At 45.4% G+C, this 576,716-nt stretch overlaps 1 protein-coding gene across 3 annotated transcripts; it reads right to left on the reverse strand.

Annotated features, from left to right (window-relative positions):
* Nucleotides 1-102,367: 102,367 nt before the first annotated feature.
* Nucleotides 102,368-394,766, reverse strand: SLC35B3 (solute carrier family 35 member B3). Of its 3 annotated transcripts, XM_069217185.1 has the most exons (11): nucleotides 394,617-394,766; nucleotides 356,919-357,096; nucleotides 265,387-265,660; nucleotides 255,651-255,772; nucleotides 230,522-230,676; nucleotides 229,713-229,820; nucleotides 191,773-191,870; nucleotides 178,955-179,047; nucleotides 177,619-177,730; nucleotides 127,971-128,040; nucleotides 102,368-103,133 (listed from the first exon to the last, which is right to left on the reverse strand). In XM_069217185.1, the coding sequence occupies exons 3-11, from the start codon at nucleotides 265,585-265,587 to the stop codon at nucleotides 102,986-102,988; spliced, it is 1,107 nt and encodes a 368-aa protein (XP_069073286.1). In that variant the 5' UTR covers nucleotides 265,588-265,660; nucleotides 356,919-357,096; nucleotides 394,617-394,766; the 3' UTR covers nucleotides 102,368-102,985. The 3 variants fall into 3 exon arrangements, with proteins under 3 accessions (XP_069073286.1, XP_069073277.1, XP_069073295.1); XM_069217176.1 differs by lacking the exons at nucleotides 356,919-357,096; nucleotides 394,617-394,766 and adding an exon at nucleotides 297,115-297,256 and having other exon boundaries at nucleotides 102,841-103,133; XM_069217194.1 differs by lacking the exons at nucleotides 356,919-357,096; nucleotides 394,617-394,766 and adding an exon at nucleotides 296,314-296,439 and having other exon boundaries at nucleotides 102,841-103,133.
* Nucleotides 394,767-576,716: the final 181,950 nt, after the last annotated feature.

Genomic DNA, 576,716 nt, shown 5'->3' on the forward strand with positions numbered 1-576,716 from the left:
AAAGAGACAAGGCTTGTATTGTGTCCAGGAAGGTCATTTTGTTAAAGAGTGTCCAGTAAAACCAAATAGCAAATTGGCTGTTGCCAAAAAGGTTGTGACAAAACTAAAATCCCCAGAGTGCAAGGAAGGTTTAGTCTTGGGAGTTACCACAGACCCTTCTCAGGAAGAGACACAACCGTTAAGAAAATCACGGTATTTGAAATTGGATCTAGAAATTCAAGTAGAAAGACACACCTACCTAAGAGAAGCTTTGGTGAACTCAGGTGCTACTGAGAATTTCATAGACACTCAATTGGTGGAAGCATGGGGGATCCCATGTGAGAAAAAGAAAACACCGGGGTTAGTGGAGACCGCAGATGGCAAGCTCCTAACTGGAGGTCCAGTGACTCTACAGACCCTGCCCTTATCAATAACTTGTGATGGACAAACTTATGACACTAAACACGTTGAGTTGATAACCTTCGATGTTATTCACGCTCCTCAGTATGGAATCATCCTCGGAATGCCCTGGTTGAGTTACCATAATCCTTAGATGGAATGGGAGGAGAGAAAGATAATAATCCAGTCATCTCTTTGTAAGACAAGATGTCTTAAAACTTTGAATGTTATAAATCTGAGTGAATCTCCATTAGCTATAGTCGCTACAAAGGAAATGACATTGCCTTCACAAAACTTATCATGTACTGGTGTGGATGGGGCAAGGAAGAACGGAGAGCCCTTCTTGTGGTCCCCAGAAGCCGATAAGGCCTTTTCGGTTTCAAAGGAAGTCTTTTCCAGTACTCCTATCCTGACTCGTTCAGAGGCTGAAAGTCTCATTGTCAGAGAAAGCTGACTCCAGACATCCAGTGTTATAGCTCCTCAACAAGCCCACACAACCAAGGATGCTGAAAAAGAAGACTTCTCCACCGTCCCAGTCTTGACTCATCCCGATCTTGACTGTCCAGTCACAGTAGAAAACGGGTGCTTCAGATAGAACAAGTGGTGGCATGTTATCGCAACGCAATAAAGACAGTCAAAAGCATGCAGAACATCAGAACAAGAAACACTGTGAAGGACCTCAATATAAAACAGGTGATAGAATGTGGCTTTCTACACAACATATTGACTTCAAGAAAAGACACATGTTTAGTCCCAAGTTCACAGGTCCTTACACCGTCTTTCAACAAGGCAACCCAATAACCTATGAACTGCAGCTCTCTATGAAAAATTACGGTCCTGAGAGTAGCTCATGGGTCTCCGCTTTTGACATACATGCTCTATGATTAGTGAGGCTCATTCTTTGCCTAATCCCAGGCAAACCAGGCCCTAGAGCACGCTTGGGAGAGGGGAGTACTGTCAACATCAGGGCAGAGCGCGCTCTACGGGCGACTATAATGCAAAAACCCAGTCTTTATGCAAGAGCATAATTCATGCATTATGTTGATATGCTGTTGTTTAACCTTTTGCATTGCAGAGTTTAATCCTGAAGATTTATATGCAAGGTGCTTGTAAATACTGTTCATTTGCAATGTATTTCTGCAGGCTTTCAGAGTGTGTCAGGGTGTGGTCCTTTTCCAGGGCTTTCTAGAAGCTTTCTCTGCAGCATAACTGGGTGTAGTTTGTGGGCGGGGCCAGACTCTATATAAGGGAGCCAGCCCAGCTCCACGTGCTCACTATTCAGAGGTCCCAGTGCAGAGCAGCAGCAATTTCCTGAGCTCCTGTTCTGGGGGCCTACCTTGATCTTCCAGGCCTTTGCCCTTCATTGTATTGGTGATCCTTGATCAGGGCGGTAAGACGGAGGTCGGGCTTGGCCCCCAATCCCGTTTTCGGAAGCATTCGAGTTTTTGGGCCTAGTTTTCTTGTTGGAAGATTTTTCCTTGTGCGTGTGAATGTGCTCGTGGTTTCTGGCATTTACATGTTGATTTTCGAATCGTCAAGACGCGCAATTCATTCCTGGCATTTGACTTTTGAGATTCGGGTTGGCAACAGTGTGCGCGACCATTTCTAGACATTTGCATATTGATATTTGAATCGGCAAGACACGTGATTCATTCCTTGCATTTAACTCTTGATATTCATTGTGCGCAACCATTTCCTGACATTTGCATGGTGGCATTCGAATCGTCAAGATGCGCGATTCATTCCTTGCATTTAACTCTTGATATTCCTTGTGCGCAACCATTTCTTGGCATTTGCATGGTGGCATTCGAATCGGCAAGACGCGCAATTCATTTCCCGCATTTAAATCTTGATGTTCAGATTGCTTACAGTGTGCGCGATCATTTCATGGCATTTGCATGTACTTGTTAGAATCGGCAGTGTGCACAATTCATTTCCCGCATTTAAAGCTTGATGTTCAGATCGCTTACAATGTGCGCGATCATTTCATGGCAATCAAAACTTTGATGTGTAGTGTTTTCTGAAGTGAACACAATTATCCAGGGCCCTTTAATTTTCTGCAGAGGTGTTAAATTCAAAATGTTACATTCTATGTGCATGTTAAGTCCTTAGTACAATTCCTGTTGTTTTCCAGGGAATGTTTGGATTGCCTTTTTGCCCTCATGTAATGAGGCAGTGTTTGTTCTGGGACATTGTTCTAGAAGGTTCTTGTATTCCTAGACAGTATGTAACAACTCATGAAAAGTCCCTATGAAACACTGTATTAACCATTCTTGATTCCTTTCCAAGTACCTAGATTTCCTGAGGCCTAGTTACAGTCTAGTGCTAGGCCATTTATGTTTTTTCAGTCTAAGTGTTACTTCATGTTCCGAGTATCATTGAACTCTAGATTCAACAAAGTGTTATTTCATGTTCCGAGTACCATTGAACTCTAGATTCAACAGAGTGTTACTTCATGTTCCGAGTATCATTGAACTCTAGATTCAACAGAGTGTTATTTCATGTTCCGACCATCACTGAACTCTAGATTCAACAGAGGGTTATTTCATGTTCAGAGTATCATTGAACTCTAGACTCAACAGAGTGTTATTTCATGTTCTGAGTATCATTGAACCCTAGATTCAACAGAGAGTTTTTATGAACCTCAATGTGATTATATCTTGATATTGTGTTGTTTAACCTTTTTGCTTCCTACAGGTCTCCTTCCCAGCTGTTCCCTTCCTAATCCCCTTTTCCCCACTTGGACTCTCTTAGGCTCTGTGATATTTCTATCAGAGTTTTGGAGCTATTTTGTGGTGGACATGTTGGGAACGTGCGCAGACCCTGAGGATCTGGTCTCCCTGACAGTATAGGACATAGGATAAGTTAGTATATGTGTAGTTTGGTAATTGTTGTCCTACGTGTATCTTCTTTCTTTAGGGGGGTGGGGTGCCAATGTTTAGAGTGTGGTATTCCATGTGTAAGGTAAGTTTAGATTAGGTTAGATAGATGTAGTTGTTTGATGAGTATAGTTAGCATAGGTTAGCTTAGGATAGGGTAGGTTTTAATTACTATATAGGTTGATGCTTTTATAATAAATCCTCTTTACATTAGCATACATTTTGTGTCAGTTGCCTGAGTATCTGGGTCTTCTCACGAGTGTACCGGGCAAATTGGGGGAATGGCCAATGGAATCCTTACTGTCTTGTAGTCCCTGATTTACCACGTGCTTCCCCTAGTGACAAATGAGCTTTCACTTTGGCTGCAAAATCATGTCTACTGATCCATGCATTTGTCATCCAGTGTACCCGCCATTCACAATGTCTATATGTACTTTGTCTTGGACAGGTAAGTCTGGTACTTTAGCTGTCCTTGGTGGGGTCCTGTAGTTTCAATATTGGGAACTATGGCACATCTGACAACAGGCAAAATTGGAACTGTATCCTGGAACACTGACAGGTGCCCATCACTGATGAGGTTAGCTACCTCTGTACCACACAATGAGTTGTTCTGGTACTCCCAACTGTCTATTTCGGCATTGACTTGGCTCTCAGCCCTACCTGCCGTATATCAGAAGTAAATGATATATGCAAACATTTTAGTTTTTATACTCAGTTAATTGGTTGCACCAGACAACACCATTCTACACCTTTCTCATGTTAGCATCCTTGTGTAAAGCTTGGTGCCCCACAGTCCTGCACTCATGTACTGCTATACTTTAATCATTTAAGTGGATTCACACAATTCAATCATTTAGCTGAGTAGTTGGATCACAGAAAACTTAGACATGCTAAATGTGTAGAATGTGTTTATATAAAGGTGGAAGTGTGAAAGTGAATTATTTACAATGTCTTGGTCTGAGACCCCATTAGTGGAATCCACGCTGGTGGCCATCAGACTGTGGTTCTCTTCCTACCCCTTCTAATGTTAGCAAAAATTTGGGTGTTATGTTTGACAATCAACTGTCCTTGAAATATCAGGTTAACCACATGGTCAAAACTGTTCTATGGCTGATTAAAATGTTAAGGAAAGGTTTTCCTTTTCTTCAGCACAAATGGAGAGTTGCCGCCACTCTAGCCTTGGTAATATCTAAAATGGATTACTGCAATGCTTTGTTTCTCAATTTAGATAAAGGCCTTCTTAATAGGTTACAGCTGATTCAGAATTCAGCTGCCAGAGCAGTTCTTAATCTTTCCCGTTGGACCTCTGTTAGAAGTAGTCTCAGACAACTGCACTGGCTTCCAGTGGCTCAGCGGATTATTTTAAAATCCCTTTGCTTGTCTTTTAAAGCCGTGCATGGCCAAGGCTCTAAGGGCCATATTTATACTTTTTGACGCAAAACTGCGCTAACGCAGTTTTGCGTCAAAAAAATTAGCGCCGGCTAACGCCATTCTGAAGCGCCATGCGGGCGCCGTATTTATTGAATGGCGTTAGCCGGCGCTAGCCGACCGGCGCTGCCTGGTGTGCGTGAAAAAAAACCACGTACACCAGGCAGCGCCGGCGTAGGGAAAAATGGCGTTTGGGCGTCCAAAAATGGGGCAAGTCAGGCTGAGGCAAAAAAAAACGTCTTAACCCGATTTGCGCCATTTTTTTTTGCCGCCCAGACGCCATTAACATGACTCCTGTCTTAGCAAAGACAGGAGTCATGCCCCCTTGCCCAATGGCCATGCCCAGGTGACTTCTGTCCCCTGGGCATGGTCATTGGGAATAGTGGCATGTAGGGGGGCACAAATCAGGCGACCCTATGCCACAAAAAAAAAAAATACTTACCACAACTTACCTTTTCTTCCCTGGGATGGGTCCCTCCATCCTTGGGTGTCCTCCTGGGGTGGGCAAGGGTGGCAGGGGGTGTCCCTGGGGGCAGGGGAGGGCACCTCTGGTCTCATTCTGAGCCCACAGGTCCCTTAACGCCTGCCCTGACCTAGGCGTTAAAAAGAGGCGCAAATGCGGGGTTTTTTGCCCCGCCCACTCCCGGGCGTGATTTTTGCCCGGGAGTATAAATACCACGCACATGCCTGGGAGTCATTTTTTAAGACGGGAACGCCTACCTTGCATATAATTAACGCAAGGAAGGTGTTCACGCAAAAAAATGACGCTAACTCCATGAACTTTGGCGCTAGACGCGTCTAACGCCAAAGTATAAATATGGAGTTAGTTTTGCGTCGAATTTGCGTCGAAAAAAACGACGCAAATTCGGCGCAAACGGAGTATAAATATGCCCCTAAATATCTGTCTGCTAAATTAGGCTGATGTAAACCTAAGAGGCATCTTAGATCATTATCAGCCTGCTATATTCATGTTCCTCGCACTTATAGAGTGAAGTGGGGTGACAAAGCCATTACTGTGGCTCCAGCCAAGAGCTGGAATTCCCTCCCTCTCAATATTAGGGCTGAAACATGTTATTTACGGTTTAGGAAGTTGATTAAAACTTGGCTCTTTCCTAACTAATCCTTTCTTTTTGTTTTTCTGTGGGTTGGGTTTTCCTTATGAGTGTCGTGACGTTTTTTTCCTATGTTAGCGCTTCGATGCTCTTCGTGAGCCGGAATGCGCTTTTTTAAATATATTTATATACATACATACATTAGTGAAAGACATGGATATGTGACATAATCAGAGTCCAGGGTTGAAGGACATGTCATGAGGCATGATTAGGAGCAGTGTCCATTAGTGAGGAGGAACAAAACTTGCCAATTGGTATGTCAGAGACCATGACAGTAAATAGCAGACAAGTCAACAGTGGGTGGGTGAAAGGAGCAGATTTCCTACTGTCACAACACTGGCATGATCTTAAGGCCAGAACTAAGGAGAATTGCCCATGTGGCACCTACTGGTGCTACCAGGTACTCTTCCTACTGAAAGTAATTTGTTCCAAATCTTCATCCTCTGATGTGTGTGGTGCCTCTGTGCCATTGGTGGTGCTGTTGTAGAGGTAGAGGGGGCCACACACACTTCAAGGGATAAAGATGTGGAGTCCAAGTTCCCAGCAGCTGTCATTTGTGGTAAGACATACAGCATCAATGCAGCAAGAAGGAACTGCAGATTTTTCAATATAGCTGCAAAATCGAGGTGGTGGACAGACATGTCTCCCCTGAGGGATGCCACTTCCTACTGAATGGATTCCAGCCTGTTGTCTGCTATGCTGCTACCAGTTTGGGAGAGGAATTGTTGTGGCCTCTCCCTCATGGCAGCAACTATGTCTGCCAGGAACTGATGGAGTCCACGCAGTGAGGAGTGTGTGCCTCGGATGGCAGCTGTGTTTTCATTAGGTGTTATGAGGCACGTCTGCACTCCCTCTAGGCTGCCTGCAACGGTCTCCATCCCCACCCGTGTCTGCATGGCCAGCTCCCACTGGACTCCTACCACTGTACTCTGAAAGCTGGTCTCTGGGTCCTCGGAGTCCAGGGCAGTGTCAGTCCTGGCAGGTGGTATATTTTGGTTGTTGGGTGGTTTATGTGGAGACACCGCAACTCTGTGTGTCCTCCTTGCAAATGGAGGTGGTGACTGGAGGGATCCTAGGACATCCTGGAGTCTGTTCATTGATAATTGTCAGCTGGTCATCCAGGTCATCATTGAAATCCAGGGCTGGCAGCTCGGCAGGAGTGAAGCCATCATCCTCTGCAATGAGACGGTGTAAAATCAATATTAGATTGTTGTGGCTGTTGACATGGCACATAATGTATTCGGTAGTGGAGGCTCAGTGATTAGTTGAAGGCCCAAAATTGTTATTGTACATTATGTGGCATATATTTTTAGCCCCTAATGCCACTGGAGTGTCACGTAGAGGGAAGGTCCAGTGGTGCTACGGGCTACGTCGTATTTACTAGGTGACATTAAACCACATATTGTGCTTTGATGCTACCGTGTAAAAATCGGCCCCTTCCCATGCAGCACTTTGCGTGGAAGGGATGTGCAATGGCTATTGCTGTGGGCGGCCCACACCAACACCCATTGCATTTTGACACAGCCCCAGATTTACGTGTTTTTATAGACCTGAGGCTGCGCCAATATCTGTCACCACCCCAGGGGTGACATTAGTAGGGCGCAATGTCAATGTATATTTAATTAACTCCTCATGTTTTCCTTTGTCAATGTGTGCTGCATTACACAGCACACATTGACGATGCAGATTGTCATATCAGTTTTTTGTTGTGCAGGAAGGTACTCCTTGCTACACAACAATATTCTCCCCCTCAACGCAGCCTTCCTTGCACTATGGTGCAAGTGATGCGGCGTTGGGGCTGGACAGCTAATTTACCACTGGCACAAGGGTGGACACAAGGATGGCCCACATGCTTTTGATTTTTGGTCAAGACTGCATTTATTAAATGTCAGTGCGTGATCCAGCTAATTTGGTACACAGGCACCCACCTTCATTTTCAGCTTGATCAGGGCCTCTCTCTTGTTTGATGGTGGGATTGGGGCTACTTGTACTACTGCACACATGGGCCCTCATGACGAGTCTGGCGGTCCTATGACCACCTGATTTGCAGTGGTGCTCGGACCACCAGCAACTGCAGCAGTCCAACCGGCACATTGGGACCATGGTGTATGCGCTACAGTCTAATGGTCTGGCACTGCCAGATTGCAGACAGCCTACGGGGTGGCAATGCCACAGGTCTTGATCCTCCAGGCCAACACTGCAATCAGCTCTGCCCTCTAGATTAGTATCCACTTTCCCACCAGCCTTTGCATGGCAATCCGTCCATCATGTAATGAGGTGTGTGGTGCCCCTGAAAGCCCCTGCACTGCACTTGGCATGCGCAGTGCAGGGGCCCCCTGTAGGCAGCCCCTTTTTGCTTTCCACTGCCCAATTTACAGGCAGTGATAAGCACACCCCAACGTTGGTGCTGACTATATTACAAGCCAGTGTCAATGTTGTGGTGAGTTTCCCACGGAGCTGCCAGCGTCCCAGTCGGAATCTCGTAATGTCTACAGCAGAGAGAAGGCCTCACTGGCGGTCTTTCCAACACAGGACTTTCGCGGGTAGCCTCCGCCGACGGCCAATTTCGTAATGGGCACCATTATGTTCACAGACATGCACCATGTGTTGTACTTGTTCAATTATTTGCCCATTCCCATGTGTGTGATATGGTGGTGTCTGAGTTGTGGGTTTACCCGGTATGTTTTGTGTTACACAGATTGCAAACTTTAGTGCAGATTTTTCTCTTGTGGCATAGCTCAGGTCAGCAGCAATATGTGTAGCTCAACACTGCACCAGGTTAGTTAGTAAGTGCCATGTTTACTGGGATACAGGACAGCCCTGCAATTCCCTCTGCAGTTGCATTGATTTGTTCTCCCTGCACCGAGACAGGCATTATTGCTGCATGATGTAGGAGTGGCTGCCTTGAGGGGTTGAATTGTTTCTGTGCGGGGTGGTGTCCCTTCCTGCACATGTACAAGTCATGTTAGCTAAGGTGGCATTTTAATGTGTCACACAAGATGTAACACACATGTGTACTGGCAATGCAACAAGGAGGTAGGGGAGCATTTTTGAAAGGTACACCACCCTGAGACCACTCGATGGTAATGACTACCGTCCTAGTCTCAGATGTCTACGTTGTGTGGTTACAGGAAGTTTGACAATATGCGAAGGGTATTGGGATGGCAGAGCCCCAGGCACAGTATTTACATGTCCCTTCCAGCCAATGCGCTGCATATTTACGTGGTGGAGTATAGCCCTGGTGATTAGAGTATATCCAGGTTGTGTATATGTTGGGGGGGCATAGCAAAACCAAGGCATGTGTACATGTGTTGCTTGTATGGGGATGGGACATCTGGATTCAGGGCGCATGTGTCCCCATGCACTATTGTTGCATCCATTTGGTGTGTCCTATCTACCTTCCCCTTCTGGCATATGTAAGATTCCAGTTAATCCCCCATGCAACTTACCCTGCATTTGTGGTGGTGATTGGTAGTCTGCACTGTCCTGTCTTTGGATTCCTGTGACCAGCTCTTCTGGGATGGCCGTTGAAACCATCTCCTCCAGCTCACCCAGGTCCTTCTGTGGTGCAGGACTTCCTCCTCCACTACAGGGCTGCCTTTCTGTTCTTGGCCATTTTCTCCATAGTCCTATGCTTGTTATCATGCCAGCGCTCCTTGCACTCAGTGACAGGTCTCTTCACCTCTGCCAAGCAGCTAATTTTGTCCACTATTTGCTGCCATATAGCCTTTCTCTTACCAATTGGCAATTTGGAGGTGACGAAGAGCTGGTGTTGGTGCTCTGTCACCTCTCTGATAAGGATGTCGTGCTCCTCCACACTGAAGCAACACTTGCGCTTTCCTTCTCCGTGGACTTCTGTGGATCCTCCTGGCTAGTGCTTGGGCGATTGGGGTCTTCCTGGGGTCTCTCCTGGCCTGATTCTACCATTTTCAGTTGCACTTGTACTTTTCCCTGCTTGTGCATTTAAATGTGGCACTAATGCGGGCTAAAAATGGTGGTAACCCTTTTGCGACATGTTTAGGTGCCGCAAAACGGTTTTGAACCACTTTTGCAGCATTAATGTCATTTTTCATTACAAAAGGGTGCAATGGTTAATGTCCTTTTTTTACGCTTACCATTCCTTTGCGCCGGATTGTGCCATTCCATTAATATGGCATTGACCTTGCACTCAGAAATGGCTCTAGCAGGTACTAAGATTTTTGACGCTATACTGTGTAAGCACAGTTATGCGTCAAAAAGTATACATCTGCCCATTACTTTCCAGGCGCCATCCAGGTTGTAGTCTACAAGGGCCAATGGCATGGGGTCTAATTTTTAATGGAACACATGAAAATCATGATCTACCCACACAAAAACTGCCTCAAATCTCTGAGGCAGGAATGTATACCATCATTTCAGACCTCATAAAGCAGGCAGTTTTAAAGCCGATTATTTTCAGATGTAATGCCCCAAAAGTCCCTGTCAAGAAAGTGGAAAAAGACCAACGTTTGCTAATTTGTCCGAGATCTGCCATTAATAATGTTGTTATATCTAGCTTCCCTGTGGTTTCCAACTCTACTGCCATCCTTTCTGAAAACCCTGCAAGTACCCAGTGATTTACCATTGTGAATCTTTATTCTGCCTTCTTCTCCGTCCCCATACACAAAGAGTGTTGTTTTACTCCTCACGTTCAGCAGATTCCAACTTTTGTAGCGAAGGAAGGCACAACAATTTAAACAATCACTATCAATTTTTTTTCCAAATTTTAAAGGAAGATTTGGACACTTTGGTCTTTCCCAAGATTTCCATTTTCTCGAAATACTCCGATTATTTGCTATTGCCATCTGTTACTTTAGATCACTGCAAGGTTGATTTTCCCTATCTCCTTACAAAAGGGTCAAAAAGGCATAAAACATCTAAAAAGAACAGCAGTTTTGACTTCTCTGAGTGCAAGACGTGGGTCATAAAATCTCAGCCAGTGAGCGCCATACATCAACTTAGGAAATTGAAGGCCATCGTAAATTGCCCGATCACGTTAATGTCACCAAGTAGGAACTTTCTTGGGAATGGCTGTGCACTGTAGACAGTGGTTATGCCACTGCGGCAAAGACGTTGCAATATTATGTCAGAAAAAGCATTCCTGAGCACTTGTAGTGGTGTTACGAAGGCAAAAATGCATTTGTGCAAATAAAAAAGTGCTGAGTTCTGCGCACTCTTCATGGCTCCCTGATTATACTGAACCATTTAACCTGTTTTGCAATTAGTGCAATGGTTTGCTCGTTGAGTATTAGTACAAGATCACGGTGATCACACCAGCACATGGCTTATCATTCTTCCACCTTAGACCAAGTCATGGCATGGCTTCCTCGTTGTATCTGCTCTGTAGTTGCTCCTCTTCATCTGGTCTCTGAAAATGTTGTTCTTAGTATCACTCTGATTGTTGCTGTGCCCCATGCAGTTGTAGCTCTTCTCACCACCAAAACTCAGCACCTTTCTACTGCCAGATTGTCTAAATATGAAATATTGTTACTGTCTCCTTCTCATATTACAAATTCAAATAGTCAACGAAAAGGCAATGAAAATTGTCGAACTCTAAAAAGCTTTGTTTCTCATTAACTGTTTGGGGGGACATCCACTGTAGTATTGCACTCCCATTTTTAGGCTCCATCTGAATGTCATCTGAAGTAAGAAAGGGCGATAAAATCCCACCCTTTTGTATAGAATACACATTTCCCTATTTAGTGTAAAGATAGCCTTTCCCTGCTTCAACAGTGTGGCCCCTATCTTTTGGGCATTGTTGGACCTGGCCCTTGTGGCAGGATCAACCCCTGACGTTTTGCCTAATTCCTCCTATTTTTCTGACCTCTTGCTGTTGGTTCCAGGACTCTGAGCACTTTATCACTGCTGACCAGTGCTAAAGTGCAGGTGCTCTCCCATCTAAAGTTGATTTGATTGGCTTATACCTAATTGGCATATTTAATTTACCTATAAGTCCCTTGTACAGTGGTATCTCTATACCCAGGGCCTGTAAATTAAATGCTACTAGTGGGCCTGTAGCTCTGCTTGCGCCACGCACTGAAGTAGCCTTTCAAACCTGTCTCAGGCCTGCTAAAACAGGGCCTGTGTGTGCAGTTTTCTGCCACAGGGACCTGGCATCTAAATTTACTTGCCAGGCCCAGAACTCCCCTTTTACTACATGTAAGTCACCCCTAAGGTAGGCCCTAGCTAGCCCTATGGGCAGGGTGCTATGTGTGTAGAAGGCAGGACATGTGCCAAGTTGCGTGGCCTGTCCTGGTAGTGACAACAGCCTGCCTTCTCATAGGATTGCATTAGAAATGCCCTGCTTTACATGTAGGGGGTGTTGGCTGATTTATGAGGGGTAGCATAGGCATGTTTGGCATGGTTGTAATGGTGGTAAGAAATGCTGCTTACTGATGTAGGTGTATTTTTTATTACTATTACAGAAATGCCACTTCTAGAAAGTGAGCATTTCTCTGTGCTTATGTCTCTGGTGTTTTGCAGCTTGACTCCAATCCACGTTTGGGCAGAGTGACAGTTGGGGCTTTGTGCATACTTTTCAGACAGCCTGTACACAGGGAGGGTGGTGGTGTCACAGAGGTGCATCTGCATACTGAATAAGCACTTGCCACTTGCTTGCATCCTCTTTGTGCTGGCCTGTTACTGGGCCCCTCCACCTGTGGGCCTTTCTCCCTGAACTCCGCTCCCCAGGGGCAGGGTGCCGTGGCACCTGTCCCCTGCAACCCTGTGAAGAGTGAGGAGTGCTTCACATCTTGACAAAACTAGTGCTTTGGAAAGCACTTCATCTTTTTCTTAAATCGCTTTGAGAGCGCTCCTTAATTGCTCAGAAACACCGCCGCAAACGGGGCTTACCAATAAGTGTAAAGCACTGTGTGAAGCGCTTATTGTGCAGTGGAAAGATCACCGCCACAGCCCGAGCAGGCTGCTAATCGGGAGCGCGAAGACGCATTATCTCATTGTGCCCCAGGGACACCACCAAAATAAGAAAATTGGAGTGAACGCACTCCTATTGTGCCCCTGGGAAACAGGCAGGCACCTACTCTGGTGCCTGCCCTCTCGGACGGCAGGGCGGGCCACCGAGTGTTGCTGCAGACATTGGCCGGGGACGGAGGCCTCATCGGAAGGCTCCCCCGCCCCACAGGGTCCATGCTCTTGGTTTTGGGAAGGGGAGAAGGTAGCCTCTCCCTGCCCCACCTGAGCCCCGTAGGAGTAGTTTCAGGGCCACGGGTGGGGCTGAACCCTCGCTGGAGGCCCCCTGCGCCATCAGTCCCATTTTAGAAGTCCCTTGTGGGTTTGTGCCTTCTGTTACCCCACCCCTGGAGGGCAGGTAAAGGTCAGGGAGGGCCCTCCGAGATCGGGCCGCAGGAAGGGCCTGTTATTAAAGCAGGGGGGTGCGTGGTGCCCCCTCCTCCCTGAGTATTGGCTGACTTTGCCCCCCCCCCATGAGGGTCGGTTGAGGCCCAGGGGGCCCCCAATGATCACTGGCCCCAGGAGGGGCCCGTCACTAATGTAGAGGGTGTGCGTGCCGCCCCCTCATCCTTGAAACTTCTAGGAGGCCCCCGTTTAGTGCAGAGGAGCACCGGGGGCCCCATTTTCGTGCTGCAGGCACTGGAGGTGCCTACATTTCACACAGGTACTGCTCAAAGACCATATAAATACAACAAAGGTTCTTTTTAACCTCTTAGCTGCTGGGCCTTTTCCCTCCCCAGTGCTGAGCCTTTTTTGGCTATTTGGGGTAGTTCGCGCTTAGGCCTTCATAACTTTTTGTCCCCATAAGCTATCCTTGCCAAATTTGCATCCTTTTTTTCCAACATCCAAGGGATTCTAAAGGTACCCAGAGTTTGTGGTTTCCCCTAGAGGAGACCAAGAAATTAGCCAAAATAGAGCAAACATTTCGTTTTTTTCAAACAAATTGGAAAAAGGGCTGCCTGAAGAAGGCTTGTGTTTTTTTCCCTGAAAATAGCATCAACAAAGGGTTTGCAGTGCTAACAATCCCAGCTTCCCAGATTTCAGGAAAAGGCAGACTTGAATCAGAAAACCACATTTTTCAACACAATTTTTTCATTTTTCTGAGACATACCCCATTTTTACTATTTTTTGTGCTTTCAGCCTCCTTCCAGTTAGTGACAGAAATGGGTGTGAAACCAATGCTGGATCCCGGAAAGCTAAATATTTTTGAAAAATAAACAAAATTCGGAATTCAGCAAGGGTTCATTTGAGTAGATCCTACAAGGTTTTCCAACAGAAAAGAACAGCTAAGATAAAAAAATATTGAAACTGAGGTGAAAAGAACAGGCATTTTTCTTTATGTTTTACTCTGTAACTTTTTCCTGCGATGTTAGATTTTTGAAAGCTGTTACGTCTGCTGGACTCTTCTGGTTGCGGGGATATGTAGGGCTTGTAGGTTCATCAGGAACCCTAGGTACCCAGAGCCAATAAATGAGCTGCACATTACAATAGGTTTTCATTCTATACCGGGTATACAGCAATTAATTTGCTGGAATATAAAGAGTGAAAAATAGGTATCAAGAAAACCTTTGTAGTTCCAAAATGGCCACAAGATAAGGTGTTGAGAAGCAGTGGTTATTTGCACATCTCTGAATTCCGGGGTGCCCATACTAGCATGTGAATTACAGGACATTTCTCAAATAGACGTCTTTTTTTACACACTGTTTTACATTTGGAAGGACAAAATGTAGAGAAAGACAAGGGGCAATAACACTTGTTTTGCTATTCTGTGTTCCCCCTAGTCTCCTGATTAAAATGGTACCTTACTTGTGTGGGTAGGCGTGGACACATCACATTTTCCAAAAGAAATCAGAGCTGTTTTTTACAAAGTGCCTAGCTGTGGATTTTGGCCTCTAGCTCAGCCGCCACCTAGGGAAATCTACCAAACCTGTGCATTTTTTTAAACTAGACATCTAGGGGAATCCAAGATGGGGTGACTTGTGGGGCTCTCAGCGGGTTCTTTTACTCAGAATCCTTTGCAAACCTCAAAGGTTGGCAACAAAAACACTTTTTTCTCACATTTCGGTGACAGAAAGTTCCGGAATCAGACTTGGGTGGGTAGGCCTGGTGCCCGCGACAGGAAATGCCCCAAAACACAACGTTGACACATCACATTTTCCAAAAGAAATCAGAGCTGTTTTTTTCAAAGTGCCTAGCTGTGGATTTTGGCCTCTAGCTCAGACGCCACCTAGGGAAACCTACCAAACCTGTGCATTTCTGAAAACTAGACACCTAGGGGAATCCAAGATGGGGTGACTTGTGGCGCTCTCACCAGGATCTGTTACCCAGAATCGTTTGAAAACCTCAAAAGTTGGCAAAAAAACACTTTTTTCTCACAGTTCGGTGACAGAAAGTTCTGGAATCTGAGAGGAGCCACAACTTTCCTCCTACCCAGCGTTCCCCCAAGTCTCCCGATAAAAACGGTACCTCACTTGCGGCCTAGTGCCCGCGACAGGCATTGATCACACAAGGGTCAATGGTAGTCCCTGCATGAGGGCTACTGTTAACCCCAGAGTGATCCATTCCTGATGCAGGCACACAAGCGGGGTTGTGTTTTTATCAGGACAAGTGGATAAACACTTGGTGGTAGGAATTGTGAGGATCCCTGCACATTCCTGTAGTTTCTGTGATAAAAAAGAAAGGAAAAATAGTGGTTTTAATCAACGTTTCACTTTTGCAGGGTATTCTGGGTAAGAAAACTTTGTGAAATCCAACCACGCCACACTTACGTAGGCTGCCTTGGGTGTCTAGTTTTCAGAAATGTCTGCATTTGGTAGGTTTCCCTATATGGTTGCCGGGCCCAGGACCAAATACTTAGGGGACTGTCTTAAAAAATTAGGCTGTTTTGCGGTAGATAATTTTAATGTCTCCAGAATACGTTTTGGGTCACTTGTCCACTCACTAAAGTGAGGCAGTTTTTCGCTGGAGACTTAGTAGAACGCTGAGTGGTAGAAACTTTGTGGATGCCTGCAGATCCCTGGACTTCTGCTCATTGGAATACAAGGCAAATGTGTTTTTTAAGCACATTTTGTGATTTCAAGGGGATTCTGGGTGAAGGAAAACTGGTGAGAGCCATGCAAGTCCTGCACCCTTGGACTCCCCTGGTACTAGTTTGTTAAAGTTAACCCACCTCACACACCTGTTGGTTTTAGCACCTCTAGAAATTATGGTTTCAAAGCATGAATAATTTTGAAGCCAAGCCTTCTGAAGGTGGGCCATGAAGCCTCGTCCTGGCACCAACCTGTTTATGGTCCATTCACACGCCATTCACACACAACAAACAACCCTTTCATACCTCCGGCCATGGGCCCAATCCAACCAATCACTGCACTCACATTAACTTACCACTGCCAGACAAGGGCATATCACATTCACACGCCAAGTTTGACAACATTTTACCACCTGTCAAGTAACTGCCTCCTTCCTTAACATTACCAAATGCATGCGTAACGAACCTTTAATAATGCCTCCTGTGACAGCCACCTGAGGCTCAGGGAGACATGTTTTCCATGCGCCTTTAACGCACTCACTGTGCTAAATCCAACTCCTTCCAGTTTTTGGATACAAGTTGGGGGTGTCTGAGTATGCCGTACAAAGCGATTCCTCGAACTGAGTGAGCATATCTACCTTTGAAACTAAGGAAGAAATGCTGGGGATTTCTCATGATGTTCCCTAAAGAGAAGGTCATAGGCTATGAAAAAGGGTAGTGTTTGGCACACAGGGGAGTCTATGAGAACGTAGCATATCTCACAGCCAACATTATGTGCAGTGATGTGACTGTAATGCACTTATACAGCAAACTGAACATCTACTAAGTTCTGATGGAGGATGAACATGAAAAGCAGGTCAAACACTGACCTATACAAGTCATTCTCCTTCAGTGCTGGGGTGGCACCAATGGGTTTGAATCCATAGGTGTAGATGATGTACATCTGTACTACCTTTACTATCTGCCTTCTACCTGTGCAATATCCCTGTGAAGGCACACTTAACATAAGCTTTCCTTCCCCTTCATGTCTCTGTTCTTATCAGAGTCCTGACTAATCCTGTATAATTGCCAAGTGAACCTATACTAGTTTGTGGATGAAAGTTGGGGGTGTCCAAGTATGCTGTACAAAGTGATTCCTCGAACTGAGTGTGCAGTTGAAAGTAAGGTAGACATGCTGGTGAAGAAAGGGTACTCCGGGACAATGTGGCATATGTTCTGTCCACTAGTATATGCAGTAGGGGGAATATAATGCACGTTAATTGAACAGAACACCTACCACGTTCTGACAGTGAATTTGGCTCTCAAGCAGTCCAAAAGGAAGTCCATGATGAAGTAGATGAAGTAAAATTCTGTGGCTCCTTGCCTAACGAAGCAGTGGCCCATTGATGTTCGGTATCCATGCACTGCCACTGAAAGGATTACCCAACGGCATCTCAATCTCAGACGATTTCCCTGAACTTTGCTTTAGTATGATACAAAGTAAAGCAAGTAGGGATAAAGAGGCCTGGTTGTCATGGACACCGGGGACAGTAATACTGACTCTCCTGCCGCTTTCCATGCTTCGAGCACACTTTACAGTGACAACATTGACGATCCTTTTTGGGTGTTTTAGGAATGCGATCAGCAAAGTGTCGCTCCTGCAGCCTTGCCACATGCGCCAGAACATATTAGGTGGAGGCTGCTGCTGCTTCTGTAACAGCAATGAGGCTTTCAATTACAGACAATTGGAGGTCAAGGAAAGTCATGAGTCTTCCTGTGGTTGTCTGACGGTAAGCAACATATGCATTATATGTTGCCATCTGAATCAGGTGGGTAAACAGTTTCTTGTACCAAGTGCGAGTTTTACGACACGCATTGTATGGGTGAAGAACCTGGTCGTTCTTGTCTACTCCACCCATGTACTTATTGTAATCAAGTATACAGATGGGCTTCTGGACTTCGGCCATCTGACCCCAAACCATGATGGGTGAAGTGCTCTCATCATGAATTGTAGTGAGCACGTATACATCACACCTTTCCAAGAACTTGACTGCGAGCAGTTCGTTAGAACGCAATGCAGTACTCTCTGATTTCTGGAGCTTCTTGCAAACAAGCTCCTGCGGGAATCCTTTGCGGTTACAACGAACTGTACTACAGGCCACAGTGCCAGCTTTGTAGAGCTCACTGAACAGCTCTACTCCTGTATAGAAATTGTCCACATAAAGGTTATAACCTTTGTGAAGAAGTGGCTGGACAAGTTTCCATACAATCTTACCTGTCACCCCTAACGCAGGATGGCAACCTACAGGGTTTAGGGTAGAATCCTTCCCTGTATACACTCTCAAGCTGTACACATAGCCAGAAACGCTCTCACACAGCATGTACAGCTTTATGCCATAGCAAGCTCTTTTGCTCGCAATGTACTGTCTGAAAAGCAGCCGTCCTTTGTACAGGATCAAGGACTCATCGACTGCTATATTCTCTCCAGGAGTATAGATCTCTGGAAACCTGGCAGACTAATGTTTCACGACAAGCCGAATTTTGAACAACCTGTCATGGTCTGGATGGTCCCGGGGCAATGCAGCAGAATTGTCATTGAAATGCAGCATGCGCTGCAGTAGCAAAAAATGATCTCTGCTCATGTATGGTGCGAAGATGGGAGTTACCCAAACCGTGCGAGTCGTCCAGTAGGACAGCATGGTGGGTTTCTGCACTAACCCCATTTTGAGCGTAAGGACCAAAAATATCTTCAACTCCGCCAGCGAAGTGGGAGTCCACTGGCGTGCCCTAGAACGGGGCCCTAGAGTGCCTCCACGCTCCCTCAGAAATTGGTCTGCACGCAAATTTGTTTGCTGCACAATTTCCTGAAGGAAGTCAACATCCAAAAATAGATGGATGTAGTCGACTGGCAAAAAATTAGCTGTATCGACTTTACATCCAGCGTCCCCAGTAAAAGGTGGAATTTGGGGCTGAACTAAACAGGGGGGCTTCCAAGAGAGCACTCTCTCTGTGCTTGCGGCCGCATGCACCTGCTCTCTGGGTTCGGCTAACCCAATGTTGTCCCGCTGCACAGAATGTGCTTGCGAAGGCACAGCACGGCTGTCGTCATTGTCTCTTTCAGACTCACTGGACAAGGTGTCGTCGGATGGTACTCCGCCGACTGAAAAATCACTCCCAGGTTCTGCCCCATTGTCCTCTCCCTGAGATGCTGTCTCAGTATCTGCTGTCTCAGTCTCTGAGCCTACATCAGAACTGTCCTCCATAACCCGAGTTAGGGCTTGATCAGCAGTCATCCAACGAGACACCATCTCTGCTACTTGCTAAACTGTCCCTCTAAATTACTAGCCTACGTAGAAAGCAGATAGTCACAAAATTGCTCGTGGGTATGTTTGATGTGTCGAATAGGAAATATCGTCACCTTACCTTTGCTTCTTCTCCAATTCGGCAGATTCTCTGAAAACACTGAAAAAAAAACAAAAAATAATGTATTACTTCACCTTACCACATACACATCATCACAGCCTTTAGCGCTGGTGGCACCCAGTGCGACAGTCTCTTTTTTTGCTCTCCCTCCGATTACCTCCTCTTCTAATTCTCTCAGTACCACCCAGCAAAAGTGCCCCTCATATCTTCATAGTCCCCCTCGCATACCATTTGTTTTAATACTCAGGTAACGCTTGCCTTTACTAATCCACTCAGCTAAATACATATAAATGTATATCCTTTGCAGCAGGACAATAAACCATCTGCGCTACTACACGGCCAACTTCATAATGACCACCTAACTCTCTACATATCTTTCTTTTTCATACATGTGTGCTTTCCCTTGGCAAAGCACACATGTATTAAATTAAAATGGCCCCATAGAGGGTCAGCCTAAGCGCTAACCCCCAACATTTTCTATTGTTTTTTTTTATATTCCCTGGGGGGGCCCGAACGCCTCCCCCAGGGAAAACTAGATTTTTTTTAGATCCCCCAGGGGTTGGCCCGTGTTCGGAGGGCCGACCCCGCCATTATTTTTTTTTATTTTTTTTTAATTTACCCTTTTTTTTTATGTGGGGGGCGCGATCGCCACTCAAAGCAACCCAAACGTATTTTTTTTTTAATAGTGCACCCACAGGGGGGGCTGCCCATTTTCAAGGGGGCCGACCCCCCCAAAGAAGACCCCTGGTGTCTAGGGGCGTTTCCTGAACATGGATCGCAGCCGCGCTGTGATCCATGGCCAGGAAACGGTGCCAGTGAGGAATTGGTTCCATTAATGCCTCCCTGGCATCTGGGGAGGCCGTTTTGGCCTTTTTTTCCCCCACCGGAGTAGGAAGAGGACGCTTACCTGCTCCTCTGCTGCTCCGGTGGGGAAAAATGTGACATCAGTGTGCCTCGCAGCGTGCTGATGTCACAAAGGGGCGGGAGGGGGGTGGAGGGGAGACGCGGAAGTTGTTCCCCGTCTCCTAGACAAAAAAAATATATAAAAATCCTCCAGTGCATTGCACCGAAGGATTTTTTAACCCCCTCCCTGGTTTTGGCCACTGGTCGTGACCCGCAACAGGGAGGTAGTGCGGGCGTCGGCCAGTGCCCGACACCCGCACTTAATGGGTTAAAGACTTTATTGACTTATATGTTGCCTACCTGTTTGATGATGTTTTCATATATGTATGCAAATGTTCCTTTTATGGGCATAACATGCTAATATGCTTTTCTGACTTGCCATACGTTTTATAATGTTCCTAATACGGGCGTTTATGATATTCTTATGACAAGTGCCTTGGTGTAATAAAGTGTTTCCTGACTACTGTTTATGTTGCAGAATACTAAGTAACCTGTGTGTTATATGTGACTACTGCTAGTTTTGCAGAGTAACTACTGTGTAACGTTCTGACAACTACTAAGATGGCAGGATACTACTGATATGTGATGTTTGGTCTAATAATTGTGTTGTGTACAATATTGTATATTTTCATATAACTTAGTGTTGTGTTTCCTTTGTGGTGGGAATAGTGTGTTGTGCAAACGCTTTACACATTTCCTCTGGGTTAGGTCTGACTGCTCGTGCCAAGCTACCAAGGGGGTGAGCAGGGGTTATCTTGGACGTGTAACTCCCAAGCCCTGACTAGAGTGGGTGGGTTCTGCCTGGCTTAGGTACATACCCTAGCCAACCAGAAACCCCATTTCTAACAGGAATGTTCCTCAAATGAGTTAGAGTAAATCAAAATATTGTCTAATTGGGCTACGTTACAGGCATCAATAAATTCTCTAAATACTTCATTGATGAAAAATGGAAATTGGAAGGGGTGTTACGCATAACAAAAAGTATTATTAGGTATTCAAAGAAAACATATCATGCGCAAAAGTCAGTCTTCCACATCTTTTGAACTCTAACCAGATGATAGCCACATCTAAAATTTAGCTAAGTGCAGATAGTGGCTGATTTCAACTGATCTAAGAATACTGAAATTTATGGTGGTGAATTCTGTTTTTTGCTAAATTTGTTTAAGGATCTATAGAGGATACAGGGTTTCAACTCACCTCCTGTCTTTAATACAAAAATAGAGTTGAGATTGCCATTAACTTAGAATGTTTAATGAATCCAGTTGTTAAATTGTCATCAGCTGTTTCTTCCAATATTTGTTTTATTCTCATCAATGCATAAATCCTAATGCAAGGGACCTTAGCCCTTGATTCCAAATCTATACAACAGTCAAAATCTCTCTGGGGCGATAGGGTACTAACTTTTCTTTCATCTAAAATGACCAACAAGACATGATATCACCTAGGGATTTTTTTTTTTAAACTTGTTCTAATGAATTCCTTTCTAACTCCACCTAATCCACAGTTAGCTACTCTCAATGAGGGATGCAAAACTTGTGCAACAAGTAGCACAAAAAAATATGGTCCCTTCTAGCCACTTGATACTGTGTTTGAGTAATTGCAACCAAAGTAAATTGAGTATAACTTGGAAAAAGGGACATTAAGTCCAGCCTTAATTGTTTGCTATATTTTCTTTGTATAGACAAGAGTATTTCTTTAGTTTCACCACTAAACCAGATGTGAGCTGATGTCCATCAATGGTTTGAACAGGTTCTGGAACCTTCTTTTTAAACAATGGTATCTCTAAGGACTAGACAAACTGTATATCTATAAAATTACCAGAAGCACCAGAGTCAGTCAAAAGTTGCACTATGGATGTATGTGGTTAATAGGGAATAAGTTTGCTATTTCTATAGAATCTGTGCTAAATGGTGAGCAATCAAGTTTGACCCTTCTTTTCTTGTCCTCTGAAATTCCTGACTTACATTCTAACAGTTTTTGTTTTAACTAGACAATTTCTTTTAACAAAAATGATTGCCTTTGTCACAGGACATGCAAAGGTTCCAAACTCATCTCATTTCTCTCTCCTCTCTGCATTGATTCTTGAGGGTCTGAAGAGCAAGTCATTTTTGTCTTTTTCTCATGAAGTACCACAAACTTATGATCTACTTTACTTCTCTCACATTTTCTCTCTTGTGTGTGGTGATCCAACTGGACCACTAGATCTTTGTATTTGGAATAATATTGTGGGGGAGCTACAATTTTCCCTAATGTGTCAATTAATTAATCTTTACGACCTCAGTAAAATAAGGAAGCCCTATTTCCTGCAGGCCATTTAGCTTCACCACAGAGTTGATTAAAGGTAGGTTTTTCTTTTATTAATCTTTTACCTTCTGCAGATTTCTACTTTCCCTATGCAATGATTTTGAGCTACTCTTGAGCTATTTATTCCTTAGCCACAGTCTCATATTTCTCCCCAGTGATTTGAAATTATGCTTGTGCTCATCTCCATCTTCTGCCCCTTTCTTTCAAATATTGATTCATATAAATGATTCCTGATTTCAACACCTCCATGGGTTAATCCTGGCCCTTTTCTGAGGTCATTTTAAATAGGGATAAACATGGATCTGAAGTGTGCAACCCACATTCTGTTATACCTTTATTTGTTTGTCAAGCCTTGTTTTTGCTTTGCTGTACTCCCCTGAAACAGATTTTTGAGCCCACCCCAGTTAAAACATTTCTTTCACCTGTACAAGACAGCCTGGGAATGGACACAGGGTTGGGTGCTGTGCAGCGTTTTTCGGTGGGAGGCTGAATGAAGAAAAAGGAGAACACCATTTAATTCCCCTCAAAGACCACACACACATAAACACATGCACATATCCACACACACACTGGACCAAGAGGGCTCTATATATGTCACAATGTGGAGGGGATAAGGCAGTTAAATAAAGCACGCTGCCAGCCTGATCAAGCAAGAGGCAGGAGGCCACTGACTGGAGGGATTCAGTTGCGACAGCCATTTAGGTCCTTGGCCTAAATGCTGTGCTTTCCCTATTCCTCTCATGGCCACCTCTTCCACTGTCTCTGCTCACTTTGATGGTCTAACCCATGCTTCTTGTGCCTATTTGCACCTTTGTTGTAAGATATATACTCCAGCTGGACCTGATGCCTATGCATGAGCTATTCACAGGGGTCTTACCGGTCTGTGTTGTTGGCTGTCTTGTCCCTTCCTGTTACCTACTTTCAGCTATTTACTCCCCTTCACATCTACGATGCCAGTAATTCTATTCAGAGTCTGGAGGGTGGGGAATTGAAGAAGTCTCTCTTGACAGTAGCTTAGGTCCCTTATGTAAGCTCTGGGCTGACTCCTGGGCCACTCACAACTGTGCATTGTGCCCCTTCCTTGCAAAAAACAACAGGGTGATGGATGGAATGCTTGAATTATTCTCAGCTACTGGCAATCGCTCTGGGTTGCATCCCAATCCATAGTTTATTTGCCCACCATGCCATCTCTGTTTGGACCCAGTCATATGCAAATCAGTCATGACCCTATTCCTCGTGGGAACAGTCCAGCCTGAACTCCCTGAAATGGAACACAAGCAACTTAGGACCGGTGCTGTCCTAGTTATGGCTCTTTAGCCAGTTATAAATTGGATCAGGTGGCACAATGAGCTGGGGACCTACGCCTGGGAATACCCAACGCATTTAGGGTGTCAACTGCAAAAAACAACAAGGTGATGGATAGAATGCTTGAATTAATCTCAGCCACTGGATTTTGTTTATTTGTCCAGCTGCCTGAGCTTGAACTTTTAGGAGAACACACATGACATTATGATGTTATACAAGTATCTTAGTTAACTAGATAATGTACAGTGTTTTTCTCTGACAGCAGCTCAGATGGGAGGAAGGCAGTCATTAACCTATGCAGTGCAACTATCACCAGACCTGATGTGATCAACAAAAAAAGAGATTTCAGTATCCTATTGAGAGAGGAGCTCTGGATCTACTCAGATATTGGTCCTGATTTGATTGGGCTGGATGTGTGTGCTTCTACTAAAAGGACTGCATGTATTGCACTTTTTCCCTGTGGCATAGTTTATGTTCTGTGCAGCAGGACTGAGATGGTTATGAAGGCAATCCAATGACAATGGCTATAGGCCTGCTATTTAGGGGCATATTTAAGAAAAATGGTGCTGCACATAGTGCAGCACCACTTTTCCTGCGCCCCTTAGTGCCCACCTATTTTCACCATGTGTGCGCTATATTTCAAATATGGTACACCATGGCAGTAGTTAGGGGACTAGCGTCACAATGTTTTACGCTAGTCCGGTGCTTTGCTGGATTAGCATCAAGAATTCCCCCGTAAGAGGGCCCCTACAAGTATTTCACTGTCTGCTTGGCAGACAGTGAAATACGCGACGGGTGCAACAGCACCCGTCGCACCTTCCCACTCCGCCGGCTCGATTACGAGCCGACATCCTCGTGGGAAGGGAGTTTTTCCCTGGGCTGGCGGGCGGTCTTTCGACCGCGGAGCGGTATTTCGGAGGGGGGAACTCTGGCGGGCGGCCCCCGCCACCCGTCAGGGTCAGAATGACCACCTTATTCTTTTCATTATTTTTCAAAAACATCTTGGGTCAAGGAGAATGAAGTAAGATTACCTGGACCATTCCCAATTGTTTCGTTTTCAATGTTACTCTACTTTCGAGTTTAATACTTGACAATATTTGCATTTCAGTGTTTTTTTAATCCAAAATTAACAAGTCTCCAATTTATAATGTGCCTCAAAATAGAGGACTCAGGAATCACTGGCCCACCTCATTTCTTATATTGGACTCGTAATACAGCTGGTGGTATATCCGTCACATTTGGGACGGATTAACACCTTCCTCCAAAGTTGTAATCAGGCCCTATATATTATGCTATATTATGTTAAGAGGTCTCATATAGCGCATGGCTACCCGACGGGCCTCCCAGTGCTTTTATGGAAGAATTCAGAACACAGGCTACGGATAACGATCAGAATAACCAGGTCTTAAGTAGGAAGCGAAAGGAAAGTTTGTGGCCCGTTTGTTGTAGATTAATCGGCAATGAATTCCACAACTTTGCTCCAAGGAAGGCCATTGATCTTCCCCCCCATTTGGCCTTTTTTGTTAAGGGAATTACAGCAAGGGCCCTTCGTGGAAGACCTAAGATGCCTACCAGGAATGTGGAAGGAGGCAAGAGTTTGTAGAAGCGGGGGCCCATTATTATGGAGAGCTCTGTGAATGCAACACAGAGTTTAAAATTTTATCCGCTGCTCAACTGGGAGCTAGTGCAAGGTAGAAAGAGGGGGATTAGGCGATTCGTATCTAGGTACAATGAAAAGAAGGCGGGCGGCCGTGTTCTGCACCACTAATAGTTTATTTTTTTACATATTTTGGAGCCCCGATGAACAAGGCATTCCCATAGTCCAGGAGAGAGATGATGAGTGCCTGGACTATGAGTCTCTTCACAATGAATGGAAGTATTTTAAATACCTTTCTAAGGAGTCTTAGTGTTCCAAAGCAAGAGGAGGAGATTTTCTTAGCTTGATGATCTATGGTTAACCCTGGGTCAAGCCATACTCCTAAACTCTTGATATGTTCCTAAGGTGGAGGCATCTCTCCTAGGGTGTGGTGCAGAGGGGAAATAATCTTGGACCGAGAGGGATGTCATAGAATCATAACCTCTGTCTTATCTTTGTTTAACTTGAGTTTGCATTCGGACATCCATTCAGATACTGCCTTTAAACAGGGAGTAAGTGCTGTCTTCGATGAGTTTTTCTCGGTCGTCAGGGAGACTACCAATTGGGTGTCGTCTGCATATGAAACTGTTGATAGACTAAATGGTTCTGCTATCTTTGCCAGAGGTGACATGTAGATGTTAAATAAGGTGGGGCTAAGTGAAGAGCCTTGAGGTACTCCCCAGCTGTTTTTAAAGCTTCTGGACAAAAATGAGTGATCTAGTACCTGAAATGATCTAGTTTCTAGGAAGGAGGAGAGCCAATTAAGAGCATTGCCTGTGATTCCAATCTCCTTCATTCTTTGATAGAGGATACTATGATCCACAGTGTTGAAGGCGGCACTGAGATCCAAAAGAATGATAGCTAAAGCAAATCATTGATCGGGGCGTTTCCTGACCTCTTCCGTAATGCTGATTCAGTGCTGTGTAATGGTCTAAAGCCCATCTGAGAAGGAAGGAGGATGTTGTTTTCCTCAATAAAATTAGAAAGACAAGAGTTAAAATGTCTCTCCAATATCTCGGAGAGGGCGGGCAACATGCAAAAAGGCCTATAGTTGTTAAACACAGATGCGTCTAGATGGTGTTTCTTAAGCAAAGGTTTCACTGTTGAATGTTTCCACTGATGAGGGATACTAATATTGGTCAACGACAAATTCAGTATGTCAGTTAGAGTGGGGACTAGATGACGCCTGAGCTAGAATAGTGGGCGGTGAAGGGTCCAGTGAGGAACCAGATTTAAGGGTCTCCAGTAACGTTGATACCAGTTCGTGGGAAGGCAGTGAAAAATGCGAGAGCACAGCTGTGTGGTTGATACATTCTGCCCTAGGGACCTGTGCATTGGGGGTCTTCATTGGGAAGGTTGTGTAGATGGCTAAGATATTTTGCTGAAAGAATATACCCAGATTATTACTGTCTTTATAGGATGCTTCCACAGAGTGAGTATGAAGGTGTGAATGAGTAATTTGTCTTAAAAAATTAAAGATCTCTTTAGGAGAGTAAGAGCTCTGTTTTATTATATTGGAGTAATATGTGCTTTATGCTAATTTTATTTCTGCATGAAACAGCCTAATGGCTTTCCTATATTAATCTTTTAGTGAGACATCATAGGTTTTTCTCCATCTACTTTCCAGGCGCCTGCAATCCCTCTTTAGTGAACGTAAGTGAGGGGAGAACCAGGGAGCACCTTTTTTCACATGGCATCTCACCCACGCTCTATAAGGGAGGACAATATCCAAACGTTTGCTAATCCAGTCATTAAATAACTCAAGGGAACAAATCATGTTTCCCCTTAGGACAGGTCTCAAAGGTGTTTATCTAATCTTTGGCTTTAAGCAAGTGCCAGTGCCTATAGGACTGAGACATAATTTGGTAGGTATTAGCTACAACCGAGGTAGCCATGTTGAGAGTCATAAAAAAATGGTCTGACCAAGCTAAAGGAATAGGGGGCAATTCCATTAGACCGGTGGCATTACTAAAAACTAGGTCTATATTATGATCTTTAGTGTGTTTGGATCCTTCAATCAATTTTTTTTAGGTCCAGAGCAGACATGTCAGATATAGAGCTTTTAGCAGCAGCATTGTTTTGAATTTCAGAATATCCATACCTATGCTGTTGAAGATATTTTTAAACATATTTTTGTGGTGGTTTGACAAATGGCTTCAACAGCATGCATGAGTAAATACATAGGCCTTGATACATTTCTAACCCACTGTAGTGCAGAGCAAAACATTTTCACATTTCGAAAAGAGTCATGTTTTGGGTCTGATACTGACCTTTAAAGATGGGATACTCCAACATATATATGATGTAACCTTCTATCTGAAAATGTCCCTTTAAGTGTAACATTTCTCACCATCACTGATTTATCCTCTGGACATAACTAAGGACACTAAAATGTTGTTTGGGTATGGGTAACTATGTCACCAATGTGGACACATTCATGTATGTTTCAATCAATACAGTTTGGCTGAAAAAATTATGTTGGTTGAAAGAGACTGGCTTACATGCACATTTGTGAAGGACTAAGGGTTCATGCCAATCTGCTACTGTCAACATGAACTAACTTGAATCTTGCTGTGAAGACATATTTCCAACATGTTTTTGATAAGGAATGATGCCAGTGTACTCATGGATCAAATGCTCATTATCATTTGGTCATTGTACCAACTTACCAATGTAAAGTCAGAAGCATCAGTTGTATCATATGTGCTTCATATGCCATGTCACCTGTAATAGGGCTTACATTACCTACTCACATTTGTGAAGGAGCATCACACCTGATCCAATCCTCAAATGGGGTATGTTTGATACAACTGTCCCTCATAACACAGAAAAATGCAGATAGCTCTTTTTTCTTAAGCAGCCATGTGTCTGCTCAACACAGTACTTGGCTTACAATGAGGAATCTAGCGGCAACCTTTAGCAGATATCAATTCACCAAACACCTCATCAGAAACCATTTGAAAAACGTACACTTCTAGAAATCCTTGTGTACGTTGGATGTGTGCCAACCGTCATTTTGATGCCATAAAACAGTGCTATAAATAAAAAATGTTAAATACCAAGAATAGCTACAAACAGTAACTCACCCAGTCAATGCTGCTGTTGGGCCCTCAGTTGCCCACCAAGCTCCAGATAGGCCCCCAAAAGGATGCAGGCCATTAGGGGAGGTCAAAGTGTGGTGTACAAGCTTGCCTAATTCGGAAGATTTGCAGAGCTGGACTTTGGCTGACTTTCTGGTCCCACCTCTTCCTGTAATGCAGGCTTTGCCGGGGGCAGATTTAAGAGCTCCTAGCGCCTTCTTGCGCCACATTAGCGTAATTTTTGTTTTACACTAATGTGGCCCAATGAGGGCAATATCGCTGTGCGCAGGCGTTAAAAGAAGGCACTCCATCCTTTACAATGAGCCTCAATGGGCTTTGCCGGATTAGCATTAAACATTTTCAACACTAATCCTGCAAAGCACCAAACTAGTGTAAACAATTATGACCCTAGTTCCCTAACTACCACCATTGTACACTGGATATTAAATATGGCGCACACATTGGTGGTGCTAGGGGTGCGCTAAGGGGGGGGGGGGGCTAGTAAAGTGGTGCTGCACTAGGTGTAGCACCATTTTTCATAAACCTGCCCCCAGGGGCCCACACCTTTTTGGCGACAGCCTTCCAGATTTCCTGCTTTTGCTGAGCATTGACGTGTATGGATGAGAAAAAATAAAAACAAATGATCTTGTGAGTGATTTTGTTTGTTGCATCTCTCACATGCATTTCCAAAACAAGCAGTATAGATTATTTTCCAACATTTAAAAGTTACCAGGAAATACTAATTTACAGTGATCTCTTGGGTACCCTCTACATTTTCCATCTCCTCATGTTTCCAATCTAGGCCAAAAACATCATCTAAGTCAGGGCTATGAAACCTTTCCTATAGTGAGACCTACTCCCAATTAGTCCAAATCATTGTAAGCTACTAAAGGCTAAACAACCTGTACATAATTTGCACATACCCTCACACACAGCTACATTGGTTTAATGCCTAATCTTAGTCAGATGCTATGGTTTGAACCCCATAAATAGACTAGGGGCAGTATGGAAAGGCTGCCATGTGTCAGTGAGAGCATGTTTTTTGGTGATGTATGAACAAGTTTGTGTAGTAATGGGACATACTTGTATGGGTGATTGAGAGCCTGTGTCATTTAGACTTGCAGCACATGAAATATCTTTCCTCATTTGTGGCACCATGACATGTTAATAAACATACAGATAGTCTTCGACCAAAATATGGGCTGTAGTTTTACTTGAAAGAAAAGCATTAGGCAACTCCATAACTTAAATGGTTCTTCTTGCACTTTATATTTCTCTCATCTCAGCACGGGCTGTATTGTTTCACATATACTAATGATACAGTGTCTACTGGCAACTGGAAGTAAGAGGCTTGCATTTTCGACTCAAACATGTACCTGTTTCTCAATGATGAGAAGTTCCAACTCCTCAGGGAGAAGGCAGGGGGCCCTGTCACCTGGTTTGCCTGGCATCCTGGCTCCCAGAGGTCGGTAACAGCAGCAAACGTCAAGGGGGTGTTGCTGGCTACAGTGTTAGGAGGCAAGTGATCATTTTTCCAGAAGCTGCGTACAAGTACACAGCATAAGCAATCCGCGATGGAGAAGGACACAGCCATTGACTTTTGTGCGTAGCCATCACACGAGTTAGCCTGTGGGTTTGTCTGCCGTGTAGTGTTACACCGACTACGCGGTCAACTTCCGCTGTCGGATAGCCAATGTCCTCATGTCAAGGTAAGGCGGCCGCCATTTTAGGATGCAAAGCAGTGTGTTTTTAAATTCTTTGTGTGTCACCACCAATCAAAATGGTGGCTAGTTTGTTTGGCAATGTCAGATACATACAACCATGTTTATGCAAAAATATGGCACGTAAAAAAGGGAACCGTTACTGTTTTCAACATCAATAGTGCTGCGGTGTATGTCATACTTTCATTGACAATTATATTAAAAAAAAAAAAATATATATTGTGCAAATAATACATATCAAATGTATTATGTACCCATTATTTGTTATAAATGTCAAACATGGTAAAATGTAAGAATTGAAGTTGAAACATTATGCAAAAATATGTGTACATATATAACACAATAAGATTACTGATTGTACTAAGACATATGATGTGTGTTGATTAGCAATGTATTGAGTAACTATTTTAAGTGATAGTTTGTTTTTCTTAAATGCAGAAACATGAACCAAGTGAGGGTTACAAGATGTCAGCCTCTAGTCTTTAGACCTTTTCCAAACCTTGCCACTATGGAGGGAAGGGACATCATAAAGAAATTCAGATTAAATAGACAGACTACACTGGATTTATGGCGCCAGTCAGTGCATGATCTCCTGCCTCACAATAGAAATACAACAGCAATAACACCAATTATGTACTTCATTTTGTGGACACTGGTTCTTTACAATATACAGTGCAGTATCTGGAGGCATGTCATAACCAACTTTTCAGTGGTGTGCTACAAGAAGTCCTTGCTTCAATGATGAGACACATGAAGAGATTTATCCAGTTTTCAAGACATCAGGATTTGGCCATTGTGAAGGGAGATCTTTATGCTTTGGGTGGCCTACCACATATGGTTTGAGCGATTGATGGCATACATATTGTCTTGTTGGCAACACACACCAGCGAAAAGATCTACAGCAATCTGAAGAACTTCCATTCCATCAAGTTGTCTGCTTACCTGATTTGTACATCTCAGGTGTGTGTGCCTGTTTTCCATGGTCACCTGATAAGGTGTGCAAAATCGCAGGTTCCTGCTGCATGTTGCACAACATATCCCTGAGGCAAAACATCTCAATCATCCAAAGGATGAAGACCATGAAGCGCCAGCAGGTGAGGATGTTGAAATGCCCAATGAAGAAGAAGGAATTGACCTAAGACAAGATTTTATTGACCACTTCTTCACCTGAGTGTAAGTTTACCTTTACATATTGTAATGTCAATGTGTAAGAACAACTTGTAACATACTGAATATATCAGTCTGTTTTGGTAATTTAGTAGGAATGGTCAGTTCAGGAAAGCCCAAGGCAAAGATGTTTGTGTATCAAAGTTTACTTACATTGCCTGCTGTGTTTATTGACATAGAGTATATCTCTTGTGCTAAGTATATGTGTCCTCCTAACTTATCATTTGAGACAAATGTCTTATGTGAATTCATACATTTTCCTTTGTTATTCTGTTTTAGGATCCTTCATCTTCATTTGGACATTTCACGTTGTAACATTTGCAATGATATGTTGTTTTTGGAAAGTACAAAGGGAACATTGGTTGATCCTGGGACAGACACATACTTTGGCTGTGCAGATCTTGTACAACAATAACTTGCACAGCGATTAAATGGAAGTTCTTGAGATTGTATCAGACCTGTTTTATGTTGGATGTTGCCATCATATCTAAATGTGCTGTTTAAATTGCTCTAATCACATGTATATGTCAAGCCATAGCATACTGATCTCCCTTCATATTGACTAAATCTTCAATTTGTGTTCAGTGTTTGAAGCTGCTGATGCCTCATAATATTTGAAATTACTTTTTGTAGCACAGCACTGAAAGGTGGTTGTGACATTCCACCAGATACCGCCACTGAGTACTGAATACATCATGTGGCCTCAAATTGTGTTACTGCCATGATGCAGACTATTGGTGTTATTGATGTAGGATACCCAGGGGCATATTTATACTCCGTTTGCGCCGGAATTGCGTCGTTTTTTTGATGCAATTTCGACGCAAAACTAACTCCATATTTATACTTTGGCGTTAGACGCGTCTAGCGCCAAAGTCCATGGAGTTTGCGTCATTTTTTAGCGTGGACACCTACTTTGCGTTAATGAGATGCAAGGTAGGCGTTCACGTCTAAAAAATTTACTCCTAGGCATGTGCGTCGGATTTATACTACCGGGCAAAAATCACACCCGGGAGTGGGCGGGTCAAAAAAAATGACGTATGGCCGCTTTTGCGCCGTTTTTTAGCGCCTGCAAAAGGCAGGCGTTAAGGGACCTGTGGGCTCTGAAGGAGCCCAGAGGTGCCCTCCCATGCCCCCAGGGACACCCCCTGTCACCCTTGCCCACCCCAGGAGGACACCCAAGGCTGGAGGGACCCATCCCAGGGACATTAAGGTAAGTTCAGGTAAGTGTTTTTTTTTTTTTTTTTGTGGCATAGGGGGGCCTGATTTGTGCCCCCCTACATGCCACTATGCCCAATGACCATGCCCAGGGGACAGAAGTCCCCTGGGCATGGCCATTGGGCAAGGGGGCATGACTCCTGTCTTTGCTAAGACAGGAGTCATTTCTATGGGGGTTGGGAGTCGAAAAAAATGTCGCAAATCGGGTTGAGGCGAAAAAATTGCCTCAACCTGACTTGCCCCATTTCTTGACGCCCAAGCCCCATATCCCCCTACGCCGGCGCTGCCTGGTGTACGCCGTTTTTTTACACGCACACCAGGCAGCGCCGGCGGCTAACGCCGGCTAACGTCATTGATTAAATACGGCGCCCGCATGGTGCTTCAGAATGGCGTTAGCCGGCGCTAATTTGTTTGACGCAAAACTGCGTTAGCGCAGTTTTGCGTCAAAAAGTATAAATATGGCCCCCAGTGTAAGGCAGGATGTCTCCAGCTGAGGTATTGATTCACTAATAATTTGCCTATTTAATCAGGTTTTATGAAATTTTGACTGTCAACTTCTAAATGGCACAGACTATTTGGGTTGTGCATTGTTTGTGGAAGTTATCTATGATTTTGTGAAAGACTTGTTACCTACAAATGTTGGGCACCAAAACATTGAGATGTCAGGGTTTCATTTTCTATTTTTTTTAAATGAGAAACACATGAACAATTTGTTATCTCCTATTTGTTTTTTAATCCTATTGGGTGACAGGTTTACAAAATGATGGTGTAGGGAAGATATAGAAAGGAAAATACTACAAAAATACTACACCAGTCTTTGAATTGATGTGATGTGCATTTAGTTTGATGACAAAAATTTGTGAAATATCTTTGAAATCAGAATTAAAATGTACAAGGAAAAATAACTGAAGTCCCTCATCATGGCTGAAACTACTTTTTTGAGCACAAATGTTTTGGAATCCAATGTACAAAATACACCTGCCCTAAAAAAAAAAGTAAATGTGTCCAAGAAATAGTCTATAGAGTGAATAGTAGACACACATTGGAGTAAATTAGTTTTGGCATCTCTTGGAGGTATCCTCTCCTGGTGGTCTGGGGTGGGGGGGCTACAGGGGGGTCACAGTTGCTAGGTCTGAGGTAGGTGGAGCAGTGTCCTGTTGTGGCAGGGCCTCCCTGTCAGTGACAGGTGTAGTTAGTCCTGATGTTGAGTTGGGATCCTGCATCTCTACATTGTGCTCCCCCTGCACCTCCTTCATCTCTTGGATCTCTATTATGTTCTGGCCCATCATGTCTTGACACTGCTGTCATGCTCCTGAGCCCCGGTCAATGGTGGTCTAGGTGATAGTTATCCCTGTGGCCACAATTTGCTGGCCCACAGATTCCTTTCCATGACCTCCCCCACCCCGACTACCCTGAGCTTTTGAGGCAGTGTGGCCCATCCCACTGGGTCCTGGCACAACTGGAGGTGGTGGTGGCAGTTGCTCAACAGTAGCCAGGACTAGGGGGCACAAGATTGTAGTTGTGTTCTTCTGGAAACAGGAAGTGGAGGTATCCTGAGGCTGAGGTGTCATAACAGCTGCAGTGGGAGGTGTATGTGTGGGCCGAGTGTGACTTACTGGAGCTCTCTGCCCAGACAGACCAGATGGACCAGGCATGTCCACATCCTCCAGACTTGCAGGAGTGGTGTCCTTGCTGAAGGCTGGATCCTGGTGTGGAGTGGATGTGTCTTCTATTGCAGACAGTGGTCCACAGGCCCTGGGTGTTGGACCTCATATGAATTACAAATAAAATGAAATTAAAGGTCTGTATTGTACCTCAAATGTGTCTTCGGCTACAAATGAAGCAACCTTAAAAAGAGAAATTAAGATTAATGGAATAATAAGGCCTTTGTATGATATTTAACTTTTTACACATGCAGGTTCATTTACACACATGCAAACTTCAGTAACAACGATGAAGAAATGTGCTGAAATGTAAAATGTTGTTTAGGAAGTGTATTGTTAGAAACGGGGTCTTTGGTTGGCAGTCAGGTTACTCCCTGTCCAAACAAGGACCCTCACTTTAGTCAGGGTAAGTCACACACATTCCAAATTATCCTGTCCCCACCCTCTGGTAGCTTAGCACTGAGCAGTCAAGCTTAACTTAGAGGGCAATGTGTAAAGTATTTGTGCAATAAATCATGCAATAACACAGTATAGGACCACACAAATACACCACACAGTGTTTAGAAAAATATTTAATATTTATCTGATATGATGCAGGTCAAATTGATTAAAATGCAATAAGTATATGTTGAGATAGCACTGTAAAAGTGATATAAAGTGTCTTTAGTCTTTAAAAAGCAATAAATGTCTCTTTCAAGCACAAAGTACCTGGTTTGAGTGCAAAATCTCCGCAAAGTACCGCAGAGGAGGAGATGCGTGGAAACAAAGGGGTTGTGCATTGATTTCTCATTTTGTTTTCACGCAGGGACGGCTGTGTGTCGATTTCTGGCGCTCGTTCGTGGATCCCCTTCGGGTTGCGGGGTTTTCGGACGCCCCTGGTATGATGATCACAAGGGCTGCATTGATCCGGTGGGAGTTGCGTGGAAATTTCTACCGCACGGCAGGCGCTGCGTCGATTCCTCTCTGGAAGTCAGGCTGCGTCGTTCTGGCTTGGCTGTGCGTCGATCCAGTGGGCCGTGCATCAAAATTCCGGTCTCCACTCTGGCGCTGCGTCGATCTTCTAGTTGCTAAGTTGGGATGCGTCATTCTGGTTCAGCGTGTGGTGAATTTTTCACCGCAGTGCAGGTTGGGCGTCATTTCTGGCAGGCTGTGCGTCGATTTTCGCCACACAAGAAGTCCTTCTTGTAGAGATGAAGTCTTTTTGGTCCTGAGACTTCAGGGAACAGGAGGCAAGCTCTATCCAAGCTTTTGGAGAGCACTTCTCACCACAGCCAAAGAGCAGCAGGGCAGCAAGGCAACAGCAAGGCAGCAGTCCTTCACAAAGCAGGTAGGTGAGTCCTTTGAGCAACCAGGCAGTTCTTCTTGGCAGGATGCAGGTTCCGGTTCAGGTTCAGGTCCTCTTCTCCAGGAAGTGTCTGAGTTGGTAGGGGCAGATGCCCTGTTTAAATACCCAAATGTGCCTTTGAAGAGGGGGAGACTTCAAAGAGTGGCATAGAAGTGAACAAGGTCCCCTTTCAGTTCAATCATGTTTGCCAGGGTCCCAGTAGGGGGTGTGGCAGTCCTTTGTGTGAGGGTAGGCTACTGTCCTTTGACATGAAAGTGTCAGGCCCTCCACCCCTCCAGCCCAGGATGACCCATTCAAAATGCAGATATATGCAAGTGAGGCTGAGTATCCTATGTTTGGGGTGTGTCTGAGTGAATGCACAAGGGAGCCGTCAACTAAACCCACCAAGACGTGGATTGTAAGGCACAGAAGGATTTAAGTGCAGAGAAATGCTCACTTTCTAAAAGTGGCATTTATAAAATAGTAATATTAAATCCAACTTTACCAGTCAGCAGGATTTTGTATCACCGTTAAGGCCATACTAAATATGACCTTCCTACTCCTTTCAGATCAGCAGCTACCACTCAAACAATATATGAGGGCAGCCCCAATGTTAGCCTATGAAGGGAGCAGGCCTCACAGCAGTGTAAAAATGAATTTAGGAGTTTTACACTACCAGGACATGTAAGTTACAGAGGTACATGTCCTGCCTTTTGCCTACACAGCATCGTGCCCTATGGGCTACCTAGGGCATACCTTAAGGGTGACTTATATGTAGAAAAAGGAGAGCTTTAGGCTTGGCAAGTACTTGTAAATGCCAAGTCGAATTGGCAGTGAAACTTCACACATAGGCCTTGCAATGGCAGGCCTGAGACAAGGTGAAGGAGCTACTTAAGTGGGTGGCACAATCAATGCTGCAAGCCCAATTGTAACGTTTGATCTACAGGCCCAGGGCACATACAGTGCACTTTACTAGGGACTTACAAGTAAATTAAACGATCCAATAGGGTACGATCCAATGTTACCATGTTTAAAGGGAGAGAGCATATGCACTTTAGCACTGGTTAGCAGTGGTAAAGTGTGCAGAGTCTTAAAACCAGCAAAAACAGTATCTAAAAAGTGGAGGGAGGCAGGCAAAAGGTTAGCGGTGACCACCCTCAGGCTGTCCGGTCTAACATGTACATTACATGTACCAGACATGCAACTCAACACAGTAGAGAGGAGATTTGAGAGCTGAGCCATTTCAAGGTCTATCAGCCACAAAAACAAACTATTTGAATAATGGCATGGGTCATCATATGAACACTTGAAAGTAAATTGTGAACCAATACTACTTATATTCAGCATGCCGCAGAACATGATTGGAAACCTTTGAATCAACATACTGTGATTTATGCAAGCAAGTAGATCAATTAAATGGAGTAACAGGAAAGTGACAACATTCTGGATCAACACACCAGATGAAATTTTCATACATACCATGAAATGGTGAATGACATATACATAAAACTTTGGCATGTGTGCTTATATAGAAGATATAAAGTGCAGTTGGACAACATCACATTGCACTATTGTTTTCCAGGGACAAAAACAATGGCATGGTAGTTGTGGTCATTTGTTAACACCATTGACATTACTTATTTAAAAGTGAGGTATGCATACCTGTTTAAATAACCAGTGAAAATGAACATGTGTTTACAATTTGTGCAAACATGTATTATGTGAAAAGGTGAAAATGCCACTTATTAGCACTAGACCTTCATGTGAAAATAGGTGGAGTTTGGAACCTGTTTTTTGGAGTACAACAACATTCATTGAGATAAAGCAAGGGACTAGGTAAATGTAGACAACTTCTCAGTCTGATAACTTCTTAACAATAGGAGCATAAGCAACACACACATTCTACAATACCATGTTAAATCTCAACAATAAACAATTCATAACGCATAATGCTATTGGTATTCACACTTCAAATCTGCACTCATTTCAAACTCACACGTGGTCAATTTTCAGATTTGGGCCTTGGATATGGGACATGGGTCCCTCTATATCAGGGCAATTAGTTACAGCTCCTCTTTCCCATAACATAAACAGCCCTCTGCTACCAGATTGCTAAAGCGGGTACCTCAAGTTAAATAACGGTTTACAATGGAGTCTTACCAACTCATTTGAGAGATCCCTGGACTTGGATATATAATCCTCCAGTCTACGGATCTTGGCGGTTAGTAGGGAATAAATCAGGAGCTGTACATCATTAAAATAATATTCCAAATCTCTAATTTAAATTTGAGTCAATGATATGAGTTTGGGATTACTTCAAAAACTTTAATAATCATCAATAATGGTATTAATCTTTATTAGTCAGTGTATCAATCAGCATTCACATCTCTCAATAATCAAAGCAATTTTATGCATGTTCCATAAAGAAAATGTCTCAATTCTAATGAATAAGGTCGAAAGATGACAGCAAAAGCCATATTTCAAGTTAAGAGTGATAGTGATCATACCCTTGAAGCTTTAGCATCTAAATAACAAATATTCAATAAAAATAGAACTTCTCAAGAAGAGGAATTCAAGAGTCTCGGTAGAATCTCAATAGGTAGGGGACGGGGAAAAATTAAGTAATAGTGTTGGCTGCCTAATGGGTGAAAGTGTCTGAATGGGTCTATAAGTCCTAATCTACTTGAGGAACACATATTATTAAATAAATAAACATCACATTTTCACAAAGTATCAGCTTGGTCTCCTATTCCTCTGTTTAGGAACCAATCAGCAACTGCCATCTTCATGGGAACAGGCTTACTCTTCTCTCATCTCAAGGAAATTATAGCGTAACTGTGATAAAAGTGACCACCACCACTCAATTATCAACAAATGTGCTTATTTTTCTCATTGTATATAATCCTCTCCTAGTGATAAAAATACATTCTTTGAATAGAAATGCTCACTTCTAATCTACTAAACAATTACTTGTTCATGTTATCAGCTGTGATCATTGTCTGTCATGGTGATACACATTCTTTTTGATATACTATATAACTTTGCATCTCTTTCCCACCATTGTACATTTAAGCTTACACATTTTGTCACTTATATACACTATACCTAATTATTATTCTACAATATTCATTGTTTTAGCTGCAACAGTGTGAGATTATATGTCAACATATCAGTCAAGTTAATACATTGTATGAAACATAAGCTTTAGATAAGGTCATGGAACATTACATTTCACATCTTGAACTATATCTGTCATTTCAATATGCTGCTTAAGCTTTTAAAGTGAAAGGCATGTAACTATGGCTGCTTAATATGTGAATTTTCATTTTCTTCAGGTCAAATACATTCATTTGGTCATGAGGCCTGCACGTTAATTTTGCACATTTACTAATATGAAAGATTATATTTTTGTACATTATAAAATCTACTTTACCAAGACCATCACCTGGAAGATTTTTTGACTTAGCAATACTAAATACAGAGTCACCATTTAGACTTAAGACCTAATTTAGAGTTTGATGGAGAGGGTATTCTCTCCAAAGGCAATGGAATACCCTCTCCACCAAACTGACGGTCCACCCTCCATATTTGAATCAGGCAGACCTTCATTGTGTCGATGGCAGATCTATTCTACTCTGTCTCCGCTACCATAATAAACCTCCAATGGTCCAACAGTGGAAAGGGTGTCAGAGGTTTGCCTTTGTATCCACCCACACAATCTAAAGTGGGCAAACACATGGCCAGTTTTCACTGTCTGTCACCATCATGGCTATAAAGGGCAGTGAAAACCGAAAAATGCCTTCTCTACATGGGAGGAAATTCAGAGAGGGGCACTGATTTTTGTTTATTTCCAAAACAAAATCCCACTTTGGGTTATTGTTTTGAAAAATAAAAAAAAGTAAGATTGCAGTGGGGCTCTGTCTTGTTGACGGAGCCATCTGTCAGACCTACAAACTCATGATGACCATTCCTGCCCATGCTAGAGATGCCCACTGGGCTAGCAGACATCTCAAAATTTGGCTGACAGGGACTTTGGCAGGGCGATGGAGTAATCTGGGGCCAGATGTACGAAATTTGAGTTTGCTACTCGCAAATTGCAAGTCTGAGCGACTCGCAAATTGCAAGTCTGAGGGACTCTCAATTTGCAAGTCGCAAACCCAGATGCAGAATGGTGTCCCTGACACCATCTGCGAGTCGCAAGGGGGTCGCAAAGGCCCACCTCATTAATGTTAATGAGGTGGGTCACAATTTGCAACCCCCTTGCGAACTGCAGCACTCACAGGGATGGTGGCCTGCTGGAGACAGCAGACCACCATGTCTGTGACTGCTTTTAAATAAAGCAGTTTTTTTTTTTTGTAATGCAGCCCGTTTTCCTTAAAGGAAAACGAGTTGCAATACAAACGAAAAAATGAAACGTTTTTGTTTCATTTTTTCAGAGTAGGCAGTGGTCCATAGTCCACTGCCTGCTCTGAAAAAAATGTTTTCAGGGCCATTCACAAAGGGGAATGGGGTCCCATGGGGACCCCTTCCCTTTTCAGAATGGGTTACCACCAGTGTGACACTGGTGGTAACTGCGAATTGCTTTGCGACTGCGTTCGTGGTCACAAAGCAATTCTGCATCACGATGCGAATCGCAAATAGGAAGGGGAACACCCCTTCCTATTTGCGACTCGCATTCCCATTTTGCGAGTCGGTAACCAGCTTACCGACTCGCAAAATGGGAATGGGCATCGCAATGTGCTTTTTAAATGTCACAAACAGCGAAATTCACTGTTTGCGCCATGCAAAAAGGTTTGTACATCTGGCCCTTACTCTGTCACCCTAATGGAGTAAAACCCAGACAGCCAATGCTAAAATCAGGGCCTTAGTGGGTAATTGCTTTTAGCGTGGATATACTGAATATTTGAACTGGTTCCTGACACTTGGACCAGTACTGAGCTCCTCTGTCCAAAGTGAAGCCACTGCAGAACTGCATAAGACACATGAGGAATGAAATTTATATACATCTATCACTCAACTCTCCAAAACAGTGCTATGTATGCTCTGTAAATGTAAGAGCTGTGCAGGTCAGATACTCTTGAACAATCAGGTGAGCTTAGTACAGCTATCTACTAGTCCCAAGATATGAGGGTTGGTTTCAACTAATCAAGGTTTAGCACCAAGAGCAGCATGAATGCAGGGGCTTGTATGCGCACACTTGTAATTGGGAATGTGGTACTGTATGTCCCAGTCTTCTAAGTGCTGCTGGATGAAAACAAAGGCCTCTTACAGGCCACCTTCATGACATAGGCCAGTTGATATATATGGCTCAGCCCCACGCTGGAACTTTTTGACCCATTAATTAGTGGAATTCCCACAGGTTTCCAGAGCCAATAGGAAATATGCAAATCATGTCAACTGAAATTCACTGCATGTAAATGTGCCTCCTACTTACATAATGTGCATAATGTTACTGTCTTATTAATTATTCCCAACTATGTTCTCCTCCCACCCTTGCTACTCCCAACCCCTTGCTGGAACTTTTCAAAATATGGCAGTCACAAAATGATCGTTAACCAGAAATGGATGATGGGAGTATGTTCTATTGAATACTTTCTCTACCTAATTTTAACTAGGCCCGGGCTCAGAACTCCACTCTGCCTGTGGAGTTTGAAAAATTAAGGCACTCTGTTCTACATGGAGTTTTGAGGACTTCCTGAATTGCACAATCCCGTGTGGAGCGATTAGTTCATGCACGCGAGATTTGGTTTTGCCGCTTTCTTGCGACCACCACAATACTCTAGGGCCACTGGCAAGGGCACGTGAGACTTTGCATTCACTCACTGTGTTTCTGGTCGCACATGAGAGACTTTGCATTTACCCACGCTGCTTCCAGCCCGCAATGATGGTCAAAACAGTCCCGTTCAGGAGGGCAAATGCACCTGGTATAGATGTTCTACTTGAGATACATCTAAATCTAGTGAAAACGTGGTTTTTGAGTTGTTTTTCTTCCCCAATAGACCCTTCAAGTTGTTTTTTAGATTGAGAAACCTTTTTTCTTTTCTTTTGAACAGGACGGAAGTGCCCCAGAGACTCACACTTCTTGTTCCTGGCCAGCAGGCTGCTCCCAGTGCTTTGTCCATCTCCTGGTCACTTTTCACTTGGACTTCAAGGTGGAACAATCACTCTCTTTGTCTCCTGGATATACCTTTGGAATTAAAGACTTTTGGGGGTCATTATGACCCCGCCGGTCGGTGTAAATGTGGTGGTAGTACCGCCAACAGGCTGGCGGTACATACAGTCACATTATGACAGTGGCGGGTTGGCTTAAGCCAACCCGCCAATATACCACACCGACCAACATGGTGGTTGCAGGCGCCGGGCCGGAGATAAGAATTTTCATCCCGGCGGCCGCTACTGTACTGCCGGCGGCATTAAGACCCTGCCTCCCACCATGGTTTTCATGGTGTTGGTAATGTCACAAAAAGCATGGCGGTAGGCCCTACCAGTGACAGGGAATCCCTTCCCTGTCATTGATAGGAGGCCCACCCCCCTAACACTCCCCAGACATTCCCCCCCTCCATCCACGCTCTCCCTTTCCAATCCTCCCCGATACACGCACACTCGCAGGCACACACCACGTATTCACACACTCACTCACATACACGCATGCATCCATTCATTCACACACACATTCGTACACACATTCAAACTGATACACAGACATGCATTCACATTTCCATTCATACACGCATTCTCACACATGCGCACACACACACGCAAACAACACTACACACTAATTTGCATTCATGCACGCACTCACACATTCATGCACACATACACACAACACCCCCCACCCCTCTCCCCTGTCGGAAACCCAACTTACCTACATCCAGGGGGTCTTCCGCCAGGTTATGGGAAGCTGCTACCGCCATCAGAACACCGCCAGGCTGTATTATTTTTCATAATACGTCTGGCAGAGGTCTACTGACGTGGCACTGCTGGCAGAAGCAGCGCCACCTTAACACTGTCTGCCAGCATGGCCACAGCCGGATTTCTGCCCTTCTTGTGGCGGAAATCCGGCGGCGGATGTATGTTAGCAGGCGCAATGGTCTTTTGTCAGCTGTCGCTGTTGCGGAAGGCGGCACTTACCTCCAATGTTATGATGTGGGCCTTTGTTTTTGTGAAATCACACAAGTGAGTTCCAAAACTATTTAATAAAGGTGCTGTTTGTTTGCTTGGGCATGGACCATTATTTCTTTCTTCTTTAATTTGATTAAAAAAATGTATAGTGGTGGATGGACCAGATTTTAAGTATGGGCCTAGTTATTTATTTTGCATTTCATTGATTTTTCATCGTTTTTTAAGGAAAGTTGTTGCACAGCTCAGTACCTGTCTTTTTCTACATGTTTGTAACTTTTGCAAAATAATTTTACTATGTGACCTAAATTTTCAAAGAGACATCTAGCCAGTAGGCCCACTATTAGCAGTCAACAGTGCATGAAATAAATATTTCAGTGGTATATCTTTTTAAAACTTAATTTAGGGGAGGGACAGCATTACATTAAATTAGACATGTTGGCTATTGTTTACATTTATTTTTTTTGCAAAAAGTGTATATGTTGTGGGGTGATATTTGATGGCATAAGAGGATGTGTGCTGTTGTGAAATTTGTATAGCTCAGTTAACTTTTGTGTTTTGCATTGCTGAATTAATGTTAGTGTTTTCATTGGTGTTACCACCATGCCTCCTTATGGCCAGAGTGTGTGTGTGTGTATGTGTTTGTCATCACTCACCATTTGTATTTTTATTCTCCATGCCGTGTGGCCAGGGACCATTTTGTGTAGTCTATGTCCATAGACTTGCATGTGCTTTTTGTTCTCCATGGCTTCTTGTTTGCAGTTCCTATTTGACCATGTGGCTGACTGCCATTTTCTGCATACAGTCAGTGACTCTTGCCATAGGTTTGCATGTGTTCTTTGTTTGCCATACCTTCTTGCTCCTTGTTTTTTTTTTACCATGTTGTTGGCAGCCATTTTGTGCATCCAGCCATAGGCTTGCATTGGTTCTTCTTTGTTCCCCATGCCTCCTTGCTACTTGATGTTTGACCATGTGGTTGGTGGATATTTTCTCCACCCAGCCAGTGTCCCTTTTCCATAGACTTGCATGTGTTCTTTGTTTGCTTTGCCTCCTTGCTCTTTATTGTTGTCTTACCATGCTCCTGTAAGCCATTTTGTGCAACCAGCCACTGTGTCGTTGTCATAGGCTTGCATGGATTCTTCTTTGTTTCCCTTACCTCCCTGCTCCTTGTTGTTTAACCATGTGGCTAGCAGCCATTTTGTGCATCCAGCAAGTGTGTCTTTGCAATAGACTTGCATGGGTTATTTTTCGTTCCCAATGCTTCCTTGTTGTTGTTGTTTGACCATGTTGGTAGTGGGTATTTTCTGCATCCAGTCAGTGTTCCTTTGCCATAGGCTTGCATGTGCTCTTTGTTTGCCATGCCTCCTTGCTCCTGGCTGTTGTTTTAACCATGTGGTTGACAGCCATTTTGTGAATTCAGCCAGTGTATCTTCACCGTAGGCTTGCATAGTTTCTTCTTTGTTACCCATGCCTACGTTCTCCTTGTTGTTATTGTTTGACCATGTGGCTGGTGGCCATTTGTCATCCAGCCAGAGTCCCTCTCTGATAGGCTTGCGTGTGTTCTTTGTTTGCCACGCCTCATTGCTTGTTGTTGTTGTTGTTTTACCACGTGGCTGGCAGCCATTTCGAGCATCTTTGCCATAGGCTTACATACAAATATTGTTAATTATTGATCATTTGTTTATTTTAAGTTTATATTTTATTTTTTATTTACATTTTCTATTTTAATTTTCCATTTAAATATTTTACTCTATTTTTTATAATGTATTTTTTTATTTCATTTGTCAAAAAAATTAAATGTTATTTTTTTAATTTCATTTTCTTTATTTTTTTATTTTAATTTTAATTTTAGTTTTTTTAATTGTTTTCAATGTTTTTTTATTTTTTATTTCATCTTACTTAATTCTGTATTTTGTATTGATCCATCTATCTATCCACATCCATTCCTCGATCCATCCATCCACCAAAGGTGCACAGCCCCACTAAAGCATTCGGTTTCTTTAAGTGTATAATAATTACATTTCCTCCTGGACACCCTGGCTGCAGTGCACTGCAGACAAATCAGCAGCATAATTCATTTTTTAATGACTATTCCATTTCCCTTGGGCCACATTGCCGCCATAGGTTTTTGTAAGGATTATTCCATTTATGGACACACCTCTCTCTGACTACTGCAGGTGTGTCCTTTAAAACAGATGGAGATAAAGCAAAGAGCTATGTCTGCATTTTGTGCTGCCTGAATGGAAATAACATTTTATGGTGTAGTGGTGTGGATTGACTTTACGATGTTTGATGAAATGGGCATTTATTACATAAGCAACTAACTGCACTAATATTGCATTTGACTGTACTGTTTCAACCTGCAACAATGCCATGTTTCACTAACTACATGTTTCTCTTACTTGGTTGCTTTTAGGTGTGCAAGAGAAGAGATGTCACATCACCTGCATAAATGTACTTATCTAAATCAGATTGCCTATGGTACTAGTATCGACTATCGTTGAGTTGGCTATACTCCTAAAATCCTTATTACAAATTTCCTTAACAAAAACTACATTTGGAACTAATGCATTACAATGAATGATCTTTGATTCTATTTTCATTTATCAACCCCTTTGATGGATCAACTCAGTCCCCCTTTTTTGCAATGCATAGATGCATACTAGTACTACACAGTGTGAAATGTCTTGGGACTGATTGAACTACATAAAGAATGTCACAGAGAATGCTAACTCACTGATATCACTAATTCACTATGGTGACAGGAGGACAGAGGAGTCTGCATTACAATGGTTTCTTAAATAATCAGGCAATGCGAGCACCGACGAGTATGATGAGGTAGCGCCCAGCACCTGCCTAGCTCAAACTGGATCACATAATAATATTCTTAACATAACTTATCGCTGAGTGTGAGCAGCATGCTATTCAGAAAAAGTTAGCATTGTAGAACACAAACACAACAAATAATTTAGTTAATACTCACCGAGCTCCGGAATCTCAGCACCTAAAAGGACGACCAGGTTCTGCTCCCAGTCTAGGACATCCGCCCAGTGGTGCATCAGATGCTGGGTGGTGTGCAGTACCTAGTTGGTGCACTCCACTGACCTGCGTACCCTCCCTCAACACAGCTGACCCCCCAGCAGGGGGTACCCTCTGCCAGGCCTGCTGCCTGCTACCAGCATGGAGGGCAGGTGGCGCTGTATGTTAAAAAACATGTCCAACTCCACATCACAAAACAATAACCCAGGGTTGCACACCTTGGTGGAGCTGCTGTCCATAAGGTAAGTGGCTGCTGCTAGCTGTTCAGGGAGGTCTAGTGCCACCACTCCCCTGTTCGCAACCATGCTCTGCCATTGTGCTGGGTGGGGTGAAAAATAGAAACAGGAGAAGCAAGGAAGAAACAAGGAAGTAAACGGAAAAATAAACAAAAATTCAAAAGTCATGAAAAACATGAAAAAATATACAGACACAAAAATACACACAAATACAATAAATAACATGCATTTGCAATGCAATAGGTCTCACATTTGCTAGAGTTAGAGCTATTGGCATTGTAAATGCATAATTTGAGTTTTCTTGCTTCATAATTTGGCCAACCCTGTCGTATAATTTGGTCCTCTCTGCCACATGATACCAGTGGGCTTGTTTATAACTAAAGCACTTCCATTTACTGGAGAGTCTTGCCCTGATGACCTTGAACATGTCTCAGATTGTTTTTAGCACTGTTTTCTTATAATTTATTTTTAATGTGGGTGATGTGTGAGGGAACGTTACTGACATTTTCAGAAAGTGTTGTGTTTATTTCAATGCAGCATCCTTTAAAAAGGTTCTTTAACACAAAACAGGACGTCACATATGAGAAATTCCAACCACAGAAGACCCAGAAGCTGCTCTGATTGGTTTGGACTAACTCTTGGGCATCTGCACAAAAGCAGTGTTGGTGGAGTGCATGAAAATGAATAGAATTCATTATGCGGAATCAATGCTGCTCTTATTTTTTGTTTTCCATAACACCACATTGTTTGCAGAGCTTAATTAAACGTATCATTTAATTAAATATAAAAGGAGTGGTTTACTGCTGCTCAACAGCTAGGAGATTTTGGTAACAAGGAGCCGTTTGTAACAGGGCATCCGAGGACACTGAGGCCCTCATTACAACCCTGGCTGTCGGTGATAAAGCAGTGGTAATACCGCCAACAAGCCGGCAGTAACAAAAATGGAATCATGACCATGGCGGAAACTGCTCAGACAGACAGTCACTTTAACACACCAACTGCCAGGGCGGAATCAACAAGCACCACAGCGATAACCGCCAACAGTCAGATGGAAGACAATGTACCACCCACTCTATTATGACCGGCCTATCCGTCACCTTTTCCGGGGCGGTACCAACGACATCAAAAGCCTGGCAGAAACAGATCTCAGAAGTCAAAGGACTCACCTTTGGAGAATCAGGGAAAAACCACGACGCCATGGAGTCCGAGCTGCAAGTTTTCCCTATGCTCGTCTTCCTTCTGCTTCATTATGAACACCAACGCCGGCAAAGACGACCACGGTGAGTACTTCCGCCTAGCACACAAGGGAGGGGGGAGGAAAAAGAGAGTGACACACACACACCCACAACACCTTACACACAACCAGAAGCAGCAACATAACATACCTACCCCACATCCCTCAGGAATAATGCAAGGACAAAATGATTTGAAGAAAGTGAGTGTAATACGATAAAATACTATGAATAAGTGCATCAAAATCCAAACATATATACATATTTACAAATGTAGGGACAATGACCAGTCCTCAATGTCCGTGGGCCACAGGGCCACAACACATAGGCCAAGGCCCCACCTCTCTCCTGCAACAACATGGAGATAACACTGCAGGGGCATCAGGTCAAAATAGACAGGCACCTCAGGGGGACGGGGAATGGGGGGAACCTCAGCCGGAAGTTAGTACAACACCACTGGTCCTGGAGGGGGCAACATGCCCTGTACGCTGTCCTGGGGAGTGCAAGGCCACAGTCTCTCAAGTGGGTGGTTTGCCCACTGCTTGGTCCTGGGGAGTACAAGGCCACAGTCTCTCTAGTGGGTGGTCTGCCCACTGCTTGATGCTGGGGAGTGCAAGGCCACAGTCTCTCTAGTGGGTGGTCTGCCCACTGCTTGGTTCTGGGGAGTGCAAGGCCACAGTCTCTCTGGTGGATGGCTTCTTCCACTGGTTCTGGAGGGGACATTGTGCCCAGTGAGCTTCATCCTGGGAGGGATGCAGTGAGTGGATGGCTTCTCCACTGGTTCTGGAGGGGGCATTGTGCCCAGTGAGCTTCATCCTAGGAAGGATGCGGTGAGTGGATGGCTTCTCCACTGGTTCCGGAGGCGGCTTTGTGCCCAGTGAGCTTCATCCTGGGAAGGATGGGGTGAGTGGATGGCTTCTCCACTGGTTCTGGAGGGGACATTTTGCCTAGTGAGCTTCATCCTGTGGAGGATGGGGTGAGTGGATGGCTTCTTCCACTGGTTCTGGAGGGGCATTGTGCCCTGTGAGCTTTATCCTGGGAAGGATGCGGTGAGTGGATGGCTTCTCCACTGGTTCTGGAGGGGACATTGTGCCTAGTGAGCTTCATCCTGGGAAGGATGCAGTGAGTGGATGGCCTCTCCACTGGTTCTGGAGACGGCATTGTGCCCAATGAGCTTCATCCTGGGAAGGATGCGGTGAGTGGATGGCTTCTCCACTGGTTCTGGAGGGGGCATTGTGCCCAGTGAGCTTCATCCTGGAAAGGATGCGGTGAAGTATGGGTGAGTGGATGGCTTCTCCACTGGTTCTGGAGGGGGCATTTAGCCCAGTGAGCTTCATCCTGTGGAGGATGGGGTGAGTGGATGGCTTCTTCCACTGGTTCTGGAGGGGGCATTGTGCCCAGTGAGCTTTATCCTGGGAAGGATGGGGTGAGTGGATGGCTTCTCCACTGGTTCTGGAGGGGGCATTGTGCCCTGTGATAAGATCTTGGGGAGTGCAAAGTCACAGTCTCTCACCTGGGTGTCAGACCCACAGGATTTGCAGGGGCCAGGCCGCACAACAGCCCATGGATGCAGGAGTACACACTGTCCGCCGGCGGTGACGGCTGCTCAGTGGTGGCAGTGGTGCTGGTGGCGGTGCTGGCAGTGGTGAAGGAGAGGCTCCAGCCCTTCCCCTGAAGCCTCGGACGGCTGCCCACTGGGGCTGCTGCAGCTGGCAGTGGTGCTGGTAGCGGTGCTGGTGGCGGTGCTGGCAGTGGTGGGGGGAGGCTCCAGCCCTTCCCCTGCAGCCATGGACGGCTGCCCACTGGGGCTGCTGCTACTGGCAGTGGTGCTGGTGGCAGTGCTGGCAGTAGTGGGGGAAGCTCCAGCCCTTCCCCTGCAGCATCGGACGGCTGGCCACTGGGGCTGCTGCTGCTGGCAGTGGTGCTGGTGGCGGTGCTGGCAGTGGCGGGGGGAGGCTCCAGCCCTTCCCCTTCAGCTTTGGGTGGCTGCCTACTGGGGCTGCAGCTGCTGCAGTGGTGGGAGGAGGCTCCAGCCCTTCCCCTGCAGCCTCGGATGGCTGCCCACTGGGGCTGCTGCTGCTGGCAGTGGTGCTGGTGCTGGTGGTGGTGCTGGCAGTGATGGGGGGATGCTTCAGCCCTTCCCCTTTAGCCTCGGGCGGCTGCCCACTGGTGCTGCTGGCAGTGGTGCTGGTGGCAGTGCTGGCAGTGGTGGGGGGAGGCTCCAGCTCTTCCCCTGCAGTCTCGGACGGCTGAACCATCATGGTTGGTGGTGGGGGCTCTGAATGAGTCCCAGTAACAGGCCTCCTGTCCTTCCTGCCTGCTGGTGCAGGCCCCTTGCCTTTCCTGTCAGCATCCGGGGATTGCTCCTTGCCCTTTCCTGTAGCAACTGGGGGTGCCTCCTTGCCCTTCCCTGTAGCAGCTGGGGGTGCCTCCTTGCCCTTCCTTAAAGCAGCTGGGGGGTGCCTCCTTGCCCTTCTTTGAAGCAGCTGGGGGGGGCCTCCTTGCCCTTCTCTGTAGCAGCTGGGGGTGCCTCCTTGCCCTTCCTTAAAGCAGCTGGGGGGTGCCTCCTTGCCCTTCTTTGAAGCAGCTGGGGGTGCCTCCTTGCCTGTCCTTGACGCAGCTGGTGGTGCCTCCTTAGCCTTCCTTGCAGCATCTGGTGCAGACATCGTTTCAGTGTGGCTGCCTATTGCCCGGTATCCTCTCTCACCTAGAGTAGCTGTCAACACTACTCTGGCCGTGGACTGGGTGGCTGAGGTGCTCGCCTGGGTTCTCACCACCCTAGCCCGACGTGAAGGACGGGGGAAGTGGTAGGGAAGAGGTCAACGGTGGAGAGGAAAAGCTTTTTAGGGACATTGGGGCAGGAAGAGGGTGAAGGTTTGGGAGTGGAGGAAGAGGAAGTGGTTGCAGGAGGTGTCTGTCTGCTGATTTTGAGTGCAGGTGTATGAGCTGGATGCTGTTATGAGAGGGATGGCTGTCAGGTGTCTGAGTGCTTGCGTTTGTGTACTTTGGGAGGAGGGGGCACAGACACAGTGGGAGAGGACACAGGGGACATGTGCATGGATGTGGGGGTGGTGACTGCCAGTAAGGGACGTGTAGTGATAGGCTTGATGCTGGGAGTGGATGAGGATGTAGTGCATGCAGGTGTGAGTGTAGACGCAACTGGGAGGGACGTGGACGAGGAGGAGGAGGGGGACACAGTAGAGGCAGTGGATGTCGGTATGTCTGCATCTGGATGGTGTTTGTGTGAGTGCCTGTGGGATGATGTGTAGTGCTTGTGTTTGCCTGAACCACTCCTGTGTGTTGTCTTGTGTGCATGCTGGTCTGCCTTTGTGCTTGGGATAGGTTGAAGTTGAGGGGAATGGGACTGGGTAGAGCAAGTTGGAGGGGGAGGCTAGAAACAGGGACAATGGCTGCCCTCAGAGAGGAGGCCAGAGCCTGGATTAATCTCTGTTGGGCCGCCATGCCAGTGTGAATACCCTCCAGGAATGCATTGGTATGTTCCATTTGGGCTGCCAGCCCCTGGATGGCATTCAGAATGGTTGACTTCCCAACAGAGATGGATCGCAGGCAGTCAATAGCCTCCTCATTCAGGACAGCAGGGCTAACTGGGGCAGGGGCTTAGGTGCCTGTGGCGAAGGAGATGCCCAAAACCTTGGTGAGCGGGCACGGGAAACACTCTGAGGGGCTGCTGGGAGGGCGGTGCTGGTACGGGGATGGCGGCTGTACCTGTAGTTGGGGTGGGCACAGAGGTGTCCGCCACCACCAGGGAGCTTCCATTGGAGGAGGTATCACTGTCCGAACTGTCCCCTCCAGTCTCCCCCGTGATGCTCCCCTCGCCCTCGGTCCCACTGGTGCCCTCACCATCGGAGGATTCGGCCTCCTGGACCCTGTGGGATGCAGCTCTCTCCATCACCGGTGCCTCTGCTCCTCCGCCAGATGATGCTAATGCACATAAGGACAGGGTGACAAAACAAAAGGGGGGAGGGAGAGACAAAGGATACACTTGGTCAATGGCAGCAACAACACCACTGTTGGCGTACACAACACACACACACAGGGAACAGTCCTACGCACTAGGCAATGCACTATCAGTCACAATGCTAGTCACCAGCCCATGGACATGGACACCTAACGCCAATTGCAGCATACCTGAGGCCCACAGACCCCTGCCCAGTAGTGGATGTCTACTAGCTTGGTTGGAGGAAGTTTACATCAGACCCTGCCCAACATGGGACCTACCCTGCAATGTCCGGCTTGGCCTAGGGGCACCGACAGGCCCACATCCTCCACCCGGATACCACCCCACCACGCACAAGTAATATATTGGGGCACTGTACTCACCCCCTTGTGGCTGCTGTGATGCCTCCAAGTGCCCATCCAGCTCCGGATAGGCCACGGCCAGTATGCAGGCCATCAGGAGGGGGTCAGGTTTCGACGGGCACCCCTTCCTCGTTGGGAGGCCATCCCCGGCTGGGCCTCTGCCGTCTTCTATGCCCAGCGTCTCAGGTCCTCCCACCGTTTCCAACAGTGGGTGCTCCGCCTGACGTAGACCCCCAGGGTCCGCACGTCCTTGGCGATGGCACACCATATACCCTTTTTCTGATGGGCACTGACCTGCAGAGAAATACACATAGGTAACGGTGTCAGTCAGACTGTCCTGCCTGTCACACTCATGGCCTACCATAGCCCTTCACATCCCCTTACGCACAGACAAGGTCGTACATACATGCAGCAGGTTGCCCAGGGCCCTTCCCCCAACCCACCCATATACAAGGCCTTCACACACAGCACTCCATGCATTCATGACCCATGCATCGTGCTCACAGTGTACTCACCTGTTGGTCTGGAGGCCCATACAGCATTCAGTACTGGGGTAGGACCCCATCCACCAGTCTCTCCAAACTCCGCCGATGTGAAGGCAGGGGCTTTTTCCTCAGTAACACGAGCCATGGTCGATTCCAGACACAGGTCACAGCAGAACATGCAGTGTAGGTCCTCTCCTGTTGAAGGTCAGGTAGCAAGTGAGTGAACAGATAGAAAATGGCAGTCACGTCAGCGGCTGTTCATACCGTCACCACCGACGTGCATCACCAGTGGCCACTGTAACCCATAGGGCCCAATGATAACCAATGAGGAGTTGCACAGCGGTTCTCGACCGCCTCCTGCAATGGCGCACAACGTAAGTATAATTACCTCATTTCCACATGTCCCTCCATACAGGACAGGCAGATGCCATTTTAGGGGGGGGCAGGCCATGGCACCTTACTGCGTCACAGTACACATAAGCACCATTTGGACCTAACCAACAATATACTGTTACAATCACAACATGCAATGAAGTGTAATGTTTGGAAATATGAGATACTGACCAGCTGCTCACCGTTTTGCCCCAGAGATTGCAACTGCTGCGGATGAATAGGAGATGGAGACATTCCCCCGTGTACAGACTCCTGGTGGACTTGGCAACAATGGAGGACATGAACATTATCCTCACCTATCGATTGGACAGGGCCACAATCACAGAGCTGTATGCCCAATTGGAGACTGACCTGATATCTGATATCCGTCACCCCACCGGGATCCCCCCTCCTGTGCAAGTCCTATCTGTGCTCCATTTCCTGGCAACTGGCTCCTTCCAAGTGACAGTGGGCTTGGCAGCAGGAATGTCACAGCCAATGTTCTCACAGTGCTGACCAGAGTGTTATCTGCCCTGATTAAACACATGCACAGCTATCTAGTTTTCCCCCAGGTGGAGGATTTGGCCACAGTGAAAGCTGATTTCTATGCAATAGGACATATCCCCAACATTATTGGGGCAATTGATGGTACACATATTGCATTTGTCTCCCCCAGAGAAATGAACAGGTGTTCAGAAATCGAAAGAGCTTTCACTCAATGAATGTGCAGATAGTGTGCCTGGCGGACCAGTACATCTCCCATATCAATGCAAAGTATCCTGGGTCTGTGCATGATGCCTTTATCCTGAGGAATAGCAGAATCCCATATGTGATGGCTAAACTCCAGAGGCACCAGGTGTGGCTAATAGGTGAGCCCTGGTTCCCACCCAGTGGATGTTGGTGTATGGATATGGTGTGGACCCTAAGGGTTAGTGTGTGTCTAACAGGTGTCCCTCGATATTTGCAGGTGACTGGTTACCCCAACCTCTCATGGCTACTGACCACTGTGAGGAATCCCAGGACAAGGGCAGAGGAACGTTACAATGAGGCACATGGGCAAACAAGAAGAATTATAAAGAGGACATTCAGCCTCCTGCAGGCTAGGTTTCACTGACTCCATCTCACAGGTGGTTAACTGTGCTACTCACCCAAGAAGGTCTGCCAGATCATCGTGGCATGCTGCATGTTGCACAACCTTGCCTTTACATCACCAGGTGCCTTTTCTACAGGAGGATGAGGCTGGAGATGGGTGTGTGGCAGCAGTGGACCCTGTGGACAGTGAAGATGAGGAGGCAGAGGATGAGGACAACAGAAGTACAAAATTGTGTCATTGTATATGTAATTTCACTTTTAATTGACAGTTTTGTGTCTTTGCAATAGTCTCTGGCTTCTGCCTTGATCGCAGAAAACGTATGCGGGGTGGTTCTCCTTCTGCAGGGGGAGGGGTGCTGGTGGCCTGTTGGTCCTGTGGCGGGGCCTCCTGTCCACTAGCGGCAGCGGAGGTGGAGGGCTGTTCATCGGTCTGGCTAGTGGTAGGGGCCCGGTGGTGTGCCACTGCCTCCCTCATAGTGTTGGTCATGTCTGCCAGCACCCCTGCAATGGTGACCAGGGTGGCGTTGATATCCTTCAAGTCCTCCCTGATCCCCAGGTACTGTCCCTCCTGCGGCTGCTGGTTCTCCTGCATTTTGCCCAGTATCTGGCTCATCGTCTCCTGGGAATGGTGGTATGCTCCCAGGATCGCGGTGAGTGGGGCCTGTCCTCCCCCTGTCGCACAGCAGTCCTTACAGCTTTCCTGTTGTCCTGTGCCTCTGTCCCCTTAACCGTGTGCCCACTGCCACTGACCCCAGGTCCATGTTTGTCCTGTGTTTGTGGTGTGGCCTGGGGTCCCTGTAGTGGTGGACACACTGCTAATTGACATGTCCTGGGGACAGAGGTATGGGCCCGCTGGGTGGGTACTGTGCTGGTGTTTCCTGGGGGGAGGCTTTGTGGTGGTATGGAACTGTGCCTGGGTAACCTACTGTCTGGAGATCCCTGATGGGCCAGGTTGGTCATCCAGATCCAGATCCAGGCGTCCAGGGCTGCTGTCATCACTGTGGGCCTCTTCTGGGGGGGGGGGGGGGTACTGGATGTTGCTGGCACCTCCTCTCCGGTGACGTTGGCTGGGGGACCTGTGGGGATGTAAATGCAGTGTCATTGTTTCTGCATGTGACATATTGTGCATGGGTGTGTTGCCCTCTATGGTTGTTTTTGCCCTGGCAGCTTTGCCTTGTGTGAGTTGTTATTTGGTGGGTTAGCTGTTTCCCTCTAGTCTGCTTGCTTTAGTGATAGATGTCCATGCAGGTCTGTAATGGGTGTCCATGCATTGGTGTTGCATGCAGAGCTTGGTATTGGGATGGGTGGGATGTGATGGTGGGGTGTGTGGAAGGTGATGGGAGTGAGGGTAAGGGTGGGGGTTTGTGTTGGCATGCAGGTATGGGGGTGATAGTAATAGAGATTAGACTTACCAGAGTACAATCCTCCTCCTACTCCTGCCAGGCCCTCAGGATGCATGATTGCCAAGACTTGCTCCTCCCATGCTGTTAGTTGTGGGGGAGGAGGTGGCACCGCCAGTCCTCTGTACAGCTAGTTGGCGTCTTGCTGCCACGGAACACACCTTCCCCCATAGGTCGTTCCACCTCTTCCTGATGTCATCCCTTGTTCTGGGGTGCTGTCCCACGGCGTTGACCCAGTCCACGATTCTCCTCCATAGCTCCATCTTCCAAGCAATGGATGTCAGCTGCAACTATGATCCGAATAGCTCCTCCAAGAACCTGGGGTGTTGTTGGGGTGCCATAGTGTGAGTGTTGTGTAGGTTGATGTTTTGGGATGTGTGATGGATGTTGTATAGGTGATGGTGGTGTGTGGCTGTGGTCTTGTCTGTGGTCTTGCTATCTCTCGTGTGGCACTTGTTTGTATTCATAAAGGGTTGTGGGTAGTGTGGGTGTGTGTTATATAGTGCTGTGGGTGTGTGGGTGTGGTGTGTGAATGGGTGTCAGGTGTGTGTAGTTTGAATTGTCCAATGTGGTGTTGTTTTGTATGTGCGTGTGTATTTTGAGCGCAGCAGTATGTACCGCCAATGGTTTACCACCATTGAATGTACGCCGTGGTGATTCGTGGGTCATAATGTTGTGGGCATAGTTCTGTTGGCGTAAGGGTATGAGTTTGCATTCCGCCAGTTTATCACAACCTTCAGGCTGGCGGACTTGTGTGTGTGGCTATATAGTGACGGATTGCTACATGTGTGTCATAATATGGGTAGCAGTGATCCGCGGCAGTATGGTGCCGGCATTCAGCACGGCAGTAAGTGGTACTTACCGCCAATGTCATAATGAGGGTCTGAATCTGCGCGTGGCAGTCTACCCAGTCTCCGTTACCTGGTGTAGGCCAACAACATTGCACAAACTCTTCTAGAGGGGACCTGCTAATGGGAGTTCAGCTCCGCGCTACGAGTACAGATGTTAAAAGGTAGTGACCTGGGCCCCACGCACTGCAAGAGGCCGAGGTGGGAAGCTTAGGCCTGTTGGAAGCCGCCCATTTCTTCAGCCGCATGTGGCTGAATTTGTGACTTATGTCTTGCATCACATGTGCTTCTAAATATAGGCCCTCGGACACTGAGTGCAGCAAGAAGCCAAACGTGCAGAGTCATCCTCACGCCATTACAGGACGAAGGAGTTTAGCATTGGATAGTTTAATACCCGACGCACCTAGTTTCGACATCCACCTCGCCCAAACTCTTCCGAAGTGTGACTCAAACTCAGACATGTGCCAGCAGTGCTACAAACCCAGGCTAGTAGGCGTTTCTGTGAGAAGGGGAAGAACAGCCTTGTGGGAAAGCAAAATGTCACTCAACCGCTATAGTTTAACTAAACCCATACAGGAATAAATAAAAAAACAGTACGGCAGTGGAGGCCATTAAGCTATAAGAAAGGTTAGCTTTTTTTTTCAGAGTTCCTGCCCGCAGGATTGCAGATGAAAAGTACAAGCCCCCGGGGGGGCAGAAAACCCCTAGACACCAGGGATCATTTTTTTTTTTTTTTTTTTTTTATGTGTGGGGAGCGACCCCTTAGGCAAGGGTAGCTCCCTGGGGGGGATAATTCTTTTTAGGCCATTTCTGCCCCCCTGGGGGCAGATCGGCCTAATACAATTAGGTCGATCTGCTCCCAGGGGGCGCAGAAACCACTAGACACCAGGGAATTTTCTTTTTTTATCACTTACGCATAAAGGGAGCAGCCCCTTGGGCAAGGGGCGCTCCCAAGGGGGCCAAAATATTTTTGGCCAATTTCTGCCCCCGGGAGGGGCAGAAAACCCCTAGACACCAGGGATAATTTTTTTTTTTATTTTTTTTATTTTTATGTGTGGGGAGCGACCCCTTAGACAAGGGTCGCTCTCCGGGGGGGGGGGGGGGGGAATTATTTTTAGGCCACATCTGCCCCGAGGGGGCAGAAACCACTAGACACCAGGGAATTTTCTTTTTTATCATACTTACACATAAAGGGAGCAGCCCCTTGGGCAAGGGCCGCTCCCCAGGGGGCCAAATTATTTTTAGGTCCTTTCTGACCCCAGGGGGGCAGAAACCACCAGACACCCAGGATAATTTTTTTTATTTTATTTATTTTTTTATGTTTGGGGAGCGACCCCATAGGCAAGGGTCACTCCCCGGGGAGGGGCAAATTATTTTTAGGCCAATCAGCCCTATATAATTAGGCCGATCTGCCCCCGGGGGGGGGGGCAGAAACCACTAGACAGCAGGACATTTCTTTTTTATCATACTTACGCATAAGGGGAGCAGCCTCTTGGGCAAGGGCGGCTCCCCAGGGGGCCAAATTATTTTTAGGTCATTTCTGCCCTCCCCTGAGGGCAGACAGGCCTAATATAATTAGGCACACACCACAGATAATTTTTCTTTTGTTTATTTTTTATTTTTATGTGTGGGGAGCGACCCCAGGGGGGGGGAGAATTATTTTTAGGCCATAAACCAATAGACACTAGGGAATTTTCTTTTTTATCATACTTACGCATAAGGGGAGCAGCCCCTTGGGCAAGGGCTGCTCCCCAGGGGGCCAAATTATTTTTAGGCCATTTATGCCCCCCCTGGGGGCAGAAAACCCCCAGCCACCAGAGATAATTTGTTTTGTTTATTTCTTTTTTATATGTGGGTAGCGACCCCTTAGGCATGGGTCGTTCCTGGTGGAGGGGGATTATTTTTAGGGCATTTCTGCCCCCCACAGGGCAGATTGGCCTAATATAATTAGGCCGATCTGTCCCCAGAGGGGGGCAGAAACCACTAGAGACCAGGGAATTTTCTTTTTTATCACACTTATGTATAAGGGGAGCGGCCCCTTGGGCAAGGGTCGCTCCTCGGGGTGCCAAATTATTTTTTAAGGCCATTTCTTCCCCCCCCGGGGGAAGATCATTAGGCCGATCTGCCCCTGGGGGGGGGGGGGGGGGTAGAAACCACTAGACACCAGGGATGTTTTTTTTAATATACTTACGCATAAGGTGAGCGGCCCCCTGGGCAAGGGCTGCTCCCCGGTGGGCAAAATACTTTTAGGCATTTTTTGCCCCTCCTGGAGGCAGATTGGCCTAATATAATTAAGCCGATCTGCCCCCAGAGGGGGCAGAAACCTCTAGACTCCAGGGAAATATATATTGTTTTTATGTATTTTATGTATGAGGAGTGACCCCTTAGGCAAGATTCGCTCCCCTGGGGGACAAATTGTATTTAGGCCAATTCTGCCCCCCTTGGGGGCAGATCAGCCTATTTATGTTAGGCCAATCTTCCCCCAAGGGGGGCAGAAACCACTAGACACCAGGGATTGTATGTTTTGTTTGGGGGGGCAGCCCTTGGGCAAGGGTAGCTCCTCATGGGGCACATTACTGTTGGCCATAACTGCCCCCCTTGGGGGCAGATCGGCTTATTTTTGGAAGGCCCATCTGCCCCCAGGCAGAAAGCCCACCAGAGACCAGGAAAGATTTTTAGTTTTTTTCAAAGTAAGAGGGTGGGGGTATGGCTATACCCCCACTCCAAATAAATGGGGCCAAAGTTGTTTTGCCCACCAGTGAGTAGATTGGGCAATTACCCCCAATCCACACCCCGGGGGGGGGGGGGCAGAAAGTCTACCAAATGCCAGGGAATTAAAAAAAAAAAAAAAAATAGTGGGGTGGTGGCTACCAACCAGTATGGGCCTGGTTATGACCCCACCCCAACTGAAGGGGGTAACAGTCTTTCTGCTCTCCCCCGCACACTAAAACATCTTATCTCACAGCAAGCAAGGGGACATTTGATTATTTTGGGCTTTGGTTTTACGTTTGGGCCATAAGAGTTTGGTAACTCTCAAAATCGTCCCCCTTGGAATGGTGAGGGCTGCACTTTTTTGACTTTGGGACTCTGCCATGTAGAAAATCAACAAGACCTAGACACTTCTGAAAAGTAAACATCTGGTTGATTCCAGGGTGGTGGGCTTCACATGCACCTCGCACCATTTTCTTACCCACAATGCCCTGCAAACCTCCAACTTTGCTGGAAATCACACATTTTCCCCACATTTTTGTGGTGGAACCTTCCGGAATCTGCAGGAATTCACAAAATTCCCGCCACTCAACATTGTCTCATCTACACAGATAAGAATTCTGCTGCACTCGTCAGCCTAAATTTGTTTTTTTCCTCAAACTGCCCTTTTGGACCTGCTTTGCTTCCCCCTCAATTTCCACATGTTTTTGGCTCTTCCCTGTCACAGGCACTTGGCCCACCTACACAAGTGAGGTATCATTTTTACCAAGAGACTGAGGGTAACATTGGGTGGTAGGAAATGTGTCCTGGTGCTGTGATCCAACACAGAAATGTGGGAAAAATTGGATTTTTTTTTTTAGCTAAATTTGAAGTTTGCTGAGGATTCTGGGTAAGAAAACACTAGTGGATCCACGCAAGTCACACCTCCCTGGACTCCCTCGAGTGTCTAGTTTTCACAAATGTCTGGGTTTGGTAGGCTTCCCTAGATGGATGCTGAGGCCAGGCCCAAAAACGCAGGTGTCCCCCCCCCCACAAAACAGGTAGTTTTGTATTTGATAATTTGGATGTGTCCAGATAGTGTTTTGGGGCATTTCCTGTCGCGAGCACTAGGCCTATCTGCATAAGTAAGGTACCATTTTTATCGGGAGACTTGGGGGAACGCTCGGTGGAAGGAAATTTGTCACTCCTCTCAGATTCCAGAACTTTCTGTCACCGAAATATGGGGAAAAAGTGTTTTTTTTGCCAAATTTTGAGGTTTGCAAAGGATTCTGGGTAACAGAACCTGGTACGAGCCCCACAAATTACCCTATCTTGGATTCCCCTAGGTGTCTAGTTTTAAAAAAATGCACAGGTTTGCTAAGTTTCCCTAGGTGCCGGCTGAACTAGAGGCCAAAATCCACAGCTAGGCACTTTGCAAAAAACAGCTCTGTTTTCTTTGGAAAAATGTGATGTGTCCATGTTGGGTTTTGGGGCATTTCCTGTCACGGGCACTAGGCCTACCCACACAAGTGAGGTACCATTTTTATTGGGAGACTTGGGGGAACGCTGAGTGGAAGGAAATTTGTCGCTCCTCTCAGATTCCACTTTCTGTCACTGAAATGCAAGGAAAAGGTGTTTTTTTGGCCAAATTTTGAGGTTCGAAAAGGATTCTGGGTAACAGAACCTGGTGAGAGCCCCACATGTCACCCCATCTTGGATTCCCCTAGGTGCCTACTTTTCAAACATGCACAGGTTTGGTAGGTTTCCCTAGGTGCTGGCTAAGCTAGAGGCCAAAATCTACAGCTAAGCACTTTGCAAAAACCACGTCAGATTTCAATGTAAACATGTGATGTGTCCATGTTGCGGTTCCTGACGCAAGCATCAGACCTACCCACGCAAGTGAGGAAACATTTTTATCGGGAGAATTGGGGGAACACAGAATAGCAAAACAAGTGTTATTGCCCGTTGTCTTTCTCTTCATTTTTTAATTCCAAATATAAGACAGTGTGTAAAAAAGACATCTATTTGAGAAATGCCCTGGAATTCACATGCTAGTATGGGCACCCCGGAATTCAGAGATGTGCAAATAACCACTGCTTCTCAACACCTTATCTTGTGCCCATTTTGGAAATACAAAGGTTTTCTTGATACCTATTTTTCACTCTTTACATTTCAGCAAATGAATTGCTGTATACCTGGTATAGAATGAAAACCCATTGCAAGATGCAGCTCATTTATTGGTTCTGGGTACCTAGGGTTCTTGATGAACCTAGAAGCCCTATATCTCCGCAACCAAAAGAGTCCAGCAGCAGGAAAGGTATTTCAAAAATCTGACATCGCAGGAAAAAGTCACAGAGTGAAACGTGGAGAAAAATGGCAGTTTTTTTTTTACCTCAATTTCAATATTTTTTTTATTTCAGCTGTTATTTTCTGTAGGAAACCCTTGTAGGATCTACACAAATTACCCCTTGCTGAATTCGGAATTTTGTCTACTTTTCAGAAATGTTTAGCGTTCTGGGATCCAGCATTGCTTTCACACTCATTTCTGTCACTAACTGGAAGGAGGTTGAAAGCACAAAAAAATAGTAAAAATGGGGTATGTCCCAGTAAAATGCCAAAATTGTGTTGGAAAATGGGGTTTCTGATTCAAGTCTACCTCTTCCTGAAAGCTGGGAAAATGGTGATTTTAGCACCGCAAATCCTTTGTTGATGCCATTTTCAGAGGAAAAAAACAAACCTTCTTCTACAGCCCTTTTTTCCCATTTTTTTAAAAAGAAATTACATTTTTGCTGTATTGTGGCTTATTTCTTAGTCTCCTTCAGGGGAACCCACAAAGTCTGGGTACCTCTAGAATCCTTAGGATGTTGGAAAAAAGAAAGCAAATTTGGCGTGGCTAGCTTATGTGGACAAAAAGTTATGAGGGCCTAAGCACGAACTGCCCCAAATAGCCAAAAAGAGGCCTGGCACCTAAAGGGGAAAAGGCTGGGCAGCGAAGGGGTTAATGAAATTGACTAGAGCCACTGAAAACATTCAGCGTTCTGGTCAAATGCTCTTAGCCTTGAAAAAAAGGTAATCTCTAAGCAGATGCTACAGTGGCACATGTGGAAGGGTACAAGTACTTCAGCCGTGCTCCAGGGGAGTGTGCAACTGAGGAAAAGGCTGAACAAAGAGGAAGGATTCACCACTAGCAAGCACAGCTTTTTTAAGGACACTGAAACAAACCAATGAAAATGCAGAGAGCCCATAAAAAAGTATATACTAAAGTATGTACAAGAGGCTGTACACTTACACACGACCTAAAAAATGAGGGTAGTTTAATTAGGAGGGGGAAGGACTGAAAAAATAAGGAAGGGATTAAAAACATTTTTGAAACAGACACAGCACCATGAACAGAGTAAGAAAACAAGATGGCTGCACCCATGCGAACCACTTGGTGCTGTTCATACGTGATTTTGAATGCGCGGATGTACTTCATGTTGCGTTTGACATAAAACTCAAAGCGAATGGGCGCAACGGGGAAACTCCGCCCATCAATGGACCTCCATGTAGCATGCCATGTTTTTTTAACTACTCTGTGTAGCAAGTAGCCTAGGCTTCTGAAAGACATTGTGGGAAGTTTTACTCATTGTCATCTTTCTCCAAATTTGCTATGCAAGAACACATAGGAGAGTTCTCACCTTAAGTGACTCAATCTTTCAGAAAAGCAACTCACCCTCATATAAAGCTATCATTCCTGATGCTTTATACCAGTGGTTCTAATCTTTTTCACTCCTGCGGACCCCCATTTACTCATTACTGGAACCCAGGGACCCCCAATTAATCACTATTGAAATTTAGGCAACCCCCAGTAAGTCATTACTTGAAACAGGAGACCCCGAGCCTAAGCACTTACGATGATTTGAGCCACAAAACAATACACAAAAATACAGAAACAAGCATGTTCCTAACAAATGCTACAAAATATTTAATAATTTATTTAATTCACAAACAAATATAAAAATATCACAATTTTAATGGGAAGGTTGGACCTTTTCTAAATTCAAATGAAGCAGCTGTTGTCTATACTATACTCTGTTTGATGCACTTGGACTGCTTCTACAAATCAAAACTAGGACCCCAACTTAATTTTTAGCCTCCAATTTTAAATTTCTTCACATTTATAGAACATTTTAATATGTTAAGATTCACATTTTGACTTTTTATATGTTACATACCCTTAAATAATCTGTTACTATTATTTATTTTTCTAAGCAATTGCGGCCCCCCTGAGAAGGCTTCGCAGAGCCTAAGGAGTCCCCAGACCACAGATTAGGAACCACTGCTTTATGATTTTCATATGAAACCATAGACTGATAAAAGTTCAAGTCAAACACTGCAGACAGCATAACCTTTTGAAAGACATGTCTAGATTTGTAGTCACTGGACATAAGTGGATCTTTCTGGACAATTAAAAGGTTACTCGTGTAGATGTGATTTCAAAAATCGTGAGGAAGAAAGAGACCATTTGTAAAAAAAAATGTAAATCTATGAATTGGAAATATACATTTCTGATTCACATATTGTCTGCACAACTTTGGGACTGGGCAATCAGGTTCAAATCATGTCCTTGGCTCAATGTTCTGTAATTCTGGGAAAATATCCTACCCCCTATGCCTCAACAAATGTGTGACATATTCTGGTGCTCACATTAAGTGCTGTAACCCCCTCGGGCAAGGTTTGTGCATTATAAACCAAAAAAAGAAAAATCTACCAAAAAACAATACGAAAAATATCAAAGCACATTTTCCTTTTCTGGATTTTTTCTCACTGGGGGAAATATTTCTTCCCATGGGAAAAAAAATCCACACACTGTCCCCAAGGAAATATAAGTGTGTACCCTTTCTTTTCTCACCATGGAATGGTGGCATCTTCAACTTTTGCAGAAGAATGTAATAATTGTAAGTTACTACATACTATAATAAGTGGTATCAAACTGCTAAATATTTGTAAATAAAAACAAATATACATACTTTGCATTACCACCCACCCATTACCAAGGCCCTATTCCTATCTCCGACCCTAGTGTTTTAACTGCAGAAATTCTGCCTTACTAGCAGGTTGTCAAGGCAGGTTGTCAGCAGTGGAAGGTCAGATATGTGATTTTCCCAATTTCTTATGTGCCCAAAACTTTTTCTGAACCTGGCTCTATGGAAGAATGTTTCATATTCACTCAGAACACCGATGGATAGTTTAAGAAATATTTGGACACTGATATTTTACTACAAATAAAGAGAACAGAAAAGTTATGTATCTATCTAGATCAGCAGTCTCAAACCAGTCAATCACAAGCTGCCAGTAGCTCCCAGACACCTTAATAGTAGCTCACAGCCTTGAGTTCATTTTTAAATAACCACCGGGTCATTTTGTTACTTTTAAGATTAAGGGATGGTTGTGTTTAATTTACATTATTATCATCAGGCTGCAGATAGCAGGGCCTGGTAGTGAGCAGTGCTGGAGTCAGATTTATGACCCGTGGTGAGGCACACAGGTGAAGAATTAATGCACTTAAGGTATTTAACTGTTAAAAAAAATCATTGTCAATTCAATATTGGAGGTGAGAGCAAAATGCAGTTTCTCAATGCTTTTAATCAGAGAAAATTAAAATGAAAGATAACTTAATGAGTAAGTTAACTCTTCATTTTAATTTTTCTTAATTTGTTTTCAAAGTTTTGCATTTACAAACAGTAGGCCGTTTTCTCCCAGTGGACAGTAGAACACTGTGGCATAGTTAAAGCTGAAAAACACAGTCATTTGTTAAGTAGGAGAAATGTAAAATGCAGAATAATGTTCTATGTTATGAACATTTTTGGCAATTTAATTTTCTCCCATTTAAAAAATGGGTGTATGACTGTGTTATACATGTAACTGTGCCACATATGGTGAAGGGTATGTCCTGTGCCACTGAGTAAATATGACACAGACTTTCAGTTACTCATACATATATATCCCTTTCATATGTACACATATGCATACATTCCAAAGACCGCACTCTCACTGACACACATGAGAGCCCTGTCAAAGTGTCCCTAGTCAAAGTTTTTTGTTCAAACCATCGTATCTGGCTCTATGGACATTAGCCTTAAAGTCAATAAAGCTGGGTGTGGGGGTGTCTGGTAAGAATGTCCAGGTCACTTAGACTTCAGTAGCTCATGATGATTTTCAATGATCAAAAGTAGCTCTCCTTACAGAAAGAGTTGGAGACTGCTGACTTCGCAGATTGATTTGGATTGGAGTGGGGTGGGTTGGGAGGATTAAAGTGTGGTGAATTGGAATGGATTGGGGTAAGTGGTTTGGATAGGAGTAGGGCATAATGGATTGTAGTGGGATGGATCGGGGTATATTGCACCATTTCATGTTAAAGCTTAAAATCAGAAATTACACATAAGAAACAACGTTGCTTTGCAATATTTACAGTCCTGCCAAGTTTCCATGTCCATGCATGATGTGCTGCTCTAGTCCAGGATTTTTATTGGAATTCTGGGACTTGTAGTCTTATTTATTACAGTATAAAACATGACTTCAAGTCCCAGAATTCAACATAAAAAACCTGGACTGGAGCAGCACATCATGCATGGACCTGGAAAACTTGGCAGCTATGTATTTATAACAAGATGATGGTCCTCTTTTGAAAACAGCGCTCATGAGCAAAAACAAAACAAAATGTGAGAGCAAAGTGCAAAAAGAAGACTTGGCAAAATAAAACAAAACATTAACTATAGAACAGTATCTCACAAGTTATACGCATGCGCTAGCACATGCTATTGCAGGCTCTGCCTGATTGCCCTTTAGGCCAGTCGGACCCTGAGCCCAACCCGTTGACAAGTTATATTCCACTGCAGGCCATCACAATTACTAAAATGCTTGAAAAATGGACCAAAAATGTAGCATAAACTCTGCTTTTGTAAACGGATTAAGCTTCAGGCAGGCTCAAGAAGGGAGGATGTCCAATGGTCTACAAGAAGTAATCAGGAAAGGGGCTATATTTCCTGTGCAGTACTTTGACAAAAAATATTTTAATAGGTATCTGTACTTGATTCTTGTTGAACTGGAAGGTAAAAAATCTAGAACACGCAGGTCTTGATGCAGCAGTGTGTGAGTGGGTGATGGATGGGGTAGATTGTGTTTATTAGAAAATGAATGATCGATGTATGCATGGGCTCAAGGGCATTGCTGGACAACTACAATATATGGTGACAAAGGATAACTGCAAGGGAGTGGGCTGATTTATAAACTCATTATGGGTGTCCCTAGATTAATGTGGATGGATGGATATATTAATATTAGTGAATGGATAGCTGAATTCTTACATGTGGGTAAATAAATCGATACATGTATGACTGTGGCTAGATGAATGAATGCAGGAATACAAATTAATTCATGAATATGGATGGATGAATAAATGAGCAATTCAAGGTTGCAAATGAATGAAGAGAGGAATACAGATGGATGGATGCGTAGTGTGATGGGTGTATGGGTTGCTGAATACATGGCATAGGAAGGTGGATGGGTCGGTGGGCAGTTTCAGAGATGAGAGAGTTTTGAGTATGATTATTGGTGGGTGGATAAACGAATATATAGATGTGATTAGAGGAACAGAAGAATGCATGAGCGTGAGTTGATGCATGCTGGCTGGGATAGATTTTTTCTTTTTTTTTAAACATCTTTTTATTATTTTTCAAGATTTATCACATATTACCATGTTTACCATATACCATCTAAGTAAAACATCAAGGTATATCATACATATAATTGTTTGGTTGACAGTGGTGATTGACATTATACATGTTACATATAAAGCTTTGCAGGTAATATAATACATTTTTTCAAATATGTAACTCTATACGTTTTAATCTTGCATCACATGTAAAAATTAACCATCTTATTCTACCTTCTTTTTGTTTTTTATTTTAACTTGACACCATAGATCTATAGGGGGGCATTGACAGCTGCACATTAATTATTACATTGTCCAGCATATGTTTATTTTGGGGTTCTACATTATCATTCACAACAGACGCTCTTACTTCAATGATAAGTTATTGCCTGCGAGGGTATCTTGGTATCAGTCTTCTAACTTACATTACCGTTGCGGTCGAGCACAGACACTTCTATATATTAACCTGAATCCCCTCCACTCCACATGATGTTACAAATTCATCTAATAGTTCGTCCCATTCCTCAGCCAAAGGATGGCTTCTCATTCCTCTACTCTCCTCTCTTTTAAGGGCTATACTTTCTGCCTTTCCCCAGTCTTTCACTTCTATACACCATTGCGTCACTGGGGGGGCCATTGTGGCCTTCCAGCGCTTAGTTAGTAGGCGTTTTGCCAGGATAAGTGCAAAGTTTATAAGACGTTGGAGTAGTTTTCCTTTTCTCGAGTGTGGGAATAGCCCCAGTACACAAGCTTCAATTGCCTGGCATATAGGGGGTTATTACAACTTTGGAGGAGGTGTTAATCCGTCCCAAATGTGACGGATATACCACCAGACGTATTACGAGTTCCATAGGATATAATGGACTCGTAATACGGCTGGTGGTATATCCGTCACTACCATCACTTTTGGGACGGATTAACACCTCCTCCAAAGTTGTAATAACCCCCTTAGTGTTTTCCGTTGTTTTCTCTAGTATCGTTCTCACCCCATTCCAATACTGGGCAATAGTAGGGCAGTTCCAAAGCATGTGTATTAGTTCTGCCTCTTTAACTCCACATCTGGGACATCTTGATGATGCTTCGAGTATAGTAAATGTAACTTGTGTGGTGTGAGGTATGCTCTGTGTAGTATGGCATACTGTATAAATTAGAATCTTGTGTTGCAGGGAATTTGACTAGGATACTTTATTATTGCCGCCCACTCGTCATCGGACAGCTCTTTGCCAACGGCCGTTTCCCACTTAGTTTTTAGTTTTGTCAGGGGTAGTGATAAGTGAGTCCTTAGCCCTCGGTAGAGCCATTTTATTAAGTGTTTTCCATGCCCTACTGTGTATATAATACTTACAAGTTCGTGTGTAGGGGGTTCTATACCGTCTTGGGTCCAGTATTTTTTTATATAATGTATTAGATTGACATGGAGAAGGAAGAGCAACGATGACAGGTTATATTCATGTGTGAAGTCCGTGTGTGCAAGTAGGTGTTGGTCTCTAAACAGTGAACCAATCGTGTCCATGCCCTCCTATGTCTATTTTTGTATTTGGCATTGGGTCAGTGCACCTGTATTCATTGGCAATCCCAACAGTGGAATATTAGGGTAGTAAGGGGTTGTTTAACTGTGTATGTGAGTGACAGTTTCCAGTATTGCAAGGCCACTCGTAGTAGAAGTGGCATTTTCTCCGGAGTCTGAGAGCCGGGACACAACAAGGAGTGTATGCTGCCCTTATCCAGCATTATTTGGGTGTACTCTATTTCCTGCAAGTTTCGTCTGGCCAGCCAGAATGCCAGCCATTGTAGTTGGCTTGCCACACAGTAGGCCTTGAAGTCTGGTGCACCCATGCCTCCCTGACCCACCGGCATCTGCAGTTTGGCTAGGCCAATACAGCGCCTTCCTTTTCCCCAAACAAGTTCAAGCTGCATTGAGTGGAGTGTTTTAAAGTAAATCTCTGGTACCTTCACCGGTAGGTTCATAAAGTAATATAGAATGCGGGGCAACATCACTATCTTGGCCAAAGCCAGTCTACCTGCAATTGATATTGGTAGTGTTGCCCAAAACTGGATCTGTGACCTGAGTAAAGTCATCGCTCTTTGTAAGTTACCTTCTAAGAGATCTAGTGGGGTACGATAAATTTGTATACCAAGGTAATGAAATGTGTCTGTGGCCATTTGTCATTGTTTATCACCAAATGGCTCTGTGTTTCTCAAATCTGGTCCAGAAAAGGAGAATGCTATTGATTTTTAAAAGTTTATGGCCAGTCCTGATAACTGTGTAAATTCTTGAAATATTTGCGCTATGGAGTCCAGGTTTTGCCCTAGATCTTTTATATATAATATAATGTCGTCAGCATATAATGACACCATGTGCTTTGTTGTAGTGGTATCTATTCCCCAACCTTCGCTACCTTGCCTCAATCGGTGGGCTAATGGTTCTATCGCTAGGACAAACAGTAGGGGGGATAATCGGCTCCTTGCCTGATGCCTCTGTGTACCTGGTAGGCCTCAGAGATGTTCTGTCCCGTGCATGTCCTTGCCGTTGGTGAAGCATATAGCAGACGGACCCAGCGTGTATAATCGTGAGGGACACCAAATTTCACCAACACCTTAAACATATATTCCCAACTCAAGGAGTTGAACGCCTGCTGAAGGTCTAATGAGAGACTTCCCGCGTGTGGGTACCATCCCTTGGCAGAGTCCATCACATCATATAGTCAGCAGACATTCAGGGAGGTGTTCCGAGACAGAACAAATCCGCATTGATCCGTGTGTATTAGACTGTCTATAAAACTGAGTAGTCTTTGCGCTAATATTTTTGCTAGTATTTTATATTCTGTACTCAGTAAAGACAGGGGTCTATAGGATGAGATGTCTGTTATGGCTTTTCCCGGTTTTAATAGTGAGGTAGCTATTGCCTGTTTGGTCGTATCTGGGAGAGCTCCATTTTGTAATGAGGCATAGTATAGCTTTTCCAGTTGTGGGGCAAGCTGTGTGCAATAGAGGGAATAAAATTCGGATGGTAGTCCATCCGATCCCAGTGTTTTATTACGCACCATGCTTTTAATAGTCTCACGTATGTCTTTGTGGCAGGCTGAACGGTATAAACACAACGGAGAGAGATTGTGGTGATCAGGTAAGTGTTTTATTTTAAGAGGTTTGGTTTGTTTATTTATTTTCCTTATGTTCACAGGGTTTTAAAGTCTCTAGACGTCGTCTTCTACTCTTCTTATTGGGTTTTACTCTCCTTTGTTCTTTGTTTCTTAGTTTGGCGTTCCCTCTGTCTCCCGGTTGGCTCCAGCGAGGATGTACCGGAAAAGAAGGAAAATGCTACGGTAAGTGGGGCGTTTGAATCTGGACTTAGGATTTTTATAACTAAAGGGGAAGGGGGAAAGGGTGGGGTTGTGCTGGTAGTGAGATAGGGCAAGGTGAAATACCAGCCTTAAAAGTGTACGTTTTTGTGATTTAATTGTGCCTAAATATGTGCTCTCCACGATCCCTCCCAGCCCTCCCTTCACTCCTTCCCGGGTCCCTTCCCCAGTGCCCTCTTAATCTGTATATTTCCTTTGGTGTCCCCAAAAAGACCGTACCTTAGCAAGCCACGACCCTCCTGGGTCGTGGCCGGCTCTTGGGTGTCCCGTCAGTTGAGGTTCCCTGTCGACAGTCTCCTTCTCCAGCGCCTCGTCTTCGGTCAGTGTTGCGATGATTCTCCTCTCTTCCTCTGGTCCGGCTCTTTCTCCTCCCGTCTCTCTCCTCACGCCTTCTCGTTCCCCTTTTCCCCGATCGTCTGGCCACACCCCCTCTTCACCGCCGCGGCCCGGAAGCCCTCCGTCAGAGAGCGTTCCCTCGGCAACGCGGGAACGCGGAAATGACGTGTCGGAACTATCCAACATGTCAGGGACCACCAGCGCCGAGGAAGGGATCGGGACTGCCCGATCACACACCCCATCCCAAGAACGGTCCTGCTCTAGGGCCGAAGAAGAGCAAGGAAAACGGGACAAATAATCCGCAGGACCCTGTTGAGCCCCAGGGATGTGGCGAACCTGAAAGGAAAAAGGCTGCAGTTCAAGGAACCATCGCAAAATCCGGGAGTTAGAATCCTTATGAGCGGCCATCCAGGTAAGGGGAGAGTGATCCGTATATAGAACAAAAGGGCGGCCCAAAAGATAATACTGCAAATTGTCCACCGCCCATTTAATAGCCAAATACTCTCTCTCGATGATGGGATAATGGCGTTCTCGGGGAAAAAGTTTCCTACTGATAAATACTATAGGGTGATCCCTGCCTTCCTCGTCAGGTTGAGACAGAACCACCCCTAGTCCTACATCAGAAGCATCTGTGTACAGATGAAATGGTTTGGAGAAGTCTGGACAGTTTAATACAGGTTCCTTCGTCAGATAGGATTTTAATCTCTCAAAACTATTTGTCTGAAGGTCTGAAAAAGGTAACAACCGATTAGGGTGGGATTTGGATAGGAGGTCTGTGAGGGGAGCTGCAAGGGTGGAATATCCCGGTATGAACCTTCGGTAATAGCCCACTAATCCAAGGAAAGAGCGCAAGTCTTTCTTTGTTTTAGGGGTAGGGGCGTGTTTTATGGCTTCCACTTTTGCGGTTTGGGGTTGTAGGGTACCCTGGCTAATATTGTATCCGAGGTAAGATATGTCAGTTTTCCCTAAGATGCATTTCTTGGGGTTGGCTGTTAATCCTGCTTTTGCCAGGGTATTGAATATTAGCTGCAGATGGTATAAATGATCCCCCCAGGTCTCACTAAAAATGACGACATCATCCAAATATGCTGCCGAGAATGTGTGAAAGGGCTTTAGTATCCTATCCATTAGTCTCTGGAAGGTAGCCGGAGCTCCATGTAGTCCAAAGGGTAACACTGTAAAGTGGTAAAGACCGGATTGGGTAGAGAAGGCTGTTTTTTCTTTATCATCTGGTGCCAGAGGAATCTGCCAATACCCCTTAGTTAGGTCCAATGTGGACATATATTTAGCTTTTCCCAATTTTTCAAGGACATCGTCTACTCGGGGAATTGGATATGTGTCAAACGTAGATATTTCATTAAGCTTTCGGAAGTCGATACAAAATCTGACGGACCCATCAGGTTTCGGTACCAGGACTACTGGGGAGCACCAGGGGCTATTAGAGGGTTCCACCACTCCGAGGGCTAACATTTTCTGTATCTCGTCCTCTATGATCTGTCTCCTTGCCTCAGGAATACGGTAGGGTCGCAGTCTGACTATTTTACCTGGGGTTGTTCGTATTTTATGACAGATAAATGAGGTTTTTCCTGGTGTCTCTGAAAAAACCTGTGGAAATTGACTCAATAAGGAATATAACTGCTCTTTCTCTGAACCTGTCAACGAACTATTGACAGCGGGCATTTTTTTAATATCGTGCTGGTCCTTAGGGAAGAACTCTATGTTTAGTTCTTTACTGGGAAATAAAAACCGGCCCATTTCTACTGAATTGTCTATGTTCTCTGCAACTTCCCATTTCTTTAAGAGATTCATATGATAAATTTGGGTCTTTTTAGGATTGGCATTTAGTTCTATGAGATAAGTGACAGGGGATACCGCTCGAACAACCCGATAAGGACCCTGCCATCTCGCGAGAAGTTTTTGTTCCGACGTGGGGCGCATTATTAAAACCTGGTCGTCTGGCTGAAAGATCCGCAACTTACTCCCTCTGTCATAATAATGCTTTTGTATCGTTTGGGCCTGTTCCATATTTTGTCGTACCTCTTCCCATAGCCCTTGTAAATGGGATTTCAAGTTGTGGACATATTCCAACAACGGCCTTCCCTCTCCCTCGGCTTCCTCCTCCCATGTTTCTACAGCCATATCTAAAAGGGAACGGGGTTGCCGTCCGAACACTAGTTCGAATGGGCTATGTCCCGTTGAGGCCTGTTCATGGGTTCTGATAGCGTACAGAACTAAGGGTAATTTTTGGTCCCAATCTCTGCCTGAATCCTTGACTATTTTCTTTAATAGAGATTTGATGGTCCGATTGTAGCGTTCCACCAATCCGTCTGTCTGTGGATGATAAACGGAAGTCTTTATTTGGGAAATGCCCAATGTATTACAAACTTGTTTCATGAGATTCGACATGAATGGGGTCCCTTGGTCAGTGAGTATCTCTCGGGGAAACCCTATTCGAGCGAACACCGTTATCATTGCCTGTGCGACTGTTTTTGTTGTCATACTTGTCAGGGGGACGGCTTCGGGGTACCGGGTAGCATAGTCCACTATAACCAATATATATGTATGACCTTTAGAGGATGGCACTAAGGGTCCAATTAAATCCATCCCCACCCTGCTGAATGGAATGTCTATGATGGGAAGGGATATAAGGGGCGCTTTCTTGGGCCTACCGGGTTCTGTGAGCTGACACCTGGGACATTGGGAGCAATATCTCCTAATGTGTGCAAAAACCCCTGGCCAATAGAACCGTCGGAGGAGATACTCCTCAGTTTTTTCTCTCCCAAAATGTCCCCCCCCCTGGTTGGTTGTGGGCTAGCGTCAGGACTTGATTCCTATAGGATTCAGGTACTATTAACTGATGTTTGCGTTCCCCTGCTCAGGTAGTGGTAACCCTATAGAGGAGATTTCTTTTAACCAGGAAGTAGGGACCCACCTCATCTGTTTCTTCTGTTTTTGCGGAGTTCCAGGCCTGAGTGAGGGAAGGATCTTCTCTCTGTTGGTGATGGAAACTTAGGGGTGCTTCATGTGTCTCTGCTATAAGTCCTTGGGTTTTCTCCTGTTTTGTATGAGCCCGGAACTGTACTCGCTCATCCCGCTTTTCTCGACGTGAAAGTTTTCGGCGGGTTAGAGGACATTCAATGGGGCTTCCCGCAAAAAGAGCCTCAACCCACCACTCCTGGGAAGATTTGGGACTTCGAACATGATCCAGGAGCTCTTGGAAATGGTCATAGTCGGTACCAACGATACATTCCTCAATAAGGTGAGACATAACCTCCATCGGAAGTAAATCCCTAGAGTCTCCCCACTCTAATTCGACTACTTTCAGGGGGTATTGCTCCTTATCGCCGTGAATACAGCAAATATTGACCCATCGACTGGTTTCCCTATCTATAGGGCCTATTAAGTCTTCGCGAACAACGGATTGGCTGCAACCCGAATCGATGAGAGCACATAAGGATCGCCCATAAATTTTTAGGGTTTGCTTAAATTTAATGTCTCCCCCTCCTGTACATAGTACACGTCGCCTGGTCACTCCTATTTCCATAGGTTCACTCCCCTCTATTTTCCGCGGGCACGTGCGAGCTACATGACCCCACTCTCCACAGTTAAAACATTGTGGTCCCTGTAAGGGAGGGCCTTCTCCAAGTCTGCGGGGAACCGGGTCTTCTAGAAGAAATCTCGGTGAGGGTTTGGGATTGGGTAAGACGGGTTTTATGTTGGGTCTGGACTGTATACCCCTCACATCGGTGGATCGATGGTATGCACAGGCTAAATCAATGGCCATCCAACTACCTTTGGATGTTGTCTTATCCAATTTTTTGTAGGAGTAGGTAAAGAATCCAAATATTGTTCGAGGACAATCGTTTGTATGACCTCCTCCCGGCTGTTCCCGATAGGTCCCAACCATTTCAGGGCTAAATCTTTAACACGGAAATAAAAGGTTCGGGGGTCCTCATTCGGTCCCCACTTTACTTTCCGGAATTTAACTCGATAATACTCTGTATCGTGTCCTAACCGTTCTAAGATGCTGTTCTTTATGTCTTTGTAGGGTGTTGTTCCCCCGGGATTCGCTGCTTGATACGAGGCTTGCAAGAGTCCGGTAAGCAAAGGCGCGACGTATTGTCCCCATCTTTCTTCCGGCCATTGGGCAGAAGAAGCGACTCTTTCAAAGTTAGTAAAGAATGATTCCGGGTCTTCTCCCTCCTGATATTTTTGTAACACCGAACTGGGGACATTGGGGTGGACTTTGCTGGCGGCTATTGTCTCTGTTAATTTTTTCATTGCCGATTCGTGTACAAGTTGGTTGTTCGCTAGTATCGTAGCTTGGCTTTTCAAGGCCGACTGTAAGGCCTCCCTGTCCTCTTTCGCCTCTCGTTGGTGAGCTTCCCATACCAACTGCAAGTGGCGTTGGCCTTCCGCTAGTTGTTTAATCATATCCTCTAGGGACGGACTTTCACTCATTGTTTATACCGTTCGGTTGCCCTGGGTTGTACCCAAAAATCCCACTTCTGACACCACTGAGGCAGGCTGAACGGTATAAACACAACGGAGAGAGATTGTGGTGATCAGGTAAGTGTTTTATTTTAAGAGGTTTGGTTTGTTTATTTATTTTCCTTATGTTCACAGGGTTTTAAAGTCTCTAGACGTCGTCTTCTACTCTTCTTATTGGGTTTTACTCTCCTTTCTTCTTTGTTTCTTAGTTTGGCGTTCCCTCTGTCTCCCGGTTGGCTCCAGCGAGGATGTACCGGAAAAGAAGGAAAACGCTACGGTAAGTGGGACGTTTGAATCTGGACTTAGGATTTTTATAACTAAAGGGGAAGGGGGAAAGGGTGGGGTTGTGCTGGTAGTGAGATAGGGCAAGGTGAAATACCAGCCTTAAAAGTGTACGTTTTTGTGATTTAATTGTGCCTAAATATGTGCTCTCCACGATCCCTCCCAGCCCTCCCTTCACTCCTTCCCGGGTCCCTTCCCCAGTGCCCTCTTAATCTGTATATTTCCTTTGGTGTCCCCAAAAAGACCGTACCTTAGCAAGCCACGACCCTCCTGGGTCGTGGCCGGCTCTTGGGTGTCCCGTCAGTTGAGGTTCCCTGTCGACAGTCTCCTTCTCCAGCGCCTCGTCTTCGGTCAGTGTTGCGATGATTCTCCTCTCTTCCTCTGGTCCGGCTCTTTCTCCTCCTGTCTCTCTCCTCACGCCTTCTCGTTCCCCTTTTCCCCGATCGTCTGGCCACACCCCCTCTTCACCGCCGCAGCCTGGAAGCCCTCCGGGGTATCCCCGGCAACCAGGCGACGCGATCCTCCGTCAGAGAGCGTTCCCTCTGCAACGCGGGAACGCGGAAATGACGTGTCAGAACTATCCGACACGTCAGGGACCACCAGCGCCGAGGAAGGGATCGGGACTGCCCGATCACAGTCTTCTTGTGTAATCACCGTGCTTAATTGTAGTCGGGCCTCTTCGTTAAGTGTCGGTAGTGTAATGTCAGCTAGAAAGGAGTCAATCTTAGCCTGATTTATTATGGGGGGGCTGAATATAACGTAGTATAGTAGTCACGGAATGCTTCGTTTATCTCCAATTGTGTAGTTATATTATCTCATTGTGGTGTGATAATCTGGAGAATGGGAGTGGGGGAAGACTCCGCTTTTATTAGGCATGCCAGTAGTGTCCCTGCTTTGTCCCCTTCGCTATGAGCTTGTTCCCTGTATTTAGCATAGTCTATTTTTCGTAGCCTTTTAATGAGTTCTGTATGCTCGGCCCTAGCTTCATGCAGTTGCTGAGCCTTAGAGGGGTGTAGTATCATCTCTTCTTCTAGTGAGTGCAGTCGATTCTCTACCTGTTTTAGCTCCCTTGCTAATACTTTTCGCACTCCTGATGCTGCTCCCATTATTGCCCCCCTTATCACCACCTTGAAGGCTTCCCATTCTACCAATGGGGAGGATGCTGAGCCCGTGTTGTCAGCAAAGAAGTTTGTGATCGTTTGGGACATTTCGTCCCTTAAAATAGCATCTTCTAATATTGATGGTGGTAGACGCCATGTGGGGATCGGTGTAGACCGTCGGCCCCACAGCAATGTAAGCTCTAAAGGGTTATGGTCTGATAATGTTTTCCCTAGATATGTAGCCTGTGATTTCTGTGTTTGCAGTGATGTAGTACATATAACGCAGTCTAGTCTCATGTGTACCTTGTGTGGGTGTGAGTAAAAGGAGTACTCTCTCATACCTACGTTTCTAGTCCGCCAAATGTCTGCTAGTGACCAGCCTTGTAGCCAATTGCGCAATGCGTCTCCCTGTCTCTGTGTTACTACCTGGTAATGAGGGGGTGGTGCGGTCCAATGTGATATCTAGTACTGCGTTAAAGTCTCCGCCTATTATCCATGGGATGTGTGCCCATTGTAGTAGCAACCTCGTCAGGCGCTCCAGAAAAACGTCTTGGCAGTATTTGGGGCATATATACTACCCAATATTATGGGCTTCCCATCTAAATTGCCTCTGATCAGTGTGTATCTGCCCTCATCATCTATCTTAGTCTCCAAAACTTCAAAGGGTACTCCAGCCCGTATCCATACCGCCGCTCCCCTTGCAAACGCAGAGTATGATGTATGAAGGAGTTGTCCCCGCCATTTCTTGCGGAGTTTTGTCGCCTCATGGGTAGTGAGGTGAGTTTCCTGCAAGTAGGCTATGTGTGTTTTTTGGCGATTCAATTGGGCCAGTATTCTATGTCGCTTTTGGATAGATCTCATTTCCCGCACATTCCAGGTGACAACATTGTATTCACGTATCGAAGTCATTCTGAGGTATTAATATGGTCATCACTCTTGCAGCCCAATTTGGCCTCTGCCCCTCTTGATGTAGTATGTATGATGTGTGTGGTGATGTTGAACTTATAAACCAGTAAACAATGCCTCTTATTAAACTTAATACTAGGCAAAGCCTAAAATGACTTTGCCAAACTGTTGTGCAATACAAAACCATTATGATTGCAAACCAACGGAGAAACATATAGGGAGCCTACGCACTGGGGTTATACCAGATGTGCGGTCAGTAGCTCATGCCCGTGGCCAACGGGTTACTTTTTGTATAGCAGGAATCGCGGTGCTCAACCACCCGGGCCCACCATTTAGGAGGGGAGATGTAGTCTCCAAAGAAGATGGGTGCATAGTCTATGTTGAGTTAGTGGGTTTTCCCCTTAGAGGTCTCGTGCTGTCTGTGGGGTGACAGCGGGGAACAACACCAAGCTCCCCTCCGAGTCAGATGCTGCGGTGCTATCCATGGACGAGAGTGCCCCGTGTGGGGAGGCGTTTATTCTCTGTAAAGAGTATGCTGATTGTAATGCATCAGTCTGGCCTTCCAGAACCTGCAACAGCGTCGGGCCAGCTTTTTTCCGTGCCGATTGTGCTCTATTGCGTTTGTCTCTGCGAGGCTGGTGGGGTTGTCTCGGGAGAAGTGTGCCATTATGCTCTCCAGATTCCGAGTGAGGGAAGGTTGCATCCAACCAGTTACATGCCAAGTTTGGTGTTTCAAAGAAGTGCGTTTTCTAATTGAATGTAACTCGCAGTCGGGCCGGGAATAATAGTGCGTATGTTATCCCTTCTGCTCGTAATCTCTTTTTTACAGATTGGAAAGAGGCTCTGCGTTTCTGGACCAATAGTGTGTAGTCAGGATACAGGGAGATTCGGGCATTGTCCACTGTAATGGGGTCTGATTCTCTTTCTGCCTGTAGTATAATGTCACGATCGCTGTGGTTTAGTATCCGGCTATCAATGGGCGTGCTGGTGTTCCTGGTGGAGGTCTCTTACCCGGTATGCGGTGCGCTCTTTCCACTGCAAAGTGTGTTGACAATTGGTCCACTGCTGTCTTTTTTCAGCCAATCTTCTACATATTGCGTGGGGTCTCTTCCCTCCTTTCCTTCTGGGAGACCAATTATTCGGACATTGTTGCGTCGAGATCGTCCTTCTGCAACTTCGACTCATTCCTGCAGAGCTTCTACTTGTTGCTGGAGGTGTTCGATAGCATTTTTGTTTTCCTTGTGGGTCGGGAGGATTTCAGCGACGTTTGATTCAGTTTGTTTCATTCTGTCTGACAACTTCTTCTGGTCGTCTTTCAGGATACTCCATTCTATTGTAATGGAGCCCAGTTTTTTCTCTATCGCTTGTCGCAAGTCTTTGATTTCCTGAAGGATAACATCCAGCTTGTCCGTTTGACTTCCGGATAACGTTGTCAGCATTGGGTCATCAGGGGTCAGCATCTCCATGCCTTCAGGTTGTTTGCCTTTTGTGAGGCCCATTATTGTGTGTCTTTATGACGGGTTTATTCCAGTGAGTCGGTAATTTAGAACACTCAGTTAAGCCCACAGGGGAATTTGTGCAGGTTACGATTTCTTCCCACTCATCTGGAGTTAATTACTGGGTCTTTGCGCAGGGGGGCGTTCAGAGCCTAGGGTAGGCACATACTGATGGCTCTATTCTGTCCAGTTCAGGATCCGGGGCCTTCTTACATGGAAGTGTACGTTTTCAGCTTTCTAGTTCTGTAGTTGTATCTGCGTGTTTAATGTATTTTTCTCTTTTAGGTTTAATTTACACTTAAGTACTCTATGAGCATCTCAGCTTTGCTACTAGACCACTCAGTACATGCCAGGCCCTGATCCTGATGAGTACTCCACCGTTGGGGCCGGTGGGTTCCGCAGGCGCAGCCCCAGCTCCCTCATGCAGGGTAAGCCATCGCTAATCTTCTGGTATCCTCCTCGTCCATCGGGGCACGCCGTTGTGTCTTCGCAGCGTCTCCTCAGCTCCGGGCACAGTGTGAGCACAGCCAGCTCCAAGATCGCCTCTCCCCTCGCCGCCCCATCGTTTGCGCTCTCTGTGATTTCCAACCACAGGAGAAAAGAAGAGGGGTGGGGGGACCCTGGGCCCTGGGCCCAGTCAGGGCACACCACCTCAGCCCACTTTCGTGCACACAGTGGCGGCCCTGGCCGCACCCCTCACTCACCGCAGTGCGACTCCGATCCGGCTGCCGCCTCAATTCTGCCCAGTCACCGTGTCGCAGGCCCGGGCTCTCTGCAGGCTCCAGCAGCATCTCTCCATCCCCAACAGAGCGCTCAATCCGCGCTCTGCAGATGCTCCGATATTTCTTCAGAGCAGCGGATGGCCCGTTGTTTGTCAGCAGCCCCGATTACATACGGATTTATATGATGTGGTGGGCCTGAGACAAGAGCTCCGCGATTAGACAACCACCATCTTAGGCGGTTAGCCACGCCCCCGCTGGCTGGGATTGACTATATTGAGCGTCTGGGCGGTCACCCTCACTCCTCTCTCCTGTTGCTATAGTCCACTCTGGTTTTGCACCACATTCGTCTCTCACACATTCTCACATAATCACATAAGCCTTTGAAGCCAATCAGATGAACAATCAATTGAGCAATCAAAGTTTTCTACATTTATAACAAATATTTTTCTTTTTTGTAGTGATATTTTGCAAGGAAATATACTTGCTTTATTCTGGTGAAAAAAACATAATATTATCTCCCCATATTAACAACCCGTGAATTCACACAGCTGACACTATTTCAAACAATCAGCGGATCGCCACACGCCTTCTATTCAGAAATCAGAGATGCAGTGTGCAACATTATGCTACATGGCAGACAATGCGGGTGTTTGTGAAAATTAAATGAAAACCACCATGACCCATGGAGCCAGAATTATACCCCTTCTCTTATGCCCTACTTCACAAAACTTAAAACACTATTAAGTGAGCAACTACTGTATATAATACAGAAATGTAATCTACTTTAGCAGTGTGGGGATATTTTGGGTTGGCAAAAAAACATAGACCCATATTTATGAAAAATGACGTGCGACATTGTTCTTAACGCGAGCTAACACTATACCATAATGCCATCCGTGTGCCATATTTAAGAAAAGACGCACAATGACACTGAAGAATGGCTAGCATCTCAAAAAAAGATGCTAGCTGGTGACACATGGCGTTAGGGGATATGGCGCTAGTGGGCCAAAAATGATGGTAGGCTGATTAGCGGCAAAATAACTGCCACTAGTCAGCCTAGCGTCATTTTTTGAGGCATATGTAGCCAAAAAATGACTCCTGTCTAAGCACAGACAGGAGTCATTACCACAACCCCAATGCCCATCACAGGGGACCAGTGTCCTCAGGACAAACTCAACATACCCAATGCCAGCCAGGGGGGGCCAATGTAAGGAGCCCTCAGTGGCACACACATACACTTACCTGGGATGGGCTCCCTCCACCTGTAGTGCCCCTGTGGAGTGAGAGTGGTGATGCTAGGTGTTGGGGCGGGCATCTATGTGTCCATTTCATGGTGTTTCCCCATTGGAATGGGCCTACCAGCACTTTAACGCCTAGTCTGGCCAGTCATGAAATAATTATGCTAATCAGGCTAAGCGCCACTATTTAGGTCCGCCTCCTAGATGCGTGTCGTTTCAGCGTCGGGAGTTAAATTTGGCGCTGGAGGCTAGCGTCTTTTTCAGAAAGGGAACACCTACTTTGCATCTCATTGTGCAATGAAACACAAGGTGGGTTGGTGATTCCTAAAAATGGGGTTAACTCCAATATTTTGACACTAGACGGGTCTAGCATCAAAATATAAATATGGAGTTAAGTTAGCGCCACTTTAATGCAAAAAATAAATTATGCTAAGGCGACGCTAACTTTCCTTAAATATGGGCCATAGTATGGTGCGCTTTGTGCTAGCCACTGCAGTGTTTTGCATATCAGAGAATTACAGCACTGCCTGAACCGGACATATAAAAAACTGGAGTAATGCCCTGATGAAGGGCCTGAGAGAGGGCTTGAAACAGGTGCGTTGGTATGGATAGGTTTTGATCTGTTTTTAACAACAATGCTACATGCTGAACGAAAGACATAGATTGAACATTTCGAGTATTTTGAAAGCCAATAATAATGGAGATGAGTGGACTTAAACTGTGGGCTACATATTTATGCACTGTGAAACTATTAGGGTCTAAGGATGCCTCTTCGTTTCATGTTTATTTAAGTTGTATAAGTTTATTTGTCTTTTTCCGATGGCCATCTGTAGGGTAATGTACATACATTCTATGCCACAAAGGGATGGACTAGAAACCATTTGTAACTGGTCAGCTAGACTCTGCCTGGAGTAGATTACTCCCTTGGTTCTTGTAGGGTTGCTCCAAGTGATGAGATGTAAGCTTGTTCTGCCACATGAGAAACTGAATCACATTACACTAGAGAAGAAGGGAAGGGCAAGACTGGCTAATAAATCCACCCAAAATGAACTCAAATACATTGATTAATATATACACTATTGGTAAGTTATTGCGCGGCTGAGTCGTTTATTTCTGCTTCTAATTAGCATCAAAAATAAACTACTAGACCACACGCCACCTTGCCCAGGGGGTACACACATCAGTCAAATTGAACGGCGGAGTTTGGAAGGGGCGAAAAAGAAAGCAACTTGTCAGCCACAGCCACCGGAAGCGTACTGCAGCTGTTTACATGGCATTTGAATAACATGCAATAATTAAAAGAAAACATATTGTGTGAGAGTTCAAAAACATCCTTTCTGCGCCTTCAGCAATCGGAAATACCGCGACACGACCGTCGACGAGGAAGTACGTTAAGAAAGCCGAACCCGTTAGCATATAGAACTGTAATTTCATTTTTCTTATTTTCCTAAATAAAAATGTAATGCCTTCCTGCATTATTTAAATAACACATAATTACGTGTCGCGGCTCGCTTCTTCAGAGGAAATGGCCTGCCCGGGCAACCCTGGGGCCCAAAGGGCCGTGCTTGCGCACACAGTACCAAGAAGCAGGAGTGGAATGTTTAACATTCAGAATTTGTCTACCGCCGATAATTTATTGGAACTCATCTGTAACAAGTCCTGGCACTGATTTATAAGTTGATTTGAAAAATAAATAAAAGTGATAGAAACCTGCATTTGGCTTTAATGATAGACTGTTGCAGCGTGAAAAGTAAGGATATGAAACATTGCGAGGAAATTAGATATTATGCCCTGAAGACAACTGCAGCCACCAGCCCATTAATTATTGGATATTTATTATTAAAAATTTCTGTTCATGAGTGACTGCTGAATTTTTCACTGCTAGAGCTGGTGGCTTCTGACATGAAAGGAGTGTGGGAAACTGGGAGGGTGTGTGTGTGTGTGTGTGTGTGTGTGTGTGTGTGTGTGTGTGTGTGTGTGTGTGTGTGTGTGTGTGTGTGTGTGTGTGTGTGTGTGTGTGTGTGTGTGTGTGTGTGTGTGTGTGTGTGTGTGCGCGCGCATGATCAGATCTGAGTACTCAAAGTGCAGTCACTTACAGTAAAAATACTCAGGGACTCAGCTGGTAATAATAATGAAAGCTGCAGTTGCTTATATGTCTAAGAATATTTCTGATGCAAAAAACTAGGAACGCCCACATTGAAAGCAAAGTAGTGCAACCATTAACCAATATATTAAGCAAGGCATTTTTTACACACACAGTTTTCATTACTTCCAGCTGAAAACCTCATATTTAGTTCTGTTTTGATCAGGAAAAAACATTTAAGCAGCATAAAAGAAGCTGAGCTCACGATTGTGGTACAAGGTAGCTAATCAGTAAAAAAAAAAAAAACTCACTTTATGATCCACTACATTTTTTAGGACATCATACAGACAAAAAGTGCTCAAAATTGATTTTTGTTTACCTTGGAGGGGTGATAAAGTATGGGTGCAATATGCCAGATTCCCAAAACTATTTCAGCATCTCAGTTTTAAATGTGGTATTCACAAGCTGAGGACTAAGAAGATTTTTTGCACATACATGCACATGGCACTAACTTTCCTTCAGGAACTAGAAGTGGGCGTTCCAGTAAATATCCTGTTAAGTGTGTAAACCCCCACAATCTTACATATTTGGGGGTATTTCCCATTCAACTGGGAGGGCATGTGCACAGATAAGGTCACAAAGGAGCAAATTGAAAGGGCCTCTAGAAACCCAATTAAACACCTATTTGAAGAACTTGTGTTTAGAAATCCCGTTACCCTTTATACAATGGTTTTGTTCCTCCCCTCTTCCTTGCTAAACACACAAGCACACACACGCACACATCTTTCAGACATTTACCACCTGCTTAGAATAAACGGTAAATGTCTGTGTTAAACTCAGGGAATAGGGACCTCTCTACAGAAGTCTGGACAATAATAGCAATTTTCCAAGATAAAGTGACAAGCAAACAAGGACTTTCTTAGACCAAGAGGCTTGGATTATGTGTAGGCCCTTTAATATGCCTCAAATACAATAGCCTACTGACATACAAATAGAACAAACCACCAACACAATATTCAAAGCTCCCTGGAATACAGCCTTTTTTTGCTGCTATTAACAACATGAAGTCTATGTGTTTATTTTTAACACTCTACTTAGCATCCTTTGAAAACCATAAATGCAAGAACACATTATACAAACTCCCTCAATGTGTCCTCTCCTATAAATTGAACTCACTTTCAAGATATAAAAAAACACACTTGTCCAATGTCTACTTGCTTGAATTATTCAAATATTGAGAAATCCAATCTACCTCCAAAGAGAATTCATTTGGTATATATTCTGCTCTATCACCTGATAGCTCAGACAAAAATGTATTGCTTTAAACAAGGGCAATACATCTTTTCACCCAGCCTGAAGAGGTGGAGAAATAGTTCAATCAAAATCTCTTCAATCAGCACAATTTAGAATGGCAGTATGCCAATGTTGCCACACAAGGAAAACTCCAGTCAGAAATAAGGTTAAGGAGTTTTATCACAAGCTCAGACTCAAAGCCCTGTGAGAATTCTCAAAGCTAAACTATAAAGATACAGAATCACCATTGGTTGACCAAGGTGATGGAAAAGATTCAAGCGAACTAACATCAAAAGTACTAAACATTCAACAAAAGCAATACAAAACATCAGAAGGATAATCTGATGAATAGAAAAAAAGCACTGAGTCGTTCTTTTAAGCATTAAGGCAATTTAAAAGTCATCTAAGCTTAGCTAGCTAGGGCAAGAAAAACCCTACAGATTAGCAAGTTAGAAGTTAAAATGTAATGGGCTAAACACATATGGACAAAAAGTAAAAAGAAAAGCGACAAAAAGAATTTAGAAAAGTGACATCTGGGGCAAAAGGTGACTATCCAAAGTTGGCAAAAAGCAGGTTAAAAGGGAAGGCATCAGAATGTCAGAAGCTCGTCAAGAGTCTTCTTCTTGGGTCAAGGGAAAGATTTCTAAGTCTGAGCAAAGCACTGTAAAAGAAGGGGTAAGAGTAGAGAGGACTGTACCTCTCAGAGTCCAAGGGATCTAGAATGAAGGGTGCGCTGGACAAGGGTGAGGAGCAGAATGTTGCTAGTTCAACTGGGGAGCACTAAATAAAAGTCCATAGTGCAAGATGAGTCACTCATCCATCCCTCCGCATTACTCGAAAGGTGTAATTGTCCAATGAAAATTAATTTTACAACATGGAACTGGACCATCAAAAAGGATTCCCAATACGGACATGAGAAAGGCATCCAGCTTGGCTCATCCATACAGGTTGAAACAAATATAGACATTTTACTTCCACAGTTCCTGAATGTACTGGGCTCAAGGTTAAATTCCCAGGCTCATAATGTGTACAACAATATGACATCTATTACCAAGCTAGCATTTCATGGGAACTAAGTCTGAAAGTCACGTTAGCAAGAATTACAAAAGATGTTTCTACACAGTCAGCAAACAGGGCCTTGCTGGCCTCACTTAGGCTAAGCAAAGTGAATTAAAACAGCACATTCATTTATATCAAAAAGCCACATATAACATTAAAATTATGATTTCAACAAAAATAAGCTTTGTTAGTGTTCATGTTACAGTAGATTTAAAATGAAATAACTGTTAATACATTGTATTAATTATAGTGCAGAACTATAATCTCGACTCTTGCATGTAAAATGTAAAACATTTCTCTTCAAAAATCTATTGTCATTTTGGTGCAAGCTAATAATTAACATGGTAAAGAATCACACAGAATTGAATTAATTGGTTACACACAAAGTTTTAAGGCTATACCACAACTCTTTATTCAGCAACTACACTGAATGCACCGTAATATAGGTTTTCAGTGCACCACTTTACAGCAGGTCTGTTAGTACTTCAAATAAAACAAGCATTTGCAATGCAACGGGTCTCGCGTTTGCTCGTGTTAGAGCTGATAGCGTTGTAAACTCCTAACCCGACTTTTCACTTGTAATGAAACCTATTGGCAAAAGTGCATTTATGTACGTAACCGGAAAAAGTGCAATGAACTGTGTAACAGGGCCGATATTATGTAAAGCGCTCGACTTCTGCCAAGCGAGATCGCGCTGGGAAAATAGAGAAAAAGTAATCCACGAGCCGGACAGAAAACAGCGAGCCTCGCATGTTTTCTGTACTTGGTCGATGCGCTCGAGGAGGGCTACCTACCGGAAAAGGCATGACGTATGTATGCCTTCCACTAATGAAATCAAGCAGATTCTAACAGGCAAGCCCACAAGCCAATGAAAGACACTGATATGATGTGGACGGGGCTCCGAGCCCTTTTTAATTCCTAAAACGTCTCGCTTAGCGAAACGCATGCGCAAGCGCATGCGACGCAGGCTCAACCCTAAAAAATGCAAAGATTGTCATGTATGTATGATTACTGTGACGTCAGGGGTAGCAATAACATTTCTGCTACATCAGATCTAATCTCATTTGCTGTCGGGCCAGTAGTGAAAGGGACCAGATATGCTACCTTAAAGAATTTCATATGAACTGTATCTCTTTAAGAGAGAACAAAGTCAATTAAACTGTCTATAGTTTTTTTCCCACTCCGTGTTACCTGGGCTTTCTTGAAAAGCAACCAATCAGAGAGAGTATGAACTATAAGCCAATATCACATGGTGTTGGGCAAAAAAAAGTTCTGAAAAGCACTGCAAACAGTGGTTTTCAGCTCGTTTTTGGAGACTCGTTTTTGGGGGCTTTTGACTGTCGATGTCAATTAATGGATGTGAAAACACCTCAAGACATCACAGCAGCCTCAGCAAGCTTTTTTTTAATAAGGAGGAGAATTGGGGCTGGGGTTGGGGCAAAAGTGCCTCTTAGGTGTTTCTTGGAACAAGGCCACGTCCCCTCCAAGGCCCAGCCCCTCCCTCATACAGTGAGATTTTTGTTGAAGTTGGTAGGGCTGCACCACAGTCTTTCCTTCACAGGATCTTCGATTGTTTGAGGCCGCCATCAAACAGAAAAGATCTCAATATGAATAGGAAAAATGTGAAGGCTTAAGTAAGCTGCGCTTCTTTTCCCACTGTCTTCCTTTAAACTGTAGTGCTTTGCTTAACATCCCCACCTTCTCCTCAAGTTCATGCTGCCACCTCTAATTCATGCCTAAGGAGAGAACACTGGAGTGAGAGCCACTGACTTAGGCCTCTGACAAACTAGGGCGATCCGCTGCTGTCTGGTCAAGGTTATTGGAAGTTGGGCTTGCGGTGCCAAAAATGGTTTCAATTCTCTCCCTGGCCAGCTAAAGTGGGGTAGAAGAAAACTAAAATGTCAGATGTTACCTAATGAGCGAAATGAACAAACTAAGGAGCAAAACGTCAAAGTTAACTTGCCCGGCTACTACTGATCATAAACAGTACAAATAATAAATAAAAATACATTCTCTGAACTTAATGACACTGTTTACTAAAAACACTACTCAACATGTCTCCATTTTCAATCCTCGATGACAAAACATGCATTTACTCAAACTGTTGAAATCTGCATTAAAAAAGGTTGTATTTCGATGAGTTTAGAATGTTATATTAGTTGTTTGTTCCTTTAGCTGTTTGTTCTATTTTTTTTATGGCAAAGGACTGCTGAACTGAAAGCAAATTTAAGGCACTGCACAAAATCTGGGCCTTTAATCTTGGCATAAAATTCAAGGTACCCATTGCGATAGGTTAAACGTGTTAAAGCAGGAATTCTATTAAGAGAGGGTCCAGTATTGAAAATTCCACATAGCATCCTTCCTGGCTTCTAATCGGGATCCAGTGGTTCCTAACCTTTTGACTTCTGTGGATCCCCACTTTATCATTACTGGATCCCGGAGACCCCCAATGAATCATTATTAGAATCCAGGGACCCCTCACTGAGTCATTACTTAAAGCTGGGGACCTAATCTGTTAAGAATATTTAATTTTCTAAGCAGTTGCTGCAGACCCCCTGAGGAGGCTTTGCGGACCCCCAGCAGTCCCTGGACCACAGGCTGGGAACCACTGCATTACACCAAATAAATACCTTTGTGAGTTTTGGAAGCTCAGTGGTCCTGTGGATCAAAGCTTCTCAGTGGACCTCATGAACTCTTAACTTCTTAATAACTTTTTAAAGCTGCATTTTCCTGTACGTGTTTAATCACATATTAGTTTTGGAAGCTGTGTCTTCCTGTGGGTTGCACATATGGACACCAATACTCCTAACTATGATATATGGACGTATGACCCTGATGGTTTTGAAAACTGCATCACCCCTTGAGTTGTTAATAGCTTTGGTCATCTTGGAATAGGGCTTCCTGTGAGTCCCACCTGTGGTGCTTTTCAGTGGACCCAACAAACTCCATGTTACATTTTGAAAGCTGGTTATTCCTATGGGTTGTCAATTACCTTGTGGCATTTTTTTCTTTGGATTCATAATTACTTTAGAAGTTTGGAAGCTTCTCCTTCCTCTGTGTTCATAATTATATTTGTGGTTTGAAAGGTGTGCTTACCTGTAAGTCGTATCTACTGAACCACAGTTAACTACCTTGTGATGCACAGACTGTTAGACCTGTCAGCCTTAGATTCCCCCCCCCAAAACCTTTTGCCCTACTCCTCCGTATGTTTCTGATATCAATTATGTTGGCCTTAAAATGCTGTGCACTTTACCTCTGCTAGCCAGTGCTAAAGTGAGTGTGCTCACTACTTAAAAATTGTAACATTGGCTTATCTCCAATTGGCATATTTAGTTTACTTATAAGACCCTAGCAGAGTAGTACATGTACCCATGGCCTGTAAATTAAATGCTACTAGTGTGTCAACGGCACTGAGTGTGCAATCTACTTAAGTAGCCCTTTAAACATGTTTCGGGCCTGCCATGGCAGCATGTGTGTGCAGTTGTGACGTGCCATATCTAACTGGCAAAATTAACTTTTTACCAAGCCCAAACCTTCCATTTAATACATATAGGTCACCCTTAGGGGAGACCTTGAGCAGCCCACAGGGCAGGGCATAATGTATTTAAAAAAATTGGACTTACACTTTTAAGTTTTACATGTCTTGATAATGAAAAATTCTTAAATTGTTTTTCACAATTGCAAGGTCTACCTCTGCCATAGAGGTAACATTGGAGTTACCTTGTTACATTTAATAAGCTGTACCATCTAAATGGGAATAGGTAAACAGTTCCTGTCTGATGTTTTTGGAATTGTAATGAAAAATCCTCCTTTATGGAGAAGTCGGATTTTTAAAGACAATTTTGAAAATGACACTTTTAGAAAGTTTGTATTTTCCTGCCTTAGCCATTTAGTGCCTGCAGCCTGTCTCTTGGTCACATGATTGGGTGTAGTTGGCAGCTGGAGTTTGCATATTGCTCCTGGACAGCCACACCCAAAAGAGAGGTTAGATGTGCCTCGATGGGCAATCACTGGCAGGATGCGAGGGCAGAGTTAGGTACAGTCCCACTTACATATGAATAGGCTGTGTCCTCCTTCCACACAAAGGATTGCATACCACCTGTAGATAGTCTGGCACCAGAGCAGTGGAGGTAGGAAAGCTGTACACTTCAAAGAGAAACCTCTAGAAGCTTCTCCCACTTCAGAGAAGGCACCAGGTATAACTTTTGGACTTCAGACACAAACGCCTCAGTACACTTGTGGATCTGTGGAAAACTCTGCGAGGAAGAAGTACTGCTGTGCTGCAGAAAAGGACTGCCACTATGCTATCTGCTGCCCTGAAGGACTGCTGCCTGCTGTGCTGACTTGCTGCTATCATTCCAGGGTGAAAAGGACTGGACCTACAACATGAACCCAGGACAACCAGAGTGACTCCAAGGGCTTGAATCTGTATCTGGACTTTGCAACTGTAAGTCGTGCCCTGCAAAGTGCTGCCAGCCCAGTCCTGGACCCTTGGTAGTGGGCATGACCGTGCTCTGCTAGTCCATCTGTGGATCTTGCATGATGCAAGACCGAACAGAGCCAACACATCACCATTACTGTAAGGACCCTTGCATTGCAAGGATTCCCCAACAACCTCGCAGCCGCATTGGATCAGCCACTGCGCAACGCAGGACCTCTCAGCCCAAACCTTTATTCAATGGCAGCCTTGATGGTGGCAAAGGACCTCGCATAGCAAGCCACACAGTCTGTTTGCAACCAGTCAGTATGCGATGCAGCGTCGATGTAGGACTCCGCATTGAAAACTTCCATTATCAACAGCCTACTCGGTGACAATGCAGGACCATGCATCACAGCTCCCTGGAACTGACGCATTGCTTCGGCTGCATAACACACCCTTGACGTGGGACCACACAACGTTGCACAAATAGGATTTACGGTCCTCTTGTTGAGCAGGCCTAACTGGGCCACAGTAGCTGGCCCATGCTCCATCATGATTGGCCTGAACTTGTGACTTTGTCCCAGTCCGGTGTGACCAGATATCCACAGTTGGTGCTTTGTGGAGCTGTGTGCTTTTTGGTGTATTTAAATCTTGCATATCTCGGGTTCTACTGATTGGATTTTTTGTCATTTTGGCCTTATTCTATATATTCACATTTTCTCCATTGCTCTAATCTTGTGTGGGATTATTTTTGTGGTGTGTTTCTACTGTGTTACTGTTTGAAGTGTTGCACAAATACTTTTTACATTGCCTGTGAGCTAAGCCTGACTGTTCTGTGCCAAGCTACCCGAGGGTTGAGCACAGGATCATTTATGGTTTGCTTGTGACTTCACCCTGACAAGAATTGTGGTTCCTGCCTGAGTAAGGCTGTCCCCTCTCCCCTCAACCAGCACTCTTCCGGTGAGTTGCACTTATGCAAGTTCTAGGTGGACCCCATAGCCTCTTAAATTGTAATTTGTAATTGTAATTTGGATTTGTAGAGCACATAAAACCAAAAAGGCATCAAAGCGCCATCACCAACAAGATCTAGCGGGGGGCAAGCATAAGCATTAGTTTTGTGAGAATAACCACGTTTTCACGTGCCTATGAAACACAGAATAAGAATTAAGACTTACAATCTGTGATGGGAGCGTGTTCCATAACCTGGCCGCTGCCACCACAAATGTGCAATCTTCCCATCTAGCTTTCCAGAACCTAGGGACAATCACCTTCCTCTGCACTGCAGATATTAGCTGTCTACTTGGTAAATTCTAGTTGAAGGCAGTTCTCAGATAGCTGGAGCCCTGCTGATGAAGAGCCTTTTAAACCAAGCAAAGGGCTTTGAAAATCACCCGCTTCCTCACTGGTAACCAAGGGAGTGTCTACAATCCATCCCTCACCAAGAGATGTTTTGGAACACCCTAGACCAGCTGAGTAGTAGCATTTTGGATGACCTGGATTTTATTGAAAGAATACTGGTTGGCGTTTAAATACAGAGCATTACAGTAGCCAAGGTGAGATGTAATAAGCGCAATGACCACATTGAATCTGAACTCCCCGGGTAGGAAGGGAAAAATCTCCTTCTAGATCTTAATAATCCAGAAGCAGGACTCACCGTTCTGTTGACCTGAGAATCAAAGGTCAAAGTATTATCAAAAATCACCCCAAGATTTCTAGTGGAGGTCACCGGAGTGGGTAACTGGCCACATGTTTCAGGCCACCAAAGCTCAGTCCACACATTCTCCGCCCCAAAGACCATAATTTCTGTCTTCTCTGCATTCATTTTAAGCCATTTCTTCCTCATCCAAGTACTGACTTCAGCCAAACAGGATCTTAACTTGTCCGCCTCCAAAGCACGGTCATCTGATATGGAGACAATATTTCGTTTTTCATCCACGTAGGACAACAACCGAAACCTGAAGGATCACACCAGTTTCACCAAAGAGGCCACACAAAGATTGAACAAGGTAGGACTCTGGGAGGACCTCTGTGGAACACCAAAAGGAAGCTGGAAAGATTTAGTCATGTAGGTCCCACAGCTCACTGTTTGGATCTTACTCACCAATAAGGATTCTAGAAGGTTTAATGCTGAATCCCTCAGTCCAAACTGTCACAATCTTTGTACCAAACGAGAAGGAGATATTATGTTGAAGGCAGCGGATAAATCTAGCATAACCAGAATGGCCGTAACTCCCTGATCCACTTGGTGGCGAATAGAGTCTGTCACTACAATCAATGCTAATTCAGTGCTGTGGTTATTCCTGAAGCCATTCTGAGAGGGATCCAAAAGCTCATGATCTATAAGAAACTGAGCTAATTCCTGATTTATGTGCTTCTGAAGACTTTTTGCCAGAGTAGGCAAGAGGAAAATAGGGCAAAGATTTTTTTTAAACTGCAAAGTCCCCATTAGGTTTCTTTTTGAGGGGGTAACAATAGTCTCTTGCCAGCACTGGGAGACCACTCCTGACTCTGGGACCTGAATCTAGACCTTCAAGAATGCCGTAGTTAAATCCTGTGCTAGTTGCAACACCCTGGGAGGACAAGGATCGTCTGGAGAGCCAGGTGTAGTTTGTGCCCGAAGAGTTTTAATTTTGGCAAAGGGAATGGGAGAGAAAGTGGACAATATGCCAATAATGGTCTCCCAGCGGAATCACATTCTACAGGTTGAAAATCTTGTTGGTCCTCAATCTCCCTAAATTCCAAGAAGATCTTCATAATCCTATCCCTGAAAAATGTGGCAACTCTATTGCAGAAAGCTTGAGAGTTCTCCAACACCTGTTGAACTGGAGGAGACATGAGATCTCTTACAACCTTAAACATTTCCTTTGAGACGTTAATAGCGGATCTTATATTGTCAGTAAAATATGTCAATATAGCCTCTTTTAAGGCACTTTTGCATTTTGAATTGCTTCTTTATATTTCTTCCTTTCCTCTGAAATAAGCACCATCCTCCACCTCTGATCCTGCGTCTGACATTACCGTTGGAGGTCTTTAGGTTCCTTTGAGAAACACAGGGCTGAGGCTTTCTGCCGGAGATTGGTTTTGCTTTTAGGTTTACATCTTTTTATTGATTTTGATACTGAAGAATAATAACACAAAAATATCTTACCTACATCCACTGGCTTATGAGGAACAATGGGTGATGAAAGATAGGAACTAAGAAGAATAGACAAAGAAAAGGAATAGTAAAGTGGAGAGGGAACTACCCATCAAATTGAGTTGAAGGCCTTCAGGGTATAGATGGAGCTTGCTATTTGGTCAGAAACAGACAATGGGTGCAGTAACAGTGCTAGTGGGGGATCAACTGACAGTTTGGTATGGTGGTGTGAGGTGGAGGACACGCAAATAAGCTGGGAAAGATAATTCTGGAAATTTCTGGGACAGGAATCTCAAACAAGGTCCCCAAGTCTTGTCAAATTCAGGCATTTTTTTCTCTACTGAGGCCATTAGCTTCTCCAAGCTAAGAAGATCCCAGATTCTGTATAGCCAGTTTAGGTGAGTAGGTATTTTGGCAGTACCCCAGCTTGTCAGCAGAACCTGTTTGGCAATGCACAGAGCCAGAGTGATGGCTCTCCCTCGAGTGGGCTTCAAAGGGTACGTCAAGGCACTCAGTGGTCCAGCAGAATGTAACTCGGGAATCTAGGGAGTTCAGTGTCATACATTTGGTCAATAGAGGTAATTACTTCAGCCCAGTGCGTTTGCACCTTCGGGCACTGCCAAAGAAGTTGAGTCCAGGTCCCCTCAAGGCCAGATCCCTTGCAGCACAGTAGGTCTCAATCCCTCTTCCACTGAGCTGTTCGTGCAGGTGTATAGAACCAATAGTGGACTATTTTGAAGAGTGTTTCTTTGCCTGAAGTGCTACGTGCAGAAGAATGAGCTTGTTTTTAAATGTTGGACCATTCTTTAGTCCGATGCTGCGTCAACAATTTGACATGGGTCTGTGGGGTGATGAGAAGGGCACAAATGTCAGAGAGTGAGATGCTTATCGGTATTTCTAGTGAGAATCCATTTCTTAAATGGCAATGAAAGATAGTTAGTGCGGGGCCAAATGGAGGGCTGGGTACCCCAGTGACGTAGAGCTAGGTACTGTCAGTAAGAGGTGGATGGGATGTTATAATGTTGCTGAATTCTGGAAAAGCTCAATAGCCCCATGTGGCCATAGAAGGCACCTATTCTTTTGCAGTTTGCCTGTTTCCATTGTAGGTAGCTAGAACCCTGACATGCTGGAGGAAACTCTGGATTGCCAACAAATGTGATTTGTGGGGAGATGCGTGTGAGCATCCTTTTTGGGATCTGAACCCTGTCCCAGGTCCCCTGTATAGCTCTAAGAACCGGCAAGATATACACTCCAGGTGGTCAGCAGTGTGTGGGCAGCCAAGGCACCTTCCAAATGTGGACTGACTGGTCGATGAAGCACCAGTGCTTCTCTAAAAGAGGCCTGCTCCATTCTATTATGTACTGAAGTTCTGCAGCCTGGTAATAATGCATAAGATTGGGAATCCCACAGATGCCCTCTGCTGAGGATAAGTATGCCTGCTTTTTGGCTATGCGCAATTTCTTTCCTGCCCAGATGTCATTTTCTATTAGGTGTTGTAATATGTTCAGAACATGTGGAGGGGTTTGTAAAGGTGAGGCCTGCATAACTAGAATCTTAGGCAGAAGAGTCATCTTAATAGCTGCCAGGCACCCAAGCCAGGAAAGTGTATAGTTTTTCCAGGTCTGGAAGTCAAATCTCACTTTCGACAGAAGGGCGCCACAGTTACTTTCCACTGTCTGCATTGCTGTGGCATTGGTTTTGCTTTTAATGGGAGCTACCAAGTCAATAGCTGTTAACACCCATTTGTTGAGATCCTCTGCTGTTGATCCCTGACCGCTTAAACCTATTGTCGGAGACTTACTAAGTTTCCTATCAGCTCATTCCTGGAGATTTTACTCCACTTTCTATAAGTGGTGAATTTGCCCTGTATGGACTCCTCTGCCTTATCACTGTACATTCTACACCTCACCACACAGTGATCAGTTAAGCTCAGAGGAAGACCATCTTCTACTGCCAGAGCCGCATGATTAGTAAAAATCCCGTCCAACATATGTCTGGCTATGTAAGTCATAGAATCAACCCACTGAAAGAAGCCAAAACTATATACCTGTGATGCATAAGTAATGTTCATGACTAGATGAAGGGTAGGTGTATCCTCAACACTTAAAAGACAGTCCTTTCCTTCCTTTTCCCTCCTCTACACACTAAATTGCATCCCACTAACCTTACTTGACTACTCCTAACTCTTCTCCTATTGTACTGACCACCAATTCACCCTCTAGTCCCTCTACTATCCTCTCCGCTCTCACCTCACTGTAAACAACTTGCACCACTTAATTTCTCCTTTGCCACTAGGATACATTCACCTCTCTCCAAGAGTAATCTCTTACACATGCTTTCTTCTCCATCTTTTTTTCTGCTTCCTCATATAACCCACCCTTCCTCCCTACCCCCTCACATTATCACATGCAACCATCTAAGCCACTCTGCATCTCCCTCATCCTATCCACCTCTTCCTGTCCTTCCTATCATCCTCCCTCCCCCATCCAAGCAAAAAAATTATCCACACACTATACACACACACAAATATAACATGAGTGAGCAATAAAGAGATAAAAATAAATCCAGAATCACTGCACTTCAACTAGAACAGAAGAAATTCATCAATCTGCACAGCAAAATTTGTGTCCAGTGACTCACAGGATATACAAATCCTGTTTGATCTATCTTTTCTTCACAAAGTTACTCTTAACATCCTACCAAACCGCACGCCCTCTCCACTGTCTACTCTTTCCCCTTACCTCCTGGGTTCCCCTCTGCTCCGATCCCCTCCTCCCTTCTTAACACCAGCCCCCCTCACCACATCCAGATCTGTTCCATCAAAGCTACAAAACCTTTAACTACTCCACCTTCTTCTGCTTCCTTATTAGATTTCTCCATCTGCTCATCTGACAATCCTCTTCCTGCTACAACTCGCTAACCCCATACCTTACCCCAGTAATGTTCAGTCCCACTCTAGTGCCACCATGTCAGTGCCTGCAGGATTACTCCTTCCTCCTTTCCCCATCAACTTCCCTACTGACTGCTACTTTCATTTTTTTTTCTTACCCCTTCCACTCCCTCACTTCTTAGCTTCTCAATGACATGACAATATCCTATTTCTCATTGCCATCACGATATCCCACTCTCATGTCTACTGCCTGAATTGAGCTCCTCAGCACACCAACCCTCATCAGCCAGCATAAAAAGGCTGTGCCAACTCAACTTCTCTGCTTCTCACCCCAACTCTATCTAATTCTTTCTTTGTCCTCTGCCATCCTTGCTGTCCAAAACCATACACCTTAGAGCCCACTTACTACCTACTCCCACACTAACGAACCCTACCCTTTAGCTCTGCCTGCACTTGCTAACTGCTAATTGATTTACTCATCGAGCAGAAAGAAATCCATTCCTCCTTTTTAACTTTCACCTTTTCAGCCTTCTACCATCTAACTTTACACCTCGCCTCTAACTCCGCTTCATTTTCTGTGCCATTGCACCCGCTCCATTTTATGACTCTTACTCTCCCCATACATCACTGATCACTTGACTATTAATGCCTGCTTAATTATCAAGGATGGATAATACGTCTTAAATCCGATTTGATACCAGACCAGTTCTTTGTTACCGAAGCATGACCTGAAGATGAGGATTCACTAGTACTGCATATACAATCCCCTCTAGATATCAAACCATTAAACAAAACTTAGTAGAAAACAGAAGAATCTGCTGCCACCCTAAAAGAATCAGCACCTTTCAATATGTTATCTAGACAGTCGACAGATCAATGTTAGTCTATGGTCACTCGCACCTACAATCTTGTGCATATCTCTGCGGATCAACAGACCACCACTAAACAACAGACTTTTCACAGGTGCCTCACTTGATACAGTCGCTGACAACTCTGTAAGCCACCCTGAACTCTGCATCCTCTATGACAGACATCTAGTTCGAATAAATGTCTGTCCCTCAGCCAACAACCATCGGGACAAACCTAAAGCACTTAACATTTTTTGTCACTTGGTCTACACACACAGTCTGACACATCTTTGCCAAGCATCAACTCAACACAAATACATTGATACTACCTATCATCTGTAGTAACCAGCATCTCACCTCCTTTAACATCAAGCTTCCCACAAGCACAAACTCTACACTAATGACGTCAGCGAACTACACACAGTGGAACAAATCCATCCTCTCAGCACTTGATATGCACATCTGAAAGATTCTATAGCGGGAACTAATAACATAAGTCAATAAGCTGTAGAAGTGGTTCTCTAAAGCATTCGACAAACTCATTCTCTCAAAATATCCAAACACTACACACACAAATATAACATGACTGAGAAATAAAGGGATAGATATAAATCCAGAATCAATGCACCTCAACTTGAACAGAAGAAATTCAGCAATCTGCACAGTAAAATCTAAAATCTGTGTCCAATGACTCACAGGATATACTAATCCTTCTTTAAAAAGACACAAAGACTATATTACACTAAACAGTCTAACACCAAATGCCCAACAGTGTACTCTATTGGATCTTCAATGAATTTCACAGCCTGGAGTATACCACTGCAAAGATTCCCTAGTTTCAAGCTTACAGTAATATCACAGGCCAACTAGTGCAAAGTTAATATCCCAGAACTACACCTTGGTAACAAGACGTCCACTTCCAAACAAACTGAGACTAAGAATATGACTACACCATCAGACAGACATTGGATGCTTCCTTAACTTTCCAACTTCTATGATTTGGTCAAGGACAGTTGAACTTTGGGAGCACCAGGGCCGGCTTTAGGGTGGTGCGGCCGGTGGGGGTGCACTAATTGCTGACCTGGAGGGGGGCACGGTCCTCGCGGTTGGGGGAGACAGCAGGGTGCTGGGTTTAGGAAGAACTTACGATTTAACCTACGATTTAAAATCACCTGCTGCAAAGTTCTGTGTGTGTCAAGCTTTCAGGCAGCAATTAAAATGTTGTGATAACTCTTATGATTAATGTTCCCGCTAGAGAGAGAGATCAGAGTTTTGTCCAGTGGCAGTTTTGACTTGCCATAAAGCAGCGCAGAGGGTTAATATGCCTGCTGCAAAGAACAGATCTGTATTTCATGTGTATAACTGAGTATATTAGTAAAGCCAGCCTTTACCAGTGCTTTAAAACAAATGAAAAGTATGTAAGAGAGGGACTATGGAGCAATGAAGGCCACTTTTGCTGGGAGGGAGAGAGGGTATGTGAGGAGGTGGTTATGGGGAACAGAGCAAAAAAGATTGTTCCACCAGGCGCCATCAGCAGTAAAGCCAGCCCTGGGTGCACCATTACTACCATACTCTGCAAAAAATCTTTAAGAACATCCTTCTGTCAATGACAGTTATAATCCTAGTTATGACCATCTGGCACCTTACCCTTAACCCCCAAGATAATTTGTATACCAAGCACTCCTCGAGAAGAACAATTTCGACTGGCCAACTGCAGACCAATCTCCTACTTCCCCGTTTCCTCTCTTTGATAGATCGAACATTATCTTTCTACCCAATTACATCATCTCATTTAAACATCAACTTAGGCATATCAAAAGGATCAATCTTTGCTCCATTTCTCTTAGATGCTCACCTCGGACCACTAACAGACCCCTAATTAGTAAATCTTACATGCTATAACTAGATTTTGACAGTCAGATCATCTTAAAACAAGAAAACTAAAAGAGAATTTGATACCTTAGGAATAAACAACTGACTCTGGGTCATGGACCAAAGGGTGTGAAAACATCTTCAACTTGACGTGCCCGAAACAGAAATCCTGCCATTGTAATTATTACCCTAAGACAGTAGAGTCCAGGGGTGTATGTACCACCAGTGATGTTGGCAGAAGTGAGAAACCAATGTGTGCTGATGAACTCCAGCCTTCTCCTCGTCTTCTAAATAATTTAAAAAAAATTACTCTACACTATACGCACTCTACAGCAAATGTTCTAGCATCTATAATTCAAATAGCAGCTTCATGATAACATCTCCTTCGTCCTGACGCATCTTGACTTTACAGGCATTCTGTAACTTCTATTTCTATGGCAGTGATTCAAAGGATACAGAACTCTACAGCAAGGCAACTTCTTTACATCTATCGCTCTTTGGCCCTCTATGCACTTCACTGGTTCCATCACCAGATGTTCAGTTTTTAAGACTGTATCACTCACAGTTAAGTTAGGCACACATATAGTCTTAGAAGAGACTTCTGTGCTCTGGATGGCACTCCAGCAGGACACCCCTTCTAACAAAAAAAAACAGATAGTGAAATGTTCCTTTTCTATATAAGAAGCACAGCTCTGGAACTCTATTTTGGAAAAGAGAAGAAACTTTGAAAATCACTTGAAATTCAGGAATTCAGTCAAGATCTGACTCTTCTCAAGTTGATTTCAGCACAAGCAGACTGAATCAAATAATGCTACTAGGATGGCATGAATAATATGGAACTCAGGAAGATACTCTCCTGAAACTGAAACCGATGATTCACGGATGGTATAAACAGTAACATGTATAATTATCTATCACTGTTTTGCTACACTCTCGTATAACCGCACCAGAACAGCAGACTAACATTCACACACAACAGCAAAACCCTTCTGTCAAAGACCGCATTTCAATCACATATTTTTCTCCACTAAAAATGTGCAGTGTGTGTGCCACTGATGGGTAATCAGGAATAGTGAACGATGAGATTCTCACTGTTTTTAATCATGTGAAAATAATACATAATAAAGGAATTGTAGCTATGCTTAAACATTTTTAGCAGCTATTCTATGTCCTGTGGTTTTATTGGGGGCTTAAAAGCGACTGCGGTTACTTGTGAAACTGACTCATATACCATAAGTGAAACAACTAATAGGCTTAGGCATTACACTGGTCATTCTCTCGGTGGTAGATGGAGAAGCCTATGATAAAGCATGGTACTTCTTGACCCCTATTACCAGTGACCCATACATAATCACTGCCAGTATTTCCCATTAACGGGGGTTCAATTATTCTGAGGGCAATGTAATAACTGGGATTAGGAGTTTTGAGGGTATAACAGGTGAAATCAGGCACTGTGCCAATTTCCCCAAATTTCCCCACCAATCCCACCTGAAGACTTTTTCTCCTTGAAGTGGGTGAAAGCACTAGGTAGAGTACTATTTATCAGTGGTCTTCCAGGTAAACTCTTAATTTCAATGGGCCATGTAAGTCCTCTTACTAGGCTCATCAGAATTAATGGATGTTAGGAGCCAAAGACTCAGCAATAGCAGAAGCAAGTTCCCAAAGCTCTTTCTCAGCATACACCAGAAGACAATTTCCCTCCGCAGTGTGTGAGAATCAACGGAAAGGGGATGTGGCAAAGGAGTAACTCTGAAGCCTGCAAGTAGGGTGCTCGTCCCAGAACCTGCAGGCTAAAAACATACAACATACTGGGTTATACTGGATTAACTTTACTAATATTACAATCTTCAATTTTTCTTTTCACATTTGAATACCCTGTCCCTAGAAACTTTGAGGTGCTAGCTTCTCTTCCATGAGGAAGCTTATTATAATTGGCCATAAAATAGTCTCTTACAATTGAATAGTACCATCAGTTCTCTAAGTTCAAGGTCACTCTTCAATTAACAGAAGTATTTTACTCATTTGAGAATTGTCTTTTTTTAGTCTTTGAGCATAGTCTTAAAAACTTCCGCACATTGAATCGAGTTTCTCAGGCGCTTATGTAGTAAGGAGTTTTCTTCCTTGACAGTCTTAGATTTTTCTCACCTTTGAAATATCTTGTGATACCAGACTTGTGTTTCTAATTCAAAACGAAAACTTTTCTGCCACTTACAGATTTTTCAGAAAATGGGCAATATCCCGAACAGGTGCACATTTGAAAATGAAAATGTTTGGAGAAAAAAACAATGAGGAATTTTGTCAAGTTGTTCTTTCGAAGAGCAGGAGAGATGCGAGTGCTCTTCACGGATAACAGTTAGAGTGCACCAGCTGAATCGCACACAGGCATGTAAGCTCCTCCACTGAGGCTCACACTGGAAACCAAATGAGATGAAGTGCATTGTATATATATTTTTTTTGATACCGAGCACCGTCTTGCAGTTCTGTGGCACACACAGCTGAACTCTTCACCAAACAATGTTTGATTTCAATCTTTTTGTAAGTGAACTGCGAATCCTTTGAGGCTATTTTCTGATAGAAGTCAATCTAGATCTCTTTCTCAGTCTAGCTGACCCACAGTAACCACTGAACTCTGCCTCTGGTATTATATTAACAGAGGGTTTCACCTCCTGTGTAACTCACAACACAAGAATGTGTGCATATAGTCACGACATAGGAAACCACTCTCCAAGTGAACATTCATCCGGTTAACACAATTGTTTTAAATTTATGAGATGAAGGGGAGGACTTGTGGTGCTCTGTAAGTGCCCTTGTTGTGAAGGGGTAACTTTGTGGTACGACTTTATACTACAGGTGTGGGTGTTACTTCATGGCATGCGTGTACTCTACTACTGGCAAAGATGTAACTTCACAGCATAAGTGTACATTGCCTGCAACATACAAGAAATATCATTAGCCCATTCAAATCAATAGAAAGGCTGAAAAATATGGTTCTAATATTTGGTAAATAAAAAAGTATGGGTTTTGTAGTCTAACTAAACATACTCTGGGTCAGACAAAGGCTGTCTGACTTATACTCTAAGAAGATGAGAAGATCTGCAAAGCCCTCTGGGAAATATGACAAAAATGAATAATGTGGGTGTCAAAGTTGTACCTGTCAGATTGCCTGGAACTGTCAGTGCTCACCTGCCAATTCCAGTTTTCATGTTTATTGGAGTCAACTTCGAAAAGGACAGGGGCTGCACAATCCTTCAGGACACAGGCAGCCGCAGAGCAACAATGGATGTTTGTTCCTCAAGATGAGGATAGTGATGCTAGGGTTTGGTACCTTTTAGAGGCAACATTACTAAAAAAACCTTTGAGTCAAAAGTATGGAAATAGTAGCGAGCATTCAATCCCAGGCCTTATTGGCAAGAGAGCTGAAGCTTTCAACTTAATTGGACTCTTCTTATCTCGCAGTATGGTTGGAATTGATTTGTTTCAGTGATTTGCTAGATTATATTCATAAAGAGGAGTCTGTCTTCAGGCAAAAAGTAAATTTATGAATGCTGTTGAGGAATCAACAGAAACTTAAAACTAGGATGCAGACTATTTGAGAGAGGTTCTCCTAATTTTGTTTCTTACTTTTCTTGAATAATGAGCGTCCGGGCTGATTTTGCACACCTTTGGGCAAGAGACAGTGCTTAATGCTCATTTTCACCTAACCATATTTCTGAATTAACACTGCAAGAATAACAATGAATGTTGCATGCTGAAATGACGGGCAGCTCATAACCATCACTAACCACCAATTTTCTGCTATACTGGAGGCAAAATGAGATCATTTTATTTTAGAATAGGAATAAACAAGGTATTATACAAATAATACTTCAATTCAAAGAAGAAGGTACCAAATAAAGTTTGGGATTGAACTAAAGGCATTAGAAAAATTCACAGGACCTACTTCATAGCTTCTTCCCCGGTGGCGGTCTAGATCATTGCGACCCTTATTATGAGGTGATATATAACCCTGGTATTGCAAGTAGCTTTGGATTACTGGACATTCAAAATGTTTTTATATGTAGAGTTTGCCAGGTAAAACTAGTGAAATATGCAAAGGCATAAGAAGTAAGAAAGACAGAATTTCTCATGTAGCCAGAGGCCATAATACACAAAGTGCTTTTGTGTGTCCCCAGGGCACTTTGGTATTACTGAGGGAGGTGAAGAAGCTTGTGCGGCCCCTTCTGTTATAGTGATAGCGCTGGCGCATTTGTTGTGCCTGCACTATCTTGAAATTAAATTCTCTTATTTGCATGGGGGGAGTGGCCTCATGCAAATGAGGAGTCTTTTTGCCTTTGCACCCACCACATATTACGGGCATGGGCCCAAAGGCACTGTCAGTGTGCCCCCTGAAGGCAGTCTTCTGGAGGGGAAAAAGGTGGTCCCATGGACTCCCCTGCAAGCGGGTGCAGTCACTCAAAATGCAAAATGATGGGGCCCATGCCAGAATGTGATAAGGTGCTCCTGAGTCGCCCTATTTGCATTTAGCTGAATGGGGGCCCTCTTTACATTTAAGGCCCCCCTAACATTACCAGGCCCTACTGAAGTGTTAGGAGACTCTGAGCCACAGGGGTTGTAGGAGCCATTGTCACGCCCCTGGTATAAAGCTCTGTCTACTTCAACAGCAGCAAAGCTTCTTGTGGACAGAGCTTTGACAGACAGATCTCTGTACAGTGATAGGTTACAATGCATGCATTTAATTGCAACTTCCTTTTAAAATAAATCGCTTGTAGACATACTGCGCACCTTTCAATAAGTTATGTCTTTAATTCAAGTAAGTTCCACAATTAAACTGATTGCCATTGAAAACATAACCATTCAGTTTGTACCAACCTAAATGAAGCCAGTACTTAAACGACGCTGTTTATATAAATGTGCAGACAATTATTTACAATAAAATATATAGTCATATTCATGTGTAACGTAAAAATAAATTTGTTCCATCATAACCGATGACCCGTTTTCATTAAAAAAAAAGTTCACCGCAATCTTTTGTAGCTTCTCCCACGCAATGGAGTGCAAGGAAAGACAATTTGGAATACAATTAAAAAATTAAGATTTTTTTGTTTTAATATCCAATAGTAACACTGCCAGAGAATGGTTGCAGGTTTCAAGGAGTGGAATGTTCTGTGTGTTTATCTAGCTCCCTTTTGCCGTTTTGAAAAGTGCACGCAAGTTCCTGTGTTGGTGAAAAAGATGACCGTCGTTTCAAAAATGCTAATACATTTCCAATTCCAAAGAGTGCGCCTTCGTTTGCTTTGGTTTCACTATTTTTTCCTCTACATGAGCAATGCGTAGAAAATCGATCAAAAAATGTAATTGTTATGTAAATGTCAGAATCGATTCGATGAAGACCACATCCTACACTGTTTCTGAGAACGTCCTTGACTTTCTTTCTGTGCGTTTGTACCACAGTCCAGTCAATGATGGCAGCTTCATTTTATCCATATTCTTGCTATAAACATTTAGAAATATACCCAGCAGAACCAATAAACCGGCCCACAGGTACCTGCAAAGAAGAAAAAAGAATTAAGAATGATCATACAGTTGATTCGCGCAAAGTGTATAGCCAGCTGATAGAATGACATAATTCTATTTTAAAGTAAATGTTTAGAACAAACAGAACAAAGCCAATGGGCCCCTTCCTGCCTGTTTTGGAGTGAATTACTAAATTAAAGTGACACTATCCCCTTTGCCCCAACAGATGCACACAGCCTGTGGGATGATTTGTGGGTGGGATGACAGGGTATGGTGGGTGCAGTATATGTCATACCCCTTCCTGTATTTAAGTTAGGGATGACAAGATTTCTGTCTTTTTGAGTGCACAGGTGCCAGATAAACATTTGACCTAACTTTGGAAACTCTTTTTGGTGGATACTTTATTTAACTGCATATTCTTCACCTTAAGAAAAGTGCCCAGTGCCAAACTGGATGTGGTTTGTCGACTGCAATTGCTCCAGTGCACAGGTTGGTGGCGCCTTTGATCTCTGTGAAAGCCTCAAACAGCCCCAGAAGTGATGATATGGAGCCACCTTTAGAACCTACCACCATAAGCTGAAGTTAATTTTTTGACTTGCGCTCATCCGTGCCATTTCTGTCAATGCCTCAAATTGATGTTTGGTCTCTGCAAAAGCCTCAAGCAGCCCAAGTGATGATCAGGAGCTGCCTTCAAGTGCCACCACTGTAAGGTGATATTAATTTTTGTCTTGTGCTCTTCTGAGCCCTGAGACTTGGATCAATCATAACACTCTGGAGAGGACAGTGTCCCCAAACTAACTTGAGACCTTTGTAACACAGATGAGTTGAGTCAATTCAAATAGGAGGATGGGGAGTGGACAGGAATCTGCACTTAAGAGTATCCACCAGAAACAGTTTAACATATAGTAAGTAACTTGTTTGACTGATGGGTACTTCCAGCCACATATTATTCACCTTTAGAAAATAAATCTAAGGAGAACCTCCCAAATGGTATAGGGAGGGGACTCATACCAAAAAGTTCTGCAGAATCAAGAGGAGAAGAAAGGTCCTCTGCCATCTTGAATTTCAAGGCAGTGGTGTCCATGTCAACAAATGCAGGGATGCTCATGCAGCAGCCTGGCAATGTATAGGACAGGAAATTCCCTTGCCAGTACCATCAAGGTCATTTTGGCACAGGCAGAAGTAGCTCGTAGGACCTCAGGGTTTCCATCCTGGCCAGGGCATAGCACACCTTAAGTACAGGACAATCCACCTGGATAGGGTGCGTTTCTGAGCAGGTCCTTGTGTCCAGCTTCCCTGAGACAGGTCTCCTAACCAGTTGCCACAGACCGCTCACCCTCACAAGTTGCTTGACGCCCTCTGATCGTTGTCCTCCCTGCTGCCCTCCACTGTATTTCTGTATTCTGCCACTTCTGCTCGCTTCCTTCGTGACCTCTGTATTTCAGTTTTTTGCCATTCCTGCTCGTTCTTCACCTTTTTCTCTTGATTTCTGACTCTTCTTGCTGCTCCCTTCCCACCTGCTTCCCGGTTTTTCACCTCCTGCTGTTTTGCGCCACCCAGTGCCCCGCCCTCCCCAGGACCTACTTAATGGCGGCTGCAGCAAGCCCATCTGTGCCTGCACCGTACCTAGAGGCAGGAACCCTGGCCCTCCCGCCACCCACTGATACACCAACAAGGAGCCTCTGGCCCTGAAACCTGGACACCACAAACGAAACTGCAGCTCCTCTGTCCTTTGAGCAACCGAAGGACCCTTCAGCTGTCGACGCTGCTGTTTCTCTTGCAACACTTGACCGCCAGCCCACACAGGAACCCGCGCCGAACCCGCCCGAAGACCACGAACAACCCAGAACCGCTACAATGCATCCTGCTCAACTCCTCATCCCTCTGCAAACATGCTACAGAAAGCTGGGACACCATCACCTCCCGTGCCCCCAACATGGCCTTCATCACCTAAACCTGGCTCAACCCATACCTGAACCCTGACTTAGCCACCGCAACTCCCGACACCTACAAGATGATACACCAAGACCACACCAACAAGGTGCTGGCATCGCCATCACCTTCAAGGACACCCCCGATACATCTCCACCAATGACAACCGTACATCTCTCATAGAGCACCTCAACTTCAAGCTTCAAACCGACGCCAAGACAACAATCAGAGGCACTCTCGTATACAGACCTCGGGACCTCGACCAGCCTTCTGCGACACCATCCCCAACATGATCATCCTCTAGCCATCGACTCCAAGCACTACATCCGACTCGGCGACCTCAATTTCCACATCGACATTCTCAACAACGCCAACTCCACCACTCTCCTGGAGATCATGAGCAACATGGGGCTCACCCAACTGGTCACCGAACCTATGCACAAAGCCAGACACACACTCAACCACATCTTCACCTCCTACGACAGAGTCAAATTCAGTCACATCACGGAACTCATGTGGTCTGACCACACTATTGTCCACTTCACCATCTCTGGCGCACAGCATACCATCACCATGTACCACAACCCCAACCACTGCAGCTCGGACAAGGTAACAGAAACACAGTGGACACGGGACCTAGGCACCTCCCAACCCAAGGCCTCATTGGACCTATAACAGGCCGTCCAGAACTCCTCCATCTGCATCGCCTAATGCGCTGACAGTCACCTGCTGAAGCCAGCCAGAACCAACAAAACCTCAGGCCGAGCCAGCTGGCACACCCCAGTGCTCGGAACCACCAAGCACAGCTGCTATTGACTTGAGAAGCGATTGCGATCCACCAGAAACACTTCTGACAGAGCTGCCAACAAAGCAAACCTTAGCAACTACCACCGGCAAAGTAAGGAAGCCAAGAGAGCAGACATCAAAGCCCGCATCAACACAGCAACCAACCGCATGAAAGAACTATTCAGAATAGTCAAAGAATACTCCAACCTGACATCCACAGAGAACACTATCCACCCTTCTCAAGAACTCTGCGACACCCTCTCGGACTGATTTCACAGCAAGCTCACCACCATCTACAACAACTTCGACCCCCAACCTACAATCCTCAGCAGCCTCGACCACGCATTGTACACCAGCTGGACAATCACCACATGGACACCGCTCATCACACAATCCACCTCGGCCATCATGCCATCCATCCACTCCAGAACACGCACTGATCTGTGCCCCCACCACCTATTCAACTTCGGAACGAATCACATCAGCACAGAACTCACCAGCATCCTCAAGACCTCCATCACCATAGCAGTCTTCCCAGACAAATGGAAACAGGCAGAAATAAGACCTCCTCCTAAAGAAACCATCCACCGGCCCTGCTGACCCTTTGAAAACTATCTACCGATCTCTCTGCTCCCCTACCTTGCCAAAGTACTCGAGAAGGACATCAATCAACAGCTCACCAAATAACTGGAACAGAACAACCTGCTTGACAGCTCCCAATCAGGATTCTGTGGCAATCACAGCACTGAGACCACACTCATCGCAGCCACAGACGACATCTGAACACTCCTCGAACGCGGGGAGACCACTGCCAAGATTATCCTTGATGCCTCAGCTGCATTTGACACTGTATCCCACCACACCCTCATCAACAGACTCCACAACATCGTCATACAAGGGAATGTCCTCAAATGGATAGCCTCCTTCCAGGCAGGACGTACTCAGAGCATTCAACTACCTCCCTTCACCTCTAAAGCCAAGAAAATCATATGAGGCGTACCCCAAGGATCATCCCTCAGCCCCAGTTTGTTAAACACGTACATGATCCCCCCGATCCCAAGGTATCAACATAAATTCCTACCAGATGATGCTCAGCTTATCCTCTCGCTCATTGAAGACCACTCACCACTAGAACACACTTCTGCAACGCCATGACCAACGTAAACTGGATGACAGCAAACTGCCTCAAACTTAACTCGGACAAAACAGAAGTACTGATCTTTGGGAGAAACACATCCATATGGGACAACAGATGGTGACCAGTCGATCTCAGACCAACTCCCTTGCCAAAAGGCCACGCACACAACCTTGACGTCATCCTTGACATCGAACTGACCATGATGCAACAAATCAACGAAGTCGCCTCCTCGCGCTTCCACACCCTCTGCATGCTCTGCAGAATCTTCAGCTGGATCCCAGTCGACAACAGACACAGGCCCTAGTCATCAGCCACCTCGACTATGGTAATGCACTCTACGCCGGCATCTCCACCAAACTCCTCAAAATACTCCAGACCATAGAGAACGCAGCAGCCAGACTTATCCTCCACCTCTCTAAATGAGCCACATCACCCCCACCACAAGGAAAACTCCAGTGGCTCCCCATTCAGAACAGATGCAAGTTCATGATCCGCATGCATGCTTACAAGGCCTTACACGATAAAGGACTGGCTTACATCACCCACTGACTGAGTTTCCACCAACCTGCCAGACACCTGCGCTCCTCTTCACTAGCCCTGACAAACCTCCCTGAGTCCATCGCATCCAGATCAGGGGACGCTCCTCCCACATCGCCGCCATGGCTTGGAACGACTTGCCCCTCCACCTCAAACAGCACCCTCCCTTGCAGACGTCAGAAAGAAACTCAAGACTTGGCACTTTAAAGGTGACCTTACACCCCAGTGTCCAGATAAACCCCAGAGGTGACAGTGCTATGCTCTACAAATGCAGACAAATTTGTTGCGTGTAGGCTCCAGTGTGAACCTAGACACAACATATTCTAGGCAACTACACTTTATAAATACCCATTCATAAACACATACATGCATACAAGGTCAGGGACACATTGGAGGACATGATGGAGTGTTTTTAATTACCATTTAACTAGTCATATATTTATCAATGAAACAGTGTTAAAAATATTTTTGGGGAGAGAAACAGAAAAGTTCCTTGTCAGAACCTGTTAAGGGGTGGGGCACAGGGCAGACCGGGGCAACTGGGCATCAACCATTGTGGCTGAGGACATTTAGCACTAAAGTCTCCAGGCCCTTCCGACTATGGTTCTGTAAACTGGGTCAAGTACAACCATTTTCACACCAGACTCTCAGACTAGTGAGAGCAAGCAGTCACAGCCTTCTCGGGAAGGCAGTGTGCGTGCCCGAACTCAGGACTCCGCAATCAATCGACAGACACAATCATTTCAATTTTTAGTCCAGTGCATGTCTTTTAAGAAAGTTCTTTTTAATCATACAGCAGTATTAAGTACTCCACAGTCCAACTTGGAATACAGGGCAGTGATCCTGGGCATGACTCTCCCTTGTGGTGCTACACCTACTGAGTTCCCATGCGCTAATCCCACAGATTTGACCACATGGTGGCTGTTTCCCCCAAAAGTCAGGCAAAAACATGGTCTCCGATGTGGTCTCATTTTCCCTCACAAGTCAAATGGGCACTTAGTTCATGGTTTCTTTCAGCCCTTACCACTGACGGTGTAACAGGCATGCAGTATTCTCGTCCTTGCTCCTCTGAAGAGGAACTGATGGCCCTGCCAAACTCCAACCTGTAGGGGCCTTGGAGGATGAAGATAGTCCCAGCAGAAGAAGGACGATGCAGTCTCGCTTGGGCAAATGTAGTAACCACAGCAGATGCTGCTATGACTTTTCTGGTAGGAGGCCTCAGTCCCAATTGGGCCAATGCAGTAACCACAACAAATATAGCCCTGCTCAGTCTCAAAGGCAGCTGAAGAGCGATCGGGTCAAAACAGTAACCAGGGCATAGGCAAACCAAATAGGCTGATAGGAAGTTGCAGCCCCAATTGGGTCGATGTAGTAACCAAGAAAGAAGCAGCCCAACAGGGCCGACAGGCGCAGATGCTTGAAGTGGTTCCACCAGGAACCAGTTGTGAGAGATCGGGGTGACCCTTTGCAACAGCTTGCTCTCCGGTTATCTCCTCTCTGATGTGCCTCGGTCCCTAGGACATGCTGTACCTCTTTCCTCCTGGACAGCCTCTCATTCTGCAGGGCAAAGCAAACTCTTCTGTCTCGCAGCATGCAGACAGTTTTGCAGGATCTTCAGGCAGATCCTCATCTCCTCCAGCAGAAAGTGCAGACTTCAGGTGATGCCCTCAAACCTCTGGAAAACTGGCTGGTAGTCAGACAGCAGCCCTTGTCATGTAGCAGTCCTTCGATTATGCTGTGGCACATTCCCTTTCCTTGTTATGAAGGACTTGGAGCTGGAACACAGTGTGGTATTTTTGGTCAATTTTTATATTCAATTTCTAAACAGGGGCTGCAGGTCCACTGTCTCAAACTTCAGAGCAGTTCTGGGTGATTCTCTTCCAAAGTGTCCTTCTCATGCTGCTCTTCTGCCACAGCCTTTGAGTAGATGATGCTTTTTGCAGACCACAGCACTTGGGGCAATTACCAGACTTGAGCACTCACAACATAAACACACTGAAGTGTGAGTTTCTGTAATTGGCTGCCATCAGCCTCTCTGAAGTGGCAATCAAGGATATGCAAAAGTGTAGGCCTGACCTAAAAACGTCCTCACCTAGGACAACAGATACTGCTTTTCAACCCCTCACCCTACCATCAAGAAAATGGCAGTGCTTAGTGAGAATTATTCAGCAGCCCTTGCTATCAAATGTCCGCATGAAATTTCGAAAAGTAGTCCTGTCCCCATTCTCCTCACTTCGGTGTGGATTTCCCTTCTTCAGACACAGAACTACACACAATATACTCATTGTTGGGGAAGCTGTCCTCATGCCCCATCTTGTATCTTGCCAAGCCAAGAGCATCCAAAATGGATAATACTGCCATCAGTACTAAGGCTCACTAACATACAAAGTACTACAACTGCAAATGAGCTACATGGGCACAACACACAAACTCAGCATACTGACAGGATGCCACAGAGTGATTTGCATTCCTATTATATCAAAACTTTACAAGAGAGAGGCCTGTGGGCCACACTCTAACATAAATCAAAAGATCAGGTCACACTATCAGTTTCAATTACACTATATGCTTCCACCACAGCTTTATACCCAAGACAAGGACAAGTATTTTCTTCAATATGAGGGAATGTTTGGTACACCCCTCCAGGTTATGGGACAGGCCCAGGAACTCACATAGTCAGGGACAGGCCTAGGCATCTATGCAAATGTTTAGCTGCTTAGACATTCCTGCCCAAACATCCATCAAGAAACAGGGTGAACTGAGACCTCTGTATTAATGAAGAGATTTTGCTGCAAAATAATTTGATTGTATAGCACTCCTAACACATATTGCACCATTCATATTCACAATTAATGTTTTTGCTAATTCTATCTATGGATTACTTCTCATTCAATCTATACACTTTGTAGATAATACATTGATTGATTTCCCCATAATCGGCAGAGAAATTAAGAAGCAGGTAGAGGAGGGCGGAGAACCTATTACCACACTACGATGATCTATGCTTGACTGTATTGAAACATCTTCAAATTACGTAATCTCTTGTCTTCCCTGCTGAGGCTTTTCGACTCAAACTTTTGAGGTTCTAGCTTTACGTGAACAGAAATTATGAAATAGAAGCAATTAATTCCTCTGTACCTCTTTTCCTCCTCTTTGACGAAGTGAACTGTAAGGAAGTCTTAATTGCCTCAACTTGTGCAAACATATGGACTTTCACTCAATACATCACAAACAATCTAGAAGGTGTCAGTAAGAGGTCTCTAACTTAATATTCAGTAGCTCCTTCCAAGTGAGTTAGAGTTCCTGCCACTGCTCGGGTCTCTCTATAGGCATTTTGGCTAGTAATAATTATGTTGCCACACAAGTCAAGTGTCTTAGTTGTAGCTTAACACAGTCTCTGGGGTTAGTTAACTAAGCAATTACAGCCTCTTCTCAAGTGCTTGTAAGGAGCAACAAAGACTGGTCCACAGAGGATGCTAGGGTACTGCTTCACCAACACATCTCCTCACCAATTACATACTCCACATGTTACAAGAAAACAATCTGACCAGAGCACATTTACGTGTCACAGCTGTAAGATGTCTGAAGTGCAGCAGGGCTACACTACACATGTCTTGGGACATTCAGAGTAGTACTTCCCTCATACAGGGACACTCCAGAGGTGAAGGGAGTCATCTAAAATAGATTTAGTAGGGCCTTTCCATCATTTAGCTTCCCCCCCCATCAGAAGCCTAGATAAAATGGGGATCGGATCAAGGAGGGAAGAACAGTCCGCTTCCATCCTTACCCCAGCTTCTAACTGAGCAGAAGCTCAAGACAATCTGAAGCTGTTAATTACAAGAGCTACTGCTCGTTCCTCCTTCCACTAAGAGATACTTTCTGCAAAGTGGGAGCTATGGAACCACAGGCATGTGTAAACATAGTTTACGGTTTGGTGGGCGGGCTGCCACTAGGTCATGAGCTAATTTCAGTGTAGGTTGCTATGTATGTGCTCTGAGTTTGTGTGGATGCATGTTGATTAGTGGCCCTGGCAGTGGCTAATAACAGTGGCCATCCTTAACTTATTGTGTGCACTCTGGAAAGAACTGCGGCTAGCCCTGGTATAATAATGGACTGGCATAATAAGTGTCTAGGGAAATGGGAAGCAATCTTGACATCTTGGTGAACTCTTAACATAACTGTGGCTTCCCTCATAACAGTGGCTCATTCAAGGCATATTGTGATATTTCTGGTCTTTCTGGGCAACATGCTGACTGTCCCTGCCAAAGCGCAGCCCAGAAGCGACATGTTTGCAGGCTTTTTAGGTGAAGTGCTCCTATCACTGCATTAATACTCACCCATCAGAGACGTATCGGGTGGCATATTTGAGGGCATATTGGCTATCTCATCATTACAGAGGCCATTTAGTAAGATATATTAGTGGCCCATCAGTAACATATTTGTGGGCAATCTCGTTGAAATGTTGACTAAACCGACATCAGAGCTCTGGCTAGCACTGATCTGTACCAAACACTTGCAGAGACATCCAGCAGTCACCTAGAGTTAGTGTGTTTTGAATTAGGTTTTACCGATAAAAAGATTAGCTGATCTCATTAACATACTACCTGGTGGATTCAGCTAAGCTGTGGTTGACCAGCGTCACCACTGTTACATTGAATACTTTATTTTTTTTTCGGGATGCACTGGAGAAAGTGCTACATAAATTCCCTACAAAGCAGACCCAGAATCCATGTAGACCAGTATCATGTCAGTATCGTAGTGGCAAGCAGCTGTATCTTGCACTATAACACTGGATATTTCCAGATAATCTGCCTCTTGCAGGTGCGGTGCCGAGACGGCCACAAAAGGGAGATGGAGAATCTTTAGTAAAAATCCGTTAACTTCCAGGACGCTTCAGCATTATGGCTCTAGATCACCAAAAATCATCTTCATATTCAAGAGTCTCATAGCAAATCGGTCCTTTTGTCTGATACTGTCTTATTCTGAGGTTGCAGCGCTTTTGCATTGCTTCCAGTGACATTCACATTTTAACAGTCAACACATTTGGAGAATTAAGGTCTAGGTGACTAATATCTTTTACTTTGTACGTACTATGTATGTGTCATTTCTATAGCTAAAAAGCGAGTTTGTTTTAGAGTAATGACCAACACTATGGACATCGAATATCCAGCATACTATGCAAATGTTTAGAGGCCTCCAAGCTGGACGTCATCGCACGAGGGCAGTTGGTACTGAAAACAACACAGTAGGAAAGAAGCATAAGCAACTACAGAGAAAGGTGACAGGCCCATGCATAATCTCTTGCACTAAAGGTTTGAATGGTTCTGCACTTTTACAACCCTACAAAAGTCGAAAGGAAATCCAGACGCCCCCCAACAAAAAATCGCCCCCGTGCAATAATGTAAACTTCTGCTTACACCAATGAAGTAGAAAAGATTGAAAGCGATACGAAATCCTACACAAAAAGGTAGAATATTTCCACTCAGGTACTGTCCAGTCTTCGTACAACGCTGCAGTTGCCAATATAAGGTAGCGCTTTTGGGGAGTCATTTTCCCGATCCTTTTAGAGGAAGCGCACATTTCCTTACAGATCGTATTGTGGCATGTGGCTTGTGTTTCAGAGATGCAGAAGACAGTCCAGTGGATGGGTGACAGAAAAAACGACTTGTCAAAGTAGCAGAGAATATCCAGGTGATGAGAGTGGAAGACAGGACAGCAGGTGAGAGGAAGGACAACCAAAGTAGAACAGCGAGCAAAAGCCGAAGTGATGTATTAAAGACTGTCCCATTCATATGGGTTAGAGAAACAGCTGCGGGGATGACAGGACGAAACTGCTCGTGAAAAAGAAGGAAACATTCCACAAAGTGAGAGTAAAAGTGTTACGACTCTGTCGTCCCATTTATAGGGGGCGCTGTAAGGGGACTGTCGGAAGCCTGGGAATCACCTTAAACACTTATCTAGAGTCTCTTACTGACTCCTGTTTGTTTCTCTTTTCTCCATGGTACACTTGTGTAGAACTACATTTGCTTCCTGGGACTGCAAATCCCATAATGCACAGCCTGGTAGTCAAGAAAGCCCGGATTCTGTTTCCCATTGTTTTCTATGGGAGAAGTCCAGTTGCTCCTTTTCACCGGATCCTCTACTCCAGGGCTTGCAAGTGTCTGAAACTACACACACCTGAGACCTCTCCTGTGCAGCCCAGCTTGGAACTGCTTATAAGCATCCATTTCCTCACGATCCCTGTCGGGCATTGGAGTTCGATTCCTTTGTGTTACAGACCCCTTGTCGGATGGTGTTCCAGTTTTGTTCCTGTGGTGTTCCCGCTTGATCCTGTTTCCTGTTTCTCTGCCCTGTTCCTGATTGTTCCAGCCAGACTCTGCCCCCTATCTCTTAGCCTTGTACCTGTTTGTTTCTTCCAGAGCCTGCTCCCTGTTTCTCTGCCCTGCTCCTGCCTTGTTTCAGCCTGAACCTGCTCTCTGTTTCCCAGTCCTGTTTTCTACTCATTCCTACTCCCTGTATTCCAGTCCTGTTCCAGCCAGAGCCTGCTCTCAGTTTCCCAGTCCTATCTCTGTTTTTTCCAGCCAGAAGTTTGCCCCCTGTTTTTAAGTCCTAGTCCTGCCTTTACTTCAGCCTGAGCCTGTTCCCAGTTCTTGCCTCTGCCTCTTTGTTTGTTCCCTTCTGTTTCTTCTTGGTTCTTTGTGTCTGGTAAGTGTTCTATCAGTCTTCACCAGTGTATAAGTGTCCTCCTTTGTACTGGGATTGGCTCCTGGTTTCCAGGAGGCAATTCCAGCCGCCATCCTTGTCTAGTGTTATACGTTGTCTTTCGTGCCTAACAGTGACAGTGTGCTATTGCTGTTTTCTCAGGAATCGCCACTGTGTTTCCAGCTGGACCCACAAGAGCGTGTCCTGTGTATGTAAGTACTATCCTTGTTTGTGCTCTAGGGTCCAGAGACAGTATCACTTCTGCTGCCTCATTTCTATGGGGCTGGCAGGGTGACTATCTGTAAGAACAAACTGCACAGAGGCATTGAGATTCCCTGTCACTGTGGGAGGTTCTGTGCCTTACTCTGTGTACAACCCCAGCATGTTTGTCCACTAGTAATCCATTTCCTATTTGTTCACACATGGGTTGCTCTGCTTTTACTTTCCTGTTTCCTGTGTCTATCCATAGCTGTCCTTTCCGTGTATGCCTTTAGCTGCTCTTCTGCCCCAGTACACTACCTCTTTAGGATATTCGGTGACCTCAAGGGGTGTCCCAACCAGAGTCCTGATCAGACCCGCCCAAAACTGTGACAAAAAGACTTTCCAGTCAGCGGCAGTTGCAGAAGGGAAGAGGAGGAGAAGACCACCGATGAATCAGAGCAAGAAAGAGAAAAACATCTGCAAGCAAAAGGGTATGAATATAAGAGAGACAGCCCCAGAAACGTGAGTAAGAGGGTCCGGGAAATAATCACCTGGAAACATCCCAGGGTAGCATAACCGGAGACATCTCATAATGGTACAGTGACAACCCCAGCAATGAAAGGGAAACTGACACACGGATATCAGAGCAAGAGACAGCATAGGTGTGGTAGGCATCCTGTGAGTAAGAACTAGAGACACCACCCTGGGATGGGATTGGAATTCAAGGCCTGCTACAACTGCTTTAAAAGTGAAGCATGAGGTTTTAGATTTTCGTATTAAGGCAGTGATTAGGTTCGTTTGGTGGGAGGGTCAACAGAGAGCTAAACCTTTCCAACTTTGTTAATGAAGAAGGATGAGAATTATTCACATTTGTCTTTGGAGGAATGGGAGATGCCTATAAGCGTCTGCATTGTGGATTATTTTACAATTACAAATACGCTTTTGGCTGGGTTTTTTTCTACATCATTGCTTTTATGAATGCAGCGTTGGCTTTAATGATGAGTTTCTTGTATTCATTTTTTTCCTGATGAGAAACATTAGGGTTTTTGTTGAGGCATTTTTGGGGCTAGATGCTTTCCGAGTCACGGAGTTTTCCTTTTATTCGCTGAATTCCTTCAACAACCCTCAACCTTTTCTTCTCACTGTCAGTCAGTCATACATCCAAAGTTGATCTGGCATTCCAGGCAGTTGAGGTCAAGAAAATAGGACAGGCGCTCTTTAGATTAAGCTCGAGGGAAACCTCAGCATCCACATCCCTCACTTCTTTCTCTGCATGGTATACACCAGCATCAGCAAGGGGGCTGAGAAAGGCATTGGCCGTCTGCAACTTGGTTACCCAACCTTTCTCGCCACCATCTCTTGGTTGAGTCTAACCTCGGTTAAAACAGCATAAAGGTCAATGGTAAACTTGCTTGTCACAGAAGGATACCCCAGAAAATGTTTTATTTTAGGTTCGGGAAAGGGGTGAATTTTAACATCAATCAATAATACAACTTCCTGCTTAACCTATCTTATTTTATATAGGGACTCAATCCAATGTGAAGCGACTCAATGAAAATGATTAATATCTTTGTTTCATTGCAACATAGTTTAATTATTAACCATTTTTACAATTTTCAAAATAGTGCCTTTTGCTCTACATCGTTTTCTAGAACAATCTTAAAACCATACACAAATTACTACACAATATTACAGTGATTACAAAAAATGTCGAAACTAAACAATACATCATACGATTACCCCACACAACAGTCACTACCTCTCGCTCATACATCATTACCGATGCATTTCATATATTCAATTGTTAAAAGAACCCAGAAAGAAAAATATTGCACAAGTAGTCAAGGAGACCATTATTCTTTTAGCCTTCCATTGGTACTTCTTGAACTGGGTATATCCCAAATCCAGTCAACACACTTTTAGGTGGATACAATTTTTTTTAACCACTGTCTTCAGGACTTCTGTCTTTCTCAATTCACCCTATCCAAGAGGTGAGGGTAATAGTCATAAGGAGCTGCTGCACTTGTACTATTCAATGACTCATATTATGTGTTACACTACATTCTTAAGGTGAAATACTGCCTCCCAACTAAAGGGTCGAACTACAAAATATAAGGTGCTTTAATCCATGTAGATACGGAAAAAGGAAGAATGTGATGAAAAAAAAGGTTACTTATCTTTGGTAATACTTCTTTTGTTGGATACAGTGACTACCTGTGGATTCCTCACATTTTGAATACTCCCAATGCACCAGCATTCAACTGAAATCTTTTCTTTCTAGCATCTCCACATCGACGAGGACGTCACAATGGAATGGCTCCGCATGCGATTCTGTCAAACATCATTGGAGCCATAAGAAGTCCTTGCAGACATCAGTTTCACCCACTTTTTTCACTGTGCCTTCGAGGCGAACGGGTGAACACCAACATTACAAGTACAACATGTGCAAACTCAACACAAGATTTTATATATCTAAATATATAAATAAGTATACATTCTGTACATACAATTTGCCAGAAATACAATATATACAAAATATCTTTCTTGGTATAACCCGACAGGCAACAAGGAGGCGGGTAGGACCCTGAGGAATCCACAGGGAGATACTGTATCTATCAGAAAAAGCGTTACCAAAGGTAAGTAACTTGCTGATCTGATGGATACATCTACCTGTGGACACCTGGAGGTGGGTGCCTGTTTGGGTAGAGGTGGACACCTGGAGGTGGGTGCCTGTTTGGCTATACCAAGAAATCATGCAGCACTGAACGGGCAAAATGACCGTCCCTCCTCACTCCCGAGTCCAAGGAATAATGGCTTGCGAAAGTGTGGATGGAAGTCCAAATTGCTGCTTTGCAAATATCCACTACAGGTACATCTCTATCGAAAGCAGAAGTAGTAGACCTAGCTCTGGTAGAAAGAGCTCTAATGTTCTCGGGAGGATCCTTCTTTTTCAGTGCATTACATATTTTAATTCAAAGAATGGCCCACCTTGATAGAGTTCTTTTATGGACGGCCTTGCCCTTCACCTTGCCCACGTAGCCAACGAAACACTGATCATCCGTCCTGAACTCTTGTACTGAACCTCAGCACTCTTTGGATCCAGATGGTGCAGGCTTTCCTCCTCATTGGAGGGATCGGAAGGAAGGGGAGTGGGGTGGGGTAAAAGGACTGAAGGGTGATGGTCTGCCCTAAATGGAAAGGAGTCACCACCCTTGGAAGGAAAGCTGCCCTGGTTCTCAAAACCATCTTGTCAGCATGGAAAGTGGTAAATGGGGTTTTACACTTCGAGCTTGCAGCTCATTAACATGCCTAGCTGACGTTATTGCTGTAAGAAAGACAGTTTTAAACATACGGAGCCCCAACGGGCAACTGTGCAATGGTTCAAATGGCGTACCCATCAGGTACATTACAGCTAAATTTAAATCCCACTGAGGCATTATTAACGGATTGGGGGATCCTATTAGTCAAACCCTTAAGAAACCTTAGAAGTGTAGGAGACTTAAATAAAGAGGGTTGGTCAGGTTAACAAATACATGCAACAGTGCAGACAGCCCTTCACTGTCGCAACTGTGCAACCTTGTTGTGCCAAGGAGAGAGCAAATTGTAAAATGTTGGACAAATAGGACTTTAAAGGATCAATGTGTCTCTCCTCACACCATTTAACAAACTTGGCCCATCAACCAGCATATACTGTTTTGGTGGAGTGTCACCTGGCCGATAATATAACATCCACCACTTCTTGGGGAAGAGAAAAAGAATTCAGATTGCCTTGTTCAATCTCCAGGCATGTAGGTGCAGGTTCTGGAGGTGGGGGTGTACAACTTGCCCATGCAACTGCGAGAGTGGGTCTGCCCTCTGAGGGAGACTGAGCGGAGGGCACAGCAAGAGGTGAAGGAGGTCTGTGTACCACACCCTTCTTGGACAATCCGGGCCTATTAATATAACTTGGGCCCTGTCTTGGTGAATCTCCCTCAGAACCCTAAAAAATCAAGGGTATCGAAGAAAAAGTGTAAAGCAGCCGGTTGCTCTAGCTCAACTGAAACGAGTCCCCAAATGCTTCCTGCATTGGACAATGAAGGTTGCAGAAAGACGGGCAGTGAGCATTCTCTCAAGTGGCAAACAGGTCTATCAGAGGCGTCCCCTATAACTGGAAGACGTGAAGAACCACCTCCGGACGGAGACGCCACTCGTGGTCGGCTGAAAAGTGCCGGCTGAGACTGTCCGCACGTATGTTGAGAAATCTGGCCCAATGGTTTTCTACTATGCAAATCCGATGGTCCTGAGCTCAGGCCCAGAGTTGTAGAGCCTCTCTGCAAAGAAGATACGACCCTACTCTTCCACGCTTGTTGATATACCACATTGTGGTAGTGTTGTTTGCCAAGACCTGTACTGAATGACCGCGGAAGGGAGGAAGGCCTTGAGAGCCAGATGTATTGCCCGCAACTCCAACAGATTGATGTGAAACATCTGTTCCACTGGAGACCAAGCAGCTTTGATCTCAGGAGCCAGTAGATGCGCTCCTAACCCTAGACTGGAAGCAGCCGTTATGACTGTGGCCACCGGAGGTGCAATACAAAACGACCTCCCCTGCGATAGGTTGCTGTCCACACACCACCATCAAAGATCCAGTGCAGTGTCTCTGAAGAATGTAATGGACTCCTTGAGATCCCTGTTGTGTTGAAACCACTGCTTGTGGAGGCACCAGTGGAGAGCCCTCAAGTACCAACGTGTGTGAGTGACCAGCAGAATACAGGAAGCCAACAGACCGAGCAGGTGCAGGACCTTTAGGACTGGACAGCTCCATCCTGAAACATCAGAATCATATCCTGAATGTCCCGAATTCTCTAAGGGGAAGAGGGGTGGAGGCATGATTCATTGTTGTGTCCAATACTGCCCCTATGAACAGAAGGCACTGAGAGGGCTCCAGGTGAGATTTGGGCACGTATAACGAAAAGCCCAGGTTGAACAACAACTGGGTTGTCACCTGTAAATGGTGCAGCATTAACTCTGGAGACTTGGCTCTGAGCAGCCAATTTTTGATCTGGGCAGTCCCGGACACTACATTGAATCATGCCTACAATGCTAAACACCCATGAGTCTGATGTTTTTGACTCTCACTCTTAAAGAAAATTAATTAGCCTTCCCCCTACGTGCAACACATGCTGGTGAAAGGGGAGAGAATTAGGTCTGCTTTCCTGACGGGTTCCTAGCAGAAGATGAAGTGGAAGAGGAAGGAAGCAGGGCAGCACCATGTTGGTAGGGAGTTGGTAGATTATTGCCCCTGGAACTGCTGCCTCCCACGAAAGGAGGAGCTGTGGTCAAACCCTCTATATCGTCTGAGAGGTCTACAGGGAGTGCAGAATTATTAGGCAAGTTGTATTTTTGAGGATTAATTTTATTATTGAACAACAACCATGTTCTCAATGAACCCAAAAAACTCATTAATATCAAAGCTGAATATTTTTGGAAGTAGTTTTTAGTTTGTTTTTAGTTTTAGCTATGTTAGGGGGATATCTGTGTGTGCAGGTGACTATTACTGTGCATAATTATTAGGCAACTTAACAAACAAAAAATATATACCCATTTCAATTATTTATTATTACCAGTGAAACCAATATAACATCTCAACATTCACAAATATACATTTCTGACATTCAAAAACAAAACAAAAACAAATCAGTGACCAATATAGCCACCTTTCTTTGCAAGGACACTCAAAAGCCTGCCATCCATGGATTCTGTCAGTGTTTTGATCTGTTCACCATCAACATTGCGTGCAGCAGCAACCACAGCCTCCCAGACACTGTTCAGAGAGGTGTACTGTTTTCCCTCCTTGTAAATCTCACATTTGATGATGGACCACAGGTTCTCAATGGGGTTCAGATCAGGTGAACAAGGAGGCCATGTCATTAGATTTCCTTCTTTTATACCCTTTCTTGCCAGCCACGCTGTGGAGTACTTGGACGCGTGTGATGGAGCATTGTCCTGCATGAGAATCATGTTTTTCTTGAAGGATGCAGACTTCTTCCTGTACCACTGCTTGAAGAAGGTGTCTTCCAGGAACTGGCAGTAGGACTGGGAGTTGAGCTTGACTCCATCCTCAACCCGAAAAGGCCCCACAAGCTCATCTTTGATGATACCAGCCCAAACCAGTACTCCACCTCCACCTTGCTGGCGTCTGAGTCGGACTGGAGCTCTCTGCCCTTTACCAATCCAGCCACGGGCCCATCCATCTGGCCCATCAAGACTCACTCTCATTTCATCAGTCCATAAAACCTTAGAAAAATCAGTCTTGAGATATTTCTTGGCCCAGTCTTGACGTTTCAGCTTGTGTGTCTTGTTCAGTGGTGGTCGTCTTTCAGCCTTTCTTACCTTGGCCATGTCTCTGAGTATTGCACACCTTGTGCTTTTGGGCACTCCAGTGATGTTGCAGCTCTGAAATATGGCCAAACTGGTGGCAAGTGGCATCGTGGCAGCTGCACGCTTGACTTTTCTCTGTTCATGGGCAGTTATTTTGCGCCTTGGTTTTTCCACACGCTTCTTGCGACCCTGTTGACTATTTTGAATGAAACGCTTGATTGTTCGATGATCACGCTTCAGAAGCTTTGCAATTTTAAGAGTGCTGCATCCCTCTGCAAGATATCTCACTATTTTTGACTTTTCTGAGCCTGTCAAGTCCTTCTTTTGACCCATTTTGCCAAAGGAAAGGAAGTTGCCTAATAATTATGCACACCTGATATAGGGTGTTGATGTCATTAGACCACACCCCTTCTCATTACAGAGATGCACATCACCTAATATGCTTAATTGGTAGTAGGCTTTCGAGCCTATACAGCTTGGAGTAAGACAACATGCATAAAGAGGATGATGTGGTCAAAATACTCATTTGCCTAATAATTCTGCACTCCCTGTATAGGCCAAGGTGAGAGTTTGGAGACCCGGAGACTTAGCCATGGGGCTTACTGTCCTTGAATCTCTCAAGTGCTGAGTCAGCCTTCTCTCCAAATAGTCTCGACCCATCAAAAGTGAGATCCATTAAGGTGGACTGAACATCTGGGGAAAACCCTGATCCCCTTAACCATGCATGCCTTCTGCTGGCCACCGATGTACCCATTGCCCTGGCAACAGAGTCCGCAGTGTCCTGGCCAGGTTGGGTGACCTGCTTAGACGTTGCCCGACTGTCTTGTAACAACTCTTTAAAATGCTCCTACACATCTTGCGGTAGCTTAGGATTCACTTCCTTAGCAGAGTCCATCAGCACATGGATGTATCTGCCCAAGACACATGTAATGTTCACAGATTTTAAGGACATGCTACATGAGGAAAACACCTTATTTGCAGTCTGTTTCATACGTTTCGAGTCCCTGTCTGCAGTGCTTGTAGGGAAGTAGCTGATTTAGCAGAACAAGAAGCATGGACCACCCGACATTCAGGTGTCAGATGTTGGCTGAGGACTTGCATGTCAGCTGGTGCAGCCCTATATCTCCTAGCGGTGACCTTGGACACAGCCGGAGTAGACACAGGCTTCCGCCACAGATCCAGAACCGGATCAGACAAGGCCTCATTAAATGAACACAAAGATTCTGATGTAGTAGAGGAGGAGTGGAGAACCTCAGTCAATATGTTCGATTTTAGCTCTGATGTTGGCAATGGTAACTCCAAAAGGTCAGCAGCCTTCCAGATCACACTGTGATAAGAAGTTTCTACTGGATCCAGAATACCTCCAGGAGATAGCAATTCCCACTCTGGGGAGGTGTCTAGACCACTTGCCACTTCAATCCCTTCAAAGCCATGAGCATGCTAAGGGATTTCTCCTTCGTCCAAATCCTTATGCTCCTCCAGATATTGTTGTTCTTCAAAGAGTTGCAATGCCTCTCTTCTTGACCTTAACCTAGAGTCCAATCTCGGCGCAGATACAGAATGAACTGACAGCGAGGATGTATGATGCAGCACAGGTGAAGCCGGGGCCGGGACCTTTCCCCTGATAGGCGTCGAATGACGTGACTCCAGATGAACATTATCTGATGTCAGTATCGGCGCCGGCAGCATAGTCATCCCTGAAGGTGATGGAGCCGTGGGCAAAAAGGGAATAAAAGAAGCCTGTTTGAACAGCAACGAGACACCTAGATTGAAGGCTAATGGACCCGTGGCACCCGCAGGCGCACCAGCAGGGGCCACAGCTCTGTTAAAAATGCTAAACATAGCATCTAAAAATGCAGTTGGATCTGCACCAGGAGCAGGCAAGGCTGTATATTCTACTTGAGGCTGGGTCCCACTGGACTCTTGCTCCTCAATCTCCTGCTCTGATGGAGTAGCAGGAGAGAACTACATGGTAGCACTTGTAGGTGACACTGATATCTCTACCAAAGACCGTGCCGGTGATGTCTCTGCCGACTTCGGTTGCAGAGGCGAAAATGTAGGGCTCATCTCCCAAGCTGAATTACACAGAGACTTGGACGTCGATGGCAAGGCCCTCGGGCTGACATCTAGAGACGAGTGACGCTAAGAACTGTGATGTCGCCACTTCTTATGAGTTGTTCTAGGAGATGAAGACTCTTCTCGAGGCCTGGATCTTGAAGACTCCTCTTGAGGCCTGGATCTTTGACAGCCCTGCTTTTCCTTCTTGGCCTTTGCCAGGAACAGCTTAGCTTCTCGCTCTTTAAGTGCCTTCGGGTTCATACTCTGGCAAGAAGAGCATCCCCGATGTTGTGGTTGGAACTCAGGCACCAAAGACAACTCTTGTGAGGGTCAGTTACAGACATATGACCCCCACACTCCCTACAAGGCTTCTTCAGTGGAAGACATTGTCGCACGAAAAAGATTTTGACAAGGAGCTCCCTCGACACAGTGTAACACCTGGAGAGGTAGAAAAACTGTTAGTGTCGAAGGTGCAGAAAAAAGAGAACTGACGTCAGCACGCGGGCAAGAACTTCTTATGGCTCTGATGACATCAGATGGAGGTGCGTGCAGAGTCGTTCCATTGATAAATCCTCGTCAACGTGGACAGCTTGAAAGAAAAGATTTCTGTTGAAAGCTGGGACAATGGAAATATTCAAAAGGTGAGGAATCCACAGGTAGATATATCTATCAGAAATCTACTATCACGTATCACAGAAAGCGGTAATGAAGGAGCTAGTTTTCTCATTTGTAAAATCCAGTTTGCGTTCTCTCAATCCAAGATGTACTGCCGGTGCCTTTTAACAATGTAATACATGGAATGCATGGGTGGGATGTATGAATGAGAGGTAGTGACTGAGGTGTGGGGTGATCTCATGATATATTGTTTAGTTTTGCTATTTTTGGTAATAACTAATATTATGTAGTAATTTGTGTATGTTTTTTAAATTGTTCAAGAAAAGAATGTAGAGCAAAATGCACAATTTGAAAACTGTAAAAACTGGTAATACTTTAACAATGCTGCAATGAAATAAGGATATTAATGATGTTCATTGGGTTGCCTCCCATTCCATTGAATCCCTATATAAAGTTAGATAAGTTAAGCGGGTAGTTGTATTAATGATTGTCAGTGATAAACTTCCACCAAAAGCTTGTGTGAAGCTGCATCACAATAAAACTAGTTGGGTTATAAACTAGTCTGGATGACTAGGATAAACAGTGGATGCTGAGCCAAAGGCTTGGAGCTCTCGAAAGAGCATCCATTATGCCAGCCATTGCGCTCACGCAGTCAAGGTGATTAGAATGAGGGAGATATACCAGGTACTCCAGTGGAATGAACACAGACATCTGCCTAAGAATTGAGAATGAGAGACGCAGCAGTCCAGGGACAAAAGTGGGTAAAAACCCACTGGGCTGAGAATGAGACTACCCAGTAAATGACAGCAGAAGACAGAATAATGGATGAGTGTAGGAGACAGTCCAGGGAATAAAATCAGTAGTTAGGCAAAGGGATCAAAGTAGAAGAAAGCCTGGATAATGGGACCCGGAGACAGCTGAAGGTTTGATAACGGGTTACACAGTGAGTTAGATGGTACATGGCAGCTTGGAAGATGTGAGCCACACTCATTGCAGAGAATGAGTAAGAAGCATGGTGCACAGCTTATGATGGAACCATCCCAAAATATAACAGACAGTCCAAAGCAGTGGAGTGGGAGACTGCCAGAGGGATAGGAGAGCCTCCAAATGTTAGCAAAGGGTACAAGCAAACTGACAAGCTAATCTAAAGAGAAAAAGCACACTAAAAGCAAGTGAACTATATCGTACTTTAACGTTCATTCACTTGAACAGAAAATCATGTATTTAACAGATAAATATCATGTTTTCACATAGCATTAGCTATCTCTGAGGCTAATCTACTTGGACGTGTGCCAAGTTGTCATATTTAATGAAGAATTAGTTAAGAATGTAGTGCATTTAGGCAAACTGCAAATTCTAGTTGGATGCATGTTTTAATATATCAGAACATAAACAATATATGTTCTACACAGGGTAAACAGGAGGGTGTAATATTCTTTCCCCTAAAGCCAAATACCCAAGTTATAAAACCTGCACTGTGAGGAGAACCATATGTAATGTTTTACAGTTAACTTGTGATGTAATTGACAAAGACTACAAAGCGCTGAGATGCAACAAGAAATGCTATCACAATTCTTTTTTTTTGCATGTCTTCCTACTTGTCCTATTATAAACTTTCAGAAGACAGTCAGATAGTTTGAGTCAGTTGTCTGTATGATGCAATTCAAGCAGACCTGTTCTGTGTTAATAATCACACAATCCACAAGACCCATCATCCTCTACTTTTAAGCTTATACATAGGTTAATAGTTTATTGCCATTAGTGGAGGGACAGGAACCCATCTGTTGCTGCACTTGCGTTTATGCAACATATTAGTCAAAGATGAATGTGTTTGGTTTGGACGTCGTCGTCAAACTGAGGCTATGGGGATAAAACACTATCATAACTGACACATACATTCCTAACAATTTTTGGGGTGTGTTGGAGTGTAAACATTATTAATAAAAATGGTGCCACTAAAACATAATGTGAAGTAACATGTATTAAAAGTCTCAACGGAAAATGTGTGTTTTGGGAAATATGATCACTGTGGTGTCAGCCACAACATGGTTTGACATGATAATAATTATCGATTAATGAAAATGTATTTTGTTTAAATATAATTAAATATACTGAGAAGGTTATTATTAATGTGTACTAAACGGTTTATGGTTTAAAACTTATTATGAAATGTTTTATTTTTTCATGTGTAGCACTAGTTAAAAGGCCACACATTCAGTAATTTTCCAGAGGCACGTTGTTTTAAAAAAAATGTTAACTCTGCAAAATAATGTTGCTTCAAGCATCCTGTGTGACTTGCACACTGTGGAAAAGTTATGTTCTTTGTTTATAACAGCTGTATTTTCTGTGTTGAGATAATAATGTACAGACTAAACAAAGAGCCACAGTGCTCAATGTTGTGTTTTTCATCTAACATTTCATTTCTGTTACAGCTTAATTTTGCCAGGAAGTACATTTTATGTTTCCAAGTAGTTTTAAATGTAATTAATCACAAAAGCTGATGTCTGTTGAGGCAGAGAGGAGTGACAGCGTTAATCCAATCCTTGGTGAAGATAATGTGAAGAGATAGATCTGATGCGCAGAAGATGATCATTGGCTGCAAAGTAAAACCTCTCCTAGTCTGCCTAATAGGGGCTTAGTTAGTAACTTTTGGTACTATAATATAGAAATGTTTTAGGTGATGTAAGTCTGATTCCATTTAGCTTCAGTTCTGTTCTCCATTTTCAAAGTTACAAGATGTTGCTTAACTCTATGCCTATGATTCTAACAGTTCAGATATATTAGGCCCAATGTTACTGAACTGTTTCCCTTTAAAGTCCTGATGCTGATTAATGAAGAACTGATGTTCCTGCGCACTGCTGAAGAAGTTTCTGCTGTTTGCTGATCCATTTAGGAGAGGTATAACCAATGTGCATTTGTGTTTTCCTTGCAGGTTTTCTCTTTAGAAAATCCAACGGGCTATTTTGGTTAGTGCCATAGACACATGTTTTCCAAATTAATTTTTGTCTTATTTTTCTTTTTGCATGAAGCCCACACATGCTTTTCTAATTAGAGTGCTAGTTAGGGATGCCTGACCTAATTAATGTCTAAATTTGACTGTTTATTAATTGTTGTTATTTGTTTCAACTTCACAAACTAAATGTATACTGTTTCTCTATTTCACTTGATTGTGTTGCTACTTTGTATTGTTCTTTTGTAGTGTCTAATGTTAAATTTCTTAATTAGATTGGGATTTTTCAGGCGTTTTGGACAGCCTGTGATGTTTCTGTATTTCTCTCATTTAATCTTCTCGCATGATTTACTTAATCTTAGCATTGTTAATCTAAAGGGCAATTAATGTTCAAGTTTTACTAAACTGGTGTGGTGATTCATGGCCACATAGGTCATGGTATGTTTACATTTTTGACTTCAATTGAATTATGTTGATTATTTGATGTTATGTTTGATGTTTATTGGTTTGCAGTGTTTGCTTTGGATGATTTCACACTCCTGTCTGAGTCAAAAGGTCTAAATTGACCTCTGAGGGTAACAGATGTTTTACCCTGTACCTGTCACCTTACCATAATAATATAAAAGCAAATAAGGTCTGACTTGCCCTCAGGAGTTTTTATTTATGAACAGAACCAAGCACTGAGAGTAGGCTTGGGTTTCTTGCTAACAATGTGGTGGTTGGTTGAGAAAATAAAGGGAATTACTCGATTCTATGCCTTAACACCATTACATGTATTGTAAAAATGCAAATACTTCTGTGTACCGTAACATGCACCGTTACATTAGTGGATGGCTATGTTGTTGTTATGCCAGCCTGCGGATCACCAAATCCATAGTATGAATGCTGAGTTACATACATTTCTGATGGATCGCAGTCATTTTATTTGTTGTCCAATTGCATATTTTTTGTAGTGTATAGTAAGAGTAGTTTTCTTCTGAAAATTTGCACCATGAAACACGTATTTCGGAAAACAGTGAAGCCTGCCCTTGTCTATGCTTTCATTATCAGTTTATCAAGTTCTTCTCACATTCTTTTTTATGAGAAGATCCTAACATCTGTTCATTTGTTAGTATTAGCCGACATCTGATCACGTGCCCTTGCTTCCATTCATTTGTATTAAGAAAAAGCGGTATAAAAATATTCATTGAGTTTGAAGATTTCAGCATTATATGCTCCAAATGACTAAGGGCGAAAGCTCTGGTATGTTGGAACAACAGTAGTCTTGCATTATATTGCCTATTTCCTAAAGCATGATAGACTTTATAGGCTATCGAGAATGTTGTATTTTCTTTTACATGGTTGTACCACCATTTGACTTCTGAGAGCTGATGAAAACCTAAACCTCCACTAAGAGCAAACACTTGAGCGCGGAGATTCACTGTCCTGCAAATACATCAACATTTTACTAGTTTACTTATTCTGTAAGATTTTTTTCTATAATAAACATTAGTTACAGACACCAACAGGAAAAAACATGTGACGTGTATCCTAAATCATACGAAAATGAATCTAAATGGTATTAGTTTAATTTAGAAGTTTATACTTACTGGAAAGTGAATGGCTTTGCGAAGAACAAGAAAGAAAGTACAATCGTCATAGCCTTTCGTCCCGTTGTTACTGCAGAGGGAATAAATATTAAAAATTATCTTACAAATCCACATTATTTTTTCACTTGTTACGGAATGAACTGACTGGGGATCACAGATGGCGTTTAGTAGGAAACATTTTCATTCAGAAATACGCATGGCCCTAGCCAGAATAATCTATTTTCGGGGTCCTGGCCCCTATTACAAGAACAATGAAAGTATGGTTCTGGGTGGGATTCGTTTTAAAAATGCAGTACAATTTGTGATCTTGACTACCACACGTTACATTTTCTTCAATGTTTATTGACTATGTCGATGTTATTTCCCACTGAATAACTTCCGGTGTAAAACTGTGAGGCAGGGGGCACTGCCAGACGCCTAGCTTGCACCTATAATTTAAAGACTACCATGCAGGTATTTTGGCACTCTCTGTAGGGAGCTGCAGGGGATAGTAGTATCCTGGTGTGCATATAATAACTATTGGAGCAGCAACGTTGATTAAAGGTGGACAGAACGAAAATATAATTTTACAAGGGATTAGTAGATTAACTTTAATTAATTGCGCATCCTAAAGGGTGTTCGACAACTACCCCTAGCAGGAGCTGGGCAGGATTCACTACAACTTTACCGGTGTATTTTTGGACCTCATCAAAGAGCTACTGGAAAATTAGTGCTGAACAGTAGATTCTCCTCCAAAAGAAAGTAAATGCTGCAATTTTCAAGGTTCCTTGGCTCAGGTGTGGCAGAGCGGGGGCCCTTCTCACGTTTGTCTAATTCAGGTTTCCATATCTGAGATCTAGTAGATCAGAGCGCCGGGATACCTAGGTGAAGTTGCAGTCTGCGCTATACTTAGTGCGCATTCATTTATTCAAAATACGTAGAGGTGAACAAAAATCTTTGTAATTGGTACACATTAACTCTCATTGTGAACCAGAAAGCTATCGAGTGTACTAAATTTGTGATTGTCAATAATACTTTTGCAAAAAGAAGAAAAAAAAACCTCAAGTGGCTGAATACGATGAGCCCCACTTTCATCCTCCAAAATCAGTGCCAGTATGACAATATTAGACAGAGAAAGGTGTCCCATATCATTACATAATACAGTCTAATCTGCCCCCATCAGCACGGTGTAGCCCCAGTGTTAGCATACAATTACCAAAACAGATGCTACATTTCTCAAGACCAAATTGAGTCAAGTATGATTTTAAACATATTTTTCCTTCAGCTACTATTACACACAATACTGAGCCTTCAGAACCCACACCTTTAATGGGAAACAAAGCAACATGTTATTGGCTAAAATTCCAAGACTGTCTGAAAGCGTCAGACATGTCATGGAAAACACTTGAATGCCTGCAGACTCTTTCAGCACTGAATTTAAAAAAGCCTTCAATATCTCTACTAGGTAAGATTAAAGACGGTAATACGCCATTTCCTTTTTCTACTACTAAACCAGCTATGTGAATTCGACCAACCTCTGCATTCTATTGTGATGTTGCAGCCAAGATGCCACTTTGCCCAGGAGACTATACAAGTATTCTAATACCTGGCATGGAGAATTACTTCACATACACATTTTTGGGATCTCTGCACATCACAGAATCACACACCATATCGGAGTGTTTATTACTGCTCGTGATGTGACCCTGGGAAGTGTACCTTTTCAGCTGTCCTAATCTCATTTTTTCACTGATAATAACAGTCTGTGTACCCTTTTCTTTCTGTACCTCACCTGTTAATGAGACAACACATCCCCATTCTTCCATGAGGCAAGCCCCCATGCCCAATGAATATGGAATTATTTCCCAAAATTATCATAAAAGATCAGAGGAAGACTAGCAGTCATCCTTAAGAACTCATTACAAACTACAAACATTAATGGCTTTGTTCCAATCGAATGTCATCAGCTCTTCATCATACCTACCATCTCTTGCTCACTTATCCTGATATACTGGCATCTGTGGAACAAAGCGTTTACAGATGGCTTCCTAGAGACCATCGCAGACATTACTGTGACAATAACTGCCCCCTTGTGACGCGAATATCTTGTTCAATTGTCCAAACATGCCCCGACCATGAAACCTCACGTGCAACCTAAAGACCCTAACTCTTCTCAACTCATCTCCGACAGTGCACATAGCTGGCCATAACGTGAAGGCAATATTCTCTCTTACAAGATACATCACAGTAAGAAGAAACCTACCCATTTTTTGGAGCTACCACCACATCATCTCTATCCTGTTCAACGGCCCCATAATAACGACTGGTATAACAATAGTGACAAACAAGGTGAATTACAAAGGAACTAACTCACCCTTATGCTACTCAACGCTCATCTCTTAGTCAATGCACCTGATGACCAAATAACAGAAATGGAAAGGATTTACAACTACGTCCTCAGGCTTTGACTGAATCCCATCCATTAATACTTCAATGCAATACAGTGACTGAACTAATATATCTTAACTCAACAAATAGCCAAAGAAGATAAAGATCACTGCACTTCAAGAACAATGGAAGACTCTTACCAACATAACAGACCTCAACTCTGATTATTGAACATGATCTACATATCTATCAGCAGGAAGTAGAAAAGTCTCCACTGCCGATAAAGGATCTCTAATTCCAAATACCTAAAAAAAAGAACTTGGTCAATCCTTATAGTTATGCAACTTGGAAGGCACAATCACAACCCTCAAGCTTTCAGTAAACATCAAAGAACACCTCCTTTTTGAAGCAAAGATGACAGAACAAAATCTCATTAGTGAGACCCACGACATCCAGGCCACCCAGACTAAAATTAAGATGATTAAATCCACTGGCCCTGGCAGGCTACAAGCAACACGCAATTCAAAGACGTGTGAGCCAGCAGGATCGCCATCATACAGCTATCCTCTTAAGCTTTCAAGAACACCCCACTTTCAACAACTGCTACGACCCCAGAACCATTCCTGCTCAATCTACCATTATGCAGATCCCCTACCAGCCTTAGGACCTCTTCTCTGAATTTAAGATCTCCCATATCAGACTGCTCATCAAGATGAAGTACAGTGATCCAGTAACCCAGCCAACTATCACCAATTCTCAATGGCCCATTCTTAGGAAAACTGTCTGCAAGAACTAAGATTAATCAGCAGCTTCTGGAACAAAACTATCATTCTCAAACCACCTAGACAGTGACCCAGCAGATCAAGAGGCATTGAATCCACCTTGATGTTCCCCTGGGTGACGTGAAGACTATTTGGAACAGAAATAAAGCTGCAGCATTCCTACGGCTGGATCAGTCCCTCCACTTTGAAACAGTCCACCACTTGACCCTCCTTTTGCAGACATCTTCCTACCTCTCTAGCAAATCTAGCATCATCTAGATTCTCCAATATACAACGCCTCCATTCAGAAGTGACACTGGGTACCCGAAAGAGCTATAATTTCACCTTTCCTATTAAATGTCTGCCTCAGTCCATTACCAGACCTCACCAAGCTCTTCAACCTTACCTGCTACAACCATGCCAATGAACCTCAACTCAACGTAAAGGTGGGAGGCCCTTTGGACATTGACAAATGAGGAGCAGACAAGTGATTCAAAACTGTTCACATGTGGATGTGGAGGAGCCACCTTAAGTTTAATACCAAAACAGAGATCCGTACCTGCTGGCAGAACTACCAGCACACAATATTGTGGCTTCACGGATTTGGATATTTCAGTGTTATCTATGACCCCAGCCTTTCACTTGTCCTTCTAGTGAAGAAAGTTATGCAAAAATTATGTCTACACCTGGCAACCTATTCGAGGCATCTTCTCCAAACTACATTTCTATAGAATCTCCAGAGCCCCATTGCCCTTGTCATATTGTCTAAATATACAAATAGACTGCTTTGGGGCCTCACTCTCACTTCTATGAATATTCCAATATGGGGCAGCAAGACAAACCCCACGCGTCTGTCTACTGGGTAAAATCATACACATTTTCCAAGGTTTCCCACCTGATAGCTAGAGAGTCTGCCTTCAAGGGGCTCTGTTTTGCTCACAGTGTCATCCATTGGAAGGGCCAATTTTTAAGCACAACTGTATACTTATTCACAGAACAGGATCCTTCACTCCAAACCAGCTCCTTCGCTAAATGTCCCCTCTTTGAGGAACAGTGCCCTTGGTGGAACCTTCTTCAATACACTGGGAGGAGAACTATGGAACTTGATACCCACAAAGACAAACATCTAAGTATATCTGCAATTCAGAAAGGTAAAGGTCTTCCTCAACATATGATGAAGGGTTCCACTAAGTAGCAAATATCATTTGCCATCCCAAGAAGGGCATGAATGCAACAGAACCCAGGCTCATATCCTCCCTAGAAATGGAATCAATTGTTTCTCAATGATGCTATGTAAGAAGGCTTGCAGGTTTATCTCTCACTCTCCTTTGCTCTACCCCATGCAAAGGTGCAGTGATGGGTTCACAGCAATAAATTCTCAGTGGCACTGTTTGTCCAGTCTCCATTCCACCAATCATGTATAATACCAAAACATTTCTGTATTCCGTCAGCCAATAGAAAACTGTCCTATGAACTTTTCAACCTAACTCTCACCCTATTTTTCACTTCACTCCATGCTGAGGAGTAACAACATATGTTACAATAATAGCATATCTCTGGTCATCAAATATGACACTAAAACACTTCACATGGAGGCCCACTACAAGCAAACACCCTTCCAACAAAGCACAACCCATCCGCAAATCTTTATTTTTGAAAGTTATATCACCAATGAGCCTCTTTAGTCCAATCAGCTTGAGGGTGCAGTGGGACTAAGAACCACATCATTTAAGTAAAACAATGCAATTTAGTCTTACAAGTGAAAATATATTGCACCTCAGAGAGACTCACCCTACGTCGGAAAGAACACTAAATTTACAGTAGAAGGATTAAAACATGTCACTTGTGCATCACAAAAGTTGTTGGTAGCTAGCAATTAAACTGCTGAGCCACTTTGCAGTCCATGTGTGTTAAGCCAGCTTGTTCAATTAAATTTTAAAAAAAAACATGAATGAGTCCTAAAACCGGAATGTCCTCAATTGCTAAATCAAAGCTCGGGACAGGATATGCCTTATCTAGGTAATGTGACATACAGTCGTCTAATAGCCTGAGAGACATTTAGCAAAACAAAGTGATTGACAGATTTGTAAACTGCATTATCTTTGATCTCAAGCAGAACAACGTTTTAAATCAAAACACAATTGTACATAACAACTGAGGAATATGTATTTAATCTGAAACAGATTAAAGAAGGTTCCCCCTTGATTTCTGCATAACCTCATCATCTGAGGCAATTAAGTCTCTTGAGTCACACTAAGTGTGACAACCAATTCAGACTTAACGTAAACTATTTTCTGGTTCCTAAACCATACCTCTGTCCCACAGAGCCTGGTTGTTCAAATCTGGCCGATGTTTTAAGTAATTAATTTTCCTTCTATGAAGTATCACTTAATTCTCTCTGTAATACTGGCAGGACAAACGGGAAAAGATGTCCCACTATGTACGAGAATCACACAAAGGTCAAACACCGATAGGAAGTGCATGTGTTCATCATTTCTGAGCTGAACCATTAGCAGCACGTCAGTGTGTGAATGTTCACCTGTACCAGTGCATTGCTTTTTTCTAGTACATTAGGTGGAAGGAAGAGGGAAGCCCTTTTTCGGGCCCATTAGTTGGCTACTGTGGGGATATGTTATGTACTGGCAGGTCCATTTCCAAGCACCCTTAAAACTTCTCTACTTATTGGACGGTATGATGACCCTAAAATATCATGCTCATTGACTCAGTGATTTTTTGGCATCAATGTGTAGACTAGCCATGACAAACTTCCTCTATTCATTATTCATGTATTCCTAAATATGCACCATATTTCTGAAACAGCCACGCAGAGGACAGAATAATTCACTTCATAATATGTGATCCAGACAGAAATAATATGCAAAGCCTTCTAGATGCAATTTTCCACCTTTGTAAAAAGGGTTATTTACAGTATGGTGGGTGGTCCACCAGATCACAGGAGACCATTACTTCCTTCCAACCTGGCATAGAACTGCATGCAATTCTTAGCTATGCCCGCCAGCGAGGCAGGGATCTCTCTGCCTTCAGTGGAGCCACCAATGCAGGTGCCATGTTTGGTTTTCAAGAATAAATTTAAAAGTTTCAGTTTAATGTTAAAAACATCAATAAAACAAAAACCATCTACTTCATGTGCCAGGAGTATTCTCTCTGCTCCTCAAGGCCATTGCTTCACATGGGGAGCCCAGCAAAGACGTCTAATGCATTTTGGGTTGGGAGGACTGTCACTATGATCTGACGACTCAGTGATGGATCAGTGATCAGGTCAGAGTTTTCCAACAGCAGGGCCATCAAAGCTTCCATAAAGAATGTGCTTCCCTCTGCACCTGTATTGCTGCAGTAGTCAGGTCCTGCTGCCCTAGGTCAGACCTGGCCCAGTTGCTACTGTTGCATATCAGTGATGACACAAGCAGCAACCCTGCCAAGTACCATGCATCGGGGGGTAGACTAAGGTATTTTAGTGGTAGTCCGCAATAAAATGCAATAATCATGCATCTATTGTAACCCTGACCACCGAGGAGCACTACGAGGAGCTGCAGCAAGTGAGCTGGCAATAAGCTCGCTATCAGCATGTGTGTGCGGTCTCAAAAAAATAAATACACATCATAAATTAACTCTGGGAGCTTCAGGGGTCAGAAATGATTAAATCACCTACATCTGAATCAAGCTGAGCCTGGCTAACAACCATATGACGTCTTCTGTCGGAGACGCGTCATGGTGCCATGGATTCATATTTATTCCAGACAGCACCATGTTGATCTGGGCGGTGGAGGCGCCATGATGATGAAGTAATGAACTCGGTCTGGACACTGTGGAGGTGAATCATTGTCATCAAAGTCAAGGTGAGCCCTGTCTGAACAGCCACATACGTGGATTGTTCCAAAGGAAAACAATTGTGTGCCTACAAGATGACTGGCCTCCCAGGGCCAATAAGATCCGGTCATTACCCTAGAGCCACTAAAATCAGCAAAGAGCAGGGAAACTGGGCTCAGCTTCATGTGGATCCGGTGGCACCTTCTGTTATATTGTTCCAGGCACTGCTTAATTTGTAAATAAAAACGTGCCGGTGCCCAAAGCCCTCCTCTTGAACACATGGCTGCTGCATTTAAATGTGCGAGCAAGAAAAACTGGAGCAGCGTAATCCTGAAGTCATCCCGGGCCTTTCATTCCATTTAAAGTTACTCCCGGCCCCCTCAGCTGACTCTGTCAGCTTTCAACCTTAGTGGAGATTATTCAAATAAGCCCCGGCCCTAAAAAACAACAAGCACAAATTAAGCACTGGTTCCAGGCACACATCAGCTACAGTTAATTTTGCCCAACCAGTGGCAGGACAGCATAGTTTATTTTCCAGTGCTGCCTGTGCTAACAGAGACCCCTCAACCCTGGATAGCGCAGCAAACTGCAGGATGTTTTGCTGGGCAGCATCACTGTGGGAGAGCAATCTCGCATAGCTTTTCTCTTGTTCCTGCCTCCCTCCCCTCTGACAACAGGATATGACTGATTGATGGTGATAGTTCCACACATTACTCTCGCCGCCAGCCACCTTAATATTGTGTGACATCTCAGTGTTAACAACTTTAAACTTTTTGTAGCCCAACACTTCCGCCCACATATGTGGCTGCTAAGGTCCCCGTATCCTGTCCATCAGCCGCACACGAAAGCGCCAGGCTACCCACACACTGGCCAGACACAGGTGAAAGTGAGGACCCGACCAAGGATGGGATGGTGAGAGTGAGAAGCCAGAGAGAGCAGCCTAGTGTGGTGCGAGTGGGTGGCACAGCAACAATCAGCACAACCTATAGAGTTGCGTGCAGCTCACTGTCCCACCCTACCACCCACACACACACAGCTGCCCAAGAGCCCCACTAAAGACACTCTGAATCAGAGTGCAATGCAGTGAGGACAACAACTAGAGGCACAGGCGAGAGTCCATCTGAGCACTAAAGAAGTGCAATGGGAGCAATTTCTGTCAGTATGTGGGAGCGGGATCAAAGAAAATGTATGGCGCAAAAAGCAATGCATTTTAGTTTTTAATCTTCAGTACACCTTAAATGAAAGACAAACAGAGAGCATAGCTTATATAATCTATATTAACATGAAATGTTTATGAATTAATGTGTGCTAATGCTGCATAGAAACTATAATAATAATTTTGCTTAAAACCTGCACCTGAATTGTGACCACGGGGAGTGGGCGCCAATGTATACGTAAACTAATAATGATGACTAAAATGTTCATATTATGTTCAAATAAGTTTGTACTAGTGATTGCGTTATTGAATCTGTGCTAAAATCCTTATAGGCCTTAAGTTAGCATGAGCCGAAGTTTAGCTGCTTGGCTCTCATATGAAATGTATTTTTCTGTTTTTCAGTGAACTGACTCATAAAAGGACACGACCCCGTATGTTCTTTTTCTTCAAACTAGAAGACTAATGTAATCATGTTAGATCCGTTCTCATAGCCTTTTTCTTGTTTGCAGAATAAATTAAATGAAACAATGTAGATTAATGTAATGTACAAAGTCATTCAAACCGGTGAAGACAATGAAGTTACTGACCAAAAGATGTGCAAAGAATTACAGAGAGATTAAATCATACCGGACGTGCCACCTCTGAAGACGTCAATTATGGAGACCAATCAAAGACTTGTAAAATAATATGGGGTGAAGAGTTAGGTGACCTAATGTGTATTCTGATAGGTTAAAGATAGTGGGGTATAACAAATGTCCAATAATGTTTTGGGGGAATGTACAACGAAAAAGGGATAAAAACCCATGTCACGGGGAGTCATTTAAGTGGGTTAGGGAATGCTATTGATTTTATCCAGAAACTTTGTCACTCTGTTTGGTGACTTGTTGGTTTTACTTAAAACCATCCTCGCCTTTAGATTTGTCCATTTTACACTTTACCTCCGTATGAGGGAAGTGCCCTTTTTGCCCGGAGCTAAGTTCTGACTGATGCCGATTTGACTGATGTCCTGAAGACGAAGACTGAACCTGTGCGCTGACCTAAACTTTGGAGGGTAATTATGACAATGAAATTGTGATTTGTCTGTTTGCTTTTCCTTTCTAGGTACCAACTACTTACTTTTGACAGAGACCATAGTTAGATGTTTTCCAAATTGGTGTTCTAAATTGTTTGCATGAAGCCCGACATGCTAATGCTAATCAGTGGTTAGGACAGATGTTCACTAAACTGACGCAAATAGACAAACGGCCAAGACTATGCTTTGTTGAACTGACGCGTTATTGACACTCTGCTAAATTTGATCTATGTTCACGCTGTGTTATGTTCTGATGTTTGTGATTCTCGCTTTAGTGAAATCTTATCAAAGTTGCCATATCGTGACTATGCTATTATGTTAATTGGTGTTGAGATTAACGCATCTGCTTTTGGATGGTAATTAATAGGGAATAAAACTTATGAAATTCTACTAAACTGGTGTGGTCATTCATGGCTGCAAGGTCATTGTAGAGTCTTGAATTGATAAATGACTCTGACTAAAGTGAAATGTATTGTCGTGATAAATATTGATGACATTATTGATGTATTGATTGACATATTGATTAGCTATCTCGTCCTAAGGTGTCTCTCAACTGGGTCAAAAGATTCATTGGCCTAAAACGAGTCCTGATGTGTAATAAAATATCTTAAAAGGACGCGTTATCAAAACCACGCAAGTTGAAGAAATTAATGGAAAAATGCACTCATTCATCAGGTAATTGTAAAAGTGGTTTGCGCAATGGGGATAGTGACGTCTGTATAGTGCTCCAAGGTCCAAGCCGGCAAATGGAGCACCACTATGAATATGGGAAACGACCTAAACTAAATGGGCTCAGCCACGCGTGCCGTTTGTCCACAAGCTGAAAAACGCTTGCCTGAACCATGCATATGTCTTAATCATGCATATACGTGGGTTAAGGCAGGACGCATGTTTGGTGAAGGCAGGAAGGAGCAGGAAGAAGAATCAGGAGAGGTAAGTGGGGCTGAGGTTGCTTTTAGGGGTGGGGGTAGTTTTTCTGATTTAGGGCTGAGGGCGAGGGGGGTCGGGGTAGTTTGGGGAGGGAAGGTAAGGGTGCGTGTTGGGTTTTAGGGTTCCAGGCAGAGGGGGTAGTTTTTTAAATTTAGGACTGTGGGGTGGGGAGGGGCTGGGGTCAATTTAAGGTTGGGCAGGCCAGAGAGGGGGTCAGGGTAGTTTTGTGGATTTAGGTCTCATCACTGGTGGGGGGTGTGGTGGTTTGGGTGGAGAGGCGGGTGGCGTAGTTTTAAGGGAAGGGATGGGGTGGATAGCAGCGGTGTTGATTTAGGGCTCATGGTGGGGTGTGCATGGGGGTTTTAATGCTCAGGTCAGGAGGAGGGTCGGGGTAGTTTTTGGAATTTAGGGCTCAGGGCGGGGGCGTTGGAGTAGATTTAAGGGCAGGGATAGTTTTTGTGGATTAGGCCTCAGGGTGGGGGTAAGGGTAGTTTTAAGGGCAGGGGCGGGGTGCATTGCAGTGCTGGGATGTCTGGTGTTATGGTGAAGGGCGGGGGTGAATTTACCGCGCATATTTCTTTACCACATATGCTTTTACAGCAAAATTCTTTGTAAAGGCATCCGTGGCAAAGACGCGGTCATAGTTCTGACCGCGTTGTTTAGGCATGCTTTGTTTAGGTATGCGTAGTTGTGTCATACAACATATGAATATGAAAGTAATAAAATGCATTACGAAGGTTTACAAAAGATAGTCTGCCATAAAACGTGTAGCAATTTAGGGCCTGATTTAGATCTCGGCGAAGGGGTTACTCCGTCACAATGGCGACGGATATCCCATCTGCCGAAATATAAATCCCATTGTTTTCAATGCGATATAGATTTGGGTGGGATAACCGTGACCATTGTAACTGAGTTACACCTCCGCCGAGATCTTAATCAGGCCCTTAGTGTTTATTATGAAACAAGTGTTTTCAAATGTATATTTTTAGTAATAGTCAGTCTCACTGTAGTGCAAACGTTGTTCATTAAAAGGATATGCTCTAGCACTAAGCTTGTAACACCTCACGTTTATGCCTTTAGATTACCTAGAATAAAGCATAACGCTAATGACAACCATAGCTTATTCATGTGTGGGAGCACGGCTTGCATATTTTTCAAGTAAGTACACCAGCCACCGCTTCATGTTTTGAGATCCAGCTAGGGCAATAGCAGGTTAGTGACCTTCCATTTTAGGTGTTTTGTAGCAGTTTCAAGATCTTCTTAGAGCTTCACATTGGTCAAAAGGGTTATTTTCTGATATTTATCTCTTTCAATGTACTTCATTGCTTGGGTTTACTGCAGACAAAGTGTCACTCCAAGTGTCACACCTTTGGCCGTTGAATGTTACTCATAAGTACACTGTACAAGTACACTGAAACCATGCAAATGTCACACATAAGCATTCTGAAAGAATGGCAGCTAGGATACAGGAGCTGCTAAAGTGCAGGATGCCTTTGCCTCAGCCTCAGCCTCAAAAAATGTAGCGACTTTACAGAAAGTGTAATTTCTACTTATGGAAGGAGGCAGGCCCCTCATCCACCCGCCAACACCCAGGAAATGTATGACCAGAAGAAATTGCTGTAAACGCCTGGATAGAGCGAATAGAGGCAGAAATTCTAAGAAGCAGTAGTCGTCTTAAGGAATTTGGGGCACAGGGCAAGACACATTTTTTTGGGGGGGTATGTTTGGAGCAAATTTGTGTTTTATTAGCCATTTTTGCTAACTGAAGCCCTATGATGTCAAAACAATATTGATTTATTGTTAATGGTTAAGATACACAGAAGAGAACTACAGTGAAAGTTCATTTTCCAGGGGCCACTTGGAAGGTGGGGGCCCCGGCCAATAGGCCACTTTGCCCATGCCTTAAGACGTCTCTGATAAGCAGAAACATAAACTTCTAAAATGGGTAGCTACCTTTACGCAGAACAGAAAAAAATCGAGGTTGGCAGGGCCCCGATGGGCCTCTCCACGCCTATGGCCTTGTAGGTGGATGATATACATGTGAACCAGAAATTGACCTCTCACCAATTATATGTGAAACATTAAGATTCCGGTGTTTCTGTGTTATAGGGTAACAGGAATATGTCTCTGATGTTCCCATTAACAGAAAGTATGTCATGGCTCGTATTGGAGGTGGACAGAGAAGTCGGTGAAGTACCAGGGCACTGAAGTACATATGGACAGAACATTAATTATGCATGACCTGAAAGTGAAACAACAAAACTGGTTAAAACTCCCACTGTCCCTAGAGGATAGGTTTTATAACCAAGAATATGATGGCTACCCAAACTGGTATAGTTATGTCTTACAATCCTAGCCACTCCAAAAACAACATTCTTTCAAATGCTTGAAAGCTTGATTATCAGGCTAACTTCAGCAGGGAAGTAGCTGGAACATGCTCGTTCTTCTATACGAACCGTGAACGTAGCTGTCTCTGACTTTGAACTCTACTATAATACTGCACAGGCACAATTTCCCTACCACTGACTGCATGGCCCTGAGAACCTACTACGGTTGATGACTGAACCAAATGCAGAGGTGCCACCCTCGCTGTTGAAAACAGATTGCTCTGTGGCTAGGAGACAAAATGCCACGTCAGTTAAGATTTGCTTTGCCTCGGTTAATGAAAAATAATGGCTTAGGGATGCTATATCCACCAGCTATGCCTATGCAAGCTTGTGCATAGCCATCAATGATACAGGAACCTGGAATAGTAAACAACGATCAAATACGAAGACTGTCACAATGAGAGGCTTATTTTAAGAAAGCATATTTAAAACCTTAGAACAGGTTAGAGATAAAGACATAACTCTAACTCGAGATCTACATTACCGGATTTTCCCAAAGAACCTGTCACATTTAAAGTGCTAACATTACTATTTACTACATACAACCTGCATCATATTATCTACTACATTAGATGTGCAGGGAATGGACTACATATATAAGAGATACCATAACAAAGGAGCGGCCATGCTCCATTTTGCAAATGCTTCCCATACAAAGATGATTGTGTTCAGCAAATGTTTAGTCCTCAACAGTAGGTGTACTGCCAGTGATCACAAGCTATCTCCCAGGTTCATGTTCCGAGGATCATAATCATTGATGCAAAACCTATGCACGTAATATCTGTCAATGTTTTTATTTATTAAAAAAAGAAAATACCAAAGGAGCAATATTTACCTTAGGCTGCTGGACTTAGTTTAGAGAGGGAGGTCAGGAGACATCACCCCTATGTGAACTACTGCACCTTATAATACCGTGGGCCCTAATCAGAGCTTTCATTTTGAACTATGTTTAGTAGTACTACTCAAATATGATAAAATGTTATTCATAACCATACTGGTGTAAATTGCCACTTTCACCTCTTCTTTATTTTATATGGGGAGAGCTCCACACGTGTACGTTTACTACTTAGTAGTTAAAGTGGGAGGGACCAGGTGGGAGCTGTGATAATGGGGAATACATAGTACAAAATGGGAGGGAATTAGGAAGGACTAAGGAGGAATTTGGGGAGGAACGTGGAAATATAATCACCCACCCTCAAAAGAATAAGCCTATTGCTATTCGTAAACTACAATTTTAAAGTTACTACAGTGCAAAAGGCCACAAAATACTTCTAAATATACTCCAACGATTTTATCACACAATGTGATTGTACTCAATTGTGTCACACTGTAACAGGTTATTTGAAGTGACTTAAAAACTGCAACCCTGCAGAAAAAAAGTTAAGTAAAACATCAATAAGCTATGCTGGTTCATGCTCTTCTTAGATATCCCCTGAGAAACTTACTACTGACAGAGAAATAACGATTTTTCGGTACTGAGGAGGAATACAATACCTATGTTCAGTACTAAGCAGATCGCTTATATACCTTCAGCTAAGAGGAATTTCAACTCTCTTTCTTTACGACACTTATGAAACAGAACAATAGTAGTGTGATTTCCAGAAGATGCATGAAGCTTAAAAACCTTACCAGTTGCTAATGCCACACCAATCTCTCATTGTCACAAAAATGAGTTACCTGGCACTGAATAGTTGCTTTCCTACAGCAACAGACGGAGAACCCATTACTGAGCAAAGAACACTGAATAGCAAGGACTGGGGAGCTTGGCACAGACTAAGACCCTTATGTTGAAATTATTTTCCTGTGCCGAATGGTATCACGACCAGTCTTGGGACCATCTGATCTAGGTATCTCCAAGTCAAGAATATAAGGACCAGAGATACATCAGATTTTCAGGATAAACACGGACTGTGTGCATGATTTCTGTTTATATGTATAAAATGTAACTTCAGTAATAAGAATATCCTGCAATAAGGGATGTTGGTTAATTTGTTTCATGGAAACGTGAGAAATTTGGTTTGTATTAATGAATGTGAATCAAGACATCGGAACAAGCATGATTGCTCCTGGGAAGTGAATATCATGCAATGAGTAGCTCGAATTTTCTTTCATTTTAAAATATTGTTCCTAATTTTAAAGGACTGTGTAATGCATTTTCCTGATTTTCTCTAACTCCAAACTCAATAAGATTGTTGCAAGTTGTGGGCACATCCCATGAGAACGCACTTCTGTATGTATCTCACTTCTAAAATGTGTATTTACTTTTTTTAAACCTTTTTTCAGATTCATTTGCAACCACCAGTTTCTATGTCCCTCACAATGTTTTTTGCTTAAACCTGAACTTTCTTTTTTTCCTCTCATCTGCTGTTTTTCTTATTTATTACTCTGTTCTTCTTTCTCTCAAACATCTGTCACTTTTCTATTGACATTTTTAACCAAATTCTGAAACTCTGACTTAGGGATCAATGTTTTACACCACTGATCAGAAGCAAATGTAATATTATTATTAATATTATTGATATTGATTGCGTGCAGCACTCATAGCAAATAGGAATTGGGAGGGAATTCCAAAGCTGGTGTTTTTTATTACTCAGAAAAGTAGAGAGGTCTAAGAGTAGCAGACACGATGCATCGTGCATGCTACCTTTATTTTACTACATCTGACCACTGGAAGAAAAGGAATTCAAGAGCACGTGAAACATGGGAAAGCCAGGCTGCTGAGTTTCAAATGTACTGAAGGTTAGCACTCTCACGTTATGGAAGACCACGTCACGTGAGTAGCCATTCTAGACTGGACAAAGGCATCAACTGCTGCGATTCTCTGATCAAACAGTAGGAATTGAAAGCTATGGAGCAACATGGGGAGATGATGGAAGCACTATTTCGTGACTGCTCCAACCTGTTACTTTGGTTCCATATTTGCATCTGCAAAGTACCCATGGTCTTAACTAGCAGAGGCGGGTGGACAGATAGTCCCAGAGTTGATGGCCACCAATGAGTCTCCCAGATGTACAGCTTCGGAATAAGGAATATGTTTTAGAGGTATTTAGCTTCAAGAACCTAGCATTCATGCATAGTGAAACTGCTTCAAGAGCCACTGTCAGAGCGCCTCCTTCACATCTTTTTGTTATGCACTGAGGATATAAACATCATATGCATACATGAAGAACGCCAGATGGTAATGACGTAAAATAGAGGCCAAGAGGCAGGCAAACAAATTAAACTGCAACAGGCAGAGAGCTGAACCTTGCTTCATTCCCCAGTGAATAAATACTGTTAAGTTTAGATGTATAGCATGCTAAATGGATCGGTGTGAACAAATTCAGAACAAATGGAAAAAGAAATAAATAATACTTATACTACCTTTCATTTATTTTGATTCAATAAAAACTATTTACAGAAAATGAGAACACAGCCTAAAGTGATGATAAAACTAAAGATGCCCTTTCTACAAATATGGCAACTTAAGAACAATTAGAATACTGAGTGTGAATGCCTGAACGATTATGACATTACAGTTATGAGAAATAAAAGTTTGATAGCACTGGGGCACAAAATCCTGTAAGTATAGAGCTTTTTACAAATCCTGGCTTTGCCTTCTGAAAACTCTGCAGTGAAACTATTTTTTGAGCTCACAGCATCTGAACTTTCCTCTCTCTCTTCTTTCTTGACACTTGATGACTTACCATGAACTTTTGTTTCTTGAGATAAATGTACAACAACTCTTGTTCCAGATTCTGCCATCATGTGTCTTAACAGCATTTTTTAATAACTTGATCACTTCCAAGTTTTTTGTGAACTTAGATTATTCAGCACATCCCTTAAGCACTCTCACTCTTACAGTCACCTACTTTAACCACCACATCCTTCACTTTTTTGTTTTGATCATACAAATGTTTCCTCATGTTGTGTAAATCAATCTCTCTTTCCTTTCATTCACCCAATGCATTGTTTACACAAGCTTTATTCCAAACCATCTACGGAGGTCAAACCTTTGTAGAAGGAGCTCTGACCTTGAACAACTCAAATGGAGACTTTCCATTTGTTAAATGCGGGGACATACGATACCCTGCTATTCTCCTGGATAAATCTTCTTTGTAGTCAAGAGTATTCACTCTGACTATTTGTATTCCCTCTTTCAGGGCTTTGATCACTCGCTCTACTGAACCATAGGTTTGTGGGTGGTACAGTGCTAAGGTTTTATGGGTTATTTCACATTCTCTCAAATAGATTTTCATTTGAGCAGAGCAAAACTTTACTCCATTATCAGATAGTAAGAAATGAGGAAAACTTTCTCTCCTGAAAATATTATCTGGAAATCTGAAAACTGGTGACAAATATATAGCTTTCACACATGATACTTCAATCCACCTTGAGCATAAGTCCATCAAAACAATTACACAAGGAGTAGCATGTTCACCTCTTATTGGTCCTAATAAAATGTCTACGGTTACCCCGTATCCCAAGGATGAGAAGGTAAGTCTTTGCACACCATGGGTACATTGCTTGGCCTCCAACTCTTGTCCGATGCTACACATTCAACACACCTTCTAACCATCTGTTTAACCTCATGATCCAGTGCAGGCCAAGTCTTTACGTAATCTTCCTTTAGTCTTTACAATACCACAGTGGTCTTCATGTGCCAAATGTAACAGTTTTTGTCATAAGCCACGTGTTGGAACCAATCGTGTGCCCCTCAGTAGAAAACCCTTGTCTACCGATAATTTGTGCCTTACCATTCACCAAAACCCATCACACTTCTTAAATTCCTTGTCAGTAGGTATTCCTTTTCTTCCCAAATCCATAACTGTCTTTACCTCTGAATCGTTTCCCAGTTCTGACAACCATTCCTCATCACTCACACTTTGTTAAGTAACTTCACACACATTGACTGAGACATCAAAATTCTCTTCCATCCAATCTCACTTGCCTCTTCCAGACCCATCAATCTTGAAAAGCAATCAGCAGAGTAGTTACTTGCTCTGGGTCTCTATTGTACTGAAGGACAAGTTACTTCCCTTTGATAACAGTTTGCAGATTCCTTACCTTAGAATGTCCCTCAGGCACCTGTCTGGATCGGGAGATTTTTCTAGAGCAGTTCCCCTGCGTGCTGTTAAGTGGTGTTGATCGGCTCCGCGTCTGTGTTGCTTGCGCCGGATGTGACATCGCAGGTCCTATTTAGGCATTACACCGGTGTGCTGATGTCAGTTTCTTTACACACCTTTCCATGCAAGAAGTGCTGAGCCATGAGGAGCTCTGACCACTGGTGCATCAAAACTAGGGCCCTAAAAGGGAAATCCCTGTCCCTAGAAATGAATTTGCAGAATGGGGAGGATGGGTGGGTCGGTAAGTAATCTACAACTGGATAATGTCTTCCAGATATGGCGTTACCAAAGGTAAGTAACTTGTCCATCTGATAGTTGCAGATTCCTTACCTTAGAATAGATATCCAAGCAATACTATCATCGGAGGTAACATCACACCAGAAAGTCCTCCTTTGATGTAGGGGTGCATATTAAGTAGGCAAGGTGATGGATTGGCCTACATGGAAGGGCGTGATCACCTTTGGCAGAAAGAAGACTCGAGTGCGATGCACCACTTTGTCAGGATAGATGGAAGGGTAGGGCAGCTTAGATGACAATGCCTGCAGCTCACTCACTCTGTAGGCAGAAGTAATGGCCACAAGAAAGACTGTTTTCAAAATCAGGAGCCTGTGAGGACAAATGTGGAGAGGCTCAGAAGGAGCTCACATCAGAAAAGACAAAACCAAATTCAAGTTCCATTCGGTCATACTGAATGGGGATGGAGGAAACATATGAGTAAAGCATTTAAGGAACATATTTACAATAGGAGATTTAAACAAACAAGGTTGTTCAGGCATGAATGGGGATGGAGGAAACATGAGTAAAGCATTTAAGGAACATATTTACAATAGGAGATTTAAACAAACAAGGTTGTTCAGGCAACCACAAGAAAGCAGAGAATGCAGACAAATAAACTTTGAGAGTGCCAACAGCAGAGCCCTGCTGGGCTAACAAAAGTATAAACACGGTACCCTAAGACAAAGGGGCAGAAAGGGAGTCAACAGACGTGTCCTTGCACCATGCCACAAATTTCTCCCAACGACAGGTGTATACCATTTTGGTGGAGGGAAGCTTTGCTGCCAAGATTACGTTACAGAGTTCGGGCAGAAGGTCAAAAGCTGTCAACTGCTGCCACTTAATCTCCAAGCAAGAAGGCAGAGGCTGGACAGGTTTGGGTAGAGAACCCTCTCCTGCTGCTGTGACATAAGATCCTCCCAAAGAGGCAGCCTAATCGGAGGATCGTTGACCATATTCAATAGCTCACGATACCAGACTCTTCGTGCCCAGTCTGGAGCCACAAGGATAACTTGGGTCCAGTCGTTCTTGATCTTTTTGAGCATTCTTGGCAGAAGTAGTATGGGCGGAAAGGCGTACTAGGGGTCCGAGTTCCACTCAACACGTAAAGTGTCGGCAAGCGATCCCCACTTTTGTGGTAATACTTATGACATTGCGTGTTCTCTGCGGGGGCAAACAGATCTAACAAAGGCTCTCCCCACTGCTGAAAGAGACCTTGCACCACTTCTGGATGGAGATACTATTTGTGTTCGACTACGCATTGCCGGTCGACTTTGTCCGCTCTGACATTCAGCGAGCCTGCCAGATGTTGAACCACCAGGGAAATGCCCTGTTCCAGCCACATCCAGAGGCAGAGAGCCTCTTGACAAAGGGTCCAAGACCCCACCTCGTCCTGCTAGTTGCAGTACCAAATAACGGCAGTGTTGTCCGTGAACACCTGAATTACCTTCCATTTGAGCAAGGGAAGAAATGCTTTCAATGCTAGCTCTAGCAGGTTGATGTTGAGTACAGACTCCGTCAAAGACCAAATGCCTCTGATCTCTGCTTCTCCCAGGTTCGCCACCCCATCCCAGGAGTGATGCATCTGTCACTACAGTCAGATCTGGTTAGATAAGGGAGAGGGGTCTGCCTCTGACCCATCCGCAGTTCTTTAGCCACCACTGCAGATCTTGCTCAGCTCCCTCTGAGATGAGGACCATGTTGGTGGTATTCCCCTGATGATGTGCCCACTGGCACCAGAGGTCCAACTGCAGAGCCCACATATGCCATCTGGCATGTGTCACCAGCAGGATGCAGGAGGCCATGAGGCCCAGCAGCCTCAGAGTCATTCTCACCGAAATCAAGGATAGAGGCTGAAACATAGCATAAACCCAAAACTCTACTGTGTCCAGATAGCTCTAATTAAATGGAGCGTCTGAGAAGGAGTCAGGTGTGATGTTGGCATGTTTATAGTGAACCCCAGTAAATGCAGGAGGTACGTCGTAGTCTAGAGGTAGTCTAGAGGTGGGAGACAACACCCTGGGGCGAACTCACCTTTAACAGCCAGTCATCAAGGTAGGGGAAGACAAACCACTGAGATGCACAGATGAACTGCGATCACCGCCATCCCCTAGGTGAACACCCGATGGACGGTGGCAGGGCCAAAGGGGAGCTCTGTGAACTGAAAGTGCTTGTGGCCTACCATGAATTGCAAGTAACATCTATGGGCAGGACGAGAACTGGAAATAAGCGTCCTGCAAGTCCACCATTATCATCCAGTCTTCTGGGTCCAGGGAAAAGAAACCCTGAGCCAGAGCGAACATTTTGAACTTCTCCTTTTTGTGGAAGAGATTGAGGGCCCGGAGGTCTAGGATAGGGCAAAGGCCCTTGTCCTTTTTTGGGCACCAGAAAGTTGCAGGATTAAACAACGACAAACTATTTCGGGCACAGGGACCCTCTCTATGACTCCGTTGACCAAGAGAGCCGTAACCTCCTTGTGGAGAAGTGCCAAGTGATCCTCCATCATCCAATCATAGGATGGTGGCTTGAATGGAGGAGTAGTCTTGAAGGGGAGGGAGCAGCCCCTTCGGACTATTTGCGAAACCCACTTGTGTAATGTGAATGGACTGCCAGCAGAGCAGGTGATGTCAGATCCTGACTCTGACTGGTCCCTAGTGGGGAATCGTCAGACTAGGAATCTAGGCAGCTACTGAGAGGGGCTGGTGGACTGGCCAGACCACTATCTCCCTGATTCATGAGGACGGTGGATCCCACGTCCTCAGCCACGCAGAGGCTGGGCAGCATGGGTGGCACGATTGCTGGAGAGAAACAGCGCCCGTAGCCAAAGAAGGGGCGAAAAGATGACTGAGGAGCCGCCATGATGTCCAAGGACCTGACTGTAGCACAAGAATCCTTGAAGCGCTCAAGTGCTGCTTTCTCTCTAAAGAGGAAGGTGCCATCAAAGATCAATGCCAAAAGATTGGCTTGGACATCCCCCGAAAGGCCAGACATCCTCAACCAGGCGTGGCGCCTAAGGGTGACTGTCAATGAAACCACTCTGCACAGTGAGTCAGTCGTGTCCAGTCCACATCGGATCATGAACTTTGCTGCGCCTCTCCCATTAGCAACTGCTTGGGAAAGTACAGCTCTGGGACCTATGGCAGCATTTGCGCAACCGTATCCCACAGTGTATGGGAGTAATGGGCCAAAAGGCATGTGGTGTTCATGGACCGCAATGCTAGGCTGGGGAAGAAAACATCTTCTTCCCAAGTGTGCCCAGCCTCTTGGATGCTCTATCCTGGGGAGCGGAAGGGACCACGCCCCGGGAAGTGGAGGCTTGGATAACCAAGCTCTTAGGAGTGGGGTGTTGCATTAGGAACCCTGGGTCATCCAGTGCAGGGCGATGGCAGGCAAGAGACCTATTCAAAGAGTCCTGTGCTGGGTTTGGACCAGGTACCCAGCAGGACATTAGTAAGGGCTTCATTAAAGGGAAATAGGGGTTGAGAGGATGAAGCGCCCCGGGCTGAAGCACATCTGTCAGGCCATTAGTCTTAACTGCCACTGAAGGCAGCACGAGGTCCAGGACCTCAGCCACTCTTTGCACCACCATTGAGTAGGACGCTTTCTCCTCTGTAGCCATGGCAGGGGAGAAAGCATGCCAGTGTCTGGGGAAGTATTCAGACCACAATGCCTTCACCCAGGCCCATTCGCCAGTCCATAGTGTTTTGGAGCTGTTATTCCAAAGGGTCTAGTGACCTCCCCCATTCCTCACCAAACTCCAACCCATAAGAAAAAGGGTCAGGTTCTGACAAGGGGACGAAGGCCCCTACCTGCGCCACTCAACGTTGATCCGTCTCTGTGTCTGAGTCCGCAATGAGGATGGGGCTGACACAGCCTGGGGGTACAGGCGGGAGCGTCAGTGTCAAAACTGGCATCGGGGAAGGTCGAGGTGCTATGACCAACATCGGTTTGGATCCAGGAACGGATCCATGGGTGCTCCCGCACGACCCCAGGTCGAGTAGGAAACTGAGGAGGCCCCTTCCGACCCAGCAGCACCTGGAGGCGCTCCAGCAGAGTCGGACTCCCCAAAAATGAGATGCATGGACTCATACAACTGTCTTAGTTGGGAAGGGTTGCTCCGGCTCCCTGAAACTCTGGGGGGCTGAGAGCCGACTCAGACGCAGGCTCTGTGGATGGAGGACTAGCTTGACAACAGTTCCGATCCCTTGTCTCATCAACCAAGAACTTCTGTTCTTTTTTTACTTCTTCTTGTGCCTCGACTTACCCAATCATCCCTAGGACTTGGAGTGGGACGACGATAAGCGGGGGCGCAGCGACCGATCTTAGGAACTTCCTCTTGAGCGAGATCGGGACTTATGCGGAGCTGCATGCCAGGCCACCGGAAGCTTTAGGGTTCACTCCCTCAAAGCTTACGGATTCAAAGCCCAGCACACGGACCGCAACTTTGGGTCGTAGTCACGTTCCAGACACCAAAGACAGACGAAGTGCAGATCCGTTATGGACATCACCTGATGACAGGATCTGCAGGGCTTCAACCCAGTTATATAAGAAGACATCCTTGACGCACCAGGAGCGTAGACAGTCAAACATCTTCGGTAAAAAGTCATACGAGACCAGCCAAAAAATGACTGAGGGGTAGCTCTTCCTTTGGATTGGTGGCGGCTGAAGCAGAAAGAAAAGAAATGAACTCAGCGCACCTGGATGGCGCCTTATAGGACCCACAACATCATATCTGTCGTAGATGATGACAGCAATGGATGCAGAGCCAATCGACGCCACCTAACGGCACACAGGGGTACTATTCATGAAAAATCTCTAGATCTAAACTGAAGCCTGGGGGAAATTCAAAGGTAAGGACGCTGCAACTAGATGTCTCTATCAGATAAATTATATTCCTGTAAACTCACTACCCATCTGTGTGTTCTTAATGAGAGGCAATCAAGTCCTTTTTTAAAAAGCCTTCTACTAATGGTTTGTGATCATGTTGTTTTTACTCCAAATTTCTTTGTTGTATTTTCAAGGCAGAGAGAGAGAGAAACGTGGCAGAGCCACCAAATACATGCTGCTACGACATACACAGTACAGGGGCCAGAAACCAGTTAAAATAACAAAATCGTCAACTGCAGGTCAACTGGAAGAGGCAAGTGCAGGGTCAGTGCTGTGATGTGGCACACAGGATTTATTCTCCTTGATCAAGTAACAGTCATAGTCAATCAAAGTCGGAGCATTCTTAGCTTTGGTGTGTTAAAACATTTAATTTTGTACGAGAAAGGTAGTGGATCAGCGGGCGCCAAACAGATTGGAACCTAGACTTGTGATCACTTTCTAATGAAAACTTCAATAACCATAAAAACTGCCTAACTCTATTTAACACCCAGAACACTGCTAAGGGCTCCCTTTCAATTACCAAATAATTATATTCAGCACCTTTTAGAGCTCTTCAAACACATAAAATCAAATGTTCTTGTCTATTCCTTTCTTGAACCGTTAAAGCTCCCAAACCTTTTGCACTTGCATCACAAATCACATTTTGGATCAAAAACTGCATTGGAGGAGCTAGATTTAAATTTTTCCTCACCTTGTTGAATTCCTCCATGCACACCTACTCCATTGAAATTCAACTTTTTTCAAGAGAAGAACCAACATGTGCAATGTTTTACTAGCAAATTTCTGTACAAATCTGCTATAGTATTCTACCATTCCCAGAAAGGATGCTACTGCTTCTTTGTTAGTTGGTTCGTTCAAGGCCATCATAGTAGTAATTAGCTCCTGTTTGGCACAAGTGGCCCCGGGAGCGTCGGCGTCAGGACCGGTGTCAGGGAAGGTCAAGGTGGCACGACCGATGTTGGTTCAGATCCAGGAACAGATCCATGGGTGCCCCCTGGACATAAGGCCGAAGCACCCGGTAAGGAAACCGAGGTGGGGCCCTCCTTACCAGTTAGTCCTCAATGCACTTCAATGCACTTCTTACTCCATTGAAATTCTACTTTCTCCCTGAGAAGACCACTCTTGTGAAATGTGAAATGTTTTACTAACAAATTTCTATACAAATCTGCTATAGTATTCCACCATTCCCAGAAAGGATATTAACTCTTCTTTATTAGTGGTTTCTTTCAAGGCCATCATAGTATTAATTAGCTCCTATTTATCACGGGCTTCACTGGGAGCATCAGCGTCAAAACCGGCGTCGGGGAAGGTCAAGGTGGCACAACCGACGTCAGGATCCTGAGGGCCCCTTCCGACTCTGAAGGTCTGTAACTAAGGAAATTGACTTCAGACACACCAAATTTTCCTTTTTCAGTCTTTAGTGTAAGCCCCACTGTTTGCAGCCTCCCGAGAACTTCACAAACTCTCTCTCGAATGCTCTTTTGTGGATTATGCAAAGACTGATATCGTCTTAGTAACATTTGACCCCTGAGATGCCACTAAGAATCTTTTGCATGCCCCTCAGAAAAACAGCTGCTGCTGAGATGAGAACAAACAGCATTCTTTAACATTTAAATACACCCACTGGAGTCACAAAGGCAGTTAGTTCTTGACATGACTCCTCCAATTCTATTTGATGGTATGCTGATACCAAATCTAGAGTTGTGAAAATTTTGCATCTGCAAACGTAGAAATCATTTCTTCTATAGTGGGTAAGGATAACCTGTGTACTACTGTCTCTTTATGTAAACCCCTAAGATCAACGCAAAAGCGAACATCTCCATTCCCCTTGGGTGATAACCATTCTGTTGCCTTTATAGACTCAATGATCCCTTCATTACTCAGTTTCTGCAACTCCTGAATCACTGCATTTTGCACACATAATGGACCACGCCTCACTTTCGCTACCACTGGTACAGCTGACTCACTCAATCAGATTTTAGGTTTATACTAAACCAGTTTCCCCAATCGGTTCTCAAATAAGCTGCTAAAATCATTTACAAAATCTTTACTTTTTTGTAACACTTCTTCTAGTTGAACTTGGAGCATCTTATTGGGATTCAAACGAACTCCCACATCATTTAGGTGTACCCAACAGATCACCTCCCTCATATGAGAAAGACCTTTCCTTTTGTGAATTTATTTCCAACCTCAATGTTGGACTCAAAATACCCCTTCTGTTTATTCTTTGAATCCTCATACCCTACAGGCTTTATATCCACACTGCACTGCTTTTTACCATTAGAATATTTCTCCCACAACATTTCCTCAGACATTATTGTGATTTGTGAGCATCAATCAAATTTCATAGAGACTTTTGCCAATCACTATCACTAGAATCCCTATTGGATTACATGGAGGTAGACCATTCACCTGTAGCACCACTTCTTGACACACTTCGGAGCCTATGAGTCTAGAGAATTTCTTGTTCTTACTTCTACAACACTTGCTAAAATTACCTACTCCCATATGTGAAACAATGCTGGACCTGTTTTATCATTGGCTTTGTGTCCATCTAGACCACATCTACAGCATGACCATTTGAATTCACAGACAATCTTCATATGAATATTTTTGTGCTTACCACGCAAACATCAGAAACTGTTTTCTTCCCACTGTACAAATCTTCATCACATTTCAACATATGTTCTACTCTTTTCGCCAGAATAATCCGTCTTCCAATGGCAGTTCATCCTTCATCCACAGTTCTTCACAAATTTTGTCACTGTTGCAGCTCAATAGAACTGGTCTTGAATTTGTGGTTCCAACGTTCCACCAAATCTACACGTTGATGCCAACCTGCGAAGGGTAGTCACAAATTCTTCTACTGTCTCCAATTTTCCTTGGCTCCTAAGTCCGAAATGATATCTCTCTAATATAGTACTTACTCTTGGTAAGTAATGTGCATCCAATTTTGCTATTTTGTATTCATTTAAATCTCTATCTTCATTGGGTGGCAACTCCAGCAAAGTTTCAAGAACTTCTTAGCCTTCTGCTTCAAGGCTATGTAGCAAAGGTGCAGGTCTCCTTTCTGCACTCAAACTTGTGCTACAAACAGTGGAATAGGTCAAAAACCTTCTTTTCCATTTGCTCCATTTCAATACAGGTTCTCCAGGTGACTGTATAAAAAATGGTGGAGCTGTTACATGTTGCAGCTTCATTCTTTGTATAATATTTACCTAATATTGCTGGAATCTGACATTATTACTAGTTTTCACTTTTTACAAAGCTTATGTGGCCAAATAAATAATATCTGTATTTTACTGTTGAAAACTCCAACTTGATAATTTAATCTCCAAGGAACAGTTACTCAAAAATGGAAAAGCAATACTGTTAGTCTTCGCTTTTGTTTAACAACTTTGACCAGGCCAACACCACTCTGAAATTAAATGGATGATTTAATATACTCATAACACATTTACACAATTTGATTCTAAGATGGCAGCCAAAAAATCCCTTTACTTGTGATGACTGTTTTCTTTTATACACAGGGTGAGTTGATCTTCTTAATGGCTGCCAGGTTATCCTTTATTTGGCAACAGAAACAGACTTTAAAATGCTGACTAGCACATGATGTGTCTCCCCTCCTCACAGTTCAACAGTTACAAACACCACCCTCTGCCTCACACTAACACCACAAACAAGCATTTGCAATGCAACAGGTGTCGCATTTCTCCGAGTTAGAGCTATTAGCAGTTGTAAACTCCCAACCGGATTTTTCTTGCCACATTAAATGGGGGAAAAAAACGTGATTGCACTGCTACCGTTCACTCGTAGTGAAACCTATCAGCAAAAGCACAATTATCTACATAACCGGCAAAAATGCAATTAACTATGTAACAGGGTTGATGTCATGCAAAGCACTCGACTTCTGCCAAGCGAGATCGCGCGGCAAAAAAAAGATAAAAAGTAGTCCACAAACCGGACGGAAAACGGCGAGCCTCGTATGTTTTCAGTACTTCGTTGATGCGCTCGAGGAGGGCTAACCACCGGAAAAGGCATGACGTAAGCATGCCTTCCACTAATGAAAGCAAGCAGATTTTAAAAGGCAAGCCCATGAACCAATGAAAGACACTGACGTGACATGGACAGGGCTCTGGGGCCTTTTCTAACTACTGATGCGTCTTGCAAGCTATACGCATGCACAAGCGCATGCAAAGCAGGCTCGGCCCTAAAAATGGCTGGAGTGTGGAGAGAGAGTGTAGGAAGTTGGCTCTGTATATACTATCTCAAAGTAAGAAACAGTGTGCACAGAGTCCAAGGGTTCCCCTTAGAGGTAAGATAGTGGCAAAATGTTATAGTTCTAATGCTCTCTTTTGTGGTAGTGTGGTCGAGCAGTAGGCTTATCAGAGGGTAGTGTTAAGCATGTGTTGTACACACACAGGCAATAAATGAGGAACACACACTCAAAGACTTACTCCAGGCCAATAGGTTTTTATATTGAAAAATAGATTTTCTTAGTTTATTTTAAGAACCACAGGTTCAAGATTTACATTAAACACTTTAAATGCTAGGTACTTCACTTAGATACTTTAGGAACTTTGAATAAAAGCAATACCATATACAGTCTTTGTAAAAAATGGCAATAAGCTATTTTCAAAGTGGACACAGTGCAAAAATCAACAGTTCCTGGGGAAGGTAAGTAAAGGTTAGATTAGGAGGTAAGTAAAACACTTACAAGTCTCAGTTCTGGGGCATAGGCAGCCTACCGTTGGGGGTTCAAGGCAACCCCAAAGTTACCACACCAGCAGCTCAGGGCCGGTCAGGTGCAGAGGTCAAAGAGATGCCCAAAACACATAGGCACCTATGGAGAACAGGGGTGCTCCAGTTCCAGTCTGCCAGCAGTTAAGTACCTGCGTCCTCGGGGGCAGACCAGGGGGGTTTTGTAGAGCACTGGTGGGGGGAGCACAAGTAGGCACACAAAACACACCCTCAGCGGCACAGGGGCGGCCGGGTGCAGTGTGCAAAGCAGGTGTCGGATTTCAGGTAGGAAACAATGGAGGGACCCGGGGTCACTCTAGCAGTGCAGGCAGGCACGGGGGGCTTTTCGGGACAGCCACCACCTGGACTAGGCAGAGGGTCACCTGGGGGGTCACTCCTGCACTGAGGTTCGGTTCCTTCAGGTCCTGGGGGCTGCGGGTGCAGTGTTGGTTCCAGGCGTCGGGTCCCTGTTACAGGCAGTCGCTGTCAGGGGGAGCCTCAGGATTCTCTCTGCAGGCGTCGCTGTGGGGGCTCAGGGGGGGGGTCATCTCTGGTTACTCACGGGCTCGCAGTCGCCAGGGAGTCCTCCCTGAGGTGTTGGTTCTCTGAATCTCCAGCCGGGGGCGTTGGTGCAGAGTGAGAAGTCTCACGCTTCCGGCGGGAAATGTGCAGTCTTTGGAAGTTGCTTCTTTGTTGCAAAGAAGTAGCTGGTTTTGAACAGGTCCGCTGTTCATGGGAGTTTCTTGGTCCTTTAGTACAGGGCAGTCCTCTGAGGCTTCAGAGGTCGCTGGTCTCTGTCGGATGCGTCGCTGGTTGCAGGTTTTCGAAGTTGGAGAGAGGCCGGTAGGGTTGGGGCCAAAGCAGTTGTCGTCTTCCTCCTTCTCTGCAGGCTTGTAGGTCAGCAGTCCTTCTTGTTTCTTCGGGTTGCAGGAATCTAGTTTCCTAGGTTCTGGGGTGCCCCTAAATACTGAATTTAGGGGTGTGTTTAGGTCTGGGAGGCCAGTAGCCCATGGCTACTTTCCTTGAGGGTGGCTACACCCTCTTTGTGCCTCCTCTCCGAGGGAAGGGGGGGACACCCCTATCCTATTGGGGGAATCCTCCAAAATCAAGATGGAGGATTTCTAAAGGCAGGGGTCACCTCAGCTCAGGACACCTTATGGGCTGTCCTGACTGGTGGGTGACTCCTCCTTGTTTTTCTCATTATCTCCCATGGACTTGCTGCCAAAAGTGGGGGCTGTGTCCAGGGGGCGGGCATCTCCACTAGCTGGAGTGCCCTGGGGCATTGTAACACGGAACCTGAGCCTTTGAGGCTCACTGCTAGGTGTTACAGTTCCTGCAGGGGGAGGTGTGAAGCAGCTCTACCCAGAGCAGGCTTTGTTTCTGGCCTCAGAGAGCACAAGGGTTCTCACCCCAGGGGGTCAGAAACTAGTCTCTCAGCAGCAGGCTGGCACAGACCAGTCAGTCTTGCACTGAAGGATTGGGTAAAATACAGGGGGCATTTTTTAATAAATCCAACACTGGCATCAGTGTGGGTTTATTATTCTGAGAAGTTTGATACCAAACTTCACAGTATTCAGTGTAGCCATTATGGAGCTGTGGAGTTTGTTTTGACAAACTCCCAGACCATATACTTAATATGGCCACACTGTACTTACAATGTCTAAGAATAGACTTAGACACTGTAGGGGCACATTGCTCATGCAGCTATGCCCTCACCTGTGGTATAGTGCACCCTGCCTTAGGGCTGTAAGGCCTGCTAGAGGGGTGACTTACCTATGCCACAGGCAGTATTTTGTGGGCATGGCATCATAAGGGGGCTGCCATGTCGACTTTGCCTTTTTTATCCCCACCAACACACACAATCTACAATGGCAGTGTGCATGTGTTAGGTGAGGGGTCCCTTAGGGTGGCACAACATATGCTGCAGCCCTTAGGGACCTTCCCTGGTCACAGGGCCCTTGGTACCACTGGCACCTTTTACAAGGGACTTAGGGCCAGATGTAGGAAACTCCAATTTTGTGACTTGCAAATTGCGAGTCTGACCGACTCGCAATTTGCAACTCGCAAAATTGGATGCAGAAAGGTGTCTCAGACACCTTCTGCGACTCAGTATGGGGTCGCAAAGACCCACCTCATCAATATTCATGATGTGGGTCGCAGTTTGCGACCCCATAGCGACTCCCTGCACTCACAGGGATGGTGGCCTGCTGTAGTCAGCAGACCTCCATATCTGTGACTGCTTTGTAAATAAAGCAGTTTTTTTTTTTCATTATGCAGCCCGTTTTCCTTAAAGGAAAACGAGCTGCAAAATGAAAACTAAACCGAAACCATTTGGTTTCGTTTATTTCAGAGGAGGCAGTGGTCCATAGGACCACTGCCTGCTCTGAAAAAATATTTTTTTCGGAATTCACAAAGGGGAAGGGTTCCCATGTAGACCCCTTCCCTTTTGGGAATGAGTTACCACCAGTGTGACACTGGTGGTAACTTTGAGTTGGTTTGCGACCGCATTCGCGGTCACAATGCAACTCTGAATGGCGATGCGGTCGCAAATAGGAAGGCAACACCCCTTCTTATTTGCGAGTCGCATTCCCAAATTGCGAGTCGGTAGAGACTTGCAATTTGAGAATGAGCATTGCGTTTGGCCTTTTGCATGCCGCAAACTGCGTTTTTCGCAGTTTGCGACATGCAAAAGGCTTCGTACATCTGGCCCTTATCTGTGTGCCAGGGGTGTGCCAATTGTGGAAACAATGGTACATTTTATGTGAAAGAACACTGGTGCTGGGGCCTGGTTAGCAGGGTCCCAGCACACTTCTCAGTCAAGTCAGCATCAGTATCAGGCACAAAGTGGGGGGTAACTCTACAGAGAGTCCAACCGTTTTTTGTCATGGACATAATGAGTTTCACGGCCAAAACACTGAGAAATTCCCCTGCTGCAAAATCTACTCTTCACTAAGAAGTAAGTCTAGTCAGGCCTTGATAAATTTATTGTGCACCCATCCGCGCAGTGTATGTAAAATAGCGCAGCCTCCCACCTGATTCCTCTTTACTTGTGCAATTGAAACGCTGCTGAGATACCACTGCTGTGCTGGTAGCTCTCCTGCACTGTGGCTGCTGGTATTTATCCTTGTTGTGCTTGCAGTCATTTACAGCATGTAAGGTCTCAGTATAGTATCATTACTGGAGGCAATAAAGTGTTAGATTGTGAAGGACAGGAAAGAAAAAATAATTTGCACTGCACAGCATACTCTCCTGCGTCACAGCTTGTTGATCAACACCACCACCAATCCACTTTATACCGTAAGAAACCAACTTAGGACCATTGGTAATCTTGTGTTGAGGTGCTGTATCCCATCCCGGTCGTCCAAATGTAGTGTTACCTTTATAAACACAGTAATACACTGTTGAACCAACTGACTGCTCACCAACTGCCCCACCCCAACATTCTAATAAGCTTACATCATTGCATTCTATATCATCTGTCCCGAAAATGTCAGTCAATACGCCACAATTGGCTGGGTTTCAGAAAAGACTGAATCCAGTCTAGAGCCTTATTGTCAATCCTGCAGTCTCTGGAGGACTGTCTTGAAGACTGTAGAGGACTTGAGTAGGATTACAGCCCCAACACTGCCATCTACAACTATTCTCTGGTCACCAACCACAGAAGAGTCCACCTTCTCTGTTCTCAGGTCAAACACCTGCTTGACATTCACTCTGTACCTGAACGAGAAATATCCTACCAGAGATTCTACTACTTTGATGAACATCGCCAATGTATGTTTAAAAAAAAAAAGAAAATATATGTTACATGTTGCATTTTCCTCTGCTTGCTGAGAAACAATTAAATAAAAGGAGGGAGCAAAGCATACAAAAGTGGTGGGAAAGAGATGAATGGCGGTGCATGTGGGGAACCCTTTGCATCGAGCAATTATATATATATATATATATATATATATATATATTAGTTGTATGTGCTAATTAATGGTACCCTGGATCATATAGAGCCCCCTCACTAGTTGGTAATCTTAAAGAGTCATGTGTGTAAATACCAGACACAACAACTACAGAAAAGCACAGACGATGGGAAAGGACCACACAAACGTGTATTTGGGGCCCGAATTACAACTCAGTGTGGCTGACATTTGAAATTTGCCCCCACTGAATTACTCGTATGTTTGGAGCACATTTAAAACTTTGAGGATTTACAAAGGGTTCCAGGAGTACTACATGACAGCTACAACAGCCATATATTTCCTGTGGTCTACATATGTCAATGTGGTGCAAAAATACTTTAGAACAGATAAATGTTATTTCAATGGAGAAAATATTTTACACATCGAGAAACACCCTTCTCTAAAGCCCTTTAAATATGGAAGCTTTCACACTCCATTTATGGAAAAAAGTGCACCAACTTTTAAAAGGAGCAAGTGTTCATGTGTTTTCAAGGTGGTTAACCACCTCTTTCAGGTGAGTGAAACGACAAAAGCAACACGTTTGTGGGTGTCTTCCTACTTCTGCAGGGTTGTCCACCTGGGAACTGCCTCAGTTCTAACCGATTCCTAAGCCTGTCAATTCAGCAATTCCTGCAGCGGTTTATTTTCCAATTTGCGAAATTCTGCTTCTATGCAGGTAAGCTCAAATGAGATAGTGCAAACATCTGTGAAGCAGGCCGGTGTTATAAGTTGTTTTATGAAAAGTTTAGTAACAAGTAAAACACTAAAATAAGCTCAAACACGCACCTTATCGTAAATTAGGCATGATCTGTATGACCCATTTGTTAAAGCTCTTTAATTCAATTACCATTCTCATACTGACATTTTCACAGTAGGGAGCCGACCTATTACCGATTTCTAAAATAGGAAAAACAAGTCTAATATCTTGTCAAACGCCTATAAACCTATGTAACAATCCATCAAATAAGGAAGAAAATTCCCAAGGAATAAAGAGTTTGTTTAAAAAAAAAAAGGTCACCGCATGGCTACCAGGAATACTACACATTTTCCTTGATGCCAAAAGTGAAAAGTTCCATCCATTTTACTACCTATTGTTACAAGATTACAGCAATCCGCTACCAAACATTATCTTTCTCCTTCTGCTACACATAACAATGCGCACAAACACCCCCCTCAAAAATAAGCATTTAAAACAACGTTGAATTTCTAAAGCTAACCTCCACATATTTAAGGTGACCTTTAACTTAATAAAGATTTAGACACCTACAGTGTTCTATTTTTCATTCATGTATCCCTCTAGGGTAAACATAAATTATGCCACACAGAAAGGAAATGTTTTCATAGTCAATTAAAAATAGCTAAATTAATTCAAATTATTATTTCTGTAATTATGATTAATTTATGTTCTTCCCTTAAACAACCAGATATTAATTAAAAATGTGGTTCAATTTACTAAATTAAATGTGTTTCTTCTAACCAATTATTTCAGGTTGCAATTTTCTAATTGTCTAAATACCATTTCCAGTAAGCTTCACGTCCCACGGTTTCCGTCTTCCATTAAGGATAGCAGTAATGCATGCGGTGATATGCTAAGGAACAGTAAACAAACATTTCAATATTGCCATAGGCAACGCAAGCAAAAAAAGACGTAGTATACATGTTTTCCGCTGGGTTGAAAAGAAAACTCTTCAAGGTCAGGATAAGTAGGTGAAACAGCTTTAGGGGGTTGCTTGGTACTGTAGTGCAAGTATGCCTGTCTCAGGCCTTTTTGTACTATTTGGACCACAACAACTACTGGTGTTTATATTAGCAACAGAGGAACCCTTATTCCTAAGTCACATTCAGAATCATATTGATCCATCCAGAATTTCAGGTAACTTTTTTAGGGGAAGAATTCATACACTTCCAGGCCCACTACTTAGGAAGTCATTTTCGTTATTTGGGACGATAAATGATTCCTTACCTAATATTTAAGAAGAAAATGACTTGCATGTACACAAAGTTAGAGGTCATGTAGAATCTCTGTGCACTCTACTTTTCAATTATGAGGGACAAAGAAGAACCAATAAATCCAATAGGATTTGTACAAGTCCGCAATTATGCATCTGATCGCGTGGCACTGTCAGGATGGGCAAGGTGATCGGTGAGGTTTGTGCAGTACGCAGGCACGTTGAGGTTGGAGGTGTGGGGGGGGGGGATGGTGAGGGGCTGAGAGCTTATTGCATCTTGTGCCAGACACTGTCTCTGTTGGGGCAGGAGGAGGGAACCTGAAAAACACTCACTCATCATTCCATCTTTGCACTCACTCATTGACCCTATTTTATGTGCGTACTCACCCACCCATCTCTACAAACTCACCCGCCCATTCATCATCCATGCACTGACTCTTCCATACATTGATCATCGAACCACTCATCCGCCAATTATTCCAAGCATGCACCAATTCTCTCACATATTCACCCATCCGTGTCCTTGTCCGTTTATCAGCCATCACTTCCCTGCCCACTTACGCATTCCAAATGCACATCCAAACATTTTTTGCACACACAGACACAAACACTTACCAATCAGTACATAAAAAAATCTACTTAAAAAAGTACAATTACTTATTTAAAGCGTTCAGTAACACCATGCGCCCAAACATCCAAATCACAGACCTGACCTTGTTTCTGCAATGCAAGTATTTAAAAAACATAAAAAAAAACTCCAGCTAAGATGCCGAACGGAACAGCAAATACGTGGAAGCACTAAAGCGCGGCGATGCTGGAGCTACAAGGCACGTTGTCATCTAGCCACAGGACTCGTCGGGTAACTGGTAACTGGAACACGTTGCACTGCTGTGCTCTGCTATCATGGGTTCTTACTGGGGCTAGGATGCTTATCAGGTTATGCTGGGCTGTCCGCTGAACCTTTCACTGCCCGTAAAGTGCTAAAAGCAGAAGGACTTGCTGCGGCCCGGTTACAGCAGTGGCGTAGAGGAATATGATAGGGCCCCTCTGCAGTATGTGGTGAAGGGCTCCAGAGTCTCCCATATCTCATATATATGAACTGGTCTTGGGATACATGTCCCCCACGCCCCCCTGAAAGTTTGGGGATCCTATGAAGGGCTGCCCCCACCACATCCCCCGGAGAAGCTCAAGGGCATATGTTATGCCCCGGGGTTACAGACAGTTCACAGCAAACTATGTCATAACATTTAATTGGCCAGTGAAATACATACCCCTTGCACATTACAAAAACGAATTATGGAATTATCATTACTTTATATTAATAAACACGAAGTTTTTGTTACGTTAATTTTCGACAATTAAAAAAAAAGTATCTGTTATTTACCTTTCATTATCAAATATCCCTTTACTGTTAAACACAAAAGAAGAATCTACTCAACCTCCCACAGCATTTCGAACTCTTTACAGCTCACCTTCAGGAGTGATTTCATTCAACAACCCTTACTCACTGTTGAGAAGGAAGAGACCGTTACGTGGTAATAGACATGCACCCGTGCACTGGCTGCCCAACTGTACAGATATCTGGTTCCTCAATTCTAATTCTGATTGTCATGGGCAAACAGAGATCATGCATGTGCACCATGGCCTAGGCATGTCTCACTGATTGCAGTCTTGTTGGCCCAGGAGAGTACCCCAAAGAACTACTGTAAAAGTGGTGGAAGGCCACTACCTTCACCAGGAATTAAGCAGCAGAAGTGTGGTGATGACAGCATACTGTGTAGTTATTAGTAGGAGTGAATAGGTTTGTTTTAACCAGAGTCACAGGAGGGAGCTCTTAGGTGCCACCACCATACACAGTTTTCTCATCAATAATTTTACTGCAAATGTTGCATTGATATAAATAATTATGTCATGGGTGATGTCATGACTGATGTAATATGTGGGGTAATTAGCAGGACATGACGATGGTGCGCGTTATAGTTACCTTAGGACACAAGTTATAGTTTATTGAGGAAAGTATAACTATAACTGCTGGATTTCTATGATTTTATGTGTGTGCAGTCTGAACCTAACTACAACACCCCTGTAGCCTTTGGTGTTTTAGTGCATTTCTAAGGTTTTAAAATTATTTTCCCAACTAAAACATCCATGCAACCTTTGCTTTTCTTTAGTGAATTTCTACTTTTTTAATGTTATTTTCCATCTATAACTTTCCTGTAACCTGGGGGTGTGAGTGGCTGTGATGGTCTTTGAGTGGCTGTGTGAGTGGCAGTATGGGTGTGTGAGTGCGTTTGTGACTTGCTATGTGGGTGTGTGAGTGGGCGTGTGAATGGTTGTGTGTGTCTACGGGTGGGTGTATGAGTGGATGTATGGGTGTGCACGTGGGTATGTGAGTGGGTGTGGAGGTGTGTGTGGGTGTGGGTGAATGCGTACGGGTGCCTCTGCAGGTCTGTGAATGGGTGTGTGAGTGGCTATATGGGTGTGTGAGTGGGTGTATGAATGTGTGAGTGGTTGTCTGGGTGAGTGTGTGTGATGGGTGGGGATATGACTAGGTATGTAAGTGACTATGGGCCTCTGAGGGACGAGTGAGTGGATGTGTAAGTGGTTTTGCTGTATAGGTGTGTGAGTGTGTGTGTAAGGGGCTATATGGGTGTGTACGTGGCTGTGTGTGTGTGTGTTAGTGGTTGTGTGTAAGTGGATGTGTGACTGAGATTGTGAGTAGGTGTGTGAATGCTGTGTAAGTGGGTGTGTGAGTGGCTGTGTTGTTAAATCTTAAGGGGGTGACTCTTGAGAGTAATCTGGCGCTCTTAATTTCCCTATCTAAATCTGTGTCAGAACAAAAATTCCATTACACACGGTGCTCAGAACAAAGGTACAACCCCCAACACTAACCTCACTCAATAACAAAAATTGTTTTGTTATCTACCACATATACAATAAGTTATGGCACACGTGAAGATCTCTTAACAATTTATAATAAAAAAGTAACAATTGTAATATCAAACCTCCCTTCCCAAGGCCATTCCTTGGGAATATTACATGTATATTGAATCTTAATTCACCTAGAACCCACAGTTTGTTCACAGTATCTGATCCTAATTTTCACAAGTTCCTGTTATTTATCCCAATCTCCAATCCTCCGTTTGATCCACAAACTGAGTTCAAATCTTCATAAGTAATCTTTATTGTGAAAATCATCCAATCTGTCACGTTATTGTCCATATAGGTTACTGAATAGTCTTCCTGTGGATTGCGTAATCATCCCCATAGATCACAGATCAAATACATCACAGGTCAAAGGTCACAGATCTAATGGATCACAGGTCAACACGTGTTTCATCCGGGGTGTACCCCTTGATTTCCTCAGGACCTCCTACAATGACATTGCCTATCATTAGCAAATCAGTAACTCAATGATAATGTCAAAAGCAAATATAAATAAAATATTATTCATGGTGTCATACTCTATCTCAAATATTGGGAACTATGCAAGTGATCCTTATGCACCATCAAACAATATCTCCTGAGTAATGTAATTAGTACCAACTTCAAGAATTACACCGTGGATAAAATCACACTATACACTTGTGACACATTATCTTAATTTCCCTAGTATCAACATGCTTCTAATCTTGTGATTATTATAGCATAAGGGTGCCGGCCATTCCAGTGAGTCCCCCATAATCTCATTTACCCAAGTGCTCTGATCCATATAATATGTGTACAAGAATATGTGCAAGTGATTGATACCTCCAAAACTTCGAATTTCTCAATTTCCTTGTGATCTTCTCCACTTCTGTTTTGCCATCATATTTCCCATCCAAACGAATATATATACTATGACCATGTGGATAAATCAGATAGTTATAAATCTATAACCACAAGTTTAAACCATTCCTTTTAGCTCGCATATTCCATTAACACTCACCCTTCCTTACTGTCGGTTCGTGCGGGCAATTATATTCTCCCTGGTCCGCGTACGATCCTAAGTCAATAACAATATGAGAAATTAATTAAGTTTCGACTACTCCTGCCGAAAACGAACTACCTATTCTGTGTTCGCTGGAATCTCTTACCGTATCCGTCTCTTGCGTCGCGAGTACGTTGACGCTCCTACTAAACCCGATTCCTTATTAAACACTCGTTTAAATACCCGCGGTCTTCTTCATGATAATCGAAGAAGGACCATTCCACTAACGTCGCATAGATTCGGCGACATAAAAGAAGGACTCCTCATGCATTAGTGTTATAAATATGGAAGACAGACTTAACTCCTAACTCTTCTTGCTGTTTTGCTATATTCCTATTATCTTCCAAACTCATAATTACCGACCTCTATTATTACTATTAGGTGTGTCCCCCCAAATTAATTATTTTACAAAAAAATTATTTTCTTCCAAAAGGTATTGGTTATCCAAAGTAACACTACCACTAATCTTTGGCTCTACCTATAAGCATTCTACATGTAGGTATCTACTTCTTCATTTTTTTACATGTTTTACTTGTTGAAATCATCTTTTGCCTATAACATTACATCCTAAGAGTATTAAACAATAGAAATTATTTCCTACAAATATCAAGTAACTATGCTCCTAGTCTACAGGTGAACCTTACGATATATTACTAAGTCACCTAACTCCTCATAATTAGTCTCCTAGAAAATATTCCATCTCATGGTCAGTATTCAGCCCTGATTCCACCGCCCCTAATTTCATGATCCACATGGACTCTCTTCTCCGCAGGGCTAATTTTGGAGGTATCAATCACTTGCACATATTATTGTACACATATTATATGGATCAGAGCACTTGGGTAAATGAGATTATGGGGGACTCACTGGAATGGCCGGCACCCTTATGCTATAATAATCACAAGATTAGAAGCATGTTGATACTAGGGAAATTAAGATAATGTGTCACAAGTGTATAGTGTGATTTTATCCACAGTGTAATTCTTGAAGTTGGTACTAATTACATTACTCAGGAGATATTGTTCGATGGTGCATAAGGATCACTTGCATGGTTCCCAATATTTGAGATAGAGTATGACACGATGAATAATATTTTATTTATATTTGCTTTTGACATTATCATTGAGTTACTGATTTGCTAATGATAGGCAATGTCATTGTAGGAGGTCCTGAGGAAATCAAGGGGTACACCCCGGATGAAACACGTGTTGACCTGTGATCCATTAGATCTGTGACCTTTGACCTGTGATGTATTTGATCTGTGATCTATGGGGATGATTACGCAATCCACAGGAAGACTAATCAGTAACCTATATGGACAATAACGTGACAGATTGGATGATTTTCACAATAAAGATTACTTATGAAGATTTGAACTCAGTTTGTGGATCAAACGGAGGATTGGAGATTGGGATAAATAACAGGAACTTGTGAAAATTAGGATCAGATACTGTGAACAAACTGTGGGTTCTAGGTGAATTAAGATTCAATATACATGTAATATTCCCAAGGAATGGCCTTGGGAAGGGAGGTTTGATATTACAATTGTTACTTTTTTAATATAAATTGTTAAGAGATCTTCATGAGTGGCTGTGTTGGTCTGTAAGTGGGTGTGTGAGTGGTTTTGTGGATGTGTAAGTGGTTGTGTGAGTGTGTAGGTCTGTGAGTGGGAGTATGTGTTTTTTTTTTTTTTTATAATTCGGGTCTGGACCCACTAAATCTGTGAGGATTCTCACACACTTTTAAATGTAATTTTTCCCATCGGGAAGAGAGTCCCGGTGAAAAAAAGGGCAGCTGCAACTTTCCTCTCACTTTGTGGCCAGCCAATCATGACATTCATGTTGGTGCGTGGATTAGCAAATCCGTGGGGGATTCACATCTCTAGATATACATAAATATTTGGACTTTATTAACTCCAAAACTACTGATTTACACCAAATTACAAAAAAACACTCTTTTGGGGCCAAGATCTAGTTTTCTGGCAAATTTGGTTCAAGTCTGTTCAGGCTGTAGTCCTGTCTAAAATCCATATGGGAAATTGCATGGGGGAAATGCATTCTGGGACCACCCCATTTTCTTGGCCCTGCTTGACGGATCACACCAACACTTTACAGACAACAGCTGAAGTTACTGTCAAACAAATGTAATTTTTTTTGTGACAATTCGTCAGAAGGCGCAAAAGATATTAGCAAAACAAAAAACACTTTTCCTACTGAAGCTAGGTCCTAACTCTAACTACCTACTGTCAATAGCCAGTAGGCAATATATACACATATATATTCATATATATATATCCCTTGGGGGAGGGGTCCCTTTGAGATCCCAGCATCAGACCTAATGGGTCAAGGTGTCCGTACGCTGGCCCGTTTTGTTTTTTTTAATTCTTTTTTTCTGGGACTCATCTGAAGCAGAGTCCCAACATGGCTGCCAACACTTCCTTGTTGCAGTGTTGGCAGCCAATCACATCTCAGCACGAGATCGGGAGGGTTCGCAAATCTTTCACGTCCTTATAAATTCAAATTTGGATTTACATTACTTTCCCAAAAAATACTGAAATGATTTACACCAAATAACAAAAAGGGCTCTTTCTGGACCAAGAGCTACCTTTCTGCCAAATTTGGTGTAATTCCGTACAGTGGTTTTGACGCTATCACTGTTCAAAATCCCTATGGAATAACTAATGAGGAAAACGTGTTTTGAGACCCCACCTTTTTCTCAGCCCCTGCTTGATGGATCACTTCAAAACTTTCCAGACAGCAGCTGAAGTGAGCGTCATATAGTCATGGAAAATTTGTGAGGATTCATCAAACGGCACCAAAGTTATTAGCAAAACAAAATATGCTCTTTCTATAGAAACTGGACCCTAACAATAACTACCTAGTATATATATATATATATATATATATATATATATAAACAACCTAGTAATGGTAGTTAAAGCTAGGACCATGTTTCCATAGAAAAAGCGTTTTTTGACATGCCTATATATATGTTTCCAGGTGATCCGTCAAGCGGGGGCTGAGAACAAAAGGGGAGAGGGCCAAAAAAGTTTTGTTTTCCATGTTAATTCCGATAGGACCTTTAGACATGACTACAGTCCAAACTGCTGGATGGAATTACACCACATTTAGCAGAAGGCTAGCTGTCCGAATGCAGATTGTGCTTTCACTTGTTTGGTGTAAATCCATTCAATAGTTTTGGAGATAGAAGTAGAATAAAATGTAGATATCCCTGGCCATGGCGGCATTTCACGAAAGTTTGTGAATTTTCGCAAATGTGCGTGCGAAAAGAAGCGCTGTCATTAGCTGACCGCAAACTGACTAGAAAGTTGTGGCCATCATTTTATTTCACGGGACACGGTACCCGGAGGTGAAAATCCTAATTGAAAGTGGCATAAGGGGTCAGGGTGAAGGTACCTTGACCCCAGGGGTGTGATACAGGTGTGCTTTAGGGGCAAATTATGGGTTTAAATAATTTTGCCTCAGCATGCACGATATTAGCGAAAATTAAAAAAAATTCACAAATTATCCACAAAATATACTCAAATATGTAAAATTTCGAATGAAAAACCACACTCATTCATGCACTAATTCATTCACTCATGCTTGCACTCAGAGACTCTTGTGCCCATTCACACACCCGCTCGGACACTCATGCACCCACTAAGACCCACTTATAGATTCACACGTCCACTGGTAAACCCACGCAGACACCCACTCACAGATCCAATGACAGAGACAGGGCCTGTGGCCAACCTGTGCTGCGTACTACCAAACGCCATGCGTGGTGCGGAGTTAGGTGGATATAAGGGCTTGGTTGCAAGGCCTGGCTATAGGCCAGGCTTTGTGACCAACCCCAGATGCGTACAGCCCATATTAACTAAAATGATTTTACTTAAAAAAACAAAACAAAGAAATTCAATGGAAAAAAAGGTTACAGGGAGGTTATAATTAGAATCTGAATTTACTCATACAAAACCACAGAAATTCAGTGGTTACAGTTGGAGTTCTAACTATAATTATAACCTGTGCCCTAAGTTAACTATAACTCGTGCCCTCGCCATGCACAGCTAATTATTCAACATATTAGGTAATTGATAAGATCTTGTATGACATCTTTGATATTATCAATGCAACATTCGCAATAAGAATATTGATAAGAAAACTTAACAATGACAAGGGTGCGAATTATAGTTACTTGAAAGAATCTTCACAAAAACTTTCAAAAAAGTTTTTTTCACCTCATCACCTAACTGAAAAAGTTCAGGGAGATCCGTCAAGTGGAGAATGAGAAAAAAGTGGGGGCTGTCCCCAAACATGTTTTCCACACTCATTAGGTTGCAGGCTACCAAACAGTGCAGCTGTTTGTTTTTCTAAACACATCTTGGGGACTTTCATAAAGTTGATCTAGGAAAGAATTCCGCTTGTTAAATACAATTAGCTTTGTGGTTTGTAACTCACACTTCTGGCTTTTCATTTGCTGTCTTTATTTGCTTTAAGCTCTCCAGGTTCTGTTTGTCCATCCCATTGCTAAAACCATGTTTTCTGTATACATCCACAAACTCACTTTCTGTTGACAGACATTTAAATCTTGTTCTTATCTTGTCACAAATGTCAAGCTCTGTCTTCTAAGGGTGCTTGCTTATTTTTCTTTCTCTGACTTCAAAGTGAGAGGATTTATTTGACAATCTTGATGGATACTAGGGATAGGAGGAGTGTTTTTCAAGTACGCAACCACCTTCAAACGAACTTTGTAAGTATTTCAGAATATATCAGAATTATGAACGCGCAAATGAAGCACATTTTTGTTATTTCTGAAGTGTGTTGAAAACAAATACTTTAATATGATCAAAACGAATCATGAAACCAGGTGATGCAATTTCCACACATTTTTGTCTGTGCACGGTATTATTTTGTTAGTAAAACTTTATTTCTGTGCAAATGGAATGGTCATTTCAATTGAAAATATGTGGGCCGTAGTGGCAGTGTGCTACCATACCATGAATACTCCACTCTACACCACTTCACTCCACTGCACTCTACTCTGCACCACTCCACGCCATTTCATACTACGCCTCTCTACACTATGCCAATGCACTCTTCGCCTCTCTACTCTACACCACTGCACTCTACACCTCCCCAGTCGTGTCACACCAATCTAATCTGCATAACTCCATTCTCTGCCGCTGCACTCTATGCCATTCTACACCACTGCACTCTACGCCAATCCACTGTACGTCACTCTAATCTACTCTGCACCACTGCACTCTATGCCACTGCACTCTACAGCACTTTAATCTATGCCATTATACTCTATGCCACTCTAGGCATTGCACTCTACCCTGCAACACTCAATTCTACACCACTTCACTCTACTCTGACACAATTTATTCTATGGCACTGCACTCTATTCCACTCTGTGTCACACCACTCTATGCTTCTCTACTCTTAACTACTGCAATCTACAGCAATGCATTCTATGTCACTGCACTCTACGCCATTGCATTTCACTCTACATCACTGCACTCTCACACCCTACTCTGCAACACTGCACCCTTCGCCACTTCACTCTGCACTACTCCACTCTATGCCACTGCACTCTATAGCACTGTACTCTACTTGCACCCCTCTATGCTACTCTACTCTGCACCACTCTATGCCCCTGCACTCTATGCCACTAAACTCTACTCTGCACTCTATGCCATTCTACACAATGACCCTCTGCATCACTCACCTATGCCAATCCACTCTGCACCACTTTATGCTAACTCCACTGTACGCCACTCTATTCTTATTCTGCATCACTCCACCCTACTATGCACCCCTCTAATCTACACTTCTGCGTTCTACGACACTGCATTGTGCGTCACTGAATTAAATGCCACTATACTCTGCAACATTCTACATCAATGCATGCTACACCAGTCCACTCTACTCTACGCCACTCTAGTGTATGCCACTCCACGCAACTCTGCACTATGCCACTTCAATACACAACACTCTTTGCCACTCCACTCTAGAACACTACTCCACTGTTCGCCATTCCACTCTACGACACACCACACTACTCTCCTCTACGCCACTAACTTTTAACCATGCTCAACAGCAGTCACACTGGTGAACAACATGGCTAAAACACATTGGCAAAGCCAATAGCTCTTGCATCGGTGAGACCTATTGGCTTGGCCAATTGTTGTTATTTAATACGAACTTTCGACACAGCTACAGCCCAAACCATTGAACGGTTTGGCAGAAAGCTAGATCTTGGTCTACAATGAATGCTTTTTGTGATTTGGTGTAAATCAACTCATTTGTTTTTGAGTAATTAATGCTCAAAAACCTTGTATATTTCATGCTGTGACAGCTCCCCAGACAGAGAGATCTGCTGAGATTTGATTGGCGGGCACCACATTAGCGACGATGTAGCAGCATCCACCTTAGGAGTCAGGACTCAACCCTGAGTCCTTAAAAAAAAAAAAAAAGAGACATGGTGGGCTGAGTAGACATACCATGACCTCCTACCTAGTTAAGTCCATACTCGGGCCAAAAAAACTTTAAATGTTGCACCTCCCCGAGCACCCCAAACACCCCATCCCCTGAGGACAGCTCAATTACTCTGTCCCTGAGAGCCTATTCCCAGGACCGAGTAGTTTCACTGCCTACATCACGGTGGGCAGGGAAACATATGTTTGCTCTCGCCCAGCAGGAGCATTTCTAAATCGCCTGCCGGGCAGGAGAAAACATGCCTTCCCTGCCTGCACCAGCGCAGGTAGAGAAGACATGTCTTTTACAAGCCAGCGGGAGATTTAAAAATGCTACAGCTGGGTGGGCTAAGACTTCAGTTTCCCTGCTCACACTCATGCGCATTCACACAAGTAAATATAGATGTGTACATTTATTTTTGTTATTGGGCTTTCAGACGTTAGGTGAGATGGGGGAAAGAAGTCATAAGTGCCACTTTTATGCCCCTTGAAAAGAGAACAACTTTCAGCTGTTGATGTAGGGTTCCGAGACATGTTCATAGTTTTTTAAAGTCCTATATCTGTGATTCTGTATGTATGCACTGTGGGATCTGTGGTGTATGAGCCATTCATCACCACAGACCTATAAAGTAAAATACGACAACTCTTACTTTTTGGCCAGGTCATGCACCTACCTCCCCTCCCCTGAAGCTCTGTGGAATGAGTTTTGACTACAAGGAATCTCAGCCTAGGACTTGGCCAAATGCCAGTCCTTGCAACCAAACCAGAGTGAGAATATGCAAGTGGGGGCACTGCCTTGAAAAGCACTTATGTATGATGAATTAAGTATGATGAGAGCCCTTTCTTCTGTAAATTACCTATAAACTGGGTGCCCACAAGCAAGTTGTCAGGAGTAGAGCCTGCATATGCCATAGTTGATGCACATTGCCCATAAAAGCAAGGGACGTGACAGGAGGTGGGTACTCGGGGGAAACAAGAGCAGCAGAAGCATAAGTGGGGCACAAGGAGTCCCCAACACCTTGGATCTCGGCTATCCACCTAGGAATAAGTCAGAAAAGTTAGGAGAGAAAATAGAGCCTACATCACTGCTTCCCCACCAGCTACTGTTCTATCACCTACTCCAAATTCAAGGGCAGCACAGTCAGAGAGAGAGAGAGAGAGGGATAGCTGGTCAAAATCTCTTAGCAATGTACAAGTGAGGAAGCCCCAGTCCAAGAAGGAAACAAATTGTTCACTAAGCTACCATCTTAAAAGGAGCCCTGGTTCTTATTTCTTTAAACAAAATATGCGTAGAAACAAAGATTCTCCTGATACAGGATTGGTACTCTGATAGCTTCCCAATAATTCTGTTGATGCTTATTTCGATTAAAATAAATGTTGAGCTGTTTCTTTATTATTTTTTTGTTCATGTTGTATGTTTTGCCACCATAAGCTACTTTCTTGTGAATGATCTTCAAACCAGCTGGGCAGCGATTATTTCATTATGATTTTATGTATTCTCCCAGGTTTTGTTTTCTGAGTCTGAAAGCAGAGTCAAACTTCATGCTTTCTGTTCCTCAATACCTGCAGACCCTTTAAGTTAGACCATGAGACACTGCACCACCTTGTACCAACTACATAAACAAGTGATGGTGCTAATAGTGGGGAGACACCATTAACTCCTGCAAAATGTAAACCTATGCAATATGCACAAGGGCTGACAAAAAATGTGAAAGATACTTCAAACAAGCAATGGCTGAGGGGGAGGGCTAATCCAAAGCAACCAATGGCAAAAGGGGAAGATTCAATGCTCCTTTTATTCAAGTTTATGACAAAAAGTGATAGCAGAACTTAAATGGATCTCTGACAAGCAAATATGTTTTAGGTGAAAAAGTCACCTCACATAAGTCACAACTAGTTGATAGTGAAAAATGTCTTGCATCATATAAACAACGTGTAAGGCAAAATAAAGCTTATTCAAGACAATACAACTTAGAAAAGCAGGCCAAGACATTTTACTCTGTGTCCAGGAGTTGCTATCACATAATTATTTTTGGGGCAATATAGATCTTGCTGTGTCACATATAGATTCAAGTAAATATGCCCTAACCAGGGGACAAACCAACTCCAATCATTGTAAAATGCAGTAGAATACTAGCAATCACATTTTGCCTTCTGCTTGGAATCAGAAGTAATTTATTTATCAAGAAAGACATCTGTGGACGTTTCCAGGTTATACATGAGATGACCAAACATCACCCTCCAGTAAGAATGAAAAAAAATAAAATGTATTATAAACTAATTGTTGGAAACGTCTTAAACAATGAATTGCAAATAACGCAGACGTTTCCTACACAAGCAGAACAATGCTTGCTGGAACAACACATGCCTTTTTCTCTGCCTTAACGATGCATGTGCCAAACTACGCATGTGCGTGGTTAAGCCACAGAAAAAGACAGAGCAGTCTAGTGGATTGGGAGAGGATGCGGTGATGTAAGTGGGACTGGGGCAGGGACTGGGGTAGTTTTTAGCAGTGGGAGTGAAGTTAGGGCTTAGGGTGGGTAAGTGGGTGGGGTCATGGTAGTTTATTTGTTAGGGGTGGGAGTGAAGGGGGTCAGGGTAGTTTATTTTTTAGGGCTTAGGGTGGGTGTTGGGGTTGGGATAGTTTACTTATTAGGGGTGGTTGAAGGTTTTAGTGGTCAAGGCGGGTGGCGGTGTGGAGTAGTTTAGTTTTTGGGGGCGGGGCGGGGGAGTCAGGTAGGTTTTTATTAGGGCTTAGAGTGGGTGGGGGAGTCAGGGTAGTTTAGTTATTAGGTTTGGGGGAAGGTTTTGCGGGTTGGGGTCATTTTTGTAGGTTAAGGGGGAGCTGTACTAAGCATGCTTTTACAGCGAAAATTGTTGTAGGGCATGCGTGGTAAAGGCATGGGTGGAAAAGACGCAACCGTGGGTCTGACCGCATTGTTAAGGCATGCGTTGTTCTGGCATGGGTGGCTCTGTCATACAACCACTAATTATGCCTAGTGACAACCCCACTTGCCTTCGCCTCTTCAATCACAACAGTGGCATCATTTGTGATGTACAAGGACACAATATTATCTCTGTGGAAATGCAATTAATTGTGTTTGTACTCCTATTATTTTTTTTTATCAAAGTGCAGGACAAAGGACCAAAACAAACAAGTCTTGTTACAATCCAAACATCAAATGCCTCAATCTATTTCTTCTCTGCTGCATCATGCTTTGCCAGCCAAACTACCTTTTCGTATTTTATTTTCAGGCCCTTGATAACACAAAGCAGCTCACTGTCATTGTTATTTTCATTTATAGTCCTTACTGCTTTATTGATCTCCCCCTTTTCTTGTAGAAGTTTAATAGGGAACAATCCATTTCTAAGTATAAACTTATTACAAGCTGATGTATTTATTGTGGCTGCACTTGTGAAGCAAGTCCATAAACTACTCAGCTTGCGATCCCAGCATCAAAGCCATTGCCTACGATGGTAATCTATGAGATTTCATGTAAAAAAAAGAAAAAAACAATTTGAAGTATGTTGTGTAAGGTAACAATCTACTGTTAAATACCTACTGACTTTATGATTGTTTTTCACAATAAATAAGCCAGGCCTACTGCTTTTGCCATAATGTTCATAATAAACAGATCAGGCCAATGGCACTAAACATAAATTTCCCTAGTGAATCAATCAGGGATACATCCTTCCTCAGTGGCTTGGCAACATAACCAACTCAGGCATACTGTTGTAGTGACTCCTATCTTGTTTTAATGGGAAGCAGGAGTTAGCTTAACCTTCTGGCTTGCAGACCTGTGCCCCTTCACCCAGTGACTTTTACCCTACTTAGCTTGCTCTGTTTTAGCACAATTATTTAAATGTATAATTCCAAGATGGCTGCATTGTTTTTAGTCAGGACGATGGTTTAGTTTTGTGCTATCAGTGCTACTCTGCTAAGGCGTCACTATCAGCGCCATAGATAGATAAGATGTAGGTATTCACATTAGGTACTTTCCCACTTTGTGCTTTCGAGGGAATTGTTTATGTAATGCCACCCCAAGCATGTCTTGTTATCTATTGTTTGGGAACAAGCCTATGTCAGGGGTCCAAGCAAATCTGTAAAAATGCACTTCACATAGACAGATATAGGGATTCTGACCAGATGCCATCAATGCTATCCATGCTGCACATCGCCTTGATGCTGACCCAGTCTTTGTGTTCCTACGGAGTATGCGCTAGAGACCTCATTCTAAGGTAACAAGGGTTGGGGGGCTCTTCTCATGGACATGGCATTGGCAGATTGGGTTTAACATACCTAGCTCTCCCTAGGTTAGAGATTAGGTTCATCATGCTAGGGTATTAGGACATATTTCATATCTCATGTCATTTTATGTTATTGCAAGATGGTGGGCGTCTTTGTATTAATGACTCTCGTGTTCACAATTCTGTTTCTTGCATTATTCATTATCCTTATCATTGCAGCCCATGCAACTTATCGTAGATTGCGGTTTTGTTAATAAAACCCATAGAAACCTTTACTGCATCTCCTTCAGTGCCTGTGTTTGATTGAGACATGTTGTTCATGTGAGAAAGGGGTCATCTTTGTTTAACCACAACACTCCCTGAGATGTCGCACTCTTGAGTCCATGCGTAAAGGCTGCCACAAATCACCTTTTACTGTTTGGGTTTTTGGTGAGGTGCTGCTTGTGAGCCGGGAGGGTTGGGACAATAGTTGCAACTTGTTGTAGGACTGGCATAGTCACCTAAAAACATACGTACTGTCATCCTTAAACCAGCAGTCTTGCCTAGAGCAAGAGTCAAACTACAACACTGTATTGAGTGTAATCATTAGGCATACAGCTGTGTAATTACACATTTATAGGAATTACATCTGGCAAAATAACTTCTCTCCTAAGAGCGCCAAACAAGTTATCACAGTGCAAATCTTCCACCCCCAGGGTTTGGGAGAATGGGTAACCAACATCCAAACCCCCATCTTCTTTGGTAATCTGTGCAATTGCATTTAATAAAATAGCTCTCTTCAGGCTCTAATGCAGAATAATACCAATCCACCATTAAATATGTATTGACATTCACATATGCTTTTCACAAAAAATAAGTCTGGCATTATGCTTTTATAATAATTTTTCACAATATATAGACCAGGCCTATAGCTCTGATCATTGATTGCCATCATAACCAATATAGTCCTGGTGTAAAGCTTTCCCAAAAGGTGCAACACAAGAGTGCTTTTTCACCAAAAACACACAGCTTCTGCCCAATCAAATGTTGTACTCAATAAAACCAGCTTGTGGGCGTAGCCAAAATTCCTCTCTCAGTAGTATTTCTGAAACCTCTTTTTGTGTTAATAACAATGTAAGGCGACAGCTGCTCTGTCAAGCCAGACCTAAAAAGGAACTGAAAAGAAATGTCAGGTGAACAACTTAAGCTCTATGCTTGTAAATACACTGAGCATGAACCAAACATTTTATGTTTTTTTCGGTGTGTTATGTGGTCCTTCATAGATCCAATTTATTTTTTTAAATGTCAATTTAAGTCATTTTTGTTGACACAGTTTGTAACTTCACGTTAACAAGTCCTTCTCATTATTCCTGTTTATCCATTTTTTATTCAAACTGTACTTTGTTTATTGAACATTTTTTATTCCCACAGTGGAAAACAAATACAGGTATAACTTCTATGTGAATGGAGTGATAATCAACAAATATGCCACTTATGTTGATGGAAGAATTCTTAAAACGGTCCTTTTTATATGACAAAACTTAGTTAATGGAATGCCCTCTTACCTGTTACGGCAATGAGCGCGCCAAATATTTTAATTAAGGCTAGAACGAAAGATATTCCAAAGTACCCAGTGAGTGAGAAGAAGAATGCATATCCATATGTTTGAACTGGATGCTGAAAAAAAACAAATAACATTTTTCTGATAAAAAAAAACAGAAAAAAAAAAAAATCACATCCGATATAGCAAGTCGTTTTTAACATTAAAAAGCAGGGTTGTCATGCCACAATATATATTTTTTTAAATCAACAGGTTTTGCAGATAAAATTCACGCCATTTGGCAAAATCTGACTTTGTCAAGTTAATACATATGTATACTGTACACAACACTATCTTTTATCGTGAGAAGAAAAGGCTGAATTAAAGAAATGCCAAAGAAAATATGTTTTAAACATGTTTATGCCTTAATTTTCCAGAAAGATGAAGAGTTGTCTCCAAAACGTTGCATCCAGTACAAAAATCTTTTTTAATGAAGAGTACATTATTCTAAGAATAGTTTTTAATTTACAAGTGTAACATAATTTAGAGAGATAGAAACAAAAATTGTGGATTCAAAAACATCTAAGCTACTCAGGCGTAGTTTACACACAAGTATCACATAAAAATGAGTAAATGAGAAAGGCTGGTGGCTAAATGAAAAAGGTTGGTGGCGCTAATAAATGTACCCAAGGAAAGTGGGGAGCTTCATATGAATGTTCAAGGTCACGCTGTGCAGATTTTGTGATGAACCACAAATCAGCTGATTATTAGGGCTTTCCTGAAGGTTTGTTCAGAATGGTTACATTATGTGTCCCAACGAAAATTAAGGTGAATTTAGGATAAATTATAGGTTACTCACCTGTATAGCTGTAACTTACCCATTACGTTACAACTTTTATCCAGTATGCTATGTAAATTTGTACACTGTGTTTAACGTGCAATGTAGAAGTGCTTTAATTCCATCATATCCCAACTGAAAGGACTTATCAATACATGCCCAGATTTTCTTCTCACTTCGCAGTTCCTAACCTTCCGACCATTCGTTTTGCTACCTTTACAAGTTACCTTACCTATAGTTTTTCAGAGTATGCCTTATTCATATACAACACTTTCCAATGAATATTTCCCTTTTCGACCAGCCTATCATCCTGTCAAAAAGGGCACTACAAATACATTTTTGTATGGGTTCAATACAGAGCCGCCTTCCTAGTGCTTAATATTCTATAATGGGATGGCCCTCTGTGCCATGAGGACACATGTTTTGTGGTGTGTGATGTCAATTATCAAAATCAAGAAACAAGTAATTTAAATTATGTTATGCTCAACCCTAAAGCACCAGACAATCTTACAGGAATATTTACCTTTGAACAGAAAGCTGCAGCTGGGCTTAATCCACTTGTGGTCGCTAGTCCAAACAAAATATAAACAAAACCTATAGAGTAAGAGTACAAAACCTGCAATAAATAAAATACATATTGTAAAATATAGCAGATGTTAAAAATTATATATCAGCTCGTAAGTTAAAAAGACTCAAACATGAAAATGATGATGCTTTGATATTAAAGTTTTTGATCTGTCTCTAGGATATTAGGGTGGATTCTTCACTCTTAGAATGTGTACTTACCCAATACTCACAATACACTGAAGGCATCTGATGTGGCTCAGAGGGCCTCTTACCAAAGCATTAATTGTAGATGCATTTTTCAAGCAAGACATTTGTACTTCAATCATATGTGTACTTCATGATTCAAAATTAATGGACAAAGGGTTAACTATCCCCAGAGTATATGCCTTCTTAGTATTATGGACTCTCCTTGTAGATGTAAGAGTCTTGATTGTCAGAACCTGGAACGGCATCCATAATCTAAGGAAGGTAGTCCTTCGACCACTTGTATACAGCTGAATAAGGCATTGTATATAGCTAAAGGAAACGCTGTTATGAAGGTAGGGAGAAGAATTATCAGACTTTACTTTGGCTCTGACCAATCATTTAAAAAGGTTTGCCCACTGTTATTATCCTGCCATTAAGCGTGCCTTGCCTTTTCCTGGTCGCCACAAATTGTCAAAGCAAAAGTGATAATAGTACAAATAAAGTTCTTCAGTTATACAAAAAAATGTTTTGCGGGTTATTGCAATGGTTGGTAATGGGCTTGTTGAAAGTATAAAGAACAACTTGTAGAATAATAGAAATCTAGGGGCTGGAGATTTAAGAATATAATTTCCAAAGGTGCCCACCGGCAATAAATTTAGGCTGCTGGTCATTTTTATTAGCTGAAGGCAGGAAATGCACTTCACAAAAATGGATAATCTTGTAGCACTTTTGGCTCTAAGACATGTGGCTTGGCACAAAGAATTGTAAGTGAACAAGACACCTATGGCTACATAACTTGCCTATGAAAATAGAAAGATCACAAAACTAAAGCCCTCATTACGAGTTTGCCTCTCATGAGACCACCAAACTTGTGGTGGCAGTCTAACCACTGTGGACCAGCCATAAAGACCGCTGCATTATGAGTTGTGAGTTTGGCTGAAGCCAAACCGTCACAAAGCCGCCTGTCTCGCTGGTCGGTTGGACCGGCGACAGGACTAAGGCTGCCAGCCATATTAGGAGGCAGCAAATCGCAGGCTTTTTCGTGGCGGTCGCCCTGCCACAAAAACCCTGGAGGTAAGGCACCCGGTGACAGTAATCCCCATTCCTGTCGCCTGCACATGCACCCCCACACGTCCACCCACTGCATTCATGCACACCCTAAACCCCTCCACACTCGCATAGATTCACACTCCCCCTCTGCATACATACAAACACATCCCCCTCATCCGCAAACTTGTACAATCCGCTCATTTGCCTCTTGTACAAACCCCTAATCTGCACACTTGCACACAGACACCCCTCATCTGCACACTTGCACACACTCCCACTCTCCTGCATCCCAATATACACACATACTCACTCACACCCCGACACCCCTTCCTCACCGCATACATGCAGATACCCCCCAAACGCACGCATACATCCCCACTCGAACACATACACATGCTCAGACAAATACCTCCACCCCTTTACATATAAGCACTCGCACCCCGACACCCCTCTCCCCTTTCCATTTGGAAACACAACCCTCCACACACACATACATACACACATGCACTCACGTACACGCATATTGCTACACATACACCCACACACATGCACACAACACCTCCCCACCCCCTTTTGGCATTTGGATGGTCCACTTATCTGTTTCGGCAAGGTGGTTGTCCGGGAGGGGATGGGTCATAGTGTCTGCCACCGCCAGCACTGCATCCCCGTAAAGGACAACGCCACGCTGTATTAGGCATTGTTTTATGTCGGGCAGAGTCCTGTTGGCGTGGCGGTGGAACCGCCTCTCTTCCTCCATCGTAAACAGAAATCCAAAGTAACTACAAATATGGCCGTCTTTTGACCACCAACACTGACGGTCTGTCGGCAGCAGCGGCTTTGGCGGTCTTGTAAAAAGACTGCCGAAGTCGTAATGAGGGCCTAAATGTGTTAAATAGTTTTAATCATTATAGTTGCACCCACAAAAATTCCTGCTTCCTACAGGCAAGAACTCTGGAAACAGATTCATGGGACTTCTGAAACGCACACTTTATGTATTGACACACAATAAAAACTAATAACGGCCCATTGGCTACAATTGGTGGCTGGTGCATTAGTGCAGGTTTCCAAATGACCTTGACAGCACTAGAGAGCAATTAAACCTATTCAATCAACACAACTGCTCAGCACAAACTGCGTGTTTGTGTGGTACTTCCAGCGAAAGGCCTACTAAAGAAGAAGGTATTAGGGCTAGTCACGCATTGCTGCAAACCACAGGTTTCAGAGTGCTTTGTGTATAGCCCAGGGCAACTCAGGGACACAAAAAAAATCAGATCTGGAATGCTGCTTGGCTGTCTTTTCTAAAGCAACTCTGTCTAAGCCCATCATGAACTTTGCAAATCGGCTTTCACCTGCATGGCAAAGAGTGGTCAAGGGGTGGATTGGAGAGGTCTGTCAAGAGGATAAGAGGTTAAGTGCCCAATGTGGACTAGTGGGGCCTGCAGTGTTCCTCTCACACTCTAATACTGGCACTGGCTCTGCTTGAGCCCAGGTCAGGAAAAGAGGGGGACACAGTGGCCAAGAACCACCATGGAATTCCTCATCATCGAAAGAACACCAAAGTTTAAAAGTTGAAGAGAGCAATCTTGCAGCAGACAGGACTGGTAAAATCAGTCAGCTGAGGAAGGAGGATGTTGTGACAAGCTAATGTGTCTAAGTGTATTTGTATATGTCTGCCTCTACATGTTCACATATATTCACATTATTTGAAACTTTATTTTTATGAGGGGAATCAAAATTATACATTCAAGTTCATACAAAAAAATATCACTAACCAGACAGTTATAAAAGAATACGCCCTCAATTATATACTTTTAACTTACATATGTATGACGTCAAAGGAAGGTAACATACAAATACCTAGGCAGAAAAGAAAACACAACACAAGGGAAAGGAGGAAAGGACTTTGAAAGTCAATTCAACATTCCTTGAAAATACACTCTATTTCTATGACACCTGTTGCTATCAAGTAGGACCTGCAGACCTGTTTCTGTGCCCCCTACTACGAACAAGTAGGACCTGCAAGACTCAGGTTGGCTTGCTAATCTAGTCAGTTGGAAGAAGAAGGAAAGCAAATCATTTGAGAGACATTTGATTAGAGCCATTCGCCAAAGCCTAGTGGAAAAGGCTCCGCCAACTGTTCTTGTGTTAAAATTTAGAGTAAGTCCTGTTGCAATCTGTATTATAGTCAGACTATCAAAAAACAACTCAAAGAGGCAACAAAAGCAGGACTCATAGGAGGAACGGAACCAGGTTGCCAAGCTGAGAAAATACAGATGGGATATAGAATCAGGGTTTCATTTTAAGATAACATTTCCAACCAGTAACAAGGTGGAATTGGATCAGCCAACACCAGTGTATCATATCAAAAAAACAAAAACAACCTGCCTAACATTGGGTTAGCAAGAAACAAAGAATCCACGGAACAATCTGATTTGGAGGCTGCTCTGGGAATCAGAGGGAGGAGCAGAAAGTCAGAGTGGGAGGCCTAACCAGTGCAGCACGGAAAGCATCCTTAGTGACGAGATGCCCTGCCTATCCTCAACAACTTTTGAGAGAATACACTAACAATCAAATTAAAGGTGTTCAGGCCCTGCTCTTGAGTACCAAGGGACATACTGCTAAGGAAATTTGCTTGAGCCTTAAGATAGCTAGCTAAACATGCTTTTGAGAGTCACAAATTCTGAGGTACCCCAGCCAAATTTCAGAGATTGTCAAAATTAGCACCACTATGCTTTTTTATGTTGAACGTGGCAGTAGCATTGTCTATGAAGAGAAACTTGATTTCCTTAGGGACAGAAGGTTGATATGGAGAAGGAAGCTTGACAGAGCACATAAATCATGTACTAGGATGCAATCCATGGTGTCTCAGGTACATTACAAGGTAACTAGTGAAAGACGCATGATTAAGTAGTGCAGCAGGGAAGGAGAAACTATGGTCTCTCAGGACAATAGGATATTGCAACATATCTTTTCTGACATTGAAATGCAAGTACTTTCAGAGGAAAACTTGTGGGATCTTGGTAATCAGCATTTTCAGCTTCATGAAGTAAGTCAGCAGGAAAATCTGGATACTTTTTTGATGAAGGGCCACCAGCCTCCACGGAAGGGAGAAGGATCAACTTAGCTGGGTGTCCAAACCACTCCTGTGAAAAAATAATCTCTGTGAGGGAAGAAAGGAATGCATTATGTTCACTGAACATCCAAGTTATAAAAAAAGAAGGGTCAGTAACCACCTTGGGTAAGACATGGGGCAACAGACTCAAAAAACTTAGGTGAGCACCAAATAATGGAATTGGTTGCCCATTACTGCAAACATAAGGGACAGATACAGTACATATGAGCATGTGCTCTACACACATTCCCATACAAAGGATAACAGTATGAGTCTAATGTGACCATCTGGAGGAGGTTGAACATTGGAGTTTCAGAATGGTACAATGACCTCCTTTCTTCTTTTCCACTGCAAAGAACTTGGAGTGGAACCTCGAGTTCCAGTCTTCCAAACGTTAACTTTTAGAGACTTAGCTGTAACTGTCCAGTCTTACATTAGTCAGCTGATCGCTAGCCAACTCCGGGAACATATTCCTCTACAGAAACAATGGTCTATATACTGTGAGGGGAGAAATATTGTAAATCAGAATTTAAAAAGCATTAGTAAACTTCCAAACGGTCTTCAAAAAGACCTTGATCATAAAAAGCAGACTCCATTAGATTGATATAGCAGAGCTTCTGAGCCGGGCACATCTAAATAAACGAACTCCAAAAGAACAATCAATATTACTTAACATTTTTACTGAGGAAAAAAGGGGAATACAGTAAAATATTTACCATCTACAAAGGTTCCACGTGAGATACAGAAACATTTTACTGAGATACGAGTAACTCAATTGAAAAAGGTACTTAGGGCCAGATGTAGCAAGGCTTCTACGTGTCGCAAACAGTGAAAATCGCTGTTTGCGAAGCGCAAAACCCACATTGCGATGCCCATTCCCATTTTGCGAGTCGGTAACCTCGTTACCGACTCGCAAAATGAGACTGCGAGTCGCAAATAGGAAGGGGTGTTCCCCTTCCTATCTGCAAGTCGCAGCGCGATGTAGGATTTCTTTGTGACTGCAAACTTTTACTACCAGTGTCACACTGGTGATAACCCATTTGCGGAATGTCCTTGAAAACATTTTTTTTTTTACACGTTTCATTTTTTCATTTTGTAATGCATCTCGTTTTCCTTTAAGGAAAACGGGCTGCATTACAAAAAAAAAACTGCCTTATTTAAAAGCAGTCACAGACATGGTGGTCTACTGTCTTCAGCAGGCCACCATCCCTGTGAGTGCTGCGACTCGCAAGGGGGTCGCAAATTGCGACCCACCTCATTAATATTAATGAGGTGGGCCTTTGCGACCCCCTTGCGACTCACAGATGGTGTCAGGGGCACCATCCTGCCTCCTGCATTGCGACTCGCAAATTGCAGGATCCTATATCTGGCCCCTAATGTTTTAGTTTATGTTGGCAAACCTATGCCCTCAGTTAGAAGAGTAAAGCAGGCAACCTTTCTCAACCTGGAAAAGACCTATAGGTTTGAGAATCCCATAACCCAATCACCTTCTTGAATGTTGATAATGAGAACTTCATAAAATCTTGCCTGACTGGTACAGTCCACAGGCTAATACACTTAAAAGAGATAGGTTCTATTACTAGCTAATATTTGGTCTTTAATATTCACTATTTATGTGAGGTAGTGGATTATGCATAAAGGCAGAAAGAATTGCAGCCAATCTGTTTTTTTGACAAGAAGAAAGCTTTTGACCTGGTGAACTGGTAATACTTCAAAAAATTTTTACAGGGTATGCATTTTCTAAATCTGATTCTTGAGGTTATTTAACTTCCTGTTCCAGGGTTCTCAGAGTGATCTAATATTTGCAAATGCTTTTCTGGGCCAAGTTAAGACAGAAGGGAAAAAAAGATAAGGGTGCCAGCTTTGTCAACTATTTTGTGCAGTCCTTACAGAATAGCTATTAAAATATATAACCACTATTCCTGCATAAATTATAATGATGCCGTACAGCCTACCAACATGGAATTTTCCTGGCACATGATCAACAAAAACATTACAAATATACTTAAGGTGACTGACAAATTCTTGAAAATTACAGACTAAAAAATTAAAAAATGGAAGTGGAAGCAATGTAGTAAGTGCTCATAAGTCAGATCTTCTCAACAAATCTCCTCTAGTCTGTGACCTTGGAATACAGGTACATAATCTTATTTATATGCAACTATTAATAGAACAAGGATAGCAGGAGATGCAAACCTGCTGAGTGCCTTCTTACCATGCTATGAAGGAGATGCAATGAAGGGCCCTTAATACACCCTGGATGGGACCATGAGTGAAATGCAATATCCTACCGTAGCCCTTACTTTCTGTACACAATGTCCCTCGGATGCCTGGCTGCTTGTAGGCTCAGATGCAAGCTGCTGGCAAACTGATACACTGGTGATGCTGTTTACAGGCCTTGTGTGGCAACTGACCATTTGGAGAAATGGACTGATTAACAGAAGCATCTCAGCTCTTCATCATCTGCTGGCTGTGATAGGGTGTGGAGGGCTCTCTGCCCACTATTCACTAGCTTAGAGCAGTCGGCCAGAGGGTTGCGGATTGAGCAGATACAGCGAACTGCGATTTTCAGACCTTACATGTGTCAAAATCAACTTCATAACAGACATTTACTTTTATTCCAAATTAATAGATTATCTGTGGTATTTAATTTGTGTTTTGTATCAAATGTTCTTTTTCATTGAGCCAAAGCATAAGCTTAGAACTCAACTGATGGAGTATGACTAAAGAACAAGAGTAAAGTATACATTCAATGTATGGTTAGTAGAATCAAGTAGAAACACATTGTGATACATTTAGGAGGTGCCGGCTAAATGTTTTGAAACATAATCTATTCCCGGAAAATGTGTTTCATTTAATGAAAATATCTATAAGCAACTCTCATGGATCAGAAGCAGAAGATCAAAAGTAAATGGCATTGGTTAGACTAGACAGCAGACACAGACCTTCTCTATCAATACACCCAGGATCTGAAACAGCACTCCTGTATATATTAGGGCCTCACAAACCCTGATCAGGAACAAGCTAAAGACACACCTGTATAAAGAGATCATCCTCTTTCAGAGGAAACAACCATTACCTGGATCACCAATCTCATTCTTCCCATGGTGATTCCAGCCACAGGCAGGTACTAATACTAGCATGCATAGCTGACCCTCAAGGAACTTGGACCCAAGCTTATTGCTGCCCTGCTTCAGAACCCAGCATGTTCATACAGCAATTCCTTCAATCAGAGGCCATCAACGCAGTGGCTCACTCAAAATATGACAGCACAGGCCATTGTTGACAGCTGAGATGGTTAAATTCTGATGTAAAACTTCAAAAAACTAAAATCAGGAAATACAATGTAGCCAAGCAATGTCACTGTATCTTCACAATGTAACGCAACACGTCCTAATAAAGGGCTCCTCAAAATAATCACGGAGCCCTGCAACCCAGGCTGCACCTTCACAAGCAGCAAACACACTCCAGAACTCTGCAACTCCTCGCCGGAATATTTTTTTTAAGTTGATAATGTTGATTATCCTGCATTGCACCTCCTTGTAAAGGAAAGAAACACCAACTTCCCCATGCCATATGTTGTGACTGCCACCACTCAACCTGAAGTATGCTTTAGCAACCTGCTAGCAACAAAACAAACCAAATGGACAGCCGAATTGTGCACCCCAAGCATGTTCAAAAGCTTCTTCACAGAATCCTCTGTTGCCACAATTACTACATGGCTCAACATGTTATGCTCTCTATGACGGTGCCAACCTTGGAAAACTGAAAACTGGTAAAATAGAAGATATGTGCAGCTGCGTCTATTTCTCACTCTTTATGCGTCCCCTCGTGATTACTGATCCTGAATGCACTCTTATGCCATGTGCCTGAAAAAATGAACTGTTCTTTTGGATTATAGATATTTTTAATATCCAGAATCGTTAGAATATGAATACACATTTCTAGGAAGACAAAAATAAGCCAAGCATTAGCTGGCCATGCTTCAATGGTCTTTCTGTGGGAGGCTTAGGGTAAGTTTAAACAAAAATAATAGTCATCTGGAAAACTGCCTTAGGTAGAATGTGGCCAAATGATCTTTGTGGAGTACTATACTAGATGCTGACATGTCCACTATTGATTAGTTTAATATGGATACTTAAAGGGCATTTCGAAACGACTGGTGCCAGCATAATTTGTAGTTAAAGTACCTGATTGCTGTAATTATTTATCTGTAAATGAACAGCTCAACTGCATTTTGTCATATTTTAACCGCAGAATGAATACAGACTGTAAAACAAACACAAGAAAGTCTCCGAGAACGGCCTCTTTTTTCCCACGACAAATGTATAATTTGAAACAATTCACAATACGCAGCTACACCTCTGACGCCTGGGGGCAACTCGAACACAAATATTTTGAGAAGGCGTTTTTCTTCTTTAATATGAGTCTCTCATTTGCATAGCGTTTTTTGCATGTCAGTTGAACATAGATGTGCAAAAACAAATCATACGTCCTGCCTAATAAGCTCCTAATTCAGTGAGTCTGGATTAGCGGATATGTAGATCTGCAGATAAAAATTAGCAAAACTTAAATATTCGCTAATACAACATTTTACACAGTACTAAATTTACAGATAAAACCGTTAAAGGCTGATTTTCAGGGATGATGATGGAAAACATGGAACATCCGTAAACTAGGGGCTATTACACATTTTGCGTGGTGTTCCTGGATAACATCTCAACTATGCACCCTAAAGGAAGTAGTACGTCTATTTCTATTGTTGGAAAGAGAAAGGGCAGGTCTACATTTCGTTAGGGTGCAGTGGAAGGGGGACTAAAACTAAAAATATTTTCAAATGGAGAGGAAGAAACATCAAACAAACTTTCTGTGCAAAAGATGATATCAGCTGCTCTTTGCCCTGAAGATTGTAACCTCAAGAGTTAAGTTTGAGGAGGAATATGCCTGGAAACCTATGATATGCAGATACTGTGACTCACCACCGAGTCAAAAGCTCTGGAATACCTTTGTGTATCTTTGATCCGAAGAGTTCTGACCAATCCTCCAAATGTTTGTGAATTGTGCTCTATGTGTCTTGGGTCTAAAGCCTCATGTGGCATCGTTTTAGATATACCATATATTTGGGCAACTCTACTTTGGTTCAGTTCAGTGGAAGTGTCAGGAGAGAAAGCCAGTCCGGTAGGTATCTAGTCTTTGTATAGGACCAGCATAGCTGAAAGGCTGCTTGGTGCAGTACAGGGTCAAAGGGCGTGGTTAACTGAAGAGGAAGAAGGGATCTCAGAGGGAAAGGGAACTGCTACTGCTTTAAGATGTATTGTTTTTAAAGAGGTGTGCCTTCAGATCTTTTCTAAATTTTAATAGGAATGGGGTGGTTCTGGTGCATAGTGGGATGCCGTTCCAGATCCTCGGTTAAAGTCCTGCAGAGTAGGGTATTCTCTTACAAGTACTTTTACTGACTGAGCTGGACAACACATTCCTGAAGAAATGATCTTAATACCAAAAGAAGATAGAAAGGTTAACACCAACATCTTCGATGTTATCAAAAGGAAAATGTTGTCAAAAGGAAAAAGTCTGAACTACAAAAAACTATTTGTGGTTTAGCCAGGTATATAAACATTGAATATTAATTATGATTAAACTGCTGTATCCTAATTGGCTCTTACTTTAGCTTCCCTCAAGCCATAACTAAAGCCTTTTTGCCTGCCTTCACCCTTTCCCTTCCAGCACCATCTATCAATGTGTTATTCGTTCATTCTCCCAGTCAAGCAGTTGCTCTCTATTTCTAGGAAGAATGATAAACTGCAATTTGAGACAGCAGTATGTGGAAACATGGACTTCAACAATATATTTTGTTTAAATATGATCCAAAACAAAGACGTCCAAAATATTGAGGTTGCATAAGTATCTCCTTAGAAGAACTCCGAACTGAACCTTCAAACCAGCATGAAACACTTACCCTAATATGTGTGACAAAATGATTAAGAACAGTCAATTAACCTAGTACTAAAATATGTGGGAATTTAGATCTGACTGAGAGGAATACTCTGTCAGACACGTGGCGGATATCCTGTCCGCCGTATTACGATCCCATTGTATCCTATTGAGATCATAATACAGGGGGACTGGATATGCATCATGTTTGTGACAGAGTATTCCACCTGCCTAGATCTAAACCAGGCCCTAAATTTGGCCTGATTTAGGACTTAAATAAGGTCATAATTGTTGGCTGGAGATTATTTATGAGAGGTCAAGATTTTGTCAAACTATATTTTGGAGTTTATTTCCTGTACTATATATTGCCTTTTTACATAGATCAAGTGAAAAGAGCAGAGGCTTCATCAGCGAACAGAGCACCGTATTTGCAATGACTGCCCATTTTTGTAGATTTCAGTCCTCTTTTGCGCTATATGAAATTAACAATCCATGGTATCATTTTTAGGTCTGATGTGTAAGGGAGACCAATTTCTATTCAATATATACTCGTCCAGAAAGGGGCTTTGGATACGCCTGCTTCAGCCACTGGTTATTTTGGCCATTAGCCTGATATATTGTCAGTCACCTCTTGGATTAGCTCACGAGTATTTCAGTCCACTGGCCATTATATTGCTTACTTGAGTGTGTGCATTTGGCTAAAATGGGATGCATGAGTGAGTATTTTACATTATCATTGCACATTCAATTAGTTGTCTTGTATATCGATTGTATACAAGAATTCTTTCAACACAAACAGAAATCTGTGTACATGCTTCACGTTAACAATATATATTTTTTTCAATCTAAGTCTATCCTGATTTGGGCCAGGCTTGTTTTGGACTTATTTTGAAAGGTGATTTTGCTACTGTACCATTTTCAACCACGGTACTAATTGGAATAGCTGTTGTGAAGAAGCCACAATAAAACTACAGCTCTTAATAAGCCTGTTATCCCTTTACTGAGCCGCAGCCACCATCCCATACTTTAACTTTTAAGCATGCTCTCACGTCCTATCCCCGAACTGATACCCCTTCCTAGGAGTCTCAGTTACTTTCTCCAGGCTCTGGTGAGGTACAGTGATTATGCATTTCCAGAGACACTAAATGCCACATGCAAAGCAGGCACAAAGCCAGTTTTGATACTGAGTATAAGGGTTTTATTATGTTAATACCAATGTTTGTGATATAGATCTTTCCACGCCTTGTATCGTAATTGTGGGGATTACACTTGTTTTAAGTTTATTTTCAAGGGGAGTTGTGCTCTTTCCCTCTTTACTACGAGGCTAATCCACTTCTATTCGTATGAGCAACTTCTGATGAAACAGCAGCCATCCCACGTTAGCACTGTCAATCAAGCTCTTACCTCCTACCAACAACACTGAAACAATAGTTTGCCTTTTACTGGAGGTAAAGCTCTTCCTGCCTGGCTCTGGATAGACAGACTGGTTATACATGTTCAGAAATGCTAAGACCACAAGGTCAGCAGGCACTCAGCATGTTTGGCAACAGCAATGTTTAGAACCTGGATTTATTTTGTTGGTCCTTCTCAAATAAATAGGTTGTTACTTTAGTTATTAGTTTCTTTGTTTGCTCTTGGGACATGTGTTTCCTCTTCCAGGACACTGGTTTCCTCTTTCAGAAATGGCAACGGTAGCTTCGCCTCCAGTCTCCTACTTTGTGCAGAATGGTCATTATGGCAGACTGAGCGTATATTTATATTTTTCTAATACCGAAATGTGGATGCTGTATTACTATCCAACGGCAAAGAGTGTCAATGTCTGGACACATTGCTTCTCAGGTAGGACATTGTCAGGTCCCTTTTCCTATAGAGGTAGCACGGAATGGAAGGTCATGCTTCCACAAGAACTCTTCAGGATCACAATGATTTCCCTGGTGGTCCCCCAAAACACATCACACCATATATTGACCACCGAACTGCTTCAGGCTGTTGTCTGTTGGTTTACAAAAGCAGAGCCAGCATAGGCATTGCCGTTTGAAACAGGGCTGCTCGATTCGCAGTAAAGTTTGTGGACAGTCAGTTTGACCGACAGGGGACTGCTACACACTTGTGGTATTGTATCCGGTCTGCCAAACTCATATTTAAGCTCTTAGACATTAATTTCTTTCCTATTTCTGCATGAAGTAAATGTATGAAAGGAGTAAATTATAATTGAGAAGCACACATTTTATCACAATAGCCGCAACGGACTTGAAGAATAAAAGTTACATTACTGTTATTATTCGTCTAAAAGTGTGATTTCAGGCCTTGTTTGGGTGACTTACTGGTGTTTTATCTCTTGTAAGGTGGAGACTTACTGTAGTAACTAATTAATGCCCACGGACAGTGGAAGTGACCTGAAAATTATCTTCTTTCTAAAGCAAAGAGCACCTAGCCTCAACACAGGAACTCCCAACACCACTAAAATAAAAAGTAAAATGAATAGAAGTATTTACCATTTCAGAATTGGACCCATTGTGCAACTTCATTGCCTTTTCCTGGACATTTCCAATAATAGCATCTGCACAGAGGGCCAGCGAAATTAGGGTCACACCTTGAATAGAGCAGAAAGACATAAAACACAAATTTCAAACGTTCGAACGATACAAGATCAGTTATGACTGTGTACAACAAACCTCTAACAAAAGCAGTGAGATAATCTGAAAGCACCAACAACTTAGGAAAAAAGCTCATGGTTGTAGTGCTATACTGGTCATAGGGTAATGGACTGGAGCATTTATCAACGTGCTAGCTCTGAGATTCTACATATCCTAGTATCATTTGTAGATGAAGGGAATGAAGTGTCACAAATGACTGTTAAGGTTTTCTATGACAAAAGACCAATGTTAACAGGAAATGCATTTTTAACCTACTTGGGATGGTTAACCGTCATGTTTTAGAACACATTGCCAAGAATTTAATAACTACATAAACTGTGCGTGGCTGAAGGCAATTTGCTTAATTTGAGAGCAGAGCACCCACCCTTAAGGACATGTGAGGTGTGCAAGGGCCAGGTTGGTAGCACAAGTGATATTTTGCAGAACATTCATAAAAGCGACAATACCATGAAATGGACTCAATGAATAAGGCTTAGTCTAGTGTCCGAATCTTGTCCTCTTATCACTCCATAAGTTAATGAAAACTAGGCAATCTGAATAACATAAAGCCATCGTCAATCAAGGAATTGAGCACACAAGCAACAAGAAAGAGCACATAGCAACATGAAAGATCATTAATGGGCTTTGTGGAGTACGTTTTGGTGTTAATAACGTGTCTTTGGCCATATGCCTGATTAATGAGTGAGGCGAACAAGTGTCAATCAAGCTGTTTGTATCACACAAAAGCAATGGTTTCAAAACATATATTTTGCAATGATGATTTCATAACTGTAAAAAGTGCTCTAACTTTTTGCTGAAACAATATTTCTGTGAAATATGTATTTTATCCATTGCAAGGCCTAAGCTTACAAATGTCATTATTCTCCAAGCATCACTTAAATAATGACAGTCTAAACTTGTCGTAGGACTCCCGTTGTAGTAACAAGACTTCTGGGTTTTTGGGAGGCAGCAGGACTGAGCATGGGGGATTAATCCCACACTGTGTGACAGCTGTTGGCCTAACCCTTCCGGCTAGCTATCAGCAACTCACCAGTGCCAGAGGTAAAGATGATTTGTGGCAGCCTATCGCATGACACTAAGACTCCTCAGGGAAGTCGTGGTAGAACACATCATACCCCTTTCTCTCAGTTCTACAAGTCTCCAACATGAAAAGACAAACAGAAGCAGAATCTTGGTTCAACATGTTTTATGGAAGCAACTGCATACTACGTAAAAAGGCATGAATTGCGATTATAAGGATTATAAAACACAATACTATTATAGCAGTGACTAAGAGAGTGACTAAGAGAGTAAAACAGAGGAAAAGTCCCACCATATTGTCACAATAGTGTATCTAGTATCCCTACCTACACTACTAAGTTGCTACATGAGAGCAAATAGCAGTGATAGCCCTAATCCACCCTCTGTGTTAGAGATAAAGAAGAGGTCTATTATTCTGTTGGGAGTCCTCCGACATAGACAAAGAAGAAGTGCTTGGTTTCAGCAGAAAATGCGACAACGTGCAGCATGAGATGGCAGGCAGGCTGGAATGTCCCCTCTGACTTAGTTTGGGCAGCATGTTAATTAATAATAAATCATGATGTTGTTCTGAGGACTGCCCCGACGTAATATTGTGTCTTTTCTGCGTAGGGCAGGGATTGTACTCTCTGGACCGGCAATACCCGGTAAACAATGGTGTGCAGCCTTGCAGTGAGCACAGGTTGAAATGTTGTGCAGAGAAATTAATAACAATTTCTGCATGAAAGTGCAGCTGACAAAAAGTAATAGGACATCGCCAGTAAAATTAAGCCTTGCTAAAATAATAATAAGAATAAAATGACAAATGTCTAGGTGAGTGGGCACAGGCCTCAGACCGAAGCTGAAGTAAACATGCCTACATAAACGCTAACGACAAACTACTCTGCTAAAATTTACCATTATGCTTTGGTTAATCAGAATCCACTTGATAAAATGTGAGTCATGTCCACCTTTCCCTCAACAATGGTACTAAATAGCACATTGCACTCAAAGGATCTGCATGTAGGGCTAACACAATACTGTTCTTTGATATGTAGCAGTTATAAACAAAAGCATATAGCCATATTCCAGTTGTTACTAACAAACTGTGGTAACAACAAAAAATGTATGAAATTAGCTGTGTAGAAATAGATGAAAGAAAGTGCGTTAGTTAGTACACTTCATACACAAGATTTTATTTTCCCACATTTATTTTCACTGGCAATACACAGAAACAAACAATTTAAGAAACATAACATGCAAAAAAAAAAAAAAAAAAATACACAAGTCTACCCACTAAACGCAAAATAACATATTTGGCATAAGGGACTCTTTACGTGGGGAGGAAAAGCATTTCTTGAACACAGACTTAGAAAACAATGTAAACAGATTCAGGTGGTCAATACGAGTTTGGCGGTCTTTTAGCAAGACCGCCGTGGTTGCGGGAGTCAAAAGACCGCTAGTTTTGGCGGTATCCCGCCAGCCATATTTAGAGTTCACAAATAAATGTGACTAAAAACAGCCACAAATCAGACACCGCCAGGAAGACCGAGAGAGGGATAGAGACGGTCCCGCCACGCCAAACAAATTCCGCCCTCCATATTAACATCCCACAAATCAGGCCAGCGGTCATTGCACAGTGGAAAATCATTGGTGGTGTGAACTGCCGCAGTCAAAACCACATTGGACAAATGGAATACCCCACACCTGACACACATAAGACACACCAACAAACACCACTATAAAACACACACCCCCACAACCCTTTGCAACCAAAACAACATACACCGACAGCGAGGACCACACAAACCAAAGACACTCCACTCGTACACCATCTGTACTATCACACACAACACTCAGCACACACCACACAACTGCACCATTGACACTATACATACATCATCACAGCACACAAATACCACAAACAACCAGCACACAACCAAGCACCCCCCACCAAGCTCCCTACACTGCATCCTTGCACACTACACACACTCCCACTCACATCACAACCACCATGTCCCGTCAAAAATACCCACGCTTCACAGATGATGAGTTGAGGGTCATGGTTGATGAAATCGTTAGGGTAGAGCCACAACTGGTAGGAGCACAGGTCCAGCAAACATCCATAGCCAGGAAAATGGAGTCATGGCAGGGAATCGGGTTAACTCAGTGGGAACCATCCACGCACAAGAGAAGACATCCAGAAGTGGTGGAACGACCCTAGAAGGATGGTGCATTACATGGCGTCCAGGCACCAAATTGGCGTGATGAAGACTGGTGGTTAGACCCCCACCTCCTCCCCCAGAATTTACATAGTGGGAGGAGAAGGTCTTAGACATCCTGCATCTTGAGGGCCTGACTGGAATCACTGGAGGACTGGACACTGGTAATGAACCAACATGCCCCAACCACTATTTTCGGCCCTTCCAGCATGCTACCCCACCACCCTATCACTCCCCAAGTCACCCTATCTTCCACTACACCTTCTACACCATCACCTAAAGCCCCTCCCCTGCATGCCCCCCCACCACCAATCTACAATGGCCAGACAGTCCCTGGCCACTGCACGGATAGCACTGCCAATAACTATCAGTACAACTTCCACAATGCACCTGCGCATCCACATGAAAACCTGATCTTCAAATCACAGTGCAACACCTGCATATATAACTATGGCACCTGCAACGACAACAGGATGCTATGACTGAGGACCTACACATCGCAATGACAGAAATGCAATCTTCATACAGCAACTCTCAATGGAACATGCTACCCTTTTTACTGTCCATTACCCACAAACAATGTCTGTAGTTCTGCATCTGTCATTGCCATAACTGTGATCAAGTTAAGTCACTGTATGCATCAGACACAGAGACCAGCCTTCACATCTCCACCATGTGATACTCTCCCACGTAATTCACAGGTATCCCTGCCACTGCCACCATGGAGAGGATGCCAGAGACATCCTCTGGCATTGTCCTCACTATGGCCTTCATCCTGGGAGGGCTGGCTGTCTGGACATAGATGACTTCAATGGCCCATCAGGGACACCTGTTCACCTGTTCAGTCCACCACTCCCAATCTCACCCTGCCCACAACCTGTGGCATCTACATCTCAGCCAAACCCTGCTCCTCAAACCTGTGCCCCCAGGACTGGTCAATCAGCAGTGTGCCCCACAGTACAGGGACCTAAGTCGACCCCTCACACAAAAGACAGTGATGGTCCTGGGGTAACTGGGAGTGGGCACAGGAACAGGGGGTGAGGGGCCGTAGGAGGGCACCTGTGGGTCCGGGGATGGGGCCCTCAAGGGACTCGACTGACCAGAAAACCATCTCCCAAGTCCTGGGAGGATACCAGCAATCCCAGGGCAAGATGGGCCAAATAATCACCATTCTGGAGGAAAACCTAAGGCTGCAGAGGCAATACCATCAGGAGGCCATTCAGCAGTGGCAGGCCCACAATGAAAGCATGGCCTTCATTACAGGAGTGCTTAAGGAGCTCCCAACCATCCTGCATGCTTCCTACAACCACCAACAGACCACTTCCACTAGCCAGATACCAACTGAGCCATCAACATCAGCTTCACCTAGTGGAATGGAGGCCCTGCCAGTGGAACCGCAGGCCACTGGCACCCCACTCTCTGCAGCTGAGCACCCCTTCCCTCCCCCTCCCCCCAGAAACATAGTCATCCATCCAGACATCCTGCAGGGGCAGATTCCAAGCCTAAACCCATTGCTAGGAAGTGACCTCTTCTGAAAATAGTCCCTTGTGTGCCACTGAGACACCCTGTTGGTTGTTCAATGTCATTTCTCCATTTTCATATGGCCCTTGGGTACTGGACCTGTACTGCCTACAGCTAGGCCACCAACTCTGATGATTATTCCAACCGTGACCCCACTCTTCAACTTTTCCACACTTTGTGCACAATGAACACCATTGAATATAGGAAATGTATTTGTGTCTTTATTGTCAAATGTACAAACGTAAATCCTACCTAAATGTAACGTGTGTTAATTCCTCTTTACCAAAAGTATGTCACATGGACAGCAGAGGGAGGCATTCCCTGCAGGTGATACCGTACACCAGACAGGGTCCAAATTCCAGTTGCAAGTGAGTCACTAGCCCAACTACACATAGGAGTAGATCCACAAATCCAACCTGCAAATAGACCAAGCCAGGGACTCACATCAGGATAGTAGGCATGGTGGGAGCCACAGCACATAATGAGTACATTGCTGTTGCACAGTGTGGAGTGGCAACAACACAGGGGACAACAGAAGACAATGTCACACCCACAAGATCAGGAATCACATGGCTATTATGCAGTAGCTCACAGCTGAAATGGATAAATAACTACACTTACTACTGTTAGGAAAGGACGATGTCCATGAATGACGTAGAGAACAACTGTTTTGATAGGGTGTGAAACACAGTACACAATCTTTAGGTGGGACAACATCTGCACAGGAGATTGCAGGCAAAATGGCACACCACATGCCTGAACATTGGAAATATTAACCTACCAATGTGGAATCACCACACGTCAGTGAGGTGACATCAGTAAAACAGCTCCCGATAGGCTATCCTATTGCCCACCTCAAGTCAAACCGAGGGATAGGTACACTGAACATCTACAATGATGTACCTGACAGGAGGAGCACTGTCATAAGGCAATTTGGAAATAAAACACCTAACAATACACACACAGAACATACCTGTATGTTACTGGAAGTAATGATTGATCAGCTTAGTCCTAGATTTAGCTGCACCTTCCTCATCAGCCTCCTCATCACTTTCCATGTCCCCATCATCAGCCACTGGTCCAGCTGCCTCCTCCTTTTTAGCCAGTAATTGAATCTGACGTCTCAGGGCCAGATTGTGTAGCATGCAGCAGGCAACTATGATCTGGCATACCTTTTGGGGAGTGTAGCAGAGGACACCTCCAGAGACATGGAGGCATTCAGGAGCCCAAATGTTATTTCTAGAACACGCCTCGTCATGCCGTGGGCCTCAGTGAAATGCTGTTCCCCATCCGGGGTAGGGTACCTTACTTGTGCCAGCAGCCAGGGAAGGTTAGGATAGCCAGAGTCACCTGTGTGCACAAAGGTAGGACCTGTCACAATACCGGTGGAGGCATAGGGCTGAATGCGATGACAGCTGACATTACAGTGACCCACATCCTATTGCAAACATACCAATGAGTGAAGCTCTCTCTCTCTCTCTGTAGTTGGGCCATCATGTGTGAGACATTGCTGTTTCTGTTTCTGTTTCTGTTTCTGTTTCAGAGTGAAGGAGTCATGCACAGATCCTGGATACTTGGCCGTCACTTGGGAGATGTACTGGTCAGCGAGACACACTGATGGAGTAGTAGCTTCTCCTGTGCCTATAGACTTGTTAATTGGCAATGGGAGGGACCAAAGCAATATGGGTGCCATCTATGGCCCCTATCACATGAGGGATGAGTCCAATATGATAGAAGTCAGCCTTAACAGTAGACAAATCCACACATTGGGGGAACCTGATGTAGCTGTCCATGCGTAAAGCAGTAAAGCGCTTCAGTAAAGCAGAAAGTACATCTTTTAACACAAGAGTGAATATGGCTGTGATATCGCTTCTGCCAACCCACTGTAATCTGGAAAGAGCCAGAGGCAAGGAAGCATAGCACAGCAAGACCTGTACTGTCAGAGGGGTGGCGTAGGGATTACCTATATCAGGCAATAGATCTGGCTCCAACTTGGCACATAGTACCATTATGGTGTGACAATTCAGACAATAGGTCTGGATGATGTGTCACTACTCCAGGGCTGAAAGGTCCACTAGGAGGCGGTACACTGGTGCATGTCTCATTCTCCCCAATACCGGGTATCTAGGATGGAGAGGAGAGAATGTACAACTTCATGACCAGTCAACACATGCTAGCTAACAAGATCCTTGTTGCACACAACAAACACCGTAGACAGGCCCCAACAATTGCGCATACCATTATGGCCATGTAGAGGGCCCATGTAAACCAACCTAGCTGTTAGTTACAGGCCCTGAACAACAGCATATCACACACATCACATGTCTAATGTTCCATTTAAAAGCTGCATATTTGCCCAGCTCGTCCCACCTATGTACAAATGCCAGTGGTTAATTTGTTTACACCGCCTATGAGGTAGCAAGCCACTGGACATACACTGGAATTGACATCCCCCATCATACATCACTGTGGCATGATTTTCACATTTAAGGGCCCAGCCATGATGGCTGAACATAGGCCTACACAGCATTTGGTACATATGTCTAGCGTGACACACTAATTTTCCTTTACAAACTATTAAATGTGCCCAAAATGGCAGCTGCCTGTCGTGCGCTATGTTATGTTTAAGTTATGATATAGCAACTTGTAGAGCGCATGGCTTCCCATAGGCCTCCCATCGCTAGTCACAGACCTCAAAGACACACACCGAGGAAAAAGCTTTAAAACAGCAAAGTTTTCAGTGAGCGACGAAAGGTAAGTTCATAGCTAGTTCATGGAAGGCCGATCGGAAGAAAATTCCACAATTTGGCTCCGAGATACGCCATAGAGCTTCCGCCCCATTTGGATTTTTTTACTATGGGGATTGAGGCTAAGGCGGCTGATGAGAAAAGAAGCAAGGGGCCTTAAAAAAGGGGGGCCTTTATTGTATAGTGCCCTGTGAATACAATACAACACAACAAATATACGTTGTTCCACTGGGAGCCAGTGCAGAGAAGAAATGGCTGATTTGCCAGATTCATGCCTGGGTATGTCAAAGAGGAGACGGGCAGGGGTGTTCTGCACCACCTGTAGCTTCTTTTTCACATATTTCGGGGCACCAAGATACAAGGTATTACCATAGTCTAAACGGGAAATAATGAGCGTCTAGATGGTAAGTCTCTTTGCAATGGATGGACGTATTTTAAACACCTTCCTTTGGAGCCTGAATGTACTAAAGCAAATGGAAGAAATGTTCTTAACCTGATGATCCATGGTAAGCCATGGTTCAAGCCAAACACCTAGGCTCTTGATATATTCCTTGGGAGGGGGCAAATCCCCTAGCGAGTGCAACAAAGGGGAATTTAGACCTGGCCTAGAGCAATGTCCTAGGATCATTACCTTGGTCTTGTCTCCATCCAGCTTAAGTTTACATTCGGACATCTATTCAGACACTGCCCGTAGGCAGGGGGGAGTGATGACTCATAAGAACTGTACTTAGTAGAGAATGTGACCACCAACTGGGTGTCATCTCCGTATGACACTAATGAAAGACTATATGGCTCCACTATCTTTGCTAGTGGGGACATATAGATGTTAAATAACGTGGGGCTGAGAGACGAGCCCTATGGCACTCCACAGCTGCTCTTAAAGCAGCTGGAGAAAAATGACCGATCTAGCACCTGAAATGATCTCTCCTCTAAAAAGGAGGAAAACCAGTTCAGTGCGCTGCTTGTAACTCCAACCTCTCTCATTCTTAGAAGTAAAATGTTGTGATCGACTGTGTCGGATGTAGCACTAAGGATCAAGAATAATAATAGCCGACACAGATCCCTGATCAAGACGCTTCCTGACCTCTTCCATAACTCCAATCAAGACCGATTCTGTACTGTGTAGGGGTCTAAAGCCCATTTGAGAGGGATGAAGAATATTGTTGTCTTCAAGGAAATGTGAGAGTTGTGCATTAACATGTTTTTCAACTATCTTAGAAAGGGCTGGCACCAAGGAGACGAGCCTTAATTATTGAGCACAGTTGAGTCTAGATTAGGTTTTTTCAGCAAGGGTTTAACTATAGCATGTTTCCACTGGTCTGGGATAATGCTACTAGACAGCGAAGAGTTCAGCAGGTCGGTCAACACTGGAACTATGACAGAAGTCCCTAGTGCTAATATTGCAGGGGGAGCAGGATCGTGTAGGGAACCCGATTTAAGGGTAGAAAGTAATTTGGAAACCAAGTCCACAGAGAGAGGTAAAAACTGTGAAAGCATTGCGGAACCATTGAAAAGTTTCTCTCCAGGGGCTTGAGAATAGAGAGTGCCAGTCGGGAAGGCAGAAAAAATGTTTGAATTTTTTTGCTGAAAAATGATTCCAGATTGTTGCTGTGTTCTTGGGAGGCTTCCAGAAGTTCACTGTGAGAGTGGGGATGAGCAATTTCTTGGACTAGAGGAAAAATCTCTTTACGAGATTTAGAGCTCTGTTCTATCTTAGTAGCATAATATGCACTTTGAGCTAATTTAATTTCAGCATGAAACAATATAATAGCTTTCCTATATTCTTCTTTCAGAGAAATATCGTGGGATTCTCTCTATCTTCTTTCCAGGTGTTTGCATCCCCTCTTAAGTTGGAGAAGATGGGAGGAGGACCAAGGGGTGCCATTTTTCAGACAGCCCCCAGACTTAGTTGTATAAGGAAGAAGAACATCTAACCATTTGATGATCCATTTGTTAAATAAATCTAAGGGACAGGCATTATTCTCCAGTAACGAGTGTTTAAGACTCCCCAAAGTGCTGATCCAGTACTTGGCATTAAGCATATGCAAGCGCATATAAGGTTGGGTTATTATTTGGGAAGATCTGCCTATGAGAGGGGTGACCAAATTAAGGTAAATTAAGAAACAATCTGGCCAGAGGAATAGGGGAAAGGAAGTTAGGCCAACTACATTACTGAAAATTAAATCGATGTGTGGGACCTCTGACCAATTGTGTCCAAAGCAGCCATGTCAGTCAGAAGAACTTTAGCAGCCGCGTTATCCCGATTTTCTGCATGAATATAAAGTTACCATGGATTGTGAAGTTTGATTTATTGTATATTAATTCAGCGACCTGCTCAGAAAATGATTTAACTTTTTTTTTTAACAGGACCAGGAGGGCGATACACTAGGACTCCTAAGAAAGTACATTGGGGATTTAGTGAGATGGAGAAAAACATGCTCTCGCGATGAGGCAGCTGCAGGGGCCGGGATATGACCTTTACTGATTCCCTAAAGATGATAGCAATTCCTCCCCCTTTTGAGGTGGTTCTGATCAACCTAGTTATTGAGTAGCCCTGGGGTAAAGCCAGAGCTACATCAGGTAATGACCCCTCATGGAGCCATGTTTCAGTAAGAAATAAGGCGGTAGGTGTAAGATCACTCAGGAGAAGATTACTATCAAGATATTGAGCAGCCAAGGAACGGAAACTAGCCAAAAGGAAAGTACTGTGTGGGCCTTTCTGTAGCACGGGGACAGTCATCAATTCAGACTAGGGGGGGCCAGAGGCAGGTAGAGCAGTGCCACTTAGCATCAGTGGGGTCTAAGCGACAATAACAACTTTCTGAGGGGCCCGACCTAAGCGAATGGAGGAGATCAGGGATGTAGGAAATCCTACTCCTCCTGATAGGAGCAGGGGTACAGGCCTCTGGGCCCGGCCAGGCACAGACAGGATTGTCTTTGCCGTGCCAGCGGTGCGCCCTCTGCGCACACCGGCAGCATCGCGCCCCATGTATGGGGTCAAAATGAGAGAGGAGGATGGCAGCTAGACCGCTGACCTTCAAGATGGCGCCTAGCAAAGTGTATGGTCAGAAGGACAAAAAATGCCGCCGTCGGCTTTCCCAAGGTGAACCGAGATGCCAGCGAGGAAAGAGGAGGGAGGGAAAGAACAGGTAAGGCAACAGGAGTAGCAGGAGATGGGGGAGGCAGCAGTAAAAAGGTTTACTCTGCTGCCGAGTCCACTGAACACGGGCAAAGGATGGCAGCGAGAGTGACTAAAACCCAAAGAAGAGAAAGCAGTAAAGCAGACAACAAACAGTAAAAACACCAGTAACGGACCAATGGGCACAATTCAAATGTATTGAACTTATTTAATATTATTAAAGTTAAAAAGCTCAGTCACCTACAGCAGTGTCCTAAAACGCTGCGTGTCCTCAGCATCAAGCCCCTTATATGGGGTCAAAATGCAAGAGGAGGGTGGCAGCTAGACTGCTGACCTTCAAGATGGCGTCTACCAAAGTGTCTGGTCAGAAGGAGAAAAAACAGGTGCTGTCAGCTTACCCGAAGTGAACCAAGATGCCAACTCGGAAAGAGGAGAGAGGGAACGAACGGGTAAGGCGATGGGAGTAGCAGGAGATAGGGGGAGGGAGCAGTAAAAGGGCTTACTCTGCTGCTGAGGCCACTGAACACGGGCGGTGAGAGCAACTAAAACCCAAAGAGAAAGCAGTAAAGCAGACAACAAACAGTAAAAACACCAGTAATGGACCAAATGGTCACAAGTAAAATGTATTGAATGAATTTAATATTATTAAAGTTAAAAATCTCAGTCACCTACAGCAGTGTCTTAAAACGGCCCGCATGCACTGGACAGATGGAAGTGACCTAATTCAGCTGGCATATGTCATCATGGCCGTAGGCGGTCGCAATCGCCGTGCAACTCCTCATTGGATCACATTGCTGCATATGGAGGAATGGAGCCAATGATGATTACCGCCGGTGGTGACGGTCAGGAAAGCAGTGCCGTAACCACCATTTTCTGCCACCTAGCTCACTTGACTCCTGAAACTTGTGCAAGCAAGACCTCCACTAGGTGAGCTGCTGTGTACTGTCTCTGGGAACCATCATGCCATGCCCTGCAGGTGATAGGGCACCAGCCTTCACTCAGGAGGAGTTGGAGAAACTTGTGGACGGGGTCCTGCCCTTGTATGGGCATCTCGATGGGACACCAGAGGAGCAGGTGAGCCCAATTCCATTGTCCTGTGTGATGGGGTGTGTGAGGCTGTAAGTCATTGCCACGCTGCACAGGGAGTGGATGCATGCAGTGGCTATGGAGTACATGCGTTTGTGCCACGAAGACACATTAGTGTAGGAATGTGATGCGTATGGTACAAGTAGTCCTCTGCTGCTAATGTGGTGCCACTCTACGTGAGTTTTTCCGTCTGTCTGTGTCACCAATGCAGGTCAGCGCTCATCAGAAAAGGGGGATATGGCTTGCCATCGCCAAACGTGTGGACCCTGGGGGTCCATAGCTGGCAGAACAACCCCTGCAGAAAGCAGTGGGAGGACCTCAGATTCTGGGCCCGAAGACCGCAGAGGCCTAGCGGGGTACGTCCTCCCAACAAGGGAGGGTTGCCCGTCGGACCTTGACCCCCCTAATGGCCCACATTTGGTGGTGGCCTTCCCTGAAGTGGAAGGGCGCTTGAGGGCAGCACAGAAGCCACAAGGGGGTAAGCTCAGGCTCCCACCAGGCACATGATAGGCCTCGTTTGGGATTGGGTGGCTTACTTGTGGGCAAATGTGTATGTTATCAGTGGTAGATACATATGGACAAGGGGTATCAGTCACCCTGGGACGCTCTGAATCGATAATGTGTCGCAATACAATGATGTCAGTGTAAATCTAATTAACATATTCAATGGTTGGGTGAGTGTGAACACCATACGCATTGTGTCAGACAAGCTTCTTCCATCTGCATCAATGTAACTGAGGTGTATGTGCTATCACATCAGTATTTGTCTCCCACTATGACTGAGGCTATCTCTGTCTTGCACAGTAGCTGCCATGGACTGATTGTGGGGGTGGCATTAGGGGTCCTCTACATGTATGGCCATGACGCTTTACCATGCTTACTTATGTAGACTTAAGAGTCTAGGATATGTGTAGGTACACAACCATGGTATTCTGCTAAATGTAACTCTGTGTGAGCAAATAGCACAGCAACATCTATTGTAGAAGCTATCATCCTGTGGACTAGCCTTTCCAACTTTGGTATGTTAGTAGATGTGGTAAGTCCCCTGGGAGGTCCCTGGAGTCTAACCCTATTGTTTAAATGTCATGCATAACATCACCCTGGCAATCACAATGCTGCTATGCAGTGTTCCAGCTTTGACCAATTCACTAAGTCAAAATGTTCTCACAATAGCATGTTTTTGAGCATTGCATTTTGCATTTCACAATGTATATTTTCTAAAATACAGTATCATTGTAATGGAATGGCATGCCATAATAAAATTGGAGAGATGTACATGTTGATCTGTGTTGATGGTAGGTAGGTATTGATCCTTTTGCACCCTGTCTTTCTCTCTCTCCCTCCCTCCTTCTCCTCCTCTGTCTTTGTGTGCATCAGCATCATCAGGAGAAGGGGCACCGGCGAGTGGGGAAGTAGCAGCCCACGGGACCCAAGAGGCCAACACCAGCGGAGCCGTGGGGACCAGTGGGACAGAGGGCGAGGGGAGTACCACGGGAGAGACAGGATCATCTGCATCATCTTTGGATTCCTCCTCCGGTGGACACTCCCTGGTAGTGGCGGACCCATCTTGGACCAGCCCAGTACCATCCTTGTCTGCCACCCCCTTTACCAGCACCGCCCTACCTGTAGCTTCCCACCCAGTTGCCCGTGCCCACTCACCCAGGAGGGTGGGCGTCTCCTTTGCTGCAGGCACCTCTGCTCCTGCCCCAGTCAGCCCTCAGTGAGGAGGCTATTGACCTCCCGAGGTCCATCCCTGTGGGTCAGTCAACAATCATTAATGCAATCCGGGACTGGCAGCTCAGATGCAGCAGAGCAATGCCTACCTGGAATGTATTCAGGGTGCCATGGCTGGCCTTCAGAGATCATTTCAGGCTCTGGCCTCCTCGCTGATGGCAGCCAGTGTCCCTTTGTCTTCCGTCCCCCCTCCAGCTACCTCTCCCCAATCCCATATCCCTCTTCCCACACCAATCCAGAGCACACAGTCAGACCGTCATCCATCCACCTCAACAGACACAGTTCGCAGTGACAAACAGCCAACACAAAACCCACCACCAGCATGCACACAGACAACACCCACCTGCACACACTACAACATCCACTCCCTACACTGACCCCCACACCATCCCCTCTCTCACAGACACTACACCACTCACACCTGCTGGCAAGAAACCAACACTCCCTGATCCAGCCCCATCATTCCCAGTCACCACACTTCCAGACCAGCATACATCCACCCCATTTACCACATGCGCACTCACCACAACTACCAACATCCCCACAAGCAGCACATCCACCTTACCTGTAGGCACCACCCCAACAGACAGTCACCCATCCACCATGGCATCTCCCTGCTCCTCTTCCCCCCTCCTCCCAAAACACCTACAAGCCCACACTCACACACCAAACAGAAACCCAGCACACACATGCCTTCCAACCACGCACCTGGACCCAAGACATCTACACGAACACACCTCACAACCACTCCCTCTCCCTCCAATCCCAAATGCTTTTCCCATGATCACCAATGTGTCCCTAAGAAAAGATTTCTTTGAGTTTACCCTCTCCACTACCACTCTCCCACCCCGTGATTCCCCAAAACGCACTGTGTCCCTCCCAAAAACCCAGCCCTTCCACCTCCCAGTCCTCCCTTGCCACACTGGTGTTGCCCATGCCTCTCCTCCTGCCACAAAATCAACCACCCCCCCAAACCCAAGCCCTCCCCTCCAAAGGACAAACCGAAAGACACACCACCAGAACCCAAACCCAAGCCCAAGCCCCCCACCCCAACAAACCCAAGACCAAACTCAAGGACCTCCCTCCCAAACCCAAAACCCCCCCCGACCTCCACCCAGTCACCCCTGAGGTGCCTGCCTGACCCGTTGATGCCCCTACCATGCGGAGGCCACTTTGCAGTCCGGAGTCAAGTTGGCGCAATTACAAGTGTCTTATGTGCCTAGGACACTTGGACTTTTTGGACTGGCCAGTTTAAGTATTTTATACATATATTTTGATAATATCTAATAATGACTCATATATATGGGCTGTTGGAAAGGGCCTTTCTGCAGGGTCATCCCCAGACTTTTTGCCTTCCTCCTCCTCCTCTTTTTCTGACCTCATTTTGCTGGTTTTTAGACTCTGCACACTTTACCACTGTTAACCAGTACTAAAGTGCATATGCTCTCTCCCTTTAAACATGGTAAAATTGGATCATACCCAATTGGACTATTTAATTTACTTATAAGTCTCTAGTACTGTGCACTATATGTGCCCAGGGCCAGTAGATTAAATGCTACTAGTGGGCCTGCAGCACTGGTTGTGCCACCCACTTAAGTAGCCCCTTAACCTTGTCCCAGGCCTGCCATTGCAAAGCCTGTGTGTAAGGAAATGCCTCCTTGGCATGGTTGCCCCCTGACTTTTTGCCTTTGCTGATGCTATGTTTACAATTGAAAGTGTGCTGAGGCCTGCTAACCAGGCCCCAGCACCAGTGTTCTTTCCCTAACCTGTACTTTTGTATCCACAATTGGCAGACCCTGGCATCCAGATAAGTCCCTTGTAACTGGTACTTCTAGTACCAAGGGCCCTGATGCCAAGGAAGGTCTCTAAGGGCTGCAGCATGTCTTATGCCACCCTGGAGACCTCTCACTCAGCACAGACACACTGCTTGCCAGCTTGTGTGTGCTAGTGAGGACAAAACGAGTAAGTCGACATGGCACTCCCCTCAGGGTGCCATGCCAGCCTCTCACTGCCTATGCAGTATAGGTAAGACACCCCTCTAGCAGGCCTTACAGCCCTAAGGCAGGGTGCACTATACCATAGGTGAGGGTACCAGTGCATGAGCACTGTACCCCTACAGTGTCTAAGCAAAACCTTAGACATTGTAAGTGCAGGGTAGCCATAAGAGTATATGGTCTGGGAGTTTGTCAAACACGAACTCCACAGCACCATAATGGCTACACTGAAAACTGGGAAGTTTGGTATCAAACTTCTCAGCACAATAAATGCACACTGATGCCAGTGTACATTTTATTGCAAAATACACCCCAGAGGGCACCTTAGAGGTGCCCCCTGAAACTTAACCGACTATCTGTGTAGGCTGACTAGTTCCAGCAGCCTGCCACACTAGAGACATGTTGCTGGCCCCATGGGGAGAGTGCCTTTGTCACTCTGAGGCCAGTAACAAAGCCTGCACTGGGTGGAGATGCTAACACCTCCCCCAGGCAGGAGCTGTAACACCTGGTGGTGAGCCTCAAAGGCTCACCCCTTTGTCACAGCACCGCAGGACACTCCAGCTAGTGGAGTTGCCCGCCCCCTCCGGCCCCGGCCCCCACTTTTGGCGGCAAGGCCGGAGAAAATAATGAGAATAACAAGGAGGAGTCACTGGCCAGTCAGGACAGCCCCTAAGGTGTCCTGAGCTGAGGTGACTAACTTTTAGAAATCCTCCATCTTGCAGATGGAGGATTCCCCCAATAGGGTTAGGATTGTGACCCCCTCCCCTTGGGAGGAGGCACAAAGAGGGTGTACCCACCCTCAGGGCTAGTAGCCATTGGCTACTAACCCCCCAGACCTAAACACGCCCTTAAATTTAGTATTTAAGGGCTACCCTGAACCCTAGAAAATTAGATTCCTGCAACAAGAAGAAGGACTGCCTAGCTGAAAACCCCTGCAGAGGAAGACCAGAAGACAACAACTGCCTTGGCTCCAGAAACTCACCGGCCTGTCTCCTGCCTTCCAAAGAACTCTGCTCCAGCGACACCTTCCAAAGGGACCAGCGACCTCTGAATCCTCTGAGGACTGCCCTGCTTCGACGACGACAAGAAACTCCCGAGGACAGCGGACCTGCTCCAAAAAGACTGCAACTTTGTTTCAAGAAGCAGCTTTAAAGAACCCTGCAACTCCCCACAAGAAGCGTGAGATTTGCAACACTGCACCCGGCGACCCCGACTCGGCTGGTGGAGAACCAACACCTCAGGGAGGACCCCCGGACTACTCTACGACTGTGAGTACCAAAACCTGTCCCCCCTGAGCCCCCACAGCGCCGCCTGCAGAGGAAATCCCGAGGCTTCCCCTGACCGCGACTCTCTGAAACCTAAGTCCCGACACCTGGAAAAGACCCTGCACCCGCAGCCCCCAGGACCTGAAGGACCGGACTTTCACTGCAGAAGTGACCCCCAGGAGTCCCTCTCCCTTGCCCAAGTGGAGGTTTCCCCGAGGAAGCCCCCCCTTGCCTGCCTGCAGCGCTGAAGAGATCCCTTGATCTCTCATTGACTTCCATTGCGAACCCGACGCTTGTTCTAACACTGCACCCGGCCGCCCCCGCGCCGCTGAGGGTGAAATTTCTGTGTGGGCTTGTGTCCTCCCCGGTGCCCTACAAAACCCCCCTGGTCTGCCCTCCGAAGACGCGGGTACTTACCTGCAAGCAGACCGGAACCGGGGCACCCCCTTCTCTCCATTGAAGCCTATGCGTTTTGGGCACCACTTTGAACTCTGCACCTGACCGGCCCTGAGCTGCTGGTGTGGTAACTTTGGGGTTGCTCTGAACCCCCAACGGTGGGCTACCTTGGACCAAGAACTGAACCCTGTAAGTGTCTTACTTACCTGGTAAAACTAACAAAAACTTACCTCCCCCAGGAACTGTGAAAATTGCACTGTGTCCACTTTTGAAATAGCTATTTGTGAATAACTTGAAAAGTATACATGCAATTGAAATGATTCAAAGTTCCTAATGTACTTACCTGCAATACCTTTCCAATAAGATATTACATGTTAAATTTGAACCTGTGGTTCTTAAAATAAACTAAGAAAAGATATTTTTCTATAACAAAACCTATTGGCTGGATTTGTCTCTGAGTGTGTGTACCTCATTTATTGTCTATGTGTATGTACAACAAATGCTTAACACTACTCCTTGGATAAGCCTACTGCTCGACCACACTACCACAAAATAGAGCATTAGTATTATCTCTTTTTACCACTATTTTACCTCTAAGGGGAACCCTTGGACTCTGTGCATGCTATTCCTTACTTTGAAATAGCACATACAGAGCCAACTTCCTACACTGTGTGTGCAGTTTCCCTACCAATTCGACTTGGCATTTAAAAGTACTTGCCAAGCCTAAAACTCCACTTTTTATACATATAAGACACCCCTAAGGTATGCCCCCCTAGGTAACCCATGGGGCAGGGTGCTGTGTAGACAAAAGGCAGGACATGTACCTATGAAGTTTACATGTCCTGGTATGTAAAGCTCCCAAATTCGTTTTTACACTGCTGTGAGGCCTGCTCCCCTCTTAAGCGAACATTGGGGCTGTCCTCATATATTCTTTGAGTGGTAGCTGCTGATCTGAAAGGAGTAGGAAGGCCATATTTAGTATGGCCAGAATGGTGACATAAATCCTGCTGACTGGTGAAGTTGGATTTAATATTACTATTTTAGAAATGTCACTTTTAGAAAGTGAGCATTTCTCTGCACTTTAATCTTTCTGTGCCTTACAATCCACGTCTAGCTGGATTTAGTTGACAGCTCCTTGTGCATTCACTCAGACACACCCCAAACACAGGATACTCAGCCTCACTTGCATACATCTGCATTTTGAATGGGTCTTCCTGGGCTGGGAGGGTGGAGGGCCTGCTCTCACACAAAGGACTGCCACACCCCCTACTGGGACCCTGGCAGACACGATTGAACTGAAAGAGGACTTGGTGCACTTCTAAGCCACTCTTTGAAGTCTCCCCCACTTCAAAGGCACATTTGGGTTTTTAAACAAGGCCTCTGCCCCTTCCAACTCAGACACTTCCTGGAGAAGAAACTCGTAACCAGAACCTGCATCCTGCCAATTAGAACTGTCTGGCTGCCCAAAGGACTCACCTGATTGCTTTCTGTGAAGGACTGCTGCCTTGCTGTTGTCCTGCTGCCTTGCTGCTCCCTGGCTGTGGTGAAGAAGTGCTCTCCAAGGGTTTGGATAGAGCTTGCCTCCTGTTCCCTGAAGTCTCAGGACCAAAAAGATTTCTCTCTTGCAACTGGACTCCTTGTGTGGCTAAAATTAGACGCACAGATTGCTAAAACCGACACACAGCCTGCCCCGCGGTGCAAATTCAATGCACGCCAAACCGGAATGACGCAGCCTGACTTCGCAATGAGCAGTTCGACACGGCGCCTTCGTTGCGACCGGAACTTCGATGCACGGCCCACCGGACCGATGCACAGCTGGCCTGGGACGACGCAGCCCGACTTCCAGAGGGGAAATCGACGCAACGCCTGCCGTGCGGAAGAAACTTCCACGCAACGCCTACCAGAACGACACAGCGCTTGTGACTTCGCTCCACAAGCCCAGGATTCCACGCACAGACCCCGGGGCATCTGAAAACCCCGCAACCCAAAAAGGATCTACGACCGAGAGCCGGATATCGCCGCACAGTCGTCCCTGCGTGGAAACTAAATGACGCGTCACCGTGTGCGGGCCGAGAAATCGACGCACACCCCCTTTGTTTCCACGCTTCTCCTCCTTTGCGGCCCCTTGCGGAGATTTTTCACGCAAACCAGGTACTTTGTGCTAAAAAGAGACTTTGGCCCTCATTCTGACCCTGGCGGTCGGTGATAAAGCGGCGGCCAACCCGCCAACAGGCCGGCGGTCCAAAATATGCAATTCTGACCCTGGCGGGAACCGCCAACACAGCCCGCCGCATTAACACTCCGCCCGCCACGGCGGAACAAACAAACAGCGCGGCGGTCCCCGCCAACAGCCAGGCGGCAGACAATGTACCGCCCACCCTATCACGACCCACCAATCCGCCACCTTTTCCGGGGCGGGAGCACCGCCGATAAAAACACGGCGGAAACAGACTACGAACGGGAAAACGCTCACCTCCACATACACCACGCGAGATTCCGGCAGTATGGAACCCGAGTTGCAGGTCATCCCCGCACTCCTATACCTGCTCCTGTACCAGGAGCACGCCCGGCGGCGCGGAAGACATCGGTGAGTACTGCACCTACGACACAGGGGAGGGAAAAGATTACCGGCACACACCCACCCACCCACACCCACTACAACACACATCAATGCATTCCCACAGATCACTGTCACAACCCACAAACCCCCCCCTTCCGAAATAATGCAAAGACCAAAAGAAGAGATCTCAAACGGGCAGATATATTGAAAAATGGACAGCAGTAATCCAAATAAATAAATAAACTATGTACAAAATATATACAGCTACTAAATGTAGTCCAACCACTGTCCGTGGACCACAGGGGTCCTGAGCAAAGGGGCAAGGCCCAGTCCCACGACAAGAACTCCACGGAGAGAACACCGCAGGGGCATCACAAAGAAAAAAGGACAGGCACCTCAGGGGGAAGGGAAGGGGGGGCACCTCAGGCACTTGAGTACACGACGCCAGATCCACGAGGGGACTCCATGACCACTGGCCCATTCTGGGGAGAGCAAAGCCACAGTCCAAACAGTCCATACAGTGGGTGGCCTGCCCACTGGGCCATCCTGGGGAGAGCAAAGCCACAGTCCATACAGTCCATACAGTGGGTGGCCTGCCCACTGGGCCATCCTGGGGAGAGCAAAGCCACAGTCCAAACAGTCCATACAGTGGGTGGCCTGCCCACTGGGCCATCCTGGGGAGAGCAAAGCCACAGTCCAAACAGTCCATACAGTGGGTGGCCTGCCCACTGGGCCATCCTGGGGAGAGCAAAGCCACAGTCCAAACAGTCCATACAGTGGGTGGCCTGCCCACTGGGCCATCCTGGGGAGAGCAAAGCCACAGTCCAAACAGTCCCTAACAGACTCCACTGCCACTGGAGGAGGCATGTTGGCCAGAGGACATCCTGCAGCCCTGCCCGAGACAGATCCTGCCCTGCCACGTCTGTCAAAGGGCCAGCGGTTCCTGCCTGGAAGGGCCCAGTTCAGCGGTTCTTGCCTTGAAGGGCCCAGTTCAGCGGTTCTTGCCTTGAAGGGCCCAGTTCAGCGGTTCTTGCCTTGAAGGGCCCAGTTCAGCGGTTCTTGAGACGGCGGTCCCCAGCGGAGCGGTGCTGGAGACGGCGGGGCCCAGTTCAGCGGTTCTTGCCTTGAAGGGCCCAGTTCAGCGGTTCTTGCCTGAAGGGCCCAGTTCAGCGGCTCTTGCCTTGAAGGGCCCAGTTCAGCGGTCCTTGAGACGGCGGTCCCCAGCGGAGCGGTGCTGGAGACGGCGGGGCCCAGTTCAGCGGTTCTTGCCTTGAAGGGCCCAGTTCAGCGGTTCTTGCCTTGAAGGGCCCAGTTCAGCGGTTCTTGCCTTGAAGGGCCCAGTTCAGCGGTTCTTGCCTTGAAGGGCCCAGTTCAGCGGTTCTTGCCTTGAAGGGCCCAGTTCAGCGGTTCTTGAGACGGCGGTCCCCAGCGGAGCGGTGCTGGAGACGGCGGGGCCCAGTTCAGCGGTTCTTGCCTTGAAGGGCCCAGTTCAGCGGTTCTTGCCTTGAAGGGCCCAGTTCAGCGGTTCTTGCCTTGAAGGGCCCAGTTCAGCGGTTCTTGCCTTGAAGGGCCCAGTTCAGCTGTTCTTGCCTTGAAGGGCCCAGTTCAGCGGTTCTTGAGACGGCGGTCCCCAGCGGAGCGGTGCTGGAGACGGCGGGGCCCAGTTCAGCAGTTCTTGCCTTGAAGGGCCCAGTTCAGCGGTTCTTGCCTTGAAGGGCCCAGTTCAGCGGTTCTTGCCTTGAAGGGCCCAGTTCAGCGGTTCTTGAGACAGCGGTCCCCAGCGGAGCGGTGCTGGAGACGGCGGCCATTCTATGGCCAACTGCTCATTGCCTGGTGGTGCCCTCCTGGGCAGCGGGGATGGTGCTCCTTCAATGCCCACCTGGGCTGTGGGTGGTGGGGCCCTCCTGGCCAGCTGGGCTGGGTCCTCCCTGGGCAGCGGCTATGGGGGTGGTGGGCTCTCCCGGGGCAGCTGTGCCGGTTCCTCCCGGGGCAGCGGCTATGGGGGTTGCGGGCTCCTCCTGGGCAGCTGTGACGGGTCCTCCATGGGCAGCAGGCCTGCTGCCTGACTTCTCCGCCTTGCTGCCCTTGCCCTCCTTAGTCGGGAGTCTGTGGCCCTTTCCTCCCTTTGGAGCTGTGGCTGTTGACGGTGACTGGCTAGTGTCTTGGGGGGATATCGAATCCGGGCTCCGGCGGCGGCCCTTCCGCCTTCTGCTCCTCTTCCCAGGGGGTGGGCTGGCTGTCCCCTTGCTGCTGGGCGAAGATCCAGACCTGCGGGCTGGTGGGCTCCAATACCCCTGCAGGGGGCTGCAGGGCTGGTGGTGGCTGAGGTGCTCTTTTTACCCCGACGAGAAGGAGGGGGGGGCTCAGGGTCAGGAAAGAAGGTAGCAGTAGAGAGATAGATTTTCTTGGGACAATGGAGAGTGGTAGGTACAGTGGGTATGGGAGTGGAGGGAGAGGATGTGGTTGTAGGCGAGACAAGTTTGCTGTCTTTGGGTGCAGGTGCAGGAGCGGGAGGCTGTCGTGAGGTGGATGGCTGTTGGGTGGGTGGGTGGCTGCGTTTGTGTGGTGTGGAAGAGGGGGTGACAGACACAGTGGGAGAGGACACAGGGGACGTGTAAATGGCAGTGGGGGTGGTGACTGCACGTGTGCGGACTGGAGTGGAGGGTATGCTGGTGATGGAAACACTGGCTGATGGTGAGGTGAATGAAGGTGTGAGTGTAGACGTCACAGGGAGGGAGGAGGGAGACGAGGAGGTGGGGGTCACAGAGGTGGTAGTGACTGTTGGCATGTCTGCATCGGAATGTTGCTTGTGTGAATGTCTGCGTGATCTGTGGTGCTTATGTTTGGATGAGCTGCTCTTGGGTGTTGAGGTGTGTGCAGGCTTGTCTGATGGTGTGGGTGGGACAGGCAGAGGAACAGGAGACTGGGAGGAGGGAGTTAGTAGAGGGAGGCAGGAGACAGGGACAATGGCTGCCGTCAGTGCTGAGGCCAGAGCCTGGAACGATCGCTGATGGGCAGCCTGACCCGAATGAATGCCCTCCAGGTACGCATTGCTGCGATGAACCTCCCTCTCCACCCCCTGGATGGCATTCAAAAGGGTAGTCTGCCCAACAATGAGCGTACGGAGGAGGTCAATGACCTCCTCACTGAGGGCAGCGGGGGTAACAGGGGCAGGGCCTGAGGTGCCTGGGGCGAAGGAGATGCACGGCTTCCTGGCAGAGCGGGCACGGGGCGAACGCTGAGGGGCTGCTGGGAGGGCGGAGATGGTGCGCTGGGTGGCGGCTGTACCTGTAATGGCGGGGGCACGGATGGTGCCACCCCCGCAAGGGAGCTCCCTTCCGAGGACGTGTCCGTGTCGCTGCAGGGTCCAGTCGTCCACGTTGTGGAGCTCCCCTCGCCCTCCGTCTCACTGGTCCAGTCAGACTCTGTGGCATGGCCCTCCTGGGCCATGTGAGATGCAGCTCCCTCCTGCCCCGATGCCACTTCTCCTCCGCCTGATGATGCTGATGCACACAAGCACAGAAAGACAAACAAAAAGGGGGGGGAGGGAGAGAGAAAAAAAGAGATTTTGAGTACATGGATCACCAGTACAGTTAGCGGACATGACAGACACAGATGCCCCCTGCACTAAGTTGCGCACTTGGGGTCCGCTACGCATTCCGTGGAACATGCCCTACACGCCTAGAGTTGACAACTGCACCCATGGATGACACGGCCCAGGGATGGCTGTACTGACACACTACTGAGGGTGGTGGCTGGGGACACAGGGGCTTACGGGGGTGCCCAGCCTACAGATATCGCCCTGGCCTAGGGGGACCCACAGCCCTCCTCCCCCACCCAGACACCTCCACTGCGCGACAACAGAGTAGATAATGCTTGTACTCACCCCCTTGTGTCTGCTGTGCTGCCCTCACGCGCCCATCCAAATCAGGGTAGGCCACCGCCAGGATCCGGAACATCAGGGGGGTCAGTTGACGGCAGGCACCCCGCCTACGTTGGGAGGCCATCCCCAGCAGAGACTCGGCGGTCTTCTTGGTCCCGCGGCGGATGTCCTCCCACCTCTTGCGGCAGTGGGTGCCCCGTCGATGGTGGACCCCAGGGTCCGGACTTCCTTGGCGATGGCACGCCAAATCCCGATCTTCTCATGGGCGCGGACCTATGTGACACGTACAGGGAGGGAGAAATACCACGTTCAAGATTGTCTGCATTTTCGTTGCCAGTGGCCCAACGCCCCCCATCCCCGCCAGGCCCCCCGCCAGGCCCAACATGCCCCCCATCCCCGCCAGGCCCCCCGCCAGGACCAACATGCCCCCCATCCCCGCCAGGCCCCCCGCCAGGCCCCCCGCCAGGCCCCCCGCCAGGCCCAACATGCCCCCCGCCAGGCCCCCCGCCAGGCCCCCCGCCAGCCCCAACATGCCCCCCATCCCCGCCAGGCCCCCCGCCAGGCCCCCAAGCCAGCCAGTGGCCCCAAATCCATATTGAATTAAACTCACTTGTTGGTCTGGAGGACCGTAGAGTAGCGCATACTGGGGGAGGACCCCATCCACAAGTTTCTCCAACTCCTCTCCAGTGAAGGCAGGGGCCCTTTCCCCAGTCGCAGCAGCCATTGTCCCTTCCAGACCGAGGTCACAGCAACACTTGCAGTATAGGTCCTCTCCTGTGAAAGTTCAAGTCGCAAGTGAATAAGTAGATAGAAAATGGCGGTCACGCCCGCGGCGGTGCGTACCGCGGCGGTGCGTACCGCCACCGCCGGCGCCCTTCGCCATTGGCTCCTGAAACCCATAGGCTTCAATGTTAACCAATGCGGCTTCGCGCCGCAGTCTTCGACCGCCGACCGCCGCGGTGTGCCACGCCAGCGCATTGACCTCACATCCCATTGTCACACTTCACAGGTCAGGCAGCCGCCATTTCGGGGGTCCACATGGCTCAATTTCAACTGCGTCACACAGGCCTAGGCCTTGCATAGCCACTCAGACACGCCATTCACTGCATAGAGAATCGTTTACTGTGCAAGCTGTGAGTACGTACCTGTGGGTTGCTTGACTCTGTGCTCCATGTTGTCCTTCCTAGGCACCGTCCGCTGGGTTTGGCGAGGAGACGGATGAATCCTCGCGTGTACCGACCGCTGGTGGACCTGTCGACAATGGAAGAACGCCACATTATCCTGACCTACCGGCTTGACCGTGCCACTATACATGAACTGTGTGCCCAGCTGGAGCCCGACCTGATGTCCCCCATCTGCCAACCCACAGGGATTCCCCCTCTGGTGCAGGTCCTGTCAGTACTCCATTTCCTGGCAAGTGGGTCATTTCAGACAACAGTGGGAATTGCTTCTGGGATGTCTCAGCCCATGTTTTCGAAGGTGTTATCCAGAGTGTTGTCTGCCCTGATGAAATACGTAAGGAGCTACATCATTTTCCCTGAGGTGGGCGAATTGGCTACAGTGAAGGGTGATTTCTACGCCCTTGGACATATTCCCAACGTCATTGGTGCCATTGATGGGACCCATGTGGCTTTGGTTCCCCCAAGAGACAGGGAGCAGGTGTACAGGAACAGAAAAAGTTACCATTCCATGAACATCCAGGTGGTGTGTTTGGCTGACCAGTACATCTCGCATGTAAATGCCAAATTCCCAGGGTCAGTGCATGACGCCTACATCCTGAGGAATAGCAGCATCCCTTACGTGATGGAACAGCTAGAGAGACACCGTGTATGGCTATTGGGGGACTCTGGGTACCCCAACCTGTCGTGGCTACTGACCCCAGTAAGGAATCCCCGGACCAGGGCAGAGGAACGGTACAATGAGGCCCATGGGCGTACTAGGAGGGTGATCGAACGCACCTTTGGCCTCCTAAAGGCCAGGTTTCGGTGCCTGCATATGACAGGTGGATCCCTAATGTACTCACCTAAGAAGGTGTGTCACATCATCGTGGCCTGCTGCATGCTTCACAACCTGGCTTTGCGCCGCCAGGTGCCTTTCCTGCAGGAGGATGGTCGAGACGGTGGTGTTGTGGCAGCTGTGGAACCTGTGGAGAGTGACGATGAGGAAGACGACGGGGCTGAAACAGACAACAGGGACAGAATCATTGAACAGTACTTCCAATAGGACACAGGTAACAATTCAAACATAATTTAGTAAATGTGAACTACTCTCCTGCATCTCTGCTGCCTGTCTATTTGCCCCAGTGTATGATGACTGAGTTGTGGCTTTTCCCTCCCTATTTCAGATCTGGGGTCCCCACTACGAGTCCTGTGCTTCGTTTCCCCATGGACTACAGCTTTGTGGCAGCTGTTTGTTGACTTCACTATGTACAAGGACATATTTGCACTGTCATGTCAATTACAATATTTTGAAATCACAGCCAGACTCCAGATAGTTTTGTGCAAAATAGGTGTTTATTTCAGTGCTCAAAATGGGATGGGTGGTTTCAAGTGGGTGGGGGCTATGGTGAAGGAATGTCCATGGCAGAGTCCAGAGTAACAGTCACACAGGTGCATTGTCCAGAGGCCTGTGGAGAGATGGAGCATGGGCAGTTCAAGGATGGACAGGATGACAATGTGGGACAGTGGGATGACATCAGGTGGTATCCTTTGCTGGCGGGGGTCTTGACATCCTACTCTGTCTTCTTGCGAGATCTCAGGGCCCTCTTGCGGGGTGGTTCTTCTCCTGCAGGAGGTGGGGGTCTGGTGGGCTGCTGTTGTGCGGGGGCCTCCTGTCCACTAGCGCCGGCGGAGGTGGTTGGCTGTTCTTGGTCCAGGCTAGTGGCAGGGGCCCTTTGTTGTTGTTGAGTGTCCGTCCTGGTGTTGATGAGGTCCTGCAGCAGCCCTACCATGGTAACCAGGGTGGAGGTGAGGGCTCTGATGTCCTCCCTGTACCCCCGATAGTGTTCCTCCTGCAGTACCTGGATCTCCTGGAACCGGGCCAGTACCGTCGCCATCGTCTCCTGGGAGCGGTTGTATGCTCCCATGATGGTGGTGAGGGCCTCGTGGAGAGTGGGTTCCCTGGGCCCGTCCCCCCCCTGTCGCACAGCTGCCCTCCGAGTTGCCCTGTTTCCCTGGGCCTCTGCCCCCTGGCCGGTGTGCCCACTACCACTGCCCCCAGGTCCCTGTTGTTGTTGGGGTGGTGGGTTATCCTGGGTGCCCTGTAGTGGTAGACACACCGCAGATTGACGCGCCCTGGAGACAGAGGCATGGGCCCGCTGGGTGGGAGCTGTGCTGGTGTTCCCAGAGGGGTTTGGGACTGTAGTGGCCTGTGCCTGTGTGAGGGGAACCGACTGTCCAGCGGTCCCCGATGGTCCGGGCTGGTCATCAGTGTCCAGGTCGACAGAGCTGCTGTCATCGCTGACGGCCTCTTGGGTGGGGGGTGTGGAGAATTCTGGGCCCTCCGTGGCGGTGTGTTGACGGTCGGGTCCTGCAGGGGTATAGAGGTATGGTTATAGTTTCAATGTGTGGCATATGGGTGTATCTGTGGGTTCCCGTGTCCCCAAGTGCTGGCATTCGTGTGTGGGGGCTTTGGTGAGGGTGGCTTGTGGGGGGGATGTGTATATGCATTGGGCATGCTTTGGTGATGGGTGTCCATGCTTAGTGGACGCATGCAGGCCTAGGTTTTGGGATGTGTGGGTTGTGATGGTGAGACATTGGCAGGGAATAGGTGTGCTGGGGGTGGGGGTGAGGATGGTGGTGGGGGTGAGGATGGTGGTGGGGGTGAGGGTGGGGTTCGAGGATGGGGGTGAGGGTTGGGGTATGATTTGGCATGCAGGTGGGGGGGAAGCAGTAGTGAAGCTTCAACTTACCAGTATCCATTCCTCCGCCGACTCCTGCGAGGCCGTGAGGATGCAGGATGTTCAAGACTTCCTCCTCCCATGTTGTAAATTGTGGGGGTTGAGGTGGGGGACCTCCACCAGTCTTCTGCACGGCGATGTTGTGCCTGGATACCATGGAACGCACCTTCCCCCGTAGGTCGTTCCATCGCTTCCTGATGTCTTCCCGATTTCTGGGGTGCTGTCCCACAGCATTGACCCTGTCGACAATCCTCTGCCATAGCTCCGTCCTCCGGGCAATGCTGGTGTATTGGACCTGTGTGCCGAAGAGCTGGGGCTCTACCCGAACGATTTCCTCCACCATGACCCTGAGTTCTTCGTCTGAGAAGCGGGGCTGTCTTTGGGGTGCCATGGAGTGGTGTGTATGATGTGTGGGGTGGAGTATGTGTAGTTAAGTGTGTTGAGTGTGGTGGTGTGTGTTGTTTTGTGTGTGGATATTGTGTGGGTGATGGTGTAGTGTGCCTCTGTGTGATGGTATTCTGTGATCGCTGATGTGTCTCTCAGTGCTTCTTTCAGAATTTTTTGTCGTAGGGGTTTGTGGGTGATGTGGGTGTGTGTTTTATATTGTATTGTGTGTGTGGGAGTGGTGTGTGTATGTGTATCAGGTGTGTGGAATTCAAATCGGCCAATGTGGCTGAGTTTTGTTCGTTTGTGTGTATTCTGACCGCGGCGGTGTGTACCGCCAATGGAAAACCGCGTTTGAAAGACCGCCGCGTGGATTCGTGGGTCGTAATGGCATGGGCGTATTTCTGTTGGCGTGACGGTGGAGGTTTGGTCACCTCCACTTTTCCGCCGACCGCTGGTCTGGCGGTCTGTTGTGGCTGTCGGATTTTCGGAGGTTTGGCTGCTGCGGGTCAGAATGACCGTGGCGGGTTACCGCGACCGCTGCGGAATTATGGAGGATTTCTGACCGGCGGTAGGCGCCTTTTACCGCCGAGGTCAGAATGACCACCTTTGTTTGCTTTAAAAAGACTTAAGACACTTTAAACCACTTTTCAGTGATATCTCTACATTTACTTATTACATCTTTGATCGTTTTGACCTGCAAATATCCAGATAAATATTATATATTTTTCTAAACACTGTGTGGTGTATGTTTGTGGTGCTATATTGTGTTATTGTATGATTTATTGCACAAATACTTTACACATTGCCTTCTAAGTTAAGCCTGACTGCTCAGTGCCAAACTACCAGAGGGTGGGCACAGGATAAGTTGGATTGTGTGTGACTTACCCTGACTAGAGTGAGGGTCCTTGCTTGGACAGGGGGTAAGCTGACTGCCAACCAAAGATCCCATTTCTAACATTGGCCAACTGCCTGTTGGTCTCGATGGAGACATACTTGTCCTGCCTTTCCTTTGTGATGGATGTGCTGTATTTGTGTGATTTGGTTTCTGTGTGTTCTGTGAATGTGATGTGATAGTATTGTGGCATGTGTGGTTTACCTGTGTATTATACTTGGTGTGATGTGTTGTGATGGTGTTGTGTGGCATTGTGTGGTTGTTGTGTGTGCGTGCATGTGTGTGGTGATAGATCTGTCATGTGCATTGTGTGGACGTGGTGTGACATGACAAGTATGGCAGTGTTGTGGTATTGATTAGTTGTGTGTGGTTGTTACATGTTGCCGTCAGTATATGTTTTCATGTGGATGAGTGCAGTGTTCTTCCTTGCCAATGCATTTGTGTGTTTGCAGTAGTGATGTTGTGCGAGTCTGTGGTGTTGTGTATATTCGTGTTAGATAATGGGGGTGATGTGTGTGTGCGCGGGGTGGTGTGTGGATGGCACGTGAATGCTGACCGTGGTGTGTGCAGTTGTCAAGCACTATTGAAAGGAGAGCTTTCAAATGCAAATGAAATGCAGAACCACAGTTTGGGTGTGCGTATGTTGGTGTGTATGTTTTGGTACGGGTGCTTGTTTGCGTGTGTGTGGCCGTCACTAGCCGTCCCGGATGTGTGTGATGTGTGGGTGTGTACTAATGCCTTTCCCTCCAGGTTTGTGCTAGGTGGGTGTACTTATGGTTGTTGTCTTTGTCACTGATGCTGGTTCTGGAGTCGTTTTGCGATCAGGAGCAGTGGGAAGACTTCAAGTTCAGGTTCCATGGCGGCTCTGGATGTGTCTGTGTTCCTGAAGGCGAGTGTCTCCTTCTATACTGTTCGTTTCCGCCAGGGTTTTGGGTGCGGTCCGACCACCCCGGGAATACTGGCAGTGTGCAACCTCGTAATATGCTTGGCGGTAACATGGTCCCCACCGGACTGGAGATGCTTGCCACCGGCCGCTGTGGTCTGTCCGCACTAGAGGTGTACTGGCTGTGTTCTGTTGGTAACACCGTAATGGTCATGGTTGCGGGGCGACTGCCACCTCCACCACGGCGGTCCTCAGACCGCCATACTCGTAATAAGGGTCTCAATATGTCCACAATTCCACCAGACTTGTCAGGCATCTTACAACAGTCAAATATGGCTAATGAAATTATAGGAGCCATAGACAATCTGAAAGAGGGTACGAGTCAGATGTGTCCTGCATCCTCGCAGTTTGATACATTTATTTTCCCCCAATATGATGTATGTATAGAGTAGGTGCAAATTTCAGAACAAGCCACAGATAGATAAGGAGATTACCTGCACAACAACTAGGCATCTGATATGCCTGGGGTATCAAAGTGGAATGAAAAAATATCAAAAATGAGTGTTAAAGTCAGTACAACTAAATCGTCAAGCACTATTGAAAGGAGAGCTTTCACATGCAAACGAAATGCAGAACCACAACCTGAAATTAAGAGAATGGCACATCCACTGAAAAGAGTCACATTTGGCAAGGTGATGGACCGTTTTATCAGTTGCATTATTTAAGGGACACTCAAATACTACGTGTTAATTAAGGGTCAGGCTGACTTTTCTACATGTACGTGTGATCCTTTGAGCTTTAGGGTTTAATACTATCCTAAGTAATTTGTTTAGAAGAAATCTGATTCAACCAAAGTTGAAAAAGTACAATTTCCTGATTATCCAAAGAACAGATACTCCAGTTTTCTGTGGACATAAAATCAAAGTTAACTAAGCATTCAAAGGCATTAGCTGCTTGGTCAAAGTTCAAGATGTCTATTCCAACAAGGTATTTAGGGCCACATGTACAAAGCATTTTTCTAGTTGCAAACGGGCCAATTCACAGAATTGTCCAATTTGTGACTAGAAAAATGCATTTTGGGATGTACAAAGCCCAATTTGCTATTTGGTAACTTGTTACAGAATCGCAATTTGGGTTTTGAGATTCAGTATCAGGAAGGGGCATTTTGAGGGCGTCCCTTCCTAATACAGAATCTTAAAGGTATTTACAAATGTTTTGTGACCAAAATGCAGTCGCACAACATTCACCATTTACCTTTGGTTGTAACCTATTCACAAATGGGAAGGGGTCCCCTATACCTCCTCGAATACTTTTAGTTATATTCAATGAGATACATATACTTTGACCCAACAGCATTCTTATCTGCCGAAGGAAATATCCTAATATTAGCATAGAGTGACAAATGGAGAAGAAGTTTGAGGAAGCATGAAAATGAACATCAAAAACAGGCAAAGGAGGCAAAGGAAGGAAAAGATTGTGTATGACAGAAGTGAATGTACATGAAATTCTACTTTATTTGTATTTGCATAGTGCACAATCACTCTGAGTCCTGCTGATTGCACACAGTATCCATGAGAGAGAAGGAAATGGAAACCAAAATCCTACTTCTGCTAAACATTATGCCATTAAAGAAATGTAAATTAATGTAATTACACTGACTTAATGTGGTTTAGAGATTAGTGTTAAAACAACATATATTTAAAACTTTCAGGATTAAAGAACAAGGGAATTACCTTTAGTAATGCCTTACCTGATAGAGACGATATCTAGCTGCAGATTCCTTAACTTTGATTTTTAACCAGGCGTCAGACTGGATCCAAAAGATTTTTCGTGAGCAGTACCCCTGCAAGCTGGTAGGTGACTTCGATCAGCTCTGCATCCGTCAATGGCATCGCCTATGCTGCAAATGAGGTCACAGATCCTATGTAGGTGCCACCTAGGGGCACCGACGTCAGAGCCATGAATACACTGATGACTGGTGTGTCAAAACCTGTAAGTGAAGTCCTTGCGCCTATAAATCTGTTCCCAGAGCAGGGAGAATGGGTGGGTCGGTAAGGAATATGCAGCTAGATATAGTTTTTAGCAAATAAGGCATTGCTGAAGGTAAGTAACTTGCTTGCTCATCTGACAGACTCGTAGCTGTAGATTTCATACCTTTTAATAAATACTCAAGCACTGCTATCCCTGGAGGTGGGTCTGCAAACCAATTTCAAACACAGTAGTCCTGCAGGACGGAGCTGGCGAAGTGCCCATCCCTATGGACCCGATTGTCCATGTAGTAGTGCTTACTAAATGTGTGCCGCTTGAGAGATGTCTAGGACCAGAACTCGATGTGCTAATGCAGTGGTCGCATCTTTAGCTCCGGTAGAATGAGCTCACAAGCACTCAGGAGGTTGCTTTTTGGCCAGTGCCTAGCCGATCTTGATGCAGAGCACAGCCCACCGAGAGGTGGTTCCATTCTCCAGCGCATGACCTTTCTTTGCACCCACATACCCAATGAAAAGTTGGTCGTCCACCGGCACTCTATTGTACAACAAAGGTAGAATGACAATGCTCTTTTTGGGTCCAGACGGTGGTGTCTCTCCTCTTCCTTAGAAGGATGTGGGGTACGTAAAAAGTAGGTAGGGTGATTGATTGGCCTACATGAAAAGATGTGACCACTTTTAGCAAAAAAGAGGCCCCAGTGCGAAGCACCACTTTGTCAGGATAGATCGAGAGGTAGAGTGGCTTAGATGATAAGGCCTGCAGCTCACTCACTCTGGGGGAAAGCTGTTTTCAATGTGAAAAGCCTGAGGTGGCCGTTTTAAGGAGGCTCGAAAGGAGTGCACATCAAAAACGTCAGAACCAAATTAAGATCCCATTGGGGCGTAATGAATGGGGAAGGAGGGAAGAGATGAGTAAGACAATAGAAGAATGAAATAAAGAGGGTTCATTAGGCAACTGCAAAAAGGCAGAAAGGGCATAAATAGCCTTTAAGAGTGCCCAGAGCAGAGCCCTGCTGGGCAAGGGAAAGAATGAACAGCAGAACCTCAGAAAGAGGGGCAGAAGGGGGAATCAACAGACTTGTCTGTGAACTATGTCATAAATTTCTTCTAATGACAGCCGTATATCATTTGGCAGAGGGATGCCTGGCTGCCAAGATGACATTACAGACTTCAGGAGGAAGGTCAATTGCTGTCGCTCAATCTCCAGGCAAGAAGGCAGGGAGTGGACAGGTTTTCTGTGAAGAACTCTCCCCTACTGTTGCGACCGAAGATCTTCCAGAAGGGGCAGTCTGATTGGAGGATCAACGGACATTCCCATCAGCTCGGGATACCTGACCCTCCATGCCCAGTCTGGGGCCACAAGAATTACTTGGACCCGGTTGTTCCTTATCTTCTTGAGAACTCTGGGCAAAGGTGGTATGAGCAGAAAGGTGTATAGGAGGTGTGAATTCCACTTGTGACGAAAAACGTCTTTGAGAGAGAGCAGACTTGGAAACTTCAATGTGATAAACTGAAGGCATTGTGCACTCTTGGCAGAGGCAAACAGGTCTAACTAAGGTTCTCACCACTGCTGAAAGAGACTTTGCGCCACTTCTGGGTGAAGACTCCTTTTGTGACCTGCTAGGCATTTGTCGCTGAGTTCATCTTCTCTGGTGTTCAGAGAGCCCGCCAGATATTAAACCACCAGGGATATGCCCTGCTGTTCCAGCCATGTCTAGAGGCACAGAGCCTCTTGACAAAACTTCCACGACCCCACCCCACCCCACCCTGTTTGTTGCCGTTCCACATGGCGGTGGTGGTGTCCATGAACAGCTGCACAATCTGTCCGCTGATCAGAGGGGGGGATTAAAGGTTTTCAATGCCAGTCGCTTGCTTGGAGCTCCAGCAAGTTGATGTGGAGTCCCGCTTCCACCGGAGATCAGACTCCTCTGATCTCCACCTCTCCCAGATGGCCGCCTCATCCCAGGAGTGACGCATCTGTCACTACTGTCAGATCTGGTTGGGGAAGGAAGAGGGATCTGCCACTGACCCAGTTGCAGTTCATTAATCACCACTACAGATCATTTGAAGTTCCCTTCAAGATCTGGACCATGTCAGAGATATTCCCCTGATGCTGCGCCCACTGGAAAGGCAGGTCCCACTGCAGAGCCCGCATATGTCATCTGGCATGTGTCACCAGCAGGATGCAGGAGGCCATGAGTCCCAACAGTCTCAGAGTCAGTCTCACCGAAATCCAGGATGGAGGCTGAAACATCGGTATCGTGGCCTGACCATAGCCTGAATATCCTGGACTCACCGCTCGGGAGGATAAGCCTGAAACTGTTCTGTGTCCCGAACAGCTCGGATGAAAGTGAGCGTCTGAGAGGGAGTCAGGTGGGATGATTATAGTGAACCCCAGTGAATGCAGGAGATTCACCTTCAACACCCAGTTGTGGAGACAGGGGAAGACTGACACCGCTGATCTTTAAGATGAGCTGCAGCTACCACCAACACCTTGGTGAACACCTGAGGGGCGCTGGTAAGGCCAAAGGGAAGCACAGTGAATTGAAAGTGCTCGAGGCCTAACCTGCCTGAACCTCAAATAACGCCTGTAGGCAGGCAAGAAAGGGATATGGAACCAAGCGTCCTACACATCCAAGGCTACCATCCAATCTCTTGGGCCCAGGGCAGGCAAAACTGAACCAATGTGAGGATTTTTAACTTCTTTATTGAGGATCTGTAGTTTTAGAATAGGGCAAAGACTGTTGCCTTTTTGGGGAACCAGAGAGCAGCGGGAATAACAAACACAGCTTACTTTTAACACTGGAAGTCTCTCTATGGCTCGCTAAGAAGATCCTCCATCATTGGGTTGGGTCATAAGAAGGTGGCATGGAGGGATGAATAGTCTTGAAGGGGAGGGAGCAGCCCCATTGGACGATCTGCAAAACCCACCTATCTAAGGTAATGAACTGCTAGTGGGGCAGGTGATAGCGAATCCTGCTGTCAACTGGGTGTGCATGTTGGTATAGAGGCAGACTAGGAAAGTTTAGAGGCTGCTGAAGGGGATGGAGGGGTGGAGTGGACTGCTCAGACCACTGGCCAACTAACCCATGAGGTCAGTGGGTCCTACGCCCTCGTCCACACAGAGGATGGGCAGCATGCGTGGCACAGTGGCTGGACTGGAATTGGCTTGGTTGGAAGCCCCTTCCGCAGCCCCGAAAAGCAGTTGGGAGTGGGGAGGATACTGGGAGGGCGAGTCCCAAGGACCTGACTGTAGCCCAAAAATCTTTGAAAAGCTTGAGCCCCGAATCGGCCCTGTATACCAAGTGACGGTTGCCATTGAAGGGCATGTCTATAAGGCAAGCTTGGACATCCCCCAAAAAGTCAGACATCCTCAGACAGGTGAGGCTCCTCAAGCCCAATATTGTTGAAACTGCTCTGCCTAGCGAGTCAGTAGTGTCTAGTCTGCAATGAATTGACAACTTTGCAGCGTCCCTCCTATCGGTAACAGCCGTAGAGAGTACAGCCCAGACCACCTCCAGAACCTGTGGCAGTACTTGCGCAACTCTGTCCCACACAGTGTGGCAATAATAGCCCAGAAGGCAAGCAGTCTTTATGATCTGGAATGCTAAGCAGCTGGAAGAAAACCTCTTCTTTCCAAATTAGTCCAGCCTCTTGGATTCCATATATGGGGGAGTGGTAGGGCATGCGCCTTGAACCACCAAGCTCTCAGTGGTGGGGTGTTGCATGAGGAAGGTTCGGTTCCCAGGTGTGGGGTGCTGGCCGTAGGCAATCTTCCTATTACAGGAGCCCCTGTGCTGGGGTTGGGCCAGGCACCCAAAATGATGTCTGTGAGGGCATCTCTGAACAGGAGAAGGGATTTGGATGTGGAAGCTCCCGGATGCAGCCCCTCTATCAAGAGATTAGTGTTGACTACCACCGAGGATAGCTGAAGGTCTAGGACCTCAGCCACACTCCTCAAAACGACTTCATAAGAGGCTCCTTCTACCGTAGCCAAGGTAGGGGGAGAAAGCATACCAGTATCTAGAGATGTGTCCAGTCCACTGGCTTCACCCAAATCCTAACGCAAGTCCATGTCCTCCTCATAAGGCTGGTATTCTAAAGGGTCCAGCAATCCCTCCCAGTCTTCCCCAAGGCCTAGCCCAGGAGAATAGGGCTTAGAATGTGATCTAAGTGGCAAAGCTCCTGCTGGCGTCGGAGTCGGGTGACGCCCATCCGACTCCATGTTGGAGTGGGGGATGGCCATGCTGTTGGGCGCTGGGAGCGTCAGCATCTGGACAGGCGCTGGAGAAGGTCGAGGTGGTATGACCTGCACCAGTCCGGATCCAGGACTGGATCGCTGGGAGCCCATTGGCACACAGACTGAAGCTGGGGTTGCTCTGGCTCCTAGAAACTCGGGGAGGCGCGGAGTCGGCCCAGGTGTAGGCCTAGAATGGCTGTGCTCCCTTGTCGCATCTTCTTGGTTGCCCTGAAGACCTGGAGTGATATGACGACGACTTGGAACTCTGCTACCGATCCTGGTATCTTCCTCTTCCTCTCTGCCAGGACCTTGACCTGTGGGGAGCTGAGTGCCAGGCTGCTATCAGCTTTAGGGACCGCTCCCTCAAAGCATTCAGATGCACGGGCCGACACTCTGAGCACAACTTTGCTCCAGACACCACAAGCAGATGAAGTACAGATCCCGTCACCGATAACGCCTGATGACAAGATCTGCAGGGCTTAAAACCCATCTTACATGACAACATCTCGACAGACCAGGATGTATACACCTCAAAAAAGTTTGACAAAAAGTCAAAAAAGGCCAGTCAAAAAACGACTGGGGGGGGGGGGGTAGCTCTCTTGGATCAGCGCTGGCTGGTGCGGAAAGAAAGAACGGATGTCGGTATGCCTGGGTGTTACCTATTTAGGAACAGCAACATAATTTCTGGCATGGACGATGCCAATGACCGAAACAGAGCCAATCGACGCCACCTTCCAGCGTGCAGGGGTATTGCTCACAAAAATTCTTCTGGATCCAGTCTCACGCCAGGGGAGAATTCAAAGGTAAGGAATCTGCTGCTAGAATTCTCTATCAGATATAAAACTGAGATTAGAGCCATTGTGGTGTCTCACAACATAGATTCAGGTGTACAGCAACTGTCACCTACGCAAGGGGCGACAATTCAAATATGATGGGTAATGAACAAGGCTGAGCCAATTGATAACACTGAATGGAGAGTTCTATTGAATGAAACACACAGACCTGATCAAAGAGCCAACATCAAGATTAAAACAAGAGAGTCAGGTGATTTTTGGGACTTTAATAAAAATTGAAAAGATTCAACATGATGGCTAAATACATATTTGCAAAATAACAATTAAGACAAATAGTAGTGCAACAGCCTAAATAACTAAGTCCTAAATAGAGATATTAGGAGTGGGCAATAAAGCTGAAATTTAAAATTTATATCAACAATGGTTTATGTTAGTGGAGAAGAATATTAAACTAATGAAGATTAATTGCACACTTTTGTCTTATTGAAACTACTGAGGATTGTGTATTGAAAACTGTATGGGTTCCACTTCATTCAGAATGATGGTACAAAGGAGTATGCTTGTAGAACATTTGTATTTAGTTACAAGATTGATAAATGTTTAACTTTTAACATAATTGAAGAAAGGAGCAGCCTCTTGAAACATCTTGAAATAATGTTGTTGCTTTGCTAATCTTGAAATTAACATTGTTGCTTTGCTAAATGGTTAATTTATGTACAAATATACCTACAGTTTACAATTGCCTTATCATTCAATGTAATCCAATGATTAAGTAAAGTTGAATAAGGGCCTCACAAGTGAATACTGCTTATACTGAATATCCAAGAGCTCTCATTTGAATAAACAAAATCGTTCAAGGCATTTACCTTGTCAATTTGGAGTACTTTTGGAAGAGTGGAGGAAGGAAAATTCACCAGTTTCACAGAGTATTAACATAGTACTCCTGATTAAGAACAAAATATGAAGCTGTGCATAGACTTCTCAAATCCTTTTTAAAGTTTACTCACCGTTTCTTTGCAATGACCACCACAATAATTGATAATGAACATACAGTGATAAGATGCAAATCATATTCACACAGACTCAAATGTGACTATCTGAAAATAAACCAGGGCTTAGCCTCAACCAAATAAGCTCTCTTAATATGCTACTTTACCTGTCATGTTGAAATTTGGTGCTACCTTGCTGTCAGCCAAAGTGAACCATATGAGACCAAGACTCATACACATTGCTGCTGACACATCTGCTACATTGTAACGCTTTCCTGTAACAGAACAATACAGATAATATTAATTAAATACTGTTTCTGGAGAACCAGTGTCTTTGGAAAGATAACGCAATAATGAAAAGCATTTACAATGCAACGGGTTTCGCATTTGCTTGAGTTAGAGCTATTAGCGTTGTAAACTCCTAACTGGACATTTCGGTCCACTAGGTATTTTGGATTAAACAGTGGTCTTTAGTCTTTCAAAATCAGTGCAAAACAAAGAAGAAAACCAGGGGATAGACTTACACAAAATGGGTGCCTCTTAGGAACAACTGATATTAATTTTTCGGACCCCTAGGGCCAGGGACCAGTCAGCTTACGCTAAAAAAAAGAAAAAAACTATAGGGGAACCTTCAGGAGTGTAATGCATTTAATACAATGCCCATTTTGCACCTTAGGTTTTGGAAAAGAAATGATAAAGACTAAAAAAAATTGATAAAAGGTCTTGGAATCAATGCATTTTTCCCACGGGATAGGACAAAGTAAAATATACACCCTTCTTTCAGCACATACAATACCCCAACTATTTCTCCTTTTTGAAATGATCAGGTGTTGAATGATAACAAGCTTTTAATTTACAGACCTGGTAAGAACGGTCTTTTTGTCACAACCCCACAAGATCGAAAACGAAGTATAACTATAACAATAATCTGGGATAAGCATATAAATCATTCATGTTCACTAATGATATTAGATACCTTGTATAAAGATTCCTCCTATCATCACAGGAATCAGTTTGCAGCATTTGAATATGACTTGTGTAGGATAATTCAAGTATCCTAATGACGTGTTTGATAATCCCATTGTCCCAACTGTTAGAACTGCTATTATCATGTAGGTTTTTGCTGGTATTCTGTAAAATGAAAAATAATTATAAGCAATCCCACTTGAATAAATTAAATCTGTTTTATTAATTTACTTCTTTCAAAACATTTCGAATTTAGAGATTACTAAATGTATCAAAGAGATCGCAGTGGAGACCTTTGACAAGAGTACAGTTAGCACTGAATAATCCAACAGAAAGAATTTCATAACAAAGCAGAAATTCAAGATGAGATCTATCTATCCAGGAAGTATGGTCATCCAACACTTTGTTGCTATAACTACGAGCGTTTAGATTTGCACATTTCCAATAACTATTATGTAAATAAGCAAGTTTGCTCATTATACATGGATCAAAAACTCTTGGTGCATCTTTGAAACGCAATACCAAAACTCATTAATACAAGTGTCAAATACTGACAATGCAGATTGGTTTAAATAAAGTTAAACTGATGTCATCTATATCTCTATCAATACTGTGCTGGAGTCACAAAGGAAGTTTGCAATTCTGCATGCAAGGCGTACAACCTTACATGGGTGCACATTTTACACTTTTTGCAATTAAAAAAATCTTTCTATGTTATGACTGGAAAAGTACACCAATAACAGTTTTCCAAACGTATATTTGGATATATAAAAATAGATATATAGCAAAGTACTGTAGTTGCATTCATATAGCACTTACTACCACAACAAGGGCTTGGAGCACTTCATTAATCATAGCATGCTACTCCAGGACTCATAGAAAGTGAATAAGTTTTTTTTTGTTGTTAATGAGTTCACTCTTGTGTTCTCAAAAGAACCCTTCTATGCATTACTATGGTATATTTGAGGTGGAGTTAGAGGGAGTTTGGCTGCTATAGAGGTGGACATGTGAGTCTTTGGTGGATTGCATAGGTAAGGCAGATGTTGATTAGGTGATTGATAGAGCGCAGGCAAGTGAGTACAGCTTCTACAGGGAGTGCAGAATTATTAGGCAAGTTGTATTTTTGAGGATTAATTTTATTATTGAACAACAACCATGTTCTCAATGAACCCAAAAAACTCATTAATATCAAAGCTGAATATTTTTGGAAGTAGTTTTTAGTTTGTTTTTAGTTTTAGCTATGTTAGGGGGATATCTGTGTGTGCAGGTGACTATTACTGTGCATAATTATTAGGCAACTTAACAAAAAAAAAATATATACCCATTTCAATTATTTATTATTACCAGTGAAACCAATATAACATCTCAACATTCACAAATATACATTTCTGACATTCAAAAACAAAACAAAAACAAATCAGTGACCAATATAGCCACCTTTCTTTGCAAGGACACTCAAAAGCCTGCCATCCATGGATTCTGTCAGTGTTTTGATCTGTTCACCATCAACATTGCGTGCAGCAGCAACCACAGCCTCCCAGACACTGTTCATAGAGGTGTACTGTTTTCCCTCCTTGTAAATCTCACGTTTGATGATGGACCACAGGTTCTCAATGGGGTTCAGATCAGGTGAACAAGGAGGCCATGTCATTAGATTTCCTTCTTTTATACCCTTTCTTGCTAGCCACGCTGTGGAGTACTTGGACGCGTGTGATGGAGCATTGTCCTGCATGAAAATCATGTTTTTCTTGAAGGATGCAGACTTCTTCCTGTACCACTGCTTGAAGAAGGTGTCTTCCAGGAACTGGCAGTAGGACTGGGAGTTGAGCTTGACTCCATCCTCAACCCGAAAAGGCCCCACAAGCTCATCTTTGATGATACCAGCCCAAACCAGTACTCCACCTCCACCTTGCTGGCGTCTGAGTCGGACTGGAGCTCTCTGCCCTTTACCAATCCAGCCACGGGCCCATCCATCTGGCCCATCAAGACTCACTCTCATTTCATCAGTCCATAAAACCTTAGAAAAATCAGTCTTGAGATATTTCTTGGCCCAGTCTTGACGTTTCAGCTTGTGTGTCTTGTTCAGTGGTGGTCGTCTTTCAGCCTTTCTTACCTTGGCCATGTCTCTGAGTATTGCACACCTTGTGCTTTTGGGCACTCCAGTGATGTTGCAGCTCTGAAATATGGCCAAACTGGTGGCAAGTGGCATCGTGGCAGCTGCACGCTTGACTTTTCTCAGTTCATGGGCAGTTATTTTGCGCCTTGGTTTTTCCACACGCTTCTTGCGACCCTGTTGACTATTTTGAATGAAACGCTTGATTGTTCGATGATCACGCTTCAGAAGCTTTGCAATTTTAAGAGTGCTGCATCCCTCTGCAAGATATCTCACTATTTTTGACTTTTCTGAGCCTGTCAAGTCCTTCTTTTGACCCATTTTGCCAAAGGAAAGGAAGTTGCCTAATAATTATGCACACCTGATATAGGGTGTTGATGTCATTAGACCACACCCCTTCTCATTACAGAGATGCACATCACCTAATATGCTTAATTGGTAGTAGGCTTTCGAGCCTATACAGCTTGGAGTAAGACAACATGCATAAAGAGGATGATGTGGTCAAAATACTCATTTGCCTAATAATTCTGCACTCCCTGTATAGGAAAGATATTATAGATTTTTTGTGAAATATTACGAAAATTAAGCACAATCAGGTGAAATTTTAAGAAATTCACACACCGGTATTTCACATGAAAAATGAATGTGAGGGCATACCCTTGTGTTTAAAACAATACGTAATAACAAAAGGAGGCTGGTTCGAGTAGAAGATGTCTCCTGCACACTGTTTTCTATTAAAACCACTGTTCAGCAGGCCAAAATGTTGTGATTTTTTTCAAAATGTAAGAATTAACAAAACGCAACATTAGTGACTTTCGCAGCCATAAACAAAATTGTGCACACGCCTAGTTAACAGTAGAGACAGACCCCAGTGTGACAAAAAGAGGTGAAGAGTCTTAGAAAGCCTGATATCCATAAAAATACACGCTCAGGTAGGTCCTTTCACAGGGCAGAGGGTCAGTTTTTTTTCTCGGGGTAGCTGGTCCAACAGAACTACTTTGATTCCTGGTCCTGTCCCTGGAGATACCAGCCCTTCTGAATCCTCACTCTAAGAGCAGCTGCCACTAAGTATGGATGTATCATCTGTCTCTGCAGCGCAATGTCTCATGGGACAGCGCAGCATAGCTTAGTTTTGTATTAGATATCTGCCAACAGAGAAGGGTATAGCTGGGCCTCTGCTTCAAGCAACATACGATAACACAAGTGTCAATAATACTGAAGGTGGAATTTCTTCATCAAACCAGTTTGGGATGTTCACAAAAATTGACTAAGAAAGTGGGGGTCCTAATATATAGGTTGAGGAAGCACGATCTCAAATCAAGCATTTACCTTCCCACAATCATGGTTGGAGAGCCAGTGTTCAGCATCAGCTCACCTCTCCTTTAAATGATGACTATGATGGATATGCTGATCTTTTTGGTGGATACTCGAACAGCAGACTCCTCACCTGGGGAATTTCACATAATTACAGACTAGATCCAGAAAACTTAAAAGCAGTGCTTCTGCATGCCAGCAATGCACCCTGTGACTCTGCATCTATGCCATTCTGTTCTGCAAGTGTCGAACTGAGCAGCATATAGGTGCCATCCATGTGTGCTGATGTCAATTTCTTTCATTAACTTTTCTGTGCCCTCAGACATGAAGTCAATCAGCAGATTCAACCAACTAGTATGCAGATTCCTAGATTGGGATCAGAATGGGGAGGTGGAAGGGCAGTGAAATATCTGTGGTTTGATAGATCATCCAACAGAAAGAGCGTTACAGAAGGTAAGTAACTTCCTATTCTGATTAATACATACTGCAGATTCCTCACCTTGTTAAATTATACCAAACCAGTACCTTCAAAAAATGGAAAGATTTTGGAATGGCTCAAACTCAAAAATACTGCAACACAGAGAGGGCAAACTGCCCACCTCGAAGAACCCGATTGTCGAGGGAGCAGTCTTCATGAACGTGCTCACTGGTGCACACACAACAGCCTGACAAATATGCAAGACAGACACTCTGGGGGTTATTACAACTTTGGAGGAGGTGTTAATCTGTCCCAAAAGTGACGGTAAAGTGACGGTTATACCACCAGCCGTATTACGAGTCCATTATATCCTATGGAACTCGTAATACGGCTGGTGGTATATCCGTCACATTTGGGACGGATTAACACCTCCTCCAAAGTTGTAATAACCCCCTCTGTGTGCCAATACAGTGGTAGCAACTTTGGCCCTGGTGGAGTGCACCCTCAGGCCTTTTGGAGGCTGCTTGTCAGCCAATGCATTGCAGATCTTAATGCAGAGGACTATACATCGAGCGAATGTCCATTATTGCACTGCACTGCACTGCCAATCTTCACCCAAGGGATGGCAACAAAAAGCTCATTGTACACTCAGGGCTCCACTTGACTGCCGCCGACAGGGGCGGTCCGACTGCCATATTATGACCCTGGTGGAGCCACCACGGTCTGACTGCTGGCACCGCCAGGTTGCCGCCAGCTGACGGCCTGGCGGTGCTGGAGGTCACAATCCACCAGGACAGCGCTGCAAGCAGGGCTGGCCTCTGGATTACGACCCACAATTCTGCCAGTCTTTGCACGGCGGTTACACCGCCATGCAAAGGCTGGTGGAAAGCGGGGCATGGACAGTGCAGGGGCCCCCATGTACAGCCCGTCACGCTTTTCACTGCCTGAATTATGGGCGATAATTACAAGCCAGCGTGAATGTTGTGCTGAGTATTGCGCTGAGCAAGAGGACAGAAACACTGTTTATGCTCGCTGGCCCAGTGGAAAACTCATATTAGTGTCAGCGGGCTGAAAACCGTAGCAGTGGTTTCAGTCCGAAAGAGTTGGTATGATCAATGTAAAAATGGAGTGCCCTTCTGGAGGTAAAACAATGGAGTACCTCTTCCTCTTTCAAAGGATGAGGCGAAGCAATGAGGGTCAGAAGCCTGATGGCTTGTTTAACATAAAAAGGCATCACCACCTTTGGTAGGAGTGCAGTTCAAGCTTTTACCATCAGCTTGTTTGGGGAAAAAAGGTGGTATAGGGAGGCTGGACCGAAAGGTATTGCAGTTCACTTACCCATCATGCAGATGTTACAGCAATCAGGAAGACCGTTTTAGGGGGTAGTATGCACAACGGACAACAGTGAATTGGTTGAAAAGCAGTTTACATTAGAAATATGAGAACCAGAATTAAGCCTCACTGTGGCATCACAAATGGCAAAGGTGGAAACGTACTGTAGACCTTTTAGAAAACGTGTGACAACTGGTGATATGAATGACAGTTGGCCTGACAATGTAAAAAAGGCCTAACAGCCAGAAAGGTATCCTTTAACTGTGCTCACAGCAAGTCCTTACCAGCCTAAATACAAAGCAAACAATATCATATCCAATAGTTTTGCTTGCAACAGGTCCAATTGACAGACACCACACTAAGTCATAAACTTGTCCCAGTGTCCAGCACACACAGATTTCGTTGAAGGGCGCCTAGCTCCCAAGATGACTTCAACTACTCAACTATCTTAGAAGACGGATGAAAGGGAGATCAACTGCTGTCACTCAATCACGATGTATGGAGGTGCAGGTTGGACATGCTGGGAGCAGGAACCTGCCCACCTGTTGCGCCTGGAGCTTCTCTCCATGTGGCAGCCTGACCAGAGGCTGGATGCTCAAGGCCAGAATTTCCAGGTAAACACTCTTTAATCCCAATTCAGAGCCAGTAGATTGACTTGAGCCCAGTCATTCTTGACCTTCTTCAGAACTTGTGCTGGAGAGGTAGCGGTGCTCCACTCAAGAAGGAATGCATCTCCTAGATGGAGCCTTCTCAGGAACTCCAGCATGGAAAAGTGTTGAAATAGCGCAATATCGAAGGTGGCGAAGAGGCCCTCTGCTATCCCCTGGTGTAACTGTCATTTGTGATCTTTGAGGCATCACAAGTTAGGTTCGTCTGCCCTGGAACTTAAAGATCCTGCCAGGAGGTGTACCATCAGAGACATCCCCTGATGATTGAGCCAGCTTCAGAGGCAGACAGCCTCTTGCATAAAACCCAGGACCCCAGCACGCCCTTGTTGCTGCAGTACGGTAGGAGTGTGGTGATATCCATGAGATCCAGCAGTAGATGTTCCTGGATAGAGGGTATGAAGGCGTTCAGTGCCAAGGGGATTGTCCACTGCACCAGCAACTTCATGAGAAGGCGGGCTTTTACCAGAGATAAGATTACTTTGATCTCAACCTCTCTCAGATGACCTCCACTACCCAGAATCGACCTAGTATCACAGTTGCCATTATCATCAACATCATAGCGTGGGGTAAATCCTTCCCCAACCCCACCATTGTCTCCGTAACAACTGTGGTCAGCAGAGGCTCCGGCACATCAAGATCCGGGCAAGTCAAAGTCGAGACCACATCTGCTTGGAGTGAGGCACCACAATCTTCTGGTACCAGTAGCATTGGTCAAGGTGTCGGCACTTGAGAAGTGGGTGCAGATTCAAGCACCAGCATGGAACCCAAAGCAGATTCAAGGGACACAGACTACGCCAAGGGCGATCCCGCCAGTGGTAGCCTAACTTGCTGTCGCTGAGGAACTTTGGGGTCAAAGTCACACCAGAGGGAGCCAGAAGCATGTCAAAGATATGCAGGATGTCCTTACGAAAGGCCTTTACCAGTCGCAGCCTCACCAATACACCTGAGAGCTCAAGTACATTAGGACCAGGGATGGATGGAATTGGTTCCTCATGGAATGGGAGCGAGACCTGGAGACATGGTGATGCTTTCATGCCCTGGACTTCTTGTGTTTCTTCTTTGACTTACCCAAAGACTTTGACAGCAAGGAAGATCTGCCTTAGGAATGTCTTCTGGAGAAGGTCCTTGCCTTCAACCTAAACCTGGGTCTGCACCAGGACAGAGCCTTCCAGTGTTTCACCATGTAGAGCTTTGCTTCATATTTCTGGATGGGCTTAGGGTACATTTGGGCAGTCACCACAGGTAGTGTGAAGAACCTACACACCAGAGGTCCACACTGTGGATCTGTCACAGACATCTGTTTGCAACAGTCAATACAAGGTTTGAATCCTTTTCATTTTAAAGGGGTTGGATCCTATGGACACTGGAAATTATTTTGAAGAAATACCTCGTCCCAGAGTGAAAAAAGAAGGATCTCCACTACAGATCTGCATCTCAAGGAGCAGAAAGAAAGGGAATGACATCAGCAGGCTTGGGTAGCACTTTTATGTGGTTCTGTTTGTTACTTCCAGAACAGATGGCAGACATATGGAGCAGCACAGTGCCACATACTGGTGCAAAGCAGCAAACATTTTGAGTTTTCCGGATCTAGTGTACCTTATGGGGGAATTTCACAAGGTGATAAATCTGCAGTTAGAAGCATCTATCAGAATTATCTCAACGACAGCTTGAATTATGTAGAGAGAAATAGTGGGTGCACAGGACCAGTTCAAGTTAAAGACCCTAACAAAAAGTAAAGTAAAATCTTGGTTACTTTTTTTAAGCTATTGTGTGAAAGAATCTATTCTACCTAATACAATGTAGTCCAACGAAGTACAATAACAAGTGTTGCCTTTCTTCTATGTTGACCATTCTAATAATTGAAGATCAACTGAGGATAGATGGTGGGAAATGAAGAAAAGGCTAGATGAACTAAAGAAATTGGGGGACTAGTCTTCTTAGATGCCCTAAAATAGTTAAAGTAATGTGGCTTAACAAAATGAACAGTTCAAGGCAGACAGAGGTGGTGGTTGCACTGATTTCACCAATTCGGAAAGAAAAGGCAAATTAGTTAAGTTAGTTGATCCTGAGAGAAGGGAGGAATTTGTGAGCTCAAACACTCACTAATGTTAGTGCTAAAAGACGGAGTTCCCTAAGGAAGGACTTTCACGGAGGGTACTGAGGAAAGGAAGGAGAACAAATAAAATAATCATATTAGCTATAGTTACGTGCTGAAAGTAGATAAGAACTAACCTTTAAAAAAATTAAAAACACTAAAATTAACCAATTTTACTTTAGTCAAGTAACTGCATCTAGCACAGTTAATATCCACTGCTTGTGACCTCACATATTACATTACTCACGGCATGGCATGTTGAATGACTTCATTGATGGCATATCACATTACAAGATTCTCATTTATTTTTTGGGAATGTTTTTTCATTTACATCACAACCTGTACCATGATATCTCGATATAGCCTCATTATGTTTCATTGAAAAAAAAAGTGTTTCTATTTTTGTTACAGTGGTACTAGCACTCGGTAAAGTGGTTCTGGGGTTGGCCACCGGGAGTGACTTTTGGCCATGCCATGTGTCCTACTCCCTGTAGGCTTTCAAACCTTTGTGGGTGCCCAGACTCTGGCAGGGCCTGGGTCCTTCCCCCTGCGGGCATTCATCCACCATCCCCCTTGCGGGTGCCGAACCCATGACTGTACACAGCATTTGGCCATGCACAGAGGAAGGTTGAGTATAGGAGCTGGACTTTGGACAGCCTCAGTGCCAACCCCTTGTGGGTACCTAACCACCAGCTGCACATGGGCTTTAGATGTGTGTAGCAGAGGATAGGTCTGGCATATAGCTAGGGTATATGCACAACGCTCTACTGCATGGAGCCTTTGGCCATGCACTCTCCAGTGGGCCAGGCACCCAAGCCCTTGTGGGTGCCTCACTTTCATGACGGGTGCCCAACCCCTTGCTGTACACAGCCTTCAGCTGTGCACAGTAGAGGATTGGTCCTGTGCCTCATCCACTGCAGGCGGCCAGCCCCCAGTGCATAGGCAATTAGCCTACACAATGAAGGTTGACCAAGTCCCTTAGTCCTGTAATGGCTGCCACGACATATTCTCTGTCTTGCTGCCAGCCAGGCAATACCTGCCCATTTACTTTGAATGGGCCAATCAGAACATACCTGCACTTGAAAGGTCCAGAAACCACTAATATTTTACCAGCAGTAACCACTTCATTCCCACCATGAGCATGTTTCACATGCTATTTTCTTAAAAACTGCAGAGCTGATGTACACCAAATAAAAAAGCACACTTTTGGAAAGTCTTCTGCAGATTTGTCAAACGTTGGCAACACAGTAACAAAATGTCCCTCCTTTTGAGAATTATAACTCCATTGTGCGGTCACCACTAGGTAATTATAGTTAGGGCCCTGTTTCCATAGAAAATTTGTTTTTTTGACTTGCCTATATACAGGGTGGACCTGACCTGGCAGTTCGGGCTGGACTGTTCCCATGGGGAGGGAACAGGGTCAAGACCGATTTGCATGTGGTTGGGTAAAAACAGGGGTGGCATGGTGAGCAAAAGTATTGATGGATTAAACCCAGATCTGTGACTGAGGGTAAATGTTTGATTGGAATCGCATTCCGTTCATCATTTGTGTTTGTTTGCTTTTGCCTATATCTTTGGCACTGGCTGACGAATTTTCACAAAATATTCCAAAAAAGGTGCCCAGGTGATTCTTGTTGCGCAATTAAAGTTTTGGGGTAATTCGTCAAGCTGGGTCCGAGAAAAAGGGGGGTGGTCAACAAAACTGTGTTTCCCATGTTAATTCCCATAGGATCTTTAAACAGGGCTACAGCCCGAACCGCTGGGTGGAATTGCACCAAATTTGGCAGAAAGCTAGCTTTCGGCATGCAGATTGTACTTTCGCTTATTTGGTGTAAATCCATTCAAAAGTTTTGGAGATATTTAAGGGAAAAATAAAATTAGATATATCTGGCCGTGACAACTTTGTGAATAATGAGGAGCTTGTGTAGGGAAATGCAGAGCTCTGATTGGCTGTCAACACTTCAAACCAGGAAGTATTGGCAGCCACCTTGGGACTCTGCTTCAGCTGAGTCCCAGAAAAAAAGGAAACAAGCATTTGAAATGCGATGGGTCTCGCAAGCTCGAGTTAGAGCTATTAGCATTGTAAACTCCAAACTGGGCTTTTCTTTCCACATAAACTGAAAATGAAAAGTAATACAGTTTCACATAAGCGAGCAGATTCAAAGCACCAAGGCATCAGTGTGAAGCAGCACACAAAAGGAAAAAGAAGTTTGCTCGCAGTCAAAGTTATCGGCAAAAGTGCAATTAGCAACGTTACAAGGCCATAACTAAACCGCCCCAAGGATGGACAAACGTAAAGCATTTACCAACAAAAGGATTTTTGAAGGGCAAACCCATGAACGAATGACAGTGATGGGATTGCCGTGGGCGTGGTTAAAAGCCCCGATACATACCAACACGTCAGAAAAGCAGCGCTTGCACACTGCTATGGTTAACCTACAAAAATAAAAGGGGCCAGAGTAGGGACACCCTGACCCCTTAGGTCTGGTGGTGGGGTCCCAAAGGGACCCCGCCAGGAGCATAATAGGTTTTAAAAAATATATTTTTGCTGCACATTTTGCAGGCTCCTGCACTTGTTTATTTTAAAGACCCTGGGTGGTCCAGGACCCAGGGGCATTTATAATTTTGAATGTTGGGGGAGGGGGGGGCAGGAAGGGGTTTCTCACAAACCCACCCCCACCAGCCCCAGGGACCACCACCTCCTTGGGGCAATACATAAAATATGTGCAGGGGGACGCATGGCCCCCGTGCTAAAAATGCTTTTTGTGTGTGGGAGAGACCCGATGGCCTCCTCCACAGCCCCAGGGACTACCACCTCCCCAGGGCGAACCATTTATTAGGTGCGGGCCCAAATTACAATACACTTTAAAAAAAACAAATATATATATACATATATTTGGAAAATGTCACTTACCCAGTGTACATCTGTTCGTGGCATGTAGTGCTGCAGATTCACATGCTATGTATATCTCTTCCGACATCTGGTATTGGGCTCGGAGTGTTACAAGTTCTTTTTCTTTGAAGAAGTCTTTTTGGAGTCACAGGATCGAGTGACTCCTCCTCTCAGTTACAGTGCGCATGGGCATCGACTCCATTGTTAGATTGGTTTCCCGCAAAGGGTGAAGGAAGGAGTGATAGAGTATAAGAATATAAAGAGATGTCCATGCAAATGCAAATGTATCTAAATATGTACAAATATTAAACTTGAACGACTACAGGCTTCCAGGTAGGAGGGACGGTGCATGTGACATTTTCCGTACAACGGCATGTGTAACTGCCGATACTCATGCAATGCCTAGACTACAAAGCAGTTAGTCCTCCCCAAAAATAGCAGTGGCTAACTGTAGGAGATGAAGTTGTTTGAAATAGTGTTCTTAAGACAGCTTGGCCTACAGTAGCCTGTCGCTGTGAGAAAACATCAACACAATAGTGTTTTGTAAATGTATGAGGAGTTGACCATGTGGCCGCTTTACATATATCAACTATTGGTATGTTTCCTAAAAATGACATTGACGCAACTTTCTTTGTTGTAGAATGTGCTCTAGGAGTGACTAAAAGTTGTCTCTTTGCTTTGATGTAGCATGTTTGTATGCATCTAACAATCCATCTTGCTATGCCTTGTTTAGATATATGTAATCCAACACGTGTTGACGACGGACAAGCATGTTGGGAATTTTCTGTTTAGACAGCTATGTCAATTGGATCAACTATGTATTGTGAATCTGATTAATGGAGTTGATATAGAAATATATTTTTTCTATTGTGCTGCCGATAACGTATAGGTCTTGTAATAGAGTGAGATTTATGTTTGTATATATTTCATATAATTTTGTGGATTGAAGTTTGAAAAAATAGGATTAATAAATCCATTTAAGGATAAATATCTGGTGCCTCAATTAGATGGATTGTCTGCTTAGAAGTGTTAAGTGAACTTTAATGTCTGATTTACTTAGAGTTAACTACCACATGTGTGCCATTACTTTCTTTTTCTCTTGTTTAGATATAGGATAACCTTTATGTGATTGTTTGAAAGGCAACGCAAAGTTGTTTTGTTTTTCTAAAATCTTTAGTTCTGTCTATGTAGTACATAAGAGCTCTTTTGAGATCTAGAGTATGAAGAGCTCTTTCTGCCACAGAGTCTGGCTGTGGAAAGAAGACTGACAATTCCACTGTTTGGTTGATGTGAAAAGGAGATACTACTTTTGGTAGAAATGTTGGATTTGTGCCAAGTACAACTTTATGTTTGTGTACTTGGAAGAAAGATTCCTCAAGAGTGAAAAACCTGTATTTCACTAACTCTTCGTAAAGAAGTAATAGCTACAAGGAAGGCAACTTTCCATGTTAAAAATTGAATTTGACAAGAATGCATGGGTTCAAAAGTTGGGCCCATGAGCCTGGTAAGTACGATATTTCATTTCCAGGAAGGAACAGGTGGTGTTATAGGTGGAATAATACGTTTTAATCCTTCAATGAAGGCTTTAATCCCTGGAATTCTGGATAGAGAAGTGTGTTGAATATTTTGTAAATACGCAGATACTGCAGTAAGGTAGATTTTGATGGATGAGAAAGCTAAATTTGATTTTTGCAAATGAAGTAAGTAGCATAGAATATCTTGTATAGATGCTGTAAGTGGGTCAGTGTTTTTAGATTGACAGTAGTAGACCAATCTTTTCCATTTGTTAGCATAACATTGGCTAGTAGTAGGTTTACAAACCTGCTTAATCACTTCCATACATTCTGATGGAAGTTTTAGGTAACCAAATTCTATGACTTCAGGAGCCAAATCGCTAAATTGAGAGCATTGGGTTTTGGGTGCCTGATTTGATCTTTGTTTTGTGTTAACAAGTCTGGTCTGTTTGGGAGTTTTGATTTAGGTACTACAGACAGATCTAGGAGTGTTGTGTACAAATGTTGACGTGCCCATGTTGGGGCTATGAGTATCACGGTCAGAGATGTCTGACGTAGTTTGCTGACCAGAAAGGGAAGGAGTGGGAGAGGGGGAAAAGCGTAAGCAAATATCCCTGACCAATTGATCCATAGAGCATTGCCCTTTGATAATGGATGTGGGTGTCTGGGTGCAAAGTTTTGGCATTTTGCGTTTTAGTTTGTTGCAAATACGTCTATTTCTGGTGTTCCCCACTTTTGAAAGTACTCTTGAAGTACTTGGGAGTGGATCTCCCATTCGTGAGTTTGTTGGTGATTACTGCTTAGGAGATCCGCTAGCTGATTGTCTATTACTGGAATGTATTCTACAAACAGATGAATGTGATTGTGAATTGCCCATTTCCATATTGTTTGGGCTAGCAGGGACAGTTGAGATGAATGTGTCCCACCCTGTTTTTTGAGGTAATACATCGTGGTCATGTTGTCTGTTTTTATGAGAACATTTTTCTGTTTGAGAAGGGGTTGAAACACTTTTAGGGCAAGAAATCTAGGTGATTTTTTGGGAATGAGGAAGTATAGTGAGTATACTCCTGTTCCCTGTTGAGAATGTGGGACCAATTCTATTGCTTGTTTTAGTAGTAGGATTGTACCTCCTGTTGTAATAGAACGTTTTGTTCTGGGGACAATTTGTGGTAACGTGGTGGAATGTTTAGAGGGGTGGAGATTAATTCTAGACAATAGCCATTGCGGATAATTGATAACACCCAATTGTCTGTGGTGATATTTTGCTAATGAGAGTGAAACTGCTGTAGTCTTCCCCCCACAGCTTGCGTGGCTACTCTCTTGCCAGCAGCATTAAACTTTCTACTCTCCTTATCAGGTGGAGGAGGATCTCCTGATGATTGGCTGTTAGCTCTTTTCCTAGCCGCACTCACCACCACTGAGTCTGGAGGAGGCTGATGTGTGATGTAGTCTAGGTCTGTAGGAGCAGGTTTGTATTTTATGTCAATTCTAGGAGTAATTACTCTAGCTTTGACAGGCTCACAAAAAATGTGGTCGGCATGTTTGACCATTCCAGGCAACATGGGGAGACACTGGTAATTAGAGTGAGTGGAAGACAGAGTGTTGAACAAAAAGTCCTCCTCTAGGAGCTCAGTGTGCATAAGCACCCCATGGTAAGCAGCTGCCCTAGAGACTACCTGAGTGTAGGCAGTAGGGTCCTCTGATAGAGAAGGCTTGGAGAGGTATAGGTCAGGATCATTGTCTGGAATAGGATCAGGGTCATACAGATCCCAAGGGTCCACTGTATCTCGATGGGAGAATTGTGAGTGTGTTGGAGAAGGCAATGGTGGTGGACTATTGTATGGAGGTGAAAAAGAAAGCTGTGGAGAATGAGGAGGAGAAGTGCTGGTTTCTTCTTTTGTTTTTGAACTTTTGCTGGTGGTTGAGCAGAGTCTAATTCCTCCTGAAAAGCCAGCTTTCTTTTAGTCTTTAAAGGAGGTGCAGTCAGAATTCTGCCAGTCTCTTTATGTATATGGATTCTAGGTTGTCTTTCATCCATAACCTCCAATATTGGCCGAATCTCAGTGTCCTCATCAGAAGGTCTGTAAGATTCTTGCATCAGCTTCAAGATTTGTTTAAGTTTACTCGAAAGTCCTTGTTCCTCTGTGTATGAGAATTTCTTTGGTTCCGAAGTTTGAATCTTTTTCGGTCCCGAAAATGAAGTCGGCTGTTTCAGCTCCGAAGCAGGACGGCGAATCTTCGACTCCGAGGAGTGGGGACGCTTACTGGAGTCCGAGGTGGAACTTTCAATCGACTTGCTCAACTCCGAAGTGGATGGAGGAGTGGCCTTTATCGGCGCCGAACCGGAAGGTCGGTTGACGACAGTCTTTTTTCGGGCTGAACCATGGCCTTCTGGCAGTGGTGTACCTAAGGCCTTCGGTAGTTTTTTATGTATGGGTGTAGGGGCAGATGTACTCCCGTGCTGGCCAGCCGTGATAGGCCTATCTTTTTCCGATTCCTGCTCGGAGTCAGTATTTTGGATGGAGACTGCTGTCTGCGCCTGCTCTTATTCCATGATGTCGAGATGTTCTGTACTTTGACACCATTTTAATCTTCGGGCTCTGCAATCTCTCAAGGTCTTCTTGGATCTAAACGATGGACAGGCTTTGCAATCTTTTTCTCGGTGGTCCGGAGAAAGGCACAAATTACAAACCAGAGGTTGGTCTGTATATGGGAACTTCGTGTGGCACCGAGGGCAGAATCGAAATGGAGTCCAGTCCATCAGGCTTCCACGCGGTAGGCCCAAACAGGGGGAGTCGGGCGCACGATTCCGACGGACTATTGGTACGACGGTACTATTGGTTCGATGCTAGGTGGAAAACGCGATCAAAACAATACCAATGATTAAATAGGTTTTCTAAAGTTTTCTGATTCAAAATCTCAGAGCGAGAGAAAACAAGTCCAAACCCGACAGCAGAAAGAAAACAATCCAACAATGGAGTTGATACCCATGCACACTGTAACCGAGAGGAGAAGTCACTCGATACCATGACTCCAAAAAGACTTCTTCGGAGAAAAACAATTTGTCGGAAGAGTTATGCATAGCATGTGTATCTGCAGCTACACATGCCATCGAACACACACACATATATATATACATATATATTTTCACTTAAAAAAACAAAGGTTACAGGGACGTTATAGTTAGGCTCACATTTTAAAAATACAAAGCCATAGAAATTCACCTGTTATAGTTAGAGTTGTCTTACGTAACTATAACTCATGCCCTAAGATAACTATAACTTGCACCCCTGCCATGAAATTTTTTTTCGTCAAAAATGTTGCTGCAAATATTACATTGGTATTATCAATGATGCTATCAAAGATGCCATGAGTGCTGTAATTTGTGGGACAATTAGCAGTGCATGGTGAGGAAGCGCGAGTTATAGTTACCTTAGGCCGCAAGTTATAGTTACTTTAAATACTTCTAACTATAACTGCTGAATTTCTCTTTTTGTGCGAGTAAATTCAGAACCTAACCATAACGTTCCTGGAACCTTTGTTTTTTTTAAAGTGAATTTCAAAGTTTTTTTTATTCTATTTCCTAACTATAACGTCCCTGCAACATTTGTTTTTTTCAGTGAATATATGAATCAGATTATAAGATTGTTGACACAACAGTTTTATAAAATGTCTAATGTGTGATGCAGACTTAAGGTCTGTCTGTTGCTCAGAGGGCCGTTGCCAGTGATTTAAGGGAGTCTACATTTCCACTAGGACAGGTTTATGGGTATGGCTATTTTTTTTATTTGATGATGAGAAAACACCAAAATTAAACCAAGAGATCTCAAAATCAAGAAAGTGGATTCTAGATAGGGAACTGATGTTAGATTAAGCAGTGGTGGAAGATGGATGAAGAAGGGTGGCTGACTTTTTAGCAATTCATCTTTATTCTACTTTGAAGGAAATCATTTGAGATTCACTTAAGGCTTACTTTAGTGGGGTCCTCACTGAAATAGCTGTTGAGACCTTTAAGCATGAACAACTACAACTAGCGTACAAGTGTTAGTCTTCAGTTCTCCAGTAAAAGAAAATAGAGAAATAAGCGAACTCAAAAATTTTGGAGTACAGTTAATTTAGAGGTGCTCCGTTAGCTTCCTGGGCAGATAAGATATGGAATGTTGTCAGGGACAAAATTAGTTCTGTGTCTTCTTTTTAACTAGATTTTGCATTGATTTAAGTCCAACCATATATCAGCACTTCAGAGAACATCACATTGATACAGTTGCTGATTATGTGAACTGGGACTAAGGACAATATCGACCAGTAAGTATTGGGCCCCAGAAGGCAGCTCATTCAATTCCCTTCACCTGAGGAGGTCTGAGCACCATAAAGCATGTTATGTGTCCATGCAGCACAGGTTGCTGATTGTGTGCTTTGGGACTAAGGACTACATCGTTCAGTAAGCATTGGGCCCCAGAAGGCTGCTGATTCAATCCCCTGCACCTGAGGAGGTCAGAGAGCTAAAAAGTGTGTTATGCGTCCTTGTAGCGCGGGATGCTGATTGTGTTCATTGGGACTATGGACTACATCGACCAGTAAGCCTTGGGCCCCAGGTGGCAGCTCATTCAAACCCCTGCACCTGAGGATGTCCAAGGGCTAGAAAGAGTGTTATGTGTCCTGCAGCGCTTGTTGCTGATTGTGTTCACTGGGACTAAGAACTACATCGACCAGTAAGAACTGGGCCCCAAGAGGCAGCTCGACCTATCCTCTGCACTTGAGGAGGTCTGAGCACTATAAAGTGTGTTACGTGTCCTCGCAGCATGGGACATGCCCGGGCTGTGCCCGAGCCAAGGCCAGACCCGTCTGAACCCATCCGCGTCTGGGCTGGGCCACCCCTCTCTTACATGGCCGTTTACGTGTACTTTGGAAGTATAGGTGTGAGGTTTAAGGAGATAAATTTGGGACTGTTCCCCAAATTGTCCGACCAAGTTTTGAAATACTCTTATTCACCAAGGACATGGGCAAAAGGAAGTTAAAAGGCTCAAGGACACTTAACATGACGTAATCAGCGGCATCTGACTGCACAGCTACACCTCCCATCACTAGTTACTTGACAACGGTAATGGGTGCCTTGGATACTGAAATTGGCTGGGTCGAAGAAAGAATTAATGCCATGAGGAGATGCTACTTGCGTACGACTTCCTCGAAGATCCAGTCGCCCCATTGACACCCATCGAGGACTTGAAAGAATTGCCTGCGGACCAGCCGAACACCAAAAGGGCCCCAGTGATTATTAGTTCTGTTCCAGATCTTGCAGGCAAGCAAGACCGGTCTACCGCAGGTAATGGAGTGACATGAAAGGTGATGGGCGGCCCTGGGGATGGGTTTATTCTCACAAGTTACTTGTCTACTGCCACAATGGCGGTTTCTTGACCATAATCTGACTCCCCGTCACTCAAACGAACTAGGCAAAACAGACAGCTACCTATAAAAAACAGAAAACCTGGTGTCAGCCTTCAATCCTGTGTGCCCCAACTGTTCCAACAGATCCGCATGCAAGTCATGGCATTCAAGTAGAACGTTTTGAGCACACAGACGCACTGGTAAAATCTTGCTGTGATAACCTCTTTAATAAGATAGAGACATTAATTCATGATTTGAAAAAAGCTGTTTACTAAGCTAGAACAAAGCCAGAGGAAAATTGCAGATTCAAATGGCCAGGACTCGACACAGAGCATTGTGAATACTCCTTGTGCTCCATTGAACCACCAGTTGCCATCTCCAGGGAGTATTCATCCTAACTCTTCAAACAGATATATATAGCCTAAAAAGACGACTGAGAAGCGGTCCCTGACATATTCTGAAACTTTAAACTTATACCAGGCATGTCCCCAGGCAAGCCCGCCTAGTTCCGCTGAGGCAACAGCCCCTTCTGTAAGGTCCCTGACTAAATTGGCTCATCAGTCTCATTTACATCTTTCCGCTGAGTCAACTCCTTATGTTATCGTTATGGATCAAGCTCCTATGATGGCGGAAGGGGAAACTAAGTGGGAAGAGGATTGAAAGGTAAAGTTACACTGGTTTGGCTCTAAAGTGGGGAGGTCCATGGATTTTTCATTAGAGAGCCTTATAGTTAGGCGAGTGTCGGGCATTGGCCATGGATGTGCCCTACGGGACAGGGATTGTGTAGTTGTTAATTTTAGATCACCTGAGTTGGTAAGGAAGTTATTATGCTCCCTAAAATGTTTGGCAGACTCACATTGTTGCGTAAGAGCACTACAATTAGGATACTTTTACGTGTCATGGATGGGCCGAAAAATAGGTTTGATGGTTAGTCCCAGGACACACACCTTTCCGGTAGCATATTCTCTGTCTCCCCAATTTTATTCAAACATTCGTTTTTCTGCCTTAAGCAATCTGGAGAAGAATGATTGACTTTCGCTGAGCCATGCATCAGGTGGTCTCATCGTATGGTCATCTCTTCTTGTGACGTGATAGATCTGAGACCCTAGGACCTGAGAAGGGAGCTGCTTCTATCCCCTTAGTCAGGGACCCTCCCATTAATGCCCATCCGTTCAAAACTGGGCTGGCAGAATTTCACTGTAGGCCATGAGTTGATTTGTTTCCAAGAGTCCTGCTCATTGACTGATTTTCATATAAATGGGTTCCGTTCCTTCTGTACCCCAGCTCTACCTACTCCCTCAGGCAGGTGAAGGAGAGGCTTGGCTTGCTTGCTTTTGCGTAGATGTTGTAACGTGAATGCTGAGCTTTTGAATACCTTGCCTTGGTTTCAACTGTTATTAAAAAACGGGTTGGGTTCGGTGGACCTTCTGACAGTAATTTTTTACCAAAACATATTTGATCAATGGAATTCTAGTGTGCTGACAAGTTGCATAAGGCAACTGCAGTGGGAAAATATACCCCCCTGTGTATTTTGTGGGCTGGTGACTTTAATCGTGCACTTTGTGAATTCAGCAATATCAGGGTTTGTTTTCCAGAAAATGAGAGTGGTCAGGCAATGACACATTTTAAACATTCACAATACGGTGAAGCTTTAAATAATATTATCATAACCAATGATTTGATCTTTTTGTTTGAATATGTCAACAAATAATTCTACCCCACTACCTACCTTTTTGGGGGGGGCAATAAACCAAGCATGTTCAATTTTATGCTGGTTTCTAACATCTACAGCCATCTGGGCATGGACTTTAGAGGTATTCCGAACTGTACCAGCGACCATACCTAATTAGTAACTAGCCTAAATATTAAATCTGGTGCTGCAGTTCGGGTAACTCATTCAATCCCCATCAAGTATAGATCAACTCGGGGCCTTGGATAAAAATGGGAGCAGACTGATCCACAAGCTTTTGAAGCAAAAATTGTCACGGAAAACTCCTGTTTGATTGACAGCTGTTTGTCATCTGACACTACCCTAGTTAGGAATTTTGAGCTACTGTGCAAAGTAACATCTACCGAGCGAATTGCTAAACAACCTCCTATATATGCTAAGACACTTCGGTGGTTCGATAGTGATTGTGCAAAATCCCATAGACAACTAAAGGCTGTCCTTCACCAAATCCAGAGAAATAAGGAGCGAGTTAGAGCAGCTCGCAAGAATTGTAAGGCCATACTTGAGGCCAGAAAGGAAGATCTAAGAAACAAAGCTTGGTTCGACCTGGAGGTAGTCAGTCACCTTAGGGATGCGAGGAAGTTCTGGGAAGTTCTCAATAAACTATTGTTTACAGAAAGACCAGAAACTAAAATTGATTGTATGATTTCTGAGACTGAAGGGGTTGCACATTTTTCCCGTACTTTCAACCTCTTAGGAAAAGTGATTGAAGATGAAGAAAGGGATTGGTTGCCAATTATTGACACCCACCAGGTTATTCAATGTAATAACTTAATTTCTGTGAAGGAGGTGGAGTTAGCCATTAGTCAGGGCATCTGCAGGAAAGCACTGGGCCCGGACGGTGTCCCTTTAGATCTCTTAAACTGTTCCATCTATGTTCAAGTTTTTATAGTATTATCTGACTGGCACACACGGGGCAACTTATATTTTCACCTTTCTGGAGTAACCATTCCGGAAATTTTCACTTATAATTCAGTACTGCTTGTCATCTTGGGGGCATGGTTTAGCTGAAAATGGCAGGTAATTCAAATTAGTCTTGCCTAGGGCCCAAACAATGACGCTGGAGATGCACAAGTTTATTTTGTTCTGTCAAAGCATACTCAGAGCTCATTAACTCACTTAGGTCTCCTTTAAACGTGTCTCTTTTGCAGTAGTTGCCATGGATGCTACGCAGTAGATGATCACTTGTAGACCAATCAGTGCACACCTAAAACGTACACAAGCTAATGTAGACCTAAAGAAGTATGGAATATTATGGTTTATTGTAGTTGAGAAACGTGCCAGTGCTCGACTATCACTGATATCTCACTAGCTGTGGCCTGGTTAACAAGCTTGCTACTCTTAATAAAAAGAGCAAGAACTGAATTCCTGCAGAGCCTTTAATGTTAGTTTTGATCTTGAGGGGTGCCATAGGACAGTGACATCTAGAGGTCGGATTATTAAAAGTGATCTGGGCACAGCAGGCACGGGTGCCCCCTTTGTTTATCCAGGTCAATTTGGCACTTTAGACCGGGTGGCAGGTGCTTGTGCAGGCTCTTCTGTAATAAAGACCACATCAGTGCACGTGTAGTACTAGGGCATTCTCAGAAGCATTCCCTCATTTCTAAGGGGGTGCTGCATGGGACCCTTGCTAGGAACATCTAGTACCTTGGAGTAATGCCCTGTAGATAAGTGATCATTCACAAACGTATATGTTTTCTTTCTCACAGACGTACATGTTGGAGATGGAAGTTTAGAAGGCTGATGTCATGATGGAAAAATGCCAAGTACTGGGAGCTTACGAGGTCTGCAAAGCCTTGGGATCGAGGTATATCTCCATCGAGCACCAGACCAATTAGTGAAAGAGAGACTGCCACTGCTGGTACAACCCTTCCACTACTGGGTGAGCTGCCCAGTAAGCGGTTATATGGACCCTATATGCAAGGTCACTGAGAGCCTAGCAGAAGAGCCAATGCTTTATGGGACATTGAGGACCAATCTGGTTTCTGATTTCATCCTTTCCTCGGTCTCAGACCTGCCCACCTTAAAAACTGAAACAAGAATGAAATAGGTCAGATCAGATTAACTCCTAACATGGGATACAAGAACAAATAATGTTTCACAGACAGCATTGTGGAGAAAAGTCTCAATTCTAAGGATTGATACGATTTTGTAACATATGTGATGTACATTTAAAAGAACTGCAAACCTGAAATATTTCTACACAATTCTAGTAAAATATCCAGCTATCTTCCACATTGCTTGTGCCGATGTTCCTTCGTGTACACTGGAAGGTGGTAGGTGGTGACATTTTCCAGTTTCTATTAGTTTCCCAAGCTCTGCAAATGCCTTTTCCAATATCACTCTTTAGTTGCCCTGGTTGTCTGTTCACAAATGTTATATTAATGTAGGTATTTCTAATTTTGATTAAATAATTCTACTAATTCCATGATTCAGTAAGCACTGTGACATTTCATGTGTATTTTTTTTACTATATAGTCACACCACAATTGTTGAGAAGCTGGCAGACATTTTTAATGTTTGCGATATTCGGGACTGCTCACTGTATTATCCCCTCGAGAGTTCTGTTTGTATTCTCTTAGAGTGTGTGTGTGAGTGTGTGTGTGTATATATTGTTCGTTGTTTGCAATTTAAGGCAACACACATTTTGTGTACTTAGGAGGCTAGTAGCAGACTTAGGGGCGTCTTTCTACCTTCCACCGGCAATGTTTATCCATTTATGCTTGGCTGGGAGGCTGTGCACACACGCTTGGAAACTTTAGACCATCCTTTCACTATGGATGTGTCCAGGTAGAAGAAGTTTGTCTTTAACCAATGTGGCAAGTCTGAAAGTTCACGATTTATTTACATATCATTGAGAAATACACTCAATCACACTGCTTCTCACGTGAGAAATGTGATCAAGTGGTCCAAATTGATCCCGCTGTGTTCTATCATTCTGAGAGGAGTTGACTGCACTGAATTTTTTTCGCTTTATTCTGAGTTCCGCTGCCTCTTTGTTTCTTAGTGTTGTTTATTCTACTCCTTTGTCTTTTCTTGCATTTGCATCTCCACGTGCTAGAATGGCTTTATGAATTATTAATGAAAGCCCGACGTAAAGAAATCGGTTCGGACGACCCCTTTCCAGTACAATGGTTTCCACTTTTTTTTTTTTTTTTTACCACTAATGACATTCACGAGGTTGATGGAACCAACCTGGTGAATTAGTTTTTTTCCCCCCCAGTTACACCCCCCTCCTGAACTTTTCTCTGTTTTTTTTTCTCAAGGTTCGTTTTTCTTCCTTGGCTCACTCTTAACTCCACATCCACCTTTTTTATCATTAATCAAAGGGAAGTTTCCCTATACTTATCTTACTTTCGTCCTTTATTTTTCTGGCTTTAAATCACCTAGGCTCCTCATCTCTGTGGTGTCATTGAGACACATGCCCATTCTCTCTCGTACATCTGTTTTTTTACGCCAAACCTCAATGAGCCTTTTCCTCCCCCTCTTTTCTTCTCCTTTGCTGACAGTCTTTTCTTTCTCCCTTTCTAATCTTTTTTTGTTCCTTTTGGGGTCAGAGTAGACGCAGAATGAGACAACCGCAACCTGTATTTTCTTTGATACTTTCTTCATAGGTAAATGCAGATTTGCAGAGAGAACAACCTATTTATCTAAAATCAAACGGAATGTCTACATCTTTTTTTTACTGGTACTCGTATATCTGGGCAACGCAATCGTACCTTTAATTGCCTTTTCACTGGTCTAAGGAATTGACATAGGAGGGTCCCCTTCAAGTCCTGCTATTGTTTAAAATCTTTTGATGATGTCTTTTCTACGTAAATGAGTTATTTCAGAGCAGGTGAGCAATATTTACTGATAGAAAATAATGGTATTTCGATTTATTTCCTAAGTACTACAGCACAGAGGTTCCATAAGGTGTTTAGCTTTCCCACTGTAGAACATGAACAATATCATCATCCCTGGCATCAGTTATCCCATTTCTACTAGTCTGGTATCCAAGGTGTTTCATCTGCTGAGATTTTCACTAGTGTTCTCTCTGCAGTCTCTTGCCTTGGTTGCCAATTTGACAGAATAGTTCTGTATGATCTTCCTTAACAATTCTGGGATGTTTCATTGAAATTACCTTTCTTCTTCTCGAGGATTCATACATCTATTGGGCTTGGCACTGCAAGGGTAGACACCTGGGAGTTTTCCCAATTGGCCTGTACTGTGTGCTGTTAGTGGACAGTTACTCTCTCCCACAGCAGACTGAGGCATATTTGTTAGGTGATTCATAGATCTTCGGTATTTTCTCATTTTTGATATGTGGGAACCCAGTCTGACCTCTATTCTCTCCCATTTATGCAAGTTTTGATTGTTTCACTTCACCTTAGATCAGTGTTGTATCTTCTAGGTGTAGTGAAAACACCCCACTCTAATGTTTCGAGTCGGTGAACAAATTCCTTAGGTTTCCTGCCTTTATTAAGTGGGACCCCATTTTTTGATCATGTCTCTTCCCTGCTCTTGTCTATACTGTCAACCTCTCCTTAAAGTCTGTTCTGTCAAGAAGAAAATGGACAGTAAACATTAGTGGTAAAATTCTAAATAGGTTATTTGTCATTATTGTCAGGAGGTTGGTTGCGGTTGTGATGATACTACTTCTTGTTTGCACTGATAACATTTCCTGCCTATTGCCTATTCAATGTTTAGACTTCATATCTGCAGCATCTTTCTCTTCCCTCAAATTAAGTGTTCACCAACCACGTAATCCCCATCAACTTCAAATATTAGAAGCATTATTCCACTTCACCTTGTGGTTTGCAATTTCTGGTGTGGAAGAGTGGCTTCGGGAGACTAATAGTTAGAGCCCCCCGTGAGTGTGCTCTCTGCATGTGCTATTTTCATGTCTATCACAGAGAACATTTGTTTTATCTGTTCACTAGGAGAAAAGACTTGCTCAAGACGTTTCAGCATGAGGCGCTCCTCTGTCAAGCTTCAGTGACATACCCAAGTTTTTTTAAATCAGATTTCTGACTTTTCAGAGTAGGAAACATGCAGTTCCTGGTCAACATGTAATGTAACCAGTTGAGTTCAAGAATGGATTCACAGTGTGCAGCCTAGTTTAGTTCTGGCACTTGTGCAAAAAATGTTCAGGGGAACAAGAGGGGGTACAAAAATTTACAGAAGAAAGGAAGGATGCTTCTTTCTTGAGTGCAACCTAAAAAGTAACTACTTCCTCTTCAGAAAACTGAAAAATATTTACAGTAAGATGAATGGATGAAGTGTTTACCTTACGCAGGAAGAAAAAGTTGAGAGTTAAGAAAAACAATGCAAAACAATATGGTAAAGGGATGTTGTACAAATGTGAGTCATTAGAAGAACATAAGCAAGAATATCAGAAAAATACACATGCTAATGGCTACAAAGGAGAAAGGACATAAACAGAGTGCCAACGATGGAGAAGCACAGATTAAGTATAGAACTCCGATGATCAGGTATCCCAAACCTGAACAAGACAAGAGGAATAAACCAAAACAAGAGTGGGAGAAAAAGCCAAAAGAAACAATATTAATTGAAATGTCTGGTAATGCATTGATTTAAAAAAAAAAAAAAAAAAAGGATGTTACTAATTCAAAAACAACAAGTTAAAACTTGAAAGAAGTTTCAAGTCATCAAAAAGAGGATCTAATGTTACATACCTTCTTCTCTTGTCATGGGTGAGCTGAAGTTCTACTAATCCAAATATGGAGTAAAACCCAAATTGAACTAGGGTGAGATACCAACCAAAAGGCTTAAATCCCTCAACAGAAAATATCAGTTCCTATTAAAAAAACACATACAAAAAGTGTCAGGTCATCATGAACATTCTACTTTCATGCTTAAAGCCTTGAAAACATATTTTTTCATATATATGTATCTAGTATAGTGATAAAAGTGGTTTCCTTCCACCATTACCTGATGATTAACACCTCAATGTGTCCATTAAAGGCAAATCAAACGTTCAGTGACATTTGAAACTAAGCCTTGAAGCTAATGCATTCGTGCATAAGGTCTTTTTAAATGGCTGATGTTCTTACAATAGAGGTAATTCAAGTCCGTAATGTGGAATTTATAAATAACATTTACAGCATACATGTATTCAAATGTAACTGGCAACTTTAATACATCCTATGAATGATTATACAAGAAGTGAAGAGGCACTTTATGAATATAAACCTTTGTTAACAAAAGTATATAGCTCCTTTACATGGTTTATTTTAAACTATACAATACAAAGTAGGGGCATTAAATAAACTTGAATTAATGCATCCATAAATTTTAGAGATGTTAACATTATTCAATCAAAATGTTTGAAACCAGTTTTGCAGTAAATAATGAGGGACATCGCAAGGCGCCACGTGGAATTGTGAATAACGAATAAAAGAAGCAATTAAGTCAATCGACTGGAAATGTTGAAGTTTTGATCCTGTGGATCACTGGATGAACCTCAGTCAGTTATCAGTCTTTCAATGACCTCGCACGATTGAATATTCAGTTTTGAGAGCATTTTTCTGTGGTGTGGATAGGAGACACTGTCTTTGAATAGGAGCAGTGCTACGGTCGTCATTAAATCAGTTTTGTTACGTAAGACTTTTTTTTATTTCAAATATCTTTTATTCAATGTAAAGCAACACCACTTAATAGAAATAAAACCTAAATATGAACTTGATAGCCCGAGCTCTAACTTATCAGTTTAAGACATTTACAGACGGAAAAATGCTTGGGTAAATAGTGAGTATGAAGACAGATCAGAAAGAGAGAAATCAGAAAGGAAAGAATTAAGCATACAAAAAAGAAGCAAAGTGGACGGTGCAAAAAGATGAACAACCATATATGCATGTAAAGTGAAGATGAGATATCATTGAAGAATAACACAATGTGGATCATATGCAAAGTGAATTAAAGGAACTATCTTTTTAATGTTGTCATAAGTCTCAATACATGAGCAAATATCTTTGAACACAGGAACATTATGAAATGTCTATGTGTTAGTTTGCCAAATTGAACGAAGAGAAACGTTTTCTTTTCTCTACATGGTCTAGCACCTTTAAATGAGGATGGCAGAGTGGTATTACTTATTCTGGAATCACCTTTGGCTGCATAATGGCAGTGGCATGGTAACTGGTGAGAAAAAGAAGACAGCAGTATTAGGACATTAAGGAGGGAGAAGAGGTGTTCAAACCAGCATAAGAAGAATAATAAGCCATGTTGATCAAGGTAAGAGGGAGATGAGGGCATACAGCAGGAGCATTGTTTCCTAATTGATGCATGGTGGAGTCATGGCTTTGTAGTTGACCTCATCTGATTGCCTTTGCTGTAGGTTGTGCTCAATTTTGCCCCACAATCAAAGACCGCACATAGGTTTTAGAGGATCAGTTAAGGTTTAAACACTATCATCTAAACAAAAGAGGTGCAAGACGAGCAAGAGTGTACAAAAAGTTCTTACAAAATGCTTCTAGGGGCAAAATGGCAGCAGCAGGGGAGGTTCGAGCAAGAGTATGTTTCCCACATTAATGATAGGATGTGTACATGTGTGGTGTTTCCCTAAGCATGGCCAGGTCACTTTGAGAGGCACGCCTAATCCCAATCTATGTGTTGAATATGCATGCATGCGGAATGAGCTACTAATACATAAGCATGTATGTGGATTGGGCTACTAACAAGAGATTTTGGCAGTGAACAAAGACTTCTACATTTTGACCCAATGAGGAGCATAGCTGTCAATCGGCTGAAAACTACATATTTATTTTAGTCTGAATTTGCAGATTCTCCCCCTTGCAGTTTGTGTTATTCAGGGTTTGTTATCTCCTGAGCATTTCTCACTAATTTTAAAGAGGAAGGGAACCACATTCATTTTAATTATAGTTAACAATACTTTCACATAGAAGAAGTTGTAGAATCATAAGTGGCAAACAATAGTTGATAGGAGCCCTTCCACAAGATTTAAAGGGTTGTTGGCTGAGGGGTGTGTGAGCCCTTCTCAAGCAACAGCCACAACCCTTGTCAGGGTGAACCACAAAAGTCACTAAATTAACCAATGCTTAACCTTATGGTAGCATGGCACAAAAGCAGTTAGGCTTAACTGAGAGGTGATTTATAAAGTATTTTTGCAGCACTGAAACCATAATAAAGTGAAAACACAACATAGGAAAAATCACACAAGAATTTAGAAACATTGAGTAAAATTTAATAAAAATCCAATCAGTAGAACTGGAGATATACAATTCAAATATTTAAACTAAGTATGGTGCCTAAAATTATAAAGCGTCATTTGTGGTTATCTAGTCCTGCAAGACCGGGAGAAAGCCACAAGTTCAGGCCAACCCCAATCGAGTGCAGGCCAAATACAGGGACCAAGTTAGTTTGCTGAAAACATTTCTTTAAAAAGTCCAGTGCAAAGAGTTTTGTTTGCAGTGGAAGAAGGAACAAGAAGCAGGAAGAGTGTTGCGGATAGTCTGTGCTGTACCGCAGGCCGAGGTCGCAGATGGTTGTCTCTGTAGCACGAAGACTCAGTTGGGCGTTGCGAATGGTCACTGCTGTAGCTTTACATTGGTGGTCACAGAGGGCTGCTGATGCTGCAGCACGAAGTGCAGTTCTCACATTGCCGTTCATCGCTGGAAGTCGCTGTAGAGTGAAGAGTCGAGCTTACTGGAGGTTTGCACTGGCAGCCTGTGTGGGTGGCTAAATCTTGGTATGAACAAGCCTGTTAATAGTCATGAAGAGCCCAAAACTTCAGGATTTCTCCTTTTCCTCCTATAGGAGCACTACTGCCTAGGAACTGAGAGGCACCTCTTGGGGAGCAAGAACTCACTCCACCAAAGGCCAGCAGGGCTCGTGAAGATCCAGTTGCAGGTCCAGTACAGCAGGTCAGCTGGGCAGTTGAAGGGAGGCCTCTGGTGCTTGTTATGTGCCTCTAGCTATGAACAGAAGGTCAGTCAGCTGACCCTTATAGTCATTTCAAGTAGCCTGGGATGAAGGGAGTAGGGCCAGTCTTCTTTCTCAGCAAGCAGGACAGGCTTCTTCTGAAGCATCCACAGATACAGGGGTGTAATGAAGAGTGGGTGTGAAGGTCCTATTTTTTATATCTGGTGCCCCCCTTTGAAGTGAGAGCAGCTTCTGGAGTTTTCCATTTGCAGATGTGTCTGGAATTTCCTGCCTCCCTGCCCTGGTCCCAGTCTGTCTGGGGCACAATGACTAATGTGAAGTCCTTGGTGTGTGAACTGGGCCAGTGCCTTTGAACTGCAAGTACGGTAGGTAACAGCTCCCACCCCTTCCATCAAGCAGAATGGCCCGTCTTGGCAACAACCAGACTCCAATTGTGATACTGCCTGGGAAGAATACACAAAGGCCAACTCCAAACTACACTTAGGGGGTCATTCTGACTCTGCCGCCCGCCAGAGTTCCCCCCTCCAGAACACCGCTCCGCGGTCATAAGACCGCTGCGGTGATTCTGGCTTTTGCACTGGGCTGGCGGCCGCCAAAAGGCCGCCCGCCAGCCCAGTGCAAAAGAGCCTTCCCACGAGGACGCCGGCTCAGAATTGAGCCGGCGGAGTGGGAAGGTGCGACGGGTGCAGTGGCACCGGTCGCGTATTTCAGTGTCTGCAATGCAGACACTGAAATACAATGTGGGGCCCTCTTACGGGGGCCCCTGCAGTGCCCATGCCATTGGCATGGGCACTGCAGGTGCCCCCAGGGGCCCCACGACAACCCATACCGCCATCTCTCCCGCCAGGAACAGGATGGCGGCATGGGTTGTCCGCGCCGCCATGGGGGATTCCCAGGGCAGCGGAAAACCGGCGGGAGACCGCCGGTTTTCCCTTTCTGACCGCGGCCAAACCGCCGCGGTCAGAATGCCCTGCGGGGCACCGCCAGCCTGTTGGCGGTGCTCCCGCCGACCCTGGCCCCGGCGGTAGTGAACCGCCGGGGTCAGAATCACCCCCTTAGTCATGTGACCCAAGAACAGGCTGCAGGTACCAAACAGTCAGGACAAGAAAACGCCAACTTTCTAAAAGTGCCATTTTCAGAACTATGGCTTAAGATCCCATTTTATCATTAAAGAGGTTTTTAAATTACAATTCCTCAGACACCAAATATGAGATTCCTACATGCTCCAACACAAAAGGTATTACTAATTAAATATAAAATGGTAACCCAATGAGATCCTTGCGCAGGAAAAACAAATTCAGGAGTTTTTCACTACCTCGACATGTCTCGGGGTGACTTATGTATTAGAGAGGAAGGTTTATTTTCCCAGATCAAAATGGCAAACTGCACACACAAGCTGCAATGGCAGGCCTGAGACATGTTCGAGAAAGGCAACTTAAGTGATTGCAACAATGAGTGCTGCAGCCCTGCCAGCAGCATTCAATTAACAGGCCTGAGTACCTGTAGTACCACTATACTAGGGACTTACAAATAAATCAAATGTGGCAGTTGGGAGTAGGCCAATTTCACCATGCTTAAAGGAGCGAGAACAAGTACTTTAGCACTGGTAAATTGTGCAAAGTCCTAAGGCCAACAAAAACAAATTCATCAAAACAGGAAGAGTGAGGGCAAAATGTTTGGAGGAAGACTACCTAAAGGCTGAGAGGTCTAACAGCTTGTCAACTGAGAAGAAAATCTAGAAGGAAAGTCCTGGATACATTTGCCATTTGTTGAGTTGTTGTGGCTGATAAAGGTGTCTATATCCCAAGCTACCTAAAAAACAAGGCAATTAAGAAAAGAGGTTTTGTTACTCAGTCTAATGTCTTTGTTAACTTTTTACCTTTTTTAAGCATAACATTTGTGTAGGGCTGTCGAAGGACTCTTACCATTGGGGTAAGACTACTTAGTTTTGGGCGGCAGCACCACCCCGTGTTGGTGACTGAGTTAATCCTACATTGACTGGAAGCTGTCAGCCTGACCTTTCACGGCTAGCTAGCAGCACCTCACCCAAACCTAGAAAGTAAAGGTGATTTGTGGCAGCCTAAACACTTGACACTCGGACTCCTCAGAGAAGTCGTGGTGGAACAGATCTTACCCCTTTCTCTCATTTGCACGAAGTCTCACACATGCAAAGATAGACAGAGAAATGCAGGATATGTTTCAACACGTTTATTGAAGAAACCGTATTCTATGATAAATGGCATGAGCTGCAATTATTAAGAAGATGAAACAAAATATGGTTATGATTGTGACCATTAGAGCAAATCATATAAACAGTCACAGCATTCTGACATAATCATTAGTCTAATAATTCCCACCTACACTACTAGCATCTAACATGAGAGCATAGCATTGTTAGTCCTTCTGCCCGTACTCGTCTATGGAAGGAGCCTCCCGAACCAATACTTGGGAAGCAAGGGTCTGCCTGAGGGTTGCGGGCAGTCCTCCTGGTCGGCTGGAGAAACAAGGCCAAGATCATCAAAGCTGCGACAAAGTGGCACACAGGGTAAGATGGCCGGTTGGAATCTCCCCTCTGCACTCCTTCGGCATGTGTGGTGTATTTAAAACACAACGTGTTGTGTTCTGAGTACAGACCTGACGTGATAATATGTCTAGGTTTAGAAGGTTGACTCCTTAACTCTTGAACCAGCAACACTATGTAAACTATCATGTGCAGTGACAACCTTGGGCAGAGCACAGTATAAAATGTTGTGCAAAGGAACGAACAACAATGCTTTTGTAGAAAGGCAACTGATTAGAATATAAAAACAACCCTGCTAAACGCAAGTTATACTAAAATATAATGCCAATGAATAAACAAGTAAAAACATTGTATGTATGTAGGTAAAAGGGCACAGGGCACAGGCCTGAAGCTAAAAGGGGCTAAAATAAAGGTCCACAGTCTATGCGCTAAAAGGGAACCCATGACAGGGCTATTTGTAAAAACATTGTCAACCCATAAACATTTGGCAATTGTTTATTTCAGGAAAAAGAAGAGGGTTTTTCCTAGGAGGTTGCATTAGTAAACAGCATAGAGTTGATAAATTAAGCTATCAGCAGTTTTCTGGTTTATACCATACGTAACCATGTGAAATGTTTGAGAGACTATCTGTGACTAAAGTTGCCAACACCACTTAACAAATGAATTATTGGAAAACATTTGAGAGCGTGCTCAAACCCAGGGAAACGGTATCCTGGAACAGGGAAGAGAAGCAACAAGAGAAACTATGCAGAGAATATATAGGTTTTTCCCTTTTTGCAAAAGCGCAAAGCAGAACAGTTGCAGCGCAGATGGGGGGGTGGGGGGGAGAGAATTCTATACTTCAGAAGTGAAGACAAAGAGGGATCTGCCTCCGAGCTCTACCATGGTAAACATCGGCATGACCAAGAGGTTTGTAGAACTAGTGCAAAAAGTCCTGGTGGTATCATACCGTTTAGTGTAGGAATTAATTCAGTTAGATGAAGGAGAGTGAAAATACCTTGAGACACAGGAATAGAGCTCTGGAGGTACAGAGATGGAAAGGGAGTCAGGTCAAAGATGTCAGATGACTGAAGATGGGAAAACAGTTATTCAAGCACAGTGTTGGGGGTGTGGTAGTATTTGAAGAAATCTGACAAGAGAGTAAACAGTAGTTTGACAAAAAGACATTGCAGTAATCCAAGATATTTGTTTGGACAGTGATTTTGCTGAAGTATTCTGTAAGAACAGCAATAATATTCTGGAATTATTCACAAAATATAGAAAAGGTGGGACGGAACTGGTCAGTATCAGAGTGAAGGTGAGCTGTGCATCAAAAATGCTGCCAAGATTGTGGTAAAAAAAGGCTGAGTTAGGTGAGAGGTACTGTCTCAAGAACCCAACAGAGGACCAAGAAGAAGAGTTTCTAAAAACAAGCGCTTCCGTTTGTCTTTGCGAAGGCAGAGAGGGTTAGTGCCCAACAAATTTGAGGCAGCTTTGCCTCCTGAGTTTGGTAACAAACCTGGGGGGAAGGTGGATTGATAAGAGTCAATAAAATAATTGGCTTCCACTTAAGATGAGAACTGATTGGCTATGCTTTTCACGACATTAGCAAGAAAGAAAAGTAGAGAAATAGTCTCTAATTGGTCAACGCAGTGGGATCTGTATTCGGTTTTTCAATAAGGGTACAACCAGCACTTATTTCCCAGGCACAAGGCACATCGTCAGTTGAGAAGGATATATAAACAAGCTCCGGCAAAGCCAATAGGTCTTGCCTTTAGGACCTACTGACTTTACCAAAGGGGTTTAGCCATGCTGCACAGCATCCCCAAGATGGTGCATGGCAAAAGAATTTTTTAAAAGCCGTCGTCACTGCTGTAACCATCATTTTGTAGGCACACACTAAGTAGATGCACGCCTACAAGATCAGAGTCAGATAACAAATCTGTTGAGTATAAGGAAAGGTCTAAAAAAGATGACTGTCCCTCTCAGGCAAACAACATTTGCAGTAGCTTCCCCTACAGCAAGAGATCATCTCAAAACACTGCCTAAGCTACGGAGCCTTTCGTAAGACTGGTCTGGCTTTTCTATTTTACATAATGACCCTGTAAAAGCAGGTTCGGATGCTGCCTCTCTCCTCTGTGTGCCTTGGTTTAAACAGATGCACTAGCTCTGCCATGACCTGTCTGGTTGAAGTTCTGGCTGGCTTTCATCTTCCCTTCATGTAGTTTACTGTGTTGTCTCTTGTCTTTAGCTTCCTACTGTTATTCCTAGCCCCAAGATACTTGTTACCATTATTATTAGTGACGATAATAGCAATAGTTATTATAAAAACAATATAACGGAGCTGTCTCTGGATATGCAGGCAAGGGCAGTTCAAAGGCAGGGATGCATTCCAGTGAGGAAATGCTATTCAGTTACCTCACTGGAACCTCCATTTTGGAGCTTTTATCACTGTGTCCTTGAAAATAACATCATCTATTCTGCCGCCTCAAATTTATTACAGGCACCACGTAAGGGTCAGAGGAAATAGAACGGTCCTAATAATGTAGGAAAGACAGGATTCTACCACAAGGGCCAGACGACCAGTCATGTAGGAGTGACTGGAAAATGCCTGTTCTCTGTAATCACTTAACAACTATCACTTTACAAATGTTAGTCTTGGTACTAGTCTCTTGGAGCAACCTATGATAAGGAGCCTCAGAGGTGTATTTTTTTTTTTTTTTTAATAGTGCCAGGATCGTATTGGGTGCCCTTGCAATTGAGAAGATCCAAATGGGGGTGTGTGGCTCAGGGATCAGAGGGGATAAGGAAAGGTTATGTAAAGCTACCTCTTAGTAGACATTAAAAATATTTAATTTCTCTCCAAGGGGTAGAGTTCAAAATAAAGATGGTTCTTTTGACCTCTCAATATGGGTCAAATGAAGCCCCTTGTTTTACACACTATCCTCTGGGGACAAAATAAAGATGAACCATGCCACTTCCAAGGTGGGTGAGGGCTTTCTGAAGAGGTTGATAGGAAGTCCCAAATAGAACAAACCTGTTATGTATGCAGGGACACTGAGACTTTAGGTCATGGATATTGTGTATTTGATATGTAAAGGGGATATACCCCTTGGCCCGTAGTTATTCTTCCTAATTCCCCTTTGGTGATACAGAGAAAGCAGTAGCAACAGTCTACCATAATCTTAAACTCTCTTCAAACAAGGAATCTCAGGAAACACATGGGGTCAAGAATTAAGTCAACTAAACGAAACTACAAACTAGCTATAAACAAATATTATCCTGACAGACATATTATTTAACCCAGAACCAGACTAGGTTTCAAAGAGAATAGTAATGTGCCAGGACTTTAAACTCCGCAACATTCTTCTTGATTCCTGTTGTGGTGTATGATGGTGGGTATTCACTACCAGTCTGCATGGCCAATATCAAACTAGCTACCCTTGTAATGTGAATCCGGAAAATGTTAAGGGACCTGTGTTTTGTGGTTTTAAAGGGAGAGAAAAAAAACATAGTTTGAAAGGGATGTTGGTCTAAGGGAAAGGTTATAACAACTACTTTGTCTGTAGCAAGAAAGGGACCCCACTTTAGCATTTAAAACAATCTTAAGCTTCCATGATTAATCCCTCGTTTTTTTTCGAATTTCAAAAAAGTCTTAATTCTACTACAGATGCAGGAGAAAACCTACAGTAGCAGATTTTCAGCTTTATTTTCAGGACTTTGAGAGTGGGCCTTTTTAGCTCTTTTTGCATGCTACTTGTGTGGGCTTCCTGCTGTAAACTGATTGTGGCACACTATGCATAAATGGACATTACCAGTCTGGTGCATAATCTGACAGAGAAGGATATGACATATTTTATTGAGATGTAATGTATGCCTGTTCTCTTTGATTAAATGTTGCAAAATATGCTAGTATGGTCATTCCACTTTTAAATAAATCCATTTATCACAGACACTGCCACTTAATTTAGAGAGGGATACCATCTGTGTCAAAATAAAATATGTCTTACCTGTAAATAACCATATATCAGGTAAAATACGAAAACTCCAGTAACACAAATAAAAAACTGCATATGTTTCTGGAACAGAGAGAGATTGATGCCGAGCACGCGAACATCGTCAACAGATTTAATGTGTGGTGACATGCCATCCGATTTAGAAGGGATACTAATAGAAACATATTTCCTGGAGTTGTTGAATTTTAGATCCATACTGTCCTCTCCTATGCTCCCTTTGTCAGGTGACTTGCTCACTTGGTCCTCTGTGAGATCCAAAGATTGGGACCTGAAATAAAATAGTACAAAATTGTTAGAAACATAAATGCCAGACGTTGCTAATCAACATCAAAGGATTCAAGTTGGAGTATGCAGATAAATTCTATAGAAAAATACATCTTTATGCCTGGTAAGGGCGTTTCATGCTGTGTTGAGCTGTGTTGAGCTGCAGAGTGTTCTTCAATTTTAACCCAACAAAAATACATTTCTCCATTTACTAAAGAGCCTCATGAGCAAATTTGAGTCAATAACAGACATCCAACTGAAACCATATCAACAAGAGGAAGATGCTTATTTGTATAACAGTTTCTTAGAGTAGATTATTCCCATTACATGGTGATCATTACTTAAGTTCCTCCTGCTCTATTGGAAGATCAGAAGCTTTGGTATCACCAGACCGCATCAAGAGTCACTGCTGCATGAAAGGTCAATGGTAGTGAAGAGTTATTCACCTTAGAGGTCAGCAGCATTGTGTTTCTGGCACAATTGAAGAAGACAAAGCTCATCAAATACATTTATTTAAAGTATTGCTGTTTATCTACGTCATTCAACAGACATATGGCAAACCACATAAACAACTGCTCTTTTTGCACATTGTTATCAAAGGACATCCACTGACAAACTGTGCACAACTATGTAATGCTTTTGAAGAACTGGATATTATTTTACAACAATCAGTATTAAAAGATGAAACCCTACCTGCAAAACTCACTGATTATACAATTGATATCACTTATAAAATGGAACAGTTAAAAAAGCTGTTTTCCAAAGCACTGAAAATAAAGCCAAAAATCTACTTCTACAGGTTTGCTTCTGCATCTGGAGTAGATTTCAAACTATTTTGAAATTCACAAAAACCCTGGGATTGCTCTTAAAAGCTCAAGATTGTGGTAAATGCTCAAGGGGACTCTCATTCTTGTCACAAAGTCGCTTCTCTGTGGAGAAAACGTTTACCCTAAACCTATGTCCCCATCAAACTCTGGGGTGTTTTCTTTCCATTCCAAACCTCAAAACGCAGTTCCTCCAACCTTTTTTGGATTCCCATCAGAAAGGTAGTGATAATGGCCTGCAAAATGGTTGTCAATACACACAAACTTTTACAGTTTTTTTTTTATAGTAGACCTTTCAGAGCAAAGTTTTGAAATATCCCTAAACAAACGTCATGCTTAAAAAGTTAGGAGAGGCACTAGGCTGGCATAGTATTATTTTGTAACTATCTGGATTTGACGTAGCTCAGGAGTTAGTGAAAAGCACCTCTAGGAGTCACCATACCTCCAACCAAAGGCAAATCTATCCAGGACTGTCCCTCTAGCTTTTCTTCTCAATGGACAAGTAGATATATCACGATTAAGACCCCAAGATTTCTACTTGCACTGCAGAGGCATACATGCAAATGGATAACAAATTCAGAACATTGGTACTGCTACTGTTAAGCTGAATCACCCTTGTATGCTTCTCTTAACTCTTTCTTCACCTCAACCACACCAAACTCCTAATCCACCTTTCCCTTATGTCCCTGTCTTCGCCCCTCCCATCCTCACGCCAAAGCTACCTCACCTCGTGGGTTACTCCGTACCTTAGATTAGTGCATAGGACTTAACCTAAAAATTGCGGTCTATTTTAGATATATAAAAAATATATATTAAAAGAGGCTGATCTGCTATTTTCTTAAATGGAAAAAGCTATTCAGGTAAATGTGACTGCTAGGAAATGCAAATACAGTATCTTGGTGAGTTTAGTATATAAAGAAAGATCAGCACTCAGGCCAGATGAACACAAGTGCATGATCTTAATGGCGAGCACATATATAGGTTGCACTGCTACTTTTCGAAAATGGCAGACACCACTGACACAAAATGTTGACGTACATCAATCAAAAGAAACCACTTAAGTCTACCCTAGTGTAACTGTAGCACACAAGTTACCTCAGCTCTGCTTGTTGTCCCTATGGCAACACACTAACAACTTATCTGCATTCTCTACACGGCAAGGAAATCTATTCCAGAAATGGCACCTGGGCACTTTAAAGAGACCCAGCCCTCTTTTCCACACACAAGCTAACAATATGCAATCAAATATTAAGGCTAGCAGTCTCAACATTTTGAATAAATTCTAGCCTCCTCAGTTCCCATGCAAAATTAAGCAGAACTTGACAAAATTTGACTGGGATAAAAATGGACCGTGCTCTAAACAAAGAGTTCTACATTCAAGAACCACAAATTACCTTGGTTTTTAACAATCACATTGGGCAGTACCTGGAAGGGAGAGGGAGGAGAAGGCTTATATTTATTTGAATAAAGCTGTGTAGTCAATAGTGAGTTTTAAATCACACTGGGCCACTGACGTTGGCCAAAATTGCATTTTGTTTTAAGGTAACATTGAATGGGGTATGGTAATTCTCCACTAAGGAACTTCTGGGACATGTAGTGGCCAGTTATGTCTTATGGAATACAGAGGATGAATAATTCTGGTAAGAACTAAGGGCCTTTATGATTTCCCTATCAAGGTATTCCTACAAAAGATGTGTGGCGAATGGTGCACTTAATTTGAACCAGTGGCTGCAGGTGGGGCTTACCAGCAGTTATAACTGGGGATAAGCACTTATAGTTCCTCTTCAGTATTTAACCCAATGCAAAAGCGGGAAAGATTGATGAAGAGAAAGATATAAAGACAGAGACAAAGAAAGAAACCAGGGATATAAGAACCCGAAAATGTGCGATAAAATGGCAGAGCGTGTGATGGTGGACAAAAGTGGCATAAGGTGGAATCTGGACTACACTGACTTGGAAGTTGGCATGCTGACATTTGATAACACCAGTCACGGGCTTCTAAGCCAAACTTTGTGCTCCGGCACACTTTATTTCACAAATTAAGCATTGGGTACAACTGATCAGTAGTGGACATGATTTAAAAACAAATTTATATGGTTCTGCCACAACAGTTTTTAAACAAAATTGTGGCAAGTAGTGAGTTTAAAGCACATCTGGTTCGTAACACTGGCCAACACCAATATGATTTAAAGAAAATTAGTGAGGGAATTTAATGAAAAAGGTTACAAATGCATGTGGCAAATGCGGAATTGAATTGATTTGTGCCGAAGATTTGATCACACTCAGTAAATCCCTTTTGGCACCCACAGTCCACTGCTATAACTTCTGGGGTCCCTGCAGGACGGAGGATATTGTCCCACGAGCCCTCCCTCACACAGAACCAGAGGGATTACGTACATGACGTATATGGTGACTCAGAATCAGACCTGCCATAATCTGATTTGTATGTTAACACACACACACGTGCGACAAAGGTTAACGTTAGAATGGTATACAGAATGAATAATGCAAAGGTTATGGACTTCATTACAGGTTTCCCAACTATTTGGCACAGTAATTAATTTTTTCAGCTTTCTCGCTGGCATGGGAAGGCACACTTTTGCCAAACTTCAACAATCTTACAATTGCGGTCATTTTTGTCTATGCTGCATTAATACACATAGGCTTGTTTGTTCGGTTCCCACAGAACAGTAAAACTGCTAGTTGCTCGGTTCCACAATGTCACACGAATATTAGTACAGTTCTCGGGATAACACACACATGCACATATTTCCTCATTTTTCACAACGATGTAGTAAAGCAAGTATTTACTCAATTCAGTACACATGCCAGGTAGGATGCGATACAGGTACAGAGGCAACAAATGGTAAAGGGTACCCATTAGTGGACAAACATGGAAAAGAGGAACAGGTATGCACAAGGACAACAAAAAACAGACACCACCCATGCACACGAAACATATACACACTCCAGGAGACGGTTCATTCACACAGAAACATACACAGAAACAAGTGCACACACACATGCGCACACACACACATTTCCCTTCCGCTCGTCAGTGAACTTGCTTGCAGTTGTGATATGCTAGTGCATCGTTGTTTCTGCTGGGAGTAGGCAAGTTGGAGCAAATAATACAGCTTGAGGAGCATGGCGTCTGGGCAACTCCAGCACTGCAGAGCACTGTTCTGGTGGTATGCAGCATTTTCGATGTCACAACAAGTCCCTTAGAAGTCAGGCTGTTTTTTAGAGTAAGCTTTGACATTTTACTTGTTATTATGTTCAAAGACAATTTTGCTCAATTAACATTTCCATGGGACATTTTCTGAGGATGGTTACTTTACAGGTATGAAATCCCTCATTATAGAGTAGGACGCTTCTTCCTGGTGGTTATGCCTAATGTTTCTTTTGCATATGTCACTAGAGACGTGGGGGGAGTAGTGAGGGTGTTAATGTGTTATTAACCGACCTCTTTCATAGCACATCTTTTGGTTTATAGAGACACCTTCTGAGGAGATACGGAGAGAGGTAAAAGACCGTAAAGAAAAGGGAGAAAAAGAAAAGTAAGCATTTACAAATGAGGTAAGTTTCACTTTGTCCAACCCTCTCCCAAAAACCCAGGCAAATCTAAAGAGATGTGTCATGTTTTTTTTTTTTTTTTAGAGGCAAGCCAATCATGTACTCTATGTCTATGTTCACTTGTATTGGTACTTTTCTTCTCCTAGCCTGCCTGTAGTTGTAAATTGTAGCTCACGTAGGGAATAGACCTCCAATCTGAGTTTTGTGAAAACTGAGTATATTTCTTCACAGCCCCAAAGAACAAGTTACTTACCTCCGGTATCGCCTTTTCTGGTGGATACACTAGCTACCTGTGGATTCCTCACCTAATGAATTTTCCCCATGCGCCAGCATCCGACGGAAATTTTCTCCTAGCTCTGCACGTCGACGAGGACGTGATAATTGCCCGACTCCCACGCGACGCCGTCTGACATCATCCAGGCAATAAGACGTCCTCGTCGGCGTGCAGACGTCAGTTACCACCATTTTTTATGTGCCTTTGAGGCGAACAGGTGAACATTGATACTACATATTTGACATGAACACATCAATCAAAACTTATATCCCCTCATTTAATTCAACCAATAGAAAAAAATATCGAGAAGAAATATACATTATACTGTATACAGTTCCACAATATCAAATATATATATATATATATATATACATACATATATATATATATATATATATACACACACACATATATATACATACATACAAATATATACACATATATAAATAATTGCATCAGTATATACATATCAACAGCATACAGATGCTCACCCAAGGAAATCTTGGTAAGACCAGCCAGGCAACGGGGAGGCGGGGGGGACCATGAGGAATCCACAGGTAGCTAGTGTATCCACCAGAAAAGGCGTTACCGAAGGTAAGTAACTTGTTCTTCTGATGGATACAACTACCTGTGGATTCCTCACCTAATGAATAGAGTCCCAAAGCAGTACTGCACTCAGTGGTGGGTGCCTGAATGGTCAAACCAAGAAATCCTGCAGCACGGACCGGGCAAAATGGACATCCCTCTGGACTTCTGAATCCAAACAATAATGTTTAGCAAACATGTGGAGGGATGCCCAAGTTGCGGCCTTGCAGATGTCCACCACAGGAACACCTCTAGCTAAGGCCGAAGAGGCCACCTTAGCCCTGGTGGAATGAGCTCTTATCCCAACAGGATAAGACAATTGGATGCAAAGAATGACCCACCTGGAAAGCGTTCTCTTGTGGACAGCCTTGCCTTTCCTCTTCCCCACGTAACCGACGAAGAGCTGATCCTCCTGTCTGAACTCTCTCGTCCTGTCGACGAAGAAGCTCAATGCTCCTTTTGGATCTAGTCGTTGTAGCCTCTCTTCCTCCTTTGATGGATGAGGTGGATGATAGGAGGAGGAAAGTGTGATGGACTGTCCTACATGAAAGGGTGTAACAACCTTCGGTAAGAAAGCCGCCTTGGTCATTGACACCACCTTGTCCCTATAAAAGGAAGTGCTTGGGGGTTCCACACTAAGAGCCCGGAGCTCACTCACACTCCTAGCTGATGTAATGGCAACCAGAAAAACAGTTTTTAAAACTAATAACCTTAAGGAACATGAATCCATTGGTTCAAATGGTGAACCCATCAGAAATGCTAACACTAAGTTCAAATCCCACTGCGGCATAACAAATGGAGTGGGCGTAACTTGTTAGTGAGACCCTTAATGAACCTCAAAACTATTGGGGACTTAAACAAGGAGGGTTGGTCTGGAAGACACAGAAAGGCTGACAGTGCGGACAAGTAACCCTTAACAGTCGCAACTGCACAACCCCTCTGCGCTAAGGACAGCGCAAATTACAAAATGTCAGATAAGTGGGCATGTAAGGGATCAATTTGATTCTCTCCACACCAAGTCACAAATTTAGCCCACCTGCTTGCATAGATAGATTTGGTGGAGTGTCGCCTGGCCGATAATATAACGTCCACCAATTCCAGTGTGAGAGAAAAAGTACTCAGATTGCCACATTCAATTTCCAGGAAAGTAGGTGCAGGCTCTGGAGGTGGGGGTGTAGAACCTGCCCCTGCGACTGCGAGAGGAGGTCTGCCCTGTGAGGGAGACGGAGCGAGGGCACAGTGAGAGTTGGAGAAGGTCTGAATACCACACCCTTCTTGGCCAATCCAGAGCTATTAAGATGACTTGGGCCCGGTCTTGGCGAATCTTCCTCAGAACCCGAGGAATCAAAGGTATGGGGGAAACGCGTAAAACAACTGGCCATACCAGGACACCTGAAATGCGTCCCCCAAAGCTCCTTGCAACGGATACTGGAGGCTGCAGGACGACAGGCAGTGAGCATTCTCCCGAGTGGCAAACAGGTCTATCTGAGGAAACCCCCACATCTGGAAGATGTAAAGGACCAGGTCTGGATGAAGACGCCATTCGTGATCGGTCGAGATGTGCCGACTGAGACTGTCCGCACGTACGTTCAAAACTCCGGCCAGATGGTTTGCTACCAATCAAATCCGATGGTCCTGTGCCCAGGACCAGAGTCGCAGAGCTTCTCTGCAAAGAAGGTACGACCCCACCCCTCCCTGCTTGTTTATATACCACATCGCGGTAGTGTTGTCCGTCAGGACCTGGACCGACTGACCGTGAAGGGAAGGGAGGAAGGTCTTGAGAGCCAGACGTATCGCCCGCAATTCTAACAGATTGATATGAAACATCTGTTCCACTGGAGACCAATGACCTTTGACCTCCAGGTCCCCCAGATGAGCTCCCCACCCTAGAGTGGAAGCATCCATTATCACTGTGGCCACTGGAGGTGGCAGCAAGAACGGCCTTCCTTGAGAAAGGTTGCTGACCGCAGCCCACCATCGAAGGTCCGCTGCAGTGTCTCTGGAGATCCTTATCGATTCCTCGAGATCCACTTTGTGTTGAAACCACTGCCTACGGAGGCACCACTGAAGAGCCTTCATGTGCCAGCGTGCATGAGTGACCAACAGAATGCAAGAAGCGAACAGACCAAGCAGCCGAAGGACCTTGAGGACTGGAACGACTGCTCCATTCTGGAACATTGGAATCAACACCTGAATGTCCTGAGTCCGCTGCGGCTGAGGAAAGGCCCGATTCAATGTTGTGTCTAGTACTGCCCCTATGAACAGGAGGCGTTGAGAGGGCTCCAGGTGAGATTTGGGCACATTCACCGAAAAGCCCAGATTGAACAACAACTGGGTTGTCGACTGCAGGTGACGCAGCACGAGCTCCGGACACTTGGCTTTGATCAACCAATCGTCCAGGTAAGGCAATATTGTTATCCCCCTCCTCCTGAGCTCTGCTGCAACCACCGGCATCACCTTCGTGAAGACTCGAGATGCTGAAGTAAGAACAAACGGAAGGACCGCAAACTGATAGTGTTGCGATCCCACTACAAACTGGAGATACTTCCTGTGTGACTTGAGAATCGGGATATGAAAGTAAGCATCCTGCAAGTCGACAGACACCATCCAATCCCCTTCGTTCAACGCCAAAAGCACCTGTGCTGGTCTCAGCATTTTGAACTTTTCCTGCTTGAGGAACCAATTCAAAATCCTCAGGTCCAGGATTGGCCTCAACCGACCATCCTTTTTGGGGATCAGGAAATATCTTGAATAACAGCCCTGACCCCTCTCCTGCTCTGGAACAAACTCTACTGCACCTTTCAACAACAGGACTAGAACCTTCTGTTGTAATAAAAGGGGATGGTCTTTCGAACAGAAGGATGGGTGGGGAGGGATGAGAGGGGGAAACTCCAGAAAGGGAAGAGTATAGCCTTTCCCCACAATATCGGTGACCCAGGAGTCCGATGTTATTGACTCCCACATGTGGAGAAACTGCAATAATCTCCCCCCTACAGGAGATGCATGCAAAGGGATTGATGGAGGACTAAGGCTGCTTTCCCTGCTGCACCCCTCCGGAGGAAGAGGCAGAGTGCTGCTGGGTGGCCCCTCTGGAACGAACCCTACCCCTTCCCCTATATGATCTATAGGGGTGAGTAGAGGCAGCCTGCTGGCCTGTCTGCTGAAATCTCCCTTGAAAGGAAGAGCCACGCCCAAACCCCCTGAACCTCCTGAATGCTTGTGAAGGAGTGGAGACTGAGGCCTGCAAGCCTAATGACTTTGCAGTGGCCCTACTCTCCTTGAACCGCTCCAAGGCAGAGTCAGCCTTTGTCCCGAAGAGTTTATCCCCATCAAAGGGTTAGTCAAGTAGGGTTGACTGCACATCGGGAGAGAATCATGAAGATCGTAGCCAGGCATGCCTTCTTGTTGTTATGGACGTGCCCATTGCTCTGGCGACGGAATCAGAAGTGTCAAGTCCAGATTGGATGACCTGAGTTGCCACCGCCTGAGCATCCGTCAAAAGGTTCAGAACCTCCTGAGACAATCCAGGATGTGTCATCTTGGCCTCGTCCATCAGGACGTAGATGTACCTGCCCAAAATACAGGTTGCATTCGTTGATTTCAGGGCCATGCTGCATGAAGAGAATGCCTTTTTTGCAGATTGGTCAATTCTCTTGGATTCCCTGTCTGAAGGGACCCCTGGAAAAGATCCTGGAGCTGTGCGGGAGGAACATGAGGCCTGCACCACCAAGCTCGCTGGAGTTGGATGTTTTGACGAGAGACCTGGATCCCCAGGAGTCACCCGATACCTCCTTGCCACAGATCTATTCATTGCTGTCAAAGTCACAGGCTTCTTCCACACTTCCATTATCGGGTCTACGAGTGCCTTATTAAATGGAAGAAGTGGCTCCGCCACAGCTGAAGAAGGGTGCAAAACTTCAGTGAGAATGTTAGTTTTTATTTCAGCAGCTGGAAGAGGAAGGTCAAGAAAATCCACTGCCTTCCTCACCTCCGAATGGAAAGATGCAGCCTCTTCGGTGTACTCCCCAGGAGATGCCAAATCCCACTCCGGGGAAGTGTCCAACCCACTGGCAGTGTCCGAGCCCTGTAGGTCTCCCAGGGGCTCTGCGATCTCACCCTCTTCCAAGAACTGTCTCTTGTATTCCTGCTCCTCAAGCAGCCTCAGAGCCAATCGCCTGGAGCGCACCTGGCCTCAATTCTCGGCGTCGATAAAGCGTTTGCTGACACCGAAGACCTTGGTTGGCATCGATCCTTGGATCCATCTGATGCCAGATCCATCGATGCCGTAGGCTTCTTCAGCCTTGATTGAGGTTGTGGTGAACTCATCAGCGCCGGGGCAGCAGACATCATCACAGGCCTTCTAGGTGACACCATCGGTACCCGGCGCCGAGCCAGCACTTCCTGTGGGAAGGAAAGGCATGAAGGGCGTTGGTCTGTACAGAGCTGGAACACCCATGTCATATGCCAAAGGACCTGAAGGTCCAGACGGGCCACCTCCCGGAGCCATGTTGGCAAAAATGCTAAACATCGCATTTAGAAATGCAGAAGGGTCTGTACCTGGGGCCGGGAATGCTGGATATACCTGTGGAGTCGGCACCGAGGTGACACCGGCGTCGGTTCGGGCATCTCCGTCTGCGCCGGTGAAAACGCTGGATCCTGATGAGGATCGACCTCATAGACAGATAGAGGAGATGTAGGAGAAATAGGAGTCGTCTGAGGCGGAGGTGTTACCGTCGGACTAACCTCCCATGTCTTACGGCGTCGAGCTGATGGCAACCTCGAGTGGGATCGGTCCTTACTCGACCAACGTCGTGATCCATGCTGGCGCCGGGAGTCTCGATGACGTCTATGCGACTTCGAAGATTTAGAGGAAGACCTACGATGGTGATGTCTCTCCTTCTTCTTTGATTTCGCCAAGAATGACTTGGCCTCCCGCTCCTTGAGTGCTTTCGGATTCATATGCTGGCATGAACTGCACTCCTCGACTTCATGGTCAGAACTCAAGCACCACAAGCAATTTTCGTGTGTGTCTGTCACCGTCATTCGGCCACCGCACTCCCTACAGGGTTTAAAACCCGATTTACGTGGCTGAGACATAGTAACACTAGGAGTGAAACAGTAGCTCCCTGGAGCCTCGAAGAAATAACCGTTACTCGAAGGAACACAAAAAAAGGGAACTGACGTCTGCACGCCAACGAGGACCTCTTATTGCTTGGATGATGTCAGACAGCGTCGCGTGGTAGTCGGGCAATTGTGACGTCCTGAGCTAGGAGAAAATTTCCGTTGGATGCTGGCGCATGGGGAAAATTCATTAGGTGAGGAATCCACAGGTAGTTGTATCCATCAGAATTTGTTCTTACTGTGCAGTCGTAGGCATAGTTATGCTCTGTGAGGTCTAAACCTGTAAGTCTTTCGTCACTTTAGGATTAGCTCTGCTTTGTAAATGTTGAGACTATGTAATCTGAGCCATAGCTTTATTTTGTGAGGTCTGAAACTCTACTTTTTTGTCATATGAAGGTTAGCTCTGCTTTGCGAGGTGTAAGGCTGCAAGTTCTTTGTCACCTCTGCCCTGATTTCAAAATATGAGTTTTTTCCTCGGAAGGACAGCTCCCCTAAGTGAGTCCTACAACTGAAAGTTCTTGGTCACTTTTAAAAGTAGTTATTATCTGAGGGACATTTCTGGCAAGTACCCTCTGAGCAACATTTTGAACCTTTTCATTGTCTGAACCACTCTGAAACCACAACAGGTATTAAAAACAAAAACTGCAGTGATAAAGAAGAACTCAGACTCCAGAGTCCTCAATTTGCCACAGTCACCAGCTACAAATCCAATCAAACACTTTGAGGTATTCATGTCCCACTGCTTAAAAAAAATGCACTAAGCAACTATTGACAAACACTTGTTGCCTTCAAGGTCTAACTACTTTCTCTTACTGGGAAACCTATTTGTGTGTAGAAGTACCACAGAATCACACAACAGTAGCTGCACTTTCGGAACAGCTGGTGGCCATTCTGGTATCTGAAGGTTATCTGGCAACTGTTAACCGACTAAGGCATATGTTCAACATATCTGGCACATGGTGGCTATTCCCTGCATATGATGGTGACATATGTGAGGCTGAGCAGAATGTATTCACATTGGCAACAGAAAATTATAGGACTTGCTGAAAATGACAAGATGACATTTTCTGACAAGATTAAGCCTTATACTAAAAATGGGAAGCTTGCAATGGCTCCTTTTTTCAAAAAATGACAAGTTGATATTTGAAGAAAAGGGTTTTGTTACAAAATACAAAAGCTGATATTTGGAGACAAAAGAGGTTCAAGCTGAAATGTTTGTGAAAATTAATGGAAACTCTAACTGCTAATGTTATGGTACAATCCTTGATACCAATTTTCTTCCTTCAATGATGTTTACTTAATGAATGACCTGAACGTTTTTCACAATTTATAAGGATAGCACTTGTTGAACTGCTATATATAACAGCTTGTCCTTGGCCTCTACAACAGATTCAAACTAAAGCATATTTGTGCTGTTTGAACCCTTAGGTATTTGTATCATAAGTAGTAGTTCTTCTATCTGAGCTTCTAGTATGTGTCAACCCTATGAATATCTCTGCTGTTTAGTGCTTGAAATTGTGAGATGTGTGTAACTTTTCATTTTCCTAGCATGGCTCTTTCCAGTATTATATGACTGAAAATCTACTTTCATGAAAATAAAATGAAAGGCATAAGGTAAATGTGAAGGAAGAAGAATTATTTTAACTTCCCATAAAACCCCAGCCTTTACAGCTATTCTGCTATAAAAAATGCATAATTTTACATAATTTCCATTACAAATGTTACTGACTTTTATGAAGTCCCATAAGAGCCCAAACTCACCTGATTTTATGGCCATGCTAAATATTTGGCACCCTAAGTGGGAAGGGTATGCCCAGAGGTGGGTCCCATGCTCACTGCGCCACTGTATTCAAGCTAGCCTGGTTGACGAAGGGTGGTACCCTGAAATTAATCCCAGGATGCTTGTTTCCGGTCCAGGGAGGACCGGGCATGGCAATTCAGGCTTGGCTGTTCCCATGGGGAACAGGATCAAAACTGATTTTCATACGGCTGGGTCTAAACTGGGGTGGTGTGATGGGCAAAAAAAAAAATGGTGGATTAAACGCAGATCTTTGTGACTGGGGTGAATGTTTGCATTGTTCAGCATTCCATATATCACCTGTTCTTTTTGGTTTCATGCTAAATATAGAGGCTTTTTCCTATCTCTAATCAGCACATGGAAACGTTGCACAAGAGACATTCCAGGACTAGAGGTTCAGCTTTAAGGCAATGTGGATTTGGGAAAATTGGAAGGTGTTTATGGACACCAACAGTAAAATGATTCAATCTACAAAAAACTCTGCTTTAGGTGCGAACCTGCATACAGCTGAAGAATCAAGGAAGGTTTTCTTGCTTGCTACAGCAAAAAATTTGAGTTGCATGTGGTCTTGAGGACCTGATGGAGATCTGCCTTATGCACTCTTCTCCACAATGGCTAAAGGCAAGTTATTGCCTTTGGCTTCAAAGGCTTATTTAGTTCCCTCTCCCGAGACAAATTTGCCTATTGGAAAAAGTTGTGCCAAGAAGTGAATGTTATGAAGTTCATAAGTGCCTGGCTAATTAAAGGGGCTTCCCTAAATAAGATGTGTGCCTTATGGCGAAGGGGTGCAGAGGGGATCAAGGATAGGTTGTGCCCAGAAGGAGTCACTCAGAGAAACTGCTAAGGGGCTTAGTTATGGTCATTGTTTAATTTGCATCTTTTGAGTCAAAGACACTAAAAATGTAGAGACAAAATGTGAGCGAAGCCTAGCCAGCTGATACAGTTGAGCTGTTGCTGCAAGACAGACCCAAACTCAATAGAAGAGGTATGCACAGTAATGCTCGGAGCCCAGAGCATTCCAAAAGCTTGCCCTCGTTATGGATCAATGACTTGGTCAATGACTCCTAGCAGTCTGTGATACCAGCTTGCAGAGGCTTTATCATGATCAACTTGGAGTCTCTGCCACTGCAACACCAACTCTGTCCTACTGTTTCCCTCCAAGCATCTAGAGAGCTTTGGCTAAGACATTTGACTTCTTCAAGTTGGAGCTCCAACCCAGATTTTCATGACCACCACACAGCGTCAATGGGTGACGAAGCAAACTTTGACTGGCTGATTGGAATTCAAACTGAATTCGAACTAGAGATTGACTAAAGCTATTTCTTAACTATTTTAATATTTGCCGTGATTATAGCTGTAGAATGTGATATGATTTGATTAATGGAATGTATACATGAGTAGCTGATTTGTTTTGTTTTAGATCTTACCATAGTATTTCTATTTGACTCACTGCTGTACAAGTATTTCTTCCACTAAGAATCCTCCTAGCAGGGAATCAGGATAACCTGTTCCTGTAACAGTTAATGGTTCCTGCAAACAGTATATGGTTCCTAAGTGTAAAATTGTAGAGAGCAACTCAAATATTTAGGAGCCATTAATTTCAAATACATGGAATTTACAAAATAATTGCTTGAATAAAAGCCGTACCATTGTATAAATCATAAACCAAAATAAATAACTCTTCATTCCTTTCTGTGCTAGTCAGCTCTCCCAATATCGACTTTCTAGCTCCATTATCCGCACCTAATCAATCAATCATTGAATTTATTAAACATTCTACGTACCCGTGAGGGTTTCAAGGCACTGGGGGGGGGGGAAGGGGTGGGGAGCTGCTGTTACTGATCGAAGAGCCAGGACTTGAGGAGTCTTCTGAAGGTGAGTAGGTCTTAGGTCTGTCGCAGGTTGGTAGGGAGGGTGTTCCAGGTCTTGGCAGCGGGGTATGAGAAGGATCTGCCACCGGAGGTCTTTCGTTGGATGCGGGGAACGACTGCGAGGGCGAGGTTTGCGGAGAGGAGCTGACGGGTGGGGGTGTAGAAGCTGAGTCTGTTGTTCAGGTAGGCTGGTCCGGTGTCGTAGAGTGCTTTGTGAGCATGGGTAAGAAGCTTGAAAGTGATCCTCTTGTCCATGGGGAGCCAGTGAAAGTTTCTCAGGTGGTGGGAGATGTGGCTGCGGCGGGGTACGTCAAGGATCAGCCGGGCGGAGGCGTTTTGGATGCGTTGGAGGCGTTGTAGATCTTTTGCTGGGATGCCTGTGTAGAGTGCGTTGCCGTAGTCTAGCCTGCTGCTGACGAGGGCCTGTGTCACCGTTCTTCTTGTTTCTGTCGGGATCCACTTGTACAGGGAGTGCAGAATTATTAGGCAAATGAGTATTTTGACCACATCATCCTCTTTATGCATGTTGTCTTACTCCAAGCTGTATAGGCTCGAAAGCCTACTACCAATTAAGCATATTAGGTGATGTGCATCTCTGTAATGAGAAGGGGTGTGGTCTAATGACATCAACACCCTATATCAGGTGTGCATAATTATTAGGCAACTTCCTTTCCTTTGGCAAAATGGGTCAAAAGAAGGACTTGACAGGCTCAGAAAAGTAAAAAATAGTGAGATATCTTGCAGAGGGATGCAGCACTCTTAAAATTGCAAAGCTTCTGAAGCGTGATCATCGAACAATCAAGCGTTTCATTCAAAATAGTCAACAGGGTCGCAAGAAGCGTGTGGAAAAACCAAGGTGCAAAATAACTGCCCATGAACTGAGAAAAGTCAAGCGTGCAGCTGCCACGATGCCACTTGCCACCAGTTTGGCCATATTTCAGAGCTGCAACATCACTGGAGTGCCCAAAAGCACAAGGTGTGCAATACTCAGAGACATGGCCAAGGTAAGAAAGGCTGAAAGACGACCACCACTGAACAAGACACACAAGCTGAAACGTCAAGACTGGGCCAAGAAATATCTCAAGACTGATTTTTCTAAGGTTTTATGGACTGATGAAATGAGAGTGAGTCTTGATGGGCCAGATGGATGGGCCCGTGGCTGGATTGGTAAAGGGCAGAGAGCTCCAGTCCGACTCAGACGCCAGCAAGGTGGAGGTGGAGTACTGGTTTGGGCTGGTATCATCAAAGATGAGCTTGTGGGGCCTTTTCGGGTTGAGGATGGAGTCAAGCTCAACTCCCAGTCCTACTGCCAGTTCCTGGAAGACACCTTCTTCAAGCAGTGGTACAGGAAGAAGTCTGCATCCTTCAAGAAAAACATGATTTTCATGCAGGACAATGCTCCATCACACGCGTCCAAGTACTCCACAGCGTGGCTGGCAAGAAAGGGTATAAAAGAAGGAAATCTAATGACATGGCCTCCTTGTTCACCTGATCTGAACCCCATTGAGAACCTGTGGTCCATCATCAAATGTGAGATTTACAAGGAGGGAAAACAGTACACCTCTCTGAACAGTGTCTGGGAGGCTGTGGTTGCTGCTGCACGCAATGTTGATGGTGAACAGATCAAAACACTGACAGAATCCATGGATGGCAGGCTTTTGAGTGTCCTTGCAAAGAAAGGTGGCTATATTGGTCACTGATTTGTTTTTGTTTTGTTTTTGAATGTCAGAAATGTATATTTGTGAATGTTGAGATGTTATATTGGTTTCACTGGTAATAATAAATAATTGAAATGGGTATATATTTTTTTTTTGTTAAGTTGCCTAATAATTATGCACAGTAATAGTCACCTGCACACACAGATATCCCCCTAACATAGCTAAAACTAAAAACAAACTAAAAACTACTTCCAAAAATATTCAGCTTTGATATTAATGAGTTTTTTGGGTTCATTGAGAACATGGTTGTTGTTCAATAATAAAATTAATCCTCAAAAATACAACTTGCCTAATAATTCTGCACTCCCTGTAGATCCTACGGAGCATGCAGAGTGTGTTGTAGCAGGAGAAGGAAACTGCGTTGACCTGTTTAGACATGGTGAGGGAGGAGTCGAGGACGAAGCCCAGGTTGTGTGCGTGGTCGGTCGGTCGGTGTCGGTGGGGTTCCTAGTGAGGTAGGCCACCAGGAGTCGTCCCAGGCGGAGGGGGTGGGTCAGAGGATGAGGACCTCCGTCTTGTCCAAATTCAGTTTCAGACGGCTGCTTCTCATCCATTCGGCAATGGATTTAATTCCCTCGTGGAGGTTGGTTTTGGTGGTGCGCGGGTCCTTGGTGAGGGAGAGGGTGAGCTGGGTGTCGTCAGCGTAGGAGAGAATGTTGAGGTTGCGTTGTCGGGCCACTTTTGCGCGGGGGGCCATGTAGATGTTGAACAGCATTGGGCTGAGGGATGAGCCTTGGGGGACGCCGCAGATGATGTCGGTGGCTTCGGAGTGGAAGGGGGGGAGGCGGACTTTCTGGGTTCTGTCGGAGAGGAATGAGATGATACAGTCGAGGGCTTTTCCTTGAATTCCGGTTTCGTGGAGGCATGTTTTCAGGGTGCGGTGGCAGACTGTGTCGAAGGCAGCAGATAGGTCCAGGAGGATGAGGGCTGATGTTTCGCTGTTGTCCATTTGGCGCCTGATGTCGTCTGTGGCGGCGAGAAGGGCAGTCTCAGTGCTCTGGTTTCGTCTGAAGCCGGACTGGGAGGGGTCCAGGATGTCGTTGTCTTTGAGGTGGCTGGTTAGTTGTGTGTTGACGATTTTTTCAATGCCCTTCGCTGGGAAAGGGAGTAGGGAGATCGGTTGGAAATTCTTGAGTTCGTTGGGGTCTGCTTTGGGCTTCTTGAGGAGGGCGTGGATTTCGGCGTGCTTCCAACTTTCCGGGAATGTCGCTGTTTCGAAGGAGATGTTGATGATCTTCCGTAGTTGGGGGGCGATGGTAGAGTCGGCTTTGTTGTATACGTGATGGGGACAAGAGTCTGACGGAGATCCTGAGTGGATGGAGTTCATGATCTTGCATGTCTCTGTGTTTTTGAGTTGGTCCAGGAGGTCAGGCGGTTTGCACAGGTGCAGCTTTCGGGGGTGGGGTCTGGCGTGGGTGTGGCGTTGAAGCTGTCGTGGATGTAGGTGATCTTCCGGTGGAAAAAGGTGGACAGCGCGTCGCAGAGTTCTTGGGATGGTGGGATGTTGTTGACGTTGGCGCTGGGGTTGGAGAGTTCTTTCACGATGCTGGAGAGCTCTTTGCTGTTGTGTGCGTTGTTGTCCAGGCAGTCTTTGAAGTGGGATTGTTTGGCTTGTCTGATGAGTTGGTGATGCCTGCAGGTGGCATCCTTGTGGGCTGTGAGGCTGTCAGGTGTGCGTTCGAGGAGCCATTCCCTTTTTAGTTTCCGGCAGTCGCACTTGGAGTTTAGGAGCTCGTCGGTGAACCAGGTGGCTTTTCTTCTGGCTTGGTTGTCGGTGGGTTTCTTGAGTGGCGCGAGGTTGTTGGCGCAATCGTTTATCCACAGTGTGAGGTTGTGGGCGGCGGTGTCTGGGTCGGTGGGGTCGGAGGGTGGGTTCTGGGCGAGGGTGTTAGTAAACTGGTCTTCGGTAACTTTGCTCCAGCATCGGCGGGGTGGTTGTTGGGTGCGGTGGTGCTCGGTATATTTCTTGTAAGTGAAGTGGATGCAGTGGTGTTTGGTCCAGTGGAGTACGGTGGTATGATTGAAGGTGACGTGGGTGCTTGAGGAGAAGATGGGATCAAGCGTGTGGCCGGCGATGTGGGTGGGTGTATTGACGAGTTGTCTGAGGCCGTGGTTGGTAAGGTTGTCGATCAGAGTTGTGGAGTTGGTGTCGTTGTTGTTCTCCAGGTGGAAATTTAGGTCCCCGAGGAGGATGTAGTCCGTTGAGGTGAGTGCGTGGGTGCTGGGGAGGTCGGCGATTGATTCGCTGAATGGTGCTCGTGGTCCAGGAGGTCTGTAGATGAGTGTTCCTCTGAGAGTGGTGTTGGGGTCGGTGTGGATCCGGAAGTGTAGGTGTTCGGTGGTCTTGAGGGTGTCGTCTGTGTGGTTGTAGACTTTGAGGGTGGATTTGTGGGCGATGACTATTCCCCCTCCGATTCCGTTGGTGCGATCCCTTCGGATGATCTTGTAGCCGTCCGGGATGGCTATTGCGATGTCGGGCGCCGAGGAGTCGTTCCACCAGGTTTCGGTCAGGAAGGCTACGTCTGGGGCGGTGGAGTCGAGCAGGTCCCAGAGCTCGATGGCGTGCTTGCGTGCGGAGCGGGTGTTGAGGAGTATGCAGTGGAGGTGGTTTGTTCCGGTCTTTGTAGGTTTCCTTGTTCTGTCGCAGGTGAATTTGCAGGGTCATGAGGACCAGGGGGGGGTGGCGCTGGGTGCGGTCCAGGCACGGATGGGCGCAGACGGGCTTGCCTCTGTGACGCCCGCTGCGCACGGTCGTGCAGCGACCGCCATTAAAGAGGGAGGGGGAGGGAGGAGCATTAGGAGGCGGGAGGGAGCGGCGAATGGGGGCACAAGGAGGGCGGGGCCGCAGGGAGGCAGCGGCGGGGAAGCAGCTCAGAGAGAGCCGGCAAGGGGAGCGCACAAGGGGTAAAAGCAGGCAGAAAAACCAGGAAAAAGGCGCAAAAGGAAAACGGATGAATAAACAGCAAAATAAATCAAGGCACAGAAAAACAAGTCACAATAACAAAACGGCACAATGCACAAGTCTAGCGACGCTTACCAAGCCCACTAAACACCAGGGATGAGGCGCAGGCGGATGCCTGCGGGTGGAGGAGGGCCTTGAACACGCGAACAGCCGCGTGGGCGGGGGTCAAGGACACGGGCACAGCTAGGTGGTGCTGCGGACATGGGGGAGTGATCTCCTGACCATCTATCAACACAGTCAGCTAATAGGCATTTTCTCTACGACTCCCCCATCACCACATCCAGGCTCTCATACCATCATCCACTCACATTCCCTCTCACATTTTCTCCAATGCCACCCTCACTTTCACTTTCTATAAAATCAAATGAATAATCAGGAGCTGCAAGTGTTCAAATTAAACAAAAATATGAAGTAACACCTTTTCGAATTAGAGAGTTTGTGTAGGTCTTTCGTCCTTCACCTCAAAAGACTCAACGAAGAGTGCTAACCTAAACCACCCGGTGGCACGCTTAGCAGTGTTTTTTCAATTTTTTTCAATGTGTTTTAGTTTTATTAAATTTGTAAAGTGCTTGTGCTGTCAAGCTGACTGCCACAGATCACTATGGACGGTGTGCAGTATACACTTTCACATTTAGATATTTTAGAATATAAATACAAGCTCCTAGAATACAAGGGGAATCCATAGATTTAACGACCAACTATTCCCTCTGTATAGCCGGTGGGACTAGGTAGTCAATCATACAATGTATCTCACAACAGTCAAAGCTGTTTTTCTAGGGCTCATATAGCTGTGAGAACACCTAGTAATGAAAGCATAAAACAATTCACTCTAATGATATGGCAAATGATAACAGCCACTGTGAAAAATTACAATCTTTATTGTGAGAAATTGTAGGAAGCGTTTAGTGTGCTTTGGGACAAGCACAGAACCCAACTCGTAATTCAGGCTGGCATGCTGCAAAATGTACCGAGGTTAGTTACAGATAACAACTGATCTCAATAAATAGATGGTGAAGACAGACACTTGTTTAAAGTAAGGCAGCATTTACATGAGGAAATGCAATACTAATGGTGTTGCATCTAAACTCCACACCTCCTGTGTTTTATCCTTGATCGTTCACGCATTCACAAAGCCTTAAATTCAGCATTCCAGTTCTTGCATCCTTCTTTTTGTACATGACATAGATTTGGTATAGATGCTGTCGAAAAAACATTAAAGCCAAACCTAACCAGTAATGGAAAAGCCAAATGTCTGGCTTTGGCAAGCTGATGAAATGTTCTTTACTTGTTTTTTTTTTTTGCAAGCACATCCTACAAAATGAAAAAGAAAACATGGAGCCTAAAGGCAGATGCCAAATGTTTGCAATGCAATATATATATTTTTTATATCCATTGCATATATTTTAATACAGAAGTACAAAACAAATATATGAGCCTGTTTTGGTTTTAATAAATGTTAGACCCAGTTCAGGTGCCACAGCCGCAGGGAAAGTAGAGGCTACTCGGCCTCAACTGTAGGTTGTGAGGTTGTTATCTCTGGTGAGCAGACACAGGGTTCTCGGGAAGGGGGTTCTGGAATTCAAGACTCAACAATCACACAAGAGCCAATAACTGACTGTCCAACCCAGTGCTTTACTTTCAAAAAAGAAAAGTACTTTAATTTACACTATAACAGACTATGACACGCACAATATATACAGTGTACAATTTGGTATCCTGGGCTGTGAAGGTCAGGCTGCGCCTCTTTTCCCCTATCTTCCCCTCGTTCCCCCACTTCATTGGTCTAGGTGGTTCTCCCTTGGGTTAAGGTATTAGTGTGATTATGACTCAAATGTACATTGATCCTTCTATCATATGTTGCACCCAGTCTCTTATCTTCTCACCCTTCGTGGATCGGTCTTTTAAGGCAGCTTCCCATGTTTGTCTCCATGTGTCCGCTCCTTACCACTTCTTGGAGGAAAAGCGTCAAACTGGCAGCACTGTCAGGGTCTCCTTGTTAACTGTGGCAAACATGTCTTCAAGGATACTGCTGCAGCATGTCTAACGTGGCTGTAGAGGGATGTCAGGATTTGGGTGTACTATATGATATGGCTGTGAGGCTTTATCATGTAGTACACTCTCCACTCTGGTACGTTAATTTAAGCTCAACTCTTGGTAGCTGTGAGCAGTAAGGCTTAGCAAAGGAACAATATGTGAAGCATTTAACATCACCAAACAGCGAAAAAAGAAAGCAACGAGACACGAAAGAAAGAAGACGCCAATTTATAAAAATAGAAACCTTGATGAACAAAATCCGCTGGAGAATTATGGAGATACAGAGTCCCAAAGATATTATTACTTTTAAATGCAACCTCAAACAAGCATTGGCACAAAAAAAACTCTGGAAAATTTTGAAAAAGTTAGTTTGACTATTCTGAACTGGGCTGGGCTACCAACCCTGGCAGGACAGAGGTCGGGGGTGAGGGGGGAGGCAGAGTATACACTTTGGACAGTTATCTCACTGACAGTGTTTTTGAAGCAAAATCCAAACTTTATAGAACAACTGCTATAGACAACAATGGAGTGGTCCTGATGCTCAGGGATTCAGGCAAAAGATGCTCAATGGATGCTCGGTCTGTGATTCGGTCAAATGGGGATAGTTTTGTAGGTGCTCCTTGGTCCGCAGATGCAGTGAGGCGAAATTGGTCACAGAGATCGGGTCCCTCTAAGTCCTCTACACTGCAGTAGTAGACCAGCCAATGCTAGGCTACTGGTCTGTCTACACTGCGGTTGGGTCAAAATACTTAGGTGGGGTATTATTGAATGTCAGTGACTGTATATTGAAAATATAGTTTAAAAACACAAGTAAGACTAAAAAAAAATCAATAAAATAAAGCATGGAAAAAAGCATTAACAAAGAAAAGTATTGGTCTTATAGCCATGCACAGAAGAACATTTCTTTTTAGGTGGATGTGATAAAGAAAGCTATCACTCACATTGCATGTGATCAATCAAAAAATCAAATAATCAATACTTTGCTTTATTGATTCTGATAAAAATCATAAAAGCATACAATAATTAGCAATAACATATTATAAATAAAAACAAAATAATACTGCATAATTTAGTTAAAAACCATACAATAAAATGCAACAACATTGTGTTAAAAATGCAGCATGGCAGTATTGCACTTAAGAAGAGGGTGCCACCCCATCACAATCTGGTTAATTTAAGTAATCCAGACTAAAGGTAACCAGATATCTTGCAACAAATTGGTAGAGATACTAATTGTTGCAGAAGCAATAAAGTAGGGAGTTATAGTCAGGTGAAATAGGCAGAATAAATGTTTCAGAGGTGTCTTATAAAATATAAGAAAAAATATGTTCAAAGTGCTTTGATCAGATCAACCATCACATGGGCATGTTGTTAAAGTGACACACCAACCACTTGTTTTAGGAAAGGTTACAAATCAAAAGAAAATATCAAGTCTAAATCTCGTCAAAACTAGCCTATGTTGATCGTTATAAACAGACTTAACATAAGGTTGCATGCCATCAGTAACAAGCATCATTTGGGTTTTAATAACTCTAGGTTTAGCACATTTTTAACTCCTTCCTATTACTATGGTGTAATGAGCCAAAATTTTCTAAACATCCTAACTCCAAACAGATCTGTCTTATGAATTTGCAGCTATGGGATTGCTAAGACAATGACGACTTAAGATAGTCATTAACAATCTTTTGATTTAAAGCTGTGACTTCGCAAGTCCAGCTCTTATGCTACAGAATAACCGGTTAAATTCCAATGGTGTCAGCTAAAAATGGGGCACTAAGTTCCTTGTGGCAAACAAAAGAGGAACAGCTTTTAGGAACAGTAAGAGGCTTCCTAAAAAGCATTCTCAGCCAATTGGAGGGGCTTGATGTTGCTGTATCTCAGCACTCCTGCCCCACACAATGCCACAGACACACACTTAGCCTTATAAATAGTGATCATTTCGATCAGTGGTCTTTTGCCAAGTTTAGTTGCAAAGTTAAGCAACGCCGATTAAGTTTTTATAAAGTGCAGCTTTCTGGTATCAATGGCCTGTTTCGAAGAACTATGTGCCTCAAATAAAACCCCTCGGTAAGAAAAACTGGAAGTGAAACTCAGCTTAACATCACCAACCGTAAAATCACAGCACTTCATACGTTAACAAAACAGGTGAGTTAACTCCTGAAACCCCATGGGGATACAAGACATGGGCACGCATCGTCAGCATAGAGAAGGGATGGAATCGGGCAATGTCTGATCTGAGGGATGTCCATGCATTGCTCAGTCAAAACTGCAACCAAGCTGCTAATGAGTGAGCAGAAATGGCACAAGAACACACCCCGGCCAACCTCTGCCTCTATGCTAAATGTGCGAGTGCATTCACCCCTAAGTCCATAATGTATCCTAGCCCTGCTCCCTGTATACATCTCTCGAAGAAAAGATATTATCGGCGGGTCATCCCCGAACTCTGACAGTACTTTCCACAATTTGTCATGCACCACATAAACACATGCACTCGATAGTTGGCCTTCTTTTATTTGAGTATGCTTCCCACATAACAGGTTTAGATTAAGGGGGTCATTCCGACCCTGGCGGTCTAAGACCGCCAGGGCCGCGGGCAACGGAAGCACCGCCAACAGGCTGGCGGTAAAGCCGCGGTCAGAAAAGGGGATCCGGCGGTTTCCCGCCGGATTTCCCCTGGTTGGGCTGAACCTCCATGGCGGCGATACCGACCCCCTTCCCGCCAGTCTGTTTCTGGTGGTTTTGACCGCCAGGAACAGGATGGCGGGAACGGGTGTCGTGGGGCCCCTGGGGGCCCCTGCACTGCCCATGCCACTGGCATGGGCAGTGCAGGGGCCCCCTAACAGGGCCCCAGCATGATTTTCACTGTCTGCATAGCAAACAGTGAAAATCGCGACGGGTGCAACTGCACCCGGCGCACACCTGCAACACCGCCGGCTCCATTCCGGCCTCTGTGTTGCAGGGCCTTTCCCGCTGGGCCGGCGGGTGCTCCCTTGGCGGGCACCCGCCGGCCCAGCGGGAAAGTCAGAATGGCCTCCGCGGTCTTCTGACCGCGGAGCGGCCATTTGGCGGTTCCCGCCAGGCGGGTGGCGTCCGCCGCCCGCCCGGGTCAGAATGACCCCCTAAGTCCCTGTTAAATCATCTCCTACGAAAGCCATATTGCACATCTGACAGAATATCATTATTTTCTGCCCATTCTCCTAATTCTCCCAATAATGTTCTACTTGGGACTTTCACCAAAGAATCAAGTAGGGAGAAGGGGCAGGAGCAAGCTGAATTAGAATGGTCCCCGGTCTTATAAATGAGGACTTTCAAAGACTTCAACCATGAGTTCAAAACATCTGATATACTAGAGGCCCCTATTAACTTGGTCAGTATTGGCCCCAAAAATGCTAGATTAGCCTTTGAAAGATCAATAGGGATACTGTCCAGACCTGGTGCTTTGTCATCCTTATAAGCAATAAAAGCCCTATTAATCTCATCCCAGGACAAAAGATAGACGTCTGTGGTTTCCTGAGAATTCCTCAACAACTGTGTGATTTGGCCTCAAATATACCAAATCAGGGATTGAATAAATATTTGGAAAATGGGCCACCCAGTCGGTTTCATTAATAACAATCTCTTATCTAGGTGCACTTTCATCCCTTAATAGTGGGGTCATTAGTCACACACCACATGGCTGAGCAGTCTTTTGACTTACTTGCTTCAAGTAATTATTTCCAAGCAACATTCTTTAACTGTTTTTTTCCCCTCTCTTTGAGTGCTAGATTATAATCTTGTTGAAGTGCCTTAACTTCGAAGTTACAACTAGGAGATTATTTATGAAGAGTTGCTTTAAGTCACCCATGAGCTTTAGAACATTTATATTGAAACCAGCCCAATCTATTATGCCCAGCCTGGTGGTATATGAGCCAAAGTCTGAAGTGAGCTGACCAGCCACCCTGTGCTGTATGCTGTGGTGGATAGAAGAAATATGTGATAAAACCAATAGATGAAAATGGCTTACACAAAGCGGTTCTTTACATGTCTTTATGTATGTATTCTTTACTTAAGATGTTTCTTTTTATTACATGGGACAGGTGCACAGCTAAAGCTGTCTCTAAGCTAGACCTGAAAATAACCACTATTAGTCTTCAAAGTCAGCAAAGGGTCTAGCATAGAAGAACATTTTGGGATTATATTACAGCATTCTGGAGAAATGAATAGCACAAAAGCATTTTAAATTCAAAACATGTTAACATTCAATATGTTTTCTTGCACTGCAAAGTGCACTTATATAGTTAATTCTTACCCCTGTTAGATTGTTGAGATTTGTATGGTTCGCTAAGCACTCAGGATGGTATCCAGGAGCCCTAGGAGAGAGCTGCACTGTGTAAGAGAAGTTTAGTTGAAAAGCCTGGTCATCACTTCCCTTATGAATTCAAGGAGGAAACTGACAGGTCTTGTTGGAGATGTGGGAGAAAGTGTAGCCTCCCATTTCTAGGCACCATAAAGGGGGGTTGTGGGCAAGGAGTTATTGGGACAATCTGAGGTGTCTTTGTGGATGTGGATGATTGTGGAGGTGTGCAGGACCTGAGTTGTGGAGAACTTTGTATGTGAGGAAAAGGAGTTGGAAGGTGGAGAGCTACTGAAAGTGATTTGTTTGGAGACGTGTGGCCATGGGGGCAGGTTGACTGTGAGCCTGGCAGTCGAGTTTTGAACAACTTTAAGTCTGTTTGTGGGTTTTGCAGCAATGCCTATATAGAGGGCATTCCAGTAGTCTAGTCTTCAGGTGTCCAATGGGAGAAATGTTAAGATTTTTTTGGAGCATCCTGAGGGTGTGGATGCATGTTGCTGCTACCATTTTGGCTTGGCTGCCCATGGAGATTTGGTTATCTATTATGACACCCAGGGTCCTGGAGGCTATGGTTCGGATGAGTGTGGGTCCTAAAGTGTTATGTCACCAGACAGGAGTCCATAGAGAGGCATGCTTGCCTTCTACTACTACTACTTCAGTTATGTCTCAGTTTAGCTTGAAACAGCTTCTTTTATCCAGTCTGCTGTCAGACATGCATGCTAGGTAGACTAATTGAGTAGTTGGTGCCTCTTCTGTGAGGAAGAGTATGAGTTGCCTGTCATCTGCATATGAAATGATGCCGAGGCCATTTGATCCTATAATGGAGGCAAGAGGAGTCATGAAGAGATTGAACAGGGTTGGGCTCAAGTGGGAGCCCTGTGGAACTCCGCTGATTAGTTAGTCTGACTGGAAGGAGGGATGCAAACCGCTTGACAGCGTCAGAAGGAGTGGATCTATTGTAGGGCGAGGACCTGGATTACAGCCTTGCGGAGACTCTGGATGAGGACGGGGTGGGAGACGGTGCTGAATGTGGCCTAGAGGTCTAGGAGGATGAGGGCTGCAGTGTTGCCTCTGTTGGAGATGTTGGTGGTTTTAACCTTGCTGGGTAGTTGACTTTGATGAGGTAGTGGTTGGTTCAGGTCAGAAGGGACGGGTGTCAAAAACGATGTTAGGGGAGTTGGTGAAGATGTGGTCAAAGAGGCATCTCAAAAGGTGCCAAATCCCTTCCAGTGTCTGGTAGCACACTAGTCTGCACGTTTTAGATTATGAGTGAAGACCTTGTTCGGATAATTACGGACTTGGATTCTGATTCCAGGTTAGGCTTTTTTTTTTTAAATGCCACTGTAGGTACTCCCATGCCTAAAAAGCAAATAACACCAGCCTGCATATCAGAGAACTCTGAAAGTAAAAATGCAGTGCAGCTAAACCTCTTGTGGGAAATATGATTTGTGATGTTATCTATACAAGCTTCTTCTTCCACTTCAACATAAAGGAGATCTGTTAAACTCCTCCTCACAAACTACTCACTTTTTTCTTGCAAATGACTTACAAAGGCTGTTCCACTGTTGCCACCTATTAGTGGACACTTTAACATATTATAATACAGTAGACTTTGAAAGGTGTGTGTTCTGTCTCAGCTGGTAAAGCTTTCTGCCTTGTTTGATAAGTTGGGAGAGGAGCCCAGCCAAGCATCTGGCCCCATGTGTCCTCATTTTAATATTCTAATGTTACAGAAGCAAACACAAAAATACACTGAATACCTTGATATCTTAGGCTGTAACTATATTTTACCTCATGACTTAACAGAACAGTTGGTGACTTCAAAGTATTAGGACAAGGAATGTAACGCCAGCCCCTGCGGTGCTAAGGGCCCCCACCCGCTGCCTTCAGGGGTCCATCATTCATATCTGTAAGTTACTTGAGTCCCAGGGGACCTTTATCACATTTTGAAAAACCCACAAAAGTACAATCACAATACCAGTACACCAAAAACCTACACACAAAAAAACAGGCAACAAAAATAGCCCTGCTCAGAAAAATGACAAACACAGTAACACCACAACACAAGAATACAATATGGAACACACACAACACTAGACAATAACTACAGAGCAACAAATCCCAGCTACAAGCAAAATACACAGCACAATAATACAACAGAGCACACAAAAGCACATAGCAACAACAACACATCCTATCACAATAAAAACACAATAAAGCATATTGTGACACAAAATAATGCAGCAACATGAAAAGCAACATCGACACAACTGAACCACAATAATAGCACATCAAATCTGAAAAAGATACACAAATATAAAGAGCTGCACATCACAGCAGTAAAACAACCATAACAAAATCATACAACTACTTGAATACACAACAAGCAACACACTAACACAACATAAAAAGACAACACAGTACAAGAGCAGCACAACATACCAATAAAATACCTTCATGTGACAACACAGTACTATAAAAACAATACAAGAAAACATTAACATGTGAGCAACAAAATAACAAAAACACAAGAATTCAAAACACAACCATAGACAAATTGCAGTTGTTTGTGAAGCATTAGCTTGTGCTGTGTTTCGTAATGGATTTTTAGTATTTTATGGGTTTGTTGTATTGTGTTGCTGTGAAATGTTTATATTGTGATGTGCTGTTATACTGCTTTTTTTAGGTGTATTATTATGTTGTGATGGAGCTTCAGCTGGATTTTCTTTGGTATTTTTAGAAGGTGTAAAATAGTGGAGCCTTTATGTTGCAAAACAGTTTCATGGGTTTCTAACATTTTTGAGTCTCTAGAAAGGTGCTGCATTGGCAATGTGTATGCATGTATCTGCTATATAAAGAAAGACATGGTTTGTGCTCAGTGTATATTTTTGATAGACTACACATCATTCTGTGCATGCATGTTTAGTTGCAAGCAACATGTAGGGGGATGAGCTATCCGTTGTAGGTGTAATGTAGCCAACAATGGCATGATGGTGGGTGTAATGTTGCCAACGATGGCATGATGGTGGGAAGACATAAAATAAAGCAGGTCCTGTCATAATAGTGGTAACTCTCAGTATACTGTGTGCACCCATGACATGATGTTGCCCACGTCTGGCATCATTCGAGCCCTGGCATTGCGGTTGCAACTCTTGTTGCATTTTAGCATCACCATAAGAACAATACTGTTTATGGAATAACAGCAGTAATTCTTGACATATTGTTGATACCTATGGCATGTGGATGCCCAGTCTTATGTAATGATTGAACCAGCACAATGGTGGTAATATTTAGGTCTTGCCTACCAGTTGGCAAAGAGACCTCCTGTATTCAATATAGACTGAGGGACTTACACAAGGTTTGTGAGTCTGTATTCTATTCTGCCAGGTCAGCATAGGGATGTACTCACTGCCCTAGCTAAGTACAGTCTACCATATTTAGAGATGTCTGGCAGGAAGGTGGACATCTGTGTCTTCAGCATAGCAGCCACCATGGTAGGTCCGTTAAAGACACTGACGCTTTGCAGTGTTATCTTCTTAATGCTTTAGGTACAGACATCAATCAATCATTCAGCATACCTGCCACAATCCTCGAATCCTTGCTCAGCTGGAAGGGAACGGGATATCCACACTCATTTCCACAATGAAGACAGCCATGAAGACTAGTACACCTGCATCTTGAGGCATTTATATTATTCAATGTTATGCCCTGGGGTCTGGTCGTGAAGCATATATATGCGCGCTTTGTATACAATTCTATTTACACTTGAGAGCCAGGAAAAAAATCATGTTCTGCTTGAAAAAGATGCACTTGTTTCCATATCCTTATGTTTGTGATAGAGTAATCTGTTCGCCAAAGTCTGAATCAGGCCGCCAGCATTTCCAGCTCCTCTTCCTCACAAAGCACCTACAGTCCTTTCCTCCCTCCACCAGTATTAGATAACTGTTCTCTCTTGCCCCTTTCCTCGCTTGCTAAGTACTTAGGGCCAGATGTAGCAAACTTCCAAATTGCGACTTGCAATTTGCGAATCCCAGCGACTCGCAAATTGCAACTCGCAATTTGGAATGCAGAAAGGTGTCTCAGACACCTTCTGCGAGTCGCTATGGGGTCGCAAAGACCCACCTCATTAATATTAATGAGGTGGGTTGCAATTTGCGACCCCATAGCGATTCAGGGCACTCACGGGGATGGTGGCCTGCTGGAGACAGCAGACCACCATGTCCGTGACTGCTTTTAAATAAAGCAGTCTTTTTTTTTCAAAGTGTAGCCCGTTTTCCTTAAAGGAAAACGAGCTGCACTTTGAAAAAAAAACAAAACCTTTAGTTTCGGTATTTTTCAGGGCAGGTAGTGGTCCCTTGGACCACTGCCTGCTCTGAAAAATTATTTTTTGTTCCAGACACAAAGGGGAAGGGGTCCCATAGGGACCCCTTCCCATTTGCGCCTGGGTTACCATCCACTCCAAGTGGATGGTAACTGCGCTTTCATTTGCGACCGCAATCGCGGTCGCAAATGAAAATACATTGCATTGCGAGTCGCAAATAGGAAGGGAACACCCCTTCCTATTTGCGAGTCGGAAATGCATTTTGTGAGTCAGTTCCGACTCGCAAAATGCATTTCTACATAGCAATGAGGCTTTAGCGACTCGCAAACGGCGATTTTCGCCGTTTGCGACTCGCTAAACCCTTGCTACATCTGGCCCTTAGTCTTTGCTTCTACACGCAGACTCAACTTTGTCTTCAATTACAAGGGTGGCAGCAGCAAGTGTGTGTGCCTATTTCCTTCATGGAGGTACATGTGGTAAGATGGTGAGCGCATACGCACCTTCTGCAAGCACCAGTAGTGTGTTACATTTATGCAGCAGTAGTACCTGCAGAGGAAGAGCACGTGCTCACCATCCTCATGTGCATAAAATCAGCCAGAAGCACACACTGGGTACTCTAGTGGGTGCACAGTATATGCCCGTGTCCAGTACACAAGTAACAACATATTTTTGTGGAAGCTTTCAGAGATAATATTTTTACAGACACCGGGGTGTGCTGGGCTACGGTACAAACATCTAGCACATAGTGACAGGCAGGAAATACGCACTTTGATGTAAATGTGGGTTTCCACATCAAGAATAAAAAGTGAATACCCATGTGCCCTACAACCCCAGGTGAAAGGGTGCCAATTTATCCCGCTTCAAAAAATATATTTTCTAAAAATGCATCTCAATTGTTTCTCCTACGTCACCCAAAGGTGTGAGGGGATAGATATAAAGCATGAGGAAAGGAGTTGTCATCGTGCCTGTCAATATCAACTCAAAATAATTCAAACCTAAATTTGGATAGACACGTATGTTTCCCTTAGTGTCCACATGATTTTACCTCTTCTCAAACAAGAAAGTATTATACTAGCCTGCATTTGTTTAGCCGTTTGCACTGGGAGTTATTGAACACAAACAGAAAAGCAAAGTGTTTGAAATCTCTGTAAACATATATAAATTGTGACCTGGTGTTGTGGGATCCCTTTTAGACATTCTCTTTTGGAGTAGGACCAAGTGATATTTGCCAATAGTGTACCTTTTTGGGTGGTGTGGCAAAGGAAGCAAAACAAAACGTGTTATCCGGTGGCTGATATTAACACAAGCATTCCATCCATTACGTTTTTGTTTTCATCAGTGAGCCATCCCAACTTGGACCGGTACAGCTTGAAGGGGGCCTTGTTCTCTGCTGAGCCATGGGACCCTGCTGCACCTGTAAAGGCAGAAACCTATCAGGAGCTGCTTTTATTCCTGTACAGAGATGTCTTAGCCAACCAGTTTGGGCCGAACTGTCGCTTTTGAGGTGACACCAATCCTACTTTGCATATTACTGGTCCTAGTTTGTAATGCCATGGTTAGCAAAAACAAACACTGTAATTACCACTTTTTGGTTTTCACACTGGGGATTACTTAAGACATACTGGGCTTTACACTCCGACAAACTACGCAGTCACTGGACATTGACTACCTTTGGCCCCAGAGCTACCAGACAACTATTTTTCCCACAAAACATAAGTCGCTCATATATGTACAAACAACAAAGCCATAAAACTACAGTGCTACCGATTTATTGCTTGATACCACATTCAACCCATTTGGACTGTCACCTATTCTTTCTGAGACGAAATTATGATTTAAGACCGTGCAAGTGGTGTGAAGAAAAACAGTATCGTGAGGATAGTAGCATTAAAAATAGACGGGGAATCTACATTCCACTTATAATATTCAAAAACTCCACTACATATTTTTAACAAAAATATCTTTGTGATAGATGTCTGATCCTGTGTTTCTAGTCTCCGCCATGAAAAAGCTCTTTGTTTCTGCACAGAATATCTCGTACCTTGTAATCTTGGGAGCGTTTGAATAATCAGTCTTTCCATTTACAGCTGGTGTGCTTTCTGCCTCGTTGGAAATCATTTGTTTTCTTCAAATGTGGGAAAGAGATACGGCGGCTGAAGTTTAGACAGTCGAGAACCTGCACTTCCTTATTCTGAGTCACTCTTATTTGATTGGAGGAAAACTGAACGAGCGAGTTGAAATGCAAATGTTTGTAAAGAAAAGAGAATTGCTTTTAGAGCACTGAGCGGGTTGTGGTAGGAAGGCGTGAAGAAACACACTCTACTCCACTATACCTTTATATTTAGTCCGACAAAATGTGCATAATTCGTAGTATTTCTTTTTAAAATACAAAATATTTAACTTGCTGAACTAGTTTAGACAATTGTCCTCCCATCACGCGGTCACTGGATATTTAAACTCCTGCAACCAATTAACTCTATCCACCCGGAGCTGGACTGGACAATTTTGTTCTCACGATGATATGGCTCAGAAATGTTTTTATTCTTTGCACTGTAAGTTTTTTCAGATATCATAAGCATTTTTTTCCTAAAGCTAGCAGACTTTTGGTCTTTAGTCACCATGTACATTGTTTGTCGAAACAGCATGATTTTAAGCAGAACGGGACAAGTTTATTACTATTTTTACAATATTTGATTTCTCAAACAGGCAAAAATATATAATTTAGGGATCACCAGAAGTTGCAACTGTAGCCAATATTACCACCGGCACTAGTTTTGGAGAGGTCTTTCAAAGGTGTTTATCCACTTTCTTCAGATATAGCCACGTGCCTGTTACCAAGCAATTCAGCAGCTAAACAGGAAGCAGTTTAGTGCCTGTGGGTGGAATAAGAGGTAGAACTGCTCATTTTTAGGCCGAGCGTGCAAGCGCTTTGACCTGTTGTTAGTATTGTGGGCTTTTAACCACGCCCACCTCACGCCCATCACGTTCACTTCATTCGCTGGGTTGCCTTTCAAAAATGCCTTAATGACATTGGCAATTGCTCAATGTTTGTCCCGCCTTGGGGCGGTTTTGTTACCGCCTTGGACACCGACACTGTTACATGGATAATTGCACAATTGCCCATAAGTTTGACTGAGCGTATTTCTTTTTACTTCTGTGTCTTTCCTTCGTGCTCATGCTCACTGCAGCCATGGCGCTTTGAATCGTCTCGCTTATGTCAACTAATGTTTTACTTTCCATTTTCAATTTATGTGGCAAAAAGAGTCCAGTTAGGAATTTACAATGCCAATAGTATTTTTATTCTTGTGACTTTTTCACGATAGACCGTTTTTCTAGTTACATCTGCACAGAAAGCATGTTTCCTTCTAATATCTTGCAGGTACCTACATCTTAAAACAGCGGTCACCTCATTTTCTCAAAATTATTGGTGAGTGAACTGGCATTCATTTTGCCTTTAGTTGTGCCTTTGTGTTTCATTGTTGACCCCAATGCATTTTGTGCTGACAGTTCCACTTGGTAGGCTTGCCAAATCAGCCTGGCGTGCGTCTTCGCTTGCATGGATTGCATGTTTTGTCTTTTTACTTGCTCACGTGCTTTTGCTAAACTGTAGGTTCAGGCTGATCAAAAAAAGATTTTCTTTTGGTGGCAGGTAACTCAGTTTCTGGTATTCCGGAGAGGTCCTAGATCTTTGCGTTATCATGACATCACAGCAACTTGATATTCCTGGTAAAATCTTTTATCCGTAATGTAGGTTTCATTCCACTTTTCCCTCTCTGAATTGATGTTGTTCCAAGTGGCCCCTCAAGAAAGAAATCCTTTCATAAACCACATCCTCCCCTTAGAAAAAATATCTTCACATTTCTGGCCAGAATACTTGTATTTGAGTTCAGATTGTTACCCGCCAAATCGCTCAGTTGCTTGATTTATGTGCTAACCCAAAGTGCTAGCCAAGATGTTTTCACATATTTTATCTTTGTAGTTTCTTTTCAAAGTGGTGATGCGCTTCAAAGAAATCCAGAAGTTTGGTTTGTTTTTTGGCCTTTAAAATTATCATTTTAGAAGTCTGCCTTGCTCCATCCGCTTTTCCATATTGGAGTGCGATCCTTGCTATGACTGGACAGTAGAGGATGCTTTGATTTAAATGCCCGTGTCATAAGAAGGAGACTGTGCTTCTATCTTTGCTTTCTTTAAAATGTATATACAAGGTGCATCGGCGTAATGTGTACTGGCTTTAATTAGTTTCCATTGTGTAATGTATAAAGAGGGGTCTTTGACAGAAACATTTTTTGTGCGTAGTACTCATTTTTCAAATTCAGTAATGTACTTCCCGCATCAGTCACCCCTGTGTCGCAGCATCTATTTTATATGAACAAGTGAAGCTTTTAGGATCATGTATTGACTTTCTTATGTGCACTACCTTTGTGAGTTACAGGAAGCTAAGTGAGTTTGGGGGAGTTGCCAGCAAGTATTTGGTTTTCTCTAAAGCATTCGAGGACGTCCCCCAGGATAATCACATAGCTCTTATCGTTTTCCTGGGAAATGCGATGCAGGTTGTGTGAACCTTGATTGATCATAACCAGCACTTCTGGAGCGTACAGGCATGCCCTACGTTTTGTTGTCCCTCATGGAGTTTTGACTATATGAACAAGTTACTTACCTTCGATAACGCTTTTTCTGGTGGATACCTGTGGATTCCTCACCTTATGAATTCTCCCAATGCACCGGCATTCGACTGAAAAAAATTTCCCAGCTCTCCACGACTATGAGGACGTCACAATTGCACGGCTCCGCATGAGACTCCATCTGACGTCACCATGGCAATAAGAGGTCCTCGCTGGCGTGCTGACGTCAGTTTCACCCTTTTTTACGTGCCTTTGAGGTGAACAGGTGAAAACCGACCTCACAATAGCACATATATACATACATATAGCCATATGGATGTAATACAAGTACAACATTTATTTATATAAAAATGTATCAAAACATATATACATTTATAGAAAATAAGCCTTGGTATGACCAGACAGGCAACAGGGAGGCGGGTCGGACTGTGAGGAATCCACAGGTAGCTACTGTATCCACCAGAAATAATGTTACCAAAGATAAGTTTTTCTGATGGATAAAACTACCTGTGGATTCCTCACCTTTTGAATAGAGTCTCAAAGCAGTACCGCACTTGGGGGTGGGTGCCTGACTAGTCACACCAAGAAACCCTGCAACACAGAATGTGCAAAATGGCCGTCCCTCCTGACTTCCGAATCCAAGCAATAATGCTTTGCGAAAGTAAGGAGGGAAGCCCAAGTTGCTGCTTTACAAATATCTACTACAGGAACACCTCTAGCCAAAGCTGAAGTGGCATACTTAGCCTTGGTAGAATGAGCTCTAATACCCCCAGGAGGAACCTTTGTTGCTAATGAATAACAGATCATAATGAAAAGATTGACCCACCTGGAAATGGTTCTTTTATGGACAGCTCTGCCTTTCATGTTGCCCACATATCCAATGAAGAGTTGGTCATCCAAACGAAAGTCCTTTGTTCTATCAACATAGAAACTGAGAGCCCTTCTCGGGTCTGAGCAAGGAAGTCTTTCTTCCTCTTTTGAAGGGTGAGGGGGAGGATAGAAGGATGAAAGAGTAATAGACTGCCCCATATGGAAGGGAGTGACAACCTTAGGAAGTAAAGCCGCCCTGGTTCTCAGCACCAATCTGTTAGCATAGAATGACGTAAAGGGAGGTTTGACACCAAGAGCCTGAAGCTCACTCACACGCCTTGTGGACGTAATAGCAAAAAGGAAAACTGTCTTTAAGACTGGCAACCTTTAAGGACAAGAATGCATAGGTTCAAACGGTGAACCCATTAAAAAAGTCAAAACCAGATTTAAATCCCACTGAGGTATGAGAAACGGAGTGGGAGGAAATTTATCAGATAGGCCTTTCAAGAACCTAACAACTATAGGTGATTTGAACAAGGAAGGTTGATCCGGAAGGCAAAGAAACGCTGACAGCGCTGACAAATAGCCCTTTACAGTCGCAACTGCACAATCCTTCTGAGCTAAAGTAAAGGCAAACAACAGAACATCAGACAAAATCAATTTGTTTCTCTCCACACCAAGCCACAAATTTCGTCCATCTGCCGGCATAAACAATCTTAGTGGAGTTTCGCCTGGCCAATAAGATAACATCCACCACTTCTGGCGGAGGAGAAAAAGTACTCAGATTGCCCTGCTCAATCTCCAGGCATGTAGGTGCAGGCTCTGGAGGTGGGGGTGTAGAACCTGCCCCTGCGACTGCGAGAGGAGATCTGACCTGAGAGGGAGACGGAGTGGAGGGCACAGTGAGAGTTGGAGAAGGTCCGTGTACCACACCCTTCTCAGCCAATCCGGAGCTATTAAAATGACTTGAGCCCGTTTTGTTGAATCTTCCTCAGAACCCGAGGAATCAAGGATATGGGGGAAACGCGTAAAGTAACTGGCCGCACCAAGACATCCCCGCCCACCATCGTAGATCCACTGCAGCGTCTCTGGAGATTGTTATCGACTCTTCAAGATCCCCTCTCTATTGAAACCACTGCTTGCGGAGGCACCATTGGAGAGCCCTAATGTGCCAATGCGCATGAGTGACCAACAGACTGCAAGAAGCAAACAGACCAAGCAGACGTAGGACCTTGAGGACTGGAACAACTACTCCTTTTTGAAACATTGGAATCCATGCCTGAATGTTCTAGATCCGCTGAGGCGGAGAATACGCCCGATTTAATGTTGCATCCAGTACTGCCCCTATGAACAGGAGGCGTTGAGAGGAATCCAGGTGAGACTTGGGCACGTTTACAGTAAAACCCAGACTGAACAACAACTGCGTTGTCATTTGGAGGTGATGCAGCACAAGCTCTGGAGACTTAGCTTTGATCAGCCAGTCGTCCAGCTAAGGGAATACCGATACTCCCTTCCTTCCGAGATCCGCTGCAACCACTGCCATCACCTTCGTAAAGACTCGAGGTGCGGAAGTAAGACCAAAAGGAAGGACCGCAAACTGGCAGTGTTGCGACCCCACCACAAACCGGAGACACTTCCTGTGTGACTTGAGTATGGGGATATAAAAGTAAGCATCCTGCAAGCCTACCAACACCATCCAATCCTCTCTGTTCAATGCCAAAAGCACCTGCGCTACAGTCAGCATCTTGAATTTCTCCTGTTTGAGGAACCAAGTCAAGATCCTCAGATCCAGGATAGGTCTCAATCGACCATCCTTCTTGGGAATCAGGAAATACCTTGAATAGTATCTCTGCCCCCTTTCCTGCTCTGGAACCAACTCCACTGTGCCTTTTGATAAAAGGACCTGAACCTCCTGCTGAAGTAACAAGACATGATCCTCTGAACAAAACGAAGGACTGGGAGGGTAGCAAGGGGGAAACTAGAGAAAGGGAAGGGCATACCCTTTCCCCACAATATTCAGTACCCAGGAGTCAGATGTGACTAACTCCCACTCGTGGAGAAAATGAAATAACCTTCCCCCTACAGGAGAAGCAGGTCTTAAAATGGATGGAAAACTAGGGCTGCTTTCCTTGTTGTGCTCCCCCAGAGGAAGAAGATGAGGCAGGGTGCTGTTGGGTGGCTCCTCACGTTCTAAACCTCCCCGTCCTCTAAAGGACCTATATGAAAGGTTGGCAGACTGTTGAGTCGTAGATTGAGGCCTCCCACAATAAGCGGCTCCACGGCCAAACTGCCCTAAACCTCCAAAAGGACCTGAAAGGAGTAGATGTGGAAGCCTGCAGTCCCAAAGACTTCGCCGTGGCCCTACTATCTTTAAAGTGCTCGAAGGCAGAGTCTGCTTTGGCCCAAACAACTTTTCTCCATCTATTGAAAACCCAGAAGACCTTAGCCACGCATGTCTCCTAGTGGCGACTGAAGTACCCGTCGCCCTGCCCACTGAGTCTGTAGTATCCAGACCAGACTGGATGATCTGTTTGGCCGCAGCTTGGGTGCCCAACAGGAGTTCATGGAACTGTCCCTGCATATCCTGCGGCAAGTTAGGCACTACAGCCCTAGCCGTGTCCATCAGGGCGTGCACATATCTACCCAACACACAGGTAGCATTAACTGACTTTAGGCCATACTGCAGGATGAAAAAGTCTTCTTAGCTGTCTGCTCCATCCTCTTGGACTCGCTGTCTGATGAATTAACAGGAAAGGAGCCTGGTGCAGAACGAGCCGAACAATAAGCCTGGACCACCAAGCTCTCCGGAGTCGGATGTTGTGACAAAAATCCTGGATCTCCCAGAGCAACCCTGTACCTTCTTGCAACAGTTCTGGACACAGCTGGTGATGTAACAGACTTTCTCCAGATCTTTAAGATAGTCTCTATAAGAGCATCATTGAATGGGAGCAAGGGCTCCGCTGAAGCAGAAGAAAGATGTAAGACTTCAGTCAAAATGTTAGTTTTAACTTCAGCAGCTGGCAATGGAAGGTCCAAAAATTCTGCAGCTTTCTTGATAACCGAGTGGAAGGAAGCCGCCTCTTCCGTAAACTCCCCTAGGGGATCCCACTCAGGGGAAGTGTCCAGCCCACTAGCAGAGTCTACGCCCTGAAATTCTCCCAAAGACTCAGCAATCTCTCCTTCCTCCATCAATTGACTTTGGTACTCTTGCTCTTCCAAGAGCCTCAACGCTCTCCTCCGTGACCTCAACCTGGTCTCCAACCTAGGCGTCGACATGGAGTTAGCCGACGTCAGCTTCAAAACCGATGAGCGTGGACCGGGAGAAGAAGGAGATGCACTTCGTCCCAACCGGGATCCATCCGACACCGGAGTTGACTCCATCGACGCCGTCAGCATATGAGGCGCTGTCATCGGCGGCGTCTGTCTAAGCGTCGATGTCATCGGCGCCAGAGGCCTATGAGGCTATGTCATCGGCGCCAAACCGGCATCCTCAGCCTGATAAAAAGGCATGAACGGAGCAGATTTGTATGGTGCTGGAGAGCCCAAGGAGAATGCCGAAGGACCCGTGGGACCAGCCAGTGCACCAGCAGGGGCCTCAGCCTTATTAAAGATAGTGAACATGGCATTCAGAAATGCCCCGGATCCGCTGCCCGAGTCGAGTTGGATCTTCATGCGGTGCCTGGGTCGGATCTGGAACATGTGGCACCGACTCTTGAGCCCCAGGTGAAAAGTGAGGACCCGCTGGAGACTCAACCACCTCAATGAGCAATGGCACCGACGAAGCATGTGGACTTTGAGGCTGGGGAGTTATAGTGGGACTAACCTCCCACGTCGTACAATGCCTTCTGGATGGAGATCGAGATCGACCTCTAGAAGAATGATGTTGAGAGTCGTGTCGGCGCCTCTTCTTATAAGACTTATTGGATGACGAGTCTCTAGTCTTAGACCTCCGATGACTTCTGTGTCCTTTCTTCACCTTAGCTAAAAAGAGTTTAGTTTTGCTCTCCTTCAGCGCCTTCGGATTCATCCTTTGGTAGGACACGCAGTCTCCTACATCTTGGTCCGAACTGAAACAACATAAGCAATCCTCGTGAGTGTCAGTGACAGACATACAACCGCCACACTCCCGACAAGGTTTAAAGCCTGACTTTTTAGGAGGAAACATTGTAACAAAGTACAATAAGACATCATCGAAACAGTAGCTTCGAGAGATAAGAGAAAACCGCTAGTGTCGAAGGCACGGAAAAAAGGGAACGGACGTCAGCACGCCGAAGAGGACCTCTTATTGCCATGGTGATGACCGACGGAGTCGCGTGCGGAGCCGTGCAATTGTGACATCCTCGTCGACATGGAGAGCTGGGAAGAAAATTTTCCGTCGAATGCTGGTGCATTGGGAGAATTCATAAGGTGAGGAATCCACAGGTAGTTGTATCCATCAGAACATCGTCGTGTTTAGCTGGTTTGAAAACCTGCCAAATCTTTATCTGGTTCTCTAGCATCCAATCTCCTATTTTTTATATAGAAGAGGCTAGTTATTTGCTGCACTCATTGTTTATTTTTAATTTATCACCCTGCCTTCTCCCTCTCAAGAATGACCGCATAATGCACAGTACCATTGGCGCTCAAATTTGTACAGTCTGTTCGCACTAAGGATGTAATTCCAATCCTAAATCCCCCAAAGCTGCCTCTTTTGGGTTGAAGCTTGTTTTGTTATCAAGGTAATGTTTTTTTCTCTGTCCTTTAAAATGCACCTCTAACAGGTTGAGGAAGGAGACTCTAGTGTTCCGACTTGTGTAACCTCATCTTTTAAGTTCCTGTAGTGAAGGGCAAGGCCATTCCGTTACCATAAACTCCCCTAATGACAAGTTAGCTTGCCACATACATTTTGTGGGAAGTGTGAAGTGTTATTTGTGCGAGGATTAACTTGCACGTTGTTGTGCTTAAGAGCACATTAAGTTTTCAGAACAGTGCATCCCGTTCGGACACAGCTTACAAAATGTCAGCACAAAGCGTCTTTAACTATAGGAAGGCACTTACATTTTCTTCATCATTGTATAGAGCTGTGATACCCTGTCCTTCACAATTCTTGTTTCACTCTTCCTCATTAAAAGTTCACTTTTGTCACGGCTGATCTTGTAGAGCTCCTTGCTCAGTGGTATTTTGTGGCAGGAAAGAACCACATTATGAGGCAGGGTTGAGCAAATTATGTGGCAAAAAATCCACTTATCCATTTACAATGCCAATAGATTTAACTCTTGCAAATAAAGACCTATTGCATTGCAGATGCTTTTTTTTTCTACATTAGATTAGCCCTCAGCTTTCTTTGATTTGTTGGCTGGTATGGGTAGGATAAAGTGTGGTAATTTGGCAAAGCACGCCAAAGAGACAGAAGCATGGCACAAACAGAGGGCGACAGAATACAGAAGCCCTATTACTGAAGGTCGAATGTCGACGGAAAAAGTACATGGGGTAAAACAGTGGATAACAGTGAAGTCTGATTGAGCAAGAAACCGGATAAGGTGGGAATGGATGAGGTGAGACTGGATCAAGGATGACGCAATGGATGGAGAATGAGAAAAAGGTGGAAAATAGAATTGTATGTATTTGAGTCGCAATGCGTTTCCCAAACTAATTAATTTCTAATCAGAAGGAAGAAATCAGAAGACAGTGGTCAGATGCTTTGAGACGTGACAGGAGTAGGTCGGATTAGTATCGTATGGTGATAAAGAAAGAGAAGTACCAGCTTTGGATAAATAAAATAACTCATAGGGCATATGATATTTCAGAAAAAGTACTACAATCTGGTTTGGAGTAACAGATGGGGTTATAAAAACACTGGAAAGAGAAAACAAGGATGTAATGACATTGTTTCTAGCGTTGGTTGTATACTGCTCTATGATAATTGAGTATTTGATTATATCAATGAGAAATTATACAGAATTTGAATAAATTATGGCACGTTGAAATGTGGTTGAATGAAAGGTATTGTTAAGGACACAGCACTCTATCATTCTGAGGAGAGGCATTCCTTTCTAGGTATTTATTATTTAGTTTGTTTGGCATCCATCAGTACATGTTTGTCCCCACAAAATGTGTGGCGCTTTCAAAAACTGTATAACGCCGTTTCCCCTTTAAATGTTGGGTGAATAACTAATTTCTTGAGCATAGGGTGCCTTGTGCTATTGGGACTTTCGCAATGAAGTCCAAGGCCCTCATTATGAGCGGCCCATTTCATGCTGGTATAGTCAGTAACGCCTACTTTTACGTAAAGGTGGACTCAACTTGTACCAATAAAAGGCTGGATTTAGGAACACAATATTTAAAAAAAATGTGTATTTGCTCTCTAAAATCTGTTCACCTTTGTGTAATAGTACCCAACAACAGTGTAATATTACACTTGTGTAAATCCTACTGCAGGGGTGAGCGAAGGATCTTTCGTGGTGAGGACGGTCTGGAAAGTTTCACCTCACTCATCCTCCTGCGTGTTCGTCAGGATTCATAAACCAGTTTCTGCTGCATTCCTAAACCGAGAAGCGTTTGATGATTTATTCCTGAATAGAGGAGGAGTTCCCAAGGATTAAATGGGCTGGGAAACTATCCTCTGGCATGAAGACAAAAAAAACTGTTCAAATTTACACAGGCAAGACATTTTTGCATTTGTAATTTTACAGTATACGCAATTACACATGTAGATTGACTGTGCACAAGAGAAAATCGGAACTCACAAAAGGTACTGAGATGTACTCCTGGAAACCTGCAACTAATTCAGGTTTACTAGAATACCCCTAAGTGAATTCCTAAAATTTGGAAATCTGCATTACATATCTGAAGTGATAAACCAGCAGATACAGATGTCTTACCTGTTTTTCAGCTACAGCCCGAAGTGATAAATTGGTATAGTTATACAAATTTCCCAATTTATCCTCACATGTTGGTAACGGCAATAATTGCCAAAGCCAAAAAGATGCAAACACATGCAACACAGATATGTTTCCATTGAATAGCACATTAAAACCACACCTATCAGTTTTGCCAATATATGGTAATTGTAATATGGCAGAGGTCGTGCTGTTGGAGGTATCCGTGGTGGTATCTGTGATGGTGGTAATATTGGTACTGGTATGGTACTTGTGGCTTTGTGGTATTGTTGGTGGTGTGGCATGAAGGTGGCATTGGTAGTGGTGGTAGTATTGCATCAATGGCTCACGTATTGGTTCTGGTATTGTAGGCGATGTTGGCACTGGTAGTGGCAATCATATTGTTGGTGTGTGGTATTGTTGTTCTTGGGGGTATTTGTACTGGTGGCACTTGTGGCATTTTTGGCAGCGGCAGAATTGCGGGTATAAGATAAATTAATTTGACAAAATGTGTGATGGCTAAGCATAATTTCCCTCGTAAATTGTAATGCAAGCACGTCATAAGAGGTGGAATAATGCACAATAATAAGCACGAGGATAGAAAGAGATAACCCACTGGGTGATGCCAAATTCCAGTCTGCAAATATTTTAAACAACTAATAAAGGTCAAGCAAACAACTAAAGCTTTCACTAGGCTGACCTAAAAAAAACTGGTGAAGTGCCACAATTGCATCCAAAATAGCTGAAAAGTGAAATTTGGTCAACTAATGCCGAAGCAATTTTACAACAAGGAAAGCACTGGGCAATAGGTCTGGCATCAAGGTGCAAACACATGAAAAATACAGGCATTCTCAAATACTGTTTACATGTGCGGAGTGCACCAATTTTGTTTATCACCTTAAAGCATACCCTACTGGCTTTGTCAACACTGGATAAAAGAAGCAAACATGGATTATGTTCTGTATTTAATGCATATAGGAGATAAAGAGTGTCATACAGTCTGATAATTGAGTGAACCTTTCATAAGTAAAACAGTCACCTGAGCATTCCAATAGAAGCACTTCCTGGAAGGCGGAATAATACACCAAACAGCCAAGAGCTTGAGGTGAGAGAAAGCAATGGGTGGTGTCAGAGTTCACTTTATGTATATTTGAAAGCACTGGCACCAATAAATCTGCAACCGCTGCACTATTACGACAATCCATTAACGTAACTAAGAATTGGCACTTTCGATTTATACAATGTAGCATATTTGCTGGCCTAGCAAAGGCGGTATGTAATCAGCTACAGGTCAAACAAGAATTTGCAATGCACTAGGGTCTTGCATTTGTCGGAGTTACAGCTGTTCACAGTTGTAAACTCCCAACCGGATTTTTCTTGCATAAAAAAACAAAAAAAATGCACGATCACGCTGCTACAGTCGGCAAAAGTGCAATTAACTGAGTAACAAGGTCGATAGTATGCGAATCGCTGGACTTCTGCCTAGCGAGATCATGCTGCGAAAACAGAGGAAAAGTAGTCCACAAAACCAGCGAGCCTCGCATGTTTTCTGTACTTGGTCGCTGCGCTCGAGGAGGGCTAACCACCGGAAAAGGCATGACGTATGCGTGCCTTCCACTAATCATAAGAAGCGGATTCTAACAGGCAAGCCAACTTGCCAATGAAAGACACTGACGTGACGTCGACGGGGCTCCAAGCCCTTTTCTAATACCTAAAGCGTCTCGCTAGCGATACGCCTGCGCGAGTGCATGAGACGCAAGCTCGACCCTAAAAACAACGGAGTTCCAATCTGTTTCCCTACTGAACCACATTGTACATTGCTGGTTAAATAATTTGATTTAATCAGTGTTAGTTTCCATTCTTAAAAACACGAGTGTTTAGAAGGAGTCTAAACCGCTCTATGAAGCATTATACAACAAGCATTTACAATGCAACGGGTCTCGCGTTTGCTCATGTTAGAGCTGATCGCGTTGTAAACTCTTAACCCGACTTTTCCCCTATCGGGCAAAAGTGCATTTATGTACGTGACCCGAAAAAGTGAAATCAAGTATGTAAAGCGCCCGACTTCTGCCAAGCGAAATCGCGCTCGTAAATTAGAGAAAAAAAGTCCACGAGCCCGATGGAAACCAGCGAGCCTCGCATGTTTTCTGTACTTGGTCGCTGCGCTCGAGGAGGGCTAGCCACCGGAAAAGGCATGACACATGCGTGCCTTCGACTAGTGAAAGCAAGCAGATTTTATTAGGGAAGCCCACCAACCAATAAAAAACACTGACGTGAAGTTGACAGGGCTCCGAGCCCTTTTCTAAATACAAAAGAGTCTTGCTGCGAAACGCATGCGCGACCCTAAAAACGGTTTCCATTTACTTGAATTATGTGGCATTTTCAGATTGTTACATTTAGTTTCTCTATAGGCAGAACCCAGTGGAAGCACTGAAGCACTGTGGTTTTCAAGCATTAATACTCCCAACGAGGTGCTTTTAATGCACTCTCAGGTATAAAACCGAACTGCTAAATGTCACATCCCTCATGAGGCATATCAGGTAACTACAAAATGTATTCAATATATTCTGGTTTTAGTTTACGCACATTATTCGGAAATTATAAACCAATAATCTATCATTCTAGTATAGGAAGAGTCAAACTGAATGAGGTTTAAATAAAGTCTCCAGTAGCATAGCTCTTTTATCTGGACTACTGGCATTTGTGTCCTCATAAAGGCCTAGTCCGATTTAATATACAGATACAACTACAGAATTCTACTGCCTAGCCTTGCTGCCTGCTTAGTCAACGTCAGAGCTCCAAAGATTGCTCTCTAAGTGAGAAATGTCTACGTTTTACCTTTCTTACAGGTGTACAACTGGACAATCCATGGTCGCGTGACTACTAATTTGCTGACAGATTTTATAGCACTTGCTACGTTGAAAACATCTGTGGAATTGTTGATATTATGGTTAACTTGTAAAATGAAGCTTCCTGTAAAAAAGAATAGAAGGCCATGTAGTTTTTCCAAAAAAGTTGCTGGAAATGTCGTCAAGTTGCCAAAACAGACATACAAACATAAAATAAAGTGGTTTCAGGACCGCTGTTCATAAAGAAAAGTGGTCAGAAACAGCAAACGCGGCATACCGTGTGTTTGCAATGCTGTCCAAAGGGAACCAGAGCGGATACCATTAGAGCTGATCTGAACCTTCACGTTCTCATCTCACTGCTGACACAAATGTCCTTCAAGCTGCGGAGTTATGGCCCCTGTGTCCAACATCATTACCACAAGAACCAAAGAATCATAAATAAATGTGTTCTGATTAGAGGTTAATACAAGCAGCGGGCTTATAGTATTATGGTGCTGAATTTGCTCTTTGACAGTCGCTGACATTAGGGGCCCCTCATGGCCGCCATACCATACCGGCATTATGGAGTGATTTTTACTTTACTGCCTTTTCCATCAGATCATCCCTTTCCTTTCACACACAAGGTTAATTCACTCTTTGATCACATTATTTCCGCGCAGCTCTTGGACAATATAAAATTCAGAGTGGACAGCTCAATCCCTCTTCCATCTCAGATTTGATTGTTATGGTATTGCCTGGCGTCCCTCTGAGGCCTCCAGCAGCCATTCCCGCGCTTTATGACACTTAAATGGCCGGGCTACAATTTCTCCATCTTTTCGCAAAATGCTGTTAATAACTCATTTCCAAGGAGGCCCTGCTTTATGCCTTGGCATTAGCGGATTTTTTATTAGGTGCCAGGCCAGGTGACACACAACCCCAGTAACCAAAGAGTTAATTAATCAGTTGGAATTTATTGCCTTTTACACTGCACTCAGTGTGGCAGTCCCTAAGAGAAACAGATACCATATTTACGGCCCAGCCAAAATATTCAGTAATATAGTCTGCATACTGACCCACTCCATCAGTGTGTGGATGGCGTATTGTGGGAGCAGCCATTCGTCAACTGTGATGGATGTGCAATCTTTTTCTCTTATTCTGAGATTCCAATAAATATTGAAATAATAATTTATTGATCACCCTGCAATATAAATGCGTAGTAAAGTCACCCCAGATCTTTGCATAGTAATGCGCTTTGAAACCTCTTGGCATTCCTAGGGCACGGGATGGAGGCTGTAACTCTGGTCTCGCTTCATTACACAGAAAATTGAATTTAAAATTAATAAAAAATGGAGGTATCTCGAAGGGAGCTTTCAGAGTTATGGAGACATGTAAACTACAACAAAAGGTATGGTTACCTCGACTATAACTGTATTAAGCAGAAGCATATACAGATAATGTATACATCTTACAAAACATAATAAAGAGAACCCTGATGGCAGCCAGGCATGGGCAGCCATTGTGAATGAACGTGCTATCAGTCGGAGTCATCTAAAAACAATTCTTCTGCTGTCTGCCTATCAGTCAATGCTTGCATGCCAACACTACACTGTCCCTTAACGCTTGTACACGTAAATATGATTCGTTGTTAAAATGGGCATATTTAAGGGCATCACATGCATGTAACAAAAGAGGCTAAGCTGGTATACCATTACATTACCATATAATGCTGGGAGGTCGTCTGCCCTGCCCTACGTTCTCTAGGGATGTCATTTAGTGGTAGCCAGGGACAGTAACTGCTTTCTATGGCTTGCTTTTTGGCAACCCTCACACTTTCATTCCTACTCCAGAGTAAGGGGAGAACACTTTTTATGGGACCAAATGGTGCACAATGTGACTTCCACTACACTTGGTATTTTAGTGAACTGATGTTCATGATCTACAGATGTTTAGCATCCGATCTATCAACATCCCAAATCCAGAAAGTTCAAAGAATAAAGATTCAGGCTGCTACATTGTGCCTCAGACTCGAATAAGATAGGCCCTTTTCTCTGATGCTAAAGTGCTTTCATGGGCTATTTCTTCAGCAGAAGCTCAAGTTCACGGTGCTATGTGTCATGCAGAGCACATTCAGTGGAAAATGCTCGCTCTGTCTGTAGAACATAGCCACACAATTTCACCACAAGCGAATCTTGAGATCATTTAATGCATCACACTTCTGTCCAAAAAGGGCCATAACAAAGCACATTGAAACATGTAATAAAGTCTTGGGCCTTCACCTATGGAATCAACGTGATCCAGGCTGAACTATCCTCAATTTCGAAAACACCTTAATACTTCATTCTTCAGAGAGGCCTTAAACACATTTCTACTTCACTGGACTATCTCCATCATAGGGACCAGAAGCAAATTCCCATTATGTTCTCCGGGACAGACAGGGCTCCCTCGCTTTGCTGTCCGTCTTGACCACACCGTTCACCCATGTCATCTCAATTCACTCCTTCACTGGAGAATTATTTTGTTTCTAATTGACAGTAACCATCGCCTAGTGCTGTAAAGCGGCCTTAAGGTGGCATGCCAACATTAAATAAAATTCCTTAAAAAATAAATAAACTTTTAGAGTTTAGAAATAAGGAGCTTGAACTATACTTTACAGAAAGCTTAAAGGATACGTGCTGCAATTTGTAAATAAATATTAGCAGGCCTGCATATGTTATATCTGTCCTACTCCTCTTCCTTCCCTGAGTCTTCCTATTGAAACCAAGTCATCAACCACCCTCTGTGCGCAACTAGTAGTTCCTAATATCATTTACTTAAAATATTTCTTGTGATTTTTTTGGGCATATCATTGTTGCTACTTTTAGCTTACAAACACCTTTGATAGTCAATAATGACTTCATACATGCTGGTTCGCTTCATTTTATCTTAGAATATTAAATGGATAGTGTTAGAAATTGGGTCTCTAGTTGGCAGAGGTATGCACCCTGTCTAAGTAGGGACCACAATCCTAGTCAGGATAAGTCACAATGCAATCTAAATTATCCCGTGCTCACCCTCCGGGAGCTTGGCACAGAGCAGGCAGGCTTAACTTAGAAGGCAATCTGTAAAGTATTTGTGCAATACGTCATACAGTAACACAGTGAAAACACCACAAAAAGTACACCAAACCGGCTTAGGAAAATAGATAATATTTATCTGAATAAAATAAGAGCAAAACAACAAAAATTCAATATGCACAAGTCAAGATAACACCTTTAAAAGGTTGAAATGAGTCTCAATCCTTAAGAATTAGTGGTTGTACCCTTTTGGCACACAGTACCTGAGATGCGTCAAAAATAACGCAGTGGGGTCGCAGAGGAGGAGATGCGTCAAAAAGTAAAGCAATGTGTTGATCTTTCTTGCGTGGAAAAGGCGATGCATTGATTCTTTCCACGCTGCTAGGCGATGTGTCGTTTCTTTCCACGCTGCTAGGCGATAAGTCGGTTTCTGGGAATGCAGCCTTGGTTCTTCAATGCGATTCAGGGATATTTTGATGCCCAGGGATGATGTGTGGAAAATCCAGAATGCACTGAGAAGAGGCAACAAGCACTGCGTCAATCCGGTAGGTGATGCAGTGATTTTTCAGCCGCGAGAGGGGTGCTGCGTTGATCTGGCAGGCATTGCCTCAAATTCCGACGCGCTGGATCCTTTCTTTTTGGTGAGGTCTTTGATAGCCCTGAGACCTCAGAACAGGAGGCAAGCTCAATCCAAGCTCTTGGAGAGCACTTAAGGAGAAAGGAAGAGTCCTTCCAGCAGAGTCAGGGATCAGCAGACAGCAGGGCAACAAGAAGGCCAGCAGTCCTTCCAGCAAAGCAGTCCAGAGGAGTCCTTTGAGCAGCCAGGCATTCCCTCTGACAGAGTCCAGTTGTAGGTCCAGAAGTGTCTGATTTGGTGGGGCCACAGGCCCAGATTATACACCCGAATGTGCTTTTGAAGTGGAGGAAACTTCAAAGAGTGGTTTTGAGGTGCACAAGAAGCCCTGTCTGCCAGAAGTCATGTGGAGGGTTAACAGACCTTTGTGTGAGGGCAGGTCACTGGCCTTTGAAGTGTAAGTGAGAGCCCCTCCACCCTTCCTGCCCAGGGAAACCCATCTGTATGCAGATGAATATAGATGCAGCTGAGTGTCCTGTGTAATGGCTGTCTGGGTGGAATGCACAAGGGGAGATGTCAACCATCATAGACCAGATGTGGACTGGAGACAGGCTGTAAGGCACAGAGAGCAGTAAGTGCACAGAAATGCCTACTTTCTAAAAGTGGCATGTCTGTAATGGTAATGTAGAACCCAACTTCATCAGTAAATAGGATTTCTCACTACCATTTCAACCATACCAAATATGACAAGCCTATTCCTCTCAGATGAGAAATTACCACTTAAAAGCATATAAGGGAATCTCTAATGCTGGCCAACGAGAGGATCAGGCTTCACAGAAGTGAAAAACTACTTTGTCAGTTTAAAAACCAGAATAGGTAAAACATTCAAGTACATGTCCTGCCTTTCAATTAAATAGCACCCTGCCCTATGGGTTACCTAGGGCCTACATTATGGGTGACTTATATGGAAGAAAAAGGGAAATTAAGACTTGGCAAATAGCTTTAAATGCCAAGTCTAAGTGGCAGTGAAACTGCACACACAGGCCTAGCAATGACAGATCTGAGACATGGCAAAGCGGCTACTTAGGTGGGTGGCACAATCAGTGCTGCAGTTCCAATAGTAGCATTTAATGTACAGGCCCTGGGCAAATCTAGTGCACTTTAGAAGGGACTTACAGGTAAAGTAAATATGCCAATGCTGTATGAGTCAATCTTAGCATGTGTAGGGGAGAGAGCACACGCACTTTAGCACTGGTCAGCAGCTGTAAAGTGTGCAGAGTCCTAAAACCAGCAAAAAGGAGATCAGAAAAATGGGAGGCAGGCAAACAGTTGGGGTAAGACCACTCTAAGGCTTTCAGGACTAACAGATAATTTACTGTAACACAAAATCTACCTAAAATGACTACAGAACACTTTACAACAGAAAATGCTAAAAGTAATAAGACCTAAAAGAAACTTTTGCACATGACGTTTACAGTAGGTTTTGGTGAATTTTATAACTGATTGAATGAGGGTGAGAACAGAGGTAAAAAGCATTTGACATACATACGAGTTTTGTCTTGAATTGAGACAACTGTTCAAACATCACTGCTGCTGTCCATAAAATGGTGCCTTACAGACAATAGCAGTGCAAGCTATTCTCCACCTCAGATCTGCTGCATCATGGGAACTTTGACTAAGTACAGGTACACTACGTGCAGCAACATAATGAGCACTCCTGTGCACATATGGGGTACTGCACATGCAGCAGGAGTGTAAGGGTCCTTATTGACTCAGGAGAGGTGCTACAAGGCAGCAGCTGTGAAAACCTATCCCAGGCACCAAACAGGTAAAACATGGACAGCAGTAGTTACATACCTACTCCACATTTTAAAGTGAGTGTCTAGTGGGTGCAGTACCTCACACAGTAAGTCCCATGTGTATTTATTTTAATGGTTTCAGCCATAGCCACAACATAAAACACATTTGCAATACTTATGTAAAAAAGATCCAAAACACTTAAAACCAGGAAAAACACAAAAAAATACATTTAACATTTAAAAAGAAGCAAGTTAAAATGTTCATAATACGTTATGTGGTATCCATCTGGTATACCTGACCCCATATATCCCCAATAAGCATGTAGACCATAAACAAAGAAGCGGATGACATGAAAATCAGAACTACATTTGTTTGATAGCAAAATTGTAGTGGATCAAAATGTGATCTACTGCAGTAGCTCTTGAATAAATGAAGAAGCCCAATAAGCACAAAATATCTTTCCCTCCCTACCCAGTCGCAAAAACATTACTTGCTAATTGTGCGTCCCACTTTGCTCTGTATATTCTTGTCGAGAAAATCCCAATCTAGGTTTAATGTACAAGGAAAGACATAATTTGGGATGCAACTGACCCCAATTAGTCTAAGACACAAAGGTCTCTATAACCAGATGTTAAGGTAACCAGTTTAGTTTCATTCTCTATTGTATTAGATTTGTATGAATAATATGCCACCGTCACAGTCCTAGTAGCATCAGGACCAATAAGATCTTGGTTATCCCAAAGGTAACTAAGTCCTATATCTGTCAGCAGTCCTATCACATATTTAACCAACAGAAAGTGTTGGGTCATTTTAAAGCGGTCTCTTCTAATAGAAGTCTTAAATATCAGGCTCTGCCTGGCTCCTCCCGCACTTGAGCCCTTAACTGTACCCAGGCCCAGTTCAAGCGCAGACTCAATGCTCTCTGCCGCGACCTCCTCTTTCTCTCTCCTCAACCCCTTGTGCTCGCTCTCTTGCCTGCTTTCTCTCTTGTTTCACCACTTTCTCTGCTTCTTTGCCTTTTGACCTCCTCCCACCACTTGTTCTTTTGCCTCTGATCTTTGCTCAGGGTTCTTTGCCACTGTGCCTCTTGCGCACTCTGTCGAGCTTTTTCCTCTTTCTTGAATTCTCACTCTCTTTTGATTATTTACGCAGTCACTCTTGGCCATTTTCCTTTGCCTACACCCTTCAACTTTGCCACTCTTCTGCACCTCTCACACACTCTCTTTACCATTTTCTGTCTGTGCATCTAACACTTACCTTTCATGCTTGCTTTTTTTTCTTGAACCTCCGATTTGTTCTTGCCTCCCTGGCCTCTTCTTTGGCCTCTTGTTCTTATTTTTCCCCTTTTTGCTCTTTCACTCCTTACCTCCTCCTTCTACGTTCATTTCCAACTCTTTTTGCTCCCCCTTCACCTTCCCGCCTCCTCTCCCATGTTGCACCTGCAACCTGGTCCTCTCTAAGCCCCACCTACCACACACCCTAAGCTTCTGCCACTCCAGCTTGGTGGCTGCGCTGTAGATGCCCCCCGCTGGTGTGCAAAAGGCAAGCCCATCTGCGCCCATTCGCACCCAACTAATGCCAAAACCACTGACCCTCCTCCTACCCACCATTGATATTGCACTGCTTCTCTCCTCATTCCGAACACCGGGCGCACCTCCCAAAGCTGCTGCTTACCCTTACCAGTCGATGCCAAAGGTGTTTTCTCCAGCTCCGCCTGCCACTTCTCTTGTATCCTCCCACACCCAAAGATTACCCCAAAGGTATCACACGAAACACACACCTCACACACAATCACAGTAACCCAACCCATGCCACTTCCTGCCTCCACATCTGCTTATTCTGCCTCCTCCTTAACACCCTCTCAGTCGTCAAACACACCACCAAAATCTGGAACCTGATGCACAACCACTCTCCGGACATCCTCTTCCTGACCGAAACCTGGCTGATTCCCACATCAGCTCCCAACATCACCACAGCTATCCCAACCGGATACAAGATTTCAGATAGAGCAGTACTAACAGAAACAGAGAGGGACACACTATCATCTTCAAAGACTATATATCCAGTGCTCCACGATGTGGCAAGCACCAACAATAACATCAAACACCTAATTTTCCAACTTCACATCACCATTGATTACACCCTGAGCAGCACCCTCACCTACTGACCCCAGAGCCAATTTTAAAAGCACAAGTACAAACTTTGTACCTCTTGATATTCGACTCCACCACGGTCCTCCTCCTCGGCAACCTCAACTACAACCTGGAGATTCTCGATGACCCAAACATGACCAACCTCCTGCAAGACTTAAACATCAGATTCACTCAATAAGTGGATGACCCCATGTACATCACTGGGCACCTACTGGACCAAATCTTTACCAGCTTCAGTTAAATCTGACTTGATAAGCCAGATGGGGGCTGCGAACTACGTAGTGAAATTAGCGCTGCTTATATACCCAGGAAATTAAAAGAGCTCAATTTCTCTTGTGGTAGCTGAGTTACAGAAAAAGTTTTTCTAGGGAGCAAAGCAGATTTCATAAACATACCTTTTGTATTTGACACATTAATAGTTAGCATCTTTGCACAATAAAAGCTAGCAAATGTATAAATCAGCTTATGCTTTGAAGATTCTATTACAGACAGTAAACCAGCATCATGAGGCTACAGTAAAATTTGCACATTGGTATCAAGCAAATATGCAACATCAAAATTAAGTTGCAAGTAAGCAGCAACATTATTCACAAATTAGTTAAACAACAGAGAGGCATGTGAACAGCTATACCACCCCTTTACTGGTATCTCAAGGGCATCACTTCATGCCCTCAATGGTCCATTACAGACACCAGCCGTGGTTGCATTTTGGAAACCTTTTATCTCTGAAAGTAGGGGATGTTCAATTCCCATTTGCTGCAACAGAGTCTAAAGCTTGGGTCTTTTGACCAGATCAAAAGCTGCTTTTAGATCCAAAAATGTAAAGAAACACGAAGCTTTCTTGAAGTAGACATTTTTTGTCGGACAGCATATAGTGGAAAACCTGGTCTACAGTCCCCATTCCGTTTCTAAAACCAGCTTGTCAATTCTTGAGGATACAATTTGCATTAACCCAACCTTGTGGACTATTAAGAAGCACTCAGAGTCATATTTCTCCTGCTCAGCCCAGCCCAGCCCAGACCAGCCGTGAAATTGGTCTGTAATTTGCTGGATCTCTATAACTCCCTTTCTTATGCAAAAGGCCTTGTAATGGTTGACTGTTATGACAGAGGAATAAACTTTTGTGTGAACGCTCAAAGACAGTAATCTGCTTGATAGAAATCTGTTGGTACCAAATCAGAACCATATGCTCTATTAGCCTTCTGAGCACTGATGGCCCTCATCACTTCAGGGAATAATACAACCGGGTTTTACGATATATGGTTCTTGCGCATTAAGCCAACCAGTGCTGACTGATCCAATTCACCACTTACAAATTTTGGAAGTGACACACCCAGATATTTGCTCCAATATGATGTTTTATCTTTCTTCCCCCACATTATATCTGGAAGCTACTAAGTCAGACAAACCTTTAGCATTTTGTTTTCCTTTACAACTTCATATAAATCACTCCTTAGCCTATTTTGAGTCTGTAGCTTTTTATTCCATGTTAACTTCTTATGATTTTTCCTTAGTTCTCTAAAATGAGAATTGGCAATAGCTTTTAATCGCTTACATCCAAGAGCAAAAAGCTCACTTCTTTTTTTTTCAACCCTCCATATCAAATCAGCCTGAGGTACTTAAGGTCCTCATTGCTATAGGACATTTTGGTGTTGACCATAAATCTCTGACCATGTCAACTACTATCTTAAAAGAATCTAGAACTATATTTTGTTTGCCTTGCTTTACTCCAGAAGTGAATCTAGGAAAACCTTTATATTTTCCATTAAAAATGGGATATCCCTATGATATTTCTATCAATACCATTTTATTAACCTCATATTTGCAGACATAATCACATTCCAGGAATAGTTAAACAAGATGGAGTGCTATTGAGTGAATGCTACATGTTAATTAACTGGCCATCAATGGATAATGTTTTTTTTTTTTTTTAAATTAATCGTATATAAATTATTCTTTTCTTCATTGATGATAAGAAATGGTAGATGTCTGATTACTTGGCTGTACAAGGCATTCAATGGAATGGTATAAAAAGACCCACTAAAGGTCAGGCAGAGATGGGAGGAGGACCTAGAAAATGACATAGTAAATGGGGAGTGGGACAGAATAATACATTAGACACAAAGGGTTACCAGAACCCGAGTGGGTTTACCCAGTTTAATTTCCTACACCAAATCTACCTCACACCCGTGAAAATAGGGGATATTTATGGAGGAGACCGAAGACCTTGCCCAAGATGTCTGTCGCAACCAGCTAATTTCCGTAACCTTTCTCTACTGGCTTATTGGTCGAGAATGGTCAACAATTTAGGAGAGACCCTGGGCTGGGTTATAGAGGTGACATTCAAGATTTGTTTACTGGTTCCACAGGCCAAAGTGAAAAAAAGCAGGCAACACTTTTCTGTTACTTGCTCGGGCCAGGAGGCAGGTCATTTGGACTTTAAAATCCAAATAGGGCCCAACTTGCAGAAGATGGAAAGAAGAGGTAAAATATTAGGCTAGGGTGGAGGAGGAAGAACATTTGAGAGAAGAAGCAAGTGGGATATATAGGAGGCCCCCATATAACTTATGAAGAGAGATTCTCCAAACCTTTATAGCCTATCCTAATCGACCAGGAACCATAAAAAAGCCTCCAATAAATCCACAAAATGCACCAAAGACAATGTGGGTGGTGATCCTCTCAACTAAAACCCCACACAAATTATGGCAGACATAGTAGAGTTTCAATCTGGCAGACCCTGTTTAAGCCACTGCCGTAACCCATGTTGCCATATATATTTCCTTGTGGAGAACAATAGACAAGGACCAGTATGTGTGACTGTGGTGTTACTAGTTTGTCTGTTCATAATAAATGAACCTCAAGGCTACAATTCCTATGTATGAAAACTATCTAGATACTGAATAATGTACACACAGTAAACACTATATGTATAACGTGTACCTTATAAATAAATTTTAAAAAAGGAGGTCTTAAAGTTATTCTTTTCCCAGCACCTACCAAGGTTTCATGTTTTCCAAAATGGAAGGTGTAATTAGTATGGTTTTTAGGAAGACTGGAGCATTGTTTAACAACAACAAAATCTAAAACTTTGTCCTCTCGCTGTTTTTTTTCTAAGTGGGATTCCTGGATCAGGGACACTACCTCCAAACCACCTGCCCCCCTCAATCCAACCCTTCCTCAGTTTTCATCCCCCTGAGAACTGCATCTTCTGCTAAACATTTTGGAGGTGGAATATCAAGGTTGTCATGCAGAAATAATATATAGCAGTTTTGTTATTTCTTATCTGCCCTCTACTGCCCAGTAACACTTTAGATGCCTATGAAAAAATTCAATAGAGCTGTGACCTGGAGGAATATAAACAGTCAAAACATCCAGTATATCTTTTTTGTGCAGTGGATTGTGTCACCTGTATATGTAAAACATCAAATGGAGTCTTGCAGATAGGTAACTGCTTTATATCAAAGTGAAGTTTAGTTGAAATAAAGACCAACAAGGTCATCCTCGTCACCCCCAACTGGCCAGCCTCCGACAGCCAAACTAAATTCTGTGAACCCTTGCAGAGTAACCTCTGCTAAAGCCCACATCTCATGAAAGCAACATATTGGTTGTTATATTAAATAATTGTGATTACTGATCGACCAACTCTGAGGCTAATTCTGCAATATCCCATGAGAGGAGGAGTATGATATTAGTGTAAAAACTACTTTCTGTCAAATCAGGGGACAGGGATGGTTATTGTAAAACAAACTTCAGGGAAGGCACAGAATTTGTGTTGCTTCTGGTGCTTTTCAATAGGGTTGGACCTGTTCATGATTCATCATTGGTCAAAGTAGGCATTGGCAATATTTTTAACATCCTTTTGCTATCTCTCTAGGTAATGGTTAATTCGTTAGTCTCTGTGAGGTTTTTGTGGTTTCGTCAGGCTGTCTAAAGCCGGGATTGTTGTCTTACTTCTGACAGCATCTGAAGCTACCCGCATTCGGGGCCAATAGAATTAGGTGACAAGCCTGGCGAAGGTCATGTTTTGCCCCAAATGTCCTGCCAGGGGGATGTTGTGAGCCAAACCCAGTAGGAAGGCCTGGTAGCACAGGTGGACCAAAGCACACGTGCTGCGACAGCTTCCGGCACCTTAGGCTCACTGTACTATTCTCCGAATAGATATGGTGATTGCCAGAGGCTTCACCTGCTGCCTGGGCCGCGGCCTGTCACCCCAAACCGTCAAGAGTGGGGCACTCTTTCTGTGCTTTGCAGAATTCCTCCCTAGTTGGCCAACCTCAACTTGCCAACCAGCAAGCTCAGGCAGGTTACCCAGGGTGGCAATGTCCTCCCCAGTTGGCTCAGGGGCCTCCTCCTCTAGGACCCCGTCAACCACAGCGTGAACTTCTGGGGCATGTTTCCCGCACCCCTTGCCCCTCTTCTTTGCAGCTGTCTGGGCCATTGTTCCAGGCTTCAGACACCCCGGACTCCCTTCCCGGGCAGCCCTGGACCTTGTGGTCATGCAGACTCATTCAGGCAAACCTAACAACTTCAGGTGAGAGCTGAGCTCCACCTCCTTCTAGGTACTATGCTCAAGGTCGTTGCCTAACAGAAAATCTACAGGCATGGCAGGACTCACAGCTACTTTTAGAGTACCAGAGATTCCCCCCCCATTCAAAGGGATCGAGAGCCACCAGTAGGTGACTCTCACGATTGTCAGCAACTATGACTTGATGAAATGTATTGGGGATGACCTAATCTGTTGACACCAGCTGACCCCCCGACAGTAGTCATGCTGGCTCCTGTGTCACGCAGATCCTCCACACTTTGCCCATTGCTGGTGACCCACTGCCCATATTTGGAAGTATTTGCAAGCATGTGGGCTTTTGGCACCATTTCCTCATCTCCTAGGGACACTAGGGTTACCTCTATCTGTTCTCCAAAGCTATCTGGGACTACCTTCTCCCTGAGCGCTATGCTAGCCAACCCAGGTGCCTGCCCTACACTGGGAGCTGAGCCTTCAGTGGACACTTGGAGTCACCCTTGAAGTGACCAAACTTGGTGCACTCTAAGCATTTGGGTACAAACTTCCCTTTCTTTTTGTCAAAGAACCCTGGCTTATTTTCAGAATCAGGTTGGGACTGGTTACCACCACCCCCCTGGGAATTTAATTTGGGGGCCTTTTGAGAACTCCTTATGTTTACGTTTTTCTCCCCCTCTTTCTTCTGATGGGAACCCTGACCACCTTTGTGGGTGTCCCCTCCCAGATACCCTTTTGGACACTCGGGTGTTAACCCAGAGGTCTGCCTCCTCAGCAAGCTTCCTAGGATCAGTCAGCTTACTGTCAACTAGGTGCCGGCACAACTCTGTAAAGCAGACACTGAGCATATGCTCCTTCAGGATCAGATTATACAACCCAACATAATCATTTACTTTACTGCCCGCACCCATCCATTCAGTACCTTACTGGACACATCAAAGAAGTCTACCCAAGTTTGTGTGGAGAGTTTGGTGCTATTCCCGAACCCCTGACGGTTTCTCTCAGGGGTCAGCCCAAACTTGGCAATTAAAATGTCCTTCATGAGTGGGTATGTGTTGTGGTCCTTGGGTGGTAATGTGAGGAGTGTGTCCTTCCCAATGACTGGAAAATGTCTCCACAAACCCGCTCCCCATTGATCTTCAGAAACCCCATGGGCCTATAGTGCACTTCATACGCATCAAACCATTTATTAATGTCATCTCCCACCACGTTACTTGGAACCACATCTTTGGGCATACAAACCTTCCTTTCTCCAGCAGGTCCTGCATGTATGCTGTCATCATCACTGCTGGACTCAAAGAGCTGGATCTCAAGTCTAGGCAGTCTGAGCCTGAGTTCGTGAGCCAGAAGAAGTTTCTTCTCAGTCAAGGCCCTTTCAGCATCAGCTTACTTGGCATCTCTCTCAGCCTTCCTCTCCTCTGCCTCCATGTTTAACCTTGCAGTTGAAACGCTCTCTCCTCCCTCCTTTACTCTTAGGTCAGGTCATGGCTAGAGACGCTGCTCCCTGGTTTAGCAGAGGGCACAATTCCAGGGGTAACAACCCCCAATGCTGGTGGCAAATCCTCTGAGGGGCCATCCTCTGGCTCCTCCACCTCAAGATCCTCTTATGAACGGGCTTCTGCCCAGGACCTCAGTGCCTTTTGGTGCTCCTCCTTCCTGGAGGTACCCCGGGTAGGTACTACCATCCCCTTGCAGCACCCTTTCATCTGGCTGACAGTGTATGTCTCCAGCTTGGCTAGGTCAAAGCCTTAGCTTGTCCTTGAGACCCAGCTAGAGACATGTTTGAGGATTAGGTTAAAATATCAAGCAGGAAAAAGAATTACAGCAAAAAGAGAAAAAATATAGTTGACCTTTAACTGTAGGTAGGTAGTGTACAAGTTGCTATGGTATGTTACTGCACAAATACAAGTCCTTTTCTCATTGCTGATGTTAGAAATGGGGGTCTCTATTTGGCAGAGGTATGCACCCTTGTCCAAGTAGGGACCACAATCCTAGTCAGGGTAAGTCACACACATCCAAATTATCCTGTGCCCACCCTCTGGTAGCTTGGCACTGAGCAGTCAGGCTTAACTTAGAAGGCAATGTGTAAAGTATTTGTGCAATAAATCATGCAATAACAGTGAAAACACCACACAGGTTTAGAAAAATATAGGATATTTATCTGAGTAGATTAAGATCAAAACGATCAAGATTTGATAAGTACAAGTTAAAATATCTTTTGCAATGATAGAAAGAGTTTCAAGTCTTTAAAAAACAACAGAGGTCTCTTGTGTTCACAAAGTATCTGGTATGCGTCAAAATTACAAGCACGAAGACAGCAGAGGAGGAGATGCGTGGAAAAAGGAAGTTATGCATCACATTTCCAGATGTGCAGATGATGCGTCGATTCTTTTCCACACAGAAAGGGCTTTGTGTCGAATTCCGGCGCACAGGCTTGAATCCTCACTGCAATGCAGGGTCATTTGATTCCCAGGGACGAGGTGTGGAAATCCTGGGCTTGCAGGCCGAAGTCACAGGGACTCCGTTGATCCGGTGGGCGATGTGTCGGAGTTTGTCGCACACCAGGCGCTACGTTGATTCCGGCATGTTGTGCTTCGATTTTCACCACACAAGGAGTCCCTTTGAAGAGATGAAGTCTTTTTGGCCCTGAGACTTCAGGGACAGGAGGCAAGCTCAATCCAAGCCCTTGGAGAGCACTTCTCAGCAAAGCCAGAGGCCAGTAAGGCAGCAGGTAACAGCAAGTCAGCAGTCCTTCACAGCAAAGCAGTCCAGGCGAGTCCTTTGGGCAGCCAGGCAGCTCCTCTTGGAAGGATGCAGGGTCTGGTTCAGAGTGTCTGTCGCAGGAAGTGACTGAGTTTGCATGGTCAGAGCCCCAGTTGATATACCCAAAAGTGCCTTTGAAGTGGGGGAAACTTCAAAGAGTGGTTTTGAAGTGCACACGGTCCACTTTTAGTACAGGTCTGTCTGCCAGGGTCCCAGTAGGGGGTGCGGCAGTCCTCTGTGTGAGGGCAGGCCCTAGCCTTTGAAGTGTAAGTGTCAAGCCCCTCCACTCTTCCAGCCCAGAAAGACCCATTCAATATGCAGATGTGTGCAAGTGTGACTGAGCATCCTGTGTTTGTGGTTGTCTGGGTGAAATGCACAAGGGAGCTGTCAAACAGCCCAGCTGTGGATTGGAGACAGGCTGTAAGGCACAGATGGATTTTAAGTGCAGAAAAATGATCACTTTATAAAAGTGGCATTTCTAAAATAGTAATATAAACTCCAACCTCACCAGTCAGCAGGAGTTTGTATTAGCATTCTGGCCATACTATATATGACCTGTCTACCCCTTTCTGATAAGAATCTAGCACTCAAGCAGTATATGAGGGCAGCCCTAATGTTAACCTTTGAAAAGAGCAGGCCGCACAGCAGTGGAAAACGAATTTAGGAGTTTCCCACTATCAGAACATATAAAACACACAGGTATATGCCCTGCCTTTTACCTAACAGCGCCCTGCCTTTTACCTAACAGCACCCTGCCCTATGTTTTACCTAGGGCCTACCTTGGGGTAGACTTATATTTAGAAAAAGGGGAGTTTAAGGCTTGGCTAGAACTTTTAAATGCCAAGTCGAAGTGTCAGTGAAACTGCACATACAGGCCTTGCAATGGCAGGCCTGAGACATGGTTAAGGGGCTACTTATGTGGGTGGCACAACCAGTGCTGCAGGCCCACTAGTAGCATTCAATCTAATGGCCCTGGGCACATGTAGTGCACTTTACAATGGACTTACAAGTAGATCAAATATGCCAATTGGGTATAAATCAATGTTACCATGTCTTAAGGGAGACAGCATATGCACTCAAACACTGGTTAGCGGTGGTAAAGTGTGCAGAGTCCTAAAATCAGCACAAACAGTGTAAGAAAAATGGAGGGAGACAAACAAAAAGTTGTGGGTGACCACCCTAAGGCTGTCAGATCTAAAAAGCCTCAATGATGACATAGCAACAAGTAGGTTTAGCAGCAGTGATCTATACAATGCTTCAATAGTTGTACAACAGGGAACAAATTAATTAAATCTAAGACAAGTGTACTGGAATAGCTATCGGCCACTGATCAATTTTGGCTAACCGGAGAGTTTGGTTTGGTGGATATGTCGAGGGCCCTCATTGTAAAAACAGCTGCTAATGGATTGAGAGGTGGAACAGGCTAACTAGCCTCTGATCGCCAGCTTCAGAAACAGGCCAGTTTCCTCCAATGTATTAGTGCTTGATTCTGCTTGATGATTTAAGAGGCCTTTTTCAGGCAAGGAACTTGCGTGTTTTCCATCACTGCTGGGTTTTTGTTTCCAGAAGTATACTTTCAACTTGTCCTGTTTCCAGGTCATTTCGAAGGTTCTTATCCCGTCTTTCAAATATGGGTTAGGGACAATATCCTGCAAATTGTTCAATTACAGTAATTTAAATAGGTATTACAGATTCATCGGTTGGTGTTCAATTCCATTTTCAATAAATAGTTTATTAATTCTATAAATAACATCAGGTGCCTTTTGCTTTTTCCTTAACTTTTTATTTTTCTACTTCTCCTAAGGAATGATTTAGTGCTCTTAGGGCCATCAGCTTCCTATTGAAGCCTACTTTCTAATCCACTACTATTGGCTTCGTTTTCTTTCCAGCAGAGTTTAATTTGGCATCTTAGCCTTGACTTTCATTTCTAGTCACGCTCAATTTCAATGTATGTGTTCCTTCCAAGGCAGTTATTAATTATCAGGGCAGTCATTTTAGTACTCCTCTCTACAAGAAGGGGCCTCTATGTTTGCTTTGAGTATATGATCTGCAGAACATGACTGAGTGGCTATGTTAGCAGCGTTTGCTGTTTACATAGAGTTTAAAGAACCAGTTTGAATTACATGATTCATTTCAACATAGATTGAGTTAGAACTTATATATCATTATTAATAATGAAGAAATCATTTTCAACATAGACTGAGTTAGAACGCAGTTAATAATGAAGAAATATGGTCACTTTCAGCTAGTGAATTTTCAAGAAGAGAAGTCCCATCAACATTCCAGGTCTTCATGCAACTTAACACGTCATCATTTGTCAAATATGCAGCTCTTAGCAACACGCACTCTTAAATATTATACATTTAAGCCACAAATCCACTTGTGAGTCTGTTGGGTTAGGCCAATGAGCGGAGAAAATGCAGTAAATTTGTACTGGGTAACATATGCCAACTCAGCAAGTGAACTGTCTGTCGACCCCATCGTTAAGGACACGCATCTGTGCCCTAAGGTTCTATTTTATGTAAAATGCTAGGGAGCAAGTACCTTAAACTGAGTCCATTTAGATCTGGCATTTCCCCATACAGTTTAATCATGTGCACTTTGTTTTCGGCCAATTAATGTAATTTAGTAGTTCAAAAGAGACCTTGCTTTGCTTAGTACTTAGATGCCACAACAACAGTTTCCTTTCTGCTCTTAGCATGCTGTACAATACCGATCTATATCCTTACCAAATCGCCGGTAACACTATAGCATTGTGCAGTACCATTAAGAGTAGAATGTGGAACAAAGGCTGCGGCTAGGAACGTTATGATTAGAAATTGGTGGTTACAAATAGTGGTGTTACTGGACTGACAGTACAATAGCACTGTCTGGAATGAAGCACTGGTATGAATACAACAATCTGTTTTCTGAGTTGTTCCTACCTTAGCAATTTGGCGACAAGGAGATCAGGGCAGTGTGGTAGCATGTAATGGATCTTCTATGCTGTGGTGAAGGACTATCCCATCGGGATGAGGGCACAATTGAGGTATGACTCCCACAATGAGAAAATGCATGCTGTGCTGTTTGGAATGCCTCAGGTTTGGGCACTTGAGCTTGAAGGCACAACTGGGTGTTGTGTGCATGTGTGTGGTGTGTGCGTGTATGTGTAGCGGTATGGGTGTGCATGAGTGCATGTGTGTATGCATGTGTGCGTGGAGGGTGTGTGTGTCGAATGGAAGCAGAGGGGAGAGGGGTGTGTCGGGGTGCGAGTGTGTGTTTGTATGCAGAGGGGTGGGGTATATGTCAGAGTGCGTGTATGTGAATGGTGGTGTCTGTGTGTGTGTCTGTGAGCGAGAAACACACACTCATGGATGTATGCATGCGGTTGGGAGTGTGTGTCTGCATGTGTGTGGATGGGGGTGTCTGCATGTATGCGGAGGGGTGTGCGTCGGGGTGCGAGTGAATAGGTGTGTGTTTTGGGATGCATGCGAGTGGGGGTGCATGTGTGCACGTCTGCGAGTGAGTGGGGTGTCTGTGCAGATGGGGGGTGCAAGTGTGTGTATGGGGGGTGTATGTGCAAGTGTGCGGATGAGTGGGGGGTGTCTGAAGGTGTGTGGATGTGTGGGGGTGTATGTGCCGGCGGCAGGAATGGAGATTCCTGTCACAGGGTGCGTTACCGCCAGGGTTTTTGTGGCGGTGCAACCACCATGGAAAGCCTGACGGTTTGCTGAGCCGTAATACCGCTGGCGGTCTTATGGCTGCTGCCGGAGGTGCTCAACTCCGGGCAGACGGTCCGACCGCCCTGGCGGTACTGGCAGCACGGTGGTGATTTGGCTTCAGCCAAACCGCCAATGTCATCATACGGCAGTCTTTACTGCCGGCCCGCAGTGGTAAGACTGCTACCGCAAGTGTGGCAGTCCTCAAACCGCCACACTCGTAATGAGGGCCCTAGTCTTTGGAGTTTGTGGAAATAATGGAGGCTGAACAAGTACCTCTAGATCAAGAGCGAGAGAATGTTTCTTGTATCATTTTATTGCAGCTCAATGGCCTTTGATATGTCGGATGTGCAAACTTTAGTTCCAAAATGTGAAAAGTGGGAGAAGATTTGCACATTTTCTGAGAAGTGGAGAAGATTTGAACATTTTCTGAAAGCTACATGCAAAAAATGTTCTGATGAGCAAGCAAGCTATCTACTACTCAATCTGATAGGAGGTGAAGTAGAGGATTTAATTATGACATTCCCTGAAGAAGATGCAAGTACTTACAAAGGGTGTATAAAATATCTTAGTGAAAACCATGATCCATAACGGAATGTAGATTTCAATTTCAATACTGCCCATCAAACAGAAGACAAGTCAATAGACAGTTTTTTTTTTTTTTTTACAAAGTTATGCAAACTAGATACATTCTGTGAATTTGACAAATTCAAAAATGAGGAAGCTGTAAGGTTGAGAATAATTGGACAGAATAAAACAGACTTTAGAAAGAGAACAACTAACAGAGAAACATGATTAACCAACTATCTTAAGGATGGCACGCAAGAGAGGCACAAGCAAAGTTCAACAGTAAATATGGAGCAGAGGCGTTTAAAAACAATAGAACAACTTGGACAAATGCCAATTAAATATGAAAAATTGAATTAAAAAATGGCTAACCAAAAAGGAGAAAATAACAGTGCTATAGATGTTGTTTACAATTTCCTCATATAGCAAATTGTCCAGTTTTGGGACAAACATGTCAGAAACGCGGATAAGTTAACCATTTTGCAGTTGAGTGTAAAGCCAAGATGGAGACTGAGTCAAAGAGAGATATTAAAGCATGGGGCCAACAGGATGAAAAAAGGAATGACAAGCATGTAAGGCAATCGGAAGATCATGAGACTGAGGGCCTCATTATGACCCCTGGCGGTCTGGTGGCGGTCTGATCGCCACAATATGACGTGGCGGTTGTGCCACAGTCGAACCGCCAGCACCACCAGTTTCTCTCCACTGGCAGGACTGGCGGTCCTAAAACCGCCAGGGGAGCGATGCATGTAGTGCTGCAAAGGGGATTATGACTCCCCTCTCTGCCAGCTTTTGGATGGCAGTTGCACCGCCATGTAAACGTTGGGCGAGACGGGGTGCAGGGTGCCCCATGGGGGCCCCTGCACTGCCCATGCACTTGGCATAGGCAGTACAGGGGCCCCCGTGGACAGCCCTGTTGCACCTTTCATTGTCTGCATTGCAGACAGTGAAAAGCCCGACGGTTGCTGTTGCACCCTACACACCGCAACATTGCGGCCGGCTCAATTATGAGCGGCATCAATATTGTGGGCTGTTCCCTGCTGGGCCACACACAGTTTCTGCCTGTTGACCCAGCAGGGAACCCGTAATTGGGCCCACGGGAAGGTGGCCGCACTGGCTACAACCTAACCGCAGGAGTTTGGCGAGTGGCCTTTTCCACTTGCCAAACACATAATGACCCTGAGTCTGTACAAGAAGACAATTCAATGGGACAGTTATACATGACAAATACAAAGGGATCACAAAGAAAACAGCTACAGTCAATATAATTGTAGGTTCACAAAAAGTGCCATTTGTTTTGGATAGTGGAGCAACATTTTCTCACTGGGGAACCAGACACCTGTTAGTAATAAAGGAAAGTTCACAGAAACTCACACAATGGGAACATGACAAGTGAAGAGGAAATTCAAGTGCTAAAAAGAGGAGTTCCGGGTCCTTGTTTGTTAAGCCCTGTTATTGTTCCACTCATGGGTTTGACTGCAATTACATTTCAATGCAACACCCAATTCTAGGGCAATCTAGGCAAGGTGAAAGAAACAGGGATTATTTTGCACATAAATAAATCTGTTAAACCAGTAGCACAGTTGTACAGGAGAGTTCCAATACATCTACAAAATAAAGTGGAGGAAGAAAAACTCTCTATTAAAACAGAAAATAACTGAGTCAGCAGCCGGCCCAACGCCGTGGGTTTCTCACACAGTTGTGGTTCCAAAGAAAAACAGACAAGATGTGTGTAGATATGAGAATTCCCAAAAGGTAAATGAAAGAGAAAGACATCGAGGACCACAGTTGAATCATTTGATAAGCAACTTCAATGGTGCTGCGATATTTTTGTATCTAGACTTATGCAAAGACAATCATCAGCTGAAGATTGATGAACAATCAAGATACATAACACAATTCTCTGCCCATTTAGAATTGTTTACTTTAGATACAAAATGTTGAACTTTAAAATTTGTTCAGCTTTTGAAATATCTCTGGAAACAATAAAGAATCTCATCAGACCAGTGGAAAATTGCATGAACTATAGTGATAATATTCTAACTTGTGGAAAAATTCAAGAGGAAGACGATCACGCTTTAATGAAAGTATGTGAATGTCTAAGTGAAATTCGTCTCCCTTTAATTGCTGAGAAAGGCTAGGGAGATGAACCATATTTAACATTCTATGGTCATATCTTTTCAAAGGATGAATGCATCAAGATCCAGACAAAGCTTCTTCTTTAGTTAAAATGTCTTATCCAAAGGAATTATAAGAGTTACAATCATTTCTTGGTATGGCCAGTTACTGTACATGGTATAGCGAAGAGTTTGCAACTATGAGAGATCCTTTACATGAAACAACAAAAAAAGGAAACATGTTTGAATGGGATAACTCATGTAAAATGTTGTTCATGAAAATTAAAAAGGCCATTTCGTCTGCAAAACATGTTATATTTTGATCCAAAAATGTGAACAGAACTAATAGTGGAAGCAAGCCCAGTAGGATTGGGAGCAATACTTGTACAGCATAAACCTGGAAGATAAAGTATTCAGTAGGTATTAACTCACGCCAGTAGAGGTTTCTTGAAATTGAAAAAAAATATTTGCAGTAAGAAAAAGAAGGATTGGTAGTTGTTTGGGCATGCAAACATTACAATACTTTTCCATTTGGGAAGCCATTTGAAGTTATTACTGATCATCAGGGTTTGTTGACTATATTTGGTATCGCAAATGCAAAAATGCCACCAGGCATAGAAATATAAGGAATGAGACTAATGGATTATAATTTCAAAACTGTAAAGATATTAATCATGCAGATTATTTATCTAGACATTACGTCTTTACATATCAAGATCATGCATCATTAGCAAACAAATATAATGGTTTCCTGATTAAGACGGCCACTCCCGGCAGAAATACAGAAATAGAGTTGATAGAGGCTACAATGGTAGATATAATACAAGAACTCAAGAAAATAGTCATTACAGCTAGATGGAGTCACGCTGATATTATGACATGCGTACCTCCATGAGTTGATAAGAAACGTTTGTTGGCATTTAAAAATGTACATGATGAGTTGGCAGTGGTTTCATCTTGCATTCTTTTAAGAGGAACCCGAATAGTAATAGCCCGTGCATTTCCAAGACATGTGATTGAAATTGCCTACGAAAGTCACAGGGGAATAACTGCAACAAATAACTTTTAAGTGACAAGGCATGGTTTTCTGGAGTGGATGCTTGTGTTGGAGAAATTATTCAGTTATTAGTGCACTTTGAAAAGAACATTCACAGACAAACTTAGAATGTCAAAGTTGCCTGAGGCGGTTCGGACAACACTAGCAGCAGACTTTTATGGACCGTTGGATTCAGGACATTATCTATTTGTCATTAGGGAGGAAAATTCAAGAAAAATTCAAGATTCACAATTTTAAAGCAAGTGGCATCAACTTCATCACTATCTGTATTACCAGTTCTAGATAAGGTTATTTTCACCTTGGGGAGATACTTGTTGAGTTAAAAACTGACAAGGAACCACCATTTTAATGGTGGAAACTTTAACCCCTTCGCTGCCAGGCCTTTTCCCCCTCCTGTGGCGAGCCTTTTTTTGGCTATTTGGAGCAGTTTGCGCGTAGGCCCTCATAACTTTTTGTTCACATAAGCTACCCACGCCAAATTTGCGTCCTTTTTTTCCAACATCCCAGGGATTCTAGAGGTACCCAGACTTTGTGGGTTCCCCAGAAGCAGGCCAAGAAATTAGCCAAAATACAGTGAAAATTTCGTTTTTTTCAAAACAATGGGAAAAAGGGGCTGCAGAAGAAGGCTTGTGGATTTTTCCCTGAAAAGGGCATCAACAAAGGGTTTGCGGTGCTAACATTAACCAGCTTCCCAGCTTTCAGGAACAGGCAGACTTGAATCAGAAAACCCAATTTTTCAACACAATTTGGCATTTTACTGGGACATACCCCATTTTTGCAATTTTTTGTGCTTTCTGCCTCCTTCCAGTCAGTGACAGAAATGGGCATGAAACCAACGCTGGATCCCAGAAACTGCAACATTTCTGGAAAGTAGACAAAATTCTGAATTCAGCAAGGGGTAATTTGTGTAGATCCTACAAGGGTTTCCCACAGAAAATAACAACTGAAAAAGAAAAATATTGAAATGGAGGTGAAAAATACATCAATTTTTCTCTACGCTTTACTCTGTAACTTTTTCCTGCAATGTCAGATTTTCGAAAGCAATATACCGTTACGTCTGCTGGACTCTTCTGGTTGCGGGGATATATAGGGCTTGTAGGTTCATCAAGAACTCTAGGTACCCAGAGCCAATAAATGACCTGCACCCTGCAGTGGGTTTTCATTCTATGCCGGGTATACAGCAATTCATTTGCTGAAATATAAAGAGTAAAAAATAGCTATCAAGAAAACCTTTGTATTTCCAAAATGGGCACAAGATAAGATGTTGAGAAGCAGTGGTTATTTGCACATCTCTGAATTCTGGGGGTGCCCATACTAGCATGTGAATTATAGGGCATTTCTCTAATAGACGTCTTTTTTACACACTGTCTTACATTTGGAAGGGAAAAATGTAGAAAAAGACAAGGGGCAATAACACTTGTTTTGCTAATCTATGTTCCCCCAAGTCTCCCGATAAAAATGATACCTCACTTGTGTGGGTAGGCCTAGCGCCCGCGTCAGGATATGCCCCAAAACACAACGTGGACACATCACAGAAAACAGAGGAGTTTTTAGCAAAGTGCCTACCTGTAGATTTTGGCGTCTAGCTCAGCCGGCACCTAGGGAAACCTACAAAACCTGTGCATTTCTGAAAACTAGAGACCTAGGGGAATCCAAGATGGGGTGACTTGTGTGGCTCAGACCAGGTTCTGTTACCCAGAATCCTTTGCAAACCTCAAAATTTGGCTAAAAAAACACATGTTCCTCACATTTCTGTGGCAGAAAGTTCTGGAATCTGAGAGGAGCCACAAATTTGATCCACCCAGCGTTCCCCCAAGTCTCCCGATAAAAATGATACCTCACTTGTGTGGGTAGGCCTAGCGCCTGCGACAGGAAACGCCCCAAAGCGCAACGTGGACACATCCAAATTTTTGAAAGAAAACAGAGGTGTTTTTTGCAATGTGCCTACCTGTAGATTTTGGCCTCTAGCTCAGCCGGCACCTAGGGAAACCTACCAAACCTGTGCATTTCTGAAAACTAGAGACCTAGGGGAATCCAAGATGGGGTGACTTGTGTGGCTCAGACCAGGTTCTGTTACCCAGAATCCTTTGCAAACCTCAAAATTTGGCTAAAAAAACACATGTTCCTCACATTTCTGTGGCAGAAAGTTCTGGAATCTGAGAGGAGCCACAAATTTCCTTCCACCCAGCGTTCCCCCAAGTCTCCCGATAAAAATGATACCTCACTTGTGTGGGTAGGCCTAGCGCCTGCGACAGGAAACGCCCCAAAACGCAACGTGGACACATCCAAATTTTTGAAAGAAAACAGAGGTGTTTTTTGCAAAGTGCCTACCTGTAGATTTTGGCCTCTAGCTCAGCCGGCATCTAGGGAAACCTACCAAACCTGTGCATTTCTGAAAACTAGAGACCTAGGAGAATCTAAGATGGGGTGACTTGTGTGGCTTGGACCAGGTTCCGTTACCCAGAATCCTTTGCAAACCTCAAAATTTGGCTAAAAAAACACATGTTCCTCACATTTCTGTGGCAGAAAGTTCTGGAATCTGAGAGGAGCCACAAATTTCCTTCCACCCAGCGTTCCCCCAAGTCTCCTGATAAAAATGATACCTCACTTCTGTGGGTAGGCCTAGCGGCCACGACAGGAAATGCCCCAAAACGCAACGTGGACACATCCAATTTTTTTAAATAAAACAGAGCTGTTTTTTGCAAAGTGCCTACCTGTAGATTTTGGCCTCTAGCTCAGCCGGCACCTAAGGAAACCTACCAAACCTGTGCATTTCTGAAAACTAGAGACCTAGGGGAATCCAAGATGGAGTGACTTATGTGGCTTGGACCAGGTTCTGTTACCCAGAATCCTTTGCAAACCTCAAAATTTGGCTAAAAAAACACATGTTCCTTACATTTCTGTGGCAGAAAGCTCTGGAATCTGAGAGGAGCCAAAAATTTCCTTCCACCCAGCGTTACCCCAAGTCTCCCGATAAAAATGATACCTCACTTGTGTGGGTAGGACTAGCGCCCGCGACAGGAAACGCCCCAAAACGCAACGTGGACACATCCAATTTTTTGAAAGAAAACAGAGGTGTTTTTTGCAAAGTGCCTACCTGTAGATTTTGGCCTCTAGCTCAGCCGGCACCTAGGGAAACCTACCAAACCTGTGCATTTCTGAAAACTAGAGACCTAGGGGAATCCAAGATGGGGTGACTTGTGTGGCTTGGACCAGGTTCTGTTATCCAGAATCCTTTGCAAACCTCAAAATTTGGCTAAAAAAAACACATGTTCCTCACATTTTTGTGGCAGAAAGTTCTGGAATCAGAGAGGAGCCACAAATTTCCTTCCACCCAGCGTTCCCCCAAGTCTCCCGATAAAAATGATACCTCACTTGTGTGGGTAGGCCTAGCGCCCGCGACAGGAAACGCCCCAAAGCGCAACGTGGACACATCCAATTTTTTTAAAGAAAACAGAGGTGTTTTTTGCAAAGTGCATACCTGTAGATTTTGGACTCTAGCTCAGCCGGCACCTAGGGAAACCTACCAAACCTGTGCATTTCTGAAAACTAGAGACCTAGGGGAATCCAAGATGGGGTGACTTGTGTGGCTCGGACCAGGTTCTGTTACCCAGAATCCTTTGCAAACCTCAAAATTTGGCTAAAAAAACACATGTTCCTCACATTTCTGTGGCAGAAAGTTCTGGAATCTGAGAGGAGCCACAAATTTCCTTCCACCTAGCGTTCCCCCAAGTCTCCCGATAAAAATCATACCTCACTTGTGTGGGTAGGCCTAGCGCCCGCAACAGGAAATGGCCCAAAACACAACGTGGACACATCCAATTTTTTGAAAGAAAACAGAGGTGTTTTTTGCAAAGTGCCTACCTGTAGTTTTTGGCCTCTAGCTCAGCCGGCACCTAGGGAAACTTACCAAACCTGTGCATTTCTAAAAACTAGAGACGTAGGGGAATCCAAGATGGGGTGACTTGTGTGGCTCAGACCAGGTTCTTTTACCCAGAATCCTTTGCAAACCTCAAAATGTGGCTAAAAAAACACGTTCCTCACATTTCTGTGGCAGAAAGTTCTGGAATCTGAGAGGAGCCACAAATTTCCTTCCACCCAGCGTTCCCCCAAGTCTCCCGATAAAAATGATACCTCACTTCTGTGGGTAGGCCTAGCGGCCACGACAAGAAATGCCCCACAACGCAACGTGGACACATCCAATTTTTTGAAATAAAACAGAGCTGTTTTTTGCAAAGTGCCTACCTGTAGATTTTGGCCTCTAGCTCAGCCGGCACCTAGGGAAACCTACCAAACCTGTGCATTTCTGAAAACTAGAGACCTAGGGGAATCCAAGATGGGGTGACTTATGTGGCTTGGACCAGGTTCTGTTACCCAGAATCCTTTGCAAACCTCAAAATTTGGCTAAAAAAACACATGTTCCTCACATTTCTGTGGCAGAAAGTTCTGGAATCTGAGAGGAGCCACAAATTTCCTCCCACCCAGCGTTCCCCCAAGTCTCCCGATAAAAATGATACCTCACTTGTGTGGGTAGGACTAGCGCCCGTGACAGGAAACGCCCCAAAGCGCAACGTGGACACATCCAATTTTTTGAAAGAAAACAGAGGTGTTTTTTGCAAAGTGCCTACCTGTAGATTTTAGCCTCTAGCTCAGCCGGCACCTAGGGAAACCTACCAAACCTGTGCATTTCTGAAAACTAGAGACCTAGGGGAATCCAAGATGGGGTGACTTGTGTGGCTCGGACCAGGTTCTGTTATCCAGAATCCTTTGCAAACCTCAAAATTTGGCTAAAAAAAACACATGTTCCTCACATTTTTGTGGCAGAAAGTTCTGGAATCTGAGAGGAGCCACAAATTTCCTTCCACCCAGCGTTCCCCCAAGTCTCCCGATAAAAATGATACCTCACTTGTGTGGGTAGGCCTAGCGCCCGCGACAGGAAACGCCCCAAAGCGCAACGTGGACACATCCAATTTTTTTAAAGAAAACAGAGGTGTTTTTTGCAAAGTGCCTACCTGTAGATTTTGGACTCTAGCTCAGCCGGCACCTAGGGAAACCTACCAAACCTGTGCATTTCTGAAAACTAGAGACCTAGGGGAATCCAAGATGGGGTGACTTGTGTGGCACAGACCAGGTTCTTTTACCCAGAATCCTTTGCAAACCTCAAAATGTGCCTAAAAAAACACGTTCCTCCCATTTCTGTGGCAGAAAGTTCTGGAATCTGAGAGGAGCCACAAATTTCCTTCCACCCAGCGTTCCCCCAAGTCTCCCGATAAAAATGATACCTCACTTCTGTGGGTAGGCCTAGCGGCCACGACAGGAAATGCCCCAAAACGCAACGTGGACACATCCAATTTTTTGAAATAAAACAGAGCTGTTTTTTGCAAAGTGCCTACCTGTAGATTTTGGCCTCTAGCTCAGCCGGCACCTAGGGAAACCTACCAAACCTGTGCATTTCTGAAAACTAGAGACCTGGGGGAATCCAAGATGGGGTGACTTATGTGGCTTGGACCAGGTTCTGTTACCCAGAATCCTTTGCAAACCTCAAAATTTGGCTAAAAAAACACATGTTCCTTACATTTCTGTGGCAGAAAGTTCTGGAATCTGAGAGGAGCCACAAATTTCCTTCCACCCAGCGTTACCCCAAGTCTCCCGATAAAAATGATACCTCACTTGTGTGGATAGGCCTAGCGCCCGCGTCAGGCAACGCCCCAAAGCGCAACGTGGACACATTCAATTTTTTGAAAGAAAACAGAGGTGTTTTTTGCAAAGTGCCTACCTGTAGATTTTGGCCTCTAGCTCAGCCGGCACCTAGGGAAACCTACCAAACCTGTGCATTTCTGAAAACTAGAGACCTAGGGGAATCCAAGATGGGGTGACTTATGTGGCTTGGACCAGGTTCTGTTACCCAGAATCCTTTGCAAACCTCAAAATTTGGCTAAAAAAACACATGTTCCTCACATTTCTGTGGCAGAAAGTTCTGGAATCTGAGAGGAGCCACACATTTCATTCCACCCAGCGTTACCCCAAGTCTCCCGATAAAAATGATACCTCACTTGTGTGGATAGGCCTAGCGCCCGCGCCAGGCAACGCCCCAAAGCGCAACGTGGACACATTCAATTTTTTGAAAGAAAACAGAGGTGTTTTTTGCAAAGTGCCTACCTGTAGATTTTGGCCTCTAGCTCAGCCGGCACCTAGGGAAACCTACCAAACCTGTGCATTTCTGAAAACTAGAGACCTAGGGGTATCCAAGATGGGGTGACTTGTGTGGCTCGGACCAGGTTCTGTTATCCAGAATCCTTTGCAAACCTCAAAATTTGGTTAAAAAAAAACACATGTTCCTCACATTTTTGTGGCAGAAAGTTCTGGAATCTGAGAGGAGCCACAAATTTCCTTCCACCTAGCGTTCCCCCAAGTCTCCCGATAAAAATGATACCTCACTTGTGTGGGTAGGCCTAGCGCCCGCGACAGGAAACGCCCCAAAGCGCAACGTGGACACATCCAATGTTTTTAAAGAAAACAGAGGTGTTTTTTGCAAAGTGCCTACCTGTAGTTTTTGGCCTCTACCTCAGCCGGCACCTAGGGAAACCTACCAAACCTGTGCATTTCTGAAAACTAGAGACCTAGGGGAATCCAAGATGGGGTGACTTGTGTGGCTCGGACCAGGTTCTGTTACCCAGAATCCTTTGCAAACCTCAAAATTTGGCTAAAAAAACACATGTTCCTCACATTTCTGTGGCAGAAAGTTCTGGAATCTGAGAGGAGCCACAAATTTCCTTCCACCTAGCGTTCCCCCAAGTCTCCCGATAAAAATCATACCTCACTTGTGTGGGTAGGCCTAGCGCCCGCGACAGGAAATGGCCCAAAACACAACGTGGACACATCCAATTTTTTTAAAGAAAACAGAGGTGTTTTTTGCAAAGTGCCTACCTGTAGTTTTTGGCCTCTAGCTCAGCCGGCACCTAGGGAAACCTACGAAACCTGTGCATTTCTGAAAACTAGAGACCTAGGGGAATCCAAGATGGGGTGACTTGTGTGGCTCAGACCAGGTTCTGTTACCCAGAATCCTTTGCATACCTCAAAATTTGGCTAAAAAAACACATGTTCCTCACATTTCTGTGGCAGAAAGTTCTGGAATCTGAGAGGAGCCACAAATTACATTCCACCCAGCGTTACCCCAAGTCTCCCGATAAAAATGATACCTCACTTGTGTGGATAGGCCTAGCGCCCGCGTCAGGCAACGCCCCAAAGCGCAACGTGGACACATTCAATTTTTTGAAAGAAAACAGAGGTGTTTTTTGCAAAGTGCCTACCTGTAGATTTTGGCCTCTAGCTCAGCCGGCACCTAGGGAAACCTACCAAACCTGTGCATTTCTGAAAACTAGAGACCTAGGGGAATCCAAGATGGGGTGACTTATGTGGTTCGGACCAGGTTCTGTTACCCAGAATCCTTTGCAAACCTCAAAATTTGGCTAAAAAAAACACATGTTCCTCACATTTCTGTGGCAGAAAGTTCTGGAATCTGAGAGGAGCCACAAATTTCATTCCACCCAGCGTTACCCCAAGTCTCCCGATAAAAATGATACCTCACTTGTGTGGATAGGCCTAGCGCCCGCATCAGGCAACGCCCCAAAGCGCAACGTGGACACATTCAATTTTTTGAAAGAAAACAGAGGTGTTTTTTGCAAAGTGCCTACCTGTAGATTTTGGCCTCTAGCTCAGCCGGCACCTAGGGAAACCTACCAAACCTGTGCATTTCTGAAAACTAGAGACCTAGGGGAATCCAAGATGGGGTGACTTGTGTGGCTCGGACCAGGTTCTGTTACCCAGAATCCTTTGCAAACCTCAAAATTTGGCTAAAAAAACACATGTTCCTCACATTTCTGTGGCAGAAAGTTCTGGAATCTGAGAGGAGCCACAAATTTCCTTCCACCCAGCGTTACCCCAAGTCTCCCGATAAAAATGATACCTCACTTGTGTGGGTAGGACTAGCGCCCGCGACAGGAAACGCCGCAAAGCGCAACGTGGACACATCCAATTTTTTTCAAGAAAACAGAGGTGTTTTTTGCAAAGTGCCTACCTGTAGATTTTGGCCTCTAGCTCAGCCGGCACCTAGGGAAACCTACCAAACCTGTGCATTTCTGAAAACTAGAGACCTAGGGGAATCCAAGTTGGGATGACTTGTGTGGCTCGGACCAGGTTCTGTTACCCAGAATCCTTTGCAAACCTCAAAATTTGGCTAAAAAAACACATGTTCCTCACATTTCTGTGGCAGAAAGTTCTGGAATCTGAGAGGAGCCACAAATTTCCTTCCACCCAGCGTTCCCCCAAGTCTCCCGATAAAAATGATACCTCACTTGTGTGGGTAGGACTAGCGCCTGCGACAGGAAACGCCCCAAAGTGCAACGTGGACACATCCAATTTTTTGAAAGAAAACAGAGGTGTTTTTTGCAAAGTGCCTACCTGTAGATTTTGGCCTCTAGCTCAGCCGGCACCTAGGGAATCCTACCAAACCTGTGCATTTCTGAAAACTAGAGACCTAGGGGAATCCAAGATGGGGTGACTTGTGTGGCTCGGACCAGGTTCTGTTACCCAGAATCCTTTGCAAACCTCAAAATTTGGCTAAAAAAAACACATGTTCCTCACATTTCTGTGGCAAAAAGTTCTGGAATCTGAGAGGAGCCACAAATTTCCTTCCACCCAGCGCTCCCCCAGGTCTCCCGATAAAAATGATACCTCACTTGTGTGGGTAGGACTAGCGCCCGCGACATGAAACGCCCCAAAGCGCAACGTGGACACATCCAATTTTTTGAAAGAACACAGAGGTGTTTTTTGCAAAGTGCCTACCTGTAGATTTTGGCCTCTAGCTCAGCCGGCACCTAGGGAAACCTACCAAACCTGTGCATTTCTGAAAACTAGAGACCTAGGGGAATCCAAGATGGGGTGACTTGTGTGGCTCGGACCAGGTTCTGTTACCCAGAATCCTTTGCAAACCTCAAAATTTGGCTAAAAAAAACACATGTTCCTCACATTTCTGTGGCAAAAAGTTCTGGAATCTGAGAGGAGCCACAAATTTCCTTCCACCCAGCGCTCCCCCAAGTCTCCCGATAAAAATGATACCTCACTTGTGTGGGTAGGACTAGCGCCCGCGACATGAAACGCCCCAAAGCGCAACGTGGACACATCCAATTTTTTGAAAGAACACAGAGGTGTTTTTTGCAAAGTGCCTACCTGTAGATTTTGGCCTCTAGCTCAGCCGGCACCTAGGGAAACCTACCAAACCTGAGCATTTCTGAAAACTAGAGACTTAGGGGAATCCAAGATGGGGTGACTTATGTGGTTCGGACCAGGTTCTGTTACCCAGAATCCTTTGCAAACCTCAAAATTTGGCTAAAAAAAACACATGTTCCTCATATTTCTGTGGCAGAAAGTTCTGGTATCTGAGAGGAGCCACAAATTTCCTTCCACCCAGCGTTCCCCCAAGTCTCCCGATAAAAATGATACCTCACTTGTGTGGGTAGGCCTAGCGGCCGCGACAGGAAATGCCCCAAAACGCAACGTGGACACATCCCATTTTTTGAAAGAAAACGGAGCTGTTTTTTGCAAAGTGCCTACCTGTAGATTTTGGCCTCTAGCTCAGCCGGCACCTAGGGAAACCTACCAAACCTGTGCATTTCTGAAAACTAGAGACCTAGGGGAATCCAAGATGGGGTGACTTGTGTGGCTCGGACCAGGTTCTGTTACCCAGAATCCTTTGCAAACCTCAAAATTTGGCTAAAAAAAACACATGTTCCTCACATTTCTGTGGCAGAAAGTTCTGGAATCTGAGAGGAGGCACAAATTTCCTTCCACCCAGCGCTCCCCCAAGTCTCCCGATAAAAATGATACCTCACTTGTGTGGGTAGGACTAGCGCCCGCGACATGAAACGCCCCAAAGCGCAACGTGGACACATCCAATTTTTTGAAAGAACACAGAGGTGTTTTTTGCAAAGTGCCTACCTGTAGATTTTGGCCTCTAGCTCAGCCGGCACCTAGGGAAACCTACCAAACCTGTGCATTTCTGAAAACTAGAGACTTAGGGGAATCCAAGATGGGGTGACTTATGTGGTTCGGACCAGGTTCTGTTACCCAGAATCCTTTGCAAACCTCAAAATTTGGCTAAAAAAAAACACATGTTCCTCACATTTCTGTGGCAGAAAGTTCTGGAATCTGAGAGGAGCCACAAATTCCATTCCACCCAGCGTTACCCCAAGTCTCCCGATAAAAATGATACCTCACTTGTGTGGATAGGCCTAGCGCCCGCGTCAGGCAACGCCCCAAAGCGCAACGTGGAAACATTCAATTTTTTGAAAGAAAACAGGAGGTGTTTTTTGCAAAGTGCCTACCTGTAGATTTTGGCCTCTAGCTCAGCCGTCACCTAGGGAAACCTACCAAACCTGTGCATTTCTGAACACTAGAGATCTAGGGGAATCCAAGATGGGGTGACTTGTGTGGCTCGGACCAGGTTCTGTTACCCAGAATCCTTTGCAAACCTCAAAATTTGGCTAAAAAAACACATGTTCCTCACATTTCTGTGGCAGAAAGTTCTGGAATCTGAGAGGAGCCACAAATTTCCTTCCACCCAGCGTTACCCCAAGTCTCCCGATAAAAATGATACCTCACTTGTGTGGGTAGGACTAGCGCCCGCGACAGGAAACGCCGCAAAGCGCAACGTGGACACATCCAATTTTTTGAAAGAAAACAGAGGTGTTTTTTGCAAAGTGCCTACCTGTAGATTTTGGCCTCTAGCTCAGCCGGCACCTAGGGAAACCTACCAAACCTGTGCATTTCTGAAAACTAGAGACCTAGGGGAATCCAAGATGGGGTGACTTGTGTGGCTCGGACCAGGTTCTGTTATCCAGAATCCTTTGCAAACCTCAAAATTTGGCTAAAAAAAACACATGTTCCTCACATTTTTGTGGCAGAAAGTTCTGGAATCTGAGAGGAGCCACAAATTTCCTTCCACCCAGCGTTCCCCCAAGTCTCCCGATAAAAATGATACCTCACTTGTGTGGGTAGGACTAGCGCCTGCGACAGGAAACGCCCCAAAGCGCAACGTGGACACATCCAATTTTTTGAAAGAAAACAGAGGTGTTTTTTGCAAAGTGCCTACCTGTAGATTTTGGCCTCTAGCTCAGCCGGCACCTAGGGAAACCTACCAAACCTGTGCATTTCTGAAAACTAGAGACTTAGGGGAATCCAAGATGGGGTGACTTATGTGGTTCGGACCAGGTTCTGTTACCCAGAATCCTTTGCAAACCTCAAAATTTGGCTAAAAAAAACACATGTTCCTCACATTTCTGTGGCAGAAAGTTCTGGAATCTGAGAGGAGCCACAAATTCCATTCCACCCAGCGTTACCCCAAGTCTCCCGATAAAAATGATACCTCACTTGTGTGGGTAGGACTAGCGCCTGCGACAGGAAACGCCCCAAAGCGCAACGTGGACACATCCAATTTTTTGAAAGAACACAGAGGTGTTTTTTGCAAAGTGCCTACCTATAGATTTTGGCCTCTAGCTCAGCCGGCACCTAGGGAAACCTACCAAACCTGTGCATTTCTGAAAACTAGAGACCTAGGGGAATCCAAGATGGGGTGACTTGTGTGGCTCGGACCAGGTTCTGTTACCCAGAATCCTTTGCAAACCTCAAAATTTGGCTAAAAAAAACACATGTTCCTCACATTTCTGTGGCAAAAAGTTCTGGAATCTGAGAGGAGCCACAAATTTCCTTCCACCCAGCGCTCCCCCAAGTCTCCCGATAAAAATGATACCTCACTTGTGTGGGTAGGACTAGCGCCCGCGACATGAAACGCCCCAAAGCGCAACGTGGACACATCCAATTTTTTGAAAGAACACAGAGGTGTTTTTTGCAAAGTGCCTACCTGTAGATTTTGGCCTCTAGCTCAGCCGGCACCTAGGGAAACCTACCAAACCTGAGCATTTCTGAAAACTAGAGACTTAGGGGAATCCAAGATGGGGTGACTTATGTGGTTCGGACCAGGTTCTGTTACCCAGAATCCTTTGCAAACCTCAAAATTTGGCTAAAAAAAACACATGTTCCTCATATTTCTGTGGCAGAAAGTTCTGGTATCTGAGAGGAGCCACAAATTTCCTTCCACCCAGCGTTCCCCCAAGTCTCCCGATAAAAATGATACCTCACTTGTGTGGGTAGGCCTAGCGGCCGCGACAGGAAATGCCCCAAAACGCAACGTGGACACATCCCATTTTTTGAAAGAAAACGGAGCTGTTTTTTGCAAAGTGCCTACCTGTAGATTTTGGCCTCTAGCTCAGCCGGCACCTAGGGAAACCTACCAAACCTGTGCATTTCTGAAAACTAGAGACCTAGGGGAATCCAAGATGGGGTGACTTGTGTGGCTCGGACCAGGTTCTGTTACCCAGAATCCTTTGCAAACCTCAAAATTTGGCTAAAAAAAACACATGTTCCTCACATTTCTGTGGCAGAAAGTTCTGGAATCTGAGAGGAGGCACAAATTTCCTTCCACCCAGCGCTCCCCCAAGTCTCCCGATAAAAATGATACCTCACTTGTGTGGGTAGGACTAGCGCCCGCGACATGAAACGCCCCAAAGCGCAACGTGGACACATCCAATTTTTTGAAAGAACACAGAGGTGTTTTTTGCAAAGTGCCTACCTGTAGATTTTGGCCTCTAGCTCAGCCGGCACCTAGGGAAACCTACCAAACCTGTGCATTTCTGAAAACTAGAGACTTAGGGGAATCCAAGATGGGGTGACTTATGTGGTTCGGACCAGGTTCTGTTACCCAGAATCCTTTGCAAACCTCAAAATTTGGCTAAAAAAAAACACATGTTCCTCACATTTCTGTGGCAGAAAGTTCTGGAATCTGAGAGGAGCCACAAATTCCATTCCACCCAGCGTTACCCCAAGTCTCCCGATAAAAATGATACCTCACTTGTGTGGATAGGCCTAGCGCCCGCGTCAGGCAACGCCCCAAAGCGCAACGTGGAAACATTCAATTTTTTGAAAGAAAACAGGAGGTGTTTTTTGCAAAGTGCCTACCTGTAGATTTTGGCCTCTAGCTCAGCCGTCACCTAGGGAAACCTACCAAACCTGTGCATTTCTGAACACTAGAGATCTAGGGGAATCCAAGATGGGGTGACTTGTGTGGCTCGGACCAGGTTCTGTTACCCAGAATCCTTTGCAAACCTCAAAATTTGGCTAAAAAAACACATGTTCCTCACATTTCTGTGGCAGAAAGTTCTGGAATCTGAGAGGAGCCACAAATTTCCTTCCACCCAGCGTTACCCCAAGTCTCCCGATAAAAATGATACCTCACTTGTGTGGGTAGGACTAGCGCCCGCGACAGGAAACGCCGCAAAGCGCAACGTGGACACATCCAATTTTTTGAAAGAAAACAGAGGTGTTTTTTGCAAAGTGCCTACCTGTAGATTTTGGCCTCTAGCTCAGCCGGCACCTAGGGAAACCTACCAAACCTGTGCATTTCTGAAAACTAGAGACCTAGGGGAATCCAAGATGGGGTGACTTGTGTGGCTCGGACCAGGTTCTGTTATCCAGAATCCTTTGCAAACCTCAAAATTTGGCTAAAAAAAACACATGTTCCTCACATTTTTGTGGCAGAAAGTTCTGGAATCTGAGAGGAGCCACAAATTTCCTTCCACCCAGCGTTCCCCCAAGTCTCCCGATAAAAATGATACCTCACTTGTGTGGGTAGGACTAGCGCCTGCGACAGGAAACGCCCCAAAGCGCAACGTGGACACATCCAATTTTTTGAAAGAAAACAGAGGTGTTTTTTGCAAAGTGCCTACCTGTAGATTTTGGCCTCTAGCTCAGCCGGCACCTAGGGAAACCTACCAAACCTGTGCATTTCTGAAAACTAGAGACTTAGGGGAATCCAAGATGGGGTGACTTATGTGGTTCGGACCAGGTTCTGTTACCCAGAATCCTTTGCAAACCTCAAAATTTGGCTAAAAAAAACACATGTTCCTCACATTTCTGTGGCAGAAAGTTCTGGAATCTGAGAGGAGCCACAAATTCCATTCCACCCAGCGTTACCCCAAGTCTCCCGATAAAAATGATACCTCACTTGTGTGGATAGGCCTAGCGCCCGCGTCAGGCAACGCCCCAAACCGCAACGTGGAAACATTCAATTTTTTTAAAGAAAACAGGAGGTGTTTTTTGCAAAGTGCCTACCAGTAGATTTTGGCCTCTAGCTCAGCCGGCACCTAGGGAAACCTACCAAACCTGTGCATTTCTGAAAACTAGAGACCTAGGGGAATCCAAGATGGGGTGACTTGTGTGGCTCGGACCAGGTTCTGTTACCCAGAATCCTTTGCAAACCTCAAAATTTGGCTAAAAAAACACATGTTCCTCACATTTCTGTGGCAGAAAGTTCTGGAATCTTAGAGGAGCCACAAATTTCCTTCCACCCAGCGTTACCCCAAGTCTCCCGATAAAAATGATACCTCACTTGTGTGGGTAGGACTAGCGCCCGCGACAGGAAACGCCGCAAAGCGCAACGTGGACACATCCAATTTTTTTAAAGAAAACAGAGGTGTTTTTTGCAAAGTGCCTACCTGTAGATTTTGGCCTCTAGCTCAGCAGGCACCTAGGGAAACCTACCAAACCTGTGCATTTCTGAAAACTAGAGACCTAGGGGAATCCAAGTTGGGATGACTTGTGTGGCTCGGACCAGGTTCTGTTACCCAGAATCCTTTGCAAACCTCAAAATTTGGCTAAAAAAACACATGTTCCTCACATTTCTGTGGCAGAAAGTTCTGGAATCTGAGAGGAGCCACAAATTCCATTCCACCCAGCGTTACCCCAAGTCTCCCGATAAAAATGATACCTCACTTGTGTGGATAGGCCTAGCGCCCGCGACAGGAAACGCCCCAAAGCGCAACGTGGACACATCCAATTTTTTTAAAGAAAACAGAGGTGTTTTTTGCAAAGTGCCTACCTGTAGATTTTGGCCTCTAGCTCAGCCGGCACCTAGGGAAACCTACCAAACCTGTGCATTTCTGAAAACTAGAGACCTAGGGGAATCCAAGATGGGGTGACTTGTGTGGCTCGGACCAGGTTCTGTTACCCAGAATCCTTTGCAAACCTCAAAATTTGGCTAAAAAAACACATGTTCCTCACATTTCTGTGGCAGAAAGTTCTGGAATCTGAGAGGAGCCACAAATTTCCTTCCACCTAGCGTTCCCCCAAGTCTCCCGATAAAAATCATACCTCACTTGTGTGGGTAGGCCTAGTGCCCGCGACAGGAAATGGCCCAAAACACAACGTGGACACATCCAATTTTTTGAAAGAAAACAGAGGTGTTTTTTCCAAAGTGCCTACCTGTAGTTTTTGGCCTCTAGCTCAGCCGGCACCTAGGGAAACCTACCAAACCTGTGCATTTCTGAAAACTAGAGACCTAGGGGAATTCAAGATGGGGTGACTTGTGTGGCTCGGACCAGGTTCTGTTACCCAGAATCCTTTGCAAACCTCAAAAATTTGGCTAAAAAAACACGTTCCTCACATTTCTGTGGCAGAAAGTTCTGGAATCTGAGAGGAGCCACAAATTTCCTTCCACACAGCGTTCCCCCAAGTCTCCCGATAAAAATGATACCTCACTTGTGTGGGTAGGCCTAGCGGCCGCGACAGGATATGCCCCAAAACGCAACGTGGACACATCCCATTTTTTGAAAGAAAACAGAGCTGTTTTTTGCAAAGTGCCTACCTGTAGATTTTGGCCTCTAGCTCAGCCGGCACCTAGGGAAACCTACCAAACCTGTGCATTTCTGAAAACTAGAGACCTAGGGGAATCCAAGATGGGGTGACTTGTGTGGCTCGGACCAGGTTCTGTTACCCAGAATCCTTTGCAAACCTCAAAATTTGGCTAAAAAAACACATGTTCCTCACATTTCTGTGGCAGAAAGTTCTGGAATCTGAGAGGAGCCACAAATTTCCTTCCACCCAGCGTTCCCCCAAGTCTCCAGAAAAAAATGATACCTCACTTGTGTGGGTAGGCCTAGCGCCCGCGACAGGAAATGGCCCAAAACACAACGTGGACACATCACATTTTTTCATAGAAAACAGTGCCTACCTGTGGATTTTGGCCTCTAGCTCAGCCAGCCCCATGGGGGGCAGAAATGGCCTAAAATAAATTTGTCCCCCAACCCCTCCGGGAGCGACCCTTGCCTACAAGGTCGCTCCCCTTGCGTGACGGCGCAAAAAAAAGATCCCTGGTGCCTAGTGGTTTCTGCCCCCCTTGGGGGCAGATTGACCTACAATCGGCCAATCTGACCCCAAGGGGGGCAGAAATGGTCTAAATACAATTTGCCCCCCAGGGAAGCGACCCTTGTCGAAGGGGTCGCTCCCCCATCTGTAAAACAAAAAAAACAAAAAAAATCCCTGGTGCCTAGTGGTTTCTGCCCCCCTTGGGGGCAGATCAGCCTAATCAAAATAGGCTGATCTACCCCCCAGGGGGGGCAGAAATGGCCTAAAATAATTCCCCCCCGCCAGGGAGCGACCCTTGCCTAAGGGGTCGCTCCCCTTGCGTGAAATTCACGCAAAAAAAAAACCTCCCTGGTGTCTAATGGTTTCTGCCCCCCTTGGGGTAGATTCGCCTCATCAAAATAGGCCAATCTGCCCCCAAGGGGGGGCAGAAATGGCCTAAATATAATTTGCCCCCTAGGGGAGCGACCCTTGCCTAAGGGGTCGCTCCCCACCTAAGAAAAAAAAGAAAACATAACAAAAATAAAAAAATAAAAAAATTATCCCTGGTGCCTAGAGGTTTCTGCGCCCCCTGAATAATAGGCCCATCTGCCCCCAGGGGGGGCAGAAAAGGCCTTCCCAAAAAAATGCCCCCCCCTGGGAGCAACCCTTTTGACAGTTTCAGTGAAAAAAAACAAATCCCTGGTGTCTAGTGGGGTTCCAAAAGCCGGATTGCAAGCAATCCGGCTTTTGAAACCCTGTGAGAGCCTTCAAAGGGAAGGAAATACATTTCCTTCCCTTTGAAGCCCCTCCGGGCCTCCCCCATGGGATTGAAAGAGAAATGCTTTGCATTTCTCTTTCAATCGCGCTGGAAGCAGAGCTTCCAGCGCGATGGGGGAGACCCTGTGACTAATCAGTGCGCGCTCGCGCACTGACGTCACAGGTGGGGTTGGGGGGGTCGGGGTGGAAGGGGAAGGGCTTCCCCTTCCATCCCTGACTTGGGATGAGCTAGCGCTCCCTCTGGGCTCTGTGCACAGGACGTAATGGTTACGTCCTGGGCACAGCAGCACTGTGCCTCAGGACGTAACCATTACGTCCTGGGCACAGAACGGGTTAAAAAAATTCTAAACTATATGGGAGTGATTCATATGAAAATAAACCATCAGTAGCCACAAGCAAATGGAATGAGTGATCAAATTATGAGTATTTTAAAAGAAACAGTTCAGAAAGCAAAGTTAACAGAAGTAAAATTAGATCAAGCATTAAGAGACTACAGGAATACTTTCACGGAACAACTGGGAAATGTCAATCAGAACTGATGTGTGAACAGGTGAGACAAAGCTGTCTTCCACAATAGTGTGCAAAGTCTCCAGAATATCATCAAGAAGTTCTGAAACAGGACAGGTTAGCAAAATTAATAATGAAAGGTTTGCACACAAGACAAGACAAAGCTCAAGACTACCAACCAGATAATTTAAGCAACCACAAACAAGGAAATCTAAAAGTTATTTTGATCCAAATCCTTTGAATGTGACAAGAATAAAGGGATCAATGATTTCTTCGCAGAATAAAGAAAAAAGTGTGACCAGAAATGCCTCACATTTCAAAACGTTGAAGCCATCAATAATAGATTCAGGGGGATTTACATCCTAGACATTAAAATTTAGCTTCAGGGTCTCCAATTTAATTATGGATCTGTACCTTGCCCACACTAACCTCAAGGGTAGACTGTTTAGCTCCTTAAATATAGCTTCTGGGACAACACTTATAAACACATCTGAATCACAACCATTTTCGTAAGAGTCTCCCATCCATGACTAACAGAGATAGGATATTAAAGAAAGCAATACATGCATGCATTATATTTCAGTCTAGCATGTCGCTTAAGGTATGAGCAATATGTATCCCAAGATTCTAAATTCTCTGGATTTCAGGCCAATCCCAACATTGGAAGATTGGAGTCATTAAAAGGTACTAAATGTTCCACCGTATAAAGATCTGACTTCTGCCATTTATTATTTAAACCTGACAAATTTCTATAATTATTTAGTGTACAAAGCAGTTGAGGAATTGTTAACTCTGGGTTGTGCACAAACACCAACCTATCATCCGTGCAACTTCTCCCACCTTTATGTCCCGTTCTCTTATATATTTCCTCAAATTTGTTGCCCTCGGCTCTATCTCCTAGGCCAACAACAACAGATACAAGGGACAACTCTAATGTAGGTCTCTGTTCTGAATCATAATGTTTGTAAATAACTGTATTAGTTTTAACCCTAGCATGTGGTACCGTGGTCAATAGTATTGTACTCTACAAAATTGGAGCAAACGTTGGACCTACGCTATAAACACAATTTCTGAATGCACTGCATTGTCTGCTTTTTGAATATCAAGGGCTGTAACTGCGTAATCATCCTCTCTCACTATTCACAAATGTCTGTTGACTGTATCATTTGGCAAAAGCTGAGATTTGAACATAAAACCCACCCAACTAATTAGTATATATTAATATGTGGATTATCTGCGGCAGATGACTGGCTATTGATTTACTGGGTATGATCGTATTCACATTCATTATAGATAGAGACGTACAAGATATAACATTTGCACAATCCCTTTTTGGCTTCAGTTACTACTATCAGTGCTTCTCTCATTCAATCTGGAAATAAACCCTTAAAGCTTTATCATAAACCTCCATCGATCTTTCTACAAGACGCTCTGGTATGCGTAGATAGAACTTAACTGGTCAGCTACCCATGTATGGCATCTCAGTCGTTTTCATTTCACTGACTCCAATACTTTACTTAAGGACCTGCCAGAGTTGATAACAATGTAATTCAGCTACTTGTACATATTTTCAATCTGAATTCTTCATCCTGTTAGACCTTTGTTCTTAATTTCCAGATAGGAATACAAGACCTCCTCCCTTTCCCCTGATACCATCAAGAACAGGAGAATGGTAACACAGAGCCCTGCCACCACATTCACTATCCACACAATCTACTGCATTGGTAACAAAAATATAATCAGTATGACTATCAGAGTCAGGTGGAGCCTAATTGAGGAAAATTGATCTTGCACTAAACATTTACTAGGTTAAACTGCTCCAATATCTCCCACAGTGTCCTAGTCAGGATAACCCTCAGGTTGCCTATCCATAAACATGGTGATAACACAATTAAAGTCTCCCTCCAAATCAACAGGACATTAAGAAAAAGGGAGGGTAACAGACTCTTAAATATGGCAGGGTCCACTGTATTGAGAGCTTACATTAAGGAGGCTAATATCATATCCATCCAGCAACATATACACCTATCTATTGTTAAGAGTCCGTAAGCATCTATATAGGCAAAGGTATGAAAAAAAATGAAAAGGGTTTCAAACAGATGACACGAGGAAAACATGTCATATAAAACACAAAGGATGTCTCGGTTATTCTCTGACAGGGTTGGGAAAGAAAGATTCAAATAGCTTCTGTAGGGCTGTTGAATCCTTCCAAAGAGGGCTCTACTCACAGGGAAAACATCATTTACAGAAAAACACCCCTTTTTTGCTACATGGGTCTTAGATTTAAGTATTGTTTTCTGCAAATAAGGGTTCAGAATATATTTCAAAAAGTTAAATGGTGGAAAACAGCTTGGATTTATTCAAGGAGTATGACTCATAAGAGGAGTACATTGCTGGAGAAGGAGGGTTTTTATCATCAATCATGGTGAAGGAGCCGCAGTTAAGACTTTCATTTTAAAATACAGGAGGTTGTATACAACACCTATGTGAAAAACACGAAAGTTTACGCGGGGGGGGGAGGGGGAGGTTAGTGGGGGGAAGATATTCTCAAGACCTTGCAAGATTTGTGGAGTCATTTTGTAGGTGTCTGGCAACCATCCATATTAGACCTGTGCCTACATGCTGAAGTGTAAACTGGCATTACTAAGGATTCCAGCATGAAGCTTCAAGCAATCACGGTCCACGAATGGCAAAGTGACTTAACATGCATTGCATTTACCATCTATAATGTAATAGAGATTTGTAAAGTGTGACTAATACCCGAACAATGGGCTTCTGGGGCTAAAGCCAGCCAGGGGATAAAAGAAACAGTCATGTGCAACAGTGTTGTGCCTTTCGCATAGCTCAGTTTCTGTGGCTGACAAGACCCTTTGGATGCACCTGTGCTTTAAGAGCGGTATTTAACCTGGAAAGACTTTGATCAGCATTTCAAAGCACTCTCAAACTGAAGTGTTGCTCTCAGCTGATGGATGGACAATGGTCCATAAACGTGCCCAGAGACAAACAGCAGCTGACTGCTCATAACAATAGTGAACTCTTCAATACTTGTAAGTAAACTAAAGCAAATGTAAGCACGCACTACATGTACCATAATCAGGCTTTCCTGTGTTCACTATTTATTGTTTTGTGGATTTCAGTGGTATTGTTCAAAAGTTTAGAAATCAGCGTTTAGTGGTGTTTATCCAGAGGACGAACCCTTAAAATAGACAGAAATTGTGTTTTTCCAATGTTTATAAAAACTTGTGTTTATTGCAGTGACAGTTAGAATGCATACATTCAATTTAAAGCATTGCAGGGGATGTAGTGTCCTCCCACTGGCAGCTTGTCCAATGGACCTATGCTAGACTGTGCGAAGCACAACAGTCTGTATATTGTACTCCCACTCATGCTCCAAGACTCTCTTACATGCCGTCACCCATATCTCACTACCTCTCCCACTCACTCTTCTGGGAATCTGTCTGGTTTACAGGACTAAACGTGGACTAAGAAGGGAAGAAAGTGTTCATTTTAAATATTTTATATTAAACAAAATTCTTGACACAGCTGGGAATGGTTGGGGTGAGGGGTAATTAACCTACCCCTTATTACGACCTTGTAGCCAACACCACCAACTGTACTGTAACATACAGATTAATTTGTAGCCTCACATTGCAGAAACACTAGTTTTCTGCATGCTTGCAACTGTTTTTCTGCACTCTGTGCATGAGTACATGAATGTGGTGCTGCTGCTGTTACATAAAGATTCGTGGCTGCCAAGCATCCCATTGTCAAGAGTCAAACTGTACTTGAGTTCTTACTTTTTAACCGAAATCACATTGTATTACGGGACTTGAAATTTAGCTGTTAACATTAAAAGGTTAGGCTCATAAGCGCCAACAGTAAAGTGAAGAGTAAAAACAACTTTAACTTATTGCATCAGACATTACAATGGAGCACTTTGCAGCTTTACATTTTTGTTGTTATGCTGCTTTGGTATGTGGAAAGCCTTGGATCATTCTTTCATCACGGTCCCATGTACATGGTGGCAACACACTTTCCACATGTACCCGTCACCACAGCTTGCATTGACTGTTTGGCAGTTGACCTGCTATCAATGAGGACCTGTGAGCAAAGGGGCCTGATATACCAAAGGGTGTTCTCCATTCTGTGTATAAGGAAAAATATGCCAATACATATTGGCCAAGATTCCTGTAAGCCAGCCATTTTACGGATGATCGACAAAATTAAATACTGCCAAAAGATCAAGAATGATGCTATCACTCCCACATTCTCTGTAGTGTATAAAAAACTAGATTAGACTGGAAAAACACATTTCTAAACCCCTCACCTATAATCCAAGCACACAAAACTGGAAGACACAAAAGGAAAAAGAAACAACATTTTAGTGGCATCTCTAAACAACGAAATGCAGGCAGACCAATCTTAGCTCAGTCTTTCATGCTCCAGCTCTGTATAACAAAAGCCTCATTGCGATGGCCCCTACAGGAAAAATTAAACTATTTCTCTCTCACTGTATTTTCTTTAAATGGAAAGGCATTTAGGTTTGTGGACTTGCAAGTGTTTTATGTTTAGACTAGTAAGGGCTATTTCCTTTTCCTTTCGGTTTGGTCCTATCAGTTACTACACGTTTAAATCTCAAACGGGAAAGCCTAATCATAATGCCCCTGCGATAAAACATGTGCTGATATGCAGTGTGCACCCTGACCGCCCTGTAAAAGTATAATATATACACTAACAGAATCTGAGCAGGCTGTATCATGCTAGAATTAAGGATCTAAGACAATGTGCAGTTCAGCATTTAGTAGTTTCCTGAATCTTTAAAACTTTATTAGATGAGGGAAGTGTAAAGGTGGCAAACTGGAGATATAAGGAAGCATCTCTGATGATACTGCCTCCACCACTTGACAGTCAGTTGCCATCAGTTCCAGGGCTGCCTTTGCTCTATTTTCTGTTACCTGATGCACTGCATGTGGCTGCCATTCTTCAGCTGATTTGTTTCACCACTGGGATATGCTGCTCCCTGCAGATCTAAGGAAAGCAAAGCCACTCAGACTATGACCCTCATTATGACCCTGGCGGTCCATGGAAGGCCAGGGCCGTGGTGGTGGTCTCACCGCCGTGGGACAGGCGGTGCAGACTGCCATATTATGACCGCTGCGGTTTGGCCGCTTTACCATGGCGTGCCGGGCTGGAGGTTTCCACCTGCAGCCTGGCGGGAGTCGTATAACCACCGAGGTTATTCTGACTAGGGACACCGCCAGCATTTTCCTGGTGGTCTCACCACCATGAAACGCTGGTGGAAAGGTATCCTGATGACAGGAACTTGCATTCCTGTCGCCGGGATACCCCCCAAACACATCCACATGCACGCACCAACACACACATAATCACACACAGACACCCCCTACTCACAACATTCAACCCCATAGACACGCATACATACCCATACACATCACACACGCATACACTCTCCATCCCCCACCCCTCCCTTCAACTACATACATACACAACCTCCACCCCTCACTTATCTTCACTCAACCATATCCCTCACCCCCAATTGTACCTCTGCACACACACACACACACACACACACCATTTACACAAACATACACGCACCTGCGCGCAGTCACACCCTCTTTATACCTTACTCATTCACCCATGCACACACCCCCATCCCCATCCACATGCATACATGCATGCATCACCACATTTACACACAGACACGCACAATCACTCTCGTCCCCCCCACATTCATGGCACGTATACACACACTCACACACCACCATTCACACACCCTCACCCCCGCCCCCGCCCCTTGCAGACAACACTTACCTCGTCTGATGAAGTGCTCCTCTGTGAGAGGCAGAAGTAGTACATTGTAGGATTCTTGGAAGTCTGCCATCATATTTCTTTTACGTCTACACTTGTGCTGCCTTCTTACAAAAAAAGTCAGCTTTAGTTATGGGCCTAGTAACAGCAAAACATAGAAAAGCTATGAAGTGAAGGGCACCTTACCATCCAAAGGTAACCAAAAGCCAGCTGACTGCTGTTTGATCACAAAAGGTGGTGTGAAAAATGATCACAGGATGGAGAATAGAAGGTGACAAGAGATTGTATTGGGAATTTATTTCTGGATACACCAGATGTGCCACCTGGTTTGTAAGTTTGAATACAGCAGTGTAAAATACGCTCGTGTGGTTTTAAAATGTTGCTGTAGCCTAACTATAACCGTTGCAAGTTTCCTTCTGCTCATTCTAACTGGGCCCTGAACTTGTTCCAAACTATGATATGCAGAGCCTCCTTTCCATGCTTAAACCTTAAAGTGAGAAAAAACTTCAAATTAGCTTGATCATTGACCAGAGTTTTTTTCCTTTCTCTATTTAAAAGTTGTCTGTTTACTTTCTCCTAACTTCAGAATCCTGCATGCGTGCACCTCCTTTGTTTCACTTTCATCACTAAATTTCCATTTGGAGCCCTGTAAATGAAAACCTGTGAATTCATATCTTGACTTCGCTTGGGCACTTTATGCTCATTTGGGGTGTTGGGGGGATCCCCTTGTCGCGGGTTTCTGTAATTCACAGAAATATATGTTTCTTTTGTTAATAAACTTTTTTTAGAATTCAAATTGACATGTGGGTAGATTTTCATTAACACTGCAAGCACAGCAGAGGTGGAAATTTTGCTGTTTGGCCCACATTTGAGTTGGATCTGAAGTATAATATCTGGGTTGCAGAGGAATATTTATAGAATTTTTATGAATACATGCTTTGTAGCAAAAAAGTATAATGCTCTGAAAACAAAAAAATGAAATGTTCAGTAATAAAGAAAGTTGAAAAAAGACAGTGCACCATGAAAAGAAAAAATATGTAGAAAATAATGATTAAAGAAAATAATGAATTAAGAAGGGGCTTACCTTGTATGAACGGGAGCCAGATTGGAGTAGGGAGGCAGATTCAAGTCACTTGGGAAGGTTGGACATGGAAGTTCATATGTAGAGATGCCAGTCCTCTTTCTCAGCCACCATTATCACCCAGAGGAAGAAGCCTCAAAGGAATTACTGGGTGGCCTGGGAGACTCTTTGCTTTTGAAGCCTGCCATAAGAAAAAATTGAAGAGGTTCGAGTAACACGAAAGAAAATGGAGAAACCAATATGAAAATGATAGCAAGGTCATTTACAAAAAAGCCCTGAAACAATACCAGTATGCTATTCACAGAGCTAGGCTGGAAGGCTTTTCTGATAGGACAAATCAGCTGTGAGCAGTTAGCCAACTAATTTCTTGGAAAGGTCAGTCTTACATATGATTCACTAGTGGAGGCTATAGACCCCTATATAAAGACAAAGATGGTGTGCCAATCAAGAAGTCAATGACGGAACTTCCCACAATTGAGTAATAATAACATCCTGGCGGTAGCAAATTAAGTCACGTCTGGCTCGCCCCTGGAGCCAGCCTCCATAGATATGCTGCTGAAAGGGGGCTATGCCATCATATCAGCTCTGACGGTCCTCTTTAATTTATCCTTGGAAAGTGGATGTGCTCCGGATTCTTGGAAGCATGTGATTATTAACCTGCTGCTGAAAAAACATTCCCTAGACCCTGATCGGGTGGAAAATTACAGACCCACATCACTGCTTCCAGGTGTCAGCAAGATTTTAGAAAAACTCATAACAGGTATCTGATCGATTTCTTGGAGTCTAATAATCTCCTACACCAGACATAAACTGGTATTCGACCTGGGTGCAGCACAGGGGTGGCTCTCTTACTGACTGCAGAGGATCTTAAGAAGACACTGGACCAGGGGGAGTCAGCAGCGCTCATTCTTCTCAATCTGAGCACAGCTTTCAATTCAGTCTCTCATCTAATTCTACAACATAGACTTGAAGAGGCAGGCATCACAGGTAGGGCGTTAAAATAGCTGACTTCGTTTTTATATAACAGGGCCCTTTCTTTGGTGAAACATCTGCTCAAAAGTGAAGTACTGCAGAGCTCTTCTTTGAGCCCTACACTCTTCAATGCCCTCTATCAGACATCATATGCAGACAACACTCAAGATCGTTGTCTCCCTGTCACAAACCACTGACTTGACATCTGAAAGACTTTCCACCTGTTTGGAACAGGTGACCAATTGGAAAGCGACCAGCTGTCTCAAGCTGAACGGTGATAAAACAGAGGTCATGTTAATTGGTAACAACCCTTCGTTCTGGGACCAATTCTTCTGGCCCTCATGTTTGAGTAAGCATCCCCTCCCCCAACCAAAAGTGAAGAGCCTTGGGGTAATGTTGGATAAAGATTTGACCATGGCCTCCCAGGCATAGAAAGTTATGGGTACATGCTTTGGACTCTTAAGAGCCCTTCGAATACCGCTCAAAGGGCTCACGATAGGAACTCGAAGGACAGTGGTCCAAGGCCTTTTACTCTCTCATTTAGACTATGGCAACTCTTTATCTGGGCAGCCCCTCCTATGTCACCAGAAAGCTGCAAGTCATTCAATATGTCGATGATCGAGTATTGCTGGGCTTACCGAAATCTCAATCGGTACGCTCAGCCCTTGCCAAACTCCATTGGGTGCTTGTAAACAAAAGGATTGAATTTAAAGCCTTATGTATAGCACATAAGGTATAATATACACAAGGCCCATATATCCCTAGGCATCTCATTACCACGAACAACACCTAAAGAGAGTTGATATCAAACAACCTCTCCCTTTTAGCCATCCCCAGAATCAAGAGAGCAAGAAGTGGAGGTCTTTTGTTTCCATACTTGGGCCCTCATTATGTTCTTGGCGGGATGCCCCGCCGCCAACAGTGCCGGTGGTCAATGAAATGAGTGTTGGTGGCCGGCATCCCGCCATTTAATGACGCATGGTGGCTTACCGCCATTGATGGCGGTGAGGCCCGCCATGCTGGCGGTCGGTGGAGGGAGTGGATACTGCTCCACCCTCACCGCCACGTCACTCCATACACCAACACGACTATAATGAAACAGTTATAGGCGTGGTGGTGTATAGAGAGGCGGCGATGGCGGCGGAGCAGCATCCAGGGAATCTGTTCCCTCCCAGAGCAGCGCAACAGAAAAGGTAAGGGCTGTCCGTGAGGGAAGGGCGGAGGGCGAGGGTGTGTTAGTCTGAGTGCATGGGGGTGTGCGTGAGTGTATGTGGGGGGAGGTGTGTCAGAGTGCATGTGTGCATGTACATGAATGGGTGAATGTGGATGTGGGGGATTGGGCTGTGGGGGGACCTGTATGTAGGGGTGGGGGATGGTGAGGGTTAGGGTGGTGGGACATGCATGGGGTTAGGGGGTCGGTTTTCAGGGTTTGGGGTGGGGGCTGTTCTAGGAGCTTGGGGGGATGGGTAGGGATTATGGAAAGAGGGGGGAGGGGCCAGGCATGTCACAAATAGGTGACAGAAATGATTATTCCTGTCACCTGTATGCTTTCCACCAGGGATTACCTGGTGGGGTAACTCGCCAGGGAATCCCTGGTGGAAATGGGTTTGTAATCCCACCGCCTGTAATGCCTCCACCGCCAGATCGAATGTGCTCACAGTCAGCCCGACGGTGGACTCTGGCCTGGCAGTGGGTGATAGTGAACTGGCTGCTTTGCCGGCACCTAGGGAAATCCAACAAACATGCATATTTTAGAAAACTAGACAGGTGGGGGAATCCAGGGAGGGGTGTCTTGCATGCCTCACACCAGGATTTTATACTCAGAATCCCTTGCACCAAAGAACACATTTTCCTCACATTTCTTTGATGAAACGTTCTGGAATCTGTTGCCACCATAAACCTCCTTCCACCAAGCATTCCCTTGAGACTCCTAATAAAAAGGGCACCTCACTTTTATGGGTAGACCTAGCGCTGGCAAAAGGAAACTGGCCAAAAAGCAACATGAATATATCCAATTTATCACTCAAAACTGCCCCCCTCAGGAATCTGCAAGAATCCACAACATTCCGAATACTCACCATTACCCAGCTTGTGCCAATAAAAACACTGCACCTCTTATGTGGCTAGGACTAATTCCCAGGGTAGGAATGCATCAAACCCAGGTCAATGGAAGACTTTGGGAGGGAATCCATGGAGAAGGAATTAGTTTGGGCAGGGCAAAAAAGATTCTTGCACCGGGAGCCACAAGCACTGAAGCTTGCCATGAAGCAAATAGTCCTGTTGACTATTTCTCTGCCACACTGGATCCAGTAGCTGCAGCACATTCTGGTTGTTTAAAATCAGTGGCAGCGGTCTGTCTTACAATTGAACAAAGTTAAGGGATTGTGATGGATATTACATTTATTGTATTAGTCCCTCAGTTTGCTGACTCACACTCCAACTCAGCATCACACAAACCACTAACTAAATATGAACAAACAATTTTAACAGCTGACATTTCAATCAAGAGATGCAATATCTTGAATCCCACAATGCTTTTGCCAATTTCAAACAAAGATGATGATGATGATGATGAGGATTGTGATCATGATTGAATAGATGTAACTGAATTATGTACCAAACTATGATGTACAACTGAAACAGCAACCTAAGAAGAATTCGGACATCAAGTGTATTACCCATAAAACTGGAACCTTAATGATTACATTAGGAAAAAGATATGCTCGTGAGGTACTTGTACTCTTGTGCTCTGAATCTGTAACAATCAATTCAAAACAGCAGGAGCAAGAATCATGTAAGACATAGGTACTCACAAACATTTGCCTAGGGGCCAAAACATTCTGTCTGTGGTGTGACCGAGCACTGCATTGATGCCAGGAGGGTGACGGTCGGGGCATGGGAGGTGTAATGTGGGTGTAGGGGAAGCGACGCATGTATATCTAGTGGTCAAATTGCACCTGGGATCAAGCCCGGCTTCCCCACTTGAACAATTGTCTGATTGTAGGCAACTATTTTATTTCATTTTGCCTACTAGTATTGTTGTCAGTGTAAGGGGAGGCATGAATGTTTCTAAATTCATGTTTGAAAACTGTCACTTAAACAAATTTGCAATGCACTTTTATAATCTGGTTTACTAAGGTGAAACTTCTGTAGGTTAATGAAATATACTTTTTTGAATTTTGAAGAGAGTTTATCATATTTGTACACGCTTGTAAGATGTCTAAAAATGAAGGTGTTCTTCAAGTTAAGTGGTGTAGGACAGCTTCTGTGCATCTTTTGTTTACTTTAGTTCTACTGTAAATGATTAATGTTTAATATCTTTATGAGTTTTAGTGCTTTGCAAAGTAAACAGCAGCCTAGTGCTGCTGTTCAACCAGGGGCCGCATGCGCCCCCCCCAGGCCCTACTTTGAGTATTACTGATGTAAAAAATTTTACAATTTAAATAACAATGCACACTGTTCCTTGTTAACTCCAGGTCAGACACTGAGTAAGCTCAGACAGGTCCATGATGGGGCACCAAAAAAATGAAAGAGGGAAATAGCAGGTTGCATAAAAGATCACAATGAAAAGTGGATGACAGCCAAAAAGTAATGTTTTACCTAACTCAATGTTGCCACCAATGTCCAGGTTAATTCATGGTCCAACATATGTAGGTTGAGATGCTTTGGTCAGGCTCTTTAGTAAAGCCATAGCAGCAAGTTTGTGTTAGCACTGTGTTACCTACCAACAAGTGAACTTAAGAAAAAGGAAGACTGACAGACCCAGAAACGGCCCAAAGAAACTTTCACCTGCCGCTACCTAGATGAGAGAAAGCTGCCTCAAGCTTTACTCTGACAAGATAGAGCCCATCATCTTCGGAAATGCTTAGCTTTGGATGACTCCTGGTGGCCCACATCCCTTGGCGCCCCCCCTGCACAGACCGAGCACACTCGCAACTTAGGAATCACCCTCAACTCCTCCCTATCCATGACCCGCCAGGTAAACTCTGTCGCCTCCTCCTGCTGGCACACACTCCGCAAACTTCGGAAGATCTTCAGATGGATCCCAGCTGACTGTCGCAGGACAGTCACCCACGCCTTAGTCACTAGCAAGCTCGACTACGGCAACACCCTCTATACCAGCACCTCAACTAGGAACACCAAAAAACTTCAACTCATCCAGAATGCTGCCGTCAGACTCAGTCTGGACCTCCCTCGCTGAGAAAACATCTCCCAACACCTGAGGACCCTCCACTGGCTACCGGTCGAGAAGTGAATCCCCTTCAAGCTTCTCACCCACGTGTACAATGCCATAAATAACACAGGACCAGCCTAACTGAACCACTGCATCTCCTTCCACAAACGGCGCCAGATCCCTGCGCTCCCCAAGATGGCCCTTGACACTGTCCCTCGCATCTGCAAAACCACCACCGGAGGACGATCTTTCACCTACACTGCAGCAAAGAGCTGGAACAACCTCCCCCTGCACCTCAGACAAAGCACGTCGCTCATCATCTTTATGAAGAACCTCAAGACGTGGCTCTTCGGATGAGGCCCAAATCCCCCCAGCGCCTTGAGACCCTCGTGGGTAAATAGCCACGCTTTACAAATTGATTGATTGACTGAATGAGTCATACAGGAACGTCTGAGGGTCCAGTTGTCAGAATCCAGTAAGATTTCAGTGACATGTCTACTGAAAATAATCTTAGCTACATTTTAGTGATTGTGTGCTTATTCTTGAGGTGAGTTGAAGACTATCCAACCAGGAGATGGGACAGCATGGCAATGGTCAAATTACTAATGAGAGAGTGAGTTGATCCCTTGATATGGCTCACCAGCTTCAGAATCTGATAAAGGTATTCACTTTATGAGTGAGATAATGAAGCTATTGTACACATCTTTCCAAATGGGTCAGATGTTCCAATGTAGGCCAGAAGCATTAGGAATTGTAGAATGAGTCAATGGTACACTGCAGTCCAAGTAAGCAAAAGTGTGTGCTTCAACATCACTGATATGGTTAGACCCTCTTCCACTCATACTGATAAGCTTCAGAAACACACTGAATAAAAAAAAAAAACACTACTTTCCCTGCACAAACCGTTGATGGGGTGAGCCCTGAGTATCCTTGCATTCCATCAGCTGCACTTGTGTCAATAAGGAATTACATTGTGTTTGATTTCTGCAAAGGCATTGCTGATGTTATACACTCTTGCTCTCATAGGGTCAATTTGGCAACGCCATAAGCAAAACAAGAATTATGCCACAACCTCTAGCCTGGTAAGTGGGTTGAGGTGAAGAAGCACATTTGTATGTCTTGCCTAGAGCCAAGGTGAAAGGGTCTATATTAGGTAATCTTTGTGACGAACCCTGTTGAGAAATGTGGAGGCTTGGCACAGTGGATCCAGGCATCTCACATGATGTGAAATTAAGACAGCAGATGAAGAAATGGTGATCACAGTAACTGATTTACATAGACATGGTGAATATATAAATCAAAATCAGAATCTTGATCAGAATCAGGTTCAAAAAGAAGAGCAAAGAAAAAAAAACACAAAAAACACAAAAAAAAATCAGGAAGCCTAAAATCGGTAAGTGAAGCTGAAAATTCAGGTTTCTGAAACCCAGAGGAAATCGGATTTCAGTAGAAAGAATGAAGCCGTTCCAGGAAGAAACGTGAACCAAGTGGCAAGTGAAGATGAAGATGTAGCAGTAGTTATAAGTGGATCTAAAGATGAGAAAGTACATCTCATAAACCTGAACCTGTGAGAGGAATAAAGAGTGTTCAAAGAAGTTCAAAAAACAGAAAAGTTCAGAGACGAACTATAGCTATGAGATCAAGATTGTTCTTCACAGTAAAAGTGAGCAGTCAGTAGCCAACAGATCAGTAAGAGTGCCAAATAAAATGTATAGAGATCCTGAATGGCCATGCTTAGCCAATACTGAATGAGATGAGGAAGTCATTGAGTTAGCAAATTGCCAATTTATTGGTGAAGCTGAAGGAAAACCACCATGAAATAATGTGAATAAAATAAAGAGATTAGTTTTGGAAGAATTCAATTTTTTGTGCACAGTTTTTCTTAGAGTCTGTTTTGAACCTTAGGTATCCAATCAAAGAAAGCAGAGTTCCTTTCTTGAGTTTATACTAAATATATGAACTGACTCCATAAACTGAAGAATCAAAGAAATTCAAGTTTTGATTTTTGTATAAATATGGCTGTTTGTAAGGAAATATGCTGCTCAAAGATATCAAAAGTTTTATTGTTTATAATATACAATATTTTTAGCTGGCTTACAGTTGTGTTTGACTTCACTAGTTGGATATGATTCACTTGCAGATGAGATCATCGCTACATAAAAAAGAAAGGTTGACACAAAAATAGCATATAAATAAACCTTTTAGGCAATTTTAAGGAGAGTGTGTTTTCAAAGTTATTGTCAAAGTATGCAGATGTTATGAAAGTTCTTAATTATTAGTTTTGATAATTTCTCCTAACTTCTGTTTTAGAGGGGGTTACTGATCTACATATTCCTCTGTCTTATTCTATCATGTAATGTTTTTGTTAATGCTTTCCTTGGTCGAGAATTCCTAGTGCAGAACTTCACGGACTACAACATTTCTTTGTGAGAGCTTTTTGTGCTCAGATTTTCTTTGTTAGTCAGTTTTGTACTATAGGTATTTGTCGAAATAGGCTCCAACTGAAGATTTGAAGCCTATTTCTAATAAATTGAGATTAACTATGCAACCCAATTTAAAATTGGGAAGAAGTAAAAGAGATGAAATTGCAAGAAGAGGCAGAAGAAAAATTTAGATACTCTAGAATGCATCCAAGAATGAGCGTGTAGTAAGTAAGGGAGAGAGTAATGTGCATAATGTGTGAGAATCCCAGAGTGATAAGTCAATGGAATTGGTTGGAAGAAGTGTAATGGGACTTATATGGCTGATAATAAGCTCTTGTTTGGTGAAGAACCAATATTAAGTGGTATTTATTATGTTTGAGGCAGATCTGCTTGTTTTTACCTCCCACATAACTGGGTGGGAAGCTGCTGTCTTCAGTTGTCTTCAGCTGCAGTCTTCCCTCATATTTTTCATGTGAATGAAATGACTGAAAGGAGTGACACTGGGCTTAGAAGAACAAAGCATGATATTGGCAAAATACTGATGGATTTGTTAGGTGTTCTAATACCTTCTATTGGTGTGTTCTTGAATTACGTGAAATAATAAAGCTGTCAACTTTGGAGGATCACTTGGCTACTAATACTGCTGGAGAATTATCTAAAGTTAATTAACAGCCAATGGCTATGAACGCAATGGTGATGGGAAGAGGGAAGAATATGTTGTGTGTTAAGGGTTTAACAGTGCTGCAGTTTCAGACTGGGTAATAGTAAGCTTATTAATAATTACATTACTAATATAGCGAACATTTCACATGCAACAAAGACTCGCAAAGAACACAGATTATAGTAATCAGTAGGTGTATGATTCAGTGAAATTGGAAAGGGTTTGGCAAAGGCTGGTGATTGATTTGATAGCATACTACCAGAGTGCCAGACAGCATTAGATTACAAAAAGCATCCATAAGGGTGTGAACAGTGAATCTGACAAAACCTTAAACCTTACACGCTAACTTCGAGGAACATAAGTTATCTGTAACACAATGCAAAAAAGCAAAGGGGCAGTCCAGCCATGCAAGACCCATTTCACAGTAATATTCTGGGACAACATCTGCTTTAAGCATACTATTAGCTGCACTACAGCTCTTAACTTTTTAAAAGGTAATAACATAGTCTGCTTGTAGGAAACATGGGCAGTTACACCCCATTTAAGCATAGGATACAATAAATATACCAACCAGCTAACAATTTTTATCGACCATCTGAAGGACTATCAATATGTATCTACAGGATTAAAAGTAGATATAACCATATTAGAAGCCTAAAATCCTTAATTTCGAGCAATTCTAATCCATAGATTTAAAGTAGGAAGTCTAAAAAAAACAATACTAATTATTAATGTATTTTCAATCTTGCACTGAATCAACAGGAAACTAACTTTAGAAGGCTCCTATGAAGCACTACATGACCTAATATTCAGATTTGCTTCATATAAGATCACACTGACACAAGACTTTAAGATATTCAATTTGGGTAATCAATCTGCCTGTACGCAGTTAGTTAGCTTGGATCACCTTGCAAAAAAAGTGCATGATGGCCTTCTATCTTAAAAACTAAAATCCCTAAACCCTTTCAAATATCTAAGAAATCAACACTACATTTCCACATTCATTTAGGGACATTTCCACACTGGATTACACTTTGTGAACAACATCCTTCTAGAGACATATAATTCCTTCTCTATAATCCAAAACCCCAAAAGGGACCACCTCCCATCGATATCGCAGTTTCAACATGGCTACATCGCTGATATCGCCGAACATCTAAAAGGTAATGGGCACTTGGGAGAAGTAAGAGAAACACTCACCAATGAAGAGGTTAAAGAGGAGCAAGGTCTCCTTAGCTTGCTTCTAATCGTGGAAAAAAAAATAATTTACCCAAAGCATGTTCCCAGCCAACCACTGATAAACACAATCATTTTGAACTGGGACATAACAGATTTGCTATACAACCATGTGATGGGTCGCTCCATTCCGACCCACACAGTTCCCTTACTTGTGCTGACTCTGCCACATACGACCTGGTGCATACTGTAGACCCCGGCGATTTGATTGGTCGCTTATGGCAACCGCGGGACCAACTGCGGGTTAAAAGCGGAGCGTCAGAGATATCGAGGAGAGAGGCGAGCGGGAGTGAAGATATACGAGTGACAAAGGAGGAGCAAGAGGACGAGGAGCCCACCATCGAGGAGGAGGAGGACGGCCGGAAGACGGAGCCGACGGGAGCTGGAGTACCACGGAGGAAACTTGGAGACAGCTGGCCCGGGGAGCCTGCTCCTACGCCGCCACGCTTCCGGAGAAGCGTGGCCTCTCCAGGTACGGAGACGAAAGCGGGGAAGGGAGGCGGGAGGTGAGAGGAGCGGGGAAGAGGAGGGGAAAGAGGGGAGAAGGGGAAAGGGTGAACGGGCACTTTTGATGGTGAGCACTGTGGGGAAAAGGGGACGGGGGCAAGAAAACAATAGCAGTCATTCAGATACAGAAAAGAAAGGGAAGAGAAATAGGAAATACGATACCAAGAAGATAGAGCGTACGCAGGAAGAGATTCACGATTAAGTACACTAAACAAATAAACGAGAGAAAGAGAGAGAGAGAAAAAGAAGAAGAAAGACGGAAAACAGTACATAAGCAAGAAGCGCAGGACGCAAAGAAACAGGCAGGAAGGAAGTCTGGCAGGAGAACCAGAAGAGAGACAACACAGGCGAAAAGTAGTAAGACAGTCAGAAGACAGCGGAGACAGGGACAAAGAGAGTGAGAGAGAAAAGGGAAAGACAAGAACAGTTAAGCCTTAACAAGCCCCCCCCACTTACCGTATCTATTTATTTTCTTGTTTCCATGCTCCCCGCGAGGCCTGGGAAGGAAGAAGGAGGACGAGCCAAGAGGTCAACCCGAGGACTACTCTACAACCTACTGCTATTCCATAAACTTTGTACATATTACTCATCGTATAAACTGTTTCAAGAACCAATAAAAGACAGTTCTTTGAAACCACGATATTGCTATTCAGCGTCATAAATCTGCCATCCTCGCACAAACCATTTAAGAGGTAAGGACACAATAAAACAACAGCTAGGAAGAAGCCAGGGCTTTGAACAAACTCATGGTACACCTTAATGTAAACATAAGTCAGTTTTTAGAGGGGCAGTAAGAACATACAACAAGGATGAATCAAACAAGGCAGCCAAGCTTCCCCTAAAACACTCAAGTAAGGCCTACCGTACTATATTCTTGACAGAAAAGGTGAAACATCTGGAATCCGAATAGCAATATGAGGTTGTATGAGCCAGGTGAAGTTTTAGCATTATGTCAACTATGTAAATAACAAATATCATATCAGAGGGAATGGAGACCCACAGCAACGAAGATTAAGAGTGTCTGGCGGCTCTACGTAGACAAGAACCCACAGGACACCATCATCTCTGACATTACTGTCATGGGGAACCGAAATCAAAAGACACCTGCTCAATTAATGAGGCTGATATTTAAAAAAGTATTAGAATCAATCAGAGAAGAAGTGGCACCGGGCCCCAATGGCTTACCAGGCTCTCTTTTTAAAGCTAATATAAGTTTTTGTGGGAACCAGTTAACACAGCTTTACCAGGAATGCTTACTGAACGCTCAAGTGCCGCAATAATGGCAAGGCTCCATTCTACACATAATTTATAAAAAAGAACAACAACACAGACCTGGCAAACTATCAGTTATTTGCCCTATTGGACTTTGAGTCGAACACTTATGCAAAAATATTGCTGCAAGAACTTAAATACTGGGCATATGGAGAAAAATAAATCCCTTTTCACCAAATAAGGTTCAGGCAAACGGCATCCCCTTTATATAATGTAGTCATTCTGACTTGTATAGCCCACCACTCCTTTCAGCATGAGGTGTCCAACCCTCTGTGCAGGCTTCTTAAACTATTCAGCAGCTTTTGAAAGGGTGGCTTGAAATATATTCTGGGCTGAGCTAACAAAATGGTGAATATTGCATACTTTAATAAAGCCATTATTTCTTAATATTTCGATATTTGGGTTTGTATCAAGTTAGGACAGGACAAAACAATACCATAATAGATCGAATTACATCTAACCAGGGCCTCGAACAAGGATGTGTTCTAGATCCCATGATTAAAGTTAACACAATCAACCTAGGTAGTATACTGACAAGAGTGAATATAGAATTGAACAATCTAGTCTACCGAACATCCAATATGCAGATGAGTTGATCATTCTTGGCATGCAGATTGCACTTGATGAACTACACAAATATCATTTAATCAATAAACTGGTGGCCACTGTAAACAAAAGAAAATTATGGCTTTAGGGAAGTACAAGAACAAATTTAAGCAGCATTGGAGGTTGGGCCAGTTAAAAATAGCACATAAACCAAAATATAACTATATGGGTGTTCAGCTCACGGAAAGTGGAAAACCAAAATGTTATCTAAAGTATATTACAGGATAATCCTCAAGCTTAAAATTTACCTTGTGTTGAATAAACAGATTTTTATATATTCTATCAGTGGAAGCCATTCTAAGAATTATAAGAGCAAAGCTGCTTCCAATTATCTCCTATGGCCATCAAGGCTATCTAATGAAGCTTTCACTAGTGTTGGGAAAACTGCAGTGCACTACATACAGGCGGGTCATTTACTAAAACATACCTGTCGATCCCAGCTAGCAGTTTGGTTTGACAGGGCAGGAGCTAGAAAGCAAGGCATCATTTTTTAAATATTATTTCTTAGTCAGTCATGCACAATCAGCCACTCAAGAGGGCCTTAAAAGAGATCTTCAACAAGGAGGCAAAGCCCCTGCCCTTAGTCACTACAGTGAAGAGCTTAAAGCTGATTATTGGTAATCTAATAAACAGTTCTGTTTGATATTCACCCATAAAAAACATCTTAAAAAGCAGGTATTGCCTTCTTTAAAGGAAAGCTGATATAGAAATAATATAATCAACTGCTTACTTAAACGGAAGTGTGACGACACCAGAGACCAACATGGCCGACAGGGCGTGAAGCTCCAGCTCAGCTGAAGCCAGGTTTGCAGGACCAGCATCCACCTGACCCCACCCTGACAGCAGGATCAAATGCCCTGAGTCGGGTGTCACCACTTGGAGCTCTTGATGCAGGCACGGCTGACCACAGATGTTGCCATCCAGGAGGGTCCGTGCTCGGCGCAGCACCGGCTCAGAGGCCCTGCGGTGACAGGGGCCATGGGTGAATCTGAGGCAGAGGCATTCAGACCTCGCTGAAGCTACGTGTTCCTCCCACCCATCGGGAGACAGCAAGGAATTGCTGTGGTGCTCTCAGCCTCCGGCCTGTCTCTGTATGGGACGGCCTGCACTACGTGTGTGTGTGTGAGGGCCTTGAGGCAACCGGGGGATGAGTGGTGACACATGGTCTCCCACTGAACTACAACTTCAAGCCTGGTGAGTGAACCACTGTGCCCAGATGGGGCACGGCCAGCCAGAATCCATTGCCCCGCTGCCCTGGTGAATATGCTTCAGCCACAATGACATGTGCTCATTGTAAACAGCAGTGCATTACTGTATCCACCTCCCCCTCTCCATTACTTAAGAGCAGCATGGGCACTGTCCACCCAAATTAACTGTGCTCCTGCGTCACAACAGTGCTACATTTGCTACTGGGAACCAAGCGGGTGTGACAGTACTCTGCTCAATCCTCTGTGCACGTTTCTGCTTCACTGGCTATCTTCGCACTGCCAACAGCTTGCTGTTAGTAGCTGAGCAAACCTGAAGAAGCCTGGTCACCCTACACAATGTTGCAGAGGCAGTGAGTGTAAACAGTACATATGCTCTGCTAAGCAGTGTAACAGGTTGCATCTTACACTGCTATTTTCAGGGAGCCACCAGGTCATGCCAAATGGACATAGAATGGGCCAAGGGGACCCCAAAGAACATAAACTGCTCTTCGAGCAGCGCAAACATGCCATGCACCATGGCTCCTTTTCAGACACGGATGACGGTCCAGACAAACATGTTCGGCTGGGGTCTCACACAGCACTGCCACCATCATGGCTGAATTCTACACTGGATTTTGCTCAACTGGTGCCGGATTTGACACACTCACAAACAGATTTGATCGCCTGGGCGAAAGATGAAACCGACAGGCCATCAGAATGGATGATGCCAAGGAACACATCTCAGGGTTGGAGGATGGAGCCACGACAACTGCAAAATACTTAGAAAAAAAAATGGAGCGTCTACTCAAAACAGCTACATCTAAAAACGAAGACCTGGAGGCACACTCATGCTGCAACAATATCCATATCATCGGAGTGGCAGAATCGACGGCCCTGACTTGTTTGTTAAGAGTCTCCTGGAACAGCTGTTTAACTGACAGACCTTCATAACTATATTCATGGTGGAGCGCGCTCAAAGGTCTACTGGCCTGCGACCACTCCCCGGTGCTCTCCAACCTCTATCATTGCACACCTGTTCAATCACATAGATACGGATACAGCACTGCAACTGGCACGACAACAAGGCCCATTACAGTTTCAAGGTTCCACCATTTCCCTATTCCCCAACTTCACCCTGCTGTACAAGAGGTGCAGCGCAAATTCACAGATGTCAAGAATTCTCTCGGAAACAAAGGCTAAAATATGCCATGTTATACACAGCTCGGATGTGGGTCAAGGTGAACGGAAAATCTAGCATCTTCAACACCTCAGCGGAAGTCACTGAATTTTGCAAACAACATGGTGTGGACAAAGCAAACTCTTGACGGAACACTTCAGAACGCTTCCCATTGTCTGCCTCTGCTGCAGAACATTTCCCCTCAGGCTGACCAGTACTCATCTCTAGCCAACTAGAATCTTTACTGTTGCATCTCATACGGATAGTCTCTCATCGTCCACGTTGACATTGTTCTCAGATATTCTACCATGTCGTAGCAATCAATGGCTTCTCAATCAAAACCTGAGTTTTTATCTACTGTCCAGGAATCACACAGCAATCGGGCACCATCAACCATATCGTTGCTCTCTCCCCGAGGTGGATAACAAATGACAGAATGTTGGAGTTTATGTTTTTATTTTGATCTCTTTTGGGATTCACAGGATGGTTTATAACCTAGTGTGGGTGGGGTTTCCAAGTTTGTATGGTGGTGGTTTGTTTGTTTTTTAATGCCCGTCTGGTATATACGACTCTCTTGTATACACATACATGATCCCTTTCATACTTATCTTATTGATGGCAACACAAAGTAGACAGGACAGGGTAGCAGAACTCACATTTCTGACACAGAACATTCGTGGTCTCAACAATCCCTGTAAAGGTAAACAAGTACTCTCTTATTGGGTATGATATGGGGTCAACATTTCTCCACGAGACACATCTCCCACCCCACGATTCATTCACCTTTGCATCTGCTTGGGGGTCTCAGTGTCATTTCTCATGCTACAGCTGGTATTCCAGGGGAGTGTGCACATTAATACATAAAAGTATTCCCTTTAAAAACACAGCCAGCTTTATAGATACAAATGGCAGGTATATCGTTGTGGCTGGAGTGTTGGCTGACTGCTGTGTCCTATTGGTTAATAACCGCAGACGATAGTGAATTTCATAAGGATATTTCAGCACTGATAGGGTGGGTGGAGGCTGACCTGGTCATCTTGGGAGGAGATCAAAATATAGTACAAGACCCACTGGTAGATTCTACAAGTTTTGCAAACGTGTAACAAGCCAATGAGTGTCATGCGAGACATCATGGACACCTATGTACTACACAATGTTTGGTGCATGCTTCATACTACTACTTTGCAATATACTTTTTATCCTGCGCCCCATGCGGTATGGACATGACTCGACTATTGGTTTATTTCCGCAAACACTGCTCAATGGGCAACTGATGTTGCCACGCACCTTTTTAGATCACTCTACGGTTCCAATGGTGTTCAGGGTACGTTAAGGGGGAGTCCTGGAACACAGTTTGAGATTCCAAGGCAACAGTCTTCATAAGGAGGCCTTCTGTTCCCAAAATTTGTGACTCCACCACTGAATACTTTACACTTAATACCGGCTCGGTCACCACTCAGCCCATTCTACGGGAGTCTTTCAGGGCTTTTATACGTAGGGTGTGCATTTCCAAACATGGTGGAGTACTACGGGACACACGCACCCGTCTAACCCGCACAGAGACTGAGCTATGAGACACAGACTGTGAAGATTCCCAATTGCACAACAGACCCCACACCCGGTTCTCATGGCTGAGTTCTGTGACTTGGGAGACCGAGAAACTGCATACCTGGGAAAGTATCCTACAGCTAGATAGTATGGAGAAGGGGAACACCCAGGCTGCACCCTAGCACGGAACTTGCGCCTCAACAGACTAAGTGGATACATCCCTACACTGCAGCGAGCTGCGGGTGGGCTGATTTCAGACAAGTGTACTATTCTTGAACTCCTGTGCTACTATGAACATCTCTACTCCTCCTGCATCCCAGGAGGCACAGCTGTGATTGTAAATTACCTTGCAGTGATCGCAACAGTATAGATCTCTGATGGTCAGAAACCATTCCTAATCTCATGTGAAAAAATAATGCAGGCAACAGACGCTCTGGATTGGTCTAAGAACACCAGCCTTGACGGACTGACATGCACATTCTATAAGGCATACAAACACCTGCTCACACCACATTTGCTTAAAATGTATGCTGAAGCACTTGAGGCAGGCATTCTCCCATCCATGCTACGAGAAGCTGTGATCACATTATTATTGAAACCCAGTAAAAAAAAAAGAAAACACTACTGTACCTCCTACCGTCTGCTCTTACTTCTTAACCTTGATAATAAAATCTTAGCTAAAGTTATCACAACTAGATTATCTCTCATAATGGAACACATCATATCACCCATCCAGACTGCCTTTGATCCCCACAGATCCACTTCTTTAAATTTGTGGACGAACTTTGCGGTATTAAATAGGATTTCCCACGATGTCCCTGCTGCAGTTGCCCTCTAAGACGCTGAAGTGGCACCGGATTCATTTGATTGGTCCTTTTTTAAAAGCAGCCCTGAAAAAATTGGCTTCCTCATGGGTATACTGCCTTGATTATGCACCTGCATGAGCCCCAGTAGCCGCTTACAAGTGAATGTCTCTCTTACGGATCCCTTTCGGGTAAACAGAGGGCCCAGACAGGGTTGCCCTTTGTCACCACACCTTTTCATTATTGCAATGGACCCCTTGGTTCGACATCTGCAGGAGAAACCTCTACTTCATGGACTACACTTTACCCCGACCCATTATTGATGTCCATGTATGCAAGCAATATTCTACTGTTTGTTCGTCATCCCTCTGACAATCTTCCTCCTCTTATATCTGAAATTTTTTGCTTTGGAGGCTTTTTGAACATTAAGATAAATTGTGACAATGTTGCAACATTTTGCCGTTCCTGACATTATGACACAGGAGACCACTGAATATCCCCTGACTTGGTGTATGGACTTCACCAAATACCTGGGACTTATTCTGCAGAGGGAAAAGGAGCACATAATGTGCCTGAATTATGGAAATGCCAGACAAATGTTTCACACAAATCGAACGATGGAATAAACTTGCCTCTCCATAGCAGGATGCGTGGCTATCCTAAAAGTGGTTGTCCTCCCTTGCTTCCTATACCTCTTCTTGAACATACCTATCCCATTAACTAATAATTTCTTTGCCACCCTGCGCAGCCTTTTACTAAGATTCATATGGGCAGGGCGCAGACCTCAGATCTGATAGGACACCTTAGTGCTACCCTAGAAGCGAGGAGCTTTCAACGTACCTGATCTACAGTTATACTATCTTGGAGCGCAATATCACTGTGTATCATTGGTTTCTTCCAGATGTTCGTCTTCACTATATGCTGCCTTACAAGTACCAGGTGGGACATGTTCCACTTCTTTCCCTATATCTTAAAGGCATTCCCATGGACCCCTCAGACATGCAAACACTCTACCACAAGCTGTGCATAGAGAAAGCTTTAGTGTCATCCTGGAGGGGGTACCAGAGGAAGTGATGTTCCTCCATGCCATTCCAACTATCAAACAACTCCTGCTTCCCTTTTACACAGGAGCAACTAGTCTAACGTACCCTATAAAAACATAAGTTACACACTTGTGAGGATATTTTCCTGGACGGTCATGTGCTTACACATGCAGATGATATATGTTTTGGAGATGTCACATACGTGGACCACTTTCTGTTTGGGAGCCTTCGTGACACATTGCACTCCTGTATACCCTCCTACTCTCTTGCCCCAGATGATTTTTCTCTACTGTCATGGACAACGCTGGTGGGGTGTATGAATTGTCTCCAGACTATACCAGGCATGGGTAGCCATGAAGCCTGAGCCGAATAGGCACATCAGAGGTGCCTGGGAATGCGACTTGGGTCACCAATTATCTGATAAAATGTGGTATTATTTTTACACTCAGACTAAACTCATCTACTTTAACCATAAACCTAAGTTGTTACATTACAAATTCCTGTAACAGGCCTACTTTACACCTCGGGATTTGGTGAGAACTGACCCCACGCGGTCCTCCCAATGCCTTAAATGTCATGCACCAAGGCTGATTTCACCTACTTGACTTATTAGACTAAAATCTTCTCCTTAATATTCACAATGATAGGAGTTATGCTTACATCAGCTCCACTACAAGCTCTCCTGGTATATGTTCATGACATTCAAAAAGGGGTACACAGATTTACTGCCATCGCACTTTTACTTGCAAAGCGAGGTCTGGCACTTCACTGGGGCAGTAAAATTTGCCCCACCGAGACTGAATGGTTAAAAAAAACACGATTTCTGTGATACCACTCGTGAAGACTATGCTGCATTACAGCTACCTCCGGGTCAAAAGATATATGGTACCACTACAGGACTTCCTTCTAACACTGAATAATGCTGTATCTGGTTAAATTACTGTACTTTGGGTTATTCTGTATGTGCTCACCCCCTTCGCTCTTTCATGCTCCTTACTGACTCACCTGAAATCTGGAAGAAAAGAACGGACCAATCTGTGCTGCCACTCCGCAACTGATCTACCATTGATATACAATTTTATTGCTTACTGCAATAGCACATTGAGGGTTTTGCAGAAGCAGGAGAAAATCCATGTTACCTCTGCCTTGCTAGTGTCTGTATTTCTTGTCAGCATGCCGCCCTTTACTAAAACCAAAGTTTCTAAAACACAGGATTTTAACGTGCAAGGAATCCTTTGATGTCTGCCTCACAACTAGCAATCCAGTGGAACTAGCCTGATTTGGCAAATAAAAAAGCATAAAAATGAAAAATTTCCTAGCTATCCTAATGGAAAGTTTCAATTCTATTAAGGACACGGAGGTAAGGATTATGCTGTTCTTTCTCCACCACTTTATTACACAGCAGCCAGTTAACAAGAACTACATTTCCCGTGACCACTTGGGAAATTCAACAAACAACAGAAATCAATATCCAATCTAATCCAGCTTCTGTCCCACAGAAATTCCATAGTCGCTGTTGCCACCTCCTCTTTCTACCTGCCACTGACAATGACCAATCAGCTTCGTCAATCTTGCTTAAACTCATTTGATCCTGAGTGAAAAGAAACATACAGTAATGACCTTGCATACTGTCATGATCACACAAGATTATGCGAATGGCAACACGGGTAAGCAAAGACAACATACTTGTAAAATGGATTTTAATGAAACATCATGAAAATGATCCTCACAGTTACGAAGACTGTCTTCCACGGTGGGTAAGGTGTGCCAGAATGGGTGAGCTAATCCTCGCATCTTGGTCCTTTATGGAATTGAAACTTTACGTTACCATAACTTGGAATTTTTTTAATTCTATGTCAGGACCGGAGGCAAGGATTATGCTAGTTTAAAGCTTCCCCATGAGTGATGCCATATTAAGTACTGGTTTCAAATAAAAACCACTTGAAAGTAGAGTCCGAGGACCAATCTGCTGCACTGAGGGTATCCTCTAGGTGAGCTCCAAGAGAAAATGCCTTTGAGGCCATGGACCCCCCTGACTCAATGGGCACCAAAAATATTAGTGTCAATGGCCACTTCTTGCATTGCCCAGTTGACCCATCTAGCAAGTTGAGGAAGAGACTGCCTAAAAGGGTTTCATGAGGGTGATCAAGGGTTGTCTCTCTCCATGGGGGTAGATATCCGCTGTTATAGCCTCATAACATTTAATACATCTGACCACGCATAGCTTTGAGGAGTCTGTGAATTGCATTTTGTACGCCTTGGAATGTGGAAGGTAACTCCCTACAGTGTGAACACTCTGCCCCTGATAACAAACATCGGATACCCTTTTGCAGTGGCCAGTTTGGCTGAAAGCTCTTTATGGGAAAGGTTTTTCTTGGCTGTTCAAGATAGAAACAGGTTAAGAACCTCTCATATGTTTCCTCACTATGGGATGTTCTCCCACTGGCTGATCTGCCACAGGTGTATATCTCGCCGGAATCGTGGACCTGAATGTGTTAATCGATCTATAGGCGAGATCGTCTGAATCTAGCGAAGCTACGAAATTCAGGATATGGACAACATCTGCCCCCACTGGATCTAGGTGTCACTTATGACTCCAGCCCAGCCATCGAGACCATGGTGAGCGATATCGTTTAATGGTGTTATCCGCCCATGCCTTGGAGAGGAGTGCTACAGCCTGCCCCGAAATTCCTGGGACTTTCCAGGGTTTCCTGTAGTCCTCCAGGCCATAAGTGACAGAGACCCCTCAAGTACTAGCAGATGTGGATTCCCGTCGGGATTTCGGAGGAGATCAGGATGAAGGGGTAGAGGGATTGGAAAATTCCAGGAAAGTTCCAGTAGAACTGGATACCAAGCTTGTAATCTCCAGACCAGAAGTATCAGCACCACCTCCGCCTGTTGCCTCCATACCTGGGTGAGAGGTGAGTTATCATGGCAAATGGGGGAAAGGCATACCCCTGTTCTGGAAGCCAGACCTGGAGGAATGCATCTCTGGCTGTTGCCCCGAGGTCCGGGAGCCAGCGGAAATACCTAGGAAGTTGATGTTCCAGGTGTGACGCAAACAGGTCCACTGAGAATGAGTCCCATCGGGACTGAAGGGCCTGGAAGAGACTGGCTAGCAGTTGCCAGTAACTCAGGTCCTTCAAATGTTGAGTGTGCCAGCCAGTGGTCTGGCTAGCTACCCCAGGGAGGTGTTCCACTGTCATAGAGACCTGATGTGAGAGGCAGTATTCCCAGAACGACCAGGTCAGATCCAAGAGTGCCTTGGAGCTGGTGCCCCCCCAGGTGATTTATGTATCTCACTGCTGTCACCCTGTCCATCTTGAGAAGGTCACAGCATTTTGCCAGTCCCTGGTCCAAGATATGACCACAAGCGGTCTTGTCAGAAGCTCGAGGCAGTTTATGTGCATGGACTTTTCCTGTGCGGACCATAATCCTGTGGTGGGGAACGCACCATATCATGCTCCCCATCCAGAACCGCTGGCGTCAATCTATGACCAGGTCGGGGAGACAGCTGAATATCACTCACCCATTCCAGGCCTCCACGTGAGTGAACATTAAGGGAACTACCTGAGAGGACGTGAGGCCACTCCTAAGGTGGATGGCCTGGAGACGCTGCAGAGCACGGTAATGAAGAGGACCTGGGAATATGGCCTGGATCTAGGAGGATAACTGACCCACTATCCTCGTGATCTGGCAAGCGGAAGTCAACGGTTTGGCCACTAGACGGCGCATCTTGTGTCTGATATTTTTCATTTTTCGTGAGGGAATGCTGAGAGCGGTCCAGACTGAGTCCCCCACAAAGTCCAAGAACATCAGAGATTGGGTGGGTGTGAGGCCAGACTTCTAATGAAGCCAAGAGACTCCAACAGGGAAACTGCCATTCGGAGGCATGAAAGAAGATTCAGCGGAGATTGGACCATCAAGAGGAGATCGTCCAGGTAGACTATCAGGCGAACACCTCGAGCTCTGACAAATTCACCTACGGGGTGCATCACTTTAGTAAAGCACCATGGGGCAGACGAGAGGACAAATGGAAGGGTTGCAAACTCAAAAGTTTGCTGCCGCCATTGAAACTGAAGGAAAGGGCGGTGGGGAGGAAAGATCAGAATGGCCAATTATGCGTCCTTGATGTCGAGACACACCATCCAATGGTTGAGTTCGAGGAGGTCTTACAATAGATCGATCCCTTCCATCTTGAAGTGGCGGTAGATCAGCCATTTGTTGAATTCCCTTAGATTGATAACCGGACATTGGCCACCGTCCCTCTTCTCCACAAGGAATAAGCGGCTGAGGAAACCTGATGGACAGGGGAATGTCCTGACAATCTTGCACCTCTAAATTTGGAGTAGGGTCTGGTGGGGAGGAAAGATCCAAACTTGGATGCGTCCTGGTACTGTCCACGCTTGTGTCCAGGGCCCCTACAAGGGGCTGTAGGTTGCAAACAGCCGGCCGAGCACCCCCTGCTTCGGCCAGTCCTGATGACAACCCAAGGTGTACATATCTGATTAATTGACGTCTGTGCCTTGTTCAACAAAGTAAAGTTCTGCACAAACTTGCTCTGCTCCTGAACAAAAGGTCACCGAACAGTCCCCCTAAGGCGACGTACCCGCTTCCTAGGTTGCTAGATCCCCCAGTTTGGGGTCTATCTTGATGAAGAGCGAACAGTGCCTCTCGGTCGATAGTGCACATTTGGCATTCCCCAAAACGATAATAGCCCTCTGGGCCCACCCTAAAATAATGTCCGAAGGTATTCAAGGTGCCTGATGTCTTTGCATCCACCATGTCCAGGGTGCAAGGTAGGGGACCTTCCACATCCAAAAGCTTGTCCTGACAAGTGAGCCAGGACCAGTCGATCCATTTTTTGGGGTCACGCATAAACTTCTTTAGGAAAGTCGCCATGCGTTCATAGTTCTGAGGGGTCAGTGCTGCTTTGTCGCCTAAAGATGGGTGAGGACATTCGGCGTGAAGGCGGTTATGGACCTCTTTATGAAGGGGCTTGTGGAGGCGTCCCACGACATGGGTCACTACCTTGTCTGCTGGAGACTATTCCACTGAACGCGGCTGAACCAGCTGCTCCGGTTCGAGCATGTTGGATGTCCCAAGGGGAACGGAAGGAGGGTCTTTAAGAGGTCTGAGTGTAGGAGGGAGGGGAGCCAGGGGCTTGGCTACTCATCCTTGTTGCTATAAGACCTGGACTGGGAGTCGTCTAGTGGAGGTAACTGGGCAGAGAGGAGGGGGATGGGGCTGCGGAGCCCGCGACGGGACCAGGGTTTGAGGGTGTGTGTTAGGCACCAGACTCTGGACCATAAAGGCTCGTTTTAACCTAGGGTCCCTTTTTTGCTTGGGAGGTGCTGCAGGTTGGAGTCCTGATCCGGAAGTAGGGAAGGCACGGGTATCGTACATTACTGGGAGGGGTTTATCGCAGAGTTCTGTGTATTATAATAATCTCTGCTCTAGGGAGGCCACCGCCTGCTTAACTGCGTTCCAAATAGATACGTTCATGATCATGCAAAAATGTTCAATTGGCAGGTAAGTGATGTTTTCTTCCTCAACCTCACTCTTGATGAGGATTGTAACTTACCGGGATCACCAGTGTCAGAAAGCGAGGTCTGTGTTATCAGGAGGGGCAGAGGGTGGAACGTGGGGCCTGGGGTCACCAGGGGAGCAAAGAGGCAGTACTGGAGGTGTGGTATTACCACTCAAGTAATGGGGACAGCTGTATGCAGGTGGGAGTGCCTGCCAGGACACCAAAGTGCCCATTATGGTGAGGAGGGCATGCATGCCTGGCCCGGTGCCTAGGTATGAAGGAGCACTTGCTATGCACCTAATATAATATACTGATCGCTGCCAGGGCAATAATGCTCCAGACGAGGGGGGCATGGCACAGAGTTAGGCACTCTGCCAGTCGCGATTCGTCTATTTCTTTGATCAATTTCAACGACGTGTGCTGGCCAGGAGCCTGAGAAGAGTGCAGTCTAGTAGACGGAGGGGCACAAGCCATTGAGCCCCGAAGTGCAGATTAGTCACCAAAGCAGCTATGGAGGAACGCTAGTGTTCCCTCCCCCCCGTCACGTCCTAGAAGGGGAAGAGCAGTCAAAGCCTTAAAACAGAGCAATAATTAAACAAAGCAAAGGAAAAAGCCCGGCCTGGTACTAGAGACACTTATCTCGGCTGCAGGAGCAGTGAAGAAAGAGGAGGTGGCAACAGAGACAATGGACTTTCTGTGGGACACAAGCTGATGAATGGATACAGATTTCTGTTGTTTGTTGAATTTCCCAAGTAGTGATGGGAAATGTAGTTCTTGTTAGCCAGCTGCGGTGTAATAAAGTAGTGGAGAAAGAACAGCATAATCCTCGCCTTAGAGTCGGACACAGAATTAAAAACGTTAAAACCCTGAAAAAGTCTGACTCATCCCATCAATTAGTGAGGTATCACAGCAGTCATAATGGCATACTGCAGGAGATGCTCTGAGGAAGGACATTTACAAACATTCTTCATGGGAAAAGAACACCTATATTGGTTGCACTGGTGGTCACAAATACTTAGGTATTTGAGGGATGAACTCTGTTTACAAATTCCTCTGAAAGATTAAGAGGAGCAACACATGACTCTTAAATTTAAACAAACCCTATCTGCAGACTATTAAATCAAACAAAATGTATTTTCTTTGTAATGAACTTAAACGTTTTAATTTCTATTTTTATTTTACATTTTAAATATTTTAAAGCTCTGTTTCTATTAGTTTCAATTACTTGAAATTGTTAAACTAAACATTCTCTCTTTCCTTTTGTGTTTCCTTCATTATTTCCTTTTGAGACATTCCCTATTCTTAACCTGCAATAGAGCATTTACAAATCTGAAGAATTACTACAGAGTACAAAGGGGACGAGTCCCTGCCTTATTCTCTTTTCTTTTTGTGTTCTTCATTATTTCATTTTTTTCTGATGGGATATTCCCTGTTCTTAACCTCGGACAGAACATACACACATTTAGGGAATTACTACTTAGAGCAAGCATTTGTAATGCAACAGGTCTTGCATTTCTTCAAGTTAGAGCTATTAGCAGCTGTAAACTCCCAACTGACTTTTCTTGCCTCATTAAATGGAAAGAAAAAAAAGAGCGCGATCGCGCTGCTACAGTTCACTCTATCAGCAAAAGTGCAATTATGTACATAACCGGCAAAAGAGCAATTAACTATGTAACAGGGTCGATGTCATGCAAAGCGATCGACTTTTGCCAAATGAGATCGCACTGCGAAAAAAGAGAAAAAGTAGTCCACAAACAGGACAGAAAACAGCAAACCTCGTATGTTTTCAGCACTTGGTCGCTGCGCTCGAGGAGAACAAACCATTAGAAAAGGCATGACGTATGCATGCCTTCCACTAATAAAATGAAGCAGATTTTAAAAGGCAAGCCCACGAATCAATGAAAGACACCGACGTGACATGGACGGGGCTCCAAGCCCTTTTCTAACTACTACAGAGTCTCGCAAGCAATACACATGCGTAAGCGCAGGCTCAACCCTAAAAAGGGAACTGATCATACTAGTCACTTCCACATTTGCTTGGTCTAACACCAATAATATTTTAGCACTAAAACCCCAATATGCAAGGTAATAATAGCATGAAATATATTTCGGATAGCAGTTTTTATTCAACTTGCTAAATGTACAAAGGAAATGATAATGTCAGACCCACAGTCCGGATTCAGAGCATGCCGAGACACAGAGTCAACCATTATCTCTATTTAGTATCACCTCAAACTCACAGTTTAAAGGAACGGATTGCTTCTTACCTCAGAGACAAAGTGCAGTTTTTCGCCCACATATCACATTAGCTCCTAACACTCAACACTGTGGTGTCCCTCACGGCTCCATATTATCTCCTATGTTAGTCAAATCGTAGCAAACACTCTGATTTAGAGTTTGGCTGAGGGGGTTACTCCATCACAGACATAGCTGATATCCTGTCTGTAGTATTATAATCCCATACTAGCCTGTGGAGATCGTAATATGGCAGACGGGATATCTGTCACATCTGGATGGAGTAATCTGTTGTCCAAACTCTAAATCAGGCCCAAATCATTCACCTCACCTTGTTGCAACTACACAGATGACACACAATCACTCTAAAAACATGGATGGCCCAGAAGAACTCTACAAATCAAAACTTGACAACTGCCTTTGTGCCATAAACAGTTAGATGATAAGTAACCAACTAAAGCTCAACACTGCAAAGACAGAAATCATGACATGCAGACAATGGTAAAAATACCAACCTACTGCCATTGGAGCCCAAGGAATTTGAGGCTCTTCTATCAACATCAAGAGAAGTCAGAAACCTAGCCGTAAGTACAGATGCACGCCTATTCCGGCTTCCACATGTCAGAAACATCACAAAGCATTATGTAAGAAGTTGAGTTTTAGATTGAGGGGATGAAATCCCTACTCTAGCAACAACCATAATCCTTGTCAGGATAAACCACAAAAGTCACTAAATTATTCTGGGTTTACCAATCTGGCTTGGCACAAAAGCAGTCAGGCTGGGGCACTTTGTCAAGTATTTGTTAAGTATTTATGCAGAACTTAAACAGTAATAAAGTGAGAACACAACACGAGAAAAATCCCACACCAAGTTAGAAAACTTAAAATTTTAAAAACTAAAATGACACAAAAACAAGTTACATCCAATCTGTAAAACCAGAATTTTAAAATGTCAAAGTTTTTTGTGAAATCTAGCACCTAAAAGATAAAAGCATCAACTGCGGGTATCTGGTAGCGCAAGACCAGGGCCAAGTCAAAAGTTAAGACCGACCGTATAGTGCACCGATATGATACACGAGGTGAATTGGCTCTGGTCTCGGCTTACCATCAGGCTTACAAAAATTTTGAAGCAAAGTCCAGCAGAAGATAAGAGTTCGGTGGGCAAGGCAGCATGCTGTGTCCGACGAGGGGTCACCATCACCAGGGAGCACCGGATGAGGTCTCAGTAAAGCCATCAACAATGGTGGGAAAAAGGAAAGGATTTCCATGCAGAGGAGGTCATGGTCATGGTCATCGCCTGTCGCCATCCAGCTGGTGAAGATTTTTACCTACCTTTGGAAGTAAAAAATCTCCAGCTGGACGAAGCTGCAAGCCGTAGCCTAAGAGTGCTCCAGGAGGCAAGACCATCACTCGAACAGGATTTGCTCCTCCAGAGAAGAACATTTTGGGTGCTACCTAGTCAGGCTGACAGGTGATCAAACTTGGGTGGATCAGCAGGCCTGTAGGTCCCGATATTCGGTTAGTTCTTCTGGCACTTTTTGGTGAACATTTTTCTAAGTCCCAACTTTTACAGTTAGGCAGGACACCACATCCAAGGGCCCAGGACCAGGCAAGGACCACAAGGGGAGGAAAGGGGGTCAGAACTAACTCCACCAGAAGCCAGGTGCAGGATTCAGTCTTTGAAGTTTAGGTACCTGTAGCGCACACAGGAGGCCAGTCAACAAGCCCTGGGAGACACTTTGGTATTCTGTGTGCTCAAGGAGATGGTCCTCTCTCCTTCAAGCAGCAATATTGGGTGCAGGCAGCAGAGCTGTCTCTAAAGAACAAGGCAGCCCTCAAGAAGCAGGGCAGCCCTCTGGTACCAGTAGGGCAGTCCCCTGGAGTACAATACAGTTCTACTGAAGCCTTCCACAGGTCTAGGGGTATACCGAAGACATGGCTCAGAAGGACCAATATTTATACCTGGGACTTTGAAGTAGGGGGTGACATCCTGGTGAATTCCACATCGGATTCTGGAAAGTTCTTCCCTCCTCTGCCAAGGCACCAAGTAGTCTGGGATGATAAAAGACCGATGGCAGATCACATTGTGTGTGCTGGAGGCAGCTGTATGAAATGTAATTGAGGCACTGCATAAAAACAGGATTTTTGCAGGTTTCCCCATTGCTTGCCCCCATTTGGTTTACAAACTGCAGATTTTTAACTCCACAGTGCAATGAAGCCAGCTAACCAGGCCCCAGCGCTAGTGCCCCCTCCTTAAAACTGATGTGTATGTACTAGTATCCACAACTGGCTAGAACATTAACCAGTCCCTGGTAAGTGGTACCAATGGTACCCAGGGCATGGGACTTAAAGGCATCACCAGGGCTGGAGCACTGTTTCTGCCGCCCTGAGAGACCCAAGTAAACAGATGGCAGCAGGTCTATCATTGAAGACTGCAGGAGAAGTGCAACCTGCCCCAACTCAACTTTGCCCTCACTATGTGTAGCACGGTCAAAGCATTACTTTTAATATATGCCAGTTACCCAAAAGGTAGGCCTCATTAGCCAAGGAGGCAGGGTGCATTATATTAAAAGTGTGGGCATATAAGTGCAAACTTTTATGACCCTATAGTAACCTCTTCCATTTAGGGCTACAATTGGTCAGGGGGCCATAGGCTAACATGGGCTGACACCTGAGCATCATGAGGTCCCCAACTCAATTACAGACCTCCTGAAGTATGTCATGTTTGGTTTCTAACAACGTTTCATTAAACTTTACTTTATTCGGAAGTCAGATTTAATGACATGCACCCAGGTCGCTACATTAGAGGTTGCACACCTGGCTACCGCAGCCTTTCCGATGTCCGAGCTGACAGCCTACAAGCTGCTACAGCTGTGACAGGAATCTGAGCCCCTGCCAGAAGAGATAGACACTCCCAGGAGTCAGAAAAAAGGGACTGCATGGGCAGGATGTGTCACCTCCCTTCCTGACAGGATGGCTAGTATAGTGGCATATCAAGGCAGTGAGCATCAAAGCCCACACCGCCCCGATAGTCAAGCAGGCTGACTCCCTAAGGAGAACAAAGCAATCTCCCTGCCCCAAGGCACATTGGCACCTGGGTAGGTGGGTAAATTAGGTAGTCAGGAGGCATACATTCCCAGAAAGCTAGCCACAGCCTTTGGGTGGGATACCTGGTCTGTACATCCAAGGATAGGGTCGGCCATTTTGAAAAGTGGCAGAATAAAGTGTTCTGGGTAGAGAATGTGATTTTACTTGCAACAAGGACAATGAAGAGACCCGAGTGTGCAACATGAGGACCTGCACAAAGAAAAGGTGTGAAACTCTTTACCTGTGGCAACCACCATGCAACTGCGACTCGTCCTGGACCAGAGACCACTTCCAAAGCCAAGTGGAATATCTCCGAGCATCAAAGGCAACTCCATAACGCCCTTGGGCTAGAGGCATTTGTCCACTGCAGTCCGCAGATAAAAACCTGTTCCCGGATGTAAAGAATCACTGGCCAACAGGCCCACAAAGAGATCGCCCACAAGTAAATGTCCTAGTAGTGCATTGTGGGAAACATATTTCTGACCTCTAGAAAGTTTCAGGTGGCTACTGTTTTCTCCTGGACTCCAGGAGATCAAAGAACTGCACTTTGTTTGCTGCTGCCAAGGCTTGTTGGAGGCCATCTAGGCTATCACTACCTTTGCTTGATGCTGCACCTTGAGGGAACCCTACAGCACCTTCAACCACCCTCCTCAGTGGCTCAGGTGTGCGTCTTTAAATCCATTTCCTCACCAGCACCATCTAAGTGGTAAAACCAGCACCCGGAGCACCCACGTTCAGCACCAAGGAAGGCCCAGACCACTCTGCACCCAGGCCGTAGGAGCCATGTAAAGCTGTACTGCCTGGCAAACCATGGTCCAGGGACCTGCACCAGCTTATCCGCCAGTGGGTTACCCTGAACTCATCCTGCAAGTGACCGATTGTCATTAGTGGATTTCTCGATTGACCGTAATTTTAAAGTTTGACCGCATTGAACTGGACTGATTTATTTTTCCTTTCAAAATCCATAACTCAGGATATATATATATATATATATATATATATATATATATATATATATATATATATATATATTTATATATATATATATATATATATGTGTGTGTCGGATTGTGCTTGTTTGGTGTCTAAATTTATATAAACATCTGGTCTAATTTTACAAATTGGTGTCAGATTTCTTTTGACTTGTGTCATTTATTTATCATCCATGTTGGTACTCTGAAATGCTTAACACATGTTCTCCTAGTAAAGCCTGACTGCTCCGTGCCACACTACTAAGACTGAGCTGAGGATTTATTACTGTGAATCAAAAGGACCCTGTTTGGGGTATTGTCAGAGTACTGCATAGTGACACCTAACCAGCCTCATTAAATAATACTCCACTTTCCTACAGGCAGGGAGTACCTCTTCCCCAACCATCCTGCCAACAACTAACTTTGTTTCACTGTCTGGGAAGAATACATAAAGGCCAATTGACAAGCTCTTCAAAGTCATGTGATCCAGGCATTAGGCACCAAATGATTAGGATAAGAAAACGCCACCTTTCTAAAAGTGGCATTTTCAGAATTGTGACTGAAAGTCTGACTTTACCATTAAAAAGAATGTTAAATTACAATTCATTTGAGTGCAAACTTGATACTCCTACCTGTTCCCTATCAAATGTTAGCATATATTAAATGTAACAAAGTAACCCAATGTTATCTAATGGGAGAGACAGGTCTTACAACAGTGAAAAACAAAATTAGTTTTTTTTTTTTTTTTTTTTTTTACTAACAGGACATATAAAACTTAAAAACACTTAAAAAGACATGACCTACTTTTTAAATACAATGCATCCTGCCTATGTGCTGTTTAGGGCCGAACCGAAGGGTGACATGTTTTTAAAAGGTAGGCTTAGGCCTGGAAAAGGGTTGATTTTGCCAGGTTGAATTGGCAGTTTTAAAACTGCACCACAGGCTGAAATGGCAGACCTGAGACATGTCTTAAAGTCCTGTTTAGGAGGGTGGCACAATGATTCCTGCAGGCCCACTAGCAGCATTTAATTTACAGGCCCCGGTACATGCAGTACCATTGCAAAGGTCTTGAAAGTAAATTACATGTGGCAGTCAAGTGTAAGCCAATAATACCATGTTTTAAGGAGAGAGTACAAGCACTTTAGCACTGGCTAGCAGTAGTAAAATAGTAAGAGTCTTAATGCCAACAACACACATTTGAGAAACCAAGAGAGGTGAAAGCAAAATGTTTTCTGCAAGACTGCACTAAGAATGACAAGTTTAACACCTGCATTCTACAGAATGAAAACAGTGCGTTGCATTTTTCCATATCTTGGTCTTTTGCTTCACTAATGACCTAGGAGAAACACTCATGCACTGACAAAATTCTCTGGAATGCGTGTCTTGGTCTAAAGAAAACATTTATTAATTCACTTCGCAAGGTTCGTAAAAGGAGGTGAACATGCTGAAAGTACACATTTTAAAATGGTCACAGCAATTAAATAAAAACATGTGCAAATGATTCTCCACTGCAATATACACAGCAAATATATGTATCTATGTTATAATGCAAAGCAAATAATGAATTGAAAAATATGCATCACTATGAGGCAAGGACACATCTGCTTCATCTCCCTCATATCAGCATCAGATCGCCAGATCCCAGAATCGATCGTAGAGAGAGAGAGATCAATTATCCTCAAGGGAAGGATGACACACCTCAGTGTCCTGAGCATGTCTGAGATCTGAATCACTCACATCCTGGTCCATCTGGTCTCAGCCTCTTATACTTTGAACAAACAAGAGAGGAAAATTCAAGAAACTCCCTCTCACTGCAGAAGTTTGTTATTAAAAAAATGCTGATTGCTTTAGGCCAGCTTTGAAAAGAACATGTCGGGTCTTGGCTAAAATCCCAAGGTGCCCCTTCAAAACAAAACCGTTCCCTGCCGTCCTAGGACATTCTTATCAGTCTAATCCCTTGGTGGGAAAGAACACGAAAACAAGCAGAATAAAAACATGAGCACATTGTATAACATGGAAACCTACTTGCAGCTTTTAACATGGTGGTGGCTAATGCTAAAATAAAGTCAATAGGCAAAATGAAGTTGGTGGTCACTAATGTGATGGTGAGCTTCTAGGTTAAGTGTAACGTGGAGTCAGTGGTCAAAACACAAATATCATTACACTTGGATACAAACAAATGCCACACGCCACCCTTAGTCTCGTAATTTCTAAGCGGAACCAGTTTCAACATACGTAAAATATAACTAATTGAAAATGCTGCTGCAAGACTCCATTTCGCCTTTATGTAAGAGAACACATGACTTCAGTCCTGCCATCACTCCAGTGGCTACCTATGGCTAGAAGGCACTCTGTATTGTCCACAGAGCCTCTAAGGGAACAGGAACAATTTACCTATAAGTTCAAGCAGTACAAACTAAATACAACAACATGCTTACATCACTAATCATAATACTACCTTATCATAAGAAAATCCATAAGGAAGCTTGCACCACAAATCATAATTCCATCTTATCATAAGAAATGCATAGGAGGCATTGTTTTCTCAGTAAAAGCTGCCACGTTCTGGAACTCACTATCAGACAAGACTTGGAGCATTAAGGCACACATACACTTCAGAAGACAGCTGAAAACAGGGCCATTTCCAAAATAACTACATCATTCAACAACCATGGACATGACCCTGAAAGATAATGGCACCTTCAAGTTCAATCTACACTTTATATCCCACAGATATGGGGCATCCCAACCTGCACACTAATTTGTATATCCAGGTAAATTAAGAAGGGCTGCCTATGAATAACTTGGCTATTAGATAATAATGTCAATTCATTTGTAACACTTATGCCCCCCAAGTACTAATACCATAACACTTGTGGGTCAGCAGCCAATTATAGTTTAATCATCTTAATTCACATAAGACAAGTATGTTGCGGGTCCTGTCAATCACCTAGGACTGTACTAATCAATAAACCACCCATCAACTAAAAAGGCAAGGAATAACTAATGAGATCTGTTACACACTGCTGGCCAACTGGAGTAGTTCAACCTAGTCCACCACTGCAGGTCTCAACCAGTGACACACAATGACATTCAGACATAAGATGAAATTAACAAAGCCGTTCCCAGTAAATCTCCTTCACTCAGTGCAGCAACCAGCTATTGAGAATATGATTATAAGAAATACCAACAAACATTGGAAAAGCCAATAGGTCACGCCTATGCAAGAGCTATTGGCTTTGCCAATGTGTTTTAGCCATGTTGTACACCATTGTGGCTGCTGTTCAGTACGGCTCAACATTAATGGCGTAGAGAGTCTTGTGGAGTGTTGTAGAGTAGAGTGGCAAAGAGTAGAGTAGAATGTTGTAAAGTGGAGGGGCAAAGAGTGTTGTGTATTAGAGCGGCACAGTGTGGAGTTGCGTAGAGTGGCATACAGCAGAGTGGCATTGGACAGAGTGGACTTATGTAGAGTGCATTGGCATACAGTATTGCACAGTATAGTAGCGTAGAGTACGATGCCATTGAATTCAGTGGATGCAGGAGCGCAGATTAGAGTGGTGCATAGTAGAGTGGAGTGACACTGAGGACCATGGCACAGAGAGCAGTGGCACAGAGTAGAGTCGAGTGGCATAGAATGCAGGGTAGAATCAAGTGGCATAGAGTACAGTGGCGTAGAGTGGTGCAGAGTAGAGTGCCACTGGACCTCTCGGCTGCCTTTGATACGGTTGACCATGACACCCTTATTCAAAGACTCCACGAAGCCGGCATACAAGGGACTGCTCTCGACTGGATTACTTTCTATCTTCAAAAAAGATCTAATATCATCTACTCGCCCCCCTTCTCGTCCAAACCCTACCTCACAAAAGCAGCGGTCCCCCAAGGATCAATCATCTCACCTTTGCTTTTCAACATCTACATGATATAATTACCAGAACTGATTAATGATTTCCATCTCACATGCTACAACTATGCAGATGACACACAAATACTACTTAAATTAGAATGCCCCAAAAACATTGAAAACTCAGAAATCTTCAGTTGCCTCAGAGCCGTTGATTAATGGATGATCTGGAGCCATCTCAAACTAAATACCTCCAAAACAGAAATACTCATATGTGGTGACTGGAAAAGTTATGACCCTCTGTGCGTCTGGCCTGACGATCTCGGACCACCTCCTCAATTATTCATGGAAGTTAAAAACCTTGGAATCGCCATGGACTCCAAGTTAACTATGAATGCCCAAGTGGACAAATTAGAACGAACAAGCTTCATCACCTTGAAGACTCTACGACGCATCTTCCCCCACCTCGGATTTCCACACAAGGTGCAAGCTACTATCTTGCTTGTACTATCCAAACTGGATTATGCCAATGGCCTCTACCATGAATCATCTCTATCGATTATGAAAAAACGACAACGTATTCAGAACTCTGCAGCAAGGCTACTATCACATGTAAAGCCCCAAGCCCACATCTCCCCTGCCTTGAGAGCACTACACTAGTTACCCGTTGCCAGAAGATGCACTTTCAAGCGTTTTTGTATCACCCACAAAGCTATACATGGAACAGGACCGCTTTTTATCAGAAACAAAATAACCAAATACATCCAACAAAGAAGCCTCCGCTCAGGATTGGCACCCCACCTTAGAACACCACCATACAAGAAAAAGACTATAGGTGGTACATCCTTCTCCGTTCAAGCAGCCAAACTATGGAATTCATTACCCCCACCTATAAGAGCCACAGATAACTTTCTTGTCTTCAGAAAACTACTCAAGAGTTGGCTATTTCCTTCATAACCACCATATTCAAACAACTATGGACTGCATATGCCTATATTGATAAATATTTTTTCTGATTATGTATATATTTCTAGTTATGTATAGTTCTTTAGAAAATATGTATCACTACTATGTCATAACAATAAAATACACACACACTCTTTAAACCTGTTTAACTAAGTATATTTACCCATGGTTCTAAATATGTATTGTATGCACATATATGTGTGTATTCATGTGTGTGTATGTATATATGTGTGTGTAGTGCATGTTGTTCTGTGCTTGGCATGTTCGTGGGTCATTGCATGGCTCCTGGGTGGGTTGGTATATATACTAGATATCTATGAATCCCTGCTCCCATCTTATATCACACTTATCTACCCATTATCATATGCCATGTCTCTATCAATCTATCCTCCATTCCCACTCTGACTCATACCAAAGCCATTCTACTACTTTCATCTCCTAAATAACTCTGCCTAAGCTCTTCCTTCCGCTTCCACATCTAACTCACCAAATCTCACTTTACTACCATGACCTCCCAAACAACCCTACTCCCTCATTTATCTCACCCTGCTACTATGATCTCCGTAACCTTTCCACAGACTCTTCCCTCCTGCATCCACCTTTACTCATCCCAAGCCTAAATCCAATTACCATATACTCCCAATTAACACTTCTGGATTTCTTTCCTCCTCCACCCCTCCATTACTCCAGTCAATCTAACTAACAAACTCTCATATACGCGGCTCAAATTAACTCATAATAATACTAAAACTGTACTCATATTTCCCGCTACTAATACATCACTAATTCTTGTTGGGTTTCGGAGTTGTGTGCTACTCGCCGAAAAGTGCTTTGACACCTCGTCAGGGGTAGTAAGCGCTATATATATACCATTACAATACAATACAATACAGTGAGGTGGCATAGGGTGGAGTAGGATAGAGTGGAGTAGTGCAGAGTAGATTGGTGTAGATTTCAGTGGCTCCTCAGTTAAGTTCACTCCTTTCTAAAAATCACACACCTATTATTGACACCCTTGGGTATGTAAGCTGACTAAGGGCATTAGACTGTCAAGACCCCTGGAACCCAGGTACTCTGGCTTGTGGGATGTGAATTTGGTCCAACGACGACTCATGAATTGGGAAGATAACCAATATTTTTCCAGGAAGGAGCCCTCTGCGAAACTGGCTTTTTTATTATATTTGATCTCATGCAAGAGAGTTTCCGATGTGCGAGCACTGGATATCTCAGCAAGAGTTTTCACACCTGACTGTGTTACCTTCAATATTTCTAGAAGTAAAGCAAACATCAGGTCATTAACTTATTCATCCTTGAATCATACACCTAAGCTGTGTGTGTTTAGGTACTTTAAAGCTTATGAGGATAATAACAGTGAAATCAGGTCCAGGGGGCTGGGGGGCAGACTATGGCCAAAAGAAGCATTATACAGATAACAGGCCTTTGTTTTAAGCAGAAAAATGTTATTGCATTTTTTTAAATGTAACAGTACTTAACTGCAATGTTTAAAGAGGTCTGGAGATATTTAAACATTGCCATCTTTATATAATAATTGGGAATAATTCTGAGGGGGGCCCCAATTACTTATTTTCCAACTAGGGGGGGCGCAGAACTGAAAAGTTTGGAGACCACTGACCTAAAGCCATCCACATAGGTGGTAGACTAGAGGAAATTATAAACGCGGCAGATTGGTCATCAGAAATTAATTTTAAAAAGTTTTATTTAAACCTATTTTTTACACCGCAGCCCTAGTGGTAAGTAAGCTATGAACATGCATAATCTTCGCCTCCAGACCTGACATAGAATGAAAAATGTCCTAACTACTGAGGAGGAAAGTTTCAATTCCATTAAGGACACAGAAGTGAGGATTATCCCACTGGGAGACATCATGTGGTGATATCTCCTTCCTACCCAGGACTCCTTGCTTAACAGTAAATAATATTTAGGATTTATTCCATTGATAATGGACAAAGGTTTTGACTCTATCATAGTATAGTGATTCTGGTTCAGATGAGATAATAATTTGAACAATTTATAAAAGTTCTTGATTGTCGCTATGCAAACTCAGTGATTTTTTCCCATAGACACTGATCCTAAACTCGAATAAAGGCCCATGAACGGTTAGCTTCGCCCAGTGGAGAAGAGGAACAGGACGGGACATTAGACATAATATGACTGGACACTGGTTGCTCTGCTTACCTATTCCCTATGGTTCATGGGAAATGTAATGAATGTTTGTTTATTCTCAACAATGTTCTTTGAAGTTGCTGGATAATAATACGTGAAGAAAGAAGTGCATAATCCTCGCCTTCGTGTCCTTAATAGAACTGAAACTTTCCTTCTCGACAGCTATGAAATGTTTAATTCTTAATGTTACAGAGGTATAATCTGCTTTGTATCTTATCTTCCACACCTGGTATTGCTTGCAGACAGAAAACATCATACGACTTTTCCATAGTAAGGATTGATAATCTTGCCAGGCTAAGCATGTCTCCTCAGACCCCTTCCACAGAAGTAGGGACACAATTGCTGATCATTTCTTTGTATAACCAAGAAGTCAGTTTTTGTCTTGCTCAGATTTCTTTTCATAAATGCCAAAAATAAAAACGTGTTTAGAAAAGTAGAAAACTGCAGAAAAAGAACCACTTCTATGTTAAAAACTTGCACGTTGCAGTTGACAGTTTGGTGCTTGTAATGATATGCATTAATTATGATAAATGGTTTTCTGTGAGGAAATTTACAGCTCCTTGCAGTAGTAAATGCCAAGCCTTTTATCATCGTGAACTATGAAACTGTACTGCCCTCCCTGTAACTATCATGCTAAAATGGAGCACTAGGTTAGTAGGTTAGTGACCACGCAATTCAGGGGTTTTGCAGAAGTTTCAAGATCTTTTTCAAAGCTTCTTATTGCTTAACATGACGTCATTTCTTAGAGTTGTTACTGTCCATAAACGTAATTGCTTGGTTTTATTTGAGAAAATGCGTCAATCTTAAGTGTCACACATTTGGCTGTTGAATGCCACTCATAAGTACAGTGGAACCATGGAAATATCGCACATAAGCAATCTGAAACCTTGGCAACCATAGTTATGAGAAGCAGAAACAACATAACCTGCCCACAAATAACTACCCCGATGAAGGTATATTTCAAGCAAGTGGTGTTATGACAACCATTATTACAAAACTTTTTAACACTTAAATAGTGCACAAACGATCACTCGTTATGGGATCGGTACATTCAAGATGATATTCTTAATATGAATTCACACGTTTCAGTGTTTATACTCCTTCCTATGAAACCCATAAGGAGCATTTGTCACCCGCTCATGGAAACGTGCATATTAGGACATAAGCGAAAACTGGTTACCCCTGATTCTGTAAATATAACTAAAATAATGTGCTTAATAATGCTTTCATGAAAAGCCTTCCGAGTGAAAAAGAAGTGTCCCAAACGTGCAACCTTACCTCCCGTCTCCGGACAGAACAGCTCAAACATCGGAGTGACTTTACTTCGTTTCTGGCGGTAATCAACTTTAATATGTCCAAAATACTAGGGAAGATTTTGAGAGAGCTGGCTTTAAAGTGACCGACATGGCAATAACCGGTAGTAGGAGTGTCTTTGCCGCTGTCCTTCCCATGAAACTTTCCGATTGGTAACACAAGATTGACCCGCCCCGAAAACCTCTAACCCACACATCTCCGCAGCAACCTTACAACACAGGAAGAACCCGCCCCCAAGGCTTCGCCAGAAACTAGCCTAGCGATGCTCCGGAAGCAATGGACCAGCTGCACTACAGTCCGCCAAAAAAACAAAACAAAAAAAACAGTGGGACGATATGGCGAAAGACGAGTTCTTCAAAATAGGGTCCATCATGGTCTTTTGAGCAAGCAGTTCAGGGAGGCGAGTGTGACTAGTTGCCTGGAGGATCATGTAGACCTCGACGTCCCAGTTGGCAACGTGTGGCACAAGAAGCAGGAGGTGGACTGTGTGGAGCCAAGAAGAAGGGGCAAGAATGACTGCTTTTATAGGCTGACCAGCCATTTAAACTCAAAAACAAGGAGGAGGTGCTTATTTTGTTTTTGGGCACTCCATGAGAGTACATGGATGTGCTTTCTTCATCTCGTGCCTGGTCCTATTATTTTTTCTCTTAATAAATGAATGCTCTCTTTTTTACAACCCACCGCCTGTTCTCTGTTCTTTATTGCCCTACCCTTCCAACCTACTCCTTGGCTGCAGTTATTTATAAACTGTAGAATACACATATATATACTTCCACGGGCTGGTTTCCAGCTTGCATCACCGTCTAAAAATAAAACTACAAGTCCCAGAATGAATATGTGTGCTCCACATAACGTGTACCAAGCAGATCAGAGTGCATATACTGTAAAACTGTAAAAATAACTGGTGATTAATGTTTTTTTTAGAGAGAGAACATAGTTTTGTCTATGGAAGTTTAGACTCATTATGAGGTAGCGCAGAGGGTAATGTTCTCTTTGGAGAAAGAATGTTCTTTTGTCTAGTGCAGTGATTCCCAAACTTTTGACTTCTGCGGACCCCCACTTTATCATTACTGGAACCCGGGAACCCCCACTGAATCACTGTTCAGGGAACCTAATCTGTTAATATTATTTAATTTTCTGAGCAGTCGCGGACCCCCAAAGACCCCCGGACAACAGGTTGGGAACCATTGGTCTAATGGAAGCTTGGACTCATTGTAAAGTAGCGCAGAGGATTAACGTGCCTGCTGCAAAGAACGTGTGTGGCAAATCACATATGCATACAGTGTAAAAATGTCAAAATAACTGGTGATTTATGTTCTTTCTGGAGAGAACAAACCTGTGTCTAATGGAAGCTTGGAGTCATCATAAGGTAGCACAGAGAGTTAATGTGCCTGCTGCAAAAAACATGTACTATCCATATCATAAAGCGCATGTAATGTAAAAGTGTCAAAATATCTCAGTAGATATATGTTCTTTCTGGAGAGAGAATGTACTTTTGTCTAGTTGAAGCTTGGAGTCATTATTATAAGGTAGCAATGAGGGTTAATATGCCAGCTGCAAAGAACATGTACTAAGCAGATCAGAGTGCATATAATGTAAAAATGTCAAAATAACTCTGGTGATTAATGTTATTTCTGGAGAGAGAACGTACTTTTGTCTAATGGAAGCTTGGACTCAAAAGGTAGAGCAGAGGGTTAATGTGCCTGCTGCGAAGAACATGTGCTAGCCATTCATATAATGTAAAAACATCAAAATAACTGTGGCGATTTATGTTCTTTCTGGAGAGAGAACATATTTTTGTCTAGTGGAAGCTTGGAGTCATCATAAGGTAGCGCACAGGGTTAATGTGCCTGCTGCAAAGGATGTGTACTAGGCAAATCACAAAGTGCATGCAATGTACAAATGTCAAAATTACTCTGGCGCTTTATGTTCTTTCTGGAGAGAGAACATACTTTTGTCTAGTGGAAGCTTGGAGTCATCATAAGGTAGTGCACAGGATTAATATGCATGCTGCAAGGAATGTTTACAAGAAGATCCAAGTGCATATAATGTAAAAAGGATACCGCTGATCAAGTTCGCGCTGTGAGTGCCATGGCAGCCACAGAGCTCAGACAAAAAAAAAAAGTAGTTCGCCCATGCTGAAGTATATCTGCAATTATCCGTGTAACAGGGTCGGTGTCCAGGGTTGGAACCAAACTTCTACACACAAAAGGTGTGGAGGTGGAAGGAAGTTAAAGTAGGTGCACTCACTTGAGGCTTATTCCAGGAAGAAACATACTCATAGTTCCACAAGCATTCTTCTTTCAACTGGAATAGCAGGAATTCCTCCTTTTTGGAAGAGGTGGTCTCTCACACTTAATAGTGTCATGCTTCATCATAGACCACCTCTCCCCACCCTGGTAGGTCAATGCCACCAGCGAGTACTCAGCCTCTTGGTCCGGGCCTACCAGAGGGAGTTCTTAGATAAAGCTTACTGGATAATAAGGGGATCCAGGTTACTAAAAATACCTAGTGGAGTACCAGTAATTTACCTTTAATTGGGGGGTCTACTGGTATGATTAAAAATAAAAATTGGTAGTAAGCATGAGTGTAATGACTCAGCTCATCTTCAAAAAAGCCAACATGTTTCTTCCCACTCTAAAAGCCTGTATTCGTGTGGGACATTCATCAGGGCTGTGGATCCCTATCTATGTTGTCATGGAAAGTCGCCTAACTAATTATACAGTAGAAACAAATTACAAGGAGCACACTCAGGACCTACATGAGTGGCAATGATCATCCGAGAACCCTATTCAGATGGGTTAAAGGCCTTGAGTCGGAGACAGGAGCGATGCCCCTGTAGTCAAAGGGTTCATCGCTCACTTGCACCTAAGAAAGCCACCTCTCCCAGCTGCTTGTAACCAAGGTGGGACAAACGTAAGGCATTTACCAATGACATCAAGTGATTTTGAAGTGCAAGACCACAAACGAATGAAAGTTATAGGCGTGAGGTGGGGTGGTTAAAAGCTCACAACACTTACAACAGGTCAAAGCGCTTTCACGCTTGACCTAAAAAGCACTGTGATGCATTCAGCGTAGTCCATATCATAGTGCTTTTTTTAACCATTGATATTTAAAAGAATCCGGGGGCGAAGCAACACAAGGGAGGCACAGGGGAGGAGGGTGTAAGCAGTAAGAACATTAGAGGAGAAAAACAACACAAGGAAGGTGCGTGGGAGAAGGGAAGGTGCACCACACGAGGGGCAGCAACAAGGAGAAGGGAAGGGTGGGAGAGGAAAGAAGAAATAGTACCTTATTCACAGAAAGAGCAGTGGATGAGACTAATTAAGTTGAATTAATCTGCGTTTGATTAATTTGCAGCAAAAATGAATACAAGCTAGCCAGTTAGGAGGCAGAAAAGAAGAGTATCACTGAAGCCAATATATGGTAGCAATGGGCCCTTTATTGTAAACAATAGTATAGAAAGCAAGAGTGCAGGCTCAACCTAAAAACGGTTGTCATGACACATTGAACGCATTGTGATTCATGAGTCACAACGCATATAAAAAGCATTAGCAGCCATCTTGAAATGGTTTCCTTAAATCGGAAACCAGTTCCGAGATTGTCAACTATGTTTGGGCATACCTGTGACATTAAGCATTGGAAAAGGCACTATCACAGCTTTTCAAAGCTGAAACATTTTGTGTTTGTCAATGCTTGTTTAATGACTGGCTGTTCCTCACTACCTGGTCTTTTTGGATGCTAGTCTCTTTCTTTGTACTGTTTCTTCCATTGTCTATCCTTTGCTCTTTTCACAGTTTTGAGCGACGATGTGATCCTTGATGAGCCATGCTGGGTTTCGCAGTCGTGTACAGGCTTTTTCTTTCTTGGGAGTTATGACTTGATCAGTATCTGTCCTTAGCCATATATCAATACATTTTACAGATTTGTTATAGGCTGTGACAGTGAACACTTGAGTAAGGCTTCTAGACCCTTCAGAGATGAAGTAGTTTATTAATGGTTCTAGTGAGCCCCTGAAGGATATAAGGATATCTTGTTTGAAAGAAGGTTTTATAGAAAGGAAATTGCATGGTTTTTACTCTATGTGTCCTTTTTGTTACTGCCGATTAGTGTAGTCTTGAGAGAGAGAGGAAAAGAGGTTCTCTTAATGTAGAAGTTGTTCTGAATATTAGACGCCCTGCAATATGTAGCTCCCTGAAAGGCCCTAGAATGTAAAGCACAATTCCCAATCTGTCCAACTAGGAATAGCATAGGTTGGCATAGCTCCCAAAAGCTAGAGCTTATTTTACCCATTGAGCCTTCGGGATCCAACTGTAATGGTGAAGGCAGGACATAAGGAGTGTCATCTCATATATGTTTGAATAGACCTTAGACAATCACCTATAGGTTCTACATGAAGATGGTGCAGTTGTGACTTGTTGAGAAGCAGGAACAAAGGAGTACACTAAGTATGGATGGTCACAGTCTCTGTTCCTTGTTAGGGCCCCTCAGTACTTAGGGCCCCACTGTGCTTAGGGCCCCTCGTTGCCAAAGTTGCAATATGGCATAGTTTACAATGCCGGTAGTGAGTTATCTAGTTCTGCTTTCTCAAGAGATGTGGCTAACAAAGCACTGCGTATGTGTACTGCCAGAAGGGCTGAAAAGTGCTAGCCAGCTTCCTTAAGTTTTTGCAGGTAATTTCACTGCTGTTGATGCACCGAGGATCCTGGTTTAAATCAGGTACCCGATCAGAGTTATGGTTGCTTTTCAGACACTGCAGTTTACTTTTCTCTGACTGCGATGTGAACTACCTGGAGCTTACCGTATGGTGGGTTTGTCTCTACATCTAAGATTTTACTAGGAGCTGTTCAGAACTGTTTTAATAGTGAGTACTGTTCATGTTGTCTGATGGCCCAGCAGAGAGTTTTCTTATGCCTAGTCGTTAAGATCTGTACCGCTCTCTTTGGAAGAGGTAGAGTTCTAGCCTTCTTAAATACTTTTGTATACATTGGTGCTGCACTCTTCCAGATTTAGCAACTACATCTCCAGACTTTTTGTTTTGGACCGTTTTGATGCATTCCGAATATTAGTGTGATAGCTCAGGGGCTTACATTTTTATAATTGAACTCAGGGACATATTGGGGGTCATTACAACCCTGGCGGTCTAAGACCGCCAGGGCTGTTCCGCCGGAAGCACCGCCAACAGGCTGGCTGTGTTTCCCATGGCATTACTACCCCTGCCACGGTCGCACCGCCGGGACCGGTGGTTTACCGCCACTTCAATCCCAACGGTTTTAATCCGCAGGGGATTACGAGTCCCCCTACCGCCAGCCTTTTCCTGGCGGTTTGAACCGCCAGGAAAAGGGTGGCAGTATGGGGAGTCGCGGGCCCCCCCCCCCGACACGGCCCATGCGGCTTTACACGACGGATGCAACTGCACCCGTCGCACAGTCACAACACCGCCGGCTCCATTTGGAGCCGGCTCCTGTGTTGCGCCCGTGATCCCCACAGGGCCGGTGGGCGGAAACCAGGTTTCCGCCCGCCGACCCAACGGGGATCTCAAAATGACCGCGGCGGAAGCCGCCCGTCCAAGGCTGTAATGAGGGCCATAATGTTTTTATCCTTTCCCTCATCAGGGATTCAAATTCGGACAGTAATGCAGGAAGACTTATGGTCTTTTGCTTTCTGTTGGCTGCTTGGGTATTCATTTCCCCTTTGACAGCTGGCTTGATCCGTGGCTGAGGGTATTCCCTTGTGCTGGATTCTCTATAGAAAACAGGAGTTCAGATTCTGATTAGAGCCTGGCCTTCTTCCTTTACTGTAGAAACTTGTTTCGCACTTGATTCCTGTTTCTGCCTTTCACAGTGACTACCAATTCTTTTCTGCTTTTTTGTTTATTGAAAAATTAGATTATAAATGCTCTTCTATTCTGAATAAGTACTGTTGTATTCTGACTTAAATCTCCATAGGCCTTGCATCAATGTACGTCACTTGCCCACATTTTGAAACCTTGTCTCACTCTCCTTCATTGTGAAAAGTGTTGATCACTTCTCTGATGGTACATGGTCTGCACTTTCTACTTCATATGTTTTCCTCTAGGCTTGGCTTTTGCTCATTGTTTTTCTGCTGTGGCTTCTAGGCGTTGTCACTTGCAGGTCCCTGTGTTACTGCCCTGGGGTTACAATCAGAAATCAGACAGTTTTCATAAACAATCTAAGAAGTGTCAGTAGGCCCTAATATAAGAAATGGCACTGGACCCCCTTTTTAAATTGAGCTGTAAAGTATTGATGTTTTCGGGGTGCATCCAGCCCATTAACGTATTCTCTATGGGGGTGTTTGTGCACCTGTGTCAGAACTTGTATTTGTAACAAAATGTCAGCACTAGGTTCTTTAAACACATGCATATTAATTATATCTTTTGTGCACTCATACAAACTTTGGGGCATATTTATACTCTGCGCCGGAATTGCGTCGTTTTTTTTTTTTACGCAATTCCGACGCAAAACTAACTCCATATTTATACTTTGGCGTTAGACGCGTCTAGCGCCAAAGTCCATGGAGTTTGCGTCATTTTTTAGCGTGGACACCTACTTTGCGTTAATGATATGCAAGGTAGGCGTTCACATCTAAAAAATTGACTCCGAGGCATGTGCGCCGTATTTACACTCCCGGGCCAAATTCACGCCCGGGAGTGGGCGGGTCCAAAAAAATGACGTACGGGCGCTTTTGCGCCATTTTTTAGCGCCTGGACAAAGCAGGCGTTAAGGGACCTGTGGGCTCGGAAGGGGCCAAGAGGTGCCCTCCCATGCCCCCAGGGACCCCCCCTCTCACCCTTGCCCACCCCAGGAGGACACCCAAGGCTGGAGGGACCCATCCCAGGCACATTAAGGTAAGTTCCGGTAAGTATTTTTGTTTATTTTTTTTGTGGCATAGGGGGGCCTGATTTGTGCCCCCCTACATGCCACTATGCCCAATGACCATGCCCAGGGGACAGAAGTCCCCTGGGCATGGCCATTGGGCAAGGGGGCATGACTCCTGTCTTTGCTAAGACAGGAGTCATTTCTATGGGCGTTGGGAGTTGAAAAAAATGGCGCAAATCGGGTTGAGGCGAAAAATTTGCCTCAGCCTGACTTGCCCCCTTTTTTGGCGCCCAAGCTCCATATCCCCCTACGCCGGCGCTGCCTGGTGTACGTCGTTTTTTTTCACGCACACCAGGCAGCGCCGGCGGCTAACGCCAGCTAACGTCATTGATTAAATACGGCGCCCGCACGGTGCTTCAGAATGGCGTTAGCCGCCGCTAATTTTTTTGACGCAAAACTGCGTTAGCGCAGTTTTGCGTCAAAAAGTATAAATATGGGCCTTTATTTTTTGCCACATTCAGATCTATGTATTGATAGAAAAGCTGCATCATTACTCATTGCACCCAGAAGATGCAATAAAAAATGTTGAGATTGTTTCATTTTTTAACAGATTTGCTCAATATTTTGTTGCATTACTCAAATGGACAAACATAAATACTGGAACGCTAACAAGGTTTTGTTTCCTGGAGTCTGGCAATACCAAATGTGTGAGCTTTCCTAGGAAATGGAGTTTGCACAATCAATTGGCTGTTATTACCAAGGATCACTAAATTGTGGCAGAATCACTGTTCATTTAATGACATATATCGAACCTAGTACCATACTGACAATATAAAAACTACATATTTTCTAATTAGGTTTGACATAAGGAGTCTTTTGGTGTAAGGCAAATCTCCTTTGCTCTGACTGACAGGCCACTAGAAGAGACTGCACATGATGTTTATTAGATTTTTAGTAATTATGGGCCAGATGTATCAAACGGTTTTACCCATGTGTTCGTACATATGGCCCTATTTTTCCAAAACAGGACATTTCCATTTACTCTCACTCACCCAAAACATATCCCTGACAAGGCTTTCATCTGTGCTCTTCTTGGTCTGCTGAATGTAGAGGTACCGACAAGTATATATTTTTTGTGGCTTTGGGGTGTCTCTTTGCTATAAACTGGGTGCAGTACATTTGCTACATTTGAAAAACAACTAAAATAGGAACTGCAGATTTAGACTACCTGTTTTTTGTTTCCCAGTATCACCTTCAGGCTGTATGGAAACGTCACAAATATTTTTTTTTGACGTGCACACATCCTAAGGTTTGCAATGCTAGGTGTCAGACCTTCCTCTTCCTGATAGGTTGCCAGTAGAATATGCACAATATAATATTTGTCAGATGTGTATCAATTTTCCTTCCAAACCTGGTAATTCCCTCTACTCTAACCTTGTGCAGGAACATATCCCTGGAAAGGCTGGACCCCCATCTGGGTTCCTTTAGGTCTCCTGAGCATTGGGGTACCAGCCATGGATGGGGTTTTGTATGGGGCTGGAGTTCCCACATTCGATAAATTGGGTGCAGACTATTTGTGAAATCTGGAAAGCAACTGGAATCAAAATGCTGGTTTCAGTATCTGTATTTTGATTCCAGATACACCTGCACAGCCTACAATTTCTACCACTGGGTGCCAACCTCCCTCTCCATGATTGGCTGGCTGAAAGAATGCATTGCACATGACAGTTGTCAGATTTTCAGTAATTGTTTTCCCAATGCACGGTAAATCCCTTCGTTCTTTTATGCACAGGAAGCCATTCCTTCCAAGGCTTGACCCACATTTGCTTTCCTTTTGTTTCCTGTATGGGATTTCAGACATGCATGACGTTTCAGTGGGGTTGAGGATGGATGCACACAGTTGATAACTGGTTATGTTGTTGATGAGAGTTTCTATAGGTGATTTCTGTAGTATTTGGGGCTGGGATTGGCCTGGGTCAAGGAAACCTACCAGCCTAATATATTACTTAAAAGTAGATACCAGGTGATCCCAGCATATTTGAGTACCCAAAATGTCCTATCAAACTAAGGGTAAAATAAATTACAGTTTTTTCACTTGTCTATGACCGAAAACGTAAAAATGTTTGGCACACATCAAAAGTTACTCAATCTAGCGTTCCAACTCTTCAGACAAAAATGACACTCTACATGCGTGTTGGCCTATGGCATAGGATAAAACTAGGCCAAAATTTGATGTGAAGATCACTTTGATGGTACAGTGACTTCACACAGTCACAGTTTGCATCAGTTCTCATGCATTATGATAGGCCCAAACATTCAAGAGGAGCTTCTTTTATCAGTAGAAGTGTGGCAACACTGGGTGATAATGCTCTCACTGTGCCCCACCAATTCCTGAAGCTTTCTTCACAGAAATATTGGGGGAATTCTGGTTCTTGAATCAAAGTTTGTCATTTGCAGGACTGTCAGGAAGCATGTTAAGAGTCAAGGCTGAGCACTTGTGGCTCAGTGGGTGGGGGAGTGTAGTACTTCAAACCTACTCAAACTGAATTGATCTCAGAGACGAAAAGACTGGTAGTGTTTAGAGAGTGTAAGTGCTGCGTGGTGTAAGGTTTTGCTTATATGAATATATACTATGTGACAAACTATATTATGGACTTTGAGAGTTGATTGGTTGTGTTGTTTACTCATTCCCTAAGGTTTCTGGAAAAGGGTTTTTTTCTGATTGTTAAGACTGCTGATTAATAAAGTGGAGGAAGGAAATGTATAGTCCTTGTCACCGTGTCTTTAATAGAATTGAAACTTTCTATTGCTAAAGCTAGGACATTTTATATTTCAGAGCAGGTAAGAAAGGTATTAGCTTCAGTAGGTCACCAACTTGGTCCTTCTGTTTACAGCCTAGGTGTAGAAAAAGAGTTCTGCCCATTTAGTCCACCAGGATTTTCTGCTTTGGATTACCCAGTTTTTGGACTTTTAATGTGAGCATGTCTCATTACGGGAGTTTCATAGTAAATTCAGAGTAATTGGACTGAGCATGTTAACCGTCAGTGCCTGCCTTTTAAGATAAGGTTCTTTTGCGCACCTAGGGTAAGAGGTTCTCGGCTGGTTACAAATGAACACATAAACAACACTATTGTTGGCTGTTCATGTGAGACTACCGTTGTGTGCAGCTCTGTATCCATGCACAGGTTGCATGTCCTATTGCAGAAGGGACTCTGCAAGGATTGGTACTGACCTGTGGTAGCCCTTATGATATGAGTAAGCATTCATAGTGTATGTCTATTACTTACTAGAAAGTCTTTGATGCTTCTCTGTACTATACATTGTAGGTGAAGGCCACCCTAAGTGTAGTTTTGTGCTGCTTAGGCCAACAAAGTCCAGCAAATTAACAATCAGGTGTTAAACATGCATCACAAGTTTGAATTTTTAGTCCCCAATTACTCACATACACACCTTGTGGGACTTCAAGATTTTTCCTGTTTCTGTGGCTCAGCTCATAATCAGATTCCAGGCCTTTGCCCCCCTCCCTTTTACTTGACTGTAGGAGGCTGGCCTGGTTTGTAGTGGGTACCTTGGGTACTTACACCTTATACCAGGTCCAGCCATCCCTTATTAGTGAAATGTAGTTGTGTTCTAGCAGCTTATGCTGATAGAGGTAGCTATAGCAGAGCAGCTTAGGCTGAACTAGGAGACAGGCAAAGCTCATGCAATACCACTTATAGTTACACAGTACTTATACACAAGTAAAGACAATACTCAGTGTTACCAAAAATAAAGGTATTTATTTGGGTGACACAGTACTAAAAATATCTTAGAGACAATACTCCTTCTGGAGGTAAGTACTATACACAATATATACAATAGACATCAAAATTAGACAGTAAATAGTCATAGAACAATGCATACAGTAGGAAATCCTACTGTATAGAATGCAATGGGAGAAAATAATTCTGGGGCAACACAAACCAAATACTAAAAAAGTGGAATGTGAATCACGAATTCCCCCCTAGACAAGTGTAGTGTGTGCAGAATCACTGGAAGAGTAAGAATACAGTAAAGGTAAGTAAATTACCTCACCCCAGAGCCCAGAAAAGCAGGAGTAAAGTACTGCAAGTTTCCTTAGGACACACTACACCTCGTTTTGGGGATTTTGCAGCAGCCAACCAAGTCTGCAAAGAACCACTGCTGGATTATTGGACCTGAAGATCTGCAAAGGAAGAGGACCAAGTCCAGAAGTCGAAAGAAGTTCCAGGAAGGACAGGAGCCCCAGCCAACCCAGAAGAGGGTACAAAAGAAGAGTCCCTGGTTAGTCGAAGACTGCAGAAATGCACCCTAGGAAGATGCCAGCGGGTTCCTGCATGATGCAAAAGATGTCCCACGGTGTGAAGATCGTTGCAGATGAGATTTTGTGTTGGAAGGCGCCAACAAGCCTTGGCTATGGCAAAAGAGCATTTTTCATCAACATGGTACTGGATGGACCCAGGAGGGACCTGGGGTCCCCAACTCTGTGTGAGGAGGAAGGGGGGGGGCTTTCAGCACTTCAGAGAGTCATCAGGATGCCAGCAAGCACCCCCAGAAGCTGCAGGATCCGGGTTCAAAGGAGGTGCAAAATGTGGTTGATACAGCACAACAAAAGATGGTCCCACGCCACCAGAGAACAACTCAGCGAGTTGAGCATCTCAGGGTGGAGTGCTGGGGACCTGAGCCAGGCTGTGTATGAAGGAATTTTGGAAGGAGTGCACAGAGGCCACAGGAGGCAAAGAAGACACAATACACAATGCACAGGAGTACAGTCGTTCTCGGGGAAGGCAAGGTCTAACCTCCTCCAAATTTCATCAGCAGGACCTCAGGACAGTCTATGTCGATGATGTCCACCCTGTGTGTCCTTAGGGGCAAGCTCGTTTCTGTGAGACGAGTCCCAGGGTACCGGTCGTCGCCTTGGAAGGTGTCTGCTTGGAGCAGGGGAGTGACTTTGTCACTCCACAGGAGATTTCTTCAGTCCTTCTGGTGCAGGATGAAGGCAGGGAGTCCCCAGAGCATGCACACTGTGGAAACTGTTGCAGTTGCTGACTTGGAGCTGAAGTTGCTGAAGAAAAGTGTCTCTTGTAGACACTTTGTTGCAGTTACAGCGTTTCTTGGAGCAGGCTGCGGTTGATCCGAGGTCAGAAGAGTCTGAAGGCGGTCATTCTGACCGCGCCGCCCGCCATGCGGTCACCGCCATATGGCCGCTCCGCGGTCAGGAGACCGCGGATGCCATTCTGGCTTTCCCGCTGGGCCGGCGGGCGACCGCCAAAAGGGCGCCCGCCGGCCCAGCGGGAAAGGCCCTGCAACGAGGAAGCCGGCTCCGAATGGAGCCGGCGGAGTTGCAGGGGTGCGACGGGTGCAGTTGCACCCGTCGTGATTTTCACTGTCTGCAAAGCAGACAGTGAAAATCTTCATGGGGCCCTGTTAGGGGGCCCCTGCACTGCCCATGCCAGCGGCATGGGCAGTGCAGGGGCCACCAGGGGCCCCACGACACCCGTTCCCGCCATCCTGTAAGAACCGCCAGAAACAGGGTGGCGGGAAGGGGGTCGGAATCCCCATGGCGGCGCTGCAAGCAGCGCCGCCATGGAGGATTCCCTGGGCCAGGGGAAAACCGGCGGGAAACCGCCGGTTCCCCTTTTCTGACCGCGGCTTTACCGCCGCGGTCAGAATGGCCCTGGAAGCACCGCCAGCCTGTAGGCGGTGCTTCCGTGGTCCCCGGCCCTGGCGGTCATGGACCGCCAGGGTCGGAATGACCCCCTGAAGTTGTTGCAGAGAATTCCTGAAGGAAACTTGCAAGCAGAATCTGAAGAGAACCCACAGGAGAGACCCTAAATGGCCATGAGAGGGGGATTGGCTACCATATCAGGTATGGACCTATCAGAAGGGGTCTCTGGTGTCACCTGCTGGCACTGGCCACTCAGAGCCCTCCAGAGTGCCCCCACACCTTGCAAAGCAAGATGGCTGAAGTCTGGGACACACTGGAGGAGCTCTGGGCACCACCCCTGGGGTGGTGATGGATAGGGGAGTGTTCACTCCAATTTCCTTTGTCGGGTTTCCCACCAGAGCAGTGGAGAAGGGGTCCCTGAACCGGTGTAGACTGGTTTATGCAAGAAGGGCACCATCAGTGCCCTTCAAAGCATTTCCAGAGGCTGGAGGAGGCTACCCTTCCCCAGCCTGTAACACCTATTTCCAAAGGGAGAAGGTGTAACACCCTGCTCTCAGAGGAAATGCTTTGTTCTGCCTTCCTGTGACTGGGCTGCCCAGACCCCAGGAGGGCAGAACCCTGTCTGTGTGGTGGCAGCAGCTGTAGCTGCAGTGCATGCCTCAGAGAGCTGGTTTAGCAGTACTGGGGGGCCATGGTGGAGCCCCCAGGATGCATGGAATTGGCTCCCCAATACCAGATTTGGAATGGGGGGACAATTCCATGATCTTAGACATGTTACATGGCCATATTCGGAGTTACCATTGTGAAGCTACATATAGGTATTCACCTATATGTAGTGCACACGTGTAATGGCATCCCGCACTCACAAAGTCCCAGGAAATGGCCCTGAACTATGTGGAGGCACCTTTGCTAGTGCAAGGGTGCCCTCACACTTAGTAACTTTGCACCTAACCTTCAGCAAGTGAAGGTTAGACATATAGGTGACTTATAAGTTACTTAAGTTCAGTGAAAATGGCTGTGAAGTAGTGTGTGCACTATTTCACGCAGGCTGCAATGGCAGTCCTGTGTAAGGGTTTGTCTGAGCTCCCTATGGGTGGCAAAATAAATGCTGCAGCGCATATGGATCTCCTGGAACCCCAATGCCCTGGGTACCTAGGTACCATATACTGGGGACTTATAAGGGGGGTCCAGTATGCCAATTGAAATTGGTAAATGAAGTCACTGGCTTACAGTGACAAATTTAAAAGCAGAGAGAGCATAAGCACTGAGGTTCTGGTTAGCAGAGCCTCAGAGACACAGTTAGGTACTACACAGGCATACACATTAGGCCATTAACTATGAGCACTGGGGTTCTGGCAAGCAGGATCCCAGTGAGAAGGGCAAAACATACTGACATATAGGTTTTTATCTATGAGCACTGGGGTCCTGGCTAGCAGGATCCCAGTGACACAGTAAAAAACACTCACACACACTCACAAACAGGCCAAAAGTGGGGGTAACCATGCTAGAAAGAGGCTACTTTCCTACACTGACCAAGTTAATTAATCTCCCCCCCCAGCAGAGAGAGCAAAGGCCTCCACACACAAAAGAGGAATTAACAGTTCTTGACTCTGTTTCTTGGGAAAGAAAGGGGTTGGGATGAAATCTACATTTGCTAATTAGGTTGTTACACTGCACCTGGGTTGGGACAGACCAGGTCCTCCGGAATGAAGGAGGGATCCCAGACCACGTGAGCCAGCACAGAAGAGGCTCCCCATAGAAGTTGTGACATCAAGAGACAGCTAAGGCTTTCACAGGAGCCCTTAACATAGGCAATTTGAGGTCACCATTTTGGATTGTCCCTGAATGTTGTGCAGGAGGATTGGGACAGAGATGGAGGGTTGATGGGGCACACTAGGATTGCCCAGGGCTGCCTGGCCCTTAAAAGCTTCCACTTCCATTTAAAAACCTCTCCGGAAAGGGAGAGACAGCTGAGAAGACCCTGGACCTGGGGTTAAGAATGGAGTATGCAAGGATGGACTAAGGGCTTTGACTCCAGCTGACCCCAGGACTAGAATGGGTCTCTTCAGGGCCATTGACGCTGGCCATCTTATGCCCCCTGAGGACAGCTGGGGAAGGGACCTATTAGGAACCCTGGGCAGTTCCCCTAGGACTTCTGTGAACTGCCCCTGAACTCCACTGTATCCCAGGTGCCCTTCTAGAGGCAAGGAGGCTCTGGGGTCTGGAAAGCGGAACAAGGTGGGAGCTCGACCGGCTGATTGGAGAGGGGCTGTGCCAGATGTTCATACCAGTAGGAGAACTGCACCAAGTGCCAGGCAGATGACAAGTCCGGCACAGCGTGCCAGAAAACCCAGCTCCATACAAAATGTGATCCTTTATAGCGGGGAGTAAAACAATCCAAAGATCGTGGAAATCTGCCCTTCTGAGCAAAAAATATACAACCTGAAAGATTTGACGTGCTATGAAGAAACTAAGCAAGTGGGGCACTGTTCGATTTCTCTAAATTACACGCCGGTATGGTCCAGGTCCCGTGGGTTGGTGCATAGTATGGTTGAAATTATCCTCATCAGGGATGGGGTGTGTGTGGGAGATGCTCCTTGTACCGAGTTCTGCCCTGTGGCGTCGCTTGGGCCAGGACAGTACCATTAGGGTTCGGGGACCCTGATGTGAAGAGGAGAGGGGGAGTGGCACTTATGTTAGAGGGAGCAGGGCACAAACAGCAGAGTCAGCAACCTGAAAAAGAAAAGAGGATATATGGCACACAGCCACAAGAAGTAAAAACAAACCATCAGAACTGCTCATCGTGTATTTCTTGCACTCGTCGAGAAGTGTCCCATAATGCACCTTGTGGGCTCATTTTTGCACATTTTCTTTTATGTGGTGCCCCAAGGAGAAGCCGGGGCACACCAAATGTTGAATGTTTGGGAGACTGCAGGAGCGCAGCAGCCCTCCCTATAATGTTAGCCCCTTAATGTCACCGTAAGTCCCTCGGGAAATGAAAAATAACCCATGGAGATGTTTACCTGTTTCTGAAGAACTCCCACAACTATAGTTTTTGCTCTTGAGCTTAAAAATGTGGCAGCCCCTTCTTGTTGGTCCTGTAGATACATTTTGCTGTTGGTAGAGTGTGAAGAAAGTGTCTGACGCACATGCTTATGAAGTCTGAATGCATTCTTAAAAGTATTGGTGAAGAACAAAGTAATGTTTACAGTGATAATGAATGCTTATTGGTTAATGGTAGTAGGCCCATTCATTTTAATAGCGAGGGTGAAATATTATGATGTGGTTATTTTTATTAATGTGGGGACTCCCTGACAAAGTCAGTACTGCCTTATATAATGACACACCCCTTATACTGTGATGTTACATCAGGTACAATAGGAGAGGCATTGTGGTTATGATGTTCAGGACCTGGCATTAAGGTGGCACCTAATTCATTCCCATCTACCCGTTGTACATATTTGTAATGTAACACAAAGCTTTTAGTAGTGTGTCGCTAATCAATGGACTTTATCTTTTTTTGAAAGCATGCAGTGCTTGGGCAGTATTTTATTGCATGTTGTTGCGTGACACTGAATTCGGATTGCTAGCCCACACCGCCGGCCCCCGGTAGGCCTTCGGACTAAGAGACTCAAGTGCTACAATGTGGTACTTTGTTCCCAGTAAAAAGAAAATTGCAGATTTATTACTTGGGAGGGACTCACATCCTTTGCAATTAGTAACTCAATTTCTTACACTGAGTATTTTTTGTGTGCACACCTGCTCTTAGTACTTGTGGTCTCTCTTTGGGAGCGTTCCCCTTGCCTGCAGCTTTCTGTTCAGCACAATTACAAGTTGGGGTTTGGTTAATGGCTTTTGATATGGGGGTTTTGGACAACCAACCAACAGTTGTGTTTGTCTGCGATCGGAACAGTATATGAATAAGCCATCAAGCAATATACTTATAGAGGAAACATTGTCACTTCTTTCTATTTTTTCTACTTTCAGTATTGTTTCAGCCCAGCTGTTAGTTTCTTTACAAAAAAGCATGAGTGGTCTACAGAAAAGAAACTTAGCTGATTTCAGAATTTTGAATATTGTTTAGAAATAAAGGGCCAGATGTATGAAATTATTTTGCACTCGCAAACGGTAAAATCGGCCGTTTGCGAGTGCAAAACCGTGGTCTGCGATGCATGAAATGCATTCGCAGACCACAACTAAGAAATCGCTAAAATAGCGATTTCTTGCGTTGCAACCTGGAAATTGCGAGTCGCAATTTGCAATTCGCAATTTCCAGGTCGCAAGGCTACTCTGGAAAAAATCGCAAATTGCGATTTTTCCAAAAATGGCATTTTGCACTTGCAAAATACCATGCTTTGCAACCAGGTGGTAACCTGGTGCAAAATTTAAAAATGCAGTTAAACTGCATTTTTAACTTCAACATGTAAAGCACACATGCCCTTTTGGCATGTGTGTACCTTACATGTTGAAAACATTTTTTTTGGGGTGCAGGAGAGGGGGCCTTAGGCCCCAGCATCCTGGCCTTTTGCATTTCCAAAATTGCGATTTCTGGTTCAGAAATCGCAATTTTGGAAATGAAAAATATTTGCAGCTATGGGCCAATAGGCCCATAGCTGCGAATGGGGCCGGTATCGCAATTTGCGATTCGGTAATACCATTTGTGATTTTTAAGAAATCACTATTACCGATTCGCAAATGTGATACATGGCCCTTTGCGAGTCGGTAATAGCGATTTCCTTAAAATCGCTATTACCGATTCGCAATGGGCCGTGATGGTACATCTGGCCCAAAGAGCTTTCTGGGTTTTACCCATGGATTTCACTCCTTCTTCCCCACAAATTGCAAGCAGGTTGAAACTGCAATTATTGGATTTCAGAGTTTTGAATATTGTTCAGAAATAAAGAGCTTTTGGGGTTTTACCCATGGATTTCACTCCCAGTTTACAATTAAGCCTCTTGCGAGACTACATCTTGCAAGAGTTAGCAGGCATTTTGACCGTGACAGTGCTATTCGAGGCATGCCCAAACTGTTGACCTCGCTCATTATCCAGAACCTTTGGTGGGGCAGGAGTTCATTGCCTGAAACGCCCACCAGTGCCTGGTTTCTTGCTCTCAGAGACAGCAGCATATTCTCGAAGTGGAAACTTCCAAACTTCTGTGACTTGCAAGATAAAAGCACAACGTGAGATAAGAACTGTACATTCTTTAGGATAAAGGTATGATGCAGGTGCCTAAAGAAATAGACTTACCTGGACTCCCAGCTCGCCAGGATGTTCTGGAAAAGAAAGAGGAACAGTATAAATTTGACGAACAGCGAGTGTTGAATCACACAACGTTTACAGTAACAGTTTGAATATAATGCTAAGAGAAATTGTGTAACTTTGGTAAACTTCGAATAGGTACAACTGTGGGAAAGTGGTCGGCTAGCTAGGTAAGATCGTAGTTCACTACAAGTAACAATGGCACTATTCTTGTTAAGTCTGGTAAAGGTTTCACTAATTAAAACTGTAATCAACCCCTGGTAGCGATGGCACAGGGCAGACATACTTAAGAAAATGTATAAAGCAGTTCGAAATACCATAACAGTTAAAAAGTCATAAACAACACAATAAAGCTCCCTTTCCAATGTATTAAAATAGAGAACATTTTTAACAAAATGATATCAAAACAACAGAATTTTAAGTTTTAAATGACAATCAAGAAAACAAAAGCAATAGAACTGTGAGGAAAGGCCAAATTAAAAGGATGGGACAAGATAGGAAAGAGTAGTATGTTGCACGCACTAGAGAGGAATGAAAGCATGTTAGTGGTAAGGGGTGATGTTTATGGTGGTTCAAATGTTTTCTAGGAAAGGGTGCAACTTTAACCACAAAAGACTAAATTGTGTGGTACCAAACCCATTGTTGTGAATAGCATTGTCTGCACTTCTGAGAAAGATACCCAGGCCCCACCAGGAGTGATACCTAATTTTGTGGATTTTCCAATTTGCAACAGTGGTTTTGTTATCAATGACAGTAATAAGTCTAGGAGATTAAGGTGTCAGATGCCAAGATTCGGCATAGGGATAATGGTAAGTGGACCTAAGGAAATAATGATATAGTTCAATGTACGAGTTATGGTAACATTTTTATATTCTTTATGGCCTCTTCAGTATACTTCTAGTAAGATTTAATATGTTTACAGTAGAATAATGGATGGTGTAAATCACAAAGAGATTCACTCCAGTACCAGCAGTGATCTGAGTCCATTAGTCCAAGTTTGTGTAGCTTAGAAGGTACCAAAATAAGTGGTCCAAGGTTTACATTGGTAAATTAGGCGGGAAACTTTATGAAGAACAAGAGAATCCCTGATTTTAACCAACGTACAGTCCAAAGGAGGGCTCATATTACTGCTTTTTTTTTGTCACCGTGAAATGCATTATCTGCCTAATTAACGTGCATTATTGTCATTGACTCTACTCTTACTACCTTAGTATTTGATGAGATGCTATCTCTTCACAGGTCCTGATGATTTATAATTTTAACCATATAATTTAACCTGTAATAACTACTGCCATTGTGACAGTCAATTACTTGCTTTGATGTGCACTAGAATATATTTGATTGTATTACCATGTACTGTATAGGAATGTATTGTGTTTTCTCTTGGCCCTCTATAAAAATATTTCGAAATGGAAAAGAAATGTAAATTGAAAATATTGCCAGAAAAGAGTTAATGAGCAACTATGGGCAACTGATTGCGTTAGACCAGGACAAGGGCAAGGTTTAAGGCCGTCCTTGATGGAGCGCATGTTGGCTTGTAGTGAGTACCAAGGGGTACTTGCACCTTACACCAGGCCCAGTTATCCCTTATTAGTGTATAGGGTGTCTAGCAGCTTAGGCTGATAGATAATGGTAGCTTAGCAGAGCAGCTTAGGTTAAACTAGGAGACGTGTGAAGCTACTACAGTACCACTTAGTGTCATATGCACAATATCATAAGAAAACACAATACACAGTTATACTAAAAATAAAGGTACTTTATTTTTATGACAATATGCCAAAGTATCTTAGAGTGTACCCTCAGTGAGAGGATAGGAAATATACACAAGATATATATACACAATAGCAAAAATATGCAGTATAGTCTTAGAAAACAGTGCAAACAATGTATAGTTACAATAGGATGCAATGGGGAAACATAGGGATAGGGGCAACACAAACCATATACTCCAAAAGTGGAATGCGAACCACGAATGGACCCCAAACCTATGTGACCTTGTAGAGGGTCGCTGGGACTATTAGAAAATAGTGAGAGTTAGAAAAATAACCCTCCCCAAGACCCTGAAAAGGGAGTGCAAAGTGCACTAAAGTTCCCCTAAGGACAAAGAAGTCGTGTTAGAGGAATAATGCAGGAAAGACACAAACCAGCAATGCAACAACTGTGGATTTCCAATCTAGGGTACCTGTGGAACAAGGGGACCAAGTCCAAAAGTCACAAGCAAGTCGGAGATGGGCAAATGCCCAGGAAATGCCAGCTGCGGGTGCAAAGAAGCTTCTACTGGACAGAAGAAGCTGAGGTTTCTGCAGGAACGAAAAAGGCTAGAGACTTCCCCTTTGGTGGACGGATCCCTCTCGCCGTGGAGAGTCGTGCAGAAGTGTTTTCCCGCCAAAAGAACGCCAACAAGCCTTGCTAGCTGCAAATCGTGCGGTTAGCGTGTTTGGACGCTGCTGAGGCCCAGGAGGGACCAGGAGGTCGCAAATTGGACCAGCCGAGAGAGGGGACGTCGAGCAAGACAAGGAGCCCTCTCTGAAGCAGGTAGCACCCGGAGAAGTGCCAGAAACAGGCACTACGAGGATGCGTGAAACGGTGCTCGCCGAAGTTGCACAAAGGAGTCCCACGTCGCCGGAGACCAACTTAGAAAGTCGTGCAATGCAGGTTAGAGTGCCGTGGACCCAGGCTTGGCTGTGCACAAAGGATTTCCGCCGGAAGTGCACAGGGGCCGGAGTAGCTGCAAAAGTCACGGTACCCAGCAATGCAGCCCAGCGAGGTGAGGCAAGGACTTACCTCCACCAAACTTGGACTGAAGAGTCACTGGACTGTGGGGGTCACTTGGACAGAGTCGCTGGATTTGAGGGACCTCGCTCGTCGTGCTGAGAGGAGACCCAAGGGACCAGTAATGCAGCTTTTTGGTGCCTGCGGTTGCAGGGGGAAGATTCCGTCGACCCACGGGAGATTTCCTCGGAGCTTCTGGTGCAGAGAGGAGGCAGGCTACCCCCACAGCATGCACAAGCAGGAAAACAGTCGAGAAGGCGGCAGGATCAGCGTTACAGAGTTGCAGTAGTCGTCTTTGCTACTATGTTGCAGTTTTGCAGGCTTCCAGCGCGGTCAGCAGTCGATTCCTTATCAGAAGGAGAAGAGAGAGATGCAGAGGAACTCGGCTGAGCTCATGCATTTGTTATCTAAAGTTTCCCCAGAGACAGAGACCCTAAATAGCCAGAAAAGAGGGTTTGGCTACCTAGGAGAGAGGATAGGCTAGCAACACCTGAAGGAGCCTATCACAAGGAGTCTCTGACGTCACCTGGTGGCACTGGCCACTCAGAGCAGTCCAGTGTGCCAGCAGCACCTCTGTTTCCAAGATGGCAGAGGTCTGGAGCACACTGGAGGAGCTCTGGACACCTCCCAGGGGAGGTGCAGGTCAGGGGAGTGGTCACTCCCCTTTCCTTTGTCCAGTTTCGCGCCAGAGCAGGGCTAAGGGGTCCCCTGAACCGGTGTAGACTGGCTTATGCAGAATTGGGCACATCTGTGCCCAACAAAGCATTTCCAGAGGCTGGGGGAGGCTACTCCTCCCCTGCCTTCACACCATTTTCCAAAGGGAGAGGGTGTCACACCCTCTCTCAGAGGAAGTTCTTTGTTCTGCCATCCTGGGCCAGGCCTGGCTGGACCCCAGGAGGGCAGATGCCTGTCTGAGGGGTTGGCAGCAGCAGCAGCTGCAGTGAAACCCCAGGAAGGGCAGTTTGGCAGTACCAGGGTCTGTGCTACAGACCACTGGGATCATGGGATTGTGCCAACTATGCCAGGATGGCATAGAGGGGGCAATTCCATGATCATAGACATGTTACATGGCCATATTCGGAGTTACCATTGTGAAGCTACATATAGGTAGTGACCTATATGTAGTGCACGCGTGTAATGGTGTCCCCGCACTCACAAAGTTCAGGGAATTGGCTCTGAACAATGTGGGGGCACCTTGGCTAGTGCCAGGGTGCCCTCACACTAAGTAACTTTGCACCTAACCTTTACCAGGTAAAGGTTAGACATATAGGTGACTTATAAGTTACTTAAGTGCAGTGTAAAATGGCTGTGAAATAACGTGGACGTTATTTCACTCAGGCTGCAGTGGCAGGCCTGTGTAAGAATTGTCAGAGCTCCCTATGGGTGGCAAAAGAAATGCTGCAGCCCATAGGGATCTCCTGGAACCCCAATACCCTGGGTACCTCAGTACCATATACTAGGGAATTATAAGGGTGTTCCAGTAAGCCAATGTAAATTGGTAAAAATGGTCACTAGCCTGTTAGTGACAATTTGAAATAAATGAGAGAGCATAACCACTGAGGTTCTGGTTAGCAGAGCCTCAGTGAGACAGTTAGGCACCACACAGGGAACACATACATATAGGCCACAAACTTATGAGCACTGGGGTCCTGACTAGCAGGGTCCCAGTGACACATAACAAACATACTGAAAACATAGGGTTTTCACTATGAGCACTGGGCCCTGGCTAGCAGGATCCCAGTGAGACAGTGAAAACACCCTGACATACACTCACAAACAGGCCAAAAGTGGGGGTAACAAGGCTAGAAAGAGGCTACTTTCTCACATAAGGGCCCGATCCATCCCAGTGGAAAAGTTCCCTTAAGACATCAACAGTCTTCAATGAAAGCAGATGGTGGGCTCACACTGAGAGAATGGGCTCAATGTCGACCGACTTCAGCATCAGGATGGAACCTCGGCAAAACTGTTGGTTAAGATGGGAAAAGCTCTGGCAGAAGAAGTTAGAGTGTTTGCTCCCTGGATGTCTTTGGTGTTGATCAGGTCCTGTTTGACAGCAATGTTGAGAGAGCTGTGGGATAAAATCGAAGCAGCCTCAATGTCGATGGATTCTGATGTTAAACGGAGAACGTAACGGGAGTCACAGCAAAGTCAGGCCCACTGGCAATGCACCCTTGGCAAGTCAGCTGTCTGGTTGGTCCCGGAACCTAGACAGTTTCCCAAGGCTAAAAAGTTTGTAGAAAGTCCCAAATTTAAGGGTTGGGCAGGGGGACTCCAGGTAAGGGTTCCAGGACCTCAGGAACTGTACTTGAAGGCCAGGACATTCGGCAACAGAAGACACCAGAAGAGTCTACTGAAAACTGGTCAGCAGGGACCGTCCAGGAAAGTGGCCTTCATGCAGCCTTTTTGTCCTAAGAGGAATTCAGCCAACTGACCCTTGGAGTTCACTTCTCTTTCTGGTTGCACTGAGCCGCTCCAGCCCTTAGGGTTCTTCTCAACAGCAAGTGCAGTCCTTCTTGTGTATTCCACAAATCCAGTAGAGTTCTGAAAAGGATGCCCAGAGGTGCCGTATTTATGCTTGGCACTAGTGTGTGGGAAGGGGTGACTCCTGCGCTTTCTCTAACCAATAAGGAAAAAGTTCCAAGAAGTGACCCTACCCTTTTTTGCATCTGTTCCAGAGTGCCATCCCACAGTGCCCCTCTTCACATAATTCAACATGTCGAAATTGTCTATACTCCAAATTGGCATTTTTAACTTATCAGTAAGTCACTAATATATATAACAAAATGTACCCACAACCTGTAACTTAAATGTCACTAATGGACTGCAGCATGCATTGTGCCACCACAAGCGACAGTGCAAAACATGAATGCAGGCCTGCAGCCTGTAACCTGGTTGTGTGTGTTTAAACTGCAAATTTGACCTGTCAAAATAGCACCCTTTCTTGACAGACCAGAACCCTCCTTTTAAATATTAGACAGTCACTCTTACGTAAGCATTAATGCCCAATAAGGTATTGTGCATGGTATTTAAAAGCAGGACGTAAAAGTTTAAAATAAAATATGTCCTGAAGGACAAGGCCCCTGTAATGATATTTGTGTTTTGACCACTGACTCCACATTGTACTTAGCCTAGCAGCACACCGTCACATTAGTGACCACCAGATTCATTTTACCTGTTGAATTTATTTTAGCTTTAGCTTCACTGCTATGTTAAAAGCTACAAGTATTTTTCTGTGCCCACGTTATCCAATATGCTTTCTGCTCATGTTTTTGTTCTGCTTCTCTGCTTGTTCCTTCTCACCAAGGGCTTAGGCAGATAAGAATGTACTGTGATGATGTTTATGGTACGGCAGGGAACGGTTTTGTTTTGAGAGAGGGCACCTTGGGATCTAGGCCAATTCCGACGTGTTTCTTTCAAAACTGAGAAGTAGCCAGCATTTTTGAATAACCAATTGTGGAGCAAGACGGGGGTTCTATAAATCTCCTCTCTGGCTTGTTTAAGTTATATAAGAGACCAAGGATTGGCGGTGGGGAGATTCAGAACCATCAGTCAGGATTGAGACGTCAATACCTGACAACTCCTGTGAGGATAAATCAGATCTCTCTTTCTCCTTACAGTCGATCTGGGGTCTGCGGCTTGAAGTGCTGAGAGAAAGATGAAGGAACAACTGTGGCCCATGGTGATGAATTTTTACTAATTATTTCCTTTGCATTGTGTAGAAATATATATATCTATATAGGCATTTGTATCTTTGCATGTATATATTTGCCGTTTATAGATTGAAGATTCTTTGTTCATGTTTTCATTTTATTGTTGTGCACATTTCAAACGTGCACTTTTAGTTGTACTGACCTTCCTTTACGAGCCTCGCAGAGTGTTTTATTAAATGTATTTCCTAGACTAAGAGGTGCATTCCATAGATTCCTTTCAGTGTGTGTGTGTATTTCAGCTTGGTCAGCAGTGAAACAAAACAGCCCAAAATTATATTTTCACTGTAGCAGGGTCAGCTATTCTATAGGAAAGCCCTGGGAAACATTAATTAAGTTACCCCTGCCTGGAAACCAGCTTAAAGATCATTTTTGCATTCCCAGGGCAGGCTTCCTCAAACGGCAGGTCACCAGCAGAGTCCGCTGACAGCTGTCAATGTCAGCAACAAGGCCTTTAGCCATACATTGACAGGTGGAAGGTCCATTCTGGTACCCGGAGTAGTCCTCACTGAGGCTGGCAAGGAGCCATTCACTTGCTCCTGAGATCCCTTTGACCTTTTAGTTTTCTCAGAGGTGGGGGCTACAACTTTGGGTTGCCAACACCCTCCTTCCATTCTCGTTTTTCCCATCTCAGGGTTGGGCCCTGAGAATGAGCTTGTGTCTGGCAGTCCAGGACAAACCACCCCCTCAAGGGTAGCACATTGGTGTCTTCTGAGAGTCCGCCTGTCCCAATTCCCCTGTGTCTTGTCGCTGTGATCTCTAGTTCAGCATTGGCTCCAGCAGTGCAAGTCTTGCGGTCCTCTCTGGCTAGAGCTGGTGACCTCTGTCTCTTTGGTCCCCTCTCTATGGGTGGTCTCCTCCTCCTATCCTTTCCTCTTTTCTAGTTCCTCTATACCCTTCACTTATGGACAGTATTTTCGGAATTTGGGGGTTTTATGGCTCCTTGGGTGGCCATATCATTTAGTTCTTATTTTGCCAGTGTGAGCTCACTGGCAAGGATACAGTCTAGGGGTAGGTCTGGGATGACAGCTGCCTTTCTCTGTGCAAGTACCCCCTCCCATTCTAAGGATACCGAGGCTACAGGGTGGGTATATTCCGCCACATGGATATTGCTTACACTGCAAGCCTCTGCTGACAGACACTGATCCCGGAAAAAACAGCCTTTCAAACACCATAGTCTGGCTGGCACCTGTAAGTCCTCAGAGCTGTGACGGGGACCCAATTCATGGTAATGTTGTGGAAGTTATTCTTAGCACCCTTATGGATCACCAGCTTAGCTTCAGGGTCCCCTTCCCAACTAAAGGATATTAAGGCCTCCTCTGGGTAATCCTCTCCCAAAGCTACATTAGTCACTCCTTTGGAGTGTCCACCAATGTTGGCCCTTGATCTGGACCATGAGCAACCTTCCCTCTGTGCCCTCTCTGCTGGCAGTCAAACCATTTACCCCTCTCAAAGGGTTTCTTTCTCCCTGACTTCCAGCATTCCTGCTTCTGAGGAGTGCGTGGGGACTCTCTCCTGGTCAAATGTTTTAAGCTCTTAGGAGTTTTCTTTTTGAGGCGTGTTGCTTCCCTTCTTTCCCTTGTGTCAGCCTATCCCCTCCCCCTTCCTGGTATCAACCCAATGGGATCTTTTAGGTGCCCTAGTGCCAACCCACACATCAGCTGCCCTTCCCAGCTTTCTGGTCAACTCAGCATGGAGCCCACTAGATGCTGGAGTAACCATGAAGACGGCTTAATGAAGATGTGCTCTGACATAAGTTATATAGCCCATCATAAGTGTCAACTGCATTGCCGTTCACCCAACTCTCAGTACTTTCATTTAAATTCCCTCAAAATCTGTCCAAGTTCATCATGGTTCTTTGGGTGTGTCTCTAAATATCTCTGTATACTTTTCAGAAGTGTACCCAAGTGTCTGTACTAGGGCATCCTTTGTGAGAGTGTAAGAGTGAGCTCCCCTTCCTCTAGAGTCAGGAGGCAAACCATTTGTCAATGTCATCTCCCATCACAAAACTAAACACTACCTTTATCAGGCATGTGAAGAGTGTGTGACCCCCATGTAGACATCTCACCAGAGCTGCCACCATCTTTGCTCGACGTCAAACCCAGTCTGGCCTTATCTTTTATGTGGCCAGTTTCTTTTCCATTGTAATCCTCATCTCCTCCAGGGTTAGGGCAGCCAGCTTTGCTTGAAGGTCGCTCTCAGACTGCTTGTCCTAAAACTCAATTTAAGAGGCTGCCAATTGTGAGGGGCTAAGGCTATGCCCACCTCCACTTCCCACCCTGGAAAGTGAACATAAGAATCTTCTGTGGGATAGAACATCTTCTACCTCCATCCCTCCAGGGGTTTCACAAACCTCTACAACTTTCTTCTCCCTGAGGGCTTTCACATAGTCCTTTCTCTTGGAATTCAGGTCATTTTCAAATAGCTGTCGCTGCATAGGGTTTTGTTCACTGTAAGAGTTTCCAGGGCAGCGAGGTCTACCTCCATGTTCCCCGAGACTTTTACCGGTGCAAACATTGGAATGAATTATAATTAAAAAAAAAAAAAATGAGCCAAAGGCTTGATGTCAATAAATAAGTGAAAATCAGTTTTTGCTTTCACTTCAATTTATGGAGGTACTTTGACTGCCAGGGTACAGAAGGGGAAATTCCTCAAACCTCAGACCATAATATAACACTGGTGGGCCTTCCACAGGCATGACTAGCATAGTTTTGAGAGAGGACTACCTAGAGGAGGCCTTAGTTGCCTTTAGGTGGAAAGCAGATCCAGAAAGTAAGTTGGTGACCCCCAAGGGTGGTAGGAATAACTTCCACAGCATCACCATGAATAGGGACCCTGTCACTGCTTTTAGGGATACAGGTGCCAGCCATTGACAGTTTGCATGTAGCACTGTTAAGGGCTGTTCTCCAAAAGTACAAAAGATACTTTGGCCCTTTTTAAGAACACAGTGGTAAACACCATCAGCTGCTGTGGCGATGGTGAACAGAAGACCGCCATTGGCGGTGAACAGAAACCTGTCATATAAAGATGCAAAAATCAGAATCCGACAAAAAAGTCCCAGCCACCAGTCACCGCCAGAACCTTGTCAGTGGAAATGCAAGACCTCCAACCTCGCCACCTCCGAGCACACAAACCCCCCCCTCCAAATAATGATGCACAAATAACAGTGGAAGTCGAACGACCATTGGCGGTACAGACCGCCACGGCCAGCAACGGGACCCAACAGTAAGAACTGCATACACTGGCAAGTCTGAAACCCACACACCTGACACATATCCACAACACTATAAAACACTCACAGACACACCCCACAATCCTTTGCAATGACATTCGGACAACTGATACAGGGAACTGCAGAAGCAGACACTGAACACCACAATACACAATACATACACCCAACCACACAACAGCACCCTCACCTAGATCCACACAACACACACCATGGCACCCCCCAAACACCCATGCTTCACAGAAAGGGAGCTAAGGACCATGGTGGACGAGATACTGAAGGTCGAGCCACAATTATTCGGGGCACAGGTCCAGCACACACCCATCGCCAGGAAGATGGAGCTATGGCAGACAATAGTGAACGTGGTCAATGCAGTGGGACACCATCCATGCACGAGGGACGACATCCCCAAGAGATGGAACTACCTGCGTGGGAAGGTGAGGTCTGTGGCATCCCGGCACAACATTGCAGTCCAGAAGACTGGGGGAGGACCTCCACCAACACCACCTGACTACACTGATTGGGAGGAAATGGTACTGGCCATCCTGCACCCTGAGGGCCTCACTGGACTCACTAGAGGAATGGACTCGGATAAGTTGTCTACAATTACCCCATATCCATCACACTTGTAATGCATGCACCACCCCAACCCTCCAACACACACCAGGACCACTACCCCACCCAGGCCACAATCATAACATCCAGTCACCCTGCATGCCCACAAACCCACTAACAGGCCCACATCCCTCCCCCTGTGCACAGCCACCCACCCCTGCAAGGAATCACAAAGGCACTACACCACCCACTATGCACCTCCACATCCTAAGCAAAATGCAATACAAACCTCACAAAGGCACCCTGCATGGCCCCAAAGTGTAAAACCTGCACAAAACAGCCCAGCCCTGTGCACCCCATCTGATCATGCAACTGTAACAGACATGTCCATTCCCCCCAACAGGCACCACCAACCATGCCACCCTGACGGACAGGACAAGGAGTGGCAGGGCCCCACATGGAGACAGAGGCACCACCAAGACACTGGAGAGGGAACCCTGGACAGTGAGGAACACCCTGGCCCCTCACACAGTTCTGGACTGTCACCATCCAGCAGCCCCACCCAGGACACCACTGACACCCCTACCACCCAGCCAACAACATCAGCCCAGGGCAACCGTCCCCACACCTGTGTATCCAGACTGGTGGACCACATGGACAGAGCCCACAGTCACCCCCTACCAACAGGCAGGAATACGATCGCCCCAGTACAAGTGGTACCGCCAGACCTGTGCAGGGGACACAAGCACAGGGGCTAGGCCCAGTGGGAGGGCATCACTGGCCTAGGGGGGGAGGCCACAGGATGGATGCTGCAGCCCAGGACGTGATATCTGAGGTCCTGGGAGCATACCACCATATCCAGAACAGATTGGCCCAGATTGTTTCCACCCTGGAGCAGAGTCAAAGGATGCAGGTAGCACACCACCGAGAGGCCATGGAGCAGTGGAAACTGCACAATACCACCATCGCCACCATAATAGGTGCGCTGCTGCATCTTGTCCCAACCCAGCCTGAGTCCCCCACAGACCAGGAAACCCCTACTACAGGCCAAGATACAGACTGGCCAACAACAGCAGCAGCAGCAACTGGACTTGTGCCACCATCTCAGGACACACATGGGACCTGCATCTCAACCCTACAGGCCAACACCACGCACCCAAATGGTCCCTCAGGCCCAGATATGGCATAGGAACACCTGCCAAGACCAAGGCCCCCTCAAAGAAGTGACTCTGACAAGAACTGTCCTCCAAGTGTGCCACTGAACCACCGTCCACACGGTGTAATAAGAACCCCAAAAACTGTAAATGATAGATGGACATACCACCACTGCCAAGAAACGCTGCAACCATGTAGCCAATATGGAGATCCACCAGTAGCACACTCCCATCACTGTAAACTGCACAATGTCATCCCTGCACCAAATAAAACACCTGTTCGCCAATTTCAATGTCCCCTGTCATTATGTTGATACAAATGGAAGTGTGGATGCAATAGTCTTTGAAATCATTTATTCTTATCCGAGTTGCAGGAATTGCACCCCATGCATAACATGTGGTTGTGCCAACAGAATTGTCAAAAATGTGTCCATAATAATACATGTCCCATGCAAACCTGGTCACAGTGACAATGTCTATAGACCCAACACCCCCATTGAGGAGAAGGCACACTGACAGTATGCTGCACAGACAGCAACATCATTGAATATTCCCACATATTTACTGGAAGTAAAGTTGTATCAGTTGGTTCCTGAAATGTACATCTTCCCCCTGCTCATCATCACCGTCACTCTCATCCCCTCCCTGAGGAAGCTGGTCTGGATAAACAGCACCCACCTCCTCCAAGAGGGGGATAGATTTCCTCACAGCCACGTTGTGCAGCATGCAGCAGGCCACCACTATTCTACACACCTTTTCATGCTCATAGGCCAGGGATCACCCAGAGATATGGAGGCAACGGAATCTAGCCTTCAGGAGACCTATTGTGCGCTCTATCACCCTCTTAGTATGTCCATGCGCCTCATTGTAATTCCTCTCTGCATCTGTTTTAGGATTCCTCACTGGAGTCAGGAGCCAACGCATGTTAGGGTAGCTAGAATCACCTAAAAAAGGGGGCAAACAGGACTGACAACCCTCTGTGGCAGACAGCCTGGCTGTCTCCTATGTGTCAAAAAGTGTCAGCCACACTTACCTATGATCCATCCTCTATCCCCTTGTAGTTGTTCCATCTTGTGTGGCACACTACTGTTCCTCAGTACAAAGGAATCATGGACTGATCCTGGGAACATGGCATTCACATGTGAGATGTACTGGTCTGCAGGACAGACCAATTGAATGTTCATGGAGTGAAAGTTCTTCCTGTTTCTGTACACCTGTTCACTGACTCTTGGGGGGATGGGAGCAATGTGGGTGCCATCGATGGTACCTATCACATGGGAAATGTTGGCACAGGCATAGAAGTCCAACTTGATGGCAGGAAGGTCAGCACTTTGGGGAAACCTCACATAGGACTGCAGGTGTTGTACAAATGCATTCAGGAATCTGGACAGTATAATGCTAATCATGGGCTGTGAAAAACCTGCACCCATGCCCACTGTCACTTGAAATGCGCCCGTGGCCAGGAAAAGGAGTGCAGAGAGCACCTCAGTTGGGATGGCATGCTGATTCCGATTAGCCGGTCTCAGTGCTGGATCCAGTAATGCACAAAGTTCATGAATAGTAGCACGGTTGAGTCTGTAATTGATAATAATGTGATGCTCCACCATGGTCCTCAAATCAACAAGTGGTCTGTACACCGATGGGGCCCTCCCTCGCCACAAGGGTCTGTACCTAGGAGGAGTTGAGAACACATGTGAGGAACACACATACATCTTCCCACAATGTTTCTTATTCAGCACTGCTGGCATACAAGTTGACGACACATATACATAGTAGGTGTGAAACTGGAGTAACGTCCTCAATGATACATCAGGACTGTTGTGGTGAGTAAATGCATATTTGTTAATGCCTATGGGGGTTGGGGACAATAGGGCCTGTATGAGGATTTAATAACTGCGTAGTAAAGGCCAAAATGTCTGCCCCTTGTAATCCAGAAATGTTGTAGTGGAAGTGACCTCATACCACTAGTGGTTGACGTAATAGCGTAAGGTGGTGTTCACCGCCGTGTGACCATTCATTTGTTAACATGGTTGTCAATGGGTATTCTTAGCTTATCATAATCGCCGCCAGCGGTGACAGTGCACACCGCCGCAGTGCATACACTAACTTGTCACCCCAACTTCACTTGACTCCCAGATTTCGTGCAGGCAGGTACTCCACAGAGTGTGCTGCTGTGTCCTGCCTCTGGTCATGGAAATGGCACGTGTGACAGGGGAAAGGGCCACGGCCTTCACCAGTGAGGAATTGGAGAAGCTCGTGGATGGGGTCCTGCCCCTATACGCCAAGCTCTACAGTCGATCAGAGGTACAGGTGAGTAGGTGGATTGGGGGGCACGGCTGTGTGTAATGGTGGTAGATGGTTGTAAACATGTGTGCACCTTTTACACTGTACTGTCCTCGGTTCCTGACATGCTGCGTGTGTGTGTTCTGTTATGCTGTTGTAAATGTCCGTCCCATAGTGGACATATAGCCAGCTGTATGTAATGGCCATTGTCTGACCTCTGTGTTTCTTTTTCTGTGTGTCCCATATAGGTCAGCGCCCATCAGAAGAGGGGATTGTGGCAGGCCTTCGCCAGGGTGGTGCGGACCCTGAGGGTCTACAACTGGCAGAGCACCCATTGCAGGAACCGGTGGGAGGACCTGCTGCGCTGGGCGAGGAAGATCTTTAAGGCCCAGCTGGGGAAGTCCTCCCAACGAGGAAGGGGTGCCCGTCGGGCACTGACCCCCCTTATACGATGCATTCTGGCGGTGGCGTATCCGGACCTGGATGATCGCTTGAAGGCTGCACATCAAACACAAGTGGGTGAGTACATGAACCATTGTATGCCTCCTTGATCGATATGTGAGTGTGCTGTGGTATGTATGCTGTCTAGTGGCAGGGACTCTGACTGATGTCCTTTTACATAATGGCCTCCATGGCGAGTAGGATTGTAAGGGACAGGTCTGCAGTACTTCAGGTCCTTCAGTGCTGTGGGGAATGGCTGTGGAGCAGGGTTGTGGCCACTAGTCAGGGGCATAGTCATGTGTATAGCGGTAGGTGCTGCCTGGTGGAATATTTGCAGGGTGGGTGTATGTGTGAACGACTTATATACCTTCTTTCAGATATTTACAATTGTCTCTCCTGCTTTGTCTCCCCATCCCTGTTCTCTTGTGTTGTCTACGTAATTCACCATCATCTGGCGAGGGAGCTGAGGCACCAGCGATTGGGGATGCAGCTGCCCACGGTTCCACAGAGGCAGAGTCGTCCGATGCCAAAGGGACCAGTGGGTTGGGGGGCGATGGGAGTACCACGGAGGATGCAACTACCACTGGTGGTAGTGACTCTGATACCTCCTCCGATGGGAGCTACATGGCGGGGACGGACCCTAGTGGGCCCATTCTGTGTCATCTTCCGCCACCCCCCATACCATCACCGCCCTCCCATTTGCTCTCCACTGAGTTGCCCGTGCCCGCTCACCCAGAAGGGTGGGCGTCTCCTTCGCCCCAAGCACCTCCTCCCCTGCCCCAGTCAGCCCTGCTGCCCTCACGGAGGAGGCTATTGACTTCCTGAGAACCATCTCTGTAGGGCAGACAACCTTCGTCAATGCCATCCAGGGGCTAGCATCAGAGGTGCAGCAGACCAATGCCTACCTGGATGGCATTCATGGTGCTGTGTCTGACCTACAAAGATCTTTTCAGGCTCTGGCCTCCTCTTTGACGGCAGCCAATGTCCCTGGTCATTACGTCCTCCCTCTAACCACCTCTAACCCTTCCAGCACCCCGCTCCATTCACCCGTCCCAAGCACACATTCTGAAACGCAGACACACACCTCAACACACAAGAAGCACACTTCAAAACACAAGCACCACACTTCCCACCACAGGCATACACACAGCCAACATACACAGGCACACACACCAACATCCACTTCCCCCAGTGTGTCCGCATTTTCCGCCTCCCTGTCTGTCCCCTCTACATGCACACTCACAGGCACTGCACCCTCATTCAGTGTTGCTGACCCTATTCTTGCAGTCACCACAAAATCAGACATCCATTCATGCACCCCAGACACCACACCACACCTGCACTCACCACAACGACTTTAGTTGACACGTGCAGCACACTCACTAAACTTGCAGACACCCATACAACATCCATGTACACTGGCAGCCTGACTTGTCCCACTGTGTCCACCCCCCTTCTCCCAAGACACTCAAACGCACCAAAACACCCACCCAACACACATCCACCAAACCTCAGCATACTGTACAGTCACCTGCACCCACGTCACGCACACCTACACCTGCCACGACCACTCCTCTACCTCCACTCCCACGCCTTCCTCCAGGTCCACCCCGATTGCCCCAAAAAACGTTTCCTATCCCGTGTTGACCTATTCAAACCCACTGGCCCACCCCGTCTCGTCCCTAAATGTGCCCACCTCCTTGCCCTGTCCACTCCTCCCACGTCACAGCCCCCCGTCCGCCCTTCCCATTCCCGTGCTACCTCCCCTGAGAGCAAGAGACCCTGTGCTGGCCCTGGAACATCTGCCGCACCCCAGGCCAAGTCTGCTCCACCAGCTTCAAGGTCCAGACCCAAGCCCCCTCCACCTCCACAATATAAAGACAAGCCCCACCCCAGTCGGAAGTCCCCACCCCCACCACCTCCTGCCCCTGTTCCCTGAGGTGCCTGGATGCCCCATTGTTACCCCTATGAGGTGGAGTACCTTTGCACTTGTGGGAGTCAAGTTGGGGCCATTTTGGCCCATCGGACTACGAACTATGGACTGGCCATTGGCCTTATGTTGCACTTCTGTTGCTCATTGAGCTGAATTAAAATTCGTGTGGCCAGTGTTGTTTTTGGCACACTCTGGATCCGTGGTTCATCATTTATTTGGTTGGGGTGTTGGGCACATGTGTGTACTTTGGGCAGGTTGGATTTGCCTTGTGTCGGGTAAGTAGCTGTGGGGTGTATGGCTTGTGCTGTTGTGAAGGGTTGTGGGTGCGTTGCGGGGTGGGTGAAGTGGGTGGGTATGTAACTGTGCCATTTTTCCCTTGTTTAGTAGGTTTCTGTACTCACCATCGTCGTCTTCGTTGGCGGTCTCGGTCGTGGAGGTATATGGCAAGGAGAAGGGCTGGCATGATTTGCAACTCTCCATCCATTTCTGCTTTGGGGTGTTGTGTGTGCCTTCGGTGAGTGTTTCCCTTTATTTGGTTTGTTTCTGCCTGGCTTTGCGTGGCGGTGGTTCCCGCCCCGGAGCTTATGGCGGTCTAGTGCTTTATTATTTGATGGGCGGGTAGGGCCTTTTCGTCGGCCTGTGGGTGGGCTCTGCCATCATTGTCGGCACTCCTCTGCTGGCGGTGACTGGTTTTCAGGCTGCCTGTTTCTAAGGTGGTTCATAATTTGTTACCGCCACCACCGTCGGAGCGGTGTTTACCGCCATGTTCATAATGAGGGCCTTTGTTTTCAAGATCAATCACACCTTGGATGTGCCACCAACAATCAGGGAAAGCTTGTTTCCAAAAATGTGAATGTCCCAAGAAGGGAATCTTAGAGCCAAATGAGTTTACCTCCTCCAGCCTAGTCTGCATGAAATTGTTTAGACAGAAAAGAATTGCTAAGGCCAAGATGTTAGATAAAAAACTGTGAAGCGAAAACAGGTAACATAAGAAAAAGATTCATTCATAATTCTAGTGTGTTGTGTACATCCGAATGGATGAGGAACAGCAAACTGAAGTTGAACTCAGATAGGACAGAGGTCCTTATCCTCGGCACCAACCCCTCAGCCTGGGACGACTCTTGGTGGCCGACCGCTCTAGGAGCACCCCCAATACCCACCAACCAAGCACGCAACCTGGGCGTCATCCTTGACTCAACATTCTCCATGACCAAGCAAGTCGGCGCCGTCTCCTCATCCTGCTTCAACACCCTCCGCATGCTCCGCAAGATCTACAGATGGATCCCCACAGATACAAGAAGAACAGTCACCCAAGACCTCGTCAGCAGCAAACTTGACTACCGAAACGCCCTCTACACAGGAGCCCCGGCCAAACTCCTCAAACAACTGCAACACATACAAAACGCCTCCGCAAGCCTGATCCTCGATGCCCACCGCCACAGCCACATCACTCCCCTTCTGAGAAACCTACACTGGTTCCCCGTCAACAAAAGGATAACCTTTAAGCTCCTCACCCACGCACACAAGGCCCTCCACAACACCGGCCCAGCCTACCTCAACAGATGACTCAACTTCTACACCCCGCCCCCGCCAACTCCGCTCAGCCGACCTCGCCACCGCCCCCTGCATCTGAAGAGCGACTACCGGAAGCAGATCCTTCTCCCACCTCCCCGCCAATACCTGGAACAACCTTCCCCTGCCCCTACGACAGACCGAAGACCTGCTGACTTTCAGAAAGCGGCTCAAGACCTGACTATTTGAGCAGTAGCAGCACTCCCCCGCCCCCTCAGTGCCTTGAGACCCTCGCGGGTGGTAGCACGCTTTACAAATACACTGATTGATTGATTGATTGCATGCAGGGACACTAGAAAATAATTACATCTCAATGGCACGCCCAGGAAGAGGTTTATCAGATACGGTATTAACCTAAATCATGAGGCTGTGTGTCCCAGGGACCAGGTTCAAAGCAGTATTTCAAACTACAGTCTAATAAAAAAGGACTAACTCAAAAAATAAGCTCTAAAGTGGAATTTTGAAAAGCAATGAAATTGTATACGAAATTCAAAAGGTATAATACAGTTGTCTCTTTCAAATACATAAAGGCCCTCATTACAACATTGGGGGTAAAAGCCACTTACCGCCGTGCAGAAGACCGCCAACACACCGCCGCCACAGCTATTATGACCCACATCCCGAAATCCGACAAAAATCAGACACCCACACAATTCCGCCACACCAAAGGTCAGTGATAAACTGGCAAAAACAAAACCTCCACCGTCACGCCAACAGAAATACGCCCACGCTATCACGACCCACGAATCCACGCTGCGGTCTTTCAACCGCGGTATTCCATTGGCGGTACACACCGCCGTGCTCAAAATACACACACACATACAAAACACAGTCACATTGGACAATTCAAAATACACACAACTGATACACATACACACACCACTCCCACACACCCAATACTATATAAAACACACACCCACATCACACACAAACCCCTACTACCAAAAATTCAGAAAGAAGGCCAGAGAGAGACAGCACCAGCAAGAACAACAGCATCCACAGGCACTCAACACCATCACCCACACAACTTCCACGCACAAAACACCACACACCATTACATATCACCACACTTATCACCACACACACCACCCCACACATCACACACAGCACCTCATGGCACGGCAAAGACACCCTAGGTTCTCGGAGGAGGAGCTCAGGGTCATGGTGGAGGAAATCGTATGGGTAGAGCCACAGCTATTTGGAGCACAGGTGCAGCACACCTCAATAGCAAGGAAGATGGAGCTATGACGAAGAATAGTCGACAGGGTCAACGCAGTGGGACAGCACCCAAGAAATTGGGACGACATCAGGAAGAGGTGGAACGACCTACGGGGGAAGGTGCGTTCCGTGGTCTCCAGACACCACCTGGCGGTACAGCGGACTGGCGGCGGACCCCCAACTCCTCCCCCACAACTAACAACATGGGAGGAGCAGGTCTTGGCGATTCTGCATCCGGAGGGCCTTGCAAGAGTTGGTGGAGGAATGGACTCTGGTAAGTCAAACCATCTAACTACCATAATCCCCCACCCTACCTGCATGCTATCACAGACCCCCACCCTGGCCCCCTCCCCTATCACTCCAACTCCTCACTAATGTAGTAATAACACAAACCACACATCCCAACACCAAGCCCTGCATGCAACAACAAAGCATGTACACCCATCACTAAAGCATGCCCACTGCACATACCCATAATACCCCCATCAACCATCATCACATAAGCCCCCACACAGGAATGCTAGCACTGGGGTACACGGTCACCCACCCATTGCACACCATGACACACACAGATGCAATAATCATGCTTTTACACCCCTGCAGGACCACTACCCAACGTCACCAGACAGGAGGGTCCAGACATCTCCACCCCACCCACAGAAGAGGCCCACAGTGATGACAGCAGCTCTGTCCAACTGGATCTAGACGACCAGCCCGGACCATCGTGGGCCTCGGGACAGTCGGTTCCCCTCACACAGGCACAGCCCACCACAGACCTTCCACCCTCTGGTAACACCAGCACAGCACCCACCCAGCGGGCCCATACCTCTGTCCCCAGGAAACGTCAATCAGCTGTGTGTCCACCACTACAGGGAACCCAGGATAACCCACCACCCCAACAACAGCAGGGACCTGGGGCCAGTGGCAGTGGGCACACGGTCCAGGGGACGGAGGCCCTGGAACACAGGGGAACTGGGAGGGCTGCCGTGCGACAGGGGGCAGACAGGCCAAGGGAACCCACTCTCCACGAGGCCCTCTCCTCCATCATGGGAGCCTACCACCACTCCCAGGAGACTATGGCAACGGTCCTGGCCAAGTTTCAGGAGACCCAGCGCATGCAGGAGGAACAGTATTTGGGGTTCAGGGAGGAACTCAGAACCATCAGCTCCACCATGGGCACCATCGTAGGGGTGCTGAAGGAAATACTTAACACCAGGAGGGACACTGTGGCACTCCAAGGGGCCCCTGACACTAGCATGGACGATGAACTGCCCACCACCTCCGCCGGCGCTAGTGGACAGGACGCCCCCACAGGACCACCACACCAGCACCCCACCCCCTGCAGATGGAGAACCACCCCGCAAGCGATCCCTGAGATCCAGGAACAAGACAGAGCACGATGCCAAGACCCCCGCCAAGAAATAAGACCACCCTGATTGTCAAACCACTGTCCCACTTTGTAACCCTGTCTATACTGGAACTGCCCCAGCTCCACTTCCTATGCCCATATGGGCAATGCACCTGTGAGACTAATAGACTGGACTCTGCCATGGACATACCTCCACCATCCCCCCTCACCATTTTACAACCCCCTCCAATAATGAGCACTTCAATAAACACCCTTGAAGCACAAAACAATCTGGAGTCAGTCTGTGATTTCGAATTTGTGTATTAGCAATTACAGTGACAAAATGCTTTCTCAAATGTAATGTCAACATACCTATGTCACACAGCTCAAGTCCATGAGGAATCTAAGCAGATGACACACGTTGGAAACCACACCTGTGAAACCGTAAGGGAAAGTGACAACTCAGTGACCATACACTGGGTGAAATCGACAGACAGGATAGAGGTAGAAGTGTTAAAGTACTTGTAGTAGGCAGGAATGGTTTCTCACCTGTGTGTTACTGGAAATATTGCTGGATGACTGAGTCCCTGTTGTCAATGTCTTCTTCCTCTGCTTTCTCCTCATCACTGTCCACAGGCTCCACAGCTGTCACAACACCGCCATCTGGACCATCCTCCTGCAGAAAAGGCACCTAGCGTCGCAAAGCCAAGTTGTGAAGCGCTACAGCAGGCCACGATGATCTGGCATACCTTCTTTGGTGAGTAGAATAGGGATCCACCTGTCATATGGAGGCACCTGAACCTGGCCTTCAGGAGGCCGAAGGTGCGGTCGATCACCCTCCTAGTCCGCCCATGGGCCTCATTGTAGCGTTCCTCTGCCCTGGTCCTGGGATTCCTCACTGGGGTCAGTAGCCATGACAGGTTGGGGTAACCAGAGTGTGCTAATAGCCACACCCGGTGCCTCTGGAGTTGACCCATCACATAAGGGATGCTGCTATTCCGCAGGATGTAGGCGTCATGCACAGAGCCAGGGAACATAGCATTTACCTGGGATATGTACTGGTCTGCCAAACATACCATCTGTACATTCATGGAATGATAACTCTTCCGGTTCCTGTACACCTGTTAACTCCTGTAGGGGGGACCAAAGCTACATGGGTCCCATCAATGGCACCTATGATGTTGGGGATATGTCCCATGGCATAGAAGTCACCTTTCACTGTAGGCAAGTCCTCCACCTGAGGGAAAACGATGTAGCTCCGCATGTGTTTCAGCATGGCAGACAACACTCTGGACAACACGTTGGAAAACATAGGCTGGGACATCCCTGATGCCATGGCCACTGTTGTTTGAAATGACCCACTTGCAAGGAAATGGAGCACTGATAGCACCTGCACTTGAGGGGGGATTCCTGTGGGATGGCGGCTTGCTGACATCAGGTCAGGCTCCAGCTGGGTACACAGTTCCTGGATTGTGGCACGGTCAAACCTGTAGGTGATTATCAAACTTCTTTCCTCCATTGTCGACAGGTCCACCAGCGGTCGGTACACCGGAGGATGCCACCATCTCCTCACATGTCCCAGCGGACAGTGCCTATGAAGGACAACAGCGACCACAGAGTCAAACAACTCAGAGGTATTTACCCACAGTCTACACAGAATACCATTCATACACAAAATGTGGCCTGTATTTTGTGTTGTGAGACAAGGCCTAGGTATGTGTGAGGCAGTAGGTAATTTGGCCACGTGGGCCCCTGAAATGGCGGCTGCCTGACCTGTAAAGTGGGACAATGCGATGTGAGGTAACTGCGCTGGCGTTGTACACTGTCGCAGTAGGCGGTCGAAGACCGCGGCGCAATGCTGCATTGGGTAACATTGGACCCTATGGGTCCCAGGAGCCAATGACGATGTACGCCGGCGGTGACGGTACGCACCGCCACGGACGTGACCGCCGCGGACGTGACCGCCATTTTCTATCTGTTCAATCGATACCTGATCTTCAACAGGAGAGGACCTACACTGCAAGTGCTGCTGTGACCTCGGTCTGGAAGAGACAATGGCTCGTGCGTCTGGGGAAAGGGCCCCTGCCTTCACTGCAGAGGAGTTGGAGAAGCTCGTGGACGGGGTCCTCCCCCAGTACAAGCTACTCTACGGTCCTCCAGACCAACCTGTTGTATGGGCTATGCCTGTGTGGAGAGGGCTGGTTGTAAGAAGGAAGGGGGCACAGTTCTGCGTGCATGAAGGACTGTGAATGCATGTGCCACATGGCAAGGGTAGGGATGTGGTGCGGTTGGTAATGACTTCTCTTCTTCCCCTGTGTATGTCATGTAGGTCAGCGCCCACCAGAAGAAGGATATTTGGCGTGCCATCGCCAAGGACGTCCGGACCCTGGGGGTTCATCACAGACGGAGCACCCACTGCTGTAAAAGATGGAAGGACATTCGCCCCTGGAGCAAGAAGATGGGGGAGGCTCAGCTGGGGATGGCCTCCCAACGTGGGAGGGGTGCCCGTCGAACCATGATGTTCAGGATCCTGGTGGTGGCCTACCCTGAGTTGGATGGGTGCTTGAGGGCATCACAGCAGACACAAGGGGGTGAGTACACTATCTTTCAGCAGACTTTCCGTGCAGTGAAGGTGTCTGGGTGGGGGAGGAGGGCTGTGGGTTTCCCTAGGCCAGGGCGAGTTCTGTAGGCAAGGCCCCTCCGTAAGGCAGGCCATGTGGCCCCCCCACCCCACCTCTTTAGAGTGCCAAGTACAGCTATTCATGCCCCTGTGTCACCTATGTGTGCAGATGTCGTCTATAGCCTAGTAGGCCATTTCCCAGGAATTGCATCTTTAGAGCCCAACAGCGCGACGTAGTGCAGGGGGGTGCTGTGTCTGTATTGTCCGCCAACGCTAGCGATAAGCCATGCACTCAACCTGTCTTTCTTCTGTCGTCGTCCCCTTTTTGTGGTCTCCCTGTTCTTGTGTGCATTAGCATCATCAGGCGGAGGTACAGTGGCACCGGAGCACGAGGGAGCTGCATTCCACATGGGCATGGAGGCCCACACTATGGACTCAGAATACACCAGTGGGACGGAGGGCGAGGGGAGCACCACGGCGGTCACAGGATCTGCAACCAGCGACACAGACTCATCCTCCCATCGGAGCTCCCTTGTGGTGGTGGCAACATCTGTGCCCCCCACTTCTACAGGTACAGCCGCCACCCCCTCTATCAGCACCGCCCTCCCAGCAGCCCCTCAGCCTTCGATCCGTGCCCGCTCACCCAGGAGGGTGGGCATCACCTTCGCCCCAGGCACCTCAGCCCCTGCCCCTGTCACCTCTGCTGCCCTCAGTGAGGAGGCCATTGACCTCCTCAGGTCCCTCACTGTTGGCCAGTCTACCATTTTGAATGCCATCCAGGGTGTAGAAAGGGAGTTGCAACACACAAATGCATTCCTGGCAGGCATTCATTCTGGTCAGGCTTCCCTTCATCAAACCCTTCAGACTCTGGCCTCAGCACTGATGGCAGCCATTGTCCCTATGTCTAGCCTCCCCCCTCCAACTTCCTCCTCCCAATCCCAATCCCCTGTACCTCTGCCTATCCCAAGCACACCATCAGACCAGCCTGCACACACCTCACCACACAAGGGAATCTCAGGCAAACATAAGCACCACACATCCCACAGGCACTCACGCAAGCATCACACCCATATAGACACACCAACATCCACTGCCTCCACTGTGTCCCCCTCCTCCTCGTCTCCCTCCTCCCTCCCAGTCTCGTCTACACTCACACCTGCATGCACTACCACTACAGCCACTACGTCCCGCACCAGCACACCCACCACCACACCCCGCTCACGTGCACTCACCGCCCACACTACCATTTACACGTCCCCTGTGTCTTCCCCCAGTGTGCCTGTGACGCCCCCACCCAAGATACACAAATGCAGGCACACACCCACCCAACAGCCATCCACCTCACGACAGCCTCCAGCCCATGCACCTGCACCTGCACCCAAAAGCACAAAAGTTACACCTCCTACAACCACCACCTCTTCCTCCACTCCCAAACCCCCTCCAGCTACCCGTCCCAGTGTCTCCCAAAAACTTTTCCTGTCCAACCTTAACCTATTTCCCACCACCCCCCTGTCCAACTCATCGGTCCCGTACTAGCACCTCAGCCAAAAAATCTCCGGGACCAGTTGTGCCTGTTGTTACAGGTATGTGGAGTGCACCGGCCACCAGGCCAGCCAGTGTGGCACGGAGCCACAGCACAGCCAGGTCCCCTCCCCTGTGAAGCACCAGAAGCTGGACAGTACCCGGCGGGAGAGGGGGAAGACTCCAGCCAGCCAAGCCGCTCACAGGGGTCCCGGGGGGAGTGTCGACTCAGCTGTGACTCCTCCCAAGGTGGGAAAGGGGCAGAAGAAATCTCCAAAGTCTGGGAGGAGCAGCACGGTGGAGAAGACCACCATCATCCCCGCTGCCCAGGAGGCCTCAGCCAGGCCCATCGTCACTGGCCAGGAGGCCACCGCCAGAGTCACTGGCCAGGAGGCCACCGCCAGCCCAATCATCACTGCCCAGGATGCCACCACCAGCACCGTCGTCACTGCCCAGGAGGCCAGCACCGTCGTCACTGATCAGGAGGCCACCGCCAGAGTCACTGGCCAGGAGGCCACCGCCAGAGTAACTGCCCAGGAGGCCACCGCCAGCCCAATCATCACTGCCCAGGAGGCCACCGCCAGCACTGTCGTCAGTGGCCAGGAGGCCACCGCCAGCACCGTCGTCACTGGCCAGGAGGCCACCGCCAGAGTCACTGGCCAGGAGGCCACCACCAGCACCATTGTCACTGCCCAGGAGGCCACCGCCAGCCACAGCCCAGCTGGCCAGGAGGGCCCCGCAAACCACAGCCCAGCTGACCCATGAAGGGCCGCCAGCCACAGCCCTGCTGGGCAATGACGGACCGCCTTGGCAAGGACCGCTGAACAGGGCAAAGACCGCTGAACAGGGCAAAGACCGCCATGGAAAGCACAGCTGAACAGGGCAGAGACCGCTGAACAGGGCAAAGACCGCCATGGAAAGCACCGCTGAACAGGGCAGACACTGGCAACTCAAGCACCGCTGAACAGGGCAGAGACCGCCATGGAAAGCACCGCTAGCCCATTAGTGGCAGGGGCAGTGACGCAACAGGGACCGTCACGGGGTGAGTGCTGCACTCTGGGCACCAGTTCCCCTCCAGAACCAGTGGAGACTTGCATCCACTCCGTCTGTCCTGCTCAGGATGAAGCACTCTGGGCACCAGTCCCCTTCAAGAACCAGTGGAGACTTGCATCTACTCTGTCTGTCCTGCACAGGATGAACCACTCTGGGCACCAGTCCCCCTCAAGAACCAGTGGAGACATGCATCCACTTGTGGGACTGTTGCTTTGCACTCCCCAGGATGGAACAGTGGGCAAACCACCCACTGTAGAGACTTGAGAGACTGTGGCTTTGCACTCCCCAGGATGGAACAGTGGGCAAACCACCCACTGTAGAGACTTGAGAGACAGTGGCTTTGCACTCCCCAGGATGGAACAGTGGGCATGGAGCCCCCTCGTGAATTTGGCGTGGTGCACTCATCCGGCTGAGGTGCCCCCCCTTCCCTTCCCCCTGAGGTGCCCGTTGTATTTCTATCTGATGCCCCTGCAGTGTTCTCTCCGTTTGGATCGGGTATCTTGTGTGGGCCTCGCCCATGCATTTTGGGCCCTGTGGTCCATGGACTATGAATGGTGCTATATCTGCACTACTAATCGTGGTGTATATTTTGTTTATTGTGTATATATATCTATGTATATATTTGCTTACTGTATTTTGATATATTACAATGGTTCCACTCATTTCCTTTTGTCTTTGAATTCTTCCGGGGGGGGGGGTTGGGGGGTGTTACTGTAATGTATAGATAAGCATTGGTGTGTGTGTTGTAGTGGGTGAGGTTCAGGGTGGGGGTTGGGGTGTTGAGTGTGTTTGTCCCTGTGTCTTTGCCTCCCCCCTCCCCTATGTCGTAGGTGCAGTACTCACTGTGGTCTTCGCCGCCGGCGTTGATGCTCCTCGTAAAAGAGCAGGAAGACTAGTGCAGGAAGAATATGGAGTTCCGGCTCCATGGTGCCCTCCTTCCTCGTGGAGTGTGTAGAGGTGAGTGTTTTCCCTTCGAAATGGCTGTTTCCACTGTGTTTTTATCCGCAGTGAATCCGCCCCGGAAAGGTGGCGGATTGGTAGGCTGTGATACTGTGGGCGGAACATTGTCTCCCGCCTGTCTGTTGGCGGGGACCGCTGCTCTGTTTGTTTCTACCGCCGTGGCGGTCAGAGTGTTAAAGTGGCGGTCTTTGTTGGCGGTTTCCGCCACGGTCATAATGGCAAATTTTTTACCGCTGGCCTGTTGGCGGTCTTACCGCCGCTTTAACACCATCCGCCAGGGTTGTAATGACCATCAAAGTAATTTCCCTGAAGGTTCTTAGTAATAGGAGCAATACAAAATAAGAGGCAAGAATAGAAATAGACCATGTCTCAAATGGGCAGCAAATTCAGAAAGGTATCAGGCAGCATCCCTAGTAGAGATCAATAAATATCTGTCTCACCCCCACATTCAAGGGTTTGTAAACCCATTTTCGTAATGAGAAAGCATTAAAACTGCAAACACACTGTGGCATAAACAAAGTATTAGATTTTAACAAATCGGCTTACAGAATTGTAAATCGTCATATAACCTTACCACTTTAGCACTTACCCATTACATGAAAATTGATTCTTCCCTCTGACTTAATATTATCTGGAGGTGTCAGAACAAACTAGTTACATAAATAACAGTGAGCTATTGTGAGAGTATGAAATGCCACATGCAAGCAAAAAGTCCTAAAGAAACTGCAACAAAGCTAGAGGCCCTTCTTTTTTAAGACTGTAATTCAAAAATAAACAAATCCACATCTTGCTGAACTACATGCAGCAGAAATGTAAACAGAGAGTAAACATGATGCTGTGACATCCATTTTTAACAAGATGGGGTTGAGGTCTAACTTAGAAATAATTAGTGTAAGCTAGGAAAACTCACATTAATAGGTTGTAGCAAATTTATTTTAACTGCATTAGCCTCATGTCAGGTTACAGATGTAAATTACTATGAACACTATTAGTAAGACACATTTAGAAATAAAACATTTACAAACTCCCCCTCTGATGATTTCTTCATCACTAAAACCCCCAAACTATTCACAATGCAGTCTGCATGATATTCTGCATACTGCAGAACCTAGCAAAACGTACTAGTGATCTGATGTTACCCATATATATTTATTTAAAGTTTGTATTACAACATAATTCCCATTGTTTCTTTTTATCCTCTTCTAGTTCTTCCTGCTGGTTAATGTTGTCTGTATAAGATTCAACAAGAAACAGTTGACATTATTTACATCTTCATTAGTCTTTATGTTAGGTTTAAGTTTACATTGTTCTGACTCTTGTATTTGTTTCTCCTCATTTGGTATCACAGTTGCATTTTCAAAGGCACAGTGCTTAGCTACCTGGTCAGCATAACTGTTGCCCATTGTAATATGCCATCACCAAACTTATGGGCAACATACTTCACCACGGAAATTTCTTTAGCTTTATTCCCTCCAATTGATCTTGAATGTATGAATCATGCCTAGTTGTAATACCATCGGATGTCAAGAAACTTCTTTGTGACCATAAGTGCCCAAAATTATGCACCACTCCAAATATGAAATGGCTGCCTGTGTAAATTGACACAGTCAATTAATTTGCGAAGGCAGCAAACCATTGTCGGGGCAATTAGCTATCCCACTTGTGCTGAAGTTACATCAAACAAGTCTGATGCTTCAATGATGCCCAAAATGGTAGAGACTGAGTAAGCTGATTTAAGCATTCTGTGATGAACTCTCAGACAAGAAACATCTACAAAGAAAGTCAAAATTTGCCATTTCAAGTGGAATAACTTTGATATCCGGTCTTGGCTTGGTACATAATTCTGCTACACTGACACAATAATTGTCATAGTCTTCATCATTGTTTGGAATTGGCAGCAGGCTTGCAGGATTTAGGAAATTTAATTTCCTAATCTAAGGCCCATATTTATACTTTTTGACGCAAAACTGCACAAACGCAGTTTTGCGTCAAAAAAATTAGCGCCAGCTAACGCCATTCTGAAGCGCCATGCGGGCGCCGTATTTATTGAATGACGTTAGCCGGCGTTAGCCGCCGGCGCTGTCTGGTGTGCGTTAAAAAAAACTACGTACACCAGGCAGCGCCGGCGTAGGGGGAAAATGGCGTATGGGCGTCCAGAAATGGTGCAAGTCAGGCTGAGGCAAAAAAATCGCCACAACCCGATTTGCGCCATTTTTTTACGACGCCCATCCCCCATTGAAATGACTTCTGTCTTAGCAAAGACAGGAGTCATGCCCCCTTGCCCAATGGCCATGCCCAGGGGACTTCTGTCCCCTGGGCATGGTCATTGGGCATTGTGGCATGTAGGGGGGCACAAATCAGGCCCCCCTATGCCACAAAAAAAAAAAAAAAAAAATACTTACCTGGACTTACCTTAATGTCCCTGGGGTGGGTCCCTCCATCCTTGGGTGTCCTCCTGGGGTGGGCAAGGGTGGCAGGGGGTGTCCCTGGGGGCAGGGGAGGGCACCTATGGGCTCATTCTGAGCCCACAGGTCCCTTAACGCCTGCCCTGACCCAGGCGCTAAAATCCGGCGCAAATGCGGGTTTTTTAGTCCCGCCCACTCCCGGGCGTCATTTTTGCCCAGGAGTATAAATACGACGCATATGCATCGCAGTAATTTTTTAAGACGGGAACGCCTACCTTGCATATCATTAACGCAAGGAAGGTGTTCACGCAAAAAAATGACGCTAACTCCATGAACTTTGGCGCTAGACGCGTCTAACGCCAAAGTATAAATATGGAGTTAGTTTTGCGTCGAATTTGCGTCTAAAAAAACGACGCAAATTTTGCGCAAACGGAGTATAAATATGCCCCTAAATGTCTCTGGTGCCAATATTATGTGCTCATACTTTATGGAGTGGTTATTAAGTGCTGAGTTTGAGTAAGAGTCACCAAAATCTGAACTGAATGAGTGAAAAGCACGAGTGCATGACTCATGACAATTTGGGGGTCATTCTGACCTCGGCGGTAAAATGCGCTTACCGCCGGTCAGAAGACCGCCATAACAACGCCGCGGCCGCGGTAAACCGCCACGGTCCTTCTGAGCCGCAACTTGCAAACCGCCAAAAACCCGACATCCACAAAAGTCCGCCACACCAAAGGTCAGCGAAAAAATGGCGATGACCAAACCTCCACCGTCACGCCAACAGCAATACGTCCATACCATTCCGACCCACAAATCCATGCGGCGGTCTTTCAAACGCGGTATTCCATTGGCGGTACACACCGCCGCGGTCAAAATACACACACACATAGAAAACTCAGCCACATTGGCCATTTTGAAACACACACACCTGATACACATACTAACACCACTCCCACACACCCAACACAATATAAAACACACACCCACATCACCCACAAACCCCTATGACCCGAAATTATTGACGAAGGCTAGAGAGAGAGCACAGAATAGACAATCCCACAACACAGAGGCACACAACACCATCACCCACACAGAATCCACGCACCAAACACCACACACCACCACACGCACCACACTCATCACCACAAACGCCACCCCACACCTCATCCACACCACCCCATGGCACCCCAAAGACACCCCAGGTTCACTGACGCAGAACTCAGGGTCATGGTGGAGGAAATAGTCTGTGTAGAGCCCCAGCTCTTCGGGCACAGGTGCAGCACACCACAATTGCCAGGAAGATGGAGCTATGGCAAAGGATAGTGGACAGGGTCAACGCGGTGGGACAGCATCCACGCAATCGGGATGACATAAGGAAGCGCTGGAACGACCTACGGGGGAAGGTGCGTTCCATGGTATCAAGGCACAACATTGCGGTGCAGAAGACTGGCGGCGGACCCCCACCTACTCCCCCAGAATTTACAGCATGGGAGGAGGAAGTCTTGCACATCCTGCATCCTGAGGGCCTCGCAGGAGTAGGCGGAGGAATGGACTCTGGTAAGTCAAATCTTCACTACTGCTTCCCACCCCCCACCCCACCTGCATGCCAAATCATACCCCCACCCTCACCCCCACCCCCATCACACCAACTCCTTGCAAATGGCTCACCATCACAACCCACCCATCCCAACACCAAGCCCTGCATGCGACCACAAAGCATGGACACCCATCACCAAAGCATGCCCACTGCACACACACATCACCCCCACAAGCCACCCTCACAAAAGCCCCCACAAGGGAATGCCTGCACTTGGGTACACGGACACCCACCCATCACACGAAATGCCACACACAGAAGCAATAACCATACCTTTATACCCCTGCAGGACCCGAACGCCACCACACCGCCACGGAGGGTACAGAGATGTCCATCCCACCCCCAGAAGAGGCCCCCAGCGATGACAGCAGCTCTGTCTCCCTGGACCCAGATGACCAGCCCGGCCCATCGGGGACCTCGGGACAGTCGGTTCCCCACAGACAGCCACAGGCTACACCAGACCCAACCCCCTCTGGGAACACCAGCACAGCTCCCACCCAGCGGGCCCATGCCTCTGTCTCCAGGACACGTCAATCAGCGGTGTGTCCACCACTACAGGGCACCCAGGTTGACCCACCACCCCAACAACAACAGGGACCTGGAGGCAGTGGTAGTGGGCACACAGTCCAGGGGACAGAGGCCCAGGAACATAGGGGAACTAGGAGGGCTGCTGTGCGACAGGGGGGGGGACAGGCCCAGGGAACCGACTCTCCAAGAGGCCCTCTCCTCCATCATGGGAGCTTACCACCACTCCCAGGAGACGATGGCGACGGTACTGGCCAGGTTCCAGGAGATCCAGGCACTGCAGGAGGAACGGTACATGGGGTTCAGAGAGGAACTGAGGAACATCGGTTCCGCAATGGGGACCATCGTCGTGGCCCTTAACCAGATAGTCACCACATTGCGGGACCATGTGGCACCCCAAAGGGCCCCTGTCACTAGCCCAGGCCAGGAACAGCCTACCACCTCCGCCGGCGCTAGTGGACAGGAGGCCCCCACACAACGACAGGCCACCAGAACCCCACCTCCTGCAGAAGAAGAACCACCCCACAAGCGGAACCTGAGATCTCACAAGAAGACAGAGTAGGATTGCAAGACCCCCGCCAGCCTTAGATACCCCCTGATGTCATCCCACTGTCCCACATTGTCACCCTGTCCAACCTTGAACTGCCCCTGCTCCATCCTTCCACAGGCATATGGACAATGCACCTGTGCGACTGAGAACTGGACTCTGCCATGGACATTACTCCACCCCCACCCATCACCGTTTAACAATCATGTACCTATATGTAGCACTTAAAATAAATCACTTATTGCACTTAAAATAACAGTAGTCTGCTTGTATTCTTAACAAATGTATTACACATAACGGTGCAATAATGTCCAGTTACTTTGTGATGACAACATACCAATTTCAATAAGCTTTAGTCCATGGGCAAACAAAGCAGAAGTCACGCAGTGGGTCACACAGCTCTGAAAAGGGAAGGGAAAGTCACAAATCAGTTAACAGGAACTGGGGGGAAACACAGACAGTGTAGACGCATGAGGCCTTAAGTAAATGTAAAATGGCGTGGGTGTTTCTTACCTGTGTGCTACTGAAAATATTGTTGTATGACTGTATCCCTGTTGTCCGTGTTGTCCCCGTCGTCTTCCTCCTCTTCACTCTCCACAGGCTCCACAGCTGCTACAACACCACCATCTGGACCATCCTCCTGCAGAAAAGGCACCTGGCGTCGCAAAGCAAGATTGTGAAGCATACAGCAGGCCACGATGATATGGCACACCTTCTTTGGTGAGTACATTAGGGAACCCCCTGTCATATGCAGGCACCTAAACCTGGCCTTCAGGACCCCGAAGGTCCTTTCTATGATCCTCCTAGTTCGCCCATGGGCCTCATTGTACCGTTCCTCTGCCCTGGTCCGGTGATTCCTCACTGGGGTCAGTAGCCACGACAGGTTGGGGTAACCAGAGTCACCAATTAGCCACACACGGTGTCTCTGTAGCTGTTCCATCACATAAGGGATGCTGCTTTTTCGCATGACATACGCGTCATGCACTGACCCAGGGAACTTGGCATTTACCTGGGAGATGTACTGGTCAGCCAAACAGACCACCTGGACATTCATCGAATGATAACTTTTTCTGTTTCTATACACCTGCTTACTTTCTTTGGGGGGAACCAAAGTCACATGGGTCCCATCAATCGCACCAATGATGTTGGGAATATGTCCAAGGGCATAGAAATCACCCTTCACTGTAGCCAAATCGCCCACCTCAGGGAAAATAATGTAGCTCCGCATGTATTTCATCAGGGCAGACAACACTCTGGACAAAACCTTAGAAAACATAGGCTGAGACATCCCAGATGATATGGCCACTGTTGTCTGAAAAGACCCACTTGCCAAAAAATGGAGTACTGACAGAACCTGCACCAGAGGGGGAATCCCTGTGGGTTGGCGGATGGGGGACATCAGGTCTGGCTCCAGCTGGGCACATAGTTCATGTATAGTTGCTCTGTCAAGCCTGTATGTAAGTATGATATGTCGTTCTTCCATTGTCGACAGGTCCACCAGCGGTCGGTACACGGGAGGATTCATCCTTCTCCTCGCAAGTCCCAGCGGACGGTGCCTAGGAAGGACAACATGGAGCACAGAGTCAAGCAACCCACAGGTTCGATCACACAGCTTGCACAGTACACGAATCGCTATGCATTGAAAGGCTTGTATGAGTGGCAATGCAAGGCCTAGGCCTGTGTGACGCAGTAGAAATTCAGCCATGTGGGCCCTTGAAATGGCGGCTGCCTGACCTGTGAAGTGTGACAGTGGGATGTGAGGTCAATACGCTGGCGTGGCACACCGTGGCGGTAGGCGGTCGAAGACCGCGGTGCTAAGCCGCATTGGTTAACATTGCACCCTATGGGTTTCAGTAGCCAATGAGGATGGGCGCCTGCGGTCGCGGTACGCACCGCGGCGGCGTGACCGCCATTTTCTATCTGATAAATCACTCGAGACCTGATCATCCACAGGAGAGGACCGATACTGCAAGTGCTGCTGTGACCTCGGTCTGGGAGATACAATGGCTGCTGCGACTGGTGAAAGGGCCCCTGCCTTCACTTCTGAAGAATTGGAGAAACTTGTTGATGGGGTCCTCCCCCAGTATGCGCTACTCTACGGTCCTCCAGACCAACAGGTAAGTACACAGGGTGCACGTTGAATGGGCTATGCCTGTGTTGAGTGGGGTGGATGTAAGATGGTGGGGAGGGGAGCGAATGAGGAGTGCAACGCACGAAAGATGAGAGCATGTGCCACATGGCAAGGTTGGGGGGGGGGCACTCACATTGACCAGGCAGAAAAGTGATGAGATTTCCTTTTCCACCCTGTACATGTCACATAGGTCAGCGCCCATCAGAAGATCGACATTTGGCGTGCCACCGCCAAGGACGTCCGGGCCCTGGGGGTCCACAACAGACGGGGCACCCACTGCCGAAAGAGGTGGGAGGACATCCGCCGCGGGACCAGAAAGTCCGCCGAGTCTCTGCTGGGGATGGCCTCCCAACGTGGGAGGGGTGCCAGCCGGCAATTGACCCCCCTGATGTCCCGGATCCTGGCGGTGGCCTACCCCGATTTGGATGGGCGCGTGAGGACATCACAGCAGACACAAGGGGGTGAGTATCAGCACATTCTGCTATCTTTGCGCGCAGTGAAGGTGTCTGGGTGGGGGAGGAGGGCTCTGGCTATCTCTAGGCCAGGGCGCATTCTGTAGGCTAGGCCCCTCCGTTAGGCATGGCCCTGTGCCCCCACCCCCCACCTCTGTAGGGTGCCAAGTACAGCTATCCATGGTCCAGCCTCACCCATGTGTGCATTTGTCGTCCATAGACCTGTAGGCCTAGTCACAATAACTGAGTAGTGTACCCCGATTGCACGGCCTAGTGCAGGGGGCTTCTGTGTCTGTCCTCTCCGACAACGGTGTTGCCAATGCATGCACTCAACCTGTCTTCATTTCCCCCCCCCCATTTTCTTTGTCTTCCTGTTCATGTGTGCATTAGCATCATCAGGCGGAGGAGAAGTGGCATCGGCGCACGAGGGAGCTGCATCTCACATGGCCCCGGAGGGCCATGCAACAGACTCCGAGTACACCAGCGAGACGGAGGGCGAGTGGAGCTCCACAACGGGGACCCGTGGAGACGTCAGCGACACCGACACGTCCTCGGAAGGGAGCTCCCTTGCGGTGGCGGCAACATCCGTGCCCACCGCCACAACAGGTACAGCCGCCACCCACCGCACCAGCCCCGCCCTCCCAGCAGCCCCTCAGCCTTCGCTCCGTGCCCGCTCGCCCAGGAAGGCGGGCATCTCCTTCGCCCCAGGCACCTCAGGCCCTGCCCCAGTTACCCCTGCTGCCCTCAGTGAGGAGGTCATTGACCTCCTGAGGACGCTCATTGTTGGACAGTCTACCCTTTTGAATGCCATCCAGGGTGTAGAAAGGGAGGTGCATCGGAGCAATGCATACCTGGAGGGCATTCATTCGGGTCAGGCTGCCCATCAGCGATCGTTCAACGCTCTGGCCTCAGCACTGACGACAGCCATTGTCCCTGTCTCCAGCCTCCCTCTTCTGACTCCCTCCACCCAGTCCCAGTCTCCTGTTCCTCTGCCTATCCCATCCACACCATCAGACCAGCCTGCACACACCTCTACACCCAAGGGCAGCTCATCCAGACATAAGCACCACAGATCCCACAAGCATTCACCCAAGCAACATCCAGATGCAGACATGCCAACAGTCACTACCACCTCTGTGTCCCCCACCTCCTCATCTCCCTCCTCCCTCCCTGTGACGTCTCCACTCACACCTGCATTCACACCACCATCAGCCAGTACTTCCATCACCAGCACACCCTCCATTACAGTCCGCACACGTGCAGTCACCACCCCCACTGCCATTTACACGTCCCCTGTGTCCTCTCCCAGTGTGTCTGTCACCCCCTCTTCCAAACCACACAAACGCAGGCAGCCACCCACCCCACAGCCATCCACCTCACGACAGCCTCCGTCACAAGCACCTGCACCCAAAGACAGCACACTTGACTCTCCTACAACCACATCCTCTTCCTCCACTCCCATACCCACTACACCTACCCGTCCCTGTCCTTCCAAAGTGCTTTTCCTTTCCAACCTTGACCTCGTTCCAATCACTGACCCACCCCCTCCATCTGGTAAGTGTAAAAAAAGCACCTCAGCCACCACCAGCCCTGCATCTACTGTGACCATAGTGCAGGGCTATTGGAATCCACCAGCTCCTAGAGCAGGAACATCGGCCAGCAGCAAGGGGACAGCCAGCCCACCCCCTGGGAAGAGGACAAAAAAAAATAAGGGCCGGCGCGACAAGCCTGAGACGGCTGCCACCAAGGACAGTCGCCTTGCCCCGTCACCTCCCACATCATCAAAGGGAGGCAAGGGCCACAGAGCTTCAGCGAAGGAGGGCAAGGGCAGCAGGGCGGAGAAGTCAGGCAGCAGGCGAGCTGCCCAGGAGGGCCCCACCAGCCCCATTCCGGTTGTGACGGACGACACCCACGGGCCCAGGACTCCATCACAGGAGGGCCCCGCACCCGCAAGGTCGGATGGCGACTGAGCGGGAAGTCTTGGCCAGGTCTGGCTCCCTAGAAACACAGGACAAGCACCGCTGAACAGGGCCCGCCTTGAGAAGCACCGCTGAACAGGGCCCCGCCGTGACAAGAACCGCTGAACAGGGCCCCGCCGTGAGAAGCACCGCTGAACAGGGCCCCGCCGTGAGAAGCACCGCTGAACAGGGCCCCGCCGTGAGAAGCACAGCTGAACAGGGCCCGCCGTGAGAAGCACCGCTGAACAGGGCCCCGCCGTGACAAGAACCGCTGAACAGGGCCCCGCCGTGACAAGAACCGCTGAACAGGGCCCCGCCGTGAGAAGCACCGCTGAACAGGGCCCCGCCGTGACAAGAACCGCTGAACAGGGCCCCGCCGTGAGAAGCACCGCTGAACAGGGCCCCGCCGTGACAAGAACCGCTGAACAGGACCCCGCCGTGAGAAGCACCGCTGAACAGGGCCCCGCCGTGACAAGAACCGCTCCGCTGGGCCCTTCCTGTCAAGCACCGCTCCGCTGGGCCCTTCCTGTCAAGCACCGCTCCGCTGGGCCTTTCATCTCAAGCACCGCTCCGCTGGGCCATTCATCTCAAGCACAGCTCCGCTGTGCCCTTCCTGTCAAGCTCCGCTCCGCTGGGCCCTTCATCTCAAGCACCGCTCCGCTGGGCCCTTCATCTCAAGCACTGCTCCGCTGGGCCCTTCCTGTCAAGCACCCCTCCGCTGGGCCCTTCATCTCAAGCACCGCTCCGCTGGGCCCTTCCTGTCAAGCACCGCTCCGCTGGGCCCTTCATCTCAAGCACCGCTCCGCTGGGCCCTTCCTCTCAAGCACCGCTCCGCTGGGCCCTTCATCTCAAGCACCGCTCCGCTGGGCCCTTCATCTCAAGCACCGCTCCGCTGGGCCCTTCATCTCAAGCACCGCTCCGCTGGGCCCTTCATCTCAAGCACCGCTCCGCTGGGCCCTTCCTGTCAAGCACCGCTCCGCTGGGCCCTTCATCTCAAGCACCGCTCCTCTGGGCCCTTCCTGTCAAGCACCGCTCCGCTGGGCCCTTCATCTCAAGCACCGCTCCGCTGGGCCCTTCATCTCAAGCACCGCTCCGCTGGGCCCTTCATCTCAAGCACCGCTCCGCTGGGCAACGCCGTCTCAAGCACCGCTCCGCTGGGCCCTTCCTGTCAAGCACTGCTCCGCTGGGCAACGCCGTCTCAAGCACCGCTCCGCTGGGCCCTTCCTGTCAACCACTGCTCCGCTGGGCAACGCCGTCTCAAGCACCGATCCGCTGGGCCCTTCCTGTCAAGCACCGCTCCGCTGGGCAACGCCGTCTCAAGCACCGCTGGCCCATTGACAGTGCCGGTTCTGTGTCGAGCAGGGCTTCACGAAGCACTCTGGGCACCATGCCTCCTCCATTAACAGTGGAGTCGGTAATCCATCTGATGGACTGTGGCTTGGCACTTCCCAGGATGGAACAGTGGGCAAGCCACCCACTGTAGAGACTTAAGAGACTGTGGCTTTGCACTCCCCAGGATGGCACAGTGGGCAAGCCACCCACTGTAGAGACTTGTGAGACTGTGGCTTTGCACTCCCCAGGATGGCACAGTGGGCAAGCCACCCACTGTAGAGACTTGTGAGACTGTGGCTTTGCACTCCCCAGGATGGGACAGTGGGCATGGAGGCCCCTCGTGGATTGGCGTCGTGGACTCATGTGGCTGAGGTGCCCCCCCTTCCCTTCCCACTGAGGTGCCTGTAGTTTTATCATCTGATGCCCCAGCAGTGTTCTCTCCAATGGTATCTGGTCTCCTGTGTGGGCTTTGCCCATGTGTTTGTGCACATTGGCCCACGGACTATGGAACTTTGACAGAATGGGCAGGACTTATTGCCTATGTATATATTTTTAACTATGTTCATTCCTTATTTTGTATCTTTCATATTGCATATTTCCCATAACTTCAATGGAGCTATTTATACATATATTTTATAGATCATTTTAATTGTGCCTTTGCATTATTCCGGTGGGTTTGGGGGGTGTCACTCTGACTTGTTGCTCTGCATTGGGGTGTAGGTATTTGGGGTGGGAGGGTGGGTGTATGGCGTAGGTGTGTGCCCGTAAGCTTTCCTCCTCCCCCCTCCCCTGTGTCATAGGTGCAGTACTCACCGTTGTCGTCTGCGCCGGCGTTCGTACTCCTGGTAGATGAGCAGGTAGACAATAGCTGGTAGGATGTTTAATTCGGGTTCCATGCTGTCCTCCTTCCTCGTGGAGTGTGTAGAGGTGAGCGTTTTCCCGTTCGTAGTCTGTTTCCGCCGTGTTTTTATCGGCGGGGCTCCCGCCCCGGAAAAGGTGGCGGATTGGTGAGTTGTGATAGGGTGGGCGGTACATTGTCTGCCGCCTGCCTGTTGGCGGTGACCGCCGCGCTGTTTGTCTGTCCCGCCGTGGCGGTCGGAGTGTTAAAGTGGCGGGCTGTGTTGGCGGTTCCCGCCAGGGTCAGGATTCCATTTTTTTCACCCCCTCCTGTTGGCGGGTTGGCCACCGCTTTATCACCGACCGCCAGGTTTGGAATGACCGCCTTTATATGTTCTGTTCTATGGCAAGGCAAACAGCTGCAACTGTTTCATACAACCAGTGAGAACTGCAGCTACTGGATCTAATGTAGCAGAAGGAGTAAGCAATGGGCTGAAATACCTCACCATGCTTACGAACTAACATGGACAGCTCACACCCACCTTTTTCATGTAAAATTGAAAGAATTATTTCTCACAATCTGGCATTTCAAGCATTGGTGCGCTACAAAGATTCTCTCTGAGTTTCCAAAAGGTCTTTATGCATTTGCTGTCAAATGGTCCTAGTTCCTTGATATCACTGCGTGTAAACCTCACTAAAGGCCTCACAATCATTTTCAAAATCCAGTGACAACAGTAGCCAAGTATTCCCAAAAACATCCTTACTTCCCTCTGGGTACTTGGAGGATTCATCTTCAGGATTTGAAAAAAATGTTCTTTTAAGACTCCCCGGGCCCCTTTTTGTCAGTGTGTTAGCCTAGGTAAATCATTCTATTTTTCAGAACTGCATTTTTGTGAGTGATACTTTGTGATCATTGTCAGCAAGATGGTTCAAGAGTGCAATTGAATCTAATTTATAATCTTCTTTGTCCTTGATGCCACTAATAGGTGATCAGTATGTATACTAACACTGAGTTACAGGGTAGATACTAATTTTGCAAATCTGTCTTTAGAATCTGATTAAAGATTGAGGGACTTCCTATATACTCTTGTGGGATTCAGTATCAAATGAGAGCTCATATACTAGCATGTAAAAGAATGCATAGCACAAGTCTATGACTGTGTACAGTTCTGCATCCAGCAATTTGGAACACAATTACAGCAGAATTTGGCACCACCAGGCAGCATGGGGCTACAATCTGATTAATTCTCCTAAAGGCTTGCACTATTCTACACTTGCTACTCATTTTGTTAAATATCAATCACAGGAAAGTTGCAAGAGATACCAAGCACCTCTCATAGAACGCCTTACTCTAACATTTTATCTATAGCAGTCTTCATTCTCTCCTCTGCTTCCTGTGAAAGTTTATATAGTTGAAGTATGGGTTAACCTGCTTTAGGTTTGACTTGTATTCTGACTGGCTCTGCTCTTTTATCACTCCTGTTGCCTTCTGTGTAAAATCCCAAACCTCATAACTTTCACAGTATGTCTTAAATTAAGAGGCAGGTCATCTTTTGTGAGACCTGGAAACAACTGAACTCTATTCTTGTGATTCTATTTTAAATGCTGAATGTTCATCTTGGGTTTTAACTGCAATACTGGAACCTTTGTTTTCGCCATTATGAAGCAGCTTGCTTCCTTCTTGACTGGAGATATCACCCAGCTATTCAATCCTGCACTGAGCAAAAAGTCCCAGTTGAATGTAAGCGTGTGACAATACAATCTCCACTAAACAAAAACCACAATTTTTTTGGTGAACGTTAGCAACTTCCATCTCTTCTCTCTACTACCTTTCTTGCAAAAGTTCTGAAAAAATGTTCTTTAACCATTTCCAGCCTCATTGAAGCTAATCACTGCCTCCATGCTCTGCAGACAAGCGTTAAGAGAGTTCACAGGACAGAATTACTGGCCAAATCAGTGCTAGGTGACTTCGGACTCAGTGCAGAAAAAGGAGATAGACTCCCTGGTTTCACTTGACTTATCACTCGAAACACTTGAGCACACCATTTGTTTTCTAGGTTAAAGAAACTAGGCAGCAGTCATCAGTCTCTAAGTTGATGTGAGTCATTTCTCTTCTCTTCTACCCTAACCACTTTCCTACCTCACGTAAAATATGTTGGTATTTCAGCTTTTTGTTGGGGTACCTCAGAGTTCTATGGGATCACACTTCTCTTTAATATATAATTAGCGTCATTACCACATCATGTCAATGGGAAGGTTTAGGAAAATGGCTCCTTTTTGCAGTTACCCCCCCACTTTTTGCCTGATATTGATGCTGACTTGACTGAGTGTGTGTTGGGACCCTACTAACCAGGCCCCAGCACCAGTGTTCTTTCACTAAAAATGTACCATTGTTTCCACAATTGGCACACCCCTGGCACAAGTCCTTTGTAAAAGGTACCAGTGGTACCAAGAGCCCTGTGACCAGGGAAGGTCCCTAAGGGCTGCAGCATGTGTTGTGCCACCCTATGGGACCACTCACCTAACACATGCACACTGCCATTGCAGATTGTGTGTGTTGGTGGTGAGAAAAAGGCAAAGTCGACATGGCATCCCCCTCAGGGTGCCATGCACACAAAACACTGCCTGTGGCATTGGTAAGTCGCCACTCTAGCAGGCTTTAAAGCCCTAAGGCAGTGTGCACTATACCACATGTGAGGGCATAGCTGCATGAGCAATATGCCCCTGCAGTGTCTCGGTCCATTCTTAGACATTGTGAGTACAGTGTTGTCATATTAAGTATATGGTCTGGGAGTTTGTCAAAACGAACTCCACAGTTCCATAATGGCTACACTGAATACTGGGAAGTTTGGTATCAAACTTCTTAGAATTATAAACCCACACTGATGGCAGTGTTGGATTTATTAAAACATGCACACAGAGGCCCCTGTATTTTACCCAATCCTTCAGTGCAGGACTGACTGGTCTGTGCCAGCCTGCCAGTAAGGATGAGTTTCTGACCCCCTGGGGTGAGAGCCTTTGTGCTCTCTGGGGCCAGAAACAAAGCCTGCACTGGGTGGAGGGGCTTCACACCTCCCCCCTGCAGGAACTGTAACACATGACGGTGAGCCTCTAAGGCTCAGGCCTGGTGTTACAATGCCCCCAGGGCACTCCAGGCAGTGGAGATGCCAACCCCCTGGACGAGCCCCACTTTTGGCAGCAAGTCCAGAGGTATAATGAGAAAAACAAGGAGGATTCACTCCCACAGCCAGGCCCACCCCTAAGGTGACCAGAGCTGAAGTGACCCTCTCCTTGAGAAATCCTCCATCTTGCTTTGGAGCATTAGGACCAATAGGGATAGGGATGTGCCTCCCTCCCCAGAGGGAGTGGGTAGCAATCTATGGGGCAAAAGAGTGAGGATCCGGTCACAAACTGTACATTGTAGCCACAACATTACAATGCATGATGTTAACTTTTAATGTATAAGTGGCATTTGTCCTGTATGTCCAATTTTTAACTGTGGCGCAGTTATTATCCAGGGCCTCCCCCCCCCTGAAATGGCATCCGCCTGTCCTGTGTGGAGGGAAAGGTGGAAGTGAGGTAATTCAGCTGACGTTGTGTGCCGTTGCTGTAGGCGGGCGGGAACCGCTGTGCAACTCCTCATTGGTAATTATTGGGCCCTATTAGGTACAGTGGCCAATGGTGATGTACGCCTGCAGTGATGGTATGCACTACCGCCAACGTGACTGCCATTTTATATCTGATCACTCACTTGCTACCTGACCTTCAACAGGAGAGGACCTACACTGCATGTGCTGCTGTGACCTGTGTCTGGAAACTACCATGGCTCGTGTGACTGGGGAAAGAGCCCCTGCCTTCACCTCGGAGTAGTTGGACGACTGGTGGATGGGGTCCTATCCCAGTGCGGACTGCTGTATAGGCCCCCAGACCAACAGGTGAGTACACTGTGAGCACGATGCATGGGGCATGACTGCATGGAATGGTGTGTGTGAAGGCCTCGTGTAGGGGAGGTTGGTGGATGTCCCCTGTGCGACATGCAGCTTGTGTGCTGGGCCCTGTGTGTGCAAATGGCAATGTGAAGGGGTATGGTGGGCCATAAGTGTAACAGGCAGGACGGTCTGACTGACACCTTTTCCTGTGTGTATTTCTCTGCAGGTCAGCGCCCATCAAAAGAAGGGTACTTGGCATGCCATCACCAAGGACGTGTGGACCCTGGGTGTCTACGGCAGGCGGAGCACCCACTGTCGGAAACGGTGGGAGGATCTGAGACGCTGGGCATGGAAGACTGCAGAGGCCCAACTGGGGATGGCCTCCCAATGAGGAAGGGGTGCCCATCGAACCCTGACCACCCGCCTGATGGCCCGCATACTGGCGGTGGCCTATCCGGAGCTGGATGGGCACTTGAGGACATCACAGCAGCCACAAGGGGGTGAGTACAGTTCCCATCATTACAACTTACGCATGGTAGGGGAGTACCTCGGTGGGGGAAGTGTGTCAGTGTGTGCCCCTAGGCCAGGCCTGACTTTGCAGAGTAGGTCCCATGTTGGGCAGGGTTCTGAAGTGATAATCCTGCTACCTAGCCTGTAAGCATCCATTACTGGGCAGGGCTGTGTGGGTCTCAGGTGTGCTGCAGTAGGCCGCATTTGCCCCTCCCCATGCCCTGGTTCCTAGCATTATTACTGGTAGTGCATTGCTTTGTGCGTAGGGCTGTTCCCTATGTGTGATGGTAGTGTGTATGCCAATGGTAGTGTTGGTCCAGCCACTGACCAAGTGTATCCTTTGTCTCCCCCCCCCTTTTTTTTTGTCACCTTGTCCTTATGTGCATTAGCATCATCTGGTGGAGGAGCAGAGGCACCGGCGACAGGGCGAGCTGCATCCCACAGGACCCAGGAGGCAGAATCCACCGACGGTAAGGTCACCAGTGAGACGGAGGGTCAGAGGAGCACCACGTCAGAGACAGGAGGGGGCAGTTCTGACACAGATACCTTCTCCGATGGAAGCCTCCTGGTGGTGGCGGACACTTCTGTGACCACCCCAGCTACAGGTACAGCCGCCACCCCCGTACCAGCACCGCCCTCCCAGCAGTCCCTCAGCGAGTTGCCCGTGCCCGCTCACCCAGGAGGATGGGCATCACCTTCGCCGCAGGTACCTCAGGCCCTGCCCCAGTTAGCCCCGCTGCCCTCAGTGAGGAGGCTATTGACCTCCTGAGATCCATCTCTGTAGGGCAGTCAACCATTGTGAATGTCATCCAGGGGCTGGCATCCCAAATGCAACAGACTAAGGCATTACCTGAGAGCATTCGCACTGGCTTGGTGGTCCAACACAGATCAATCCAGGCTCTGGCCTCCTCTCTGATGGCAGCCATTGCCCCTGTTTCCCCCCTCCCCCCTCCAAAGTCCTCTTCCCAATGCCATTCAGATTCCCATCAACCCCAACCTATCCCAAGCACACAGGCAGACGAGCATGCACACAAGACAACACACAAGAGTGGCACAGGCAAACACAAGCACCACACATCATCCCACAAGCACTCACACAAACCACATCCAGATGCAGACATACCAACATCCACTGCCTCCACTGTGTCCCCCTCCTCTTCCATCTCCCTCCCAGTTCCGTCTACACTCACACCTACATGTACTACACCATCATCCACTACCAGCATCACCACCACACCTAGCAGAACACACACCTCACTTGCAGACACCACTACAACAGCCATTCACACGTCCCCTGTGTCCTCTCACACTGTGTCTGTCCCCCCTCCCAAGGGACACAAACACAAGCTGTCAGACACCCAACAGCCATCCACCTCATAACAGTATCCAGCCTATGCACGTGCACCCGAACACAGCAGACAGAGACCTCCTACAACCACTCCCTCCTACTCCACTCCCAAACCTTCTCCCTCTTCCCACCCCAGTGTCCCTAAGAAGCTTTTCCTCTCCACCATTGACCTCTTCCCTCCCCTCCCCCCTGTCCTTCATGTCTGGCCAGGGGGCCACAAACCCAGGCAAGTACCTCAGCCACCCAGTCCACGGGAGCAGTAGTCTCCACACCCACTTGTGGTGGGAAAGGATCCAGGGCACCAGCCATGCTCAAAGAAAGTGTGCCTGCCCAAGCTGCTGCCCGGAAGGGCAAGGAGCCTGTCCCAGCTGCTTCCCGGCAGGGCAAGGAGCCCCTCCCAGCTGCTGCCCGGAAGGGCAAGGAGCCTGCCCAAGTGCTGCCACGAAGGGCAAGGAGCCTGCCCCAAGTGCTGCCAGGAAGGGCAAGTGGCCTGCACCAGCAGACAGGAAGGACAAGAGGCCTGGTGCAGGGACTCAGACGGGGACCCCACCAACAACCATGGTTGTGCAGCTATCCGAGGCTGCAGGGGATGGGATGGAGCCTCCCCCCACCACCACCAGCATCAGCAGCACCACCAGCAGTGGACAGCCTTCCGAGGCTGCAGAGGATGGGCTGGACCTTCCCCCACCACCACCAGCAGCACCACCACCACCAGCAGTGGACAGCCTTCCGAGGCTGCAGAGGATGGGCTGGAGCTTCCCCCCACCAGCAGCAGCAGCACCACCACCACCAGTGAGCAGCCATCTGATGCTGCAGGGGATGGGCTGGAGCCTCCCCCCACCAGCAGCTACAGCAGCACCAGTACCACCACTGAGCAGCCGTCACCACCAGCGGACGGTCTGTAGTCCTGCCTCCATGGTCTGGTGTGCAGGCTGCATCCTGCAAATCCTGTGGGAATGACACCCAGCTGAGAGTCTGTGACGTTGCACTCCCCAGGATCAGAAGCGCAGGGGACGATGCCCCCTCCAGAACTAGTGGGTAAGCCACCCACTCATCCCATCCTCCCCAGGATCTGAAGCACTGGGCACGATGCCCACTCTAGAACCACTGGGTAAGTCACCCACTTGAGAGACTATGTCGTTGCACTCCCCAGGACCAAGCACAGGGCATGGTGCCCCCTCCAGAGCATGTGGGCAAGTCACCCACGTGAGAGACCGTGGCCTTGCACTCCCCAGGATCAAGCACAGGGCATGTTGCCCCCTCCAGAGCCAGTGGGCGTCATCCACTTGAGAGACTGTGGCCTTGCACTCCCCAGGACCAAGCACAAGGCATGTTGCCCCCTCCAGAGCCAGTGGGCAAATCACCCACTTGAGAAACTGTGGCCTTCCACTCCCCAGGACCAAGCACGGGGCATGTTGCCCCCTCAAGAGCCAGTGGGCAAGGCAACCACTTTAGAGACTGTGGCCTTGCACTCCCCAGGACCAAGCAAAGGGCATGTTGTCCCCTCCAGGACCAGTGGTGTTGTTCCATCTGCCGGCTGAGGTGCCCCCCCCCCCAAGTTCCCCGTCTCCCTGAGGTGCCTGCCTATTTTCCAACTGATGCCCCTGCAGTGTTCTCTCTGTGTTCGTGCAGGTGACAAGGGGGGCCTTGGACTTTGAACTGTACTTATGTATACACCATTAGATTTATTTTTCATATTTCTACTGTATTTATGGTATTACACTCACTTTCATCAATTCCTGTTGTCCTTGCATTATTCCTGAGGGGTATGGGGTAATTATGTTTTATTACTGCATCTGATTGTGTGTATTGTGATGGGGAGGGGGATGTGTGTTGTGCGTGTGTGTGTCACTCTCTTTTTCCTCCCTCCCTCACCTGTGTGCTAGTTGGCTGTACTCATCGTGGTCGTCTTCACCGTCGTTGGTATTTGTGGTGGAGTAGAACGTAGAAAATCATTGGGGAGATCTGAAGTTCAGGCTCCATGGCGGCGTGGTTGTTCCCTGTGTTTCCCAAAGTGAGTCCTTTCCCTTCTGTGTTCTGTTTCCGCCAGGCTTTTGATGTTGTTGGTACCGCCCTGGAAAAGGTGGCAAATTTGTCTCTCTTAATATGGTCAATGTTCCGCCTGGCTGTAGGCGGCTACCACCGTGTTGGCTGTTGTTTACACCCTGGCGGTCAGTGTGGTAAAGTGGCTGTCTATCTGAGTTCGCACTGCCATGGTCATAATTTGGCAATAGTTACCGCCAGCCTGTTGGCAGTATTACCGCCACTTTATCACCAACTGCCAGGGTTGGGATGAGGGCCTAGATCTCATTTTGATATAGTATATACAGAGCCAGCTTCCTTAAGCGTATGTTGTATGTACATTGACAATACACAGTTACATGTACTTCTACAATACAGGTAGGGGGTCATTCTGACCTCGGCGGTAAAAGGCGCTTACCGCCGGTCAGAAGGCCGCCATATCACCGCCGCGGTCGCGGTAAACCGCCACGGTCATGCTGACCCCCAACTGGCAAACCGCCAAAAACCCAACATCCACAAAAGTCCGCCACACCAAAGGTCAGTGGGAAACTGGCGATGACCAAACCTCCACCGTCACGCCAACAGAAATACGCCCATACCATTCCGACCCACAAATCCCCGCAGCGGTCTTTCAACCGCGGTATTCGATTGGCGGTACACACCGCCGCGGTCAAAATACACACACCTTTACAAAACACTACCACATTGGATAATTCAAAATACACACACTACTGAGACACATACACACACCACTCCCACACACCCAATTAAATATAAAACACACACCCACATCACCCACAAACCCTTACGACCACAATTGCGAGTGAAGGACAGAGAGAGAGAGCACAGCATAGAGTAGACCATCACACAGAGGCAAATCACAACATCACCCACAAAATTTCCATGCACAAAACACCATACACCACCACACTCACCACACTCTACAACACATACACTACCCCTCACCTCATCCACACCACCCCATGGCACCCCAAAGACACCCCAGGTTCTCTGACGCAGAACTCAGGGTCATGGTGGAGGAAATAGTTTGTGTAGAGCCCCAGCTCATCGGGGCACAGGTGCAGCACACCACCATTGCCAGGAAGATGGAGCTATGGCAAAGAATAGTGGACAGGGTCAACGCTGTGGGACAGCATCCACGCAATCGGGACGACATCAGGAAGCGGTGGAACGACCTACGGGGGAAGGTGCGTTCCATGGTATCAAGGCACAACATTGCGGTGCAGAAGACTGGCGGCGGACCCCCACCTACTCCCCCAGAATTCACAGCATGGGAGGAGGAAGCCTTGCACATCCTGCATCCTGAGGGCCTCGCAGGACTAGGCGGAGGAATGGACTCTGGTAAGTCAAATCTTCACTACTTCATTCCCCCCACCCCACCTGCATGCCAAATCATACCCCCACCCTCACCCCCACCACCATCACACCAACTCCTTGCAAATGGCTCACCATCACATCCCACCCATCCCAAAACCTAGCCCTGCGTGCGTCCCCAAAGCATGGACACCCATCCCCAAAGCATGCCCACTGCACACACCCATCACCCCCACAAGCCACCGTCACAAAAGCCCCCACAAGGGAATGCCAGCACTGGGGTACACGGCCACCCACCCATTACACGAAATGCCACACACAGAAGCAATAACCATACTCTTATACCCCTGCAGGACCCGAACGCCACCACACCACCACGGAGGGTCCAGAGATGTCTATCCCACCCCCAGAAGAGGCCCCCAGTGATGACAGCAGCTCTGTCTCCCTGGACCCAGATGACCAGCCCGGCCCATCGGGGACCTCGGGACAGTTGGTTCCCCACAGACAGTCACAGGCTACACCAGACCTAACCCCCTCTGGGAACACCAGCACAGCTCCCACCCAGCGGGCCCATGTCTCTGTCTCCAGGACACGTCAATCAGCGGTGTGTCCACCACTACAGGGCACCCAGGTTGACCCACCACCCCAACAACAACAGGGACCTGGGGGCAGTGGTAGTGGGCACACCGTCCAGGGGACAGAGGCCCAGGAACACAGGGGAGCTGTGAGGGCTGCTGTACGACAGGGGGGGGGACAGGCCTAGGGAACCAACTCTCCAAGAGGCCCTCTCCTCCATCATGGGAGCATACCACCGCTCCCAGGAGACGATGGCTACGGTACTGGCCTGGTTCCAGGAGATCCAGGTACTGCAGGAGGAACAGTACATGGGGTTCAGAGAGGAACTGAGGAACATTAGTTCCGCAATGGGGACCATCGTCGTGGCCCTCAACCAGATAGTCACCACATTGCGGGACCATGTGGCACCACAAAGGGCCCCTGTCACTAGCCTGGACCAGGAACAGCCTACCACCTCCGCCAGCGCTAGTGGACAGGAGGCCCCCACACAACGACAGGCCACCAGAACCCCACCTCCTGCAGAAGAAGAACCACCCCGCAAGCGGAACCTGAGATCTCACAAGAAGACAGAGTAGGATGCCAAGACCCCCGCCAGCAAACGATACCCCCTGATGTCATCCCACTGTCCCACATTGTCACCCTGTCCAACCTTGAACTGCCCCTGCTCCATCCTTCCACAGGCATATGGACAATGCACCTGTGCGACTGAGAACTGGACTCTGCCATGGACATTACTCCACCATCACCCATCACCGTTTTACAATCATGTTCCTAAATTTAGCACTTTAATTAAATCACTTATTGCACTAAAAAAATCTGGAGTCTGCTTGTATTTTGAACAAATGTATTAGACATTACGGTGCCAAAATGTTCAGTTACATTGTGATGACAACATACCACTGTCACACAGCTGTAGTCCATGGGCAAACAAAGCAGAGGTCACGCAGTGGGGCCCACAGCTATGAAAACGGAAGGGAAAGTCACAACTCATTTAACAGGAACTGGGGGGGAACTCAGACAGTAGAGAGGCAGGAGACTTTAAGTAAATGTAAAATGGCGTGGTTGATTCGTACCTGTGTGCTACTGAAAATACTGTTGTATCACTGTGTCCCTGTTGTCTGTGTCGTCCCCGTCGTCCTCCTCCTCTTCACTCTCCACAGGCTCCACAGCTGCTACAACACCACCATCTGGACCATCCTCCTGCAGGAAAGGCACCTGGCGTCGCAAAGCCAGGTTGTGAAGCATACAGCAGGCCACGATGATATGGCACACCTTCTTTGGTGAGTACATTAGGGATCCCCCTGTCATATGCAGGCACCTAAACCTGGCGTTCAGGCGGCCGAAGGTTCTTTCTATAATCCTCCTAGTTCGCCCATGGGCCTCATTTTAGCGTTCCTCTGCCCTTGTCCTGGGATTCCTCACTGGGGTAAGTAGCCACGACAGGTTGGGGTAACCAGAGTCACCTATTAGCCACACACGGTGTCTCTGTAGCTGTTCCATCACATGCTGCTATTTCGCATGATGTACGCGTCATGCACTGACCCAGGGAACTTGGCATTTACAGGGGAGATGTACTGGTCAGCCAAACAGACCACCTGGACATTCATAGAATGATAACTTTTTCTGTTCCTGTACACCTGCTCACTTCCACTGGGGGGAACCAAGGCCACATGGGTCCCATCAATGGCACCAATGATGTTGGGAATATGTCCAAGGGCATAGAAATCACCCTTCACTGTAGCCAAATCGCCCACCTCAGGGAAAACAATGTAGCTCCGCATGTATTTCATCAGGGCAGACAACAGTCTGGACAAAACCTTAGAAAACATAGGCTGAGACATCCCTGATGATATGGCCACTGTTGTTTGGAATGATCCACTTGCCAAAAAATGGAGTACTGACAGAACCTGCACCAGAGGGGGAATCCCTGTGGGTTGGCGAATGGGGGACATCAGGTCTGGCTCCAGCTGGGCACACAGTTCCTGTATAGTGGCTCGGTCAAGTCTGTATGTAAGTATGACATGTCTTTCTTCCATTGTCGACAGGTCCACCAGCGGTCTGTACACGGGAGGATTCCTCCATCTCCTCGCAAGTCCCAGCGGACGGTGCCTAGGAAGGACAACATGGAGCACAGAGTCAAGCAACCCACAGGTACGTAACCACAGCTTGCACAGTACACGATTCGCAAAGCATTGAATGGCTTATATGAGTGGCAATGCAAAGCCTAGGCCTGTGTGACGCAGTAGAAATTCTGCCATGTGGGCCCTTGAAATGGCGGCTGCCTGACCTGTGAAGTGTGACAATGGGATGTGAGGTCAATGCGCTGGCGTGGCACACCGTGGCGGTAGGCGGTCGAAGACCGCGGCGCAAATCAGCATTGGTTAACATTGAACCCTATGGGTCTCAGGAGCCAATGACGATGTGCGTCGGCGGTCGCGGTACGCACCGCCGCGGTACGCACCGCTGCGGGCGTGACCGCCATTTTCTAACTGCTTAATCACTCGAGACCTGATCATCCACAGGAGAGGACCTATACTGCAAGTGCTGCTGTGAACTCGGTCTGGAAGAGACAATGGCTGCTGCGACTGGGGAAAGGGCCCCTGCCTTCACATCTGAGGAATTGGATAAACTTGTTGATGGGGTCCTCCCCCAGTATGAGGACATCACAGCAGACACAAGGGGGTGAGTATCAGCACATTCCGCTATATTAGCGCACAGTGGAGGTGTCTGGGTGGGGGAGGAGGGCTGTGGCTACTCTCTAGGCCAGGGCGGTTTCTGTAGGCTAGGCCCCTCCGTTAGACATGGCCCTGTGCCCCCGCCCCCCACCTATGTAGGATGCTAAGTACAGCTATCCATGGCCCGGGCTCTCTTATGTGTGCATTTGTCGTCCATAGACTTGTAGGCCAAGTCACTATAATTGAGTAGTGTACCCCGAGTGCGCGGCGTAGTGCAGGGGGCTTCTGTGTCTGTCCTCTCCGCCAACGGTGCCGCCAATGCATGCACTCAACATGTCTTTCTTTCTTCTCCCCCCCCTTTTTTTTGGTTTTCCTGTCCATGTGTGCATTAGCATCATCAGGCGGAGGAGAAGTGGCATCGGCGCACGAGGGAGCTGCATCTCACATGGCCCCGGAGGGCCCTGCAACCGACTCGGAGTTAACCAGTGAGACGGAGGGCGAGGGGGGCTCCACAACGGGGACCCGTGGAGACGTCAGCGACACCGACACATCCTCGGAAGGGAGTTCCCTTGTGGTGGCGGCAACATCCGTGCCCACCGCAACAACAGGTACAGCCGCCACCCAGCGCACCAGCTCCGCCCTCCCAGCAGGCCCTCAGCTTCCGCCCGTGCCCACTCGGCCAGGAAGCCGGCCATCTCCTTCGCCCCTGGCACCTCAGGTCCTGCCCCAGTTACTCCTGCTGCCCTCAGTGCGGAGATCATTGACCTCCTCCAGACGCTCAATGTTGGGCAGTCTACCCTTTTGAATGCCATCCAGGGGGTAGAAAGGGAGGTGCATCGGAGCAATGCATACCTGGAGGGCATTCATTCGGGTCAGGCTGCCCATCAGCGATCGTTCAACGCTCTGGCCTCAGCACTGACGGCAGCAATTGTACCTGTGTCTAGCCTCCCCCCTCCAACTTCCTCAACCCAGTCCCACTCCCCTGTTCCTCTGCCTATCCCAGACACACCTACAGACCAGCCTGCACACACCTCAACACCCAAGGGCAGCTCATCCAGACATAAGCACCACAGATCACACAAGCATTCACCCAAGCAACATCCACATGCAGACATGCCAACAGCCACTGCCTCCTCTGTGTCCCCCTCCTCCTCGTCTCCCTCCTCCCTCCCTGTGACGTCTCCACTCACACCTGCATGCACACCACCATCAGCCACTTCGTCCATCACCACCACACCCACCAGAACAGTCTGCACACGTGCAGTCACCACCCCCACTGCCATTTACACGTCCCCTGTGTCCTCTCCCAGTGTGTCTGTCACTCCCTCTTCCAAGCCACACAAACGCCGGCAGCCACCCACCCAACAGACATCCACCTCACCACAGCCTCCAGCACAAGCACCTGCACCCAAAGACAGCACACTTGACTCTCCTACAACCACATCCTCTTCCTCCACTCCCATACCCACTGCACCTACCCTTCCCATTGCTCCTAAAAAGTTGTTCCTCTCCAAAATTAACCTCTTTGCATCACCTGACCCACCCCCTCCATCTCGTAAGAGTCCAAACAGCACCTCAGCCACCACAAGCCCTGCACCTACTAGGACCATCGTTCAGGGCTATTGGAGTCCACCAGCTCCTAGGGCAGGAACATCCGCCAGCAGCAAGGGGACAGCCAGCCCACCCCCTGGGAAAAGGACCAAAAAAGGGAAGGGCTGGCGCGACAGGCCTGAGACGGCTGCCCCCAAGGACACCACCCATGCACCGTCACCTGGCCCATCCACAAAGGGAGGCAAGGGCCCCAGAGATTCGGCCAAGGGGGGCAAGGGCAGCAGGGTGGACAAGTCCGGCAGCAGGCGAGCTGACCAGGAGGGCCCCACCAGCCCCATTTGGGGTGTGACGGAGGACACCCACAGGCCCAGGACTCCAGCACAGGAGGGCCCCGCAAGCGAAAGGTCGGATGGCGACTGAGCGGGAATAATTGGCCAGATCTGGTTCCCTAGGAACACAAGACAAGCACCGCTGAACAGGGCCCCGCCAAGAGAAGCACCGCTGAACAGGGCCCCGCCGTGAGAAGCACCGCTGAACAGGGCCCCGCCGTGAGAAGCACCGCTGAACAGGGCCCCGCCGTGAGAAGCACCACTGAACAGGGCCCCGCCGTGGGAAGCACCGCTGAACAGGGCCCCGCCGTGAGAAGCACCGCTCCGCTGGGCCCTTCCTGTCAAGCACCGCTCCGCTGGGCCCCTCCTGTCAAGCACCGCTCCGCTGGGCCCTTCCTGTCAAGCACCGCTCCGCTGGGCCCTTCATCTCAAGCACTGCTCTGCTGGGCCCCTCCTATCAAGCACCGCTCCGCTGGGCCCCTCCTGTCAAGCACCGCTCCGCTGGGCCCCTCCTGTCAAGCACCGCTCCGCTGGGCCCTTCCTGTCAAGCACCGCTCCGCTGGGCCCTTCATCTCAAGCACCGCTCCGCTGGGCCCCTCCTGTCAAGCACCGCTCCGCTGGGCCCTTCCTGTCAAGCACCGCTCCGCTGGGCCCTTCATCTCAAGCACCGCTCCGCTGGGCCCTTCATCTCAAGCACCGCTCCGCTGGGCCCTTCATCTCAAGCACCGCTCCGCTGGGCCCTTCATCTCAAGCACCGCTCCGCTGGGCAACGCCGTCTCAAGCACCGCTCCGCTGGGCCCTTCCTGTCAAGCACTGCTCCGCTGGGCAACGCCGTCTCAAGCACCGCTCCGCTGGGCCCCTCCTGTCAAGCACCGCTCCGCTGGGCCCTTCATCTCAAGCACCGCTGGCCCATTGGCAGGGCCGGATCTGTGTCGGGCAGGGCTTCACGAAGCACTCTGGGCACCATGCCTCCTCCATAACCAGTGGAGTCTGTAATCCACCTGATGGACTGTGGCTTTGCACTCCCCAGGATGGTACAGTGGGCAATCCACCCACTGTAGAGACTTGAGAGACTGTGGCTTGGCACTCGCCAGGATGGTACAGTGGGCAATCCACCCACTGTAGAGACTTGAGAGACTGTGGCTTTGCACTCCCCAGGATGGTACAGTGGGCAATCCACCCACTGTAGAGACTTGAGAGACTGTGGCTTGGCACTCGCCAGGATGGTACAGTGGGCAATCCACCCACTGTAGAGACTTGAGAGACTGTGGCTTTGCACTCCCCAGGATGGTACAGTGGACAATCCACCCACTGTAGAGACTTGAGAGACTGTGGCTTTGCACTCCCCAGGATGGTACAGTGGGCATGGAGGCCCCTCGTGGATCTGGCGTCGTGGACTCATGTGGCTGAGGTGCCCCCACTTCCCTTCCCCCTGAGGTGCCTGTGGTTTTATTATCTGATACCCCAGCAGTGTTCTCTCCAATGGAATCGGGTCTCGTGTGTGGGCTTTGCCCATGTGTTTATGCACATTGGCCCACGAACAATGGCATGTAGCCAATATGTGCCGGACTTTTGGACTATGTATACACTGTTCATGTTGTAATATATTTATTTTATAAATTTCATATTTCACTTAAGTTCAAATATGCTTTAATATACTTCAATTTTAATGATCATTTTATTTTGTCTTTGCATTATTCCGTGGGGTTTGGGGGGTGTCACTCTGACTTGTTGCTCTGCATTGGTGTGTGGGGATTTGGGGGGGGGGGGTGGGTGTGTCGCGTATGTGTGTGCCCGTAATCTTTTCTCCTCCCCCCTCCCCTGTGTCGCAGGTGCAGTACTCACCGTTGTCTCCTGCGGCGGCGTTCGTGCTCCTGGTAGAGGAGCAGGTAGACAATAGCTGGTAGGATGTTTAATTCGGGTTCCATGCTGTCCAGATTCCTCGTGGAGTGTATAGAGGTGAGCGTTTTCCCGTTCGTGGTCTGTTTCCGCCGGAAAAGGTGGCGGATTGGTGGGTCGTGATAGGGTGGGCGGTACATTGTCTGCCGCCTGTCTGTTGGCGGTGACCGCCGCGCTGTTTGTTTGCCCCGCCGTGGCGGTCGGAGTGTTAAAGTGGCGGGCTGTGTTGGCGGTTCCCGCCAGGGTCAGAATTCCATTTTTTTTACCGCCTGCCTGTTGGCGGGTTGGCCGCCGCTTTAACACTGACCGCCAGGGTTGGAATGACCCCCTTAATCTGTAATCACCAGCAAGGTAAACGGTCAACAACTGCCTCGTTTAAAGTTAAATCTCTCAAAACCGGGTTGATTATTATTAGGAAAAATGTACACTTTACCACCTACCATCTGGCCTGTGAAAATGGGCCCTTCCTCTGGTTCTGTAAAGGTTGTACGCAGCTTAGGAATCCATGTTGATTCTAATTTCATTTTAGAATAACAAGTCACTTGAGTGGATTCATCCTGCTGCAGACAACGTAAATTATTACAAAAAAATGTGATTTAAATTGACAACTATAATATCCTGTACTCCTAGCTTTGGTGCAATCTTGTTTGGACTCCCTGATAAACTGCTAAGTTATTTAAAAGTAGTCCAAGTAGCTGCTCATCTTGTTACTGACACTTCACGACGGTTCCCATATTCCCTATTCTTAAATGTTTGCATTGGATCCTTACCAAGAAAATAATCATTTTCAAAGCAGTGGTTTTTGTACATCGAGTAAGCCCTGGCTCTGCCCCCACCGATCTTTGAACCACGTTCAGTTGTTATTCTTCCGCAAGGTCTCAGCATCCTCACTGTCTATTCCTGCTAAAGGTTTCTCAAACCGATACCAAAACGGTCAGAGATGGGCCGTTCAGTGTTCAGGCAGCTAGGGAAAGGAACAGTCTCCTCAGCAAACTTCGCTCCTTCACTAGCATGTCCACTATTCTCAAACTTTAAAAAACGTATTTTATTAATTTGTAGATTTTCCGCTCTTTCTTGTTGGTACCCCGCACCCGGGTTAGTATACCGCATTATGCCATGAAGCGTTGGTGTACATGTGCTTAGTAAATGTAAACACAATTACAAATACAAGACAAAAACAGGCAATTCGGGTGCAATCTAGATCAATAAGTGAGGAATCCTACCAACATATATGCCGTTGCCAGGTGAAGCCCTTCTGGAAGTGCATCCTCTTATACTGTTCTGCCCACCATTACCTAGAAGCGCAACCCAGTTCACCATCCTCCATACGTGGTGACCCTTATTCCCTTCATAATGAAGCACTGCCATCTTGGAGTGGTTAAGATGCCAACGCTTGTGTGCATGTTTCCCCACCCTTCAACTCCTAAGTAGCTATAGATGCCATGTTACCAGCAGAGTTTGGTGCATGACCTTGAAAGGTTGTTCTGAAGTGAGTCCTGACCTGGAGTAACTGAAATTGTAGCTTCATGCAAGGATGGTGTTACTCCACTGACTTCAGTGAAGTAGTTAAAAAGACCAATCAATTTGGGAGGGGTCACTCCAGAACGTTACACCTAGTAGAAATTACTCATAAACCCACTGGGCCCACCACTCCTTTGTTTTTCATGGTCTGATAGCCCTACAAACCTCTTCTGGAATGCGGGTCATCTAATTCTTCCCTGTTTTGCACTGAGATTTTGGATCTCTGTGCATCTGCAGTATATAGTGCATGATGGAACAGTGAGCGACCACCCCATTATATAGCAGGCACCAAACACCAGTGAAGTATAGGTGCGGGGGTGCTGTAGCACCCCCACAATAAACTTGCTGGAGCTTTGTGATTTGCAAATAACACATATTTGCTGAAACCTGATTTCTACACATTATTGTTTGTGTGCTGTATAGTTTTTTGGCTAAAACTTCATGTCACTGTGAAATTTGTTGCAATTACAATGGAAAATGTGCTGCCAATAAATAACAGAGTGATACCACACCATGCATTAGTAATAATATTTTGTGGCAGTGTGCTCCAAAATGCACAACAAGCTACATTCTACTACCTTACCACTTTCCTGCTGAACTAGCACAGCTCATTTGATATACTAAGATTTTTCACAATCTCTGTGACTTCAGTGATGTAACATTGATGGCCGCACCCCTACTCTGAAAATTGTTCCTGCACCACTGGCAGGCACAGTAGCTACTACATTTTTTTCAGTTCATCTTCCTTGGCTCGCAATGTTGCCTATGTCGTGCCTTATACACTTTTACATATTCCCTGTCACTCTTGCTCTGTTATTGATGTGCTGGATGTGTACCCACCTTATCTCCAAATGTGAAAATGCTGTATGAGATCGAGTGACATTAATTCAGCACTATTACTACAGTTATTCTTAGTAGAAATTAGCTTGTACAAAAGAGACACTAACGGTATTGACTGTACTCAGTATCCAAGCCTCTCAGCTCAGCTCGGTTTCCAGTTTCTGGATTTTCAGCACTCTCAACCTCCAAAGTTGTGACATGTGAGCAGTACACTTCACCCTCATTCAGGGAGAAATACTCATCAATCTACTTCTCAGTCTGCTCTGAGATCTATATTGCACCACTCCTATGTTTAGAACTATCCATGAGGGTGCTGGGTCAGAGACCACTTCCATCCCAACACCCAGTCTCTGCTGTATTGACCAGAGGACCAAAGCATTGAAAGCCAATATGTAATTAATATGATTGTGCAATAGAAGTACATGAGAAAAGTAGATATTTAAGTAATGTGAAATTGTCACCATATGTTCCTCATGCCTGTCTCATGTAAAATACTCTTAAGTTGCTTAGAAAATGTACCTGTGTTTCTTCTCCCCTCTTTGGACCTGTTTCATCGGCTGACCTGCACCAGGGCTCGAAAAATCATTAAAATGTTACTAGACCTGCAGGTCGAGTAACTTAAATAATCTACTCTACCAAACTGTAATGTACTTGACCTGTAAACGGGTCTCAAATTGTGTGATCCTAGGCAAATAGTTTACAGTCGCATTTTTCTTAATTCTCACGTATGATTGCACATTCAAGTATGTGAGCTCAGTATTTCTGCAGTACCACAGGATCCAGGTTCAATGGAGGTGCAAAACACAGTTGATGCAGCACAACAAAAGAAGGCCCCACGCTGCCGGAGAACAACTCAGCGAGTTGTGCATCGCAGGATGGAGTGTTGGGCCCTGGGCCAGGCTGTGCATGACGGAATTTTGCAAAGAGTGCACAGAGGCTTCAGGAGGCAAAGAAGATGCAGAACACAGGAGTACCGTTGTTCTCGGGGAAGGCAAGGTCTTACCTCCTCCAAATTGAGTCAGCAGGACCTCAGGACTGTCTATTTCAACGATGTCCAACCTCTGTGTCCTTAGGAGCATGCTCGTCACTGTGAGAGGAGTCCCAGGGTAAGGGTCGTCGACTTGGAAGATGCCTGCTTGGAGCAGGGGAGTGACTCTCTCACTCCACAGGAGATTTCTTTGGTCCTTCTGGTGCAGGATGAAGACAGGGAGTCCCCAGAGCATGCACACTGTGGAAACTGTTGCAGTTGCTGACTTGGAGCTGAGGTTGCTGAAGAAAAGTGTGTCTTGTAGACACTTTTGTTGCAGTTACAGCGTTTCTTGGAGCAGGCTGTGGTTGATCCGAGGTCAGAAGAGTCTGAACTTGTTGCAGAGGATTCCTAAAGGAAACTTGCAAGCAGAATCCGAAGAGAACCCCCATGAGAGATCCTAAATAGCCATGAGAAGGGGATTGGCTACCTTATCAGGTATGGACCTATCAGGAGGGGTCTCTGACGTCACCTGCTGGCACTGGCCACTCAGAGCCCTCCAGAGTGCCCTTACACCTTGCAAAGCAAGATGTCTGAAGTCTGGGATACACTGGAGGAGCTCGGGGCACCACCCCTGGGGTGGTGATGGACAGGAGAGTGGTCACTCCCCTTTCCTTAGTCCAGGTTCCCACCAGAGCAGGGAAGAAGGGGTCCCTGAACTGGTGTAGACTGTAATGGTGTCCCCGCACTCACAAAGTCCCGGGCAATGGCCCTGAACTATGTGGGGGCACCTTTGCTAGTGCAAGGATGCCCTCACACTTAGTATCTTTGCACCTAACCGTCAGCAAGTGAAGGTTTGACATATAGGCGCTTTATAAGTTACTTAAGTGCAGTGAAAATGGCTGTGAAATAGTGTGTGAACTATTTCACGCAGGCTGCAGGCTGCAGGCTGGAGTGGCAGTCCTGTATAAGGGTTTGTCTGAGCTCCCTATGGGTGGCAAAAGAAATGCTGCAGCCCATATGGATCACCTGGAACCCTAATGCCCTGGGTACCTAGGTACCATATACTAGGAACTTATAAGGGGGGTCCAGTGTGTCAATTAAAATTGGTAAATGAAGTCACTGGCTTACAGTGACACATTTAAAAGCAGAGAGAGCATGAGCACTGAGGTTCTGGTTAGCAGAGCCTCAGTGACACAGTTAGGCACTACACAGGCATACATATTAGGCCATAAACTGTGAGCACTGGGGTCCTGGCTACAGGATCCCAGTGAGACAGGCAAAACACACTGACATATAGGTGTTTATCTATGAGCACTGGGGTCCTGGCTAGCAGGATCCCAGTGACACAGTAAAAGCACACTAACACACACTCACAAACAGGCCAAAAGTGGGCCTAACCATGCCAGAAAGAGGCTACTTTCCTACACTGTTACCAAGGGAAGGAGGTCTTTTAGGGCAAATGTTTGACTAGAAAGAAAAACGAGATATAGGGCCTAGTTTTGAGTTTTGCGGACTGGGTTATGTGATGGGATATACCCTCTGCCAACCTCTAAATCACACCCATAGTAACTTATTTTTGCTTCGAGGAGGTTGAGGAGCAGTAAGCAGCTGGGTATTTCTATTTCTCATGTGCCATTGCTCACCTGTGCAGAAATGAATCTCCTGGAAACATACAACGTCAGGTTGGGTCATGTTTAGTGATCTCAGGATTGCACCTCTCTTCACCTAGATAGCAAGCACTTTTAACACAGTTGTATCCATAACCACCATTTTCGGAGCATAGTGTCCTGCAGCATCCTTGGGGAGAAGGGCAGGACCACTCACCATTGAACCTTAGTAGGAGGTACCATCGTGACCAGGATGCCCACTGAAGTGCAGTTCTTATCTTGAGCCTGGGAGTCTCAGTCCACCTGAAACTAGCCTACTCCCCTCAAAACCAGTGTAACTTGATAAAAGAACTGAAAAGTTGAATTACTTACCAGAACTTAAAATATATACCAGAGCATTGATAAGACGCTATATCACTCCACCCTGCTCTGCTTATGACCTAATAATATTGTCAATAGGTAAAGGTCCCACTAATTGGATGTTAGTTCCACCAATGCTAGAGTCCACCCCAGGTCTCCAGCACAGTAAATCATGGTCCTTGCAGGGAGCACATGTGACAGTATTAGGTAGACCAGTAGGGAAAGCAGAGTCCACCCCGTCAGCCCCCCTGCAACATTTAAAAACAGCTTCTTGCCAAATACTCCATCTCCCTACAACAAGGCCTTATACAACAGACAACATTCAGATATCTACATCTGCATCAGTACTCCTCTCTATAGGGCAGGAAGTAACGCCACAGGGATCCCCAATAGTCACTAGATGGCAGCACATCTTTCTTACCACAACCAAGTCACCTATGACTTTTCCAAAGTTTAGATTTCTACCTCCCTTTCTTTCATATTAGCAATATTAGTTATACCTTATGTTATCTCTGCAACCACCCCTTCCTTCCTGCAGACTTGTCCTCTGCCAGGCTCTGAAGAACCCAAAATTTCAACATTTTGGGCAGTTCATGTACATCACAAAGCTCAAACCCTACAACTTTTGCTGTCTTCATTCCTTCTCCAGCGTGGCTTTTTTATCTCCATATTCAAGACAATTACAAAGAGATAGCTCCCTTTGCATAAAACGTTCCAGCTCTGAATTTCTCACTGATTGTTCTCAAGACCAGTTGCTTCTGTAGTGTAACCTGTGAGATGTACTGAAATATGGTGCAAGAGTAATTGTTTTGGGTCACCTAATTGCTTTTTCTTGCTGCTTATAATACTACTTCTTATTGAAATAGTAGTGAACGTGGGTAATGAGTTTAATTTCCTTTGGAAAGGTTGAAGTTGTCTCACCCACACCTGACAAACCCTATCAGGTGTATGTCTCCTCCCCGAGCAATCACAAGAATAGTCCTTTCATAACCATGCAGAGGTCAGATCAGTTATCTTTGTGCTATCTGTTTTTTAATTCTTACACTTCCAAAAGGGTCCTCTTTAGGCACTCTTCTGTGTCTTCCAGCTGACATGTTATGCCCTTCCTAAAGAACTCGATAGAGTTCACTCTACTGTCAATCGCCAGCATTCAGGTCCTCCACATCATGGAGCTCAGATGAGAGCACAGTTAATGATGGCTTTAGCTAATGGTAAGACAACTCTTGAGCTCCTCACGTAGCTCATGTTTGAGTGCTTGGAAGCTTCATGTGAGATCTGATTTGATAATGGACATTACGAGTCTCTTGGTAGCATGAGGTGCACAGCCTCTTTTAAACTCCCACTCACACCAGTCACTTATTTCTTATTGTCCGTCATCAGCTATGGGAAGCAGAATTTGTGTATACTTTTCTTGGGAGGCATTCATCAACACTGTTCTTGGTATATTCTCCACTTAGAGTCATCAGTGACACCCAAGGAAAGGCACAGAGAGGTTCAGCAAAACGTTACAGAAAACTATACTTCTAAGCAAAATGGTGTCAGACCCAATCATGAAGGCCATGGGGCAGCCGGGTTATTGGGCTACGACCATGGAGTTTAAGGCCTTTCACTATTGCTATCTGGGGGTCTACAAACTGGGCCAAATACAACCCTTTCCACAGTTGGCTCTCCGGAGTAGCAAGGTCAAGCAGCAGAGGTTTCTCATGGAGATTACTGTGAGGTTTACTCAGGATTACACCCCCCAGTACAGAGGTAAGACCTGTGTCCAGCCCAGTGCTAGTCTTTATAAAAAAAGACCAGGACTTTATTACACAGACAACAAGGAATTCCACTACACAATAAGTAACACAAGAACACTGGGTTAACAGGTGCAAGTCTTTGTGCTCCATGAGGTTCTGCCAATTAGCACTCTAGCTGCCCCTCTGGAGTCCTTGTCTGTGATAAGCCCACTTCAAGTTCAGCATTAGAGGTGGAATGGTGGACTACAACTTGCACTTCCCCCTTCTGTGATCTAGTCTTAACACTCAATATCTTGGGCCTGGACCTTAGGACCGGCTTTAAGGTGGGGTGAGTGGTGTAGCTGCACTGGGCTCTGACCTGGGGTGGGGCTCTGACCTCAGGGGGGTTTAGCAATACCTTACAATTTAAAAGCATTTCCAGCAAGTTCTTTGTGCATCCAGCTTTCAGGCAGTAAAAATAATGCCAAGATAACTCGTGATTAATGCTCTTGCTAGAGAGAGACATCTAAGTTTTTTTCAAGTGGCAGTTTTGACTTGCCATAAAATAGAGCTGAGGGTTAATATGCCTGCTGCAAAGCACAGATCTTTATTTTATATAGATAGCTGAGTGGATTAATAAAACAAACCTCTAACAATGCTTTAAAACAAATGACTTGTATGTGAGGGAGGGGCTACGGAGAGATGAGTGGCACTTTTGCTGGGCGGTAGTGAGGGAATCCGAGGATGAGGTCATAGGGAGGTCACCAAAAAAAAGCTGTCGAGCGGGTTCTATAGCTCTAAAGCTGACCCTGCTTGACCTGTTTAGTCTCTAACCCAGTTCGTAGTAGAGGCGCAAAGTCGCATTTAGCACTCTTTCAGCAGTGGGGTCTCATCAGCAACAGGAGCCTCCAAAAGGCACAGAGCCGTCTTCTCAGGATCCACGAGGAGACAATCATGCAATGCACTGCTCAGACAGTTGTGGCAGAAGCAGAGGCTTCTGACAGGCCCTCTTTTGTGCAGTGACTGTGGATCGAGGCTCACTTCAGCATTTCAGTGGTACTTGATTCAGGTCGCAGCTCACTCCAGTACTCCGCTGTGCCTTTTTCATGAGCACAGCTTCCACATGCCCACAGATGATAATATTTTGGTGCAGCAGATGCCAGGCACTATATTGTGCATAAAGGGCCTAGAGATTAACTTGATTCTTAACGAGGCACCCCCCAAGGCACCTTTTGTGTCACTTAATCATCTGGACTCATTCCAGCCCACCAACACACTTGAAAGTGATGTGGTCATGCACTCTACTTGTGGGGCGTGTGGACGACCATCATGTGCTTATCCGGGCTTCAGTCAGGGCTGCCACGCGGGCACACTGCTCCAGGTGCTGGATGCTAAGATGGGGATAAATGATGATAGCTGCACTGCCAATTCGGTTGTACTGTGAGTCCTTTGGTACACTTGTAATGCGAGTCTCTGACAACCAGCCCCTCCGCCAGGGTCCGTTACAGTGGTCCCTTAATGATCTGTTCTGCCAGCAGGGTTGTCACTTCCTTCCCTTGCCACTGCTTACGAGAAGAAATTGCTGCACCCTAGTAAACCTTCAAAATTACAGTGGGTTTTTCCACAGCCTTCATTTGTAGTCTAATGGCCACCATTCTAAGAAAAGTGCATTCAAATAATGGAGGACGGCAATTTCTAAATAAAAAAAAGGCTGGGAGCCTAAAGTTTTTCTTAGGAGACCACCACTGGCATTGCCGAATTTCGGGGATTACTGTGTACTAGGGATGCTGAATTTTGCTTCCAGCTCATGATTCTTCTTATCACCCAACACTTCCTGAATTGTTATCTCACTCTTGCAGTTTCTTTTTCATCCCAACATTTTTAAGTCTTGCCTACTAGGCAGCACAGGAATTGTCTGTTGCAAGACATAGGGGGTCATTCTGACCCTGGCGGCCGGTGTCCGCCAGGGCCACCGACCACGGGAGCACCGCCAACAGGCTGGCGGTGCTCCCACGAGCATTCTGACCGCGGCGGTTCAGCCGCGGTCAGAAGCGGCAAGTCGGCGGGCTCCCGCCGACTTACCGCTGCTCGGGGGAATCCTTCATGGCGGCGGAGCGCGCTCCGCCGCCATGAGGATTCTGACCCCCCCTACCGCCATCCTGTTCATGGCGGGAAAGCCGCCATGAACAGGATGGCGGTAGGGGGGGTCGCGGGCCCCTGGGGGCCCCTGCCGTGCCCATGCCAATGGCATGGGCACGGCAGGGGCCCCCGTAAGAGGGCCCCGCAAAGTATTTCAGTGTCTGCCTTGCAGACACTGAAATACGCGACGGGTGCCACTGCACCCGTCGCACCTTCCCACTCCGCCGGCTCGATTACGAGCCGGCATCCTCGTGGGAAGGGAGTTTTTCCCTGGGCTGGCGGGCGGTCTTTTGGAGACCGCCCGCCAGCCCAGGGAAAAACTCATAATACCCTCCGCGGTCTTCTGACCGCGGAGCGGTATAATGGGGGCGGAATTCTGGCGGGCGGCGGAATCAGAATCACCCCCATAGTGTTAGCTCATGGTGGTCATAGAGACCATCCATGCTCATTATTGATTGGCTTTATTGTCACTTTCATTTGCTTGCTTCTTTTTTGCTACCTTGTAAGCTTTCCTTGCTCTATTCTATTTGTCCCTTCTCTGGAGCATGGAAGCATTACTTATGTCCTTCCTCTGCTCATTTTTCAGGTGCTACTTTTTACTTTTTGTTTATGAACTACACAAGAGTGTTTTTTTTTCCAGTTGTCCCACTTGTGTACTTCTCCTTCCTGTGCCACACTCTGTGTTGATCTTTCATGCCTGTGTACTTTTCCATCTGTCCCCCTCCATAATGGACTCACCCTTGTGTGGTTCTCCCATGCGTTGCTTTCTCACCTGTGGCTTCTCCCCCCTGCTCCATATTGCTCTCTTGTGTGCTTACATTTCCTCCCCCGCACTCCATTATTCTCTCTCTCCTTGTTAGTTTGCTTTCCTCCCAGTATCTTCTGGATTGCTTCTGCTCGACCCTCTGTGTTGCATCCTCCCCACCCTCCTGTTGCATTCCCTCACCCCATTATCCATGGTTCCCCTTACTTCTGTATTGCTTCTACGCCTCTGCTCCACATTGCGGTTTCTCTTCCTTGGTTTCTCCCTTCCCCCTGTTCTTTCTTGCTTCCCTCCCACGAACAACAGTGAGCAGTTCCTGGCCCGGCTGCTACACACAAACATACTTACTAAAGAAGAGCATGTTCTTTCGCATTCTGTGAACTGTATGCATTATTTATTTATTTACTTTAAGAATGTCCTTTGAGAGAGTGAACTTAGTGCAAAGTGTGTAATGTGATGGCAGAGCTTGTACTTAGTATTCTCAAGACACTGAGTTTATTCCCAAAGTTTGCCTAATTTTATCTGCCATCCCTTTCGCCTGACTCTAAAAAAGCTGAGGGTATTTAAATCTGCTTTACCAGGAATCAAAAAGACCGCCACAACTTTTCAATCAACTTCACTGGGGTACAAATACTGCAACTTCTAAAGGGGCGCAGTGGCACTCGGAGCATGGTTGTCACAGTATAGGTCATTGACGCTCATGTGACCCGCCTATGACAAGTAACACCGGCTGTGCTCCTGCCCTGCCAGAGATGCTGCAGAGTGAGTGCTACAGAGGAGCAAAGTGGTCACTCCTTTCTGCTCCACATGTTTACAACAACACAGATTTTAGTTATCACCTACAAGCCTGCTTCTAGGCAGAAAAAGCCCACTGTGGACCCAGTGCTTCAAGTGGGATGGAAAAGATGGGGGGGAGGGAGATCTAAAATTGCATGGCCTAAAACATATGAACGTCAATTAGAATTGGTAATTATAAATAGTACATTTGTGGTCATTACTCTGCGCACTGCAGAAAACCCAATGATTGAATGGCCCCCTCACTTACACTACCTTCAGCCTTAGCTCCAGATATCTCAATTGTGCTCCGTTATGAACACCCTCTCACAGCTAGAACTTAACAGGACACCTAAATGCGACTCAGCTCATATGTACCTTACAAACATTTGAAAACCCAATAGCTCGGTCTTTTAGAGCTGAGTCCTTAAGGTCTTTCCAAAACTAAGGCCAATTCCAATTCCAATATCAATTGCACTCATTCAAAAAGAGTTTGCAAACGTTAACACGTTCAAAGATTTTACTTATGTAAAAGATACGATGTAAATAAAGTAACATATTGCTAAAACAATTGGCAAGGCCAATAGATCCCAAAGGCAAGGCCTATTGGCTTTGCCAAAGCTTGTTTCCTATTATCACTATTTTTAAAATAAATTTCAATTATTCATTCTTTCTCTATATTCTGCCTCTCCCTCTAGATCAAAATCCGATGATGAAATGTCAGCCAGATACCTCAAAATTCGTACATGTGCCAACCACTTGCACACTTTAAGCATTGCCTGAGGGATATGCCCAGGGGGTCTAGACGGGCAAAAGGCCATTTTTCTTATACCATCAGCAAAGCCTTGGCTTTGCTGCTCTGAAGTCAGAGCTATCTGTCATACATCCATATCTGTATGTAAGAAAAGTGGGACATACCCATGGGGACTTTCTGAGAAAATGTAACCAAATTTGGTAGCCATCCACAAATTGCTTACTTTTTGGGATGTTCACACACATAAGCAAATGCATTTCTTACATTTATCAGAACACCTTGCTTACACAAAAATATTTTACGTTTCAGTGGCACATCGAATGTGAAAGGGTGCACCAGTTTGACCTGTATGAGCAAGATGATTGTATTGAGGGTGGCATGTTTATTACAGTAGTAATATGTAAGTATACAGTGGATTAAATAGCATAATTCCAAATATTACTGTACCTCTGCCTGCGAAATGCACACAAAATGGCTGGATATTTCAAAATATAAAAACATCTTTACCCATTTTCACCGACCAGTAGGAGGGCCTTTATTCATGCAGCTGATGCCTCTTGGTTATGTTCCCTCTGCGGATTACCCTTTGTACATCAAAAGCACTGAGCGAGAATAGATTACGAAATATCGTTTTATGATTGCATTACGTGGAAAAAATGGAAACAAAAATAGATGTAACATCATATACCGCGACCCTTCCTCTACTGCTAAACATCTCTCAATGTTACACTTTATTACCTCCATTTGTAATCTATACCATCACATTATTCTTAATAATATGCCAAAAAAGTGTTATTTACACTACTTGCTTCTTTCTGCTCGGCTATGCTGCCTGTGTGAATGTTCCTCTTTAGCCAGGAGAGGGAACCAATTCACCACTTCTGTATTACCTGGACATTTCATTTACAAAGCGTAGAGCAGGTTAAATCTTGGTATTTTATGAGAAGGAAAAATAAAGGGCTGGCATCCGATCCCTTCGCCATTGTTCAAGCATTAGCAACCATCTTTCAGATTCTGAAACAAAGTTCGCATGCTGCATAAACTACCAGGCCATAACAAAGAATCGCAGTAGCGTAGCCAGTGTGTCATGGGACCTAATACAAGTGCGGAAATGGCTCTCGTGGCTACTGTTTGAGTTATAAAATAGAGCAATTATCATTGTTCAGTGGGCGCGTCTGGGCCCTGGGCCCTGGGCCCAGTGCCACTGTACCTGCTGCACCAATGGAAGCTACGGCTCTCAAGAAGCACTTGGCATTCATTTGAAGGAGCAGGTTTTTTTTGTTGTTTTTTTTTTGCACCAGGCCATAATTTCGCTCCATGTGGTAGCTGTTTACTTAATAGGACAAAGGTGAAATACATTTCTTCCAAAATAAGTCTAGGAGGTCAAATCATTTTTTTCCGTTCTCGTGGGCAAGGATTGCTTAGGTAATTCTCCATAACTTAATTAGAATGGGTGATAATCAAAACCTGTGTTGCATGTAGTTTCCCAACTCTTTTTTTTTCAATTATGCCCCGTTTTCAACAATTTTCTATCATATGGGCTAGTGCCAACTTGTTTGCACATCCTTCGTTACACAAGCAACAAAGCAGAGTCGTGTTACAGCCACAGAGACTGCAGAGTAAAAAATTTAACATCTGAATGATTCAGCGCACGTTTTAACATAAATGCAAATTTCGCACTAACTTTGCAGTAGAATTGCGCAAGGACTAATACATTTGGTGCACTTTTGTGAATTAAGAAATGTGCAAAATCATTTTCACATGCACCTTTTTAAGTCTGGCGTTAGTGAAGATCTTCTGATTTTAGTAAACTTATATTTATAATATACTAATTTAAAGGGGCCTTCAGCCACCTCTCGTCATCCATTGGTCGAAGGGTACAAGTCCTAAAAAAGAAGTGGAGGGATTACCAAGGTTAGGCAGGATGTAAGTGACATCATGGTGCGTGACATCACAGTGCGTGACATCACAGTGCGTGACATAATGGTGTATGGCAAGACATGTAGCATCACAGTAAGTGGTATCACAAAACGTGATCTCACAAGAAGTGGCATCACATCTTACGACCTCACACAGGTTGAGCATGTCTACCATGACTGCATTTGAGCGCATTACAATATTTATGAAACAAGAATTTGCGCCAGGGTTGTGCCAAGAAAGTGATTCAATCCCAATGCAAAATCTGGGCCTCAATATATACATTTATTTTCTAGAAATCCTGTCACAAAAAAATTGGCAACAAGGAAAAACATGGCAATAAATCTGTTCTACTTAATTGGTTGCAAAGTCTACATTTTAAAATATTTTATGGGATTAAGATAATTGCTGTGTATATCTTTGTGTGCCCAGTAAATCTCAGGGAATAATAATGATGGTAACATAACCTTGGAGGGTAACACATTTGCTGGCGAAACCTGTTTTTTCTAGTCTCAGTTTTGAATCAAAGTAGCATAGAGGGGTAATGTGTCTCCTGTAAAGCATAACATGTAACATGCAAATGACAGATTTCTAATTTATGTAGATAGGTAAGTGGGTTACTGCTTTTAGCACAGATCATTTTGTTACTTGCAGTTCATAAATTGTAATCCTTCTAGTATATCACAACAAGCTATGAAGGACATGCGCCTCCTTCACCTTGTAGCCCTCAGTGTCTTATGTAACACATTTTGTTAAATAATGTACACATTTATAGGATTTATTGGAAATATATAAATTGTTAATGATGCAAAGTGCTCTGACACCCTACACCAGGATGAGTAGCGCTATAATAGATATAAAACAAAAGAGGGGTGTCTAAATGATTTGTGCAAATACCGGAACAGACAAACAAATTTGACATTCTTACAGTGCATGAAAAGCTATTATATACAGGGATAGAACAAGATAAAAAGCATGCCTCTGTTAACCCCTTCGCTGCCAGGCCTTTTCCCCCTCCTGTGCCAGGCCTTTTTTTGGCTATTTGGGGCAGTTCGCGCTTAGGCCCTCATAACATTTTTTCCACATAAGCTAGCCAAGCCAAATTTGCGTCCTTTTTTCCCAACATCCTAGGGATTCTAAAGGTACCCAGACTTTGTGGGTTCCCCTGAAGGAGGCCAAGAAATTAGCCAAAATACAGTGAATAATTTCGTTGTTTTAAAAAAAATGGGAAAAAGTGGCTGCAGAAGAAGGCTTGTGGTTTTTCCCCTGAAAATGGCATCAACAAAGGGTTTATGGTGATAAAATCACCAGCTTCCCAGCTTTCAGGAACAGGCAGACTTGAATCAGAAAACCCAATTTTTCAACAAAAAATTGGTATTTTACTGGGACATATCCCATTTTTACAATTGTTTGTGCTTTCAGGCTACTTCCAGTCAGTGACAGAAATGGGTGTGAAACCAATGCTGGATCCCAGAAACCTAAACATTTTTGAAAAGTAGACAAATTTCTGAATTCAGCAAGTGGTCATTTGTGTAGATCCTATAAGGGTTTCCTACAGAAAATAACAACTGAAAAATAAAAATATTGAAATTGAGGTGAAAAAACATCAATTTTTCTCTACGTTTTACTCTGTAACTTTTTCCTGAAATGTCAGATTTTCGAAAGCAATATACCGTTACGTCTGCTGGACTCCTCTGGTTGTGGGGATATATAGAGCTTGTAGGTTCATTAAGAACCCCCAGGTACCAAGAGCCAATAAATGAGCTGCACCCTGCAGTGCATTTTCATTCTATAACGGGTTTACAGCAATTCATTTGCTGAAATATAAAGAGTGAAAAATAGCTATCAAGAAAACCTTTGTATTTCCAAAATGGGCACAAGATAAGGTGTTGATGAGCAGTGGTTATTTGCACATCTCTGAATTCCGGGGGGACCATACTAGCATGTGAATTACAGGGCATTTCTCGAATAGATGTCTTTTTTACACACTCTCTCATATTTGGAAGGAAAAAATGTAGAGAAAGACAAGGGGCAATAACACTTGTTTTGCTAATCTATGTTCCCCCAAGTCTCCCGATAAAAATTATACCTCACTTGTGTGGGTAGGTCTAGCGCCCGCGACTGGAAACGCCCAAAAACGCAACGTGGACACATCACATTTTTTGAAAGAAAACAGAGGTGTTTTTTGCAAAGTGCCTACCTGTAGAGTTTGGCCTCTAGCTCAGCCGGCACCTAGGGAAAACTACCAAACCTGTGCATTTTTTAAAACTAGAGACCTAGGGGAATCCATGATGGGGTGACTTGTGGGGCTCTGACCAGGTTCTGTTACCCAGAATCCTTTGCAAACCTCAAAATTTGGCTAAAAAAACAAGTTTTCTTAACATTTCGGTGACAGAAAGTTCTGGAATCTGAGAGGAGCCACAAATTTCCTTCCACCCAGCGTTCCCCCAAGTCTCCCGATAAAAATGATACCTCACTTGTGTGGGTAGGCCTAGCGCCCGCGACAGGAAATGCTCCAAAACACAACGTGGACACATCACATTTTTTGAAAGAAAACAGAGGTGTTTTTTGCAAAGTGCCTACTTGTCGATTTTGGCCTCTAGCTCAGCCGGCACCTAGGGAAACCTACCAAACCTGTGCATTTTTGAAAACTAGAGACCTAGGGGAATCCAAGATGGGGTGACTTGTGGGGCTCTGACCAGGTTCTGTTACCCAGAATCCTTTGCAAACCTCAACATTTGGCTAAAAAACACATTTTCCTCATATTTTGGTGACAGAAAGTCCTGGAATCTGAGAGGAGCCACAAATTTCCTTCCACCCAGCGTTCCCCCAAGTCTCCCGATAAAAATGATACCTCACTTGTGTGGGTAGGCCTAGCGACCGCGACAGGAAATGCCCCAAAACCCAATGTGGACACATCACATTTTTTTTAAAGAAAACAGAGGTGTTTTTTGCAAAGTGCCCACTTGTAGATTTTGGCCTCTAGCTCAGCCGGCACCTAGGGAAACCTACCAAACCTGTGCATTTTTGAAAACTAGAGACCTAGGGGAATCCATGATGGGGTGACTTGTGGGGCTCTGACCAGGTTCTGTTACCCAGAATCCTTTGCAAACCTCAAAATTTGGCTAAAAAAACAAGTTTTCTTCATATTTCGGTGACAGAAAGTTCTGAAATCTGAGAGGAGCCACAAATTTCCTTCCACCCAGCGTTCCCCCAAGTCTCCCGATAAAAATGATACCTCACTTGTGTGGGTAGGCCTAGCGCCCGCGACAGGAAATGCCCCAAAACACAATGTGGACATATCACATTTTTTGAAAGAAAACAGAGGTGTTTTTTGCAAAGTGCCCACTTGTAGATTTTGGCCTCTAGCTCAGCCGGCACCTAGGGAAACCTACCAAACGTGTGCATTTTTGAAAACTAGAGACCTAGGGGAATCCAAGATGGGGTGATTTGTGGGGCTCTGACCAGGTTCTGTTACCCAGATTCCTTTGCAAACCTCAGAATTTGGCTAAAAAAACAAGTTTTCCTCACATTTCGGTGACAGAAAGTTCTGGAATCTGAAAGGAGCCACAAATTTCCTTCCACCCAGCGTTCCCCCACGTCTCCCGATAAAAATGATACCTCACTTGTGTGGGTAGGCCTAGCGCCCGCGACAGGAAATGCCCCAGAACGCAACGTGGACACATCACATTTTTTGAAAGAAAACAGAGGTGTTTTTTGCAAAGTGCCAACCTGTAGCTTTTGGCCTCTAGCTGAGCCGGCACCTAGGGAAACCTACCAAACCTGTGCATTTTTTAAAACTAGAGACCTACGGGAATCAATGATGGGGTGACTTGTGGGGCTCTGACCAGGTTCTGTTACCCAGATTCCTTTGCAAACCTCAGAATTTGGCTAAAAAAACAAGTTTTCCTCACATTTCGGTGACAGAAAGTTCTGGAATCTGAAAGGAGCCACAAATTTCCTTCCACCCAGCGTTCCCCCACGTCTCCCGATTAAAATGATACCTCACTTGTGTGGGTAGGCCTAGCGCCCGCGACAGGAAATGCCTCGAAACAGAACGTGGACACATCACATTTTTTGAATGAAAACAGAGGTGTTTTTTGCAAAGTGCCTACTTGTAGATTTTGGCCTCTAGCTCAGCCGGCACCTAGGGAAACCTACCAAACCTGTGCATTTTTTAAAATTAGAGACCTAGGGGAATCCAAGATGGGGTGATTTGTGGGGCTCTGACCAGGTTCTGTTACCCAGAATCCTTTGCAAACCTCAAAATTTGGCTAAAAAACACATTTTCCTCATATTTTGGTGACAGAAAGTCCTGGAATCTTAGAGGAGCCACAAATTTCCTTCCACCCAGCGTTCCCCCAAGTCTCCCGATAAAAGTGATACCTCACTTGTGTGGGTAGGCCTAGCGACCGCGACAGGAAATGCCCCAAAACCCAAGGTGGACACATCACGTTTTTTTTTAAAGAAAACAGAGGTGTTTTTTGCAAAGTGCCCACTTGTAGATTTTGGCCTCTAGCTCAGTCGGCACCTAGGGAAACCTACCAAACCTGTGCATTTTTAAAACTAGAGACCTAGGGGAATCCATGATGGGGTGACTTGTGGGGCTCTGACCAGGTTCTGTTACCCAGAATCCTTTGCAAACCTCAAAATTTGGCTAAAAAAACAAGTTTTCTTCATATTTCGGTGACAGAAAGTTCTGGAATCTGAGAGGAGCCACAAATTTCCTTCCACCCAGCGTTCCCCCACGTCTCCCGATAAAAATGATTCCTCACTTGTGTGGGTAGGCCTAGCGCCCGCGACAGGAAATGCCCCAAAACGCAACGTGGACACATCACATTTTTTTAAAGAAAACAGAGGTGTTTTTTGCAAAGTGCCTATCTGTAGCTTTTGGCCTCTAGCTGAGCCGGCACCTAGGGAAACCTACCAAACCTGTGCATTATTTAAAACTAGAGACCTAGGGGAATCCATGATGAAGTGACTTGTGGGGCTCTGACCAGGTTCTGTTACCCAGAATCCTTTGCAAACCTCAAAATTTGGCTAAAAAAACACGTTTTCTTCACATTTCGGTGACAGAAAGTTCTGGAATCTGAGAGGAGCCACAAATTTCCTTCCACCCAGCGTTCCCCCAAGTCTCCCGATAAAAATGATACCTCACTTGTGTGGGTAGGCCTAGCGCCCGCGACAGGAAATGCCCCAAAACACAACGTGGACACATCACATTTTTTGAAAGAAAACAGAGGTGTTTTTTGCAAAGTGCCTACTTGTAGATTTTGGCCTCTAGCTCAGCCGGCACCTAGGGAAACCTACCAAACCTGTGCATTTTTTAAAATTAGAGACCTAGGGGAATCCAAGATGGGGTGATTTGTGGGGCTCTGACCAGGTTCTGTTACCCAGAATCCTTTGCAAACCTCAAAATTTGGCTAAAAAACAAATTTTCCTCATATTTTGGTGACAGAAAGTCCTGGAATCTGAGAGGAGCAACAAATTTCCTAACACCCAGCGTTCCCCCAAGTCTCCCGATAAAAATGATACCTCACTTGTGTGGGTAGGCCTAGCGACCGCGACAGGAAATGCCCCAAAACCCAAGGTGGACACATCACATTTTTTTAAAGAAAACAGAGGTGTTTTTTGCAAAGTGCCCACTTGTAGATTTTGGCCTCTAGCTCAGCCGGCACCTAGGGAAACCTACCAAACCTGTGCATTTTTAAAACTAGAGACCTAGGGGAATCCATGATGGGGTGACTTGTGGGGCTCTGACCAGGTTCTGTTACCCAGAATCCTTTGCAAACCTCAAAATTTGGCTAAAAAAACAAGTTTTCTTCATATTTCGGTGACAGAAAGTTCTGGAATCTGATAGAAGCCACAAATTTCCTTCCACCCAGCGTTCCCCCAAGTCTCCCGATAAAAATGATACCTCACTTGTGTGGGTAGGCCTAGCGCCCGCGACAGGAAATGCCCCAAAACACAATGTGGACACATCACATTTTTTGAAAGAAAACAGAGGTGTTTTTTGCAAAGTTCCCACTTGTAGATTTTGGCCTCTAGCTCAGCCGGCACCTAGGGAAACCTGCCAAACCTGTGCATTTTTGAAAACTAGAGACCTAGGGGAATCCAAGATGGGGTGACTTGTGGGGCTCTGACCAGGTTCTGTTACCCAGATTCCTTTGCAAACCTCAGAATTTGGCTAAAAAAACACATTTTCCTCACATTTCGGTGACAGAGAGTTCTGGAATCTGAGAGGAGCCACAAATTTCCTTCTACCCAGCGTTCCCCCACGTCTCCCGATAAAAATGATACCTCACTTGTGTGGGTAGGCCTAGCGCCCGCGACAGGAAATGCCCCAAAACGCAACGTGGACACATCACATTTTTTGAAAGAAAACAGAGGTGTTTTTTGCAAAGTGCCTACCTCTAGATTTTGGCTCTAGCTCAGCCGGCACCTAGGGAAACCTACCAAATCTGTGCATTTTTGAAAACTAGAGACCTAGGGGAATCCATAATGGGGTGACTTGTGGGGCTCTGACCAGGTTCTGTTACCCAGAATCCTTTGCAAACCTAAACATTTGGCTAAAAAAACACGTTTTCCTCACATTTCGGTGACAGAAAGTTCTGGAATCTGAGAGGAGCCAAAAATTTCCTTCCACCCAGCGTTCCCCCAAGTCTCCCGATACAAATGATACCTCACTTGTGTGGGTAGGCCTAGTGCCCGCGACAGGAAATGCCCCGAAACACAACGTGGACACATCACATTTTTTTAAAGAAAACAGAGGTGTTTTTTGCAAAGTGCCTACTTGTAGATTTTGGCCTCTAGCTCAGCCGGCACCTAGGGAAACCTACCAAACCTGTGCATTTTTAAAAACTAGAGACCTAGGGGAATCCATGATGGGGTGACTTGTGGGGCTCTGACCAGGTTCTGTTACCCAGAATCCTTTGCAAACCTCAGAATTTGGCTAAAATACACATTTTTCTCATATTTCGGTGACAGAAAGTTCTGGAATCTGAGAGGAGCCACACATTTCCTTCCACCCAGTGTTCCCCCAAGTCTCCCGATAAAAATGATACCTCACTTGTGTGGGTAGGCCTAGCGCCTGCGACAGGAAATGCCCCAAAACACAATGTGGACACATCACATTTTTTGAAAGAAAACAGAGGTGTTTTTTGCAAAGTGCCCACTTGTAGATTTTGGCCTCTAGCTCAGCCGGCACCTAGGGAAACCTACCAAACCTGTGCATTTTTGAAAACTAGAGACCTAGGGGATTCCAAGATGGGGTGTCTTGTGGGGCTCTGACCAGGTTCTGTTACCCAGATTCCTTTGCAAACCTCATAATTTGGCTAAAAAAACAAGTTTTCCTCACATTTCGGTGACAGAAAGTTCTGGAATCTGAAAGGAGCCACAAATTTCCTTCCACCCAGCGTTCCCCCACGTCTCCCGATAAAAATGATACCTCACTTGTGTGGGTAGGCCTAGCGCCCGCGACAGGAAATGCCCCAAAACGCAACGTGGACACATCACATTTTTTTAAAGAAAACACAGGTGTTTTTTGCAAAGTGCCTACCTGTAGCTTTTGGCCTCTAGCTGAGCCGGCACCTAGGGAAACCTACCAAACCTGTGCATTTTTTAAAACTAGAGACCTACGGGAATCAATGATGGGGTGACTTGTGGGGCTCTGACCAGGTTCTGTTACCCAGAATCCTTTGCAAACCTCAAAATTTGGCTAACAAAACAAGTTTTCCTCACATTTCGGTGACAGAAAGTTCTGGAATCTGAGAGGAGCCACAAATTTCCTTCCACCCAGCGTTCCCCCAAGTCTCCCGATAAAAATGATACCTCACTTGTGTGGGTAGGCCTACCGCCCGCGACAAGTAATGCCCCGAAACACAACGTGGACACATCACATTTTTTGAAAGAAAACAGAGGTGTTTTTTGCAAAGTGCCTACCTGTAGCTTTTGGCCTCTAGCTCAGTCGGCACCTAGGGAAACCTACCAATCCTGTGCATTTCTGAAAACTAGAGATCTAGGGGAATCCATGATGGGGTGACTTGTGGGACTCTGACCAGGTTCAGTTACCCAGAATCCTTTGCAAACCTCAAAATTTGGCTAAAAAAATACGTTTTATTCTCATTTCGGTGACAGAAAGTTCTGGAATCAGAGAGGAGCCACAAATTTCCTTCCACCCAGCGTTCCCCCAAGTCTCCTGATAAAAATGGTACCTCACTTGTGTGGGTAGGCCTAGCGCCGCGACAGGAAATGCCCCAAAACACAACGTGGACACATCACATTTTTTGAAAGAAAACAGAGGTGTTTTTTGCAAAGTGCCTACCTCTAGATTTTGGCTCTAGCTCAGCCGGCACCTAGGGAAACCTACCAAATCTGTGCATTTTTGAAAACTAGAGACCTAGGGGAATCCAGGATGGGGTGACTTGTGGGCTCTGACCAGGTTCTGTTACCCAAAATCCTTTGCAAACCTCAAAATTTGGCTAACAAAACAAGTTTTCCTCACATTTCGGTGACAGAAAGTTCTGGAATCTGAGAGGAGCCACAAATTTCCTTCCACCCAGCGTTCCCCCAAGTCTCCAGATAAAAATGATACCTCACTTGTGTGGGTAGGCCTAGCGCCCGCGACAGGAAATGCCCCAAAACACAACGTGGACACATCACATTTTTTTAAAGAAAACAGAGGTGTTTTTTGCAAAGTGCCTACTTGTCGATTTTGGCCTCTAGCTCAGCCGGCACCTAGGGAAACCTACCAAACCTGTGCATTTTTGAAAACTAGAGACCTAGGGGAATCCATGATGGGGTGACGTGTGGGGCTCTGACCAGGTTCTGTTACCCAGAATCCTTTGCAAACCTCAGAATTTGGCTAAAATACACATTTTTCTCATATTTCGGTGACAGAAAGTTCTGGAATCTGAGAGGAGCCACACATTTCCTTCCACCCAGTGTTCCCCCAAGTCTCCCGATAAAAATGATACCTCACTTGTGTGGGTAGGCCTAGCGCCTGCGACAGGAAATGCCCCAAAACACAATGTGGACACATCACATTTTTTGAAAGAAAACAGAGGTGTTTTTTGCAAAGTGCCCACTTGTAGATTTTGGCCTCTAGCTCAGCCGGCACCTAGGGAAACCTACCAAACCTGTGCATTTTTGAAAACTAGAGACCTAGGGGATTCCAAGATGGGGTGTCTTGTGGGGCTCTGACCAGGTTCTGTTACCCAGATTCCTTTGCAAACCTCATAATTTGGCTAAAAAAACAAGTTTTCCTCACATTTCGGTGACAGAAAGTTCTGGAATCTGAAAGGAGCCACAAATTTCCTTCCACCCAGCGTTCCCCCACGTCTCCCGATAAAAATGATACCTCACTTGTGTGGGTAGGCCTAGCGCCCGCGACAGGAAATGCCCCAAAACGCAACGTGGACACATCACATTTTTTTAAACAAAACACAGGTGTTTTTTGCAAAGTGCCTACCTGTAGCTTTTGGCCTCTAGCTGAGCCGGCACCTAGGGAAACCTACCAAACCTGTGCATTTTTTAAAACTAGAGACCTAGGGGAATCCAAGATGGGGTGATTTGTGGGGCTCTGACCAGGTTCTGTTACCCAGAATCCTTTGCAAACCTCAAAATTTGGCTAAAAAACACATTTTCCTCATATTTTGGTGACAGAAAGTCCTGCAATCTGAGAGGAGCAACAACTTTCCTTCCACCCAGCGTTCCCCCAAGTCTCCCGATAAAAATGATACCTCACTTGTGTGGGTAGGCCTAGCGACCGCGACAGGAAATGCCCCAAAACCCAAGGTGGACACATCACATTTTTTTAAAGAAAACAGAGGTGTTTTTTGCAAAGTGCCCACTTGTAGATTTTGGCCTCTAGCTCAGCCGGCACCTAGGGAAACCTACCAAACCTGTGCATTTTTAAAACTAGAGACCTAGGGGAATCCATGATGGGGTGACTTGTGGGGCTCTGACCAGGTTCTGTTACCCAGAATCCTTTGCAAACCTCAAAATTTGGCTAAAAAAACAAGTTTTCTTCATATTTCGGTGACAGAAAGTTCTGGAATCTGATAGAAGCCACAAATTTCCTTCCACCCAGCGTTCCCCCAAGTCTCCCGATAAAAATGATACCTCACTTGTGTGGGTAGGCCTAGCGCCCGCGACAGGAAATGCCCCAAAACACAATGTGGACACATCACATTTTTTGAAAGAAAACAGAGGTGTTTTTTGCAAAGTTCCCACTTGTAGATTTTGGCCTCTAGCTCAGCCGGGACCTAGGGAAACCTGCCAAACCTGTGCATTTTTGAAAACTAGAGACCTAGGGGAATCCAAGATGGGGTGACTTGTGGGGCTCTGACCAGGTTCTGTTACCCAGATTCCTTTGCAAACCTCAGAATTTGGCTAAAAAAACACATTTTCCTCACATTTCGGTGACAGAGAGTTCTGGAATCTGAGGGGAGCCACAAATTTCCTTCTACCCAGCGTTCCCCCACGTCTCCCGATAAAAATGATACCTCACTTGTGTGGGTAGGCCTAGCGCCCGCGACAGGAAATGCCCCAAAACGCAACGTGGACACATCACATTTTTTGAAAGAAAACAGAGGTGTTTTTTGCAAAGTGCCTACCTCTAGATTTTGGCTCTAGCTCAGCCGGCACCTAGGGAAACCTACCAAATCTGTGCATTTTTGAAAACTAGAGACCTAGGGGAATCCATAATGGGGTGACTTGTGGGGCTCTGACCAGGTTCTGTTACCCAGAATCCTTTGCAAACCTAAACATTTGGCTAAAAAAACACGTTTTCCTCACATTTCGGTGACAGAAAGTTCTGGAATCTGAGAGGAGCCAAAAATTTCCTTCCACCCAGCGTTCCCCCAAGTCTCCCGATACAAATGATACCTCACTTGTGTGGGTAGGCCTAGTGCCCGCGACAGGAAATGCCCCGAAACACAACGTGGACACATCACATTTTTTTAAAGAAAACAGAGGTGTTTTTTGCAAAGTGCCTACTTGTAGATTTTGGCCTCTAGCTCAGCCGGCACCTAGGGAAACCTACCAAACCTGTGCATTTTTAAAAACTAGAGACCTAGGGGAATCCATGATGGGGTGACTTGTGGGGCTCTGACCAGGTTCTGTTACCCAGAATCCTTTGCAAACCTCAAAATTTGGCTAAAATACACATTTTTCTCATATTTCGGTGACAGAAAGTTCTGGAATCTGAGAGGAGCCACACATTTCCTTCCACCCAGTGTTCCCCCAAGTGTCCCGATAAAAATGATACCTCACTTGTGTGGGTAGGCCTAGCGCCTGCGACAGGAAATGCCCCAAAACACAATGTGGACACATCACATTTTTTGAAAGAAAACAGAGGTGTTTTTTGCAAAGTGCCCACTTGTAGATTTTGGCCTCTAGCTCAGCCGGCACCTAGGGAAACCTACCAAACCTGTGCATTTTTGAAAACTAGAGACCTAGGGGATTCCAAGATGGGGTGTCTTGTGGGGCTCTGACCAGGTTCTGTTACCCAGATTCCTTTGCAAACCTCATAATTTGGCTAAAAAAACTAGTTTTCCTCACATTTCGGTGACAGAAAGTTCTGGAATCTGAAAGGAGCCACAAATTTCCTTCCACCCAGCGTTCCCCCACGTCTCCCGATAAAAATGATACCTCACTTGTGTGGGTAGGCCTAGCGCCCGCGACAGGAAATGCCCCAAAACGCAACGTGGACACATCACATTTTTTTAAAGAAAACACAGGTGTTTTTTGCAAAGTGCATACCTGTAGCTTTTGGCCTCTAGCTGAGCCGGCACCTAGGGAAACCTACCAAACCTGTGCATTTTTTAAAACTAGAGACCTACGGGAATCAATGATGGGGTGACTTGCGGGGCTCTGACCAGGTTCTGTTACCCAGAATCCTTTGCAAACCTCAAAATTTGGCTAACAAAACAAGTTTTCCTCACATTTCGGTGACAGAAAGTTCTGGAATCTGAGAGGAGCCACAAATTTCCTTCCACCCAGCGTTCCCCCAAGTCTCCCGATAAAAATGATACCTCACTTGTGTGGGTAGGCCTACCGCCCGCGACAAGTAATGCCCCGAAACACAACGTGGACACATCACATTTTTTGAAAGAAAACAGAGGTGTTTTTTGCAAAGTGCCTACCTGTAGCTTTTGGCCTCTAGCTCAGTCGGCACCTAGGGAAACCTACCAATCCTGTGCATTTCTGAAAACTAGAGATCTAGGGGAATCCATGATGGGGTGACTTGTGGGACTCTGACCAGGTTCAGTTACCCAGAATCCTTTGCAAACCTCAAAATTTGGCTAAAAAAATACGTTTTATTCTCATTTCGGTGACAGAAAGTTCTGGAATCAGAGAGGAGCCACAAATTTCCTTCCACCCAGCGTTCCCCCAAGTCTCCTGATAAAAATGGTACCTCACTTGTGTGGGTAGGCCTAGCGCCGCGACAGGAAATGCCCCAAAACACAACGTGGACACATCACATTTTTTGAAAGAAAACAGAGGTGTTTTTTGCAAAGTGCCTACCTCTAGATTTTGGCTCTAGCTCAGCCGGCACCTAGGGAAACCTACCAAATCTGTGCATTTTTGAAAACTAGAGACCTAGGGGAATCCAGGATGGGGTGACTTGTGGGCTCTGACCAGGTTCTGTTACCCAAAATCCTTTGCAAACCTCAAAATTTGGCTAACAAAACAAGTTTTCCTCACATTTCGGTGACAGAAAGTTCTGGAATCTGAGAGGAGCCACAAATTTCCTTCCACCCAGCGTTCCCCCAAGTCTCCAGATAAAAATGATACCTCACTTGTGTGGGTAGGCCTAGCGCCCGCGACAGGAAATGCCCCAAAACACAACGTGGACACATCACATTTTTTTAAAGAAAACAGAGGTGTTTTTTGCAAAGTGCCTACTTGTCGATTTTGGCCTCTAGCTCAGCCGGCACCTAGGGAAACCTACCAAACCTGTGCATTTTTGAAAACTAGAGACCTAGGGGAATCCATGATGGGGTGACGTGTGGGGCTCTGACCAGGTTCTGTTACCCAGAATCCTTTGCAAACCTCAGAATTTGGCTAAAATACACATTTTTCTCATATTTCGGTGACAGAAAGTTCTGGAATCTGAGAGGAGCCACACATTTCCTTCCACCCAGTGTTCCCCCAAGTCTCCCGATAAAAATGATACCTCACTTGTGTGGGTAGGCCTAGCGCCTGCGACAGGAAATGCCCCAAAACACAATGTGGACACATCACATTTTTTGAAAGAAAACAGAGGTGTTTTTTGCAAAGTGCCCACTTGTAGATTTTGGCCTCTAGCTCAGCCGGCACCTAGGGAAACCTACCAAACCTGTGCATTTTTGAAAACTAGAGACCTAGGGGATTCCAAGATGGGGTGTCTTGTGGGGCTCTGACCAGGTTCTGTTACCCAGATTCCTTTGCAAACCTCATAATTTGGCTAAAAAAACAAGTTTTCCTCACATTTCGGTGACAGAAAGTTCTGGAATCTGAAAGGAGCCACAAATTTCCTTCCACCCAGCGTTCCCCCACGTCTCCCGATAAAAATGATACCTCACTTGTGTGGGTAGGCCTAGCGCCCGCGACAGGAAATGCCCCAAAACGCAACGTGGACACATCACATTTTTTTAAAGAAAACACAGGTGTTTTTTGCAAAGTGCCTACCTGTAGCTTTTGGCCTCTAGCTGAGCCGGCACCTAGGGAAACCTACCAAACCTGTGCATTTTTTAAAACTAGAGACCTACGGGAATCAATGATGGGGTGACTTGTGGGGCTCTGACCAGGTTCTGTTACCCAGAATCCTTTGCAAACCTCAAAATTTGGCTAACAAAACAAGTTTTCCTCACATTTCGGTGACAGAAAGTTCTGGAATCTGAGAGGAGCCACAAATTTCCTTCCACCCAGCGTTCCCCCAAGTCTCCCGATAAAAATGATACCTCACTTGTGTGGGTAGGCCTACCGCCCGCGACAAGTAATGCCCCGAAACACAACGTGGACACATCACATTTTTTGAAAGAAAACAGAGGTGTTTTTTGCAAAGTGCCTACCTGTAGCTTTTGGCCTCTAGCTCAGTCGGCACCTAGGGAAACCTACCAATCCTGTGCATTTCTGAAAACTAGAGATCTAGGGGAATCCATGATGGGGTGACTTGTGGGACTCTGACCAGGTTCAGTTACCCAGAATCCTTTGCAAACCTCAAAATATGGCTAAAAAAATACGTTTTATTCTCATTTCGGTGACAGAAAGTTCTGGAATCAGAGAGGAGCCACAAATTTCCTTCCACCCAGCGTTCCCCCAAGTCTCCTGATAAAAATGGTACCTCACTTGTGTGGGTAGGCCTAGCGCCGCGACAGGAAATGCCCCAAAACACAACGTGGACACATCACATTTTTTGAAAGAAAACAGAGGTGTTTTTTGCAAAGTGCCTACCTCTAGATTTTGGCTCTAGCTCAGCCGGCACCTAGGGAAACCTACCAAATCTGTGCATTTTTGAAAACTAGAGACCTAGGGGAATCCAGGATGGGGTGACTTGTGGGCTCTGACCAGGTTCTGTTACCCCAAATCCTTTGCAAACCTCAAAATTTGGCTAACAAAACAAGTTTTCCTCACATTTCGGTGACAGAAAGTTCTGGAATCTGAGAGGAGCCACATATTTCCTTCCACCCAGCGTTCCCCCAAGTCTCCAGATAAAAATGATACCTCACTTGTGTGGGTAGGCCTAGCGCCCGCGACAGGAAATGCCCCAAAACACAACGTGGACACATCACATTTTTTTAAAGAAAACAGAGGTGTTTTTTGCAAAGTGCCTACTTGTCGATTTTGGCCTCTAGCTCAGCCGGCACCTAGGGAAACCTACCAAACCTGTGCATTTTTGAAAACTAGAGACCTAGGGGAATCCATGATGGGGTGACGTGTGGGGCTCTGACCAGGTTCTGTTACCCAGAATCCTTTGCAAACCTCAGAATTTGGCTAAAATACACATTTTTCTCATATTTCGGTGACAGAAAGTTCTGGAATCTGAGAGGAGCCACACATTTCCTTCCACCCAGTGTTCCCCCAAGTCTCCCGATAAAAATGATACCTCACTTGTGTGGGTAGGCCTAGCGCCTGCGACAGGAAATGCCCCAAAAGACAACGTGAACACATCACATTTTTTGAAAGAAAACAGAGGTGTTTTTTGCAAAGTGCCCACTTGTAGATTTTGGCCTCTAGCTCAGCCGGCACCTAGGGAAACCTACCAAACCTGTGCATTTTTGAAAATTAGAGATCTAGGGGAATCCAAGATGGGGTAATTTGTGGGGCTCTGACCAGGTTCTGTTACCCAGAATCCTTTGCAAACCTCAAAATTTGGCTAAAAAACAAGTTTTCCTCATATTTCGGTGACAGAAAGTTCTGGAATCTAAGAGGAGCCACAAATTTCCTTCCACCCAGCGTTCCCCCACGTCTCCCGATAAAAATGATACCTCACTTGTGTGGGTAGGCCTAGCGCCCGCGACAGGAAATGCCCCAAAACACAACGTGGACACATCAAATTTTTTTAAAGAAAACAGAGGTGTTTTTTGCAAGGTGCCTACCTGTAGCTTTTGGCCTCTAGCTCAGTCGGCACCTAGGGAAACCTACCAATCCTGTGCATTTCTGAAAACTAGAGATCTAGGGGAATCCATGATGGGGTGACTTGTGGGGCTCTGACCAGGTTGTGTTAACCAGAATCCTTTGCAAACCTCAAAATTTGGCTAAAAAAACAAGTTTTCTTCATATTTCGGTGACAGAAAGTTCTGGAATCTGAGAGGAGCCACAAATTTCCTTCCACCCAGCGTTCCCCCACGTCTCCCGATAAAAATGATACCTCACTTGTGTGGGTAGGCCTAGCGCCTGCGACAGGAAATGCCCCAAAACACAATGTGGACACATCACATTTTTTGAAAGAAAACAGAGGTGTTTTTTGCAAAGTGCCCACTTGTAGATTTTGGCCTCTAGCTCAGCCGGCACCTAGGGAAACCTACCAAACCTGTGCATTTTTGAAAACTAGAGACCTAGGGGATTCCAAGATGGGGTGTCTTGTGGGGCTCTGACCAGGTTCTGTTACCCAGATTCCTTTGCAAACCTCATAATTTGGCTAAACAAACAAGTTTTCCTCACATTTCGGTGACAGAAAGTTCTGGAATCTGAAAGGAGCCACAAATTTCCTTCCACCCAGCGTTCCCCCACGTCTCCCGATAAAAATGATACCTCACTTGTGTGGGTAGGCCTAGCGCCCGCGACAGGAAATGCCCCAAAACGCAACGTGGACACATCACATTTTTTTAAAGAAAACACAGGTGTTTTTTGCAAAGTGCCTACCTGTAGCTTTTGGCCTCTAGCTGAGCCGGCACCTAGGGAAACCTACCAAACCTGTGCATTTTTTAAAACTAGAGACCTACGGGAATCAATGATGGGGTGACTTGTGGGGCTCTGACCAGGTTCTGTTACCCAGAATCCTTTGCAAACCTCAAAATTTGGCTAACAAAACAAGTTTTCCTCACATTTCGGTGACAGAAAGTTCTGGAATCTGAGAGGAGCCACAAATTTCCTTCCACCCAGCGTTCCCCCAAGTCTCCCGATAAAAATGATACCTCACTTGTGTGGGTAGGCCTACCGCCCGCGACAAGTAATGCCCCGAAACACAACGTGGACACATCACATTTTTTGAAAGAAAACAGAGGTGTTTTTTGCAAAGTGCCTACCTGTAGCTTTTGGCCTCTAGCTCAGTCGGCACCTAGGGAAACCTACCAATCCTGTGCATTTCTGAAAACTAGAGATCTAGGGGAATCCATGATGGGGTGACTTGTGGGACTCTGACCAGGTTCAGTTACCCAGAATCCTTTGCAAACCTCAAAATTTGGCTAAAAAAATACGTTTTATTCTCATTTCGGTGACAGAAAGTTCTGGAATCAGAGAGGAGCCACAAATTTCCTTCCACCCAGCGTTCCCCCAAGTCTCCTGATAAAAATGGTACCTCACTTGTGTGGGTAGGCCTAGCGCCGCGACAGGAAATGCCCCAAAACACAACGTGGACACATCACATTTTTTGAAAGAAAACAGAGGTGTTTTTTGCAAAGTGCCTACCTCTAGATTTTGGCTCTAGCTCAGCCGGCACATAGGGAAACCTACCAAATCTGTGCATTTTTGAAAACTAGAGACCTAGGGGAATCCAGGATGGGGTGACTTGTGGGCTCTGACCAGGTTCTGTTACCCAAAATCCTTTGCAAACCTCAAAATTTGGCTAACAAAACAAGTTTTCCTCACATTTCGGTGACAGAAAGTTCTGGAATCTGAGAGGAGCCACAAATTTCCTTCCACCCAGCGTTCCCCCAAGTCTCCAGATAAAAATGATACCTCACTTGTGTGGGTAGGCCTAGCGCCCGCGACAGGAAATGCCCCAAAACACAACGTGGACACATCACATTTTTTTAAAGAAAACAGAGGTGTTTTTTGCAAAGTGCCTACTTGTCGATTTTGGCCTCTAGCTCAGCCGGCACCTAGGGAAACCTACCAAACCTGTGCATTTTTGAAAACTAGAGACCTAGGGGAATCCATGATGGGGTGACGTGTGGGGCTCTGACCAGGTTCTGTTACCCAGAATCCTTTGCAAACCTCAGAATTTGGCTAAAATACACATTTTTCTCATATTTCGGTGACAGAAAGTTCTGGAATCTGAGAGGAGCCACACATTTCCTTCCACCCAGTGTTCCCCCAAGTCTCCCGATAAAAATGATACCTCACTTGTGTGGGTAGGCCTAGCGCCTGCGACAGGAAATGCCCCAAAACACAATGTGGACACATCACATTTTTTGAAAGAAAACAGAGGTGTTTTTTGCAAAGTGCCCACTTGTAGATTTTGGCCTCTAGCTCAGCCGGCACCTAGGGAAACCTACCAAACCTGTGCATTTTTGAAAACTAGAGACCTAGGGGATTCCAAGATGGGGTGTCTTGTGGGGCTCTGACCAGGTTCTGTTACCCAGATTCCTTTGCAAACCTCATAATTTGGCTAAAAAAACAAGTTTTCCTCACATTTCGGTGACAGAAAGTTCTGGAATCTGAAAGGAGCCACAAATTTCCTTCCACCCAGCGTTCCCCCACGTCTCCCGATAAAAATGATACCTCACTTGTGTGGGTAGGCCTAGCGCCCGCGACAGGAAATGCCCCAAAACGCAACGTGGACACATCACATTTTTTTAAAGAAAACACAGGTGTTTTTTGCAAAGTGCCTACCTGTAGCTTTTGGCCTCTAGCTGAGCCGGCACCTAGGGAAACCTACCAAACCTGTGCATTTTTTAAAACTAGAGACCTACGGGAATCAATGATGGGGTGACTTGTGGGGCTCTGACCAGGTTCTGTTACCCAGAATCCTTTGCAAACCTCAAAATTTGGCTAAAAAAACACGTTTTCTTCACATTTCGGTGACAGAAAGTTCTGGAATCTGAGAGGAGCCACAAATTTCCTTCCACCCAGCGTTCCCCCAAGTCTCCCGATAAAAATGATACCTCACTTGTGTGGGTAGGCCTAGCGCCCGCGACAGGAAATGCCCCAAAACACAACGTGGACACATCACATTTTTTGAAAGAAAACAGAGGTGTTTTTTGCAAAGTGCCTACTTGTAGATTTTGGCCTCTAGCTCAGCCGGCACCTAGGGAAACCTACCAAACCTGTGCATTTTTTAAAATTAGAGACCTAGGGGAATCCAAGATGGGGTGATTTGTGGGGCTCTGACCAGGTTCTGTTACCCAGAATCCTTTGCAAACCTCAAAATTTGGCTAAAAAACACATTTTCCTCATATTTTGGTGACAGAAAGTCCTGGAATCTGAGAGGAGCAACAAATTTCCTTCCACCCAGCGTTCCCCCAAGTCTCCCGATAAAAATGATACCTCACTTGTGTGGGTAGGCCTAGTGACCGCGACAGGAAATGCCCCAAAACCCAAGGTGGACACATCACATTTTTTTAAAGAAAACAGAGGTGTTTTTTGCAAAGTGCCCACTTGTAGATTTTGGCCTCTAGCTCAGCCGGCACCTAGGGAAACCTACCAAACCTGTGCATTTTTAAAACTAGAGACCTAGGGGAATCCATGATGGGGTGACTTGTGGGGCTCTGACCAGGTTCTGTTACCCAGAATCCTTTGCAAACCTCAAAATTTGGCTAAAAAAACAAGTTTTCTTCATATTTCGGTGACAGAAAGTTCTGGAATCTGATAGAAGCCACAAATTTCCTTCCACCCAGCGTTCCCCCAAGTCTCCCGATAAAAATGATACCTCACTTGTGTGGGTAGGCCTAGCGCCCGCGACAGGAAATGCCCCAAAACACAATGTGGACACATCACATTTTTTGAAAGAAAACAGAGGTGTTTTTTGCAAAGTTCCCACTTGTAGATTTTGGCCTCTAGCTCAGCCGGGACCTAGGGAAACCTGCCAAACCTGTGCATTTTTGAAAACTAGAGACCTAGGGGAATCCAAGATGGGGTGACTTGTGGGGCTCTGACCAGGTTCTGTTACCCAGATTCCTTTGCAAACCTCAGAATTTGGCTAAAAAAACAAATTTTCCTCACATTTCGGTGACAGAGAGTTCTGGAATCTGAGAGGAGCCACAAATTTCCTACTACCCAGCGTTCCCCCACGTCTCCCGATAAAAATGATACCTCACTTGTGTGGGTAGGCCTAGTGCCCGCGACAGGAAATGCCCCAAAACGCAACGTGGACACATCACATTTTTTGAAAGAAAACAGAGGTGTTTTTTGCAAAGTGCCTACCTCTAGATTTTGGCTCTAGCTCAGCCGGCACCTAGGGAAACCTACCAAATCTGTGCATTTTTGAAAACTAGAGACCTAGGGGAATCCATAATGGGGTGACTTGTGGGGCTCTGACCAGGTTCTGTTACCCAGAATCCTTTGCAAACCTAAACATTTGGCTAAAAAAACATGTTTTCCTCACATTTCGGTGACAGAAAGTTCTGGAATCTGAGAGGAGCCAAAAATTTCCTTCCACCCAGCGTTCCCCCAAGTCTCCCGATACAAATGATACCTCACTTGTGTGGGTAGGCCTATTGCCCGCGACAGGAAATGCCCCGAAACACAACGTGGACACATCACATTTTTTTAAAGAAAACAGAGGTGTTTTTTGCAAAGTGCCTACTTGTAGATTTTGGCCTCTAGCTCAGCCGGCACCTAGGGAAACCTACCAAACCTGTGCATTTTTAAAAACTAGAGACCTAGGGGAATCCATGATGGGGTGACTTGTGGGGCTCTGACCAGGTTCTGTTACCCAGAATCCTTTGCAAACCTCAAAATTTGGCTAAAATACACATTTTTCTCATATTTCGGTGACAGAAAGTTCTGGAATCTGAGAGGAGCCACACATTTCCTTCCACCCAGTGTTCCCCCAAGTCTCCCGATAAAAATGATACCTCACTTGTGTGGGTAGGCCTAGCGCCTGCGACAGGAAATGCCCCAAAACACAATGTGGACACATCAAATTTTTTGAAAGAAAATAGAGGTGTTTTTTGCAAAGTGCCCACTTGTAGATTTTGGCCTCTAGCTCAGCCGGCACCTAGGGAAACCTACCAAACCTGTGCATTTTTGAAAACTAGAGACCTAGGGGATTCCAAGATGGGGTGTCTTGTGGGGCTCTGACCAGGTTCTGTTACCCAGATTCCTTTGCAAACCTCATAATTTGGCTAAAAAAACAAGTTTTCCTCACATTTCGGTGACAGAAAGTTCTGGAATCTGAAAGGAGCCACAAATTTCCTTCCACCCAGCGTTCCCCCACGTCTCCCGATAAAAATGATACCTCACTTGTGTGGGTAGGCCTAGCGCCCGCGACAGGAAATGCCCCAAAACGCAACGTGGACACATCACATTTTTTTAAAGAAAACACAGGTGTTTTTTGCAAAGTGCCTACCTGTAGCTTTTGGCCTCTAGCTGAGCCGGCACCTAGGGAAACCTACCAAACCTGTGCATTTTTTAAAACTAGAGACCTACGGGAATCAATGATGGGGTGACTTGTGGGGCTCTGACCAGGTTCTGTTACCCAGAATCCTTTGCAAACCTCAAAATTTGGCTAACAAAACAAGTTTTCCTCACATTTCGGTGACAGAAAGTTCTGGAATCTGAGAGGAGCCACAAATTTCCTTCCACCCAGCGTTCCCCCAAGTCTCCCGATAAAAATGATACCTCACTTGTGTGGGTAGGCCTACCGCCCGCGACAAGTAATGCCCCGAAACACAACGTGGACACATCACATTTTTTGAAAGAAAACAGAGGTGTTTTTTGCAAAGTGCCTACCTGTAGCTTTTGGCCTCTAGCTCAGTCGGCACCTAGGGAAACCTACCAATCCTGTGCATTTCTGAAAACTAGAGATCTAGGGGAATCCATGATGGGGTGACTTGTGGGACTCTGACCAGGTTCAGTTACCCAGAATCCTTTGCAAACCTCAAAATTTGGCTAAAAAAATACGTTTTATTCTCATTTCGGTGACAGAAAGTTCTGGAATCAGAGAGGAGCCACAAATTTCCTTCCACCCAGCGTTCCCCCAAGTCTCCTGATAAAAATGGTACCTCACTTGTGTGGGTAGGCCTAGCGCCGCGACAGGAAATGCCCCAAAACACAACGTGGACACATCACATTTTTTGAAAGAAAACAGAGGTGTTTTTTGCAAAGTGCCTACCTCTAGATTTTGGCTCTAGCTCAGCCGGCACCTAGGGAAACCTACCAAATCTGTGCATTTTTGAAAACTAGAGACCTAGGGGAATCCAGGATGGGGTGACTTGTGGGCTCTGACCAGGTTCTGTTACCCAAAATCCTTTGCAAACCTCAAAATTTGGCTAACAAAACAAGTTTTCCTCACATTTCGGTGACAGAAAGTTCTGGAATCTGAGAGGAGCCACAAATTTCCTTCCACCCAGCGTTCCCCCAAGTCTCCAGATAAAAATGATACCTCACTTGTGTGGGTAGGCCTAGCGCCCGCGACAGGAAATGCCCCAAAACACAACGTGGACACATCACATTTTTTTAAAGAAAACAGAGGTGTTTTTTGCAAAGTGCCTACTTGTCGATTTTGGCCTCTAGCTCAGCCGGCACCTAGGGAAACCTACCAAACCTGTGCATTTTTGAAAACTAGAGACCTAGGGGAATCCATGATGGGGTGACGTGTGGGGCTCTGACCAGGTTCTGTTACCCAGAATCCTTTGCAAACCTCAGAATTTGGCTAAAATACACATTTTTCTCATATTTCGGTGACAGAAAGTTCTGGAATCTGAGAGGAGCCACACATTTCCTTCCACCCAGTGTTCCCCCAAGTCTCCCGATAAAAATGATACCTCACTTGTGTGGGTAGGCCTAGCGCCTGCGACAGGAAATGCCCCAAAACACAATGTGGACACATCACATTTTTTGAAAGAAAACAGAGGTGTTTTTTGCAAAGTGCCCACTTGTAGATTTTGGCCTCTAGCTCAGCCGGCACCTAGGGAAACCTACCAAACATGTGCATTTTTGAAAACTAGAGACCTAGGGGATTCCAAGATGGGGTGTCTTGTGGGGCTCTGACCAGGTTCTGTTACCCAGATTCCTTTGCAAACCTCATAATTTGGCTAAAAAAACAAGTTTTCCTCACATTTCGGTGACAGAAAGTTCTGGAATCTGAAAGGAGCCACAAATTTCCTTCCACCCAGCGTTCCCCCACGTCTCCCGATAAAAATGATACCTCACTTGTGTGGGTAGGCCTAGCGCCCGCGACAGGAAATGCCCCAAAACGCAACGTGGACACATCACATTTTTTTAAAGAAAACACAGGTGTTTTTTGCAAAGTGCCTACCTGTAGCTTTTGGCCTCTAGCTGAGCCGGCACCTAGGGAAACCTACCAAACCTGTGCATTTTTTAAAACTAGAGACCTACGGGAATCAATGATGGGGTGACTTGTGGGGCTCTGACCAGGTTCTGTTACCCAGAATCCTTTGCAAACCTCAAAATTTGGCTAACAAAACAAGTTTTCCTCACATTTCGGTGACAGAAAGTTCTGGAATCTGAGAGGAGCCACAAATTTCCTTCCACCCAGCGTTCCCCCAAGTCTCCCGATAAAAATGATACCTCACTTGTGTGGGTAGGCCTACCGCCCGCGACAAGTAATGCCCCGAAACACAACGTGGACACATCACATTTTTTGAAAGAAAACAGAGGTGTTTTTTGCAAAGTGCCTACCTGTAGCTTTTGGCCTCTAGCTCAGTCGGCACCTAGGGAAACCTACCAATCCTGTGCATTTCTGAAAACTAGAGATCTAGGGGAATCCATGATGGGGTGACTTGTGGGACTCTGACCAGGTTCAGTTACCCAGAATCCTTTGCAAACCTCAAAATTTGGCTAAAAAAATACGTTTTATTCTCATTTCGGTGACAGAAAGTTCTGGAATCAGAGAGGAGCCACAAATTTCCTTCCACCCAGCGTTCCCCCAAGTCTCCTGATAAAAATGGTACCTCACTTGTGTGGGTAGGCCTAGCGCCGCGACAGGAAATGCCCCAAAACACAACGTGGACACATCACATTTTTTGAAAGAAAACAGAGGTGTTTTTTGCAAAGTGCCTACCTCTAGATTTTGGCTCTAGCTCAGCCGGCACCTAGGGAAACCTACCAAATCTGTGCATTTTTGAAAACTAGAGACCTAGGGGAATCCAGGATGGGGTGACTTGTGGGCTCTGACCAGGTTCTGTTACCCCAAATCCTTTGCAAACCTCAAAATTTGGCTAACAAAACAAGTTTTCCTCACATTTCGGTGACAGAAAGTTCTGGAATCTGAGAGGAGCCACATATTTCCTTCCACCCAGCGTTCCCCCAAGTCTCCAGATAAAAATGATACCTCACTTGTGTGGGTAGGCCTAGCGCCCGCGACAGGAAATGCCCCAAAACACAACGTGGACACATCACATTTTTTTAAAGAAAACAGAGGTGTTTTTTGCAAAGTGCCTACTTGTCGATTTTGGCCTCTAGCTCAGCCGGCACCTAGGGAAACCTACCAAACCTGTGCATTTTTGAAAACTAGAGACCTAGGGGAATCCATGATGGGGTGACGTGTGGGGCTCTGACCAGGTTCTGTTACCCAGAATCCTTTGCAAACCTCAGAATTTGGCTAAAATACACATTTTTCTCATATTTCGGTGACAGAAAGTTCTGGAATCTGAGAGGAGCCACACATTTCCTTCCACCCAGTGTTCCCCCAAGTCTCCCGATAAAAATGATACCTCACTTGTGTGGGTAGGCCTAGCGCCTGCGACAGGAAATGCCCCAAAAGACAACGTGAACACATCACATTTTTTGAAAGAAAACAGAGGTGTTTTTTGCAAAGTGCCCACTTGTAGATTTTGGCCTCTAGCTCAGCCGGCACCTAGGGAAACCTACCAAACCTGTGCATTTTTGAAAATTAGAGATCTAGGGGAATCCAAGATGGGGTAATTTGTGGGGCTCTGACCAGGTTCTGTTACCCAGAATCCTTTGCAAACCTCAAAATTTGGCTAAAAAACAAGTTTTCCTCATATTTCGGTGACAGAAAGTTCTGGAATCTAAGAGGAGCCACAAATTTCCTTCCACCCAGCGTTCCCCCACGTCTCCCGATAAAAATGATACCTCACTTGTGTGGGTAGGCCTAGCGCCCGCGACAGGAAATGCCCCAAAACACAACGTGGACACATCAAATTTTTTGAAAGAAAACAGAGGTGTTTTTTGCAAGGTGCCTACCTGTAGCTTTTGGCCTCTAGCTCAGTCGGCACCTAGGGAAACCTACCAATCCTGTGCATTTCTGAAAACTAGAGATCTAGGGGAATCCATGATGGGGTGACTTGTGGGACTCTGACCAGGTTCAGTTACCCAGAATCCTTTGCAAACCTCAAAATTTGGCTAAAAAAACACGTTTTATTCTCATTTCGGTGACAGAAAGTTCTGGAATCAGAGAGGAGCCACAAATTTCCTTCCACCCAGCGTTCCCCCAAGTCTCCCGATAAAAATGATACCTCACTTGTGTGGGTAGGCCTAGCGCCCGCGACAAGTAATGCCCCGAAACACAACGTGGACACATCACATTTTTTTAAAGAAAACAGAGGTGTTTTTTGCAAAGTGCCTACCTGTAGATTTTGGCCTCTAGCTCAGCCGGCACCTAGGGAAACCTAACAAACCTGTGAATTTTTTAAAACTAGAGACCTAGGGGAATCCATGATGGGGTGACTTGTGGGGCTCTGACCAGGTTGTGTTAACCAGAATCCTTTGCAAACCTCAAAATTTGGCTAAAAAAACAAGTTTTCTTCATATTTCGGTGACAGAAAGTTCTGGAATCTGAGAGGAGCCACAAATTTCCTTCCACCCAGCGTTCCCCCACGTCTCCCGATAAAAATGATACCTCACTTGTGTGGGTAGGCCTAGCGCCTGCGACAGGAAATGCCCCAAAACACAATGTGGACACATCACATTTTTTGAAAGAAAACAGAGGTGTTTTTTGCAAAGTGCCCACTTGTAGATTTTGGCCTCTAGCTCAGCCGGCACCTAGGGAAACCTACCAAACCTGTGCATTTTTGAAAACTAGAGACCTAGGGGATTCCAAGATGGGGTGTCTTGTGGGGCTCTGACCAGGTTCTGTTACCCAGATTCCTTTGCAAACCTCATAATTTGGCTAAAAAAACAAGTTTTCCTCACATTTCGGTGACAGAAAGTTCTGGAATCTGAAAGGAGCCACAAATTTCCTTCCACCCAGCGTTCCCCCACGTCTCCCGATAAAAATGATACCTCACTTGTGTGGGTAGGCCTAGCGCCCGCGACAGGAAATGCCCCAAAACGCAACGTGGACACATCACATTTTTTGAAAGAAAACAGAGGTGTTTTTTGCAAAGTGCCTACCTCTAGATTTTGGCTCTAGCTCAGCCGGCACCTAGGGAAACCTACCAAATCTGTGCATTTTTGAAAACTAGAGACCTAGGGGAATCCAGGATGGGGTGACTTGTGGGCTCTGACCAGGTTCTGTTACCCAAAATCCTTTGCAAACCTCAAAATTTGGCTAACAAAACAAGTTTTCCTCACATTTCGGTGACAGAAAGTTCTGGAATCTGAGAGGAGCCACAAATTTCCTTCCACCCAGCGTTCCCCCAAGTCTCCAGATAAAAATGATACCTCACTTGTGTGGGTAGGCCTAGCGCCCGCGACAGGAAATGCCCCAAAACACAACGTGGACACATCACATTTTTTTAAAGAAAACAGAGGTGTTTTTTGCAAAGTGCCTACTTGTCGATTTTGGCCTCTAGCTCAGCCGGCACCTAGGGAAACCTACCAAACCTGTGCATTTTTGAAAACTAGAGACCTAGGGGAATCCATGATGGGGTGACGTGTGGGGCTCTGACCAGGTTCTGTTACCCAGAATCCTTTGCAAACCTCAGAATTTGGCTAAAATACACATTTTTCTCATATTTCGGTGACAGAAAGTTCTGGAATCTGAGAGGAGCCACACATTTCCTTCCACCCAGTGTTCCCCCAAGTCTCCCGATAAAAATGATACCTCACTTGTGTGGGTAGGCCTAGCGCCTGCGACAGGAAATGCCCCAAAACACAATGTGGACACATCACATTTTTTGAAAGAAAACAGAGGTGTTTTTTGCAAAGTGCCCACTTGTAGATTTTGGCCTCTAGCTCAGCCGGCACCTAGGGAAACCTACCAAACCTGTGCATTTTTGAAAACTAGAGACCTAGGGGATTCCAAGATGGGGTGTCTTGTGGGGCTCTGACCAGGTTCTGTTACCCAGATTCCTTTGCAAACCTCATAATTTGGCTAAAAAAACAAGTTTTCCTCACATTTCGGTGACAGAAAGTTCTGGAATCTGAAAGGAGCCACAAATTTCCTTCCACCCAGCGTTCCCCCACGTCTCCCGATAAAAATGATACCTCACTTGTGTGGGTAGGCCTAGCGCCCGCGACAGGAAATGCCCCAAAACGCAACGTGGACACATCACATTTTTTTAAAGAAAACACAGGTGTTTTTTGCAAAGTGCCTACCTGTAGCTTTTGGCCTCTAGCTGAGCCGGCACCTAGGGAAACCTACCAAACCTGTGCATTTTTTAAAACTAGAGACCTACGGGAATCAATGATGGGGTGACTTGTGGGGCTCTGACCAGGTTCTGTTACCCAGAATCCTTTGCAAACCTCAAAATTTGGCTAACAAAACAAGTTTTCCTCACATTTCGGTGACAGAAAGTTCTGGAATCTGAGAGGAGCCACAAATTTCCTTCCACCCAGCGTTCCCCCAAGTCTCCCGATAAAAATGATACCTCACTTGTGTGGGTAGGCCTACCGCCCGCGACAAGTAATGCCCCGAAACACAACGTGGACACATCACATTTTTTGAAAGAAAACAGAGGTGTTTTTTGCAAAGTGCCTACCTGTAGCTTTTGGCCTCTAGCTCAGTCGGCACCTAGGGAAACCTACCAATCCTGTGCATTTCTGAAAACTAGAGATCTAGGGGAATCCATGATGGGGTGACTTGTGGGACTCTGACCAGGTTCAGTTACCCAGAATCCTTTGCAAACCTCAAAATTTGGCTAAAAAAATACGTTTTATTCTCATTTCGGTGACAGAAAGTTCTGGAATCAGAGAGGAGCCACAAATTTCCTTCCACCCAGCGTTCCCCCAAGTCTCCTGATAAAAATGGTACCTCACTTGTGTGGGTAGGCCTAGCGCCGCGACAGGAAATGCCCCAAAACACAACGTGGACACATCACATTTTTTGAAAGAAAACAGAGGTGTTTTTTGCAAAGTGCCTACCTCTAGATTTTGGCTCTAGCTCAGCCGGCACCTAGGGAAACCTACCAAATCTGTGCATTTTTGAAAACTAGAGACCTAGGGGAATCCAGGATGGGGTGACTTGTGGGCTCTGACCAGGTTCTGTTACCCCAAATCCTTTGCAAACCTCAAAATTTGGCTAACAAAACAAGTTTTCCTCACATTTCGGTGACAGAAAGTTCTGGAATCTGAGAGGAGCCACATATTTCCTTCCACCCAGCGTTCCCCCAAGTCTCCAGATAAAAATGATACCTCACTTGTGTGGGTAGGCCTAGCGCCCGCGACAGGAAATGCCCCAAAACACAACGTGGACACATCACATTTTTTTAAAGAAAACAGAGGTGTTTTTTGCAAAGTGCCTACTTGTCGATTTTGGCCTCTAGCTCAGCCGGCACCTAGGGAAACCTACCAAACCTGTGCATTTTTGAAAACTAGAGACCTAGGGGAATCCATGATGGGGTGACGTGTGGGGCTCTGACCAGGTTCTGTTACCCAGAATCCTTTGCAAACCTCAGAATTTGGCTAAAATACACATTTTTCTCATATTTTGGTGACAGAAAGTTCTGGAATCTGAGAGGAGCCACACATTTCCTTCCACCCAGTGTTCCCCCAAGTCTCCCGATAAAAATGATACCTCACTTGTGTGGGTAGGCCTAGCGCCTGCGACAGGAAATGCCCCAAAAGACAACGTGAACACATCACATTTTTTGAAAGAAAACAGAGGTGTTTTTTGCAAAGTGCCCACTTGTAGATTTTGGCCTCTAGCTCAGCCGGCACCTAGGGAAACCTACCAAACCTGTGCATTTTTGAAAATTAGAGATCTAGGGGAATCCAAGATGGGGTAATTTGTGGGGCTCTGACCAGGTTCTGTTACCCAGAATCCTTTGCAAACCTCAAAATTTGGCTAAAAAACAAGTTTTCCTCATATTTCGGTGACAGAAAGTTCTGGAATCTAAGAGGAGCCACAAATTTCCTTCCACCCAGCGTTCCCCCACGTCTCCCGATAAAAATGATACCTCACTTGTGTGGGTAGGCCTAGCGCCCGCGACAGGAAATGCCCCAAAACACAACGTGGACACATCAAATTTTTTGAAAGAAAACAGAGGTGTTTTTTGCAAGGTGCCTACCTGTAGCTTTTGGCCTCTAGCTCAGTCGGCACCTAGGGAAACCTACCAATCCTGTGCATTTCTGAAAACTAGAGATCTAGGGGAATCCATGATGGGGTGACTTGTGGGACTCTGACCAGGTTCAGTTACCCAGAATCCTTTGCAAACCTCAAAATTTGGCTAAAAAAACACGTTTTATTCTCATTTCGGTGACAGAAAGTTCTGGAATCAGAGAGGAGCCACAAATTTCCTTCCACCCAGCGTTCCCCCAAGTCTCCCGATAAAAATGATACCTCACTTGTGTGGGTAGGCCTAGCGCCCGCGACAAGTAATGCCCCGAAACACAACGTGGACACATCACATTTTTTTAAAGAAAACAGAGGTGTTTTTTGCAAAGTGCCTACCTGTAGATTTTGGCCTCTAGCTCAGCCGGCACCTAGGGAAACCTAACAAACCTGTGAATTTTTTAAAACTAGAGACCTAGGGGAATCCATGATGGGGTGACTTGTGGGGCTCTGACCAGGTTGTGTTAACCAGAATCCTTTGCAAACCTCAAAATTTGGCTAAAAAAACAAGTTTTCTTCATATTTCGGTGACAGAAAGTTCTGGAATCTGAGAGGAGCCACAAATTTCCTTCCACCCAGCGTTCCCCCACGTCTCCCGATAAAAATGATACCTCACTTGTGTGGGTAGGCCTAGCGCCTGCGACAGGAAATGCCCCAAAACACAATGTGGACACATCACATTTTTTGAAAGAAAACAGAGGTGTTTTTTGCAAAGTGCCCACTTGTAGATTTTGGCCTCTAGCTCAGCCGGCACCTAGGGAAACCTACCAAACCTGTGCATTTTTGAAAACTAGAGACCTAGGGGATTCCAAGATGGGGTGTCTTGTGGGGCTCTGACCAGGTTCTGTTACCCAGATTCCTTTGCAAACCTCATAATTTGGCTAAAAAAACAAGTTTTCCTCACATTTCGGTGACAGAAAGTTCTGGAATCTGAAAGGAGCCACAAATTTCCTTCCACCCAGCGTTCCCCCACGTCTCCCGATAAAAATGATACCTCACTTGTGTGGGTAGGCCTAGCGCCCGCGACAGGAAATGCCCCAAAACGCAACGTGGACACATCACATTTTTTTAAAGAAAACACAGGTGTTTTTTGCAAAGTGCCTACCTGTAGCTTTTGGCCTCTAGCTGAGCCGGCACCTAGGGAAACCTACCAAACCTGTGCATTTTTTAAAACTAGAGACCTACGGGAATCAATGATGGGGTGACTTGTGGGGCTCTGACCAGGTTCTGTTACCCAGAATCCTTTGCAAACCTCAAAATTTGGCTAACAAAACAAGTTTTCCTCACATTTCGGTGACAGAAAGTTCTGGAATCTGAGAGGAGCCACAAATTTCCTTCCACCCAGCGTTCCCCCAAGTCTCCCGATAAAAATGATACCTCACTTGTGTGGGTAGGCCTACCGCCCGCGACAAGTAATGCCCCGAAACACAACGTGGACACATCACATTTTTTGAAAGAAAACAGAGGTGTTTTTTGCAAAGTGCCTACCTGTAGCTTTTGGCCTCTAGCTCAGTCGGCACCTAGGGAAACCTACCAATCCTGTGCATTTCTGAAAACTAGAGATCTAGGGGAATCCATGATGGGGTGACTTGTGGGACTCTGACCAGGTTCAGTTACCCAGAATCCTTTGCAAACCTCAAAATTTGGCTAAAAAAATACGTTTTATTCTCATTTCGGCGACAGAAAGTTCTGGAATCAGAGAGGAGCCACAAATTTCCTTCCACCCAGCGTTCCCCCAAGTCTCCTGATAAAAATGGTACCTCACTTGTGTGGGTAGGCCTAGCGCCGCGACAGGAAATGCCCCAAAACACAACGTGGACACATCACATTTTTTGAAAGAAAACAGAGGTGTTTTTTGCAAAGTGCCTACCTCTAGATTTTGGCTCTAGCTCAGCCGGCACCTAGGGAAACCTACCAAATCTGTGCATTTTTGAAAACTAGAGACCTAGGGGAATCCAGGATGGGGTGACTTGTGGGCTCTGACCAGGTTCTGTTACCCAAAATCCTTTGCAAACCTCAAAATTTGGCTAACAAAACAAGTTTTCCTCACATTTCGGTGACAGAAAGTTCTGGAATCTGAGAGGAGCCACAAATTTCCTTCCACCCAGCGTTCCCCCAAGTCTCCAGATAAAAATGATACCTCACTTGTGTGGGTAGGCCTAGCGCCCGCGACAGGAAATGCCCCAAAACACAACGTGGACACATCACATTTTTTTAAAGAAAACAGAGGTGTTTTTTGCAAAGTGCCTACTTGTCGATTTTGGCCTCTAGCTCAGCCGGCACCTAGGGAAACCTACCAAACCTGTGCATTTTTGAAAACTAGAGACCTAGGGGAATCCATGATGGGGTGACGTGTGGGGCTCTGACCAGGTTCTGTTACCCAGAATCCTTTGCAAACCTCAGAATGTGGCTAAAATACACATTTTTCTCATATTTCGGTGACAGAAAGTTCTGGAATCTGAGAGGAGCCACACATTTCCTTCCACCCAGTGTTCCCCCAAGTCTCCCGATAAAAATGATACCTCACTTGTGTGGGTAGGCCTAGCGCCTGCGACAGGAAATGCCCCAAAACACAATGTGGACACATCACATTTTTTGAAAGAAAACAGAGGTGTTTTTTGCAAAGTGCCCACTTGTAGATTTTGGCCTCTAGCTCAGCCGGCACCTAGGGAAACCTACCAAACCTGTGCATTTTTGAAAACTAGAGACCTAGGGGATTCCAAGATGGGGTGTCTTGTGGGGCTCTGACCAGGTTCTGTTACCCAGATTCCTTTGCAAACCTCATAATTCGGCTAAAAAAACAAGTTTTCCTCACATTTCGGTGACAGAAAGTTCTGGAATCTGAAAGGAGCCACAAATTTCCTTCCACCCAGCGTTCCCCCACGTCTCCCGATAAAAATGATACCTCACTTGTGTGGGTAGGCCTAGCGCCCGCGACAGGAAATGCCCCAAAACGCAACGTGGACACATCACATTTTTTTAAAGAAAACACAGGTGTTTTTTGCAAAGTGCCTACCTGTAGCTTTTGGCCTCTAGCTGAGCCGGCACCTAGGGAAACCTACCAAACCTGTGCATTTTTTAAAACTAGAGACCTACGGGAATCAATGATGGGGTGACTTGTGGGGCTCTGACCAGGTTCTGTTACCCAGAATCCTTTGCAAACCTAAAAATTTGGCTAACAAAACAAGTTTTCCTCACATTTCGGTGACAGAAAGTTCTGGAATCTGAGAGGAGCCACAAATTTCCTTCCACCCAGCGTTCCCCCAAGTCTCCCGATAAAAATGATACCTCACTTGTGTGGGTAGGCCTACCGCCCGCGACAAGTAATGCCCCGAAACACAACGTGGACACATCACATTTTTTTAAAGAAAACAGAGGTGTTTTTTGCAAAGTGCCTACCTGTAGCTTTTGGCCTCTAGCTCAGTCGGCACCTAGGGAAAACTACCAATCCTGTGCATTTCTGAAAACTAGAGATCTAGGGGAATCCATGATGGGGTGACTTGTGGGACTCTGACCAGGTTCAGTTACCCAGAATCCTTTGCAAACCTCAAAATTTGGCTAAAAAAATACGTTTTATTCTCATTTCGGTGACAGAAAGTTCTGGAATCAGAGAGGAGCCACAAATTTCCTTCCACCCAGCGTTCCCCCAAGTCTCCTGATAAAAATGGTACCTCACTTGTGTGGGTAGGCCTAGCGCCGCGACAGGAAATGCCCCAAAACACAACGTGGACACATCACATTTTTTGAAAGAAAACAGAGGTGTTTTTTGCAAAGTGCCTACCTCTAGATTTTGGCTCTAGCTCAGCCGGCACCTAGGGAAACCTACCAAATCTGTGCATTTTTGAAAACTAGAGACCTAGGGGAATCCAGGATGGGGTGACTTGTGGGCTCTGACCAGGTTCTGTTACCCAAAATCCTTTGCAAACCTCAAAATTTGGCTAACAAAACAAGTTTTCCTCACATTTCGGTGACAGAAAGTTCTGGAATCTGAGAGGAGCCACAAATTTCCTTCCACCCAGCGTTCCCCCAAGTCTCCAGATAAAAATGATACCTCACTTGTGTGGGTAGGCCTAGCGCCCGCGACAGGAAATGCCCCAAAACACAACGTGGACACATCACATTTTTTTAAAGAAAACAGAGGTGTTTTTTGCAAAGTGCCTACTTGTCGATTTTGGCCTCTAGCTCAGCCGGCACCTAGGGAAACCTACCAAACCTGTGCATTTTTGAAAACTAGAGACCTAGGGGAATCCATGATGGGGTGACGTGTGGGGCTCTGACCAGGTTCTGTTACCCAGAATCCTTTGCAAACCTCAGAATTTGGCTAAAATACACATTTTTCTCATATTTCGGTGACAGAAAGTTCTGGAATCTGAGAGGAGCCACACATTTCCTTCCACCCAGTGTTCCCCCAAGTCTCCCGATAAAAATGATACCTCACTTGTGTGGGTAGGCCTAGCGCCTGCGACAGGAAATGCCCCAAAAGACAACGTGAACACATCACATTTTTTTAAAGAAAACAGAGGTGTTTTTTGCAAAGTGCCCACTTGTAGATTTTGGCCTCTAGCTCAGCCGGCACCTAGGGAAACCTACCAAACCTGTGCATTTTTGAAAATTAGAGATCTAGGGGAATCCAAGATGGGGTAATTTGTGGGGCTCTGACCAGGTTCTGTTACCCAGAATCCTTTGCAAACCTCAAAATTTGGCTAAAAAACAAGTTTTCCTCATATTTCGGTGACAGAAAGTTCTGGAATCTAAGAGGAGCCACAAATTTCCTTCCACCCAGCGTTCCCCCACGTCTCCCGATAAAAATGATACCTCACTTGTGTGGGTAGGCCTAGCGCCCGCGACAGGAAATGCCCCAAAACACAACGTGGACACATCACATTTTTTGAAAGAAAACAGAGGTGTTTTTTGCAAGGTGCCTACCTGTAGCTTTTGGCCTCTAGCTCAGTCGGCACCTAGGGAAACCTACCAATCCTGTGCATTTCTGAAAACTAGAGATCTAGGGGAATCCATGATGGGGTGACTTGTGGGACTCTGACCAGGTTCAGTTACCCAGAATCCTTTGCAAACCTCAAAATTTGGCTAAAAAAACACGTTTTATTCTCATTTCGGTGACAGAAAGTTCTGGAATCAGAGAGGAGCCACAAATTTCCTTCCACCCAGCGTTCCCCCAAGTCTCCCGATAAAAATGATACCTCACTTGTGTGGGTAGGCCTAGCGCCCGCGACAAGTAATGCCCCGAAACACAACGTGGACACATCACATTTTTTTAAAGAAAACAGAGGTGTTTTTTGCAAAGTGCCTACCTGTAGATTTTGGCCTCTAGCTCAGCCGGCACCTAGGGAAACCTAACAAACCTGTGAATTTTTTAAAACTAGAGACCTAGGGGAATCCATGATGGGGTGACTTGTGGGGCTCTGACCAGGTTGTGTTAACCAGAATCCTTTGCAAACCTCAAAATTTGGCTAAAAAAACAAGTTTTCTTCATATTTCGGTGACAGAAAGTTCTGGAATCTGAGAGGAGCCACAAATTTCCTTCCACCCAGCGTTCCCCCAAGTCTCCCGATAAAAATGATACCTCACTTGTGTGGGTAGGCCTAGCGCCCGCGACAGGAAATGCCCCAAAACACAATGTGGACACATCACATTTTTTGAAAGAAAACAGAGGTGTTTTTTGCAAAGTGCCTACTTGTAGATTTTGGCCTGTAGCTCAGCCGGCACCTAGGGAAACCTACCAAACCTGTGCATTTTTTAAAACTAGAGACCTACGGGAATCAATGATGGGGTGACTTGTGGGGCTCTGACCAGGTTCTGTTACCCAGAATCCTTTGCAAACCTCAAAATGTGGCAAAAAAAACACATTTTCCTCACATTTCGGTGACAGAAGTTCTGGAATCTGAGAGGAGCCACAAATTTCCTTCCACCCAGCGTTCCCCCAAGTCTCCCGATAAAAACGAAACCTCACTTGTGTGGGTAGGCCTAGCGCCCGCGACAGGAAATGCCTCGAAACACAACGTGGACACATCACATTTTTTGAATGAAAACAGAGGTGTTTTTTGCAAAGTGCCTACTTGTAGATTTTGGCCTCTAGCTCAGCCGGCACCTAGGGAAACCTACCAAACCTGTGCATTTTTGAAAATTAGAGACCTAGGGGAATCCAAGATGGGGTGATTTGTGGGGCTCTGACCAGGTTCTGTTACCGAGGAATCCTTTGCAAACCTCAAAATTTGGCTAAAAAACAAGTTTTCCTCATATTTCGGTGACAGAAAGTTCTGGAATCTAAGAGGAGCCACAAATTTCCTTACACCCAGCGTTCCCCCAAGTCTCCCGATAAAAATGATACCTCACTTGTGTGGGTAGGCCTAGCGCCCGCGACAGGAAATTCCCCAAAACACAACGTGGACACATCACATTTTTTGAAAGAAAACAGAGGTGTTTTTTGCAAAGTGCCCACTTGTAGATTTTGGCCTCTAGCTCAGCCGGCCCCTAGGGAAACCTACCAAACCTGTGCATTTTTGAAAACTAGAGACCTAGGGGAATCCAAGATGGGGTGTCTTGTGGGGCTCTGACCAGGTTCTGTTACCCAGATTCCTTTGCAAACCTCAGAATTTGGCTAAACAAACACATTTTCCTCACATTTCAGTGACAGAGAGTTCTGGAATCTGAGAGGAGCCACAAATTTCCTTCTACCCAGCGTTCCCCCACGTCTCCCGATAAAAATGATACCTCACTTGTGTGGGTAGGCCTAGCGCCCGCGACAGGAAATGCCCCAAAACGCAACGTGGACACATCACATTTTTTTAAAGAAAACAGAGGTGTTTTTTGCAAAGTGCCTACCTGTAGCTTTTGGCCTCTAGCTCAGCCGGCACCTAGGGAAACCTACCAAACCTGTGCATTTTTGAAAACTAGAGACCTAGGGGAATCCAAGATGGGGTGACTTGTGGGGCTCTGACCAGGTTCTGTTACCCAGAATCCTTTGCAAAACTCAAAATTTGGCTAAAAAAACAAGTTTTCTTCATATTTCGGTGACAGAAAGTTCCGGAATCTGATAGAAGCCACAAATTTCCTTCCACCCAGCGTTCCCCCAAGTCTACCGATAAAAATGATACCTCACTTGTGTGGGTAGGCCTAGCGCCCGCGACAGGAAATGCCCCAAAACACAATGTGGACACATCACATTTTTTTAAAGAAAACAGAGGTGTTTTTTGCAAAGTGCCCACTTGTAGATTTTGGCCTCTAGCTCAGCCGGCACCTAGGGAAACCTACCAAACCTGTGCATTTTTGAAAACTAGAGACCTAGGGGAATCCAAGATGGGGTGTCTTGTGGGGCTCTGACCAGGTTCTGTTACCCAGATTCCTTTGCAAACCTCAGAATTTGGCTAAAAAAACAAGTTTTCCTCACATTTCGGTGACACAAAGTTCTGGAATCTGAGAGGAGCCACAAATTTCCTTCCACCCAGCGTTCCCCCAAGTCTCCCGATACAAATGATACCTCACTTGTGTGGGTAGGCCTAGCGCCCGCGACAAGTAATGCCCCGAAACACAACGTGGACACATCACATTTTTTGAAAGAAAACAGAGGTGTTTTTTGCAAAGTTCCCACTTGTAGATTTTGGCCTCTAGCTCAGCCGGCACCTAGGGAAACCTACCAAACCTGTGCATTTTTTAAAATTAGAGACCTAGGGGAATCCAAGATGGGGTGATTTGTGGGGCTCTGACCAGGCTCTGTTACCCAGAATCCTTTGCAAACCTCAAAATTTGGCTAAAAAACACATTTTTCTCATATTTCGGTGACAGAAAGTTCTGGAATCTGAGAGGAGCCACAAATTTCCTTCCACCCAGCGTTCCCCCAAGTCTCCCGATACAAATGATACCTCACTTGTGTGGGTAGGCCTAGCGCCCGCGACAGGAAATGCCCCAAAACACAACGTGGACACATCATATTTTTTTTAAAGAAAACAGAGGTGTTTTTTGCAAAGTGCCCACTTGTAGATTTTGGCCTCTAGCTCAGCCAGCACCTAGGGAAACCTACAAAACCTGTGCATTTTTTAAAACTAGAGACCTAGGGGAATCCAAGATGGGGTGACTTGTGGGGCTCTGACCAGGTTCTGTTACCCAGATTCCTTTGCAAACCTCAGAATTTGGCTAAAAAAACAAATTTTCCTCACACTTCGGTGACAGAGAGTTCTGGAATCTGAGACGAGCCACAAATTTCCTTCTACCCAGCGTTCCCCCACGTCTCCCGATAAAAATGATACCCCACTTGTGTGGGTAGGCCTAGCGCCCGCGACAGAAAATGCCCCAAAACGCAACGTGGACACATCACATTTTTTTAAAGAAAACAGATGTGTATTTTGCAAAGTGCCTACCTCTAGATTTTGGCTCTAGCTCAGCCGGCACCTAGGGAAACGTACCAAATCTGTGCATTTTTGAAAACTAGAGACCTAGGGGAATCCATAATGGGGTGACTTGTGGGGCTCTGACCAGGTTCTGTTACCCAGAATCCTTTGCAAACCTAAAAATTTGGCTAAAAAAACACGTTTTCCTCACATTTCGGTGACAGAAAGTTATGGAATCTGAGAGGAGCCAAAAATTTCCTTCCACCCAGCGTTCCCCCAAGTCTCCCGATACAAATGATACCTCACTTGTGTGGGTAGGCCTAGTGCCCGCGACAGGAAATGCCCCGAAACACAACGTGGACACATCACATTTTTTTTAAAGAAAACAGAGGTGTTTTTTGCAAAGTGCCCACTTGTAGATTTTGGCCTCTAGCTCAGCCGGCACCTAGGGAAACCTACCAAACCTGTGCATTTATGAAAACTAGAGACCTAGGGGAATCCAAGATGGGGTGACTTGTGGGGCTCTGACCAGGTTCTGTTACCCAGATTCCTTTGCAAACCTCAGAATTTGGCTAAAAAAACACATTTTCCTCACATTTGGGGTGACAGAGAGTTCTGGAATCTGAGAGGAGCCACAAATTTCCTTCTACCCAGCGTTCCCCCACGTCTCCCGATAAAAATAATACCTCACTTGTGTGGGTAGGCCTAGCGCCCGTGACAGGAAATGCCCCAAAACGAAACGTGGACACATCACATTTTTTGAAAGAAAACACAGGTGTTTTTTGCAAAGTGCCTACCTCTAGATTTTGGCTCTAGCTCAGCCGGCACCTAGGGAAACCTACCAAATCTGTGCATTTTTGAAAACTAGAGACCTAGGGGAATCCATAATGGGGTGACTTGTGGGGCTCTGACCAGGTTCTGTTACCCAGAATCCTTTGCAAACCTAAAAATTTGGCTAAAAAAACACGTTTTCCTCACATTTCGGTGACAGAAAGTACTGGAATCTGAGAGGAGCCAAAAATTTCCTTCCACCCAGCGTTCCCCCAAGTCTCCTGATACAAATGATACCTCACTTGTGTGGGTAGGCCTAGTGCCCGCGACAGGAAATGCCCCAAAACACAACGTGGACACATCACATTTTTTGAAAGAAAACAGAGGTGTTTTTCGCAAAGTGCCTACTTGTAGATTTTGGCCTCTAGCTCAGCCGGCACCTAGGGAAACCTACCAAACCTGTGCATTTTTAAAAACTAGAGACCTAGGGGAATCCATGATGGGGTGACTTGTGGGGCTCTGACCAGGTTCTGTTACCCAGAATCCTTTGCAAACCTCAGAATTTGGCTAAAATACACATTTTTCTCATATTTCGGTGACAGAAAGTTCTGGAATCTGAGAGGAGCCACACATTTCCTTCCACTCAGCGTTCCCCCAAGTCTCCCGATAAAAATGATACCTCACTTGTGTGGGTAGGCCTAGCGCCTGCGACAGGAAATGCCCCAAAAGACAACGTGAACACATCACATTTTTTGAAAGAAAACAGAGGTGTTTTTTGCAAAGTGCCCACTTGTAGATTTTGGCCTCTAGCTCAGCCGGCACCTAGGGAAACCTACCAAACCTGTGCATTTTTGAAAATTAGAGACCTAGGGGAATCCAAGATGGGGTGATTTGTGGGGCTCTGACCAGGTTCTGTTACCCAGAATCCTTTGCAAACCTCAAAATTTGACTAAAAAACACGTTTTCCTCATATTTCGGTGACAGAAAGTTCTGGAATCTAAGAGGAGCCACAAATTTCCTTCCACCCAGCGTTCCCCCAAGTCTCCCGATAAAAATGATACCTCACTTGTGTGGGTAGGCCTAGCGCCCGCGACAGGAAATGCCCCAAAACACAACGTGGACACATCAAATTTTTTGAAAGAAAACAGAGGTGTTTTTTGCAAGGTGCCTACCTGTAGCTTTTGGCCTCTAGCTCAGTCGGCACCTAGGGAAACCTACCAATCCTGTGCATTTCTGAAAACTAGAGATCTAGGGGAATCCATGATGGGGTGACTTGTGGGACTCTGACCAGGTTCAGTTACCCAGAATCCTTTGCAAACCTCAAAATTTGGCTAAAAAAACACGTTTTATTCTCATTTCGGTGACAGAAAGTTCTGGAATCAGAGAGGAGCCACAAATTTCCTTCCACCCAGCGTTCCCCCAAGTCTCCCGATAAAAATGATACCTCACTTGTGTGGGTAGGCCTAGCGCCCGCGACAAGTAATGCCCCGAAACACAACGTGGACACATCACATTTTTTTAAAGAAAACAGAGGTGTTTTTTGCAAAGTGCCTACCTGTAGATTTTGGCCTCTAGCTCAGCCGGCACCTAGGGAAACCTAACAAACCTGTGAATTTTTTAAAACTAGAGACCTAGGGGAATCCATGATGGGGTGACTTGTGGGGCTCTGACCAGGTTGTGTTAACCAGAATCCTTTGCAAACCTCAAAATTTGGCTAAAAAAACAAGTTTTCTTCATATTTCGGTGACAGAAAGTTCTGGAATCTGAGAGGAGCCACAAATTTCCTTCCACCCAGCGTTCCCCCACGTCTCCCGATAAAAATGATACCTCACTTGTGTGGGTAGGCCTAGCGCCTGCGACAGGAAATGCCCCAAAACACAATGTGGACACATCACATTTTTTGAAAGAAAACAGAGGTGTTTTTTTCAAAGTGCCCACTTGTAGATTTTGGCCTCTAGCTCAGCCGGCACCTAGGGAAACCTACCAAACCTGTGCATTTTTGAAAACTAGAGACCTAGGGGATTCCAAGATGGGGTGTCTTGTGGGGCTCTGACCAGGTTCTGTTACCCAGATTCCTTTGCAAACCTCATAATTTGGCTAAAAAAACAAGTTTTCCTCACATTTCGGTGACAGAAAGTTCTGGAATCTGAAAGGAGCCACAAATTTCCTTCCACCCAGCGTTCCCCCACGTCTCCCGATAAAAATGATACCTCACTTGTGTGGGTAGGCCTAGCGCCCGCGACAGGAAATGCCCCAAAACGCAACGTGGACACATCACATTTTTTTAAAGAAAACACAGGTGTTTTTTGCAAAGTGCCTACCTGTAGCTTTTGGCCTCTAGCTGAGCCGGCACCTAGGGAAACCTACCAAACCTGTGCATTTTTTAAAACTAGAGACCTACGGGAATCAATGATGGGGTGACTTGTGGGGCTCTGACCAGGTTCTGTTACCCAGAATCCTTTGCAAACCTCAAAATTTGGCTAACAAAACAAGTTTTCCTCACATTTCGGTGACAGAAAGTTCTGGAATCTGAGAGGAGCCACAAATTTCCTTCCACCCAGCGTTCCCCCAAGTCTCCCGATAAAAATGATACCTCACTTGTGTGGGTAGGCCTACCGCCCGCGACAAGTAATGCCCCGAAACACAACGTGGACACATCACATTTTTTGAAAGAAAACAGAGGTGTTTTTTGCAAAGTGCCTACCTCTAGATTTTGGCTCTAGCTCAGCCGGCACCTAGGGAAACCTACCAAATCTGTGCATTTTTGAAAACTAGAGACCTAGGGGAATCCAGGATGGGGTGACTTGTGGGCTCTGACCAGGTTCTGTTACCCAAAATCCTTTGCAAACCTCAAAATTTGGCTAACAAAACAAGTTTTCCTCACATTTCGGTGACAGAAAGTTCTGGAATCTGAGAGGAGCCACAAATTTCCTTCCACCCAGCGTTCCCCCAAGTCTCCAGATAAAAATGATACCTCACTTGTGTGGGTAGGCCTAGCGCCCGCGACAGGAAATGCCCCAAAACACAACGTGGACACATCACATTTTTTTAAAGAAAACAGAGGTGTTTTTTGCAAAGTGCCTACTTGTCGATTTTGGCCTCTAGCTCAGCCGGCACCTAGGGAAACCTACCAAACCTGTGCATTTTTGAAAACTAGAGACCTAGGGGAATCCATGATGGGGTGACGTGTGGGGCTCTGACCAGGTTCTGTTACCCAGAATCCTTTGCAAACCTCAGAATGTGGCTAAAATACACATTTTTCTCATATTTCGGTGACAGAAAGTTCTGGAATCTGAGAGGAGCCACACATTTCCTTCCACCCAGTGTTCCCCCAAGTCTCCCGATAAAAATGATACCTCACTTGTGTGGGTAGGCCTAGCGCCTGCGACAGGAAATGCCCCAAAACACAATGTGGACACATCACATTTTTTGAAAGAAAACAGAGGTGTTTTTTGCAAAGTGCCCACTTGTAGATTTTGGCCTCTAGCTCAGCCGGCACCTAGGGAAACCTACCAAACCTGTGCATTTTTTAAAACTAGAGACCTACGGGAATCAATGATGGGGTGACTTGTGGGGCTCTGACCAGGTTCTGTTACCCAGAATCCTTTGCAAACCTCAAAATTTGGCTAACAAAACAAGTTTTCCTCACATTTCGGTGACAGAAAGTTCTGGAATCTGAGAGGAGCCACAAATTTCCTTCCACCCAGCGTTCCCCCAAGTCTCCCGATAAAAATGATACCTCACTTGTGTGGGTAGGCCTACCGCCCGCGACAAGTAATGCCCCGAAACACAACGTGGACACATCACATTTTTTGAAAGAAAACAGAGGTGTTTTTTGCAAAGTGCCTACCTGTAGCTTTTGGCCTCTAGCTCAGTCGGCACCTAGGGAAACCTACCAATCCTGTGCATTTCTGAAAACTAGAGATCTAGGGGAATCCATGATGGGGTGACTTGTGGGACTCTGACCAGGTTCAGTTACCCAGAATCCTTTGCAAACCTCAAAATTTGGCTAAAAAAATACGTTTTATTCTCATTTCGGCGACAGAAAGTTCTGGAATCAGAGAGGAGCCACAAATTTCCTTCCACCCAGCGTTCCCCCAAGTCTCCTGATAAAAATGGTACCTCACTTGTGTGGGTAGGCCTAGCGCCGCGACAGGAAATGCCCCAAAACACAACGTGGACACATCACATTTTTTGAAAGAAAACAGAGGTGTTTTTTGCAAAGTGCCTACCTCTAGATTTTGGCTCTAGCTCAGCCGGCACCTAGGGAAACCTACCAAATCTGTGCATTTTTGAAAACTAGAGACCTAGGGGAATCCAGGATGGGGTGACTTGTGGGCTCTGACCAGGTTCTGTTACCCAAAATCCTTTGCAAACCTCAAAATTTGGCTAACAAAACAAGTTTTCCTCACATTTCGGTGACAGAAAGTTCTGGAATCTGAGAGGAGCCACAAATTTCCTTCCACCCAGCGTTCCCCCAAGTCTCCAGATAAAAATGATACCTCACTTGTGTGGGTAGGCCTAGCGCCCGCGACAGGAAATGCCCCAAAACACAACGTGGACACATCACATTTTTTTAAAGAAAACAGAGGTGTTTTTTGCAAAGTGCCTACTTGTCGATTTTGGCCTCTAGCTCAGCCGGCACCTAGGGAAACCTACCAAACCTGTGCATTTTTGAAAACTAGAGACCTAGGGGAATCCATGATGGGGTGACGTGTGGGGCTCTGACCAGGTTCTGTTACCCAGAATCCTTTGCAAACCTCAGAATGTGGCTAAAATACACATTTTTCTCATATTTCGGTGACAGAAAGTTCTGGAATCTGAGAGGAGCCACACATTTCCTTCCACCCAGTGTTCCCCCAAGTCTCCCGATAAAAATGATACCTCACTTGTGTGGGTAGGCCTAGCGCCTGCGACAGGAAATGCCCCAAAACACAATGTGGACACATCACATTTTTTGAAAGAAAACAGAGGTGTTTTTTGCAAAGTGCCCACTTGTAGATTTTGGCCTCTAGCTCAGCCGGCACCTAGGGAAACCTACCAAACCTGTGCATTTTTGAAAACTAGAGACCTAGGGGATTCCAAGATGGGGTGTCTTGTGGGGCTCTGACCAGGTTCTGTTACCTAGATTCCTTTGCAAACCTCATAATTCGGCTAAAAAAACAAGTTTTCCTCACATTTCGGTGACAGAAAGTTCTGGAATCTGAAAGGAGCCACAAATTTCCTTCCACCCAGCGTTCCCCCACGTCTCCCGATAAAAATGATACCTCACTTGTGTAGGTAGGCCTAGCGCCCGCGACAGGAAATGCCCCAAAACGCAACGTGGACACATCACATTTTTTTAAAGAAAACACAGGTGTTTTTTGCAAAGTGCCTACCTGTAGCTTTTGGCCTCTAGCTGAGCCGGCACCTAGGGAAACCTACCAAACCTGTGCATTTTTTAAAACTAGAGACCTACGGGAATCAATGATGGGGTGACTTGTGGGGCTCTGACCAGGTTCTGTTACCCAGAATCCTTTGCAAACCTAAAAATTTGGCTAACAAAACAAGTTTTCCTCACATTTCGGTGACAGAAAGTTCTGGAATCTGAGAGGAGCCACAAATTTCCTTCCACCCAGCGTTCCCCCAAGTCTCCCGATAAAAATGATACCTCACTTGTGTGGGTAGGCCTACCGCCCGCGACAAGTAATGCCCCGAAACACAACGTGGACACATCACATTTTTTGAAAGAAAACAGAGGTGTTTTTTGCAAAGTGCCTACCTGTAGCTTTTGGCCTCTAGCTCAGTCGGCACCTAGGGAAAACTACCAATCCTGTGCATTTCTGAAAACTAGAGATCTAGGGGAATCCATGATGGGGTGACTTGTGGGACTCTGACCAGGTTCAGTTACCCAGAATCCTTTGCAAACCTCAAAATTTGGCTAAAAAAATACGTTTTATTCTCATTTCGGTGACAGAAAGTTCTGGAATCAGAGAGGAGCCACAAATTTCCTTCCACCCAGCGTTCCCCCAAGTCTCCTGATAAAAATGGTACCTCACTTGTGTGGGTAGGCCTAGCGCCGCGACAGGAAATGCCCCAAAACACAACGTGGACACATCACATTTTTTGAAAGAAAACAGAGGTGTTTTTTGCAAAGTGCCTACCTCTAGATTTTGGCTCTAGCTCAGCCGGCACCTAGGGAAACCTACCAAATCTGTGCATTTTTGAAAACTAGAGACCTAGGGGAATCCAGGATGGGGTGACTTGTGGGCTCTGACCAGGTTCTGTTACCCAAAATCCTTTGCAAACCTCAAAATTTGGCTAACAAAACAAGTTTTCCTCACATTTCGGTGACAGAAAGTTCTGGAATCTGAGAGGAGCCACAAATTTCCTTCCACCCAGCGTTCCCCCAAGTCTCCAGATAAAAATGATACCTCACTTGTGTGGGTAGGCCTAGCGCCCGCGACAGGAAATGCCCCAAAACACAACGTGGACACATCACATTTTTTTAAAGAAAACAGAGGTGTTTTTTGCAAAGTGCCTACTTGTCGATTTTGGCCTCTAGCTCAGCCGGCACCTAGGGAAACCTACCAAACCTGTGCATTTTTGAAAACTAGAGACCTAGGGGAATCCATGATGGGGTGACGTGTGGGGCTCTGACCAGGTTCTGTTACCCAGAATCCTTTGCAAACCTCAGAATTTGGCTAAAATACACATTTTTCTCATATTTCGGTGACAGAAAGTTCTGGAATCTGAGAGGAGCCACACATTTCCTTCCACCCAGTGTTCCCCCAAGTCTCCCGATAAAAATGATACCTCACTTGTGTGGGTAGGCCTAGCGCCTGCGACAGGAAATGCCCCAAAAGACAACGTGAACACATCACATTTTTTTAAAGAAAACAGAGGTGTTTTTTGCAAAGTGCCCACTTGTAGATTTTGGCCTCTAGCTCAGCCGGCACCTAGGGAAACCTACCAAACCTGTGCATTTTTGAAAATTAGAGATCTAGGGGAATCCAAGATGGGGTAATTTGTGGGGCTCTGACCAGGTTCTGTTACCCAGAATCCTTTGCAAACCTAAAAATTTGGCTAAAAAACAAGTTTTCCTCATATTTCGGTGACAGAAAGTTCTGGAATCTAAGAGGAGCCACAAATTTCCTTCCACCCAGCGTTCCCCCACGTCTCCCGATAAAAATGATACCTCACTTGTGTGGGTAGGCCTAGCGCCCGCGACAGGAAATGCCCCAAAACACAACGTGGACACATCACATTTTTTGAAAGAAAACAGAGGTGTTTTTTGCAAGGTGCCTACCTGTAGCTTTTGGCCTCTAGCTCAGTCGGCACCTAGGGAAACCTACCAATCCTGTGCATTTCTGAAAACTAGAGATCTAGGGGAATCCATGATGGGGTGACTTGTGGGACTCTGACCAGGTTCAGTTACCCAGAATCCTTTGCAAACCTCAAAATTTGGCTAAAAAAACACGTTTTATTCTCATTTCGGTGACAGAAAGTTCTGGAATCAGAGAGGAGCCACAAATTTCCTTCCACCCAGCGTTCCCCCAAGTCTCCCGATAAAAATGATACCTCACTTGTGTGGGTAGGCCTAGCGCCCGCGACAAGTAATGCCCCGAAACACAACGTGGACACATCACATTTTTTTAAAGAAAACAGAGGTGTTTTTTGCAAAGTGCCTACCTGTAGATTTTGGCCTCTAGCTCAGCCGGCACCTAGGGAAACCTAACAAACCTGTGAATTTTTTAAAACTAGAGACCTAGGGGAATCCATGATGGGGTGACTTGTGGGGCTCTGACCAGGTTGTGTTAACCAGAATCCTTTGCAAACCTCAAAATTTGGCTAAAAAAACAAGTTTTCTTCATATTTCGGTGACAGAAAGTTCTGGAATCTGAGAGGAGCCACAAATTTCCTTCCACCCAGCGTTCCCCCAAGTCTCCCGATAAAAATGATACCTCACTTGTGTGGGTAGGCCTAGCGCCCGCGACAGGAAATGCCCCAAAACACAATGTGGACACATCACATTTTTTGAAAGAAAACAGAGGTGTTTTTTGCAAAGTGCCTACTTGTAGATTTTGGCCTGTAGCTCAGCCGGCACCTAGGGAAACCTACCAAATCTGTGCATTTTTTAAAACTAGAGACCTACGGGAATCAATGATGGGGTGACTTGTGGGGCTCTGACCAGGTTCTGTTACCCAGAATCCTTTGCAAACCTCAAAATGTGGCAAAAAAAACACATTTTCCTCACATTTCGGTGACAGAAGTTCTGGAATCTGAGAGGAGCCACAAATTTCCTTCCACCCAGCGTTCCCCCAAGTCTCCCGATAAAAACGAAACCTCACTTGTGTGGGTAGGCCTAGCGCCCGCGACAGGAAATGCCTCGAAACACAACGTGGACACATCACATTTTTTGAATGAAAACAGAGGTGTTTTTTGCAAAGTGCCTACTTGTAGATTTTGGCCTCTAGCTCAGCCGGCACCTAGGGAAACCTACCAAACCTGTGCATTTTTGAAAATTAGAGACCTAGGGGAATCCAAGATGGGGTGATTTGTGGGGCTCTGACCAGGTTCTGTTACCGAGGAATCCTTTGCAAACCTCAAAATTTGGCTAAAAAACAAGTTTTCCTCATATTTCGGTGACAGAAAGTTCTGGAATCTAAGAGGAGCCACAAATTTCCTTACACCCAGCGTTCCCCCAAGTCTCCCGATAAAAATGATACCTCACTTGTGTGGGTAGGCCTAGCGCCCGCGACAGGAAATTCCCCAAAACACAACGTGGACACATCACATTTTTTGAAAGAAAACAGAGGTGTTTTTTGCAAAGTGCCCACTTGTAGATTTTGGCCTCTAGCTCAGCCGGCCCCTAGGGAAACCTACCAAACCTGTGCATTTTTGAAAACTAGAGACCTAGGGGAATCCAAGATGGGGTGTCTTGTGGGGCTCTGACCAGGTTCTGTTACCCAGATTCCTTTGCAAACCTCAGAATTTGGCTAAACAAACACATTTTCCTCACATTTCAGTGACAGAGAGTTCTGGAATCTGAGAGGAGCCACAAATTTCCTTCTACCCAGCGTTCCCCCACGTCTCCCGATAAAAATGATACCTCACTTGTGTGGGTAGGCCTAGCGCCCGCGACAGGAAATGCCCCAAAACGCAACGTGGACACATCACATTTTTTTAAAGAAAACAGAGGTGTTTTTTGCAAAGTGCCTACCTGTAGCTTTTGGCCTCTAGCTCAGCCGGCACCTAGGGAAACCTACCAAACCTGTGCATTTTTGAAAACTAGAGACCTAGGGGAATCCAAGATGGGGTGACTTGTGGGGCTCTGACCAGGTTCTGTTACCCAGAATCCTTTGCAAAACTCAAAATTTGGCTAAAAAAACAAGTTTTCTTCATATTTCGGTGACAGAAAGTTCCGGAATCTGATAGAAGCCACAAATTTCCTTCCACCCAGCGTTCCCCCAAGTCTACCGATAAAAATGATACCTCACTTGTGTGGGTAGGCCTAGCGCCCGCGACAGGAAATGCCCCAAAACACAATGTGGACACATCACATTTTTTTAAAGAAAACAGAGGTGTTTTTTGCAAAGTGCCCACTTGTAGATTTTGGCCTCTAGCTCAGCCGGCACCTAGGGAAACCTACCAAACCTGTGCATTTTTGAAAACTAGAGACCTAGGGGAATCCAAGATGGGGTGTCTTGTGGGGCTCTGACCAGGTTCTGTTACCCAGATTCCTTTGCAAACCTCAGAATTTGGCTAAAAAAACAAGTTTTCCTCACATTTCGGTGACACAAAGTTCTGGAATCTGAGAGGAGCCACAAATTTCCTTCCACCCAGCGTTCCCCCAAGTCTCCCGATACAAATGATACCTCACTTGTGTGGGTAGGCCTAGCGCCCGTGACAAGTAATGCCCCGAAACACAACGTGGACACATCACATTTTTTGAAAGAAAACAGAGGTGTTTTTTGCAAAGTTCCCACTTGTAGATTTTGGCCTCTAGCTCAGCCGGCACCTAGGGAAACCTACCAAACCTGTGCATTTTTTAAAATTAGAGACCTAGGGGAATCCAAGATGGGGTGATTTGTGGGGCTCTGACCAGGCTCTGTTACCCAGAATCCTTTGCAAACCTCAAAATTTGGCTAAAAAACACATTTTTCTCATATTTCGGTGACAGAAAGTTCTGGAATCTGAGAGGAGCCACAAATTTCCTTCCACCCAGCGTTCCCCCAAGTCTCCCGATACAAATGATACCTCACTTGTGTGGGTAGGCCTAGCGCCCGCGACAGGAAATGCCCCAAAACACAACGTGGACACATCATATTTTTTTTAAAGAAAACAGAGGTGTTTTTTGCAAAGTGCCCACTTGTAGATTTTGGCCTCTAGCTCAGCCAGCACCTAGGGAAACCTACAAAACCTGTGCATTTTTGAAAACTAGAGACCTAGGGGAATCCAAGATGGGGTGACTTGTGGGGCTCTGACCAGGTTCTGTTACCCAGATTCCTTTGCAAACCTCAGAATTTGGCTAAAAAAACAAATTTTCCTCACACTTCGGTGACAGAGAGTTCTGGAATCTGAGACGAGCCACAAATTTCCTTCTACCCAGCGTTCCCCCACGTCTCCCGATAAAAATGATACCCCACTTGTGTGGGTAGGCCTAGCGCCCGCGACAGAAAATGCCCCAAAACGCAACGTGGACACATCACATTTTTTTAAAGAAAACAGATGTGTATTTTGCAAAGTGCCTACCTCTAGATTTTGTCTCTAGCTCAGCCGGCACCTAGGGAAACGTACCAAATCTGTGCATTTTTGAAAACTAGAGACCTAGGGGAATCCATAATGGGGTGACTTGTGGGGCTCTGACCAGGTTCTGTTACCCAGAATCCTTTGCAAACCTAAAAATTTGGCTAAAAAAACACGTTTTCCTCACATTTCGGTGACAGAAAGTTATGGAATCTGAGAGGAGCCAAAAATTTCCTTCCACCCAGCGTTCCCCCAAGTCTCCCGATACAAATGATACCTCACTTGTGTGGGTAGGCCTAGTGCCCGCGACAGGAAATGCCCCGAAACACAACGTGGACACATCACATTTTTTTTAAAGAAAACAGAGGTGTTTTTTGCAAAGTGCCCACTTGTAGATTTTGGCCTCTAGCTCAGCCGGCACCTAGGGAAACCTACCAAACCTGTGCATTTATGAAAACTAGAGACCTAGGGGAATCCAAGATGGGGTGACTTGTGGGGCTCTGACCAGGTTCTGTTACCCAGATTCCTTTGCAAACCTCAGAATTTGGCTAAAAAAACACATTTTCCTCACATTTGGGGTGACAGAGAGTTCTGGAATCTGAGAGGAGCCACAAATTTCCTTCTACCCAGCGTTCCCCCACGTCTCCCGATAAAAATAATACCTCACTTGTGTGGGTAGGCCTAGCGCCCGTGACAGGAAATGCCCCAAAACGAAACGTGGACACATCACATTTTTTGAAAGAAAACACAGGTGTTTTTTGCAAAGTGCCTACCTCTAGATTTTGGCTCTAGCTCAGCCGGCACCTAGGGAAACCTACCAAATCTGTGCATTTTTGAAAACTAGAGACCTAGGGGAATCCATAATGGGGTGACTTGTGGGGCTCTGACCAGGTTCTGTTACCCAGAATCCTTTGCAAACCTAAAAATTTGGCTAAAAAAACACGTTTTCCTCACATTTCGGTGACAGAAAGTACTGGAATCTGAGAGGAGCCAAAAATTTCCTTCCACCCAGCGTTCCCCCAAGTCTCCTGATACAAATGATACCTCACTTGTGTGGGTAGGCCTAGTGCCCGCGACAGGAAATGCCCCAAAACACAACGTGGACACATCACATTTTTTGAAAGAAAACAGAGGTGTTTTTCGCAAAGTGCCTACTTGTAGATTTTGGCCTACAGCTCAGCCGGCACCTAGGGAAACCTACCAAACCTGTGCATTTTTAAAAACTAGAGACCTAGGGGAATCCATGATGGGGTGACTTGTGGGGCTCTGACCAGGTTCTGTTACCCAGAATCCTTTGCAAACCTCAGAATTTGGCTAAAATACACATTTTTCTCATATTTCGGTGACAGAAAGTTCTGGAATCTGAGAGGAGCCACACATTTCCTTCCACTCAGCGTTCCCCCAAGTCTCCCGATAAAAATGATACCTCACTTGTGTGGGTAGGCCTAGCGCCTGCGACAGGAAATGCCCCAAAAGACAACGTGAACACATCACATTTTTTGAAAGAAAACAGAGGTGTTTTTTGCAAAGTGCCCACTTGTAGATTTTGGCCTCTAGCTCAGCCGGCACCTAGGGAAACCTACCAAACCTGTGCATTTTTGAAAATTAGAGACCTAGGGGAATCCAAGATGGGGTGATTTGTGGGGCTCTGACCAGGTTCTGTTACCCAGAATCCTTTGCAAACCTCAAAATTTGACTAAAAAACACGTTTTCCTCATATTTCGGTGACAGAAAGTTCTGGAATCTAAGAGGAGCCACAAATTTCCTTCCACCCAGCGTTCCCCCAAGTCTCCCGATAAAAATGATACCTCACTTGTGTGGGTAGGCCTAGCGCCCGCGACAGGAAATGCCCCAAAACACAACGTGGACACATCAAATTTTTTGAAAGAAAACAGAGGTGTTTTTTGCAAAGTGCCTACCTGTAGCTTTTGGCCTCTAGCTCAGTCGGCACCTAGGGAAACCTACCAATCCTGTGCATTTCTGAAAACTAGAGATCTAGGGGAATCCATGATGGGGTGACTTGTGGGACTCTGACCACGTTCAGTTACCCAGAATCCTTTGCAAACCTCAAAATTTGGCTAAAAAAACACGTTTTATTCTCATTTCGGTGACAGAAAGTTCTGGAATCAGAGAGGAGCCACAAATTTCCTTCCACCCAGCGTTCCCCCAAGTCTCCTGATAAAAATGGTACCTCACTTGTGTGGGTAGGCCTAGCGCCGCGACAGGAAATGCCCCAAAAAACAACGTGGACACATCACATTTTTTGAAAGAAAACAGAGGTGTTTTTTGCAAAGTGCCTACCTGTAGATTTTGGCCCCTGACTCAGCCGGCACCTAGGGAAACCTACCAAACCTGTGCAGTTTTAAAAACTAGAGACCTAGGGGAATCCAAGATAGAGTGACTTGTGGGGCTCTGACCAGGTTCTGTTACCCAGAATTCTTTGCAAACCTCAAAATTTGGCTACAAAAACACATTTTTGTCACATTTTGGTGACAGAAAGTTCTGGAATATGAGAGGAGCCACAAATGTCCTTCCACCCATCGTTCCCCCAAGTCTCCCGATAAAAATGGTACCTCACTTGTGTGGGTAGGCCTAGCGCCCACGAAAGGAAATGCCCCAAAACACAACGTGGAAACATCACATTTTTTTAAAGAAAACAGAGGTGTTTTTTGCAAAGTGCCTACCTCTGGATTTTGGCTCTAGCTCAGCCGGCACCTAGGGAAACCTACCAAATCTGTGCATTTTTGAAAACTAGAGACCTAGGGGAATCCAGGATGGGGTGACTTGTGGGGCTCTGACCAGGTTCTGTTACCCAGAATCCTTTGCAAACCTCAAAATTTTGCTAACAAAACAAGTTTTCCTCACATTTCGGTGACAGAAAGTTCTGGAATCTGAGAGGAGCCACAAATTTCCTTCCACCCAGCGTTCCCCCAAGTCTCCCGATAAAAATGATACCTCACTTGTGTGGGTAGGCCTAGCGCCCGCGACAAGTAATGCCCCGAAACACAACGTGGACACATCAAATTTTTTTAAAGAAAACAGAGGTGTTTTTTGCAAAGTGCCCACTTGTAGATTTTGGCCTCTAGCTCAGCCGGCACCTAGGGAAACCTACCAAACCTGTGCATTTTTGAAAACTAGAGACCTAGGGGAATCCAAGATGGGGTGTCTTGTGGGGCTCTGACCAGGTTCTGTTACCCAGATTCCTTTGCAAACCTCATAATTTGGCTAAAAAAACAAGTTTTCCTCACATTTCGGTGACAGAAAGTTCTGGAATCTGAAAGGAGCCACAAATTTCCTTCCACCCAGCGTTCCCCCACGTCTCCCGATAAAAATGATACCTCACTTGTGTGGGTAGGCCTAGCGCCCGCGACAGGAAATGCCCCAAAACGCAACGTGGACACATCACATTTTTTGAAAGAAAACAGAGGGGTTTTTTGCAAAGTGCCTACCTGTAGCTTTTGGCCTCTAGCTGAGCCGGCACCTAGGGAAACCTACCAAACCTATGCATTTTTTAAAACTAGATACCTACGGGAATCAATGATGGGGTGACTTGTGGGGCTCTGACCAGGTTCTGTTACCCAGAATCCTTTGCAAACCTCAAAATGTGGCAAAAAAAACACATTTTCCTCATATTTCGGTGACAGAAGTTCTGGAATCTGAGAGGAGCCACAAATTTCCTTCCACCCAGCGTTCCCCCAAGTCTCCCGATAAAAACGATACCTCACTTGTGTGGGTAGGCCTAGCGCCCGCGACAGGAAATGCCTCGAAACACAACGTGGACACATCACATTTTTTTAATGAAAACAGAGGTGTTTTTTGCAAAGTGCCTACTTGTAGATTTTGGCCTCTAGCTCAGCCGGCACCAAGGGAAACCTACCAAACCTGTGCATTTTTGAAAATTAGAGACCTAGGGGAATCCAAGATGGGGTGATTTGTGGGGCTCTGACCAGGCTCTGTTACCCAGAATCCTTTGCAAACCTCAAAATTTGGCTAAAAAACACATTTTTCTCATATTTCGGTGACAGAAAGTTCTGGAATCTGAGAGGAGCCACAAATTTCCTTCCACCCAGCGTTCCCCCAAGTCTCCCGATACAAATGATACCTCACTTGTGTGGGTAGGCCTAGCGCCCGCGACAGGAAATGCCCCAAAACACAACGTGGACACATCATATTTTTTTTAAAGAAAACAGAGGTGTTTTTTGCAAAGTGCCCACTTGTAGATTTTGGCCTCTAGCTCAGCCGGCACCTAGGGAAACCTACCAAACCTGTGCATTTTTGAAAACTAGAGACCTAGGGGAATCCAAGATGGGGTGACTTGTGGGGCTCTGACCAGGTTCTGTTACCCAGATTCCTTTGCAAACCTCAGAATTTGGCTAAAAAAACACATTTTCCTCACATTTCGGTGACAGAGAGTTCTGGAATCTGAGAGGAGCCACAAATTTCCTTCTACCCAGCGTTCCCCCACGTCTCCCGATAAAAATGATACCTCACTTGTGTGGGTAGGCCTAGCGCCCGCGACAGGAAATGCCCCAAAACGCAACGTGGACACATCACATTTTTTGAAAGAAAACAGAGGTGTTTTTTGCAAAGTGCCTACCTCTAGATTTTGGCTCTAGCTCAGCCGGCACCTAGGGAAACGTACCAAATCTGTGCATTTTTGAAAACTAGAGACCTAGGGGAATCCATAATGGGGTGACTTGTGGGGCTCTGACCAGGTTCTGTTACCCAGAATCCTTTGCAAACCTAAAAATTTGGCTAAAAAAACACGTTTTCCTCACATTTCGGTGACAGAAAGTTCTGGAATCTGAGCGGAGCCAAAAATTTCCTTCCACCCAGCGTTCCCCCAAGTCTCCCGATACAAATGATACCTCACTTGTGTGGGTAGGCCTAGTGCCCGCGACAGGAAATGCCCCGAAACACAACGTGGACACATCACATTTTTTTTTAAAGAAAACAGAGGTGTTTTTTGCAAAATGCCCACTTGTAGATTTTGGCCTCTAGCTCAGCCGGCACCTAGGGAAACCTACCAAACCTGTGCATTTTTTAAAACTAGAAACCTAGGGGAATCCAAGATGGGGTGACTTGTGGGGCTCTGACCAGGTTCTGTTACCCAGATTCCTTTGCAAACCTCAAAATTTGACTAAAAAACACGTTTTCCTCATATTTCGGTGACAGAAAGTTCTGGAATCTAAGAGGAGCCACAAATTTCCTTCCACTCAGCGTTCCCCCAAGTCTCCCGATAAAAATGATACCTCACTTGTGTGGGTAGGCCTAGCGCCCGCGACAGGAAATGCTCCAAAACACAACGTGGACACATCAAATTTTTTGAAAGAAAACAGAGGTGTTTTTTGCAAAGTGCCTACCTGTAGCTTTTGGCCTCTAGCTCAGTCGGCACCTAGGGAAACCTACCAATCCTGTGCATTTCTGAAAACTAGAGATCTAGGGGAATCCATGATGGGGTGACTTGTGGGACTCTGACCAGGTTCAGTTACCCAGAATCCTTTGCAAACCTCAAAATTTGGCTAAAAAAACACGTTTTATTCTCATTTCGGTGACAGAAAGTTCTGGAATCAGAGAGGAGCCACAAATTTCCTTCCACCCAGCGTTCCCCCAAGTCTCCTGATAAAAATGGTACCTCACTTGTGTGGGTAGGCCTAGCGCCGCGACTGGAAATGCCCCAAAACACAACGTGGAAACATCACATTTTTTGAAAGAAAACAGAGGTGTTTTTTGCAAAGTGCCTACCTCTGGATTTTGGCTCTAGCTCAGCCGGCACCTAGGGAAACCTACCAAATCTGTGCATTTTTGAAAACTAGAGACCTAGGGGAATCCAGGATGGGGTGACTTGTGGGGCTCTGACCAGGTTCTGTTACCCAGAATCCTTTGCAAACCTCAAAATTTTGCTAACAAAACAAGTTTTCCTCACATTTCGGTGACAGAAAGTTCTGGAATCTGAGAGGAGCCACAAATTTCCTTCCACCCAGCGTTCCCCCAAGTCTCCCGATAAAAATGATACCTCACTTGTGTGGGTAGGCCTAGCGCCCGCGACAAGTAATGCCCCGAAACACAACGTGGACACATCACATTTTTTTAAAGAAAACAGAGGTGTTTTTTGCAAAGTGCCCACTTGTAGATTTTGGCCTCTAGCTCAGCCGGCACCTAGGGAAACCTACCAAACCTGTGCATTTTTTAAAACTAGAGACCTAGGGGAATCCAAGATGGGGTGTCTTGTGGGGCTCTGACCAGGTTCTGTTACCCAGATTCCTTTGCAAACCTCATAATTTGGCAAAAAAAACAAGTTTTCCTCACATTTCGGTGACAGAAAGTTCTGGAATCTGAAAGGAGCCACAAATTTCCTTCCACCCAGCGTTCCCCCACGTCTCCCGATAAAAATGATACCTCACTTGTGTGGGTAGGCCTAGCGCCCGCGACAGGAAATGCCCCAAAACGCAACGTGGACACATCACATTTTTTTAAAGAAAACAGAGGGGTTTTTTGCAAAGTGCCTACCTGTAGCTTTTGGCCTCTAGCTGAGCCGGCACCTAGGGAAACCTACCAAACCTATGCATTTTTGAAAACTAGATACCTACGGGAATCAATGATGGGGTGACTTGTGGGGCTCTGACCAGGTTCTGTTACCCAGAATCCTTTGCAAACCTCAAAATGTGGCAAAAAAAACACATTTTCCTCATATTTCGGTGACAGAAGTTCTGGAATCTGAGAGGAGCCACAAATTTCCTTCCACCCAGCGTTCCCCCAAGTCTCCCGATAAAAACGATACCTCACTTGTGTGGGTAGGCCTAGCGCCCGCGACAGGAAATGCCTCGAAACACAACGTGGACACATCACATTTTTTTAAAGAAAACAGAGGTGTTTTTTGCAAAGTGCCTACTTGTAGATTTTGGCCTCTAGCTCAGCCGGCACCTAGGGAAACCTACCAAACCTGTGCATTTTTGAAAATTAGAGACCTAGGGGAATCCAAGATGGGGTGATTTGTGGGGCTCTGACCAGGCTCTGTTACCCAGAATCCTTTGCAAACCTCAAAATTTGGCTAAAAAACACATTTTTCTCATATTTCGGTGACAGAAAGTTCTGGAATCTGAGAGGAGCCACAAATTTCCTTCCACCCAGCGTTCCCCCAAGTCTGCCGATACAAATGATACCTCACTTGTGTGGGTAGGCCTAGCGCCCGCGACAGGAAATGCCCCAAAACACAACGTGGACACATCATATTTTTTTTAAAGAAAACAGAGGTGTTTTTTGCAAAGTGCCCACTTGTAGATTTTGGCCTCTAGCTCAGCCGGCACCTAGGGAAACCTACCAAACCTGTGCATTTTTGAAAACTAGAGACCTAGGGGAATCCAAGATGGGGTGACTTGTGGGGCTCTGACCAGGTTCTGTTACCCAGATTCCTTTGCAAACCTCAGAATTTGGCTAAAAAAACACATTTTCCTCACATTTCGGTGACAGAGAGTTCTGGAATCTGAGAGGAGCCACAAATTTCCTTCTACCCAGCGTTCCCCCACGTCTCCCGATAAAAATGATACCTCACTTGTGTGGGTAGGCCTAGCGCCCGCGACAGGAAATGCCCCAAAACGCAACGTGGACACATCACATTTTTTGAAAGAAAACAGAGGTGTTTTTTGCAAAGTGCCTACCTCTAGATTTTGGCTCTAGCTCAGCCGGCACCTAGGGAAACGTACCAAATCTGTGCATTTTTGAAAACTAGAGACCTAGGGGAATCCATAATGGGGTGACTTGTGGGGCTCTGACCAGGTTCTGTTACCCAGAATCCTTTGCAAACCTAAAAATTTGGCTAAAAAAACACGTTTTCCTCACATTTCGGTGACAGAAAGTTCTGGAATCTGAGCGGAGCCAAAAATTTCCTTCCACTCAGCGTTCCCCCAAGTCTCCCGATACAAATGATACCTCACTTGTGTGGGTAGGCCTAGTGCCCGCGACAGGAAATGCCCCGAAACACAACGTGGACACATCACATTTTTTTTTAAAGAAAACAGAGGTGTTTTTTGCAAAATGCCCACTTGTAGATTTTGGCCTCTAGCTCAGCCGGCACCTAGGGAAACCTACCAAACCTGTGCATTTTTTAAAACTAGAGACCTAGGGGAATCCAAGATGGGGTGACTTGTGGGGCTCTGACCAGGTTCTGTTACCCAGATTCCTTTGCAAACCTCAGAATTTGGCTAAAAAAACACATTTTCCTCACATTTGGGGTGACAGAGAGTTCTGGAATCTGAGAGGAGCCACAAATTTCCTTCTACCCAGCGTTCCCCCACGTCTCCCGATAAAAATAATACCTCACTTGTGTGGGTAGGCCTAGCGCCCGTGACAGGAAATGCCCCAAAACGCAACGTGGACACATCACATTTTTTGAAAGAAAACAGAGGTGTTTTTTGCAAAGTGCCTACCTCTAGATTTTGGCTCTAGCTCAGCCAGCACCTAGGGAAACCTACCAAATCTGTGCATTTTTGAAAACTAGAGACCTAGGGGAATCCATAATGGGATGACTTGTGGGGCTCTGACCAGGTTCTGTTACCCAGAATCCTTTGCAAACCTCAGAATTTGGCTAAAATACAAATTTTTCTCATATTTCGGTGACAGAAAGTTCTGGAATCTGAGAGGAGCCACACATTTCCTTCCACTCAGCGTTCCCCCAAGTCTCCCGATAAAAATGATACCTCACTTGTGTGGGTAGGCCTAGCGCCTGCGACAGGAAATGCCCCAAAAGACAACGTGAACACATCACATTTTTTGAAAGAAAACAGAGGTGTTTTTTGCAAAGTGCCCACTTGCAGATTTTGGCCTCTAGCTCAGCCGGCACCTAGGGAAACCTACCAAACCTGTGCATTTTTGAAAATTAGAGACCTAGGGGAATCCAAGATGGGGTGATTTGTGGGGCTCTGACCAGGTTCTGTTACCCAGAATCCTTTGCAAACCTCAAAATTTGGCTAAAAAAACACGTTTTATTCTCATTTCGGTGACAGAAAGTTCTGGAATCAGAGAGGAGCCACAAATTTCCTTCCACCCAGCGTTCCCCCAAGTCTCCTGATAAAAATGGTACCTCACTAGTGTGGGTAGGCCTAGCGCCGCGACAGGAAATGCCCCAAAACACAACGTGGACACATCACATTTTTTGAAAGAAAACAGAGGTGTTTTTTGCAAAGTGCCTACCTCTGGATTTTGGCTCTAGCTCAGCCGGCACCTAGGGAAACCTACCAAATCTGTGCATTTTTGAAAACTAGAGACCTAGGAGAATCCAGGATGGGGTGACTTGTGGGGCTCTGACCAGTTTCTGTTACCCAGAATCCTTTGCAAACCTCAAAAGTTTGCTAACAAAACAAGTTTTCCTCACATTTCGGTGACAGAAATTTCTGGAATCTGAGAGGAGCCACAAATTTCCTTCCACCCAGCGTTCCCCCAAGTCTCCCGATAAAAATGATACCTCACTTGTGTGGGTAGGCCTAGCGCCCGCGACAAGTAATGCCCCGAAACACAACGTGGACACATCACATTTTTTTAAAGAAAACAGAGGTGTTTTTTGCAAAGTGCCTACCTGTAGATTTTGGCCTCTAGCTCAGCCGGCACCTAGGGAAACCTACCAAACCTGTGCATTCTTTAAAACTAGAGACCTAGGGGAATCCATGATGGGGTGACTTGTGGGGCTCTGACCAGGTTCTGTTACCCAGAATCCTTTGCAAACTTCAAAATTTGGCTAAAAAAACAAGTTTTCTTCATATTTCGGTGACAGAAAGTTCTGGAATCTGAGAGGAGCCACAAATTTCCTTCCACCCAGCGTTCCCCTGAGTCTCCCGATAAAAATGATACCTCACTTGTGTGGGTAGGCCTAGCGCCCGCGACAAGTAATGCCCCGAAACACAACGTGGACACATCACATTTTTTTAAAGAAAACAGAGGTGTTTTTTGCAAAGTTCCCACTTGTAGATTTTGGCCTCTAGCTCAGCCGGCACCTAGGGAAACCTACCAAACCTGTGCATTTTTGAAAACTAGAGACCTAGGGGAATCCAAGATGGGGTGACTTGTGGGGCTCTGACCAGGTTCTGTTACCCAGATTCCTTTGCAAACCTCAGAATTTGGCTAAAAAAACACATTTTCCTCACATTTCGGTGACAGAGAGTTCTGGAATCTGAGAGGAGCCACAAATTTCCTTCTACCCAGCGTTCCCCCACGTCTCCCGATAAAAATGATACCTCACTTGTGTGGGTAGGCCTAGCGCCCGCAACAGGAAATGCCCCAAAACGCAACATGGACACATCACATTTTTTTAAAGAAAACAGAGGTGTTTTTTGCAAAGTGCCTACCTCTAGATTTTGGCTCTAGCTCAGCCGGCACCTAGGGAAACCTACCAAACCTATGCATTTTTAAAAACTAGAGACCTAGGGGAATCCATGATGGGGTGACTTGTGGGGCTCTGACCAGGTTCTGTTACCCAGAATCCTTTGCAAACCTCAGAATTTGGCTAAAATACACATTTTTCTCATATTTCGGTGACAGAAAGTTCTGGAATCTGAGAGGAGCCACACATTTCCTTCCACCCAGCGTTCCCCCAAGTCTCCCGATACAAATGATACCTCACTTGTGTGGGTAGGCCTAGCGCCCGCGACAGAAAATGCCCCAAAACACAACGTGGACACATCATATTTTTTTTAAAGAAAACAGAGGTGTTTTTTGCAAAGTGCCCACTTGTAGATTTTGGCCTCTAGCTCAGCCGGCACCTAGGGAAACTTACCAAACCTGTGCATTTTTTAAAACTAGAGACCTAGGGGAATCCAAGATAAGGTGACTTGTGGGGCTCTGACCAGGTTCTGTTACCCAGATTCCTTTGCAAACCTCAGAATTTGGCTAAAAAAACACATTTTCCTCACATTTCGGTGACAGAGAGTTCTGGAATCTGAGAGGAGCCACAAATTTCCTTCTACCCAGCGTTCCCCCACGTCTCCCGATAAAAATGATACCTCACTTGTGTGGGTAGGCCTAGCGCCCGCAACAGGAAATGCCCCAAAACGCAACATGGACACATCACATTTTTTTAAAGAAAACAGAGGTGTTTTTTGCAAAGTGCCTACCTCTAGATTTTGGCTCTAGCTCAGCCGGCACCTAGGGAAACCTACCAAATCTGTGCATTTTTGAAAACTAGAGACCTAGGGGAATCCATAATGGGGTGACTTGTGGGGCTCTGACCAGGTTCTGTTACCCAGAATCCTTTGCAAACCTAAAAATTTGGCTAAAAAAACACGTTTTCCTCACATTTCGGTGACAGAAAGTTCTGGAATCTGAGAGGAGCCAAAAATTTCCTTCCACCCAGCGTTCCCCCAAGTCTCCCAATACAAATGATACCTCACTTGTGTGGGTAGGCCTAGTGCCCGCGACAGGAAATGCCCCGAAACACAACGTGGACACATCACATTTTTTGAAAGAAAACAGAGGTGTTTTTTGCAAAGTGCCTACTTGTAGATTTTGGCCTCTAGCTCAGCCGGCACCTAGGGAAACCTACCAAACCTGTGCATTTTTAAAAACTAGAGACCTAGGGGAATCCATGATGGGGTGACTTGTGGGGCTCTGACCAGGTTCTGTTACCCAGAATCCTTTGCAAACCTCAGAATTTGGCTAAAATACACATTTTTCTCATATTTCGGTGACAGAAAGTTCTGGAATCTGAGAGGAGCCACACATTTCCTTCCACCCAGTGTTCCCCCAAGTCTCCCGATAAAAATGATACCTCACTTGTGTGGGTAGGCCTAGCGCCTGCGACAGGAAATGCCCCAAAACACAATGTGGACACATCACATTTTTTGAAAGAAAACAGAGGTGTTTTTTGCAAAGTGCCCACTTGTAGATTTTGGCCTCTAGCTCAGCCGGCACCTAGGGAAACCTACCAAACCTGTGCATTTTTGAAAACTAGAGACCTAGGGGAATCCAAGATGGGGTGTCTTGTGGGGCTCTGACCAGGTTCTGTTACCCAGATTCCTTTGCAAACCTCATAATTTGGCTAAAAAAACAAGTTTTCCTCACATTTCGGTGACAGAAAGTTCTGGAATCTGAAAGGAGCCACAAATTTCCTTCCACCCAGCGTTCCCCCACGTCTCCCGATAAAAATGATACCTCACTTGTGTGGGTAGGCCTAGCGCCCGCGACAGGAAATGCCCCAAAACGCAACGTGGACACATCACATTTTTTTAAAGAAAACAGAGGGGTTTTTTGCAAAGTGCCTACCTGTAGCTTTTGGCCTCTAGCTGAGCCGGCACCTAGGGAAACCTACCAAACCTATGCATTTTTTAAAACTAGATACCTACGGGAATCAATGATGGGGTGACTTGTGGGGCTCTGACCAGGTTCTGTTACCCAGAATCCTTTGCAAACCTCAAAATGTGGCAAAAAAAAACACATTTTCCTCACATTTCGGTGACAGGAGTTCTGGAATCTGAGAGGAGCCACAAATTTCCTTCCACCCAGCGTTCCCCCAAGTCTCCCGATAAAAACGATACCTCACTTGTGTGGGTAGGCCTAGCGCCCGCGACAGGAAATGCCTCGAAACACAACGTGGACACATCACATTTTTTTTATGAAAACAGAGGTGTTTTTTGCAAAGTGCCTACTTGTAGATTTTGGCCTCTAGCTCAGCCGGCACCTAGGGAAACCTACCAAACCTGTGCATTTTTTAAAATTAGAGACCTAGGGGAATCCAAGATGGGGTGATTTGTGGGGCTCTGACCAGGCTCTGTTACCCAGAATCCTTTGCAAACCTCAAAATTTGGCTAAAAAACACATTTTTCTCATATTTCGGTGACAGAAAGTTCTGGAATCTGAGAGGAGCCACAAATTTCCTTCCACCCAGCGTTCCCCCAAGTCTCCCGATACAAATGATACCTCACTTGTGTGGGTAGGCCTAGCGCCCGCGACAGGAAATGCCCCAAAACACAACGTGGACACATCATATTTTTTTTAAAGAAAACAGAGGTGTTTTTTGCAAAGTGCCCACTTGTAGATTTTGGCCTCTAGCTCAGCCGGCACCTAGGGAAACCTACCAAACCTGTGCATTTTTGAAAACTAGAGACCTAGGGGAATCCAAGATGGGGTGACTTGTGGGGCTCTGACCAGGTTCTGTTACCCAGATTCCTTTGCAAACCTCAGAATTTGGCTAAAAAAACACATTTTCCTCACATTTCGGTGACAGAGAGTTCTGGAATCTGAGAGGAGCCACAAATTTCCTTCTACCCAGCGTTCCCCCACGTCTCCCGATAAAAATGATACCTCACTTGTGTGGGTAGGCCTAGCGCCCGCGACAGGAAATGCCCCAAAACGCAACGTGGACACATCACATTTTTTGAAAGAAAACAGAGGTGTTTTTTGCAAAGTGCCTACCTCTAGATTTTGGCTCTAGCTCAGCCGGCACCTAGGGAAACTTACCAAATCTGTGCATTTTTGAAAACTAGAGACCTAGGGGAATCCATAATGGGGTGACTTGTGGGGCTCTGACCAGGTTCTGTTACCCAGAATCCTTTGCAAACCTAAAAATTTGGCTAAAAAAACACGTTTTCCTCACATTTCGGTGACAGAAAGTTCTGGAATCTGAGAGGAGCCAAAAATGTCCTTCCACCCAGCGTTCCCCCAAGTCTCCCGATACAAATGATACCTCACTTGTGTGGGTAGGCCTAGTGCCCGCGACAGGAAATGCCCCGAAACACAACGTGGACACATCACATTTTTTTTTAAAGAAAACAGAGGTGTTTTTTGCAAAATGCCCACTTGTAGATTTTGGCCTCTAGCTCAGCCGGCACCTAGGGAAACCTACCAAACCTGTGCATTTTTGAAAACTAGAGACCTAGGGGAATCCAAGATGGGGTGACTTGTGGGGCTCTGACCAGGTTCTGTTACCCAGATTCCTTTGCAAACCTCAGAATTTGGCTAAAAAAACACATTTTCCTCACATTTGGGGTGACAGAGAGTTCTGGAATCTGAGAGGAGCCACAAATTTCCTTCTACCCAGCGTTCCCCCACGTCTCCCGATAAAAATAATACCTCACTTGTGTGGGTAGGCCTAGCGCCCGTGACAGGAAATGCCCCAAAACGCAACGTGGACACATCACATTTTTTTAAAGAAAACAGAGGTGTTTTTTGCAAAGTGCCTACCTCTAGATTTTGGCTCTAGCTCAGCCAGCACCTAGGGAAACCTACCAAATCTGTGCATTTTTGAAAACTAGAGACCTAGGGGAATCCATAATGGGATGACTTGTGGGGCTCTGACCAGGTTCTGTTACCCAGAATCCTTTGCAAACCTAAAAATTTGGCTAAAAAAACACGTTTTCCTCACATTTCGGTGACAGAAAGTTCTGGAATCTGAGAGGAGCCAAAAATTTCCTTCCACCCAGCGTTCCCCCAAGTCTCCCGATACAAATGATACCTCACTTGTGTGGGTAGGCCTAGTGCCCGCGACAGGAAATGCCCCAAAACACAACGTGGACACATCACATTTTTTGAAAGAAAACAGAGGTGTTTTTTGCAAAGTGCCTACTTGTAGATTTTGGCCTCTAGCTCAGCCGGCACCTAGGGAAACCTACCAAACCTGTGCATTTTTAAAAACTAGAGACCTAGGGGAATCCATGATGGGGTGACTTGTGGGGCTCTGACCAGGTTCTGTTACCCAGAATCCTTTGCAAACCTCAGAATTTGGCTAAAATACACATTTTTCTCATATTTCGGTGACAGAAAGTTCTGGAATCTGAGAGGAGCCACACATTTCCTTCCACTCAGCGTTCCCCCAAGTCTCCCGATAAAAATGATACCTCACTTGTGTGGGTAGGCCTAGCGCCTGCGACAGGAAATGCCCCAAAAGACAACGTGAACACATCACATTTTTTGAAAGAAAACAGAGGTGTTTTTTGCAAAGTGCCCACTTGTAGATTTTGGCCTCTAGCTCAGCCGGCACCTAGGGAAACCTACCAAACCTGTGCATTTTTGAAAATTAGAGACCTAGGGGAATCCAAGATGGGGTGATTTGTGGGGCTCTGACCAGGTTCTGTTACCCAGAATCCTTTGCAAACCTCAAAATTTGGCTAAAAAAACACGTTTTATTCTCATTTCGGTGACAGAAAGTTCTGGAATCAGAGAGGAGCCACAAATTTCCTTCCACCCAGCGTTCCCCCAAGTCTCCTGATAAAAATGGTACCTCACTTGTGTGGGTAGGCCTAGCGCCGCGACAGGAAATGCCCCAAAACACAACGTGGACACATCACATTTTTTGAAAGAAAACAGAGGTGTTTTTTGCAAAGTGCCTACCTCTGGATTTTGGCTCTAGCTCAGCCGGCACCTAGGGAAACCTACCAAATCTGTGCATTTTTGAAAACTAGAGACCTAGGAGAATCCAGGATGGGGTGACTTGTGGGGCTCTGACCAGTTTCTGTTACCCAGAATCCTTTGCAAACCTCAAAAGTTTGCTAACAAAACAACTTTTCCTCACATTTCGGTGACAGAAAGTTCTGGAATCTGAGAGGAGCCACAAATTTCCTTCCACCCAGCGTTCCCCCAAGTCTCCCGATAAAAATGATACCTCACTTGTGTGGGTAGGCCTAGCGCCCGCGACAAGTAATACCCCGAAACACAACGTGGACACATCAAATTTTTTTAAAGAAAACAGAGGTGTTTTTTGCAAAGTGCCTACCTGTAGATTTTGGCCTCTAGCTCAGCCGGCACCTAGGGAAACCTACCAAACCTGTGCATTCTTTAAAACTAGAGACCTAGGGGAATCCATGATGGGGTGACTTGTGGGGCTCTGACCAGGTTCTGTTACCCAGAATCCTTTGCAAACCTCAAAATTTGGCTAAAAAAACAAGTTTTCTTCATATTTCGGTGACAGAAAGTTCTGGAATCTGAGAGGAGCCACAAATTTCCTTCCACCCAGCGTTCCCCTGAGTCTCCCGATAAAAATGATACCTCACTTGTGTGGGTAGGCCTAGCGCCCGCGACAAGTAATGCCCCGAAACACAACGTGGACACATCACATTTTTTGAAAGAAAACAGAGGTGTTTTTTGCAAAGTTCCCACTTGTAGATTTTGGCCTCTAGCTCAGCCGGCACCTAGGGAAACCTACCAAACCTGTGCATTTTTGAAAACTAGAGACCTAGGGGAATCCAAGATGGGGTGACTTGTGGGGCTCTGACCAGGTTCTGTTACCCAGATTCCTTTGCAAACCTCAGAATTTGGCTAAAAAAACACATTTTCCTCACATTTCGGTGACAGAGAGTTCTGGAATCTGAGAGGAGCCACAAATTTCCTTCTACCCAGCGTTCCCCCACGTCTCCCGATAAAAATGAAACCTCACTTGTGCGGGTAGGCCTAGCGCCCGCAACAGGAAATGCCCCAAAACGCAACATGGACACATCACATTTTTTTAAAGAAAACAGAGGTGTTTTTTGCAAAGTGCCTACCTCTAGATTTTGGCTCTAGCTCAGCCGGCACCTAGGGAAACCTACCAAACCTATGCATTTTTAAAAACTAGAGACCTAGGGGAATCCATGATGGGGTGACTTGTGGGGCTCTGACCAGGTTCTGTTACCCAGAATCCTTTGCAAACCTCAGAATTTGGCTAAAATACACATTTTTCTCATATTTCGGTGACAGAAAGTTCTGGAATCTGAGAGGAGCCACACATTTCCTTCCACCCAGCGTTCCCCCAAGTCTCCCGATACAAATGATACCTCACTTGTGTGGGTAGGCCTAGCGCCCGCGACAGGAAATGCCCCAAAACACAACGTGGACACATCATATTTTTTTTTAAGAAAACAGAGGTGTTTTTTGCAAAGTGCCCACTTGTAGATTTTGGCCTCTAGCTCAGCCGGCACCTAGGGAAACCTACCAAAGCTGTGCATTTTTGAAAACTAGAGACCTAGGGGAATCCAAGATGGGGTGACTTGTGGGGCTCTGACCAGGTTCTGTTACCCAGATTCCTTTGCAAACCTCAGAATTTGGCTAAAAAAACACATTCTCCTCACATTTCGGTGACAGAGAGTTCTGGAATCTGAGAGGAGCCACAAATTTCCTTCTACCCAGCGTTCCCCCACGTCTCTCGATAAAAATGATACCTCACTTGTGTGGGTAGGCCTAGCGCCCGCAACAGGAAATGCCCCAAAACGCAACATGGACACATCACATTTTTTTAAAGAAAACAGAGGTGTTTTTTGCAAAGTGCCTACCTCTAGATTTTGGCTCTAGCTCAGCCGGCACCTAGGGAAACCTACCAAATCTGTGCATTTTTGAAAACTAGAGACCTAGGGGAATCCATAATGGGGTGACTTGTGGGGCTCTGACCAGGTTCTGTTACCCAGAATCCTTTGCAAACCTAAAAATTTGGCTAAAAAAACACGTTTTCCTCACATTTCGGTGACAGAAAGTTCTGGAATCTGAGAGGAGCCAAAAATGTCCTTCCACCCAGCGTTCCCCCAAGTCTCCCGATACAAATGATACCTCACTTGTGTGGGTAGGCCTAGTGCCCGCGACAGGAAATGCCCCGAAACACAACGTGGACACATCACATTTTTTGAAAGAAAACAGAGGTGTTTTTTGCAAAGTGCCTACTTGTAGATTTTGGCCTCTAGCTCAGCCGGCACCTAGGGAAACCTACCAAACCTGTGCATTTTTAAAAACTAGAGACCTAGGGGAATCCATGATGGGGTGACTTGTGGGGCTCTGACCAGGTTCTGTTACCCAGAATCCTTTGCAAACCTCAGAATTTGGCTAAAATACACATTTTTCTCATATTTCGGTGACAGAAAGTTCTGGAATCTGAGAGGAGCCACACATTTCCTTCCACCCAGCGTTCCCCCAAGTCTTCCGATAAAAATGATACCTCACTTGTGTGGGTAGGCCTAGCGCCTGCGACAGGAAATGCCCCAAAAGACAACGTGAACACATCACATTTTTTGAAAGAAAACAGAGGTGTTTTTTGCAAAGTGCCCACTTGTAGATTTTGGCCTCTAGCTCAGCCGGCACCTAGGGAAACCTACCAAACCTGTGCATTTTTGAAAATTAGAGACCTAGGGGAATCCAAGATGGGGTGATTTGTGGGGCTCTGACCAGGTTCTGTTACCCAGAATCCTTTGCAAACCTCAAAATTTGGCTAAAAAAACCATTTTTCTCATATTTCGGTGACAGAAAGTTCTGGAATCTAAGAGGAGCCACAAATTTCCTTCCACCCAGCGTTCCCCCAAGTCTCCCGATAAAAATGATACCTCACTTGTGTGGGTAGGCCTAGCGCCCGCGACAGGAAATGCCCCAAAACACAACGTGGACACATCACATTTTTTGAAAGAAAACAGAGGTGTTTTTTGCAAAGTGCCCACTTGTAGATTTTGGCCTCTAGCTCAGCCGGTCCCTAGGGAAACCTACCAAACCTGTGCATTTTTTAAAACTAGAGACCGAGGGGAATCCAAGATGGGGTGTCTTGTGGGGCTCTGGCCAGGTTCTGTTACCCAGATTCCTTTGCAAACCTCAGAATTTGGCTAAACAAACACATTTTCCTCACATTTCGGTGACAGAGAGTTCTGGAATCTGAGAGGAGCCACAAATTTCCTTCTACCCAGCGTTCCCCCACATCTCCCGATAAAAATTATACCTCACTTGTGTGGGTAGGCCTAGCGCCCGCGACAGGAAATGCCCCAAAACGCAACGTGGACACATCACATTTTTTTAAAGAAAACAGAGGTGTTTTTTGCAAAGTGCCTACCTGTATCTTTTGGCCTCTAGCTCAGTCGGCACCTAGGGAAACCTACCAATCCTGTGCATTTCTGAAAACTAGAGATCTAGGGGAATCCATGATGGGGTGACTTGTGGGACTCTGACCAGGTTCAGTTACCCAGAATCCTTTGCAAACCTCAAAATTTGGCTAAAAAAACACGTTTTATTCTCATTTCGGTGACAGAAAGTTCTGGAATCAGAGAGGAGCCACAAATGTCCTTCCACCCAGCGTTACCCCAAGTCTCCTGATAAAAATGGTACCTCACTTGTGTGGGTAGGCCTAGCGCCCGCGACAGGAAATGCCCCAAAACACAACGTGGAGACATCACATTTTTTGAAAGAAAACAGAGGTCTTTTTTGCAAAGTGCCTACCTCTAGATTTTGGCTCTAGCTCAGCCGGCACCTAGGGAAACCTACCAAACCTGTGCATTTTTAAAAACTAGAGACCTAGGGGAATCCATGATGGGGTGACTTGTGGGGCTCTGACCAGGTTCTGTTACCCAGAATCCTTTGCAAACCTCAGAATTTGGCTAACAAAACAAGTTTTCCTCACATTTCGGTGACAGAAAGTTCTGGAATCTGAGAGGAGCCACAAATTTCCTTCCACCCAGCGTTCCCCCAAGTCTCCCGATAAAAATGATACCTCACTTGTGTGGGTAGGCCTAGCGCCCGCGACAGGAAATGCCCCAAAACACAACGTGGACACATCACATTTTTTGAAAGAAAACAGAGGTGTTTTTTGCAAAGTTCCCACTTGTAGATTTTGGCCTCTAGCTCAGCCGGCACCTAGGGAAACCTACCAAACCTGTGCATTTTTTAAAATTAGAGACCTAGGGGAATCCAAGATGGGGTGATTTGTGGGGCTCTGAGGAGGTTCTGTTACCCAGAATCCTTTGCAAACCTCAACATTTGGCTAAAAAACACATTTTTCTCATATTTCGGTGACAGAAAGTTCTGGAATCTGAGAGGAGCCACAAATTTCCTTCCACCCAGCGTTCCCCCAAGTCTCCCGATACAAATTATACCTCACTTGTGTGGGTAGGCCTAGCGCCCGCGACAGGAAATGCCCCAAAACACAACGTGGACACATCATATTTTTTTTAAAGAAAACAGAGGTGTTTTTTGCAAAGTGCCCACTTGTAGATTTTGGCCTCTAGCTCAGCCGGCACCTAGGGAAACCTACCAAACCTGTGCATTTTTGAAAACTAGAGACCTAGGGGAATCCAAGATGGGGTGTCTTGTGGGGTTCTGGCCAGGTTCTGTTACCCAGATTCCTTTGCAAACCTCAGAATTTGGCTAAACAAACACATTTTCCTCACATTTCGGTGACAGAGAGTTCTGGAATCTGAGAGGAGCCACAAATTTCCTTCTACCCAGCGTTCCCCCACATCTCCCGATAAAAATTATACCTCACTTGTGTGGGTAGGCCTAGCGCCCGCGACAGGAAATGCCCCAAAACGCAACGTGGACACATCAATTTTTTTTAAAGAAAACAGAGGTGTTTTTTGCAAAGTGCCTACCTGTAGCTTTTGGCCTCTAGCTCAGTCGGCACCTAGGGAAACCTACCAATCCTGTGCATTTCTGAAAACTAGAGATCTACGGGAATCCATGATGGGGTGACTTGTGGGACTCTGACCAGGTTCAGTTACCCAGAATCCTTTGCAAACCTCAAAATTTGTCTAAAAAAACAAGTTTTATTCTCATTTCAGTGACAGAAAGTTCTGGAATCAGAGAGGAGCCACAAATTTCCTTCCACCCAGCGTTCCCCCAAGTCTCCTGATAAAAATGGTACCTCACTTGTGTGGGTAGGCCTAGCGCCCGCGACAGGAAATGCCCCAAAACACAACGTGGACACATCACATTTTTTTAAAGAAAACAGAGGTGTTTTTTGCAAAGTGCCTACCTGTAGATTTTGGCTCTAGCTCAGCCGGCACCTAGGGAAACTTACCAAATCTGTGCATTCTTGAAAACTAGAGACCTAGGGGAATCCAGGATGGGGTGACTTGTGGGGCTCTGACCAGGTTCTGTTACCCAGAATCCTTTGCAAACCTCAAAATTTGGCTAACAAAACAAGTTTTCCTCACATTTCAGTGACAGAAAGTTCTGGAATCTGAGAGGAGCCACAAATTTCCTTCCACCCAGCGTTCCCCCAAGTCTCCCGATAAAAATGATACCTCACTTGTGTGGGTAGGCCTAGCGCCCGCAACAGGAAATGCCCCAAAACACAACGTGGACACATCACATTTTTTGAAAGAAAACAGAGGTGTTTTTTGCAAAGTGCCCACTTGTAGATTTTGGCCTCTAGCTCAGCCGGCCCCTAGGGAAACCTACCAAACCTGTGCATTTTTGAAAACTAGAGACCTAGGGGAATCCAAGATGGGGTGACTTGTGGGGCTCTAACCAGGTTCTGTTACCCAGAATCCTTTGCAAACCTCAGAATTTGGCTAAAAAAACAAATTTTCCTCACATTTCGGTGACAGAGAGTTCTGGAATCTGAGAGGAGCCACAAATTTCCTTCTACCCAGCGTTCCCCCACGTCTCCCGATAAAAATGATACCTCACTTGTGTGGGTAGGCCTAGCGCCCGCGACAGGAAATGCCCCAAAACGCAACGTGGACACATCACATTTTTTGAAAGAAAACAGAGGTGTTTTTTGCAAAGTGCCTATCTGTAGCTTTTGGCCTCTAGCTGAGCCGGCACCTAGGGAAACCTACCAAACCTGTGCATTTCTGAAAACTAGAGATCTAGGGGAATCCATGATGGGGTGACTTGTGGGACTCTGACCAGGTTCAGTTACCCAGAATCCTTTGCAAACCTCAAAATTTGGATAAAAACACACGTTTTCTTCACATTTCGGTGACAGAAAGTTCTGGAATCAGAGAGGAGCCACAAATTTCCTTCCACCCAGCGTTCCCCTAAGTCTCCCGATAAAAATGATACCTCACTTGTGTGGGTAGGCCTAGCGCCCGCGACAGGAAATGCCCCAAAACACAACGTGGAGACATCACATTTTTTGAAAGAAAACAGAGGTGTTTTTTGCAAAGTGCCTACCTCTAGATTTTGGCTCTAGCTCAGCCGGCACCTAGGGAAACCTACCAAATCTGTGCATTTTTGAAAACTAGAGACCTAGGGGAATCCAGGATGGGGTGACTTGTGGGGCTCTGACCAGGTTCCGTTACCCAGAATCCTTTGCAAACCTCAAAATTTGGCTAACAAAACAAGTTTTCCTCACATTTCGGTGACAGAAAGTTCTGGAATCTGAGAGGAGCCACAAATTTCCTTCCACCCAGCGTTCCCCCAAGTCTCCCGATAAAAATGATACCTCACTTGTGTGGGTAGGCCTAGCGCCCGTGACAGGAAATGCCCCAAAACACAACGTGGACACATCACATTTTTTGAAAGAAAACAGAGGTGTTTTTTGCAAAGTTCCCACTTGTAGATTTTGGCCTCTAGCTCAGCCGGCACCTAGGGAAACCTACCAAACCTGTGCATTTTTTAAAATTAGAGACCTAGGGGAATCCAAGATGGGGTGATTTGTGGGGCTCTGAGGAGGTTCTGTTACCCAGAATCCTTTGCAAACCTCAACATTTGGCTAAAAAACACATTTTTCTCATATTTCGGTGACAGAAAGTTCTGGAATCTGAGAGGAGCCACAAATTTCCTTCCACCCAGCGTTCCCCCAAGTCTCCCGATACAAATGATACCTCACTTGTGTGGGTAGGCCTAGCGCCCGCGACAGGAAATGCCCCAAAACACAACGTGGACACATCATATTTTTTTTAAAGAAAACAGAGGTGTTTTTTGCAAAGTGCCCACTTGTAGATTTTGGCCTCTAGCTCAGCCGGCACCTAGGGAAACCTACCAAACCTGTGCATTTTTGAAAACTAGAGACCTAGGGGAATCCAAGATGGGGTGTCTTGTGGGGCTCTGGCCAGGTTCTGTTACCCAGATTCCTTTGCAAACCTCAGAATTTGGCTAAACAAACACATTTTCCTCACATTTCGGTGACAGAGAGTTCTGGAATCTGAGAGGAGCCACAAATTTCCTTCTACCCAGCGTTCCCCCACATCTCCCGATAAAAATTATACCTCACTTGTGTGGGTAGGCCTAGCGCCCGCGACAGGAAATGCCCCAAAACGCAACGTGGACACATCAATTTTTTTTAAAGAAAACAGAGGTGTTTTTTGCAAAGTGCCTACCTGTAGCTTTTGGCCTCTAGCTCAGTCGGCACCTAGGGAAACCTACCAATCCTGTGCATTTCTGAAAACTAGAGACCTACGGGAATCCATGATGGGGTGACTTGTGGGACTCTGACCAGGTTCAGTTACCCAGAATCCTTTGCAAACCTCAAAATTTGTCTAAAAAAACACGTTTTATTCTCATTTCAGTGACAGAAAGTTCTGGAATCAGAGAGGAGCCACAAATTTCCTTCCACCCAGCGTTCCCCCAAGTCTCCTGATAAAAATGGTACCTCACTTGTGTGGGTAGGCCTAGCGCCCGCGACAGGAAATGCCCCAAAACACAACGTGGACACATCACATTTTTTGAAAGAAAACAGAGGTGTTTTTTGCAAAGTGCCTACCTGTAGATTTTGGCTCTAGCTCAGCCGGCACCTAGGGAAACTTACCAAATCTGTGCATTCTTGAAAACTAGAGACCTAGGGGAATCCAGGATGGGGTGACTTGTGGGGCTCTGACCAGGTTCTGTTACCCAGAATCCTTTGCAAACCTCAAAATTTGGCTAACAAAACAAGTTTTCCTCACATTTCAGTGACAGAAAGTTCTGGAATCTGAGAGGAGCCACAAATTTCCTTCCACCCAGCGTTCCCCCAAGTCTCCCGATAAAAATGATACCTCACTTGTGTGGGTAGGCCTAGCGCCCGCAACAGGAAATGCCCCAAAACACAACGTGGACACATCACATTTTTTGAAAGAAAACAGAGGTGTTTTTTGCAAAGTGCCCACTTGTAGATTTTGGCCTCTAGCTCAGCCGGCCCCTAGGGAAACCTACCAAACCTGTGCATTTTTGAAAACTAGAGACCTAGGGGAATCCAAGATGGGGTGACTTGTGGGGTTCTAACCAGGTTCTGTTACCCAGAATCCTTTGCAAACCTCAGAATTTGGCTAAAAAAACAAATTTTCCTCACATTTCGGTGACAGAGAGTTCTGGAATCTGAGAGGAGCCACAAATTTCCTTCTACCCAGCGTTCCCCCACGTCTCCCGATAAAAATGATACCTCACTTGTGTGGGTAGGCCTAGCGCCTGCGACAGGAAATGCCCCAAAACGCAACGTGGACACATCACATTTTTTGAAAGAAAACAGAGGTGTTTTTTGCAAAGTGCCTATCTGTAGCTTTTGGCCTCTAGCTGAGCCGGCACCTAGGGAAACCTACCAAACCTGTGCATTTCTGAAAACTAGAGATCTAGGGGAATCCATGATGGGGTGACTTGTGGGACTCTGACCAGGTTCAGTTACCCAGAATCCTTTGCAAACCTCAAAATTTGGATAAAAACACACGTTTTCTTCACATTTCGGTGACAGAAAGTTCTGGAATCAGAGAGGAGCCACAAATTTCCTTCCACCCAGCGTTCCCCTAAGTCTCCCGATAAAAATGATACCTCACTTGTGTGGGTAGGCCTAGCGCCCGCGACAGGAAATGCCCCAAAACACAACGTGGACACATCACATTTTTTAAAAGAAAACAGAGGTGTTTTTTGCAAAGTGCCTACCTCTAGATTTTGGCTCTAGCTCAGCTGGCACCTAGGGAAACCTACCAAATCTGTGCATTTTTGAAAACTAGAGACCTAGGGGAATCCATAATGGGGTGACTTGTGGGGCTCTGACCAGGTTCTGTTACCCAGAATCCTTTGCAAACCTCCAAATTTGGCTAAAAAAACACGTTTTCCTCACATTTCGGTGACAGAAAGTTCTGGAATCTGGTAGGAGCCAAAAATTTCCTTCCACCCAGCGTTCCCCCAAGTCTCCCGATACAAATGATACCTCACTTGTGTGGGTAGGCCTAGTGCCCGCGACAGGAAATGCCCCGAAACACAACGTGGACACATCACATTTTTTGAAAGAAAACAGAGGTGTTTTTTGCAAAGTGCCTACTTGTAGATTTTGGCCTCTAGCTCAGCCGGCACCTAGGGAAACCTACCAAACCTGTGCATTTTTGAAAACTAGAGACCTAGGGGAATCCAAGATGGGGTGACTTGTGGGGCTCTGATCAGGTTCTGTTACCCAGAATCCTTTGCAAACCTCAAAATTTGGCTAAAAAACAAATTTTCCTCACATTTTGGTGACAGAATGTTCTGGAATCTGAGAGGAGCCACAATTTTCCTTCCACCCAGCGTTCCCCCAAGTCTCCCGATAAAAATGATACCTCACTTGTGTGGGTAGGCCTAGCGCCCGCGACAGGAAATGGCCCAAAACACAACGTGGACACTTCACATTTTTTCATAGAAAACAGTGCCTACCTGTGGCTTTTGGCCTCTAGATCAGCCGGCACCTGGGGAAACCTAGCAAACCAGCGCATTTTTGAAAACTAGAAACCCAGGGGAATCCAAGATGGGGTGACTTGTGGGGCTCTGACCAGGTTCTGTTACCCAGAATCCTTTGCAAACATCACAATTTGGCCCAAAAAACACTTTTTCCTCTCATTTCGGTGACAGAAAGTTCTGGAATCTGAGAGGAGCCACAAATTTCCTTCCACCCAGCGTTCCCCCAAGTCTCTCGGTAAAAATGGTACCTCACTTGTGTGGGTAGGCCTAGTGCCCACGAAAGGAAATGGCCCAGAACACAACGTGGACACATCACATTTTTTCACAGAAAACAGAGGTGTTTTTTGCAAAGTGCCTACCTGTGGATTTTGGCCTCTAACTCAGCCGGCCCCAGGGTGGGCAGAAATGGCCTAAATTAAATTTGTTCCTCACCCCCTAACCCCCCCCCCCCCCCGGGAGCGACCCTTGTCTACGGGGTCGCTCCCCCTGCGTGACATTGGTGCCAAATAAAATCCCCGGTGCCTAGTGGTTTCTGCCTCCTTGGGGGCAGATTGACCTAAAATCGGCCAATCTGCCCCAAAGGGGGGCAGAAATGGTCTAAATACAATTCAGCCCCCAGGGGAGCGACCCTTGCCTAATGGGTCGCTCCCCATCTCTAAAAAAACAAACAAGCAAAATAAAAAACAGAAAAAAAAAATTTGCCCTGGCGTCTAGAGGTTTCTGCCCCCCCCTGGGGGCAGATCGGCCTGATAACAATAGGCAGAAATGGCCTAAAATAAATTTGACCCCCCACCCCCTCAACCCCCCCGCGAGCGACCCTTGCCTACGGGGTCGCTCCCCCTGCGTGACATTGGCGCCAAAAAAAAAATCCCCGGTGCCTAGTGGTTTCTACCCCCTTGGGGGCAGATTGACCTAAAATCAGCCAATCTGCCCCCAAGTGGGGAAGAAATGGTCTAAATACAATTTGCCTCCCAGGGGAGCGACCCTTGCCTAATGGGTCGCTCCCCATCTCTAAAAAAACAACAACAACAAAAAAACACACAAAACAAAATGTGCCCTGGCGCCTATAGGTTTCTGCCTCCCCCTGGGGGCAGATCGGCCTAATAACAATAGGCCGATATGCCCCCAGGGGGGGCAGAAATGGGTTAAAATAAATTTGCCCCTCCACCCATCCAACCCCCCCCCTCCCGGGAGCGACCCTTGCCTACGGGGTCGCTCCTCCTGCGTGACATTGACGCCAAAAAAAAAATCCCCAGTGCCTAGTGTTTTCTGCCCCCCTTGGGGGCAGATTGGCATAGCAAAAATCACCCGATGGGGCATAAATGGCCTAAATACAATTTTCCCCTCTAGGGGAGCGACCCTTGTCCAAGGGGTCGCTCCCCATCTGTAAAACAGAAAAAACAAAAAATCCCTGGAGCCTAGTGGTTTCTGCCCCCTTTGGGGGCAGATCGGCCTAATCAAAATAGGCTGATCTACCGCCCAGGGTGGCAGAAATGGCCTAAAATAATTCCCCCCCCAGGGGAGCGACCCTTGCCTAAAGGGTCGCTCCCCTTGCGTGAAATTCACGTTAAAAAAAAACTCCCTGGTGTCTAGTCGTTTCTGTCCCCCTTGGGGGCAGATTGGCCTCATCAAAATAGGCCAATCTGCCCCCAAGGGGGGCAGAAATGGCCTAAATATAATTTGCCCCCTAGGGGAGCGACCCTTGCCTAAGGGGTCGCTCCCCACACCTAAAACAAAAAAGTAAAAAAAAAAAAAAAAAAAGGATCCCTGGTGCCTAGAGGTTTCTGCCCCCAGGGGGGGCAGAAAAGGCCTTCCAAAAGGGTCGTTCCCTTATGGAAAAAAAAAAAAAAATACCCTGCTGTCTAGTTGACGTTTCAAAAGCCGGATTTCAAGCAATCCGGCTTTTCAAACGCTTGGAGAGACTTCAAAGGGAAGGAAATACATTTCCTTCCCTTTGAAGCCTCTCCGGGCCTCCCCCACGTGATCGAAAGAGAAATGCAAAGCATTTCTCTTTCGAGCGCGATGGGGGAGGCTCTGTGATTGTCAGAGTGCTGACGTCACGGGGGTGGTGGGGCAGGGTCGGGGTGGAAGGAGAAGGGCTTCCCCTTCCATCCCTGACTTGGGGAGGGGTGGGGGGAACCCCACAGAGGGAGCGCTAGCACTCCCTCTGGGCTGTGTGCCTAGGACGTAATGGTTACGTCCTGGGCACAGCAGCACTGTGCCTCAGGACGTAACCATTGCGTCCTGGGCACAGAACCGGTTAAGTGTTTGTGAAGTGACAACAACAAGCCGTGTGTCTTTGTTGTTTCCCCTCCCTTGCATTTGCATCTAGGTGTGAGGCTCAGATAGCTCCCAGTCACAATAGTGGAACAAAAGGAGGCCTGATGGCTCAATTCAGCCTTTATTATGGGACCAGTTGGAGAATGAAATCTGAACGCCCACTTCCTGCCTGCATATTGGTGCTGGAAAACCAAAGCAGGCATTGTGTTGGCGCTGCTGAATGTGTCCCTATGTCCGAAAATTACATAGGGACAAGTTCAGCCTACTTTAGTGGGGCCCATCTCTTGGCAGAGTGGACAGCGTCCAACCTGTGAAAATGGGTGGATGTCGTGTACCAGTACGTACCACAGACTTGTGCCCTGATTGGTTGGTTATGTCAATCATATTTTGCTTCTACCCACCACAGCATACAGCATGGGGAAACAGGTCAGCCAACTTAATCCACTGGTTAACTTAACTGTGAGTCACTGAATTTTGCCCCTTCCCAAGCAGCACACCCACACGCAAAGTAGTTCCATTTAGTTCCCTTGTTTTTGCTTTTAATCTATAATTCTGTTAGTGTCGTCTTCAGAGCCTCATGCAGTAGCAGGACACGTTTGATATGACCACAAAACACAATCCAGATTGATCAGATGCCATCTGCTGCCTATGCTGTTGTTAATTACTTTGGAGTGGCCTTGTTCATCTGAATTCTGCTATTTCACATCTTCTAACATGATCTCTGAATACAAGCTACCCAGTGTGCTCTATCTCTGCAACTCTCTCTTTCTTTCTTTTACTTTCTATCTTTCTCTTTATTGATTTGTTTCTTTTCTTGTCTTCTTCCTGTCTGCTTACTTGATTTATTTTTCAAAGGCAAGAGGCTAGCAGCCAATGTCAGACCTATTGGTGTTTTTGGGTCTGTGTTAGCCAATGCCTTTTGAGTTCATTAACATTATGTGTATGACATACTTACTCATAGAAGTTTTCAGCCAGACATCATCCATTAGTTGGTTGTTGACTCATTCACATTTTTCTTCCACCCAGTCCAGCATGCATTAAGGGGCAATGTGTCAACCCATTTCAGCCCTTGTTGACTTCACAATGACTTTCACAAGGAGCACATCCACACACAAAGTAGTTGCCTCTAGTGTCACGGAGTAAAAATGGTAATGTCTGAATTTGTTTTAGACCAAAGACGTTTTGTCTTCAGAGTGTTTTTGTTTTTTAGATTGATGAGGGCCTGGCAGCGTTTTGACTGATAAAGTTTTACAAAACCTTAACAAAACAAGAATTGCCAGAAAGCCGATGGACAACACCAGACCTAATGGCTTTTCCAATGATTGTTTACATGAGTGCGAAAGTGCCTAAACAGTTTTTAAAAAGTGATTGAAATGGTTGTGTGAAACATTTTCACTTGCTGTAGGGAACCGCATAAAAAGATTTTGCTCCAGTTCACTTTACATAAGCATTTTGCACCAGTGAAAAATTTGAGAAAATGCATTGTGTACAAATTGTGAAAATATACTATTCATCCTTTATTTGTAAAACACGTTAAATGAGTGATACAATATTAACAAAGGACAGTCCAGCAATCAACCTTTTGTGCACCATTTTTGAAGCTTTTATAATAGAAAATGGAGCAAGCTGTTTTATCTCAAACTTTGTTTGAACTTTCGAATTTCAGAAGTGGAAATTATTAACCAGTCCACTACTATGCAAACCTAATAAAACGCCTATTATTGATACTCCTAGTACCTGCTGGGCGAGGCCTTGCGGTATGTACAGCAATTACTAAGTACAGGGTGCAATTTTCGTATACCCATTTCCTAGAAACATGACACTGTTACCTGCTGAACATAATTGTATGTTGGCTATACTTAGCATGTGCTCCATGTTGGGTATTGCCTTTTGGTCAAATCCTTTGTGCAGCTTTCTAAAACCCTTTTACTAACAAGCTTCTACCTTTATATATGCCCAGTATGCCCTGTGCACAGAGCATAACCTTTAGGCACATCGAGCAGACAGTCTCTTTACTGGCCGTACTTGGAAGGCTTTGGCATAGACCATGCCCAGTGCCATGTCTAGTGGGTTCTTGGCAAATGTTGTGTCCCACGGTTTTGCTGTATGTATAGTACCCAGCCCCTACTGCCCAGTAAGCACAATAATTGGCTGTGCCCAATACATACTGGACACTGGGTGTAGGGCATCACCTTCTGCCAAGCCATGCACCCAGTTTACCCACCCCTAGTGAAAGATAGATTCCAACTTTTTACCATGTTTAGCAAACTAATTCAAAAGGGTGCATCCGTCAGTCATGTCATACCCAATTCCCATGCCCAAAGATTGATGACTGTACACATTCCTTCAATCAATCAATCAATCAGTGTATTACTTGCAATCATTTTTTGTGTTTACCCATTACCAATCATTCCTGTGGGAATTTCAATGGAAATAACAATTTACACTTGACCAGTCTGCACAAAATTTTCGAAGATCAAATATAGGTGAAAATATATATATTTTTAATGTTTTGTGAAGGTATGATAGAGGACCAAAGTTTATGCAATCCAAGAAATGCTTTAACTAGACTACGTGCAAAATTACCATATACACTCTGTATGAGTATCAACAGTAAATGGGGAAAGATATGGCCTTGTGCACAGAAAACATAGGGGGTCATTTTGACCCTGGCAGTATGAGACCGCCAGGGCTAAAATGACGGAAGCACCGCCAATAGGCTGGCGGTGCTTCCTGGCCTATTACGACCGCGGTGGAAGCACCGCGGTCGCTCCGGCAGGGCCGGCGGTATTCCGCCACATTTTCCCCGGCGGTGATAATCCGCCTGGGCAGCGGAGTCCCCTTTCCGCCAGCCTTTTCCTGGCGGTTTGAACCCTGTGGGCCCCTGCACTGTCCATGCCACCGGCATGGGCAGTGCAGGGGCCCCCTGACAGGACCCCATGGAGCTTTTCACTGTCTGCATAGTAGACAGTGAAAAGCGCGACAGGTGCAACTGCAACCGTCGCACAGCTGCAACACTGCCGGCTCCATTTGGAGCCGGCTCCTGTGTTGTGGCCGAGATCCCCGCTGGGCCGTCGGGCGGAAACCAGGTTTCCGGCCGCCGGCCCAGCGGGGATCTCCAAATGGCCGCAGCGGGAGTGCGGCTGCATTGGCGGCCGTCCGGCGGTCCGATCTTGGCGGGCGGCTGATGCCGACCGCCAAGGTCATAATGACCCCCTCAATGTTAATAATGCTGACTTTGGACTATGGTTACACTTAGGGGAGGAGTTAGCCTACATATTACGATTATCTACATGATATGAGTATAATGCTGTATTTCCCTACATTTGGAAAGATGATAACATTAGTATATTGCCTCTATAGGGTAGGGCCTCCCTCGTTCTTGGTACAATTCCTTATTCACAGTGGTATAGGCCAAAGATAACCCAAAAAACAGCAACATTATTCTTGGATTCAGGCTACCAGTAAAAAAACACCCTTTTGAACAGCACTTGCCTACAAAATGAATCAAGAATTAATTTTAACCCTATATATTTAGCTTAGTAAAAAAGTGGTATTCCAGCACTTTCATTCAGAAGAGAAGTAAGTTAAGAGAAGGTATTGTATAGCCTGAGGACTTGTGGAGTCAGATTGTAAGATGAAACAGGTAGGATTTAAGTTGATCTTTAAAATTCAAATAATTAGTTTGTGTGTTAGGCAGTCTGTCATGTTGTTTCAGAACTTCAGAATATTAACTGAGAACATCTCACTTATTCTGGATTTTTTTAAATTTACACATAACCAACAGGCGTTTGAATGAATGAATGAATGAAGATGTAAGAGTTCCTGAGGGCATTAGTCGGATGAACAAATATGTCAAGTAGTCTTACTTTATTGATCTGTATAGCGAGTTTCAACAAAGGCATCCATTCCCAATTGATAGCCATTGGAGTTCAAAAGTTGGTTTGAGATCAATGATTTACGATTCAGTTCCTGTACGTGTCTTGCAGCCACATTTTGCACCACTTGGATTTTCTGGGTGATATATTTTAGGAGGCCCACAAGTATTGAGTCTCAGTATTCCATTCACGAGAGTCCCTGTGCATGGACCCTAGAAATTCTAGATGTTGCAGGAAGCAGTTGTAATATTTTTTGGATAACTCTAAAAATATACAAGCATGTGACAAGTATGTTTTTATGAGGTTTGAATGTCAGGGTAGATTCAATCATGAGTCCACATTTCTTGCATGGGGCACTGATGTGGAAGGTGATCCCAATTTTGCTGGAAACCATGGTTGAGTCCATAAAGAATGAATCAGAAGTCAGAGGCCCAGAAGTTTGATGGAAGAACGGCAGCATTCCAGGTGAATGAAACAGCAGCAACAGGAGCCACTGTTGTGAGTAGCAGCTGGCATACCATGGTTGTGATGCCCAGAAGACTCGGTTCGGCTTCCTGTTATAGGCAGAAGATACTATAATCCGTAAGTGGAACTTAATGAAACAAGAAATAAAATTCCACCATGTTGGGATGAGATGATAGTTGCATATGGATTAAGAAGAATGATGCCCCAAAATAGTGTCAGGTATGGAGCCAATCCTCCCTGGATCGAATCGACAATGAACCACACACCTTACATTGGAAAGGGCTTAGATCAATCAATGAGTAGGCCACAACCACCAATGAATACCAAGCAAATTCTACAATCTAAAGCAGTATAGTAGACTGCCCAGCTTCCTCCAAGGACAAGCCTGAACGACAAACCTTCATTCATAGCTCAGAGGAAATGCTTTAGAAAAGATAAGCACAAGCTCCTATGTTGGCAGAAAATGTTTAATCAAGAGAGAGGAAAGGAGTGAAGAAGGCAGTTCCAAAGCATGATTGCAAGAAAGGTAATCCGTACAATCTTGAAGAAACTCCAACACCTTTATGAAAAAATCAATTACAAATTTCACATATATTGCACTCAGTTTACCTATTGAATGGAAGTGATTTAGGAAGTTTTAAACTTTTGCCTCAGAACATAATTGGATCAGGTTGGTTTTAAGAAAAATACATGAAAAAAAGTATGAATCTTTCCGGAGTTTGTGCGTTTCAAACAATACTGCCACTGGGTTAATTATCCTACTTATTGGAAAAGGACCATTGAATTTTGGATTTATTTTAGATTAGTGAATAGAAACAGGTAAACTAGAGGGAGCTAGTGAGTTCTTAGTTCCTATCTTATATTTAGAAACTTATCTGTGTAAATTAATTAAAAATGTTTTTCTTGTTTTTTCCAAAGTCTGGAGTAATTCTTGAATAAACAGTACAAACTCTTCAAAATGACAGTTTTCAGGAAAGGATTACACAGAAATAATCCCAAATTAGCAAAAAATGGACTAAAACCAGCCAAAGAGTTTTGTGAATTATTAGAGGGGAATTCAGTAGAAGGAAGAAGAAATGTTCAGTTATCTTGACAGGCAATTGAGAAACATCAGAGACATTCTTTGAGAGAATCCCCATTGGACTGTGGATGATAACCTAATGATAAGACCTTTTGAATTCCCAGTGTTCTACACAAAGAAACCCAGAATTTGGAACTGCATTGAGCATCACAGACAGAATTAATTATGGTCAAAAGACCATGTAATTTCAGTATATCATCGAATGCCATTTCCCTAAAAGTCTGAATCCTGGCCTTGGCAGAGATGTGAGACATCTTAGTAGCAGAGTCTATTCTGGCCATTTTAGTACAGTTAAGAATTACTGTAGAACCTCAGGTTTTGCTAGGTATTTCTACATTCATCAATAAATCAGCCTTACATTGATTGCTGACTTCATTCTGGGCATATGTTTTAAGGTCTCTATTGATGCCTTCCAGAAAATCCTGCAGATACTTTCCTTAGTAATGGCTGCAAATCTGTTGTACAGTAGTTAGGTTAATAAGTGAAAAGCACCTTGGTTCCTATGTCCAAAGATATTTGGTGAACCAAAGTTGCTCCTATTGCTTGTTCTGAATTGTCTGTTTCTCAAAGGATTGTTTTATTATATTTGGATGTAAACATGTGGGTGCTCTTGTGAATTACTTCTCCATTCTCAAGAAAGATAATGCAGCATCATGAGCCCACTGGAATTTCTTCTCTTTTTAAGCAAATCAGTAGTAGGAGTCACTAATGCAGGAACATTCATGCTACATTTTCTACAATAATTTGTTAGACCATGGAAGCAAGGGGTCTCTTAAACTGAAGTTGGAACTGACCAGTAGAGAACAACCTTCCCCTTTTGATTATTAATTTATATACCTTGAAATGATAAAACATATGCAGTATATATGAAGGAGGATAGGTGAATAAGACATTTTTCAGGTTTAGCTAGAAGATGGTGTACACAGAGGGGGTCATTTTGACCTTGGCGGACGGCGGAGGCCGTCTGCCAAGGTACCGCCGCTGAATGACCGCACCGCGGTCAAAAGACCGCGGCGGCCATTCAGACATTTCCTCTGGGCCGGCGGGCGCTCTCCAAAAGAGCGCCCGTCGGCCCAGAGGAAATGCCCCTGCAACGAGAACGCCGGCTCAGAATTGAGCCGGCGTAGTTGCAGGGGTGAGCCGGGTGCAGTTGCACCCGTCGCGTATTTCAGTGTCTGCTTAGCAGACACTGAAATACTTTGCGGGGCCCTCTTACGGGGGCCCCTGCAGTGCCCATGCCATGGGCATGGGCACTGCAGGGGCCCCCAGGGGCCCCGCGGCACCCCCTACCGCCATCCTGTTCCTGGCGGGAGACCCGCCAGGAACAGAATGGAGGTAGGGGGTGTCAGAATCCCCATGGCTGCAGAGCGCGCTCCGCAGCCATGGAGGATTCTGAAGGGCAGTGGTAAACCGGCGGGAGACCGCCGGTTTACCCTTTCTGACCGCGGCTGAACCGCCGCGGTCAGAATGCCCTCGGGAGCACCGCCAGCCTGTTGGCGGTGCTCCCGTGGTCGGTGGCCCTGGCGGCCACCGGCCGCCAGGGTCAGAATGACCCCCTGAGTCTCTTTAAAACGTATTTGTACATAATCCACCCATCAGAGGAGAAATCAAAATATCATAAAGATAAATCATGAAACTATGCAGGATTAAATCATGCAATATTACTTCCATACATGTTTTAAAGACTGATGGGTCAGTGTAGACACCAAACAACATCACCTTACATTCAAAATGCCCTGAGAAAGTAAAGTTGCAAGACTGTTTTCCATTCATTGCTTTTTTATGCACTATAAATGATATGCCCCCCAAAAGTTAAGCTTACAAATATTGTAGCCCCTGGTACTGTTCCAAGGATATCAGAAATTAGGGTTACAATACTTGACTTTTACTTGATTCACCTCCCTTCAATCTATACAGAGATGAAGTTCTAAAGATCCTTTTTTGGTACAAAAAAGTGAAGCTCTGGCAAGAGACTTGGAAAAGATAAGACCACTCTTTATATTCATTCTTTATGTTTTCATCCGAGTATTCCAGAGGGCTTTGCTTTCATTAGGTGCTAAAGGAAAAATCATTCTGAAGGATACTATGGCAACAAGAATTATAGTGATAGTATAATTTAATGGTGTCTGAGGTGATCCCTGCATTTCTTTAGACTCAGGGAAAAAATACCAAAATACTCCTGATGTTCTTGGTCGATTAATGATAGCTGGGCCACCATAGAGGTTTCCTGGGGCCAGATGTAGCAAAATGCAAAATTGCGACTTGCAATTTGCGAGTCCATCCGACTCGCAAATTGCAAGTCGCAATTTGCTATGCAGTACGGTGTCTCAGACACCGACTGCGACTCGCAATGGGGTCGCAATGACCCACCTCATCAATATTCATGAGGTGGGTCGCAAATTGCGGCCCCATTGCGAGTATAGGCACTCGCAAACATGGAGGCCTGCTGTAGTCAGCAGACCTCCGTGTTCGTGACTGCTTTAAATAAAGCAGTTTTTTTTTTTTTAAGTGTAGCCCGTTTTCCTTAAAGGAAAACGAGCTGCACTTAAAAAAAAACCGAAACCTTTAGTGGGTCCATTCACAAAGTGGAAGGGGTCCCATGGGGACCCCTTCCAATTTGCGAGTGGGTTACCATCCACTTGAAGTGGATGGTAACTGCGAGTCCATTTGCGACCGCGTACGCGGTTGCAAATGGAATTGCATCCCACTGCGAGTCGCAAATAGGAAGGGAACACCCCTTCCTATTTGCGAGTCGGAAATGCATTTTGCGAGTCGGAGCCGACTCGCAAAATGCATTTCTGAATAGAAAAGTGGCTTTTGCGCCTCGCAAACGGCGATTTTCGCCGTTTGCGAGGCGCAAACACTTTGCTACATCTGGCCCCTGGTCTTTGAGAAGATTGGAAATACAATTGGTATGTAGCCAACACCTACTTTGCAATTATTTATACAAAACTCATATCTGAGAAATAAAATCTCTTGCAGTCGAGTCTATATAAGGATTGAGGAAGGAAACCATTATATTGCTGTCAAGGGCACACCGTCTTGGCTATGATGTTTAGTATTTTCTTGTTTGAAGGTAGTACATGCCCCTTTCTTAGTACAATTTTTCCCACCGTGGTACTGGGCAAAGAAGAACTCAAAAAGCACAGAAATGATTTTTGAATTCAAGAAGGTAAAAATCTGGACTATCCGAAAGCCCCTTCTTGTACAGCACAGGACAACAGATCAGAAGCCCAGAATTTCAAGGGAAAGATAGTTGAATTCCAGCAGACTGAAGGAGCAGCAATAGGAGGTACTGGAGTGAGCAACAGCTGACAAATCAAATTTGCTATGCCTAGAAGGCTCAGTTTGTCTTGTTTTTGTAAGCAGAAGATACTTTAACCTGGAAGCACTACTAAATAAAACAGGAAATAAAATACCACCAAGTTGGAATGGAATAGTAGCAATTGCAGGCATGGATGTAATTTTCCCTAGATCAAACCAACATTAAACAACCCCCCTGACCCCACTGTGTGGTGGGATCAGAGCAGCCATTGAAGGCCGAGAACTTTGGTGTTCTGTTTAAGACTCTAACAGTGCCCAAGCCCTACCCCATGAATGTTACAGTGTTCCCGAAAGGCTGATAAGGGTGCCCCCTTCATTTATCACAAGTTGTTAATGTTTAAGCAAAGAAACAGTGTGATTGTAAAATGCTACAAGTTTTTTTGCCAGTTCTCTACTTATCCTTATGTTTGGTTTAATTTCAGTTAAGCCTTTTTTTTAAAACAAGGGTGACACATCGAAGTACTCTAGTAGAACGAGAACCTTACTGACAAAGGTAATAATTAGGAGAACACTGATACTAAAAAGGAACAGAGAAGCTAAAAAGGGGAAAACATGACTCAGACCAAAGCCCAGTCCTCCTCTTCCATGGGCACTCTTAGGTCATCTTCTTAAGCCACCTGGGGCCACAATTGCCCGCTGCTGCATCTGCTCACAAAGGTTTATATATCAAAGATATCAAATACCTGGCATACCCACAGGACAGAAGGCTCACTAGAGTGTTAGACACCCTTGGTGCCAATGGATCCACACTAGCAACTCCCGGTGGAAGGGGGTGCATCTCAACACTACAGGGAGTGCAGAATTATTAGGCAAGTTGTATTTTTGAGGATTAATTTTATTATTGAACAACAACCATGTTCTCAATGAACCCAAAAAACTCATTAATATCAAAACTGAATATTTTTGGAAGTAGTTTTTAGTTTGTTTTTAGTTTTAGCTATGTTAGGGGGATATCTGTGTGTGCAGGTGACTATCACTGTGCATAATTATTAGGCAACTTAACAAAAAAAAATATATACCCATTTCAATTATTTATCATTACCAGTGGAACCAATATAACATCTCAACATTCACAAATATACATTTCTGACATTCAAAAACAAAACAAAAACAAATCAGTGACTAATATAGCCACCTTTCTTTGCAAGGACACTCAAAAGCCTGCCATCCATGGATTCTGTCAGTGTTTTGATCTGTTCACCATCAACATTGCGTGCAGCAGCAACCACAGCCTCCCAGACACTGTTCAGAGAGGTGTACTGTTTTCCCTCCTTGTAAATCTCACATTTGATGATGGACCACAGGTTCTCAATGGGGTTCAGATCAGGTGAACAAGGAGGCCATGTCATTAGATTTCCTTCTTTTATACCCTTTCTTGCCAGCCACGCTGTGGAGTACTTGGACGCGTGTGATGGAGCATTGTCCTGCATGAAAATCATGTTTTTCTTGAAGGATGCAGACTTCTTCCTGTACCACTGCTTGAAGAAGGTGTCTTCCAGGAACTGGCAGTAGGACTGGGAGTTGAGCTTGACTCCATCCTCAACCCGAAAAGGCCCCACAAGCTCATCTTTGATGATACCAGCCCAAACCAGTACTCCACCTCCACCTTGCTGGCGTCTGAGTCGGACTGGAGCTCTCTGCCCTTTACCAATCCAGCCACGGGCCCATCCATCTGGCCCATCAAGACTCACTCTCATTTCATCAGTCCATAAAACCTTAGAAAAATCAGTCTTGAGATATTTCTTGGCCCAGTCTTGACGTTTCAGCTTGTGTGTCTTGTTCAGTGGTGGTCATCTTTCAGCCTTTCTTACCTTGGCCATGTCTCTGAGTATTGCACACCTTGTGCTTTTGGGCACTCCAGTGATGTTGCAGCTCTGAAATATGGCCAAACTGGTGGCAAGTGGCATCGTGGCAGCTGCACGCTTGACTTTTCTCAGTTCATGGGCAGTTATTTTGCGCCTTGGTTTTTCCACACGCTTCTTGCGACCCTGTTGACTATTTTGAATGAAACGCTTGATTGTTCGATGATCACGCTTCAGAAGCTTTGCAATTTTAAGAGTGCTGCATCCCTCTGCAAGATATCTCACTATTTTTGACTTTTCTGAGCCTGTCAAATCTTTCTTTTGACCCATTTTGCCAAAGGAAAGGAAGTTGCCTAATAATTATGCACACCTGATATAGGGTGTTGATGTCATTAGACCACACCCCTTCTCATTACAGAGATGCACATCACCTAATATGCTTAATTGGTAGTAGGCTTTCGAGCCTATACAGCTTGGAGTAAGACAACATGCATAAAGAGGATGATGTGGTCAAAATACTCATTTGCCTAATAATTCTGCACTCCCTGTATTGTAACTAGCTTTTGATAGATTCTCGCCGACTGCCTTACCACAACTGGCATGCCACCCAGGGACCCAGAGCCCTCCATCAATATCACTGGGAGCTGCCCTATCAATCATCTCTGCAACCATGCGTTTCTCGCAGCTGTATTCAGTCTCCAGCCAGTGCACAACAGGCTGCATGTGCAAGGCACAATAACATAAATCAAGCTGTGGCAGCACTAGCCCTCTTCTCTGTATCGTCTGGTCAGGGTGGTCAAAGCCACTCTGTTAAGATTCCAGCCCAGAAAAGGAAAACAAGAATTGAGATGAACTGCCTAAACAACCTGGTGGGAAGCGAGAAAAGAGAATTCTGGATGACATAAAAACAGGACGGCAAGAGTAACATCTTAGAGATGGCTAATCTGCTTATCAATGACAGTGGGGGTATGTTCCAGAAGGGGACTGAGGCTCTCAGCGAATCCAGCACCAACTAAATATTGAGATGCATTTGTAACATCCTGGACTGCGCAACCATAATCCCCAGGTACCTAAACTGATCCAGTTCCCAGTGCAGACCGAAGTCTGGCATGGTCTCCACAGGGGTCCCCACTAGCACAGCAAGAGGAAACAGTAGGGACTTACCCCGGATAATGCATAGCCCCGACTGGGCCCCAGAGTCTTCAAGCAAGCACAACAGAATCTCATGGGATTCCCATGGGTATTCCAGTGGGCAGCTAAGGTAAAACAGTGCTTCATTTTCATATAATCATACAATATGCCTAACGTTGCCCAATTTTGTGGCCCAGTCCCTCTGCTCCTTCTGTACACACCTCCAAGGGTTCCATCGCAAGTGTGAAAAGGAGTGGGGATGGGGGCAACCTAGTCACTTTTCTCAGCCCAGAACCCAACTCTCCAAGCAACACTGTACCACCCACACTCTGGCACTAGGCTCAGTGTAAAGAAGCCGGATCCAGTCCCGGAACTGAGGTCCGAATCTCATGACCTACAGTACCTCGAACAGGTAGCCCCAATCAACTATGTTGAAGTCCTTTTTCAAGTCAATGGAGGGCAAGGCCATGTGATCATCACAGTGCTTGACCTTGTGCATTACATTAGATAAACGCCTGAGGTTAATCCCGATGTTAGAACCTGGGATAAATCCGCCCTGGTCCTCATGAACCATACTGGTCTTAATGGGGTTTAAGTGATTTGCCAACAGCTTGCATAAGATCTTCACACCGAGTTGATCAAAGTAAGTGGCCTATACGCGGTGGGGTCAGTCTTGTCCTTGCCTGGTTTAGGCGACATGCATATGCACCCCTCTCTCATGGTGGGCGGTAGTGCCCCGGTCTCCCTTGCCCTAGGAAAACCTCAAGTAGGCACTGTGTGACCACAGCAGAGATTTCCTGAAAAAACTCCACCGGGAACCCTCCCGGAGCCTTAGCCCACTGCAACATACGCAGCATTGCATCTAGTTCTTCCAACTCAATGGCAGAGTTTAGTTGCTCAGCAATTGTTCCCTCGATTCCAGCACAATCCAGGAGTCAGACCCGCACCCTTGCTCCAGATGGCCATGAAATGCGGACACAGTGCTCACCCTAATTATCGCATTGGCACTGCCAGAGCTCACCAAAAATGTCATTGGGGACGGAGAGCGCTGACTGTGCAGGATCCAAACCAGCAGCCTGCTCAACTTGTCTCCGTCTCTGTGTAGTTGCTGCCTGTTTTGCTTCAATTTGTATTTATCTAGACGCTCCCATATATCCGCTATGCACCTGCGCTCATCCGTTTCCTTCCTATGTGAGTCAGGATCAGTCACGTCCTTTGCCTGCAGCATGGCCAGGTTTGCTTCCTCTGTCTTAAGTTCTGCCTGAAGTTAACGCCGTACCCAGCAAGTCAGACCCATACATGTTCCACGCATCACAGCCTTCAATGTCTCCCATTATGTGGCACTGTCGGCTGTGGTGCCCCAATTGATATTTAGATAGTTCTTCAAGACCCTAGACAGTGCTTCCATCGCCATCGTCCGTAAGTATTTCCACTGGCAGTCTCCATGCCGCTCCTCCCTCTGCAGGCCCCCCACTGCAAAGTACAGCAGAAGAAGGAATGATCTGAGAGGAATCTAGCTAGATATGTCACTGCAATGCCCACTGCCACTGAAATGCCTTTCACAAAAGTCCGATCCAGCTTGCTGTGTGCGTTATGGATTAGTAAGTGGCACGTGTAAACCTGCTGTGTGGGAAGAAATATATGCCACATATTTGCAAGGCTGTCCATAACCCCTTTAGCGTTTCAGTTGTGGGGTTTAGTGCCCTCCCTGGAAGGTGCCCTTTTGAGGTCTCTGTGAAGTATGCAATTGAAATCCCCCCTGGTCCTGCATCGCAAGGAAAAAACATGGGTCATCTACATTCGAGACATACGTGTCAAGCACAGACACATGCCTCCTGTTTAGTGCCCCCTGTAGCAGCACATACCTGCCCCCCACATCAGCTTCAACATATGTTAAGGAGAACGGTTTACCCGGGCCCACCCAAATTAGTCCCCCGCTCCCTGGCACACATAAATTAGGAGGAATGGGAAAATCTGACCCGCCATTTCTGGGCCAAGCACGTGTGAACGCTGAATTTATTTCTAATGATTTTTATGTACTTTGAATTTTGAATCTGCATAGAATTGGATTAAACATAGACAATAATGTGCGACATGGAAAATATGCCCACTTGAGTGGCTGCCATTAATCACAAAGTGTCTTTATTAAAGGCTTAATATTAATTGAAGTACCTGCATTAAGAGAATGTAGCAGAGTGATATATTAATGATTTTGCTTTATGTATTTGATTTATTAACTGTAGGCCTTAAGTTAGCAAGGTTTGGGACTTGTTGTAAGCCTCATGTTAACCTGCACTGTTCAAATAAAAGTTGTGGGAAATGTATGTCTAGAGAAATTAATTAATGTATTGTTTTTCACTGAGTTGACCAAACATTAGCATATGCCTTCAACTTTCTCATGAGAACTGCTTGCTAGAATATCTTGTATTAGTAGAAGATATAGGGGGTCATTCTGACCCGTGCGGGCGGCGGGAGCCGCCCGCCTGGAGGGAACCGCCGAATGACCGCACCGCGGTCATAAGACCGCAGCGGCCATTCTGGCTTTCCCGCTGGGCCAGCGGGCGACCGCCAGAAGGCCGCCCGCCGGCCCAGCGGGAAACCCCCCTCAACAATGAAGCCGGCTCCGAATGGAGCCGGCGGAGTTGTAGGGGTGCGACGGGTGCAGTGGCACCCGTCGCGATTTTCAGTGTCTGCAAAGCAGACACTGAAAATCTTTATGGGGCCCTGTTAGGGGGCCCCTGCACTGCCCCAATGCTAGTGGCATGGGCAGTGCAGGGGCCCCCAGGGGCCCCACGACACCCGTTCCCGCCATCCTGTTCCTGGCGGTAAAAACCACCAGGAACAGGATGGCGGGAAGGGGGTCGGAATCCCCATGGCGGCGCTGCAAGCAGCGCCGCCATGGAGGATTCCCTGGGCCAGGGGTAAACCGGCGGGAAACCGCCGGTTGCCCTTTTCTGACCGCGGCTTTACCGCTGCGGTCAGAATGGCCCCGGAAGCACCGCCAGCCTGTTGGCGATGCTTCCGCGGTCCGCCAGGGTCGGAATGACCCCCATAATGTATAGTTTAATGCGTGAGACAGTGATGTTCCCAGGAGCTAACAATGGATGCACTGACTGGAGTACGGATGGATACAAAAAAGTTACCTGATGAGCCAGACGATGGGAACAGGAGAAGAGGAGCCAATCATCGACATGTGAAAGACAATTTAGTTATATCTTAGATTTGGAAATGATTCTTTATTGGACTAAATGTAAACGTACGATTCTTTGACCAATGGTAACGTGACAAGTTCTTTAGACGATTTTAACTTAGCCCGACTGCACAGAGAAGAAGCACACTCTTTCTTTTCTATCTGAGGAACTGAACAGTTCCTAATGATTTATTTCTATCTTTAACTTTATTACTTACACTTCTGATGCTGAATGTTGATCCCTTAGGTACTGCTCTCCTAATGCTTTGGATAGCTTAGAGTCCCCGTTTCTGCAGCATTCCCTTTCATGGCCTGTTGCTGATGCTGACCGAACTGATGTCCAACTGACAAAGATAATTGCCGCTTGCCGATCCATACTGAGGAGAGATATAACAAAATGCTATTGTACTTGTTGTAAGTTTGTTTTTTGTTTCTAGGTACCAACCACTATTTTGATAGAGCCATAGTTAGATGTTTTCCAGATTTATGTTGATTAAATTGTTTTGCATGAAGCCCAAACATGCTATTCTAATCAGAAGGTTAGTAGGGGAATCCTGATATGTTAACGGGTTGCCATTAACAAATAATTGATGTTGCTCAGTTGCTGAACCTAGATGTATGCTATTTCTATTGCGCAGTTACTCTTACTGTTACTTGTACTGTGACTCTCGAATGTTAAGTGATAAATGCTTAATTAAATTGAAATTCTTTAGAAGGTTTCGTCAACCAGTGTTGTTCTTGTATGTTTACCAGACAGTTTTGAGACTAATTTACGTGATATTAGCAATGTTAATATAGAGAAATAAGCGTTCTAACTTTTACATAAAGGTGTGGTTATTCGGGCCCAAATGGGTCATGGTGTGTGAAGATTTCTAACTCCAAAGGTATTTGCTGTTGTTTATTGATGGTGTTGATGAAATTGCGTTGAAATTTTGATTTATGGTGGAAATCACTCTAAGCGCAGTCAAAAGGTCCATCGAACATCTAATATGTCCCCTTATAAATTAATAATATAAGACCAAATAAGGACAGATGCGCTAACAAGAGTGGCCCAGGCATCTAGATGTGTCTCTTGCAGATAAGCAGTACTAATCCTGTATCGCTTCAGAAAGGTGAGTACCTTGTATCTTTTTTCGTGTAGGAGCCTCTGACATTCCAAGTCAGCAGCCTATAATCACCCCACTATCATCAGGATGTAAGATCTTTGGGTTCCCCTCGACCCCCACCACACAGTGTACAAACCCAACCACTGAACAACAATAGTCAACAACAAACATATGGGAATGAATACCCCCCACACCTACGAACAAACATATCGACTACAGATGCCCACCCATTGCCTGTACCAAGACCTGCACCTCATACCAGCCTGTCCAGCAGGGACAGGCCAACACTTCCAGCTCCCCAGCCAGCCACACAGCTCTGCTTGTGTCATCCGGGTTTCAGCAGGGGATCCAGATCCCTTCCCAGTGGCCATAGCCTGATATCAGCCCACTCTTAGTAGTATGCCAGCCCTGGCCTCCATTAAGACCAACAGAGTAGGCCGCAACCAGCTCCCAATGAGCCTTTACTCTCAGGCTTTGTACAACGGTATCAGTTGTCCATCTAGGGAAGTTTGCAAAATGCAGCCGCACCAGCCTGCCATCACTCAAAGGTACCCTCTAAACAGGAAAGGAACAGTCAGCAGCTGCCAATTCAACTCCCCATATTCCCAGCGGGCAATGTATCAGGCACAAAATCCAACACAGAGCCCAATGTAACAGGCTCAGGGGGTGAGAGGGGTGGAGTTCCATCTCCTAGGGTCACCCCTGGGTCTTCCTTGCGCTGCACCTTTCATTGTGCCATCCTCTTGAATTGTCATTTGCTGGGGGCCCTACTGCCACCCAGCATCAGCGACTTCAGGACACCTCCTAGCAGCCACACAAGCACTGTCACTGTCCTTGTGCTTAGAGTCTTCCGATATGTTGAGGTGCTCATCTCTACATCTCCTCCTAGGGCTGATTTTGATAGCCCAGGCTCTCCACTGGTGTCCTCGTAAGGCCTGTGCAGCTCCTGGCTGGGCCTATGGTTCTCTCCCTGGTGTTACTCCATGGTGCTCTCAGGACAATTCTCCCCGGGCATCAGCAACTGCCCATTCGTGCAGCTCATGGTTGGCAAGAGGCACCCTCCGGAGAACCCTCCAGCCACTAGTCTCCCTCTGTTGTCAACCGTCCAGTCAGTCCACGAGGGCACTGCCCTTCTCCAGGATTCTTGATGGGCCTGATGTCCCCCTCCACGCAAGGGATTGATATACGGGGTGATGTGGGGCCCTCTGCCCCCAGCCGCGGTCTCAGGCCAAGCAACGGCCTCCCTAAAGGGTCCTAGCACCTCTGCTGCATGAAGGAAGAGCGAGGGAATGACTTGAGATCATTCTCCTTTGACCGCAATCCCAGGCCAGGAGCCAGCTCTTGTGATGATTTGAACAAATGGCAGCGCAGTCTCCGTTGCTCACCTCACTCTGAGGATGTCTCGGCACCCACACTGTAGAGTCTCTCATGGGCCCACCAGCAGGCTTGTGTTTTTGTCCGCACTGCACTTGCTGATCACCACTCTATCCAGGGACCCAGCTCTGGTTGTCGCAAAGGTTCCCGGGGAGTCCAAGCACCCGCTCCTTCGTTTGCTGGCAGGACACAGACCACGGGACCGACAGCCGTGGAGCAGGCCGGCCACAGCACCGCTCCTCAGCAGTCAGCAGACCGGCAGCCGTTGCCTGCTCCGGCCCACAAACCGTGTCATTCACTCCAGCCTCACAGCCGCTCAAAACCTCAGCTACACGTAGGGTGACCAGCCGTCCATAAGTTTCACGGACTGCCCGTAATTTTGCCCTGCCGTCCTTTGTCCATGATGAAAGGCTTAGCGGACGGCATTTGTCTGTAATTTTAGCCTTTCACCAAAAGGACGATGGACGGCAGGGCAAAATTACGGGCAGGGTAGTTTCCGAAGCTGGACTCAAAGGCAGGGGGTCTCCTGTGCTCTGAGGGAGGGAGGGGCCAACAGATAAGAAAAGGCCTTCTTGCCAGGGTGTCTCCTCCCCTAAAGAAATGCAAATGTGGGCAATCTGCAAATGTAAAGGGGCTTGAAAACCTGCATTGACTTTCACCAAAGGAGTCACTGGAAGCTTTCTGATGGCAAAGGCATTTTTATTTTTTAGAGAGGTACCTTAAGGGTGTTCCAAGGTGAGCTGTGAAGGGTGTGGTTTTAATGGAGTGTTATAAAGAATGTTAGTACTATGTATAAACTGCTTATTATTCAATTCTGTATTTGAGAAGCACTTTTTAAAATGTAACCAAAATGTATTTGTGCATTTTGTAGAAGCCTTTATTATTATGTAATTGTATTTATATAGTGCTTACTACCCCTGACAAGTAAGTTAAAATAAGGACTTACACATTCACAGTTCTTTCAGGGACATTGGTACCTTATAGTACTAACAAACATTGGCAAAGCCAATAGGTCTCGTCTAAGAAGGAGTTATTGGCTTTGCTAATGTGTTTTAGCCATATTATACACCAGAGTGGCTGCTATTCAGCATGGCTAAAAGTTAGTGGCATAGTAGTGTGGAGTGGAGTAGAGTGGCATAGGAGCAGTGGCGTAGTGGTGCAGAGTACAGTGCAGTGGGATACAGTGCAGTTGTGTAGAGTGCATTGGCGTAGAGTGCAGTGAGTGGTGTGGTGTGCCATGGTGTGGCGTGGGACAGAGTAGAGTGGTATAGAGTGCAGTGGAGTAGAGTGGCATACAATAGAGTGTCAGAGAGTGCAGTAGTGTAGAGTGGTGCAGTGGCATTGAGTGCAGAGTAGACTCGCATGGCAGAGAGTACAGTGGCATAGTGTAGAGTGGTGCAGTGCAGAGTAGAGTATAGTACTGTAGAGTGCAGTCACGTAGAGTAGAGTGATGCAGAGTAGAGTGCCATAGAGTTCAGTGGCATAGAGTGCAGTAGCGTAGAATGCAGTAGTACCGAGTAGACTGGTGTACAGTACAGTGGCACAGAGTGCAATGTTCCAGAGTAGAGTGACAGTGCAGTGATGTAGAGTGGTACAGAGAGCAGTGGCGTAGAGTACAGTGGTGCAGAGTAGAGGGCAGTGGCATACAGTGCAGTTGTTTAGAGTGCATTGGCACAGAGTGCAGTGGCATAGAGTGGCATGGGGTAGAGTAAGATAGAGTGCTGTGGAGTAGAGTGGCATACAGTAGAGTGGCAGAGAGTGCAGTAATGCAGAGTGGTGCAGTGTCAGAGTGCAGAGTAGACCCATGTGACATAGAGTGCAGTGGCATAGAGTGGTGCAGAGTGGAGTATTGTAGAGTGGTGAGTGCAGAGTAGAGTATAGTGCCTAGAGTGCAGTGGCGTAGAGTGCAGTGATGCACAGTGCAGTGGCATAGCGTGCAGTGACACAGAATACAGTAGTACAGAGTAGAGTGGTGTGGAGTGCAGTGTTGTAGAGTGTCAGTGCAGTGGTGTAGAGTAGTACAGAGAACAATGGCATATAGCACAGTGGTGCCGAGTAAAGGGCAGTGGCATACAGTGTTGTTGTTTAGAGTGCACTGGTGTAGCGTGGAGTGGCATAGAGTGGCATGGGGCAGAGTAGAGTGGCATAGAGTCGATTGGTGCAGAATGTAGTAGTACAGAGTAGAGTGCTGTAGAATATAGTGGCGGCCAGTGCAGTGTTGCAGAGTAGACTGTCAGCGTGCAGTGCTGTAGAGTGCATTGAACTAGAGCACAATGGTCAGAGTGGCATAGAGTGCAGTGGCGTAGAATAGATTGTTTCAGAGTAGAGTGCAGTTGCATAGAGTGGAGAGGTGCAGGGTGGAGTGCAGTGGCATAGAATGCAGTGACATAGAGTGCAGTAGCATAAAGTAGATTGTTTCACAGTAGAGTGAAGTGGCTTAGGGTGGAGAGGTGTAGGGTAGAGAGGAGTTGCATAGAGTGGCATAGAGTGTGATGGCATAGAGTAAAGTGGCGTAGAGCGCCGTGGCAAAGAGTGCAGAGGTGCAGAGTAGATTAGAGTGACGTAGAGTGTATTGATGTAGAGTGCAGGGGCATAGAGTTGAGTGTTATAGAGTAAAATGCACTAGCGTAGAGTGTATTAATATAGAGTGCAATGGCGTACAGTGCAGTGTTGCAGAGTGGCATAGAGTGGAGTTGTGTGGCCCAGACTGGAGTGGTATAGCATGCAGAGTAGTAGAGTGCAGTGAGGCAGAGAGGCGTGAAGTGCATTGGCATAGAGGAGAGTGGTACAGAGTAGAGTAGAGAGGCATAGTGTGAGATAGCTTAGAGTGCAGTGGCATAATGTGA

This window comes from Pleurodeles waltl, chromosome 2_1 (assembly GCF_031143425.1).
Source record: "Pleurodeles waltl isolate 20211129_DDA chromosome 2_1, aPleWal1.hap1.20221129, whole genome shotgun sequence".
In the NCBI taxonomy this organism is placed as follows: Eukaryota; Metazoa; Chordata; class Amphibia; order Caudata; family Salamandridae; genus Pleurodeles; species Pleurodeles waltl.

Coding starts and splice junctions, on each gene's coding strand:
- SLC35B3 (XM_069217176.1), bottom strand. CDS start 297,191: ATGATTTCCAACGAGGCAGAAAGCACACCAGCTGTAAATGGAAAGACT. Junction 255,773..265,386: donor TGATATATGGTTATTTACAG/GTAAGACATATT, acceptor TTTTTTTAATAG/GAACTGATATTTTCTGTTGA. Junction 103,134..127,970: donor GCAAAGCCATTCACTTTCCA/GTAAGTATAAAC, acceptor TCTTCTTTGCAG/GTACCTGTGGGCCGGTTTAT.